Source organism: Zosterops lateralis (assembly GCF_965231275.1).
Source record: "Zosterops lateralis genome assembly, chromosome: 2".
Classification (NCBI taxonomy): domain Eukaryota; kingdom Metazoa; phylum Chordata; class Aves; order Passeriformes; family Zosteropidae; genus Zosterops; species Zosterops lateralis.
The window spans coordinates 59,671,110-60,247,825 of NC_139763.1; the positions used below are offsets into that span (position 1 = coordinate 59,671,110).

A 576,716-nucleotide genomic window follows, 5' to 3' on the forward strand; every position below is an offset into this window, starting at 1 on the left:
GTGACCCTCATATTTCACATTTTTTGATTTTAAAGGGCTATTTTGGAAGAGATTAATCAGAAACATAGAGTGGATGAGAGGGTCAGATTTTGTGTTTTAAAATATAGGACACCAAAGGATCATGTCCTAATATTCTTAAACCAATTAAAAATATGAACCCCCAAGGCAGAAAGAGCGATAAGGAAAGGATGGAAGCTTGTGATTCTTTTTGTTTACATTCCCCCCTCCCCTCTTAACTTTGCTGTCTTGAGTGAATATTTCTTTTCTATTTTCTGTTAGGAAATGGGGGTGTTTCTACCGTGTCAGCCCCAAGAGTTATGACTCTTTTTGAGCTGGTTATTCACTTCACCTGCTGACTTACCAAAAGCTCCCACAGAAAGCAGAAAACAGGGCAGATCTAGGTCTCTAGATGATAACCAGGCTCCTGGACTCAAGATAAACATTCAGGGAAGATTGAGCAAAACTTCTTGAGAAAAGAAGGAAAGAATGAAAGGATGGAAAGAGAGACGAGGTGAGAGGGAGGAAGAGTGGAATGGGAGAAGAGAGACAGAAGGAGACAGAAAGAATACATAACCCAAAGCAAGAAGACAAGACTTCCAGAAAAATTTTGGGGAGGAGGTTTAGTACCAAGGGTTTTATCTGTACATAAAATATTTCACAGCAATTCTGCTGGGGAATAAGATAAAGGTGCCATCTCTCAAATATTACTCTGCTTACAGAGGGAAAAGTGTAACAACTCAGTCATTTATATCGTTCCTACCTGAGACAGTACCAGATGGTGCCGTGTAGTCTCAAGTTAATCATTGTGTGAGAGACCTGGCTGGGAGCCAGACCCACTTCATAGTCACCTGTGAGAACAAGCAGTGCTGAACCTTACAGAAGATTCACAACAGAGCCCCTGGATTTTAAGCAAACATCTGGTATGACTTTTTGTATTTATTTGCTATAAGGGTTCAAACTGAGTCAAAATGTGGTATTACACCATGCCAGTCTTCTCTGGGATATTTATCAATTTCTGTAGAATACAAACTTTCATGAGAAAGAAATCTTGTGTTCTTACTGTCTGGGATGAGATTTCCAGGCAGGTAGCAATGCAGGGCTGAGTCTCCAAGCAAACAGATTGAAACAGTGCTTTTGGGAAGCAACTGTCCCTTCACTGTGCCACACAAATAAAAAGCTTAAAATGTATTGCTGCAATTCTATTTTCCAAGGGCTTGGATAAATGAAGGAACTCCCCACAAATTCATTTTCCAGTACAGAGAAAATTGCTTTTGAGTCTACCACTCTGTGACTGCAGAGTCCTACTGCCCCCATGAAAGAGGGCTTTGATTTAATCTGCTATTAAAGTGCATAGTCAGGTGAGAGGTTATGCGTATGCACTAGGAAGGTGTCAAAGTGCCAGTGAGATGGTTCAGCATTTAACTTTGTGAAAGGGGGAACATTTTCCTTTCACATCAGTAGGCTGTTGACAATGAAGAACAGTGATGTTTTGGCCAGCAGTATTTGCTGTATCACTGATTACAAAAAGGAAAAAAAAAAAAAAAAAAAAGGCAACTAGGCTTTTCTGAGACTTTGAAATTGGGATAAATGAAGAGCTGAGAAACATCAGCAGCTTCTCTCCTACACACGCACGTGCACTCTAATAGGAATTTGTCCAGCCAAACAAAACAGAGTGATTATAATTTAAGGATATTGCTCTTTCCCCAGTACTCACATTTGGCACATAATTATCCAGTGGAATTCCAATACTGGATAAGCCAGTAAGAAAGTACTGTACATTTCTGAAATGCAGCTGTTGCACATAGATGTGAAACAATTTTCTTCACTAAAATATGTTCTTGATACTATATTTTAGAAATATACATAATCTTTTTTATTTCTTTATAGTATTTTGGAATAAAGTCTGGTTTTGCCTTCGTGCAGATCAAGTTCAAATACTATGTTTTCTATATACCTTATGTGAGAATGCCATCGAAATTGAAGGGTACTGAGTATACTGCAGGAATGATCATTGCTGAGCTTTTTTGCTCATGGCTCTTGTAATAAAATACTTACACTATTTCAACAGTACGGCTGTTGGGCAGAGCCACATGTTGAGGGGAGTAGAATGACCATACTTTAAAACAGAGGCTGTCATAGGAATTCTCTAAGGTATCAGATATTCATTGCCACACTCCTTGAGCCATGCAATATTTTCCTCTCTACTCCTTGCTCGCTTTGGGGTGTCTACTGTGTCAGTTTTATACAAAATGTTACTCCTGATGGAGCTCCCAGCCAGGTGGTCATCTGTCTGAACTAGTAGATTACAATCTGGCCTAAAGTTTTTACATAAGTATGTATAAATAGAAATACACACATATGTGTATATATATATATATATATATATATACATACATATATATGCATAAATGTGTGTATTCACTAAAGAAATATATTAAATTACCATTTAAATATTTTTCCTGTTCTTATCATTTGAATGTTAATAAAATGACCTAAAAATATTACGACAATTCTTTATAACAGATACCAGAGAGATTTTATAGTGTATACTTTATTTATCCAATGTCTTGCACAGATTAGAATTTTCTGAAAGGAAGTAATTAAAAAAAATACCCTGAGCACATGGCAGAGATTTTCAATAGTCGCATTCACTACAGAACTGTGCTACTAATGGAGATAATCCAATGACAATGGATGCCCCATTGTGTTAAGTGCTGTACAATCACACCTTCAAAGACAGGCCCTCCTCTGCAATGCTTGAAGGCTAATTAGCTGTAACAATAGAACATTACTTATTTTCACTGACACTGGGACACTCAGTGCCCACTCAGACCCCCACCAAGCTTAGTAAGGCTCTCACTAACAGTGACAGGCATTGAAGCAGATCTCCAATGTAATCTAACAGAACTGTGAACTAGCAAGCACACAAGCAGGCAAAATGTGAAAAAAATAGAACAGAAAAAAAAGAAAAAAGAAAAAAAAAAGGTCTATAGTATCACAGAACATACTTTGTTCATTTATTTTGACAAGGCTAGTTTAAAGAATTTATTAAACTTCATAATAACACTAATTAATTTAGCATTCAAATAATGAAGACTTGTTAATGTGGGGTCTTCATTATACCATTCTGCCACTAAGCCTTTGATTAAAACATTAAAAGAGTTGAAGCTTCCATTTCATTTATTTCTTTATTTTGATAAGTTCATTTTGTTTGCAGATTAGTACATCAAGAATTTCTTATTGTATCTTATTGCCTCTGGCTCTGTAACATAAGATAACTCAGGACTATATCCAATACATCACTTTACATGCAGCAAATGTTCTTGCAACTTCACTAAAATCTAAAAGATAGAATTAGATATTTAAATTTCTTTAAAAATTCATAGCTTCAACTCTGTTCTCAAGTTAATAAGCTATGTTTTATTGTCACTCTCCACCTTGTACCCACACCTAGTGTCCCCATAGCCTGCTCCCCCATATGCAGTTACTTAGAAATGGATAGATGGGAGCTACACTAACGGTTAAATCAATAAACTTGAGCTTGTGATTTTTACATGGAGTATGAGTACAGAGAGCCTCACTCTGCTATGGCCAAATAGACTGAAATAATTTCTTTAGTAAATGCTAAGCTACATAGGAGTTACTTCATGAAAAATGTGACAATATATTGCCTAATTTCTTCTATTAAAATATCAATAATTATCTTCCCTATATATGATATGCTTTTCTAAAAAAGATTTGGAAAAAAAAAACCTTTTCCAAACGGGTAAGAAATAAGCTTCTAAGCTTTTATTTTCAAAGAAATTAATTGTTTCTTTAGCCAGTTTTCTTGGATAATTGTTCTCTATAGAAACTTATTTAAAAGCTAGCACATATTTGATCCTATCTAAATCACTGGGGATCCTCCCTGCGTTTGGATGACAACCCCAACACCTTTGCATTGAACAGTCAGTACTTCCATTGGAGCTAATGTGTTAACTGGGACAATGTCTGCTCACCAGCATATCTGTAATGCTGACTGCAAGCTTCTAACAAGTGAAAGACCTGTAAAAGTAAATGATCCACACACAGTTCTTGAAGGAAACCTGCTCTCATTAAGATTGTCCTCTGCATGGATACATCAATAGTACAGTTACGGATTCTGTTGCAGATCACTTCATCTTCTAGGTTATGTGATAAAGACAGCACTTATCCTGGAGTGCAGGATAAAATGATTCCACAGAGGAAGCCATCATCCATCTGGATTCCTAAGGGGGGAAATAAATAAATAAATAAATAAATAAATAAATAAATAAATAAAGGGATTCTCTGTATTCTTGTCATCCGCTATCTTAATAGGTCTGGTTATGTACATGCAGAGATGATATTAACAAGATATTTCTGCATGTAATCATAAGTGAGACCAGACTATTCTTACTGAACAAAATGCACTGCACATGACTGGTATATTTTCATCATGTGATTGATTAATTTTCAGTGGGAAAAATATTTTGAAAATACAATGAGTTTTTATTACTGAAAAGCACTTAAAGGTTTTATAGGACTTGCCCAAGTATTTTTAATCCTGGGAAAAGATATTAGGAGTTCTCTTATATCTTGTAATTTTACAATTTGTGGACCCTGTTTTTCCATTAATTTTTTTTCTTATTCTCTTTTTTTATTTAACTACTGTATTTTCTATAGCAATATACTGCGGTTCCTGAAGCCACAATTTAGGGGTTAAAGCACTGTTTTTATTTTTTAAAACATTACAAATCATTATATTATATTATATTATATTATATTATATTATATATCTTTTGGTTCTGTTTTAGTTTTTAAAGAATGGTTGGCAATTGCGATATTTATGAAAATTTAAACAGCTACTGTTAAATGTGTCAATATCTTATTATGACCATAAACTGATATAGGCAGGCAAAATTAAGACCATAAAATGTAATTACAGACATATTGCCAAAAAAAAGGCTTTCTCATCTCCATATGGACCTGTAATTCTAAATGCACTACAATGTGCTCTTTCATTAAGCAAAGTCTGATTCTGCAAGTGGTAGAAATATTAACAGGGAAATGCTGGTGTAAGCATTCTCCTTGAGTTTATCAGGAGATTACAGTATTTGCCTTGGATGAGATTCATGTCACTTAACTGCAAGCATTGAAAAGTCAAATTTCCAGTCTGAATTACGTAAGTTGCCCCAAATGGCAGTAAAATGCTGCATCCGTGTGGGGATTCATCCTGCCCTGAGGTAGCTGTGTCAGTAGGCCGTCTGAATTCTCTATTGACATGTTTTCAGTCACGAATGAGTGTTGAAGAAGTTCACAAAACCATGTGTCTGCACTGTCTGCATTTAAAAAAGGCAGTCACTAGATCTTTTGTTGATAATACTATGAAAACAGACACATTATGAGAGGGTTTGAGGTGTCAGCTTTCCTATTTATCCTGGATCTCCAGAGAGAGAAGATGCATCATGCACAGACCCTATTGACATCTACAAATATCTTCATTGATCTTGCTAATTTTACATTGTTAATCATTATATCAGTGAAACTAACCAATGAAATAGAATTACAAATTGGACTGAATTGCCATGAACTTTTCTCTAGTTGTGAAAATGAAAGAAGTCTTTCAGGAAGGAGTATTTCCTGTGATGGTAAGGCATCAAGACCTTTCTTTTGCTTTCTCTTGTATATAGGTATACATAATAAGCAAACAAGATTGTCAAGATCTGAGACTAAGAGGAAAAAATATCCAAACTAATGTGCATTTTGCACTTTACAGCACAATACTCTAAACAGAACTGGACTAGGAACCATTCTCCTTTGAAAATTACAGAGATTTCAAAAATTTCTGCCTGATTTTGAAGAAAGGAGAGAGAGGATGTTCTATGAAAGCAGGTTGCAAAACACAGTTTGCTGTAATTATTGCAGAGCACTTGCTCTAAATGATGATGATTTGTTTTCCTTTTTGTGAATTAGTGTCTTAACTGTCCCAACACCTCTCACTTTCATTATTTGAGTTTACACAGACTCCTGTCCTGAGGCTCCTAACTGATTTCTGGTGACAGATTGCACATAGTATCTCCTCAGCTTCCTGCTCTCGGTGGCTCATGTGCTGTAACAGACTTGCAGCCAGGCAGACAGGGCCACTGCAAAAGCTGTCTCAACCTCCTTGCTACCATCACTGGTTATCACAGCAAATTCAAATGCAAATGTCAACGAGTTTTCATTTATGAAACTTCTAGTCCATTTTCAAGCATGGTATTTAACACTGACAAGTTTTATTATGCACAGTATTGCAAAGAGGTGAAGCCATGTATTTATGTACTAAAATACCTTTCCTCCTATGTCATGTGTAAATGAGAAGGGACAAGCCTGGCAAAACTGGCCCTATAGATTAATGTGGCCAGTGACCCCAGTGGTTGTTGCTCGTGTATTCCCTGCTGAAAGGCAGCATGCCTCCTAAGAAGCAAACCCAGTCTCAATTCCAGCTCTAATTTTTAGCTTGAAAACCAGTTCATTTACAGCTCTCCAAGGACCATGACATAAGCATTAACCCAGAAGCATGGCACATTTAATAGTGAATTTTTACTTCTGGGTCAGAGGACACTGTAAATGGTTAGGCTTGGTCTAATGTGGAATATCTGAGTGCAGCCAATGTCTTTTAACACTCACTAAACTTTTTCTTTGTTGTGGAAATCCACTTGTATCAAGATAATAATTTTAGGAAAGAAGTATTTACTTTCCCCTTCATCAGTATGCAGGTATAACTGCTAATTGCAAACAAGCTATGAGCCTGGCTGGTAGAAAATAATATATAAATTTATTTGATAACTTGAAAAAAAACCCTAAACTTTTAAAATAGAATCAATTCCATTTCTTTATTTTAACATTTAAAATGTACTTTTTTTCCCTTTCTGGAAAGAACTCCATTTGAGGTCACTTGATGGAAGGGTCTGTTGCCTCTTTCAGCTTTTATAAAAATACTTTTCATGAAGGCTGACATTTAAATCTCTAAAACTAAAATCACAAAAGGTTTTTTCATGTAACATTATCTCAGAAGAGGTTCTCCAGTAATACAATGCGACAAGCATTTATAAAGAAGCCATTATGATCATTTATTTTGTGAAGATGAACCCTCTGCTACAATGACAATTTTTATACATTTCTAAAAGGACTAGCCAAAACCAATTTTCCTTTAGGATTCAAAATGATTATGCAACATTTATTACAGAAATACTTTTAAAATCATTTAAGGGAAAGCTTTGTCTTCCTTCCTTATCCCTAGATGCTGCAAGAACTTCACATATGAGAAAACAGTGGGAGGCTCATGTAAATAAAGGAAGACAAAAACTTTTTAATCTGACCAGAGAGAAACTCTCCCAAAGTCATGATAAGAAAAATACTGGAAAATGCAGCTGCTGCAGCCAATATCCTTGGCCCCTACAAATAAACATTAAGGTGAAATCTTTTATTTTTTCCTTTCCTGACAAGAAGTAAAAACAGCCCTGCAAAAAGGATTATGAAGTTGTGAATTCCTTTCCATATATCCCAAGAAATATGAAGCTGTATAGAAAGGAGAGGGACAGGAGAGAGGAAGAACAAACAGAGAAAGACACAAAAGGCCCTGGAAATCTCTGGGATCTCAGACATATGATGAATTCCAATCAAATAATGGTATTTTCAGATATTTCACCTACATCCACTTGTTGGGAGCTGAACCACATAACAGAATGATATGGTCTGTATTTATCATATCACACCAGTTCATGAACCATGTAGGAAACATATTCAGATGTGAGTTTTAGGTTTCCAGCTGGGTGTTCTGCAGCAGGGCCCTCACACACCATGCATTAAAGGGCAGAAAGCAGTTTGGGGAGATCTCTGTCTTTCAGATATGAGAGTCTTTTTTTCCTGAGGATATAAGGAAAACTGGCTGCAAATGCAGGTAGCAAATGGAAGATATGGGTAAGAGGACACAATGACTTTTCATTTCACTTGACATAAACTAACAGCATTTATCTGGCACATATATGCATAAATGTGCTGAAAAATCACTGTGGACCTTACTGATGAAAAAAATATATTTTGTTTTAGAGACTACCTTCATTTTTGGTGGTACACTTCATTTGCCTTGCAGGGTACTGCAGAAAGTGATGTTGATGTAATAATATAGAGCTAAACAGAAAAAATGCAAATTCGTTTTTAGATGCATATATTTACGAAGCAAATACAGGATGTTTAACATCTTCCCCTTTGGCTTTATTTATAAGGCATTCATCCTCTCTCCACAGGTGAATGAAAACCAACAGGCTCACACAACCTGTTTACAAATATGTCCTGTTTTTATCTATGATTACTTCACAGCACTCCAATGCTTCTCTGATGTGCTGGGCTTCAGTCACAGCCCTGATATAAGCAACACATTACTTTCCCAACCAAAGAAAATGTAATTTCAGCAAGCTTGTCAACAGTGGGGCCCAGCAGGTAGGCAAACAACAGAATCCAAAAGAGGGTCAGATTTCCTGGTATTTCTTTGCTAGCAGAGAAGATTAGAAGATAACACCTCTCATTTGAAAGAAATTAAGCAAGCCTTATCTGTGCAATTTATCCTCAAAAGTTTATGGTGAGATGGAGATTATTCATTCAACATAAAAGTAGTGCAAGTAGTAAAACTGTGTAGAAGTGATGTGCTTCATAGCACTGTACACATGATGCAGCTCCTCGACCTGAAAGTCAGCCTTAGGCTTATTGTACAAAAATGATTTTAAATTCTGACAGCCATAATCCTGTAAAAGACTGCTCTTATTTCCTCTCTCACCTGCCTTTTCTCCCTATCTACTTGTTTCATTCACTGGATGGGGTGATGTTGCTTGTTTTTTCTGCTTCTTGATGGGATCAAATTATCAATCTACCTGCCATCCACTTGATAAAAAGACAATGAACACCAGACAGAAGCTGCCACATATCAACTCATTGTTCCCTCTAGAAATAGAATTAATCTAGCTGTTTTTTCCTCAGAAATAATTTGCCTTGTCAACATAAAAAAACAGTAATTAGAGAGCCCCTTACTTAGCAGAAGCACTGATTTCACATTCTAGAAATCTAAAGTTACAAGCTCTATTTAAAAAAAAAAAAAAAAAAAAAACAACAAACCCTTCATGAGATGATTCACTTGCTTCTCAAGTACTAAAAGTTTCTTACTGAAGTTATCCGACGTCTTTTTTTACTGTAACCCTGTGTGTCTGAAATCTTTAAATCATCATTCAGTTAGTGTTGCTTCACGTATCAACAAGTTAGCATCTTAAAGCTGTTACCATAAGAAGTATAAAAGAGTGTAATAGTCTCTGTTGAATCAGATGGACAATTATTGCTTTTTGCATTCTGAGACAATTAATGACATTATAAGCAGGAAAAAACAAGGATCTCTCCTCTTCACTGCTTCTAACTTCATTTAATATAAACTGTTTAAACTGAATTATGTCACTCGGGTTTTGACAAAGCCTAAATATTATTAGAAGGGTTCTGGGAGGTTTTTTTCCTACTATAAAGTCATATAAGAGGTAAGCTTTTAACGAAGAAGCTTTTGGAAAGCACATTACTGGACCAGCCAGATGCAACAGACTTCTGAATTCTTCTTTCCTGGATGCAGATGCCCAACTGGGTGCACTTGGGGAACTTAGGGGTCCCTCCATCCCACACTCATGCAGGTGGCTGCTGCTGTTGCTGTTTGCAGGGTCAGGCAGCAGCAGTGCTGACTATAGCCCACAGACAGCACACTGAGGCAGTATGACCAGGTAAACAGAAAAACAGTGCCCTTAGCAACATCCATGTTGCTTCTCTTCCAAACCCACTAGCCAATCCACTTCCAAAACTCAGATAAGTACCCCGCTCCATAACATCCCAGATCCTGACCTCCTCCAGCAGCAGACCTTCCAGATGACTCCTTGGGCTGGTAATTGTGTACCTCTGTCCCTTGCATCAGGGGCTCACCTCTTACATGAGTTGCCATTTCTTCCTGATAGTCTTGAAAAGTTTAGAGGTAAGTGAAGCAGTTTATTTTCTTGTAAGTACACAAGCCTTCCCTTTACCTTCGAGGGTGGTAAATCTATTTCACAGATGTAAGCCCTTGGGTGGGACAAGAGCCTCTACTCTTAGAATCATCAGAGCCAATCTTCCCTATCTCTGGAGGTTTCCCTTACCCTGATAGTGGAGTTGGACATTGCTTGTGTCTCTATTGTAGATAAGAGCTTCAGTACTTTAAGCTGTGGAGTCTCAGAGCTAATCCTATCTCCCCTTCACCTTTGCAAATGCTGTTTTGCCAGCCCTCTTCTTCTCTTAAGTTCTCCACCTGGCAACACAGCTGCTCCAGGACAGTTAACCTCCCAGGGGTTTCCCAAGGGCCTTGGAGCTTGTCTCCAGAGGCAAAATCCGGGTACTCGACTGCAACATCTGCCAGCTGCCTCTGTTAGCTCCATTCTCACACATCCAGCCACAATCAGACTCTTCAAGCATTAGGATGGTCTCTACCTAATATACCTGCATGGACTCTGAGACATTTTCCTAGCCCCTGGTTCAGATCATAAGTCTTTCCTGGTGCAAGTCTCCTGCCACTTGCCACCTAGTCAAGCTTAAAATGTGCTAGCAAATGACACATGCACACATATGGACAAAAGATTGTATTTATGCGGGAAAAATGAATACACACAGGCATTCCAATGACATCCACACTTTGACTTCCCACACATACATACATATATACATACATCCTTGCCTCTTCAGTTCCTGACTCATGTATCTGTTAGATCTTTCACTTCAGCCCATTATCCCTCTCCTCTCCATTTTCCTGTGCTTTTTTCTTACCAGTCTACTCTGATCCTTCCCTTTCTCCACTGTTGGCCTGTCATTTGAACATCCTATACAATTATTACAAATTATGCCACTTAAGTATCTGGTAATAGTAAAGTTAGTCTTGGTTTTTCCTTCTTACCAGTTACAAGTTCTGATTGACCCTCTCCAGTGCTGTCTCTGAGCACCTAATGAACTGATGGTTGAAGGATTCCAGTCTTCATTGTAGTCTTCATTTATTTCTTTTATACTGCAGAGTCCTTAAGCAGGTGATTCAGTGAGTGAGATGTTCTCTGACTCCACATACCTTTACAGTTTTATGTACCTCTCTGTTCTAGAGGAGGCCTGAGACATCTAGGGCAGGCAAGACAATGGTGCTAATTTGAGGAATACTGCTATCTGTGGGCATGGAAATTCGTCTTAATGTGGTCAAGCTCTAAGCAGTTTGGCTTTGTGCAGCAGAGGTCAGACAGGAAGCCTCCTGCCTGCTCCATGAAGGCTGTGTTCACTGAGCTGCTGCAGATGTTGCAGCTCCTCAGGACCCAAACATGATCTCTCTGCTAATGGGTTGGTCTCCCCTGAAACCCCATGTCTCAGCAGCAACTATGAGCAGGGATATTGTCCCTATGATTTCACTGCTTCCTCTTTTGGAGTCTAGCAAGAAAGAAATGTGGCAGGGGAGAAGAAATCAAGTAGAGACAGAGGAAGGGGAGAAGGTGTGGCGAGAGAAGGACTAGGTGATCAAAGCAGGGTCTAGGAATGGAGGACCATGATCCAGAAACAGAGCCCGCTGAAAGGAGACAGTCAAACACAGAGATAAAACAAACTAGGGCTTGCAAGTAACTTGGAGAACAAAAAGAATATGTCAGTGGTGGGGGAGAGAGATGGGAGGCAAGGCTGTGGCAGAAATCAGGAAAGGACTAGAAGAAAGGGTGAAGCTGAGTTACAAGTTGAGGAAAAAAGAGAGAAAATTTTAGAATCATCACAAGGTAAATTAGGACTTTGAGCAGAGAGGGACTAGATAGGGGACTAAAAGAATAAATTAAGGAAAGACTAAAAGCATTAGGATTTATTCTCCACTTCAGTCATGACTTATATCCCTTATTTTTCAGTCTCAACTGTACTATACAGGAATCAGCTGTATAATTCAGTACATTGGCGAAATCTGTATCTCATTCTATTCTCTTGGTTGGTCTATATGCAATGTGACAACCTTGCAGGTATTTGTCAACGTGAGTCATACACAAAACTTTCATAATAATCTTTCACTTTAACAAAAGAAATATGTCACGAGTCCCAGCTAGAAACTTTTCTTTTGGATATTTTGAATATATTTATTCTTTTCTTGTTTTTAAATAAGCGTCTGGCAGATCTGGGCTTACTTGCAGTAGCTATCTTTTTGTTTGTTTAGTTTGGTTTTCTCTCTTACAATTACTTTCCCTGATGCCTTACTGACCTTTTGAATTCTCTCCATCTCAGCAGCTTTGTTTCAGGAGGACAATCCTCCCAGACAAATCGTCCTCCCCATTTCTCCTCCTAACCAAGTATGGGGTAAATAGATCCATATTATCAGCAGCAATGCACAGCAATTCAGTCACTTTTACCAGGAGCTACCTATTAAGTGTAATTTTTTTCCCCAAGACTTTCCAAGATGCCACAAATAAATAAGTGAACTAAATGTTCAAGTCAAATGCCATCTAACTTTCCAGAATGGACGAGGGAAGGTTTCAAGGACATTACAAGGACTATTACCTAATTATATTTCATATGCCATATTATATAATGGCTGAGTTCTCTAAGTGTATTGGTATTTAGCTAGAAGGGGCTATAAATTTAGGTATAACTATTCTTACACATTTTCCTCTCACAATTTTTTTTTTCTTCCTGATAGCTTAAGCCTGGCTGAGATAAGGGTTGTTTTGAAATGCAACTGTATTTGTAAATGGCATAATTATTGCTATTTTTAGACAACATAATTGATGCAGAATATAAAGTCCTGAAGCACTTACATGACAGAAGATGTATGCATGGAGGTAACATAGTCCTCTGCTTCTCTAGTATTTTAGCTGTATTTTGCTGATTTAGTGGTATGGCCAGGAATACTTTATTGTTTCATTATAGGTGAGATGGTAAATTCTTTAGAATAAATATGTCTTTTGAGGGAACTCCATGAAAGGCACAGTCCTGAAGACACACCCTGAAATATCGTTTCATTTATTAAGGAGAAATAAAAGGCAAGAGCTGTTAAAATAAAATCCCTTTTTTTAAACACTGTTAACTGTATAGAATTCATAGGCTTTAGTAAAAGATTCATATTCGAACCTGGAGTTTTTCCTGTATTACTCAAGGTGGATTCTCTTTTTGTAAAGTGAGAACAGTTCATTCTTATTCTCAAAATATACCCTCCCTTTGCATAATATAAGATTTAGTCCACTGCACTGTCGCAAATAGAGCATAAAGATTTCATCAGTAGTCAATTGAGAGAAATAAGTAACTCTAATAAAATTAGATTATTCCTACTTATTTTAGGAAGGAGTAAAGATTCTTCTCTCTTTCTGCTAACAACAGAGAGCACCTAAATAATTCACTCCGATTAGACAACTGACTTTGAGATGGCTAAAGTTAGATGAGATAAATCCTAACTTTAAACCTCCTGCATCTGTTGTTTCAAATGAATCTCTTGCTAAGTTACAAGCTAAGGACAAAACTAAATGAAAATACTGTTTAAGCTACCATTACATTACATAGTACAAGTTGACTTTTCAGCCATATCCTTTCACAGGAAAACTTTACTTTTCTATTAAATTCTGCTCTTTCATTATCTTCTTTGTATAATGAGGAGAAGGATACAGAGACAATGTGACCTGAAATACTATTACGTTTTCCATTCTGTGGCATTTCCCCTTAATGACATTAAATAACACAAAACAGAATTTTATTTTCTAGATTTTTGCATAACACTATACAGATTTGCACCTTAGAATTTTATAGTAAAAAATGCTGGGTTTATTTTTGGGATTTTGACTTTTTTATTTTCTATAAGATTGCAATGTGCTATTAAAACCCAGTTCCATAATTTAAGTCTAACATATCAAATAGTGTATAAGGTATTTTAAGACACAATTAGAATACTACTACTAAATTTAAAAATCACTGCTTCAGGAATCCATTGTTTTCACAGAAATTTGTCCTTTTGTTGCTGCTAGATATTTATATTTAAATGTGAGGTTATGGCTTAGTTTTTGCACTGTTTCACATTAATATATTTTTGCAAATACATTCCTCTAAGATCTGTAAAAGTGCTGAAAACCACAGTCCTCTTTTAGTTACCAGTTGTTCTCTGTCAAAATGGAAGGAGGTTGATATTTCATCCTGTGCTCAGTTTCACTCTAATATTTAATCAATGACTTAGTTGATGGACGACAGCCCAAAGCTGAGAGGATCTAGAATGATGTTGAAAGTCAGGATTCAGATTTCAGAATTACCTTGACAAATGAGAGAAACAGTGGGAAAAAGCTGAAAAAGGGCAAATAACAAACTCAAGATTTATGTGGGGATATATGTATAACAACATAACATTTTTCTGGAAAAAAGATTTGGGAATTACTTTTGACCACAAGCTTAAGATGGGATAAGTGCCTGATAGGAGATGAGGAGCTGGAAGCTTTGTCAATAAAATAAAGGTAGAAAGAGAACTTCACAGAGGGACATCAAGTTCCAAAAAAAAAGACAAATATAGAAAGGGAAGCAGAAAGAGGTGACCAAGAGGGAATAGAGATACACTGACTGAGACTGCAGGAATGCGCTTAGTAAAGCCAAAACCCACCTTGCACTGAATCTGATGAGTGCTTTGAATGGCAATGAGATATCTACAGGTAGAGCAGCAGCAAAAGATAGACTGGAGAATATGTGAGCTGCTGAAGCAGACAGTGGACCTGATGAAAAATCATGTGTAAACATCCTAGGTAGTCCATACCTTCTTCTCTCTGGTCTTTATTGGTTAAAATTTGCTCTCTTCAATCCCATGTCCCTCTGACTAATGAGAAGGTCTGGAGGAAGAAGGATTTGCCTTGCCTGGAGGAAGATTCCATTAGGGAACACTTAAGAATACTGGACATACACAATTCCATAGGCTCTGATGAAACATACAAACAAATGCTTAAGAGACACAGCTGCTGTTACTGCAGGATCACCTCTAATCACCCTTTAAATATCTATTGCATAAATAGCAGATTGTGGGAATAAAGATATCAGAGACAGACTTAGTGACAGGATGAAAATGAAAAAACAGAAGTATGTGATATTCAACTTAGACTTAAGGAAATACATTTTTACTGTGAGGATGGCTAAGCACTAAAACAGGTTTCCCAGAGAGACTGTGGTCTTCCCATCCTCAAAGATGTTCACAAAGTAACTGGATATGGTTCTGAGAAATCTGCTGTAGCTCACCCCATCAATCTCAACCACCTTGTGATTCTGTGACTGTAAATAATTTCAAGTGCTGCATTACAAATTGGGTGGGTTCTGTTGCATTTCACCACACACTATGAACTGACCTGCTTCCTCTAAGGTAAAAAATTCTGCATTTTTTTCACAGATATGTCAGTTTTTTATTTATTAATATTAATTTTGTATTATTTAGACAGCTGCATAATTTTATTGTTGTTACCTAATTTGGGGGAAAGTTTACACCTGATTTAATCTGTTACTTTTGTTTTAGTCCTGAAACTTTTCTACATTTTGGATTTCTAATTGCTTGAAGAATTTAAGAGACAATGACAAATCAGTGGAAAAGTTGTAACATGGTATTTTTCTTATCAATGTATCAATATCAGAAGCAGTGTAAAGTAGCTGGAGCTATGTTATTGTAAAGGGCAAAAAAGGCAGAACTAGGAACAATAGACTAAGAAAATCCAGCCTAAATATTGCATAAAAGTTCTCAAGTGTTTGGTTTTTTAGATTTTACTGACCCAAAGAAGTGAGTAGTATCTCATTCACTTGTGTAGTTTCAGACAATATTGGGTATTACATTATATCAGAAATATGGTTTGGGGAGAGGTTTGTCTAGATAACATGAGGAAATTCTTTTCTGTCTATTAGACAGCCACTACTGGGAATTTTTGCCACTGAAAAAGTGTACCTATAGTACCACAATGGTAAAATATACTTCAGTTCGTCACACTTTATTTATCAAAAAATAGAGCCAATGTTAGAAAATAATTTAATCCCAGTACTTTGTAAGTTCTCGAGTCCATGGAAACATAAACAACTATTTCACATGACACTTCTGTTGTTTCAGAGGGCATTATGTTATGTCAGGATCAAAAGCACCTGCAACTTTAAAGGGTTTTATTTAATCTGTGAATTATTGCTTTCCTTCCTATGTATTAGAGTGAGCTAGTTATCTGTATTCAAAAAGAGAGCTTTTAAGTAGTTGAAAAGTTTTATAGATTCCAGTGAGATAAATAATATCTGAAAATTTCCTTCTAGATGGTAGTACTGGTTAATGTTAGTGATAAAACCATTTAAATTTGCTTTACATATGTGCTATCTTATAAAAACAAACAAACATAATTTTTGGAATATTTTGATAGTTCCGGAAAAAATATGTTTGGCTTTAGATATTCAGAGGAAAATGACTTCTTAAATTGCCAGTGGTTTGTATCCTATAGGTTCAGCTGTCTACATTTAAATGGCTCAGTGACTCTCCATGCACAGGGATCTCCTACATGCGCTCACTTGGTTCAGATGTTAGCTACACTGTTATATTTCATTTGACTTGGCAGGACTTTGACAACTAACCAGGAAACAGTATTGTTTTCAGTTGTTGCTCAAAAGATATGGTGGCATTATTTCATCTTAACATTTATGAGTGGGCATCTGATACCTAAAGATCTGTAATTAAAATTTGAAGAGTTCTTCCAGTCAATATGGCCTCATTGATCCACTTTTTGTTTGTTTAGAATAAAAAGTGGCCATGAAAATACTGTTATTGTTATCTCTCATAGCTTTTACAGGACAAAATGTTGGTTTTTTGTTGTTTTTTTTTTCCTAAACGAAGGGGAAAAAAAACCTGAACGGTTAATTTTTACCAGATTCTCAATTAGCTGACCACTAATTTTGATAATGTTAGAGAAGTGTAGTCCTAAGATACAGTATACTGCCCCTTTTATAAAAGATTTTTAAACTATCAGCGCAACATCTTCAACACTTAGCTAAGTCTTTGGTGGTTTCTCTTTGAGTCTAAAATATTGAAGTGGTGGATAATTGGAAGTACATCAGGACAAAGGCTTCTCAACAACAAAGGGTTCATATAGCATAGAATACTTTGGCAGTACGTTCTCCTCTCCTCCACCATTTCCTCTCACCTAGAACAACCCTCATGGTTTGTTTCCATACATCACAGATAATGACTGTGGGTAATTAAAGAAAGTCACAAGTAGTGTTGCTATTTTACTTTTTTTTTCAGTCATAACAGAGCACTGCTGATCTCAATCAGGTCAGACACCTTGTCAGAGCCCAGTCTTGACACATCAATGGCAACACACATCAGAACAGTCAAAAGCTTACAACATGTAATAAAAACTGAATTGAAGGCACGCATGCTATCCTCTTGTGGCCTGAGTGGGATTGTAGGCAACTGCTGATTTGTAGGCTCCATTACTTCCCAAATGTTCAGTTCATCTAGCCCTTGGCAGGGTGTCAAGGACAAAGTATAATCAGTCTTCAGATACCGCTTTTGAAATGCTATGCCCTACGCTTCCTTCAGGTGCCTCATTTTTTCCATGTTGTCAAGATCCATTGATGAAAGCTGACTACTTTCAAAGGCCTCTGACAAGTGAAGCATCCTCAATACATGTAGAAAATTATATTGTGCAATCGGTACTCACAGAACATACCCTGAGTGATGGATGAGTTGCTGCTCAGCAACATGATGGTGAACTTCTCTTCTAGACTCAAGACAAAGCCTTAGAACAGCTAAAGAGATCATGGACCAAGGAGGAAAAGGATCACTCTGGGAAGAGATTGGAGGAGTTTTTAAACATTTTTCAGAATTCCCATAAGACTGCTGTCTTATTCTTATTTGCTGTATTCTTATTTGCCGAATTCTTACAGCAAATCTGTGCATTTAAAATAGGGAAGACATACTGCAGAAACATCAAAATGATGTGAAAATCGATTGTACTAATGCAGGGCAGTGCTCACAGAGCAATAGCTATTAAGAAGGCATTTCTGTTTTAATACATTTTTTAATCCTTTTTATATAAATGCTCCATGCAGTATAATAAAACATTGCCAACAAATAGGGATTTCAGATGTTTCTCTTTATTCTATTCTTTCTTCATTTTTTATTCATAGCAATAGCTACCCTATTCTTTGAAGGCAATTTGAGTAAAAAATCCAATGATATTGCTCTTAATGCATAAACTTGAATAGTAATTCAGAGGCAGCTAAACTTTTTTCAAGTAGGAAGATTTAAATTTTGTACCCCATGTTTTGTTTGTTTTCATAATCTGTATTTGGTTTTGAACACTTCTAAGATCCTAAAGGCTTTTAGAGTTTGTTTTGCTATTGTTTGACACATTTTTCAACCTCTTCTTTTCCAACAAAAAAACCCAACCCCCCAAAAATCAACAAAAAACCAACTAACCAAAAAAAACCCTCCAAAAGAAATAAAACCCAAAGAAGCAAACAAAACCAAAAAAAAAACTCCAAAGAAACAAAACAAAACAAAGCAAAAATCCCAAACACCACAAAAAACTCACCAAAAACCTACCAAAAAAAAAAAAAAAAACCAGCCCCCAAAACCCCCCCACACACAAACCTATCTGGTGAATTTCTCTCTTGACATTTCTGTTATGATCAGCATAGTGCTCAGAACTAAAACATAAACAGAGATATATTCAGAAATGAGCAAGGTTATAGGTGCAGCTGGTAGGCTTTAGGGACCCTAAATGATTCTGTGAGTTTAAAATCACTGATCTGAAAACCTTTCCTTTTGAAAAGAGGACGTTATTTTGTCAGGAATTCACATCATGAGGCCAGCAGTAAAACAATTCCAAAGGTAGAGCTGGTCTTCTGCACAAAGGTAAAAACATCCACGTGGAATGGAGTAGAAAAGAACTGAGTGTGCTTTCCTGCTCTTTTTAATATGTCCATTTAAAAATTAATATTATAGGATCACAGAATAATAGGATGGATTGGTTTGGAAAGCACTCTGGAAATCATCTAGTCCAACCCCCTGACATGGTCAGGGACAGCTTCCACTAAACTGTGTTACTCTAAGCCCCAACCTGACCTTGAACACTGCCAGGAGTGGAGTATTCACAAATCTCGTGGACAAATGAGAGTGGAGTAGAGGGGCAGAATCCTATTCCTTGACACACTGGCCATGGTTCTGTTGAAGTATATTGTTGACTTTGGGGGTGCAAGTGCACACTGATGGGTCTTGTTGAGCTTCTCATCCATCCACCAACATCCCCAAGTTCTCCTCAGAGTTGCCCTCTGCCCATTCTTCATTCACTCCACATTGATGCCTGGGTTTGCCCTGATCCTTATGTAGGAACATTCACTTGGCCTTGTTGAACTGAATGAGATTCACATAGGCCCACCTCTCAAGACTGTCCAGGTCCCTCTGGATGACATCCCCTCCCTCCAGTGTGTTTCCTGAGCCACACAGATTAGTGTTGTCAACAAACTTGCTGGGAGTGCACTCAATCCCTCTGTCCATGCCACCAAAAGAGATGTTAAACAGTCCTGATCCCAGTACTGGCCCCTGAGGATTACCAGTCATCACTGGCCTCTGATTCATATACTTCATGTAATTCATATACTCTACATACTTCATATACACACTCTAAAACTACTGTGCACAATTGTCTGAGGAGGGAATGGGTTTTGGAGCTTTTATTATAAAAATAAAGGAAGATTCTTCTTCTTCCTTCCTCACTTTCTCTGTGTATATATATTTTATGCATGTGCAGAGAACACAAAAAGGCTGTGGGAAGCCCTAGAGAAAGCAAAGACATGTATCTTAGTATCCTTTAAACTAGGTGAAGTAGCATTCAAGAAACAAATTGTTTTCTCCCAAGAACATGATCAGTAAATAAACATATGTGAGCTGTTGTTGTTGTTTTAATGTGGTTGTGCAGTATATGTTAGCAAATAGAGGACTAAACCATATGTCAACATTTGCCTTTATGTACTCCTGGAGGCTACCTGCACAGGAAATCAGTCAGGTAACTTCAAAACGGCTATAAATACGTGTGCCTCCCATTACATTTCACACAGTTATATGCACAGTGGTTGCCTGGTGCATTGGGCTTAATTTACATATCTTGCCTTTTGCAAGTTGAACATAATTTGGTACATTGTTTAGAGTTTATTATTCCAGTATCGTTTGATGTTCTAATTTACTTTGTGTGCCAGCATTTAATTTACTACTAATCTTTTAAAGAATTGAGTAAGGATCATAGTAGCCTCATTTTGTAAAGACTTCTTTAGAGAACTTGGGTATAGCTCAGTTTAACAGGAAGTTAGAGTTGCAGTTCATTACAGAACAGTGAGCTCCAGCTCTATTGAATTACTGCCAGGGAATATTTACAGGCTACAGTCATAGACTTTACCCTTCAATCAATGTTGGTCTAAGGGAACACTTCCTGAAGTTTGTTAATGCATTCTGCTAGCCTGACAAGTGGGTGTAAGCTAATTCTGCCAACTTCAGTACCTTTCTGAGTGCTGCTTTGAGGCCAACAAAACATCCAACTATTTTTTCTGAATAAACAACTCATCAAAACATATGAGAACAGAAGGTTTCAAACATAGCAAAGCAATTGGCACAGTCATTTTAGAGTTAATTAGATGCACAATGGTACTTTATTCAAGCCCCCTAGACCAAGGGCCATCTGCATAACAATATTCTATCTCTTATAGCCTCCTTATAACTCTATCGAGATGTGTATTAATGACTCTCCTTTTACTGTGTCTGTGAAATGGAAAGGGAGCATTTCAATAGATATGAATAACATGCTGAAAAATTTTGCAGTCAATAGACCATGCTTTTATATTCTGTTCTGTATATTTCTTGCTGTTCTCCACTTTTTTATTCCAATTTCCTTTTATCATTTGGGATGTTACAATTATTGGTTCTATTGAGGAATAGTACATGAAAAAAAAGGGCCAGTGCTCCAATGAAGTAACACCATTGTAAGCAAGAACAGAAGTGCATATTTCTCTAGTCTTTATTCTGTTACATGTTATGGATTTTTTCTGAGACATAAAGTGTCTCAGCTTTCAGGGACTAAGTGCATCCTATATTTTTCTCCATATCTTGGGAGTAAATATAAAAAATAAATACCATATGTCCGTTTATTTCTTTTACTGGTGCTGGCTGGTGGGTGGAGTTTTAGCTTTCTGGGTGTCAGGAGAGAAAGTTCAAGTGACAGATATCTGCTGCTTATGTCTGCCAGGAGTAAATTGCCATTAACTTGCTCTCCAGCTACTACAGTAATTGGGCCAAAGACATATAGTAAGACCCTGTCCTTTCCTTTAGCTGCCTATGGAGTTGTACAGCTGTGGTGTAACTTCATTATGGGTCATCTGTGTGGGATTCCAACTCACATTGCAGGGCAAGGCAGGCCATGGTGAAGGGACAAAGTGCACCATGACAGAGTCAAGTGGCTCCACGTATTGTTTTAGACATTTGGGTGTAAGATGGCTCAGAAAGCGGGGTGAGGTTTAGTATAAATGTCATACCAGCACTTGCTCAAAGTTGTGCAGTAGATTGGCTATGTCATTATTTGTATCCTTATTGCAGCAAACAATTTGCTGGAGTAGGAAATGTAGTAATTTGCTGGAGTGGGAAATGTAGTAATTTACACTTGGGAAGTTTCTGTCTAGAGTAAGAAGCCCTGACATTATAAGGTAAACTGTTGGATTATTTGCCTCAATTTAATTTTGATTTAGTTCCAGGGACAATAACTGCTATAATTTCAAAAGACAAACTCAATCGTCAAGTAATATATCGTATAGAAGAATTTTGGCTTTTGAAAGGAGTGCATTAAATCTTTCTAGATAACTAAACTAGCTGCACAGATGGTTAAGTATAGAAAAAAAATGGATGTTTTTTGACTAGTATTTATTTAACTAGAGTAATTTAGAGATCCTTGGCACCAAACAAAACCAATCATACAAAGTTGTAATAGCAAAGGTCTAAGATATTAGAAGAAATCATTATTGTTCAGACAGATTAAAAAATCACAGTTTTCTACATTCATATCTGGAATTCATTTCTTAAAAGGAAACAATTTTTCTTTTTAATCAAATATATTAAAAAACTGTTCTTTAGTATAAATTGTCTCCACATAGTTGGCATAACAGCTCTAGTACCATAAGCACTACTGATGAGCAATAGGAGTATTTCTGGTATGCATGAGAACACAGATCTATACATTGCTCCAAGTTGGTACTGGGTAGTCTGAGCTAGCCTGTGACTCCTGCTCTGGAACTGTACTGTCCTCACTGTTCATATTTAGGCAAGTAAATTCTCAAATCTTGTGTATTCTGTGGCAAGCTTAAGCTTTTAGGGTCTGGAATGGGGAATTCTGCTTATATATTATCTGTTTACCCCTCCATTAAGAACACAGGGAACTGGTAGGATGTAATCAGTCTGCTTAAGCGTCACTCCTAAATGTAATTTACATTCAGCATTATAGTTCAATAGCAGTGAAAGATACATAGAAAGCAAGCTTAACTTGTTCTAATCCCTTTTCTAGAGAACATTTTACATTTTCTCTCAAATAAAATATATGAATATTATGTGGGCATGATGCTATATCACAGCCATCACACAATTAGGCAAGAAACACTCTCTTGATCGTATCACAGGAAATGAAAGCATTTGTAGTTCTAATCAAATGCAAATTTTTTAGATCCCATGGTGGACTTTGAAAAAGTGTAGATTACTTTCCGTCCAAATTTAGATGTCGAAGGGGTGTAAATGGAACATAGAGGCTGCTCTACTTCTATTGACAGCACAAAAGGAGAGATCAGCTCTGTCAAGAGTCATATCATTACAGCAACATACAGAGATGTGCAGGGCTACAAGGAAGCAGATTTTATTGTTCTCCGCACTACCTATAAGGTTTTTTAAAGCAAATATTTTCTTACCTTCCCTGCATGTGAGCCCTCTCAGGTATTAATATGTATCAAATTAGCTGATTACCAACTTAAATTCTTAAATTCGTGAATACTTTTCAGATACACTTGTATATATCAATTACTGAGATATAACTTAAGGAAAGAGTATAGAATCAGAAATAAGTTCTGAAGATAAGGTGAACAAAGCTTAAGCTTTTCATCTGAGTGTGAAGTTTATACATACCATCTCTACTTCAGCCTTATATTGGTAAGAAAATTATGTGACATTCACATGGCAAAATGTTACAAATAATGACTATGAGAAAACATCCTCTGGAAGACACACCTAAACAATTATTATTATATTCTGTATAACACAAATGCATTGGATTTAATGGAAGGAAATTCTCATTCTGTATAGTCATAATTCAGAACTGGTAAGGAGAATGAAAAAAAATTATTTCAGCTGGTGCCTGGAGACTGTAAAAAGTAAGCTTATTCATACACAGATGAATGGCATCGGACTCCTCGTTTGCTTGAATCCTTGTGGACCATGAAGACTGTGATCCCTTGTTGCTTTGTTAAGATGGTCTTGAGTAACCGGAGTTCCTGCACCTCCCAAGAGTCATCTGTGTATTAGGAGGTTTGAGAATCAGGAAATCAGTTCTTAATTGTTTCAATGAATTGCGGCAGTTGGAAAAACATATTTTCCCCCCAATTTATATTAAAGATCTCACGGTGCTAGTTCATTAGTACCCAACAGGAATAATAACCAGTCATTTTTCAGCACTACTGGGGATTTCATATCTCATAAAAAATGCATTCTTTAAAAAAACTCAGCAAAACAAAACAACAAAAAACTTAGTCTTTGTTGCTACTTCAATTTTTATATCTCTTTTCAAGTACATTCACCTTCCCTGTCCCATTCTCTATTCAGATTTAACCAGGATGAATATCAATCACAACCTTCATTTCATACTTTCCATTTTCCTGCAGTGTGTATGTCCTGCTTCACTGCTACCCTACTGTAAACCACATGCCTGTATATTTTATTTGTTTATGTCAATGGACTGAAGGAAAAAAAATAAACACAGGAGAGTATAAAGTAACAAATTCATTTCCATGTCTGAGGATTTTCAGAAGCACCTACTTTTCCAAGTCACAGGTAATTCAGAGACCAAGTCTCACTGCCCTTCACTGTGGTTCTAAGTATTTCTCACTACAAAAGGGTCAGATTTACAAAGGTATTTGAGGACTTTAAGTTTCATGTAGCTGCTTTGTTGGATTTTCTGAAAGTGTCTTGCTAGTCCACTCATTGAAATTAATGTCTCTGAAATCAATAAAAGTTAAGTACACTGACATTTCTAAGGAGAGAAAAATGCAGCTGGGTATCTGCATATTCAAGCACCTCACCTTTCTGAGACACATTTGAAGACCTTGCTAAGAAGCCAGGTCATATACATACATGCTTTTGAAAATGTTAACTTAGTTCAGACCTGTTTCAGGCTATCTTTGAGCAGCTGTTGTTTTGACTACATAGTGTCCTTAGCAAAGTGTTATGGCCTTAGAGAGTATTAGCAAAAGCTTTCTTGTTTAATCTGCAGGTAAGAAAATTCCAGGCCACTCTGTGAGTGGGAAGTGTCCAAGGGTTGCTAATATGATTTATTTCTCAGAGAAAGAGTTATTTTTGAAAACTGCTGAGCCTTAAACTTAGATCACCCTACACTTCCTGTCTTCGCCGTGCCCAATATGATCAACTTTACACCCAATGCTATTTTCTCCAGAGGTTTTCTTTCTGTATGCTCCAGTAAGAGTATTCTGTTATTGCCTTTTAGTTCAGGTGCCTTATGTAATCATTAAGCTAAGGAAGGGGAGCTGGACTATGCAACATACAGGATATGGAGGTTAATTTCTTAAGCAATAGTGAAATAGAGCAGCAAAGATACTGCGCTGTGAAAGCATAGACAAAACTATGGGAAAAAATGTTTGAAAATGAGAAATTAAGGCCTTTTCAGAGTCTTAACTTTCCTTCTAAATTGTTCATCTGTTCATTAGACTTGTATATTCACACATTGGTATACAGATGTGCATAGGAATCCTGAATTGCTGGCCATCTCTCAGAACCACTGTTCTCAGCACCAACTGAGCCTCCTCATCCATGATTTCTGTTGGTCAGCAGTCAGACAGTGTGCATTTATAAAACCCTATGACAGACTCATAAACCTTCTGTATGATAAGGTAGTTAATTTTGCGCAGTAAAGGATTGTTCTCTCTCCACATAGGGGAACAATATTTCATTTCACAAGCATGGAGGAGATATTTATGATTCAAATGTACTTCTTTTTGTTTAGGGCTTGAATTGAAAAAAGATGGGCAGAGGAACTTAATATTTTTCTTCTATTCTTCATGTTTAATGGGAGATACTTTCCTTTAAAAGGAGTCAGTGATATACCACAAGGCAAGAGGCTTTGAGGTATACTGTCTATCCTATAGTAAGCCACAGTGACATCTAATCCACTGTCCTTTTCCTTTTTTGTTACCCTAGAATTTCAGGGTCATTTTTTATGGAATAAACAGCAAAACTAGGGCTTTATAGTTACTGGATTCCAGCCTGTTTTTATTTTTAGTTTTCCACTATATATTGATATGATCCATTGAGCTCTTAGATCATCAGAAAATTTCACAATTGCTATTGTTTCCTGTTAAAGATGATGAATTTAACAAAATAAGACTAAGTTCTCTTATTGTCTTACTGTGGGGTAAGTATAATGAGTTTAACAAGAAGTCCTCTATTATTGCCACAGCTCCTACAGTAGCCATTGGAAAAAAAATAATTAAAAAAAAGGATAAAATCAAAATTAGACACTAATCTCTCTTTAAATGTCTGTGACAACCCTATTATGCCACCACCAAAGTCATCTTGCTCCATCCTTCTCTTGCATTTCTTTTGCAGTATGCTACGCTTCTTTTGTCCTTTACTGTCATTTTGCCTGAATCAGAATAGAGCTATGGAAGTTAGACTCAACTCCCACAATTTTTTGTACCCTAAATTTTTGGTTGACTTTATAATGCAAAATATAGGCCTTCATGGTCCTCTCTTTTTTTTTTACTGAGTTGACAAAAAGAAGAGGTTCAGAAATAATTTTTTCCCTCACTGTTTTGATATCTGAATCATATCATACACTCAATATAGCACCTTAGGTTTATGTCCCCTGGGTACTTGTGTCAGCAGAGGACATGAGCAAACTGTGATCCTAGAGGGACTAAGTGGTAAAGCTAGTGAAATTTATAGTCTGGTAACATTGACAGGATAGAGCTGGTGGTATATTCCACCTGTCTGGAGAAGCCAATAATTTCTGAAATTTACATTTAAAGTATAGTTAATGAAGAGCATAAAAAATTAGAAGTTTCTTAAAGAGTAGCACCCTACAAAACAGGTGGTCTTGGAGTGTATGAAGATTTATTGCAAAGCAACACAGAAGCTGTAGTAGAGAATGGAACTGCAATATTCTAGGCAGGAAAATATTCTTTTTATCATTTTAAACTGAAACATAGTCTCTAAATCATCTCTACTTGTTTGATCACAGTAATGAAAACTTCGACTCAAAATTCTGTTCTCCATTGCTTCAAAGTGTGTCTGGTTTTTTAATTACATCAGCTGACTCACTGATATATACCAGACAAACTGAAGTCAAAATCTCCACACGTTCTTCCGATGTTCTTTCCCCATTATGGTAATCTAGTTTTATTGCTGAATCTGCTAGTTGGTTACTGTTATTTTTACTGATGTTGTATGTCCTGTTTACTGCTCATGAAATCAAATGGCTCTGTCACTTCTGACTAAACAGGAATATCACCTACTATCATTTCTTCATGCTGCATTGCTTAGGAAAACGCAATTTTAAAATGGCAGAGTTAATTTAAGGGTTTTTTTCTGGGATATTCCCTGCTTAAAGTTTTCTAACCAGTTTTTCTTGTGAGAAATAAATGACTTTAAAAAATAAGGAAATGTTGTGCCTTTCTCAGGCTATTTTCAATAAATTGTTATTCTTTCTTGACCAGTTTGTGAAAAGTTCCCTAATCAGAATTTGTGCTCCTTTGTATATCATTATTATTCATTTGTGAGAATATATAATCATGTTTAAAGGATACACTATGTGAGGCTTAATTTTCTGAGAATAATTGCAAAGAGTAGAACAAAAAATGTCATCATTAACATTCAGCACCAGAGGTCTGAAAAGATAGGGAAAAAAGAAAACAGAAACATGAAGATAGTAGATGAAAAGAGTTGTGAAGGGTAGCAGAGCATGATTCATTAGCCATCATATATCAAATTCCTTTTTTGCTGCACCCTAAATAAACCATACTGGAAAATGCAGTGTCATGTAACCATCTATGATTATGTCTGAAAATGTTTGATCATTTTTCAGCACAATACAGTAATGACCTTACATATATGTGCACACATATTCTGAAGAACAGAATGAGAACAGAAAAAAATTCTAAAGACAAACCAGAGTACCAGCAACTGAGAATAACTTAGCTTATTTAAGATAGCAAAACTCCATTGTCTATTGCCCCATACCCACTGAGAGAAGGAATTGCAAATATGAATTAAGGATTAGATGTAGTATCAAGATAGTTTGAAACATAGAATGAAAAGAAAAAACAAAATCAGAAAAGGAAGATTCATTTGGGAAAAGGCCAGAAAGCTAGGGTAAGACAAAGTCATGTAACTTCTTGATTTTAATAGCTTTTTCTACAGCAGGGAATAACATAGCCCCAAAGTGTTAGAGAGTAATAGCAAAATAGAACATTTAAATAGCTGGCATTCTATGTCTATAAAAGGAAAACATAGCCTGCAGTGAAATATCCAAGGTGATTAACAGGTGAAAGCTCTCCATTCAATACTTGAATAGTAATAACATGTCCTGTTTGGAGCTGCCACTTTGTCTGTTAGTAACTGAACATCCAGTTTGCGGATGAGCATGGTCCAGTAGCACTGGAGGCCTCCACAGATCTTTGCAGCCAGGCTGAATGCAAAGTTCTCGAAGTGTTGATCAAAAAACTTGATGTTTTCTCACCAATCAGCTTCAGATCTTAGCTTTCAGGGAGCCACAGGGGCTTCCAGGAAAAGGAGCTGAGATCAGGGAGGACAAGGCAGGAGCAGAGACCTGACCATTGGAAGTAGCAAGTCCAGGTCAGGATCAGGACTTGAGATGGTGATGGGAGTCAGAAACAGCCCAGTGATCACACAGCACCAGGCACAGATAGAGGAGGCACAAACCCAAACCGGGTGTAGCTGCAATGCTGCTTCAGTGCAGACCAGGTGGGAGTTGGTGGTATGGGTCACATGGAAAAAGTGCTGTAGAACCTTGTTTTCATCTTCTTCACAACAGTTATTACCAGCAGTGAAGGTTGAAGATCACCTGAGATTCAATCAGCTAAGTTCCTCAACTCAGACATCTCCTAGGAGCAGGATGCACTTCAGGCCCTGGGAGAGCTCATAAGGCCATGCCCAGGAGCACCCACGACTAATTAATGCAGTCCTTCAGGAAATTGCTTATCCTTTCACAGAGGTTCTCAATCAAAGTTATTGTGTGCCATGCGGTTTGTGTATCCCACCCTGTCCACACCAGTCCACAAAGTAGGTCTGAGGGAAGACAGAATAACTAGAAAGATACTGATACTACAGCTGATACTACAGGGAAGCAACTGGAGCTACTGCATGGCCACAGGAAGGTGCAGCACTGCATTAACCTGCACAAGTCAATTTGCAAGTGGAAATCAGCAGTTCTAGATGTTAAATTTCACAGCTGTGTCCATCATGCATGGTCACTTAGGCTGGATGCACAAGGCAGCAAAATTTCAACATCTTACCATGCTAAAATCTAGACATGTCCAGGCTTCTCACGGTGCCATGCTCTACATTAAACATGAACATGAACACTCCGGGCATGAGATGTGGTTTCTTTAGCTTGAATCTTCAACTTATGCCTGCTGCAAGTGGATCTCTTGACAATTTTTCAATTTACTGGGTCCTTGCTGCTCAAATATATTAGGAACAAAACCCTTTACTCACAGTAAATAAATAATCTTACCAGCTAGCATCAACATAGTTTTTCAGAGTGGTTGGTAGGTATTAAAACTTCCTATACAATCTTTCCAAATACATAAATGTCATGCCTTTTGAAATATTCACAAATTAAACAAAAAAAAAAAAAAAAAAAAGGGACAACAAATCACTGAACAGAAAAAATTTAAAACACAACAAAACAAAATGAAACAACAACAAAAAAGACCCTCAAAACTTTGTAAAAGGAAATAAGTTATTGTTTTTATTTTTATAGGAATTTTCTAGATTTTTACAGATTTTGGGATGGTAAAAAACATAACAGCTACCAAAATTTCTTCTGCTCATGAAATAAGAATGTGTCTTATTATTAGCATTCATAGGCCTGGTCTTTTTGGTCAAATGTCCAGGAGAAAAGTGAAAGGACAGTTCATTGTCAGGATAAAAGCCTGTCCCTGAGGTCAGAAAATACTTTCGGTTTATTTGTTTTTTCCTTTTCTTCAGGTCTCATTCTCTACTTGAGCTACATTACAAAAACATGCAATGCTCCAGAGACAGAACTGTGTGAGTAGGTTGAGGCATCCATTCCTTTTGTTTGTTTGCTCGTTTCTTGCCTCCAAGCAGGGACTTGCTGTGGCTGCTGTGATGTGATGTGCACATTTTGAACTAGTACTTGCCTGTTAAAAATACATTCAACAAAGTGAAACCCGCTGAGTGAGACAAGGGTGTTGAGAGAGATAATCACAAAGTCTGAGGTGATTCATTCATTATAGCCCAAACCAAGATCATTTTAGTATTTTCTTTCTCTTGGTCACATCAAAATTCTGTATTTAAACACTTTGAACTTCTGACTCTGGCTGAGGATCAGAAATTCTTACATGCAGTTCTTATTGACCTTAGGGTTCTCATGTTTTCACCCCAGCCAGAACCAGCACAAGGGTCAAGGGGATTGAAGGGAAGAAAAGGTTTCACTATTTCAAATTTTATTAAGAAAGCTAAAACAAAGAACTGGGGTTTTTCTGAGAACTTTCAGAGCTGTATTTCATAACAGTACATAGTAATAAAAAATGGTAAAAGAGGGAAAATATTAACTCTCTAAATTTCATTTTGCATACTATTTGCTTTTGTCATTTTTCTTGACTTAATAAAAAACCGAGATTTATTTTCTCTTATTGCGGGGTGGGGACGGGCATTGTGGTTGTCCCTCCACCCTTTAACTGATGAGCTAATATTCAACCAAATTGAAAAGAGGGATTTAAGTGTCAGGGGTAGATATTAAGTTCCTATAGTTTATCACAGAAAGCCAAAAAGAGGAATCTAAAGCAAAGGTCGTACAAGGGTGTACTGCTTATCAGATATGAAAAACTTCAGTGAAGAGAAAGTCAACAAAAATGACAGTTGCTGGTAAAGTTTCAAGTGGAGGACATGTTATAAATTAACAGAATGGTTTGGATTGTAAGAGACCTGAAAAATCACGTAGTTCCAAACCCCCTGGAAGGGGCAAGGATGCCAAATATTGGATCATGTTTCTCAAAATCCCATCCAGCCTGGCCTTAAACACTTCCAGGCAGGAGGCAAACACAACCTCTTCTTGGCGAAGAAACTGTGCCAATGTTTCACCACTCCCACAGGAAAGAATTTCTTCCTGATGGCTAGTATTAATCTACCCTGATTTATTTTAAAGCTATTCCCCCTTTTTCTATCATTATGTGTCCTTGTCAAAAGTCCCTCCTCAGCTCTCTTGTGGCCCCCTTTTAGGTACTGGAAAGGTGCAATAAAGTCTCCCCTGAGCCTTCTCTTCCCCATATTGAACAATTCCAACTTTCTAAGCCTGTCTTTATAGGCGAGGTATTCCAAAGCCTCCAATCATCTTTGTGGTTTCTTCTTCTCCTGCTCTGGAAGGTACATGTATTTCTTATGTTGGACGCCCCAGAGCTGGATGCAGGGTTCCAGCTGGAGTCTCGCCAGAGCAGAGACTCTCACCCTACTGGCCACACTGCTTTGGATGCAGCCCGGGATGTGTGGCTGGACTTTTGCGCTGAAAGTGCAGGTTGCTGGGTCATCGAGCTTCTTGTCCACCAAAGGTGCAAGGTACCAGCAAGCTCAGAGAGCACAGAGAAACTGAAACCCTGCTTATATGGCTTACTGTGTCGTGCATGGGATTGTCACTGTTTCTTGCATGGGGACCTGGCTTGTCTTAAACACAAGCAATTACACAACAAAATTAACTCTCTTGTAACTTAAAATAAAAAAAATATAAATGTTTAACTCTTGTAACCTGGAAAAAAGTTTGAAAATTGATCTTTCTCTTTAACGTATATGCAAACATGTAGATAGGATATAGAATCATTAAAATTGTATGAAATAATTACATAGATGCACAGTAATAACTAATTAAATATACAGATATCCATTAAGATCACATTATATCAATGCAGTATCATCATATTCTGGGGCCTGCCTGATGATTTAGTATTGACAATATTTTTATCAATACAAACAACATTTCCTTTGCTAAAATGCTGTTCCAAAACTGCATCTGGTTTAGATTGACCTCCCTTTATTGATTTACATCTAACAAGGATTCAGCCCAGTATTTTAAAATGTTTGCTTTTAGTAATATAAATTGATTACTCATAACTATACAACCAATTGACTCATTCTGTATTTTATATTAATCCACAATTTGTAGGCTGCCAATGAAGTTCATAAAGATCCTTCTCATAGTCCATTAATATTGACTCTCAGATTTAATGTGTTCATTACAATAACCATTACTGTATTATTAAAATGCAGAAGGAAATGTAAGCTTGTTTCATGCAAATAAAGACTGATATAATTAATCAAATGATACTTTTATTATTATCATTATCGTCACCATCCAGCATTTAATAGCCTCGTTTTATGTTTCCGGATAACTTTTTATGAGGCACTGTACAAAACCAACAAGTATATAAGCAAGGTATAAGCAACTAACAGGACATGAATTAGACAGGAACACTTATATATTACAGATTGCAAAACACTGACACATTACAGATTAGTTAAGAAGATATTTGTGTCAGTCCAACAAAACCTAATTAATATATTTGCTTTTATTTTTTCCTTTAATTTAAGGCTTATTTTGTGAGTAAGATTGCTTTAATCTTGTTTTCTGATAATAGCTGGAGAAAAAAAAAGGCTATCTAAAGCTTTAATCCACATTCTTGGAATCAATTTCACATTCATCATTTAGTCACACCCTTTTGCAATCTTTCTTTTTAGTACTGCATGCTCATTTCTCCAATAGCATTGTGCAGCAGTTCCTCTTTCTGCCATAACTCAGCATAGATCTTACAGATACACGGGGACAGGGTTTTGTTGAGTAGGTAGAAAATAAACTTTTTCCAGAACACTCTTTGTTATTTCTCCTATGGTATTTGATCATATAGAAAAGTGTACACTTTTTTCAGCTCTTTTAAAGAAAAAATAGGAATGTTGAAGTAGAAATTTTGCACCAGCATGTTCGGATATTCTGTCAGTGGTTTTGGGTTTCGGCACCAAAACACATGGTGATACTTAAGAATCACACAACATCAAAACTATAAAAGGGAGGCATTTTGGACCTCTACCCTCTCAGCTTTATACCTTGGCTATCTCTGCATGGTTTCAGGTGGCATTCTCCCAGCACTTGGGCAACATATTCAGGTTTCTGGAGTCTGATTTCTGCAGCTACAGCATTAAACATACCTGAGAGAACCTCTCTGATTTTGAGTCCAGCCTGTAGCTATACTATATCCTCCAGATCAGAGTGACTGTATTGCAAATAGGTAATGGTCCCATCTCCACACTAAGTCACCAACTACTGCTGGAAATAGTTTGGGAGGATGATATTTGGCACAGAAAATGACTGCATCGGGGACAGTTGTAATGATTTAGCAATACAGATGATGAGTTTTCAATACTCAGGAAAATTCCCACTTAGTGTTTACCACTGCAGATGAACTGCAAGAATCAGGCCCCTAACCACAGCTTGCAAGTCCCTTACCTTTAAGTATTTCTATAGTTGGATCAAGTCCTCAAGTTATTGGAATTACTAAATGATTGCTGTGAGCAACCACTCCAAATTAATAACCTAATAGATAAGTTATTTACACAGTTTTTCAAGGAGGAGCCTGATCCTGCAGGTACAATTTTAATAGGTACTCTGTAGAAAATTACCTTTGCTGCCAGATGAATTAAGTACCACTTGATGGAATTGCATCTCCCTGGCATCCTATGCCAATAGCAGATTTATTTCATACTTTGTGAAGAAAAGGTTTGTCCTCTGAGCCAAAAGAAGGCCTCTCTCGGGTTTGCCAAGAGCTGTGCTAAACCCATCTTCCTTGGGAATCATTAATTGCTTACCTCCAGGAATGGTGCCTTAGAGAGGCACTTGTAAATGCACAAAAAAGAATTATTTACTGTGGGAGTCCAAAAACATAAAGTGTGTGTTCCAGCTTAGTTCTAATTTCTGTAGGGGTACAGTGAGCAGCAAAAATCAGTTTGATACTGAAAGAAAATTAACCATATGACTTGAAAATACAGACAAATTCATTTTTACAAGACTTGGGTCAGGAATTGTCACATTGCCCTCTGTGAGAAATGAATGAGAATGAAATTGGTGATTTCTGCTGATGTCACAGGGCAATGATGATTTGTCAGAAGACCTGTCTTCCAGGGTATCAGAGGTATTGAAAGCTTTCTGTTGGATTTACATGTTCACTCAGTTGCTTAATACTTCATCATGGACAGTTAATGTTTTCAAAAGCACACATACACATCAGCAAGACCCATTTATATTCTCATGGTGCAGTTGGGTGTCACAGTCCCAGCTGTGCTTGGCAGTCTAAAACTATGGGAAAGAAATTATCACTAAAGATATTTGTAATCTACTTTATTTTCTCTACTTCTGGTGAACTCTCTGTAGTAAAACCTGTGCAGTTTCCCACTGACAGCTACATATGTGAACTCCTGTACTCCTGCATGGAGAATGAACTGTAGCTGCTGTTTGTTCATCTACAGTGTACTTTTCTTTCATATTTCTTGCCTTTTTAGGAAAGTTCTCATAGAAACAATCAACATACTTCAAATATTGAATCTGCTTTGTGGCTTCTAAACCTGAGCATCACCTACAGAAATTCCCCAAAATTACATATGAGTGGTGAGAGCCAAACATACAACTTCTCAGGGAAGTGGTTGAGTCATCACCCCTGGAGTTATTGAAAAGATATGTAGATAAGCCACTTAGGAACATAGTTTAGTAGTGAACTTGAAAGTGCCGGGCTAACAGTTAAACTTGATCATATTAAAGTCATTTGCAAACTTAAATGATTCTATGATTCCATGCTTAGTTTCAGTAAGCCAAACTAGTAAATCAGTTTGAAAACTGTTAGCTGATCTGCCTTTATAAATTTTATCTGTGTCTTCATAAAAATGTTGTCAAATTTGTGTATAATAGAAATTAGGACTGGATATTTTAAAAGTTGCTTAGCAATCCTTGATGTATCTGACACAAGACCAGGGAATTTTTCACAGGCCATACAAAATCCTCTGACCCACATCATTATTCTCCCAGGGATAGCTACAAGTTTCTTGAACTGCAAATAAAATCAGCTTGGGGATAAGCATATTGAAATTGAGTAGCAAAAGCAAAATATACTGGTAATCCTGGCATTATTTACTCTCCAGTATTTGAGTAAAGATAGGAACTTTTACTCAGTCTCAATATATTCTAAGCTGCTACTTAGAATTCTCTGCCTCTAAAATAGTGTCAGCTACTATATTACTGATATTCAAGAGGAGAGGAATAGCACTTTTAAAATATTACTGCTGTCAGTCTCCATATTGTATGGAAGGCACAGTAAAATGCACTTAGATAGGTGTTATAAGCATGTCTATTGCTTGGATAAATAGTTTAGATTGTTCCTATATGTGACAAAACTGTGTTAAACTATGCTAATAAGATATTAGACTACTTCATAAACTCATTTAAATGTATTTTCAGAGGACAGTCTGCCTGGCTTGACTAAATTTTTAAGATTGCATTGCTACTTTGGCTGCAAGGTTTCTTCTATCCATTATGGCAAGCAATATTTTAAATGGTATAATAAATATTTCACTAAAATTATTATCCCAAATATATTCTAGTATATACAATAATGTTGGGATAACGTATGTGTTGTTATTATTTCCTATTAATTGGGTTTTTTCCTAATAATAGGTTCTTTTAAATGCAAGAGCCTTTCTTACTTCACTTGTTTGGGAAGAGTGAGGCCAGCAGATCGAGGGAGGTGATCCTTGCCATCTACTCAGTGCTAGTGACACCACATCTGGAGTATTGTGTTCATTTCTGGTCTCCACAGTTCAAGAAAGACAAGGAGCTACTGGAGAGGGTCCAGCAGAGAACCACAAAGATGACGAGGAGTCTGGAGCATCCCTTATAGGAGACACTGCAGGAGCTAGACCTGTTTTTTGTGGAAAAGACTGAGAGGGATCTCATCAATATCTATAAATACCTCAAAGGCTGATGCCAAGAAGGTGGTGCCAGACTCTTCAGTGATGAACAGCAACAGGATGAGGAGTAATAGGCATAAACTAAAACACATGAAGTTCCACCTTCTTAACACTGAGGGTGGCAGAACACTGGAATAGGCTGCCCAGGGAGTTGGTGGAGTCTTCCCCTCTGGAGAGGTTCAAAATCCACCTGCATGTAGTCCTGTGTCACCCACTCTAGGTGACCTTACCTTGACAGAAGGGTTGGACTAGAGGATCTCCAGAGATCCCTTTTAACCATAACTGTTCTGTGATTCTGTGATACCTTAATTCACTATTTAATAAGTGAGATGGGCTGCATTGACTAACTAAGGAATGATAATAAATAATATATTTTGTATTAAGGATTGGAATTCACCAGAAAAGATCATGCTAATTTTAATAATATTTCCCAAAGGATCGATCTCCAGATTTGATAGTTTTTAGAAAACTCAGTCTTTTTTATTTTTCTCTTTAAAATAAATGGTTGCAGTGACATCTGCCATCCTTTTGTGCTTTTCCACATTTTCACAAATTTGAAAGGCCTGAAAAATAGAATGGAATTCTTTATTTACAGATAAGAACATACTCACTGCTTGTGATCAATAGTGTTATATCTAGAGATTCAAGCAGCTCAGTTAGAACCATAACAGGCAGAGTTTATTACCAGTAAATCAATATGATGTCTCTTAGCCATGCATCTCTTTCAAGAATCTGTATAGTATAATGATTATCATTATAAAATAAAGTCCAGTCTCTCTTTTGCTATCTTCTGGTTTTGATCTTGTAAAACTGGGAATTGATTTTCCTAAAAATCAATATTATGTTTCCACCATGTGGCAGATACACCACTTAGCAACAGCTACAGGTGCCAGCCCTTGAGTGGGATTGGGAATGAATACATGCTGAGGGAGAAATTGCTCAAAAATTTCAAGATCAACATCTCCAGGCTAAAGAGCTATTTATTTTCTATGCCATGGGTGCAACACAGCAGCCTTCCCTGAGCAAACATGATGTGCATTTCCAATTGATTTTTCTGTTTTCCTCAGCAGATTTAAACATCAGCAAGAAATATCTCCCATTCGTTTGCTGGATTTCCACAGATGTGAATAAATCCTGCTCATCTCATATGAGAAAAAGTCAAGGAAAGGCAGAAAGCCAGCTGCTGCCCTAAAGATAAGTTGAAGGTTCATCTACTTTGATAATGACAGTCATACAAAATATCAGACATTTATGCTCTCAGCAATCCTTGTCACAACTTTATTCATTTAGACCGACTTGATACAAGAAGAGATGCAAAGAATCACTTAATTTTGTACAGGTATTAAAGGGCTATAAGCCTTCATTATGTAGATGAAGACTGATAACAAATCTGATTGTCTCTAGGCTGTGCTATACCACTGAGATCTCATCAGTATCTAAATCTGTCATAAAACATGATTAACAAAAAGAAAAAAATATTGTCTGTTTGGACAACTTGCTTGCTTCATTAAGATGCTGTTACTGACTTTTAACAGAGATAGGAGACTATCATTTTTATCTTTTTTTTTTTCCTCTAAAAAGCCAACATACTAGGTCTTTCACAACACCACCTTTATGAAGAGTTTTAAACAAACTGTTTATGTCTCTTAGAGAGAGCTTTTCCAACTGTTTGTTTCTTCAGGCAAGTCCCAACAGGAAAATAATTGTCTTCCTCGTGCCTGTTTTCTGAGCACGAGCAGTAAAGTTTATTCTCAGAGTCCAAAGATCAAGAGTATTCCTACATATGCACTACACAGGGATTTTTCAATGCATCTGGAAATAGGTTTTTTTCCTCCTCTTTCCGTCTTTGTTTTTGGGATCTATTTTTGTAATGTTTTTAAAGAAAATCTTCACATTTCTGATAAAATGGCAGTATCTATAAAACAATAAACAATTTTTTTATCGGATTTGAGTATCAAGACATCATCATATAGAGAATAAAATCATAACAGTGCAGTGTCTTTCCAGTTTTTCCACTAAGAGTTTGCCTGTAGTAACAGATTTTCCTGTAGTCCCCAGCTGCCATCCAAATAGCCAACATAGTTTGCTTCCGCTGCATACTTATTTAGCAGATATGAAAACCTGTCCTGTCATACTGAAACATTTGAATTGCTTCAACATCAGTCTTCAGACAGCATTACCTAGTGTATTGCTTTATGACTCTACATATTTGGGTTGCTATGGAAAGAATGAACTATCCCAATAAATCTCTCTTTATGGGCAGTAAATTCAAACATGATCAAGTTTCTGAGGATGCAAAAGCTTTATTGGCAAAGATCTCATTCTCCATGCTTTTGGCCATTATGTCATGCCCCATTACCATCTCCACTGCACAGCTTTATAGTTAGCAGTAAGCTTAATTCAGGATTGCAGTAGTTTGCTAAGATTTTGACATCACACAAGTGTTTAGATGAAGGTCTGTAGTCACTGTACACCCTGCTTTAAAATTCCTGTCTTTTGGAACATTATGTCCTTCTTTTAGTATCCAATGAATTTAAGAATTTCAAAACAGTGTTACAGTGTATGGTTTTCAATATTTTCTTTTACTAAAGCTATTATTTAAAATATTAATTGATATGGTAACAAATCATACCCTAAGGTGTATTGTCATATATTTGTCATGTATTTGTCATATCCATTGCTCAAAAAGAGTGCTTTTGCCCAAATTCTACAGTGTGTGTTTTAAGCTAATGTTCCCAATTTAACATATCGCAGATATGTCTGGGCCTCACAATTTTATTAAACAGCACACAATTATTCCAAGTACAGGCATATTATTTGTTTCTCAAACAGGAAAAAAAAAAAAAAAAAAAAAAAAAAAAAAAAAAAAAAAAAAAGAAGTAATCTAATACCTGAAATCATCTTTATTTATAGGAAAGCAGCATGTGGCAATCATGACACAAGAGATTAACTGTTCTTCAACACCCAAACATTTTTCATCTGAATTTTAAACCAGTCCCTCAGCATGGGGCTAGCTGTATTCTCACTTGAGAGGATCAATGCATAAGATTTCTGGGAAGACATGGAGATGTCTGTTTTAGGAATCAGAGTTCGGGTAGCATAATTCCCTGCCCATAAAGTTACCTCATTCTAAGTCATCATGAAATGTTTGTATTTCACAAAGCTGTCTATATTTGCAAAAGTTAAGGCTAGTTTTTTATTTCTATTATTTTGTCCATTGTAGATCATGCATTTCAAATAAAGATAATGTATTCAAATAGTCATGGAGTTCAAAACCACAACAGATACAGGTAAATCTCCTAAAGAAAACAGAATATGATTTACATTTCTGTTTGTTTGCTTGGGTGTTTTGTTTTGTTGTATTTTTTTTTTTTTTTCATTTCCATTTACTAAATGGAAATTGCTCATATGGTAAATTTCAATCAGTTTTGAGCTCTGATTTTCTCTCAATTAAAAATGAGATCGTTTCTGCATATTTTCTTGTGATTTCTAGTCATTTAACTCAAGTAACTAATGGTTGAATAAGTTTATGTGATTTTCAAATGCAGAGTGCTTCAGATAATTCTTTTCTATTCTTCTAATAGCCTAGCAGCAGTGATAAAGAGCTTTCTAATTTCTAAAATAAACATATATATATATCCTTCCTACTATATGGTGATTATAAGCACAATATTATTTTTTAATTCCAGAGGTTCTGAACCAATATAGCTAAATGTTGATGCCTTCCTATCATGATGATCCGACAAGTTTTGCATACTGTCTAAAGCTTCACATAACATTTGAATTTTGTCATCTTCACAAGTATATGAAACCCACTAAATCTCAGTAGAAAATAACTCAGCACATGATACAAGTATAGTAGCACACTTGATAGACATATGAATTTAGGAGTTAGGAAACAATATTTTGAACAAACATGAGAAGTTGTTGTCTACTGTATGTACAAGTACGTATGTACACATGCCTACTGTGAAAATGCATGAAATTTGTGAGAAATCCAGTCAAAACATTTGTCCAAAGTTTAAAAAACACCAACAATTAAATAGAAAAAAACAGTGCATATTCCTTTATTCAATATTTTTGTTAACTATAGTGGAAAATCACTGTTGTGATATACAGTAAAACTTAATCAGAGTTTTACTTTCACTTCCATTCCACTTTCTAGATCATATTATCACTTCATCAAATAAAACTGGGTGAAACTTTAGAGAATTTGGCACAGAATATTTTCTCTGTAGAATACTACAGGATGGTACTAATAACCTATGAAAATGTGTCATTATAAATTCAATTTGATAGTTCTTTCTATGCAATTTTAAGATCTATTAAGATCTCTCAAATCCATTTAGAATTTTTTAATGACTTCACCTCTCTCATTTCCTATGTAGGTCTTCTGATAAAAGAAAAGAGAATTTTATATCAGTAGCCTTAAATCACAGCAGGGTTCATCACAAAGTAGAAAGGACTAAGAAGTGTTGGTGACTGCTCAACAATTAGAATAACTTGTCTGTCCATGAGATGCACCTACCTACATGAACATGTGACTGCAAGGCTTGAACAAATGTGTGTAAGAATAAATGTACAGGAAAGATTTTGGCCCTTCGGACCTGACTGCTGCAATATCTGTGTGCATTTTAGAGAAGTACCAAGCCAAGAACTTAAAGGCTGTATGAACTTAGGGCCTAAATTAATAAAAACATGAAGGATAAAACCATAGGTATGTTTCAGACCTTTTACAGATTGCAAATATTTTAGTCTGGTACTATTGAAAATCCTTCTTTTCTTGCAGGAGGGACATTCCCAAGAACTTTTGCCCTCTGTGATGTGCTACTTAATCCTTTCCCTGGGAAGAAAATTAATGGGCAAAACTTACTTTCAAAATGAATATGAAATGATGTGCTGCCTCTATTCTTCCATACAGCACTTCACTCATCCTTGACATGGGAACAAAGACTTCCCATCACACATCTGCCCAAGAGAATTTAACCACACATGTCTGATGTTCCAGAAGATTCTCCCAGTCTTCTCAATGTGAATTATTCAGGGATGGGAGGGAGTAAATGATATATTTCTGTCTTCTTTATTATTTTATTTTTTGGCTGATCAATCTAAGAAATTTGTCAATAAATATTTTTTGATTCAAAGAAAAATAAGAAGCAATGGCTATTACTCTGTGAGTTCCGAGAGTAGTGGCAAAATATTTTGGTATTGATTGCCAGATATATTTTGAAAGTGAATCTTTTTGATGCCAGACCAAATGTTTCCTGAAATTAAATTTGGCAGTCTAAATTTAATGTAAAGCATTCACTTCAAAGAAGAATGAAACGGAGTCTCCTCCCTTCTAATGAATCTCATGTTCCTTGACTGAAGACTCACTATTTTTCTCTTAATACATAATAGTACATGACAACATACACAGTTTATTGCAGCTGTGGATCAGTCATGAAACTGAAACTTACTGCACATCTTACTGTCTTTTGCATTCTTTCATTTTCTTTTTTTACGTCTTAATAAAGAAATATTTCTTTTTTTTCCAGTATTTTGCTGATTTTCTTTGTTAGTATTCTATTTTGACACGAAATGTAAAGAGATAAAAAATCATTAACAGAAACACGGGAATCCCTGGAGAGAATTAAATTGAAAACCGCATTTAGGCTTTGAGTTTTTCATATATTTATGAGGTGGGGTTTTTTTGTTAGAAGAGGTCATTTTTTTACTATTTACATTATTTTTTACTATTTGCTATTATTTACATTGAACACATGTCTATTTAAGTCAATGGATATCAGCCAACTATTCATGCAATAACTTGATTGCCTAAACGAAGTTGAATATCCTTTTTGGGGTTTTTTTGTTTGCTTCTTTGTTTGTTGGCTTGGTTGATTTGGTTTGGAGAGTTTCTTGGTCTTTTTCTTTTTTTTTTTTTTTTCCTAGGAAAAGAGTGAACCATCCTAGTGTCTTCTGTCATTTTTAATATCCATCAATTTTTGGATCATTCACAAGTGAGGGAGTTTGTAGAGCCTTCTTTGGGAAAAAAACCCTCAGACCAAGACTCCACTTCATACCTTTCAACTCATTACAGTTCAGATTTCATATTCTGTTTGAAGAGAGCCATAGAGTGCCCAATGCATCGATAGATGACAATATTGTAATGACACCACTTGAAAGAAAAGGAGAGACTCTCAAGGCTCACAAATGTAAATTATTCAAGAATAAGGTGAAACAAGAAAAGATGAGAGGAATTCACTTTCTTTAAAATTTGAAGTGTTTCAGTATACCAGCCCTGGGCAATTCTTTCAAAGCTAGAAAGAGAAAGGAGATTGGTTTTGCAAAAGAAGACCCAAGGACAAACTTTAAGCATGATTCTATCAGAGACGGACTAGGAGGGGCTGTTTGAGTAAATAGCTAAAGATTTTTGACAATAAAGCCCCAAATCATATAATTAAACACATTAGTAAACCAATGTCTATCTCACTTTAACTAGACTTTATTCATCACATGCAATATCTTTTGGAAAGACAGGAGTGATAATCTCCAGTCTAAAGGCAAGTAAGATCTAGATAGGTGTGTTGGCCACTGTGCCAGTGTGGTATCTGAGTTTCAATGGTTCTTCTTCCTCCTCTTTGTTTTCCTCCTAAATATATATATGAATAATTCCATTTTGCTGGATGGCCTTCCCCATTCCTTTTTGCCAACATGATAAGACATCCTTTTCCAAATTACCATGCCAGTCTGCTCATAACCTCAAACTTTGTATTTCATGCCATCCTATTATTGCTGCTGAAGTCCCAGTGTTGCCTAATTCTCTCTATAATTTATCTGCACTGACACTACCTTCCAACTAAGCGCTTTTAACCCATATCAGTACTATACTTGGAGCTTATATTTTCAAAATCACTCTAAAGTCTCAGGCATGTAGTGACGGGACAAGGGGGAATAGCTTCAAACTGAAGGAGAATAGATATTAGCAGAAAGATTTTTACTGTGATGGTGTTGAGACACTGCTACAGCTTGTCCAGAGACATCATGGCTGCCCCATCCTTGGAAATGTTTAAGCCCAGGTTAGATGGGGTTCTGAGCAACCTGATCTGTGAAAAGTGCTCCTGACCATGGCAGGGTTTTGAAACTAGGTGATTTTTAAGGTTCCATCCAATCCAGACCATTCTCTGATTCTATAGTATTCCACAATCTATTTATAACCTGATACTGTTTGCTGAGTTTGTTAACAGGTCTTTATGTGGGGTGCTAAAGAGTTTTTAGATTCTGGCTAGTAGGCCCCATTATTTTATTTATTTATTTTATTTATTTATTAAAATTTCTTGGAAAATTTACCGGATTCAAGCTGTAAGTCTTTATGTCAATCTTTCTCCTAAACTAATTCTCTGGGTGTTTTTTGGGGTGATTTTTTTGTTGTTTTTTGTTTGTTTGTTTGTTTGTTTTTGTTGCTTTTGTTGTTATTGTGGTTGGTTGCTTGGTTGGTTTGGGTTTTTGTTTGTTTGATTTTGGGGTTTTTTTGGGATTTTGTTTGTTATTGTAGTTTTGGTGTGGTTTTTTAATTTCTTTCTATCCATTTTAGTCCTTATATTTTTCATTCCATGTCTGTTTCTTCTCTAGTTTTACCTGCTAGATGTCAAAGATATTAACACTGAGAAATGAAAAAGAGGTTTCTAAGTTCAGCACCTGACGTCCAAATTTATTATTGAATTTGTTATTTATTATTTAAAATGTATTTTAGAATTGAACGAGCAGAGCACATAAGCAGGAATTACCCAGGGGAAGGCATAAGTCATTTTGTGGCAGGTTACATGTACTTAATGCAGCTATTCACTTTTTATTCATTAAAAACTGTGTGGATTCTACATTAAGTGTTGAATACTTTGATGACCTTGACTATTTTGGAAATTGAAGGCATCTTCAAATATATTTACCCATCTGTCATGTGGACCTATACCCATTTAGGAAGAATTAAAATGGAACAAGGAATGTCAACCCTCACTACAAAGCTGTGCCATATTTTATTTTAAAAAGCAGCTTGAGAGATGCTTACTAATTTTATTTATTAATTATGAAACAAAATCTGAGAGAATGGATGTTGAGAGAGGCTAGCCATGCCCTATATAGTAAGAATGCTAGCATAATATAACAACCAGAACATAGAATATTATTTTCAATCACTCTTTATAATGTTTTTTCCCTTCAGTAAAGCTGTAGTAACTTTATCACTATTATTAACTTACTTTTGAAAACGTAGTTTCCAGCTGACTGAAATTGTGTTAACCTGTAAGTCCATCACTGAGATTAAGACTTGAACACATTTGTATGTGGGAATTTGCAATGAAGTTACCCTTTTCAGAAATACGGAAAGGAACAAAGGTACTCTCCTTAGTTTTGAAATTTAATTGTCATATCTGCATTAAAGAGGTGTTGCTCAAAATTACATAATAGCTCAAAGGACATAAAAATCCTCTAGAAGGACTGTACATCTGAAGAAACCTTTATAGGTGACTATTTCAATTCACTGATTTGTAGAGTGGCTTTAAGTATAAGAGTCTTCAAGTTTGCTAAGTTTGTTCCATAGTCAAGCATTGCAGTTTGCTCTCTAAGACCTGATAGGATTTAAGACACTTCAGAATGTTTTGTTTTGTTTTGTTTTGTTTTGTGGACTGGGTTTTTTTGTTTGGTTGGTTTAGTTGGGTTTTTTTAACACATGAATGTATATTTGTCTTAGCCTTAGGTTGATTTATATAAAAAGTCAAGATTTCTGATGATCAGTAGTCCTTTTTCATAAGGGAAAAGAATCCTGAATATCACTTTTCTAGAGTCTACCCAATGTGACAGTAGACAGTCTTCTCAAAGTACAAAGCTATACATTTTTTTAAAGAATTACCATATCTGATCTGCGCATTCTGTGGCCCTGCAACCAATTCAGCATCTTACTTGCACAATCAAACCTCTTTTAACTTAATTAAACTTTAATTTACGTTACTGAGACTATTTGGATGTATGCAGGACATTGTAGAAGAGAATGAAGTGCCTTTCTGAACTGGAGTTCTATGAGGTACAACCACACAGAAAGGTCACCAATTACAACACACTGGATGATGTTACTGATCGTGCTCTTAGCTTTGTTTGTTATCTCCAATTATTACAATAGATGAAGGTCAGAACTTCCAGGTGGTGATACTAGAGTTGTGTTTATCTTGGCATGCAACATCTGTCCCTTAGGAACTTCATTGCTGGACAAGGTGTATTTAGACAGCGATATGCTGAACCTCAGTTCTGCAGTGTTTCAACAGGAATGCAGAAACATGGCTCTTAAAGATTGTCTAAACCCTTCTTTTTCTTCCCCTATTCCTAGAATTGTAAACAATACATTAATGGATATTTTTCATGGTTTTTACTACAAAATTGCAAATAACTCTTCCGTGTCAGGTGATAAATGTATTGTATCCCTTAGTGTTAATTGTGAGGTAACTCACAAGAAATATTTTCATGTGCATGTTACTGAGAATGCTGGTCTTCATGAGCTTGTGAAGAATTCAATCATCAAACACCAAGAGAGCAAAATTACTGGTTCCTTTCTTCTACCAACGTAACTGCGAAGCAAATAAATGCACGGCCCCTCCCTCTGCCCATGTTAAAACAATCTGTCTCCATCTCTCCTGCCTCTGTTGTGTCTGAGTAGTCCAAAAGAGTCTATTTACTTCAATCTTTTCAAATTCACCTTTAAAGGAACCTCCTACAAGTCTCCCTTTACTATCCATTTGTTGGATTTATCACCCTCATACTGTTTTCCCGAGAGTTATCTTTGCATCCCATATAGTATTCCGTGGTGTAACTCATTACAGCATTTTAGAAGCAACATATAATTTATCCATTTTTAAGAGACATATAATATTTAATAGTAAATTCCTTCTCCTAATATTTTCATCAGGATGAAATTTTTATCTAGTACAATCAGCACTTGGGATTTGGAAGTATGGACTTTAGTATGACGAAGTTGGAAAGCAGAAAGAATGAGGAGAAAGCAGTAGCAACTAAGTTCTTTGTAATGCCAAAGAATCCCCCTCACTGTTCAGTGCTCCTAAATTTAAAATTAGAAGTGTTTCACTGCACCTGAATTACTTTGGCTCAGATAATTCCAATAGATCGGCTTTAGTGATAATCTTCTAACTTTAAATTTAGACTCACTGAAATGTCTGGTTCCCTCAGAACATAATTTTCCAGGCTGAAGAAGTTGTCCTGTGGAGCTGCAGCTAGCATTAAGGAGAGAGAGAGATTAGTGATATTATACAGTATATTCAGTTACTCAAACCTTGAGTCATTTTTCATTTTCATTTTAAATGTTTATATACAAAGTTTCATTTTAGAGAATGTGTCATATCACAGTTATTAATGGGAAAAGTGACTGAAAGTTCAAAAAGCTTTACACAAGCAAAGAGATAATGGAGGCAGGCAATACAAAATTGCAAGTGAACAGAGGCTAGAAAAAAAACTCATGATCAAGGCTAAGGAAGAGCCACAGAGCATAGAAACTCATGAATTGAAATAAGTTTTAAAAGATTTTTAAACATCCACCTACTTGAGATGAAGTTAATGAATATGATATGAGAGCTAGGAAGGTGCTTTGCAGCACATAATAAACTTTGGGGTTATAGATAAAAGATGCAAAATTCCGCCAAAAGTTGAATCACTTTTAACTTCTTGAAAATAATCTGATTATATCTAAAAAACTCAAAAGGAACTAATGGACTTAAAGGACTAAGTGTGGATTTACTTCACCTAATTTTTGAAGGTTGGAAAATTCCTAAACTAAGTAAGCTGTCTGAAAGCTGCTTTCCAGTCTACATGAGTCATTTAAATTCCTTCCATTGTGAACACAGACACCATAGAACTGTAGCATTGGACATTTCTGATTTTTTTAATAATGTTATTCATACTCTTTCTCTGTGAATCAACTGTGCCATTCTCAGTGGTAACATTTTATAACATTTATTCAAAATACAAATGTTTACATAAGGTACAGTGTGACAGAAAAGAAATACAAGATTCTTTAAGCCCATACCCCACCTCGGTACCCTTTATTCCCAGGTCAGTCCTGTCATTACTAGAAAAGGGTTGGGTATTTGTGTTACATAAATCTATCTTCTTTTTTGAAAAGATCTCTCTACTGTCTTCTGTCTAGGAAAAAGCAAAATTTAATATGTCAAGGCTCTTCCTGTTGGAACCGCTCTCTTCTTCCACAGACATGGCAAATGAAACATCAGTTCATTAAATTGGTGTTTAGCTATATTTGTCTTATGTATCACTTCCACTCCATTTGTCTGTCACTTTTGCATAAACTGAAATCTTAGTTAATCTAAAACCAGAATACATTTCTACATTTTTCCTCAGGGGTCATGGAATTTCAAAACATATTAGCAGACTTAGTTGACATCTTGAAGTACCCCAGGATATTACAGAGCCCTTGGGTGAAAAAGAAAAGGAGTACTTTATATAAACAAATGTATGGAGATAGAAAAAAAAACAACAACAAACCAACAAAAAAACAACCAAACAAACAAAAACCACAAACAAACAAACAAACAAACAAACAAACAAAAAAATGGAAGTAGAAGCAAGACACGAAGATTACAAGCAATGTGCTCACTTCTGTGGGAGGAACTGTGCTTCAAGCAGCAGCAAAACCAACTCCAAACAACAGTTTTCACTTCTTTTTAGATAATGAATGTAGCCCTCTCTGCTGTGACATTTAAAGAGGGGATGAAATGAGACATCATGTAGAAAAGTGCTATGATGATTTTCCTCAAAAATAAATAAGCAAACCAGCTTTATATAAGCTAGGTTTGAGTTTCCTAGGCTTTTGAATATATGAACATTACTTAGAGCTGGGAGAGAGTACTGAAGAGAGAATTAGAGTGGAAAAGACATTGTAATTATGTTGGTAACCTATTCCAGAAATGGGACATCAACAGATGAATGCATTTGGTTTGGGAAGTAGAGAAAGAGTAAAATTTTCAGAAATTCATGTGGAAATAAGAACCCCTTAAAAAAGTAGGTCAAGATTCCAATGCCTAAATTAGACCCAAATCACTAGACAATTTTTTGTGAAAATTTTGCCTTTGTTGTATTAGAGTTTGTTTATTTGTTTCATTAGCATATAACTGTTTTCATAAAATGAGCCACAACATGCACAGTCTGTGCTGAACTTTCTGTGGAAAACCATGATGTCAATTCAACCCACACACCAGAAATAGTAAAACAGAAGTCAGACAACGGGAAAAAAAAAAGAAAAAAAAAAAAAAAAAAAAAAAGAAAAAAAAAAAAAAAACAAACACTACATGGAAAGATTCAGGCAATTGTATGTAAACAATAACTTGAAAGAATGTGTGAAACGGAAATTCTCAGAACATCTAGTGGAATGCTGAAGCACCTGTGCTAGGAGTATAAATGTTTGGGGCTCCTTCTCTAGTCAATAAAGACAGAAAGAGAGGGGGAAAAATGCCTAGAATATGATTAAGCCCGTCAGAGTTGTGACCTGTCCTCTGGAGGATCTCTATGTGCTGGTGCTCCCTCCATCCTATCCAGAATCAGGCCAAATGGGAGAGTGATTTTTCTTCATCAGTGTCAGGCAACTGTTTTGGGATGAAGTAAATAACCCTCTTGGAATGTTTTGTTCTCTCCATTAGCTAGAAAGGAAGGTGATTTGAACCAGTTTGAGCTTTGGCAATGATCTCTTAAACACCTAGATTTGCAGTCCTAAAGTATATATTTTCATCAACTAAATTTAGATGAAATGAACTTTAGCCTGAAGGTTCTGAACCTTTGTTACTGAAATCAGTAGGAGGTGTTTTACTGAGTCAGCTTGGTGTGTAAACGAGACAGATATGCTTAGTCAGTGATAAAGTAATTGTCTTTCAAAAGGTAGATAAAAACAAAAGAGCAAAACAACAAAAAACGTCTGAACCAGTCCAAAATTCAAGAGTAATAATAATCTGATAAGAAAGATGAGACAGTGTAAACTTCCCATTTGATCACCTGGTCTACTATATCAAAACCAAATGTTTATTAATGAAAGTCAGAAAGGCGTAATCAAGGAAAGTTAAATTATTCCATCATATATATTATAATGGTATCTTAGTTCCACTGTATTTCCCTAGACTCAGTTTTGAAGATTAGTCTGAAAAGGTTTTTCGATATATCTGGGCTTCTATAATCTTCTAACAGTCCAGTTCTTCATCCCAGACAAAATCAGGAGGTGAAAAGATGCATTTCTTCTTCTCTGCTTACAGGTAGAGAAGGTGAAATCTAAGAAATAGGACTTAAGTGGTTTAAGTTTGCTTTGAAGATATAGTCTGCCATATATTTTACTGAAAGCTATTGAAACTACAGCATATTTTATTGAAATGGTAGAGGTGCATACATACTAGATAATAACTAGAGGTCCTTTCCAGCCTAACCATTATATGATTCTGTGACTCCATGAAGATTATTTGACCATCATGACACAATTTATGGTATTATAGTTTTTAAATATATTTGGATAAACTACTGCACTATGTTGCAAATTACTTTTCTATTGCTCATGTGATCTACAGAATAAGTATGAATAAACTGGGTGTTAATAAATCATGTCTGTCCATCATATAGAAGCAAATGATAGATGACAAAATGTTATTATTAAAAAAACATTATTTTATATCTGCAGCTAAAAGGTAACTAAATTACTTTTTATAGTTCATTACTTAAGCCACCAATTAGAGAATCACCTTCAGAAGTATTCTGCAACTGTCTGACGTGTCCAGCTGTATTACCAAAAGTCAATGGCTTTGCCTCAAGAAGACTGCCAAAGAAGCACAAAGTCATTTCACGAGTAAATAGCTGATTAGATGTTGTATTTCTGCCACTAATAATACCTTGTCTCCAAAATTTAGTTTTATGTTTATGTTCTTTTACCTTTGTGTAAAAACCTACAGAACAAGCAACATTGAAACTTCATCAATCACCCTAGACAAGTCTTTGTAAGCAGCCCATGAGAAAATGGAGATATCAACACGATGTCCTAATTTGTTCCAAATTCATAAAAGCAAGGGTGCACTGATGAACAGCAATTTCTAGTTACAGATACTCAGTCAGTCACAACCTTTTGGAAGAATCTGTTTTTCCCAGTTCTATTGCCTACCCTAACCCTGCTTTAGTTCCACTTTCATGTCATTTTTACTTTAGTGTGTGGTAAAACATAACAGTATATCATACCCTAACAAATAAAATACTCCTTCTCTCCAAGCAGCTCTATAAAATTAAGTGACCCTGCTGAGCTGTGTCCACTCCTTTGCATAATATTTAGCTGTAAAGGAAAGCAGAGTTGAAAAGTAAGTCCTGCTTTTAAGATTTATAACAGTAACAAACTCCACTGGAGCAGCAGCTACAGAAGTTATGAAAATATGTCATAGATATCATAAACTGTCAATGACTTCATCCTGCAGCTATTAGCTAGTAATTTGTAATAGTAATAACAGTTTTGTCAGAAGCAATACTTAATTGCATATATAAACTTCAGTTCTCTTAAATTAAAATGTATGTCACTCTAACTAGAAATATATGATGTTCTTGATAAGTATTCTTAAGCTGACTCTGTTCAGTTTCTTTCCTTATGAGCCTTTTTTCAGCACTATGACACTTTATGGTGGTCTGGTATTAGATAAGGACTGATTTTGCTTTTCGTAAGTTAAACCACCTTAAGACAGACTGACATTGTTAGCTAACAGAAAACTGGCATTTCTTCATTAATCAAATAATGATGGATGGAAATATACTGAATGATCATTATTTCATCAAGAGCAAAGGCAAGTCCTAATGGACATGAAATAACCACAGTGGTCAATGACTGATTTTAGTGTCATTACAGTCTTATAATTAAAGCTCTAAATTGAGAAGTAAGACATATATCTAAGCTCTTAATCAACCCTGTGATGGAAGCTGTAATGATTTGAGGTTGTACCTGTGCATTACTTATCCATTTTGCATAATAATGGCAATTCTTTCTTTGTAACATGCTTTGTTTTGAATGTATTGCTTACTTATTTTTCTTATGTCTTTTCTTTCTTTCACTTCACATTCAATATCTGTGTTCTACCTTGGTGATCATCTACCTCCAGAGAAACTACACTGGAGAAAACTGCAGTTTATCCAAATGATCAAATACAATTCATAGATCTACCTTAGGGAAGATCAGCTAATTGAGATATTTATCATTAGGTGAGGCAAAAGTCTTTCTTCTAGTTCTTATGCAACCTCCATGATCTGTGCTCTCTGGGTGGCACCATACAATTGTGTCTTCCTCATTGCATAATATTTCAAAAAGGAAAACACAAAACCTACTCTAAAAATTTTCCACATAAGACACACTGTTAGAATTAGATCTAGAATCATGTCCTTCCGCTTCTGAGGAAAAAGTTCTAATCATAATGGTATTCTGCAAAATGGTGAATTTGAAATATTTTTTTTTTTTTAGGATTGTTCCTGCTCCATTTGGCATCATGGCAGGCTGTAACTCAAGTGAATGTATGCTCCTGACATTGCTCCTTGTTCCTTTTATTGCCTAAGTTTGATGGGAAAAGATAGACATTTGAAGGTATTTATAAATATATATAAGCAAATATATACATTTGCTTTAGGATGATCTCACAGAATGAGATGGCTCATAAATATAGATGCATAGATATGGTATTACACTAATGCCTCAGGCACTGGATCTCATCCTTTGGATGAAATCTCACAATGCACTTGTTGAAATGGCACACTGGTGCTGAACTGGATGCTTTGCAAAGCTTGTATGTAGAGCAACCCCCTTAAAATCCACATTTTTTTCACTCTCTTGTTCCTGTCAATGAACTTAGAAAATAAAGTATTCAAATAGTGCTGTAATAAATAATTAGCTTATACTTGAAAAATCATGACAGGAAGATGAAAAGATAGAATTCACATTCAATTCCACTAACATGTTAAAACAACAAGGTAAGGAACTCATTTGGTGCATTTGAAACAGGTTTGCAGATGATCTTGAACATACAGCAGATTTATCTTGTCCGTCTGTGGTGAAGAAATCATCTTCCAAAGCATCCCTATAAATAAAAGTGTAGACATTCAAAAGAAGGAAAGGGCTTTATTTGTTTGGGATATTGAAAAAACAAGAAAAATTAGTTTAAAAAAGGATTTATTAAGCAACAGAAGTATTATCAGAGAGGGATGGGGAGAAGTAGATTTATGAGGATCCAATCAAAGCACTTTACAATCTGAAGGCTGAAGACAAGAAGTTATAATGATGAGAAATGAAGGGATACAAAAACATTATAAAGGTCATCTGAAACCTAAAACTGGTTTTGGTAGGTTTTTTATTTAAAAGATCGCATACAACCAAAAATATCCTTTAACCTACCTTTTTTACCTTGTAACCATGAGGTGTAATTGAACAAGGTTAAGTGTGACTGTTCCTAGAATATGTAGCATGTAATAATAAGACCTTAGTAGGAAAATAAAAACTGTAGTTTAATAGCATCTAAATAGTTTGGTTAGGAGAACTGATCTGTAATTATAACTGCCAGGTCATGTTTTCTAAATAAAAAAAGAAATAATTATTCAGATTCCATAGTTGTTGGTGAGCACTGATGCCAGCTAATGTGAAGTTAAAGCCTTGTAGATTTATTACAACTGCACAACAGTTATTGCTATAACAAAATTGCTAACATGGAATTAAACGGGTTATTCACATATATTCAAATCAATTTAAGTATTATATAACCTCCCTATCTTACAGACAGGTAGAGGGGCAATGTCTGTGAGGAAAATTGGGTAGGTCAGCTCTGCAGTCCCAGCTGTGCAGTGCACAATCCTAAGATGAATAACCATGAGGATCCCTGGAAGCCACTTTGGTGCTCTCTGCTCCCATCTCTTTGAATTTCCCTCAGGGTTCTCTCTTGAATATTCCTTTAGTCTCTCATATATCCATGCATTTTTTCTGAAGCTATTTCTACCTCTGAAGCCATACCATCTTGAAGATATAGAGATGTCTTCAAGAGCATCTTTCAGAACAATTATTGTGTGTCTTGCCAAAGTTGTCTTCCCAAGTGGGTCCTCAGGAGTACCTCCCCCATGTGTCTGTCCCAAAATCCCGCCTATATTTTTGCCCCAAAGCCTCACTCCTGTTTTCCCAAGAACCTATCTTCTATCTATCTTCCTAAGACTCTCTCTCTTTAAGACTCCTCCAACAGATGCTATCCACATCTCCCCAAACACCTTTCCCCACATCTCCCAAAAAAGAATTTCACTCATGTTTCTTGCCCCAAAGAGCTGCTTCTATTGTATAAATATGTGTGAGCTGGAGCTCCCTAGGCTTCTCTATCTGTCTGCAGAACTAGCCTTCTCTATCACTAACCCTCAGTTTTGCCAGCTATTCCCAGCATAAACACGGGTGAGAAAGCCACCAAACCACAACAAATAGGTAAAGACTGAGCATGAAAGAGGAGGATGGTGCTGCATGGCTGACCATGACTTTGTGCCACTACACAGCCCCAGCAAGGAAAAGGGCGATGCCCAGTGACCCATTCAGCACCCAGAGCTGAATAAAGCTGGACAGATGTCACAAGGTGAGCTGAGGGTGTCTGTACAGTGCAGGAAGTGTACTGGTTGTGTGTGACATGCAGCATAAGCTGTTACTGTGCATCAACAGATGAAGCTTTTGGAAGAACAGACTCTGTACATCTTCACTCTGCTAGTGGACTCTTTATGTACACCAAAACTTGTCTGAACTGCACTCACTGCATAGTACTTCTTAGCTGTGTGTTTTACTAGCACAGAATAGTGTCTATTTTGAAACAAATCCATAAACTCAATTCAGCCTTTTTTTCTGCATGCAGTATCTGTGAGCAGGCTGGCAATATTTAAATGGGATTTGATTTCTGTTGTTAGGATTATTATTTTTAGATAGAATCTTTTACTGCATGGATCAGTATTCACATTTAAAATTCATTCCCTAGCATAGGTCAGATAAAATTGCACATGATTGTTCGTGTTTGAATGAGCACGGAAGCAATTCTGTAAGAAATCCTTCTATGTGCCAATCAGCTTGTGAAAATGCTTGTGACTTTGAAATTTGCTTGTGTGTGTGATCCTGCCTGCTGCATTTGATTGCCTGAAGATATGCAAGTAGGTTAAGAGATGCAAACATGGGTATAGCAGAATAATCTACAAATGTGAATATTCGTGCAATCTGAGAATTCTTTCCCCATAATTACAATGTCTAAAAAACATGTTTATTGTATTTCAAGATACACCTATTTTTTATTTATTTATTTTTTTCATTTATTTATTAGTGGTAGAGAGAAAACTGGATAGACATCCTTTTTTTTTCTTCTCTCCATGAGTCTAGTCACTTATCACATCTTTATCCCCCTCCCCTGAATACAACTCTGACTTCAGTAAGTGATGTTGGTTTCTCAGTAACTTTTGCAAATCTGTTTACTTAATTAAATTTTAAAACATAGGCTATTTGGGTGAAATCCAATCTGAGATTAAGACATCTAGATTTAGAGGGTTTATTCTTCTGCCTAAACACAGATGTCTATACAATTTCAAATAACTTGCCTACCTCTAAGGGTACTTCAGAGGGACATGAATCTCCAATAGCTTCTGTGTCATATCTGTCAGATCTGTGCAGATGTCTTTGATACTCTAGGGCTTCTGAAATTGCAGCAGAAACTGAAATTAGGTTTATGGCAGAGCACTAGATTTGAAATATTTTTAGTAGCTTTCTAAGTGAGATTCAGTTACCTAAACAAAGGCACACAGTGCCATATGAAATAGCATATTCAAAAAATCTGCAAAGAGCTGACAGATATTATACAGGTCCTGCAGAAGCTCGTATTCGGAGTGGCATCTAGAGATGAACTAGAACACATAACAATGCCACTGAATTAGACAAAAGGAAAGAGCAGGTGATATACTCAAATACAGGTGATATATTCAAATGTAGAATCCTGCATAGTATTGCTGTTTGCAAGGGTGTGGGATCTCAAGAAGTAAATTCTGCTCTTATCTGCTTGATCTCACAAGATTCTGTTTTTCCCCTGTGAAAGTTTTACCTTTTGTAAATATGTCATATAAATTCTTTTAAATATTTAGACCTTGCTCTCTCATACCATGAACATTTTTTATAAATAAATATATTTCCAATAAAGGGATTTTCTGTCCTACTGCCTTCTGATAAACTGTGATGGATATCCTCAAGAGAGTACAAACACTCTTCCATGCTCTCTTAGTACTTGTTTCCAAGCTGCAGCTGCACCTAGCATTATGCAAAAGAGCTATTCCAAAGAAATTAATATTTTTTTGTTCATGGGATTACAAAGTGGAAATGGAATTGCCTATTTCTTTATTTGCAAATATATCAAAATTCAAAACTACTTTTGTCTTTAAGAAGGAAAACAAAGACAATTGGAGACTCAAATCCTTTAAATTCATATACTTAATTATTTATCTTGGAACAGCTTTTCCTTGCATATCAGGACATTGGACATTAATCTCAGGAGGAGCTTGAAGGTTTTATTTAAACTGGTTTCACAGGGAGTAAAGTGCATAGTCCTGTGCATTTGATGGGGCCTGCTGTTTCCGTGGCAATGAAACTTGTATGAGGTTAATTCTTCCTCACAGTAAGGTTACTTTGAGCACTCTCACTGGGAGCTCTGTGGCGTGTATTAGCATGTATTCTAGGTTGATTTAGCAATGTTAGGAGTTGTAACACAAATGACAGACACCTTTGTGGAAAAGCAATATAATCTGAGATAATAAAGGTTTCATAATCTATAGTGTTCAGGTCAGTCAATTCTCTAAGTGACCTGGATTCTGTATGTTCAGTTGACATAGTTTAACCCCAGTAGGTAACTAAGCATCACACAAGCTCTCTCTCACTCTCCCCCAGTGGGATGGAGGGGAGACTCAGAAGGGTAATAGTAAGACAAGTCATGGGTTGAGATAAAGACAGTTTAATAAATAAAAAAAAAAAAAAACCTCAAACCAAAGGAAACAAAACCAAAGCAAGCAAAATAAATCAAAACAAAACCAATAAAGGGGAACAGAAAGAAAATTCTATGTAAGAGAACCCAGGTGCTCAGCACCAACAGACCGACACCCAGCCAGTCCCTTGGCAACATCTGCCACAGCCAACCACTCTCCTCCCCGAGTTTTATTGCTGACTGTGATATTACAGTGTCTGGGATACCCCTTTGGTCAGCTGGGGGCAGATGTCCTGGCTGTGTCCCCTACCAGTTTGGGCACTCCCAGCCTACTCCCTTGTGGAGTGCTGTGAGAGAGAGAAGGCTTGACTCCGGGTTACGGTTTCTTCTGAGCTGCTTCCACCGACTAGCCTTGCTCTCCAGAGAACCATATGATGCAATATTTGTGGGTCTGAACCTCAGACAGAAACATGGTTACGGCTGGAAAAAAGAAGGACTCACACATGGGGAGTAAGAAGGTTTATTTCACGCCCTGACCCACAAGCTGAGTGTCTCGCTGGGCTTCTGGCTTCCCCTTAAGAACTCGGAGGGGGGGGCATCCCCCAGGAGGGGAGAACCCAGAACCACTAGCAGGGGAGAGAGGGTGGGACCCAGAACAGGGGGCATTGGCAGGGCTATCTAGGGACAAAAAGGGGAGTGGGAAACTTGTCTATTATAGGGAAAACCCACAGGGAGTTGGGAATGGAGGGTTGTAGGAATAAACCATTACAGAAACTAATAACAAAACATACAGAACTTTAGGAAATCCAAAATGTACATTGCAACACCGTGTCAGCACTGATTGGAAATAATTGAAACATCTCTGTTTTACCAACATTTTTATCACAGATCCAAAACACAGCACTATACAAGTTATATGAAGAAATTAAACTATGCTAGCCAAAATGAGTGCAATAGTCACCCCTTTTTCCACACCATTTACATCAAGTTCACTTCCACACTATAAAACAGATCCCTAAGAGCCACTGCTTCCAACCCCTCCGTTTTATATATACATAAACATTTGTCATTCCCTTAGTTTATGGGCCACTGCTGTGGAATGAACATAAAATACAATAGTCATACAAATGTCCATTGAGTTTGTTTAGTCCGTGACTTTGGTCTCCATCTATTGTGGCAGCCACTCCATGCAGGAGATTTCTGTGTGTTGTGTGGCATTTTTGGGCACCAAAACTAGCTCAGGACAGATCACTGTCCCTCTTGCACTGCTGCTTGTGAGTCTCATCCTCTCTGTCCAGGTGGTTCCTGCTACAGTATTTCCTATAGCATGCAATTTAAACCATGGGTTACAAAAATTTAAAGGTACATCGATTACAATATCTGTTCCAGGACCCTTTGTACAAGGCCGTAGGGTTTAAGATTCCAATTAATTCCTCCCCCATCTTCTACTTCAGCTTGGTTAGCAACAAGAGACTCCTGCTATTGTAGCTGTGACATGGGGCAACCACAGCAGAGGTGATATACACCACCATATATTACTGGCATCATAAATCAGTGGCACTACACAGTTCAAATAATGAGTTATTTTCACACAAAAGAACTATGCACACTAGTTGAAGTCTCTTAACTTGTTCCGTCTTGAATTTGAGCACAGGCATTGCATACTATAAAATTAAGAATGGCAAGAGCAATTTCAGAATCTGCAGTCACAAAGAGATTAAATATATGCTCTCTGTGTAGGAGATATACTCATTTCATTAGTAACAGCAGTACATGCTTTTTCTTTCACAGTTCTGTTACATTAGTTGAATGCACTACATTTTTATTAACATTAAAATGTTGGACAAATTAATAAGGATTTTCTGTCCCAAGGGCTGCAGTAGTTGGAAAAGTTTCTTTCATATGCCAGCTAAGAGGGGTAGTCCAGTATGGAGACTGAAAATAAGGAAGGGATCAGTTTGCAGACCTATATATCTTTGTATAAAACCACTTTACTTTTGATCAAAATCTCTAGTGTAGGATTTTCTATTTGTTTTTGTGCAGAAGGATCATAGGATGCTCAAATGTGATTTCTGGGCAAGGCACACTTCCAGAATTCATTGATAGCTTTGCAGCCCACTCCATTCCTTGTTAGGCTGTTCAGTGAGTAGGCAATGAAAAATCTCCTCTGCAGAGAGATGAATTCCACCAGTAGCCTGGAAAATGTGTTCTCTTCCCTCTGGACTCACAGAAGATTAATGCCCTCCAAGTCTTGCCTAGCCTTAAATAATGTTGAAAGAATAGCAGGTTCCCTGGTCTGATTTTTCCTAATCCAGAAATTAAAATCCATCAGAATATAACTGTCTAAAGAAATTAAATATTAACTAGTAATATTGTTGTCTTTTCTTATATACCCAAAAAGAATATCTGAACATTCCATAATCCAAGTTGTTAAAAGATATCCTGTCACCATGAAAATATATTTTCAGGTGAGAATGAGAGGAGGGATTAATTTTATTTAAGTCCTCTTATGGATAAAATGCAGATCTGTCTTAAAAATATAATTAATTTTCTATTGGATCAGACTAATAGTACCTCTAGTCCAATACTCTGTCTCACACAATAGCAATGAGAAAAATTATTCAAAGAGAGCCTGCCCATGTTCTGTAGCCTATCTCTGTTGTACTTCTCTTATACCTACAAATATTGTAATTGGGATTTGAGAAAGAAAATCCCTTCCCTAGTCCTTTTAGCACTCATTTATGGATCTGCTATCTGGGAATTTGTTCGATTGCTCCTTTTACTGGTTGATTCTGATTACCACCACATTCTCCTGTATGAGAATGTTCCAGGAATTTACTGCAAAAATATTCCTTCTCTTATGTTTTAACTGGTCTCCTATTGCTTCCACTGAAAATCCTACTTTCAGTATTTTGGGATTTGAGGAGTTATAGTACTACATTCACCTGATCACTTCCTTCCTTCTATTTTCTTCTAACTGGAAAGAAATTAATGTTTCTAGTATGTCCTACTTCTTTCATGTCAGCTTTAACCTTCTGTGTCTCTAAGCTAAACAACATGAAATATCACAGTCCATTAAAAAGCAACTGATTTCAACCGTTCTAGATATTCATGTCAAAGGAGTGCAGGGAAAACACTTCATTGAAGAGTAGCCCAAAACTGGACCTAGTACACAAACTGAATTTTTCCTCAGTGAGGCTGAAGGATTCATACCTCTTGAAGATTATTATTTTATTCATAGTTTAGAGTAGAATATATTTTTATATCTTTATGTGAATGAGAGCCCCACTTAATCCTTCTACTTTGGTGATAAAACAACACTAATAATTTTTCTCAAAGCTTGGTTATTGGAATGACTTTCACTACTTTTTCCATGCTTTTTTCTTTTTTTAATAATGCCAAGTTTCTCTAAACAGCATTTTGAGAAAATCCTTTGTGTCCAAGACCTAGAGATATTTTTCCCCGAGATTTGTCCCAAGGACATGCTCCAGCACTTTCAGAAGCATGTGTAGATCTAATGATTAATTTAGACCTCCTTATACTGGGGAGACTTGTTTCCTTAGATATCCAGACTGCTTTGGCTTCTGGTGAAAATTCAGGACAGGAGTCCAAATTGAATGTACTTGTGAAGGTCTGATTTTTGTCCTAGAGCTGTAAGATTTAAGATGTTTCTTCCTTTGACTTCTGTTAAGAATAAATTGTGTACCTTGCCTCCTGATTCATTGTCCTGAAGAAGAGTTTTTCCTCTCATTTCTTTTCCTGTCCTGATACATAAACAAAGAATCTATAATCCAATATTTAAGACCAGATGCTGGAACTGAAAAGAAGGAAAGTTTTCTCCAAGTTGAACCAGACTGTTAGGCTGCACGCCAACAGCTGTCTCACACAGGGGATGAGCACAAGCTTCACACCAAGCAATAGGAATCCATAGGCCTAAGATCCTTTTCACTCCCTTTCCTCCTCCACTCTCAGCAAATCCATGCCTGAACAGAAGTGAGAATCACATTCCCTCCTCTCCAACACCATGCAAAGAAAGGACAGGAGGACACATACAAGGCTTACCTTATTTCCATTACTTGGCTTACACCCAGAGACAGCAGTGTCAGGATTCCTTGGTTGCTTGAACCAGGTTAAAAACATCAACCTGCTGTGCATCTACTCAGTGCATTCTAGCTCTGATGAGCACAGACATGTGGGGTTTTTTCTCTTTAATGAGAATATATCACCAGTACAGACAACATTTGCGCAGCTGGCATGAATATCTCTGCACCTGATGCCAACTTACCTCAATTAGCAGAACAAGCACATCATCATCCTGCTTTAAATGAAGTCTGTCTAGATAAAAATCATTTTAGAACAGTTAAACTTTTAAAAACACAGCCTTAAAAAGCCAAAAGGCTCTCAGGTGTTACTGGTGCACTTTATTCATACACTGACATTCCCCTGAAGGTAAAACTACTTGTTAAGGTGCTTTTCTGAAAATATGATAAGCATGTAATGGAGGTGGACAAAATATATCAATAGAAAGACCAAGTCTTACTACCTTTACTGATACTAAATAAAAGGCAATACACAGAGTAGAGAAATGCAAAAAATAATCATGAAATAAGGGAAGCGTGGGAAGCTAGTTTAACTCAGCCAAGCAGGGAGGCACCAGAAAAGGTATGTTAGGGTCATGGCATGATCAAATGACAAGCTAGGAAAATAATCATTATAAAGGAGTATAAATGGGGCAATATTGCATTTGTCAAGGATAGGGGAAATAATGTTATTCATACTAAAGCAAGAGACAGCCTAGTGAGTTTCAGATTTATAAAAGAAATAGGAAACCCATTGAAGTTTTGCACTTAATCTGTATCTCAACATCTATATTGAAAGCTGCCAATCTGTCACTTCTTAGGTTTTCAGTCAGATTGTGATGCCATGAGGGCCGCTGGGCAAACATGCTAAGACATTTTTTAGTGGCTGTACATACCTCAATGTCCAGAGCACTGGCATAAGGGCATAAGAGGGGCAGAGAAGTAGAAGGACACATCAAGGGAAGTTACTGAGGCTTTTCTTGAAGTGTGCACCATGGTAGGAAACATACAAGTATGGGTCTTCAGTCACTGTCCTGCTTATTTCTCTTGCTTCCTCTGAAATAAACCTGATGCCATGGACTAATAGATTCCATAGGCTGGATCCAGTCTCCAGCCTTTTAAGAGATCAAAACATTTTTATGAATAATATCCCATCAAGTTGGCACATGGTCACACCATTTCTGTTCTGAGATAGAACCTGAAAAGCCAAACTTCAGAGTTCAGATTATTAGTTTGTTCTCTGTGTTCATCAACTTTCTGTATCTGGTACAGAAAGGGTACAATAGGGACAAATCTGTGCAATAGACATAACTACAGAGATTTGCACATAGCCTTTCCTCTAAAAGCATTGATTTAGGTACATATTACTTCAAATATGGTTTGAATCTATTAATGAATACAGTATTTATATTAATTTTGGTCATCTTGACCTTAGCTGTAGATCAATAATTTAATGATAACAAAATCATAATCTTCAACTGATGTAATAGGTTTTATTTTTAGCTTTAAACGCTGCATAAAGTGTTATTTGTATTCCATTTTCCAAAATGCTCTTAAAACGAATTTTAGATAAGCTGTCTAATATTTACCAGTGGCTTTGAATGGCTTAGTTGATGCCATCTAAATACTTCATCTATACATATAGAAGTCCAATAAAGTAGAAATTTTATTTTATCAGATTATTTTTCCATTAGTGTCAACGGTCACAAGTCAAGTTCAAAACTAGCGAAAGATGGCTACAAGATTGAATGCCAGTATGAGGCAGACTTCTCACACCATTTTATGTTCATTACACATCAAATCATGATTTACAGCACTGTAAATTCTACTTATGTTTGTTCTGGCTGCCTTTTAATCTCACTCACTGCTTTTTAATGCTGCCTGAACATTTTACCAGCTCCTCCTTTACACTTTTTATAAGTGTACAGATAATATGTATCTGAAATACTTGTCAGGTCACTGGCATAAACTTCCATCTACAGTTTCTTCTCCTACAGAAGGTTGTATTATGTTATTATGATTCTGTATATTAACTTTGTTTATACATCAGCATCCTAATTATTGTTGCTATTATTACCAGTATTATTACTATTATTATTTTTTCTGTGAAACAAGTAAGGATATATCCGGAGGCTGAAATCAAACCTCTTGCTGATTCTTTCAGATGAAATTTGTGCGCTACTTCCCTTCAGAAATGTGTACTGTCATATGCAATATTCATAATATGGATAGATACTTCATATGAGAATAATTTAATTGTCTGTTCTGCTCAACCATTGTTTAATGAATTCCTAACAATCTGAGGGCAAGCTGTTGGAGAGCTATTATTAAATTTCATATTTGCTTTGCAGTTTTCTTCACCACTGCTTCATCTATTTAAGAATATAATGGCATTAACTTTTTTGTACAAATGAAAGCTTTGAATATTTGTTGTTCACAAAATGCAAAGTTTAAGGTTTCATTGCAGATGCTTGCTAGTCATAGAAAGTTAATTAAATTTAAGATATATTTTCATTTAAATCCAAATTTTCCTGTCAGGAAAAATATTGAAACCAACAGGAAATGTGAAATCAATAGCTTAGCATGCACTAGAAATATTTTAAAAGCTCCAGCAAAATCATTCTAATGGTGTTAATTTCTATAGGTAATAACCAGCTCTTAAGTTAAGTAAAAGGGAGACAGAAGTATGAACAAGTGAGATTTCATTCACCAGAATATTGTTATTATTATTATATACAACTCTAGCCTTCCATCTTTTATTCATCTCTTCTATAAACTAAATTGACTTAACGTTTTTGATCTCTCTTCCAGCAGAAGTTTTCTAAACATAAAAAAAATCTCATTTCCCTTCTTCAGATGGTTTTTCTTCTGCTATGTTATATCACATGAAAATGAACACTGCAGCAATGAATACTGAATTTTTGAAACAAGTGTCATCAGTGTCTCACCCTTTAAACAGTCATGTGTCTTTCAGGTATCTTGGTGGTTATGGAGTATTTCTTAACTTTTTCAGTATTTTCCATCATTTATCAATTAAAACTCCAAGCCATCAGTAATACATCAGTATTTGTATTTACATTTATAAATTAATACTAAGCCTTCAAGCTAGTCCCATGGGCAATCAATACATATCAGGAGATTATCAGTGGACAAGGGAAGCGTTACACATCATCTATCTGGACTTCTGGAAAATCTTTGGCATGTTCCCCACAAAGTCTTTATCTCTAAATTGGAGATGGATTTGCAGAGTGAACTATTTAGGTGCATAAAAAGGTGATAGGACAGTCACACCCAGAGGGTAGTGGTCAACAGCTCAGAGTCCCAACAGAGATCAGTGGTGTGCCTCAGAAATCTGCAGAGGTATTGGTGTTATTTAATACCTTCATAGACAGAGGGAATGAGCACATCCTCAGCAAATTTGCAGATGAGACCAAGGTGAGTGATTCAGTTGCCAAACCTGAAGGACAGGATCTCATCCAGAGGGAACTGGACAGGCTTGAAAAGTGGGCCCATAGGAATCTTGTGAGTTTCAACAAGGCCAAGTGCAAGGTACTGCACTCAAGTCAGGGCAATACTCAGTATCAACACAGGCTGGGGATGGACAGATTGCAACCAGCTCAGTCAAGGACTTGGAGTGGATGAGGGGTTGGACATTACCCAGCAATGTGCACTTGCAGCCCAGAAAGCCAAAAATATTCTGGGCTGCATCAAAAGCAGCATGGCAAGGAGCGGATTCTGCCTCTCTGCTCTGCTCTGGTGAGATTCCCCCTGCACCAGCTCTGGGATGCAGCAAAGGAAGGACATGGACCTGTTGGAGCAAATCCAGAGGAGGGCTACCAAGTTGATTAGAGAGATGAAGCATCTCTCCTATGAGGAAAGGCTCAGAGAATTGTTTTTAAGTCTGGTAAAGAGAAGGCTGTGGGGTCATCTAATTGTGACCTTCCGGTACCTGAAGGGAGCCTACAAGAAAGATGGAGAGAGATTATTTACAAGAGTATGTAGTGAGAGAACAGGGGGGAATGTCTTCAAATCGAAAGAGGGTAGGTTAGATTGGATATTAAGAGAAAGTTTTTTGCTGTGAGGGTGATGAGGCACTGGCACAGGCTCCTCAGAGAAGTTGTGGATGCCCCATCCTTGAGGCATCCACAAGTGTTTCAGTTCAGGCTGGTTGGGGCTCTGAGGAACCTGGTCTAGTGGAAGGTGTTCCTACCCATGGCAGGACAGTTGGAATTAGATGATCTTTAAAGGCCTCCAAGGCCATTCTATAATTCTATTATAATTCCATCAAATCTTGAATCAGCAGATAAGATGGAGTTTTAATTAACTTTCTTTACACCCTAGGCCAGATTTTTTCTCTTTCAATTTTCCATTTAAAATAGGCTATTTCTTGTAGACAATCCAGGCAGGCTGCCACCAAGTTTACTTCTTTACTGAAGTGTGACTTCATAATGGGGAGACACTTTGGATGTATATCAGCTTCCTGTACCTTCATTTCAGAGTCAAATAACACAGTATACACCCCAGATGACATCAGGATTTTCCAGTGATGTTGAAGATGGTGGCACAAAGATTCAGGACATGCTCTGTAACACACACAGAAGTTAGCAAACATAAAGCAGTATTTACTTTTCTTGTCTGTCTTCATTATCTGCAAGGTTCTGGCTGTGTGTACCTAGGAAAGATGGGATGGAAAACCTAAGTTATGCCATAAGAAAAATAAATTACTTTTAATTGAAAGATTAATATTCAATATTTGTGTCTTGTAAAACACATAAACACTTCTGGGAGAAAAACTCAAGCAACTTTCCTTTTACTTCACACCTTCTAAGCAGGTAGCTCAACAGCAAGAACAGAGAAAAGATCTGACTCATTCTTGGAGTCAGAAATTCTGCATTCTCAGACTAGTCTTCAACAGGCAGGATATCCATTCATCTTCAGTGCTCCATGGCTTTATGACAGATAAAATGTGATATTTAGAGGTTTAAGTCTCTGTAAGCTGAGAGTTTTGCTAACTTTTAGGACTCTTTCACCTGGGATATTTTGCTGAGTGTTCTAAGTGTTTTTTATGCAAAAATCAGGTAATTTTTTACCTAGTTGTAAGTAAAAATTATGTCAGCACCTAATAACAAAATACAATTTTTAACTCAAAGCTTGACTGGAGTTTTCTACATGCCATTTTAAGAGAGGTTTTAAGCCCAGAAAGGCTAGACAGGTTTCTGTTTTTTGGTGTGCCCCAATAATATCCAAACATTCAAGTATGTCAGCTGTTAAGATTCTTGAATTTAAAAAATCAAGTCAAAAATTACTCCATTTTAGGTGTTGCAACGTTGAGCCTTACGGCACTAAGTGGGGGCCTAGATAACCAGACTGTCTGCGCACTACACATAATCATATCGCTGTGTGTGTAACAGTATCACTAATACAGAAACCTTTCCCAGAATGCCTGTTTTGTCTTTTCAGAAACTTGTATAATTTTGACAAATTTTTCTGAATATAGATGCTTATATTTAATCTAAGCTGTACTTTAGTATTCAGCACTTTTATGATTCTAAGGGGAAGAAGTATTTCAGTGGCTTTAGGAACCTAAATACTTACGAGGATCTGGCTCATGCATAACTAACAGCTCATGAATCATAAAATCTGTAAGGCTAAAAAAGACTTAAGATCATCAATTCCAACTGCTACCCTAACACAGACAAGTCTACCCCAAATGAGGGAAAAAAATCCTTCCTAATATCCAATCTAAACCTCCACTGGTGCAACTTGAGACCATTTTTACTTGTCCTATCCCTTATTGCTTGGAAGAAGATCAACAACTACTTTGGTATAAACTGCTTTCAGGTTGTTGTAGAGAGTAATAAGGTCCCCCCTGAGCATCTTTTTCATTAGGCTAAACAACCCCAGTTGGTCAACTACTCCTTGTATGACTCATGTTTTAGACCCTTCACCATGAAGGGCAGCTTCATTGCTCTTCTCCGGACACACTGCAACACTTCAATGTCTTTCTTGTAGTGAGGGGCCCCAAATTGAACACAGGGTTTGATGTGCCACCTCATAACTTGTGATAGTTGCATTTACCACTAACAAAACTAGCAGCACTTTGGTATATTCTCAAAAGATGTAAAGTCTTGAGCTGTTGTGCGGTCAAAAACTCCTCTGGCAAGCCTCAGAGGAGCAAACAGACACAGTGAATATTGGTGTGTATGAATTTGAAACATCATTAGTGATGGGATTAGCACATGAATAGGAGGTCCTTTTTCTATGAATCATTTATCATAGAACCAAGAAAGTTATGGGTGCAAGGAATTTCATGCCTATCTTCTCAATTGCATACAATTCGACTAAAAGCAAACTACCTGATCCATAAATGTGACAGTCCAAGTGAGTCTTTTGAGCTCTCCCTGGTAGACAGCCTGGCTGCATGGCAGTGATCTCCCATCAAACTGGGATGTCTCTCAAGATTGCTTCTCAAGGCATAGACCTTTTACCAGTGTTAGATCTTTGAATGAATTCAATTTGAATTCTCTCTCTAATGAATGCCAAATGACTCTACCTTTGGGTAGGGAAACCTCAAGGTCTGAAATACCATACCTGAGAGCAAGAGATCCTTCCTTACTCTAGGTGGAGAGACCAGTTATTTAAAACTGATCCTCAGTAAGTGACTGATGGCGTGCAGAATTAATAGAAACATTACTAATTATGTAGGTATTCATTATTATTATTACAAACTTTGCACATATAATCCCGTAGTTGTTGACCAAGTCTGGGACTAAGTCTGGATATAGCCACTCCTAGACTCCTCTCTGTAAAGGAGTTTAAAAAGCAAGAGAATCCTTTCAGAATCTTGTGACTCAGTGGGATGGCCTTCATTGTCCTTTTGCATCTCTGATCTCTGTAAATGATTCTATGTGAATTCTAACTCAAAATTCCTTTCTATGTTTCTTTCACATAGTAACTGATAGTGAACCTTAAGTCAGCCTTTCAAACATTCCTATTAAAACCACTTTTTCTAATACCTTAGATGGTGATTCTTTGATAAATCAAAACCACTCATTCAAGAAAAAATTATGTACTCAGTATATTAAATCAGGATTCCCAACACCTGTGCCAAATACAGGGTGAGTATCACTTCCTTAGTCCTGCTGGACACATTATTTCTGACACAATCCAGGATGCCATTGGCCTTTTTGGCCACCTGGGCAAGGTCCTGACTCATGGTCAGCTGGCTATCAACTAGCACCCACAGGTGTGCCAGACCACTTTTCCAGACATTCTTCCTCAAGTCTGAAGCACTGCATGGAGTTGTTATAATGCAAGTGCAAGAAATGGCATTCACCTTGTTTAGCCTCATCCAATCCATCTCATCCCACTGATTCAGACTTCCCAGATCGCTCTGTGGAGGTTTCCTACCCTCCAGGAGGCCAACACAACAGCCCAACTTGGTGTCCTCTGCAAGCTGCTTGAGGATGTACTTAATCCCCTCCTCTTGATCATTGATAAAGATATGAAAGAAAACCGGCCTCAGTATTGAACCCTGGGCAACCCCACTAGTGCCTGGCTGCCAACTGGATGTAACTTCATTCACCACCACTCTCTGGGCCTGGCCATTCAGGCAGTTTTTTATGCAATGAACAGTGAAACCAGCCCAGGCCATGAATACTGTGGAAAATGGTGTCAAAGACTTTGCTAAAGTTTAGGGAGACAAAACCTACACCCTTTCCTTCATCCAGCAAGTGGATTACCCTGTCTTAGAAGGAAATCAGGTGATTCAGGCAGGCTTTGTCTTTCATAAACACGTGAAATTGAGCTGAACCTCAACTGAGCAAGAATTCAAGTACTTCCAGATATGTCGAACACTTTTTGTTAGCACTAGTGATGTCCTTCCATGTGCCTCTGGGCTAGAGGAGAACATAGGCAGAGAGAGAGTGGGAAATGCATATTTGAAATATTTTCTATATTTGTTTGTGTGTTTGTCTATGTGGACTGTCTCCAAGCACTGTTTTATGCCTGCTAAAAATAAAGCAAGCTGAGGTCGTAAACACCTGATGAACACATCCACTGTTTGCAAGAAATCACTCATATAACTGCATTGTGAAGCTGTTCGTGCAGTGTATCAAAAATCCCTCAGCACAATAAATACTGTGTTGTATTATACCAGGTCAATAAATATGAAGTAATGAAATATTTTAAAAAACTCACTTTATTAGAATTATGATGTTGGCTGCACATTTCAAAGAAACAAATTATGTATCAGTGCACACTCCATAATGAAAAAAAAAACCCAAAGTTTTATTTTTCGCAAAGAAAACTGTTTCCTCTGAAATAATTGACTGACCATTTTTGTGTCTACCTCTATCTCTCCCAAAATAAAGATGAGAAATAAAATTCTTCCCAAAATCTTCTGTAAAGGCAGTATTTTTCAACAATCTCTGCTTTATGTTTTTCTCTTTTTCAGGGTCAATTATGTGAGTAAGAGGAATACTAGAAGCCACAGAGAAACTTACTGAGTCCCTTTATAAACTCCAGACATAAAAAGAATTTCAATCTTGTCAGAAAGATCTTTTTCAATCAAAAAGTATGAGACTCCCAAAGGAACACAAAAATTTTCAGCAAGGCACAGGGTTTGCAGTCCTACAGTGATGGGCAGCAAGATTGTTCCAATTTAATACACACTATGTATGTATTAAAAAGCAGATCAGATACCACTGCATTTTGTCTAAGTGACATTCAGGAACAGTTCAGCTTTTTTACTTGTGCAAGCGTAGTTCTCATTAAGAGCGGTGTATCAGACTCAGAAAGTAACAGCAATTAGCACAGTGTGCGCTGCTGCCACCCACCACCTGTAGTCCTGCCACCTGTAGTCCAGATGTCTGTGTGTCTGTTCCTCTGTCTGGAGACTTGCTGGCATGCTCGAGTGCTGAGCCCACTGCACCCTTTGGCCAATGATTTAACCAGCACTTCCAGACTCTCAGAAGACAATATTGGCATGTACAATATATGTCCTGCTGGCTGTACCTGCTTATGCACAGAACCTGGGCTTTGTGTCACAGCTCTATTCTAGTCTTGCAGGCCAAGCTTAGCCCTGGTTTAATGACTCGAGCAACTTCAAAGGTGTTGCTTTGATATGAGATACACTTTGCTGAAGGGCTCATGCTCAACCTTTTTCTTTCAAACTCCTCCTCTTAAGCTTTCCATCATTATCTGCTTTTCATCTTCATGCCTTCCACATTCTTAAATTAAACCACTGGCTTTGCCATGTTTCATTTACAACAGCATGAGATTCTCATTATCTTTGTAGTAGGACTTACCCCATCTTGCATTGAACATTCTTTCATCTCTGCTCCTGATATATTGTCTGATGTAAACTCCAGGGTGGGAAGGTCTGGGTTTTAAATCTCTATGAAGTGCTATTTGAAATTAAAGTGATACATACATATTTAATTAGAATATGCATAAAAATAATTACCAATATTCTTAAATGACCTGAATACAAGATGTTCTGCTTTTAGATCTAAACTCCTTTTCTTCTCTAAATATAAGCCCAGACATTTGCATCAATATTTAAAAAGATTTGGAAGAGACTGTCTCTAAAAAGAATCTTTTAGAGAAAAAAAAATAGAGATGTTTATTCGTGGCAAAGTATTTTATTCCATTGTGATTCACACTTTGAAGCTGAACAAATCTTCCCTGTAACACAGTAGGCAAGAAGAGAAAGTTTATTGGGAGCCATACAACAATCTTGTACCTCACTATTCTAGCTGGAATTGTCTGTCTATAAACTTTTATAGTCAGATATAGCAGACTTTGCCTGACTTCAAGATAACCAGAAGCACTGAAGTCCAAGACAAAATGAAATTTCCTTAAAGTAAACCTTTTTGTAAGATGCTAAATCAGACTCAGGACAGGGGTACAGAGCCTGTAGACATGCTGAGTGATATCAGAGAAGAATGATCTCATGACTCTCTGAGAAAAGAGCAATCACAGATTTGCTTTCTATATATAAATATTCAGACACAGTCTAGTCACCAGCACACAAAGGCACTAAGTAAATTAAAGCTTGGATGGCCAAGTCCTGAGATAAGGTGGGAGATTGATGATTTTAGATCCAGATATTAAAAAACCCATAGTATTATTTGTTAGATAGGTCCAGAGAGGTTTTGTGGAGTCTTTTCACTTACTCCCCAAAAACATTTCCCTGGGATAATGCAGAATTAATGGGAAAGGATTCTAGGCATAAGATTTAGTAAAATGTAAGCAAAGAGAAATCAATAAAGATAATGAATATATTAAGGAAAGAAGCCTAAAACTAGTTAAAATTTTCCTCACAAAAATGAAGCCTTCATAAGAAAGAAGACCATAGCCTTTCCCTCAACCCCTAAATGAAAAGGGAGTAAGACCCCTAATGGGAAAACAGATGAACACAGAAAAGTAATTAAATAAGAAAATGTCAGAAAAGAGCCCAAAGATGAGTGTCACAGGTGGATGGATGACTTCTATATCTAATCCTGCTCTGATGCAGTTATGTTCTGCCACTCTGAAACTGAGGGAACAGGGAGGATAAAGGCAGGAGAAAATTTGTGTTGGATGTGATTGAAAATATACATTTTCATAGTGGTGTTTTGAAGTGAATTGGCTGAATGATATTCAGGGCAATGGTTACGCCAGCTTTGCTCAAGGGTTTATCTAGCCCAGGCCCTCATCTTCAGGTGGATCCCAGATGCACATCTAGGTAAGGCTGAGTATATATTTGTATTTCCTTATGATGTTCTTTCTACCTTAGGCTACTGATGTCTTTTCAGTAACCCCCTAAGGATTCCTTTTCCAAGTATTTGTCCAGCTTCCCTTTGAACCCAGGTAAATTTCTTGCATCCACAATATCTTTTATCCTCACTGATAGCAGAAATAGTTCTTGGGATTTTTTTCCTTTGCTGATTATTTTTATTTGAAACTTAATCCTCATAGCCACACTTAATAACTTCTGTCTTTTGTGTTGGAAGAGACAAGGAACAGTTATGGTCTATCAGTCCTCTCTCTGCTGCTTTTATCTCTAGCTCATCTCCTTTTCATGGTGAATAGTCATACTGTACTTATGCCTCCCTCTTGCAAATTTCGTTCCACACCTAGTTGTCCTTTTCTGCCCCTACTGTTTTATTGACCAATCTCTCAGCATCATAAATTCTTCTTCAGTTTTCTTTCATTTTTATTACCATGGATAAAATAATGTTTTCAGCGGATTTTAATCTCTTTTCAGTAGACTCTTATCTCCATTGTTCTCTGGATGTCATAACTACATTGCACACACAATTGAAAAAAAGCCAATCAAAAGTAAGCACTCTTCTTAAATTTACAAGAGAAGTGAAAGAGGTGTTTGAGGTTTTTATGCTAAAAAGCTGAGAAAAATTCTTTCAAGCACATATCATTTTTCCCCCTCTGCATATTTGTCATACTCTCACATAAACTTCCATTACTCACTGCCTAAGACACTGAGCTAAATAAATCATGTACCCTGTCACCCTGGAGGTAGGTCACAGCATTCTGGCTAAGCAGCATATTTCACAAGCTTATTTGTTGTTCCATAGTAGTGTTCCTTGAAGAACTCTTCTTTACAGTACAATAAAGTAAAGAAGCAAACAATATGTGAAGAAGTAAAGAAGTAAAAACCAATTCTTTAGAGTAAGAGTAACATCTGTTCTCCAAAAGCTTTACTAACCTCCCTTTGAGAAGATTTCATCTCCTCATATATTCACATCCTAAAAAAATGCAGAAAGGTTTAGGAAAGGCAGGTCCTGCTGATCAACCTGATCCCCTTCTATGACAAGATAGCCCAGTCAGTGGATGAGGGAAAGTGTCTGGGTGCTGTCTCCCTAGACCTTAGTAAAGTGCCATAATTTCCCACAGTGTTCTCCTGGAGAAGACAGTAGCGCATGGCTTGGACAGGTGCATCCTTTGCTGGGTTACAAACTGTCTGGATGGCCAGGCTCAAAGAATGGTGGTGAATGGTGCCTCATCCAGTAGGTCACGACTGGTGTCCCCAGAGTTCAGTGCTGGAGTCAGTCCTGTTTAACATCTTTATTGGTGATCTGCATGAGGTACATCCTCAGCAACTTTACTGACACCACCAGACTGTGCCAGAGTGTTGGTCTGCTGAAGGGTAGGAAGGATTTGCACAAGGATCTGGTAAAAGTTGGATCAGTAGACCAAGGCAATTTGTATGCGGTTCAGCAAGGCAAGGTGGCAGAATCTGCACTTTGGTCACAAATACGCTACAGGCTTGAGGAAGAGTAGTAGAAAAGACTCGGGAATGTTAGCTGACAGTCAGCTGAACATGAAGGCAGTTGAGTCAGCACCCCTGGAGGTATTTAGAAGATGTGCAGATGTGGTGTTTTGCGACATGGGTTAGCGGCGGACATGGAAGTTCTGAGTTCACTCAGTTGTACTTGATGCTTTTAAAGGTCTTTACAACACCAATGACTTTGTGGTTCCATGATTCTGGTGGAGAGGTGAGAATGTGTTTCATTTGTACTGAGAGATCAGTTTTGGGCAACAGAAAATGCAGTCAAAACATACTTTCAGCGTGCCAGGTAATAGCTGCACTGAGACTTGACTGGGTACTGCACCTTGAGACCTGACAAAGAAAAAAAAGTATAATAATGGGGGTGGCATTCATCTGAGTAAATCATTGAACCTGAAGTTACTTTCCCCATTTACAGAAATAGAAACAAGCCTCCCCAAACCCCCAGAATCAGTCATTTACCAGTTTCAGCAGAAAACTTTTCTTTCCAACCTTTCTTTCACCCACATTGACCTTAGGATTGAACACTAGCAGTTTCACAATACACTCTAAGAGGTCGTGGCTGTTATCAGTACTGTATAGCTTATTTACATACCAAGGGACAACTTCAATGAAAGCTACTTGCTTGCATTCTTTTATTTAATAAAAAATGCCTTTTTCATTCTTTAAATGGAGGAGAGTATCTGGTTGGTGATGTTTTAAAGCATCATACTGTATTGTTTTCATTCTATGTGACACAATTTCAATTGTTTTTCTTTTAATTATGGAAGTGTCATTAAATGTGACTTTTAAATCTTTTTAGATTCTCTGATATGGGCTTTTTACTATCTTAGACAATCTCAATATATCTGAACTGATAGATCAAGGGAATCTATTTAGTTGGTTTAAATATTTAATGCATTTTTTTTTTCCTGAACAACACCGCAAGATCCTATTAAGGGATATCCCATTTAAAGAGAATATGGAGAATGTGTCTACGTTATCCAGAGAACTACAATTAAGAGGACTGATATGGATTTTTGTGTGATAAACTGATGGTATAAGTGGAACCTAAAGTTGTTACATGTATTCAGAATGTATATGGGGTGGGAAAATAATCAATCAATACCTTCTGATTCCAGTACGGTGGATCTTTTCTAAAGACTATCACTGACCAGCTTCTGCCTCTCAGATCCCACTTCACAGCTGTACTATAGCACAGACTATTTAATTTGCTCTTCTAAAGTGTGTAGTAGCTGTGCACAAACATATGTGATCTTCCATATGTTATTACAGTTGACTATAGTTCTCAGCTTGTAGGGCATCTTTTTGTTACACATGGCCTCAAACATTATAACTAATGTGACTCATCCCTTTTTTCTCACTATTTCCCTAAAATCCCTTAATATTACTATATTTACTATAAATAAATAAATAAATATTTATGAATAATATAAATATTTACATATTTACTAAAGAAAGGAGCCAGACCACATCATGACAATATTGATTTCTCTAGATAGTGCTTAGCTTAGGGTAGAGGTATTTAGGTTGATAGTTTTAGGTTCCTGTGGTGCTATACAGAAGGCACACACGTGGCCAAGTCAGAGATCATTAAAACTGCTACTGTGTACCACAGGCATGTGCATACTGCCATTATGACTATTGCAGTAAGTACCAATTGTGTAGTCTACTGATTCAAGGCTGAACATGGGATATGATTTTCCATACTGTTTAATTGCAATCCAACTACCTGTCAAACCTTTGAATATGCTAACACCCTTGCAGGAACATCTGAGCACATTTTAAGGGGTTAACATGATACAGGGAATGTTCCCAATATCAAGTTCAAATAAGGCTGCTCTGTTCAGAGAAAAAAGGGGTTTGGTTGGATAAAATTGGTACATTTGTAATTTGCTCTCAGAGACATCTTGGATATCCAAGGTGGTTCCTTCACCACATGAATGAGGGTGAGCATAAAAGAGAGTGCAAAAGTGCAAAAAACTACTGTGCTGATAAAGCAGGCTTGCTTCCACTCCCAGAAACAACTCAGTGACTCAACCTTGCTTGTTAGAAAGCTCAGCAGAAATCTGACCTGTCATTTTCAGAGGGGCAAATGTACAAACAAAGGAAGTTAAAGTTGGGGTCATATACAAAGCACTAAAGTAAAGACTGACCTGTCATTAAAGAACCCTTGCCTTCCCAATTCTTTCATGAAGCAGACTGATCATTGACATGCTCAATCCACTAAAATTAAGAGACCTGAGTTAAATAAAACACTTCTATCCATCCTGAGTGTTTATGTATGGTTTATACTGTTATCCAGATGCATTTCTCATAGAAAACTATTTCTATATGTATATAATATATCTGAGCCTTCAGCTACTTAATCACATTATGGACATGGAGTGTGCAAAAAACTCAAAATCATTAACTAAGCCTGTATTTAGACAATAATATAAAAAAGCCATCTGATTTTCAGTGATTTTAAGCAGCAGCAGCAGCTTGAAAGGATAATAGAGACATCTTCACGACTTTTGAAACAGGTGGCTTTAAAATTATCTCTTTTTCTTTCTCCCTGATTTCCTTAACTTCAAGCCATGTCTGCCAACATGAGTGCTCAGATTATTGCCTCTAGCATATGCTCCTCATGCTTTCGTCAAAAACACATTGGCAAGTTTATTTCATGGCCAAAGCAAAGTACACAGATTGAGGTGCAAAGCTACTTCCTGAAAAATTCAGTTTCAGAGCATAAATCTAGCTATCTGTTGACACAAAGTCAATTCTTGTCTTAAAATTAAACTGTCTGGCTCAAGCTAAGTTATGAAAAATAATACAAGTACTTCTAAACCCACTATCACCTCTACTTGCTTATGAAATTTCAGCAGGACATGAAAACACACAAGAGACGAAGAACATGCTTTCCTAATAGACTGTTTGAGTGATCTACATAGTCAAAGTCTGTCAGTTTTCATGGGTGCTGCTGCTTTGCCAATATGAATTGCTGGACAGAAAGTCTGTAATATTTTTACAACAGTTATAGATGTAGAAATCAAATTGTTCTGTTCGCCCAAATACAAGCTTTCTTTATGAACAGACAGTTCTGCTTTCCCAATATCTATCTATCTATCTATCTATCTATCTATCTATCTATCTATCTATCTATCTATCTATCTCATGTATCCCTAGTTTTTTTTTTTTCATTTTAGTCTCCCCTTTTATTAGCTAATATTCATACTTTGCTGTCACTCATTTAACTAGGAAACACTTGTGTTTTTGTGGTTCCAGTTGGGAGAAATAAGTATATTCCTTTCCTCCTAACTGTTCCATCCTGAAGAGGGGTTGGGAGAAGGGATGGAAGATGCTTTCCTTTTCTGTTCCATTCAAGTCAAAACTCCTTAAAGATGATGTTGATTTCCCCTAGTTTGACTTCATTCGAGACACCTTTTTCCTTGATCCCTTCCCATCTGCTTTTTGCCCTCTCTGGTTCATCAAACTACCCTATTACTTTTTAAAGCAATTCATAACCTTGGTTTTTCATTCATTTTCAATTATAGGAATCAGTATTCTCCTCTGCATTATACTAAGGTTTTCTGTTCAGGAGTTGCCAACTGACCCTTAGTTTAGACTAAATCCTTTCAATACTGGTTTTGTCTTTTGCTTTTTATACTCCTTGATTGTGGGATTCACTTCTATCAGATATTAGAACTGTAAAGATAGCACAGCTCTTTGGGGGGAAAAAAAGAACTTTTCAATTTAATTTTAAGACTCACATCTCAATTTCAAGTTCAGTACATTCCTAAGTTTTTGTTTAAAGTATTTTTAATATCAGGTGTTTCGAGATACTTTGTATGGACAGCATTGTAAAAATTCAATTTATAGGTGTATTCCAAGGTGAACTCCATCTCTGATAAAGCCCAAAATACAGATTTTTCTTGATCTACTTCTATAATGATAGATTTCCTACCAATTTTTTGAATGGCTCATGTAAGCTTGTGCCTTTCACATAAAGTAAATTCATCACAATCCCTTTTTGATTGTGTTTAAAGGGTGGCAGAGTTAACTCAAGAAGCCAATCAATAGCCTAATGCTTTAACACTAATGGGAGTTTTACACATACAAATATCTGCAAAGACACACAACCCTCCACTAATATGCAGGGTATTATTGTGTCTTAATTTGTAATTGCACCTAATTACAGCCTAGTTTAGTAAGCACATATTTACAAATCAAAGAAGAGTTTCATATAAACCACTAGTCAGATTGACTAAATCCTCATCTGGCACACACAGTTTTCAATATCTATATAACCCTCTATAATACAACTAAGTTATATGTGTATTTTTTTTCCACGTAATTGAACATTTGCTTCACATTTCTAATCAGTGAAATATGATACAGTAGGTGCTGTGTAGATAAGTGCAAAGTGATGCACACAGGAGGAAACAATTCTAACTTTACATACAGAATGATGGGCTCTGAAATAGCTATTGCTACTCAGAAAATACATCTTGGGTAATTATATATGTTTCTGTGAAAATATCAACTTAATGATTAATAGCTGTCAAAAAGCAACTCAAATGGTATGATTTAATGGGAAAATATTCAGGACAAAACAGAGAGCATTGTTATGCCATCATATAAATCCATTGTGTGCTTTTATCTTGAATACTGTGTGCTGTGTGACTCCCCATCTTAAAAAAAGTGTATAAAGAACTAGCAAATGGGAAAAAAGAACAAGGATGATCAAAATGTGGGATTCTTCAGCCTAGAAAATACAACAAAGCAAAATTATGCACATCATGAAGAAGACGAATTCGGAATGATTTTTCATTGTCTCTTCTAATACAAGATCCAAAGAATCTTAAACAAAACTAGCACAGGAGGCTAGAGCAAAGAAGTTTTTCATAGTATGGCTAATTAAACTTTGGAACTGTATTGCACTAGACATTGTGTATGCTAGACATTCACAGGAATTCAATAAGAGAGCAGACAAATCCATGATTGGGAAGAGGAGAGGGAGGGAGGGAGGGAAAAAACCCAACATCAAGAGCTATCAAATATTAAGATACTTTCTCTGGCTCAAAAAATCCTTTAGTAGCAATTGATGGGAGCTGGGGGAATATATTTAAGAAGCTTACCTCTGCTATTCCTATAGTAAGAAACAAGATAATGGACTAAGATCTTTGGATCTGAACCAAATTATGGATTTTATGTTTTGATTTTAATAATTTACTTCCCTTTGCCTCAGAATTACCATTTTTGATACATATTTCTTTTTAGTAGATTTTTTTGGTTTTGGGGCTTTTTTTCCTAACATTTCAATTATGTATTTAGCATTACAATCTACCAAGTAGAATTAGTCCATTGCCCCTTACTGTCTCATTTCCACTAAATCTAATGGAGTTAGCCATCTAATTCACTCTATTTATAAACCCCAATTGTCATCTCTGTGTAACTTTGATAAATAACATTAAAAATGTTCAGCATTGTTATTTTGCAATATTCTCCTTAAAGTTTATTTGGTCTTCCTGAAATTTGCAAACAAGGTGACTAATATAGGCATATGATTCAAGGTGCAAACATATTAACAATTTAAGCACAGAGCTGTGAAAGGTTAACCAGTCTCACAAGAATGCTTAAGTTAGCTAAATAGTTAATAAAAAGAAGCAGTTGCTTCCAGCAACTTGCATTTAATGATCCCAGTACTTAAGAAGGAACTCACATTTCTCATAAATTGAAGGAATATCTATCATATGTCACTGATTTCTAGACTAATTTCAAGTGCTTGCGGAAAGATGTGTAATGGGCTAGCTGTCTAGATTACCTCTGCATTTAATGCATCCTTATGAGAGTAATTAAACTCTTCAACTTTAGACACATGGATTGTGCAGAATCATACAATGGAAATGTCTATTTCTGTCTGCAGATGACAAAGGGATTCTGTGTTGGCTCAAAACCAGATGAGTCCAGGACCCCCTCCCGGTGAAAAACATGATCCCTTGCAATCTACTGAAGGTGCTTCCATTAAAGATAGAAGGGAAGACACTGACTTAGGTTGTTTTTTGGTCTACAAACTGCAGTTTCTTGGGGTAATTGCAAAAGGGTCAAGAGAAATGGACAACTATTTTAAATAGCTTGCCAAATTTCAGTTCATCCAGGAGAGGAGGTCGAAAATTGGGTGCAGTTCCTGAAAACCTGCCAAGCAGGTCATCTCTCACTCTCTTCCTCAGGATTATCAACATCGTGATGCCAGCCCAGAGAGGCAGAGGTATACAGGAAAATCAAGACAAATTCTCAAAAAACTGGAAAAACCTTGCTTTAGATTGATCTGTATTTGCTTATTGTAGGCAAATCTTCCTTAACATTTAATGTATTTAAGTAACCAATGAAATTACCCTTTTTGTAGATAGAAATAGGCTCAGCATAACTGTAACTCTTAAGTGACAGTAGAATATTTCCTGTGAATATATATTCTATTCTCTTTTTTTGTGTTTTTGTTTGTGTTTCTTTGTCCTTTTTTTGTTCTTGTTGATGGCGTTTTGGTGTTGATGAGGTTTTGTTTGTTGGTTTGTTTTATTTCTCCAATTGGGGTTTGGGGTTTTTGTTGGCTTTGATGGTTCATTTTTGTTTGGTGAGCATGTTTTGTGTTTCTTTTTTTTGAGTTTTTTTTTTGGTTTGCAGTTTTTTGGGGTATTTTGGTTTGGATTTTTTTTGGTGGTTATATTTTCTGATTGAAAATATTTCAGTACTGAGCAAAAGCTTATATCTCCAGAGTATCATATTGCTTAATCTGGTTAACTGAAGTCAGGACCTATTCTCGCTGAGTAATATTCAATAGTTTTGTTTCTGTATAATTACCAGAGCAAACTGGATACAGAGTATAGCAAAGAGGCCTCTAGAATGTGATTTTATTGCAAATAAGCTATTTCTATATTATTCTTTTTCAGACATTTCCAAATGATTTTGTCATTGTTCCAAGTAGAATTAATTGCTATGTTTCTATGAAAACTCTGCTAGTTCTCATGGTTCCTGTGACTTGATAATAATTGCTGTGGAAATGTCTTAGGGCAAATTGTTCTTAGTAACCAAGTGGGAATTTAGTATGCAATGGCATGATACATAATAATGACTGAAGAACAGTGCTGTGGTGTGAAAGACATAGCAGAATTCTCAGAAAAAAAAAAGAAAAAAAGACAAATTGAAATTCAGAGTGGGTTTCTGAGCAGCATACCCTAATACAACACTAAATTTTGGCTGTATTATATTCTGGTGTGTTGGAGTCTGAACACTGTAAATTTAACAGCAATTAAAGGCCAATGGCTGTATCTGGTTTAGACGAAAAAATATTTTAACTTTTTTTCTTTTTTCTAATTCTCTTTTACCTGTATAGGTCTTCTTTTTATTCTTCTGCATGGACAGAGCGTGACATTATCCCTGAGCAGGAAGTATCATCAGAAATCTGGTTGCATCATTTTGATGTCAGGAAAATCCAAGCAACCAACACTATTTCCAGAAACAGGAAGGAACCAGATTACATTCCCTTCACTCCAAGGCAAGGAAATGATCTAGTGTATAAGGTTGAATCCGTAAGTCAGGGACTTCAGGGCTATACCCAACAGAAAACAAAAGCCTTTCTGAGTTATGTAATTAGTCACTTACTTTATTCTGTGGTCTGTAAAAAATTAGTTTGTCAATTTATCCTTGACTTCTTTCCGAGTGGTGAAAATACACAACCCTACTGCTACAGAGTGTCACAGACACAAACCCATCATCTCATGCTTGTCTTAATTTAGTTTCACAAAGATATAGAAATACAGAAAGAACAGGAGACAGAGGTGGTAGCTGTCTATCTGGACTTTTACCATGGAAGATCACAGCTCATGGATTGATTTTTAGCCTGAGGATCCACCTTGGCTCATCTACATTTGACCAGGAGTTGTTTCCAACATGCAGTCTTAGTCCGTAATATGCTGAAATAAAACCTTCATCATCCCTGGCCTATAAGCTCTTTAATAACTGTGGTATAAAGGGAGGAAGAGGAATGGAAATGCAGGACATATTTGTAAAAGGTTTGTCCCCAGATTCCTTAGGGTTTTTGTTGTTTTGTTGTGGCTTTAATTTTTTTCCCTCAGTAGTATTATTTTAATAATATTTTGCTTCATTATTTTAATATTCCTTCCTGTATACAAAATTATTGAGGCATGTGGTAGGTTGCAGAATACAAGGAGTTATTCTGATCAGTACTGAATGCTGAAGTTACCTACAGCTTCTGATAAGAATACACAAGCGATGATTTCTTTTTCACTGTGAAAGCAGCTGCATTGAAATTGCTGATCTCCTTGCCTAACCCAGACTTACTTAGAGAAATAAAATTGTAATCTGCCTCTTCTAATGAGAGAGCAGAATGCTGTCCACATCGTATACTAATCCATTTTAAAGCAGGGACACTGTGTATAATTTTTTACATAAATAGAAAAAAGTAATCTTATCTACCACATATCCCCCTTTCAAGTGCAATGCCGGTTTAGTCAGACTAATGCTGTTGACGGAAATTTCTCCACTCAGATGAGAAGGAAAGATGAGAAGAGGCATTGCAATGGTGATAGAAAAGCTTTATATAATGAGACAAATCCCAGAATCTCTAGGGAGCTCATTCAGCATGGAAACCATTTCATGTTTCTTTTATTATGAGAATGATATTTCAGCTATTAAAAGTACAGAAGTCAGATTGTCCATGAAGTTACTTTAATAGGATGATTCTGAGTGGGTTGCCATTTGGTTTTGAAAGCAACAGGATGGAAGCCTATTTTTTCAACCATACCATGCTTCAAACAATTCCAATCTATCACAGGCTTTAGAACCTCTGATTGTATAAACCTGTCAAGGCGTCAAGGCATTACAACATAAACAGCACAATCTACCAGAGCTGCAAAGCTATTATTTGGTAGTCTATTTAGTTTCATAGACTTTTTCCAATTCCCTGACACCTTAAACAAAATATGACAGGCATTTATACTACATAGTATACAAGAAAGATCGCTTTGTGAAAAAAAAAAACCCTTATCTAGGGGCTTCACCAATGAGAAGAGAAAAGACAAAAAAATGGAAACTGGCAGCACTTTGTGATATTTTGTATTATTTTTTGAAGTACACTAGTAAGGTCATAATTCCTGTGATCTTTGCAAAGATATCTTTGCTGTCCAAGCTTTGTTTTACACAAGGAAGGAGGCTGCCTATCAGAGACATACAAAATGACCTATGCTACAATAAAGTTGAGACAAATAGAGTTGTTTGTTCTGAAGAGTCAGTTTTTATTTTTTGTTGAATACTTTTCTTTTATTCTGGGATTTGTTTTTCTCTTTTCTGTCCTGTGTCTTTTTAGTTGTTACAGAAGATCTTGTTTCAGTACATAGTCTGAAGTGTGGTGTCATATACATTGACATGTCATCTTCTGCGAAGAGAGGGTATTAGTTAATCCTTGAGAAGAAAAAAAAAAAAGAAAAAAAAAATTACCCTGAAGCTTAAAGCAAAACTATCTTTGGCTCAAATATCTATTTTCTATACAGTAATTACCCTATGTAAACTGAGCTCTCCTAACAGGAAATACCCTGAGGTGACTTTGAAACACAGCATTGTAGTTGATAAAACTGGACCAAATTTCACAAAAATAGACCATTAACAAGTCTCCCCGAGTATTAACTTGAATAGCACAGGCTGATCACACGGGAGAGCATGCTGATATGAAGAGAGACAAGTATACTTTCAAGGGACTGAGATTTGAAATATTGATTCAGTCACATTAATTGAATTTTTGCCTTGAGAAGTGATTACAAAAATGTTTCTCCAATATTAATTTGTATCTGCTTTGGATAAGATTAACATTAATTTCTTCACCAGTCCCCATTACTCTTTTATTATTCATTAGCATCTCCCTTTGCATGTGTAAGAGACCTTGATGAAACATGTTTATTCATAGACTAACCTTTTTAAATAATTCTAACAGCTCTCTAACAGAAACCTTCCTGGCATGCTGAATATCTCGTCTTTGTTTCATTATTCAATCCTTGTGCTCTATCCTCCACTTGAGATGCTGAACATGAATCATACTGCTCTTCCTACTGCTCTCTTCCTCCCACTGAAATGTCCTCTGCAGCCTGATCCCACAGGATAGCTCTGTTCACAAAATACTGCAGCAAATTGTCTCCTCTCCTCCTAGAATCTAGGACAGAATAATTTCCACAGAGTTTGAGAGCAATTATTGATTTATGCTGTCCTTAGTTCATCACATATTTGTTATCATGTTTCAATTCATTGTTCGTTTACCCCTCATTAGAATATTCAGTGTGAGCTAGTCTTTGGTGAGAGCTCTAGAGGCAACATTTTAGTTTTTGCTTTGTATTTACAAACTTGTGACTATTTTTTTGAAGCAGACAACAGGCAAAGAAAAAGGAGAAACATAAGAAAAGGAGTAAATCAATTAATTTCCTCTTTCTTTGCAAAATTTGTATACTTATTTCCACTACTTGCTAGTTTTAATGAAAATGCATCGTAAAATTCACTACAAAGCCTTATTTTAAAGTATATAACACACACATTCACATTTCTGATAAGCTCTCCTTCCACAGCAATTATACGTAGTTGCCTCCAGCAAAATGCTGTCATCCCTTGCATTATCTTTTTGTATTTATCTTGCTATAATGCCCAAAGGCCCTAATAAAGCAGGTGTTACAAATACGAGGTCTGATTCCTGCTCTAAAGAGGTTACATATTTTAATTTTCCACCCTCAAAATAAATCAGTGGACCCTTTCTTTCTTTTTGCAATTAAGTTTAGGAAGAATTCTGAAAAAAATGCATTGATAGTGAACTCAATTTCTACATATCTGGAAAAATAATCTATTTCATGGAGGAGAAAAAATATACATTTATCTAAATTATAATTTTTTTATAGTCAAGCAGTATAACAAGACATTGAAGTAGCCACAACTACAATATCTTTTACAGAATTCAAAAGAACAAGAGTTGGTTACTAATGCAACCTGTTCAAAAATGTTTGATTTCTTTTTTTTTTTAAATGGAGGAAAGACGCCTTTATAAGCCTAATTTTATTTTTTTTTTTTTTTTTTTTGAGAGGTTAGGATGGGTAGGGTAGGAAAGATATGTTACCTTAGGAGCAAATTCAGTATTTGAGAATTACTAAGTATAATTATTAAAAAGTGCCTAAATGGCAGGTAAACAGGAGGACAGCTGGTATTCCAAAATAGAAATATTTTAAAATATTAACTTTAAAAAAATTATCTGCAAAATGGAAGAAAAATCTTTTTTGGTGGGTGCATTGTGGGAAAACACATGTAGAGCCCAGAGGACTTATTTTGTCTCTCTCACTAGACTCATTATGTCAGAAATTTACATCTCTTTTTCCCATTAATACAAATATAAACACTAACTTTGACTCCTAATCTCCCACAATCTCCAGCACACTTTCATTTTTCCCACTGTCTCTGTACATCATGTGACCCAGAAGACATAGATGAATAAACCTAGGCATTTTAAAAATGAAGCAAATACAAACTTAAGTGAACAGACAGAAAGCAAAAGTACTTCCCTTTGCTAATGTATTGACCTGAATTCTGCTCATCTTAAAATACAGCAAATGACGCAGCTTTTCCTGCAGTTTCAATATCCTCACTTCTGAAGACGGAATTCATAAATTTCATTAGACCATTTATTTCATTTGCTGTTTATTTTCAACTGAGGATGGAAAGGGGCTTCTAACAGTGAAAATAAAATAAAATAAATAAATAAATAAGGCACAACTGAAGATAGTCATGTGTAACTCTTTGATGGAACAAGTACTTCACCTGTGTCCTACCTACCCCAAGGCCTGGGTATTTAATGTATGTCTTTGTTAACAGGGTACCTGACAGCTGTGATGCCTGTGGTGTGACACTTGAAACCTGTGGGGTTAAATCCTTTGTGTTGGGAAAGGTGAGCAAGAAAGGGAACTGTTTGCAGGAACAGTTTTTCTGAACTCTTCACAGCCTGAATGGAAGGCGATGGTCCTTACAGTGTTTGTAGATGGCCCCTGCCTGCTTAATCACCCGCTACAGAATTTACATTTTGCCATCCTGAACTATAGATTTCTTGCAGCCATTACTTAGAGCTACTGACAGCTGATCTAACTTTCTTCAATTATTTTTTCCATTCCCAGAAGGGGCTTTTCCAGGGTAGTACAAGTATACTTTGACTTTTCACAGACTTCCTCAGATTACAACAATTTTTGGAGTTTATGGCTCTTCATTGTGGAACTGGCTTTATGTGTAAAACAAGGAGAGATCACACCATGTAAAGCAGGTGGTTTTGGCCACTGTGCAGATTTCTGGCAGCAGGTTTGTAGGCAATTGTTTTCTTTGCATTTACAAGCCTTTGACTTGTAGGTACACACTACTGAGGGATTCTTTTGTATAAATATATACTAGAGAGTTAACTTTAATTTTAACCTTTCCTTTTATGAATGGAAGTCAGACGTAGCAGTAAATTTTCAAATCTCTGTGTAGGTTTTTCAGCTGCAAGCCTCACATGAAATTCAATCTGCCATATGTTATATTGGCTTGCAGGCTGCAGAGGTTAGTTTCAGTAACTTACTGCAAAAATTGTTTCAAGAGCTCCATCTTTTGAGGAAGGGCTCTGATTTTGGAAATAGGAAAGCTGAAGTCCCCAGATAATCCACATTATAAAGTCCCCAGATTATCCCCACATAATCCACATTCCTGTTTCATTTTATGTTACGTCTACAATGAGCACAACATTTTTAAGCCCTTTACCTCTCATTCCTTATAGCAGCACATGAGAATGAAACAACAGGGCTACAACAGTGGAAGTCACAGTATCAAGAATGTGAAGTGTCCAAGTAAACATACTGAAAATTTAAAAGGCATTGTGTCTAAAACATTGTGAAATAGCATAAAAGAGTCTATAATGACACTATTGTTGTTTTATTAAAGTAATAGTGACATCAGTGTTGCCTTAAACACCTTTCAGCACTGTCTCATCTGCGGGTAGGAACTGGGATGAAGGATTAAGTTATTTGTATAAATGGTACTTTAGGATGAAGATCCAAACCAAACTTTTTTTAAATCAACATATTTTGTGACACTTTTTAAATAAATATGACAATAATGCTGGAAAAGGCATCACTCTCCCCTCTGGTGAACGATGGAGTATTCCGTAATACCACAAAAGATGGTACAATGTATTCATAATACCTGTATGTAGATAACAACTTCTTGCTCACAAAGTTATTTTAATATTTTTAATTTCCATCTAGAAACAAATGTTGAAAAATATTTAAGCTACCTTTATCTTTGTTAGCAATATGAAAGATGGTGTAAAAAAAAAAAAATTCCTACCATGGCCTAATAACAGAAGGCAATTTTGTGCATTTTCCACTGGCTAATCAATGGATGGATGTTCCTGTGGCTGTAGGAAGGAGTCTTCTTACTGACTGTACATAGTGGCACAGGATGGTAAGAAGGTTTTAGTGTAAAACAGAGGAGGAGGTCATCAAGCTGAAGCAATACTTTGCTACCACCTGCATCTCCATAAATCTCAAGGAGAAAAAACAGCACAGGCCTAAGCCTTGAGTGGCCACAGGACTGTCCTGAACAAGAAACTTTTGTAGTGTAAATCATTACAAAACAGAAAATTTAAGAAAAAATTAAAAAGAATTTAAAAATACCAATATCTGAATCAAACAAAGACAGATCTCTCACCTTACATTAGATATGAATGTGCAGGCTCTAGAGATTCAGACTGTCAGAGTGAGGATTACAGGTCATATTTTCTTGTTTCATGAACTGGGCAGTTTCTTCTTGTCATAAAGAGGAATTGAGAGCAATTGTAAGCAAAATAACAGCTATTTGCACCACCCAGATGTCTGGATAATGGTTTGTTAGGCTTCATCTTGGGAGAGGAAGAAAAAGGAGATAGATGCCTTTGCTGGAATTAAAAGAAAACTTAGTTTTGAAATGGACAATTACAAAAGTCAGTGACATTGAAAAATTTCAAAAACTGACCAAATTCATTTTGGAATCTAAGCAAGCAGAAGGTTTCCAAGTTCAAAACCAACAAAACAGTCAAAATGGAAAAGGGGAAAAAATAAGAAGGAAGTTGAAAGGCAACACAGAAGAGGGGACTGCAGAACTGTGAAGACTTGCATTTTTGATGCTGGACTCCATTGCTCAAATGCTTGTGAGATATCAACTCAGAAGATGTACCCCATCATAAATCAGCACCAAAGTCAAACCTATTTTGTTTACAGGCTACAGAGTGGGAGAACAGCAAATATTCTTCAACCCCTCTTTGGTCTTAGAGCAAATTGGACAATATGGTAATTTTCCACTGAGGAAATTTTATACTAAATTAATATTTACACACTAATTCAGAGACAGTGTTAGAGGTATTGAAGGTGTCTTTACAGAATGAGAAAGAGTTTGAGAGTTGTGTGCATCCTTTACAGACTGTTGGGAATTTAAAAAGCAGAAATAAGGAGGATTGCTGCCTTCTTTTTCAAGACCTTTTTATACAACTGATTTCAATGGTCAATTGGCATTGCAGACTCTTAAGATGTTGTCATAGCTAGGGGTTGGAAATGTATATACAGGAAATTAAAAGAAATAAAAAGAAAGCAGATCACTTTTGAAAGAGAAAGGCATAATCAGCTACATTTTGTAGAAGTAATTAGGAGGAAAGGCACTGAAATTTTCTCATATTCATTTGTTGAATGTGAGGAAAAGCAAATGCAATGGTGTCAGCTCAGGCTCGTGATCCTCACATCCACGGCAGGTGGGCTCTTTTCCAGGAATATAATAGTTCTTGTGAAGTCTTTCCAGAAAGGGAGAGAGAGCAGTAGTACACAGTAACAATGTAATTTTGACAAAAAGAAACTCTGACAAGAAGATTTGCTTCCAAAGCCAAGCAAAAGAAATAAAGTTTTCCATATTTACTTTGCCAATGAAAACCAGACCTCCCCCAGGGGCTGAAAAACTGTTTACAAAAATTCATGGATTCCTTCCTTCAAGGCCTGGCAATGACACAAACCATGTGTGGTGTCTCCTTCAATAAAGACTTTCTCCAGGGTCTCTGAAGAGTCATTTCTGTCTTCTCTGGCATTCTTTCTCTCCTCACTTCACTGCTACCTCACTCCCTCTCCTACTTCTCTAAAAGGAACATAACTGTAATAAAATACAAATAAAATAAAATAAATAAATAGATAAATAGATAAATAAATAAATGCAGCAACACAAAACATTGTGTTCAGATTATATTTGAATGTTTCAGTGATCATCATCTTAACCATTTCACATACCTGAGGCAAGCAGGAGTAGGCATTCATTATAATGCGCTACTAGGCAAAAGAGAATTCAAAACTAATAAACTAATAATGTAAGAAGTATATGGGGTTTTTTTCCTTGTATAACTTTCTTTTTTCAGATAGGAATAATTTTTTTGTCCTTACTGGTTAAGGAAGCTAAGGTTATTGAAAAACACTCAATTTAATGCCACTCATGATTATTTTACCTTTTTCTAAATATACTTGAATTTTTAAGATTCTGTATAAGAAAACAAGAATAGTATCAATCTACACACATGCAGAGTGATGTCTATAAAGACAAGATTTTATGTCGTGTAGCTGCTGTGCAGTAAATAAGAGATACAGAGGAACAGGAAAACCTGGATTTGGCCTACAAAAAATAATGCATTATAAACATAAAAGAAGGGAGAATTTATATGGGAATTTTTAACCAGTCAAATATTTTTATGGACATCTTTTCAATTCCTGAAAATAGGAGTTGAAAATGGAAATGCTGACAAACATTTTGGTGCTCATAAGATTGTAATATCCTGTTTAATGCAACCAAAATTGCAAGGTATGCTTTTTTAAGCTTTTCTGCTAAGAAGGCAATTACACAAGAATCTTGTTGAAGTAGTTTATAATATTATTAAACAGGCAACCTTAAATCAACTGATGATTGAATCCTCAAGAGAGAATGTATTTCAGTTAAACTCGTGACTTACCATGCTTCTTTTTATTTAAAAGTCCTTTAAACAGGGCAGGCAATGGTGTTATACCACTCATGCTAGACTCAGGTTGAAAATTAAGGTGTTCCAGAATATAAATACTCTATTTTTGTTCTTTTCCTACTCTCTTAATTTTAATGTTTAGAGAACATGTTGAAAGCTAGTTGTATTGGCATTTTATTGAATCTTAGGGAAGACTAAACTTCACACATCTGGTGAAGGCAATCTTCTAAAGAGTTTGCTTATGTAAATTAAAAATAGGATTTTACCTGCTACATTTCTAAGCAATTTATTTGTGCTCACAACTGTAACTAACAAAGATTACATTTTTGAATCCATATAATTCAATTTGTACTTCACTTTAATTCATGTTCCTATTAGCATTTTTTGTTTCTATCCACATAGTTGTATGTTCAAAAATATAAACTAAAAAGAGCTTGTTTGCAAAAAAAAAAAAAAAAAAAAAAAAAAAGTTAAATAGCAACTCCCATAAATAATAATTCTTAATTCTGTGGTTCTTCTATGGCTAGAAACTTCAGACAAGAAATTTGCTATGAAATTCCATACTTCCAGAGAAGTTCCTATTCCAGGACTATGATTCCAGCTCAATTATATATCATTTATTAATCATCTTCCATGAGTGAAATGGTGAAAACTAAAATATTTAATTTCATGTTTAATCTTTCATTATAAATCAATTCCAGTCACCTTGTCCTAATTGTTGTTATCTCCCTTTGAATGCTCTTCAACTCACGGATGTATTTGTTAATGCAGTATCCAGACCTCTAGGCAATGTTCCACATAAACAGCATCAGGCTATCCTTATGCAGATTCTTCTACCTTTCTGAGCTGTAAAGTGAATATGCATCTTGAAATCAACTTAGCCTGATTTATTTATTTCCTGCTCAATTGTGACATCAATTTATATTCTTCTGTCCTCAGACTGCCAAATCAACACATCTCCATACATTTCACAGCCTATCTTGGTTAAATGTCATCTGAGCATTTCACTATCTCTAGCTGATATCCACCTCTGATTTACTGAAGATATGCAGACCCGAGAGGTCTTCTGGGTAGCCTCTAAGAATCCCCCTTGGTGCCCTATTATTTGCTGCTTATCAAAAATCTCCACTGAAAGTTCTTCAGCCCCTTTTCAATCCGTGTATCAGTATTCATACACAAGCCTCCACAAATTAATCTGAGGGTGAGATTTTGCAAGAGATTTGAAAGCTTTACTAAAATCAAACTACAATGCATCTGCCACTTCCCTTCACTCACAAAAATTCTGTGCAATACAAAGCAAATAAAGTGAGCCTGGTAAGATTTATGCTTTACAAATCAAGCTGCGTATTGCTCATGGTTATCTTTTAGAAAAATTAATTAGACTAACAGGGCAGCTATTGCCAACAGTCAGAATAGTATAAGTCTCCCGAGGACAGCTGTTCCTGTCAATTGCATCCCAAATTGAGAAAGTAGGCACTTTCAGATTTCAGGGACTGGAGGGAGATAACAGAGAATAGTTTGCAGCAGGTTTAAATAATAGGATCACAATAGTTTTATGCAACCCTAAAGTTTTTGAACTTATAAAAATTTGAAATTCCTGACTTCGAAAGAGGTGCAAGGCAAAATTTACTGCAACTCAGTTCATATAAATAGAAAGTAGAAAAGTGATGATTTATCCTAGCTGTAAATTAGTTTGTAAGCATGAATTAGAAAGAAATATCTCAAGCTATCATTGCAGGCACAGGAGTTAGTATATTTGTCTAAGAGTTATCAATGCACATCATCGGATAGGTAAATTAAAAAAAAAAAAAAAAAAAAAAGTTCACATTTGTAAATTTTTTAAAAATGTAAATTTTAAGAGATCAAAGAGGTCAACTTCTTACACAACTCTGTTTATATATATGTCTGGGACAGGTGGGATTTGTATATATGTTAATTGAATTTCAAATTAAATTAAATGGAGAAATGCATCTCAGATTAAAAATAGGCTATATATAGTCATTTATCAAGTAATAATTAATGTCTTTGCTTTCCTTCATGAAGCTTCTCTCAGCTCTTTCCTTCAGCTTCTCATAGTCCCTCACAGTGAGAGCCCTGCCATGAATGTACTGACTACTTGCACCAATGATGGTGCCTCCTTTCCATCAACCACCTAACCAATAAAGACACTGAACAGCATTAGCCCTTGAATTGTCCCTTGAAAAATACAATCTAATAGCCATTCATCTATTCAATCCAAAAAAATCAAAGTTACTGTTTGAAATTTTACTTCCGTAGTCCATCTCCTGAGGGCTAAGATTAATTTCATTAATGTTGCAGAGGATTTCAGAGTGAAAAGAAATCCAGATCCAAACTTCACTGGTTTTATGAACATAATTCTGATGTCTACCATGTCATTGTCAAACATAAATATCTTCTCAGGAGAGAAGCAGAGGTAAAAGACGCATCAAAATAACTATCATTATGATTAGATTCAAAGTTAGAGTGATTTGCACACATATAATTAAGACTGTTTATAAGAATAGTTTCTAGATTTTAAGAAATTAATCAAGTGTATAAAAAAGTGGACTTGTGAATCTTTGTAGAATTCAAAGCTCTGTTATGTATTTTTTATTTTATCCCTTAACAAATTATTTGCCTATATATGACAGGAATATTAAAGCAATTTACTAGAAGAAGAGGGTTTTTTCCTCCTCTTTTTTAAAGTTTTATCCAAACAGTAGCCCTTGGCTAATATAAATTATCGTAGCTCAGTGGTTCCAGTAGGTTTTACAATTTACATTAGAAGCTTATCGAAGGCAAAGTTTTACATAGTTGTGGAAATTTTAAAGTCATAAAAATCATCCATTCTTATACTGGCTGTGTGTATTACAAAATGCAAATAACATAATCCTAAAGTACTACCACAGTAGGAAAATGTGGAATTATTATGGAATCACTGCAGTGCTTAAAGTGGTGAACAGGTTTTGATTCAGCTCAGGGCAAGAATTAATTTTTCAGGCTTTTCAAAATCTGAGCCTCTCTGTATTGAAATGATAGGTAAGGTAATGTTTTGTGATCTTCTTCCTAACACCTCAAAACCAGTCTCAAGGGAATAAACCCTATTTGCTTTTCTTAGTTTCCACCTCAAGTAGGCTTCTTCCTGTATCCTTTCATTTTTATTTTTTTTTTGGTTAAAATGAATCAGATTTTTTTTTTCAGTTTTGAAGATGGAAAACCAAAAGACAGTACAAGAAGACTTATTATTACTTTAGCTGTTGAATTTTCCCTGGCAGGATGCTAGGAAATTGTAGCATAAAATATCAGCTGTATCAAAACAGTCTGTTTTAGAAAATAAGTTTTTAAACAACACACAGTATAAGGGATGGTAATGCATAATCTAGCTCACTTAATAGGTAAAGGGAGCTCAGGATATGATGAACCCAGGAGTGGCTCATCACATTTCCAGTCATAACTTAGGTCATTCATGCATATCTATATAAAGTATTTCCTCACATAAGCTCACTCCTGTTAATGAAAGTTTCAGTTTTCATTCTTCTTACTAAATTATTAGTAAAAAGAGATGAAATTTAGAACCGAAGCAGTATCTGAACACCTACAACTGTCCAGGGCAAACTTTATTTGCCTTTATAGTTTTGAGAAACTATAAAGTGAGATGAGCTGCTAGCATATCCTCCTAATCAGCATAATTTTATATGATCAGAAGTTTATTTGAAAACATGAAAATAGTTGTATGCCTCTAGAAGAACTGTGTGGTTGTTAAAATATAAGTTATATTTTCAGTCTCTGACATACTGGCAGAATCTCTTACTTGTCAAACTCCTGACTTGGGTAGGCTCTTAGATCTCAACTTTGAACCCTGTGAGTTTGCATTAAAAGAGAAAGAACATTTCACTTCCACAAAGAGTACAATTATTTTCTAGTATGCATATCCATTTCATGCCTAATTCTTCTTCCCTAAGTTTGCTTTTGAACATTGACAAATTGCCAAGAATCATAAATACATTGCATATTCATGCTACATAGCCTTGTGATTCTGATTGATAATTTCATGTTACAGAAAATCAGCAGTTTTTCTCTTCTTTTACAGACAGAAAGAACCATTTATCCTCGTTTGTTGAAAACATATTGGAGATCAACAATGTCCATAACCTGCTAAATTAAGCCATGAAGATCCACAATAGAATTTAATCTTCTGTAAAATATTTTAACAGTAATATTCTGCCCAACTGAACAGAAGTCTATCTGTAATTTTCATCTGTTGAGTTACAATTTCAAGTAAGATGGGGCAAGTAAAACATCAAAATACTTGCTTGTAAATGAAAGCCCACCTATGAGGGATCAGACTCAAATTTTTAAATACCAAGAATTGTCAAGAACTTGACCAATGGGCTTTCCTGGATTATCACATGCACAAGAAGTTAGAAGTGGCTTTTAAGAAGGGTCCAGTTTAGGCAAAGGGAAAAGGGGATTTATTTTTAACAGAAATTTTGGCTTCAGAATAGTTGTAATATTTTTAAATCTTTTTGAAGTCGTGGAGGGCAGGATTTCTCTATCCAGTACTTTTCTGCTGTTTTCCTTTTAACATGTAGGAGAAATTTCTTGCAGAAATGGAGGTAGTAAAGCTCCTAAAACAGAGACAGGGAAACATCACCTGTAGTTCTGTCAATACGTGTCTTCTTCAATCAATCACCTTTTCTCTGGCTCCTTCTGTAGTGATTCATTTTCTAAGGAGATCATGGCAAGAGTAATAACAGATACAGGAAATATTTTGAAGTCCTCCATCCGAGGACAAGGAAGAGAAGGAAAGCCTTTAGTGAAACACTAGTTTGCCCATATGAAGACATGTCTGAATACAATAGGCTGAAAGACTAGTAGGTGATTCCATGAATCAACAGTTGAAGTTTCCCAAGGATGCAAGTTTCCCTTTCACCCTGTTGTTTGTAAGTCTATCTGAATATAGAAGACATTTATAAGTGTCTTATAAACTTCAACTTGTCATTCATTTCTAACACCATTACTAGAGAATTCATGTTTCTTCTAAAGCTGAAAGTTCCATCACCACATTAGGTATTCATTTCTAGTGGCCTTTATTTTTGTTTAAATTGCCTTCTTCAGGAGCATTTAATTTACACATACAGCAAGAATTACATTATAATATTACATTAATACATAAAAAAATCCATGTGGTTAGTTCCAGTGCTGCTGGCAGCAGGTTTCTGTGTGCAGCTTTGGTCTGGGCTAGTTAGTGCTCTCTCAGACAGCACCAACACACATTATGGTGGAGGCACAAAGAAAGGGGAATATTCCTAAACCAGAGGCTCAATGGCAGGGACTGTTTTTCAGGAGGTGACACAGCTGAAACATACAAAGCTCAGGAAGCCATAACACCTGACCTTAGAGACAATAAATGTCCCTCAGGGTGTTTTTCTTGTACAATAATATATCCTGTGGGTTTGTTTATTAGTAATGTGTAGGTGTGATGGCAAAAAGCAGCTGTCAGGATGCAGTATATGCCAGAGTCTCCATGAGGCCAAGTGATATGGAGACCCCATGGGTGCTACCCACCAGGGCAGTGCCTGACAGCCAGGTCCTGTCCCACTGCCCTGACCCTGCTGTGGCACTGCTGGGGCCGGGCCTGACAGACCTGGGGGCTGACATGGCGTCCTGCACCTGGACAGGGTCAGGGGAGCCCTCAGGAGGTCAGCAGGTACAATCGGACTATCAATGCCCTCATGGCCCTGCAAGAGCAACAGGAGAGTGCCATTGGAGTTTATTCCCACAAATATTTATTTTCATAAGAAATTCAACATTATGAGGTTTTCTTCCTCATAATGTATGAAATTGAAATGGGTAGAAAAGCCATCGCAAAACTGCTGACATTTCTGCATGGCTGTTCAGCCTTCTATATTAAAAAAAAAAAAAAAAAAAAAAAAAAAAAAAGGCTATTTATTTTGAACATGAAGTTCCATGAGTTCAAGTAAAGATCACCATAAAGGAGGTGACCCACAAGATACTAAAATTGCCTCTTCTCTCTTCTGTTAGCAGCCTCCACCCTGAACAGTTTTCAGAATGACAGTGAGCGATAGCAAAATTAGCAAAGAACTGACCTTTCTTTATATCCTGGTTTTGTCTGGGATAGAGTTAATTTTCTTTCTAGTAGCTGGCACAGCACTGTGTTTTGGACTTAGTACGAGAATAATGTGTTGAGAACACACTGGTGTATCAGTTGTGGCCCAGCAGTACTTTCCCTAAGTCAAGGACTTTTCAGTTTCCCCCATGCTCTGCCAGTGAGGAGGTGCATAAGAAGCAGAGAACACACCTGGGCCAGGTGACCTGAACTGGACAAAGGGATATTTCATACCATAGGCCTCATGGTATAAATATATAAACTGGGATGATTTGGCTAGGATGGGCTAATCACTGCTTGGGCATGGGCTGGGCTTCAGTGAGAGGATGGTGAGCAATTATACAGCACATCACTTGTTTCTCTGTAGTTTTCTTGTTTTCTTTCTCTCTTTTTGTTGTCTCCCTTTCATTACAAGTATGGTTCTACAACATTATTATCATTGCCATCATCATAATCATCATATTTTATTTATTTATTTAAATTATTAAACTGTTACCTCAGTGGGTTTAACTTTTTTTCCTATTCTCCTCCCCATCCCACTGGACAGGGTGGGTAGTTTGAGCAACTGGCTACATGGTAATAAGTTGGCAAACGTAGCTTAACTAAGTCAAGTTATACATATGCCACAATTTTTGATTCAGTCACTGAATGAATAGTCTGTGCCAACGGCAATGCTGAAAACTATTAATCAGGGGCCAACACTAATCCTGCAGGTGTTGGGGGTCTTATAAAGTATCTGCATCTAAAACCAAGGATCAGACATTTAGACAGGAAAGATTTGTGAACCCTTTTCTATTGTGCTTTTTTTGATGGACTAATTTATTTGACTGCTTTTTTCATTTGGCTTTTATCAGCTTTTCTTGTGCCTCATTTGAAATGTAAGCTATATCGATAAACATAGATTTGGCCTCTCAATGCAACTTCTTCCATCCATTTAAAAAAATGTCACTGGTACAGTCAGGAAGATGATGGCACACATGATCAGTGACACTTCTATTCTCACAAACACAAAGGGGAGCAAAGCAGCCATTTAAGCAGAGGTATTAGACAAGGAGGATTAGGGACCCTTTAGGGAACCTTAGAAAACTCTAGCTTGTCCTCTCCTGAGTCAGTAAGAGTATTTCTGAAGCATGGATTGTATTAAATCTCCCACAGCTAAGATTTTGTTGCAAGAAGTTTCTTTAATACTTAAGGGGTTTTTTGACATTACATTCAAACTAAGTGCATGGATATGAATAAACCTTCATTGATTAAAAAAAATAGCATACCCATAAGTACTTTCAGGAATACCAACTTTAAAAATTCATCCTATGAGTATCCATGGCTGTGAACAGGGATTATTCAGATGATTTTAAGAGTCAGCACTAAAAGAACATAATCCTGCAAAGTATTTTCAGGGCTTTTAGATTGTATCTACTTGCATATCAAAGTGAGAGTCAAAATTATATTGTGCCTTGATTGTAACTCAAATACCATGTCAAACATTATCATTAACAGCTGAATCATACGTAGGAAATAATTTCTAAGGGCAAAAATAGTTTACAATAACCTGTAATATCTGGCACTGAAATAGAGTAGGAACACTGAAAGACTCTGCTCAAGGTGGTAACATTTGGGTGGGCATAATAATTTTTAAGCTGTCTGAATTACATCACACTTGTTCATCTGAGCAAGCTGAGCATGGATCACAGAGAGTAGGACAGTCTGAGTGACTGCCTACCTATAGCAATATATTTGAAGAATAAAGGTTTAATATTTCCACTGACCAGAATCTCAATGCTTACATTACAGCTTCATCAAGAATTATCAGCTGGCACTGTATAAATCCTTCAAGGATTTTTTCTGCTATCCCCAAGCAAGCAGTGAGAAGTAATTATGTTACCTGAGAGAGGAGAAAATGAAAGCATGATAAAATTTTGAGGGTTTGGTAAGGTTTTTTTAGCATAAAAATAAGCAGTAAAGAGCACTGCTTTTGTTGTTGAGGGGTGATTTTTTGGGGATTGTTTTTCCCACTTACTGTTCACCTTCCAGCTCTACTATCAGTTTAACCCACCTATCAAATTCCTCTTCTGAAACTCTTCTAATTCCATTTCGCCTTAGCTTCAAAATTAATTTAAGTTGCTGTTAAGAAATACCTTAATTTCAGGTAGCTCGGGGTAGGGATGCAGATGCAGTGGAAGCTGCAAGTTCAGCTCTAGGTGGCCAGAGCCCAGGGCAAGAGATCCTCGGTTACTCAGAGGAACTGCAGACCCTTTGAGTAACAAAGGTCCAGGAACTTGTATCTCAGCCAGGAGAATGGAAAATGAGAGATACAGCAAAGCTGAATATTCTGTAGGAAGATCTGAGACTTTAACACACTTGGAGTGTGAGGATATAAAAGCCCAGAGATTCTTTGATGTCCTCCCTAGGGACACCAGCTCAGGCTGTTTCTGCATTACTGCACCTTGAGTAAATGGCTGTATGGAAAGAGACATCTGCCTTAAGAAAATCAGGGTTGAACCAGTGATGAAACCTGGTCTGACTGTGGAGTGGGTGTGTGGGGAGCCAAGGGGAACATGTTGGGCACGGGAGCTGCCCGTGGCAAAGGGGCTTTCTGGCCTTGGGACTACAGTGGCAGGCTCTGGCCTTGGGATGTGACTGCCAGGCAGTCTCTAATGTGACCAGACTGCAAAGTTTCCTTAGTACTGCCACATTTACTTCAGTTGAGGTGAGCTGCTCCACTGACTTTCCTGCAAGGAATTTGTTCAACATTTTCCAAGGGAGACCTGAACCCATAATAACATTGCTATGTTTTTTGCGTGGAAATTTCAAAACCCACACAGGTCAAAAATCAAAAAATACACCACAGAGAATACTGTGGAGAACATTCCTGTATGGACAGGAAGATGCACTGCTGGACTTAATGAGCCCTTTGGTTCTGTGACAACTTCTACAAAATCAGATAAGACTCTGATATTCAGAGCTGGAAGTGTGATTTTAGTTCTGGAGAAGTTTGGGGTCTTCATTGGATACCTCTGCACAGTGAACTTGGGAGATATGTTTTTATGTATGTAAGCATTTATCAGTTGCTAATCTTCACTTGGTCAGTGTCATTACTTGGAGTCCTTGTGCTCTTAGGGAAAGTTGCTTCTGGAAATGACATTACAATTGCTGTAAAATTGAAGTCATTCCTGGAAAACACCCCCAAGTATCTGTGATATCTCAGTCACTTTATAACATGTTAAATTATTTATAGCTCATAGCATTGCAGGTGGAAAATACTATTTCCATTGCATTGCAATGATTGCTGATCATCAGAGTGATGCATAGAATTTTTGTTCATCTCTGTGGTAGAGATACATTTTCAAATATTCATAACTCTGTGGAAGAAATATTTTTTGCTATGAAATTCTACACAGGTTCTTGTGTAGATACATGAACAAAGCCGCTCATTGAAGATGTTGGCATTAAAAAAAAAAAAAAAAAAAAAAAAAAAAAGTGGGAAAATGTGTTTATTTCTGGCTCCACAGCTCCCAGGGATTTGTACATGAGTCATTTTCTCTTATGAATATACTGAGTGTAGCTAATATTTCAGGTCTAACATTTTGCAGAAGATCATGTAAAAATTACACACATGCATGTATTCATCAGAAGCACCTCTTGAAATATGCCATCCTGGTTTTTATGTTATAGTGATCACTTTGAGATATGCAATCCTCTGTTTTATGCAATCCTTTTTAGGAGCCTTTCCCAATGCCAGAGGTCTTGGAAAGGACAGACAGGTGACTTAAGTTGTGGACTCTTAGAAAGGTGATCAAATGCCTTGCTATTATGAAAGTTTAAAAAAAAAAAAAAGAACCAAACAACACCAAAACGATCCAACTGGTTTGTAGCCCTGGTTCCATGCCTGAAGTGTTTTGGTTTTCCAAAATTCTTTTCCCAAAAAATTTTCTGTAAACAAGAAAAATGTTTTTATAACTGTAACTTTGTTATTCATTCCTTTTCCTAGGAGAGACTTCTCATTGATGTCCCTCCAGTCTGACCAATGTGATTGAAGAAGTTTGCCTTTGTTTCACCAATCAAATTTGTCTGTGTAAAATAGTATAAAAAAACCACATCCCAAAAATAAAAAAGTCATTTTCAACCTTCTAAATCTTGAAGTCTGTATCATTATAGTGTAAAACAGTGTCATCCAACAACACAAAAAAAAATCCAACAACACAATTCTTTTTTCCTTAGGAACTTTCTACTGTTTCAACTGCTGCCGGCAGTAAAGTGACAATTAGGCTGTACACTTCCATAAATGAGCTCTTTCCTCGTCCCTCTGTTTTAAGTCTAAGCATCCAGCCTTCTAAGAGCTCACAGTTGATCTGACACATTTCTTTAGTCTCTTTAATATGGAAGAGGAACATGGCAAAACTGTGATAGAGTCCTGGACTTCTCTAGCCCAAACAATGTCCACAGCGGGGGGACATGTAGAGGCCTTAGAGCATCAAAAGATTTGAGGAGAATCTTCACTGATTCAGACTGAATGCTTGTTAACTTTTCCATGCAGCAGTGACAGCTCAGCTGTCCTGTAAAGCAACTGAATGCCAACAATAGCACAATTCACAAAAGGAATTTCTGAGACACCTGTCAGCAAGTCTAGCAGTATCTAAATTGCAATGACATAAGAATTAGGTATCTCTCTGGACTCACTAGAAAAGAAGAGAATTTCCTAGTCTTTCCTGAAGACCCAAGGAAATGAAGAAAGTAAAAGCAAAGAGAACATGACAGTGAACAGGGTGACAAAAAATACCCGGTTCTCCATAAAGTATTCAGAAAACTGTAAGTCATCCCACTGATGCATTTCTTTTGAAAACCCAGTTTTAAAACCACATATTTAATAGACATGTTTACTAAACTAGAAATATAAATATATATTTTAATATCTCCTAAATAGTGAATGTAATAATCCATCTCATCTAGGCAAGTGCAACTGTATTACCAGTTACCTTTCTGAAAAATACAACAGGTTTCCTAACACCATTAGTGCGGGAATTCTTCCCTGAGGGATAGCGATCCACCGCGGCAGCTTCTGCCCAAAACTGCCGGCACTTGGCAACCCCTCACCACCCGCAGTTAGGGGTTTCTCTTCCTGGCAGCCGCTTCCCAAAGCCAAGCGAGCGGAGAATGGAAAAACGAGAGAGGACTCTCACGGGTTGGCAGACAGAAGATGTTTATTCTCCTGCTCCGGTCCCGGGAGAGACCAAGAGCAAGCTGTGCACCGGCTTATAAGCTCGAAATGGGTGGGGAAACAGGCAACCAATCAGCAGAGCATAGGGAGGAGTCTCAGGGGTTACAACCAGTGGGCAGAAGGTGAGGTAATGCATGCATTAACATTAAACCAACCAGAACTTAGAAACCTTGGAAGCTTCTGGAACCAGGGGTGGGGTGAGGGTGACTGACATGAACAGGGGTTATATAACTCAAGTGATTGGCATTTCAACTTAACTCGTAAACAACTTATTATGGGATGGGGATTGCCATAGCAACGTGCTTTTGGCGGGAAAGGGAGAACAAAGGAATAAAGCATAATTATATAAACTTATTTAACAGTGAGTGTAAAATAGAAAAAACCCAGATAGGGAAGTCCAACATTCACCGCCACATCTCCCCCTTTTTTATTTAATAAAGAAAGGGCGGAGGAGGTAGGTATTCAGAGTCCGGGTAATGTTCTTCCAGCCACCTTACGCGGCTTTCATGTTCTTCAAAGCTCGGAGACCAGGGATCTTCTGGGACAAAATTTTCTGGATCCCAGGCATCAATGGCTTCTGCCGGCGATGTCATCTCCTGCATCTCGATCTCCTCTGGTGATGGAGGAGGAGCCCACACATTATTTACGGACAGGGAGGATGTTGCATTGGTGATCATCCTCGCGGTAAATCTCCGGATCACTCCACAGGAGATCCCTATCATAATTAAAATAAATAGAAAAATTACAACAGACTTTATAAAAGGATTCAACCACCCTGTAAGGTTCCAGTTCCCAAATAAAGAGTCCCAAAAATCTTTGGATTCTTTTTTGATTTCGTGAACCATGTCTCGTATCTTCCGGATGGATTGCCTCACATCCTCGGCCTTAGATGTTAAATTAAAACAGCAGAGGCCCTCGAATTCCTCACAAGTATGGTGGTGAAGAAGGAGGAGGTAGTCGATGGCGGCCCGATTTTGCAAAGTGGCCTGCCTAGTTACTTCCTCGTCTGCTAGGAGGTTTGACAGGGCGGCTGAAGTTAAATTGGCCTGTTTGGCTACCCAGCACTCCAATCTGCCTAATTCCCCCATAGCTTTGGCCACCGAGACCCAGGGCAGAAAAACTGTAATTGCTGTTGCCTTGGCCCTGGACCAGTGGATAATCTCTGATTCGCAGTCCGGGTCGAGACTTGCAAGGTCTCTTTTTTGGACTGTTGCGTGGGAGGAAGAATTTTTCACAATCCAATTGGTAATTTGAGTTTTGTTTGGGGTAAACAAGCCAAGCCTGCCGAGTGTGCACGGGCCTCCTATCAGGCGAGAGGGGATGCCTGTGTACGCACGGTCGCCGCAGATTAAGAATGTGCCGGTGGGGAGGGTCAAGGGAAAATTTCTGGTTGTACTTGCGGTATCCACGTGTGCGATGTCTTGGCACCATTGCCTTGCCATGTATTCGTCTTTGATCTGCAACAAATTGATGTAAGTTTTTTCTCGACCCTTTGGAGGGGTAAACCTAAAATGGACACAATAAGGTGCAGGGGAGGAGCCTAGAAGCTCCAACTCCTGCGGTTCAGCAGGGGCACGGGAAAGGGTTGAGGTTGAGGACGAAGAGACCCAGTCCTTCCAGACAATCAGTGGATTGCGCACAGGGAGAACCACCCGCCTACGACGCCTGTGCATCCACGACGGCTTGTTATTATAGAAGAGTGGGTCTTCCCACCAGGCAAGGCGACTTTGCGACGGTTTTGGCATTTGTGCGTTAAATTCATTCACTAAGGACAGAAGAGAGGGGGGAAACTCTTCTGCCTTAAAAGGGATCCCCACTAGGCAGGACGCAATCGGGTCTTGTGCTGATCCCTGGGACAAACAGATGTGATCTTGTCCCATCGCCATCGCGAGGGTCCTCCACACGTTGGCTTTGGGCTGTGGGACAATCCAACCGGAAGAGACTGAGATCAGGAATCCAAAGGTGATGGCAATGACGATCCAAGGGGACTTCTTTGCAGTGACTTCAAGGGATCTTCCATTGATCAGGTCCCTGCATTGACAAAACAAACAAAACACTAATTAAAGAGCCAGCTTGGGATTGAAAAACAAGACAGGGGTTCTTCCTCAGCCTGAAAGCCAGATGACTTTTTCCTGCGTTTCCATGACACTTCCCCAGCCAACTTGTTTCCTTTCTTCAATACTTTAGGAACGTAGGGACGCACCCACTTGGCGGGCACCCACTTGGGCCCTTCAGGCGCTGCAACACAGGCATAACCGCGCCCCCAAGTGATTAAATCTAGAGGTCCCTGCGTTTCTAAAGTATTGGGATCCCGGACCAGCACAGGTGGTTTCTTTTCGAATTTCAATCTGGGGTCACCCACAAAATGCCTGATTATGGGTGGGTTTAGATTTTCAAATGAACAATTTAAGAAGTTCAGTGTAAATAAGGCCCTGGTGATTCTGATTTGAGGTGTGTCCAATTTTTTGATTTGGTCCTGCTGCGCGAGAACCCTTTTTAAATTTTGGTGGGTCCTCTCCACAATGGCTTGGCCTGTCGGGGAATAGGGAATGCCCGTCCGATGTTCTACTCCCCACTGCTGAAGGAAAGCTGCAAACTCCTTGGAGGTGTAACTTGGGCCGTTGTCTGTTTTTATTAATTTAGGGATGCCCATGAAGGAGAAGGCCTGAAGCAGATGCTTCATGACGTCCACGGCTTTTTCCCCTGTGTGGGCAGAGGCAAAAATCACTCCTGAAAAGGTGTCTACGGAGACGTGCACGTACCTCAGTCTGCCGAACTCCTGGACGTGGGTAACGTCCATCTGCCATATTTCGTTACTGCTCAGCCCTCGGGGATTCACCCCAGCATGCATTGTCGGGACAGCATGCCGCTGGCAGTTAGGACACGTTGCCACAATGGCCTTGGCCTGGTCTCGGCTGAGATGGAACTGCCTGACCAACCCTGGCGCATTCTGATGGAACAGCTGATGGCTTATTTTCGCCTGCTGGTATAAATCAGGCAACGGAGTCATTGCAGCGGGGGCAGCAAGAGCGTCAGCTCTCCTGTTTCCCTCCGCAATGAATCCGGGCAAGTCTGTGTGCGATCTGACGTGCATCACATAAAATGGTTGCTCCCGGTGGGAGATCAACTTGACCAGTCTTGAGAGCAACTGAAACAAAGTAAAGTTGGACACTTCCTGCAAGATGGCATTCTCCGCTCTGGACACTACTCCAGCTACATACGCTGAATCCGTAACAATGTTGAGAGGTTCTGGGAATCTCTCAAAGGCCCTGACGACTGCATCCAACTCAGCTACCTGAGGGGACCCTTCCACCTCAGTCACATCAGACTCCCACCGCTGAGTCTGAGGGTCCTTCCAAGTCATTACAGACTTGTGGGATCCTCCAGATGCGTCTGTGAACACAGTCAAGGCCTCAAGAGGCTTCCTGCTTTGAACACTCTTCAAAGCCAATTGGAATTGAGCTTCCGAATTGAAAATTTTGTGGGCAGGCCGCAATACAGAAATTTGGCCTGGGTAGCCGTCCAGGGCGAATTGCAGTGCTTCATTCTCTTGAAGCAGATGTTCCAACATTACTTTCGTAATTTGGCCCGATTTCAACCGAATGGGTATGTGAATGCAGTCAAAATCGCATCCTGCCAAGTCCCTGATCCGGATCCGAGCTTTCCGGATCAAATCTGCCATCAGTTCTTGTGGCCTGGTCATTCTTTTGGACCTATGGTGGCTCAGAAACACCCACTCTATTATCAAGAGGGGATCTCTTTTGCCTCGGTCCTTCCGTGACAGTGATGTTACCTGTGTGTCCCATTGAAATATGACACCGTGCAGATGAGGCAGATTTCCTAGAATGATGAATTTGAAAGGCAAGTTAGGATCGCAGCGACTCGCCTGTCGCGTAGACATCAGGTGTTGTACCTTTTCCAGTGATTTCTTCGCCTCTGGGGTAAGGGTCCTGGGGGAACTAAGCCCCTCTCCCCCCTTTAACAAATTAAAGAGGGGTGCTAGGTCCTCTGTTGTCAGACCCAGCCAAGGTCTTACCCAATTCAAAGCCCCACACAGTTGATGGGCATCAGCGAGGGTTTCCACATTAGTTTTTATCTCCAATCGTTGCGGAACAATGGTCCGCTTGTTTATCTGCAGTCCCAAGTACCTCCAAGGTGGCATTCGTTGAATTTTCTGTTCTTGCAACTCGAACCCTGCAGCAGTCAGTGCATTGACTGTCAGGTCAAGCGCTTGCGTGAGCAGGTCGTCGTTGGGGGCGCACACGAGTACATCATCCATGTAGTGATGAATGATGGCCTGGTGTGCGGCTGCACGAACAGGGGACAGGAGAGAAGAAACATACCACTGGCAGATGACCGGGGAATTCTTCATCCCTTGGGGCAACACCTTCCAGTGGTATCTTTTTCTCGGGGCCTCTCGGTTAACATTCGGAACCGTGAAAGCAAACCGGGGGGCATCATCGGGGTGTAGAGGAATATTGAAGAAACAATCTTTAATATCAACAATGGCCAATTTCCAACTTTTGGGCAACATGGTGGGGGAAGGCATCCCTGGTTGAAGGGCTCCCATGTCTTCAATGACGTTATTAATTTGTCGGAGGTCCTGGAGGAGCCTCCACCTGGTCTTATCGCTCTTCTGAATGACAAACACCGGGGAGTTCCATGGAGACATGGACTCCACGATGTGTCCTTTCCGGAGCTGCTCCTCCACGAGCTCTTCGAGTGCCTTTAATTTTTCTTTCGAAAGCGGCCACTGCTCCACCCAGACAGGCGAATCTGTTTTCCAATTAAGCTTCTGGGTGGGGCACTCCGCAGCGACCGCCGCCCCAAAATTTTGCGGAGAGTCTGGTATGCCAATCGTGACTCCCCACTGGGCCATGACGTCCCTTCCCCACAGGGGTGTCTTGTAATCTAAAACGAAGGGCTTTACATTTGCCAATTTCCCTCCGGGCCCCATAATTTGCACCATGTTTTTTGACTTCCGAGCCAATTGGGCACCTCCTACACCTTCGATTTGCCCATCCACGGTTTGAAGAGGCCAATGTGACGGCCATAAATGCTCTGGCACTATCGTCACATCTGCCCCCGTATCAAGGAGACCAGTGACATATCTGGTTTCTCCGCCCACCTTCAGCTGGCAGGATTCCTCAGGCCTTTTGTTAGATACCACAACGACCGGATTCGCCTGAGGATGGCAAATTTGGCAATTCCCTTCTGGGCACTCTCTCTCTGGGAGGGAGGGAATAGCTTGAGCTAATATCTGCCCTTTGGGAATGTAAATTGGTGGGCTCGTGCAGCGCAGCCAGAGGACAAACCACTCGGGGTCAGATGGAGTGGTTTGTGGTGCAATTTCCACCTCTGGCGGGGTGTATTTACAATCCCCCACGACTACCCATCGTGTGCCAATTGTGCACCAGGTACCTCCATTTCTTGAAACCGTTGCGGTGTGCCAGCCCGTGTCCTTGATCCAGAGAGCTCCGGTTGTTCGAAGTCGGAACGGTGGACATTCTGACGTTGTCCTCAAGGTGGTCTCTGGAAAAGGAAACATTTGGTGACTATTTTGGCTGTCTTGGGCTTGGGGTTTCTCAACAGGAGAATTTTGTGTCGCGTCCGGGAAGTTCTCGTCCGGAGTCAATCTCTGTCCACTTTCAGACAGGGACCCTGGAAACGGAGAAAATGTCACATCAGGAAATTGCCGAGTTCTCTCAAACTCGTCTGTCACTTGACTTTCAATCCCCCCCCCACTGGCTCGAGCTGCCCCTGTTTTTTCCTCACGCCGGACAGCTCGGCGCTCTCGACCTAGTTTTTTTGGTCTTTCAGTTTTTGCTGTTTAAACTGTTTAAATTCATCCCCCCATGGGCACTTTTGCCACCAGTGCCCTTGACGGCCACACAACGCGCAAGGTCTATCTCCAGTCTTCGATGGTTTCCTGTTGAGATCCCGTTTCTGTCGAGAAGAAGGTGTCTGTGGAGTAAGGTTCGTGGTTTCCGCAGCTGCAGCAATCGACCTCTTGCCTTTCCGATCAGGTTTTTCTGAGGTCAACAAAGGCACCACCTCTGTTACTACTTTTACATAGTCTTGAATAGTTGGCTTCTGTCTGCGCGGCAGGGTGAGGATGGCCTGTTTGCACACGTCATTTGCGTGCCGAAATGCCAAGGAGAGAAGCAGCCGGCCTCTCGCCACCTCATCATCCTCATGCTGCTCGATTGCATTCGTCAGCCTTTCAACAAATTTTAAGTAATTTTCATTCGGCCCCTGAAAGACATCTTGATAATAAGTTAGAGTGATTGCTGGTTTCATGGTTACAAAGGCTTTTTCAGCCATCTTTGCTGCAACTCCCAGTACTTCAGCCGGAATCCCCTCAGCTTGTCTCTGAGGTGACTCCCACTGTCCTTCTCCCATGAGGTGTTTAATAGATATTTCATTGCCCTCATTATCGACGGCTGTGTCAGGAGCTTCTAAAAGACTGGGAAGGGCGTCCAGAAGCAACTCTTTCCAGGTGGCTTCCCACAACTGATATTCAGTTTTGGAATGAAGACACCTAAAAAGGTACTTCAGATCATGCGGGACTACCACAGTTCCCGTCAATTGGCCGTTTAACAAACCGAGGAAATACGGACTAGAGCGCCCGTATTCCTTCAGGGCCTTCATCAGCTCCTTGACAGCAGTCTGTGGGATCTGTTGCCAATGTGGTCTCTCATGGCCACCTCTCCCTCTTTTGTAAACGACTGGATTGGCTGTATGGAGCACTGACCTTCCCCCTCCCAAATCCTCACCCTCACTTTCCAGGTCCCCTTCATGGGAACCGGAAGTGGGCGTGACTGTATTGAGGTACGATGGGCGGGACTTCCCGTGGGAAAGGGGCGTGTCATTTTCCCACGGGGTCACTTCCTGTTGGGCGGGACTTAGGGCGGAGTCAGGGGAGGAGCACTTTGAAGGAGGGTCGAGAGGCGGGGTCCAATTTGAAAGTCTCCTCCCTATGGGAGGAGCTCGCTGAGGAGGAGGGGTTTGAGGAAGAAAGGCGGGAAAAGAGGACAGGGAAGATGACCGAGCCATGTGGCGTCGGCCATTTTGGGACATTGGGGTCCAGGCGCCATTTTGTTTCAGGGGAACTTTCTCCTCTGCCAAGCTAAACCGAACTCGGGGAGAGCGAGGAAAAGCTTTAGGGAAAATTGGGGATGGAAAGTGACTCAAAGCCGCCTGGCCAGGGCTGCTAGGAGTCCCCCGGGCAGACCCTCTGGTCTGTCCGGGGCAGGGAACTCGGGAATTTTTTGGGGAGCAGGGGTTAGCAGCACGAGTAGGAGCTGCCGCTCCACGCAAAATTCCTTTTGGGGACACTGGGGAACGGAGAGCAGGGGAATGGGAAGACAAACATGGGGAAGAACAAACTGAACCACTTCCTCGGGGGGCCCCTTTCTGCACTTCCTTCACTTTTAACGAAGCGGTCAAAATAGTCTGTGACCAAAATAAATAATTTGCTGCGTTTTTGTCTCCTGAAGTGGCCAAATCAGAGAATTTAGAAACGGCAGATCTCCAATATTGAGGCTCTGCTACAGCTTCAGGAGTAGTATCTGGGAAGTGTAGGAAGAGTTTCCTAACAAATTTCTTCAACTCCCCCTTGGAATATTTAACTTTCATAAGAACCAAAACACCAACCAAACTGCTAAAAACTTCTCTCTGGGCTGTAGACAACCGCGCACCCATGCCTACAAGCCTTTTCTGGAATCACCCAAATCAAGCTTAAACACAAACACAATCCAAGCACACTACAAACCCCGGTCAGGCACTTGTGCCTCCGCCCCGGGGGGTGCCTGTCACCTCTTCAAATGCGAACTCAAACAAAGCGCCTTCAGCACCCTCAATGTGCTGCCCTCGGCACCCACAACACAAGCAGTTAAAAGCAAATTCACAACGAAAAACTCGCAGGTCGCCCCCCCCCAGGAAACCCAAATGGGGATAAAACCCACCCCACCGGGCAGCCGCGCGGCTTCTCCTCCCACAGGCCAGTTACGCCTGGGCGTGGAGACCCGAGGAGAGCTCCCAACCGGGGAGTCTCCCTGAATCAGGGAAAGGGGAAATTCCACTTACCCTGCCCTGGGGCTTCTGCGAAGGAACATGAGAGATTCCAGCTCCTCCGTCGCTGAGGAAGTTCTCGAGGGTGCTTCGAGCTGTCTTCCTCGCCCTAGCAGGAGCGCTCCCACTTAAGGGCTGCTACCACTGCTAGGCGCAAAGCAGTCGAGATCCAGGTGCTCCGATGAGCCAGATCCAAGAGCAGTCTTCCTGCTGAAGGCTGCTCCGAGTGCCTTGTCGCTTCGGGATTCACTGCGGCTGTCTCAGGAGCCCCACGTTGGGCGCCAGCCTGCGGGAATTCTTCCCTGAGGGATAGCGATCCACCGCGGCAGCTTCTGCCCAAAACTGCCGGCACTTGGCAACCCCTCACCACCCGCAGTTAGGGGTTTCTCTTCCTGGCAGCCGCTTCCCAAAGCCAAGCGAGCGGAGAATGGAAAAACGAGAGAGGACTCTCACGGGTTGGCAGACAGAAGATGTTTATTCTCCTGCTCCGGTCCCGGGAGAGACCAAGAGCAAGCTGTGCACCGGCTTATAAGCTCGAAATGGGTGGGGAAACAGGCAACCAATCAGCAGAGCATAGGGAGGAGTCTCAGGGGTTACAACCAGTGGGCAGAAGGTGAGGTAATGCATGCATTAACATTAAACCAACCAGAACTTAGAAACCTTGGAAGCTTCTGGAACCAGGGGTGGGGTGAGGGTGACTGACATGAACAGGGGTTATATAACTCAAGTGATTGGCATTTCAACTTAACTCGTAAACAACTTATTATGGGATGGGGATTGCCATAGCAACGTGCTTTTGGCGGGAAAGGGAGAACAAAGGAATAAAGCATAATTATATAAACTTATTTAACAGTGAGTGTAAAATAGAAAAAACCCAGATAGGGAAGTCCAACATTCACCGCCACACATTAGTGATTCCGAAGATGTTTCATGGCAGTAGATTTAGCATTTTCCTCAGAATAATGTATTTTAATATTTCTTTTTTTCTGCAATCACGAATTCCCACTCTTACCCTGAAATTCCATGTTTGAAAGTCTACTTGAAATTCTCATTTCAGTTAACCAAACATTTTGTGGGTTTTTCATTATCAGTGGGTGATGAAACAAAACACTGGCAGCATAAGATTCTTGCCCTATACTTGCAAATGTCAATGTCATATCACCATAGTTATCATCTTATCTTCACTTCACAAACAACAAAGAAGTTCCACTTCAAACACTTTAACATTTCACCAAGTCAGATTAGAAAAATGGATCAATCTAAAGGGGTGGTGTCCCTTCTTTTTGGGCCTACAATATAAACTTGGCCCGCAACTTTTCAGAAATAAGATGTTAATCAAAATATATCACTTAGCTATTCAACATAGAATTCTATGTACACATTGTTTGATCTGGTTTTTTTCATGGTCTGTGTCCATAGTTAATTCTGATAATTGCAATTAAGGAAATTTCAATTAAGGAAAAAATATATGTATTGGTGATAATCCTAAGACCTCTCTCTTCAGGAAACAAGCTCAAACTCATCTGACATGATTGTGTGAGTATCAGCAATCATTCCTTTCTAATGCAGAAAAGTGAAATGCATTTGAGTAGATGTTGGAATAATAATTAAGCATAAGCAATAATAATTCACTGAAACAAATCCCTCTAGGTCGTACCTCCACTCTCAAGCAGTCTTGTGTTTGAATGTTGATCCCTGAGTCCAAACACTTACTTAGGAGTCGGTGACTTCCTCTTCCCCTCTTCGTCACCCTACCCCTGTATCTCACCTGATGTCTCATAAGCTCCACAGCCCACCCAGGGTTCTGCTTCCCCAATCCAACCCTGCCAAGCCACATTTCTCTTAGCATGAAACACCCAAATCCTTTTTGCATGTAAAGCAAGGCATGGGAGAAAAAGGAGCTGATGAAGACTGGTGTCAAATTTATAGATGGGACAGGGGGCAGAGGAGATATATGCAAGTTAAGTGTGGGCACTAAGCAATTGTGATGGTAAAAAGCCATTTGACTATACTGCTGATGTGCCATAATTTCATCTCTTTAGCGCCCTGGCTTTGCATGTATTGTCTTCAGAAAGGAAGCAGACAAACAAGGAATTGTATTGGAAAAAAAGGTGTCTGCCAGGGAAAAGCTGGAGCTTCCCTTGGAATGGAGAATGTAAACCCTTCCCCTCTGAATTATTAAAATTTTGAAATTAAGGGGTTTTCAGGCAAAGATATGGGAATAGGAATAACAGTTCTTTACTAGGACTATTAAAAATGTAGTAGTACAAAAAAAGCAAACTAAGAAAAAAGAAAAACACTGTCAGAGTCAGAACATGACCTGACACCCTGTTGGTCAGGGCATTGGTAGCAGTCCAGTCAAGTCCTCCTAGGGTGACAGATGTGGTTCTGATGGAGCAGAGATGATCCTGTAGAAGGGCATAGTTTTCCTCTGAAGGTCCAGTGGTGGCGAGATGGGTGCAGTCTTCCTCTGGGAATCCAGTGGAAAACAGGCTGCTCTCCTGTTCTGAACTGCAGGTTTTACCCAGGTAGGAATGTTTGGTTCCTCCCATTGGGTGGAGCATCACACAATGGGATGATGTAAATTTATCAGTCATGTGGTGAGCCTTAATGGCCCATTAACTGAAGATATCCCCCGGAGGGAGAATGGGTCATGGAAGAGATAAGAACACTGCCCCACCTGTTTTTGACAGCTGGCCCATTAACCGAAAGACACCTGTCCCCTCCCTCCCAGAGTTATGAGATAAAGAAAAACACCTCTTCAACCAGTTTCAACAGATTGGGAATAGAATACATCTTGCATTGCAACCCAAGATGGGAATAAAAAACTCAGTAAAGTTTTTGTTTGGTTTTTTTTGTACATCTTTCCTAAGAAAAAATGGTTTACCTTGTTTTAATTTGAAACACAACAAATCCAAGAGCTGTCTAAGAAAGATCTCACCATTTTGAGGTGAATTAGCAAATACACGGAGCACCCAATTCAAATTCCAGTCCAGTTCTTTAGATACAGCCAGCAAACACAGTATTGTGCACAGTGGTAACAAAAGTAAAGAAAGAATGAGTGTTTCCTGCTTTCTTCCCTCTCTGCATGTGCTAAATAATCTAACTACAACAATCTAAACTACACAGAAGTATCATATATTAAAGACAATATCTTTAGTTATTCGCCAAGCTTCAGAAGTTCCTATCCCACTTCATAACTCATGGAAAGATGAATTTGTTCCTTTTCGTCATGATACAACCACAGCCAATAGCTCTGTTGCTGTCTCAAACACTTGTAGTTGTCTCAACTTCTCAGAACCAGTTCATCATCACAGTGGTGATCCTCATATTAGCCAGGTGAATGTCCAGAATACATCAATGCTACTGACCAATAAAACCCCAAAAAGTGAAGAAGGCTCAGAGGAGACAGCAAATGTATCTACAAAATTCAGAATATGATGCAGGATGTGACTGACCACAGCTGTTACAAAGAACCTGACTTGTATCTCAACACAGAAGGGAGTGGAGAGTGGCTTTTGTTTTAGCTATCCAACAGCTGAGATGGTCAGATGATGGTGTGTTTCTCCCTGAGTTTGTTAAAAGAGTTTGAATGTCTCTCTGAGTTCCTCAGCATGAGGAAAATGAATAGGTAATTTAGCCCAACATAATGTATAAAAAACAGACAACTATGTAAAGAATTTTTGTAATGAGCAGTGGGCTTGAGCTGGCTTCAACCCAGATAATCCTTCCAGGAAACTGAGGACATCGAAGGTCATGAGAGTGAAAATATTATGGAAACTAATGACAGAAATCACATTGGTAACATGATTGAACTATGTCTTGCAATTACGACATTTTGCTAAGTGTAACTTAGAGTTGTCATTTTTATTATGATTTTAATATATCTTATATTACTCCACTAAATCAGAAATCTCATGTAGTATTAATAACCTACAAGTAAGCAGATTTTATAATAAACTTCATTAAATGCTGTCCATGTGCTGAGTATCTAAAACAATCTTGTCAGACAGTATTGGAGTCTGACAGCCAGTAGTGACTTGACTTCAGGCCCAGTTGGCCATCAGTTTTATTCACTTCTTCCAGAGCTCTACTATTCCAAAATTTAGATATAGTAATTTCAGGTGTGGGTAATTTGACCCAGACAGAACTTTTTTCCATCAAAGAAGTCTTACAACAGAAAGTAAACTGTAAGGATTTTTATTCTTTTAAGGCTTGTTTAGTTCTTACTTAAAGCACTTTGTAAAAGGGTACTTTAAAACATTATGTAAAAGGAAATTATTTATTCAGTGTAGGAATGGTAACTCAAAAACATTTTTTTCCCCAGACATATTTTCTCTGGTTATCACTTTCTATTCACAGCAGTACAATTTTCTGTTCAAATAAATAGAGGTTATGTAAGGAAAAAAAATTTGTAGTGTCCTCTACAGCCGCATCTCCTAATAAAAAACAATGAGCATTGTGCAAACCAGCATGCTACTGAAACAATGTTGGATACTAAATCCATTTGGAATCACACAGATCAAACATGGGTGATTAATTACAGACCTAATAGGAAAAGTAAACAATCCATCCTCATTGCAGAACAGTAAGCATATATCTTCTTAATCACAGTGGGATTATAACATCCTGCTCTCCACAGGTGTGTAACTTGGTGTCACCAGCATCTGCCATGAATCATATAGAGTTATTATTCTCATTTTACAGTAAATAGGGATGAAAACAACTATATGGTATTCAATTCCTGCTTGCACTAAAAGAAAAAAAATAGTTATGTACAATGTGGACTGTAATATTTCTTTTTTGTTGTCTCATTTGGCAATGTTTTTCCAGCTATTATCATCATTATGCAACACATAAATTTACTTATCACTGGCAACTAAGTTTATTAACTAAACAGCAATTATAATGCTATTGAAGGACTACAGCAGAGCACACAGGTATCACACTTTTTTTCTTTACTATGCTGTGGTATTTCTGTTAAGAACAAGATGTAAGCTAAGTACATTTCACCCAAAAACATAAACTTCAAGGTTTTGCTCTGAACTGTTGTTTTTTTGTTGTTCTGTTGGGGTTTTCTAACTCAAAAGCTGGCTTTTTTTCCCAGCAATTTGTTACCATTTTTATTTTACCCTGATAAGTGCCACTGCTAAGTGCCAAATTGGAAGTTATGTTCTGCTGTAAATACTCTATGCGTTACAAACTAGAGGAAAACTTAAGTTACTTGGGATCCAGGCTATCTCTTCCATCATTACCACACTGCCATTTTTCCTGAATTTTGCTAGAGGAAAACACACCATGTTGGGTCTGACAGTGAGGGTACTGCAACTCCATGTCCCCAGGCCACCCCAGGCAAAGCCTGTTCCCAGTAAACAACACAGAGAATGCCCATCTGGGCTTCCTCACCTGCTTTTGTCTCACTCTGGTACTTTGTGGGTATGTGCTTGAGCGTTTATGACAAAATAGATCTGTTGTATCCCTGAATTATATTTAAGGAATTTTAAAACCTGGATGCATCCAATGCAAGGTAATTGGTTTGTGACTCAATTGAAAAGTTATACTCTAGGCAATGTATTTTGTGCTATTCTTGGTAACTCGGTGACTTGGAACCCGATCCAAAATTCAAAAAAACGTGTGAAAAACTCGTCTTAATTTTCTCGTCATATTTGCATTGTATTTGCATATACATGAAGCAGAAGAGGATTTTTCTGACTGAGCCTGATCCATGAAGCTAAAGAGGTTCAATCCTTTAGCAAAACTTGCTTGATTTTGCCGAAGGTTGAGAAAGATGGTAGTTTTCTTTCTTCTTTCTTATTTCTTCCGATACGGAATTATCATGGATTAAGGGTAATCAATTTAACTATATTCAAAACACCTATATAAATATGAAAGAAGAAACTCCTTGGAGATGAGATCTGCACTTAAACTGTTTGTGTCTTCAAAATAAACCTTTGTAGAGCATGAGTTCCTGTCATTTTTCTATCATTTATAACAAAAGTGCATGGTAATTGGCGCAGTGGAAGACAAATTCATGTGCTGATTCAGGTAAAAGAAGTGGAAAACGCCAAATCCACTCACTTTAATAATGGAAAGCCAGCATTCATTTAGGATTAGCTGGTTATGTTCTGCAGGTTCTGCTCATGCTGCAATTATTGTTTCATTTTGTTTTGAGTGAATGAACATGGTATCTAGTTGTATTTTAAAATGAATCCTTTCTGTCAGTTTTGCTTTTCCTGCTTCATAGATTCCAGATGATGGGTTGTAGTGAAGTGTAAAGAAAGTTGTATACTATGTTTGGGAAGCAGTACTTTTTCATACAGTAAGATTCAATATTCAATATGAGATACCTGCAATGATCCAGACTCTACAAAGCTGGTGTAACTAGTACTGCTCTTTCTTTTCTTTTTCTTTTCCCTTTTTTTCCCCTTAATACATAATCCAGACCTGTGCCACTGCTCTGGCCAATTGTATAAAAGCACTTTGTAGAAAAGCCATGTCACTAACTGGCTGAAAATCTGATTAAGTGCAGACAGATCCTAAGGCTAGGAAGACACAAGTGTATTTTGTGGCTATCAGATTACAGTTTATTTGGTTGTAATGCTTTTTGCGTATTCCATGACTTCTTGACCAGCAAATCTTTAACTACCTACACCATATCAGCTCATCATTTTTAAACATATGCACAGATAAAAAGAATATCTTTTTATAGGGTTTGGTTGAATGATGACTGAAGTTCTTATATTTACAGAATGGAGAGTTGTATTCTTTTAACAAGGTTTTGATACTTCAGGATGTTAGTGCTCATCTCTTACCACTTTATTTCACTTCTGGCAATGTAACAAAATCAAAACTTAATTGTAAGTACTTACCTTGCACAAAATAGATCAATCTGTTCCTCTAAATGTGTCACATGAGAACAGCAGTCAAGTCCAATTGATTTCAAAACTATGTGGTACAACTACTACCATAGTATTTTCCCTAAGATAGGTTCAGTCAATACATTTGCTGCTTTTAAAAAGAAATATTCACCGGGCTGATTACAATTTTTTACACCAGCTGCCTCATGCCTATTACAAATTACCTGTATAGGTATGGTTTGGGTCCATTAAAAAGTATAAAATCTAAGAACATACTTTTTTTTAACTTGAGGCTTCTGCTTTTGCCTTGAATCTTCTGAGTCTGAGCTCACACTCAGCCCATCAGTCTTACTACCAGCTCTAACAGCTCCTGAAGTGTGCTACAGACTTGCAGGTGATTATAGAAAAGTTAAAATAAGGGTTTAGACGGATTAAGTGATTCTGTATGTTATCTCAAAGACCTGTAGTTCAAGACAGAACAGTTCAAATAATTCATTGCTTTTTTCTTTGATAAAAATGTAGGTTTTAACCTTTTGGGAAGTCTTTTTCTACAGTGTCAGCAGCAGTTCTAACCTGTCAGTTCAGCAGTACTTCACAACTACTGCAGTTCACTTTCTGTGAGATAGGGAAAAAAGAAGTGAGAATGATACTCAAGCTCTTCCAGGACCATGAAAAATGCAAGATATGAGTGACCATATCTTGCTATGAGATATTGAAACTATAAGGTTAGTTTCAAAAAACAGTTGAATGAGGGCAGCTTCAAAGCTTCAAGGCAGAAGGAGGTAATAAATAGAAAAATGATTACAAAATGAAAAAGTTCCTCTGTGATGTGAGAACTGGTTCAGGGGACATGGGCTTAATGACTTCCTCTGTCATAGACTGCCTCAGAGACTTTAGGAAAATTACCTAATCTCTTCTGAGCCATGATATAGAGATAGTGTATTCCTTTTATTTGGATTTTTTTTCCTTTCCTTTCACTTTAAATTCAAAAAGAATTTTTCTTATGATGCACCTGCAGAAGTCTTTTAGCATTGTCTCCCATAACTTTCTTATTGACAAAGTAAAGTACAGACTAGATAAATGGACAGCAGGAATCAAACATGTATTCTCTTGAGAACAGGCCGGGGTGTTCCCTGTGCTGGATACAGATGGTTCCAGTCCATTTCTGCCAGCTCCCCAAGGCACCCACCACACAGGACATGGCTGAGCCCGTTAGCAAAGGTGGTCATGCCTTCGTAGTAATATATTTAAGAAAGACAAAGGAGCACTGGAGAGAGGTAAAGAGGAGGGAATTACAGGGAAACAATGGGGAAACACCAAGCTCAGGTGAGCAGGACATGCTCCATGGCAGGACAGGCATACCCCAGCAGGGACTGCAGCTTGTGGAACGCATTGCAGAAGAAAATTTTCCCTAATGGGAACATGGTATATGGACGATCCTATACCAAAACAGTTACACCTTCAAAGGATTTGCACCCTGTAGAAGAAGAGTGAGAAAGGAGGAGCAGCAGAGAAAACCCCCTACCACATCATACAATGCCAGTTGTGTCACTGAAAGGACTCGGTCTAAAATCCACCAGTAGCAAGGCGAAAGGAGAAGAGCCTGGACTGAAGCTGAGTTTGGGAAAGGCAAAGGAGAGGTGGTTTTGTAAGCATGTGCTTGTTTCCTTCTTTGCTTTTTTTTCCCAATAACTTAATCAGTACCCAAATATCTATATTATATGAAAATAAACTAAGTCAAGTTCCTCAGAGTCATGTGTCTGCTGCCTATGTCAGTAACTCCTAAGTGATCTCTCTGCCCCATGAGCTTTCTCATTCTTCCTATTTGCCTGTCAGAGCTAATGCAGCACCTGAACACTACCCCTAATCATTGTTTATATGTGTATTTGTTTTATACATTAAACCAAAATCACCCCAACAAGAATTATGAGTCAAAAAATATGGAAAATACTTTTTTGTGGAAGGAACATTTGTTCTTATACTGAAGATGAAGGCAAAAACCTTGCTTGTACAGTTACTGCCTTTCAGGTGTGCAGATATCAAAATTAATATATCCTGACTAGATATCTTCTAGAATATTCATCATACAAAAAAGGTAGTTCAGGCATGTAGATGGTAAAATACTACATTCTACAGACTTACTTTATTAATTTGTCCAGTATTGTCACAGACATTTTCTATAGCCATTCTTCTCAAAGGATCAAACCAGCCCCTTAGACCTGATTAATTCTTCCCTATCCTCTGTAGGTATATTCAGTGTAAAAATAGACTTGATATTAGATTAATGGTGTAGACTTTGCTCAAGTGTTACAGCTAATACCATTTAGGACTACTGACACATTGCAAAGATTTATAATAGCAAAGTCATTTGGAAACTTGGATTCTTGTAGAGACTTAACATTCCGTTTCCTTGATAGTTACCCAAACTCAGTAATCTGTCCCTATTCAAGCAGAAGATTATGCACCTTTCTAGAGTAAATAATATTGCAAAAACCTATAATAAATGTGCAAAATATTAGAATAAATACTCTGTTAATCTACAGTAATGAGGAATCTATCTTGTTTGTTGGGTAAATTGAGGTTTTTTCTAAAGCTTAAATAAATGTTGAAATATTCCCCAACTACATGAGAATACACTTGGAATTATTTCAGGTCTGCTTCTCTAAAGCATTTTCTGCTCTTGTACTTTATTTAAGCAGGTTTCTATTAAAAAAAAAAAAAAAAAAAAAAGGTACCTAATTCTCCACTCATTTTACCTGTCTAACCAGAAGTAATCCATCAAAGACAGTAGTTACTCCTCTTCATATTTATATCTGAATAAATTCAAATTAATTGCCTACAGATTTGAATGAGAATAATTGCACAAATGATCGCAGAATTTATCTAGTTTTACTTTACAAGAGAAAAGTTCTGACTAAGATAAAGTTATCTTTTTTCATAGTAGCCCTTATATTATATTTTGGGTATGTGACTATAATGATGATGACAATACATCAATGTTTTGGTTATTGCCAAACAGAGCAGCATCAAGGCTTTGTATCTTTCTCATGCTGTTGACCCAGCAAGTGAGCTGGGAGTGGAAAAGTGATTGGGAGAGTACACAGACAGCCCAGCTGACCCAAATTGTCCAAAATGAACTTCAGCATATAGTCCTTTGTCTTCCCAAGCAGCTGTCCTGCCTGCTGTGGCTCTGCTTTCCTGGAAATGCCAAAACATCTACCTGCCAATAAAAACAGGGAAGGAATTCTTTATTTTGCTTTCCTTGGGCATGTAGCTTTTCTTCACTTATTAAACTCAATCCATGTCTCAAACCATGTGTTTTCAATTTTTGCTCTTCTGATACTTTTCCTATCCTGCTACAGGAGTGAGTGAGTGAGTGAGTGAGTGAGTGACTGACTGACTGACTGACTGACTGACTGACTGACTGACTGTGTGGGTGCTTAGCTGCTGGTCAGCATCCACACACAACAAGCACCCACATCCTCAGAATCATTCCTTGGAAAACAGAAAATATATCTTACATGGGATGGCCCAGTGAAAAGTAGGACTTTTCCAAGAAATCATCCTAAAGGTTACATGAAGCTTTCATGCTACCACCATATCTAGCTGGGAGGAATTTAGTGGCAGAGAAGAGCATTAGGAGGCTTTTTTCTGAGAAGAAAGTAAATGAGAGTTATGCTAGGGGCAAGTTTCACTAAACCACCATACTAAAAATTGAGTTGGTTTTGGACACATTATAGGCTGAAATAAAACAAAAATTTAGCATTTGTACAGCATATACATCAGTAAAACAAGCTCTTCAAGCTGTCACTAGGCTGGCAAGAAGTGGTAGATAAATCTGGGATGTACTCTTATGTAGGGAGAAAGTCTTCATACAGTTCTTGGTCTATCCGCTACTCCTGGCATTCATGAAACTCAAACAATAAAAATGCATTTAGTAAAAATGCATTTAATAAAAAGCATTATGCTTTTTGCAACAATTTAGTCTTCCATTACCTGTTTCCAATCCCAAGCTAATTTCCTTCTTGTAGCTCTCATACTCCCTATCTCTATCAGAAATATCAGGAGAGGAGAGAAAAAAAAAAATGAAGAAAAGAAAAAAGAACCTGCCTGGGACTATCGTTACCGCTCTACTTCCTATTCAAACTTTAATCAAAATATAAAACACATCTTTCCCCTGAAAACATAAGAAGGACTACCTGCTCTCAAATGTACGACATAAATTGGGCCAATTTTTTTTTTCTTCCTGTTTTTCCTCATTACATCACAGCTATACCTTTATAATAAGAATGACATATGCAGCCCCCAGATTCTCCTTCTTAATTATTTTCTAATTTCTTGACTGCTCTGTATCTTTTTGTCTTCTGACTTCTATGTGTCAGCATTATTTCTGCTTTTATTCTATCCCAGTTTCACCTCACTTTATCTTCTCCATCCTATTTGCTCTTCTATATTTTTAAATGACTCACCAATAGATGTCTATAGATTTATATTCTTTTCTCTTCTTATCATTTTGATGATTTCTATCAGTCAGTCATCCTTTCAAGTATTCCCATGTTTGTTTAAACTCCAGAGCCAATGTTATATGGGTAAATATAAAACTCTGTCTGCCTTTGTGTTATAAAGCTGCCTTTGACTTTTTGAGCTGTTTTATGTTTTTGCATTTAGCTGAGATTTAGGATCTGGGAATATTTCAAAATATTTAAGATCATTGGGAATTTAGGAAAGAGTATAAAACACCTACAAGAAAGATAAAAAGGCCTGGATTCTGGGTTATGCAGAGAAAGTTTAAGAAAAATAGGCATTGGAGATTGGCATACATTTCCAGAGACCTCTGAGTGATTTTAGATATGCATCTCCCACTTCCTACTCCTTTTCTTGTTGGGAGACGCAGTGTCTGCTAAAGCAAATGAAAAAATAGCAGGGCATTTGAAATGTGATTCCTGTGTCACACTGTGGGCATCATGGCTGGTGGCCAGTCAGCTGGATTTAGCTATTTACCCAAGACCAAATCTTCAGTGGGTGCAAATCATTAGGGGTCAATCAAAGACGAGAACTATGATATTTTTTACCATCTGAGTAACACTTCTCCAGGGAATTTAATTTCTCCAGAGGTGAACAATACATTCTACCCACTGTACCAGATGGATTAAAGGCTGCCTTCTCTGCCCAGTCAAAATAAGAATTATTTCAAGCTCTTATAGTCTTGAATAGTCTTAAGTCAGCATATATACATAATACATATATATACAAATAAATCTATTATATAGCATATGAAAAATATGCATTGAAGTTTCTATAACAGATTTCAGTATTCATAATTTATAGTTAAGAGGTGTGTTTCAGCCATACATTAAAGTTGATATCATTTGGCATTTTTTGATCTATTCATGACTTCAGAATCTGGGGACATGCAAACTGGAATAAGGTAATGTGTTTGTTCAAGGCATAAACTGTGAGTTCTGTTAATCATATTTATGTTTTTCATTATGGTACTATGTGTTTAAATGTAAAACCAAAAAATATTCAGTCCTATTTTCATATTTTTTTTTCTAACTGACTTCAGCATCTATTTCACTGACCTTAGACATTAGGATTGAGAATCAACTTCACACTATACACACCTGGGCCAGGATTCATCTACTGATGGCTTGCATGTAAATATAGATTTTAAGTGTGAGTCATAGACTTCAAGTCCATGCTTCCACTAAAAAGTGAACTTTAGTAGTAGAGAGAGCTTTGACCGATTGTGGGTGGGTATTTTCTGGTGGGTTTAGCTGTTTGGTAAACTCCAGCAAGTGAAAGGCTGCCTCCAAAAGTGACATATCATTCGTATCTGGTGGGAGTTGGGGCAAGATTGTGGATAGAGATGTGTATTAGGTTTGTGTTGAAGGAATAATGTCTTATGCGAGAGGCTGGAGATATTTAGGTAAAATCTGTATGTCTTTATGATAGTCACTGGCTAAAAGCTGAAGGTATCATTGCGTTGGAATGTGAAGCTCTACAGGGAAATGAAAAAAAATTAAATACATTATTTGTGCATATTGGCCTTGTCCACATTCAGTGGTTATTGATGGAAAATATAGAGAAAGGCAGAAGACAAGAAGGGTATGCAGAGTTTGTGGCATAAACTATTAAAGCTAAAGCAGCTGCAGGCTTCAGAAACTAAGTTTCATTCTCTTCAACCTTTACCTACTTTCTCCTAGAAGCCCATTTTTTGCTCTATTAACAGATGCAAATTTCAGTGTGTGCTGCAGTTCTATTGCTCTAGGTGCTGCTGGTTTTCTTGCTCCACTGAAAGATTATAAACCCAACTCAAAAGCTAAGATCTTTCAGCAACATTATCTTTGATATTCAGTCTTTTTAAACTGCCACATATTTGTATTAAATTACCAAAAAATAATAAACAATAAAAGAAAAAAACTCAAGTCCTCTTGCAGCAAGAAAGTGAGAATCTCACTTTTTTGAGAAAGTGAAAATTATTAAAAGCTAACATACCTCAACTTGAAAAGAAGGACAATTTCAGATTTGATCTTTGAGTACGGTTTAACTAGTCTGCTTTCAATTTCTATTACTAGGTCCAAATCTGTCCTCATCCACATGGTTCTGCAGGAAGTAGTGTACCACCTGGACTCCAATTGCTTTTCCAAAAAGATATAGGTCTTACACAGCTCCAGTGAACACTTTTGGCCTTAGGGTATCTCAAAGGCATTTGATGCTTCTGTGTAGAAAGCAGAAAACCTTGCCTGCTTGGCTTTTTTTCCTTTCTTCCTTTTCTTCCTGAATATAGCAAGCAAAGATTTGTTTTAAAAGTTCTATGCACAGCACTTGGCAAACCATTTGATCATATCAATTCAGTGTAAACCAAAAATTTAAGTCCTCCACAGGGAGTGAAAACATTTATCTGAATGCTAGTAGATAAATTGTATTCTTGAGGCAGGGGTTAAAAACCTTGAGCTTTGTGTTTCACTTTGTTTTGTTTCTGTCCTGAAATCTATTCTTAAACAAATCAGGCAAACAACACACCTTACCAAGCACCATGGGGAAATGAATATAGGGATTCATAAGTATTCTCCTAGTTTGTATGCATGATTCACTGTCTGGTGGCAAAAATCAATTTGTCTCTTTAAAAAGGCCCCCTTGGGGCTAGAGGAATGCAGAGCTGTAATGGTTTACTGTCTGGAGAGCCTTTGTCTGATGACAAACAGAACTGGAATTGACAACAGAGAGTTATAGTCATGAGTGAAATTATTCATGTGTTATGGCATTTTCCCTCACCTGGCTTTGCAAAACTGCACCTGCAAAACAGTGTATCTATGTCATTCATGTAGTCACCTTGATGGCATGCTTCCCTGGTATTCACAGGCACTGACAGTGCTTGTATTTTTCTATCCATTTATATGTGCTGATATCCCTTTGCAAATCAAGCACTCTGCTGTCTGCACAAAAGTAGAGGCATTGGTAGATATTCAGCCATGCACAACAGAGAACCCCACTGAGAATGTTCCAACCTTTATGTCACACAGTGAAGTATATGAAAGAAAAGACGCATGTCTACACACATTTCATTACCTTACAGGAAGCATCAGAGAGTGGAGACAGCATTAGGCACAAACTCAGAAAATACAGGGTTTTGTTCACAGTTCAAGCCTTGATCTGCTGTATTGCTTTAGACACATACTATTACCTGTCTACAGCTTCTTCCGTTCTACTAGATCTTATTTTCTTTAATTAAAAGGCAAAAAATTGAAATATCATCCCTTTGAACTGTAGCTAATGCAGAGAGCCTTCTGTATCTTACAGTCACAAGTTATTTTTGTATTACAGTTAGGCTTATTCAGTAATGCCATCCTCAATTTAATGTCTATCTGCCAAATGTCAGTGGAACATTGCTAGTTGATACAACACAAAAGTTTGGCCCAGTACCTGAGAATTTTTTAAAGCATCTTGCCTTTTATCTATAAATAAAATTTATTACTTCTTAGAATTTGCACTGAAATTAACTAAGGCTTCAATATATTAAATGCAGCATAGGAAATCATGGACTGTGGCAATGAAACACTGGACTGGTCAGGAAACCTTTTGAATTCTTATTTGTTCTGATTGAAAATCTTGAAGTCACTTGTATGTTTTGTAATAAAGTTGTTGTGGTTTAACAGCTGGCAACTAAGTCCCACATAACTGCTCATCCATGTGATGGGGGAAAGAAGTGGGAGAGTAAAAGTGAGAAAACTCATTGGTTGAGAAATAGTTTAATGGGTAAAGGCAAAGCCAGACCCACAAGCAAAGTAAAACAAGGAATCCATTCACTACTTCCCATGGGTGGACAGGGGTTCAGCCATCTGCAGGAAAGCAGGGCCCAATCACACATAACAGTGACTGGGGAAGCCTTCAGTCCAAACACCCTCTCTTCCTTCTTCTTCCCTCCAGCTTTATAGTCTGAGCATGATGCCATGTAGAATGGAATGCCCCTTTGGTCAGCTGGGATCAGATGTGGCTGTCCCATGGCTGTGTCCCTTCCCAGCTCCTTGTGCACCCTCAGCCCTCTCTGGTGGAGTGGGGTGAGAGGCAGAAGAGGCCCTGACTCTGTGTCTGCCCTGCTCAGCTGTAACAAACACATCCTTGTTTTATAAGCCCTGGTTTTGTCACAAAAACTAAAACAAAAAACCCCACAAAACCAAACCAAAACAAACAAAACAAAACAAAAAATGTACAAAACACAGCCCCCTGCTAGCTACTATGAAGAAAATTCATTCTATGTCAGCCAAAAGCTGCATGAAAGTGTAACTAAATATATATATATATATATATATATAAAAGAGAGAGAGAGATAATTAAGAAAACTTCTTTTTTGCCCCTTGAATGTGAGTCTGGTCAAACCAGAAGTTTACCAATTCAATAAAATGTAAACTCTGACTATCAAACCTTGTTTCAGTTGAAAAATGGAGAGGGATGGTTACAAACGAGTAAAAAGATGTCTGTCCTGTATTAAGGTGCTCAGGGAGATAAAGATACACCCCAAGTTTATATTATATGCAGCAATAGACTGTCAGTGTACAGAAGATAAGTTCTGTTGGCACTGGATGCAGAAAAATAATTCAATACAGAGCAAGTTAGTATTATGCATAAGGATATTCCGGATTGATTGTACAACCAGATGTTGTGTGCATTCAATCAAGAAATGTTTTTTGTCACCTCTGTTCAAACAGACATGCCAGTTTCATTCCCAGTTGAGATGAGAATAGAAAACCATTGCTTACACTATTAACAATAGACAATTTTTCCAATAATGAATAGATTTTTCCAGCCTTCTGATGAGATTGTTGAGTGCCAAATATAGCTGTATTTTTTTTTTTCCCTCTAGAGAGGGAGCAAGAGTTTAATTTTGGTCTCAGGAGATTATTTTAAATGCATCTGAAACAGAAGTAAACTTCTCAGTAGCATATGCCCACAGGTAATATCACAGCCCTCTCTAACAGGATATTCCTGTTATATAACAGCATATTCCCCCTGTAAAGGTTAACAGGAGATAAGCAATAAGTGAAAAAAATAAAAAAGCAGCATAATACAAGTATACATTTGTTCAGTGAATATCACTGAGTCCAGGTCAGCTAGAGGATACCACTGGTGAGATTCCATGATATCAAAATATACGTACACTCACATGTGCTTTCTGTTTTTATACAAAACGATATGCATTGAAAGTTAAAAAAAATGTTTAGAAACATAGAAATATTTTTTCCTAAATTATACAATGTTTTCTTTTCAAAACTTAACCTTTTATTTATGACCTCAGGCCCACTGTGGGGTTTATTTTAGAGTTTTCTCTTTGCTGAAGAAGAAATCACCTTCTTTCTTTCTTTTTATACAGCGTGAGTAAATGAAAAGCATTTTAGCATTACCTACAACCTTAAAAAAGGGGACAGTGTCAGGTATTCCCAGCACCTTTCTCCTAATTCTGTATCTTTGCCTTTGCATGAAACTTAATGAACTGGCATTGCATTATTCCACATGCATTTACTGCAGAGAGGTTTTCCTGCAAAGGTCAGTCAATAAACTTCTTATAAAGGAGTTGGAGAATGGAGGCTTTGTTCCACAGCCCCCTACTGCCTCCAAAAACAGTGAGAGTTTTTCTTTGTTTAAAGACTGTTGTGATCCTAGCCCATTGGCATCTTGCTTAATAGGCACATCCCATGGCCTGCTGGGCCAGCAAAACTTAATAGGAAAGGGAGAGGCTGATGGGAAAAGAGCACAAGAGAGATGAGCTGTAGAAGTGTAATTGGAGCACACACACACACAGCAAAATATCCCTGAAGACTCAGAAGACTTCTCAGTCTTGAAAACATTTACAACCAAGCACAGTGATTTATACCCCAATTCCACCGGATTTACTCATGAGAGCAAGTAATATGCTCAGTAGTAATTAACAAGCTTGAATTTTCTCTGTTATTTTCATTGACTCTCACGCCTGTTCACACTGTCAAAGAGGTGCGAAAGAAGCAGGCCTGAGAACAGGACCTTATTTCATGTTTTTTCCTCAAAGACATTTTTGTGCTATCAAATCCAGCTTTGGACAACAAATGTCACAAACCAAGTAGAATCAACAAATGTGCAAATCCATATGTCCCCATCTCATTTGTCTCATCATGTGTGCCCTGACAGTCCCTCAAACAGCATTCATCTAAATAAGTTGTGAATTTAGAAACTGATATGATAAAGTGGGAAATTTGTCTGTTTATTTTTTTCAGTTTTCTTTTGCTCTGTATTTTTCCCTCTAAACCCATCTACACAAGCTGACAAATGTGAATTGCTGCATAAAGTCAGGTACCCAGGTGTGGTCGGCAAATTGACATTCATTAAGCACTGGTTGGCTCTAGGATATTATAAACATCCTTCTTCTTCCAAGTTTTGAACCAACAGTTTAAGGTTCCCTATTCAAAACAGCACTTGAAGCCTTGTTGAGCTTTAAAGATTGTGCTGAAGTTTCAGTAAATGGGACAAATGTGTACTAAAGTAATGTCTTATTTGATTTCTTAACACCAAGCTCAATTTTACCTACTTAAATGTAAATGTAGGGCTAAAGTTGCCATATACAATGAAATAAGATTAAATTACTTTTTACCTTACAGAGATATGACAGAACACATCAAATATTGTACTGTGCTTACATTCTTAGGAAAAATAAGGAAGGAAGCTCTGGCTGAATTCAGAAAATATTTTATGTGCTTTTGTAACTGTAATTTTCAGTAAGGTCTTTTTATCTGTAAATATTTGAGTTAGGACAATATAATTTGAAAAAAGGTATTTTTGTACATACTTAGTTCCTTTCTTAAAATTTACTTTATTCCCTGTCTTTTGTCAGAAATTTTATCCAACTTTATATCATAGTTTTTTTTTTAAAAAAAAAAATTCATTTGGTATGAGTTATAATGCTTTCTTCTGCAATCACAGATATGGTTGTGTGTTACAGACAGACATGTTCGATACTCAGGGACGTATCACAGAACAGTCATAGTGGGAAGGGACCACTGGAAATCAACCAGTCCACCCCCCCTGCCAAGGGAAGGTCACCTAGAGCAGGTAGGGCAGCTATGTGTCAGGTTTTGAATGTCTCTGGCAAGGGAGACTCCCCTGCAGCCTGTTCCAATGCACTGCCACCAAGTTCATCCTCATGCTGAAACGAAACGTCTTCTGCTTTCATTTATGCCCATGACTACTTGTCCTGTCATTGAGCATCACTGAAAAGAGTCTGGCACCATCCTCATGGCACCCAGTTTGAGATATTTATACATATTGATGAGAGTAGGAGATATTAATTAGATTTAAGTTACTGTCTATTCTTTCTAAGCTAAGACAGTAACACCTTTCTCCTATAATTCTCAGAGATGTTAAATATTGATAAACATCGTTCCTTCAAAATGTTCAATACTTAACTTTTCCAGAAAAAAGAATTCATTAAATCTTCAATTTTGTGTATCTCATTATTCAAAATTAGTATTTTGGTGGAGAAAATGAATTAAAGTTAAGTGAGGTGGTTTTCAGTAACCAGAGGTAAAAATCTCGATTATCATTCAGCTCCATGGCACAATGACCTCTGATTTCATTGCAGGCAGGATCCAAAATCATTTCTGGTATATATACTATTCCAGCCAAATGCTCATGATGTTCTTTAATAAATAACAAATCTTGGATATTTTCCTAAGAAGAAAGAAATCTGACATGGCAGGATATTTGGTTTTGGCTGATACCTCCCTCTTCTTCACAATGGATGATCCTGAAGAGACCAGCTGAAGCACAGGTCTCATTACACCTCAATTTGTCAGAACAGTTCTGAGGGATGGAAAAAATTAGGCTATAAGTGTCCAGTATTTTCTGAAGTTATCTTTTTCCTTTTCTTCCCATTACTGTGCCCTGGACTACTGCCTCCCAGACGTGCCAAAACACTATTTCAACCACAAGTCATAAGTGAGTGGCTGGAAGGCTTGTGCAGAGGTGCAAGGGGGCAACAGAGCAAGGTGGAGCCTTCTGCCAGGCTGCTGAAAGGAGTCCCTGACTCTGAGACACTGCTGACCTTTCCACTGCTCAGCTGCTGCTGTGAAGCCTTTGCCTGAAGAGAGACCCTTATGTGGAGACCATGATCCAGAGATTCCAGTGAGAAATGTTCAGGTAGTATCTTTCATATAAACTCAGGGTGTGTAATGTAAGGACCTTCCAGCTGTGCTGTTAGACTGTGTGCTTGTTCAGTTTCACAAAGGCCCTCATCGTGACAAAGGCTTTAGAAAGTGCCATTTAGGACAAACTGCATCAGGTCACCAAACAGATCCTAGTGAGGAAAACATCTGAAGGAGGATAACACCTGCAGGGAAATACAGCTTGGTGCTCTTTTCATTTTTGCATGAAACCTCCTCCAGAAAGGACTCCTGGCTAACACATCATCTTGATTCTACCACAAGGGTAAAAAGACTCTTCAGCACTGCTGTAACTCATTCCTGAACTTAGATACATTGATTTATCTTTCTGACTTACTGGGAAATTTTGCTACCTTGCCAGAGAAAAACTCCACAATTCTGTCTTTGTGAGCTGTGTAGGTACTTCTAAGGGCAGAATTTAAAGGAAGTGTTTCAAGGTTCCCTTTTCAATGACCTAATATTATTTCACTCGAAATAATCTGAGCATACTTGGTAGCACCAGATTTTGATAAAAAATGCTCTTTGAAAAAAAAATATTTTATGTGTAAGTCACATTGTCACTTTATATTAACTTTCTTATCCATTTCACCTTTATACTGTCCTCTGTATTCATTCATTTTTAACTAAGTTATCTTTTTTCAGTCCTGAAATAGATTTTTAAAAAGACAGGAGTGCCTGTGTCAGTCTTAAAGAAAGCTATGCTCTGGCAATTAAAAGCTGCTTGAACTCTTCATAAGCAGAGGAAATTTTGTTAGAACCATGTTTATACTGTAAACTAATGAAGTTAATGTATAATTCTTTAACACACCTTTCCATCCTTGAATCTTTGAATCCTTTGCAAAGACATTTCAATAGTACAATGTAACTTTGGTCAGTGATTTTGGCCTCCTGAGTGGTTTTCTAGTGCTGATAATTCACCCCCACCACCACCATAAATGCTACTTTATATCAAAATGTACCTGATCAACTGAATACAGTATAAATATCAAATTCTATAAACTAAATTTTGTGAATATCTTGCACTGGGTTTTGATTCTGAAGCACTAAAACTTACATTTCTGTAAATAGGCTGCCTCTGTTCCATATTTCCTTGAACACCGACATGCTCTTAGCTAAAAAGATCTCCAACCTAAAATTAGTAATGGCAGCACTTAGCATCTCTAAATGTCTGTTGTGATTTTTTTTCCCTCTAATTGTTCCATTTTGATCTAATATCACATTATAGAGACAGATCAGTTAAGTGTAGTGCTGCATGATGCTGTTTCTTTGTCTATAGGAAATAGGAAGGCTATTAGCTAATGTCCTTTTTATGTTCAAAATCAGTAGATCTCAGACCCTGCAGCTGTGATTCATGTCCAGGTATAATTGCAGCACACTTCACAAAGATTCCTAAATGCACTTCAGAATACAAACTGTCCTTAAAAGAGATGTTCTTCTTCTGCATGTGACCATGTCAAGGGTCACAGTACATAATGATGCACTTACACTGCCAATGCCTTTTGGGAATGATGCTAATGACTTTGAAGCAACATTCAAACATCTGTTGCCTCAACAGCTCATGTTACCATATTGTTTGTGGTATGTTGATAGCTCATGAGAGATCACAAAAATCTTCCAGTTGAGGTAGAGTTAAAGTCATTTCATTACAAAGATTTTTGTAGTACTGCTCTACATTCCTTGTTTTCATGAGTGCCTGTGGTACACGAAATGTAAATGGAAAGCATATAACTAAAAAGTCTCTTCTGGTTAGTTCTGCACTAATCTCAGCTCAGGTTAAGGAATACCTTTGTATTCTTGAGATAGCTCTACTCCCTAAGCCACCATATAAAACATTTAACAGGCCCCTACTCACCCTCCCAAAAATTTTCTACTGTGGGATTTTAAACAGCAACATAATAAACCTACCTGCAAGGGCACTACATCCACTTTCATTAGCTTGAAAGAAGTTTAACTCTACGGAATGCATCAAAATCCCTGCTGTGAAACATGCCATCTTCTAAGTGCAGTCAAAACAAGTTCTATAATCTCTTATTCATTTTAAAATCAAAATTATTCAAGCCTCTGATTTTTCCTTTATTTTTGAGCTGTAGTCTTGGTGATTTTATAAATCCTGAATAAAATAACAGATCATTATTCACAGTCCTTTTATTCTTCATTAGCATAGACTGACTCACCAGCTTGCTAAATAAACAGAACATATAGGTTAGATATATTTTTTTCACCTGACTTATTTCATGATGCAGAAAGCACTTCAGTTCTATTTCAGTCCTTTCCTGTGTGAGAACAGAACGCACCAATTAATAATATCAAATTACAGCCAGAAACTCATGCCTGAATGAGCTTGTCAGGACAATGAGACTTTTCTGCTTATTATTTTCAGAAAATTCAAGTGAAAGAGAGAAGCTGTGAGTAGTTGTAAAATTCCAGTCCTTTATCAGTACCACAAAAAATAATGTGTAAAATCTTGCATGTTTAATGTTTTAAAATAACATGAAACAAAATTTAAAAATCAAGATTTATGTATGAAGCATTTTTTTTAAAATGCCAATTTTTGTGTGCTTGGCAATGGCAATATCAGCTATTTAGAAATTAATTTAAAATGTTTTTTTCAATTCCTATTTGTACCAACCACCCTAATCCCTTATTCCACTTTTTTTAGTATTATGGAGACAAATTAACTCTGAAAGAGAGATGAAAAGTCTTGGATTTGATGGTAGAGCTTACCAAGAAAAAGAATCAAGAGAAGATTTGCCTCCTTTTTGGATAGTGTAGCTGTACTGGACCCTTCCAGGACATGACAGATGTGAAAGGACACCCTATGACTTACAGCTGCTTATTTATTCTGTATTATTCTCATGCAAAAGAAATAGAATTAGTTGTTTTCAAAGACTGAGAGGATCTCCAGCTCAGAAAATGGGCCATGCATTACTGTGTTGCTGCTGAGTACTACAGCAATTACATGACAGAAAATTCCCTCACTGAGAGGTGTGAGGGTTAAAATAAGTGCAGTAATAAAGAGTGAGTGCAATAATAAGAAAGTAATCTTCTCCATTGTGCAGTGATCTCTCTTTTCCCAACCCTTCTAACACCTCCCAAAGTCAAACAACTTGTGGGTAGCTTGTTTGGCAGCTGGCTGAGCTTCTGCACACTTGCTGGAATAACTCACCCACAGATGTCGATGCCTACCATCCTGGCAGTGGCCAGATTTTGGAGCATTTCCCACAGTTTGCAGCAAGAAGCAGCACTGCAACAAGGACTGACTCTTCTTGACAGGCTTGAAGTTGAATTCAGTCATACTACAGCCATTCTCTTTATACTGGAGGAGTGCTTACAGCATTCTTAGAGCAGGTTAAAATGGAAACAAATTTAGAAGTACTATTATTGCATCAGAGTATTGTGGAGACAATTAAAAAAATTATGTTCCTTATCCAGTAGGAAGAAATGGATTTTTGCTTTATCTTAGTCTACCAAATGGATCATGGTAAAGGAGGTATCACATCCTTCCAGCCAGGACAGTTGATAATTGTCAAATGAGTCAGGTGTAAGCACGGTAAATAAAGTCATCCAGTTACCTGCTGTCATCTAAGCAGCAGTAGCTGAACTGGCTGTGGGTAGTGTATTGTGAGAGGATTCAATAGCTCAGCTAAGAGCTGAAAAATCAATCTTTCATCTTAATCAAATCAATTGATATCTTCAACTAACACATAATTATAGAAAATTTACTTTTCCTTTGGAGTTATTTCATGCACCATTGTGTTCAAGATATCTCTGCAGCAATGGCAAAACCTTCTGGGAAAGTCTCTAGGCTGGACACATCTTTAACTATGGAGGCAGGTGGCAGCTGCACATCTGCCTTAGGCTGATCTGCCACAGGTCAACTCTACATTTCTGTAGTGCTCTTTAATGTCTTTCTTCCATGTTCATACACCAGATATGAAGCAGTGAATCATGGACACGTAAAACCAATGTCACACGTGCAAAAGATGCCTGTTCAGATGAGGCCACAAACCTTCCCCTGTGGTTAACTTAAAACAATTATTGCAATTTCTTCATTAGTTATCATGTTCATAGCTATATCCTTCTTGTAAGATAGAAGTATTTACAGAAGAAAGATAGTGAAATATTTACAGGGTAGCCAAACCCAGCATGACAATTTCCCTGAGAAAAAATACACTCGTGTTTGTGAGAGATTGTTATGGTGGTTGAAAAATATATTTCGGTTTTATTTATTCTGCTGCTCTATCCATTGTGGAGCAGGTTGGCACCTGCCCTTCTGCCCTAACGAAAGGGCTAAGTACAATTGTGCTGCTCCCAGAAACCCCAGCAGGGAACTAACCTGTGCCAGCCCATTTTTTGTTGTAACTTATTTTCTCTCACTGGTCAGCAATTTGGAGGTCACTTGCATGGAAAAAGGAGAGAGCAGCTTATTGGCAGCTACTCTGCTGCCATGGTGATTCCTGGAGTACAGATAATAGAGCATGGAGGATCATAGGGGGATACAAGGAGGTAGGAGTCATCATTTTTATATGGAACACAAAATAATAGACAAAGAAAAGTAACACAGGTCTGTAACAGCAAAAATGAAATAACATTTTATATATCAAAGAAAAAGAGGCCAGCAAAAGAGATAGGAAGGACAGGGATTTATGGCAAATTTCATCAAACTGGCTTAGTATAATTTTAAGAAGCTGACTTGGAACTGGGGAGACTTTTGTTTGCTTGTTTTTCTCATAAATTCACAGACAGAAAAATGCTGGCCAGCTCTAAGAAAGGGGCATCAGTCATGCAGGCATTCAGCCAACATCACCACTGGGCTCTATGAATGTCAGGTGCTGTTCAAAAAACTAATTAGTTTGTTTTCCTTCAATATTTTGTTGAAAGAATGTTTCATTACAATGCAAATGGTGTTAACTCACAACACAAGCTAATCGAATTCTTTCAAAATATCCCATGTAGACCCTTATCATAACCTGCCGAACAATAAATGCTAAACCCACATTAGAAGATAGAATTCATACTGCTAGCAGGAAGCTGACTGTCAGACAATTTACAGCTTTTATTATTTCAGATACTTTGAGTCCCAAAGTAATTCATCTTGTTACCTCTGTTAACAATGGATTGGCACTTGCCACTGTAAGTAGCTGGACTGATTGATGAAAAGTAAACTACTGCCTTTGTGAAAAAAATACGGTTGAAACACACCCTATAACTTTTTTTTCTGCTGCTGCACTCCCTCCCCCCCCTCTCCTTCCTGCTAGCAGCAACTACAGCAGGGCCTCAGAGTGTGAACAGGTTCAGGAAAGCTGCAGCCACATGCTCACTCCTCTGTCATCTTTCCCAGTCCAATTACACATGAATTCAGTCTCTGTGCTGTACTTTCTTGCCCAATGACTTTCTCTGAACAGATTGCCGAGTGCTTTCATTCCTTTCTACTCCTACCTTCATTTTGGCAGGATCAAGACATTTCAAAAGTCATGCTGGATTAGCTCCTGCCTGCTCTTAATCACTGTATTCCTGGCCTTTCACTTGTCCAGTTCATTGATTCAAGCCATAGTGAAGCTCAGGTCCCAGAAGTGTGATGAGAGCTACCATGAGTGTTCTCCACTGAGGGTGCCACTGGCACGAGGTGCTGATATCAGATAAAAGGCAGTTTATAGCACAGCTGAGCCACCCAGCCTACACTCTACACAGGCAAAGAAATGACAAAATATTATGCCTTAGTGTGAGTTGCACAAAAGGTAGTTACTGTGTTCCGGGTGGGAGGAAAAATGCCAGGCTACAGATGCAACTGAAGGAGGTGAGGAAAACATGTACTTAATACAAGATGCAAACACAAACCTGATTGCGCTGCTAGTCAGACCTGGAGGGTGGGCGTTCAGTACCATGCTACCTCAGTGCTTACAGCTGACAGAGTTTACACTGATCTTAGACGACCCAAAAATCAAGCTCTGGAAAACCATTGCTGCTGAACAGAAGAGAGTTTCAATGCCAAATTGGACAAGAAGAAAAGGTAAGAGTCTTTTTCCTGGTGCCAGTCATGTTACTGACTTAGAAGTCTCAATGATTAAAACAGTAGTACTCAGAAGTCCTAGAAGAGTAATAAGAGTCGTGTTAATTCCTCCATTTTCTCCAGATGAAAGTATTTTTCCCATTTTCACATTAAGATCCAAGTTAAACTCTTACTCAATGCAAGGATTCAAACAATTAGCAGGCAGAAAGAAAATAATATAGAGATTAGCAAAATACAGTATTTTTTTCCGTCTAGTAATTCATTGTCAATAAAATGCACAGAAAAGCAGATGTGCTTTTAAATAAAAACAGTTAAGAGACCTTTAAAACAGTAATATTTGCAGCAGAGTTTCTTGTTTTGTTCTTGACACAAATAAGCTCAGCAATAGGTTAATAAACTTAACCTTGCCACTGGAAGGCATGCTCATATGTGTGCAAAATAAAATCTTTTACAGGACTGATGGCATAGCTGAGATGAAAATAGTAATTTATATCCACAGAGATTTTAATGATACAGAGATAATTTTAATATGATATTATGATTGAAGAATCATCATTCAGAAACCTCTGTAAAAATTAAAATTTGCAGAAGAACATTGTTTTGAGTATATCAAAGCATTCAATTTTTTATAATTTCTATAAGTTTCATTGCTATTTAAATATTTTTCTCTTAATGTCTTATGTTTTTTGGAGAACAATATTTTTTATTTCTGATTTAAAACCTTTTTGATGCAATATTTATTTCGTTGAAATGCAACTTTTACTACGATGGATTTTTTACAATATTTGAGCCTTACACTGCAATTGGAGGTTGGTTGAACTGATCACTGATTCATCAGTCCCATAAGCTAATATGTCTTTGGTTTTGCCTGTTTCTAATTCACACTACTGAGCCCCTTCAAGAAATGTCTCCCACTGGTTTATCTAGGTTTGAAGTCTGTGCTCAGATCCTGGATAGACAGTTCTGTAGCTCTCTTTCAGCCCTCAGTATTTGAGTTTCTCTCACAAGTAATCAAGATTTGTGGGGAATTGGTATACGTCCCAGTCTGCTCAAACAGAGAATGAAAAGTTGGGAATTACAACAATGACTCCCAGGAAGAGATTGACTTCACATCTTCACAAAGAAACAATTTTTCAAGAAGTTCTATTAAGAACCTTTCATTTGGATCCTCTGACAGACATTTATGAAAATAACAAAAAGTGGTTAGCTTTTCTTTGCAAAACTCTTGACTTTTGCAAAACTCTTGACTCTGCAAAACAACATATCAAGGACAAAAGTAAGGCCAAATGAAATTGTGAAGGTGGATATTGTGCAAATGGGAAGAGAAAGAGCAGAAAGGGTGTATAGGATGTGAGAAATGAGAGATCTGGGGTGGCTGTTGCCAGACAAAAAATCTGTAAACATGCATTTGCTGCAAAGTATTTCATACACTGCAAGTGTGAAGTAAAAGAGGGTCTATGCACCAATGAACCTGGATGGAAAAACAAACAGAGAAAAGGTCTACGCTTAGCTTGAGTTCATTAGAAATAGTCACTCTATTATCCGTATTTTCATACTCTGAAATTCTAAAACAGAAAACCAAACCATATTAAAAAACAAAGCAAACCACTAGCTTACCAGAATGAAATTCACCTCACAACTAGGAGAAGTATTTGCTTTGAAATATAATTGAAGTACTGACAAAGTAAAATTACAGAACAACAAGGCATGCACGCACTGCATTTTCTCTGTGTGATACTGTTCCAAAAACTCAGTGATGCAAGATGCTCATACTGTGTAAAATATTAAATTATTAATTTGATTTGTATTTAATGGTTCCAAAAAACCCAAGCTGGTAAAACACAAACAACACTTTATGCACCTTTATTTTACTTTTTTTTTTTTTTTTTTTTTTTTTTTTTTTTTTTTTTTTTTTTTTTTTTTTCTTCATAAGGCACTTGTTCCAACACCCTCTGCATGCAGGCTAAATTATTTCCCTCTAGTTCTGTTTCTATCCAACATTAGCAGAAAGGTGTATAGTCTTCCATTCCCATGAGGCACATATATATTCACACCCCCAAGCACGTTGCTTTCAACTGCTTGTTAAGCAGAGCCAAGGAAACTGAGAATTCTTAAACAAAACGCACATTAGCATGCCTCTTGTTTCCTTAGGTTTTCATTGCTCCATTTACTGTTTTGAACGTCATCCCACTCCTATTGAAATGAACAATGAAACTCCCATTGATTTCAATTTGAAAGCCTCTCAACAGCATTAACATCTAACTGTTGCAAAAGGAAAAGCAAATCTGTGTAATTTTATCAACCAAAGTTTTGCTTCTGCTCTACACTTTTATTATGGAAGTTATTGCTTTATCTGGGATATCTTCTACTTGTGGCCATGTTTTCTTGTCTTTTCCACAGTGCTTCAAATTTTATCCATAGTACTGGTAGGAATAAAATCAAATTTAGAGTATGCATCCCACCTTTAAAATCTTGCATGTCTAGTAGTTATCAATTATTATTTAAACTTTTGTAGCAGAAGGAGGAGAAGAGCTATTAATCTGGTCCATCTTCTGTTTGATAATCAGTCTCAAAGAACACCAGCTACTGAAGAGATAATTACCCAAGCACTGTACATTCTTCTGAAGTGACTGATTGTCTGGGAATGCTAATGTCACTTTTTCAGCTTCCATCACCTGCACAACTATCTCCCTCCTCCCACTTCTAAACACCTCTGTGGCTCTGGGGCTGTCAGCAGAGCACATGCTACTCTCCATTCCGTCTCTTCCCATCCTTTCAGAGTCCTCTTACCACTTATTAAATAACTTGCTCCACTAACCTTCACCACCTCCCTTCTTTTCCATCCTTTACACTTGACTGATTTTATGGGTTCCAGTTTATCTGAAGAAGATGTTGATGCCAGTGAAAATATAACCATCCAGAAAGATGTAGCCTGCACAATCACACTAAAACTTTTGCATCAAGCATTCAATCTCCGATGATCTGGCTGAGATCTTTCAGAGTAGTGAACAGTTCCACAAAGCTGGCTTTCAAAATCCAGTTCTGCTCTCCATCCTTCCCATATTTTATATTATCCCACATGTTTAAACTGCATATATTTCTGAAATCCCAGCACACATACATCCACCCCTATAACAATTCCTTTGGGAAAAATTCCTTTGCAAGAAACACCTCTTTGACAAATCATAGAGTATGGCTTGCATATGTTGGCAGACATTTGTTTTACAGGCATAACTAGATCTACTTGAATTATATATTTTATTGTATTTGTTTAAAATAGCCAAGGCTAAAATTTATTTTTGCTTCTCCTTTTTGAGAAAATTGCATTTAGAAGCTCAATAATTTTCAAATCCTCCCACCTCCCCAAGATGTATTTAAGTAAATGTAATCAGTTTTATTCTGAAGAAAAGTATTTCATTGAGGCTAAGGTGTATATTTTATATTTATGCGTGGGTGATATGTACTTTAAGAAGCAGTGATTTTTCTCTTGCCTGGGTCAAGCCTTTTTGGTCTTACTGGCATTGGCTGTTAAAGCCAAGAGAACTGTGCTGGAGAGATGCAGCCTCGTTTTAGGCAATTTTGAATGATTAAAAAAAGAAGAAACTTTTAGTATCGTAGCTGCTTCTTGCTCATATTAAAAATATTAAAAATAATTAAAAGTAAGTAGTGAGGTTTTGAACAAGGATTTGAATTTTTCATTTCAGGACACATCCATCTGCATGTTTAAGTGGAAAACAAGTATGCTTTTATTTTATGGTTTTTAATTTTTTTCCAGAATTCATCATCTCCACAGGAGGTAGGCTTTCCTTCTTTTGAATATAGACAAACTCTGGTCCCCAGTTTCTTGTGGTGACAAGTTAATTGCAGAACAGATTCTTCTTTCTTTTCCTGATATTTTCAAGAACAACTTGCAGAGTGACTTACTGCTCACCTTCACGGATGGTGGCTAAAAATATCCAAAAGGAGCAATCAGGAAGTTATTAAACTTTTCTAGCACTTTCAATCAGATTTTTTTGGAACATAGATTCATATATTCCTTAACTGTTTATATTCATTCCCTTTAGCACATTACTGGTTGTGGAGCAAAGACAAGGTAGAAAGAAATATCTCTTCATCTGCTTAGCCATTCACATAATGTAGTTTTTTCAGTGCATGTTTTTGAAGAATGAACTTTGAAATTTTTAAAATTTTTAAAAATTGAATCCCAAGAGATCTATGTAATAATAAATAACTGTTGAAAGGCAGAGCTTTGTCTCATCCTTTCCAGACCAGAATAACAGTTTGGGTCACTTCTGACTTCATTCCAGCAGGTGAGAACCTCCAGTGCCAATACTGCCAGCAAGTCACAGACATACTATGACACAAGCAGTCATATCAAATGACTGCACATTTATGAAATCTCTTCCTTCTAGTCATCATCCGAGTGTCCTTTGAAAAGGAGATATATATATATATATAGATAGATATAGATATAGATATAGATATAACTGCTTGTCTATAACTGCTAGATTTTTCCAAGGAAAGTTGTCTTTTTACCTTCTCATCACAATGAACTCTGCTGTCTTCTCTAAATCCTGCTCCCCATTGGAATTAAAGCTTCTCTGAAGAAATATAGAAGGAAATTCCCAGCAGCAGGGGTGAAAAAAAAAAAATCTCCGTTCAACTATATATTATTGATTAAGGTGCTGTGAGTAAACAGATATATTTTTCCCTAGCTAAACTCAAAAACTTCCTCATGCAGTATCTGATTTTGAATAGCATTTTCCTGTTTGGGATTGATGATAATGGACTTATTTTATTTTATAGACTTGGGGAAAATAATATAAATGGAAGGTGAATAAAAGGCTCAAAACTTCACTTCATGTAAAAAATAGCACAAACATAAGAGCTATTCAGCATTTCCTGAGTGTTTGTAGATTGCACACAGGCTGACAAACTCATGCATTGGAAATCCTTTTGAGGGGAGGACTACTCACAGATGCCTCAGCTGTACTCTTATTATGTAAATGTATGTTGACATAAAGTTGCCCAAATATCTGAGAACTGCATTACCCTAGTGATTCCCACAGCAGTGCCTTAGATCCTAGCTATCCTCTACTAACAGCATTGTGCTTCCATCATGGAAGGCTTTAGAGCACACTGATGCAAAAGAGCAGAATTTGCCCCTTAAAGTAACAGAGAGATTGACATATGTTTTCTCCATCCATTTGGCTAGCCTACAATAAAATGCCTGGTGCTCCATCAGAGTTTGTAATTGATTGGCCAGTAAACAGCTTGTTGATAATAACATATTCTCACCATCTGATGTTTTGAACAATCCAGAAGCAATCTGCAGCAACGCTATTTACACTATGTTCCCTGCACTGGGCATGGATCCAGCTTTTACCACCACCAAGAACAAAGAAGCAGGAGGTCTGTCATAACCTTCAGAAGTTTTTGTGAGTAATTTTAAGGATTTCAGAGACAATTTGGCTTCTAGCAGAGGATTTGAACACCGAAATATTTTTCGTATTCTTTGTTTTATATATCATATTACAATGAGGAAAGAAAGAAGCACAGAAAAAGTTTTCATAATAGATAAGCATTTAAAGGATATTATCTTTGACTTCCTGCAAAGACAGAGGTTCAAGCAATGCTGAGAACATCCCACCAGCCATGTTAGGTGACCTTGGACTGATCTTCTAGGCTATGTAATACAGAGTATGTCAAGCCATGTGCTCTGTCTATTCAGATTGTCTGCATTATCTCCCTTTGGGATCCTCCTACAGAATTGAGATCAATTAGGCTTGATGTATGTATATGCTTGTTTACACACATATGTGCTAATATGCAGGCAGCTTTCTGCCAGACCTGAGCTTGGAATCTAACAATCTCCTTAGCTGAGTGACCCCTTTTGGGTTTTGCTCTCTGTAATCAAAAATTTTAAAATAGCTACAAAAAGGGACAAACAAGTAATACCACTGACAGAAGTCTTAGTGGAAGCAAGGTCTCTCTCAGGGTTAGGAACATTATTCAGCTCTCTAGAAATGTTTAGTGCAAGTTCTGAGAGTACAAGTGCCTATGTGCTGTATTATGAGACTGAGGAACATACAAGGATGAAGATGTGCCCAGAACAGAACATGAAGCTACCAGGGGAACAGTCAATTGCTTTCAAAGTATTGTCTAAATTCAGGCACTTCCATCTCTATACAACAGCAGAGCAGGGGTTGAGAGGATCTAAGCCCTTCAATTCAGCTTCAAATTGCTCTTTTCAAGCCTTCATTTCCATTTTAACAGTTCTTAACTGTGAGTATACTTTCTTTAATAGAAGTGTATACTCTGCACGAAATCATAAAGCTTAATAATTATGTCAAGTTGTGTTGTTATCAGTAAAATCCCAGTGAATTTAACAGATTTATCTGGCCTTTTTATAACACTGAAAATGAGACTTCCCCCCCCAGTTTCTACAAAAATCCAGAGTTTGGTAAATATGTGTAGATAACACAGCTGTCCTGTTTCTTGGAGTTCCCTGTTAATTCTTTCAAGAAAACCTAAGATCCCGATATCATTGGTTATTAGGTTTAAGTTCTTTGTTGTAGTAATAACAAGGTTCTCTTGGCTAAAGGAAATTTAATGTCTTCCATAAATTTAAAAAATATTTTCATATAAGATTCTTGTACAAAACTGTAGTCATGCTGTATTTTAGTGTGTTAAAAATGTCAACCTTACCCACACTTCTTTTAATTAAAAAATTGCAAGCAAATAAGAAGCATTAATATTCTACTTAGTCCTTCTTCAAAGATATCACTTTAATCATGAAGATTTTTTTCACTTACATAATCTAAGAATTACCTCTGTTTCTTTCAAACTATTTGTTTTATGAATACTTGTCTGAAGTTATCTCACAATTTAATTTCCAATGGAGCTTTTTATTCTTTGACAGCACATTGGCTATATACCAGTTTGGGTTTTTTTATCCTTTTCACAGTTTCTTCAGCTCAGCTGTTCCATATAAGCTGCCAGCATTTTTAAATGGCTGGTTTCATTATTATTTAATGTGTGTTGGTTTCAGCAAATATTGTAACTACAACTGTTGCTTATTATGGGTCTTTTTTTTACCCTATAGTCAGTCAACTGGCAACATTCCAAACTCCTTTTTAATTTCCTATGACTAGAAAACTGTGCTTGCAAGGTCTACTCACTCTTTCAGATGTTTGACATCATTACTATTTAATATGCTCCTTCAAGAAATGTTGTTGGCACAGCATTTCCTGACAGCTTTACAGTACTTCTTTCTCATTAAATACAACTGTAATTGTGCTTTAAAAAAATACTTTGTACACAACTATTTCCCACTCCAGTCCAGCGATAATATAGGAGACTGACTTGCTACAAATTTGTTATCTTCCCTGAGTTTCCTGACAACAACTGCAGCTAAGAGCTAATGTAGTTCTCAGAATTTCCCACAAAATTTTAGTATCTGCTCACCTAGGCAAGAAATATGAATAATGGGGTAGTTCAGCGCCTCTGGTTCATGTTTACTTTATCAGTTTCAAAAATGGAGGGCTGAAGAGGTTTCAAAAGTCACTGGGATCTTGCCTTAGTCATTTAAGCAATTCAAATTTTACTAGCTCTTCCAATTCTATTTAGAATACTTAGATCTGCAAAGCCATTATAGAATTTTTACATGGCCTTTGAATTGTCATGATTTGTGGGGGTTTTTTTCTCATGATGACATACACAATAATTAGATGCCCCTATCAATAATGCACCAAGGAAATGCAAATCCTCGTATTTCCTAAACTTTCCTGTTCACTGCCTAGCCCTCTATTTATCCCCCTAGTCAATTCTGTTCTATATCTTGAAGTTTCCCCACAGGCAATTTACCAAAATTCTATTAGGGCATTCATTTTTGAAAGAAACCCCTTCCTCATCTTCCTCTTCTTTGTCTCCTCTGCCTCATTCTCCTCATTCAGGACTAAACATACACTGCCAAAACAATGAATCTTATTTTTCTAGCATTTTGTTTATAGTGGAAAGAGGGAAAAGGTATTCCTTAGTCTGAAACACTAAAAGCAAGGTGAACAGGAGAGTAGGAATGGTGATTACAGGCATGTCATCAGGAAAAAGGTCCTTGCAGGCTGATAAAATTGGAGAAGGTCCATCATTAGGTGGTAGAGATGCAGAACTACCAAAAGGTATAGGTGCTTCTTTACAAGCATTTTTTCAACCATAAGCAACATGGAATTCTTTTTTCCGTGATACTCTAAAGCTGTCTCTTATGTGTAGCTGAAACTGAGGTTCTAATCCCTAAGCACAGCAAAACCGTCACCATGGGGTAAAGATTTACCTCATGGGAGAAGCAACTTTCTGAGGGAAGGGTGGCAGTTTGGGACTGTGACCTGCCACAGGAACCAGGACGCTTTTAAACCCAATAATGTATTATTTGAAATGCAGGATCTTGCATCATAAATTATAGCGACTTCATTTAGGATGGAACAGCATGTCCTATCAAATACACTTTTTTAATCCTGTCTGTTCAGTTACTCCTCCTGGGGAGAGGATATGTGTATGAGAGAGACAAAACAAACCACATGTAACAGATATTGCCAGTGTTGCTCAGTGAACTCCAAGAAGTTATTCAAATACTTATTTGATGGCCATACATGATTTTATTCAGAAACAGAAAGTAGGTCTTGGTAAACTTCAGTAGCACAGACCTTCATGGTACCTCATTCAAGCATTTGCATTTATTACAAGGAAAAATAAGTATTAATTGGCTGCTGCATTTCAAAATATTTTCTTTTTATCTTTATAATTGCACTATAGTTACACTTTTGAATTCCATTATGCTGCCTTCAAGTCAAAGTAAGAAATGGGTCATTTTGCATCAGGTAACATCATAGTCCAAGTCATCAACCATAACCTGCTGTTACAGTTATATCGATATGCAAATTTACACAACAGTCCATGAATTCAAAATTAAAAAAATTCTTATATCAGGGAAACATATTCAATCTGCATTTCTGTCAGATATTTATCAGACTACGCATCTACTGGAAATGATTATTTGAATTATACATGACTCTTTCAATTATTTAATACATACACATCTCTAATAAAACAATTAAGATCTACCTGTCTGAAAAAATCTTTCTCGAATTTAATATGAAGATATAGAATAAGTAGATATTCACACACTAAGAGCATGTAACTCTTTATTTTTTTTCCAATTTCAGTTCACTAAACACTGTCGTATTTGCATTGAGAACAGAATTTCTTACAAATGTTTCTTTCAGCTATGCTGTTTAGTTTTTAAAATCTGTTTTCATCTACAAAATTACCATCAAATTTGTTTGCATCAAAACAGGAATTACATAAATTAAATTGCCAATGAGATCTACTTTAAAAGAATATTAATGTTGAAAAGTTGAGTGCTCAAATGAAGAGCTAACAAAATTAAGTATGCCTGTGTTACTCACATGCACATATATCTTCCATTCCTTGTGAATCTGTGGTGTTTCTAAATCTTCTAAAAATACCTCTTCAAATTTATGCCCATTCAATGGTCAGGAATAGCAATTATTATAATGAAGTGATTATAGTTATGTATATGTAATATTGCAATTTTAATTCCATCTTAAATATGGAATGCTCCTCTGTTCATTATCCAGTGCTTTATTTGTTTTACAAAACTCATCTAACTAAAAAAATCAAGTTAACCATAAGTTTTAATACAGGAATTTACTGCATCTGTGGGAAGGAGTCAATGGGATAAGGAGAAAACATAGGATCAGGTAATTCAGATAATAAGATTCCTCATCCCTTTTTCAGTGCTAAAAGTTAAGGCTATACATTAGAGTTTGGCTGGACTAAGAAGCAGATATGACTTTTGGTAAATAAGAGTTACGTTCCAAACAAAAGTGATTTTTTTTTTTTTCCCGAAAAAATAATACTGGAATTTAAGTGATCCACTCCAAATACCAGACCTACAGCTTCTGGTAATCTAAAATTAGGAGCACGAAAAATGTCTCTCATATTTCCCTTCAGATTCTTAATGATTTATTTTACTGATGCATTTTCTCTTGTGTTTATCTTGTCACTGTTTTCATTTTCATTCATATTTACACCAAATATGTAAATGCAGTCCCAACACATTAAATAGCACATATATTTAGAATGTTAAACATACAGTGTACATCAAAAAATACTCTAGAGTTGCTCCCAACAGAGTTTTGCTATCTAAAGTTAATGAGTTTTAATGTACGGTTTCCTTGTACCTTTCCTTTCTCTGCACATCAATCTGTTCATGGCATCTGTCAAGTATGCAATAACAGGGAAATATTCTCTGGGGCTGTCAGTGAAATGACACCTTTCTCCCTTACTGGAGTTTGAAAATAATGCCCATATTTCTCTGAAATTCTCCAGGCAATGTATGTCTGACTTAAAAAACCAACACCATCTGCCCAGGCAGAATCTCAGAGCCAATGACACATAAAAGATTTTATCTGATCTCTGATGTCAAAGATATTACATTAGGTTATCAAACTTCCACTTAACTAGATGATTCACCTGCACACCTGACATTTGAATAAAATGGTTAAATAGAAAAGTGACTAGGGTTAATTCACTGTATTATCACAATCAATTATTATAAGCAAGGACTCTAATTTATGAAGAACAATGCAATTACATGTTCAAATAAAGGATGGAACACTTTGGCATTGAATCACTGCATGGAAGATGACCTTATTGAAGCTATATGGATTTTAACATTCTTAAGATGTTTAGAAGCACATTGTATCTGTAGGCAATATACAGACCTGTACTTACCCTGCAATTAATCATTGCACAAGCAAATCCCCACAGGTTTTCATTTTGAAGCTAGAAAATACTTTGTGGTTTCTTGAAACAAAAAGCTCAGAAATACTCATAATTAAGAATTTTTAAGAAATTAAGCCTACAGAACAAGGCTCAAGTGAGTTTGCCTCAGTTTTCATTTATGCAACTCTAAAATGGATGTACTTTCCCCATCTGCCTTATTTGATGGAAAGACATTTATCCATATTTATTTGTTTCTTCAGTAAATTTTTCTTGAGGGCTTCTTGAAGAACCATTCTTAATTTTAATAAGTTAAATTAAAAAACTGAAGTAAAATAGGAACTGCAATTGCACCTGTAGACAATGTGGATTTGCTTCTGTTAGTCACATTTACTCTCCAGGCCCATTATAAATGTACCAAATGTCAAGGCATCACCATTTACAGATGATATCAGAATTTTTACCCAAACAGATCTTCCTTCTTATTATCATTACCACAGCACCTTCAAGTATGATGACTTCAAATGATGCCTCTCTGACCTGGTGATCTCATCTTTTGTAATTCCATTCCTTCAAACTGGCTCACCCTTTTCCTTTAATGTTAATGACTAAGAGATAATGTATATTGAGTGAGAACTACATTCATATTAAAATAAAAACTTTTTTTAACTACCTTTTTTTTCCCCCAAGGATATATTGAAAACCATAATAATAATAAAAAAATATAATTTAAAAAAAGGTTATAGTACCGATCTCTAGTAGGAAAGAAGATAACCATGTGCTTAAGCAACATTGTCTTCAACAGGTTTGAAATGCACTGGCTAAGTGTGTTCCTGAAAAATTATGATTGATTCAGTCAGTGCCAGTATGTCTGAATTTTATTAGTCACAGCAATGGAGGAACACTGGTATCACTTTTCTTGAATGTGGCACAACCTAATTTCAACATTTCATTTGATGAGTAAGAACATGTTCAATAAAGAGTTGATTATTTTTCTGTAATACAAATCCTTTCCTACAAACAAAATAAATAACTTCAATTTTCTGAGCAACTCCAATTCATTGGGAGATTTGGTATGTTTTCATACTCTATGTCTCTTTTACCCCTCTATACGTCATATAAAAGCCTATTCTTAATATAAATATTTAAGCGCAAAATGTGTTTAATGCTATTGAATACCAAATTAACTAGAAGAGAAGGGCTAATTTGATGGACATCTAGAATGGCTATTTTGATCAATCATTTGTAAATAATTTTCAAAATATCATTTCTGAACTCACTGCCAAAAAAAGGTTTCAGCTTAGAGCATTCCAGAACTTCCTTCCAGAGAAAAGTATGACCAGACAAGATTTTTTTTTTTTTTTTTTTTACCAAGTGTACATCAGTCTAGAAACATGAAAAAATAAAAACAGGTTAATATCTATGCAGCAAGGCCTCATTTATTTCATTCCAAAATAGCTGCTTGTGTTTCTGTGGCTCCTTCTAATATTACTTTATTTTACTGCTTAAAAAAAAAAATAAATTTATACATCATAGTAGACAAGAAAAATACTAAATGTGAGTTGTTATGATTCTCCCAGTAGCAGAGGAGGAACCAAATCTTACTGACAGCTTTACAAAAATAGACCTTCATGGCTTATAACTAAACAAAGGAGACCTTGGCCCCAACAGGATTTAAACTGGAAAGAAAACTGGAAAAAAAGGGGATCACCATTTCACCACTTCCCAAATATTTTTCCCAAAAAGTATCACAGTAGCCTCATTGATTTCTGCAACACAGAATAGAAAATATACTGTTCATCTAATGCAGTTTCCTTTTACTCCTCCTTTTGCAATTAACTATCCATTTATTGCCTGTTTGACCAAGGAAAATCTTATGACCTCAGGCTAATAGCCTGAAACTGTGAGACATGAACTCCTCTGTTAACCCACCTTCTAAAACCCCTGGTGCTGAGACCTGGAAGTTGCCTCCCTGATTCAACACACTAAGAAAGAAAGCAAACCATGTCAGCATAAGTCACTTAAAGAGCAACATCTGTGCTTGTCTTTCTTGTCGTCCTCTGGTACTTGAGACACGCTGAATAATTGAGCTTGCTGGACTCCTACCAAGTTATCTGTCTCTGACGACTGGTGTGCTGTAAATTCATATAGAAAACTATTATATTCCACTGAACTGCTGCAGCTCCCTAGATAAAATGGTAAATTTTCTGCAGATCTTCCTGTCAACTTCAACCTGAAGGTAGGATTTAGGAAGGTTACATTTCTCAGCAAACAGGCAGCTGGAAGAGGTTTTTCAGCACCTTTCAGTATTTCCCTTTAGTAAAGCAAGGTGAGTGGTTTTTCAGCCCTTAAAGAAAAATAAAAATTGAACACATTTATTATGGTTACAAGACTTTGCTGTAACACTTCCAGAAATGTTGTCTTGAGGTCACTGCATTGTCACAAGACCTGAAGAGTTGCTTCTCTGCATGGAATATAACAGCAGTACCAGGTTTCAGCAGCCTTCCAGCCAGCAGTGGAAGAATTTGGCAGATATTATCTTTACAGGCTCATTATTTCATGTATTTTCTTTCTCTTATCTATGCTTTCAGCTGAACCCCTTTAAAAAAAAAAAATGGGCAAAGGAGTATCAGTCTCTAAAACTGGTAGCTCTGAAGACAAATACTTTTGGGGCAGAGTCAGACTATCTATTACGTTTTTTCCTAAAAGTTTATTGGGTGAATATGTGTATTCTATTTGGATTCAAATTGTTTTTAAAAATTGATTTCCTTTTTATTCTCATTTTTATTTTGCACAACTGTGAGAAGCTCAATAGATGAAAAATGATGCATAAGGTCTGAAAGGTCCAAAGCCTGTGCTGAGTAAGCGTCATTCCAATCTGCTGCTAGAGCTAAGTGGTCAGGCACATGTTATTACAAAGTTCCTGATTCATCTCCTTTCATTAAAGACTTTCAACAGCAGCAACAAAAAAAAGAATCCTTTTAATACCTTTTTCTATTTTTTTTCTTTTCTTTCTATACTAACACCAACTCTGGTGCTGCCAGTTCAGAAGTTGCTTTTTCTGAGTCTGTTAGTGGTTTGCACTACTCTAAACACAAAGGCGTTGACTGGCACTTCAGAAAATGATGTGAATAACTCACAGCATATTGGTTTTGACAATATAAAAAAAAGGTTTTTTCCCCCCTGCTGTTATTGCTGGAAGGTGCTCTTGTAGAAAATAAAAATAGCTTCCAGAGGTAAAATTTTGAGGGATACAATTACATCATTTGTGTAAAGGGAAAATGATGTGAACTCGGTATTATTATGGCTCAGAACTACCACTGCTTTTTTGAATTGTGTGGCCACCTGTTACAATTTTATTTGAGATGTCAGGGAAATGGTAGGAGCTTGTCCTAAAAATGGGATGAGTAGCATTTAAAATATTTCATCACAGGTATACTTCACATCTGCATGCAATATTTTTAAACATAAATACTGTTGAAAAGCCATCAACTTTCCTTCCTGTCTCATAAAGCACTCTGATAAATATTAGATTTACTTTTCAGTAAAATTATGCATGAATACCTTTGTTATTCAATCAGAGCATATCTATATCTACCCAACCCCTTATTACAGCGTGCAAAACTTATAACTAATATAAACTATTTGTAATTCTAAATCATCCTTAGCATTTCAATATGCTGAATCCTGAAAGGTAAAAGGAACAAAGGTGAAAACAAGGGATGCAGCACATTAATAACACAGATTAGCTGTAGTCTCCACTACTCATTCTACTTTTCTTTATTGCGTCTGTTTTAAAACTTGTTTTCACTTTCTGGAGTCACTTAGAGATTATCATGATAACTTCTAAATTATTTTACTTTAATTAGTCAGACTTTGATCCGAAATAATTTTCAATATGGCCCAGTGCCAGTCAGGGTAGAAAATAATTTCTGTCCAGTATCAGTTTCAGAATGCAAAACAGATCAATCTTTGTACAGAAAACTGATGATAAGTGAGGAAAGGTTTTGTGAGAGGTTGTCTGATTAAAAAGAGTTCCACAAGTGAATTTTTACTCATTGAACACCAAATGAAAACAGTTAATGATTTATTTCCTTTGTGGCATGTGGTGCCATTGTAAGATAGTTGTTGCTATATTAATTCCATCAGCTTCTTAGATTTATGCCTTGATGTATATTCAATCTCTTTCTTTAGTACTTTTTTTCTCTTCCTTTTTTTGAGTGGTTTTTTTTCTTATGCTGTTTTTCCACCAGTGTTGCTTTTACATTGAGACCAAGGGGGGGTTTATTTTTTTCTTTACTTACAATTTTTATCGTGCAAATTTGAAGTTTGACAATAGTGGAGCAAGATAAGAGGCTTTCCCTAGAGTGTCTGAAAATCCTTTGCACAATGCTTTGGAATTTAGACAAAATTGCTAAACCCTTCAGATCGGTATCTATTTAGCCAATGAGAATTTGTATTATGATCTTTGTTATAAGGAGCACCATGGGACAGCAAAAATGTACTTATAGATTATTCTGAAAAGTAAGGAGTAGAATTTTGAGATGCTTTAAATACTTTTCAGGCAGAACATGAAGCACGTAGTCATAGCGGTGAGGTACTAATCACTTGAAAAGACCTACGGAATTAAGTCTTAGAATTTGTGTAGGTATTCTTCAACATGACAAACCCCTCTAAAATCCAGACCATAAATTAATTTCTGTTTTGCATCCAGTAGATGATGCATGTAAGGCCCTAAGTTTCATCTTGAATACAACACTGAAGAAAACTTTATTCTTTAAGTGGATAGTCATATTTTGTGATTTATTTTACCTAACTTAGGACACTTAGGACACTTACAGTCTCTTCAGTCAATAGAGAGAGATGAACCTTCAGAGCTGACACATTATTTTTGATTTAAACAACAACTGACAGAAAAGTTACCCTACATGCAGAGTATTCATCCAATTCATCATGTATGGTATTCATCCAATGAATAATTAACATAGTTTTCCTTAAAAGAAAAAATTTCTAGCCTACCACATGCAGCTGTAGGATATCAATATGTATTTTCCAAAGAATGAAGAAACATCCATTATCAGAAGTCTATTTCCAATATGAGATAAAACCACCCTTTTAAACTACTCTTTGACAAACTGAATAGTTTTAATTTCTAAAGCCCTTTCTTTTTCTTCAAGTCCTCTGTGAAACATGTAAGTAATTTTTTCTGTTTCCTTAAACAATTTCATGTTTTTATAAGAATTTGAATAATACCTCAGGAATGATGGTTAAGATACTCTCTGCCTGATGAACTTCGGCAGCTTATTAATGACTTATTGGATTGCCCTAAGGATAGTGAACTTAAATCAAATTACTCAGGGTTACAGGACTTATTACTCTTACAGAGATTCCAAAAATATAGGGCAGTGATTAGATTTGGCCATGTAGGTATGAATGCCCCCAGGGGAAAAAAAAAAAAAAAAAAAAAAAAAAAAAAAAAAAAAAAAGCCAACCCCAAATCATTGGAAATATTTAATATTTCATCTTTAAAAATTCAAAATGTTAAAGTGTTAAAACCACAACCTAATAGCTGTTTATTCTAAATAAAGTTCTTTTTTTCAGGATCCAAACACAGAAATGGAATTTCAAATCCATCCATAGGATGATCAATGGATATTATTGCTTGATAGTACTAGAAAATGATGGAAGTAACAAGTGAAAAACAAAGTTCTACTAGTATGAAAGAGAAAAAAAAGAGCATAGGACTGAAATTTTGTTCTCTCCGTGAGAGAAATTCAACCAAAAATTATTAAAAAGACATATATATAATATGCTTATATTCATCCATAGAATGAAATCTAATCTATTTATATGCATGTGCACAAGTATATATAAAAAAATACAAAAATTGTAGAAAAGTCATACAAATATCTACACCACAGGATATCGTGAAACATAGATAGAGTGAAAAGCTCTGTTCCAATGCATAGATTTTAAAAATCATTTTATTAATATTAAAGTGTTTACACACATAATTCAAATTAATTTTGAATTTATTTGATGTCATGGATAAGGAATAAAATAAAATATCTAAATGGACTATGATACCTGTACTGCCCCTTCCCATCCCCAATCTCTTTTAAAAAACCCCTTGGTTACAGGAACCCGTAATTTACATAATTTTATAATGAAATAATGCCACAACAGACTAAGAAAAAAAATTTCCCCCTAATATCACCCTGTATATAAGTATCAAAGTTGATGCAATTCTGCTTTAGGTAATCTTAGTTGCTGGGAAGATAAACAACTGCAAACAAAAGAAAGTCTGAACTCATTGTGTTCAGGGCTATATAAATCCAACACATAGATCACATTTCTTTGGAATTTGTAGAGGTGCTAATTCTAAGCAATTCTGCTCTATCTACTGATTCACAATGCAATTGCATGGCAAGCAGAAAATATGACATTCTCATAGTTAATTATATTTGAAGGGAAAAAAAAACCCACACAAATTTTCAGCCCCTACAGTTTGTAAATAAAGATATATGGGAGAATCCAGGAAAAGCATGACAGGGGAAGAGCAGGATCTACACAAAGGCAGAGCTGCAAAAAGAAGAGGACAACACAATAAATGTCATAAGTTTATGACATTTTGAGAGTGAGCAGACATTCTGAAGTCCATAAGAGCAGGAGGAATTTGTAGGGATTACTTAGATCTGAAACAGAGTATAGTTCCTCAAAGGTGAGAAAAGTTTGGGAAAGGAAAAGTGAACATCAAAACAAATAAAGTTCAACCAGAGCAGGAAAAGCAGAGGAAGGTTTAAATGCAGCAGAGGAGAAAGAAGATGAGAGAAATTAAAGTAGTTAATAGCAGCAGAAAAAAAAAGGCAAGGTAAAGAATGAGAGACATGGAAGGAAACGAAAGAAGTAATAGAAGGATGAGATCAGGAGAAAAGGTAGCATGATGAATTAGAAGAAAGGTATGCTTAAGATCCAATTTGGGAGTGCAGAAAGCTTAGAAGCACAAAGAGATGAGAATAATTAGTGGAGATAACAAGAACAGACCAAAAAAGTGAATGATCAAATGAGTTGGATTAATTCAAGAAGTAGAAGCAGTTAGATTGAAAGCAGAAGGCACTTTAGAACTGTTCTTCAAGGGATGAATTGCATTAAAGCAGATCTGGCAACTGTGTTTTCATAGGCATAGCCTGGCCCTAAACATCTCCTTGAATGCAAAAGCAGCACCCAGGGCAGTAACAAGGCTTGAAGTTCCTCACCTCACACCCTTGTTGTGTGTCATTCCCTAAGTCTTGTAACTGATAGACCTGAGACTCTACATCCAAGCCTCCTTGTTCCTCAGTGTTCTCCCTGAATGAGTCAGCCGCCCGCCCCACAGTGTCACACCCTGTCTCTCCCAAGGTCCAAGAGAAAACTGCCTGAAGGGAAGACACCAATGGTGGCAGCAGTCAGCACCACAGTGTTGCTTCTTTCTCTCCTCCCACATGCCCTCCACCATCTGCTGTTCCTAGAGCCACAGTACCTGAGGAGGAAGGTAGAGGAGGAAGAATCACGGAGGGGTGGGACTCAACCTCTACCTTCAAAATGCAAAGTGCCTACAAATCTAAAGGCTGTGGGTATAAACTTCCCATTCATCAACCACATTGTTATACAAGCCACGGTGCTACCCAGTGACATTTTAAATGAATCAGCTACAGGCTATGCACGTAGGATGATGGATTATGGAGCAGGAGCAGGTAAAACAACTTATAAGAAGAGCGCAGAAATAGACCAGGGCTCTGAGGAGCACCCCAAGATGCAGAAAGACAGACCTGCCAGTATTTATGTGCCCTTCACCCAGACTGTGCAGAAACACCTCCTCTCCTTGATACACCAACTGCTGTCACAGGTGTGTCGAGGGTGGCAAGGAGGAAATCAGAATAGCCCAAATCAGGAAAAAAAAAAAAAAAAATACAGAGAAACCCACAAAAAAGCCAAAGCAAGAAATAAATTAACTCTGTCTGATGATGGCTACACAACCTGTTGGAGCACAGGGAAAGCCACTCTGCTCCTGCCCTTAGAGGGACTCTGAACTTCTCTGAGGGAATAAACACCAACCTGAAAGGATTAAATACAGCCCTCACCTCCTATACATCCCTTAGAATGTATTCTGGTTGTATATCCCTGCTGCAAAGCAGACACCAATTTGCTTTGAAATTCGTCTGTGACATGTAGCTTCAAGCACAGGGTCCAGAGCCAGACGTGAGCAGCATCTCCTGTGACAGGAGGGCTGACTGCCTTGCCCAGGACCTTGTTGAAGAAAGGGATAATGGGGTGCCTAGGCAGGAGAGTGTAAGATCTCCTTAAAGTCAGGGATATTCTTTTTGTCATTGATGAGGACATAAGTGAGAGAACATGGCTGCTGCTCACAATGACAATTGTCATGGGAAGTTAGAGGAAAACCAAGGTCTTTTACTAAGTAAAAGAAAAGGTAGCCTTGCCTGTCTTGTCACATTATCCAACTGGCATCAGATCTAACAACTCAGGCTAAAGCATGAGACCTTGGTAATAGAGTTTTGCAACTATTTTGACAAAGGACTCTGCTTGAAGAACTTAAAAACAGGCCCTAGAAATCCTATAATAAAGTGCTTTATATTCCAAAACTTTAGCTCAAGAAAAGAAAATGGTTTGGCTTGAGAAAACACTCATCACAAACTACTATTAACTGGCATTTATTGCACCAGGAGTGGGATGTTACCAATAAAAATGCACCAAGGAACAGTTTTCTTCCAACAGACTCTGTATCTTGGATATAGCTGTAGTAATTAAGGTTAGAAACTGTAAAGAAGAAATAGATCACTAAAGTGAAAGACACCGAAGTAGAATTCTAACATCAATTTGAAGTTAGTTGAAAAAGGCTTAGGGCAAGGTATGGAATTGTTGGTTTGTTTTGTTGGTGTTTTTTTTTGTGTTTTGTTTTTTTTTTTTTTTTTTTTTTTTTAAATTCTCTCTGTGTGATAAATGAGGTGACAAAATACAGCTAATTTATTTGTCAGAAAAGACTTTTGAATAATGGGAAGAATGGGTGTATGTGTTTACTAGATTGCCCATTTTGATTTATCAAAAGAATATGTAAATATATTGTTTCTATGATCATCCTTTTGAAAGCTATGCATTGTCTCACTCTTCCTTCACAATACATTATTAAAAAAGGGATATAAAATTAATTGCTTAACATTTGACTCAAAATTTCATTAAATTGTTGTCAGTATTTCCTTTAGGTAAGTAGCATCTGAGCTAGACTGTCCTTTCGGGCTCTTCAATAGATCAATGCATTTAAATTAACAATGATATTTCTGTGCTTCTGTGCGCCTCCATACTCTCAAAAAAATCAACTGCTGATATATCACAAGATTGCCTGTGTGTCTATAATATTTTATACATATATATTCATGTCCAGATTAGCATTAAGTGGATGCTAAAGGTGTCTGCCTTCTCCAGCTGCTTTAGTCCAGGACTCCTTCCTGCCCAGGCTGACAGCTCCTGTTTGCAGGTTGAACCATTTAGAAGAGCTTATGACATATCCCAGAGACTCATAGACACAGGCACATCTCTTACACACACCCAGCAGTTGTGGGATGGTACAGGTGCTCATCAACACCCCCATGTCTGACTACAGCAGCAAGCACATTTCACTCTCAGTCCTGAGGCTCTCAGCAGTACCTGGCTGTTGCAGTTCTTGCAGCATGCTTATATGTGACACAAAAGATCAGATCACCAAGGGAGAGAGCTGGGAAATCATCCATTAAGAAGGCATAAGAAAAGTGGAGAGCTAGGTTCATCAGGTGCAGGGCTCAGCTAGACGGAAGTTCTGACTGACCCCATTTTACACATTACTGGCCCCTTTCCACTGCTTTCTGTTTATCCATATTGTTCCTTCTGGCTCCTCCCTCCTCTGCACATAGCCTCAGCTCATGGTACAGTCCCACCAAGCCATTCCAGCACCCAAGTCACCCAGGCCACTTGCATCTTTATGAGTTGTGAAGTCACAGTTTTTCTGGAGACCATCAGTTGCCTTGACTGGCCAGATTTGTTTCTCACTATTGTCTTTGTTACTGCTGGTTGGTTAGGTTTTATTTATATGTCTGTTTTCCTTCCTTTCCTTTCCCTGACCTCCACAAAAAAATAACCATCCTTACACATCAGATATCCATACCAATTAGTATGAATAAGGATGTTTGTTCTTATTTGCAACCTACCTTATCATGTGTCAGTCAGGTTTGTATTTATTTTTTTTAACGGTTCCTTTGCCCAGATATTCTTAAAAGAATAGATACATTCCTTCCACATACCATTAGAATTCAAATTGACAAGGTCCAGGTGGATTCAAACTCAAAAATATTATTTTCTATAGCTTGAAAACTCAAAAGGAAGAAGAAAGAAACAGTCAGATAGATGTATACTCTGACTACCTGCACGGCAGAAATCAGTGTATTGAGAAATGTTCAGACACTAAAGGAAGTTGAATAACCTCTTTGCATTTCTTTTGTATTGCTTTCACTCCACCACCTTGGCATATCAGGCTTGTTCTTTTCATAGTGAAATTTTCTGAAGTGCCGGCTAAAATAGCCAATCAACTCCTCCTCTTTAGATTAAAAAAATAATAAAAAGGGTAAATTCATTCCAGTCTGCTTTATGCATAACCCTATTCATAGAGTTCTAGTTAAGGGATTTTTGAAAGTTTACAAATCTCATTATCAGCAATGATTAAACATGGATGGTTAACCCTGGAGATGAATTTGAGAAGAATGCTAATGCAGTGATATTTGCCTCTAGATAATCAAGCCTGGGAAAAACAGTTTAATTTGTATCCATTCTAAGCAGCTTCAAACATAGCTCTTCACTTAGCTTTTTCCTCCAATGTTTCACTTGTAAATTATTTTTATCTTAGCAAGTTACTTCTAATGACTCAGCCATGTTTTCCTTGTGCACCCCAAATTAAATCAGTTCCTTTTCAAGTACTTGGGTACAAAGTGTATTTTCACCACATTAGTTTTGATACTCTAGAACTCATCAGAATATGCTCAAAACCTTTTCTATTTCTGAACAAAGAATTCACCAAAATAATATGCAAAGAGTAACAGATGCAATGTTCATTGGTCACATAGCTTCCTCCTTCACAACCACAAAAGCCTGACTTGTATAAGTTTTTGAAAAATGTTTTGAAGAGATATGGTCTTTCATCATGTTCATTGACTGAGCAAAGTTACTGTTATGACATTGTAAAAGACTAAAGAGACAACACAAGTAATTATGTGCATGCCAGTTTGTGGATGAAATAGTGGAACAGCTGTTTCATGACTCAGGTCATAACTAATAGAAGACATAATTAACACTAGCTAACAGATTTTTAGAAAATGGATGCTGTTAACCTAGCATTTGACTATTAAATTGAAACTCTAGTAAGTAAAGAGAAGAGAATTACTACAATGTGCTCAAGACTCTGTCCTTCCCATTCGCTTCTTCTGTATCAAAAATAGCAAAAGAAATGTTTAGTGAACAAAATTATTTGGTTCATATGTGATTTTAATACAGAGCAGCCTTCATTTCCACAATGAAATTGGTTATACCACTGATCGTTGATGCAGCCTCAGTAAGATGCATGCATATGGACTGGAGTCAAGATCATGATTTTGTTCATGCTTTTCACTTTAAGCCTAGTTTAGTTTCTCTTTTCATGGAGAAAACTTTAAAAAAAATTTAAAACGGGGTAGCATTAAACTGTCTCTAGGCACGACTACATGAAAATGGAACCTATTTGGATATGTTGTGTTTTGATCCCATTAAAATAAGAAAGAAAATAAACTTTTTAAGCACCAATGTGCTTTCCTAATTCAGAAATATCACCAAGGTGACTTCCGAAATATTTTGGATGTACCAATTCTAGGTGTGCATGCAAGTAGGGCTTGTTTCAATTCCCACCATTTTATGTCACTATAAACAATCATAAAGTTACAGAAGCTACTAGGAACCATGAAAGATTTCCGCTGATCATGAGGTCTTCTTAAGAAAAAAGGAAGGAAATTGGGGCAGTTCTATCGCAGCTCATGTGACCACTGCAGATTTCCCCATATCTCATGGTTCTCATTTTAGATTTGTTTTTTGGTTTTTCCCATCAAGCATGAGAATCAGAAAGAATTGGGAAAAATGTCCTCCAAAATTTCCAAAGGATGGTTCAACCAGACTTTGTTGTAACTGTATCCCCAAATAGCTATTGCATCCTCTGAGTTTTATATTGGTCCAAGAAAACCATACCATGTCTAGACAATATATTTGACTCAGAAATATGCTTACTGTTCTGACACAGATTGTCAAGCTGTGTCATGCCATCCACCTTGGCCAGGTGTAAAGTCAAATTTACAAATTACATGTGAAGCAAAATAAATTTTAAATATCTGAGTATGCTTAATTACATGGTTAAAAGATCACTGTGTGCACTCTCTGAATTTCAAAACATCCTCCTTGATTTTCTAGGGCTTCAGAGACATTTTGATCCCCAGTGTAATAATTTGAACACCTTATTAGAAAGATATTTTTCTCTCATAAAACAAAACAAAGCAAAGTAAAACCAAAAACAAAACCAATTTATTTATATTCTAAACAATAAAAATATTTATGTCAAAGCATGTGCAGATAATTGCTACAGCTAAGAGAACACAGGAAACCTGACTAACAGTTGTTTGTTTGTTTGGCATTGAAATTCTACCAATTCTTCTGCGTAGCATAAATGTCCATGGAACTGCTTGTACCTTGGTTTGAATCAATGTCTCTGCTGAAGCTTCAGCCTCCAGAACAAGCTTGGAATACAAAAGTGTTTAGAATAGGAAGCCATTCACCAAAAAAGGAGCAGTTCAAGTGAAAAATTTGCTAACTTCTTTCATGCGTATTTTACATGTGCTAAACACAAATGCCATAGGAAAATCAGAATCTGATTGTATTTCATCAATGAGGAACAAATTTAAAAACTCAGTAATATTGTTCAAGTCATACGTGTACAAAAATCTGTGCAGTTATAATCACAGCTCCAGAAACTGAACAGCTCATTCTCACTATTGTTTTTGTTTCTGGATTTTTTCCTTTGTAAATGTTCTCTAGACAGTACTGTCATATTCATACTGAAGTGTCATCCTTCCTTTCTTGTAGTGACTCAAAAAATTTATACTTAAGGTGACTTCCAATAATTTACTCAAGATGTGAAAGTTAGTTTTAATTCTGAAGGCACATCACCAACAGGAGAAAACATTCTGAACGTGGTGTTGACTGAATAAACAGATGCACAAACAAAACTATTTGAACTCACTTTCTCACAGTTGTCTTGACTCTACAGTGCTATCAGAAACTACTTTCTAAAAAAAATGCCTTTTTTTTCTGTAGTACAACGAACAAAGTAGAGTGCCTAAGTACAAATTGAGCATTTGTTGCAATAAAGATTTATATTTTCTTTTGTCTTCCCACAGGATACTGTGATCTGAAACTGATCCTTGAAAAGTTTGCAACAAGTAGTGCTTGCTTCACCTTCTACATCAACATACTCCAGATGAATGGGCCAGACATCATCACTTAAATCAGGTTACAAATATGTTAAAGACGTCAGAAAGTCTTCCTCGTTCCTGAATTCTCTCTTCCTATATATTCACTGACTTTATATAGATATTGATGTGTACACACAACATCTTTTTTATTCCTTATTCCTTTTCACTGCAAGCATACAAAATAAGGAGTCTGCAAGTACAGCATGAGGGACCAAAAACTCTTAGTGCAGTTTGAAAAACTACCAGTCCTTGTAATAAGCTCCATATCCAACCCAAAATTTTCACTTGTGTGCATTAAAAAGTCAACATTCACCTTCATATCTCAGTAACTCTGGGGAAAAAAAAAGTCAAACTGCTGATAAAAACCTATGGATATGGATACTCACCAGTACACACCAGTTTTCATATACCACTGTCAACAATTCATTTAAAACCATTATGTGATTTAGAATCAGATCTAGGTTTGATTTCCTGTTGGTACCTGTGTATCCATCCAGTGGCTTCAGGCCACTTCATGCAAAACAGATGCTTTGGTGGTTTAGGAGGTTTGTTTGGAGGTTGTGGTTTGTTTGGGTTTTATTGTTCTTGGTGGGGTTTTTTCAACTCAACCTTGAATTTCATATTATCTAAGTAAAGATTTGATTTTCCTCACCATGGCCCTTAAAGGACAATAATTAAAATATTATGGATCTGAACACTCTGGATCAGAACCACAGCACTTTGAGGTTTTTGTTGCTCATTATGCTCATCCATAGGCACGGCAGCATCTGTCCATACAAATTGCTTTAAGGTCATGGTTAAAAAATGCAAATAAGAGCAAGACAGAAAGAAAGGGGAACACGTGTTCGTACCTAATACTGCAACAGTCAATTCTGCTTGCAGCATCAGATCAGATAGCTTAGAAAGCACTAATTTAATGGCCTGCATCCAATGTGCTCTGTTCCTTATGATCCAGGCAAGTTTGTTCTCTGGTATACCCTGGAGTGTTTTCTCACCATGTGAAGAGAGAAATAAATTTTATAGGCAATACATCCTTCCCATAAAATGCCTGAACTACCTCATTTTTATCTGAGCAATGATGCAGGGCAGAAGGAGCTGGCCACTTACACCACATATGGAATCACTTCAGAGGAAATTTTTTTTCAGGTACCATCATTATCCCTAAGTTTCTACATTTAAGAAGCAGCCGGCCATTCTGTGTAAATGTTGATGATAGGTTCAGCTATGGCAGCTATCAGTATGCTCTGATGAAACTGATGTCTTCTGATAGCCTAAAGGAATCTGATGAATATTTAGTCTGGAAGATGAAATCAAAAGCTAAAAATAACAATATTCCAGGATGGGAAATTCCAGAAAATACAGAAGCATTGCCCAAAATACTCTAAATGCAAACATTTTAGAAAAGCATTGAAAAAGCCCTTTAACTTTTTTGTACTTTCAAAGGATGTCGATAGTTGGCACTAGGAAACCAATGCATGAGAAACATATAAACCTCAGAATATCCCTTTTGCAAAGAACTTGCATTCAGAGAGACAGTCAGAAGTGAGAAACTAAAAATGCAATACTGGGGAATAAAAAACTGTACTTCTAACACTTCTCTCGCCTTAGATCTGTCTGGACATGACAGCAAAGCAAATTTTAATGACATGATTGGAAAAAAGAGAAATGAACAAATATGGGAAATGGTTGTGGGACGTGCATCCCAATCTTAAAGATACTAGGAGAAATCAGGAGGGCACTTGATTAAAAATCTGTTTGAGGCTGATTTTGTGTACCAATCAATAGCAGGTGTCAACTACTCTTTACTGAATGTAAAGATCATCTGTGGGGTGGGGAAGGATCGTGGAAGGGTTTTGAAGGTGAAGCCAAAGCAGCTTGTGTTTGAAGTGTCAGAAAAGCAGTAGATAGTGAAGGAAGGTGTGGAGAGAGGTGAAATGGTTGAAATGACAGGCTAGGAAAATGATCTTTGCAGAAGCTGAGCAAGATTATATTTGTCAAAGGGGGAAGGAAAAAAGGTGTTTCAGAAGCTGAGAAGTGAGATATTTCAGTTGTGCAGTTAGATAGCAAAAGCCACTTCTTAGATATGGTCTGTAAAAAGAATCTGTGAAAACCAGAAATTACATGAAAGTGAGGATTTAGAAAGTGGATTCAGTCAGACGAGAAAATTGTAATTCGAGATGTCACCATTACCTAAGGAAAAATTCTTCCAAAACAAAAATGGCTGACTTCTCAATAACTGTTCATCACTATAAAGTCTCTTTGGAATATACTTAGCTTTGCTGGGTATGTATATTCTGATTTCCTGCATTTCCTGCATTTCTATTTACTCTATCGCTGTGTTTCCTTCCTTTGTCATCACTTTTAAAGCGTAGTCAGATTCAAAGTATGAGTGATTTGCAGTGCTGGTGCATGACAAAATGCAGTTTTACGATGAAAATCTTAAGCACTTTCTAGCAAACACATAATTTAGGTCTGAGTGCTGATGCCACAGCTTTGCAGCCCGGAGTTCAGTCACTGGCACCTCAGGTCAATAGCTACAGGAAGTTCTAGACTTGATGTTTAATACTTCAGGAGATATCAGAATCTTTGACAGTAGGTACTGAATTAATTGTGTGGTGGTGTCCAAAAGGGTTATGTAGATAGATTTTTAAGCCCAGAGACATGTGATCTGAAAATCACTGGGAACCTGTGTTGCTGTTTAACATGAGAAGGAAGTTATTTGCATAGCAGATCTACTAATTTCACTCAAACACTCACAATGCTCAGAATATCACAAGAACAAAATCTATCAGTTTATAATACAGTCACTGGAATCTTGGGCACACGTTAGTAAATAAAACACAAAGTAAACCCAAATAACTACATGAATTTTCCATAGAATTTAGAAGAGTTTTAGTGACATCTTCAAGAGCCTGAGGTCGTCCTGATATTGCATTTATGTCTCTCTACCATGAGCTGTGATCCTATACTAGAACAGCATAGAATTCCTTTTTAGATTGGATTTCCATCCAAACTTGCTATACACCTTGCCATGTGATATATTTCTGCAGCAATTTATAACCTCTTTCATTAGCATTTACAATATAGGTGTGGGTTAATTTCTGAATTTTAATGAAACATACTATAGTAATACTTCATGTTCCTCTTCTTCCACAGCCATTTGTGTGCTTGTCATTGACAAAATGTGACAGAGAAACAAAAGAGATTAATAAAAAGAAGTGCTCAGGACTAAATTCTTTTTCAACTGGCAAAAATATCCAGGGAACTGTTGTTTTAAAAAGGGGTTATTTTTCATCAGAATTTCTAATAATATTGTTGAGCAACTTTATGTTGTATTTAATGCTGGGTTAGATAGTTTATCAACAATAGGCCAACCAAAATGTTTAGGGCAAACTCTTTGGTGACTACATACTATATAGAGAGATTGATGCATAGCTATCGTTAACAGCCGTGTTTTATTAATGATTTCCTTCTGGAAAAAGCTCCAATTTTTCATGTTGATTGAATGAACACTACTGAGTATATGAGCTTCAAAGCTCAGCACAAAACTCTGAATTCAGATATGCTTTTGGGCAGAGGCCTTGTTCCACTTTAGCATTTCTAGCAGGAAATTTTAGGTATTGCAGTACTTCCTGGAGCATCCTCATACCTTGTAATATTATATGAACAAATGTGTCTCAAATCTTCTTTTGTCTCTGGAAGGAAGACCTATAGATTAGGCAAATAATCTAGGCTTATGTATTCAGTGAAAAAGTGCCCTGAAAAAAGTTTTATTCAGTTCTGGGACATCTGTATAAAACAGCTAAGTTTCTTACAGAGCAGTCCATCTCTGCACTGATTAGATGACTAACCTAAACCTCAACTCTGAGAAAAGTATTCCCATTTTATTCAACTGAAATCCAAAGTATTGATTCAGATAAATTTCTGAGTTATCTACCTAAGTATCAGTGACAGCTAGAGGAACAAATAAAGTCAAGGCTTTATTTTCTGGACAATAGACCAGTCCATATTAAGGAAATAATTTACCTAAAAGTGATTTTTATTGTGTAATGACAAGAAGGAAGAAATTCTTACTCTGTTTTTAGAAAGAGGCAGGGGAAAAAATTACAGCATTTCTCCAGGCTGAATAGATGAATTTGACCCAAATACTTTGAATCCTAATCCATTGTTTGATCATTGACTAAGTTTCTCATTACAAGCAATTGTGTCTGCATTTGTCTGAGGTATGCTTGGGATCCTCTGTTCCAGCATTCCAGAAAGATTTTTATTGCCTTATGTATTTTTACTTTACTAGCACATAAATACACAACATTACTCTAAGTTGTAGTTGAGAATACAAGATTTTTCTATCATCTTCCATGGCAATTGTGTTCTAGAAAATGCCCCCAGTTGTCAATATTAAAAAAATATGAAACTCAGTCATCCCAGTTCATGCAGTCCAATATAAAGGGACTGGATGTAAAGTTCTCTGTTGTATGGAATAACACTGGGGTAGAGAGAAGGCACTGTGTTCCTATGTGATATGAAATAATTCAAGTGATATGCTTCTAGAATCCGTCCTTTAGTTATTTTCTTGTGTGGTTTAGGCAGAAGGAGCAGATTGGTTTAAGGCTCAGTTGGTTAGGGTTTGGGGTTTTTTTCTGGATTTTTTAAAATCTTTCATGTCAGCATGATTTCTATACTTTAGAAAATGATAGTGGAGCTGGGGTGAGAAATTATATGTGTTTCCTTCTTATATTTAAAACTGCTTTGACTTTACCTTCAGTTCTTTTATTGATCTTTTGACATTCATCTCTCCTGACTTGCCTGATGTCTATTCTAAGCAGTGAAATGATTGATCACAAAGTATTTCAAATATGCAGTGTTTGGAGAATGTAGTATCTAATACTCTCTTAATAAAGCCAATACATACAACACAGGTTTTATCTGACACTAATGCGTTTTTAAATCCTTGGACTCATCAATATGATTGTGGCTAAAACACTACTAAAATGTATTTGGCACTCTCTCCTTATGTAGCTGGCAGGAGCAGGCTGTACACAGACCCCTTGGCCTTCATTTTCCTCTGCCTATTTTTGCAGATGAGTCAACCTTTGATGCTGTCTGAGAGTAGAGCTGGCAATTGCTGGGCCCAGATGCCACACTCAGGGCTCCAAGTCCTGAACAGAAGGATTTGTAGCTGGCTGCTGCCATGTGCTACTTTAGATTCACTGTCTATAACCTGGAGGGTTTATATATAATTTGCCTGCTGCTGCCTTGGTCATTGGTATCCATGAGACGTTCGGTGTTGCCTGGCTAAGATCGAGCCTACAATCCACAGCCTATGCATGTCCAGCTTTGTGCTCTACATTTGCCACTCCTGTCACATAGCAAATGTGTGCACTGGGTGGAAGAATAATTCTCATGCCAAACATGCACACAAGCAGCAGATAGAAAATTTCTTAGGAAACACAGAAAATTCTGTGAAGTCCTTCCATAAAGTCAAACATTTTAAATGTCTGAATGCAAGTCATTTCTTCTAAAACAAACCTTGGTGCCACTACAGTAATTCAGGTTGAGGATCTATATCTCAATGTCCTTGAGATAAATATTTTTTAAAAGAAGGTTGATATTCAACTTTCTGAACTACTACATAAGAAAAATATTAAAAAGAAGGAATTTTCTTTATAATCAAAAAGATTATTGATTTTGAAATAGGCAAGTTGGAAAAATAGCCAAAGGTTTCTCTAATGTAATCTCAAGAACTTCAAAATACTCTTTGAGTTAACTGGGTATCTAATAATTTCTCCACATGTGGATCAGTTACTAGTAGCCACCATATATGCAAAAATTACTGCAGAAATAAACCTTGTTTTTATGGAGATAATATAATTGTGTTGTCAGGGAGATTAGGGACAAAAAAATCATATATTTGATCATTAACATGTTCAGTGAAGTCCTGTATTCACTACAATAAAAGTCCTATTTTTTTGGCAGGGTTTTTTTTGTTTTCCCCCAGTCTCTTAATCACATTCTTTTAGTGGATTTGTTTGTGCAAATAATATTCCCAATTATGTTTGTAGTAACAAGTAGACAATTGAGTAAAAGACAAAGAAGCAGGCCCTAGATTTGTGCAATGAAGCATTCTATAGAGGAAAGAGGCAGCACACAAAAGAAGTATTATTAAGTAACAATCTTCAAGAAGTAAGTTAAATGTTGAATAAAGGCCTATGGGATGTAGCAGTGAAGGTCAAAGGAATACTAAATAAGTTTGCCAATGATATCAAACTGGGAGGAGTTGCAGACACTCTCAGGGGCAAAGAGGCCCTACAGGGAGATGTGCCCAAATTAGAGGGCTGGGGAATCACCAACCAAGTGAAGTTTAACGAGGGCAAGTCCTGGATTCTGCACCTGAGGTGAGGCAACCCTGGATGTACAGTCTTAGATGGACTGAGGAATGAGAAGCTGGGAGCAGTGCCATGGAAAGAGACCTGGGGGTCCTTGTTGATGGCAAGTTGAACAGGAGTCAGCAGTGCCCTGGCAGCCAGGAGGGATAACCTTATCCTGGGGGACATCAGGCACAGCATCACCAGCCAGGCAAGGGAGGGGATTGTCCCACTCTGCTCTGAGCTGGGGAGGCCTCACCTCCAGTCCTGGGGACTTGTTTGGAAGCCACAATACAAACAAGGCATTAAACTCCTAGGGAGTGTCCAAAGGAGGGAAATGACAATGGTGAAGGGCCTTGAGGAGAAGCCCTAGAAGGAGCAGCTGAGGTCACTTGGTCTGTCCAGCCCGCAGGAGACTGAGAGAAGAGCTCTTCCTCATGAGGGGAAAAAAAATGGCAAGCGCTTATCTCTTCACTCTCATGACCAGTGCCAGCACTCTGAATTCAAGAAGTGTTTGGACAATGCTCTTGGGCACATGGTTTGATTCTTGGTGTGTCCTGTGTAGGGCCAGGAATCTGCCTTAATAATCCTGATGGTACCCTCCCAACTCAGTATACTCTATGATTTTTTAATACTATGATCCTTGGTAGAAACTGCAAAATCCTGAGGTGTCTGCCTCCAAAAAGAAATGGTTCAAAAAGCTTGTGTTTTCCCTTGTGTTCATAACATGGCGTCTGATACATTTTCCTTAGTACACTAGGGGCAACTAAACTACTACTCAGTGATATGAACAACATAGGACCAAAATTTCTGCAATGAGACAATATTTTGCACACCAATTCCTAGTATTTTGAATAAAATATTCAATATAAATTTGAAAGCATGTATAATACTTTTACTGGTTAAGACAAAGAATAGGTATGTAACAAGAATTTTGACCAAATTCAATGACTTCCCTAAGGAGTACTCCATAAGAAGGCTTATTTGCATGCATTTGATTAGCTGTCTTGGCTTTATATGATGGTATTAAAGAAATCACATTCTCTTCTTTAGCATGTCACAAAATCCAAATTGATATTATATCATATATTCTGTTATTAGCTATTTATTTGTAGATTGACATCCTAAAAATAGACAGAGTTTAAGCACAGAACTGAATGGTTGCATTAACTTTATATGGTTTTCAATCAGATAATCTGTACCAGGTTTAGAGATAGAGAAAGATATGGAAGGAATATGAGCAGTATGATAGGCAGCCTGGAATTTCAGTACTGCAGCTGGTTTTTTTTTTGTAACCACCACAGCAAAAAGGAGATTTAAAGTAGGTATTAAAGAAGAATAGCAAAGAAGTTTATCTGATTGATTTTGTCTTTTTCTTTCCTCTTTCACTTCAGTCTACATGAGGCACAATATCATTAAGATCTGTGAAAGGGAGTTTTCAGAACATAATACATGCAAATGGCAAAGCTGAAAAATGAATACTTGTGAAAAGTAACAATACAGGGGCTGTTAGTGCTTGTCTTGCCTGTGCACATCCAACAGCTGTACTGCAAAGCAGCACTAATTAATTCAGAATCATTCAATGTATCTTCGACTGCTATAACTCACATGAATGTTAGTCATTCTTTCTGATGACGCTGTTGAAGGCAATGGTGAGGGTTAATTATTGCTGTCCGAAATATATCTGTCCAAAAATAATTTGGTTGTATAATGGTTGGAATGTAAAATTAGTTTTTTTCAGATTAATTATTTGGTGAGTCAACACTGTCTGAAAAATAGAAACTTTCTAAGATAAGCAAGTACAAGAGTATTTTTCAAATATTGTCAATTTATTCTCATGTGCCTATTCTTAAGTGTCTCTTTTTCTAATTTTGAAGCTTTGGCTTATTTTGTAGTTCTTTATTTTTAGGATGTGTTTTCTGTCTGCAAGCTGCAGAGAAAACACTGAAGAATCCATTCATTCTTGTTTCTTATGACTCATGATTGTTGATATGGATTAGAAGGATGCAATCTGAAATCGTGATTTTTTGTTATTGTGCAACAGGAATGGTATACTTTCAAAATGGAAGAATTGCAGAATTTTGCAGAACTCTGCCAGACTCAAATATATGAAGTGAAATATAATATAAAGGGAATGTGACCTCAGTCATTTTCAGAATTACTTCGAATAACTGTAGTCCATGCTTTTCTTCAGAGAATTTTATTTTAACCTTCAAGGTTAAGGATATATATGTGACCTGTGTTCAGATGCATATATGCTGGTATGTTTACGTAATTGTGTGTGTGTGTCTCCATGTGCATACACAGCTATATATATATATATGTGTATAGCTGTGTATATGTGTGTGTGTGTGAATACATACATGCATGCAAACATATGTGTATATATTTGCATATCTTCAGGTTTACTCCTCTGACTTATGAGGGGATAGATATTCTCTGTCAGCCTTGGCCTCCTTATTTCTGGAGTACAATACACATACTAGAAAATAAGTGTTCCTCAATAAAAAGAAACCAGAAAGACAAAAAAAGCTGGTGGAGCCAGTACAGTGTCCCCAAAAACAACCAACTGCATACAAGGAAACTTCAAATTTGTGGCAACCTCCCAGTCTGACTTCTTCAAGCTAGGAAGAGATACAGATGCAAATCCAAGAGTATGTACAACATCAGATCAACTCCTCTCAGACTAAAATGAGTGTTAAGCAATACTTTGAAATGCAAAAAGTAGGCTATCAAATTTTCTTTCTTTTATTATTGAGTTGTCAGTTTGTCATTTCTGGGGAGATTTCTACTGTTTTCTCTTTAAAAGCCTCTTTCCTTTTTAGAGACCAGTCTTTTTAATGCACCTATTATAACAAAAAGTCTAGTTTTCTTTTATAGTAAAACTGCCTTCAAAGTCAGATTAGGTTAAATTAAGTTTGATGAAGAAGGCTATCAATTTAGGTGTAATTGCAGGGTTCTTAAGAATGAATCCAGGCCTAAACCTGTCTCATGAGGAAGTCTTGTGAAAAGTTTTTGAATTTTGTATAATCCTGAAGGGCAGGCCTTTGCACATCTGAGAAGTTTCCCTCGATTACTAGCCCATGACTCATGGGCCATCTCAATACACCACATTCCTTGCAACAATAGACTGCGCTGCCAATGCTCCTGGGAAAAGAATCTTGTTCCGTTTCTTGTATTAAAGATGGCAGAAACTACCAGAAGTCAGTGTTGATTATTTTGTAGGGGCTCTGACTAAGAGTGTGATTGCTCAGTGAAAACAGAGGAATTATCAAGTGGATTAAATTTTGGAATAGATATTAATGTTTACATTTTAATACAGCTAAATATTGCAGACACCATTTCAAACATAATCAGTTGGTTAAATCAAAATCTGTGATAGAGAGATAATTTACTAATTAATTGTTTAAATCATATACTTCTGGATAATAGTGGAGTAGTTTTTTTAATCCTGTGTAAAGAAAGAAGATGCAACTTAAATCTTTCTATAAGGAAACCATAGAAATCATAGCTAGAGTTTCATTGAAAGAAACTTAAAGTTCCCCTAATTAGAGCCCCCTCACCATGAACAGGGATATCACCTACTAGATCATGTTGCTCTGAGTCCTATCCAATCTGGCCTTGAACACGTCCAGTGATGAAGCATTTACAACATTTATAAATTACATTTTTGCTGCATAGAAATTGCGTTTTTATTTTGAGAATTGAGTGCACAGGTATATTTACATTGATCATAACAGAGCTTCCATATTTTTTGTGAAAACATACCAAACCAAAACAAAACCAGAGAAGTTTATGAAATTAAATATTACATTTGTTGTCCGAATTTAAAAAGAGTGTGATGAGTCTCTGCTAAACTTATTTATAAAACCCCATACAGTGAATCAAGGAGGTGTGTATCCTTCTGTATAATGAATTTTTGCCAGTGTCTTGAAATCAAACTCTAATCTTTATTTCTTCTTGGAGTTGTATTTTAATAGGTAGTATCATTGACATTAACAGAAATTGATGTCTAGCTGGTCAAATAGTACTAAACAGACTTAGTGGATGACTAAAATCTTACCTGGATTGTCTTATTTTTCCCAGCTTCAGTGTGGCTATCATTAATAATCTTAGCATGATTGTAATGATAGTTAATATTTTTTAGCTTTTTAAAACTCCATCTCCTAAAATCACATAAAATTCAGCTTTAAAATAATAAGAAAATTTCTAATTTTTGTATTTGAGAAGAAGGCATTAAAAACTCAAATAAATCTTGAAGATATACAGGACAATTGATCTCCAAAATTATTCTTTAAACACTTTGTGATAATAAATATATCTTAAAATCTTTTTGCATCCAATTAATTATTCTAAGAACATTATGTTTGGTGATATTATTAGTTCAATCATAAATTGCCAGTTGCTGATTTTAGCAACTAGCACGTTGAAAATCAGAATATCTACAACATTAAAAATTTCAGGGTCTTAGATAAAGAACGAGAGACTTTTGAGACTATATATGAAAGCCAATATCTTCAAAAAGATATTTTCGAAAAGTTTCAAGCAGCAGTTTGAAGCTTTGTTCAGAAGAGAACAAAAAACACTTTGATCTCCAGATGATGCCTCTATCAGTAGTAGCTACAAAAAAAATGATTATACAAATAGCATATTTCATTATTGTGACATAGCAGTAGAGAATTATTTTACATGTCTGTTACTAAAGACAAATTGTAAAAAGAGAATGTAAAATGTAATTTTTGAAACTTTCAGAAAAAATTTTATGGAATTTTAGAATAGCTATTTATTCTCAGGTAGAATTTTCTCTCTTGGTTTCACAGAATTTCTCTGGGAAGACAGCTTTTTCTTCCACTGCACAACAATCTTGTGCAAAATGTTTGGACTATTTCATCTCACAACCAATTTATAAGCTGTAGGAGACTACCATAGATAACACTTAAAGGTAGCTGAGGGTGTCTCTTAAGATCAGTATTTGAGAGCCAAGACAGACTTAAGCTCAATATTACCTCTTTTCATAAATGGAAAAAATCCAACCTAAATTGTTCTATTGCTTCAAGAATTACGTGCAATTCTTCTATCAGTAAAAAGATTTAGGGATATAGCTCTCTGCATGCTGAGATGAAGATTTGCCACTAAAGTCTAATTTGATTTATCAATCAGCCAATTAGTGTATTATTAAAAATTCACTGCAGGGTCAATCTCTTGTTGATTTACATAATTAAGTTATCTGCTTTCTAAGCTAGGGTGCTTGGTAGTCAGTAAAGTCTGTAAGCCAAATTCCACCCGCCCCTTTCTACACAACTTTACAGCAAGGAGCTGTCTCATAGACTTTGGCAGAAATGCTCACAAAAGTAATATGCCGTGTGAGCATCATTGTCTGTGAAACAAGAACACCACACTAGAATGATTCTAGAAAGACCTTAATTTCCATAAAGGCACTAAATGAAGGGTATGAACACAAAGGAGGAAAGGTCTTGCTTTTCTCCAAGTAGATTCAAATTAATATGTGATGATATGCAATAATGTCAATTTGTAATACTAAATTCTAGCTACTATTCATGACACTTAGTGTGAAACTTAATTCAGAATTGTTGGCTAGAAATGAGACTTTCAGAAGAGCAAAGGTATAAAGGAATAACGGAAAATTACATAAAAGCAATAATTTTTTAATACAATTAAATACAAGTACTAGAATTTAATACAAGTACTTAAAGACATATAGGACTAACAGAGAAAAACTTTTTATTTTTAGACTTCTGGAACCCCTTTCAAGTCTTGAAATATTATTTTTGCTCAGTTTCATGTCAATTGAAACTGTAGTGGAAGCTTCCATAACATGCAACAAAATTTCAAGTGATCAGAAACTTCATCACCATGGGATTTTCTAGATCTTAAAATACCAGATCCAGCAAATTCATCAATATGTACATTCTAGTGCTTTCAGTGGAAACAAAGTGTGATAAACACCAAACACTTCAGAAAACTGCTCCCCACAATTACCATGTCAGGTCTTTGCTGCTGGATCTCACCTGCTAAAGATGAACAAAAATATTGATGTGAAGAAGTAGTGCATATGCTGAAAAAACACCATACAAAGAAGGTGTAAGTTCATCAGAAATTAAGCAATGCAGTGAAGACTTCTAATTTTTTTTAACTAAATGCAGACTTTTGCAAACCTCTATGTTCAGATGGCTCTCAAATCACAAGATGTACTATAAATACTCGTTAATTGGGTTGATAAATTTAAAACAAGCATGTTTCTTTGCTTTTTGTGTTACTTGTAAATGAGATATTTGAGGAAATAAACTTTTCCTAAATAACCTCTTTTAAAAACAGGAAACAATGGTTTCTGTAATGAATCATATCAAAGAGCTGCCTTTGGTTAATGGTCGGACTCAATGGTCTTAGAGGTCTTTTCCAACGCAAGAAATTCTATGTTTCCAGAATTCTATATAAAGAATCCTTTTTTGTGCATTTCACATTTCCAACAGACATGCCATCAGAAAGAAAACAAAAACAAACAAACAAACAACCAAAAAACAAAAACAAAAAAAAAACAAAAAAAAAAAAAAAAAAAAAAAAAAAAAAAAAAAAAAAACCAGCATTTAAAAAGATAAAAAAAATTTGGCTATTTGAATCAGTCATGGATAGTGCTGAAAAAAACCCTAAAACAACAAAAAACAAGAGAATTATTTTTCATTACAAGTAACTTCCTAAATAACATCTGAAATACTGCCCATAAATTTAGTTTCCTGCTTCTTTTTTGTTGCGTTTTCTGTAGGATGCCACTAAATTAATATTTTGCTATAACTCTCCTTTTTGCTGAGGATTCTGTTAGTTCTTTAATAATGTCCTTTATTTTGAACTTAAAAGGCTAAGGTGACTCTCAGTTGAAAAAGCAAGGAAGTTCTGCTTATTTGAAAAGGACAGAGAGGGAAAAAAGTAAAATTGCACTATAAATTTAGGAGGTGGTAGATAATAGTAACAAAATCTGTATGGTTGTTCAGATATTTCTTTCAAATGTATTATTATTTCAATGATAATAATATTTGAACTTTTTGAGTTCAAATCATTAAGACTCAGTAGATGAGACAGGGAAAGAAGGAATTTTTAAGGAGAAGTTGGGGATATCCCTTAAAGGTTTGCCTAGATAACTACATATTTCAACTGGAAAAGAATAAATGATTGAAACTCATAATAAATACATTGAAATGCAAGACTTTGACCTATCATTCATTAGAAAAGATGTTATCATAAGTGGCATCCACAGCTAGCTCATATACCACACAGATGGGCCAATATTTTTACCCTAACAATTCCAAATGGGGTGAATTTTAATATGTAATATATGAAAAAATAATCAGAAAATCATAAGAAACTGATAATCCTTGCTGCTGTTCTGACAAGAATGGAACTATGAGCATTTTACTCAAAAACTTATAAAAAACAAAATTGTCAGCCGCTATAAGCTAAAATTATCCATTTTAAAGTGACATGAAACTGAAAAAAGAAAACTTGAACAGTAAAAAGGAATGAAAGTTGTGAACACTAATCTTTGTGTTATGAATATTAACAACTGATACATAAGTACACATAGAAACTGATGCAAGGCTTTGAAATCAGTACTTCTTTTTCTTTTATATTAGCAGAAAAGATGTTTTCCATCTCAATAGTTTAGATACATCCAAAGCATACTTCTCAAGACTGCACATACAAGCCTATTGATTATTTTCCTTGTGCAGAAATACATTTTATGTTTTATAGCATCACACCTGCAACGTGCAAATACAGGGCACATTCTCATGTAGGACATCAGAGGTTAACCTATTTAAAAGCAAGGAACTGGCCTTGTTCATGTGCTAGAGCTCAAAACTATTTAATTGAGCACTGTCAGTGACAGAATTATGCACCTACTGTTATATCTGTAATTTGCTGCATAAAGCATTATCCAGCTAATCTAGGAGGAGTAATTGTCACAAGAAATTTATGGTCAAAGACCAAACAAAAACATAAAAAGTGAACATGAAAGTCGTCTACCACATGTAAGTTTACTGTGAGCAGCACAGAGATATAATGTTCTCAGCTAAATAAAAATTCCTTCTAAACAAGTATCTTGTCCTCAGTAATGGACAGTCCTGAAAGCTTAGGAAAAGGCATAAAACAGGGCAAACTACAGGGCAAGTATACAGCAACTCTCAGTGATCTATAGCGCCAGTAATTCTGTGAGACAGAGATACCATCATGCTCAAGTAGCACTAAAAAGTGTCATCTGACAGATGAGGCACAAGAGAGATAATAGTGCAAGTGAGTCCTAGATTTGGCTTAGCATCCAGAACTTTTTGGCTGAAGTCTTTTGAAAGTGTCCTCTGATTGTAAATGTTCACCTCAAAGACTGCCAAGAACAGAAGCACTCCATATTAGCCAACAATAAAAAAATCCACTTTTCTCATCTGAGGAAAGGAGAATAAGTCTTAATTTTTGTGGGGTTTTTTACTGGGAAGTAGAAAGACCTGATTAAACTTTGTGAAAATATAACATTTAAATACATCTAAAGAGCTATCAATATAATAAATGGTTACAGTTCATTACCATTTGAGTTAATTAAGTTAATTTATTTCAAGTCCCAGTGCCCTCTCTAACTCATTCTCTGCAAAGTGAGTCCTCTAGCAATAGGACAAGGTGCCGTGGTTTAAGGTCTCTTCTAATCCAAAACACTCTATGGTTCTATGAAATGTAGGCTGCACTGATGGATGTGAAACTATGACACTTTGTGTAGTTACTTACAGTGATCATCACAGGTGTGACCTAGCTCCCCAAAGATTGACTATTCCTGCAATAAATATACTTTGGATCAGGCCCTGCCTGGATGGTTTGAAGTATATCTAGTATCTGTAGCATATGAAGAGAGTGTTTCCATATATGACTGTTTATAATGAGTCCCTACAGTGTGTCCACCAACACATGGATTCAGGTAAAATTTGGACAGTAGTTCAAAATATGTACGTTAAAATAGTGTTCCAGTATTTATTTCACCTACCTATAGGAATTATTTAAAATATGCTAAACTTTTGACTTAAAAAGTTCTTCATAGCAGAAAAACATTCACAGGAGCTATCCAATCTTAAAACTTCAGTATATACCTCCAAGTTAGTCATCAGGTTGCAATTAGTGCAATTAGACTCTATTGTGCCTGGAGCTGGTGCTAATTTATGCTGCTTTAGAGAATATAAAACCATGTCACTAATGTTTAATTAGAAGGGAAGGGTAGATAGGTGGAGATATTAAAGAATTACAGTGCCATTAACAGAACAGATACATAGAAGTAAAAAAGACCATCTGCCATTTCAGTGAGGCAGCATTTCACTGTTCCTTAAGAATCCTACTGACAACTCCAGAGACAGTGGGTCTGAAAAATGCATGCCAAGGGGATCACAGCAGGGTACCAACACTGCTGCCTCCACACCTTTCAGACTTGGGCCATGTATGGATATGGACCTTAGCACTAAGATGCCATTAGGGTGAGGGGCAGGATTCAGAGAGCCACAGAGCCTAGAGCTCCAGTGAAAATGGGGCTGGAAAATACATCTCAAGGGGACCATGGCAGGGTTCCTACATAGCTGTCTTCATACCTAATATAGGTCATCAGTGGTGCTGGGATTAGCTGAAGTTATTTGAAGGGTGGATGAGATCATTTGACTCGTTTACCGCAGACAGAGACTGACGGGAGATGATTTTGTAGTCTGCAGTTTCTTCACAAGTGCTGGGGTAGGAACCAATATCTCCTCATTGGTGACCAGAAAGAAAACATGAGTGAATGGTCTGAAATTGTGTAAGGAGAGATTTAGGGATCTTCATCCTCAATATGGCTGGGCACGGGGAGTTGTTCTCCAAAGGAATGATTGTGCCACCAGACCTGCAAGAATTCCATAAGGATTCAGGAAATGCTTTCAGGCATATGACATCATTCTTGGGGCTATTCTTCACAGGGCCAGGAGTTGGACTTTGATGATCTTGGTGTGTGCCTTCCCACTCAGGCATTCTTTGATTCTATGGTTCTAAATAAAACCCATTGTGTCTTTGATGGATATTAGGTGGGTAAGTTTTACCCTTCCAAGCTATTAGTATCAGAAGATCCAGATTGCAAATCCATAGCATATAGTTTGGTTCAGATTTAGACTACTGTTTTTAAAAACATTTTCCTAGTAGCAAATTATTTATATAGAACATAAGTGACATCTTATTACTCAGTTCAGTCTCAGGGATATTTATCTTACATGTTGCTAATATATATCAACAAGATTTTCTTTCTGTATGAATATCCTGGATTTACTCTATTACTTGGCTGAAACAAAAAGCTCCAAATCTGTTGATTTCTACAAGTTGCAGAAATGTTATTTCTAATCTTACATATTTACAGCTGCAGCTCCTCTTTTATAGCAGCATCAATTCCTCACAGAGCAATCCCCAACAACTAACTAGATTTGCAAGCTAACCAATGTATTTATGTAAGCAGAGAGAGCCAACTGTCTGTAGTCTGACAAATCATAAAAGGAACTGTGGCATGCTCTTATATTACAATAAAAAACTTATCTATCAAATGGGAAACTGTAATGCTTGCTGATATTTTCAGCTAAAAGAAACAGAAGCACACCCCCTTGATCTCTCCAACCATTTTATCTAAGTACCTACAAAGTAAAATTATACACCAATCTAAGAAGTGAAGAACAGTTTGTATATGAAATACTGCAATCAAGTCTTCTACGCATACATACCATCTTTTAGAAAATGCCCTTTTGCAAATCACTGATTTTCAGTCAAACAGAGATGTAATCTAAGCGAGCTGACGTTTGTTACCAGCTGAATGACATTTTCCATCATATATAAGTGACACAAAACGCCATTTGAATAAAAGAAGTTAGGGTGGGGAGGGGAGGGGAGGGGAGGGGAGGGGAGGGGAGGGGAGGGGAGGGCAAAGTGGGAGAATAAGAAAGAAGGAAAAGGAGGAGAAAAGAAGGAGAAGTCATACACAGGCTCTCTATCTCCTGTCCTGTGAGGATGACAGTCCAAGCACTTATTTGGGATTTAAAGCCCTAGATTTCATCTCCTGAGCAGTCATTCAGTCTTTGTTTCTTGCAATTTTTTTAATATCCAAACCGTAAAATTTTATTTTTAGATTAAATTAATGAAGGCATTTCAGTCTTTGAAATTAATTGTCATCAAAAAGAAATGAAAATACAATTTTGTTTTCAGAAGCCAGACTAGATTTCATAGTTTAGGGTTTTTTTATGCTTTCATTTAAATCAATGACAATGCTTTAAAATATTTATGTAGGTTAAATATTCTAAACTGAAATTATGCCATATGGGCATATGAAAAATAATCATTTTCACAACAGATTTTAATAAAGAGCCAAAAAAAATTTCCCCGTGTAAAAAGCATCAAATTGTATACTTTGAACCTTACCTCTTTTTTTGTCAATAAAAATGAATTGTTCACTTAAAAGATATTAATCCTACACTTCACCTTTTTTCCCCCTATGCCTATGTGTGAATTTGAGTAAAAATATATTATTTAAACGTAAACCTTATTCATACTATGACAAAAAATCTGGGGAAAAAATCTAAACTGATTTATAGGGTTTTTTTTAAAAAAAACCCTATAAATTATAAAAATGAAAACCCTTCAAAATTATAAGTGAAGCTGCTAATTTGTTTACATTTTGGCATTTAATTCTGAATGCTGTAAATACATTCTATTACTTCTCATTTTCATATCTAACCCTTTAGCAGCTTTAGAAAGGCAAAATTATGATTTCTGTCCAGCTAATGTAAAGCATGCACAACTGTATTCCTTATTGGAAAGAACTCTAAATTTAACACTAAAACCTGTCAGTGTTCTCCCTTCTGTAACTGGAGGATCTTTGATGACTGGAAAAATTACAAATGTCTCACCTCTCTGTTGCTACATGTGTCATTCTGTTACTCTGAGGCAGTTTTCTTCCTGGAATGACTGCATAGAACAATCACGAATCACATATGTAGTAAGACTCATGTCTCAATCCTGCTGGATGCGCACTTTACTCCTGATACATGATGCAATAAATCCATTTAAAAAAAAAAAAAAATGCCAGATTTTCTATGTTCATTTTAAACAGGTTTTTCATAGTCTTTTGTTTTCTGATTTAGGCCAAAGATTCCATGAGTTTGTTATTTTTCCAAAGACACTGTCAAACAGGGAGGTTTAATTTGCCAGTGTAGAGCAAAACACTCTGGGGTAGCTCAATTGTCTTAACAGAACTTCTTTGTCCAGGGGATTTATTAATTTTTTGTCAATGGCATAACATGCTTTGTGCATGGAGGCCATTTAATGACAGTCCAAAACTACATATGGCATACCTGAAGCTGCTTTCAACTTGAATTAATGACTTACATAGTAGCATTTATTTCATCTAAATTTATCTGCTTAAAAGATGAGCGTAAAGCCCAAGATAATTTTCAACATTTGTTCTAATGTTAATGAAAGAGACAGCTGCCTTCATGGGACAATTATTCCTGCCATCATTTTGGTTGGGTATGCAGCACTCTTGGAAATGGTGGTCTGTCTGTTGCCTGTGGGATTATTCTGGATGGCTAGTTTGCCATTGGCTGGCTAACTTTAACATACACAGTGAATTGTTCTTTCTTTAAAAATTCATTATATATATCTCAAGATAGGATGTCTTATCTCTGGCTTGTTTCTAGCCAGGAAGTGTTGAAATGTTCAGGTGCCCTAGGTAAGTTTTTTGGGGTTTGCTTTTGGTTTTTGATCCTGCCTTTAAATCAGCAGGATAGTACACCTGGTACACACCCAGCTGTATGGACATGTGTGTGCTCTTTATGTATCAGTGACTGCTTTCTTCTTGTGCTTCTGAAGCCAGTTGAAGGACAAAGCAAACACTGAAAGATTAAGTAAGCATGAGACTAGATTTTGGGCTATATCAGGACTGAGTTGGCACCAAAAGACTTTAACAACTAGCTCATATCAAACATTGAGCTTTCATACAGGAAGAATCTCAGGAAATGAAATATACAGCTGTCATGAAGTCTCTTTCATCATCCCAGTCTCTAGAAATGGAGGTCTGAGACTGTCCATAAGCACAGTGTTTATGATTACCATAACTGTCCACTGCACAGCCAAAGTCTGCTCTGAGTTGTCTGCATTTGGGCTGGGAGCTTGGATTGTGCAGCTTGTTATATTTGATGGAAAACAATATTGCATAAATGCCTAAATTCTAAATGAGCATTTTATCTACTCTTGCAAAATAAATTTGATTTGCATTCAATTAATGACACAAGTGTGCTTCACTGAAAAGTATCCTAATCCAGTAAGTGTTGTGCTATCTTCCATAAAATTAAAATAAATACGTTTTCCTTGAGATGCTGAAGTAATAAAAAACAAGCATATTTTCCACTCAAATAATTTAAGTCTTTTAGGTCTTTTCTTGTCTCCCTTGAGTTCTCTACTACTTTATCAAAAGAAGGAATAGAGAGAAAAAATAACTCAGAGGAAAAGAAGAAAAGAATCATTGCTTACCAGCTTAGCAATTATAAAGAAAAAGAAGGGAAAAAAGAGAGTATCAGATAAATTTTCTTATTGCTAACAGTAGCAAAAATCCCCAGAGGAAAGGATTTTAATGCCATCCCTAGAAGAGAAAAAAAGCCTGAGCCAGCAGCTTGGTATTACAATACTTTTTAAGGTTTCTCTGGGGATGCAATGGAAGAGAAAATAGATATATATGTAGTGGTGAAAAAGGCCTAGACTTTAATCTAGTGTGAATTCCAGTTCAAGTTAACTAGTTAAATCTCCTCAGATACTTTCATCCTGAAGAATTCCTGAATACAGGTGTGCAAGAATAAAATATAGGAAAATATAGAACAATACATGTCCCACAAAAATGTTGTCCCATCAGGAGCCTTGGGAAGCCCTTGTGTTTCCAGAAGTAGATCTTCTTCTGTGAGTCCAGGTGCTAAAGGGGGAAAGAAACACCATGAGCCCTCTATTTTTTTGAAGAGTGTAACCTACTTTCTGATATGTCCTGGTAATTGCATGTTCCCTTTGAAAAAACAGTAAAGCAAACTGCCCCTTTATTCATGGTACATAAATTGCAAAATTGTAACATCTATTGCCTTAGTACAAGCAAAAATGCGAGCGAAATTTATGGTAGACAAACTGTATTACCTCACAGCAGAGCATCAAATTACTTAATCCTCGAAGTCTGTTTCTCTTCCTTGGTTATAAAAAGATGACCATAATAATGGAATTTATTCTGGTTCTGGTTCATAATAATTGAAGTGCAGCATTTTCAAATGCAGGGGCCAGAGGTTAGGCATGTCTGGGAATTTGACTCCTCAAGCTTAAATATTCAGCATGCCAGATGTCAAGGACAATAATCCCACAGTAAAGCCATTAACAATTAGAAATTTGCAGCTTGGGAGTACACAGAGATTAAATCAAAAGCTAGTTTCTCAAGTACTTTTGGGACGGGATGAGAAAAAAAAAACAGCAATCTGCAAGAAAGGAAGAAAACCTGTGAAGTTTAGCTATCCAGTTGCATTTTAGAGATGTAGAAAGTATTAAATACACTGAAAGGCTTTATGGGATAGTAGAGGATTATTTAGAGGCTTGCTTCCTGATGATAACATTGGTTATGACACTGAATCATTATAGATATATCAATGCAATAATATCACAAGATTGCCTGATAAACACTGCAGAAATACTGTTTATTTTGCTGTTGGATGCTGTGCAAGCAGCTTTTTGGTTAGCTGGAAATTAAAGCAAACTCCTCAGAATACAGGATCTTGAAGAAATTCAGGTGGAGATAAGCAATGTTAAGATAAAGGAAATGAAAGAACCTGATTTAAGTTCAAAGGACAAACAAGCACATCCATACATAAACAAAACTAGGAATGCAGACACACTCAAGAGACTTAATAGATGAAAGATGGAGGAGGGAAAATAGAAGGCTGCCGTTCAGTGAAGATCCTTAATTGATTAGAATGCCCACAGCAGTAAGAGACAACTGGAGGAATCAATTAAATATTACAGATGAGTTATGGCAAGCATAAAACTCTTAAATAATCAAGTGAAGGTAAAAAAAAAAAATAGACAAGTGAAAAAGATCCAAGATAATGAGATATACTAAAAGTCTCCTTTTTGTGTCATGCACAGTCAAATGTTTTCCTTCTCCACATGTTGCACTTATTTGAAGTATTTAATACTTCACTTCTTTGTGGAAATTAAAAGAGCACATAAAAAAATCTGTGAATATTCAATATGACTGTCACGTTCAATTGTGTCAGGAGGGGTGTACCATGTCTCTAGCTCAGTCTGCTGGTCATGAGAGGAGGAAAAACCTTTCAAGTGAAATATGGTTTAACAAATTTGCATAATAAGATTCTAGATCACCCCCTCACACAGAAGCCATAAATTTCTTCGAGCTGGCTATAAGTTACTCTAACATAGTTATACACCTGCCACTGACATTTTTAGCTAGAAGTAGCTTGTTGCAAGCTTTAACAAACTCTCATGGCTCTCGAAAGGGACTGGCCATTTGTAACTGAGGTCGAGTCTCAGTGGAGGTTGTAAGCAAGTTGTTTAGAGACCCTATAAGCACTAGGTAACTTCATCATGTTGCAAAAGAGTTCTCAGGACTTGTGGAAGCCTATTTTGAAAAATATTGGGTTACATAAACTGCTGTAGATATGTTTCAGTTTGACAGAATCTTACAATGTTTTGGATTGGAAGGAATTTCTGAAGTAAAACATCACAAACACAGGAATATATGTACTGTTATACGGACTCTATTATAGTACAATAATCAAATAGTTTAACCTGTAATACATTCCAAGGTTGTAACTTCACTTATCCCAGAGCATTTCAAATGCCACAATGAAATTACAAGACTCTTCTCTTACAATAATTTACATTCATATATGATTTTGGGTTTTTACCTTAGAGGCTTGAAGAGCACCTTAGAAGCCACCTTCAGCTTTCTGTGGGTATTTGCTTGTCTGAGGAGAATACTTTAAAATGTTTTTAATGCAATCATAACCGTTTAGCTGCAGTCAATCTGTATCTTCTGTTTACAAAGAAGGACAGCACTGAAGACAACATGAAAAATCACACTGATCTTGATTTGTATGAAGGTTCACCTCATTTCCAGCAATTTTAAATGAACACCATTTAAGGGGAAAATATTTTTTAAGTTTCTGAAAGAAAACTTAAAAAGAAAGAAAACTTCTGAAGAAACCCTTAAATTGCACACACATAGTTTCTCAGGATGAAGGTCAGATGAACCACCTGAATACTGACCCTCAATCTTAATGTATAAGCAGTCTTTTTTGCAGCATTTCAGCTGACATTTTATAAAAGCAATTGCCTTGTACTGTAAGGTAAGTATGAAACTTTACCCTTTTACTTTTGTGACTGTGATTATGCTGCTGTCTGTGAGTAGACAGAACAACAATTAAATATTATTTATAATTTTCTGTTCCTTTGTGCACAAACACATGCACCATAGGAACACATGCAGCAGTATATACATGTTGATCATTTGAACAGATGTAAGTGCGGGAAGAAAACCATCACTGTGGGGGTGATCAAACCCTGTAACAAGCTGCCTGGAAAGGCTGGTTGTAGGAACACTTCCCTCAGACAAAAAACCGTCAACCAGTATGGGCCCTGATCAACCAAGCCTAGATGAACCTGCTACCTTCTTTGGAACAAGGGTGAGTGTAGAACAACTCTATTGGTCCTTTCCAAACTAAATGATTCTGTAATTTTATGATTCTGTAAATCATAAATCCTACTTACTATGACAATCTCTTCTGTACTGGGAAAAAAAAAAATAAAATAAAAATTAAAAAAAAAAAAACACCAGTCTTTTTAAAAGTATCATTCCTCTGAAATCCTGCAAGGAGATGTAGTTCAAGGAGAAGGCAGCTTTCCAGGTGATCTCCTTCCAGGTGTGACTCCTCAGGTGTGATTTTTTCAAGTCCTGAAAAAGTACTACAAGGAAAAGTTGTAACCCTTTTATGAATGACAACCGTGCCTTACATACGTATACTGTCCTACACAAGATCTTGTGAACAGTTTTCAATGTCTTTCATAAGTCTATTTCAGAAAGGCACTAGGATCTTCCATATCTGTCACTGGAATTATTTGCCTGTCCATTTATAACTAGTTGTTTTCACCTTCATGAGTCCAATGACTTTATCCCTTGTACAAGAGTCAGTAAAAACCTCAAAAAATAACTAAAACCCTCTATTTTCTATAATTCTAACTCACAGCAGCACTATTCACACAAAAATGTAGGAAAAGATGACTACTTTCATGGATTTATGTTCTCATCTCAGGGTGAATACTGTTTCTTGATAATCAATAAATTCAGTTACCATAGGCTTTTCCAGCAACTGAAGTAACTGTTCATCCAACCGTTGTCTGAGGGTTTCTTTGGAAGAACTCAGATATTAAGGAGAAGGAAACCATAAAGAAAGATGTTAGAACTACTGAAGTATAATGAATAAGTTGTGTTATTCTGACTGCATTTTTCCCAGTCTGCAGAAAAATAGCAATGCCAAGGCTGTACTTTAAAATGGACAAGTGTGAAGTGATTGCCAAAACAACCAGATCTGTATATGATAGCAAAACATTGTTTGAAACTCCAGAGCAAATACTGGGCCATGGTAGTAATCTTCATATTGCTGCTCTAGAGAGTGAAGGAACAAAGAACACATGGCAATGAATTTAAGGTTCTGCAACATAGACTTACAAAGGTAAATAGGAAATATGATTTCTACTGGAAACTAATTTTCATTGTTCTAATCAACCCTACCACATACCTATTAGCACCATCAAACACCTAGGAAGTATAAATATATCTATATGCACACACACACAAATATATTTATATGGTAATTCCTAGTCACACATTTTGTAGAAATTGGTCTGGAATTTAAAAAAAAAAAAAAAAAAAAGAGTCAGTTACTTGGCCTTATACATACTCATATATATGAAGTCAATATGATTATGTACATACATACATGCTTAGAGACATAGGATTTGCTTCCTATATAAGACCAAGAATGGAGTAAAGTGTCTCCTTCCAACAGAGGTGCCTCGATAGCCGAAGGTACTCACAAACTGGATATACCAGTAAACTAGGAACACTGGACTCTGCTGCAAATCCACAGGTTATAAATAGTCTGCAAGGGATTCCTCTTACTTAACTAAGTGCATTGAAATTAAATAGCTTCTCTGTAAAGAACTGTAATTTCAGTCTGTCATCATTACGGACCACAGAGTGGTCAGTCACCACTCATTAATTTTGGGCTGATTCCAGACACCAAAAAGAGCAGAAGCTGTGTTTCCATGATATTGCAGCTATTGCCAAGGGCTATGTATAGGAAGGAGAATAAGTACCTGTTTATACTAATACTATACAGCTTTTACAGTTTATACTATACAGCTTTTCCCTCCTTAAAGTGTACTAAAGTGTGATATTATCCACATTACCTCACTCTTTTTCTTCTGGTATCTTTCTAACTACATATGCAAACATATCAACAAGAAGAATATAAAGAAAGAGAAAAAGATGCATATTTATTTTCCATTTCCTTGTCTTCAAAGCTTTCCTGGGAAAAAAAAAATATTCTGTTACATTTCATTTTATTTTCAATCTTTTTCTCAGCTGGGTAGCTGGGATTCCTGCTTATGTAATGACCAGCAATACAAATTCTACTTCATACAGATACTCTTCTGACAAAATTTCCCTGTTTCCTGACTTACTGGTGAGTTCAACATCCTACTGTTAGGATTGTCTCATTATGTATAGGAAGAAATGATCCCTCATTTGCTGGAGAGATCAACTCATTTAGTGACATTTCAATACGTTCATTTGTGGGGGGAAAGGATAATTTCATTTTAATACAGAAGAATTTACATACTTTCCTATACTTGTGTAAAAAAAATTGTCAAAAACCACTGTAACTAGTAAAAATAGAAGTAGACCTTTAATTTCCCAAAGAAGTGTTCAAACATCATGTAGGGAAAACACACTAAGCCCCACAATTCAGTTTAATCAAAGTTAGTCATTTTTGCAGGCTCATGAACATGGTGAAAATGTGTATCTTTTCCATGCAATATTGTGGGGTGGTGTTTGATTTTCTTTTTTCCCATCAGAAAAGAAATCAAAGAAAACAAGTAATAAAAGAAAACTGACAACATGACAAAACAGAAGTATATTAAAAAGCCCAAATATTTATACAACGGTGACTACAGAACCCTCAAACCCCCAAATATTATTTCAACTAGTACATTCCTTCTGGTGTAAGTGTTATCATTGGTTTGAAGACATTTGAATCAATCCACGTTAGTGCTGTCAGCACTGCCATGCTAGTTTCGAAGTTCTAAATTATGAAGTTTAGGCTTTCTTTTGTACTTTTAAGTTTTTAAATTACCTTTCAGACATAATGAATTTCTGAATTTCTTGGAAAGGAACCTAGGAATCTAGGAAAAGAGGGTGTGTTTAAAAATAGAAAACACTCCTTGGATTTTTCCCCCCTCAAAAACACCCAGCAGCCTGTTTTCCGTGACATTTACCTGCAGACAATCCCAATAATGAGCACATTTGCCCTCAAATCCAGGCAAGGTGTTTTTCACAACAACACTGTGTGTGTATATACTTTTGTACTTTGTTGTTCTTTATAAAATAAAGGGAAGAATTTTTATTTTTTTTTTTTTTTTCATAAGAGATTCTGGAAGATACAGATTTAAGGTAGTGAGACATCTTTAGAGAGCTCAAATAGCAAGCAGCAACACGCTGGTAACTACAAATTTAATCCATTGGAGTCCTTCTTTTAATCTTACCTATTCTGATTATCTTGTGAAGTCACACGTCTTTTACTTCCCATCCCTCTGATGCCTTTAAATTCTTCAAATGACTTTTTTCTCAAGTTGAATTTGAGTGATAGTAATAATAGTAAAGAGAGTATTAATTATCTCAGTTTCATCATAAGTCAATTCAAGTTTTTTGGTAAAAACTGTTGTTATTAAAGGGGGATTTAGATGTCAGAGCTTTAGAAGCAAGCCTAGAGAACTTGATGATGTTTCCATGAGGAAACTGTTCAAGACAAGCTAAAACAGAGCTATTGGTGAGATATTTCAGGCCATGTATGTGGATGAAGTTGTGAGGCTGCCACAGTTGGATTCATTGGAGTTTTTGAAAGTAACCACTGATTCCAGAGTTTGCAACTCTACCCTCCAGATAAGCTAAGCTGGTTACCAGGAGTTCAATGTGTGATAATACTGAGAGGAAAGAAATTCTTCTTCTGGGAGATAATTCCCTGTATATTATATGAATTGGAATGTGTGTGTTAATGTTCATCCCAAGCTAAAAAGAATAACAAAAAATATTTTCCAAGTTTCTGAAGAATATATTCCAGATTAACAAGAAAGTCATATAGCGGACACTACTAACAAACCACATACTTTCCCTATTTATTTATTTATTTTTAAAATTATTGACCGAGAGGACAAATTCTGATTAAAGAAGAAAAAGACCTCAAGGTCTGTAAGAGACAACTGTTGCAAAACTCCGAGTGTCGCTAAAAATGACCTGCTTCTTTCTATTTTCTAAATAACCTAATTACTACTCCCAGATCATAGCAGGAATACAATTCTTTTGCTTGTTTGAATTTACAAGTCCTTCCCACATAAGCTCAAAATTTATGGCAAGAATTAGGTGATATGGAAATTTGTTTTTCTCTCTTGAGAATATATTCCAGAATGCTTTCCTTCAGCTGCTATTCATAACTCTACAGTTTCAACCTACCTGAAAAAATCAGTAAACTTGTCGTTCACAGAAACAATAGACAATCTCCCAGGGAGATACATATACTGCATCAATCTGTTTTCACTGTACTGTTAAAAGGCCATTAAAGGTCATTCCTTCAGGACAGGAGGCCATGATCACACTGACACATTCCATCTCAACCGAAGAAAATGCCCTTTTACTGTGAGAGTGACTGAGCACAGTAAAAAAGGTTGTGGGATCTTCTTGGAGACATTCCAAACCCTACTGGAAATGGCTCTACATAGCCTGCTCTGGGTGACCCTGCTTGAGGAGAAGGATTGGACTGGATGGTCCCTACAGGTGCCTTCTAACCTCAGCTGTTCTGTAATTCTGTGAAGATCTTCAGAGATTCACTAATCACGACACAGTATCTATGGGTAGCTGGAAAAATAACAACTTCTGCAGAAATAACCTAGCAGAATCCTTATCACAGATTTAACTCTTAAAGGCAATGTCCTTGTCTTCTGCTCTTGAGAAGATGTGATGGATATCACGCCCTACAAATTATCTCAATCCCTCTTTGGATGCAACATTATCAGGTTCTTTGGGGTCACTCCAAATATTCAACAAGATTGCATACAATTTCAGTAGCTCCCTCATCTGGACAATGTGGATGAGGATACTCAACTGTCTATTTAAAAGTGCTCGAAGACTCATGGATAAAAAGCACATGAAAACAGGAGATAACTTTATTGCTGGAAATCTAAAACTAAGGGAAGCTTTTCATTCATTATTTGCAAATTCGAGTCTAAAACTGCCTGCATTTATATTGCAGAAATCAAATCACACCTATCAGAAACTTCAAAGTTACATATATTTTATTTTAGCCACTAGCCTGGTAAGCAATATTCTGCAGAGTTAGCTCTGATTCCATTCAAAACTGAAAACCTTGTTAGCTACAATGTTTTGATGTGCTTTTATCCTTCATTAGTATTTTGGAGCTTTTTTCCCTCTTCACTTTACCTCTTTATTGCAAAGCAGCGTCTCACTCTCTTCTAATTTATGTATAGTTGTGCCCAGCCTCAAAATGTCATTAAGTTGATAGGTCACACTTTAAATTAAGTTTGTCATATAAAAGTGTAATTTAGATCCAATAAAACAGTTATTACCACTTTTAATTAGGAAAAGTAGGAGTCGGGTCTGTCTGAGAGACATTCCTAGACATAACCATGCAGAGAGCCAGGCTGCAGGTTTTTTCATTCGAGTGGAAACACTGATTATTGCAGCAGCCCTATTCAAATTCAGCTGAGGGTGCATTCGTCTGTCAGCAGAAAAAAACTCAATTAAGAAGAGAAAGATATTTGGAAATTACAGTTTCAAGTGTTCATTGGATCTCGGGTTTTAGCTGATTGCAATGGTGCTGTCTCAGATTTAATAAATGTGCAGTGTCCTCCTTGCAAGTGGTTACAAATGCATTCTTGCAACATCCAAGATCATGGCATTGGGATGAAGGCTAGTATTGATCCAACTAAAAGAAACTGATTTTTTTTCCTCTGGTTGATTAGTAACATTTTTCACACCCTGAGAAACAACTTATTATCTGTTCATACCTGTCAATTTAAAAAGTACAGGTAAACACAGCAATAATTTACAGTCATTTCTGAAGGGAGATACATCTGGAACAGCAAACTTAAGTTCTGTGTAGTATAAAGCTGTATATGTAGGATATAACACAGGATATAAATGTGCAATTTGTAAAATGTCTGCACTTGACAAGTCTGCTGCTGCTAAATATTACTGCTCCTCTCCATTTTATCAACAGTGAATACGTTGCCTGTATATCAAGGAAGGTAATAAAGTACCTTTGAAAGTATAGTAATCATAAAGTGGCATGGTTTTTATTTGAGAGACTAGTTCTAGTAACAAGTGCATGGATTTTAAGTTAGTGGAGCTGTACTGAGTTTAAGAGTCTCATAGCAGCAACAAAGAAGAATCAGGCCTGTGGTATGGACTCATCTGCTGTTTTAATCGCTCACTAAGATAGTGTTTTTTACATGCAGCATCTTTTACACAAAAATACAGGTGTGCTTGTGGCTGCAGAACAAGGATACTTCCTTTCATCAGAAAACTAAATGTTTAAATATAAAAAACAAGACCAGGAAGAAAAAAAACTGTTCTCTATCTAAAAGCAAATACATATCTAACACAAAAACCTGTGACATTTATCTTAAAATAAAGAAGTTAACTATTCAATGATGTTATCTGGAGTTGTCTTCGCAATTCCAAGGGATGTACCATATCCCATCTTTTTATGACACACTGTACTACATCAATTAATTTTTGGGTTTTGTCTGCAAGTTTTAGAGAGACAGATGGGTAGCTATATACATATATATATACACACATATATATACACACATAAATATACATGTGAGTACACAGTCAGAGGGACTTTCCGAGAGTACACTTTCCAATGTTGTTACATTTTCAAAGGACTGACTGAGTGTTAAATGTCAGTATTTTGAAAAAACAGGTAAATTTTTTATATCTTTAGTCACCAGATATTCTTGTTATCTCATATTTTCCATACAGCTGCTCCTTAAAGTATTTGAGTGGCAAGGTTATGTGCTGTAGTAGTTCCTCTGTAAGGGGAAGTGAGCAGCTCACCTCTATAATTGCTTTTCTAGAGCTCCAGGCATAGATTTGCCATGAACTTTTAATTCCCTCTTATATACCACCTACTACATCTTGTCTCCTGCTCTGTTCTTATGGCATAGGTACAATTCATTTTCCCAGCATTTTGTTGCAACATGTGCCTGGCTCCACAATCTTACATGCTGAATGCAATAAATCAACCACAAGCAGAATTTCCCAAGAGTCTAGGATAGATTGCTTTTTTCAAAGTTAAACTTCATGTTGTCCTCTTGCCTAATATATGCCCTGATTTTGAGAAAGTCCTCTTTCACAGAACCACCTTCAATTCAGCTACTATCCACTATTTGCATCTGCCATCTGCACTTTTGTTGAACAAAAGGCCAAAAATTTGCCTCTTCTAATACACCCTAATATTCTGGTCTTGAGAATAGCCAAGAAATCATCCCCAGGGACAAATGCAAGACTAAAGTAAGCATTTAGTGATATCCTCCCAGTCTTCATCTCTTTGTGTCTTAAAAAGAAATCCTTCTTGGATTTGGAGATAATATGTACTCATTATTTATATCTTTGTGGTTTTTTACTATTTCTTGAATCACTTTTTTAAACTATTTATGTTTTCAACATCTGTAGATTATGTCAGTGGTATGAAACCAAGTAGAGCCAGGAAATATTCCCAAACTGGAACTACATCATCTGCTAAGCTGTTACAACAGTTGCTAGCACAGTTTTGGCTTGTACCAATTAGAGCTCTTTCAAATAATTCCCAGGCACAATTTGGGAGTTAGGCACAAGCTAACCATTCCAAAGCTAGACCATTCCCAATAGGTAGTTTGGATGCAGTTATTCTGTCTTGGAGGCTACAAGAGTTTAGTGCAAACACTAGCTGCTCCTTGCCAGTAGGCCTCTGTGCCAGAAAATTATCATCAAAGTGGATCTATATCTATCATATCTAGTCTGAACTAAATATAGCAAGAAATTATCCACTTTACTCCTGATTTGTATTAAAACCAATGTTTTCAGACCATTTCTAATCTACTACCACATATTTTTTTCATTTCACATTCCCTAATTCTTGTTTATTTACATTGTTCATATAATTGCTAAGCCACATAACCAGAAGCATAAAATAGCTGCAGTATTAATAAATAATCTAAGGGCCAGATCTGAGGCTAATGTAGCAGAAAACTAAAGCCAGATGACATGTCTTTACTTAAATGTGGTGATTTACTAAATTATTATTTTTAGCAAAAATGTATTGAGAAAGTGTTCAGATGGGTAGCATTTATGTATATAATATATCAGGATAAAAAAAAATTAATTTATTAAAAGACAATTTAATTTCCTGAGAAGTGGAGGGCCTGTGTCTTTAAAAGCATGCTAGCATAGTGCTATATCTGGTAACCCAGTTAGGAAATATTTGGATATTTAATTAAAAATGTGCTTTCTGAAATTCAGCTGTCAGATATATTAATTTGGAGGACAGCCAGGCTCTCTGATCCTTTTAACCACATTTGAAAACCCTCATATGGCTGGAAAATATAAGATCTGTCCCACATTTCAGAACAGTGAGGGAACTCTGTTAGTAATTCACAATTGAAGAATTGCAAAGCTTTCTATCACTGGACCGGCACGTGCCAGGGGACAAGGGCAACCTGGTAACTTTGACCTGATAATTCTGAGCACCCCACACTCTCCCACAGCTGGGACTTTGATTCACTCAGAAGCTTTGAGCCAAGACCTCTCTGTTGATAGCTATGTGATGAATCCCCAGCATGGGAATTCTTCTTGAACTGCTGAGGAGTCACCGGGTGCCCACCATGCTCAAAATTCACACTTCACATTATAATAAAAAACCCTAAAAAAGCCTGTCTATGGTCTGGATGAGAATGTTAACAAACCCACACTCTTATCACAGGGCTACATTCATCACAAGGTCTTTCTGCCGTTCTGGTCTGTATGGAAAAAAAGGATGGCATTTTTTATTTGACACAAATTATAGAATGAAATAAGGATGAGTGATTCTATTCTAATAATTTTAATGTATTTCTCATCACTTTTCAGTTCCTCTATGGTGAGGTCAAAGTTTATACCAGACTCTTCTAATGCCAGAAATGGTCAATAGATAATTAGCTAACTGTACATTAAAAATAATCACCTCTCTGTTGAGTCCAATAGCATGTATGTTTCCTGAGTTAATAAAGCAACATCTACAAAGAATCCAGTCTTTATATGGGGGTAAACTGAGAGGGAAAGGATTCACTAATTCTCAGACCATGAGATATCACAGCAGCCATTTCCCACCCTTCTGCACCACTGAGGGGAGGAGGCAGACAATTTGTGAGTGAAGATGAGCCTAGGAAGAAGGGAGGGGTGGGAGTAGGTGTTTTAAGATTTGGGGTTATTTTTCATTACCCTACTCTGATTTGATTGATAACAAAATAAATTAATTTTCTCCAAGCCAAGTCTGTTTTTACCATGACAGTAACTAGTGAGTGATTTTTCCCTGTCCTTATCTTGACCCATAAGGCTTTCATTATATTATCTCTTCCCTGTACAGCTGAGGAGGGGAATGATAGAGTGGATTTGGTGGGCAGCTGATGTCCAGACAAGGTCACCCCACCACACTGACACTGATAAATCAAAACATGAAAGAAAGACTCTGACCCTGTGATTTCAGCAGGAATGAGTGAAAGAAACTGAGTTGTTCCAAATTAAAGGAAAAGAAAAAAAAAGAAGTTCACACATTCAAGCACAAATATCTTCAATAATTAGCAATAACAGCAAGGGGAACACAATTACAGGCAGACTAAATTGCTTTTTATTTAAATGTTCTCTTTTTAAAATGTATCCCAGTGTGAAAGTCCCTCTTTAAATTAGTGAGAGCATGCATAATCTCAATGTCTCCACTGGGGGTTGTAAGAATATATGTCCTCTCACTTGCTCAGTTGCACATTTAGGGGATTAGAAGAAAATTATACAGCCCTGGGTACTTCATAATGACAGATATCAATAGTAATTTAGCTAATTGAGTGTATTCCAGCTTTATTTTAATTTACTGGTGTTTTTCACTTTATTCTTTGTTATTTAGTTCTGCCTGAGTATTCCTCTATAAGCCTTGACCCTACAAACTCTTGCTCATAGAAATAGACTTTTCTTCCCATATCAGGAAGGAGTTTTACAAGTAGATCTGTAACCATTAGAGGACACTTAAAAAACTAGGGCAAAGAAATGCCTATCTCAGTTTCTAAAACTTTTTTATCTACCAAAAAAATAAATCCAAGAAATGCTTCTGTAGAAAATAGAAAGATTTTTAAAACACAAGCCGTTTCAGTTTTGTCCATGTCATTCAAATTTGTGCTCTATTTCCCATAAAATACAAAATTAAACAACATGAGTGAAAATATCATTGAACTTCCAAATTTGTAAGTACTTGATGGAATGTGCTGAAATTTACTGGTTTTGCCAAGCTCTGGTAAAAACAAAGAAATCACCCTGCTTGGAGAAAAATTGTCATGTTTTACTGAATATTCTGAACATGCTACAAATCCACCTGAATATAAGAATAAAATCTGACCAAAACTACTACCAGTTTGTAGGACAAGAAGAGAGTTTAAAAAATGAAGCATGATCTTAGTATTTTCTGGAAGGATTAGCAGGAGTTAATAAGTAATTCTCATAGGGGATGAGAAAGACTTCATCTCTTGCTGCAGCTACCCTTATTGTACTTCACAACTGTTTATTTAACCCAGTATTGAACACAATTATGTGCTACTTTGACTTGGATAGAATTCACTTTCTTAATGGAAGCTTATATCATGCTATTCTTTTTTATTATTATTTGTGCTGGAAACAGTGTTTTAACATAGGGATGTTTCAACTATCATTGAGCCTTGCTTACACAGTATTAAGGCCTTTGTGGCTTGTCAACCTTCCTGATAGTGAAGAGGCTGGGTGTGCACAAGAAGTTGGGAGGGGTCACGGTCGGAACAACTGACCTTGGCGACCAAAAGGATATTCCAGATCATATGACATCATGCTCAGCAAGAAAAGCTGCAGGAGAGAAGGATAAAGGGGGAGAAATCTGGAGTGATATATTTCTCTTCCCAGCTGATTACATGTGAACGGGATGGAGGCCCTATCTGCCCATGTCAAATGCTCTAAAGCAACCCATTGTCCATTTTATTGCAATCTCTGTTACTTCCATTTGCAATGTACACCCAGAGAAAACAGTCCATACAAAAATGAAAGAATTTTCTTTAATAACTGAAAAGGATGTAGGTCAATCTTCTCACAGATAATACTATACCAAAGAACTGAATTGCATTGGGGGCTTTGGATGTACCCTCTGCAATAAATATTTTTAGCTATTTCTTTTACAAAGTGGAAGACATACTTTTTATTGTGATTAAACTGCTTCCCAAAAGTATTCCAAAGCTAGAATTGCAAATGTGCTTTTGTGGTGCTTCAGTTTGCTTGTTTTATTTCCAAGGACCTGCCAGTCATAGCAGTCGCCATTCCCTGAGTCTACATAAAATCATATAATTTTTTGGCCTGGGACCATTGCAGCAGAAGACACTGAACCCATCCTTGATGTGATCCCCAGTGGTCATGTTAGAAAACGGTCTAGGAAATGCAGAACCCTGTGGCAGGCCAAAAATTCCTGCTACTTTAACATCGCAATATTGTCTTATTGAAACTCTTTATTTGAAAGATGGATACACTGCACTTTTAGTTCTACTAAAAGGCTGACTAGGACTGAATTTTAGACATAAAATATAGTTAATATATTATAAAAGTTTATAGTTTAAATTAGACCATGTTCAAACACATCTTTACTAATAGACATTAGCAATTACAATAATTTTATTGATATGTATGGCCTATGGGAAACAATCAGTGGAAACCAAACTTATTCAACATCTTTTTAGTAAAATGATAACTATAAATCCCATGGGACAGAAACATGCAAAATGGAAATTTTCATAATAGAACCATAGAGCTGAAAATGTTAAAAATATAGGTAATTTTGCCCTAAAAAATCCAGGACATAACTTGGACCTTTACCAAAATTTTTTAAAACATCATTTAAGTACTGCATGTTACTGAATTTTGGAGAATCAGTTTTTTGAGTTGGTGTAAAACTGTTAAAATATTAACAACATGAAAAACCTGACACCATGATACATTTTGCAAATCTAACACTGTAGGCATCAAGAGATAAAATATAGAAAGGCAGTAACTTTGATGATAACACTTCTCCTTCTGTGGACTATACTGCAAGGGAAAACAACAGGTGAGTGCATGTGGAGACCCAGAGAGTCTTTTGTTGCAGGGTGGAAAGTTGATATAGCCTTCTAGAGCATAGTCCTATTACACACTTTGGAGCCTGGCTCTCAAATTCATGAGAACTCCGTGCAATGTAGGCATGTAGTTCATCCATTAGTACGTGATTGTTTCCTACAGGATATTCTCGAGTGCTTTATCCAGCACAGTATTAAATTATTCACGTGGTGGGCTTCCAATTCTTCCTCAGGGAGATTACTGTGGACTAGCAGACCTCACAGGAAGTTTTATTACTGTAAAGCCTGCTTTTTTCTTGGTTCATGTTCATTCACTTGTTTCTAGTTATGTTCCCTTGGACCTCTCTAAGCAAATCCTGTGCATCTTAGGTGTTTACACAATTCAATTGCTTGCAGATAGATATTGCATCCTTTAGTAACAAGCAGCTGGCCAGTGGTACCCACCCTCTTATTTTTTACTTTTTCTTCATAATCTGTCTTCCTCAGTGTATTTTTCTGTTGAGTTTATTGACATGATAATTATTTGTTAATTGGTGGATTAAGCTATCTTGAAATCACCTGCTTTAATATGTAAAATATATGTGCTAAGGACCAACTTAAAAATCTACTTCCAGGAGTACATATTTTTATCATCTAGCATCAAGGATGTTTTGAAAAACTGAAACTTGAAAACTGAAGTCCCAGTCGGAAGTACATGATCTAATGACTCTCTCTTATCATCAGTCTTCTGCCATTAATTTTCTGAAACTAACCATATTGACAAGCATGTCCACAAGTTATTTAGCTGTGACCTGCCACTAGTTTTCAGTTGTTCATGCCAAATGGAAGCACAAAATGTGACTAGAAGTCCCCTGAAATATTGCTGAAGGTTGTTCCCTGAAGCAGTTGCTTCTACTTGACTGCCCATACATTTTGTTCTTGTGTACTACAGAATTCCATTAATTCCTTCCTTCTTTTTAATAGCTTTATGAGAAGAAAATTCAAACCAAAATTCAAATTCTTCCTGAGTAGTGCAAAACAACAAAAATCTTACAACTCTGAATACATAACACGCAGGTGTACTGTAACTAATTGAAATATTTAGGAATAATTACATGTGATTTTCATTTCCTTTTAGTGTAAGATTTCATAAGCTACACAATTAAGCCTCTAACAGCACCTTCCAGCTTAGGACTTAGGTGAACATAAGAGGGATAATTTTATCATTTGAATCATTATAGAGATAAAATATTCATTTTATTAGTAAGCAATATAGAATTTTTAAGGAAAGAGTGCAATGAGTTTTCACCTGCCTTCTTAGAGTTCTCAGTCTTTCCACTAAGTTTCAGTTTACAGCATTTAGTTATTATCCTTACTAATGTTTTGTCCCAGCAATTAAAATTGCACTGAAAATGAAGCATGTAGATAGTTAAAATCAACCTAGATTTTCTGTATTTCTAATTTGGATGCAAATTTTAATGAAAAACATATTTCCAGGGACAATGGAAGATCACTCCATTTTCAGACCTTCAAAACAGATATTTAAGTTAGTATAAGCGTGCAGGTTGCCTGCAGAGTGAATGTAGACTTTCAGCTATTAATGACCTCAATTATTCTTTGGTGATATGCAATGAATAAAACTGATCTAACAGGTACTTCTGCTAAATCATTTATTCATAACTAATAATTCTGAGCTTCATATTTAGGATTATTTTATCAGTCTAAAATCAGTGTACATGACCTCCAGGTGGTATAATCTGAAGTCAGTTTGAACAATGCATTTAATCACCTCTATGGCCGGAGCATCAGAGGTCAAGAAACTTTAGGATTCTATGTGGCCTTGGTTGGGCCACTCTTGAAACACACTCTAAGTATTCAAAATTTAGTGGGTCAAGGTCTATGGCAGCATGAACTACCTTTTTAATCCACTTGCTGCATTCCTTTAAAGATGACAAGAGTAGAAAAACTTGACAAGAAGACTTTAGCTCTGAGCCACGGAGAAAGAGGTATGAGATAAGAAACCTCTCATGCTCATCTGTACTGTAGCAGTGGTTTCTGATGGAAGCATTTGCTGTTATCCATAATTTTAAACATTTCTCTTTCTTCCTTGAAACACTTACTTTTCTGTCTTTCGAGAGGTCCACACTGCAGTTACACAAATGGCTAAGCTATCTTTCTTTTGATTTTTCTGACAAATATGCTGGCTATACTACTAACTGCATACAGCCAGAATTAAAATACCAACCACAATTTAACCAGGTACAAGACATCAATTATTTGTGTCTAACTCCAACAAAAAATATTGTTTATGCGGTACTTTGTAAATTATATGGTGACAGATTCATCATGTCTTTGAGCCTCATCTAACTAAATATCATTTAGCATTATTGAAAGAAAGAAAAAAATGCCAAGTCAAAGCATCATTTTACAAAAACTTTAACAGCTTGCATTCCCTCCAACTAACTGAAAGGAGTATCAGCACCACACACTGCTTTATGCACCCACATCCATCAGTGAGCACCTGCTACCTGATGGGGTCTTTTCCCACTTAGGTTTGACTGAGAAAGGAGAAAGCCAGGAGTGTTAAAAGGCTTTATGGGAACTACTGTATTGTTTTATTATTTGTCACTTTTGTTACAACAGTTGAAAATGAAATAAAGTAGTTGTTCTTAAAACCTTCTGTAAAAGATGAGAATGACACTTTATTTAACCAGTCAATCTTTTCCAGTCTCTAGCAGCAGTTGCTTCAGAGGTGAGTGCCAAAAGGTTGCCTATAGATTATAGGACAGACCTCATGGAGTTGTTTCTAACTCACAAAAATATCAGTGACTTATGGGTTTGAAATGTAGGGTATGTAGGCCCCTCATGTGCACAACTCTTTAATAATCCATACTAATATTCCTCTAAATGTTCCTCCTTTCTTTTTCTTTTTCTTTCTTTCTTTCTTTCTTTCTTTCTTTCTTTCTTTCTTTCTTTCTTTCTTTCTTTCTTTCTTTCTTTCTTTCTTTCTTTCTTTCTTTCTTTCTTTCTTTCTTTCTTTCTTTCTTTCTTTCTTTCTTTCTTTCTTTCTTTCTCTTTCTTTCTTTCTTTCTTTCTTTCTTTCTTTCTTTCTTTCTTTCTTTTCTTTCTCTCTTTCTTTCTTTCTCTCTCTCTCTTTCTCTCTCTCTTTCTTTCTTTTTCTCTTTCTCTCTTTCTTTCTTTCTCTTTTTCTCTCTTTCTTTCCTTCCTTCTTTTTTCCACTGTAGCTATTTGATAAATTTTGCTATCATATCAAGAACACAGGACTACAGGACTACAGGACTTCTGTATGTAGTGCCAAAAATGCAGCATATGACAGTAACTAGTGGCATCTACGGACTTTGCTCTCTCAGATGCTTATGACCGCATGTCACTCTCCTTACCTCAGCCTCACTCCAGAAGCCACATAACCTTGATATAATAAGTCCTTTGGAGAGACAAGATTTACTGATTCAGCCAGAAGACCAGCAGAGTTCAAAGGCTTTTTACTTGTAACTCAGAGCATGAACAAAGGTTCTTGCACTTACCTGAACCCAGGAGTGTAAACACACCCTTAAATGACACAATTTGTTCCTACATGTATGATGAATGTTGACCTCTGATGACTTTTGCAGTAAATAGCAGCAAAAAATATATAACTCTCTCTGCTCTTACCTACTAGGGCACCAATATTTTTTCCCATCAGGATGTCAGTTTTTAAAAGCATATCTCAAACCCCACACTAATTTTTTAAAAAAGGAAAAAAGAAGAACTGACGGAAGAAGATAAGAAGACTTTTATCAATACCTATTCAGACCTCCTGCATTTTGGAGTATAGACTGTTCTCAGAAAATAAATAAATAAACAAAAAAAAAATATCCCAACCAATATATCTTCCATATTTGACTCAATATTTAAGACAAATGAGCAAGACAAAATAAAACAAAGCAAAACCAAAAAACTCCACACCTTTCTGAACAGCACCCAGTGAACAAAATATGCCAAGAGGAAGCCCCTGTAATAGCCAGAATACTACCTGCCTAGGTTACAAATTTAAAGTAGAAGTTCAATGCAGCTAATGTAGAATTGAGTTAGCTGTAGAAGATATGAAGAAGGCAAATCAACAAGAGGAAAGACCTGAGAGCTAAAACCACTAAAGATCACCATAAAGTGCTGCAAGTGAGAATTTCAGACACATATTTGAGGGGTTTTATATATATTGGTTTCATGAGATGAAGCAATTTTGCACTAAGAATTAGAAAAAAAATATACCATAAGAAGGTATAAACAGCTGTCATAACTGTTCATTCATGGCTAGCTACCGTCACATTACGATGCATTATCTCCATTAGGGCAGTGAGGGATAATCCACCTGGCAGTCAGCATTTGTGACTGAAGGACAATGCACATCTGTTCCCAAAATCTGTAACTGATGGACAGCATACATCTGTTCCCAACATCTGTAACTACAGAGCATCTGGGGTTTTGAAAGGATCTGAGGATGAGCTCCACTGACTTATTAACTATGCAGCTCTTGTGGCATCTATGTAAAGTTGAAGCAGGCATTTCATCACCACGCTAACCTTAATTTCTATTATATAAAGAGAACAGTCCATGCCAGAGTGGGATTCAGTCCACCTGAGGTCTGGATTGTCTTCTAGAAGTGCCTGCCTCTGTTGCCCACAGACAAAGCAAAAGACAACACTCTTCTGACTTAATTGTCCTGGTTATGTATGTGAAGTACATAGGATGAATGTGGCCTCTGTACTGTGCTCAATCAAGTCCAGCAACAAAAAGTCTTTAAAATGCAGTGAGGTATGAGGCTGCAGAGGGGTGTTGAAGAGGAGATGTGATTTAATGGTACTGTTCTGTTCTGCTCATTTAGGAAGATTTTTTCTGCCAAACATTCACCTAAGTTCATCTGGAATGATGCTTTAGTGCTGTAAATGTTTTTATATAAACCAATAAATGAAAAGTCCCCATGAGTCACAAATTCTGTAGATTCTCATACTCATTAATTAGAAAAGAGGTCAATTTGATGCATGAGAAGGTGAAATCCTATTTGATCTCACCACCCACCATCAGGAAAAATGAGAACTGAAGATTCAAAGTTCAGATTTAAGTATTAAGATTCAAAATGCATCTTAATTGCATTTCATACCTAAATAACATAAAAATTTTGGCTAACAACAGATCTTCCTAAATTATTTATAACTTTGTGTGTTACAATCCAGTTCTTGCACAGGTAAAGACACTGTGGATATGAATAAAGATTAACAGATTAGGCCAAAAGAGCACAAAGACAAAGCTCATGAACCCTCTCCCAGAGAGAATCTGAACTGTTCAGCTGCAAACCATAGTCTATATCCATCTGATGTTTTTGTTTCTATTAACTTGCAGAATAATGGTACTCAGTAGCACCAAACACTGATATTGTGCAAGGACAGGAGAAAAGTCAGTCAAGGAGTCAGGATCTAATTTGTGAAACAATGCAAGTAGTCAGAGATCATACAGAGGGAAGGTGAGGGTCACAGGGCCAGAGACATTAAATCAAAGGCGAGTACTATGTATAGATCCAATTTCAAAGTGACCTTGCACTTAAGCATATATTTTCTTTTGCTCATGATTAATTATAAACATCAAACCTGTGATGAGAGATGTGAATGATTTTGCAACAGTGTGGATTAGTCCAGGAAGGACTTTTTTCATTATTACTATATTATTATATAGTATATTATATACTATAGTATATAATATACCATATAATATATAGTATAATATACTATATATATACTATATATATAGTATAATATACTATATAATATATAGTATAATATACTATATATATATATACTATATATATAGTATAATATACTATATAATATATAGTATATATATACTATATATATATATATAGTATATATATACACTATATTATTACTATAGCTGTACTACAAGCAAAATAGGGTGGGACATAAAAAAATTCAAGATTATAATCAAAATCCAGTCCTCAGGTATGATCTTAAGTGTTTACATAACAATCAGCATTCAAATAAAAAATTCCTGTGCCACAGCTGAGAATCACAGAATATCCTGAGCTAAAAGGGACCCAAAAGGGTTGCTCTGACCCTGCACAGAGCAACCCCCAAAATCACACCACATATGTGATAGTATTGTTCAAGAGCTTCTTGAACTGTCAGGTTTGACACTGTGATCACTTCCCTGGGGATCCTTTTCCAGTGCCCAACCACTCTCTGAGTGAAGAACCTTTTTCTAATATCCAACCTAAACCCCCTGACACAACTTCAGGCCATTCTCTTGGGTTCTGTCCCTGGTCACCAAGAGAAGAGATCAGAGCCTCTTCTTCCTTCCTCACTTCAATCCTTATGAGAAAGCATCCAGCCTTGTAAGGAATCTCTAAGTTTCCTCTATCTTCTCTTTCCTAGGCTGTGTTTGTCAACAGTAGCAGACATGCATTTGTATATGCCATGATTCCAACTTTTGTGTTCCAATCTTATAAATAAAAAACAAACTCAATAAAATGTGAAATTCTGCTTTACTAGAAACAAATTTGACAGAATTTTGTCCAGACTATCACTTATGTCTCTCCACAGTAACAAGTTCTGAATAAGACATTCACAATTCAAAATATCTGTTTCCATATCATTAATAACAGCTATATATCACATATGTCCAATTGTCTTCTAGCAGAAGACAAGATATGAGCAGCAATTCAAAAGAGCATGTGCATCAATAACTAAGCTGATTTATCAAGTATCAGAAAATTAAATAACACAAGTGTTCTAAGTGGAGTTGCACAAACCATCCTGCACAAACAATTTGTGACACTTTCTCTAACAGTACCACTTCAGGAACTTCGTAATTATCTGAATTGCACCAAAAATTAAACATCCAAATACCACTAATATATGATAATTCATGGCAACTGAGGTATTGCATGTATTATACTAATAAATTCTATTCCAGTTTTGCAAAATGACAGAATGGTTGAGGTTGACACAGACCACTGCAGATCATCTAATCCAGCATATTCAAAGACCAGGTTGCCCAGGACCATGACTAAAAACATTTTCAACATCTTTAAAGATGAAAAGTATACAAGCTCTCTAGGCTTGAGCACTGTCACAGAAAAACAACCATTTTCTTGTGTTCAGAAAGAATTTCATGTGTTTTGATTTATGATCATTGCCTCTTGCCCTGTCACTGTGTATCACTGACTAAAGTCCAGCTATGTCTTCTTCTTTTCCTCAAGTTATGTGTTTATGCACATTGATAAGATCCCCTGAGCCTTCTTATTTCCAGGCTGCTCAGTCTTAGCACTCTCAGCCTCTCCTCAGATGACAGAGGCTTCAGTCCCCTACCTCAGTAGCCCTTCCTTAGATTCTCTACAGTATGTCCTTATCTCTCTTGTACAGGGAGACTATCAGTCACTCCACGTGTCTTACCTGCACTGAGTGGAGGGGAAGACTCACCATCTTTGGTCTGCTGGTAGCACTCCTCCTAATTTCTCTGTTTGCCTTGGACATTGTTGGCTCATGGGCAGCCTGCTGCCCCCCAGGAGCCCCAGGCCCTATTCTGCAAAACTGCTCTCCAGTCTGTGGGCCCACAGCATGTGTTGATGCATGGAGTTTTTTCTCCCCCATGCAGGACTGCTGAACTGCATAAGATTTCCATCTGCCCATTCCTTCAGCATGAGTAGGTCCCTCTGGATAACGGTACAAACATATTCTCCATCAACCACTCTTCCCAGATTTGTGTCCTCTGCAAACTTGCTGGCAGCATACTTGATCCCATCATCATCAAGGTCATTAATGAAGGTGTTAAACAGTATTAGAATTGGTATTGAGCCAATAGAATTGATAGTGATACAAAGGTGGTGACTGGCCTCCAGTTGGACTTTGTGCCGGTGATCTTTGAACTGGGTAGTTCAGCCAGTTTTCTCTCCACATCCCTGGCCACCCAACTTCCCAGAAAAGCCTATAATTTTAATAGGTTATGTTAACATTAATATGCATTATATCTTGCTTTAATTTATTAGTGCTAAATAGCAAAACAATTTGCCTGCTGTCAATCACTGAGAGTCTGCTTTGACAGACCATAACTGCCCAGATATGAAAGGTGCAGAGTAAGCCCAGGGGATGAAAGATATTATTAACTGGTTATGTCTTCCACATAGCTGAACTCATGTCATCACCCCAGCCATGGCAACACATAACTCTGGCTCATCTATGGTCAAGGAATCAAAATCAGAGGGTGCACTGTAGAAAGAAGTCTAACAGAAAAAAAAAAAAAAAAAAAAAATTTCTCCCATGGTTACAGAGAAGAGATTGTTGTGCTGAGGTGGGACATCAACAATATTGCTAACCCAGAACAAATATATTTACCATAACTTGTAGAAGTACAGTAGTGGATAAAGCTGGCCAGCTATTTAGTGAGCAAAATTCCAACAGAAGTCTTATGCTCTCAATCTAGAAATTTGATATTTCCAAGTCTGAACAGATCACCTAATCCTCTCTGTAAGTGCTACATGTGGTTAATTAATCTAAACTTAAAGTATACATTTAAGATAGAAGTGAGTCAATTTCTGCATACTTTTTTGTCTCAATGATAATAAAAAGTCCTTAGAGTGACTAAGGATTTTAGGCCTTCCTAAAGTAGACATAATGAAATCCACATTGTGAAAATGCTTTGAATGAGGAAAACAGAGACCTTTGGAAGCAGTGCACCTGTACAAATCCATAGAGAAAGAAGTCTTAAAGAGAATAAATGGGTTATTTATGGACCTTAGTGATCAAGAGTGTGATGATGGAGGTGACAGTGACAGAAGAAAAAGAGGAGGGGTGAAAGCGGTCACAGGGCAGGACAGTAGATCACACATGGACTTGTAAAGTTGAAACTGGCAGCAATCTAACAAGGAGATGTCAGAATTCTGCATCACCTTGCTAAACCAAGCAGAGGGAGGCAAACCGAGAGTGAGAACTTAGGTCAAGATCTAAGAGTCACAGTCATTAAGCATGTGAGTGGGTAAAACCAGTTTAAAAGGTACATATAAAATGTGGTAATGAAATATGTATTAACTTAATTAGCATCATCAGAGACAAATCATTCTCTTTTTATGTATTTAACTAATCCATGTGAATGAAAAATGATTGAAAAAAAATGTAGACTAAGGACAGCAAAAAGACATCCAAGTTCCAGACAGATCTCAAATTAACCAGTCAGCCTTTGATGACAAGGTTTAAGAAACTTAAAAATGTAACAGTATAAAGGTTACAATGGATAATTCAAAGGTAGGAAGTCTTTTTCCCTGGCAAAAATACCCCATATGTATTTGAGAGAGTTAAAGACACTTTCCAGGAATTAATACTTAGAACTGAAAAGATTAATCTATTTTTTCACATTTTCTGTGATTTGTAAGGTATTCTGTTTACTCTGCTAGATTAAGAGCTCCTCTCCTCACCCCCAATATCAACATTCCCATGATAATATCAGCATCCCCATAATGCTGATATTCATGTCTTTTAGACAGTGAGTTCTTTGCAAGTTTGCTCAAACCTACTTTCTCCTAAGGATTATGTCTATCCATGCAGGAATATTCAACTCTGAGTAGTCCCAATCTTGCTTCTCCTGGATATTTGACTGGTTTCTGTGTTATTTTAGTCAGCCTCTGAGTCTTAATACTTTGCCTTCTGTTTCCTTTCCACCCCAAGCAAATAAAGTGTTGCTTTGGCCTTACTGTGTTCTGGGAACATTACCCCAGAGTCTTGAAAAGATTCTTGGTTTGGGATGATATTTTACGTTCTTCAAGTTCTTTGGACTGGGAGTCAAAGGAGCTGCTCTATCCATGAGATAACTTTGAGAAAGGCAAGAAAATAAGTTATAAAAAAGTTATGTGTAAACTGCTCTGCATGGAAGTGAGAAAACTGCAGAGGTAAGTACTGTTATATTTTGCTTCATATTGTCCATTTTAAAAGTCTTCACTGTAAGCTTTTATCAATATAACCATAACCATTTATCAATATAAGTAATTGTTTATATTGATAAAAAGACTACTCCTGTTTAAGGTAGCACAGTATTTGTCACTGTGTTAATAAAGAAACATTAATTAAATCCAATATTCTGTATCCAGCAGTAGCCAACACTGCAGACTCCAGGGTAAATGACAAGTGCACTGATTTGTAACACTCTGCATCTCAAGCAGAGATTTGTATTGCATGTTTCAAGTGTAATTTTATTATAACCAAAAATGTAAAGCAGTAAAGAACTGCATGCATATCCTACTTATTTGCAGAATTCACTACAAACTGTTTATTATTCTTCGACAATTTTTTCATCATGGGAAGGAAGATGCCCCGAAGGGCTGAGGAGAATGAGTATACATATGTAGAACCCAAAAACATTAGATCTCATTAAGGAATGCAAATTGTCAGTGTAACACAGGAATGAAAGAATATGACACTGCTACTCTTATTTACACAGATGATTAGAAAGAGATAAAGTAGCTGACCCAGACAGCTAATAAATACAGCATTATAAACACAGCATTTCCTGCCTTATTTTTTCTGACCTACTTTTCTTCCCCATAATTGTCTTGCAGTTATATCGGAAGTTCACATATTGGTTGTATCCATTATTCTGGCTTCCTAGTTATTTGTCAAATTTAGTAAAAATTTGTTTGATTAGCTTTGATTTAGTTCCTCTTGGGAGCCTCGAAGGACTGAGAAAGATAAGCAAAGCCTTCAAGTAGGTCCTACACATGTACTCTATCTCATTAAGGAATGAAAAGTGCTGGGTTAAGGGAAGAAAGGAGAAGAAGGGTTATTCTTATTTACACTGATCTTTTCAAAAGCCTAGGCACAATTCTCTATGTTGCTAAATTGGTTTTATTCTGGTTTAACTATTTAAAGGTAACTAAATTCAACAAACTTTGGAGTTCATTTAAAACCAAGGGAGTTGGATACTTCTCAGTATATGAGGTTTGCATCCTTAATGAAATCTTTAAAAATCAGTGTACAATATCCTACTTTTTCACATCACTTTGTCATACATAATAAGAATGCCTCACTTATGTGCATTTCAGATCTGGATTTTAAAAATATTGGGCGCTGGCCTTAAAAAAACCCTATATATTTATTTAAGAAACAGAGAGACCATTTCAACCATTAACAAAAAAGATACTATTTGGTCCTCAGTCTGCTTACCTTAGTTAGCTAGGCCTCTTGCAAGAAGTAAAGCAGAAAAAAATAATTCAAAACATTAAGCCTTTATTTTTGTTACCATTGTCGAACTGGAGTGCACAATTTATTACATTTTCTATGTACTCTTTGTGCAAAGTTGACTATTTCCACACTGCATATCAAGCCATCCCTTCCAAACTGGTGAAGCGTCCTTCTACTATTTCATTAACATTTTTGTTGCATTTTTTAAAAGGATCTTTAGTTATATTTGCAATTATGGTAGTTGCCCTTGAGAAAGGCAAATTAGAATGCATTCTTTTCAGCATTATGATTATTTTCTTCAATTTTTTTAAAGCTTTTTTGTACTTTTCCATACTTACATCATTAGCTGGATAAACACATAGAGAGGTACAACAGGAACACATTCTCTTTAACAATTTTTCCTCTTTAGAGTGTATTTTATCTTCATTGAGAATTTAAAATAGAATTCCCAAAATACATTAACTTTGAAAAGTTAATGACTCACCTAGATGCATATTCAGATATAGGATTAGTTTCTAATAGGCCTCTGTCTGACTGAACTTATGTCTTTTCTTAAGCAAGGAGTGTCAAAATTACAGCTCCGGTATGCTGATGATCATGGAATCATAGAATCACAGAATGATTTGGGTTGGAATGGATCCTAAAGATCATCCAGTTCCAATGCCTCTACCATTGGCAGGGACACTTTCCACTAGACAAGGATGCTCAAAGCTCCATTCAACCTGCCCTTGAACACTTCCAGGGATGGGACATCCACAACTTCCTTGGGCAACATGTGACAGTGCCTCACCACCCTCGCAGCAAAGATTTTTTTTCCTAACATCCAATCTGAACCTACCCTCTATCAATTTAAAGCCATTCCCCCTTGTCCTATCACTACATGCCCATCGTAGTGGCTTTTCCTTTCATGCACAGGGGCAGCTGAACAGACAACCATGCTGGGTTTTCTGAACAGCTGCCCCACTTTTGTGAAAATATAAAGGCCAGAGATTTTAAAAAAATATTTTTATTTAAAATGAAAAATTAGGTTCTCATGTAACCTCTTGATAAAAACAGTTTTACCCATTTGGAAAGTAATCATCACTTGTTGTGAAAGTGGATATAAAAATCCAGAAGTTGATAATGCTTGGGTTTTTTATCCTACACCATCCTCCCCCAGTGATGGACTTACTGGTTATAATGCTATCAGTTTATGAATGCATGACAGTCTTGCTGTATTCAGTAGCACACTGAAGGATTACAGAAGCATAAAATGAAATTTTCTTTAAAGGGAACCCAGGAGCTGAAGCCAAGTCTAAATATCTCAACAAAATGATGAAGATTTTTGCAGACAACTGGAGAAAAATCACCACTTAATGCCACCACTTTAAAGACTGGTGAGTGGAGATCAGACTGAGAAAAATGCCAAGGCAAATATCTAATGAAATGGAGAAACCTGTACTCAATGAAACTATTAATGAAAAAATTAATGAATGTAAAATTACACACCTGTCTCAGCATGCAGTCAAAAAGATGTCAGGACCTTGTACTTTAGGAACAGCAAAGAGAATAGCTTGTACAATTTCAAAGAATTCCCTACCAAGGTGTTGGGAAAGCCATAAAGCCTTATCAGAGCTATTGTTTTGAATCTCGGCCCTGTCTCCTTTCCCAAAAGAGGGCTGGGATCAGTGCAGAGCAGCTGCCCAGCAGTTGGGTGCTGTTCACAGCCTGGTGGTCAGGGGCAGGATTTTTCCCGTAGTTACAACTTGACACTTGTCCAGGCATTGTTTTCTGCTGAGACATACTGAGATACCCTAACTTGTGCCTTCTACAGTTACTGTGAAGCAGCTTGTTTTTTAAAAGAAACAAAAGATAAATAGGGGCACACTATTGAAAACTAACCCTGTGTCTGTAGTGTATGATTACTGCAATGTTTGAGACCTGATTTAGTGAAGGCTTTCTGTGCTTGACTAAGAAATGAGAACATTAATTTGGTTTTGTTTTGAAAAAGGCACTGACTTCTTTACTTTTTGATTTTTGTCTATAGAAATTTGCATATCCTTGTCCTTACTACTGCCTAGTATGTACCATAATATCATCCTATCCCATTAGTTTTGTTCCCTTTCCTTTCATACTCTTGCTTAATTATCCCTTTTGTACCTCTAGTCTGTGCCTCTAATACATGGCTGCACCAATTCCACCACCCCCAAGGCTAGTCAGGTTAAAGATTAATGAGTAGACTTTACCCAGAGGCTTTACAAAGGTTACACATAATTACAAATGGGTCTTTTATGGAGTGTTGAATATATGAAAGCTAAAAAAAAAAAAAAAAAAAAAAAAAAAAAAAAAAAAAAAGTAACAAAACTTGTGGGATTTAAGTCAACTATTTAAATCTCAAAAAAACCCCAAACAAGTTAGGAAGTTCTACCATTTGTTCCAAAGATGGCGATAAAAACAAAAACACCATATGGTGGAAATTAGACTACACCTCAATCTTGCAACATCACCGCCTCCAATTATCCTTTCAAGTTAAGTAAAATGTTTTGCACTAAGAAAATACAAAGACAAAAAGGTCTAAAATTTTTGGTAACTCTTCAGTTAACTAAATTCTCATATTTGACCATTTGTTAAAGGAAAAAAAAATCAAAACATTTCTCCTGTAGGAACAACCTTACAAGATTGCTTAGCCTAGCTGCTTGGTGAGGAAGACATATGCTGGCTTATTATCTTACTCCTGCATCTTCTTATCTTATGGAAATACCTTAAAATGCAAACTTAATATCTGAGACAACACTTTTATCAGTGCAAGTTTAAATTTAGGTTCACAGAAACAAGGTATCATACTAATGAAATAGACTGACTTTAAGAAGTTCTAAATTCCACCAAGTCCCCTTTAAGTTAATGGAAACTACTTTGGAATCTATCTTCAGGCACCTCATGTTCACTCCCTATCTTCAGGCACTACGTGTTTGCTCCCTTGTTTTAAATCTTTCAGTATAGCAGATAAATGGAGATTAATAATAAAAAATTTTAAAAAGACAAAACCACAAAACCAACAACAAATTCCCTCTCTACCATTCATATTGTGTTATTTGTGTTTAAATAATGAGCTAAACCTGTCAAGTAATGTACAAGAAATCTAATACTTTAGTATTTGCTTCCAATTATGAATTGTAAGACTACATTTTCAGACGTTCTTTGTCTCTTAGTTTTCAGTTAAGCTTAGAGGTGAAGCTCTATAGACTGAAGCTCTATAGAAACACTGCAAATTTTAGTATCATTATTTTTTTCAAATCCTTACTGGTGAAAGGACAAAACCTGATTACTCAAGAATACTTTTATGCAAAAAGTGACACCATTCCACTATTGACAATGCTTTTCAAATTAGAGAATAACCGAGAACCCACAAAACCACTGAAGTCCAACAATTCTCTCTGAAAATAATCTAAGTAAAAATGCTTTGTATGTTTATTTGGATTTCTTATTTAAGCATTTGCAATACAGGTGATCTGTTTTCTTCTGCAATTTTCTTTCTCTTTTGCCTGGGAGCAGTATCTGTCTAGTACTTATTCTAGCCATATATGAATTTAACTCTTTCAGCAAGAGACTGTTGAAAAGATAAAATCTAAAACTTTGCATTTGACCACTAAGCAACAGGAGTGCTTATTTGAAACACATGATAAATTGATGGATTTCATTGTAATTCTGATTATTAAATATCTTTAGTGTTGCATGGTCAGGGACCAGGTCCCTAAGTGATTAGATCCACATTATGCAAACAGCTAAACAATCTTTGGATTACTTAAAAAAAATACAAATTATAATTATTAACTCATAGCTCATGTGGTTTATGATTAGTTTATTAAACATCAGAATTTGACGTAGAGCTCAGATTTCTTTTTCCTACAAGTGAATTACTGCAACTCAAAGGAAACATTACCACTTACAGTTTAGAATTTTCATTTCCATAATTGTTCTTTCTATTCAGTAATAACATACTTTTATAGCTGATTACAAAATAAATTTAACATCACCTTATTTTTGAGAAGGAAGCAAACATTGAAAACCAAAAGGAAAGTAAAACCACCCAGGCACTTACATAGAAGAGCAGCGTTTTTCACTGCAAAATTCGTCTTAAAAGTGAGACAGTTTTATTTAAGCTTTTTTATTAAAGAGTATTAAAGAGTGTTGAAACTCTGCATGATATGTAAGGTACTTGTACGTATATGACTAGTTTCTATCTCTTTTGTAGACAAAGTTGAGCCACTCTGCAACCAAGGAAGCAATGTTCCAAAGTCAAAAAACAAACAAAACAAAACAAAACAAAAAACAAAAAACAAAAACAAAAACAAAACAAAAAAAAAGTGAAGAAAGGACTCTTAGAGTGCTTAAGCTGGAGGAGGGTTAATTTTTAAATTTTTGATTTTTTGTAGTTATTTACTACAAAATTATTGCTTAGTGTAAAAGAAGCCATGCTTTTGAAAGCAACACACACTGCCCTACCAGTAAGAGGGAGTCAAGTTCCTTTCTGCAGCATAACCAGAATCTCTTGATTTTTCTTTATATTTGACTTCGAAGTAAAATTTTTGACAAAGTATTTCTTTCTTTTCCTAGCCATGAATAAGAATTTCTTCTTCTAGGAAGAACAGTGTCAGCAGGCTGAGGGAGGTGATCCTGCCCCTCTACTCAGCCCTGCTGAGGCCACATCTGGAGTGCTGTGTCCAGTTCTGGACTCCTCAGGACAAGACAAACGGAGCTCCTGGAGCAGGTCCAGTGGAGAGTTACAGAGATTAATAAGGGACTGGAGCATCTCTCCCATGAGGAAAGGCTGAGGGAGCTGGGCCCGTTCAGTCTCAAAAAGAGATGACTGAGAGGGGATCTCATCAATATCTATCAGTATCTGAAGGCAGGGTGTCAAGAGGATGAAGCCACGTTTCTTTTGGTGGTGCCAAGCAATAGGACAAGAGGCAATGGGCAGAAACTTATGCACAGGAATTTCCATCTGAGTATGAGGAAGAACTTCTTCACTGTGCAGGTAACCATACACTGAAAAAAATTCCCAGAGAGGTTGAGGAGTCACCCCCATTGGAGATATTCAGGAACCATTTGGATTCAATCCCATGCCATGTGCTCTGGGATGGTCTTGCTTGCACAGGGAGGTTGGACCAGATGACCCCCTGTGGTCCTTTCCAACCTGATCCATTCTGCAGTGGGTACAGGAGAAGGAAATAACCTCTGTGTCCAGATTCAAAGTATTCTTTTTTGTGGTGCACCAAATTAAGAATTCTCTTGCTGCCTTGGAGATGAGGGAAACATTGAAAGAAAAGAAGAAAAGAAAGTAGAAAAGAAATTTGGTATTGGCTAGTGATAGATTCTGCTGTTCTTCCAAAGGCTATTTTAAAATTACAAAGATGTCTCATAGTTCCCATCAATAAAAGATAAAGCACAATTCTTTCTCCCTGGACCTGTAGAGCTGAACCTTAGTCTCACAAATAGATCCACACTGGCTTCAGTGAAGCAGCCTGTAGGTTTGATACAAACACAGACATATATTCATATACAATTCTGTAATTATCGATGTGCATAACAATTTGCAGGACAGCCACCTCATGTTTATGTCTGACTGGCTTTAATTACATTAAGCACAGCTAAAAATTCTTGTCCTCCTGCCAGGCTGCCACACTTTTAACTCTGTATGAAGCTTCTAGGAAGGAAAATAAACCTGTGTGCAATCTTTCACATTCATGGACTCCTTCCATTGTTTATTTTACTTCCATCTAAGCTTGAAGTAAACAGTTACCTCAGTTATCAATATGAAAACAGAGAATTTTGTATAGATTACAGCTGGCATGAAAGCAAAGGACAGCACAGCATGCTTGCTGGTGTAAAGTAGGAGAGTACAGGCATAAATCATATCTTTATATTGTGAAGAAATCATTCTGCTGGCAATTTCAGTGTGCATGAGAGGCAGGTTTGAACATCCAGCTGCATTTTCTACTCTGGATTTTGGAGACAATGTAGAAACAGGAAATTATTTGACTCCTAAGCAGCATACTGAAAAATATTTTGAGCAAATGTGGAAAGAATGAATATAACATATTCCTTTCTCTAAAGGGAACAGTCAAAATTACTGACAAAGCAGTTTCACTGCATGACTGTGGCTTCTACTGCTGTGTTAAGACTTCTCTTTTTGTCAGTGCCCACACCTGTGTAGCTACAAATCCATGGCAATGTTACACTCTTACATCAGTATGCCTGAATATTAAAGGTGTTATTGTAAGCCAACAGTATGGGCAGCAAAGTACTCATGAGATAGTGACGGTGCCACATTTCCTTTAAACTGTGCTCCATTGATTTGGTGGTTTTGCCTGCTGAGTGTTTGTATCTTGATAGTTTGCATATCTCCAATCAAGTGATGTAGAAAATGGAATTTAGATTATTTGTTTTATGCAATTATAGATCCATTTAACTTTACTAATTTTGCTTCAGTTTTTAGATGGCTATAGCACAAGAACTGTGAATTGTACAAGATGGGTTAACTGCTACTGAAAAAAAAATTAAACAGCCACACTGAAGACATTCTTCATCTGAATTTTTTCAAACTGTTATTTGGTGACATGAATTTCATGACAATTGTCTCACTAGGTGACACATGGAAGTGTCCTTAAACCTTGGGCCTAGGAATATCATTGCACTCATATATATATCCACCAGCAAGTAATTTAAACTGAACAAAATCATAGATTTTGAAGGATAGCAAAAGCAGTATAATAAGTAGCACTGCCTTTAACTCAATGGCATGTGTTATATTCAGGTTCTGTTCTAAGAAACTTGGCAGCTAATGGTATCCTCCATTAATATAAAATAATATCTTCTATAATTTCATTCTATCTTTTATGTTGTTCTTTTTATCCCAAAACCACTTTGTTGTTCTCTGAAAACATGCATACAGAAAAAATGACAGCTATTCTGCGTGGCAGCAATATGAAGAGAATTTGAGTATATTTGATGTTAGGTGGATTTCTGAAACATACAATATAAGGAGGGAGTTTCTGTATTTAATGAACACTGCATTTGCAGCAACAGAAAAAGGGAAAACATGCAGCCATTTACCTTAGTGCTACAGTGCTATGTTTAGCCTGAATGTTTAGGGTTTGAAAATTTGTGCAGCCAAGTTTAAGAAAGTTAATATGCTAGTACCCCTAAAGAATATGCTAAATAAACTGGGTTAAACCAAATACCCAACACTTCATCTCCAACAATGGCCAGCAACAGATGCCAATGCAAAGAAGTAAAATAGGTCAAGCATACAATGATGCTTCCTCAGCTTCCAACAACATGTAGCTCTTGGCTTTCCTAAACCATAAATGTCATTTTGAGGTGGTGTTGGGGGCCAGATTATTAAGAGTTGGAGGGCTGAGAGAAAAGAAAAAGTCTTTAAAATTGAATGTTTGTATCTAAAGCTTCTATAATAAAATTCTAAAATACTACTTACTCTAATTCAGTTTTCTTGTAGATTGTTTGCTATGAAAAACCTACAGGGGCCTGTAGTATTTAGTGCTAATTGAGGGTGGGAAGGTGTTAAAATTATGCAGAAGCACCAAATGTTTTCATTAAGCTATGAAACCTCTATCATATAGCTCACGGTACCTCAAGAAAAATTACTCCCTTGCATGTTGGTTACTATTCACATATACTGATGTACCCATTCTTGTGGGCTATTGAGAATTAGAAAAATTGAAAAAAATACTGAAATGCCACAGATGTCCCAGTTCAGAGCACCAGAGCCACAAAGCATTTCACAGGAGAAAAAATCCCAACCAACCAAAGGAACCCACAACAAAGTCAACAAACAAAACCACTCACCAAGGAGCAAAATGAAAATAAGGCAGAGTGCTGGATACACCATCATGTAACCCTTCTACCCAATTCTTACTTCCCCTCACACTCTATTTCTCCCCTGAAATTTTGTCCTGTGTTACAATTTGATCACTGAAAACTCACCTAAGGGGAAGTGGCATCAACCTAAAATCAGGTTCTTGGAGACATGACCCCTCAAAGGCATACTGGGGGCAATTAATAGATGGGTGGATATACGGTACATGCAGGATGAAAAAGAAATCCTAGCACCTTTAATGCTAATCAGTAGGGCTTAACTGGAAACAGATCTCACTGACAGGAGCTATGTTCTGTTGAGATCACAATTATCAAAAGGCCATCTAAGATTACAGAACTTGACACAGAAGTTCATCACATTCTGAATAATAAATTTGATATCTTACCAAAAAATTCTTTGTGGTATATATTCAATTAATTAAAACTGGCTGATAATCATCACCTAATAGGAATATTTTTAGTCACATCTCACCCTGATCTCTTCTTGCCTCCACATTAGTCAATATTGTTCTCAGTGATCTGGAAGAAAATATATTAATGGTAAGGTCTATAGATTGCACAAAACCAGTCAAGTGGTAAATTAGGATAAGGGCAGGTCAGTTTGACAGAGCAATCAAGCTCACTTAGCAAGATGAGACCATCTGAGCATCATGCTTTCTAAAACAATTGAATTTAAGGACAAGCATCTGTGAAAATGAAATTTATGTCAGAGTTGAAGGAAGGAATGGTTTTCAAAAAAGTGCTGATTTTGAAATGATAAATAGTGTTTCCATTATGACCTCCTGGTTAAAAAAAAAAAGGCAAACATATTCAGAAATGAAAAAATAATATTGAGAGGAAGTACAAACTATTTATTCCAGTGTATATAACCAATAATAATATTAATAAAATAGAAAAAAGATTTACAGAAAAGACGCTTATCTGTACATGAGTGATGTAAGATGATGTTATAGATTAAAAAATGAAGAGAGAAAATACATGTATACAATTAACCGAGAGGAAAGTACCTTCCTTGAAATATAAAATAAGTTTACTGACTAATGCTGATAAGGTAGACCAGGATAGCCATTTAAAAATTTCTTAACTTTTTGTACCTCAGTATTCATCTCTGCAGTTCTAAACAAGGCTAGTAGCAGAGGGAATAGCTTTAAGCACAACCTGGCCATGGAAGGAGAGAAGAGGACTCATTTGTCGCAATATGGATTGCTGTATAATTTTGGACAAATTTGCTGCTGTTGAGGCACTGAGAAAATGAATGTCCAGTTACCTGTGGTTGATGACCCTCAGCCAGCAGCGCAAGTGAAAAGCAAGTGGCACAGGTCAGAGCATGAGGGGAAAGAATCATGTGCAGGACTCAGTCCACACAGGGCTGCTATAGGGTTGGTAAACATTTTGCACAGTATGTACAGCATTGTTGCTTCTGTGCACTTCATCCAAAACACACTGAGCTCAGCCAAGCAAGAGAAAATGTGCACAGGTATTGAAGGGGTCCCCATAAGAGGTGGGTCCCTACAAGGCATGTAGCAATGCCCACCTGTAATAGGTGAGCAGCCTCTGATGATTCAGTCTGCTCAATCAGTCATCAAGTAAAAGTGGCCCCATAACAGAGACAAGCCAGAGGCTTGTATATCTCATGCATCCCTCAACTTTCACACTGTTGTCACATTTCTGGTTATGATTTGTGAGAACATGTAAATACTTTCATATTCCACAGACAGATTAAATAATAATTTTATTGTGAGAATGTTATCTTGTTTCCTTTTATTTTCTAAATCAGAGCATCATGCTCAGGGGCAGGCAATCTAATGATCTCTGGGGATTTATTTTTCTGTTAATAGCTCCAAATCAAGAAGATTTGGGCTATTCACATAGTCGTCTACAAGAGTATTACAACTGGATTATCATTGATGACATTTACTAAATGTACCCAATATGGGTCAAAAGCTCATACTAAGAAAGCAACCTGACTGTACATCGCACTCCAGACAGGAGAACCTTGCATACTTCAGGCTGCACTGTGAGTTTGCATACACTTTCCCTGAAGGCCATGTATCAGCCAATCAATGTTTCCAGCAGCTGCTAACTAACACCATTCCAGACTGGATTGCGTTAGTGCCACAGAACATTTCAGTACAGCCTGTTTGTGTGACAGGAATCTCTTCTCGACAGAAGTGCAGATTCTGTCTGATGGAAGTTTTCTAAGTATTTGAGCATCAGTGTATCCATGGCAAACAAAGCCAGGTGAAGCTCTGTCCTGTTTATAGCTGCAATATATAAAGGTCAAGGAGGACAAGTCTTAGAGAAACCAGTTTGCTCATAACTGGACAAATACTTCTCAAAGCAGCTGTTTCAGACAGACAATAAAACTCTCTGAGCATGACCCCATCTCCAAATGCCATAATACTTTGGAGAATACTGCTCCAGCCCCTGACCTAGTATTTACTGAGGCAGCTACCTTGCTGCCTCCTGCCTCACTACAGTATGTAAAGCTTTTTAAGCCTGCTAATGATTATCAGTGTCATAACACGGAGGGAAAAAAATTTTGTCAGACACTCAGAAAAATATGTCTGTATTTTTAGGGCCAAGAAAGAGCACTTTTATTAACAGCATCCTCCTGGGGGTTTTCAGCCCAGTTGGAGTGCATGCTCAGCACCCAGAAAGGGAGAATCTTCCATGATTGTGGGCCTGCAACTCAACTTCACAGGTCTCCCTGCAGAGCAATCGGATACAAGTTGTCTCTTTGTGCCATGTAAATGCACACTTATCCTTTCACTCCATTTTTCTGGGTTCAGCTTTTATTTCAGAGTCACATAAAGGCCATCACTGGTAAGAGTGTTTATAACAGAGTAATAGAAAATATCCTTGATCCATCACATAATTTCTATACGTGACTACTGAGGCTTTCTAGGCGGTCTCTTTTTAGCAAAAATCTGCCTTGAGCATCTCACTGGTATCTCTGGTAACACAATGTGAAAAACGGTGTCTGCCTCTATAACACAATAAAATTGACCTATAGCTCAGTCTGTTTCTGCTAGCTGAAGGTTATTTTGCTTTGACATATCCTTGCAGTGTCCTCTGCTTTAATTAATAATGTTGCTGCCGTGTATTATGAAAGTCACTCTTTTGCACAGACTGGTATCTTTCCAAATTAGGCATTTTAAAGTTTAAGTCTTAAGAAATACATGGACTATTTTCAATCAAAAGTCCAATCTATTTACATGCACAAGAGCTGAAAGATTTTTCATGCAAGTGGTTGTAGTCTTAGGCTTCTATTATTTCTGCTTGAGCAGAAAGCAATAAATATGTCTTGAGACAAGGGAGAATGTTAATAAAATACTGTCCTTTCCTCTTTGTGCTAGACCCTGTTTTAAAACCAGCTTGTCTTTCATGAACAAATTAATTGGATTAGCTCTGCTTCAGCCACAAAGGACAACACTCTGTGTCACAAGCATATTTGTATAATGAACCATCACTGCACTAGTATAGTAGGGGACTGATCCTGAAATTGTATTCAAACAAGTATTATTACTAGCATTAACACTACAATTCAGTTTGTGGGACACAAATAAGAAGAGACACAAAATTTTAAAAGTCCCTGCACAAGTGAAATAATGATTGAAACAAACAAACAAACAAACAAAAAACCAAAAAAACCTGTACAGTGAATGAGGATATAGAAGGAAGACTTATCCTACATAAGCCAGCTAGTCAGAGGGAAGGCCCTCACTGTCAAAAGATATTAAAATAGTGTCCCTAGAGATATTGTCAATGAAAATTTCATTCTGGTTTGAGAAGATGTCAACAAAAGGAATAAGACTTTATAAAAAAAGTATGACTACTTTCCCAAGGTAGAAATCAGACTTGGAATTCTTGGAAAATTATTTTTTTTTTTATTTTGAAGAGAACAAAATAGCTATCTATTTGTTCTACTCCTCTTCATCACATTAACAAAATTTTAAGCTGAAACTATTACACAGTAAGTTTTTACCCAACATTGCTCATTTTTTGTTTATGTAAATGGCTTTACACATCTCATAATGGTATGCACTCCAACCTCTATCCTTTACAGCTTTCATTAATCCTCATTCATGTTTTATAAAAATAACTTTGGCGGGTTTCTGAGTGTTTGTGAAATATCTCAGCTCAGAAAGGGTGTCTCTCTGCTACTATAACAAATAAATGAATAAGAAATAGTATAGTCATGAAGGAACTTAACCTATGAAATTGAAATGGCTGTAGTTTATACAAAAAATAAATTTCTCCTTTAAAATTAAATTGATCTTTTGTTTCTGTTGCTGGCTATTCTAGGTGTGGCTATTGATACTGAAAGACCTATAAATGACTACTTTCCAGGGTATTATTATTATGCTACGTCCTATATGGACCATTTATCACAGAATCTTATTTGATGTTTTGCTTAAATGTTCAATAATCATAATTCTTAATAAGAAACAATTGAAATTTGTTCTTAATTGAGTTCCCAGTAAATTTTTCTGAAAAGGATTGACTTGACCCTTAGTGGCCAATGAAAAATTGCCTGTGAATTAGACCATAAGGACAAATGTCCTCTCCAAAACATACTGAACATCTAGTCATGGCAGACTTTCTCTTATTTAAGAAGTTGATTTCACGGTGTTATTGCTATTGGTTACTTTTATTTTACCTTCTGCCATTGCACAAAGGGAGCAGCTTAAAGTAATACCATAACTTCTCATTCTGGATGTAGTACAAACATCCACCAAGAAGTAATGAAGATCCCAAGAAACTTCCAGCTACAGATTAAGGAGGAGCATTTATCACTAGTCAGCACATCCTGAAGTTGTAGATTTGCAGCTGCTGCTAGGTGGGAGGGAGGTTGTTACACCTACACCTGGCCTGAATAACTATTCACGCAGGGTACCATGCATGATGGAGGGTACTGTATTGTAGACTTTTGCATCCAAAGAAACAGCTCCACAGATGTCTGGAGCTGGGCCTGGAAGATTGGGCATTCTTTAAAGAATTTTTCTATGTAGTCACAACCTGAGGCTTGCAAAGACTCTTGCTTTCTTCTTCCTTCTTCCTATATTGTTTGTGAACAAAGTATGGGTGATGAATTTCTAGCATCTGTATATATCCACTTGTAGAATCTAGATACACCTTTCAGTTATGAGGGGAATAAATCCTTATTAACTATTAACTACTGTTATAGGTAGCATAGAATTATTCAAGCAATAAAAGAGTTTATTTTTTCCCTTGGTTAGTTGTAAATGAGCCTAGAGGGAGCCCAGGAGTTCTAAGTTAAGCTCATTTCATACTTGTAGCAATAGCTTTAAAACCTAATCCTGGATATGTTTATACATTTTTAATAGGACCCCAATTTTACATACAGTATCCTCCAGTGGCTTCAGCTGCTGTAGAATTCTCCTGAACGGCTTTTTACTGTTAGGCTCAGCAGGTTCAATGCTTGATTATCTTTCCTCCAGTTCAATATCTTCTCTTTTCCCTTTGTTATACACCGACAAGGGGACTATATGCAGGTTCTCTGTGGAGGATGCCTTGTACGTGAACATGCAAGCAATGTGGAATCGATCTGGCAGAATCCAGTATTCAAGGAATTTAATTGAATTATTGAAATTCAAGCTTGAACCCCTGGGACATTGATCCTGTATTGTCAGCCTCAAAACCAAGGTGCACTGGCCGTTTGATAATGTGTTCATATGGTTTGCAGTAGAAGCGGTGGTGAATCAAAGCAGTGACAGTATCGCTAACTGACAGAAAACAGAGGAACTGATGCTGAATACATTTAAAAATAAATCAATATAGACTGGCCTGATTGAACAATTCTGGCAATGTGTTGTTCTGGCATGGCTGCTGACTTACCAGTTTAAGAGTAGGCTCAGGATTCATGGTAGCTGGAAACTGGAGAGGCCTGTTGCTGCAGCAATGCATTTAAACTTCAAGACAGAGAATATTTGCTCATCTGTTTTCCTTCCCAGAAGCTAGAAACTATTGCTGCAGCTGCAAAGTGAAACAAAGCAGGATTAAAAGAGAAATTAAATTATAAAATAATACCTACAAAAAGGTAAAAAATAAAAATCCAAAGAAGTAGCTTTCATTTATACTGATATAACTGCAAGTGCTTTGCTTATTTTCCTCAGATATTAAAAAGATCATTGAGAATTTGTGGGTTGGGTCAACTAAAAGAAAAAAGAGATAACGAGAAAGAAAATTAAAAGCATTAATGCAAAATAATGCTCAGCCTTTACCATCTCTACTGAGACCTAGCTCACATCCTTCCTCAAGTACAACTGCTGGAAAAAGGAGACAAAATAGAGACAGCTGCAGGACTATTCTGCCCCATTGCATGCTGTTTCCTCCATCATTCTCTCTCACCAATTCACCTGCTTCATTCAATTTATCATTGCCTGCTTCCCTTGAAAGGGAAGAACCTGAGAACACTTGCCTGAGCTGGATTGCATGGCTGTTGCCTTAGTTGATGCAAGAGGAGGTCTGATTTCTGCAGCCTTATTCCCTTTGATGGTCCTTTCTTCTATCACCATGATTGTAGTGGTGTGGGTTTGGTTTTATCAGTTTATGTATGTATTTGTTCCTTGTATTAAGTTCATTTTTATAAGTTATAATGGTTTGCCCCATGCACCCATGTTCCACCCTCATTGGTTTCATCCCAACCCCAGTCCTATGTCAGTCAGAAGTTATCCAGCCCCTGGGCCTTGTCTGTCACTTTGGGGTCTCTCCCAAAAGTCTGGAAAGTTCCAGGAAAAGCCCCAAGTGATTGGACAAGACTTCAGCTGTCTCCCCACCTGAGTTATTAATTTGTCACTATGCATGTCATTTATCCAGAGAGCCTTGCCCCTTTGGCCTTTGATTTGTCCCCAGTTAGACCCATCCCTGAGTTCCTCCCCCCAATAAAAGGTGCTGCATTGGGGGGTTCAAAGAGATTCTTTTCCCTCGTTTTTCCCCCGTTGCTTCTGCTGAGGGGTGTCTGCTGGGGCAGATACCCTGATGAATAAAGCCAGCAGTTAACCCAGAACAGCCTCCTCTTTTTTCCCGCCGTCGTTGCGTCACTCCTTCAAGCAAGACAAGAACTCACGAGGTCGGTGAGGTTCACCCTGTTACCGAGCCGCCCCCTTTACTGTTGAGGTGTCAGGGCTAGCCAAGGCAGAGAAAGAGAGAAAGACACCTCAGCACATGATGTCTTGAAGCCTTCCTTCCTTCCTTCCTTCCTTCCTTCCTTCCTTCCTTCCTTCCTTCCTTCCTTCCTTCCTTCCTTCCTTCCTTCCTTCCTTCCTTCCTTCCTTCCTTCCTTCCTTCCTTCCCTCCTTCCCTCCTTCCCTCCTTCCCTCCTTCCCTCCTTCCTTCCCTCCCTCCTTCCCTCCTTCCTTCCTTCCCTCCCTCCCTCCCTCCCTCCCTCAGCATGGCCAGTGTATGTCACTGGCAATATCAACAACTCCAGGCCTTCAGGGCTGATTCCTCCAAGGGATCTAATGCTCCCTATCCCTGAGGAGTCAAGGGGCTCTATGGGGCATTGTGCATGTATTTCTCTGTATCTCTGTAAGCAGACTGCTCATGGGCATTAGTGCCATGCTGTATGTTCAGGACCCCTGACTCCAGTGGGAGCCAAGGTCATCCAGCAGTGCACTGGATCATTGTCTTACAGAATTGCAAAGTGTGTGTATCTACCTAAGGCCAAGGTTTTGAGGAATAGCATCAAGTCAAGGAGACAAAAGTAGGTGCTCGGCACCTTTCACCTTCAGAAACCACCTTTGACTTCTCACTTAATCAGAGGGTGTATGTGGATGTACACAAAGGAAAATTATCCTAAAGCCAGAAGAAATCCTTCTGTCTGAGGTCTTTGTGTTGCAAACCTCAACCCAAAAGCCAAGTAGTTACACACTCTCCATTAGGATGACTCACCATGTAATACAAGAGGTAATATCAGATCAGTCCCTCTCTCTACATCCTGAAAATCCCCATCATGCAGACCCCCCTTTCTACCCATGAATCTAGAAGATATAAAAACTCCACTGTTATTTTACATCATGAATTGCTCTGTATTTGTTGAGATACTGCTTTTCAAGCAAAACTACAAGCAAGAGGGTATTTTTAAAATCCATTTACTTCAAAATGTATTCCCAAACAATTTTCAATTTTCATCCTTTCTAGTTTGGTTTTTTGTCTGCTTCATTCTCCCCCACTCATATTTTACTTCTGTGAATTCAAAATAATATATTAATTTATTAGAAAAATTACACTCTGTAAGGGCTGACATAACAGAAGACAAAAGAAGCAATGTTGAAAATGATTCAAAATAAATAATCAGTGCCGTGTCAGGGGACACTACCTTCAGACCTGGCAAAGCATTTGCTATCCTGAAATGATTAATGTTATGCCAATTTAAAAACAGGCAGCAGTTTTGGCAGCAAGAATGCAGAAAAGCCTTCTAAATGGTAAAACACTTAGTTCTCAGAACTCACAGGGTACGTCCATACTAGTGTATGAAATGAGTCAAACTGTCTGTTCTCTGGCCATGAGACAACACAAAGTCAGCATCCTCTCAGCTAGGAGGGTTTCTTCCTGAGAATGGAATGGCTTCTCTGTCCTTCGCACTCAGGTCCACTCCAGATGATACCCACACCCCTCTTCATAATCAAGGAATGTGTCAGGGAACATGTTAACTATGATATCAGCTCCAGAAAGTAGAAACAGGACTTGTGTCCTTCCTTCAGCTCATGGGAACTTCATAGTCTTTTATTCTGACCCAGGTAAATAAACTGAGTGACTCCCTGGAACACAGGCACTTCTGCAATTCTGAGGAAAAAGAGCTTTGGTTTCAAAGTATTTGCATCAAAACAAATTAAAACAAAATGAAACATGCAAACAAGCAACCAAAAAAATAAATTAAAAAAAAAAAATAAACACTCATCCAGCAAACAAAATCCCAAACAACAAAAATCTCCCAACAACCTTTAAGTAATTCCTGTTTTCACATTGCTCTTTGAAAGGCAGGATTATACTTTTTATGGTAATAAGTTTTATTTAATAAAAGCCACTAATGAACCTCAATATCTTTTATTCCACTAAGGAAAAGAGCTAAAGCACAGTGAAATCAGTGGAAACACTCCTGAGGAACTTAACAGGAAATAGATCCAACCCTCTTGATCTTTTTCTTCCCCTGCAGCATTTTTCTTTTTCCATTGGTTCCTCTTTCTCTTTTTCACTATCATCCAATTACCATTTATTAAATTAATCAAATACTAACATATGATCAGGGCATTCAAGTAAATACAAAAAAATACACTCAGATGCTAACAAGTGGGAATTCAGAAAATTTAAATACTTTGATTTGTAAAAGTTACCTTACTTACACCTCAGCAACTTTTTATTTAGAAGAGATTTTGGTTTTGGAGAGTGCACTAAAACATTTCCTTCATGCTTAGAATTGCTTTGGTCTATGTGGAACCCTTTATTGTAGTTCACATACAAGAAGTCTGGGGGGTCTGTAATACACCAGAATAATCATGTAGATCTTCACTGGGGAAAAAAAAAAAAAAAAAAAAAGGCATGCTGAGAAAAAGCTTTAGACTGGGACAGTGCTATAGCAATACACTATTTGCACAAATACAATTTCTTTTATTACACTCCAGGAGGGCAAAGAGAAAGAGAAGAAGCAAAAAATATCTTTGTTTTAACTTCATTGGTCTCAAGCATTGGTTGCAGCAAAGGAAAATTAATTCCCTTTCCCTCTTTTGTGCAACAGCACAGAGGGAATTTACTAGGAATGTGAATCATTTCTGTACTGCTTTTGCTGAAATAAGAGTGCTACTGCAGGGGAGCCTGGACCAAATAAAGCTATGTGGAATATTCAAAGCAAAATTTAAAACACCCAGGACACACACCATCGCCGCTCCTGGGACTGTAGAAGAATTGCAGCACTCTCTGCTAACCCTGATATATCCACCAGCACTTAATCAGCACTCAGATTGTTTTCAGCACGTCTGCATGCCAAGGAGAGCTTCAGCATATTGTGTCATGAAGGGCTTCTGTCTTCAGTGATCCTAACTGGTTCAGATTGCATGCTCAGAAGAAACCATCTGGATTTCATGTGCTTAGACATTTTATGGTATTGAGAGAAGACATAAAGTATTGACCTGGCAGGCATCTGACAAAGAGACTTCCAGAGTGCTTCCCAACTTCTGGGCTTCTCTGCATATCCTACCCAGATCAGCAGCCCTCCTGATGCCACTGAACACTGAGCAGGACCGGATTTACAGATTTAAAAAGAACAATAGAAAAGTCTTCCTATGTTCCCAGACAAGAAAATATCTTTCCCATCAAAGAAGTAATAGCAGATTATGAAAATAGTTTAGTGTCACAGTTGCTAAGACCAGGGCCAATTGCAGGGGAAGGGGATCCAGGAAGTTGGGTGGTAGCAGGGCAGGCACAGGGCAGTGTCCTGTCCAGCATGGTCACAGAGCAACAGGGCCTCAGTTGGGCCAGCAAAGTGGGAACATGGACAGACCTACACTGTCAGCTGGCCCTCAGACCTGGATAGGGAGTGATGCCCATGGGACCCTGAGAATTAGTTTAGGTAGGTAAAACAGCCTAGAGGGAGATCTACACACAGGTACACAGTCATACAAGACACTGATGTGAACATAGCAAACTATAGTGAAAATTTCCCATTGGATAATTTCTTTAGCATTTTATATGCTTTCTGTTGCTTAGTCTTCTGCAAGTTCCTGTCTTATTGCTCATTGTTTGCTGCTTTGTCCAGGTAAATATTACTTCAATTTCAACAGATCAGGTCTATATGCATAAGGACAGGAAAGGTCTTAGTAAAACCAGTTCTTTTACAGCTTCATTTTTCCCAACTTCAACATGAATTCTCTTGCTCTGGGACACTTTTCCATCTCCAGCTTTCTTTCATCGTAATCAATCTCATTATCAAACCCTTTTCACTGATAACATTAAGCACTTAAACTAATTTGGGTTTTCTGCCTCTACTGCTTCTATTATAAGATTCCTGTAGAACATCTTTTTTTCCAATTTTCATACCACATTTATTATGTCCTATTTAGGTCAAAATTGTCCCTCACCTTTAATGGGCATGTTATATGCTTTTATCATGTCTTTATACAAATAGACCAAATTAACTCTTGGTTTTTATTTTGTTACATTAATAATTTTGATAAGATTTGGCCACAAAACAGGCTTTCTGTTCCTACGGCACTACTATTAGCTCTTTTCCTCTCTTCACCTGCTCCACTAGGAGTTTAACTTGTTGAGGTTTTATGACTGGAATTCTAAACTCCATACCAGATAATGTCTCAACAGTGCAACTTATAATTAATACTTAATGCTTTCGTTTTGCAAAGGCCTCACTGGATACATCTGAGAATTGTATTTCCATTTTTTACTGCTACATGCACCTAGGTGGTGCATAATAATTCTTTGACTGACTAATACCCCTAAGTCTTCCTGTTTCAACCAGTGGGCCTTCTGATTGAAGAAATTCTCATTGCTCCCTATGTTCATTACCTCGCATTTCAAACTAATTAAATCACATACCTTGTCCCAGTTCTAAAGCCTATGCATTTCTTCCCATGTGATATTCTGATCATCTTTCCATATTGCCAATGTCTGCTACGTTTGTATTTCTTGAAAAAAATATTAACTCATTCCTATATCTTGTGTTCAAGATATCGCTGATATTTTCCATAACGTTGGGTCGGATTCTGATTCTAGAGGAATTAGAGCCAATTATTTACTTTTACTTTAGAATAAATTTTTGTAGTTCACACAGTGCTAATCTGCCTTTTATTTCCAATATGAAATTATTTTCCATGCACACTGAGTCCAAGTATATTAAGTGCTAAACAATCAGTTTAGACCAGCTCAGTTATCAAAGTTCAGTTAGATGCAATCCACTTGCTAATTCAAAGGTCATTCTATCTTTTTCATTCATCTCCATATATTTAAATATAATACAAAAGCTGTCCATAATCTTCATATACAACTAATGTAAGTTTAGCAGATTTTATTGAGCCATCTAATACCTTTCTCAAACAGACCAGGTATGGCTTGGCTCTAGCTGTACCTTTACTACAAGCTAGAGTCACTGCTCCCAGCTTCTTCTGAAATTTGTCTGCTATTCTGTCTCCTGCGTAGTCCCTGGACCATGCCTGAGGAGTTCAGTTGTCTCAGCAGGATACACTGAGCACCAAGGCATCCCCTAAAGGCAGCCCCAGCAGTGCCAGGCTTTCTAAAGGGGAGACATGTGAGCAGGTCTTGCTGGTTCAGTCAGGGATTAGGATTTCCAAAGAGGCTCAGCAGCCCTTATTACTCTAGACTGAATCTCCTAGGAAACAGCAAACTGAAGCTGTATTATCTTTTCCCTGAAGCCTGCCGATCTCCAGTCTTACAAATAGACACAAACAGGCAGGCATAAAAATATAGACCCGTGCCTGGACCACCCTGCCTGGAGAGATGCTGGGAGCACTGTGCAGGGTGACCCCAGCCAGACATTCATCCCATAGATGTTGGGTTTGCCTCTGGAGGGGGTGATCGAGCTCTGTGTTGTCAGTACAGAAAGGAAAGATAAATGCAGAGCAGAGAACAACTGATGAAAGGCAAGTCCTGAGAGCAAAGCTCTGTAGGAGGTAACACAGCTTTGTGGAAATGGTGTGCACTGAGTGGAGACTGCAAACTCCAAAGACGACTATCCTATTTGCAGAGAAAGGAAATTCTATTGAAGCTTTTGCTTCAGTGTTTGGATAAAACCCATCTTTTTCAAAGCAGTTATTGAAAATATTGGACTATTCATTATTGAATATGGCTTTTCAGTTCAGGGATGTCATCTTGTCATGGATGATAAAATGAAATAAAACAGAAAAAAATATTTTAATCATATTTTTGTAGATTACATCAAATCCAAACACTAATTTACATATACCATAAAAACTATGTAGAATTGATATGATTTTATGAACAGGAAATGCCAGGTTTTAATCTTTGTTTTAAAAACACTTGCTTTGCTGATAAGCACCAGTGCAGTTGTCAAAGACACCTATCTTTTCTCTCTGCACATGAATATTAATAACAGAGCCAAACAAGAATTTTCCAACTATTTCATTTTCCTTCTGTCTACCCACAGTTTCTGAATTTGTTCAAATTACACCTGGCCTCATCAGGTGGTCCATAATCCAAAGACTCCTGGTGCCACATTTACTTGGCTCCTGAGTGAGGTGTATCCACCACCATGCCAGGTGAACATATATAAGCTGGGGCAATGAGGATGTTAAATAAAATGGAGGGCATGTGCAGAGAACCATAAAAAAGCATTCACTTTACATATTCCCTGCCAGAAAACCCAAAAGGCTAAAGCCTTCTTGCTGAAAACAGCTTGGCATTTACGTAGCTTAACTGTGTCTCTACCCATTCAAGGATATAGCCCAGTCCATAAAATTATCTGTGTGCATAACAGCTGATGGGTTTAGAACAGCAGAGGTAAATGACTTATAAACAGATCTCACAGATGGCAAAACTGTTCCAAGAAGGTTCTTTTTCTCCACTAGTGTGAAGTTGACTCTGAGGTACATAACTGCTGAAGCCTGAGAGAGGGCTAGAGAGCAGGTAGGAAAGAAAATAAAAAAAAGAGAGGTGGTGGGCATTTTTGCCTGGCAGCCTGAGCCCTTCTGGTGGCACACAGCACATCATTCAGCCAGAGTTTATGCAGTAGGTATAAGCTCTCAAACTAAAAATGTACAGAATTTGGAGGTGTTCAAAAGTGGAATAGTGGCTTTTACAGCAAGGTGATCTATATTCTGCATTTAACTTCAGGAGTTGAAGGCAACTTTCAGAGTGAGTTCTGGTGAAGAAAGGTCATTATACGATCCCACAAAGTAAGTATAAAAATTAATAATGTTCAGAAAGTGAGAACAAGAAGGAGGGAGAGACAGAGGAGTACATATACATATGTAGTATATCCTGCTAGAGAATAAAGAATGACTGTTTTTAGTTTTGCAACACAGTACCACGACCATTTTCCTGAAAATATGGTTACCACACAGAAAAATAACATGAAGATGCACTGAGATTTACAAATGCTTTTTTACCTGATTAGATTTACTATGAATTCCCCAAGGCTTCTCTCTGCTTTCAGGTCTCTTTACTTTCAACGATAAACCAATTGCATTGATAATTTAACAATCTACACAATTTCCTTTTCAGAAGAAGTAATGTCATATATAGCAACTTGAGGCTTCATGAGATTTCAAAATTATTAATAAATAAAATCAGGTTTGGAAATCAGAGAAAGCAATGTCCATGAACCCCCCTCATTATCATAAAACTTTATGTTGAAAAATAAAAAATAAATTACAGTGTGCAACACTGGAAATATTTCTACACTTTCAGCTCAAGTCACAAAATATATATTTCCTCATTTATCCTCGCTATCTTAACAAACAAAAGCTCAGTAATATGGGGAGAGCATTCATGCATGAGCTTGCAAACATAGCACAAAATAGGAAGGTTTGCAATGTTACAGGCACCTATTTTGTCAGCTTCTTCAGTTTGCATGTTGTTTAGAGTGTTAGGTGTTAAGATTCTGTGATAATAGGCTCTACATTAGGGAAAAAAAGGCAAAAAAACAACCACTAAGAAACTATCTAGCTAACTTTGTGATAGATAGAGAGATGGATATGGGTTTATTGAGGTTTTCAAATATTTTTTTGAGGCCTTTGCTGACTGTTCAGCTACAAGATCTTATCAGCTTTCCCTGTTTCCAGCATGTGTTACGTTACAGATTTCTTAATTTGATAGCTTGCAGATATTTTAAAGACTGGTCATATCCCTAGGCCTTGGCACAAGAGTCAAGCTAAGAGTACTGAATATGACTTCTAGGATAATTTTGGCTCGAAATTATTCAAGGGGAGAAACTGGATTTTTTAAAGTCTGGAAATGCTTTTTTCTACAAATGGGAAAAATATTAAACCAGAGACCTCGATTGTATGGATTCTTATACATCTCTAAATATACCTAATTTCTTTTTTTTTTCTAGACTAAATCTTAAACACGGGTTATTAGGGAGTAATAACAAACCTATAGCAATTATTCTATGAAAACAAGATCTCTTCCTCTTGAGATTACAAAAATGCAACAGCCTGATATGAATAGGTGCTGCTGCACACCAGCACTTCTGGACTGCATCTTTGTTCAAAAATTATGGCTATTTCTGTCAGCAGGATATCTGCTAACAAGAGTAGCCACCCTACTCTCAAATCTAACAGGCAAGCCTCTTGCATTTTTATTCTATTCTTAGTGTGAGACAGCTAAATGAGGCCACCCCCTGGCCATGGTTCACTTTCTGATAAAAACATCAGTGATTTTTGTGCTTGACTTATATTTTACTGAGATATAACTGAGATAGGACAATCTATGCCTTTGGTCAGTCCACTTAAGGCAGCTATTGGGGTGGCATACATAGTAACCACAGTGTCCTAAGAACATAAAGTCATTTTTGTATGGACCAACATATTTTATTACTAACTAACACACCTTGAAAAAAATCCAAACCCCCAAGCAAGACATAGACTCATGAGCCTGAAACGACCTAAAGAAAGACTATTGTGCCTGGAAATCTGCCTGTTTTGTTCATCTGATAAAAAATATTTTCTCTTCCTAATATCTTTACCTTACCTAGAAAGAGTCCTTTTAATTCAGGAGTCTTCCCAATCTTTCCAATAGCTAAAAGTGGTACCAGGTTTCATTTGTACCAAATTTTTTACCCCATCTTTTGTCTAAAATACACTGCATCTTTGTGCCTGCCTAGGCAAGATGATTTTGTATCTCTTCTGGAAATTGCTCATATCCAAAAACATGGATCTAACATCCTTCTTGTGATATAAGCTTATGCTAAGCAATGTCTCCACACTTCCCAAAATTACATGTGCCTGTATCTTTATGTATTCTTTGATCATGTTGAAAGGATGAATCCATTGTGCTTGTTTATTAGCCCCAACAACTGTGTTCAGTACATGGGTGGAAACATTCCCTTCAGCACGTTAATTACAAATTCACACTAGGGGTTCCTTTGTGTTCTGAGAGAATACAGTTCTTTGATTACACAAGACCTAAGTGGCATTTCAGAATATCAGCATTAATAACTCATTCCTACAGATCTACCAGGTAGAATTAAAATTAGGAAGAAGGGTTATAACTTGTCAAACTATGTTTCTAATTAATGGAGTTGTGTTACAACTACTTGCTCTTTCACAGATTGCACTGTTTTCTTAAATACTGTTGTTCTGATGTCACATGATGAAAATCTGCAGTTTTGAAAATCTACTATTATGAATTTATAGGTGAACATAAGAAAATATATTAAAAATATATAAAATCTGCCAAAGTAGGGGTTATTGCACAAAAAATTTGAATATCTTTCTGCAGAATGTTTAGAGCCATGAATGATTTCAGATCATTTAGGTGGTATAATGTAGCAGAAATTGTACTCTTCTTATATGGAATTAGTAATAATTTCCCTAAAAGCTTTTTTTTTTTTTTTTTTTAAAAAAAAGTGATTCTTATGGAGAAAAAAAATATTCTTATGGAGACAGAATAGTGAGATGAATCTTTCTGTGCTCCAGGAGTAAGGTTGTGCTTTCCTTTTTTTCCCTAAAAAAAACACTCCCTTTCATAGATTTTACCCATTTTATTAGTGAAAGTGGGGAATATAAATCCTCCATGGATGGGATTTATGCCTCGTAAATCAGGCATCTAAACTCTTATTGTCTAAGTACAGTTTAATTCTTGCTTTCCTTGGAGTTAATGGGGTGCAGTAAACACAACCCAGGAAGTACTCAGCCTCAGACAGAAATCTAGCAAAGACCAGATGAATTCCTCTTTACAGATGTTTGTGTCTTTCTATTAACTACAAAAAGACCTTCGGGTGATGAGCTCAGGTTTTAACTTGCCACTTTCAATATGCATGGCAAACATTCCTTCACAAATCCACATAATTACTGTCAAATCACTATTTACAACATGACTCCCTGGTGAAACCTACAGGGCTTACAGACAATGGACAAGCTGTTAGCAAGCTCAGACTTCTTCTGCAATAATTTGTTTATTTTGTGGTTATCTTATCCACCCTTTTGTCCCTGGTGGATGCTTTACACACCTATGTGTATTTTGCAGATCCAAAAGCAAATCCTGGCTCTGTGGAAAATGGCAGGGCCAGGATCTCTTATTCTCCCTTAAATATCATAAGATGTACAGAACAGTTAGGTCTCAGTCCTTAAAATGGTTCACTAGCCTGTACATATTATTGGTCAAACCAAAAATCTACAAAGCACATATAAATATACTGATCAAATAAAATAACTGTGACAGTAAGATCAGCTTGTTCTGCTTCTAGGAAAAGAAAAAAAAAAAAAAAAAAAAAAAAAAAAAAAAAAAAAAAAAAAACCAACACAGAAACCATACAGTGTAAAATGATCCTTTCAATGAAAATTGAGTTTTTATGGTTCCTTATTGGAGACTTCCCTTACAACTAATTATATTAAACTTCTACATTCTCTGCTTTTTCTCATCAGTAATCTCACAATCTCCAAATCTGTGAAAGTAAATGCTTAGTCAGTGTGTAAATTGAGAACAATTATCATTATGGCCACACAGTAATACAAAAATAATTAGACCATTGCCGGCAGCAAAAATATAAATCAAATCAGTTTGTAATAGGAACATTAATAATTTGTTAAAGATACAATCTATTGCACATGAAGATGGGAAAGCAGCTGAGCTGAGCTGCTGAGCTGAAGACAGTTCTTGTTTTGAAATAAAGAGCACAAAGTTCAGTGTATGTGCATCAGTGATAATCTAGGGGTGATTGTGTTCGAGAGAATTTACAACCTATTCCAAATGTGTGAACTCAGTGGAACTGGGAAATCAAATGGCTGAATAGTATTTATTATGCTACCCTTATCTTTGCCAAGGTGGAGAGAAAGACTGGAACAGTTCACTTTGCCTCCAGGCATCCAGTAATGAGCCAACCAGTGGTGCATTAGGAAGTAGTGGGCAAGTGGCATTATCATCAGGTGCATTTTTAGTAGCAGAGTCAAGTAGCACTGGGAGCATTATAAGTAATGCAGTCGAGTGCTAGAGCATTGGTTATTATAGCACAGAATGCACAATGACTGGAAAGCTTTGGGAAATATAACAAGCAGAGTTAGGCCTGAAATATCCACTTTAAATACTGTCAAACTTTGAACAGCAGCAGCTCTAAACTCAGACTTTCTCTTTGGCACCTAGGGATCAGTCTAACAGGCAAAACCTGAGTCTCAAATTTGAACTCTCCCAAATCCTAGAAAATCCTGGATGCATTTCTGATGAGAAGTAACATGGTCCAGATTCTTTCAGACCACAATAGAGAGTGCAGCTGAATGCCACAGCGAATATTTCAAAAAAGGAACTATTTGGCATGGTAATCATTAGTAGTCAGGGAGCCAAGGAAATACCAAATGTGCAATCTAAAAATTATGAAAGAATCACTTAATTACTAAAGTCTTTCCAGATAACAATACCCGAAAAAACTCTTCTCAGTATCAGGGATAAAAGTAAACTCTTAGGAAAGGGGTCTCTAGGATAAGATTTTGAATGGGAAGAGGGTCTACTGCAGCACAATAACTGAATTATCAGGCTGTCAAGACCTGTTCTAAGGGAAATGTATGCCAGGTGGAAGATACAGCACAAGGACTACATCCCAGTCCATGTTTTTCTGCTACTTTCCCCCAAAATCATCCCTTCCCCATATGTTCTCCTCCAGGGATCAACTGACCTAAAATACACAGTGGGTCTGCTCCAGCGTTTCACTAAAAAGATATAAATTTTGTGAATCAGAAAGTGGGTGAAGAGTTGTGTCCAATGCTAATCTATCTTTCTCTTCAGAGTGGTTACGAGAGGTGCTGGGATGAGGGGATAAACATGGTGAGGTGGCATGCATCAAAGCAGGTCTAATAATCACAGAATAGAGCAAAACAGGGAATAAATGAGGTATCATGGACATTGTTACAATATTGATATATATTTAGGGCAGGTGGCTACCTCACAGAGAATCAGAGAATCATTAAAGTTAGAAGAGACCTCTAAGATCATCACCTTTAACCTAACACCATCAATTCCACAATTAAACTATGTCTCTAAGTACCACATCTACACATCACATCGCCCTCCAGGGATGATGACTCATCCAAATTGCCTCAGCTTGAACAGCACATATTTGGACTCAGGATATTTGTGCACTGGGGCTGTGTCATCAACAGAAGTGACAGTTGATTGGTGTGAGAGCTGGACTCTGGTCTTCCAGTGCTATATCACCAGTGAGATCATAGTAATGCTGGAAATTTTTGATATGTTCTGAATGGGAGACACAGCAAAGTCTCCATATGTTTTTCTGTGCTCATTTCTAAATCTGCACAAAGCTGTAAACCCTCAGAATGTTTCTGATTCTTCAGCCCTAACCTGCCCAGGTCAGCTGGCAGTTTAAGCTCAGAAGGCAGGGTAGATGAAATGTCTGCAAAAAGCTGAAGTCCTCCACAGGAAAGTGTGCAAAGACTGTGAGGAGGGCTCCTCACTCTCTGAGGTGATACAGCAGCAACCAGCAGGAAGGCTAACCAGGTGTAAGGTCATAGGAAATACTGCTTAAGGGTACATGGGAACAGTTTTTCTCCATATTCTCTGACAATTGTAGGTCTCTTGGACTGAGTGCAGCTTATACCTGCATTAAACCCTGCAAACAGGAATGAAAACTGTGCACAGTGATAACTTCAGAGCAAGAAATTGAGAGTTCACTACTTATTAAGACTTTCCCCTTTGGTGACAAGAAAAAGCTTTGGTGATGGTATCAATTATTATAGGCTATGAAAATGTGGCTGGCATCTTCAGTTGGCCTCATGGGGAGATCTGTTTTATCTGATGCACAAAAGCATGTGACAGCCACACTATCTATGCTCACAGAGCATGGGAATATTTCTCTGCAGATAGTCAAGAGGTGACTCCCATGTAAGAAAACCAAAGATGATGAGAACTAGACACTGAAATCTTAGCCATTTAAGTGGGAACTAGAAGCTGAGACCTGAAAATGCTAGCAAATTGGTGCAATTATGTTTGATCAAATAAAAAAAGCAGCTCATAACACATTAATAGAATTACTATAATTGTTTCAGGAATACAAGGAGTCCAAAGGACATTTTCTTCTTTTTTCCTAATACAATAATATTTGAAATCTGTCAAAAATAGATCCTCTTTTTTTAAAAAAAGAAAACCTTCATTGTTGCATTTCCCACTTTTCTTAATGTTCCATTACTTTCATCTAAAAAAAAAAAAGTAGAGAAAAACAAACATGTCATTGGGGATTGTCTTGGTATTAATGAAAATTTATGTATTAGTATGTATTACATTACAAGCAAACAGCTCTTTTCCTCTCTGTGCTCTCTTTTAAAGAAAACTCATAAGAAGAGAATTCATAAGAAAGTTGCAGTTTAGTATAATGCCCTTCTTCTGTTTTACTGTTGTAAAACAGAATTGGCTTTTATAAACACATTTGCTCTTGAAAGAGGATTTCTGCAAGGCTGCTTCAGGGAGAGACCAGTGCTTTTGCAGTGCCTGGACTGATACTAAAATCCAGACTGTCTGGATCTGTAAATGGTAACAAATTGAGCTGGTCCAGCAACAAATGTAGAAATAAATGCCAAGATAACTTACATTTTTCTCATGTGCAATTATCATTTATGGGATATGCTTCTTCTTCAGGTGCCGGTCAAATAACGTGCTGCAGCTCTTGTAAAAGAGGTACACAGAAGCAGTGTCTGTGCAGATTCATGTCTGAGCTTGGTGGGTGCATCTCCTCATATATCTTACATTAATTTTTATGAGATATTTTCGTTCATGGAATCTTGGATGCTGTTCCCATTATTCAGCTCTTTTCCACATTTGTGCTGTCTGCCTACCTGTTTCTGCTGACAGCAATTGATTAGGACTAGTCCTTTGCTATGCAAAATGGAGATCTTTCTCCTCTGAACTTTAAAGGGCACCACTCAGAACACTTTCTCCTAACAGTATCTTTAACTCTCTGCAGAGTTTTGCCGCCATTTATGGTGTGTTTTGACTGATGGGTTTGGTGATGGGAATTCCCTTGTAAAAATGGAGGTGATAATTGACTTTCAGCCATGTTTTCTCTGTTGCTTGGGCCCCTATTCTCTAAATAGCTATCTATGTTCATGAAATATGAAGGGATTTAATTTTGACTTTTTTTTTTTTTTCCTTTTTCTGTGCTAGGGTCAACATTGCCAAAAAAAAAAAAAAAAAAAAAAAAGGAAGAAAGGAATGGGTAGACACATAATGATCACAGTCACAAAAGATATGTTTTCTTGAGAATGAAGTCTAAAATATTCCAGCTTAACAACCCAAAATGAGCTATTTCTCTCTGAGTGGTACAGATACATCTGCATATGTCTGGGTTCCTGCTATCCCTCATGAGAATTTTAGTGTGCTGATGTCCTGCTTCTTTTATTGTCCTCCACTAAGCTTTATTCCCTCAGGAGCAGAGGGACTGGAGAAGACACCACTCAAAGCAACAGCCAGAGAAAGGCCTGTGAGTGCACTGGGAAGTTTTGCCCAGGGGAGGGAATTACACTCTGAATATTAGTCATGCAGATTAGCCCTTCTCAGGGGGAGCTCCAGGGAGACTAGCTTGCAGCACTCTAACAAATGTTTTCTGGTAGTTCCATCACTAAAAATAATGTTGTCCTTTCAACTTTGCAATGCACAGTTTGAAATGAAGAAGTTTCCATGTTTTGACCAAGGCTAAATAACATGAGAACTTTATGTACACCTCAATGTGTTAGTGTAAGCAACCTTCTCCTGAATTAGGACATGTGTCCTCAGTGAACATATACAAAATTCATTTGAGATTTTAAACATAGTTTTTAATAGAAGTTTACCCAGTTTTCCTTTCTATTTATCAATATTTTTGATATTTGTATCTTTTAATTTAAAAAGAGTATCATCAGATTTTATTTCATTTCTTGCTATTACCTGTGTAGTAAAGAAAAATGCTAAATAGTTCTGGAGAAGAGGAGGAAAGAACAATATTTTCTGTATTTTTTAACAGTAATGTGCCAATAGTAGAGAATATCTAAGTGTCTTTATTTATGGCTTTGATTTACAAAGATATGTGGTAAAACAATCACAGATTTCCAAAACAGAAATGACACTACAGTCTCAAAGCATAAATCAATTCATAAGCTTCAATTATACCCTTAAATCTCAACATCTTGAGGACTTAAGAGGTGTAATTGCTTAAAGAGAAATTTTACATCAGCAAAGTAGAAATATTTACACTTTTTTTAATAAATTTCTAATCCAAATCCCTTTATAAACTCAGTCACTTCATTAACGTCAGTGAAATCTGAGGATCAGGCTACTTGAGGAAAAGGATGAATAAACAGACTTTGACATTTCTCCTAAAGTACAGGGTGTGTGAGGTTTTTTTCTGGGTCTTCCACTGTAAATGCCCTTTTGTGAAACCCTGAGATGTAAATTCAGGGACTAACATCTTCAGCGCTTTGTTTGATCTCCAGTGCCATGCCATGATTTAAGAAGAGGCAGTTTCTAAAGTGCACTTGCAGCTGACTCAGACAGGCCTTTACAGTATTGATTGCAGGTAATGTTTGCTTTATGTACTGTTCAGTACGGTAATCCTAGATATATTGAAAGTGGGATCAGAGATCAGCATAAAATGATGTGACAATGTTTAGAAAAAGGATATACCCCTACCAGATCTTTGTAATTACAATACAGGGAAGTTTGCTGAGGCCATTGCTGTATTAATTCAATCTCTATAAATGTAAAAGTTAAAAGGATCAACAAGATCAGCATTTTTAATAGGAAAAATTTACATTTGGATCATAAGAAGTTTCTTTAGAAAGGATCCCCAAGATTTCTCATTGATTTGTTTAGACAGATGTCTTGAGTAGTTCAGAACTATTCCACTGTTTCATATATAATGAGGTCCATAGCATCAATTATGTGTGCAATTTCATTAGAAGAAATGTTCTTTTGCAGTTACATGCAGTATGCTACATTTATTCACACTACAAGAGATGCCACTTTTAAATCTATCAACATCTATCACTACCATAACTGAATACTTCACTGTGAGAGCCTTAAACTCCAGCATAAATCTGCACTTTTTCCATCAAGGCCTGGTCTCTTTCCTACTGACAATGGTCCTGATGTATCCATTTGTACTCAAGCTGTAGATAGTATAAATTACTAGCTGTCAATATATGGTGGAATTCTTTTATTTTCCTCCAAGATTATGCTTAGAGCAAGGGCTTGATGTTAAAAATAAAAGATCCCAATAAATCAGAAAAAGTGAATTCTCAGGAAGCAGAGAATCAACAACAAGTTTTATATAAAACTTATGCCTATACTCCCCAACAGAGCCAGAGCAGAAATCTCCCAGTTCCTTCACCCAGTGTGTGCAGATGGCTCCCTACAGAAAAAATTGGTACCTGATCCATGAACAGAGTGGGACAGTTGCAGCTTCCCTTGCTGTGAATCTGCCAGCAGCGAAAGAAATATTAGATGGCAACACTCTGTTAGAGCTATTAAATAAGCTAATATGGCTGGAAAATGCACAGTGGTATGTATAACATTTACAGAGTTGGTTTTAGTGTAAGATTACTCAACTATTCTAGGATTTATAGCTGTTGAACTACAAATATTCCCCACTGTGGACAGAGTTGTGTCAATATACCAATTCATTTGGGAGGTTTTAAAATCATTAGGGAAGGTTTGCAAATGATATACCCTCAAGATTCACTGTGTTTTACCACTGTGATTTACAACTTGAGATGCTTTAGCATGGGATAATCTAAATGCTGTTTAAAGCTCAATCACTTGAAATTAACTAACCTGTTAATTCCTGAGTGATCTATGTCTAACCCCTTTGCACTGCCCAGGATGGTTTATCTCCAGGATCAAGAAATCCTATAGTGATAGGAACAAAATACTAGTGTGGCTGCTAAAGAAAATGAAAAAGAAAGGGTGCCTTAATTACAAAGCTCTAAGTTGTGCTGTGAAACCATGGAGCTATACACAGTAAAATGCAACTACTTTTTAGTGGTATCCTCACAAGTAAAATTTCAACGTTCAAGTGAGAGGATGAAATATATATTTTCTGAGTTCAATTACATTGAAGTGATTGGTTGTGATATAGTCCAACATTTGCTTTTATTTCTGCTTAGTCTCAGTAAGTTTTTAACCCCCAATCTGCCTGTTAAAAAACTTTAATGTGACTGATTTTCCTGTGCAAATTCCAAAAGTTGTTTAAAATTCAGGTTATGACTGCATGCATTTTAATTAAGTAGGTCCTACTGTTTACAATTTCAGCATTTGGGAGGGAATGCAAAACAAGTACAACAGGTTACAAATGGTATTTTATGAAGGGGGTCTTTTCTCTGCTAGCAGCTCTGGCCTATATTCTTGCTCCCACATTGTTGGAAGTTTTGGTGTGGTTTTCAGCTTCTGATGTCACTCATTCTCCACCTGAATATATCTGTGCCATTCCTGCCAGGGAATGCCTGTTGAACACCTCCTGTGTTGTCATAAGTGTCCAAGATAGAGTATAAAAAATTTAATTTATAAATAAATAAATAAATAAATAAAAGCCACCAAAACCCTGAAGAATGTCTGTTAAACCCTGGGCCATATTAAATTAATTATGTTTGCTGTCCCATGGAATTATTTCACCTTTTGCAGCCCGGTAGCACAGCGTCAGCACTGGATTGAACTCACTTCAGGGTACCTCATACCCTGAAAATGGGAGGTTTGTGTAGGGCACAGTCCTTGAGCTCCAGTCATCCTCATATTTGATACCTGCAGGAATGTTGGAATTGTGTCTGCAGATGCACTGTAGATGCACACAAGCTCTGAGCTCATCTTTTCCCCCAAGTCTCTGAGGAAGAAGAAAAAGTTTGATTTTGGGTTCCTGTTGCACTTACCTGTACCTGAAAGATCTAACCCACCTGCAATGCAGCCTTCAGGATCAGAAAATACAGGATGAAATGCTGTACTGATGGAACTAAGAAGCAGTGGGAGTGTTATACCCTGTTTCTTCTTTTGGGAGAGACAGCTATACACACACGGGTTGTTCAATCTGGCAGTAAGCCCCAGGCCCTCAGGGAAGGCAACCAGTTTATCGGTGCCTCAATCACCACTCCAATTTGCCATGCAGAAACTCTCTCAGAGCTGCTGCCTGGCAGTTCCTTCATGGTGGTTCTGTGCAAGATCCAGCCAGGGACACCATAACTGCTACAGGAGACAAGAGCTTTACCTTGATCATTCCTTTTTTCCAAACCATCCACTGAATTGTGATAAGGGAGCACAGAGATGCAGTGGTGTCTATAAAAATCCCTGTGCTTGAAGAGAAAGGTGATTCCTTGCATCCCTTGCAACACATGCTTCACAGGGGACCCTACAACCCCACTCACAGGCAGCAGTCCCCTAACACATCAGGGAATCTGGTCTTTCCCACCAATTCACTTCTCAAGTTCCTTTCTATGCTTTGAAAGGACATTTTTTGTTTAAATGTGTAATCAAACAAGTGTATTTGCCATCCCCTCCTCTCTGTAAATGCTTGTTGCTTTGGAAAATGTATTTTATCGCAAGCTACAGGGAATAATATGGTGGGATCCCCCATACTAATCTATTGGCAATGTATCACTGAAGTGTACTTAAAATTAGGCTCCACTATGAAAAGCCATGCACTTCCCAGTGCCTTGAACATAAACAAAGCAAGTCTCTGCCCCAATGTGGTCGCAGAAAGGGCACTCCAGAATCAATCCCTGCATGACTGGTGCTACTTTGCTGCAATCTGCACTATGCCAAAGAAGGTGTGTGCCGTGCACGACAGATTCGGGGAGGGTCTCACCCAGAAACTTATCAACCCCTCCATCTCTAAGGAAGCTGCACCAAGGGAGGTGCAGACAGAGAGCCGGGCAGTGAGTGAACACCGCATGCCCAGGAACACACACAGCCCCCAGATGTGACACACTGGGACAGGGGTGAGGGATCACACAGACACCTTCTCCCTGCATCCCTTCTCCCAGCACCACCACTTACAGGAGCCTTTTATTTCTCTGCATCGAGCAATTTCCGCCCAGGTTTGTGAGTGGGAGTCATGAACGCAGCCCAGCTCCGTACCTGAAGGGCTTTTCTTGCCTCCATCACCGCTTTTCACGCTGGCATTTCCCTGCTTGTTTTTACACGACTGTCCGCCCTGGCTGCGGCGGTCCCGAGCCAAGCCCCGCTCTCTGCCCATGCCCATCTCAATCCCACCGCCCGTCCCCATCTCCAACCCCATCCCTATCCCCATCCCCATCCCCGGCGCGGCTCAGGGCAAACTGCGGGCGGGCTCTGCCACCTTGTGGCTGTTAGCGGGGGAAAAAAAAAAAATCCCAAAAAACCCGCTGCTCGCGTTACAAATTAAAATCTCCTCTCTCGTAAATATCAACTTGTTAAACTCTGACTTCAGTTTTAAAAGGCAGAAAATTAAAATGTATACCTCTGTCTCAAAAAAATTCGGTAATTAGACATAATCCACAGGTGTTATTTTAATGATGCCAGCTCTTCAGACACACGGGCTGAGCAAATGCAGTGTGTTGTTAACTAATTATGTTGTCTTAATTTGCCAATTTAAAAAACCTAAATGTCCTGAACAAATAAAATCATTATCTCGGATTTCTTCACCGTATTTGCTGCCTCACACCATCTGATGCCTGGCACTCCGGGTTTGGCTGCACGGAGCAGCATTTGGAGGGTTCCAGGAGGCTCCAGCAGCCCTCCGGCACCAGACAGCAAACCGGGGATGCTCACACCATCCTCACTAACAATATCTGATAGTGGCTTTAAAAGCCAGCTTGTCTCCCTCTATTACTTTTCCAACCCATATCTTAATTGACCAGGGAGAAAGCATCGCTCAGGCAGAGTCTGCTTTAGAATGGAGCTGAGCTGATTCCCCCACCCTCCCTGCTTCAGATGGGTGGCATCTCCTCTTTCAAGGAGACACTTTGCAGCTCTCAGTGCTACTGTGGCCACTGACAAACTTCCATCTAACTTTCTCCTCTCAAAAATGTAAAGTAGAGAAAACAAAATCTATGCATCATTTAAAGATGCCCCAGGATAGCTTTGAATTATGCAATCCACAGTTATGTGAGCTGCTGTTTAAGGGATTCTTTGGCTCTTTTGTGACACTGATCAATCCCCTCTTGGTTTTATTTAAAAGACCCAGTCACTGAAGCATTCAAACCACATTATTCACATCTTTCATTCACATGCCTGGAAAATAATGCAAATAAACACATAAGGAAGAATGAAATATATGCTAACTAGCTACACTTTTCACAGGTTGGTCCCTCTGTAGAAATCATCCTGAGAGGAAATAATGGGAGGATTAAAACCAGCTTTTCAGTCTATTTTAATCCAGGTTCAGGTCATTGCCCTTGTCATTCAGAGGGTTTGTTCCTAAGGTGCAATCAAATTGCACAGGTTGAGGCTGTTGTGCAGAAAGGTCTGTTGCTCTGTGAAAGGCATTCCCTTGGCCTGTGTCTGAGCACTCCACAGGCTGTTCTAAATTGCCCTGGCCTTTAACATCCTAAGGTGCCCAGAGAAGAGATCAAGCACCTGTTTAACAGGGCATATCAGCTACCACACCATTTCCTCTCTCATATCTCTGCTTACCAGTGGCCAGCAGCAGGACCCAGGAGTGGTGTGGAATGCCAGGGCCAACCCTGTGTGATAAAGATGTGCCTGGCCCTCCGGGCACTAATTATCTGGGCACAATTTAGAGTGATCACCAGAGAATCTGCTCCCAACAAGGCTGTGTGTCAAGGACTGACAGTTCAAGCAATTTTCACAGCAATTTCCAACCCTGCAGCTGGTGTACTTATACAGGAGGATTTCAGAGCCATATTAAATTACCTGCCTTGGAAATCCTGGTGCTGAATACAGACTTGGGTTATTGATTTTGGAGGACTCCAAACACAAATTCTACAGCCCACCTTCAGTTAGCCTCCTCTCCTGGGACCACACATGGAAAATGATACTGTCAACCCACTGCCCACCCTTTCCAGAAGCAGCTTAAGCCCTTTGTCTCTTTCCTCTCCCAGCAGCAATCTCACTTTTCCATAGCTCATTCTGCAAGGTTATTTACCACTCTTGGAAGGACAGCTGGGAAAAATTCCTAAGAGGGGGACTATGTACTAAAATCCAGATTCAGCTCCCCATCCAGCAAATTTTAACCATCCTGAAAAGACAAATGCCCTCTCACAAACATAACCAAGGCAAATATATGGCAATGTACCCTGGAGGATGCTATCCTGGACTGGTATTCTGTGGACCTGGACTGCAGCCTTGTTCTGCCTCTGGCTTACTTTGTATGCATTTTCTCCACCTTGCAGTCAATTTTACAGTAGCTTCTAGCTCAGGCACTTAGGCATTTGAACTGCCAAATGAGGTTTTGAAAGGTGTGCTCACATTTGCATATATTTTCCAAGAACATGTCTTTATTTATGCCTCTCTCTAGTAGTAAATTTTAATCCTGCTAACAGCAGGAATAAATGTAGTAGGCAGAATAAAGTAGACTCTAGGAGTCTAACTTTTTTTCTTATTCTCTTCAGACAATATATAGCCTTTCAAGCTTGCCTTTAAAGGACAAAAAACCTCTACACTGAAAAAGGCTTGCCTTTTCTTTTTTTTTCTTTTTTTTTCTTTGCTAAGCCATAGACAAACTTATGTGTCCCTCTGCAGAAAAGGAAAAGGAGATTGAAACAGCCTTAAGACAACTGAAGTATCTTTTATTTCCTATACTATTTAACGATGGTTGCTATTACTTTCAGAATCCAGTATTTTGCAGGTAATAAAAAGAGTGAAAAATCAATCAAAACAACAGAGCCCATTCCTAGAGGACAAAAAATCTTCAATATATAACTGACTGCCAGAAAGCAAGTGTTAAAATATCCTGCATCAGGTAGAAGCGCTGCAATAAGGAATGGAGACAAAACGCAGAACTAGAAAAGAGACAGCTCACATTTTAATTGAAGAATTGAACAGCGGCTGACAAGGCTCTGTGCTCTGTTTCCGTGGACGCTTTCAAAAGGCCGAGCTGCAATGCATAACACCCAATTCAGGCTGCAATGCTCCTGAGAGGGTTCAGGGACACAAACTGCTTTTATTATTGTCAGTTAGGCATCAGCAATCCACTGAAAGTGAAAATCAGGCTTTCCCCGCCAGGCACGCTTGGGAAGCTGACACAGAAATCTTACTAGAAAAGGTACAGAAAGGAAAAATAAGCAGGAGGTTTTACAGAGTCTTAGTGAGAAATTATTGTCGTTGCTTCTCAAAGAGAACGAGGCTGTCTTTAAAGCCTCGATTCTAATGCCATTAAAGTCAGTGGAAGTTTTAGAGATACTTGAATAGCAGAGAGATTTTTTTTCCCTTCTTCAGTTTTCCTTGCAGATCCAATTAATACAAAAAAGAAATTGACTGATTCACCTATTGTTCAGGTCTCGCTTGCCTTGTCGTATGTAAAGCTTGCTCCTAAGGTCTGCAGAGCCATATAGCATTACCACACTTGTGAGCACTCCATAAATAAGAAGTATGAACTGTAATGAGAATACTAATGAAATGTGTAGCTTTGTAATTGAAAAATCTCCTTTCTTGAGTTGAATTTTTAAAGGAAAATTAAGGGGATGATTTGTAGCACCCGATGTCACAAAGCCTCCCGAGCTAATATATTGGTTGCCAAGTCACAATATTATGGAAACATTGATATTTTCTATGTGACATAGTCTTGTTATTTGAGAGGTATTCCACTGCCAATTAAAGATTCAACAGCTGCCACTAGCTAGGCAAAATTTCATTTAAAAAAGAAAAAAGAGAGAAAAGATGTGAGAAGGAGAAATGTAGCACACAGGCAGAGGTACTTTCAACATGCTTCAGAGGAGCATAGAGGGGATCCAGCAGGGCACATGCTGCTGACAGAGGAGGCTAACAGAGGGGGGGAATGCAGAGGGCTAAAAGAGCTGCTGATCCCAAATGCTACCTTCAAACTGAAAATAGGAATTGCCATGTGGCATATCTAGTAAGTGAGGCTCAGAGGATTAAAACATCACATCTGAGGCTCTACAAAGAATTGCTCTGGATGGAATTAATGCCAGTGCTTCTCAGTCCTCTTGGTGCTCTGCTGTATGTCTTTTACATGTAGCAAAGAAAAGGGTAAAATGGAATCATAGAAGCAAGTGACTTCAGCAGATGTCTGACCTACTGCAGAGATTGCTGTGGAGATCTGCCATAGGAAACTATATCAGGGCACACAGATGAGGCTAATTGCTCCATGATGGACAGAAGCCAGGAAACACACACACACACACACACACACACACACACACACACACACATACACACACACAAAAAAATAAAATAAAATAAAATTAATGCTTTCTCATATTCTAAATTTTCCCAAGGGCCAGAGTTTTCCTGGGAAAAAGGAAAGGGAGCCTGTAGAAAATCCTTTTGCTGTGCATTTGTTTGAACTCTGATTTCAAGCAGCTTTTTCAATCTCTTTGAATTCAGGCTGCATTAACAAGCACTTTGACTAACATTTAGGCAGGTAGCCAGTAGGTATCCTGACATATTTAATGTCCCTTGTTCCTTATGTATTTTTCACATTTTAAATATAAGCCTATCAAACCAGGCATGTAAGTATTTTGTGTAATAAGACCTGTAAGGTTTTATTATCTCTGCCTTCCATTGCAGAGCCTCTTCATTTCGTGATGATGCTGTGGTTTTGGATTATATCATAGTGGAAAAATCTTTGGAGCAGAGACACCATTGCTATGTGTTGCTAGGCTCCTCAGTACAGTGGATCTCTAGTTCCAGCTTATCTCTATTTTTGAATTTTTGAGACAGCTTTCGGCATACACATGTTGACAGGTGCTGCTCTTGTCTTCCACCCTGTTGAGCCATAGCCATAAAATAGATATTCAGCTCTAAAGCAGCTGGATGCTGATGGGAACCCATGTTTTCACAAAGTGTTTTTGGAGCACAGATTTAAATTATGAGTTTAATAACATACAATGGCATAGAACTTCTGTTAGTTAAACAACACAGCAGAGGAATTAAATGTATCCTTCTCAATCAGCCCTACAGCAGCAGAAAGCATTTTATATTCAAGTTTTAAACAACCTACAGAAATTATCAGGAGATTCTATTAGACTTGGTCAGGAAGGGCTTCAGCACTTGATAAAAAGTTAGCAAAGCCAAATTAAACTGATTTAATATTATTACAGTTCTTCCTCTAAAACATATGTTGTTTAACAACTTTTGGTGCCAAATTTTACGAAAACAAGCCACTTTTATTTTCATGAAAACACAAAATATTTAATTGCCACATTTTTCTGTGAAAATTTTCACTTTGATAGAAAAGCAGCCTTTGGTTCTATGAAAGTTGTGAATGCTTCAAAACAGATGTTTGTGGATAAATTAATCTCTCTAACTGAATAACTCTTTTCTAAAGCAATTGATATATTAATTAAAATAAATAAAATCCTACTATAAACTGTTCTTACATGGAAAATCCTTCCTCTAGCACAATCTTGGTTTTGTTTTAAAAATGTACCAGTAAAGAGGATGGGTGAGATAAAACAGCTTTCACTGTCATCGTTTACCATTATCTCCCTTTAAGATTGAATGAGAATGTTCCTTTCATGCCAATGCAAAAGTTTCCTGTCACCAGTCTCTTGATAATCTCCATACTGTCAGTGACTTCAACACTAATTTTGTGGTTGCTTCATTTCTGGGAATACCTCCATTCAAGAAAGCTTCCAGGACTGTGACTGAAAGAAACAAAGAAATTAAAATAAAATTACCAGTAAATAATTAAAACTAAACCTGGAGTTAATACAACTAGAATACCAACTTCTAAATACATCTATAAGCCATAGCTATGAAAAAGACATTTCTCATAATGCAAAGGAAAGAAACTATTTAAATATCCAAGGTCTCTACTAGAACTGTGTATATATGGGATTACAGCTGTGTAAAATTATTCACAGGTGTAAATTTTATTCAGGTTGAAGCTTCATATTATTCTTGATCATGTCTCATTCTCTCTTTCATTTAGAAATCTCTTTTTGAGACTCATTTCAATGATCAATCTTTTTATTATAAAAATTAAACTATTTGCTGTAACATTAATTAATTTTTCCCTGCTGTAATTATTAGAACTGAGCAAATAATTCACAATGAATAATTCATCTGCTGAATGCAAGCTCATTTTCTGCTTGCTGAATACCTGGTAGCAAATCTTCTTTCCAGTTTATTTGTTAATCAAAATCATCTGATCATTTTTGTAAGTTTTTTTTTTCATGGATTGAACCTGAACATTTCCCTGTGAGCCTTTGATATACATTGATCTGTATTGGTAGATCGTAATTGGTTTGGTGAAGCATGTGACTTTATCTAATTTTCTCATTTTGGTGAATATTGCACTCTGGGCATGAATACATCTGTATGTGAATGTAAGTACTGTTTTCCTGACAGTAGAACTCAATTATTCAAATTTCTTTGGGGGAAAGACCCCCTAAAGGAAATGTGAATATGTGAATCTATCAAACACTGAAACAGTATTTCCAACTATTTACTTACAGCTTGCACTTTGTTTTAAGCAACTATTATGTTATTGAAAGAGAAAATCAGTGGTATCAAACTTAGCAGCCATATTTTCTGACCTCCAGTTATAATGTAAAGTGTTTCCACCTCATGGTGGATATATGGGGACACTTTATGTGTCTGAGAAGTCCTTGCTTGTCATAATGAAAGAAATTGTGCAGATGATGAATAGTACATCCCTAAAGATTTATTGCCTAAATTGGAGAAACTGGAAAACACTTTGCCAGAAGTGAGAACATAGGAAAAATGTTAAGAGGTGACTTTTACTTAAAGCAATCTAATCCTGACTGAAAGCCAGTAGGTACTTTCAAATATCCTTATTTTTCAGTTATGGTTTTAAGGTGACAGTCCTTACCTGAATGATGAACCTGATGAATCTTATCCATAGAGTAGTGGAGGCCCATCTCCTCTGTACCTGTAGGGCATAAAAATTACCACCCTTCCAACAAACCATCCTCAGCCATACCCTGCTGCTCAGGATAGCTGCGTGGCAGATTTGTAAGGAGACAAATTTCTTCTCCTCTCATCTCTGCCTCTTTACTCTCTGCATCTTTGCTTTGATGTGTTTTGTTGCTGTTTCTTTTCTTGAAAGACACATTAAAGAAATAGTGTCTCTGCTTGCAGAATTCAGAGACACCCTGTGAAATAGTCCAAAGGCCATTTTCTTCACTGTTGTATATTGGGAAAAGAGCAGATCATTATGACATTAATTCAAGAAAATGCTCTACCAAGCAGAGTTATAAGCTCTTCACAGGAAAAGGAGAGGATTTGGGGCTAATGGGCAATGTGTAGCAGAGTTCTGCCTACTTGATTCCACAAGAAAAACTGTTGTTATGCTTGTTAACTGGATTAATGAGTTTTTCTTGATTGGCATAGAGTTCTGGTAAGGCAAGAATGAAAAAATAAGTTGAAATTAACATTACCATTGCTTTAATGCAATTGAAACAATTGCCTTCTCATTCTCCCAATAACCTCCGAATATTAGCTTTAATAAAATAAGATTCCAAAATTTTAAATAGTGTTGTATTACATTCTCAGTTTAATAAAATAACTTGGAATGTAACAGTACAGAAACAAGGAAGAGAATATAACACCAGCAGGGTTTCTTGTTCATTAAAGAATTGACTTTTTAAACACTCAAGCAGATAAATTTGCAGCTCCTCAGCAATAAAGCAAAATGGTACATTTTGTGCTTCAAGTTTATTATTATTATTTCTCAATAATCTTAAGTCACATAATAGGACATTTTACACAGCTGAATGTTTATTTCCCTTTGTGTTTTCTTCTCTTTATCTTCAGTTTTTTTGTTTTTCCACTACCTTAGAGTTTCCCAGAATCAATGTTCTATAAAGCAAACCCTTCCATTGCCTTGCTAACCTTCTGTGCTCTGAACAGGTAACAATAAAAGAGAGAAAACTGATGAAGATAGGACACTTGTAGTTCAAAGAAATTTTAAGAATGATGTCTCAGTTGTCAGGCAGAAATCTTAGGTGGGGCATCCTGGTATAAAATAAGTTTAATAAAAATGGTTGGAGTACACCTGCAGTACTGACGCCTACATTTGAGCCGAGAACAAATGTTTCCTTGAGTATCACTTCCAGTGCACAATCCATGCCAACATATGTTAGATAACAAACCACCAAAAGTCTTCCAGAAGCATTCAATTTTGTGCATTTTATTTTAAGTTAGTCTCTATGACTAGGTCAAGTGTAGGATTTTACCTAGAAGATTTCTAAAATAGGGTGTCATAAAACAAGGTCCAGGCAGATAAGTGTAGTGCTTTCTAGGTCCCTAGTCCCATTCTCAAGCATAAATTGACCATGAAATTTCAAAGGGCTATTTTTTCTCAGGTTAAATTCTTAGGAACCACTGCTGTATCTCCCTTTTTCTGAAGCATGGGAGGTAATGCCAAGATGTAGCTGTCCTGATGTTCCTCAAGAGCAAAACACTAAAAAAGAACTGTGGAATCTTATACATATAATCTGGGTCTTTAGCTAATATAGGTTTATTGGGAGGCATTTTTAGATGACAGGTATAAAGAAGTGTGAGCACCTGTTCTCTGGACCAGGCTTCAATAGCATAATTTCATTATTTGGTATGACTGATAGTGGGTGGACTCAGTGACCCATACAGCCTTTCTCAGTCTTCAGGGTATTGAACATGTGTTCTCCTAAAAATATTTTGCATCAAGCTATTTATTGCAAAATAAATTTTCGGGAGCTTGCTGTCTGTCAACTTTAAAGACCTTTCCTTATTTTAAACAAATTCACTGGTATACATACCCATAATTTGCTTGGTGTGCCTTTAAAAGGAAGTCTGGGATATCACTTACAGGAGCACCCAGAATGGAAAATGACTGTCAAGCTGTCACAATTTTGGAGGCTTTTCCTTTGACATGAACTTAGAACTTCTTTCTGTTTTTTTCTTTGTTTTTTAGCACTTTACATCTTCAAAGTTCTTATAAGCATTTTGTGATCACATTTATTATTTCTATTTATAAAATATGACTGTCTCGAGGAATAACAAGACTGAAATTGGATTTTTTTTTAATTCACATACAGAAAACAACATCATCAAGTTGATGATTTCCTTATATAGACTCTCCTTCACTCCACTAGTATCGAAAAAGTCCTATCAAGTTAAATCTACGAGCTCTGAATTAACACTAGACATTGCTTTGATGTCTCTTTACATCAAAAGATGAATTTGGGAACATCTGAAAACATCTGTGGTTTCAGCTCAGCTCAGACAAGCGCTCTTGATCAGACAAAGCAACATAATATTTTATAAACTTCCCCAAAACACTAGGGCAGCCCCATGAGAACCACACAGTGCAGACTGGTACTGCCCCTCATGGAAGCATTTGCGGCTGGAGGGCAGGAATTTGTTTATTATTTCTCCTCTTCCCTGTATGTATCAGAGCTTGATAAGTCTCCCTTATTACCAAAAAAGTACTCATACCATCAGGCATTCCAATATTTCTAGGAGTGAGGTCTCTTTCCAAAGCCCTGTAGGCAGCAGAAGTGGTTAAACCATTGCTGAAGCAAGGACTTCCACTGACTTTCGTACCTCCAAGCTAAAATGTCATAACCCGCAAACTAAAGAACCAGGCTTTCACATTTATTTCCCTGTCTGTCAAAATGAATACTCAATTATTTACAAAAAGTGGAGCAGCTTCAGCAAGCAAGACTGAAATGCACCAATGGGCATGCTTGAGAGATAGAAAATCTATATTTAAAATCAGAGAGAGAAGGGAGTTGAACCTGCAGCTTGTGCTTCCCAAAAGCTGCTGCAAACATCAGGATTGAAGAGACAAGAAAAAGGTGGTAAACAGAAGAATATAGCATGAAACATTCACTTTTTTGAATTAATTTCCCTTCTCAATTCAATACTTCCTCCCAAATTTCCTCTGCATTAGTATAGTGGCAAAAAATGTATCCAACATTTTCTGGAGTCAACCAAGATACTCCCTTCAATCCAAGTGATTTTTAGTTTTGATTCTCAGGAACTGGGAGAGAAGAAACCAAACAAATTTTCTTTCCGGGTTGACCCAAAATGATATTTTTTTGGTTGTTAGAACACTGAACCAAACAAAAAAATCAGGGATACATCTCTGTTTTGAAGGTCAAAAACACTCAGCAAGGCCACTAGAAAAAAAAAGCAAACAAGGAAGCAAAGGATATTTTTCCCTGCATTGTGTGATTCAATTCCAGAAAAAAAACTGTGAGAATTATAAACTTGAGCAAATAACTTATTCTCAAACTGTCAAGCTAAAGAAATGTAAAGCTGACCTGTAGGATACTACTAGTATAAATAGTTAAAAGTGTCACAGAGAAACACTAGCACCATGAAATTCTGCCACAACTAAGCTTAAAGGCAGTGCACAGTTTAGAGTACTCAATATTAATAAGAAAAAACTCATATTTCTAACCAGTTTCATTATTAGAATGAAACTAAGAGCACTTTGGATCTCCTCAGAGCACCTAAGATTCTACTTGGAAGAAGAAGGAACAAGAGAAGAATAGTATGTGCATGAAAAATAGATGGCAGCTTCATAGCCAGAGATAAGTGGGTGAAATAAAGTCCCAGCCCCTAGTCTTTGCTGACAGAATATTTTCAGCCCAGTAAGCTGATTCCAGAAATAAGAGGCTGAAATCCAGCAAAGCACTGGGCTTGTTAACTGTAGTAATTTTGCTGTCAAAAATATCCGGTTTGGGAGGATAAATATCCTCTTATACTCCAAACTTGCAAGTTGTTTTCCCTGGCCCACTGATATTGCTTCCGACAGAAACTGAATTTCCCTCATATATTTCTCATTCAAGTCTTAATTTTTGCTGTACACAGCCAGGAGATGCAGCTGTCTCAGTAGGAAATTATTGTGAAGTCAATGGAGCAACAGTACTTACACCATATGGATATCCAACATGCAGACCGGAGTATCACACAGGAAGACAAGCTATTCTACCCTGTCCCTAGAAAAATTTACAGGCATAATACAGCTCTGAAGGATCCCAAAGGAAAATATTTAACATATGTCTCAAAAGGCTCATATAATTTCAAATTACTAAAGTTGCTGCTAAAGGTCCATACAGATAAGGAGACCTGGCTAGCTGTTCCAACCACTGGTTTCATTAAAACCGTCCAGAAAATGGCAATGGTACCATGTTATCACATTTGGGAGGCAAGGAGCAGATTAAGAAAATGGGCTGCAGCAGGAATGCAAGTAACCCCATGGTGGCCCTATTCTACATCCCTTATCCCTTTGTATTGGGAAAGCCCCATTCAGAGAAATGAAATTCATATGTCCCTGGAGGGAGCAATGGCTCTGCTCTTCCATGAGCCTGTGCCAGTCAAAGGCAATCTGTCTTTCAGCAAGAGGCAGTGTTTTTACAGAGCTCAGCAGCAGCCCAGCGATTATTGAACTCGACGTGTTTCACATGCTTAGCCATCGGGTTATTCCTGAGGCTCTCTGGAAATAAAAGTCTGGCCTCCCCAGGTCACTCTGGCTGTCAGATCAATCACACCAGTGTGCCTGCACCAGCAAAGGCAATGTAGGGAGTGTCTCCTAGGGCTAGAAGGACAACATGCAGAGCACAAGAAAGGCACAGGGCCAAGTGTTATATGCCATGCATGTATCCAGTTTGGAAAACCTCTAATACATCTAAACTTGAACAAACTTGAGTTATAAAGAGGAAACCACGCTGAAAAGCAACTACACATCTGCAGTGCATATTTCCTTCAAATGGATCCAGAGAGCATCAGGAGGCCCAGTCAGTGATGAGCAACTGTAATTCAGCTGGAAGAAGAGACTTCCCTCTGGCCTGCACAAGCTTGTAAAATGCAGACCCCAGAATTATGAGAGATAGGCTTGAAGTGAACCTGAGAGATCTTCTCTCCACTCTTTGATCCAATTTTCATAGTTTATCTGTTTTTCCCAACATTATTATTCATTATTCATATTCGTATTATTCATATTTTGTTGGGGATTTTTAAATGCCTAAACTGGGGACTGCAAATCAGCTCTAGACACTCAATTCCATTGTTTCTCCTCCCTTAGTGTAAAGACAGAGTCCTTCCTTTTGAGGAAATCCCTGTGTCCCCAGCAAAGTGCAATCTTGGACATGGATACTGGATTATTCCTTTCCTTCTTATTGCAGCTTTGCTTAATTTCAATTAAGACATCTTTCTTATGTAGAACACCACTTAATCTCACTGAGCCTTTTTTCACAACATCCCCAGGAAATGAGTGCTCTGCAGATCACACAGGAATGCAGAAATACCAAAACCATGTTCTACTGGAGTTCCTTCTTCAAAATTCTCCTTGTCCTGGGAGAAGACAGAGGATAGTGATTAAGGTACACACAAGCCAAACCTGCTGCTAATAGCAAGGTGGAATTTTGTCCTTGTGTTCCCCATCTGATTGAGAGATGTTAGGGACAGTGGCTGCACTTACTCTATGCTCCTGCCACACTCAGCTCACAGTTATCTGCCTGCAGTGGGAGAAGCACAAACAACACTGATTAGTTTGAGGGGATGGTAGGGTGAGAGGCAAGGCCAAAAAAAAAAAAAAATCATAGTTGAGCAGTGATGAAAACTCCCTGTTAGGAACTGGTGATATCCTATGGTGTTATCACAAGGACATTTGTGACAGAGTATGGATCACTACTCTAATTATTTTCAATACTATACCCCTTTTACACTGTCAAGGCAATGAAAAAGATAAAAAAAAGTTATACAACAAAGCCATACATTTCCTAAAAACATAAAATTGAAGTATTCAGAATATACCTAGGTGAATGAGAAACTTGTGGCTTTTATTTTGTTAGAATGACTTGAAGAACGGCTTATAATGACACAAAGTAATCACTTTATTTTTCCTCTTTATAATCTCTTCTCCCTTTTGTGATATATTACAGAGACAGAATGGGTAATTTTTATTTATTTATCTATTTATTTATTTATTTTTAATGAACTGACTGGTCTTACAGATAATTTCTTGGCAGGTATTTTTTTTTCCTCCTCCTACTAACTGACTTAATTAAAATAAAAACCAAAATCAGTCCATGTTTCAAAAGATAAAACTTTTCCCTGGTGGGATTGAGAACAATTCCCAGCATCCTTCAACAGAACAGTTAATTTTCTATTGCTATAGTTTTGAAAAGCTTGCAGGTCTGCAAATAAGAAAATATAAACTGCGTGTCAATATAGTGTTCTGTCCTGGCTTTTTTCTCCTTGATTAGTTTCACTTTAGCCATAAAACAGGAAAGTAAACAAATGAAATCATGAATCTAAAGATCAGTGTGTTATAAAGGAAACACAGTAATTCAATTCAGTAGACATTACCTGTTCAGCAAATGTTTCATGGATAGACTCATTACCAGAGCTGCTCAGGGACATTCCAAGGAGCCATTTTCCATCAGAATATGCAGTACCTTCAAAACCCTTGTAAAATCAGGCCGGTTTTCCCAAAATTTCATTTTGGAAATAAAAAAGGAAGGAAATTCTCCAGAGAGTTGAATTCCCTTTGACAGTGTATACAGATCAAAGTATTTTGTTTTTTAAAAAAAAATCTATCATAATTTGAATATTTTATTTGTGTATTACTATATTTTGTAGTGCAAAAATTGTCAACCTCAGAATTAAATGCCTCAATATTCTTGAAATAAACTGTTTCTAGCCACCTAATAAAACTTAAATTTCTTTCAGAGAATTTTAAAATACTTTGTTTCAATTCTCATACAGAATGCATCCCAGCTGTAAAATTTCAGACTATATCATGCAGTGGCACTTCTCTTCAAATTCCATTTGCAGTGCTCAGGAACATGGTTTAGTAGTGGACATGGCAGTGTTAGGTTAACAGCCGGATTCAGTGATCATAAGACTCTTTTCCAGCCTAAAATATTCTATGATTCTAACTTTTCTACTCACTATGGGATATAAATCAAAACCCTCCTTGCACCACTTAACATCTATTTTTGTTCAGGAGAACAGTTTCCTCTGGACGACAGTGTGAGAGCTGTCACATCCACTTCAAGATAGTGCAGGTCCAGTGAGCACTTTTAGGAACTGATTTTTGAGGCACTAAAAAAGGCCAGAAAGTCCCAGATTCTGCCAAAGTTCTATTATGATTTCCTGTCTTCCTTTACATAAAATCAGGATAATACTTCATAAAGAATGCAAACAGGCTTCATACAAAATACTTCATAAAGAATGCAAAAGGAAAGAATTAAAAATAATACAATCCAGCATTTCTTTAAATGGTGTTTTACATAGTTTATCTTGTTCCCATTGGTGTCAATTTCCTGGGAGCCAACACTAAAAATCAAGTTTAGAAATATGATTCTCATTTGAGATTGAAGATGATCCAGTACCCAGAATCAGACCATACCAGTCAAAGGACAAGCATTCTAATTTAATATGTATTATTTTTGTGCTAATAATGTTTGCCATAAGGATACATTAAAGAAGCACGTGGCATTTCCTAGTCCTGTCATTGTTACTGTCACTCCATTTTGAGGATAAAATAGTCTTTTGTAGGTTTGCTCAAGAGACTCCAAGTTTCTTTAAGCCTCAGTCTTCATTACTTCTGTCTTCCCTATGGATTTTTCAAAATGAGGTTCCCACATTTCCCATCTGACACTTTGGGGAAAATCCACATTGAAAACTTTAAATAAGGTTTGATTCTTTTTAGAGAGAGCCATGGTGCACCAAGCATTATTTGGCTTCACATGAAGACAAGAATACGGAAATAAACATAAATACCCTGGTTTCTGGAAAGGGCTGTTAGTAACTTCTGTAGACTGAGTTGTGGTGGTGAACTTTGGACTCATGGACTTTAAGTTGAATTTATTGAAAAGATTTATGCTTTTGTTCCCCTTTTTCCCGCCAAAAGCCCGTTGCTATGGCGATTCCCATCCCATAATAGTTGTTTACCCCTTAAGTTGAGATGTCCATCATTTGAGTTATATAACCCATGCTCATGTCATTCATTTCTACCCCACCCCTGGTTCCAGAAGCTTCCAAGGTTCCTGAGTTGTGGTTGGTTTAAAGTTAATGCATGCATCACCCCATCTTCTGCCCATTGGTTGTAATCCCTGAGACCACTCCCCAAGCTCTCCGATTGGTTGTCTATATGCCCTCCCATTTTGGGTTTTTAAGCCGGTGCACAATCTGCTCTGGGTCTCTCCCGGGACCGGAGCAGAGGAATAAACTTCTTCTGTCTGCCAACCTGTGAGAGTCCTCTCTCGTTCTTCTCTTCCTCCGTGTGGCTCTGGGAGCGGTTGCCAGGAAGAGTAACCCCTAACTGCGGGAGGTGAGGGGCTGCCAAGAACCAGCAGTTTTGGGAGTGCTGCTGCAGTGGGTCGCTGCCCCCCAAAGGACAGCGAGGAGAAACCCCGCACTGAGTGTAGCAAAAGTGTCTAACGTTGAGATAAGAAAACAAAAAATATTTCAAGGAAAAAGAGAATTTACTTGAGATTACTTTAAAGATTACACAGATGAAGCAATCGAAGTCCTGGATTGAGGAAAAATTTTGCTAATGCAAATGAAAGAAAAAGGCATGACCAGGAAAAAATTATTCTTGTAACAAAATAATGCGAGGACTTCTTTTTTTGTTAATTTAAAAACACACAAGATGCCTCTACCATGAGTTTTTTACAAAACTGCTCAGAATTTACAGTCTGTACATAGCAGATTCCCCAAGTCATTTCACATGCTCTAAACATTAATTAAAATCTGCCATTTAAAACTGAGATGCAAAGAAACTATGTATTGCAACATTTATTCTATTTTAAGATAATGTTAGGGGTTCCTCCTCTACAAAAAAAAAAAAAAAAATCTGCTTTAAAAGTATTTATTACTGAGCTATTCTTTTGTATTTTAAAACATGACAATGTAATTCTTCATCTACATTCATACTCAACAGGTGTGGATATGTCCTTTGTAGATGTATAGGGCTGATCATATTCTCCAGCACATAAGGCAGTTGAACACATACCACACAGAGTTTGCCAAATTCTGTAAAACTGATCACTTCAAATCACAGATGGTTTAGGAAACATGTGTGTATGTTTGTACTTCCAGACATAGCAGTAAATATCTTATTCCTCATTCCATACATCAGAATCCTGAAAAATCCTGAGTAAATCTCAGATTTACATAAATATGTTTTCAAGTTCAAAAGTGCAACTTCCTGAATCTTTCACCTTATAACTTCTCTGGAGTACTGATTCATTTACATACATTCCCCAGCCTAGTCAGCTTCCCAGTGTATTGAATCTGACCTTGACTGTGTGATCAGATCTGTGTCCAAGTGTGAAGCACTGAAAAAAGATTTGGATGCAACCGCTGGAAAAAAGAACAAACCCAAATAGACAAAACACATCTCTCATGTTTTATTTTAGTGTAAATCATTGATACTATTCAGGTGGCATTTTTTTCTTTTGAGTAAGTCATAAAGTGATGAGCTGCATTCATATCTGTTATAGGACATCCTTTTCAAGGTAGCTGGAAATCTCTGTGCATTGAGTCTGAAGCAGGCTAGTAAAACTCCTGTGATATTTTTGCCCTTATCCTTTGAAACCTGCATTTACCCCTTTGGTCCTTGTTCTTGTGTATAGTTTCAAAGTATATTTCTATTCACATTCCTTCCAACAGCAATGTCGAAACAGATTTTTCCAACTCTTTTCCCTAGCATGAGCATTGCTTTATTACTTCTCATTCCCTAATGCTAGCAACCTTGCTGTGGAAGATTTGTGATATCTTTCAGACAGGACAGGCAATATGTGTCAGGAATCTCGCCAGCTCTAGGTGACTCATCACATATGGTGGCACCAAATGAAACAGTTTTTTTATAAAACTAATCAGAATTTGTAATCCAAACACAGCAGATTCCCCAAGTCACATTTTGCATGCTCTAAACACTAATTACAATCTGCCATTCAAAGCTGAGATGCAAAGAAACTCTATATTACAACATTCATTTTTCTGAAGAAGAGATTCTCAAAGGCAAAAGGGCTGTGATATGCTTGTGTCACTAACATGCAGGAGCTATTAGGTGCTGTCTGGCTGAAAATTGCCTCTGAAAGTAAGGAGCTTTACTGTGTTTCATATTGCATCACAAATTTTTCATCATGTCATTGCTAAGCCATTACTCTGTTCAAGTTCATTCAAAAGGCCCATGAACTCTGGCAAACCTTTTGATAAATATGTAAGTTTTAAGGCAAATTTTATGTTATACCATCAACATTACCCACAGTTTTAGTACACCTCAGTATGTTGAGTCTGTATGTGGCAGCACAGGCAATCCAGGCAACCAAACAAATCACTGCAGCCATTCATTCAGGTCTGTGAGCCATTGTTATTAATGCAATAATTTTGTACTCGTTATTGGAATAATTTGGTACTATTATCACCAAAATGTAAGTTTCTTCTGTTTTTCACTTTCATGCATTCATCAGTTCTAGTCACACAAAGATAATTTTTATTTTAATTTCCATTCCTCTTCTTTTCAGCCTTTCTCTCCCTTAAAAAAGTTAGAGATCTTTCAGAAAAAAAGTGACATAGACTGGCTCACTTCTATCTCTGGTCCTGACACATATATTAAAAACTCTAATCAATTATTGGTATTGCATCTGGGTTTTGACACACAATACTGCACACAACCCATATCTCTCTTGTCAAAATTGAAGTCATTCTTCTAACTTAATCTGCCCTTCATGCCTATATATAGTACAAGTATAATTAATTCTGTTAATTCTATGATTACTTTTGAATTATATCTCTATATATGATATATATATGGATATCATTTATATAGGAATATAATTAATATTTGTTAAGATAAATATACTGGAAGAGAAAAACAAGAGGGAAACCCAGTTATCAGAGTTTAGCATTGTCCCATGTCGTTTTCTATGGTAAATTTTATGCCAGCTGTGTGAACAGAGGTGATCATGAGAGAAAGGGTCAGCCCACAGAGCTCCCAGATTCCTGTTTAAGCTACCAGTGAGTTTTTAATATGCATCATGCCCACAACACTGAATATTCTGAGTAAAAGGAGCAAAATGCTGCTCCCCTGCATGGAAAGAACAACCAGGTGTAAGAAGTAAAATCAATTTACCCTCAAAGTAGATTTCATAGACACTTCTATTATAAAAAACAGTACTGAAATTCTGTAAAAATGAACACCTACGATTGAGAAGTTCATATGTTTCATAAGAAGTATTCTCAATCTCACTAAAACATCCATAAAATTCCTTAGACTGTTATTTACCAGCAGAGTTGGTAGTGATTAGACAGGGACAATAACATTAATTCTAAGAAGATTAATTTTTCTACTTACAGTATTTTATTTTTAGGAATACTTTCTGTACACCTTACACTTACCATGCTTACCAGGTTACCTGTATCTTTTAAATTTTGTTCTTAACCTCTCAAGAACACCTCTATTGAGGACAAAGCATCTCACCCAGGAGATGACATGACCACTGTACGCTGTACAGAAGACAGCTGGGGAACACGATTAAGCACTGCAACCATAAATCACTGACAGTGCTTCTCCGCTAACCTTCTCATCTGCCCAGCTCTTCAAAGCTTCTTCCCAAGAAAGGGAAAGACTCGCATAGCCTCCACACCAGGGTCAGATCCTGGGAGACAGCACTGATGATACTGTACCAGACCTGGTTTCCTCCATCTCTTCCCCTGGAAGTGACACAGTCCCCACAACAATATGAGGTCCTTTATGAACAGTCATCAGCAAAAATGTGGAGGTTCCCAGTTTTCTCTCAGTGATCTGTTACAGGCGACTGAGGTACTGAGCTTTGAAATGTGGTCTGTAAATTAAGTGTAACTAAACACAAAACAATTCTAACTAAAATAGCTCAGCAGGTTTTGCACTCTCAGATACAATGTGCAGTACAGTGTAACCCTAGGTAGGCAGCAAGTACCTATTTCATGCTATAATAAAGCAGAACTCTGCTGCATGACAACACAGTCTTCACATCATCTGAGTGCTGAAAAATACTGAAAAAAACCCAAATTAATTCACACAACATGGCTACTTTTTCCTAAGGACATCACAGGGGCTGCAGATGAGGCCAAAACTGAGTGTCACACCATGTAGAGAGTCTACTTGGAAGAGATTGAACTTCATCAGTGAGGGGATGAGCCAAGCCATGCTGACCCTCTTCCACTTAGCAGCAAGAAGGCAGCTGGGGGATTTTACTGCCTGCTACCACAGCTGATCACACCAGATGATCTGATTCATAAATTCATCATTTTCTGGTTTTAAACCTCTGCACAAGGACAGAAGAGAGTTTTGATGTCACTAGTAGACTTGGCAACCACTTGGAAGGATGTTCTGAAAAATCATTACTCTGATCAAAAAACAGTCATCTAGCTTAGAGCTCAGTTATTCCTAGCCAATTTACATACACTTGTACTTAGGCCAAAATTATTCCTTAGATTAAGCAGCTCTTCTTTTTTTCCCTGCTGCTTATTCCTGTTTGATTCATTTGTCTGAGCTGAAGAAGTTTTAAACGTTTTCTTACAGGTGATGAGTGCTTTGTCTCTTTGGTCTTCTTAGCAGCTCTTCTACAACCCCATTCTAATTTCTATTTATCACCACTTTAAAAAATGGTTATTTAATGCAAAGCATGTTCTAAAGTCTTCCATCTGTTGCAATTACACTAATGGCACAACAGAAGCTTGATTTCCAGCTCTTACAGTGAGCATCTTTCCTTTATTGGTCCGTACAGTAAGAAGTCAGACCTGACAGATTTCTCTAAAATCTGGATTTCAAGGCTTGCAGCTTTTTATCTTAAAAACATTTTTTTTTAGACACAGGAAGCTGTATTGGGCACCGTTCCTTTCATTTTTCTTTTGGGGGTTCAATTTAGCAGCCTCAACATAGGTGGCATAGAGTCTGGGTCTATGCAGCTGTCATCACAGTCTCCTGAAATTCCTATGTTTGATATGCCATTTCTTTGCTGTTGGGTTGGGTTTGTATGGCAAAGTTTTTGTAATAGGGGGTACAGAGGTGCCTTCTGTGAAAAGCTGTCAGAAGCTCCCCCAGTGCTGGACACTCCACTAGCCCAGTCCAAGCCCATCAGTGATGGTGGCAGGGCCTTTGGGGCATCAGAGTTACAAAGGAGAAGAAAAATCTGAACAGCAGCAATTGCAGAGGAGCAGCAATATATGAAAGGAACAACCCCTCAGACACCCAGGTCAGTGCAAAAGGAGAGGGAAGAAATGCTCCAGTGCCAGAGCAGAGCTTCCCCTGCAGCCCCTGGTGAAGACAATGGAGAAGCAGCTGTGCTACTACAGCCTATATCAGCCCTTGGGGTGCAGGGATCCAGACAAGAGCAGGTGGATGCCCAAAGGAGGTCGTGACCTTGTGGAAAGCCTGTGCTGAAGCAGGCTTCTGACAGACCCATGTCTCCATGGCAAGAGGATCCCAGGCTGGAGCAAGTTTGCTGGCAGGACACAGGAACTCATGGGGACCAGTCTCTTCCTGAGGGGCTGCACCCATGGAAGGGACCCACAATAGAGTAATCAATTTATAACTGCAACCTATGGGGAGGACTTGCATTGAAGATGTTCATGGAGGACTGTGTCCCATGGGAGGGACCCTACAACGGAGCAGAGGAAGGGTGTAAGGAGTCCTCTTCCTGAGGAGGAAGGAGCAGCAGAGACAGATGATGGAGTGACTGAAGCACCCTTTCCCCATCCCCCTCTTCTCCTTTCAGGAGAAGGAAATCCCCCTCTTCTCCTTTCAGGAAGGAAATAGAGAAATCTTGAGTGAATTTAGGCCTAGTGTTTTAAAACTGGCTTTTATTTTCTCGTAATCTTACTCTGATTTGATTTGTAATAAATTAATCTCTCAAATCAAGTCTCTTTTACTCATGACAGTGATTGATGAGTGATCTCTCCCTGCTCTTACTTCAACCCACAAGCCTTATGTTATATTTTCTCCCCCCTGTCCAGCCAAGGAGGAAAATGATGGAGAATTTTAGTGGGTACCTGGCATCCATCCAGGGTCAACCCATAGGTACGTACCTTACAGCATATCATATGGTTTATGTCTAGGCAGCTGAACCACATCCTAGATACCTCTACTGGAGGTATTCTTATCTGAACCTTTCCCCTTCTAAATGTAAACATTTCTCTTTGGTGAGATGAATTCCATAATACAATACTCAAACAGATGTGTCCAAAGTGTTCATTTTGACTTCTGTAGTTTTAACTTTTATGGAGATACTTCTTTAAAATATTTTTCAAAGTTTATTTTGAAATAAATTTAATGGTAAATCAGATTTTTTTAACTTATTCATGTATTTCATGGTACTAACAGTGACATGAAATATAGAATATTTATTTTCAGCAATATAAGTAATGACATGACATTGCTGTTAACATTCCTTGCCACAAATAATATGATAATTTAAATGTCCTAATTTTTGAAGTGTTATTATGAGCCTTTATTACCCAAGATTGATAGAAGCATCTTATCTTTTTAGATTAGTCTATTTATACTTTAAAATGTCCTACTTTTGATCTAGGAAGTTAGATGACTGTTTATTAATCGAAAGAACAGCTTTTTGCAGTATCTTAGAAAAGTGTTTCTCAGCCAACACCAACATTTTGGTAAGACCAGTGCTGGTGAGTTTATTGGCCCAGATCCATCCTGCTTTGCTTTAGGCACCAAACCTAAACTCCTAAATTGCAATCTGGATTAATTTATAACTTCTTTCACAGGTCTTTCAAATGGCAAGCACCATACACAGAAAAGATGCAGGTGTAAAATAGGACTCTTTATATTCTCCTTGAACACTACAGAAAAAGGAATGCAATGTCTGAACACCTGCAGAGAAAGATCCCTCTAATTACAGCACCTTTTCTTCCTACAAATCTGGAATTTTCTGCATTTCATCTTACGATAGTTGTCAAACATGTTTACTATGAATATAAGGAACCCATAGAAAATAGTAGCTAGCTTAATCTGCTGGTATCTCTTTGTTTCACCTTAACACATTAACAGATCAGAGCAAGACTCCCTCCTTCCAGCTAATTTTCTCTGACTCTTCCCTTACTGGAAGCACAGGACTCTGTTTCAAAGGCTACTTCCAGGGTGGTTACACACCTTTCTGCAACAGAATGATGGCTTAAGGAGAGCCTGTTTTCCAACTCTTACTTCCATGATGAATGGTCTAACTCCTCAGCAGTCAGGCAAAATTGGATGATAAACTTATCGAACACTACAGATTTGTCTAGCAAGTTACTTCTGTAATATGGGTCGTGCTTAGGTGTCTCAACAGGGCTTGAAGAAGAGCTTGAGTGGGAAATTAGTGCTCAACTTCCAAGTATGAACATGCATAGGTCCTTAGATGCCCAAGGTTCAAGCTAAGTACAGAGCTAACTAATAAATTTAGATAGTGTTAAGCTTAGACAGTCCTGAAAATTTGGACAATTAAATTGATGCCTGGGACTCAAAAAAGTTTCAAGAAACTAAATTAGCATAAGCAGGGATTTCAGCTGATGTTTCTTGTTATTTTGTGTTACCTGAATGTCACTAGAAAAAAAGGTGCCTCCAGACAATTATTCAGCCAACTCTGTGAATTGTGACTGTGACTCTAGAGATGCCCCCCACCATCAGTTACAGAGTCAATTGAGGTTTTAAGTTAATTATTAAGTTGAGCTTTAGGTCAGATGACATGCACATAAACCTGATTGCTTCCTTTATTTTCATACTCCAGTTCTTGGAAGAGGATGCTCAAAATAAGAAATTATGCTCAATACATATCATGAAGATCAAGTACCACCAAATATATAAAGTAGTAACTACACTTCACGTTTATATTTAAATACTTTGGTCATTACATGATGTCTTAGCTGGACATCTAAGGGCCAATTTCTCTCACCTCACCTTGACACCTACTATAATTACAATATTTACATATTATCTAGATTCCCTTTAGAATCAAAAGGGTGAGGTAGGTGTTTCATGATACATCTGGCATAATCAAGTTGTCTAGCTTGAGTTGACAAGTGTCAAACATTAGAAGTCCCTTTTTCCTTTGCCAGTTTCAAAGCAATTCTAAATGGCTTGCTCTGACTTAGATGTCTACAATTCAAATATAGGAGAAATTAACCTCTCCCCAATTCTACTTGGTACACAATAGCATAACATGCAATTCTGGTTTTGTGTTATGAAATAATAAAAAGACACAAAAATAAAAGCACATTTTTAATGCTAATTTTAATTTTAAACTGAAATTTTGGAAAATATTATAATTTTCTTTACAAATGGCTTTGGGGAAAATTATCTTTTAAAAAAACAGGCTCAGAGAAAAATTGAAAATCTGGACATCCCCTGTGAAGTAAAAATGCTCAGTTTGAACAACCCTTTTCACTTAACACAAAAGTATATGCCTAGATTATACTAGGGAGTGATAGAAATACTTGTTCCAGTTCCTTAAAACCAATCAGTTGATGATGTCTAGGTACAAAAAAGAGTCTTTATGTGTGGTTTGGAATAAAAGAGACCATGTAATTTCGTATTTTACACTTAAAGACACTCAGCTGAGAATGCCATGCACACATTACCATCCATAATTTAATTTTGCATGTAATTTCATGCACACTGTGAATCTATCACAAGCCTACTGTGTGTACAGAAATCTCATATTTTGTAAGCAAATATCACTTAGGCTGCACACCTCAAGTTATTGTTAAGATAACTGATCAAAAGAATGCAGCCCAAAGACACATGTACTAATTTGATAAATTACTTCCACAGATGTATTTATCCCTTGACTAATGAAGACTTTAAACCCCTAAATAAGTGAACAAAGAAGTAATGTTCCCAGAAGCATTTGCCTAAAGTAATTTGAGGTTATTTAGCAACCAGCACAATGAACCAAGTCACTGTAAATTCAAGATTGCATGCTGCATTCTGTTCAGACTTTACAGACTGGCAGGGAACTGAAAGAGCAGTTCATCCCCTGCTTCAGTGATTTCTTACGAGGTAGTTTGCCATGGAGCTTGCTGGATTTTTAAAAAGGTTTTAAACCAGAAAAAAAGTTAACCTAGCAGGTGACATATACTGAGGAAAGCACTGAAAAACATTGTGCTGTATCTTCCCTGTCCTTCCATTTATTTTCACTTACAACTCTAACACAAGGCTCAGATTTTTTAGTAGATTGGCTTTGTAATATATCACCTTGCCTTGAAACTCCAGTGCAAGGTTACTCTGCTTCCAGCTCCCACTCTCTGCTTAGATGGAGTTTAGAAGTGTTTAGAAGAGAACTAACTACTGGCTAATCTGTGCAGACCCATTTGAGTGGCCCAGCCACTCCCAGTCAGGCCCAGACTCTACCACAGACATCACACCTGCCTATATGTCCAATATCATATGTACCCTTGGGTTCCACATGGAAATCCACTGAGTTGCTGCTGGATGAATGTTCACTGCACTGTCTCAGCAATGAACCCAGCTTAAACTTCTCCTAATGCACACACACGGCTGCCTTGCAGCCACCATGTTTGTCAGGGTGAGTGGAAATTCACAGAGGACAAAACTAGTCATCAGAAGTCCTTGATATTGGAGCAGGAGGCAGAAAAGAGTTTGTAATTTCTGGTAGTTAAGAGGTGAAGTGGCTTCACCTCAGTAATGGCCCCAGTTTGCAGACAAACTATCAGCTTCACTGCATTTGGGAAAAGATTGAAATAATCAGAGAACTGCAACTAAATAAATACTATGGGTTTCTTTCATTTCTTAATTAGACATGCTTAAGGAAACTATTTAGGTGGACTAATTATAAATTAAGTACTGCTTCACCAAGATGTTCTTGAAGTAAGGGAGGAAGTTGTGACGCAGTCTGAAGTTATTATCAAGTATAATTGCAAAATTAAGAAGACTACAGAGAATCTATCAGTTGTGAAGGCTGGAAGCTACAGTGTTGTGTCACTTGAGCAAAATAGCCTCTTCTAACATATTCACATAGAGAACTATTAAAAGGACTGACCTTTAGCTGAGAGGAAACAAAAAGGACCTGCAGATTATACGACTGAAAAGCATGCATGAAGAAATCAGTAAAAAAAATAGTAAGAAAAGAACATCCTTGGAAACTGATTCAGTGAATAGCAACTAAATAATAGAATTTATTTAAGCAAAACATAAAACAAATACTTTATTTTTAAATAAAAATAGGCTTGTGACATGATAATTTGAAAATTGTTATCAGTGTGTGAATTTCCTGTGAAGCCAATTTAAACTGTCCTCACAGGTATAAAAAGACTATGTGTTCAAAGTAGGCAAATACACACTTTCTGCAGCAATCAAAAACCATTTCCAGGTTCACAGTTTTACAGACCTATTTTAAAATGCTCACAGTCTAGTGTAAAAAAAGTGTGAAAATAGGTAATTGTCTTTTCTCTTCTTCCCCATATAAATATATATGAAATCTATTCTGTAGGGTGAAAAATTCAAATAAAATTAGCTAAATATAATTGTAAATGAAAGTAAAGCTGCAAGAAAGTTAATAATACATTCTAAATACACAAAATACTTAATAACATGAGAAGTAAGTTTCACTTGGCAGATGCTGCCAATTCATACACAACATTACTGCCTCCAGTGAAACAAACTTGCCAAGCAGACCTGATCTCTTGTTTAGATATCTATAGTATTTTCAGGGAAGAAAATATTTCTTCATCCTTTGAGATGGAAACATCACCCTTAACTTTAGAAAACTAGGATGTACAAGTTTGTGGATTGCACCTCAGGCTTTGACTGGCATTGCAGCTCAGAGTTTGGTTCTGAACCCTAAAGTAGGCAAATTAACTGGACATCTAACATGCAATATTTTAATAAACTAGGAAACAAAGAAAAAAAAAGTGTTGATAAAAATAGGATTTCATGGTTGGAAGATAGTTGGCCCAGAGAAACTGGGGGTGTTCCCATCCCTGGAAGTGTCCCAGGTGAGGTTAGAGGAGGTCCCAAGCAACCTGATCTAGTGGATGGCATCTCCTGTGGCAGGGGGTTTGGAGTCAGATGATCTTTAAGGTGATGATCTTTCAACACAAGCCTTTGCATGATTCTCTGATTCTATGAAGGAACAAGTAGAGATAATTAAAAACTCTGTCCATGGGCTAAGCCTCCTTCAGCACCTTGTTCTGGTGGGAGGGTGGCTTCAGTCCTTGATCCTCCTGTCTATGAAATATTTTCCCTATGATGAAAATGTTGTGCCAGAGATACCTGGCATAAAGCTACTGAAGAAGGCCATGTGTGGCCATAGTACAGGTCAGATTTACAACTGGCTCACTGCTTTGTGAGTGCCTTGAGAGCCAGGACTCTTGAAGTACCCCATTCCTTCATCAGCACTGGAGAGAGGCAGGAAGCTTTGAAGGCACTGTAAGTCATGACATCCAGCTTGGAGTCTTCCTCTAGAGGTTTTTAAAGGCCCTTTCTTCATCAGAAGTACTTCTCTAGATGTCTAAAAATTTTTACTAAAGCTCAAAGTCAATGTTAAATGAGCTGGTTTTGCCTCTGGCCTTGTCCCAACACCCCTCATTAGCAACAGACACAAAAGTATGGATAACATCTACTGTATGCATGTGTTGGAGATACTGACTGCTAAAATCAAGAGAAGACCTTGAGAGTTGAAGGAAAGCTATAGAAAAAAATATACATAAATAATGTATCAGAGAAAGTAGGGATTTAATAAGTAGAAAAAGTCCTAGATAATAAATTTGACTTTTAAACAGGAACAAAAAATGTCACTCTTACTTGAGCTGGATTTTAATGCAATCTTCAAGGTGTAAGAAGTGTGGAAAATCAATAGCAAATCCCAGTGTCCTTATGCTGAGATATTCAAAATGTTAGCTCTAATGGGAGTCATATAAAAGCAGCCATAAACTAGTGCTGATCAGTTCACACATGTGCTGTAAAGAGATACAGTTCAGAATTTAAATACCTCATATATCTTTTGTAAAAACCTTCCCCCCCTACAATAATAAGTTTTAAAAGCATTGTAGTCTTTCTCAAAACTGAGGCCACAGATGTGAAGATAGATAATTTTTGAGAAATTATTTTCTCTTCTTGGGTAATTATCATTAATGAAAGAAAAAAAAATTCTTAAATCCTAATAAATCAGAGACAGAATTGACTGACCATGCATCCAAATTGCTGCATTATTCACACTGGAATTACTCCAAAGATTAGCTACAAATTGAATTTATGGTTTCATTTTTCATAACTACTGTGTTGTGACAGATGAGAAGAATCTCTGAGAAAAATGACAGTGATGGACCCAATTTCTTAGTGCTCTATCTCCAAGACAGAACTAAACTATCTCTATTTACTGTTAGGTTTTGTACAATCTATTTTGGCAAGCATAAAGAGCTTTTATGAAATACAATATATCCTATTTTATACATCAGTCAGTAAAAAAATCAGAGAAAATCTCAACATTTCATTTGAAAAAGGAAGTCAATCAAATTAAAGTGAAGTTTCATAGACACTGTACAGGAAAAAAAAATACCACTTTATATCTACTTAAAAGCTTGTACTCTATCATCACTCTGCATTTTACTCTCTTCCAAAGGGTCCTCAATGTCTGCATAATATGTAGAATATGGAAGGAAATTAACATACCAGTGTATCGTGAAGTGGCCACATCACACTGGGGTTTGCAATCTTTTGGGGTGGAGGTTGTTTCATGCTTTTCTTGTATTGTACCTAACAGAAATGGAGCTGGACTGTCCAGGGTATTGTGGCACAATACAATACACAAGCTATAAATAATAATTACAACAATAATCTCCAAGTTCAACAAAGCTTCTGGGCTAGTACATAAAAACTGAAATACTAGACTGCCAGATATTAGAGACAAATGTTTTGCTCTGAAATGGCTCTTATGTATAACTTGTATCAAACAGGAAAAATAAAAACATGGGTTTTTTTCAGGTTTTCAAACTGGGTTTGTATAGTCCAGGCCTCTTGGGCTAGAAATAATTGAAAGCAAGTTTGAGATTACACTTAGGTCACAAACACAGTTGATGCCTGAAGCTTTTCAGGGACAAAAAATATGGCAACATTTATAATGTAAGTTAGATAAAGTCAACACAAGTGCCACAGAAAACTGCAGTTTAGGTATTTCTAGTGCACTAACTGAGAACCTGAATTTTTCTTTCATATTAGAAAAATATGGTTTAATAACTGCACTAACAATGAAAGGCCAGAATCTTTCACACTTATTCGTATTAACACTCAACATCCTTTCCAAACAATAGCACTGTCTCTGGTACAATCGCCTAAGCTTGAAAAACAGGAGAATCTATCCCACAGTACCCACTGTTTATGGTGAAGGGTATGTTTTTGGAGTGTTTTTTTTTTCTTTTGCGGTACAGAGATTCATCTAATGATTCCATGATGAGTATAGGAATTCCAGCAGATTCGCTAGCTCTCAGAATTTCTACCTCTTCTTCCATAGTTCAACAAATAATAACATAATAACAGTAATATTAATGATCATTTGACAGAGGTTTTCATTATTCAGTTCTCCAACTGCATTGGTATTTGTCCATTTTAAGAATAGAAAAAGCCTGGGGTAGGAAATATTTTGCTCAGAGTAATTCTGCCAGATAGAACCCACATCGCCTAAGTCTCAGTCCACCAGGGTCCTCTAAAAGTAGATATGAATATTTTATCCAGAAATTTATCCTAATCCATGGGGGTGATGAACCCCATCATGTGTTTCAAAATGTTGGTTTCCTGACTATTGAAATAAATGCATCTGTTGAAGTTTGCCATTACCTTCTTTGTACTATGCAGTCATATTTCTTCATAAGATAGGACAGAAACCTGGCAGGGGAAAACAGAAGATAGAAGAAGTGCCTGCTCAAGCCTTGCGCAGATATGACACCAGTCCATGGTGTGCACCCTGGTGCAGGAGCAGCGTAATTCTCCCTCCCTCTGAATACCCCAAAAGTTCCTTGCCAACTCCGGATACATAAAAAAAAAAAAAAAAAAAAAAAAAAAAAAAAAAAAAAAAAAAAAAAAAACAACCCAACAAATTCCATTTGCCATCCTGATATGATGATAAAAACAATGGCATAAATATGCAGCAGGATAGATCAAGGAAGAAAAATTACCTGCCTTTGATGATAATTATATATAACTGTCAAAAAACTGTGCAGTTTTCAAAGCACTGCACAAAAAGTTAAACTAATGAATCAACACAACACCATCCTAGTTATTACAAAGCAAATTAGGTGATGTTAACCTTGTTTTACATAAGAAAAATAGAAAAGGAAGGACCTTATGTTTTAGACTTGGCATAATTAGAGCACCAGCACATTTATGATTGCACACACATACTTTCTCTGTGGAAAAAAAGAGTCTTAAATTGTTTATTCAAGGTCACAAAGAAAGTTTAAGGCAAAACAAAGAACAGACCAGTGCTCCACCTAATTTTTAGGCCTGTATTTTAAATGAAAGGCTCTCTCTCAATATGCACACAAGAAATTGCTAGTCTTATTCTTTCAAGTTTTTCACTTTGGCAGATACACAATCTATATGCAAATAGTTATGCACTTATTTTTCTGTAACTGCATAAGCAATGATTTGAACTGGCTGCATTAGGGAGAGCATGAATTTGGCAGCAGAAATTATAGATGTGAACATTTTCATGTCCACTCTGTCACAGCCTTAAGATCCTGATCTGGCACAATGAAACCAATGGATGCTGAATCCCAGTCAAACAGAATATGAGATGGATTGTCTCCTACTTTTCAATTTGCTTTCCTAACAAGGCATTTTTCATGGAAGAAACATGAGCAATTTGAAGCAGGGATAACATTAGGTACTTCTAACAAGTATCTTATTTGACCTGACTGCTCTTTGGTTTGAACTTTGAAAATGTGGTTGTGTTTAAACTGAATTCTTTTGTGGGAGTACAGTTTGCAAAGAAACACATAAGAAAACTTACAGCATTTTCAAACTTTCTCAGTTAACTTCTACTGTATCTAATAAATTGGTAACTTCATTAACCATTTCATTCAGACATTTACTTTGCATTCATTTAATTTTCTATAGTATTTTTTGAAATACTGAATATTAAACTGTTAATAAAGCAAGTCATAAGTTACATCATTATGATTGTACACAGTATATTGCCTGTTGTGATGTTTGTCTGTGCTAATGCTATTACTTTGAAATATTATTTGAAGCTACATTTCTTCATATACAAAAAAAAAAAATTGTATGTGAAGAAATACAACAGTTTAGAAGAATACCTGCTTTTGTCACAGTTTTATGAGAAATGTACAAATTTAAGCCTTTTTATTTAGTTCAGAGGTGAAAATTATATGAAAGGATCAGTAAGACTAAAAAAATGGAATACCTTTCTCCTGTTCTCTAGCCAGCTCCTTTTCAAAGAGATCCTCAGAGTGCTCTTTCTCACTTTACAAGTTCTCACAATGAGTAAGAGCGTCTGTGGTACATGATGCTGAGGATGATAATGCATTTGCAGATCTGCATCACCCCATCCCTGAACATTATGCTAGAACACAATATGCCTCGTTAGGAGAGAAAAGGAAAAGATAAAAATAGAATTATCTAAGTGGAAAAGTAAGCTTTGAATGGTAGTCCCATTACAAGTAGGAGAGGGCAAATAGACACGAGTAACTTTACCACTGCATTTACAGCGTCTAGACAGTGAAGCATTTCAAATGTCTAATGCAGAATTATGCTCAGTTAGAGGCAGACTGCTCTCAGGGCTCTCTGTTTCTTGAGCTGTGTTCCTAATGGTTTTTGCAGTTTGTAGCATTAGACTTTTCTGTTTCGTTCTGTTTGCAAGTTAGTGTGGTTTTGCTGGATTTGTTCCTGTTTACAACAATAAACAGCAAAATATCATGATGGTGGTTCCCAATGTGACAGCACTTGGAGCTATCAGTTAAAAATGGAACAAAATCTTAGATTAAAGCCTGTACCATTCAGTTTTTGAAATTCAGAGGATCTGCACAATTCAGATAAATCACACAGATGTCTCAAGTCTCTGTCTGTGTGAGTCAAAAATGAATGTGAATTGTAAAATTTTTTCAAAAAATTATTCAACCAAGAGGTTTCGTAAACTAGCAGATTTCACCCCACAAAAATATGGTCATGGAAACTGGCCTAATTCTGAAGGTCACATGCCTTCCTTAGAGCAGAATAGTTTGATGTAAACACTGATACTGAGTCTGGATAATGCAGATTAATTACTGTAGTTCTGGAATTCCCTCAATTAAATCTCCATTGCCAGTAAAAGTAGCAGTTGCCACAATAACAGGATTATTTCCATTGGTTTCAATCTCTAATTTTGAGGTGATTTGTTCTTTCAGACCATTTCCCATTTCCTCTTCCTTTCGCTTCAGAGTTATACATGACAAAAAAAAATCCATCTCCACTCAGAAAATTCTCAAAATTGTTTACTACATCTCTGGATAAGTCCCTATGTGGAACATAAACAACATATGAAGCCTTGAGTGAGCCATCTTTTTTGGAGCAAATTCACAGTGAGAACAATGTTCTGGGACAATTCTCACAAGAATAAAAGCTACTGACTTTTTATGTGGTTCTCATTTTCGCATATCCTGTCTTGCTTCAATATATCACAGCATGAAACTCCACTGTGTAAAATACTTTTCTAGTCAGTGTACACACAGTCGTTCATTAATTAGGAGCTCAGGATCTTCTTTGCCCCAACAGAATACAATTTTAGAATTTTGTACTATGGAAATGTGCTAATGAGAACTATAAAACAGCAAATTTTGTAATACTCACTGTGCTTTCAATTTTCTTGCATTTATTGTGAACTAAAAATACATTTTAGTCTGTAAGAATCTGGTTTTACTTTTATTAGGCCAAGGAGTGATTGGAGATTGACTTCAGGGACATCAGACATATTGTCAAATGTGAAAAAAGCAAAGATGAACAAACTTAACTTTATTAATGGGAATTCACCAGTAGAGAATTAAATACCGTGCATTTTATGCATAAATATGCATTTTAAATGCATTATAGCATGTAATTAATAGACTACTTATGTATGGATCAATTTTTCTTTTTGCAAGGATAACCAAACTCTTAATCTCACCATTTCAAGTAGCTTTGGTTTTTTTTCTCTAAAAGAAACTGGAAAAAAAGAAGTCTTTTTCTATTAGGATCCAACGTGCTCTGTTACAGTTGTCCTATAATTGAAACTAATGCTGACTGAGGGCAGCACTCTTAGGTTTTGCTGCACAGTGTTATTCATGGATCAATTAAAGTTAGCAGCAGAATATTTGTCAAAAATGTATGCAGACCAGTAGAGATTATGTGTGGGGCAGAGGGAAAAAAAAAAAAAAAAAAAGCAGTTTTCCATTTTTTAGGGAATTAATAATCAATTTTTATATCTTCAGTTAAATTAGGAAACTAATTTTTCCCAATATGTGTAGAAGTCATTTTGACATATAGAAGCATGGCAAAGTAAGACATATTGTAATAATTAGCTGAATTATTCCTGGCATGCCATGAACAATTACAGGATTAATAACTACCCAACCAAATAGTGTTATGTTGGAATAAATTGACCGACAAGGGTTTTCAGTTAGGAAATGAAGCTCAGATGGATCATCAATAAAAACTACTGCAGAGAACAGACTTTTGAGAACTTCAGTGTTTTGCATTTACAAAATATGGATGTGATAACTGTGCTTAATGACTGGAAGAAGCAATTTAAAAATTCATTTAGATTATTTTGCTCCCTTTAATTGCCTGGTGAAAGCCACCGCCTTTGACAGACACACTAATGTGCCATGTAACCTATATTTAATTTTGTGTCCTGATCAAAATAAAAAGCCTGATACAGCCCTTAATTAACTCCCTGCCTTCTGTACAGTTTTTACATTTGCAATTCTGCTCAGTTTACTGCATGTGACAATCGGTTACTTATGGCATGCAACACCCTGACATAGAATACGACACTGTTTATTAGGAAGAGTGCAATGTGCAAACTCAGACTGTAATTCAGCAAGGTATTTAAGTAAATTTCTAACTTATTGCTTGCAAGAAATTCCATTTGTTACAACATAACTACTCCTACTTCCAATGAAACCCACAGTTTACTACCTAACTGAATCAGGATGCTAATTCACAATATTGGAGCTTTTCCACCCTTTTTGCAAGAGTTAAGATTTATATCAACAGCACAGGAGGTTAAAACACATATTAAAGCATGGATATGGGCACAGTATAAAAACTAGAGCAATACAGCTCTACAGGAATGCTCGTATGGACTTAGAGCTATGTTTTAATTGTTTCGCTGAAGCAGTAGGAGTCTTATGCCACGTGAGCATTAGTCCAACCCTATAATTTAATAGGCCCTCCCAAAAGAGGACCACAATTAATTTTTCTGACCATAGCTTTTTCTTTTTTTAGCCTATGAAAGAACACTCTAGTTTTTATGCTATTTTTGAACTGCACTCCTTCAGAAATTTACAAAAGAAAACTTCCATTAATTCTCAATAGCAGGTAATATTGACCCATTATGTCAGTGAGGAGTCTCTGAAAATGCTGCATTTTTGTGGGTTCAGAAAGTTGTCACACAGCAGGCTTTTGCAATCCTTAAATCTGGGTACTACACATCCTGTTAAACACAAAACACTTGGTGACGAGAATGCAACAGAGTCACAAGACATGACACTAGGAGGCTGGGCAGACCCCAAGGACTTGCTAGTCCAGACTTTTGTAGAGGTAGTACCAGGTAGATAGCAGTGTGGACCACAGATAAAGGAGGCAGTTGGACTGTGGGGCTGACTTGGGAAAGTTTCCCTGGTGGCTGATCCATCAACGATGCTAAAAGGACTATAGAAAGCGGTAGTGGAGTTCCACTTCATCACAGGAGCTCCCAGTGAGCAGGGTGGCAAACTCAATCCACAGGCAAAAGCAGTAGTGTCAATAACTACTTGCAAGGACAGCTAACTTACATCTTTACCTCTTTTCTGTATTTTAGATATTTTGGAAAGGAAAGATGTGCAGTCATAGAGTCATTTTTCCTTGAATGTGTCCTTTTTCCCTGTTCTCAGGGTTCTGCCCCAGCTCCCTACCTAAGGTTCAGGCAAAAATTAAGCATCTTCATTAGCCAGATCAGACCGAACATTAACTGCTTAGTCACATATTTTCTTATGCCTGTAAGAGCAAATTGTCAGGCTATGCCATCCAAATAAATGTAGATACTTTTCAACTTATTCAAACAAGACTTCCATAGGCAGCTGCATTTCTTGTTTTTTCTAATCCCACCTGCTATCCCAGCACTATCTAAATTTGAAGTCTTTATGAGTTTGATTCTTCATGTTTTCTATGTTCTTTGGAACCATGTGTTGCCAAGATCAATACACCTTCTAATCTACAATGTGACTTCCCTGCAGTTTAAAGCTTCCTCTCCCCTGTGAGTCTCCTATGCACTCTTGCACATAATGGGCAACAGATAAGAAACTAGCAACTGAGAAACAAAAGAAAAACTAAAAACAAAACAAACAAACAAAAAAAAAGCCACCACGAACTCCCCACCAAACTAAAAAAACCAACTTAGTTTCTGATTTTGAGTGGGGAAGAGGCTGGAAGATCACATGCTTTTTTGAAAAAGATTTTTATGGGACCCCCATATTGCATCTGCATGCTGCTATCATGCAAATAATAATGAAATACTACACCATTCAGCTGAGAATCCATTTACTCCAACAAAGGTCAAGTTCACAATACCCTGCAGACCAGATATATATAAAACAGCTATCAGATTTATTTCCCTTCTAGATCAGTCCATTGAATTTACATACTTAAACAAACTAGCATCTAAAATTTGTCTCCTCGTCATTGCTTCTTTTATAGTCCTCAAAGGAAATTATTTTAGTTTCACATTTTATCCTGCATATCCAAGCATATCCTCACCTTGTTGCTGTAGATTTAGAGACCATTATCATGCATGGTTATATACCTGCTAAATTGACTTTAGTCTTTCAATGTGATCTAAATTGTGTTTAATCTGCTCCCTTAATACTAATGGTGTCTGAGAGGTGAGCACTTCACAAGCTGAGGAACTTTAATTTGATGCCTTTTGTAGAGCCCGATTCTTCAAACACATCTTTATATGGATAAAGGCACTGTACTTTCTGCATCAATATTGTCAACGTATGTGTAACCTTTAGAGCAATCTCCCTGCAGAATTATTATATTTCCCATAGGAAAGACAAATCACACATTCAATTATGCATTTACCCACTTAGAATTGTCTTAAGCTGTGGCCGTATGACACAGCAGTTTTGCCACATCCAGCATACTCACTGGTGGGGTTTTCTGGGGAGGAAGTGTTTTCACAACTTTTTTTCCTTTGGGGTATTCCTACTCTGACAGATTTGAGAATACTGTTCCCAGGTTTTCCAGTTGTAATTTATTTTCTTGTTAATATAAAGGGGGTAATATTCTTTCCTCATTATTATTTCCATCCTCTTTTGCATTTATAGTGTTTGATGAAACACCAAAATGTCCATGTGTAACACTTAAAAACCTCATACTTAACACAAGCTACAGACATCCAAGCAAAACAAAAAAACTGGAGAACACAGGGACAAAAGCTAGCTGTGAATCAAGTTATCTTTTGCTCTGCAACTCAACAAGACTACACTAAATTGTTTTCAATCCTCTACTTATGTGTATTTTACTGTTTGTACAACAGCTGTACAAAGAGCTCTTAACCAACAAGTATCTACTGCATACATATGTACCAGGAGGGACTCTTGTTTGAGTCTTTTGCACTTGAAGAGAAAAAGAAAGAAAAAAATAAAAACTAACATAGAAAATTAAACCTGTTTTTTTTAAAAAAAGTGCTTTCTTCAGCTTTTTCTACTCTAAAACTTACATATATATATATATATATGTGTGTATATAAAGTGCTTATTGGTGAGATTCGTGGTGTCAAAGAACAGTTTTCCTAGAAAGAAGGGACTGATCACCAGTAGGGTGGTGGTGAGGGGTAGGTGACTTTGGAGGTATTGGGAGGTTGCAACTGAAATATATATCACTGATACTGTGACATCCCAGGGAAGATGAAATCTAGATCCTAAGACTGAAACAGCATTGCTTTAAGCCAGTTAGCCACAGTGCCTGGTCACCCTGAGACATGAAGAGAGAACATATTTGGTCCAGACACAGATAATCTCTGGAAGCAACTGATTCTTTGTACTCTTAGCAGAGTTCTTGCCATAAAATAACAACCCTTAAATAGTTACTTAAAATTTGGAAAAGTTCACTCCCATTATTTTGCTCTAAAATATGCCTGGCTTTGACTAAACAATAGGAAGCTTCCATTGGCCTTTTTTCTTTTTTTCTTGGCACTCTGAGCCTGGAAACTTAAATTTTCAATACTTTCTGCTGTTGCCATATCTGATGAGTATCACCTGCCTTAGCATTCACCACACTGTCAGCAATTGTTAACTCCCCTCGGCAGATTTTTGTTTGTTAACTTAGCTTGTCATTGCCAGCCTTGAGGTTATGCACACACAGATGGCTTATAGGCCTCAGTTTTCCTTTGTGTTTATTGTAATTGGAGCTAAAGAAGAAACTTGTAACAAGCAATTTATTTTACGAATTTCAATTTTTTTTCCTATTTCTTCTCACTGCCTATCCACTGATCTTGAATCTTGCCATCATTTCAGTTTAACTGAAGAAATTCAGGGAAAAAAATGTCCAACAATTGGATTGTAAACAAGTCACTGGCACCCTTTGCTTTGCCAGATTCAAGTTGTTAGAGAAAGAGTCTGTTCAAATATTCTACTGTTACTTGTTTCTTAGGTTAACTTTAGGACTGAGTGCCTGGAATTGTGTGTAAATGCTGGCATTAATAGATGCAAAAATTTGCTTTTTCATAATTTTTCTACATGTACTTAAGCTCCTTTGCCCTTTATTAGTTCCCTTCAAAAATATTTCTATTTCCAAAGTTCTAGTCATCAGTAGGGTTATGCTAGGGGCTCTACAGTGTACCTTGATGAGTAAAAGAAATAAGAAAAAGAGGATCACATCATGACTTTGTAAAAAAATTAATATATGCACAGCATATATTCACTTAATTTATTATTCTGAATGGGCTCCATGGCTTTCAAAAGAGCATAAAGCAAATGCATTTCCTTTGTGAAACTATCACTTTTGCCTATGTCTGTCTTGGTTTTGTACCATAACTCCTTTTCTGCTACCAAGAATATCTAAAATATGACCTGAGTTTTAGGGTGGGTGTGACAAGTGGAAATTCATGCAAAACAGGTCACTCGCACTGTTGGCTGAGTCTATTCTTCCTTTTTTTATTATTAGTGTATTATTTTAGAAGACAGATCCCTTTTGCACAAAGAAATTAAAGATACAAGCCAGTGAGTGGAAAAAAAAAAAATACCCACAGTAAAAAACATCAAAACCAACAAAAAAGAAACAAATATACACTACCACAGAAAATTCACACATTATTTGCTCCAGAAACACCAAAATGGTTGCCAGAGGACTTCCAGAGAGGAAGAAACATAACTTTATTGAGTAAGAATCCATTTCAGAAAAGAGAAAAAGTAACCACCTTCTTTGGCCTTGAAGATTCCAGCAAAGCACCCTGTGGGAGGGGAGGGAGTCACTGCAAGAAGCTGTCACCCTCTTCACAGAAGGCTTACTTTCAGTAGTAAAAAACCATCTCTTATCCACGTGCAGCTGCCAGTAATGGCTCTTGTAATGTGTTAGAACAGCAGCTCTCCCTCAGAGCTACAAAGTGCTATTAGTGTTTTCTTTCCCTCTCCTAACATGTCAATGCACACCTAGCATAATTAGTAGACTTGACCCAATAAAGCTCAGTAAACATTTTGTCATTTGCCATATATCTATCTATATCTACATCTATATGTATGTGTGTGTGTATATGTATATACACTTGTGTGTGCAAGTATGCTGGGGCTTATTTTAAAAAAGCTTTTCTCTTTTTTCTCCATCTCTATTCAGAATATACTATAGACTCCCCACATGGGTGCACATACCCCTCAGAGTACTAAAGAAATACACAAAGGGTTTTGAAATAAAAGTAAGCTTTTCCTCCTTTCTCCTGAAGCCACTGCCCCTACAGTTTGGAAGCCTTTCCTTCCTAGAAATCTCTCTTTCTTTCACTTTTCTATTGAAACGGTTTTTTTACTGAAGCTCTCTAGTTTTTTGTGTGTGTTTTCATGCTAGAGGCTGCTGATGGCAAGTAGCCAGGATCTCTAGGCTATCACAGGTCATCCTGAGATCAGTGGACATGCTAATGACCCTTTGTTTAAGACAGATGTCAAAAGAAATTAAATTTGTTTAGTGGCTTAAATAGTAGGAAATACCAGAAAATATAGTCAGACCTCTAGAACTCCAGGGAAGGGAGCAAATAACAGGCTGAATGGGTATTTTACTCTTTCTGTGTTCTCCGCCAGTGCTCCAGTCCTTTCCATTTCATTAAATCACCTGCTAACTGACACTCACTCCTACAAAATTCTGTAGGACTAATATGACATTTTGTGTCTCTTCTCAAAATGACAGAGACAGAAAGAGGCATGTGCATTTCACCATGGGCAGAGTGCACAGGCTCTACTTTCTTTATAGTCTTGCTATGTATACCAGTTTCTGACCTCAATGTACCAGGATCTGGCCCCAGTTTTAACATAAACAGGATTTACCACTGAAAACAGGATTGTATTTTCCTCAAAGCTTATGACATCATTTTGTATACATCTCATAAGCCCAGAGATGTACAGAAATTATTTTTATACCTGACTACAAATTCTAAGTGTTTCTAACTAGTATTTTTTCACAGTAATGAAAGTACATATATTCTCAGGAAAAAAAAAAAAAAAGGAAAAACATGTGAAAGGAAAGGTTATGTTAAACATTTTTAGGCAATAGAATATCTATTTTAGGCAATAGTGGATATTTAGAACCACATTTCTCACATGTTCAAGAAGGCACTTCTTCACTGAAGCCCTGCTCTGATGGCCAAAACTAGCCATTAGCTCTGCATAAAGTAAATTGGGTTCTAAATAATGATTATATTAATTATCTTATACTCACTCAGATGACATCAGCCTTCAAAACAAACTTCTGCTTGCAGCTCCAACAAAAGTCTGAACATAGCAGCAGATGTCGATGCATATTAATACATGAACAGGTGATGCAGTCGCTAATTCTGGAAGCCATTTCCAGACACGTGAAGGACCAGGAGGTGCTCAGGAGCAGTCATCATGGATTTGTGAATGTGTCCAACCCAGTAGCCTTCTACAGTGATGTTACTAGCTTGGCTGGTTAGAGAAAAGCAATGGAAGTTATTTATCTTGACTTCAGTAAGGCTTTTGATGCCATCTCGTGTAACACACTCGTAGGAAAGCGGATGCAATACAAGGTAGGTGAGTAGACAGGGATGTGAATCACAACTTGACTTAACAGCCCGGTTAAGCAGGTTGTGAATAGTGGCACAAAGTCTGGTCAGGGGTCAGTCATTAATGGTGTACCCCATGGGTCAGGTGTGGGTCAAACAGTGTTTAACTTCTTCATTAATTTCATCAAAGAGGGGATCAAGTGTACACTCAGCCAGACTGCAGACAATGTGGCACTGGGAGGACTGGATGATACATCAGGCTTGGCTGGGCTGCCATTGAAAAGATCATCCTAGGCTGGAGAAATGGGCAAACAGGAACCTCATAGAGTTCAACAAAGAAAAATGCCAAATCCTAGATGAATAAACCCAGGCACCAGTACATGATGGTGAACAACAGGCTGGAAAGAAGCACTTCAGAAAAGGAATGGGCATCCTGGTGGTCAAGTTTAATTCATCATCAGTACCTGTTTGCAGCAAAGGCAGGCAATAGCATACTAAGCTGCATGAGGAAGAGCACTGCCAAATGGTCAAGGAAGGTGATCCTTTCCCTCCATTCAGTTCCACTGAGGCCACACTTGAAATTCTGGACTTATTTCTGGGCTCCTCAGTATAAGAGAAACATGCACACACCTGAAAGAGTCCAGCAAAGCACCAGAAGGTAAGGGACTGCATGGAGCACCTCTGATAAAAGGAGAGGCTGAGAGAACTGGGAGGACAAAACCAGGCTCTTCTCAGTAGTGTCCAATTACAGGTCAAGAGACAATGGGAAAAAAAAGAAGATAGGAGGTTCCATCTGAACATCAGGAAAAAAAATATCTGCTGTGAGCAAGACCAGGTACTGTAAGAGACTTCCCACTGAGGTTGTGACATCTCCATTTATGGAGACAGTGAAAACTTGACCCATCCTGGGCTATCTGTTGTAGCTCACACCACATGAGCAGGAGGACTGGACTGTGTGACCTCCAGAGGTACCTGTCAACCTCACTTGTGTGATTTTATGATTCAGTAACGCTGGTTATCAAAGAAAGGAGATATTGCAGAAAAGTTGAAGCTCTTTGTGCACCTTTTCCTAATGTTTCACGTAGCCTTCTGAAAGTTGTGAGTTTTTGAGTACATGGTTTTAAGCTACTGATAAAAGAGTCCCCAGGACTACACTTTTACTTCAGATTCCTTCTTGACCTCGTCAGTCCCTAAGCTGATGAGTGGTGGAAGGAATCCCTATGAATGGCAGACAAGCCTTGCAGTGAAATTTCCCCTCCTCCCTGCCAGTCCCTGAATTCAGACACTGAAAACAATCATATCAGCAAAAAAACCTCACTCTGGCCAGTGCTACCTTGGCTGCAGCAGAATCTCCATAATGGGTGCTAATATCAGCTCTGATTTCTCACCTCTCCCCTTGACAACCAAGAGAGAAAACAGTCAACAGTTTTCCTTGGAGATGTGTATCTCCAAACTGTGGGAACCCAGAGGAAGAAAGTAAAAGCATCTCCTCCCACATATGGGATGGTCTGAGCTGTAGTCTGAGCCACAGTCTGCCCTGTGATTTTGGAAGGTTTATTTTCAGCAAACCCTTGCCAGACTATTTTACTTAGCATCCTTGCCCAAGTTCTTATTTATCTTGCACATTTTAATTAAATCATTTCACTTTCATATCAGCACTAATTCTGGAAGAGGACTCAACTAGTATTTGTTTATAAAAAGCTTGTTATAAGCAAAGCACTCATTAGGCTTTGCCTGATAATCTCCACTGTTCATTATCGCAGGGCAATTGCTATTGCTGTATCATTAAGCTTTAAATACTTTGCTCTCTTTATCTTCGTTAGTGATACATGCTTTAAATTATCACAAACGTGACACATTTTATCCCCCTTAGCTGACACAAATGCCATTTCAGAGACTTCTGCTATAATAGTAAATATCCTCCAAAAAAGCCTCTCTGAAGATCATTTCTTTCTTTCAAAAGCCTTTTCTCCACATACTCATTAGCTGAGTGAACTCAAACATAAACCCCATCTGTTCTCCAATGAGAAGCCACAAATCTCTGCTGTCAATGAGAATCATATACTTTCTTAACAAACCACTTACATTTATTGATTTAAGGAATTCTCTTTATTTTGAAAACAGTCTCACTAGTATACATTACTAATCATTTTGGAAAAGAAATGGAACAAACTGATTCTTTCCACCTCCACACAGTATATCCCTATTTAGAAAACAACAGGCCTCATAATACCTTTTCCAAGTGGGAAGTCCTCAACAAAATGAAAAATAAATGTGCTTAAAAGACACTATTGAACTGTGATTTTTTCTTGGAAAGCTTCTATGTTTCTTTTATTGTACTGGAACAGGAGTGACTTTATCTCAATGACACAGATAGGTGTAAAAATCATTTAGGAGGCTGCTCTGGCATCTAAGTTCAAACAAGCAATGAGTGATTCAGAATGGCTGCTATCCATGGCTGCCAGACCCTGGACCCTGAAACAGCCAGTGCACAAAGAGTTAGGATATCTGAACATTATGCTTCCACCTGAATACAGTCTCTATTTCTCTCTTTTTTGTATAATACACCTCCTGCAAAGCACAGTCTCCATATCAGCACTGTGTGTATGTAGCTTAGCAGAGAGCATTAGGGAAATTTCTATAAAAACCATGAGTGAAAAGTAAGGCGAAGTAGAATAACTCAAAGTTTAGCTTCCTCAACTGATCATACATTTTACATTCAACAAAATCTTTAGGTAAAAATAGGAATGCTCACTGGCATAGATGCCTAGAAATGCTTCATCATGCCTTACCTGTCCTCACCTTATTTAACCTTGTCATATCTCATTATGCCCCTTTTCAACCTCAACAGGCTGTCCACTGCAACCTTGTCTGCTGCATTGCTTTTCTTTGGGCACCTTTTACCATGATTAGAAACTTGAAGGCAAAAACACACACAGTTCAATGAGCTAACAATAACTATTGGTTAATAGAATCCAGCCAGGAGAGACCAGTGATATATTTGCCACCCCTGCCACAAGTTACTAGGTGAGTCTCTTCAAACCAGTTGGTAGTCTGGGGAAGAATAAGACCCTATAGCCCTGCAGAACAGGCAGATCCTCCATCTTGCTGATGTAATCTTCCACCTCACTACATCTTGTCTCAGAGTTTTAAACCTTTTCAGGTCAGTATTCTTCTGAGTCCTTGACTTAAAACTACTAGCACAACAGTTTCACTTCTCTCTGTTTTTATTTTTCATATTTTGAGTGGCTTTAGTGTATGTATTTTTTTCACAGCACAACAACATTTTTTCTCTGTAAATCTGAGCCAAGGTCACACAGCTGTGCTTCACAAACCCAAGCCCTGGAGCACAAACAGCTGAACCTGTGGGCTACTCCACAGGGTTACAAGCTTATACTTTTGCTTGCTTGTTTACTGAACCAAATGCATAGCTGGAGCAAGCTGAAGATTATTTGTTCCACACAGAAATCAACACAGCCTCCACACTAACCAAGATATGATTATTCAGGGAAGAAAACAAGCAAATCAAAAACCAAAACAAGGAAAGAAGGGCACCGCTCAGCAAATTTAGCTAATAGGCATCAAGGAGTTATAGTGGAAGGCTCATAAAAAATAAAGACAGATACACAATCAATGGTTTGACTTAGTAATTGCTTTATGCATGTGAACAATGTTTTCAAAAGTCAAAAACAATGTCTGCAACAGAGATGTTAGCGAGACGCGATGCTAAATTCCTCATATTCATTAGTGAATGTCATAGTGCTGGGTAATGAATTATTCTTGACACTGCTAAAGTCTTCTGTTGTCTGAAACCTTTTATCTTTGGCAGTCTAAAGTAAATGGCAGAATGGAAACGTGTGCTTCTCAAATGTATCCTGGCATCATCTTGCAGGACAGAAATTGGCATTTTGTTGACAATTTTCATAGAGCATTTCATACTGCACTGTCAATGCCCCATCTAGTGAAATGTCCTGCATCCAAAAGTGACCTAAGCTGAAAGTTAGTTAATAAACAAACATAATGCATCTTGCTGATTTTGTTCCCAGATGACAGAGTACTACACTAAAGAGATAACCCTTGATTTTGTGGTAAAGGATAAGGTAAACAGGTGCAGCAGCCAGGCAGTCACTGTATCAAAGGTTCTCAAATTGCCATCTGTGTACAAATGGCCATGTGGCTTTAGACCTTCTGTCTTATTTTTTGAACTGCTTAATCTCTTTAAGAGAGAACTAAAAATAAATTTTCTAGCATTCAACAAAAAAGCATGTTTTCCTAAAATTGCATTTACGCTCGCAAAACAATTACTTGCAAGCTGAAATACAAAGTGGGAAAGGAGTGGGCTCTGGATCCATGAGTGAAACACGTCTCACAAGACAATCTTAGCATGATTTCATTTACCTCTGATTGCTGCAATGAGCTCATTTCTTCCTAGCTTCCTGTAAATAAAGCTGCAAATAATTCTAGGCTTTAATATGTTGTCTCATGTGGGTACCTATACTCTGCCACAGTGCATGCTACTCCAGTCAGTTTTACAATCCATCTGCATAGACTTCTAATGGCAAGATCACAAAAGCTGGATGCAACATTCATGATGATGAGGTGCCAGATGCACATTCTCTTGCTGTTTGCTGCTGCTTTGTGTGAAGAGCTCATTTATATGAAATCCTAGTCTACCTCCCTTACTCCCAGTGAGTAGAGGAGTAGTTATTCCATTTATTCCATGGGACTAGTGCATACAAATACTTGTGTTCAAATATGTACAACTCAGTGTGACTTAGTGGCAGAAACTGGCATGAGGAAGAAGTCAGCTGTGACTACTACAGGCTAGAAAACATAATGCAAATAATATATTCAGAAGGGAAAAAGAAGACTTAATGGCTGAGTCCTAAGGGAAGCATTTCATCTTCCTATATCCATTCACAAGTAAGTAATTAATTTCATGAGTCAAATGTGGTATGGGAATTCTCCTGGAGTAGTTCTCACTTAAGCAGTTTCAGCTAAAATAGGTGAACATTTGTTTTACTGCTTGATTTTCAGTTACCACTTTTTTTTTCTTTAAGTTACCAAAAACATGTTCATGCCATAGCTAACCATTTGTTTTAAGAAATTCGGTTTGAGTATGCATAACATTCAGTGAAAAAGTGCTTTAAGTACATTCTATTTCTGACTCTTCATTCCTTAGCAAGATAACTGTAAAAATACCTCACCTTTCAGAAAATCAGCTCAAAGATAATCCTCCTTCATAAAGAAAATGCTTAATTCTTCTGCAGATACCTCTCTTAGATTTTTTTATTTTGATATTTATCAAATTCTTATGCTGTCTCTTTCTCTGTTCCTTTGCAGGTAAAGCTGTTAAGGTCATAAACACATCTAAATGCATACGTACCTATCTAAGCACACATTTGGGTACTGTTAGTATTTTGACCTCATTCGCATTTCATAAAGTTTTTTATGGGAATTGCTAGGATACCTTTTTTTCTTGCAAGTTTTCAATCAGGATTGAAATCCTTATTTTGTATTTCCCAGCTCAGTTTGAAAAGAGATTTAATCCTGCCTAAATGTGCTTGTAAGCACACCATTGTCCCATACCCCAATCAATGATGTCAGTGGAAAAACTTATTTCTATTGACTTGGTGGGCTTCGCATAAGGTGTCTACAATAAAACCCCAACAAATCAGCAACTGTGATTTAAGAATATATCTGATACAACCAGCAGGGTAATCTTTGTAGTTCAACACCTTATGCTGTGTATGATATATTCAGCTTTATGTGCCAGAAGTTAATAATTTAGTTATACACCTAAAAGCCTCACAGTTGTTTCCATTAAGCTCAATAGAAGATGTAGGTACTGATGCCCTTCACAGAGGAGACATTTTTATAGAAATGCTTAGTTTGCACATAAAATAAAGGGGTACTTTGACCCATACCTTGTTTCAACCAATGCAGAATAAGATGAAGTTGAAATTTGATGTTGTAAGCAGTGATATAAGTCTTGATAATGTATTAAATTGTGGTGTCTTGGAGCCCAGTGTGGAATTATGATGGCTGTCAATTAGCTGCCTTTTGAATCTTCCTTCATCATGTCCAAATACAAAAGGTCCTACACTGCTGTCTTCTTCACATTAAAGGCATCAAGCTCATGCTGCATGAACACCTTCATGACAATCTATCAAAGGGGAAAAAAACTTAGAAACTTAGCATTTAAAAATAATGTTTTCTTTTTCTCTGTAAAATATTTTTAACTAACTTTGTAATAAAATAGAACATATATATATAGCTTTAACATTAGAGCTATATGAAACTGAAACCAGAATACATATAAACACATGCCAAGCCACTAGAAGAAAGCCCTCTGTGCCATCAGAAATAAGAGTAAACAGTGACAGGTGACAATAACGTACAACTGTTTCTGTAGCGCTTTTCGATTTTCAGCGTTTTCATAGTCATTACTGAGCTATCCTTCTTGGCACTGTAAGGTGTTAATGGCTGCTAGCAAGCCTGTCTTTGAACCACAGACAATCACAGATATCATTAAAGCCATTGAGAGTGCTAGGCATTTAAGCTAGATGTAAGAAACCACTCATGTACTAAAAGTGCTGAACCAGTAGATGTGACTGTCCAGAGCCAGACAGAAACCTGTGATTGAGCTAACTCAGGGAAAATTAGAAAGCCTCCTTCTTCCCATAATTTTAAATCCAAAGTCTGACCAGCTGCTTCCCTCAAGCTTTGAGCAGCACAGCCGTAAAAGGAATGTCAGGAAACACTGAGATAAACATCTCAAAGCACAGCCACTAATAGAGGCAGAAGATGAACTTCTGGGAGAACAGGCCTCTCCAGGAAACAAGGTGGGGGGGGAATCTCACATCACCTTGAAAAAAGTTGGAGGTTGAACTTGAAAAAAGGCATTAAATCTTTCAATAAACCCCTTTTCTAGCACATCAGAACAGGGAGGTTGCTGGAGAGCCTGTGCCTACATCTATTTCAATCAATGAGACTGAGAGCAGGGAACAAGGTCAAACACTGGACTACTGTAGTCTCTACTCTTTAATTCCTTCTTCATTCTTTGACTCTGTTTATACTTGCCCCAAACTCCTATCTCTAGGACTAGTGTTCCCTAGGGCCCCAAGCAAGCTGAATGTCAGGCAGTTGTGCAACTTGGCCTTGGAACATGGAACTCACCTGCTAAGTTTCCTTTCCTTAACAAAAGGCAGAGTCCAGAGTGTCAACAGAATCAAGGAGTGCACAATGAAGAAAACTCCAGAGCAAAAAACAATTAAGGAATTTTCTGTATCTGCATTGCAGTGTAAAGGAATCAGAGGAAGTTTGCATTTCATACCACTTTTTATTCAGCTCTGTCTTAGATTAAGAAATTTGCTGATTTTATTAACAAAAGAGGTTATGAATCAAGTGGATCAATTGAATAGTTACATATCATCAGTTCTAAAAGAATTCGAGTTGAAATAACTGAGCAACTTACCACTGCATGTCAATTCTCATTTAAAGCTGTCTTGTTATCAGAAGTCTTGGGAAGTAGCTAATATGGCATCAGTCTTAAGAAGTTACAGGGAAAACTTGAAAACTACAGACCAATAAAAGATCTAGCCTATTCACTGAGTACAGAGCAATTAGGCTGGTTCATAGGTACATATGACACGCTGAGAAACAGAAGAGTCTCTTCTATAAAGAGACTTTTATGTCACTTGTCATGGTGATAAAATCCACAGGAATCCACTGAGCATGTCCTAAAGCAAGTAGAAAACAATCTAGTGCAATTCCCAAAAGATATGTGTCACAGTCCTTTGCCAAAGGTTGTTTAGGAGCCCAGACTTGCACAGCATAGCAGGGAAGGTCCTCACCTATATAAACAACTGGTAGAAAGGAAGAAAACAATGTGGGAGTAAATAGTCAGCTTTTCCAGTGAGAAGGAGCCATGAGTTGTTTCCCACAGGAATTTGCAGTTGCCTGGACTGTTTAAAATATTCATAAACAATGTGCAAAAAAGGATGAAAGAACTAAGATCACTCACAGTATTAGGTATTCTAGATTTACTGTGGAGAATAACAGAAGTGCTGCATGGATATTATAATACTCCAAAATAAAACAGAGTGAGGTACTTTTTCCAGCCCTAACCCAAATAAGTACAGGCTGGTAGCACCCACATTATATACTATTTTCAGCTGGCTTTATATTATCTTCTTATAGCTACCTTAAAAAGTATGAATTGAGTTTGTTTCTTTTTTACATTTATGCTCAAAGAGAATAAAAAAGCGTGAGGGCAGAACTTATTTATCAGAGTGATGTTTTTGTAACAAAAAAAGCACATACTGATTGTATATTTGCATTTGGCTCGAAGGTAGGTATGGATGTTTCAGAGTAAAAAGTCTGTATTACGAAGTCTCTATTATATACTGATGGGAAACTATGTGGGATGGAGTGAGCTGAAACTAGAGCTTTCTCACCTGGCACTTACCATCTCCAAACCTTGAATTTGCCTTAGTTTGGACTAGTACTAGTTGTACCAGTTGTAAAGAACCATTTTCTGACATGCTAAAAGTTAAACAGTGGCCTAATTTAGGGCTCTCATGGCCTCAGACTCTGGCTCATGCTTTGTCATTTGTCAGAACGGTGCAGTGCTCCCTGACACTTTTCAATAAAGCTTGGTTACTGTTTGGGAGGGAAGACAATTGAACCAGGATGCTTTCTAGCATAAACCAGAAAACATATGCTATGAAGACAGCAAGGAGGAGGACAGGAAGAAAATGGACAGCCTTTTTGCCTTTTTTTTTTTTTTTTTTTTTTAAACTAGAAAACGAGCTTAGTCCCATTTTTGTAAATAATGCTAACCACCCTCAGGGCCAAGTGATCATATTGGATCTATTAAGATTTCTGCTATAGATGCTAATGCAGGGCCACAGTGTTTGAAAGCTTTTTGTTGCCCCTATTCATTTACTAAGATAAATCCAGAAGGACTACATGACGAAGCAAGGATATAGTAAAATTCAGTATATGTGAATTTAAAGGGAGGATCATGGGAGGAGGAAAAGATCCTAATTTTATGTATGAAAGAATGAGCTCAGAGACAGATAAAAATTACAGAGGTAGGAGATCCTGGTCTTACAGACCCAGGACAAACGTAGTGTTCAATAGTGATAAGGGGTAAGGAAAAAGAAACAAAGTGATAATTAGAAATTATTAGGCCAATAGCAGTCTGAAAAACACATTCAAAAGGTATGAAACAACTTTTGTACAGCACTGGAAAAGAGAGTATGATATAACTCTGTAAAACCACAAGGAGTACAGGAGGATTGATTAATTGAATAGTCACATATCATCAGTTCTAAAGGTATTCAAATTGAAATAGCTGAACCCACTAGCATAGGTACAGCCAGCTCTTCTAATACCAAATCTATGGGTCATCAAATGAAACTAGCATGAAATTGGTACCTGCAAAACAAATGAAACAGAATGATACCACTCAGTCTGTTTTAAAACTCAGTGGGTTTTAATTGCCAAAACTTGGCCCATATCCCTCACTGTAAGAAGGTTCAGGAAGCAGCTGGGCAACCTCACTGAAATCTCTAAAGTAAATCTTGTCTTTGAGCCACAAATTACTGGTCGGTAGGAGAGTATACAGGGAAGTATCAAATACATTTGTTGTGATCTTAATCTCTTTTGCAGGCCTCTGGTTTTGGCTACCATTAGGCACTGTGACAGATGGACCTATGGTGAGGCTTGGAACAACCATTGCTACATTCTTGTGCTCTAACTGGGTTTTACTACTATGTTCAGAGGTGCAGGACTTTCCCCAGACTCTTTTCAAATAAATAGGATTGCTTTTTGTATAAACACACAAGACTGATGCTTGCAATTGATTTCAGAGCATCCTGACAAATGCTGAAATATTGATTAACTCCTTGAAGTCAAACAATTGTACACACTTTATTTTGCACATATGCACAGATATACACAGGCCCTTGCTCAAACGAGCACACTAAATCTGTGTATCTTTGCTACAATGCAGGGAAGCTAAAAAAAAATAATAATAAAAAAAAAATAATAAAAAAAAAAAGCCAACAAAACCAAAGGCTGGCATATTTCAACAATAGGTTTAAGAACATTTTATGAGTTTCAGTACACCATGAATGTGTTTGCAAATATCTTGCAGGAATGTTTAGCCGAAGGGACTGGGTTTTTATCAGACAGGGCGTGAAGCCAGAATGTCTGCCAGTGTGGCAATCTGATGGTTGGACAATTTTTGTCAACCGAATGTGCGTGAAGTGAATTTGAAATGTACAAATTCAGACCCTGGCAAGAGTTTGAAGTCACGTAACTGTCACCACTTCCAGTAAAACCTGAGCTGCTCACATTCGGCTGCCAGACACTTTGAATCAGCTGCTGCCAGACAACCAGCTATCTGAGACACCTTTCCATGCAAGCACTGGATCAGAGATTTCTAAAACAACACGATTATTCCTGAGTCTCAGCAACTTCAAGGTAAGAAACACGGAACAAAACATACATTGCATTAGAAATAAAACAGCTCCAGATAACAAGTATGGTAAAAGAAGTTTACACCTTGCATATATTCCGCTGATTCAATGCCTCTGCTGCATGGTGTAATGGTGCCTATCTGGGGGCAGAGAGATCACTTACTTGTTTATGCAGGATTCCTTTCAGCTCAAACCTTGTTTTCTAAGGAGGTTTTTAGTACTTTTCATGAATTGTAGATATGAGAAAAACTCGGTGAAGAGAAAAATAAAAAAGGAGTTCAGAAAATAAGAGCCAGTAGCTGCTAAGTATCACAGTTTAGTGTATCAACAAAAGACCTTCATGCTTAAGTAGGTGGAAAAAGGAATTTCAGGAATACCGAATCCTTCACATTTTAGCACAATAACGTGATGACAAAAAGACCTGTAACAAATAACTTTGTGCTCTTCTAATGTGGAGTCACCGGGATTAATAGCCTTTAAAACCTTCCATTTCTCTTACATTTGATAGGGGTGCCCTAAGGGGTTGGTTTTAGGTTAAACCATAGAGTGACACTAACTCATTTGAGGTCTCTTAATGCCTGTCTAGGAACTGCTGGGTCTGGAGCACCTACTGCTAATGCTTAATGTGCTTTGCATTAGCACCTCATGTCAGGAGAACCTGACACTGGCAGATAAATGCATGTTTTACAGCACAGTGTTCCCTTCTGCTTCTTAACTAATCAGCAGTAGCAGGAAAGGCAATAGAGGGGATTTGACAAGGTTTAATCACAATTCAATTTGAAAACAAATAAGTGTAACTTGAAAGCTCACTGGCACAGTTTTTACAATAACTTCTAAGCCTCCTAGCCTATGGAAAACAAAACAAGGCAATTCAAAACAAGTAAACTAATGATGATAGAGCAGCTGGCATGTGAAGATTAAAGAACACTTCACAACTTCACAAACATAACTGTCAATATTTTGTTGAAGTGGGAATTATCCATGATTCATACATAAGGAAACTGAGGTACAATGGAGTTGGAATAATTTTTTGAGAGGAAATCCCCAGTGCTAAACTGCATACAACCACACACAAACATGGTAGGCAAATTGCTTACTAAAGGTAAAATTGTCACTTGTCTATTTTCCATGTTCTCAACTGAGCAGAAAATAGGCTTCACTACAGCTTTCTTTCCTCTACTGGCTATGTAAATTGCTGAAAGCAGTCTAGAGAAATGGATATCCGAAAAATGCATAAAGGGAAAGGATACAAAATTATGCAAGTGTCACCTTCAGGGCACTCCAGCATCACTGTCAAACTGGACAGCTCGGGCACTGGCTGGCAGTACCAAGCTATGATTTATTCCAAAAGCCATGGGTTGGATGGAGTTTTAGGCCCATTTTGGGAAAGTTCAGTGTTAAAAATCTAACACTAGAATGAGGAGTTTCTTGGTACAGAGTTTGAATTTTCTGGGTGTCACTTCTCCATTTCACTCTATACAATGACCTCCCACGCTTTTTCTTAGTTCAGCAGAAGAAACAAGTACCCTCAACAGCAAGTGTAGCTATAATGACAAGTGATTTTACTTCCAGGGGCACCCTGGAAGCTTTATCTACCATCAAAGACATAGGTATGTCATGCTTAAGCTATGACAAATAATGTTACTGAGACGCTATTGCATAAAAGTCAGGAAATTATGGCCTCATGAAGATTTAATGGGATTCCTGTCTATGTTGTAATTAGGATGCAGCATTTTAAATGTTTTAAACAACTCCTTTGCTGTTCTTTTGTAGCAATGTACTTACATGGGCAACTTCAGAGTATTTTCTAACTTTCAAGAATTTAACATTTCTTTAAAATCCTACACAAAATCAGCATTAAAATATCAACCTGTCTTGGTTTGGATAGACAGGTATCTGCCAAGGAAGATTGAAGTCTCCCTTGGAATGCAAGCCCCCTCTCCCTCTTTTCAAATTATTATAAATTTGCAATTAAAAGGCTATCAGGCAAAGATTTTGGGAATAGGTATAGCAGTTCTTCACTAGGGATATTAAAAATACAAATGTTGTACAAAAGAATAAACACACAAACAAACAAACAAGGAATGCCAGAAAACCCTGACAGAGTCAGAAATACAACCTGACACCCTGTTGGTCAGAGTGTTGGAAACAGTCCAAAGTCAGCCCTCCCGGAGTGGCAGATGTGGTCTGTTGGAAGTAGAGATGATTCTGTGGAGCCAAGGGTCCAGAGATGGGTCCAGTCTTCCTTTAGTAGTCCCATGGGAACACTGGAGTGTCTGGTGACACTTCTGGCTCCTTTTTATCTGGGTGAAAATGGTTTGGCTCCTCCTCCCTGGGTGGAGCATCTCACAATAGGATGATGAAATGTGTCGTGCACTTGGTGAGCTTTAATGGTCCATTAACAGAAGATATTCCCATGGGGGTCATGGAAGAGTGAACAGAGATAAGAAACAATGCCCCACCCGGTTTTTAACAGCTGGTTTGTTATCAGAGAAGGCAGTTACCCCCTCCCTTCTGGAGTTACAACAGATAAAGAAAAATCTTCCCAACCGAGCCTTGGCCACCTCTTTGTTTTGGTCAAGTACTCTTAAGTATCTAACACTTAGTCTCCTCAGTAACTTATGGGGAAAAATTCTTTAAAGTAAAAAATGAACAACCCTAAACCCCAACACAACCAATCAATGAACACACTTTTTCTGGTGTTTTTTCAAAGACAAAGGCAAGAAATAAACTTGGTAATGCATTACTTCAACAATCCACAGAGATTAGATATAGATAGATATAGATATAGATATAGATAGATATAGATGATAGATTAGATATAGATGATAGATTAGATACAGATAGATAGATATAGATATAGATATAGATATAGATATAGATATATAGATATAGATAGATACACAGCATATTTTGACCCCTGGGACTACAGCACAGCAGCATAGATTGTTTTCATGGTAACCTACTAGATGGCACCTAAAGAGCTGTAGTAACCAAAGGGGTGATGTAGAGATGTATACATGCACTGAATGAAGAAAGTGGTCATGAGGGAGAAGTCAATCCAGGTTTTTAATTCTCCTTTGTATTCCACAGATTTAGAGAGCTTGGGTATTATGGAAGCAGCGTGCCTTACCTTTCCTCAGTAACAGAAGTATTCTTCTCAGTTCACGTACGTGGACCAAAAGCTACCTGAAAAGAGCAAAAACTGAAAGGAATTTCATGTAACAGTTAAAACGCATTTCTGCTGCCCTAAAGTATTCCTCCTGCAAAGTCAGTTTGCAATCAAGAGAAACTTCTCAAGGACATTTGCAATAGAATGCTATGGACAGACTATCTGCTGTTAAAACTACTAGTTTTTTGCATAGGATAAGGCTTTCTTATAGAGTCTCTGTATTCTTTCTTAGAGTCCCAAATCTTCTTCATTAGGGAAAAAAACCAAAAAAAAAACCAAAAAAAGAACCAAAAAAAGAAGAACAAAAAAAAATTAAAAAAAAAATTACTTTTTTGAGTGGGGGAAATTTAATGCAGTAGTGGTATGTATTGATACTAATGATGTTTCATGTGTCTCCTCACCAGTCCTGAATGACTTCAGAGAGTTCAGAAAGCTGATGAAGTATGAAAATACACAAATGAGTTTTTTGAAGACTGCTCCTGTCCCAGAAGTGAACACATGAATCAGGAGTTTTTACAAATAAACTGCCAATTAGAGAGGTGTAACAGGGAGAGGGGATTTTAGTTTGGTGGACTGAAGAGCCGTTTTCTCACTGAGTTATGTGGCTTGCACTGCCTCCAGCTCATTAAAGGGGAAATCAATTTTACAGGGGACAAGCTGACTAGACTAGCAATAATGGCATTAAACTTACAACAAAAAGGGAGATTAAAAAGGGGCAGCAAATAAACACTTATTTAGCACAGTCAAGTTGTCAAGAACAAAATTAATCAAGACACTGAATGACAGAAAGAAAATAAATTCTTTAATTGCCTATTCATGAATGGCAGGAGCTTGTGTGGTAAACAGAAAGAGTAGGAACTACTTGTACTATGAGAATGAATTTGACCTGCTCAATATTACTGGAACTTGAAGGAAGATTTCTGTGATAGGAATGTTAAACTCACTATAAGCCATTTAAGAAAAACACAGTGGCAAGAGAAGAGGAGGCGCTATGTGGCAATAACTGATTTCAACACATTGACAACTATGTAGTAAATGCCTTTTTGTTTACAGATCAATCTCCCTTGTCACAGAGACTGTGACAAGGACAATTAGATGCAGGCAGCTACTTACCATGAAACTACCCTATGGAGCAGGATGATTACTCCCTTAAACCCCTACTTAAAAGGTTTAGGAAGAGGAAGAAGAGAAAAAACTTTTTGTACTGTATGAGCTTTAAAAAAAAGGTTTTCACAGATGAGTATCTGGTTGAAAGATGTAGCTCTACAGGCTTGACATTTCCAGTAATAATATACCTTTGAAATTCTGAAAAATGATTGATAAAAATTTCCTAAATCAAAAAGTTTTGTGCCTCTCCTTAGAGAATTCTGTACAAGATATCCTGACAGCTAAATCAAAATTGATTCCAGGACTAAAACTTAGCTATTCCTTAAATGAAAGCAAGAACTTGATTACATTTGTTGCATGCAAATAGAATGCAACACAACATCATCTACTTTAAAATGGCCACATTTAAACAGGACAAGTTTGTGCCTAATAAATAAGAGGAAGAATTTAAAAGGGAAAAAATATGTAAGCAATATTAAAGATATTTAAAAGCACTTTAAGAGATGATTTAAGAGTTGCTATCAAGGCACAGTCTCTTCTATACCAGTCTAGCTAAAAAGATGAAGACAATGTAAAATTTTAGATATAAACAGGTGGAGCAGGGAGCCAATAGAGAAAATGGATTCAATCCTTTGAATTTAGGATTTGAATGGCTACCGAAGGCAGAAGAACATAAGAGGAATTCTATGGCTGAGTTTAGTATGATAAAAGGAACATTTAATATATCTGGTGTAAAAGCAACCTTACAGAAGTTTGTCCATTGTTAAATGGAAAGGATGCACTTGTCAAAAATAGCATAGAAGAGACTGAAATGCAGAATAAATGTTTTAGCTCTGGGACTGTGAAAAAGCCAGATGTAGTTATATCATTTGAAAACAGAGATGAAATGTTACACTTAAAACAACAAAGGCAGCATGTTCCAAGTACCAGCTATCTAGGCTGTGTTTTTTATTTAAAAATGAATGTAGGTATGTTAGGGGAAAAACAAGAGCCTAATAAGCTTTGTTTGGCCATTTATTATTATTTGTAATAAATCTTAGATTGCTGAGATAGATCCTGACCATTGGTTGGAAGTCAAAGTTATGTCTATATTTGGCTTTCAAATGGTGGACATCATCTACTTGGATTTCTCCAAGGCTTTTCATAGTTTCCCACAGTGTTCTCCTCAAAGAAATTTATTACACATGACAGTCTAGACAAGAGGCCTGTGGTGGGTGGGGACCTGACTGACCAGCAGCACACAGAGAGTGGTGGTAAAGACTTCCTTTCCAAACTGGCAAGCTTCCTGTCACAAGTGGCGTCTCCCAGGGATCAATACTGGGCATAATGCTGCTTAATAATTAATCTGGATGATGGGATCAGGTGCACCTTGATGAAGTTTGCCAAGGATACCAAACTGAGAGGGGAAACGAGCACTTTGTAAGGGAGAGCTATCCTTCAGGAAGGTCTGGGTAGGCTGGGAGAGTGGGCCAAATAGAACCTTATGAAGTTCAGCAAAGATAACTGAAGGTCTTGCACCTGGGAAAACATATTCCAGGAGTCTGGTACAGACTGGAATCTACCCACCAAGGAACAGCTCTGTGGAAAGGTGTCTGGGAGTCCTGGTGGACAAGCAGATGAATTTAGGTGAATGATGTGCTACTGTGGCAACGCAAGCCAACAGATTTCTGGATTGTATCAACAAGGGTCTCACCAGTAGTGATAAGAAAGTAATTTTTCCATTCTGCTCAGCACTTATCAGGCCACACCTGGAACACTGTGTTCAGTTTTGGTCTCTGATATACAAAAATAAGGCGTGCAGAGTCTGGAAAAGATCCAGAGAGGGCCTTCAAAGATGATGAAAGGACTGGGAAGCCTGGCATGTGAGGTTAAGATGAGAGAATTAGGTTTGTTCAGTCTCAGGAAAAGGATAAGGGGAAATCATCTTCCAGTATTTAAAGCATGGCTACAGCAAAGATGGAGACTCCCCTTTTACAAGGAGTAACTTGGAAAAGTGGGTTGATGGATACAAGTTCCTACTGAGTGGATTCCAACTGGAAACAACAGGAGCATTTTTCACAATGAGAACAGTGACCCATTGGAATAGTCTTCCCCAGAAGTGGTGGATTCCCCTAAAGCAGACACTTATAATTCAGCTGGACAGGGTGATTTGCCATGCTTTTGCCAAGAGTGGTTGGACCACATGATCCTTGAGGTCCCTTCCAACCTGGTATTATTCTATGAATTCTATGATAAATGGGGTAGTCTAGGTAAATATATGCCTGTCTGTCTGACATCAATCTTGGGAAAAATAATGGAACATCTGATGGAGAAATTGATTAATAAAGAATAGAGGGTAGCATACATAATGTCATGCAACATGGTTTATGGACAAAAGAATTTGTCAAATTACTGAGATACACATTTTTTATGGGTACAGAGGTATGAGGTAAAAGCTGCTAGATTTCAGAAGAGAGTAACACAAAATCAGGATGCCAAACAATAAATTAGTTTAAAAATAGCTAAAAGACAAGGCTTATAGGCAATTTTAAACTGGAATCATTAGGAGCATGTGCATTTTACTTGATGCTTCTCCAAGTTTACGTTCCAGACTCCATGTTGCTAATACATTTTCACAATAACTGAGAAAAAAATTAAAACAAAACTGATCAAATGTGCATATGGAAAATATTGAGAAAATAGTAAACAATAAAGGGAAAGATCACTCAAGCAAATCCATTCTAAGCCTCTTGGCGAACTTGAGAAGGATATTTTTATCAGGCAATGGACAAGACAGGCTCCACTGAACTTATATGACTATTCCTGAAAGCAGTTTCTGTGCATGAGACTGGCTTTGCAGTCAGATGATTTTGGAATATCTATAGAGCAACGACTAAAAGTGTTTGATTGGTTCGTTTCTGTATGGAAAGAAAGCTATTGAAGGTACATTGTACTTCACATATAAGAAAAGCTGAAATTACAATTTAAAAACCAGATACATATAAATTCTCAATTTTCCTCTTCACAAGTAGTCCAGACCTTCTAGTATAGTTCTTTAGGAGGGAGAAGATGGGAAGAGAGAAAAATGCCACAGCTACAATTAAATGATCAATTTTATGCAGATCTTTGTCCATCAGCATCCAAACTAGGCAGAAGTTAGAACATACACTGGATTTCCCTTGAATGTTGTTGGGTGTTTTTTGCATACAAATGTTCTCCTTATGGAAATTCAACTAAACTCAGGAAAGAGAAGGATGCAGAGGAGACAGATAGAAAGGGGAGACTGAGTGCTGCACCAACACAGCCTTTCCAGCACAGCCAGTGAGAGCAAACACCTTCATCTGTATTGAAGAGAATTTGACCCAAATTTATTTCAAGTTTCCCTACCTGGATTACTTATTTATTCACTGCATAACTTATTACAAAGACATATATCTCAAATTTCCATACCTCTGGTATGGAATAGAGACACCTCTGTGTCCCTACTCCTTTGTTGCTATTTAGGTTTGCAATTTGATTGGCTCAAGAAAGAGAGTTGCATAAGGAAGAACTGACCCAGAGAAAAGAAATGCACAATATTACACTGAATGGCTGATTAACAAAAGGTAAGTTTATCATCTGGGGGTTTGAAGTTCTCTGGCATGTATAAATTTGGAGATTCATCATGTCAGAATTCTCCTATCATCAAGATAACTTGATTCTTCACTGCAGGATTATTTACATTTCTTTAATTTGCCCAAGAGACAGTTTCCATTACAGAATAATGTCACCATATGCAAGAAATGCAGCTGGTTTGTGGATCCACCTCAGTGTTAAACATTATGAATCCTTTTATTATTCCCAATAACCATCCATTAGCGATGCACTAGATCATGCTGAATTACAGAGAACTCAGACAGCTTTTTCTAGAGCATTTCTCTGCCTAAAAAAAAAAAAAAAAAAAAAAAAAAAAAAGAAAAAAAAACCACTCCATGTATTGCCTCCTTTTATATTTCTCATCTGCCTCTCCTCCCCCTCTCTGTGGTTGCAAGCTCTTTATGTCTTCTGATCTCAGACACAGATAGGCACCACTTTGCAAACACATAGGCCTGAGAAGGACATGCTGGGTCTGTGTGCCCAGTTTCCTGCTATTGAAAACAAGTCACTAAATCATGTGCTTGTAGTATTTTGACAATTAAAACTAAAATACTTCTGTTTTCTTTGTTTTGACCCTATAATTATTATTGAAAACCTGTTCTCAAATGCCATGTGTTAATTTTCTCTCTATTTGTCAGGCTAAATGTATTCATGGTTAGTTTATATCCATCTCTTTTCCTGCTGATGCCATCTCCTGAGTTAAATAACACAAGTTTTAACTTATAATAGTTTTATGGTCAGTAACATGTCCTTCCTTCCCTTTTAGTTCAGTAGGGACAGCAGTCTAAACCAATCTAGCTCTATTTATAATGTCACATAAAACAAAGCTTCTGCTTATTTCGATGTATTTTAGGACTTCTGTGTCCCCATACCACATTAAATGCACCTTTCTTTGAGGCAGGTGGCTAGAACTGAACATTGCTTTTCAAAGAAGGTCCCTTAAGTGCACAGCATCATGGCCTTAGATCTCTCTGATCTCTGTTTCCCTTTCATATCCCAGAACTGATTTAACTTTTTAAACAAAAACATCAAACCTGTAGCTCAAACTTACACTGTTTTTCTAGTAAACAAATTTTTTTCTCATCTCCTTCTTCTTCTGATTTATGACAGCCCCCCTCCTGCTATCAATCCCTAAAATCAGTTTGTACTTTGTTCTATTAAAATTAATCTCATTTCTATTTTTCCTTTTCTCAAGATATTGCAACCTTTTGTTACATAAAATCCTGGTTCTCTGCTTTACTGAAAATGCCTCTGAACTTTGAGTTATCATTAAATCTTGTTAGCAAACAGTAACTTCATGTGGCACCCACTCTTCCACAGCAATTATTATCTTTACAGCTGGTGTTGCAGTGTGCTGAATTATAGCAGTCATACCTTTCTGTAAGAAAAAGCACACCAATCAGAAAATATCCAGGCTCTTAATGACTCACATCTGGGTGAAATTCCAAGTTTCAGTGCATGATCACAAGTTAACCTTGCACTAACATATTACTGAAAATGTAAAACACACAATATTGTTGTTTCACTGCAGTTTCAGCACAAAAAGTAGGCTTACAATGCTACAAAACTCAAACATTTGATTGTTTCCACCCTACCAATGCACTGAAGCAAAAAATAACCTTTTCAATATATTTTATCTCTAAAGAGTGCTGACTGTTCCAGGGAATTAACCCACCTAATGCATTCAGAATTTTTTTCTTGCAAATTTTGTTTCAGAAAGTTTGTTTTTCATTTTGGAAAATGCAAGTAAGGGAAAGATGGAGAAGATGGGGATAATATTTCCACCTGGTTATCACATCTAAGTTGCCTCTTTCTTTTCTCATGAGTTCAAGTATCTCCCTCTTGAGGGTTAATACTCATTATCACATTTGTTGTGAATTTCCAAATGCATGTGACATTTGGTTAGAGTTTGTTCTTTCTGCTGATAAAGAAAGCGCATACCCTTGAAGTTAAGGATGAATAAGATTTTAAGTCCTTGTGCTAAAGAACAAAACCTAAACAAAGGGATAGTTGTGGTGCAGCTTGACAGTGTGATACCGGGATCTAATTCTTATTCATCATAAGACAAAACATCTTTCAGTTATTCTTGTCTTTGACTTTACCTCTTGGACTTCCTTATAAAAGATAAAATACATCTTCCTCTTTATACTCAACTATACAATAGGTGTCCTAGTTTAAAAGAGCACAGACAATGAACCAAGAGAACTGGGAGGCTGACAGCAGGGAAGTCCATCCCCCTGAAGGCAAAACACATTTCTTTTTTTATTAAAGTGTGTCACGGACATGCTAAAAGGTATTTACAGCCCTCGGTCACAGTGTTTTAAAAACACCTGCTGTGTCAAAACGTTTCTGAAGAGAGATAGACTACACTAAGACGTGGAAAATCGATCTTCTGTTCCTCTTTCCTTTGTCTATTCCTGTCAATCATACATTTCAGAAACCAATTATGCTTATGATAGCAGAATATATTTAACATTGCAGTATTTGTGGGCATATGTTGTAACTGACAGCCAGTGGTGTGGGACTCTATGTGCACATATTTAAATAGCTGAGTCAAATAGTACAATTTTTGGCTGGCTTTGCCACACTCCAAGATCATCTTATGTCGCGGTGTCTGTGTCTCTCTGCCTTGGCCAGCCCTGACACATCGACAGTAAAGGGCACGGTTGGTAGCAGGATGAACCTCACCCATCCCTTGGGTTCTGGTTTGCCCGAAGGAGTCAAGCGACGACAGCAGGAAAGAAGGAGGGACTCTGCTCAGGGTTAACTGCTGGCTTTATTCATCCCCCAGTGGGGATATTCTCAGTCCAGGGCATCTGCCTCAGCAGACACCCCTCACCAGAAGTGACCCCTTGGCAGAAGCAGTGGGAAAAAGCAAAGAACTCCCAAAAGCAACATCTTTTATTGGGAGGAGGAACTCAGGGATGGGTTTAACTGGGGACAAATCAGGGACCATGGGGTATGGCTCTGCAGGTAAATGACACACATTGTAACAAATCAATAACTCAGGCAGGAAGACAGCCAAAGTCTTGTCCAATCACTTGGGGCCCTCACAGAACTTTCCAGACTTTTGGGAGAGACCCCAAAGTTACAGACAAGACCCACGGCCTGTATAACTTATGATTGACATATAATTGGGGTTGGGAGGAGGGTTGAACATGGGTGACATGGGGCAAACCATTACAACTTACAAAAAACAATATAAAACAAGGAACAAATACATACATAAAACTGATAAAACCAAAAACACACCACTATAATCTTAGCTTAACCAAGTTAATTTTTTTCTTTTTTTTTTCTTTTTTTTTTTTTTTTTTTGAGAAAGTGCATATATTCTGAAAAAGACCTATTCAAATGGTTTATCTCAGCCAACTCTGAGGATACTGTGTCACGATGACTAAATAAGTATTAGGCTCAAACTATCATACCTGTAATATACCACGGGAAATATCCAAGCTAACTGCATGGCTTGTGAATCATTATTCTCAAGGTATTTCTAGGAATCCCATGAGATTTAAGTATTTGCTTTCCCCTAAAAGTACTGAGGGATGGTTTTTTAAAGTTTATCGATATTTTAACATTACTATTTTTTGTTTCTTTTCTTTTTTTTTAACCTATCATGTGTTCTAAACTTTTGTATACTTTTTAACTCTTGGACTATCCACACCATGGAACAGCTGGACACATCTAGGGACAGATTACATATCAGGTCAAAGGAGTACAAATACTTTTAACAGTTAAAAATTCAGGGGGGTTTGTCCATTCAGGTGTCAGGGCTCTCTTGGCTGACTGATGAACTATGAAGAGGACACTGCATGGCTGATATACAGCTGCCAAGTAATCCATACCTGTTCTGTAGTTACACCAACAGCTACAATTTTTTTTCCACAGAGGGAGGCACAGCATCAGCTGTGTGAAGTGGGGTGCGCTGGCCATATTTTGTATAATGCTTTTTTGAATATTATTTTACTGCCAACTGAGAGGATCACCATGGGAAACAAAGAACAAACCCTTCTGGAATACAGATACTAGTTTTGAAATAGTGCATCTAAAAGCTGATTATTCCTTTCTTGCATGAAAACCTCTCCAAAAGCACCCTCTGCCATACAGCATGAACATCAATGTTTTATTTTTCCAATTTCCAAAGACCACAAGTGTTTTTTACTAACACAAATGCGAATAGAATATTTTGGTGTGCCTTGACATGCTGTACTAACCCACAAATAAATAAGCAGTCACAACAAATTTTCTCCTTCATCATATCAACATTTGATGTGGCACAAATATAGCAATATGCCTGAGGAAACTTCATGCTTAAAGAGAATATATGTTTCAAATAAAAAGCGTAATCTCATTTATATTTTAGTGGGAAACAATATATGCACAGGTAAAATAATGAAAAAGCAGAGATGAACAAATTCAAAGGTTGAACAGAAGTAGAAATAGAACTATATGTTGTTTCACTACCAAAACTTTAATCTATTACATACTTAGCAGTTTTGCTATTTCACTATTTCTTGAATAAACTTGCCATTAGATAGGTTGGACATTATACAGCTGCCTAAATGTAGGTGCACATCCTGGATTATCCAACTTCACTTCCATCTGCCCCTCTTGAAGCAGATGAATCTCCTGTAAGTTCTGTGCCACATCCTCATGCTCCCGGCTGATGTGTCAGATACACTTGCATATACACAGTGACCTTAAGTATCCACATTAGCCAACAAAATCCCATTCTGCACATCTGTCCCACAGCTGGACATTTAAATTCAGCAACCCACAAACTCAACGTGAATTGTACCTGCTTTGAGCCATTGGGGATGTCTCAGGATACCAGAGACACAGTGCTGCCTGACACTATATGGAGCTTGAGGGAGATCTGTGCCCTCCTGGAGCAACCCCAAAGTTCTCTCTGGAACATTTCAGGGTCCTAAATAGTACTCAACACCTATTTCTTGACAACCAAATCAGACCCATTAATTTCTCCAGCCTTTTCCAATGTATCCAAGTGTTTCTATCAGGACTGTATTTTGCATTTATTTATAAACAACAACAAATATGTAAAGCTTGTAATAATACAGAAATAAGATCATATTAGTTCAGCAACAGCTTGGCCCTTTCTAACTTATTTGCAGAGGATTAGCTGATTTTGTCTTTTTTTTGGTGTGCACAGGCCATACAAACAAAGCATTTGAAGTTCAAAAGCAGAAATTTGGCCACAGCTACAAACAACAAATTGACTAGCCTTAGCAATGAAATGTTAATTGCTGTCTGAGCGATTCAGTTCACAATACAAGAGTGTACAATGCTTAATCCCTGCCAATTTAGAAAAATTTTTAGCAGATATGATTATCAAAAGAATGAGTATATGGGGTGTTTTCATATTTAAATGTAATCAAAGAGTCACCAACAGCCTTGCCTGCAGGGAGGGATCTGTGGACACAGAGCTGCCATACCTAGTCTGCTATGGGTTTCCTTTTCTCTGAGGCAGAGACCTAGCAGCTGTATTTGGTAAAAACATAATCCTCTTTCTTCAGCTTCAGTTCTCCATATCATTTATTAATTTCTCAAGCATCCAGCCTAGAAATATTTGCCATTTACACACTACTGTGAGCAATGGCCTGGTAAAAGTGGTTGTCCTGCTACTTATACTTGATCCTCCATACTGATTCAATATAAAAACCAAAACACTGAGAATAAAATGTCAAACTGAAAGACTAGCCTGTGAGCTGAAGTTACTTAGAGAAAAAATGAGTGGCTAGACCAGAGTTTCTCTGCCTTTGTAGGAAGAATAAGGAGACAGAATGTAAGGCAAGGGAAGCACACACAGCCTCCACCTTTTACAAACTCTCCCTTAAGCCAGATTCAAGTTCCACAGAAAACACTTGACACAGAGGGCAGCAAGTAGCAACTATTTCAAATAAGTTAGAAAATGGAAATGAGAAGTAAAAATACTGTAATTTTCCTGCTGTTGTTCATCTGAGACCTTATACCAACTACCCACCTCAAACACCCAATCCAAGTTTTAAAGAAGGTCTCTATGCCCAGATGAATTCCCACAGGAATCTTGGACATAGTTTTTGTGTATGTACACATCTGTACACTTGTTTCCAGTCAGTAGGCTCAGATTTTGCATGAGACCAAATTCATCATACATCCAACATAAAGTCTCCCTGGCAGCCCACAGTAAGGGCAGACACATCTCAGAGTTGGCACCTGGAGACAGTGGTGTTTGGAATCCGGCACTGCACACCCAGATCAGCAACCCTGGAAATGGAGCCTCATCATAGCTGGGGCTGGACCCCTGGGGGAAGGTAATATGCTACAGAACTGAGAGATCGTGTGGGTTTAATGTGTGCTCCTACACAGGTGACTGAGATTTGTCACTCCCCACTGACTCCAAGTTGTTTCTGAAGAATAATCATTTTATTGCATTGTGAATGGCTTTTCATTTTGCTAGGATAAGGGCAAGATTTGGGATTGGACATATGAAAAATGGTTTGAATCTGATGGAAAACAGAGGTTTTAAAATAATTGGCAATTAAATTATTCCTGATGTTGACACACTGCCATCAGCTTTCCAGATTATGAGTCCTTTTTCCTACTCAACCAATACTAGCCACTCTGGCAACTCCTGTTTTGGAACATTTAATACAAAAGGGTATGCTCTTCTGCTCTTTACACATGGAAAAAAAGTTAGTAAAGAAACAAATCCTTTATGCCCCAGATGACCATGATTAATAGATGTGCATAAATATATTTCCCCTTCTGACATCTATACTTCTCACCACACTAATTTTCAAGTGCCTGCAACATGCTGCTGAAGAGCAGGAAAGCTGGTGAAATATTATTCCATATCTGTTTACTACCAGTAAAAACATAAGGTATCTCAAACTTACATTTTGTGGCCTATATTTTGTGAATAAATCAGAAAACAGTGAAACCCAAAGATGCCTACATTTCCTGGATAACAGCTCATTAAGATTCTTTTCCACCTCAGTGGCAGAGCTGTGACACTTGCACCAGAGCTCTATCAGATCCTCCAGGCTGATATCATTTCAATCAGAACGTGAATTTCATGACTGCAGAAGGTCGTCAAGTCAAATACTGTGTCTGATTTTTAAAAGGGTTGGATAATTTTATGACCATTAATAACACTTGCAGTTCTGCATGTTAAGACAAGATAATCAAATGTCACGCTTTGGAGTGTAGGCTGATTGCCATATAGGTCAGGAAGAATATTTTCACCAATGTACACCATTGCATAAAATAAACTTGCAAATAAAGTTCAACAAGTGAAAACCTTAATATCAAAAGCTTTAGCATCTCTATTAAGTCTTGTTTATATTGGGGTACTACATAAAACAAAGGAGGTGTGAAGGACCAAGCAGCTTCAAAAAAGCATTCAAGCAAATGCAGTATCTCTAAAAAGAATCAGATGTGAATCTACTGTGAGTCTTTCCAGGTGTCACGCCAAGTTCCAAAGATTAAATTTCTAACCCACTTTGGAAATATTTCTTAGCATAGAATCACAGAAAATAAAGTGAATGGGATTTTGGGAGGTCATTAAGTTCATCTCTGTTATCCAATGTTGGATCAATTAAGTTTGTACCAAAGAGATACTTATCTAATCTCTCTTTAGACTTCCGGTGATGGACATTCTACAGACATTTTTTTTACCCAGAATTAGAATTTCTATGTTATTCTCAACTCATAATTTCAGTCAGGTAAAATAAATTATATTATAAATATAACATATATGTAATTCTATGTAAGCACAGAATGCTGTTAAAATGATATTTTGTCAATTTTTTAATTAGCTGCTAAGTTTTCATTCTTTCTAAAAATGACCAAGAACCTTATCACACCTGAGGGTAGCACACACTATTTATACTTAGTACTTTATGGCTAAAGGAGTGCATTCTCAGCTCTATTTGCTAAAATACATCTACAGATATTATCATAATAATATAATTTATTTTATTTATATGGTCTCTATCATCAGTCCATTTCTCAACTTTTTTGAAGTCATCTCCCCAAATCTATGGACTTTATCTTTGAAATCTACAAATCTGCCCCCAAAAGGCATGTTTTTATCATGCATCACACAGGAGTCATAAAAATACCTTTTTTTTTTTTAATTAATAAAAATAAATTATAAAATATTCAGCATTAGACTAGCCAGTACAAAAATTAGATTTCCACATCAAGGAACTCTGAGAGCTTTTGCAGAGAAGCACGAGGGACATATGTTTTGTACATGATGCTAAAACTTTCACAGTTTAATCTGCCAACAAGCTTAAAAAACCTTCAGAAAAAAGGTAGAAAGGGTGAAATTTAGTTCTTGACCTAATAGTTATGTCTACCTTTTTTAAGAGTCCTGCATCTGACAGTGACTTAGACTCTGACAGGTTGTCTATCCAAAAATATGACTCATTGATATATGCTATTTTTCACCTTTTAGATTTAGTCCACAGATTCATGAAGGTCACTTTAACAATGGCAATGAAAATTAATATCATTATCATTGTAATATCAAAATTAGTTTTGGGAAATTAGTTTCTTTATTTCCAACTGGTTTTCTCTTAAATTTTTCAGAAAGGAAATCTAATTTTCGAGAAATTAAAATTTGTTGGTGCATTACTTTGGTCTACGTACCTTGTAAAGATTTTAAACAAGACGTCACATATATGTTGTCTTTTTATAAATAGAAATGTTTTTCTTTTAATAAATTAATTTTATTTATATATTATTGTAGAGGCAGATTCATTGAATGAAAAAATGGGTAAAATTCTTGGCCAGATTTTTTAAAATTACTATTTGTTATATATATATTATAATTTATTTATTTGATTCCTTTGGAACATTAAAAATGAGAAAATAACTTTCAGAAAGTATTTTTTTAAGAATTTAAAACTTACAACAATATATTTATGAAACTATAAAATACAGACTGTTGTTTAAAGACAAGTAACAGACAGACAAACCACTCAAGCATCAATAATTCTAATGTGCAGTGACTGTATCCTCCAATCTTTTGCTTTATCTGGTTCTGCTCTTTATCATTAATCTATTATCCCCAGTTTATGAAAGAGTCATGGAGCAGGGGCTGTTATTCTGCTCTAAACCTGCCTGACAAAAACTGAAAATCTTTAGTCAATATTGGAGGGCCTGTCAAAACAGCACAACATGGGGAGCACAGAACCATGTGGTCTTACAACTAGAAGCAGCAGTCACTGCAAAATTAGGGCAGAGGTTTGAGCTTGGGTCTAGGAAAGTGTCAGCAAGCTCACACGAGTTTTGATTCCAGGGCACTCAGATTCTGCCCTCTTCATGCAGCAGAAAGATATCTCTGCTGCCTCCTCTTTTTAGCAAGATAATACGCAGATTTTGAGTGCACAGAACCAGGTTCTTCATTGTTCTTTGAGAACAAGAGACAGGCAAACAGTTTATATTCAGTCATTTTAAAGATTAAAGAATGTTCTTTTATGTTTTCTTCTGAATTGATGTTAATTTAAATAAAAGCATTGAAACCTGCCTGGAAAGTATCTTAATTCTTAGCATTTGGTTGCCTTTATTTTTATCCCTTTGTAGGTCTAGACAAGTTGATTTGTGAATTATTTAATTTGAAAGTATCTCTGAAGTTCAGCATATATATAATGGGACATATAGACTGTGAAATGTTCCTGGCCATTAAGCTGAGGACATTAAAAAATACTTCTTGTGTGTGAGTGTTGTCAGCTAGCTGGGTTAACAGAAGATCAGACAGACAAATTAGAGCAACTGGTTGATTTTCTTGCCTAGATTGATGGGAATGACAGAATAATAGAGGACAGGCAGTTAGTATCAGATGCAAAGGCAGTCACGATGTCAGGGAAGGTGCACAAGCTGTGAATTCATAGCAAAAAGTTTACTTCTAAGGCACAGCATAGAAAAAGTGGAGGTCAGAAGAAAAGGCACTAAGTAAATGTTGGGAAAAGAAGAAAAGGTAAAGTACTTAGAACTGAGTGAGTGGAGTAATAGCTTTGGAGAACTGAGTCATTCAATACCAGAAAGCCTGAGAAAACCTGGGGAGAGGAGGTGGATTGTGACTTAATATGCCAGGAAGCTGTTGAACACAGAGATGTATTCGTAACAGAAGGATCAATGAAGTACTTTATAGATAGCCACTTCTGCCAGATAAGCTGAGATAAAGGAGAAGTATCTGTCTACAAAAGTTGAAAATATTACTAAAAGTTTTATAACAGGTTAGAAAATTAGGAATTATCTGATATAATTGGGAATTATCTGATATTCTGTATATTCTGCTAGTGATATAAAGTATAAGGGTACACAACCAAGAGAGATTAGAAATGCTACCTAGAAACAGAAATATTGCTGTAGCCTTCACTTGACAGAACATGGCCAAAGAACACCTTAATATTTGCAACTGTGGTTAGGGTACTGAAAAATCTTGGTGGCTGCTCTCCAGATGTCACTTGTCATTTATTATAGTTGTCAGGTTGCAGAGAGGGATTTAAATAAGCACGCAGATGAAAGGACTAGGACCAGACCTCAAAGATAATAGTTTGGGAGCATGTCGTCAAGCTGATTCTGTGAGCCTGCAGAGTCCATGGCTGGGATTCATCCCAGGCAGTCAAGTGATGTTGATGTCAGGTGGTTCCAGAGGATAAATCTTCCACATCCTGCTGACAGGAAGAAGGAAGTGGAAGTGGGTCTCTCCCTGCATTGACAAGAAAGGAAGCTTAGGTGCCTGTCTAAATTTTAGATTCCCAAGTTAAATCAGATGAGTTCCTTGCAGGCCTTTGGCACAAGTGTGCAGCCTGGTAAAGACACTCAAATCAAGCCAGAATAATGCAGTTTCTATAGTGTCTGAAAGGCTGTGTTGTGTTTTATATCCTGTCAGAACTCACAGCATGCATTAAGCCAATTGTTTGCTGGTAGGAATGGTAAGTACAAAGCAGGTGGTTAAAAACATATGAAAAAAGTAAAAGTCCACTGGAGGTTGGAGGATGTATATTACATTCAGGATAATACAAGTACCTGATAAAAAGTTAGAATATTCTTGCAGTGAAAATACCATGCAGTGCATAGGAAAATTAAGTTACATAGTGATTATAGGTAGCATGAAGAGAAAACCTGCAATTTTATCTGACAGTTGAGGCAGTTAAGTGTAATTTATAGCCAAATAGGGAGTCAAATGATTTTCAGCAAAGAACCTTTAGTGAGGTTAGAAAAGTAGATCATGGCAACCTTTTAGAGATAAGAGACACCTCCTGAACAAGGCAGAAACATTGATCATGAGGCATTTTAATTACACTGATATTGATTAGGATAACAGGAATGCAATTATAAAGAAGAACACATCCTTAATTGTTATATATTCTTAGTGCAGATGTTTTGTTTCAAGTAATTCCTAGAGCAGGTTTTATAGTCCAAGGCTATTTCATGTCTAATACTAAGAAATGTGCTAAATATAAGAAATCACATTTAAGACACAGAGCATCCTGGATCTACTTATAAGCTTATCACTGAGTTTGAAATACTCATGGGAGGATGCTGTGTACTAGAAGTGTTTTGACTTTGAGAAAGGGGACAGTGAAAGAAAGCTGGATGCTCTGAGGAATGTTGATTGGAATTCTATAATGTATGAGAAATCTCCCGAAGAAGGGGAGGAAATATAATATTTAAGAAACAACTGATGAGAAGGTAATTGAAATTCATCTCAAGCAAATAGCTGTTCTGCTGAATAGAGAGTAGAATGTCAAGCAAATTAAATGAAAATATAACAGAATAATAAGTCTAACTCAAAACTGAAAATTGGAGTATGTTTCTTCTCAAACCTTCCGGTTCAATTATACACCTAAAAATGTCTCCCTTTTTCTACCATCAAGAGAGAAAGCCTAAGATAAACAGAACTAGGATATAAGAACATATTGCCAACGATTAAAAGCAGATTAAATCAATCACACCTCTTGCACATCATTTAATTGAGAAAATGTCATCAGTGAATTGTCTAATATTCCAATCTTGTTTATGCTACTGTTAAAATTCTTGGTCTTCAATAAAAGCAAATTAAGCTAACAATTCAGCCATGAAATCGCACAAGCTTTACAATTTATATTGGTTCTTTCCTCTTCTCAGACCATGCAGCAGTTCACAGTAGGTGACCTCCCTACTGTCTAGGTCAGAGACAAAAGTACTTGGCTGAATAGAACAACAATGCTGGGTATGAGCATATCCTGGAGAACAGCATCCAACAGATATTCTGTATGGACACCTTCTCTTCAGGTTTAAAAACCTAAGAAATGTTCATCTGCATCCTGTATTCTAATACTTTGAGGACCTGACCAAATTCTGGTTTAAGATCAACCTCAGTGTCTTTGTCTTAATTCATCAAATATGTCCTAGGTCAGAAAATGTATATTCAACCATGACATCCAGAAATGATCCATTGTGTTTCTGTTTGAACAAAATCACTGACATCCTGCAGACCAGATTTACTTGGAAGTCATAAGAGATTAAGTCCTTTCAACTTAAAAGACTGGGGTTTTTTTGTCAGAGAGCAGAGCTCTCCAGCATGCTAATGCTTTCTTGGTTTTGCAGAAGCAGGAACTGCTGGAAGGAGTTTCAAAGGATTAATGCTGTTCCCAGGACAGAGCCCAAGTACATGTATTATACACAAATGCTTACTTTGAATAAAATGATTGCTGTGTTTTTACCCACCAGTATTAGCAGGACTCCTCATCTTAAAGACATCATAGATCCCATAAAATCTGGGCTCTCTCCAGAGTCATGTAAGCTCCAGCTCTGGCTGTAATTGCACTTTATGCTACAGAGGCCCTACATCTGAAAAAGCCTACAGCTGTTTAATTCAGTTGATATGGATAATTCTAGGAAAAAAATTTCTAAGGAACAGAATAGTTGAGGACAGTTCTTTTTTCTCACATCAACTGTAACCACTGAGATTTCAATTATATGATCCCTTGCTTCATAATTAAAACATAATCTCAGTCAGTTGGTATACATACATCTTGGTCAGCCTCACAGCTGGCTGTGGATCTCTGTGGAAATGAAATCTCTGCCAGCAAAGGGGAATCTGTAAAATTTTCGATCTGTAAAACTGTCAGATCAGAGACAGTTCTTTAAGAGACGTAACATGATCTGAACACACCTTTACCCTCTCACTGTCTTCACTGTGAAGCAGAAGAGCACTGGTCAGCTATCTGGCATTATTTGGTCCTGATGGTTTCTCCTTTTTCAAATCAGACGCAAAATGTTAAGTTCATTGTTTTGGTAGCCTTCTTTACAGATGATCCTGTTCAGAATAATTACCTTCCCACAACTTGTAAACATGGGAGCTTTTTTTTACTAGTACATGGTATAACTAATATTTCTCTGCTTTCTCCACAGTTTCTAGCATTTGCTATCATATTTACCTTTTCACAACATCTCATTCATAGCTCTGCGGTACCCTTATAGTATTAAATCAACTAAGATATCATTTCCAGATGGTAAATTTACAACTGATAGCATTTACATGCATGACCTTGCATGAGATGCAACTAGATTTCATCTCACTTTGTCATTTTATCCTCTAAGACAACTGGATATTCCTGTGTTAATAAACCAGACTTTTGAATTACGATGCCTCCCAGCTTGCATCTTCACATTCATCCCCACAATATTCAAGTGAAAAATTAACATTTATATCAGTTCTTAAATCCCTTTGAGAATCTCTATTGACAATTTCCTTTCAAACCAGGACTCTCACTTCCTAACATAATCCCTTGTTGTTTAACTTTTGGCCAATTTGTTAATTTTCACATAATTACAGCTGTCTTCTCCATATGAATTAATATTTTCCCATGTGGCATATCTGTTTCTTTTAGAAGATCAAAGAGATTCTTTTTTTTTTTTTTTTTTTTTTTTTTACCCCTTCTGGGAACATATACTATCTTATCAAAAAGGGTTTTAAGTTTGCTTGGAATTCTCATTTTCTCAATTTTCATTTCCTTCACAGTTTGTTTTGGCATATTGTGGAGAAGAATACCACTCCTCTCTGAATAGACTCATTACCTGAAGCCTTATTATCTAATTTTATGTGCTAGTTTTCACAGTTAATCTGTTACTAAGACCATCCAATTGATTGTAGTAATTTATTTGAATTAAATGTTACTATTCCTGTTTCCATACCTCATTTTCACAGGCCATCCTGGCTTGACCCTAGAGATTTATCATGGGCTAGTAGTCAGGCAAAGTAGGTCACAGGTGGTTTTACTGTTAGCTAGAGGGTATCCACCCAGTATAAATATTGCCTTTTTTGCCCTATACCCTCTTTATTTTAAACAGCTAATAAAAGTTTCTTTTCATTTCCTCCATGAGCACAAAATAAACTCAAGGGTGCACCTCACATTCAGAATATGTAAGTTATAGCCTTTTTACTGATTATATTCTTTTTTCATTCTTTCTTAACTCTTAGCTAATCACAAGTTCCTGTCTGTATTGCTATTTTACATGGTAATGTCTGGAAATAATGTCAAAAATCTGTACTTAAAGAATAAATGAAGAGCCATTACAATTTGAAATAATATTTGGACCACTGGTATTTATAAAAAAGCTCTTTCAAAGGTGAGGTGTGCTTTAGTTTCACTGACTTCACCAAACATTTTCCTCGATTTCTCAAGGTTGATTCTTTGCAGCAGAAATGGCAAAATTTTTTTCCTGTCCATTTGATATGAACTGAGACTTTTCTAGATCCAAATTTGTTTTCTATACCTAAAGGTGTTATGACTGAAACTCAATTTTAGATTTTCATATGAATTTTGAATCTGAACATAGCCATCCATATTTTACTTCTAACAACAACTTCTCCAAAGAATTTGTTTTGAAATTATTCCAGGTCACATTTTGATACCTTAGCCAGTTATGGTTTCTCAAACCTTTCCCATTTCTCATCTTTGCACACATCAGTACTCAATATTATTACATGATTTATTTATTATTATTACATGATTTATTATTACACATCAGTACTCAATATTATTACATGATTTCCGTCCTTATTTCTGGTCTCTTCTTTTAGAACACATACTTTAATTTTATTTGGATAATCATCACACTGTATTTCTAACAACAGTTACTGCTTATTATCTACCCAGCATGCCGGTAATGTCTGCCTTGTTTTTTTGCCTTAGCTCTTTGCATTATACGTCACGCATTTGCATTGATTGTTTCTTGTTTCTACCTGCACTGTAACTGCTTTGGAATTATTTTTTTTTTTTTTGTGAGTAAATACCTCAAATTTGCTAATGGAGAGGTAACATTTGAGAAAATCTTGGAGCGCTCCAGGCACCACAAATGTTCCCAAGTTCTAATTGGAAAAAGATTAATGTGGAGCTATGCCATCCTCCTGCAATACCACATCATTTTGGAACACTTTGCTCCTGCGAGTAATTTTCTCCAGAAAAAAAAAAAAAAAAGAATCACATTAAACAGTAGGTGTCCAAACTAATGGCAATATTTCAGTTCAGATTTTGTGTTAGGTTTTGCATCAGGTTCCATCACACAGCACACATAGTAAGATTTATCATATTCCATCAACCAGTTTTGCTAAATGTCAGGCTTTTAATAAAGGGAAAGGGCAAAAAGTTTTAAAGGGTTTGCATTGCCTTGTTAATCAGCACTTGAAAAAGTTTTGAAGAACTCAGTGACTCATTAATTTAAGAGTGAATTTCTGGAAGCTATAACATATCTGAAATCCAAATTTTCTTTTAACAATCAGGGGACTTCAGCTGCTAGATTTCAAATGTTAAAATGTATACTTATATGTGCTGCAAATCTGGTTTGCCTAGAAAATATATGCAGGCAGCAAAGTAATTTGTCAATACTGACTAGAAGAAGCTATCACAAGAACAGACTCTGAGCATAAAACCATCTCCCCACCTGTTCTACAGGACAGACAAAATTCAGTAGCAGCCATTACCAGCTATTAAAAAGTACATCCTCACTCTTAAAGAGATGAAGCAGGACTGACAGTTCAGCATCACCAGGCAAGTACCATTGTTGCTTGCCAACCATTACATGACAGACATAAAAAGTCTAAGAAAATTAGCAGATGAAAACTTTTACTGTCATGCTATGAAATTAAAAATAACCTCACCACTTCTTTTTGCTGTAATTCATAATTCCTTGTGAGTTCCCTCACAGCATCTAGCATACAGAATTGAACTCCCCAATGCCTGTACACAGTGGGTAGCATTATTTCATCTGAGTAGCTCAATTATCCTCTGTGAGGATACTTCAGTAACAGCTGTTCGATGGAAGTATGGGTGGCAGAATCAGACCCTGAGCTTAGGTGGAGTTCAGCATCCTTTCATTGTTTACTTTGATTAACTACATCACTACATATTTTCAAGAGGAAATGAAATTTTCACTAGCAGTAACTCAGCAACTTACAGTAAAGGGGTAAAAGCTTTGAGCAGACAATTCTGGGTGTTGGAGATAGTGCAAGTGATAAAGTGATGTATAAAATGACATGATAACAAACACTGACCATATCTCTGATTTTTCTTTAGTAGCAGACAATATCATCATTCACACAGCTGTGAGCCATTCAAGAAGGTATTATCCTGTGAGTTCTGACATCAAAAAACTTATCGCTTCCAGCCCTACAGTAAAGCAGTTTAGTAGGTAATAAAAATGAGCAGGAAATTTCCAGAGTGGTCTGAGTTGACAGCAGAGACCAAATTTCCACAAAGTGGTACAGTTATATATAATTTATATCTCTCTGCACCATCTAATCCTCCTGAGAAGATTAATTCTGGCAGAAGGCATGCCATGGAAAGACTAAATACCTTGCCTCAGGGTCTGCAGTTTTTATTTCTTCCAGAGGCTCCTCAGGAATCCTATTTACAAAGGCCGAAAAAAAAAAACCCATATTGTTTTTCTTTAAGTCATTTTGCATATCTTCGAGAAGTCCCTCTCTATTCCTAATTAAGATGAAGCCCCTGGTTTTGTCCTGTCCTTATTTTTCAATGAGCTTTAAACTAGACTTCCCTATTGTCATTGCAGGACAGCCTAATAGCTAATAAATAGAAAAAACTCAGCAGTAGTCTTTAGTACAGTGAAAAGCATAGCACATCTACCATGACCAAGGTTCAATTCTACCTGTTCACACCACTGTTATCTTAGCACTGCAAGAAGTCAATTAGTTAAAAGGTACCTGTGGCAGAAAAATCAATACTCAATACTCAAATAAACAGTATTCTTGAGTTCTGTGTAAATAGCAACATTGTGCAAACTGCTGTGCCAGAGGTATCCTTTGTAAACTCAGTCCTCAGATCCCCATTATTTAAAATGCTTTTTTTTTTCATTTCACATTGACAGAGGAAATAAATCATGGAAGATATGGTCAGTGTTGGAAACAGAGCCAAAAAACTCCACCAAAACTCAAAGGCAAGATTCAGTTCTGGACTGTAGACTGTAGACTTACACAGAGGTATGGACCATCTGCTAGGTTTCTGAGCTCCTGTTTTAATCTGAAGAGTTCCAGTCCTCTATTTAGCATAAACTTCGAGTGGTGTTTGAAGCATGTGTGAGAGTCATGTCTGGCCTCCAGCTCCTCTCCTTTCCTGTAAAATGCTGTATATGTGGATATTCTGGCTACTTTATGGCATCTGAAAGTGCAAAAGATGCCTGCATTCAGGAAGCTGAACAGAAATCCTGGTTGATGTGGTTAGTGGTGTCTGCTGAGCCAAATCTCCAGGTTCCTGAAGATTTGACCTTATTGATTAAATCTCCCTTATCTATAATGAAGCTTTAGTTTCCCATGGTAAGTGACATTTGCATAAGTATACATGTGCATTTGAAATGTTTGTGTGCACCTGGACTAGCAGATGGAGGATGCAGCATGAGATGTTGATATTTAGGCACTTGTATCAAGCCTCCTAATTATGTTGATGTGTGCATGTGGATGTCTTAATGTAAGAGCTAAATCCTATCTCGGTTTACTGTAGTTTCCTGACACTTCAGCCACACACCTAAGCCAATAAATTGGTAATTTCATTAAACCCGTCTTTTCAAGGGCCCACCCCCTTTCCAAGCATCTTTGAGGGGATAGGTTTTCTTAAAAATCTGGTTTTCCATTCTAAATACCTTATATGTTAAGTTCATCATCCATCACTGTAAAATGGATGTGTTTTTATATGCCTTTGTGCCACCACAGTCTTGTTTATCCTTCAAATCTTGAGCTCTTTCAAGAGATCAATATATTCCTTGCCTCTCAATTTCAACTGGACAAATAATGGAAAAATGTTTCAAGTAACATATTGCTTGGAAACAAATTGTTGAAAAAACTCTGTTTGCAGATATTCAATGACTGATTCACTCTGACAGCCCTTTTTTTTTTTCCTTTTTCTTTTTTTTTTTTTTTTTTTTTTGTCAATTTAAATTTTTTGTTCTCTCACACACGAGTAGACACACAAGAGTACAGCACAAAAATATTCAGGTCTAAAACACAGGCCCAAGAATCTTGGAATCACAGCTTTCAATATGGCCTTCATAAAGCTATAGTGTTCTCAGCTACCACGTCTTTCTTTTAATGAGATGTGTTTGGTCTGGCTTACAAGTACTGAAATACTGTCTCTGTCATGGATACACAGGTAGCCCTCTTCACTTATCTATCATTCATCACTCCATGATTATTTAATGTCATGATTCCCTATGAGGAAAGTATACACAGCATATTCAGAGCTCAGTACAGGGTGGGTGATATTATCGTGAAACAGGTTGTATTTCCTGACTTTCACAGAAAGAAGGAAACAATCTTTGTAGCAAAATATCTTTTCACACAAATAAGCAGGGAGGCTAAACTGCAGAAAATTTACTGTGCTAGTTTATTTTTGATACATATGGATGTTTTTTTCTTTCCTGAATATTGACTTTTCGTGTACTTTGAAACTGTTTACAACTGTGAGTGCTAGAAGATATTTTTGGCTTTTCTTTACTCTGAAAAGAAAAATTCACTCTTATCCAGCACCTGCCCAACAATTCTGGGCACAGCAGTGTCCCATCCTTTGGATGACTCTAGGAAATACTACAGTTATAGTAACCACCTAGGGTGCTTCCCTGCTTTAATCTTTTCCTGCCTTTTCTGAGAAATATGTCTGGTAGAAACTCAGTTTCTTGTTTCCTGACTGTATTTTTTTTTTAATAATTATGTAAGCATCAGTCCTACTGGGAGCTGTGAGGTGGTAGGCTTCCCACAGAGGGGTGGTAGGTGGGATTGCAAAGTATTTTAAATGTAACACTACACCTCCTTTTCTGTAAATGACACTGCCAGTCTGTTTCACTGTAAGTAATTTAGGACTGGAGTCACACTCACCTACAGTAAGATCTTTTTCCTCACTGAGTCCAACATTTTGAATGTTCCATCAAGTTCATCTTTTTCAAAAGCAATGCACTTGGGAGACAGGTTTTCCGCTTCAGCTGTTGCCCGACACAAAAACTGGTAAGGACCAATCTGTTGGATTCTTGTGTGCAGGAAATTTCACCAGCCATGGGAAGAGTTGCACACATAAGGGTGACTCATGGTATCAAGAGGTTACCAGGAATGACCCAAAGTACGCCATTTCTTGGGAGTTGGTATCTACCAGCTGACGCAGTGGGACAGAAGAAACTGGCAAACATTGCAGTGCTTAATTAGCTTGCCTAGGATCACTGAGCATGGGGAGGACTGCATTTTAAATGTCACCCTCACAATATATAACATATTTACCCTTATAATGGAGGAGCTGATTTTTTAATTCTTTTTGTAAAATAGCTTTAGGTAATACTTCTGGTCTACATAAATAGGCAGGAAGGTTGTAATTTTGTTAAAAACATTATACAATAACATATCCTTGAGAAATTTGATAAGGCCTGCCTATGCCACCATAAGCATACTAAGTAAAGCCTTTGTACTAAGTTCATTTGAAAAAGCTTGCTAAGAGCTAAGGCACAAAACAGTGGAATTGAATTACAGTGGCCTAATAAATTATCAGCCATTAGCTGAATTTCCTTAATTGCCTGTGGGCATGCTTTTAGTCCACCCCAATTGTGAGGTAATAAACGTTAGAGAAAGGGATTTTAGAACATTCAAAGCCCATAGAACAGTAAGGAGTCTAAATACTTTGTTGGACTGGTGCCCATGTCCTTATATGATATTACATAGATCAACAACTGATTATTCAATTCGTGTTTATAGTATTATTTGTCATGTTTTACTTGAACCATAGGCAAAGAGCAAAAGGTAGAAGAGCTGAGGGACATGAGAAGGAATAAAGAGATACTGATGAGCCACAAATTTGGAAGGCCTGAAAATCCTTCTCAAAAGAGACTTGAAGTTGCCACAATATATTAAAGAAAGGGAAGAAAAGGGGGGAAAACCAAAACAACCAACCAAAACAACAACAAAACAAGCAAAACAAAAGGCTTGCCATAATAGAAGGCAGAGGATTTTCAAAATAGCACTATCTAAAAATACAGATTAAATGCCTTTACTGAAGAAGTACTATGGTGTTTAAATCCCACTTTGTGTTTACATTGATGGTATTTTTCATTAGCTAGCAGTGGGAATATGGTTCAGTTTATTTAAATCAGTTTATCTATTTTTTGAATCTATGTGGATATTTTTATTGGTCCAGTACATCTCTAAATTGCAAAGTTAACATAAAGAAAAAATTCTATTGTGAACATTTAATTAACAATTAAATCTCCAGAGTATTTCTGATGAGATAAAATTCTGATTTATTTAATTCATGTGAATCTATAAAGAGAACTTGCATATCATTTGGATTTCCATTCACAACTTCTTAACACTGAGCATTCCTATCACTCCTGTCCTGCCATGGCATGTGAAAACACATTTAGCAGTACCTAGTAACAATACATCTTTGGTCTTCACAGTCTTATAATGAGGTGTGACTTTGCAGTAATTTCTTATATGTGGAAATGGATTTTGATGTAATTACTGTGTAGGAATCAGAATGGTGTGATTAATTACTGTTGTTTCTGAAGCTGGACAAATATTTTAAAATTAAAAATTAACCTCTCGTGCCCTTACTTATCTGGATTTTTTTCAGACTCCTGACATCTGCTTTCTGTAAGAAACTTTACTGGAAAATTATAAGTTCACATGCTTGGATAGTCATGAAAATGTGAATGATAAACATGGACATGCAAATATTCACATAAGACTATGGCATTTATATGTGAAGGGGAATACCTTTTGACACAGATAAAAGAGCTATTTAATGAGTCATAAAAAAATTCAATCATACTATTTGCAGCTAGAGTAAACCAACACATATTACTGAATTCCAATCATGGCATCACTGCATATGCTTTATCAAATACACCTTTTTAAGAAATAAATACTCTCTGGCATAGCAGGATTAGATAGTGAGTCACTCAGCCAGAGCTTTACTAAATGAAAATTTGGCTAGATATTTACCAACATTCCATTTATGCCTCTTCATTCAATTGTCTTTTCAGTCCCTCTTTCGCATCCATTTCATTGTTCATTGCATGAAGCCCTTGTTGAACTTTCTAAATAGCCATCACTTAAAACATCCAAGTTTTAAGCATGCACTTATACACACACACACACACACACACATTTGTATACAGGTTCATAGTACCTGTAGACAGGTACCACTACTAGAGTAGCATACAAAAAGCAGAAATTGATATTCAGTAGACACAGAAGTAAAACACAAATTATTAGAAATGTGCTGTTAAGATTTGTTAGAGGGAAGAACAGCATTTAAATGTTTCAGCCTAGAAATTTAATACAGATTTGAATTTACTACAGGAAAAGGAGACCTTTCCATTAGTAAAGTTAATTTTTTGTGTGACCTCCCAACCTCTCTACAGAACTACAATCCCCTTTCACCTGTTACCCCAGTGTGACAGACTAATTGAGTACTATCAAAATACCTCTGCTCTCTTTCCCTTTTTTCTGTTGCTCAGCCCATTTCTCTTGCAAAATAAAAGGATTTTAAAATTGAAATTCATTATTTAAATTTCACGTCTTGAAATTTAAGATTTCAAATTGAAGCAATATACAGTCTTAAAATTTAGTACTCAAAATATATGTAATTTAATTGAAAAATAATAATGTCCCACAAAGTGTGAAAGAATTGTATTTCATGCATACAAGTATCTGTAATCAGTATTTCTGAGAACCATATAATGACTCGGGTTGGAAGGAACCTTAAAGACCACCTAGTTCCACATCCCAGCCATGGCAGGGAAACCTTCCACTAGACCACCTGTCTCAAAATCCCATCCAGCCTGGCCTTGAACACTTCCAGGGATGGGGGAATTATAGCTTCTCTGGGCAACCTGATCCAGTGCATCGCCGCCCTTACAGTGAAGGATTTCTTCCTAATATCTAATCTAAACCTACCTTATCTCAGTTTAAGACCATTCCCCCTTGACCCATCGCTACTAAATGCCCTTGTCAAAAGTCCTCCTCCAGGTCTCTTGTAGCCCTTTTTAGGCTACAAGATCAAATAATCAAATGCAAAAAGCCATATAGAAGCTGTTCAGCACTAAGATTCTCCTCGCTCGTATTCCCTTTGAACTAAATTTTCATTGCAAGGTGAGTTTTGTACTGCTGGGTTTTTGTATGGACATGGACAGGCAAAAGAATGGATAACAAAGGTACACAAGGAAGGAAGTAATAGCAGAAAGGAGGGAGGGAAGGGAGAACTGAGGAAGATGGGAGGGAGATAAAATCTAACAATCTAAAAAAAACCTAAAATAAATATGATATAGTCTGGAATCAACAATTAATATTTATACAGAACAATGAAACCAAATGCTTGCAAATTACCTAAAAGTAGGTATGGGATGCAAAATAGTCAATCATAAAATATCCAGCAGGTCTCCAATTCAATGCAAATGTGAAAAGACAACTGATGCAAACATGTATTAGATAAAACAGGTTCACTGTTCATGAGAAAGTAGGTCTGTGTTTAAGTGGGCTCAACCCCATCCACACTTGTTCACACTTTTTCAAAGCAGGTAAATTTATCAGGTGCAGAGAACTACCAGGATACTGAGCAGAATCTGGACACTATCTCAAGAGGGCAGAATAAAAGAGCTTTGCTTATTCAGTAAGAATAACTGAAAACAAGACTGAGAAGGGATATGGCCACAAACATGTCATGAAGGGACAGATGTCAGTGGGTGAAAGACCTGAAAATGTTCAAAAATTGTGTCAGCACAAAAGTAAAAAAGTGTAAGGTGAATATGAGATATATTCTATGCAAGTTACAAGTCTGTGTTGTGTATTTTGCATTAGCAAGATAACAGATTCATGACCCCAAGGGATGAATTGCATGCTCCTAACCAAGTTTTACTTTTAGGAATTTGCCCACAGCTACTGAAAGTTTTACTCCTGGGACAGGCAGTCACCACACTGCAGTTAAACTAAGCTGTCATGGTAAGTTACAGAGAAAAAGGTAGCATGTCAATTAAGCATAATGATATGGCAATTAGCTTTTCATTTCAACTTTCTAAATATGTGCCATGGAATAACTAAAAGGATGCAAGAAATTTAATCTCTTCATCCTGTACTAAAAAATAGGGGATGTGAAGAAATGAAAAATATTCGACTACTCAGAAAATCTGTCTTCTTTGTTCAGCGTCTACTTCTATTGATCACTATCAGTGCTGACAAATAACTTGAAGCTGTGATCCTGAATTGATATTTAATTAAAATGAAGATCTATTCTAATTGTATGGTAAACACATCAGAGTTCTGTATGTAAATAATGTCAACAGATGTGGGATAAGAGAGGAATTTTAAATAAGTGTTAGAAAGTTTGCAAAGGGGCTAGGGAGCAAATCATGCAGAGAAAAGCAATAATTAAATTCTGTCTCTAATTTATTTTTACACTGGATCCCACTCTTATTACACTGAGGTTTAAAGACTGATTTCTTATTCTCCCTGCTAGAATGAATAAATTACATGTACAATATGGGGTTTGGGGAGGGGGAGTTAAATCACAAAAGTAATGTTTCCTTCATCAAAGTGTGAAACCTATTTGTAGAATGAGTAAACTATGTGTCTTCATGACATTGAAACTTACAAAATGAAATTACTGAACTGCCTCATAGAGAATGGTGGTATTCAGAGAACATTTTGTGTCTCAAGCCTAGTCAGCAACTTTCTGTCACTGTGCCCTTTCTCCAAACCCGTTAATGGAGAGCACTGAACTGGTCTGTTGACTACTCAGAAGTCTCAGTCAGCTCTCCTATATCAGACCCTCTCCAAGCAGATAGGAGCAGCCTCACATTTACAAGACCTGGTTTTTGTGGCCTCAGACACTCTGACATCTTCTGGAGGCACAGCATAGAGGAACTGAAGAAATTCAGGAGGTTCCTGGAGTGCCCTGACGATAATTTCCTCTGTTGAGAGAGAGCCAATGAAGAGAGGTGCTGTGCTGGACTTCATGCTCACAGGGAGTGGCTTGTTGGGGACGTGAAGGTCAAAAGCAGCCATGGCTGCAGCAAGCATAAGAAGGTGGTGGAATTCAGGGCAGAGGGGAGAGTGAAAACAAGCACAGATTACTGGAGACAGGGAATGAGGAAGTGAGCATTAGGCTGTTCCCAGTGGTACCCTGTAATAGGACCAGAGGCAAAGAAATGTTCAGGAAGAACATCAGGAAGCACTTTTTCCTGTGAGGGTGACTGAGCACTGACAGACATTGCCCAGGAAGGTTATGGAGTTTCCATACTTAGAGATACTCAAAAGCCACCACGTTGTCCTGGGTAACTGCATTTAGGTGGTCCTGCCTGAGCAGGGGTGCTGGACCAGCTGATGCACTGACCTATTCTTTTCCCTTCCAATACAAGAAATACCTGCGGCAGGTTTTGGTTGTACCTGTTTGGACAAATTGTTTCTGAATAGTTCTCATACATGAGTGAAAAAAAAGTGCTCAGAAGTAGAGTGCATGCATACACCTATCACAGCTTTTATGTGTTTCATCATTATTTAGAGAAGAGATTGAAGAGAAAAAAAGTTTGAAGAAAATTATCTCTGTAATTATATGGTCTATGAGGCAGTTTTCCCTCTCAGCTGGAATTCTAGGATTCAAATTATATTCAGTAGGAAGCCTTCACTGTTTTTACTGGCACTGAAAAAGTGCTTGGGAAAAATATGTGTTTATTAAATCACACTTTTTGAATTTTATTCATTTTAGTAAGTGGTTTTAAGTAACTTTTAAACTTTCATTTTAAGGCCTTTTATTTACATACCTCTTTCTGATGTAATTTTTACTTTGAAATGACAGACCTTCACAACACAGTCAGCCTTGAGCAGAATTTTTTATTCTTCTTTGTTATCATAACTGTGCTAAACTATACTATCATTACATTAACTGCTCTGCCAGGTTTATCTTCACAAGGACAAAAAGCCATCCAAAGGTATGGTTGGAAGGACAAAGGTAATCATGTCTGTTTAGAATGCAATGCCAGCCTGTTACTAACCTGTGAACTATTTCTTCTACTGTGAGATATTAAAATAGATCTGACTTCAGCCCAGTACCCTCAGTTAATGTCTGCGGGAGTTACTTTTCCACTTTGTGTCTCAAATCAGAGAAATGAGATTGCCTTGGCCAAACAATAAGGTGTGAAAGCTCCACTAACTTCAGTCATAGCTTAAATAGGAAGAAGGTATCAGTCTAAATTCCAGAATGAAAAGGTTTTAGCACCAAATGCATTGGTAAGGTAGCACAGACATGTTTAAATTATTACAGGGAGTTAAACCACAGGAAGTAAATGTACCTTTTAGTGAAAGAGCTTATTTTTCTGTGGCTACATCAGTTAGAAACCTGCAAAGAATAAGAAAAGAGCCAGGCACTGTGTCTTAGGTGAAACACATTCAGCTGGATAGCTGGCACATATCTCAGCCTTAGGGAGAGGTTCCTTCATACAAAGATGAGGTTTAGGGGTGCATATTCAGGGGTGTGTGTGTGCATGCATGTGCCCTCGCCCACATCCCTGTAGGGGCAGACTGTCTCTCATCAGCAATCTGACTGATAATTTAGTAATCATTAATATAGCAACACCAGGTTTTTTGTTTTACCTCTACTGTGAAAGCTTGGCTGGATTCCTGCTTCCATATGCACTCATTTATCTTCCTTCCTAATGATAAATATATAGCATATTCAATTTGGCTCATATGCTTTCTTTATTTTCCTTTTTTTACTCAAAATATCTTCTGTCTCGCCTATTGAAGAGTGTGTGTTTCACTCAATTATAGGGAAGTCCATGGTAATTCACTGTTGCCTGAGGCTCTCTGAGTTATACCTCTCTCACTCTTATGACAAAAACATAATATGGGCTCTTCAGGGGTAGTATATTCAGTGGCAAGATGTACCTGGAAAACTATACAGTGCTAAAAAATAGAAGGATCCATAGGCTGGCTTTCCTTCCTGAAATTTTCCACATTCCCATGATACTCCACACTGAAAATCTTGTTTCTCTGGGTGAAATTCTGTTTGTTTGTGAACACAACCCAGTACATGTAGAGTTTGACTTCTATGTTTGAAAGAATAGAAACACATTAGTTAATACCATGTTATTTTCAAGTCAGTAGAAATAAGGCAAAAGTTTATCTGGGAATTTGTGCTAATTCCTTCACTCCTTAAGTATCTACATGGAAATCTAGTGGTATAATTGTTTTTCATCAGAAAATACCTGTTGAAAAACAGGCAAAATGCTTTGTGAAAACACAAAAATTTTCATTACCTTTCCTTATAAATCAACATATGGAAAGCCTTCAAATAAGACCAAAATAGAAATTCTTTACCATTTCAAATATAATACCTAGTTCTGTTTCAAAATTAGCTGTCATGCAATGTTAATTATAGATGCTAGGCACTACTTCAATACTAAACTTGACTGCAAAGAAAAATACATTTGAAGAACTATATATGAATTTAAAGAGTTAAAATTCCAGTATATCCTAAAAGTGTTCATTTCACTTTCTTGTAGTTCTGGTGGGTGTTTAGATGGTCAGACACACTTAGCTTCCTACCACTTAATGCTCTTTATAAGTAAAATTAATAATCTGTTTCTTCTATAATTCTGGTAATATTATAAATTGTTTTCAATCTCCAATATTATAAATTATTTTAAAGTATTTTTTAGTATCATAAGGTGTCAGGCATTACTCAGAAAGAATGAAGACAGTGCCTGCTTCAATGAATTCTCAATTTATGTAAAATATTGTAACAGCAATATTAACAATTATTCTCCCTATGTACAGTCTCATTAATGATCTGTTCTCTATTTTATCAAGACTGGTATGTTCTGTTAATACATGCTCTGTAGAAATTAACTGTAAAGTGTTTAATTCTGTTCCTTCTGTTTTTCTTTCTTAGTATGTTGTTATATCTCTTAACAATTTAATGTAATGCAGTGTTTCTGCTACAACTGAAGAACAATCATGGCAGTGCTGCTGATTGTTCTTCAGTTGTAGCAGAAACTCTGTAGAGACAGAATAAAATGTGCTGGATAATCCAGAAAGAGGGAAACAAATGAGTCTGGTAGAATTAGGTTGGTAAGTAGTCATTAATTCCAGTAGAAATATATTTTGATTTCCAAACTAAACAGATATAGTAAAGAAATCCAAAACGTTTTGAGGAAGGCAAGGGTAAACCCATAGATATAGACCTAGACACGATGAGCTCTTACTTATATTTGAAGAGCCATTTTGAGCTTTTATCCACATTGGCGGGGGTTCCATAAAAATAAGAGGGTAGAAAACTTAGGTCCTTTCTTTCATAAAAATCCCTGGGGATAACAGAAAAAATCAGTACATAGCCCACCCATTACCTGATAGCCAAAATACATACATGTAGATCAAAAAGACTTTAAAAAATTGAGCTGGAAATAGTTTTATAAATTACATTGGTCTTTAATTAGTACTTCTTTTACTACAGTTTTCAGCATACCTTCAGCTAGTAGCTAATATACAAATAGGAAAAATAAAGGGATTCAGGGGATTTATTTGTGAGGTATCCATGGAGAGTATTTTTTTGTTTTGCAATGTACATCTCATTCTAACTGTTACATTCAAATATAAGGAAGAAAAACATTCATGGTGATGCATGCATCAGCTCAGAGGTTCTGCTTCAATTACCACATATTCACAAGTCTTTACAAATCACTGAATACTCAAAAATGACAGAATAGTGAATACACAAAGAAAGAAGGGAAGAAGACACAACCAAAACTCATAACCTTTTTAAAGATTATTATCAAATAGAAAGAAAGTCAAAGCTTCCCAAGAAAGATAATAACCACAAGTTATTTGTCCATCTCCAGGAATCCCAATAGTAATAAGTTTGGTTTTCAGTTTCAGAGGATCATTTCCCAGCATTTTAAGAGTAGGTACAAAAAAATACTCTTCCCATCAATTTCTATTATCTGAATATGAGCAGCACAAATTCTTATACAGTAGCTAAATATTTCCCAATAGTGTAAACAAATTAATAGCTCTGAAAGATGTGTCTCTTGTTTAAATTATTATTGTGGATACAAAAAGCCAGAGACTAAAGAGATTTTCTTTCAAATGAAAGAACACAAGGAAAAAAAATTAATAAAAAGTTCAGTCTATCTGTGGAATATCTAGTCCCAGATGTTCTCCACCAGATGCTGCTTCTTTTCCCTGTTTTCTCCTTCCCCTTTATACTTGTTACTAACCCAATATAAATTCCTCCTCTATCTTTACGGTCTCTATCTTTATTTCCCCCCCTGGAACCCCTAGAACGATGGACATTTCCTGCCCTCCCTGCTGCCAGTGCCCCGCGGAAGGCTGCAATCCTGACACAGGCTCTAACACTGGCAGGCAGTGAGTGAACAAAGGATGTCTTGGGGAGCTCAAACTCACCATGGAGTGGCAGGAGAACAGCTCAACAGCAGGAAAAGTACATTTCTTCATATTTATTTAAGCTCTGCAATAGCAATGAGGAATATGTCTGAGATCAGGAAGCAGTTGCCCCTTCTGCTGCCCTATAAATTATATTCTTGCCAGGCCATTGTGCAAAGTCTTTCAGTTTCCTGAGAGATTTCCTGATGGGTCACAGTACTGGAAGTGACACCTACAGCTATTGGAAATAATAGCCCATAGCTGCAGCAAAAGAGAATTATCGGCAGCACTTTTTATTCAGGATAACAGCCTCATAATCTGTATCATCACTTCAGAGTGAATTCATACAACAAAACCAAACAAGAAGACAGACAGGTTGTTTGCGTTGTGAGTAAAATGAAAATACCATTTTTTTCCCCCACATTCTATCATCATTATTTTCCATTTTTTCTCTCCTTTTGAGAAAGCAAAATGGTACAGATAAACCTAAATGGATCTGAATAAGAATCATGGTGTTGTATTACTTTAGGCACATCTTGGAGAAAACTCTTTTCTGTCACCAGAGAGTAGTTGAGGGATACATTGCTGAAGACCAAAGTTTTTTTTCAAAATAAGTGACATCAATATGCTTTTTACAGAATCCTAACTTTGATTTCAGTGTTGATCTAAAAATAGGAAAATAATTCTTCATGATGCTTTTTCAATATTGCTGTAGATCTCTTTTTGTATCTCTTCTACAGGACATGCCAGCTAATGCGGTCACATTTTATCTCTTGTGCAATGCTCTGCCTGATGCATCCCACTTAAGCTGTGTTCCCACGGACACAGAAGGAACAGTCTGGTTTAAATGGAGACAAGAGAAGCCTGAATATTGCCCCTTTAAGGAAATTCCAACAGTATAGATCACATCTCTGCTGTTGCATTGTGTGATGCCCAGAAAGACACAGAATATATAGCATGAGCAGGATTTGACTTCAAATGAAGGTGTCTTTAGCTGTGTGTCATTTGTCACCCATTTGTATAAGTTCCCATTAGGTGGAGCAGAGGTCACAGGCTCCAGTCAGTATCACAGTTCATACAGATACCCAATTCCTTTTAAAATTACTTAGGGTACCTGTGATAGCTTCAAAGACTTGGTAAGTATGTCAGAACACACACAGGAGAAAAATACTTTGCAAGACCATCAGCTGGAGGATGAGACACCCAAAGAAGGCTTCTTAAACTTCTCTAACTGACCATATTCAAACAGCTAAATTACAACTCATGTTGACAGTGAGATGAACCTTTTTCTAGGCTCCATTAACTGTATGGATTAAATTTCTATCAACGATTGTTCAAATCTCCAAGGAAATCCCTCTCTCTTTTCTCTAGACTTGTGAAGAGTCCTGTGGAGACAGCTGAACCAGCTCTATATAGTGAAAATTCTGGGGGTCCGAGCCCTGACGATCCGACCCCTTTGAGTTTCCTCAGAACTTTTCCCCAATGGAGACTTGATAGAGAGAGGCAGCCTTGATCCAATTGTCCAAAAAGGAATTTTAATAATGCCAAAATAACAAACAATAAGGCATACACTGTATTTAAAGCAAACTGGAAGAAGGCAGTAGAGGGGGCAAAAAGCACAAAGCCAGGGTCAGACAGGGGTATTTATACATGCCAGTGTGGGGTGGAGTTGAAGCAGGGTCTGAGGGAAGGGTCCAACAGGGGAGACCCTTAGGAATATTTAAATTTCTGCGCATATAATCAACCTATGGTTACACAAAGAACTAGGAACTTTGTAGCAACAATTTGCATATCTTTACTGAGGGAGCATGCGAGTAAACTTTATGCTTACTATGCTTAGAAAGGGGTTTCCCAGGGCATTATGGACTAATGGGTTTTCCTCTTCTCTGGGGAAACCACTCTCTACAATATAGGAAAAGGTTTCGATAGGGAAACGGTCAAGCTCAGGTTCAGGGTTTATTTCAGCCTAGGGGACTGCTCTGAAGCACAGCCATCCTGCTTGCCCCTGCAGCAGCTCTGTCCATGGATCTCTGCAGAGATATGGGCATAGGAAGCATTTTTCTAATGTACCTACCTGGTGCTGCCAATTTCTACTCTCCCATTCCCTGTCACATGTCATTATGTTTTGACAATATTGTTGCCATCTGAATTTTAAAAGTTTCTTTTATTTCATAGGTAATTTGCAACATTTAACTTAACTTGGAGACAATAACAACTAGAGAGTAAAGAAAAGAAAATCTGCATACCCTGTTTATTCCTTATTAAATAGCAGATTATTATTATTATTATTATTATTATTAAACTAAAGTGATCCAAATATTCCAACTGCATTTGGGGTCATAAACTCTTCATCAAGTTTTAGTCAAATACTAGTAGAAATGTCCCAGACTAGAAATCAGATAAAAGAAGATTCATAAAATAATTTCTCAGAGACCCTTTGTAAAATAGAGATTTTCTAATGGAGGAAGAAACTTATTCAAAATAGATGTAAAAATTAATGATAACTACCTGATGCTGTTTAAACAGACAATAATCATCAATAAAAAAGAAGGTTTAACAACTGTGTTTCATCACAAAAAGATATATTAACCACTTTCCACAGTCTGAAGCCATCATCAATCAATAATAGATAATATTTACTTTCTCCTGCTGGGGAGCCTTTTTTATATTTTTAATGGAATACATTGAGTGTAGGTTACCATAGTTACAGCAGAATTTCAGAATGGGTTTTGTTTTATCATAATTGCTGCATATTAGTACATAAACAGCTGAACCCTGTCTTCCACTGGTAGCACTAATTTGTGCCTAGAGACAATTCTCTCCCCTCAGAAAAATCGAACAACAACTTAAAATATGCTGTAAGTTTGTGGTCTTTCCCAGAGGGAGTAGAAAGTTTCTGCAAGTCAAGCTGTTTGTTGTTTAGAGCCTGGGACTGCTGGGATAAACAGCATAGAAAGGTGAAGCTGCAAAAATCCATCACCAGCAGTAAAGGGAAATTAAAAGTGTTCCCTACCCCACCCCAGACGTGTTGAATTATAACCACAATACTTCCCATCACTATTGTTTCTGAGCAGACCTGAACACTAATGAATTTGGCTGGGATTTTTACAGAACCATAAGAGAGTTCAGAAACTAACAAGGAATGCAACATAAGCTCTATAAAGATCTAGTTTTTATCATCACAGTGTTTTCTAACATAGAAAACTATTGTTCCCAGGTTGCAGAGGCCAGGAAGGAAGAGCTTCTTCATCATGCATTCCTTATTAATCCACATAAAGACTAATACCCATCAGACACCCCCTTCACTCTTTAGAGAGTGGAGTTGTGAAAGTAATTTTTCCCAGTGTGAGTAATTGGATTTTTAATCTCTCCCAGAAATATTGAAAAGCAGGAGATGACAGCATAATGGTAAATTTCTGTATGAGGTAAAAGGTAAAAACCTGAGATCTCAGGTACCAGCTGAAGTGCTGCCTTCAAGAAGTTACATGTGTACAACTTCCATTGCACTCCCATATTGCTCCATGATGAGAAGTCAAACAAAACTTCATATATTATGCCAAGGTACTTGAAAAGGCAATATGTATGAAATGGTGGCTGTTATGTTTCCCTAAGCAAAAAAGAAGTCTTCCAAAATGGTCAATGACTGACAGCCCAACAAGATTTTGTTCTGTTGCTTTTAAAATGTCGTGGTCCTGCAAGTAAAATGCAAACGGAAAGATAATATGTCATATACAATACAGAAGGACAAGAAACGAATGTCAAGTCAAAAAATTGCCTTCTCCAGCGTGACAGCAATTGTATGGATCAGTGGATTGCAGGAGATAGTAGTCTTAAACATGCTACACTTTAACAACTACAGTTTTGTAACAGAAGATGACTCAAGTGGCACATTGCATAATAAAGCATTATCTTACTAAATGCCTGTTTCCCTCAGAATCAAAAAAGAAAATCTTTTCATTAACATTATAAATTACTAATTCCTTTATAAAATCAATTTAAATATGTCTAGTAGTATTTAATCATTTTTTCATATCTTTTTTTTAAAGCTTAAGTTTTGAGGATTATTGTTATCAAGACAAGGAATTAAGGCTTCACATTCTTGGGTTTAGTCCTGTTGCAGTCTAGAAGGGCCATATCTTCGTAATCTTCGCCCTTGTGATCTTATGGACGAGAATGTTCAATAAAATATCTACTTTCCTTTTGAACATGAATTTAGATGTTTACACATCAATATTCTTACCTGAAATCCTTCCTCCTCTTTAAGAGAAAAAGGTGTTTTTCTCAAACCTAGTAGGTACAAAGTGTCCCACAAACAAAATAACTTTCCTCACACAATTAGAAAAGCTGAGTACTTTGACTCAAATCCAGAGCTGTCCACAGATCATACAGGAAGAGAAAATAGGTGACATCTACTGGATAAACTGCTATTTCTCTCTCATCTAGCTCCAGTTTGGGGCCCATTTACTTTGTGTTTAGAGTTACAGCTGGCAGAATAAGTGGGTTTTGTCATGGTCTGGAGAAGAAGCAAGTGCTTGTGCCCACCAAGGGTGCCTGTTTATTGCTTTTAATGCATTTTTTGATGTTTAGTTCATTTTTCTCCCATTATCCATTCTCATGTCTTTCATCTAGCAATATACAATACTGACTGCAAAAGTGCATTGTGAGACCAGTAAGATTTATTATAATAGTGTACGAGCACACAGAAAGTCAAGTCTTTATCCTCAAATATTTTATCACAAATAAGACAAGTTCAAGACAAAGGATGGGGGGAAAAAAGCAACAGAGGGTTTTGTCCAATATTACATAAGAACAGAGGCAATCCCCTTCACCCTATATACTATTTATAGACAAGTTTATGGTGAGTTTTTACTAGTGCCTTTGATTAATGTACTTGTACCAGTTTTCTCTTTTTTATTCCATAAAAAAAAAAAAACACTAGAGTATTTAAATGCCTGAGTTGTGTGAAACAGAGACTGAAATTTTCAATATCACTCAGCAATTAACACCCCGCTCTCTAGACTCTTGGCCTTTTGTTTTGAGACACAAATGAGACATGAAGCACTATGAAATTGGTCTAGAATATAAGGCTTAATTTTGGCCACTAATGTGCAGGGAATTGATGTGCCTCCCACAAACATCATACAGAATCACGGCTCTCACTCAGAGCATGGAACTTCTAATTTTTTTCTGGACTGAGATCCTATTTCATAGTATTTAATTTAATATTCTTCCTACATTTGTTCTCTCCTATAAATTCTTTTCTTTCTTCCATATAGCACCCATATATATTAATGTAGACTAAATCAGTAATTAATCCACTGCTAATTTCTTTTCTTCCTCAACTCTACACAACAAAAATACAGAGACGAAGAAATAGCCACTATTAAACAAGGAATCACAAGTGTGTAGAGAAGGCACTATCAGAAAGGATAGGGGAAGGGAAGGGAAGGGAAGAGGGAGGTTGTCCTTTAAAAGGTATTGAACCATTGACCTTAAGAGTTTTTTATTCTGGTCCGGAGAGAAGTTGCTAAAGTACCTCACCACAGGAAAGAAATGAGAAATTTTGAGGGCTATTGAGCAGTGAATTCTCATGGTGGCTCAGCAAAATGTTACTTAGAACAGGTGTTTCTGTAATTGTGATACATTGAAGAAGTTTGCAGTGTTCAATATCCCCTCAAGACTTACTAATACCTCTCTAATGTCTCTAGAAATAGTATGCTGGACTGCCAAAGAGTACGAAATAAAATGTCTCTCAAGCCTGGTTGAAAATATTTACAATTCAATATATGTTTGTTATAGAGCTGGCTTTTTACAGAAATGAGGAGGAGTTTTGGAACAGGCCCTAATAGAACCCACCTGAGTGCGAGTAACTTTTATTATTTAAAAAGGTTTGCAGCTACTATCCTGGAACATTGACCTTTCTCATTTCAAACAGGAAGGGAGAGCTTTTATTTCTCAAGCAGAAACTTGGCTGTTTAAGATATCAACCTGAAGGGCAGGAAATCCCCCATAGGACAGGTGCAATTTTAAGGCTCCAGGCCCATACACCATGAGAACAGTTGGGAAGCAATCTTTCCCACAGTTTTGAATCCAGACACTATTATTATAGCATAAACATAATATGGCCAATTTGCAATTTCAATTAACAATTAAACTATAACTATTTAATAAAAATGGAAAACAGATGGTAAAAATAAAATAGAATGCCCATGGCTATCAAATTTGCTCAGATTAAATGGAGGAGCAGGAAAGAAAAATACATTCAATAAAAAATTAAAAGATTTACCACCTCTGAGGACATTTGGGAGGACTAGAAAAGAGGAATGACCAGAATACATTTTCCCAACGTAACTTAAGCGTACTTTTATGCTTAGATTCAGTACTTCTGTACTGTAACTTTGACAACTACTGTAAATAGAAATAAATATACAGAATATAAGTAAAGTTTGGTGCAACAATGTGGCAAATGACACTGTTAGGTATCATTAAGAGCTTAGCTCTGTAGAAGGTACATGAATCATTCGATGGGGTACGGTATTTTCTTATGTTAAGAAGAAAAATAGACAAAATTAGGAGAAAAAGGAGATGGTTGGGGGTTTTGCAGTGTCAAATATGTAGGCTTCTTTTTATGTACTTCAAGTAGAGCAGGTACTTGAAGCCCTGCAAACATGCAGAGGGAGTGAACTGTAAATAGGCATGTAACACAACAAGGTCACAGTTTCTGACCTCTGTGATTATCCAGGGATATTTTACTAGCTGCAAGCCATTTTATTTCATAGGAAAGATTCAGAATGGAATTGAATTCAGTATGTCCTTTCACATTAGAACTGAACAAACTATTCTTGGGAAATATTTTAGCTAATAAATTAGACCCTTTTTTTGCTGGCAGATTATTAGTAAAAGTATTATAATCCCTATAAATGTGTTCATCTTCTTTAAACAATTGAAGTGCTTTGTACAACCATTTTTCAATCAGCTTGCCTTTTGTAAACTTTTCATTTAATTATGTCCTTGACTATTCAACATGCATTATTTCTTATTCAAAGGGTGGGATTGGCAACCTCACTTTCATGGCAGCTGCTCTCACTATTTGACTGAATTTCTAAATGTTCATAAATGGAGTAGATGAATAGCTGAGGTAAATAAGAGATATCTGCATTCATAAGCAGATGGGTTTGAGTTTGCAGGCTTATTGGTTAATGAATGGAGAAGATCTATTCCCAAATTATCCTGCTAACAGGAACACTGACCAAATGTTCAGCGCAGGTTTGACATGTGTCATTTTAGCAGGTTTTACATGAGTCCCTTTAGTCCAGTGAGGTACCTGAATCCCACATTGTCACAGATCTACAGTTCTTCTTCCTATGTGTAAGACAAGCCAGGATATTTTGCTGCTAATCATGTCTCCCCTCAAGGACTACTGCCTTTGGCCATAAATACAGCAGAATTGAAAAGCAATTCAGGACTTGCCAAAATGCCTGACAGTTTCTTCCACATTTTCCAAGCTCAATTTCAGGCAAACAGTACCATGATGATATAGTAAGTACTCAATACCAACATTTCAAACCTCAGCAGAGAAACAGAACTGACGGTGAGGTCCTTAATCAGGATGCATGAACAAGCAACAATTTGGTTTACTCTTGCAAAGCTGTGCTGGGACAAATAAATCTTCCCTTAAAGCTACAGGAGCTGAGCTAAAAAATCACAAACACCCTCCCTGCCCCCCCTGCCCCCCCACCCCCCCCCCCAAAAAAAAAAAAAAACACCACACTAAAAAAGGCAAAACAAATAAACAACCTGCCCCCCCCAAAACCCAAGCCCAACCCTTTTTGAGCCCATTAGTTCAGATAAAGCAAACTTGAAGACTTCTGCAAAACTCAAAATCTCACATTCTCACATTTTCCAAGCAATATATTGCACCTTCTGAGCCTTTTTTATATTGTAGTGGTTATGACTTTAGTTGCTCTTTCAGATAATCCTTACACATCACACCTAAACTGGTGACAAAAGTGACAGAGGCAATTCTAGCCAGTCCCGTCACAAGGGATTACATGACCAGCCATGATTTTACTCTTTTGCTCCACAGATTAGTACCACAGAGCCCAGAGAGGAGCTCTGCTATTATACACTTCTGAAAACCATTCGTCCTGAAAAGGAGAGGTACTCTGTCCCGAACAATGCTCTCATCTGAATGGGTCCCTTGTTAGCAGAGGAGATGCAGCCAGAGGTAGATAGGGAAAAATATGCCTGTGTCTTATTCCTGGACAGATCCCTTGTGTGAGCTGGGTAGTTGCATCCTGTAAAAGGCAGTGTGCAGGCCATGAGATATCGTGCCAGCTGACACATGACTGGTGCTCAGAACATGAGTCTCAAGAATTCTGCATATATGCTATGACACTCCCTGTTGGAACTGATACCAGTTTAGGGATTCCAGTTTTCCAAGTTTTCTCCCACGCTATCCATCAGTTCCAACCTCAGCTACAGCCGGTGGGAAATTTTATGCATAGGCAAAGGCAGGTGCTGCCAGAGTGCATAATGCTGCAAAATTCTATCCCCATGTTTCTGTATAGAATTGTCCACTGCTGTGTTCCTAGGTGAGACTTTTAAAAACAAAAGGTACCAACTCTTGGTGTCTGGGCCAGCAGAGTTTTTCTTCTTGTTCTGCACTCTGTGCGGGATACTTGGCTAGATGGGAGTAAGGCAAATACATTTCAATGATGGCAATTTAAGCTGGGAAAAGCCAAATTATAAAGTAATGTTATAAGACCATAATTACCCTAGAACTGTGCCTCATGTTTAACAATAGCTGTCTGCAGTGCCATTAAAATAATGACTTTCAGATTTGCCAAGACTTTTATTATAAGAAATCCTGGCCACAAAATCTTCTAGACCATTTCTTCAATTGGTTTAAATTGGTGTACATCCACAGAAGTCACTGCAGGAAGATATGACCTTTATACTTAAAAGACCCAAAACATTCAGCAATTAGGCAAGCATATAGTGCTCTGGTAACACTGGATATTATGACACATGGCTCAAATTTGCTCGGAGAAGCTGAAGTTATTTAAGCTGATATACTTAAAGGTACAGAAAATTTTGAATGTATATCATTTATGGGGTAATTTTCAAACTTATTTAGAGCTGTCATGGAAGAATAAGTCAACAATATGCTGTCAAATGTCTGAATATACATAATTTTAAAAATGCTGACTCAGTGAACAAATCTAGTCTTCTTTTCTACAGCCACCTTTAGCAGCCTCTCATATAGTGACAGCCTGATGACCATACTATGCTGTTGCATTTTCCTTCTGTTGAAAATATGCCTAAACAAGTTTAAAAATATTAATTTGATAATAACTTGCTATACATTTTTGCTACAGTATCACCACTATGTATGTGTTTGTTTTTTCAGGTCGCTACCACAGTAAATGCTACCAATTCAACACTCACTCTCTTAGAGGAGAGACTGTCCTGACTTTGATATATTCACATATCTAATATCGGAGGCAGAGCAGTGATATGGCATTGAATGCTGACTTTTCACTGAATTTTACTATAGCTTAGATAACACCTGATTTTTCTTCATGCTTTTCTCCTGGGGCCATAAGAGAACCACCCAATTCAGCCTGCTGACTATTGTGCTGTCTTTGAATTGCTGCCTTATCTCTAACTGACTTTTTTAATTAATTGCATTATGGACACAGTCTGACTGCACACACTAATAGGCATCAGTGTCCACAAGAGCAACTGTGAGAAGGAAAAGGAAAGAAAAGGAAAGAAAAGGAAAGAAAAGGGAAAAGATAATGAGAAAGAGAAATAGAGAGGCTGAGAAACAGCTTAAGAATGCCATATGGAAAGGTTCACATGGACATGGACAGTTGTAAAGTATTTGCACAAAAAACCCGCCTGTCTAAGGTATGCTGGTACCAAGCTAAACTCTCCATTAGTTCACAAAACTTTTGTTTCAATTAATATAGCTTATTAACTAATATTGCTTATTAATTAATATTGCTTATTCTCAGTGTGGGACATTCACAATGCAGACTTTCCTTGTGTCAAATTTGTGTGTGGAGTTTCCTCCTCTGCTCAGTCCCATTACCATGAAACCAGCTGGTGCCACTTGTGGTGAAACCATGGAATTGCCTAGCTCCTCTTTGTTTATTATTAGTCCTTAAACCTCCTCACCTCTTTGCTTGAAACTAGATAATGGATTTAATTGATGATGAAAAGAGTCTGACAAACTAGTGCAAACAAAAAGCTCTCATTTTCTTCAAATGTTAAGCTGAAAATCATTCTCTTGTTTCTATCATTCTCTTTTTCCCTCTACTTAGTCAACCAAGGCATTGATCTCAAGTGATATTGGGTGGTTAGTCCACTGTTGGGGTTTTTGGGGTTTGCTGAAAGAATTTATGTTGGACTTCCACAAACTTAGACATTAGATTCTGTATTTTCATTTTAAATATTCCTACTTAGATGAAACACTTTCTGCACCTAATTTTAGTATAAAAACAGTCATGCAGAGTGATAGCCAAAGTCTATCTAACTGATCATCAGTTTAAGCTGTAAAACTTTGCATTTATTTCATTTATTCAGTCTTCCATTTGTAAAGAGAGGCCATTTGTTATACAAGCATACATTTTTGTAAGGTTTAAACATCACACCAGCAATGTAGTTCACAGTTGGTTTGTATGTACCATCTGGGCTTTGTATATAAAATGAGGCACCTAGCCTCAATTTTGGAATCATTTGCGGGAGGATCTATTCTATGCTGTGCTGGTTTAGTCTGCTTCATGTTTGGAAGGTAATAATTCAGTAGTATTTCTAGGACTTGGCATTTGGCGTACCATCTGGGGTGGTAAATACTCTGCATATGGGAGATGGTATAGTCCCAAGTATTTTATCTCTCTAACACCCTTCTCACTAAAGGAACTTCGGCTTAAAGAAGGAAAATTCACTGAAAGTGTAGTATGCTGCCATGAAGAGGAAAGCCAAAGACATATATAGAGTGTTTTTCTACTGATGCAATATTGCTCCTTTATGATACACTTCTAATATGACAAATAAATGTGGATTGTAATCACCTAATAGTATTTTTCTCAACTTTCTCCCTTTGTTCTTGTTTATACTTTACTGCATCACACAAAACTCCTCTCCATTCTTGAGATTTGTACTTCTTTGATTTTTGGAGACTAGCAGGTACCCTTCTACTTGTTAATTAAGCACACACAGGAGCTATATTTTCAGGTAGACTAAGCTTTTTGATATTGATTACTAAATTCATGGCAGAAAGGTATTTCAATACTTGTACAGATCCAATGTTTTTTAATCTAGCCCAGTGCAGTTTATCCATTTTAATCTTTCTTCACTGTATCTGACCATTTGGATATCACTTCAGTTTCTTATAGTTGCTTTCATTAATCATTCCAAAAATCCAATTTTATGCTTTGAGTGCCAGTGCTGTACAGACTAGGACTGCTTCTGAGCTCAAAATTAAACTACTATTCTCATATATGATTATATGACTTTATTCCATGAGACAATAATACGTATGCACCTATAACTTCACTTGCCCTTTTTCTTGCCCTTTCAAGTTGTGCCCATTATCTGCAACAATTATATTTTATTCTATCATCTTTTCCAGATTGTTAAATCCTCATTCAATATTTGCTTCAAATTATACCATCAATGGTGCCTTGCACTTTTATAATTTATTTATTATTTTATCACATCAGTCTCCAACCCACTATATTTTTCTTTCCCCATTAGGGCATTTAAACCTCTTCCCAATTTATGCCATGACTAAATGTCATCAATGAGTTGATGCATTCTTCTTTCCAAATCAGGGATTTGGAAAGAAGATGTTAAACAAGCCTTGATTTACTACCAGCGTTGCAACAAATGACTATGTATCTCCCTTCAACTTGATCCATCAATATTCTTTGTTTATGGCCTTTGAGCTAATCTTCAATCCATGTGACAGTCCACATATTTGTCAATTTGAATTAATTGCGTGAGCTTTCATGGATGCTATACCAAATGCTTCACTCCAGTCAAACTATATTAGGTCTGCCATTTTCCTCTCATTTGCTTCTTTGGTAATGCTATCAGAAGAAGTAATCAAATTTGTCTGATAAGATTTATTTTCATAAATCATGCTGCTTAGTTCTCATGGTTATCTTATCCTCCATCAGCTGTTCTGTGTCTTTAAGGGATGGTTCTTCTACACATTGACTCTGATTTTACTGTTTGTCCCCCAAAAGCAGAGTCATTGATCAGCATGCCATTCTTGATGCCCAGCACTGGGCTAGAGATCTAACTCAGCACTCATCAGCAACTGCCTTTTATATTTATTTCAGTGAATTTTAGGTTACATCATTACACCAAAGGTTGGGTTATTTCTCCAAGGTATTATGTGGGGTTTATTGTGGGTTAAAGAAAACCAGCAAAACTAGTAGAATCAAGTGGCAAATAACAATGTGTCCCTTTTGTGAATAACAGAAAACACATCAGCCATTTTCAGCTAACAGACTCCTAGCATTTGAAAGGTTCATTGCCCAGGAAATAAAATCACAATCATTTCAAATACCGAGGGCTGTTCACAGCCACTGCCTTTGTAGTTGCCTCCCTTTTACCTGACATAGCAGAGATTAAACAAGAGACCTCCAACATGGAAATAGATTAAACAAGATACTTTATAAAGCTAAACTCCATAGTTAGAACTGTTAACATAATTACAACTTATGCATTTTGATTTTCAGTACACAGCACACATACAGGGAGACATCTTTGCTGTTAGTTTGGCAATGCTACAACTATCCTCTTTCTTAGACAAGAGAGAAACAGAAAATCACGATTAATGTTCCAGTAAAATTTTATGTTCTCTGTACAAAATTCATGTGGTCACTGATCTGGTTGAATGAGGCATGGGCATTTTGGGTCATTTCTGCTGAATTTCATTTTCTGTTTGTCTCAGAATAGCAGACACCAGACAGGGGCCTTCAGTTACCCACCAGCTCCATAGGTTCTTAAAACATATCTGTCCCCAGTGCCCCCCTTCTGCCTCCACCATGTATCTTCTAGCTCTGTCCTTCACAAATATATATTTATTTCTACAAGGAATTTCCAGTTCTCATTACTTTTCAGTTTTCCTGTAGGTGAAACAGATGAGAGGCAAATATTCTGGGAATCATTTTGTCTAGCTTTAGATACCTGAAGGACAGGTGATGAAGCCCAAATTTCCACTCTAAGCTATCCTTTTTGCCAGAAGTCCTTCTAGTTTCTAGCAGACAGTGTGATCTGTCCCAGAGGCCTATTTTGTAATAAAATAATCTCTGCCTAGAATTCAACATATCCAAAAGGTGATATCTATCTACTTCACTACAGTGATACAAAGGAACTTAGAACAATGAACACAATGTACTACATTTTAGATGCCAGAGTTATGGTGCATCAATGTCTCATAAAGGCATATAAAAATAATGTCATAAGATAAACTGATAAAGGTCTTCCTGTCTCAGAAGAGTAGCTCTGAATAAATGATCTCAGCTGAGTGGAAGTCTCAAAAGGCAACATTTGCCAGCTGCACAAACTCTGTGGATATGTCATTAAGGCATAATGCTATCAAATTATCTATCTTGTGGTATAAATAGTCATACCTTTATCTGTTCCACTAGGTCTCTACTGACTAATACTTGCTGAGAAGTAATGTGCATGTTTCAAATGTGGTAACGCTCTTTATTAATAACATTACTTCTTGTTTAGGACCACAGATGTTTCTCTCTTTTTTTGTTGACACAAAATCAATTTCATTATTTACTCTAAAATTGCATTAAATGACAACTTACTTAAAGACTTTCTAAAATAATTTATAAGTAATATTTCTTTCTTTTTTGGGCTTTCGTCCTCTGTAAAACCTAAATGTACATGCTGAAACTGTTTGTTTGTCCACAATTTGGGTTTGCGGAACTACAAAATTTCTCACCTTCCTTTCTCAGTCACCTTCCCTGGTTTCTTTTTCTATCCAGAAGGGACTTATTGTACCTGTCTAGCTTTAGCTCTGAAAATGTATGGGCCAATCTAAAATATATTGCCCTTTCCCCTGAAACAACAATTGACACAATGTAGTCCAGTTCTACTTACATAGAAGTGAGAGCTTTGTAGTGATCCATGACCTTGTAAGGCTCATTATTAGATAGATACCAATTTGTCATGCTGTGCCTAGCTATCAGCTTTTCTAGTCACTCACTTCATGCTTCTAGTGGCAAATTATATTTGACTTTCAATTTAAAATCCAGGGTACTTTAATGTAAAACCTCAGTATAATAATGGTGATGAAGCAGCAGGGCATGCAATTTGACAGAATGGGTTTTTTCTAGTTTATTGTGCCAGATTCCCCTCCCCCAACCTCAAAGATAAGAAAAGAAGGAAAGAAAGAAGAAAGGGAAGAAAGTAAGAGAAAAAGCAAGCCAGTAACACTGTCTTGGAACCCTGGTGGAAGCTGGGAAGACTTTAGATACAGCAGCAGGTTGTCATTAAAAAATGGAGACTCTACTGTTGTTCCCTGAGCACAACTTAAAATACATTAGCTGCATCATGACAAGCTATAATTCATGAATCCATGAATGAAGATTTAATTCCTGTTTAATGAAAAAAAAAAAGGTTCCAACCTCTTTGGCTGAGTTACTGAACTTAATGTATGTTACACAGTTCCTGTCAGACATAAGTAATGCTGATCTCTTTTGTCTTGATGCCAAGCACCTACTATTAAGGGTGTCATAGGCATGAAAACCCTGATACAAGGGATGCATTATTTCAGTACTTTTTAATGAGGATTTGCTTTTTGACAATGCCTTGTACAGGATACTGAGGAGGGGAAATTTCCCACTTCAAGCAAAATTACTGTGGTTTGGGATTTATATTTTTATTATAGGAATATATCATGACATGATTTCTGACTGGACAGTATGTCACATTAGGGAACATGTTTAATTATTTTTTTTCTCCTTCCTTTTTCTACATGTAGGAAAGATCATCCATGTATTTAAAATCTGACCTTCATTTTGAAAGTAATTTAGTTCATCAAATTTGGTCACCCAGACATTAAGTAACCCTGTAAAGCTAATCCTCTAAACCTTTTGAAGAGTCAACCGAAAAACAGTAAGAATAATTCAGCCTATGCATTTTAGAGTGGTATTCATCCCAACCAACCTCAGACTTTTAATATTTATTTATGTATTGAAGTTCTTGCAGTACCTTAAAGCATCCTCCTTGGTAAACAGCTAGAAATATGCATTTTTAGAAGATGAATCATCTGATTTACCTTACAGACATAATTTAGGATAAAATTAATTGCCCTTTAGGTATATTTCTTGCTCGCTAGCAAGAAAAATATTGATTGCTTTGATCAGACTTGCACATCCAGCTTCAAGTCATACAGGTTAGCACAGGTGTTTCCTTACATGTCAGCTCTCAAAATCCTGATAAACTGAATGATCTTTCGGACAAGACATGTCTCTCCTGTAAATATCAAAGATTTGCTCTGGGTGATTAAGTTTCAGATAAATACGATAATAGACAGCAAGATTTAATTCTAAAATCTCACCCATGAAATTTCTGGGCATAAAATAGCATACAGTAAAGATTTTGCCAGGCCTCGGTCTTTAACTGCTAGACTCAACCATATTCACACCGAAGCAGGAAAACTTTGGTTTGTCTATGAATTTTTGCTTCTGAGCTACTATGTGGTACACCAGACTGAGGTAGGTCATTAAGGTTGGAAAGAACCTTAAAGAGCATCAAGTCAACCATAAACCTGCTACTGCCAAGTCCAATACTAATCCATGTCCTGAAGTACCACATCTACATGACTTTTAAGCACCTCCAGCAATGCTAATTCCACCACTTTCCTGGGCAGCCTGTTCCAATGCTTTACAACCCTTTTTGTGTACAAACTTTTCCTAATATCCAATCTAAATCTACCCTGATGTAATTTGCTGGTAAATTGAAGCCCCAGCTTACAGAATATTTCTTCTACCTTTTCACCCATGTTGGGTGGGCTATAGCAGACTCTCACCAAGATATCTGCCTTGTTGACATTATCCCTAATTGTGACACATAAACACTCGACCCTCTCATCACCATCATCAAGCCCTAGAGAGTCAAAACTCTCCCCCACATACGGGGCTCTCCCTCCTTGCCTACCCCATCTGAAGAATTAACAGCTATCCATTGCAGCCCTGCAGTTGTCCGAGTCATATCTCCATGATTCTGTGATCATGACTATATCATCGTTTTCCTGCTGCACAGTGGCTTCCATTTCCTCCTGTTTACTGTGTGCTTTGGTGTGGATGTACTTCAGCAAAGCTATTGATCCTGCCACAATTTTGGGGGGAAAAACCTTAATTCCTACATGACCATTCTCAGGTGCTTCCATGGTTTCTAACAATGGTAGTAAAAGCATTTCTTTCCTAGAAAATAGTAACACTGACACTCCAAAAGAACAGACAAAATAGCCTTATATTTTTTTTAGCCAGGCAGCTGCAGCTGAAAGGAAAGGAGAAAGTAAAAGCAAAATTCAGAAGGAGCACACTAAATGTACAATTTAATCATCTAAACAGGGCTATTTTCTGTTGCTTTAAGTTCCAAAAAGTATCATTTCCACCCTTTAGCTTCCATCAAAGAGATTTGGATCTGCCTTCTGTGACAAATTTACAGCCTATGTGGATATTCTGGGTAATAAAAACTGTCAGTGGTATTAAGAGCCTACATATGAGCAACAGAATCCCATCCTGTATGTCTACATCTCAGCTAGTTGTCCTATGTTTCCTTTACAGTTATAAGGCACTCATAGAGAATAATTGATTTGAGCAATTTCAAGTGTCTAGTGTAGAATGACTTGCTTCCTACAGTACATAACTAGTTTCCTTCACTGACTCTAAATGAAGTCCAGGGTTTCTATTTTAAGCATCTCCACTGTAGATATAGCCATTTAATCAGACAACTCTCATCCTCAATACAACATATCAAGCTCTTCTGACTTTTCAGAAAGTAGAAATACAGGATGGTAAACATCACAGCCTCAGTCTTTTTCCATAACATAATCCACAAAACACCCCAAACCACCACAGATAAGGACTTTGAGTAAAAGGGATCAAAAGCCTTGAACCCCGTGATTGCTACAGGAAGAAAAAGTAAAAATTATATGTGCCACTAATGTCATAGGCCCTTCCTGTAACAGAGAGTGTAATAGATGACAATATCCAGATGACAGGTGTGGACCACAGTCCACCCTACAGAGGAGAGTGAAAGCCTCCTAAGCTCTGACTGGAACTAGGATAAATTTTCTTCTTGACCTAAAATTTGAAAAAATATTTGACATGAAGCTGGTAATCGAAACTTTTAAACTGAAAGATGTCTTTCTTGTGGTAGGGATGGCCACTGTCTGTCTGTAGAAATGTCCGGTTTCTGGTCCTCGTGAGAAAGAAAGAGAGAGAAGAGCTATTCATGTCAACCCTTGCAGGCAGACAGCTGAAGCCTGGATATGCTTGCATTATTCCACTACTATACAAATCAGGTACAATGTATTTCTGGTATTGAAACTAATTTTTCCTCTCCATGGGCATAGAACTTTGCTTGTATAAGGATACAATCTTTTCTTTATTTTCAGTCTGTGCCTTATCTCTCTGAAAAATAGTTGGATGGCTATAAATGTTGTCTAAATTGAAAGATGCTTGCATAATAGTAGTAAAAAACCAACCAATCAAAACAAACAACCACCCCACCTTAAATTAAATATATAAGAAAGATTTTAATTTAAAAAAATAAGTAAATAATGAATTAGAAATTATTTGGGTTTCCAGATCAAAGAAAGTGCAGATTGCAGTTATAACTGGGGTAAAGCAAAAAACCTTCATGATAAACACCCACAGAAAACTGCTACTAGCTCATCAGGTATAATCCACATGCCATGACCAATGCCTAGAAATCTGATAGAGTCAGCTTTGACAGTCAGCATAAGACAAGCACATGGAGTCACAACTTACTTTGACACATCTACCCCAGTGTCTAGAAATAATCTGAAAGAGAATTTTTTATATGTGCCATTCTTACAATTTTCTATAACATTTAGAGGCAAGGACATCCCAGTCTAAGTAATGGTAAGTGGGTCCAAATGAATGTAAATCTATGCTGGTGTAACTAGGAATGCCAGGAATGCCAATGGATTATGACGATAGGAGCAATATAGGAGATAGCGCTCTTCATCAACAACAAAAAAGATAACTAGAAAAGGCTGGAGTTTCTCGGGTTTTTGGTGTTTTGGTTTTTTGCAGGTAACAAATCACAAACTTGTGTGACATAGCTTTATGTAAAGGTTCTTTGAACTAACTGGTTGTGATCCCAAATTAGGCTATGATATTTACACATGCAAGTTGAATAGAAATGCTAGTGCGGAAACAAGTCGAGTAACAGACGGCATGACTTGAAAACAGAAGTGAGATTTCTAGAAGAAAACTTACTGTTTTAAATAAAATAAACTACTTGGTGATCTCCAACTAGTAATCCACCTTACAGGTGGTTTAGGTAGGGTTGCCGCACAAAATTTTTCTCTGACATTCATTAGGTATATAGAGCTATTGGATCAAATGCATCCTATGACATAGGGGTTGTTTTTATAAAATTGTTTGTCCATTCCAGTACCACACAGGCACACTTTTTTCTTGTTCTTTCCCATATGCTATGGGGTAAGACTGCTAAAGATTACAGACCTAAATATGAATTGATTTTTCCTTCATGTTTATTTTGGATTAGCATGCAAACCATTTTCTGTGTTACATCCACTCTCCTAGTAGCTCAAATTTTTTCACAGTGCCGCCTGGTGAGTTGCCTGGTTACATTTTGTTCCTGTTGTCTTTTTTTCCAAGCATTAGCTGAGCAATTAATGAACAAATCAAATAAATTGGAGCTGCTGTATTTTCCTCTAGATGCAAATGTGAAGGATAATTTTTAAAGTACTTTTATATATCTCCCACATCCTCTGGGGAGGAAGTACAGGCTTCAAGTTCTAAATTACTCATTCCTGCTGGCATCAGATGTATGCTCCAAGGAGTTCATTTTCTGCTCAACAGACAAGGATTTAACTACGTAAATTTATTTCTAAATAGAAAATAATATAATATAACACTTTCCAGATAATCTCTCGCAGGTACTTTAGCACCCATAAGGGGAAGAGCTAAAAAGGCTCAAAGAATTGATACTTTCTTTTTCATGCAGATTATCTATGGAGCTGAGATTTTCCCCAATGGCTTAAGATTTTTACTAGTGAAAGATGCTTAATCCTAAATTAGATCAAACAAGTTTTGGCATGAATCAAGACATTCATATAAAGTTCTTCTCCAAATTATTTCAAGTCTTCCTATCTCCATGAAGCAGTATTGCTTCAGATTCTAGCTAGGCTCATAACAGCAGGCTTCATCATAATATCCAGGGATCCTAGTTGTGGAACTGAATAGGAAAATTTCATCATTTAAAAATATATTGCTACCCTATTTGGAGATAACAATTTAGAAACATAAACCAACTATGCTATAAAAATCAAGTCCTTAAAAGTAACTCAGATGTATTTTCATAAACAGTCTCCAGCCCTACATCCCCCAAGCCATGATCTTAATACCAGATTTCCTTTTTTTCCAAAAACTGAACTTCTAAGAGCAGCCCCAAGAGGAGAGCCCCAGGTTGTCTGGGAATTTCTGCTTATCTCATCTGCTGTAATTACCAAATTATGTGACTGTATCATGAAACACATCAGAATATAAACAAACAAACAAAAAAATAATCTGTCAACTCCAGTGGGTTCATAAAGACATAATGGAAGAGAAAAGGAAAAAGAGAAAAAAAGATCAAATCCACCCTGTACTCCCATGCTCCAGAGACTGCTGTTGAAGAAATTAATAGATGCAGCCAATGACACAAACCCTGCTGCTCTACATAAAGCAGATGTTTAACTATTTTCTTGGTGTTAGAACGTGTGCACCCATTTGACTGCAATGATGATTGAATTCATCCTGAGTTATTCTGTCACAGGAGGACAATTGCATCTTATGATTAGTTTCTAGCTCCATTTAGTGCAGTGAGAAGCTTGTAAACTAACGTGATGGGCCCCAGTCTTGTAATAACCCAGCCATGAGGATAACTGGCTGCAGGTAACCAAGAGTGTCAGCTTAAGTGTAAATTTACTCCACATTTACATGATTTCCCTCAGCATGATTTCCTGCAAGCAGGGAAATGTTGACATTTAGTTAGGATTCTGCAAACTATAAAATACTATGTTCTTTGGTGTTGTTACAGTAACACTCAATTTTTGCCAACTTCATCATCATTTTAAATATTTTCAATAAATATTTAGTTCTTCCTCTTACTTTGTAATTTCTTCCACAAGGAACTACATAACGACTTCCTGAACTGGGCTAACTGAGAAAAAAAATGGATCTTGATTGCACTAATCTTTCACTTGCATTTTGCTAGGGATAAAACAAATTCAACATTTCAAAAGATTTTATATGCTCTGGGTCAACAACTAACAATCTTCCATCTACAATTCTCAGGGAAAAAAAGAAAGAACAGGGTTAGACATAAGCATGAGAGTGAGGAGACTTTTGGTCTTGGAAAAACCCCCAAAACTGAAAATTTTGCAGGTGGTATATCTACAGTGCTGATCAGAGAGGGACTTTAAACATCTCACTGACCTTTAGATAAAAAAGGGGCAGCTGAGTCCAGGTGACTACGGCTGGAGTGAATCACACCCTGAAAGCTAGACAAGATGATTCCCACTTCAAATATTAAATTTAACTGCAGTTAATTTTTCCTTATTTTCTGTATTTAAACCAAGCTAGCTGATACAAGACTAGTTAGTATAAAATAACTTCCCAGCATTTAAGACTTTTTTACTGCATTGTATTCATATTACAGGCTAGACAATCTTCTTTAGTCTGACTTTCTCAGAATAGTGCATTTCCAGCACTCCCTCAGTTTCTCCAACTGGCAGTATTTTCAGTCCTTGTGCCAGATTGCAGCATCCATTCCAAGACAGGCTCCAACAGTTCAAGAGTTCAATAAATACCATCTTTACTAATTTCATACAGTCTATTGAGTGGCTACATGAAACCAACAGATTTCATCATTAATATTACCATCATAGTGTGATCAGACTCAAAGGGCTAAGCAGATATTTACTTGTAGTATAAACATCTACCCAAAGACCAATCTATTATCCAGAGTACTTTAATGACCACAACATGACGTTTAAATCCACCCTCAGATCCTCAGTGGATATCTTGCTGCTGCCATTGCTTTTCTGCATGTCAGGCATTGCTACCATAATGTTATTTCAAATCATTGGAATAAACAAGTGACCACAATAACCAGTGTTTAGGTCATGTCTCAAAGCCATCTGACTACACAGAAAATATATTCAAAATAAAAGGAAACTATTAAATGGACTGTGTATTCTGGCAAAAAGGAGGGAGAAAAGCTAAAAGCTGCAGCCAAACCTGTCATTCCTGAAAATTTTATTTTCTTATTCCCAAAGAAGATATGCAGGTTGGTTTAGTTGCAGCTAGCTTTTATCAAAAACTTTGCCTCATGGCTCTTTATATGGATTCACACACCGTTAAACGATTCAGTGCAAAGCAAATGGAAAGATTAATTTTGTGATGTGGCACCAAAAGAAACAATTTAGAGCAAGGATTAGGGATTGCACCATCTCAGTGAAACTTCTGGAACAAATCCATTATAACTACAGAACATTTCACAATAACTGTATCAGTGATTACAAGAAAGATGGACTTTTTTAGCAGAATTGAGAAAATTCATACAAACAGTCTTTCTTCCTTCTATTTTTCCAAAAGAAATGAGAAGGAGAGAGGTTTTATAGAACTGAAAAAAATATTGTTGAAAATAAAATAACTGGAAATTCTGAGTCAGATACTACTAATGAAACATCATACTGGTAAATTGGTATTTATACATTAATATAGAGCACAGCTAACAACCCAGTGGTCATAATATAGCAACTGGGGCAGGATATTTTGGCAGCATGCATACCATTCTATGTACCTCTAAATCTGGTTTATTTTCTTTATTATTAAAAACAATTCAATCAGTAAGATATCCATGTCTCCTTTTTCTTCATGCTCATGCATACATTGCAAAGGTTATTTTTATTAAAGCAGAATAGAGCTAAAAAAATCAGCTGAAAGCAGAAATGATAATTTCTACCTCTTTTGGATATGCATTCACAGAGGAATTTGTTCAACTGATGGCTACTTATGTCCTGTGCCCCCCAGCTGTTAAAAAAAATCATATTATCAGTTGCACAGCTCCATTGCAGCCTCCTTTCCTTCCTCATTTCTGCCTTCCTTAGCTGCCTACTGGTCAGCTAAGATTTGCTCATTCAGATTTAGTGGTGTGGTATGAGCAGGAAATCTCCACACAACCAACCATGATGCAACCAGGTTATGAACCTGGACATCCAGCTCTGAAGACAGTGTTTTGAATTAAAGAAAAACTCTTATAGCTGGTCCCTTTTTCTTTCTAACGTGCATATCGTGTAAGACAGTCCTGACCTTAACAGTAAAAACTCCATGCAAATAATTTCACCATCCCATTAGCTCCAGGATGAATTGGTCTCAGTTTTTCGTATTCAGTATTCACCTGATAGTGTCTAGTCACCACTATTTTGTTGTGTCATGGCAGAATGTCACCCAAAATAACAGTTTATCCATAAAGTCATGTTTATTTTGTCTAACATCAGCACAAGCACCCACAACAGGAGCATAATTTTCCTTAGTTCCACGTACTCAAAAGACATAAGCAATTCTAAATTATCATTACAGTACATTACAGGTCCATGAGATTAAGGTCACTGTCAACTTTTTTAAGAGAAAATGTGAAAGCCCCCCAAATATTAAACTATATTAGCAACTGCAGCAGGGAAATGTCTGAGAGTGATTATTTCGTATTATTTCACATTCAATTTTATTCTATTTCTAAAATAAAAAAAGGATAATAATTTAAAAATAAAAAGAACATCAAAGGTTTGCAAATTAAAGCTATGAATTAAAAGTCCCCCTGGTTTTTCACAGCATGCCTTCATATTTTTCGATGACTTAATTTCCATGCCTTCATGCTGATTGCTCCTAAAACACCTGGTAAACAGGATGTAGCATATTCCATTGTCTTTTGCAAGAATTTAAAGTCTGAACAATTTAATCTCAGAGCAGAAGAATCACCCCAGTACTGCTCATTGCTGTTGAAGATTAATTTTTACCAGCCACTTAGAGGGCTAAGGAGTGCATTACAACGAACACTATTATTCAAGTTCAGCAGAACAAAATCCATCATTTCTGAGCAGAGGAAAATTATTTTTATTAGAGCCATTCACACAGCTCTATAATTCAGTGGCACACACCATCTCTACTTATTCATTTTCCATTGTAAATTCTATCTTGTCCAAAAAGCAAAAAGTTCATTAGTTTGCTCAAAATGGTTTTTAATAAGTGTGCTAATTGAGAGTGTATAAATGCATTTCAGTAGCTTCCTACGTCTGCTTCTTGAGAAGTGACACAAATCTGTCTTCTTTGTATGTTTAATGCCAGTAAGATTCTGTTTACAGGAGAGCAACTGTGGTAACCATTGTGCTCAGAGAGGTTAAAATAGTAAAAGCACATCATGTAAATATTTTGTAAAGGGTATTGAAAAATTAGACTGAAGGATGTTAGCAGTGCCTCTGTCTTTAATGAGTGAGTGGGGGGAAGAAGCATTCAATCCTATTAGGAAACCTTCTCAAGTTGTGCCACAGACCCTAAAGATACTTAATGCAATACATGGTAACTCACTTGCTATTTCTTACCCTGATTCAGCAGGCTCCTCAAGTACCAGCCTCATTCTAAATGTCTGGATAGTGCCACAGGAGACATATTAAATTATATTTCTTAAGTCTGGATAGTGCCAAAGAAGACATATTAAATTATCTTTCTAAAGTGGGAGCCTTCATTCGTATATAGAATAGCCAAACAAATTTGACTAAGTTTGAATTTTTAAAAAGCTATTTGCTTCTAAAACCTCCATATTGTTATTCTAATGGTTAAATCTATCTTCATGGACTTACACTGCAGTTTGTCCATTTTTAAAAATAAAGAGCTTTGCTTTTCAGTCAGGCAGTACATACACTCTCCTTATTAGCAAGTCTTTTTTAAAAAGCGGGTTTTGAAATACCAACTTCTCCCTGGAAGTCTGCTTTGAAAATAGTCAAAGATGCATGATGAAATGTATGTTTCTTTTCACAGACCCTGCTTGGAAAAACAATGTTTTTTAGAGATGAGTTAGGAATTGAAGAAACCTGAGTCCTTAAGTAAATTACTTCAAATTTTTATGAAAATGAAGCAGAAGAAAGGGATAAAGAATTCCTTCATATGATGGAAATCATTTTAGTAAGCACAAAAACAGTGCCTGTGACCCCTTGATTCAAGAATAAATTTCTCCCCCAGTAGAAATAGCTGATACCAAATTAATTCTGACCTTAGATGCATCAGACTGATCCCTTAGAAACTTTTGAGTTTTAAACAGAGTTCTTCAAACACCAAAAAAAAAAAAAAAAAAAAAAAAAAAAAAAAAAAGTGAAAAGTTTATATCCCTGATATAAACATAGCAGCAGAAAGCAAGGTACTAATTTCTTTCCATTCAGGATGGCTGCTATGTCCAGAAAATAACGGGAAGCTGTTTCACACTGGCCTTTACCAGAACATTCTCAGGGAATAGTTACTGTACAGCATCCAGCTTCAGTCACAGCAGCTGATAGGGAAAGCCCCTGAGGACAAGCCTTGGAACAAGGAAAATGCTTCAAAGTGGTCCAGAACTGTAGACTTTGAAGTTGTACCCATTTATCTTTCAAATCACTTTAGTTAATCTCCATTCTCTCACGTTGTTTTTAATTCAATCTCCACTTATATGTCAGGCTCTAAATGTAAAGGATATATTATACCAGGCCAGTGCAAGCTCTCAAGGAAAGCAGGAAACAAGGAGGCACAACACCCTTCTAGAACAGATTCATCTAAATAACTGCGTGTGAAAAATAAAGAAGTAAAGAAAAAGAAGTATTAACAAGCACTTTCCCACCCACTGATTCCATATCAACACTAGTGATTAACAGGCAATTTTCAGTTTCAATCAAACACTCAGTACTAGATTCTCATTTCTATCTCATGAACAAAACAGGTCTCTTAAGTTTTACAAATTTGTTCTTGAAATGTCGTGAAGACCTTCTGACTCTGCTTAGATTAGAGGTAGTTTGAGTAGGCCAGATTCTGTTAATTTCACTCTATTGCTGAGAAATGCTCAGCAATAAATCCTGCCAAAACTCACATTCAAATACAAGAAAAATAAAGCTAAAAATGTGTAGCCTATGCTCTTACAGTTAGCATTAGAAATGTGAAAATTCTAGTATTTAAGTTTTATCTCAAATTTAATGGTTTTAGTTCATTACAGTATTTTTTTGTTGTTGGGGTTGGGTTGGTTTTTTTTGTTTGGTTGGGTTTTTGTTTCAGTGTTTTTCTTTAGAGCAGAGTCTCAAGGTGGGGCACACATTCATTATTCTCTAAGGTGATACAGAAAATATATTCCTAAATATTTTTATTCGCTCCTGCACTCTACTACATCACACTTTCTATATTTAGAAGTGATTAGATTTATTTACTTTGCAGAGCAACTCAAACGAGTACAGAGATGAACCTACTCTTGCAAAGATCTGTTTACATACCCTGATTTCCATTTAAGTAGTGGCCAATTAAACCTTTGTAAGTAGAAGGAAGCACCCATAGCCTTTGAAATTTGAAGGTAAATATGCAACATGCATGAGTATTTCAGGTTATTGCTCTCCAGTTAGAGCTCAGAGCACACCGTCATTATCCTTTTGACAATGAAACCTGCCAGTCACATTTGCAAGTACACACATGAATTAAACATATCACCTAAGCATAATGTTTTTGCATCTTAGAATTGGGTCTTAGAGCTGTTTGGTCTAGTGCACTATAATCATGAAAAGAAGAGCTTACACACTGCTTCAGAACCCACCGGTACTGCAAACATCACACAGAAAAATCACCCAAACTGGTGGGGATTCTCCAGTGGCATACAACTGGGAGGGAAGTTCTTGTTGAATGGCTCCAGTATCTCCTCATTCACTGGCAATGTCCAGCTGCCCTTGCTGCCCTTGGCATCTGCTGCAAGTTAGTTAAGGCTATTTGCCTGCAGGCCACTCTCATCTACCCAAGGGTATTAGTCAGGCACTCAAGCAACCACAGATCAAGGAGGAGACTAGCTTGATTCCTCCTTTTCAGTCCAAATCCTCAGATGCACTTTGTGCTTTCTGACAATGGCAGAAGTACTGAGCCAGAACTGAAACTCCAGGGCAATGTAAGGACTGTTGTCAGCCTGTGGCTATGGGTCAGTGGGAAACAAAGGCAGGGGATGAGAAAAGGAAAGGGAACAGAAAAAAAGCTGAAAGGACTATGCATAATGCAATGTTTTGGGGCAAAAACATGCTATTGCTTCTCCAAAGCTACAGCTTAGCTTCTGGAGACAGGGGACACTCACTGTCCTCAGAGCCCCACTGTCAGACTGCTCACTGGAGTTCAAGAGCATCCGTGCTGGTTTCAGTGACAGCACATTGCCTCCTGCTGGGCTGCACACCTCAGCACTTCCTCTGAGCCAAAGCAGTGATGTTATGCACTATCTAGCCCAGAGATGTTTTTAATTTGGTTTGATTTCTCCCAGACAGGATCAGAAAGATGGCGTTCAAGCCCCCCCACCTCGTGTTGACACCACTGTATCTCACCTCCCTCCTACTGCTGTGTCACAGAGGTTGAAGATCTCTTTAGCAATGGGACAAAGGGACAGTAAAACAGGAAGCCCATATGCTTTTCTTTCAAAGCTATCACTTGCAGAAAAATGTGTTTCAGACTTTGCCCGCTGTGTTCCAAAGACAGGAAACTTAGTTCACATTTGCAAGTTGTTCAGCATGGCTTTATAAAAAGTTCTCCAGCAGAATGAACTCACTCAAAATCAGCTCCTCTTTTGAAAATATAATGCTTTTTTATCTGGGATGAAACAAGTGTAGGCTACTTTCAGTAAAAAAGCTGATATAATGCACACATAGAGCGTGCACTGCCTTTCTCTGTAAAGTTGTATTTCTGAACAATTACAAAGGAGACATGTAAAACCAAACGTGGAAATCTGTCCGACTGCTGAATGGATTGAATTTTTGCCTCACCCTTTGGCGAGGGTCATCTCTTCCTGCTATTATTAGGATGCCCACTGGGTGCAGGGTACCTCTATAGAAAATGGTATCTGTTGAAATTAATCAGCAATGCTTTAGGTGCACTCTGCTTCCTGGCCAAAAAATCTAGGAATCAACATTGCTGCCTATTTCCAAATGTGTCCCATGTCCTTATTAAATGTGGGTGTGGCAGCAGAAAGAATATCTCTCTTAAACAGCATATTGCAGCATTAAAAAGAGCAGAGATGTGCTGAGATTGTCAGTCATGCAATTCACTTTGAAAAAACCAAGTCTTCATAAGGGGAAGCAAGGGCAAGATCTGGGAATATAGCAGGGAAAGATCTCTAGTAGCAGTGTCTAAATAAGAAATTTGTGGTTTCAAATAGTTTTGTAAAACTCATTAGAAAAATAATTCCTGATGAACAGGATAAATAAAATCCTGTAGAAAGTATCCTTTAGCAGCACTAGGGCAGGCAAGGAGTAAAATCCTGCATTTAGGTAACAAGAGGATAAAGCATTCTTCACTACCTGAGATTATTAATCATTTTGATTAAAATTTTGCCCCACAAAACAGGAAGGATGTTACCAGCATTGTTTCCTTAGATCCAAAGGCTATTTTTTGCATGTTTATAGCACTCTCATTAACAAAAGCTGTGTGAAAGCTGATGACTGGAGCAGAGGCTGCTATGGTATCTTATGGTAGTAGTTATCTTTCCTGGAGGGGAAGGAATGTTTTTGCAACAAGATGTTCTGAATGCTGGTAGTAGTAAGGGTGGTCTGCCAGCTCCTTTCATAGTTCAGCTGAGCTCCAGAAAGCCTGTTGCCTGGTCTGGTAGCTCACTGTCTCCTCCTTGAAGCTCAGAACCAGTCCTGCTTGACATGTGTGTAAGACTAACCCCAGGAGGCCCCAGTGTGGTGTTGCCCCAGTGGGGCCGTGCACACTCAATGCACATGTGAACACAACCACCATCCAGTAGCATTCAGACAACACAGTAAGGCTCAGTCTCCTCCAGAGCTGTCACAGCTTCTCAGTCTCAGTTCAGTTCCTTTCTGCCCTGCTAAAACCAATGCATTTGTCTGCTGCCACTCTCCTCTTACAGGCTGTGTCCATACAGTCTGAGCACATTTGAGCAGCCAGGACTGGGCAGCAGCTGAGCCCTGGCTGCAGGTGAAGGGTCCCAGGAGGGTCATCACTAGAGGAAGGTCGGTCCTTCCTCTCACCACCCAGAGGAAAGCAAGTCATGCAGCCTGGATGGAGATGCCCATATTCCTCAAAAGCTTTCCAGGTGACAAGGAGACAAAGACCTTGGTGGTATGAAATACACAGTGAGAAAAAAGATGCATTGAAACCACAAAGAATGTAAGCCAAATCTAAAATTATATATAACTGGAAATTACAAGCATGATGTAGCCACCAGTTCTTCAGCATGCCAGGGAAACCCATAGGGACACACCTACCCAAAAGTAGAAAAATAGTTAGAAGTTGAGTGTAGAGGAATCTAAACTGCTTTACCTTATATGCATATTCTAGGCCTCCTTTTTTTTTTCTTCTAGCTTTCAGTTTTTCCCAGCCTTGTTCCCTCCAAGGCTTTCATGCAGGCCTTCCTGTATGTCTTTGCTGAAGGCATGTCTCCAATGAGATTCAAAAATGTAGCCTGAATCTGTCTTTAATTTATGGTGTTGGACCTTATTTCCCCAAAGGTACTAGTTTAAACATACTGTCAACTTCATCTTTACATTTCACCTCTTGTGCAATGTATTCCACCTTTAGCACAGCTGTGATAGCTGTGTATTTGGGATATGGAAATATCTCAGAGGAAACCAAATGTTTACAGAAGTTCACTTGGCTACTGCATAAAATAACTCTCATTTCTCTCTGCCAAATAATCTGTGAGGTGAGAATGGAGTTGTTTATTGTATAAATGGAAATCTAAGGCATACAAGAGGAAACAATGGTGGAAGAAAATTCCAACCCGAGCACTGCTTGAAGTCACACAATGTTATATAAGCAAGTTAATAAAATTTGTGGTCTAAAGGAAAGAAAGCACTTTTTAGTGACTTGTAAACATAGAAAATAAAACAGACAATGCCTTTTCCAGAACACTTTTTCTGTGTATCTCTGCCGTGTGCAAGAGCTCTGCCAAAGATTTTATTTGAGACATTGGCAGATTAGTAAAACTGTAGTGTATATTGGTGCTGCAGATCCCTGGCACCATCAGAAATTGCTTCCAGTTCACATGCACAGTATGTCCTGCTGTGCTGCATGCACATGGAGAATACTGGGCATATTCTGGGGTCTTCACTTCCTTCAGTCTTCACTCTTGGACACACACAGATAAGTAGTTGTGTCGTGAAAATATGACATACTCAATACCTATTTGAATTTCACTAAGGGATCTTGGGGATTTGTAATTAATTCTAATTCAAATAATTCTATTTTTAAAGCAATTCTAGGCAATATTTCAGTCATTTTCTACAGACAGATTCTGTGTAGATGGCAGATCATTCATGTGCTCAAATCCAGATCTCAGCAGGTCAAAAGTGGAGGGAAATCAAAAAATGTAACGTTAGTTATTATGCTCAGTACAGTTTTATCCTGTTTTCAGATGAAAAATAATTTACACACATAGCAAGAGCTTACAATGCTGTTAGTGTAATGATGTCTCACAATTTCTTTTTTATTATCTATGTAAGGGTTCATGTTATTCACTGGTCCCTTGCCTACCAGTAGGTTTACTGAGTTTCAGAAGTGTTCCTTGGAGGCTACCAGATGGTGATGGCACTGAGTGGAACAGAACAGCTAATATGGTATCATCATTGATGAGAGACCAGTAAAAGCATGGACATATCACTGTTGAACTGTCAAAGGAAAAAACAGCAGAAGACTTAAACCTGAGGTAAATGCTGCATCTTAAACAGAAGTAGATTGTTTTGCTTCCTGCTTCTAAGTTAAGAGAAGGAGCTGGTTTTATGGTATTAGCTTTAGGAATACTTAAGAAAATAATTTTGAAATTTAGTAGAAAAATCCTAGGTGAGCTTCATTTTCAGGCATGTAGGCCTTTGATTATACAATTGAATGGAACTTCTGTATTGGATTTACAATGGAGGTCACATTTCAGTTTCAATTCTGGAATAACTATGGTTGTCCATATTTTATTTCCCCTACCAATCCATAAAACATGTCAATGACCTGCTTATAAGATGGTGCAAATTACAGAAATACATCACACAGTATGTGAGGGAAAATTTCATTGGATCACTTTGTGAACTTCACGAAGGATATGTGTATGCTTGTAATAGTGGCCAGTTTATGCTAGGGTACATGGTGAACTTCAAACTGAAGTTTCATTGCAAAATAAAGTTTCAGAAGATAAGTTGTATAAGTTCTTTGCATGCACATGAGCAACTAAACAGTCTATTCATACTAGGGCTCATCACATTTGTAATCCATCCTGTAGGGGGTCAGTGCTAAAATTAAATTATACCTGCTTACCATTCTCAATCAAATCAGGCTGTGAACTGAAAAATAAAACAATTAAAATTAGAGAAAGGACAGCCTCCCACTGTTTATGATCTCATTCTATTTGTGAAGTGTAGGTGGAAATTCACCCATGGTGAGCATTTGGTTTATGTCAATTTTTTCTTGTTATTACAGCTGGGGCTTATTTTGTGAACTGTTTGCAGCTATTTCTGCTAAAAATAGGTGGATACCAATTTAAACTTCCTGGTGATATTTCAAGTCAAAGTATCATTAGTAGATAGTTATTATGCTGCACTTTATTGTAAGAGATCCTGCCATGAAGCCAATCTATACAAATATAAATAAAGACAGTTAGAATTACCTTCCAAATGGCTCTATTGGAGGTTATTCATGTTTAGTTTAGCAAAACAAGCTAAGTTATTTGCAAGAAAATTTATTAGTTGTAGGAACACTGAGTTAATGAGATTTTCTACAACTCCTGATCAAGTTAGACTGTGACACTTAGAGAGAGACTGGGGATCAATTTTGCCTTTTTGCCTCAGTCCTAAGTAAGGAAAATATGTAGTTCTACCTTGGTTTCCACGGAATACAATTTCTTTTTATCATTACTCCCTCCTCTGCTATGCAGTCTTGCAACAGACTTCTCAAAACACATTCCCTCCCAAACTAACAAACAAACTAACAAAAAAAGTGACAATTAGATACAAAATTCCTTATCTTCTAATGACAGCAATAGCTGACATGTGAGGTCACATAATGATGATTTGGTCATCCTTCTCCATGTACTCTCCTAGTTACCCATCACAGGGTTTATATCTTGGCCTGTGAAAATTGTCAGACCCAGCTGCCATTAACATTTTCAGTAGGAATCCCAGAGTCTCAGGGAAACTTGCTTATACCATTTCCACAATCTCCATCTCAAACTTATGAGCAGATAATGTGGCTGCAGCTGTTACACAGTTGATATTTCATTCCCACATCAGGAAAGATTTCATCACTGAAAAGGTTGTCAAGCTCTGGAACAAGCTGCCCAGGGAAGCGATTGAGTCACAACCCTTGGAGGTATTTAAAAGATAATATTATTATGGCACTTAGGGGCATGGCTTAGTGGTAGATTTGGCAGTTGCTGGATTCGACTGGATGATATTAGAGGTCTTTAGCAACCTAAACAGTTCTGTGATCTATGATCCTACCTGCTGTTATGTTATGTGACTTTTGACACCAGTACAGAATACCAAGATCTTGTTTTGTATCTGTCTGCTGTCAAAGTCAGCAACATGGTTAGGAATGCCCAGCAGTGAAATTTTACGGGGTTACTAAAGTGTGACCATTGAATGTTGTGTGATGAAGGGTTAGCTAGGCTAGCCTCAGAGTTCAAGATATATCATTAAGGAAATTACATCCAGCCACATTTTCTGGTCCCAAACACAAGATACAACAGTGTCTGAAAGGAATAACACCCTCTTTGGGTCTTGTCTAGGAAATGCTAACAGCCCTAAGCCAAAACCTGTTAAGCAGTGTAGAGAATCATTTGCTGGTGCTTGCGCCTTGTGCACTGGTTCAGTCTAGTCTGCTGACAGAGCCACAGCCAGAAAGTTTCTATATGTATGACACAAGGCATAAGAACATTAGTCCAAGGTTCACTGACTCCATGGAGAAAAAAGTGCATTAGCAGAGTTGGAAACCCTTACCATAATAATAGAGTTGCATTTCTTCTTGGTTATAGTTTTTTAGGCAATATCCTGTTGAAGTAGTTGTAGTGCCTCATAATGATGTTCTTCTAATTCACTTGAGTAACTAGACAGCCACCCATCTGAAATACAGGGGTTTGGTCTAAACTAATTGTCAAGTATGCTTTGTCTCTCTGTCAATTCTTCCTGCCTAATTCAACTACTACTTTTTAGTTTGGAAAGTCTCTCTGGATGTCCACGTCCATCTCTGACCACTATCTAGACACTGGCTTTCAGACAATTAAAAGTAGCTGAAATGGGAACAGACATAGGGAAAGAAATGGTTCTGAAAAATGAGAGGGAGAGAATGGAATAATGAGAGGGAGAGAATGGAATCAGTCTGGTTGCACAACTCCAAAATCTAGGCTGCCAGGCTGGTATCCAAGAAAGTCCTTTAAGGCTACAAATGTTCCCGTCTAAAGATCTAAAGGTTTAGAATGCAGATCTAGCATGATTAACTAAGACATTTAAGCAGAATGGTTAAGATATCTTGTTCTGGAAGTATAACACATAAAGCCAAATTAGATGCCTGGGGATTGAATACATAAAATGCAGGAAATATACTTATCCAGTTGGGAATTACTGGATTAATTCAGCAAGAAAACTTACTGAAGTAAAGAGAGAAAACTGCAGTTTACATTAGATTTGCTCCTTTATTTTAGTTTGTTCCTTTAGTCCTAACTATCTGGTTTTTGAAATAACACCTCTGTAAAATGATATTTCAAATGTATCTTATTCTCTCAGTGCTTGCTTACTTTCTTTCATTGGGTGCTCACTCACACCACCCACCCTTAAACTGGGAGACGTGGGTGCTAGGATCTCAGCTATGCATGAAAAGCTAATACTCCTGTAGACAAAGAGTTTACTCATTCTCCACCATTCACCTAAAAGTTGGGCTGGGATTCAGGAAGGATTAGGAGAACAGACGTCTGAAGCAGACAGAGAAGCAGAGAACCAATTATGTAAGTCAATAGGAGGCAAACAAAGAAAATTGCTGGGGAAAATGTTGTGATTGCATGTTTCGCAGAAAAAAAAGAGAGAATTATATAATTCCTAAGGAATATAGCAAGAAAGATATAACAACAGCCCAAACTGTTTAAGGTGTGTGAATGTAGGAGTGTTTTCAATGTCTGTTTGGAAAGAGAAGGTTCTTAGTGGTACAGTGGTGAAATAGTGGTATCAATGTACAGAGAGAAATGCTTTCTCATGTGCAAAGCAAAAGCAAGAGAAAAGAAGGGTCTAAAATGACCTCTACAGTTACAGAATCCATCAATGAATTTTCTTAATCGCACTAACAGGGACTTAGCAGCTGACCGGTTTTAAAAACAAAAAGAGTAAGGATCTTGCTTTTATTCCTAATACCCTTCAAGGAAGCAGGAACATACAGAAAATCTTAAGGAAGACAATGCAGGCAAGTTTGATGAAAGGAGAGATGGCAATGAAGACGCTAAGACTGATATAAAAATAGCAAATGAAATTTTGTCTTCAACTGTTTTCTTAAAGAGACATTAGACCTTAACAAAATCCTCCATCTAACAAAGAAAAGAAGGGTGTGTTCTTTTCACTAAGATAGTGGAAAAGCAGCAACAGAAAGTAAGTGGAAAACTACGAGTGAATATCAAAATATGCTACTAAAGGATAGAATACCACAAAGGAAAATGTGAACTGAAATGTAATGAAGCTTTAGAAAGGGTGTGAGGAATGGGGACAAAAAAGGGAGGTCAAAGCAGTCATACTTAATCTTCTTTTTGAAAGAGTAATTAAGGTACTGCATGGAGAAGGTGAAAGGCTGGAAAACAGGAGTGTTTTAAGAAGGTGTCAAAGGCTGTAATTAAGCTAAGGACAAAGGTAGACATATAACTTGATTTCAAGATATTCTGGTTACACGGAGTGGCAAGGAGACTGAAATTTTTTATTACCTTACTACCAACACAATTTGCTTTTTAAATTTTAGTAGTAGTAGCTCCATTAAATTTATTTGGCTCTTTCTAGTGCAGAGAACATCATATTTACGTAAATATGTTCAGATGGTTTAGCCAAATCTGTCAGGCAGATGATATGCTAATACTTCAGTCTTCTAAAACTTTGTATGGCTGTGATGCTATAGTTTACATGCCTACTGTTATAATTTAATACTGATAGAATGGAGTATAAGAACTACCAAACTGGATTTTTTAGTCATTTTATTTCACTAAATAACCATGTACAATTGAAAATTATTATGCAAGGTGAGAAATAGAAGGGATTCATGACATTTGTACCAAAAAGAGACTTCAAAAGACAGATTATGTGTGAGTCAATACAGGTACATGGCCAGAACAACCCTGAACAAACCTGTGGCTGAAATGCAAATAATTGTATTTCATTACCTTACTAACTGGAGGATCCCCAAAGAAACAATTGGGCAGCAGAGACACATGAAGGGGAGCACAAGTTAAATCAGGCTTCTGGTGGGCTCTGGGGCTGCTGTGTGCACCTATTTCCCAAGGGCCTGCACACACGCAGTTTACCACCATGCTCCCATCTCCTCAGTGCTTTTTGTGATCTTTTGTCACTCTTCCAATAGGAAGCTCAAACATGTCCATGAGAGCACCTCCAAGTCTCTGTAAATACCTGTGTTATCTCTAGAGAGGGATTCTACTTCACAAAACAGACAGAGGCATGTAGGCATAATACATGGGGTTTCCCACACTCTTGCTCTCTGGGCTTCAGCATGCCCAGCTGCAAGGCCACTTGAGCTAATCTACCATCCTCCTCATCATTCTTCCCCTTTTTACCATTTCCTCCCAACAGTATGTTTTTTAAGAGGATGGAAAGGCCTGAAGAATACTGACAATGTATTACATTTAGCAGACAATTGACATAAGCCAAAAGAGTCTCATAATCAAGGATGACCCCAGACATGCTGTTATGAGCAAATCACCCTCTTGGAAGGGGTTGCAAGAGAAACTTAGTTGTTTAGCTCCATCCTTATTCTCATAAACTTCAGTCACTGGAAAGAGATTCCAACTGACAGATGCGAAGATGTGACAGCTTTGCCTTGAGTATTCTTTACACATTACCTGCCTGAATCCTTGGAAATCTGGTATGAAGAGGACAAATTTTGCAAGGGATTAAAGAAAAAAAAAAAAAAAAAAAAAAGAAAAAAAAAAAAAAAAAAACTATCCAACTTTAAAAAACACCCTGCTAATTTCAGAGTGATGTTACACCTTAAAAACCTCCAAATACTTCTTGTCTTAGAGTTTCAACAGATGTATGATCATACCTCCAAGAATACTGCTTGCTATCTCTCAGTTTTGTCAAATTGAAATCACCCAGATTAATGCCTTTTTCCCTTTTTCTTTTCTTTCCGCAAGCACCTGTCATTAATGACTTTTTCACTCTTGACAAAGTTGATAAGTAAGTTACATTTAAGGAACTGCAAATCTGCATGTGGTTGTTTGGCAACATAATCGAGTTGCATTTATATTTTAGAGAGCAAAATAATGGGCAATGAATTCCACTGCCACTGGCAGTCAAAACTTCTCTAATATACCTCTATTTCTGCATTAGTTTAGGGTGAAACACGACCAAATCTCTTCCAAACAAAAGGTGTTTCTGTCAGTGGACTGTTTTCCTGAGATAAGAATAAAGGAAAAATAAGTCTTTATGCTTTTAGCACAGATTGTTTACCTTGTGATAGATGTAGGCAAGTCTATCTTTGGGGAAAGTTGCATTTCAGTTGACATGATTGAAAATATATTAAAACTCTTTTTTTCTTTTTTCTTCTTTTTTTTCTTTTTTTCTTAAGCAAAGTATGACCAGAATTAACTCTTTCAGTTAGGACCTGTTTTAATGAATTGGCCTGGCTTTTTCTGTGGCTTGGTTGGGTTCTTACAAAATATATATATATCTGTGCCTGTAAAATTCAGTCTCTTTGCTACCAGCTTAGTATCAGATTTTAGCAATTACACAGTCATTTCTCTTCACTGACAGTTAAAGTCACAGGGCATAGCTGCTATTTACTTTATTGAGACTGGGATTTGAACTGCTTTGTCTGGACTGATCCAGCCTGAAGTCTTCTGTGTTGTCACTGTTATTCACCTTTCACAACCAAATACCCCAATTCCTTCCAAAGGATACCAGCACACTCCTAGGGAGCTTCTGTTATTCCTAAGCACAAGCAGTATGTTTAGAACCATTTCTGTAGAAAATAAGGATAATCCATGCTTGGAAGGTCATGAAAGTCTTAGGCTTCCAAATTCAGAGATCTCAGACTTAAAGTTTAGTGCTAAATCCTGCAAACATACTTAGAATTTTACATGTGTCAGTTCTGTTGGCTTCAGTGGCTTTACTGTTCTCGAGTTAAGCATATCATTGTGGCTTTACACAGTCAGGGTTTAAAGGGATGAAGTGAAATTGAAATATTTGGGAAGATGAAAGGAAGCATAGGTTCTTAGCAAAATGCCTAAGTGCATAGGTGTCCATTTGGATTTTTTGGAGTGAGCATGCACAAGTGTACAAGTGCTGGATGAAATGTGTCACTCTATGATCCCAATACCCAGCCTGCCTCCTCTAACAGCTAACAAGAGCAGTTTCAGGAAACATCCAACTCATCCTCTGTGCCTCTTGGCCAGTAATGTTCACAAGGTGTGGACACTTCAGAGAATGTAGCTTTCAAATTCTATCAAGTCACTCTTGATTTTTCTTATGGATGTAGAATGAAGCAGATGACATGTTCTGTTCCCAACACATAGGCTAATCCTACTGTTTAAATTCAAATATTTGCTCAAATATAGCACTAGAATTCATCTGATAAACTCTAGGAGAATTTTAAAATAATAGGACAATGTATTTTCCTAGCTCTTTGCAGAGGTTTAACTATTGCTGATGATCATTCCTAAAAAACAACAGTATGATGTACACGCTATTAATGGAAATACTGGGGTCAAGCAGTAAGAGTGTGGTGAAGTTGCAAGGAAAGAATAACTTAGTGCTTTAAAAAGTACATGAATATGTCCATCATATAAAAATGTTATATTTCTCTTTGGTTTCACAGAAGACTCAAATATCAGACTGCAATAACTTTAAGAAAATTCATGTCTTTTATAGGGCATTTGGCAAAGTGTGGATTAATGAAGCTAAGAATCCATCCAGTGATTTAAAATTACAGCTAGAACAGAGATAAAGAGAAGAAAGACAAAAGGTTTACATCAAAACCTTTATTATCACACTGAAAGCAAGTCTGGAAGTTTTACTAATACAAGGACTTGTTTTCTCTCTGTAGGCAAATTCACTATAATGACTTGGAGAGCATTTTGCAAAGTCAACACACAAAGTCAACTCAGTTTTCTATTTCCAGGTTTTATCTGAAGTACATATTCAATAAGGCAAAACTTCCACTGAATTTTGCAGACAGTTTTTCTTGACTAAGGCACTAGAAATTATGCTATGCTAATTACTTGGAGCCTAAATTATCATCCCACTAAGCACTAGAGCTACTATATCACTAGACTTGTTTTGTGGCTCTCTGACACCACTGCATGTCAGATGGATTCATTTTCATGTGGCTTTGATATTATGTCGTATTTAATACAATTTAATCCATTGTAGTTCACTTTAAATATGTTTAACATCATTAAAAATGAAAAGGGAGACAGTTTGCCACAGAGGTTTCTCATGTTTGTGGCCTGCCAGGACACTTCTTCCAGTATCTTGCAGTTGCCCATATTGTGGTGTATGTGCCCTACACTATATATATATTTCTTCAGCACAACATGGGCCAGAGAAAATCCTGTCTCTAATAAAATATCTGGTCCCCATGTAAAATGATGGAAGAGTAAGCTTCTGTGTATAGAGAAAATATTGGCTTCCCAATCAACCATCTGGTGTATAGTGGGAATGGTCTGAGTATCTTTCTCAGTTGGAACATTTGGAAAATGAATATACTGTTGCTACAGCTCAGGCTGTTGGCCATGATGTTTGTGATAATGTTGTTGATTTACCAGATGTCCTGCAAATTCCTGGTGTGGTACTGTTTCCTGCTCCTACTGAAGTCTTCATTACATGATGGGTTTATGATTGCAGTCATTTCTCACAGAGTAGGAGGGAGCTGGGAACTGTGTCCAAGCACAGCATGGAATCCATCATCCACTCAACATTCCGTTTGCAAATCAAAATCTATACCAACATGTTGCTTCTAGATCTCTAAAAATTACATGGGAATACATGTAAAGACATGAGTAATACCACTGGCATATTTTGCCATTTTTCTAAATCACTCAATGCCTAATACAGGTGCTTACACATCTGTCTTCATGTATGCACACCCATTCCTTTTCCCCACTTTCCAATTAGCAGGAAGGGATACAAATGGGAGTACTGAATACTGTGTTCACTCATTATGCTCAAGAAGTGTATCTGATGTTTGAATAAGGATGCTTCACCACTCTGCTTCTGCTCTGTTACAGTAGATTAATGCATATAATATATGATGTACAGCTGAGAACCTAGGCTTTGACTTCAGAAATTAACTCCTCTCTTTTACTTTCAGAATGAGTAAGCACATGTGCTGCTTTCTCTATTCTGTTTCATGTTGCCAACTCATAGATAAGATATTTATTTCCATTACCATGTGTTAATGGGGGTCTGAGTAACCTGTAGTAGTCTAATGGAAGGTGTTGGAACTAGATGATCTGTGGTTTAAGGTCCTTTCCAAACCAAACCATTCTACCATTCTATAATTCTGTATAGGTACCTGTAGAGGAAAATCATAATGGAGGCCAAGGAAGATACACACAGGGAAAAAAGCCTATTTCACAAGATTAACAAATGTATCAGTCTATTTTTATACTAATATCCTCACCATTCTTGTTTTCCTGGTGTGAGCATGCTTAGTCAGCACACTTTGGACATAATGACACCTTATAGGCCTGAAGTAAAGGTGGTTGTCACTGACTGAGAAAAAGTCAGAAAATGCACAAGAACATAAGTTCTTCAAATGGTATGTTGTCTTTGTAACAAGAAATAAACAAGGCATTTAAACAAGTATGAAAAATATAAACACTGTTTTCAAATTCAAATAGACAACACTTTCTTCATCCTTTGCTTTATTCTGTAGGAATGTAAATTACTCATTTCGAACCTAGGAATCCATATTGCCTAAGTATCAAGATCCCAAACTACCTAAAGGATATTTAAAAGATAGATGTACCTTTCTCACAAGCATCTCAAAGTATACAACACTCAGCTTGGCTGAGTGTCAGAATAAGCAGTAATTTTTGGTGGCAGCATGTCAGCAGCCAAGGAGCTGCTGCCGTGAAATACAGTTCAGGCAGCATAGTCCTGTGCACACCACAGAATTCTGTTCCATCACAAGTGCAGGTAAGTCTTGTTTTAGTGGATATTTATGGAACTTAATAGACAAGATACCGAAATATCTGTGATTAGGTAGATCCAAAGTCCACAAAATCTGATACGGGAGTCTTGATATTCCAGACTTAGTATGGCACAGCACTAATAACAAATTTCCTTCACAGATCAATTTCTTTTTATAACTAGGGAAGGGAATTCTATGGCAAAAAATAATCTCAATAAGAAGCAAGATTTTTCATGCCTCATGCTTCATGCAAGAGGGCATCATTTTCTGTGTGAGAAAATAGGTCCTAGACTATGTGTTGACTATGGGCTATTAATCTCAAACCAGGAAATGGCACAGTATATATTATTTGTGTCATTTCCACATTCAGAAGCAGGCAGTCTTTCTGAGATATATACAATTTTTTTATAAAGGAGCATATGTTTTCTCATGAAAGTTTCACCAGTGCTTTATTCAGATAGATTGGAAAACCTCCTTTCTTCCATACAATGTTTATCTCCAGGCTATCCAGATCCAGCTACAGTGAGAAACTATAAACCAAGATTTGTCAGCGAGAGGAAATTTTACAAAGCCTCTCTTGTAAAGGAAAATGAAGACAGAAAATATTCAATTTGTACTGAAGAGCTGGTGATTCCACATGGCTGATCCCACTGACTTTGCCCTGTGTGAGATCTCTCATTCCTCATCTCATTGCCAAGAGCTGTCTTTTAGCACACATAATTTCCCCCAATATTCTGGCTTCTTCCCAGGTGAGTTTCACACAAAAATACTAGAGGCATGGTGCAGCTGGTCCCTGATTAGGTAACTAGCAATATTCAGGTAGGAAACCTGAAAACAATTATGTGTCTTATTAAGACTCATTGTATGTAGCATTCTTGAAGGTTGTTGCTTCAGCTCAGAGAATCGGTGGTAGCACAAAGAAATGGTCACTTGAATCACCTGTCCCAGGTGATTTGGACAAGTATTCGCACCACCACAAAACTCTCAGAAGTAATATTTACAAGACTGTTATGATCAGCAATTTCCAAGCTGTTTCCAATTGTGACTATGCTTCCAGTTGAGATACACTTGCAGAAACCATTTAATTTCTTTCAGATGAATGCTCCTTCTCACAAAATAATTATCTACAGAATTGCTGCCTCTGCTGCATCCCACTCCACAACATTGTCAGTAGGCAAGACTAAGGCAAAAAAACAAAAACAAAACCAAATACAACGACAAAGAAAGCTCAGAGTTGTTATGTGCTACCTCTTATAAGTCTGTCTGTGTTTAAAATATTGTTGACTCAAATAGCTCAAACACCTACATCTCTGCTGGCAGATATCATCTCAGAAATAAAGTCTGCAAAAGGCACAGCTTAGGTATCCTAGCCTGACAGGTTTTAGCTCTCTCTGCTGGTGAAGGAGGATTTAACTAACATGCCAGAATGTAAAGGCGTGTAGGTGGTGTGCTGGCAATTCCTTTATACCAACTTTCATGAGGGCAGTATCCTCTGGAAAGAGATAGGGCAGACAACTGAAGACTGTAATATCTTAGGTTATCCCAGCAAGACTTGACAGAGATTTTGTGCCACAGTTCATACACCACAGCAGTTTCTATTCAAAAACAATACCATTTAAATGTTAAATATTCATATTCTCCAGAGTGAGTCTGTTAACCCTTAACCTGTCTCCTAGGGAAAATGAAAAAGACAAAGAGGAAGTGAAAATTTCAGTAGGCACTGAAATTTGATTTGATCCAGTTTTATAAACTGAAGTTGTTTCCTTAATCAGCTCCTGTTTGCCAAAAATTTTTGTCTCACCTTACTTCATACCTAGTTTTGGGTCAGGTCCTTTTCGTTCTGAATTAGCACTGCCATTCCCAATGTTTTCTTCAAAAATAGTGAATTTAATTCTTATTTCCCAAAGGAATGTCTTTTTTCCCTGGAAGCTGTGTGTACAGTAAATGGACTTTAATACCTTTATGAATTCTGTCCTCTGTAGTTCTTGAGTTAGTAAAGCGTTTAAAAGCTTAAGACTAATCATTCTGGATAATTGTAGGTTGTACATTAGCTGTTGAGACTCTGAACTTTCAGATGTATGGTAAATCGTTCTCTGGATATTGCAGTTGGTTATCTTTCTCTTCATCATTAAGTGATGGGACTGATGGAGATCAGCTGCTTCCCTTTGTAAGTGGTTAACATTCTCTCACCTGCTCTGCATGACTACTGAACTGAGGTATGTTGTGACAGTCTGCCCACTCTTCCCCGTTCAGATTAATGAATACAGCTTCAACTGTTAATTCAAAGGCAGTCAAGCTTATATCCAACAATTAGAGTACAACTTCCCTATTTGGTTAGTGGATATGTAATTTGGCACGGCCTTTTGTTCCAATTTGGGGTTAAAGTGTTTCTGTACTAAAACTGACTTTGCAAAAACAACTTCAGGCTTCAGGGGGCTCTGTGCTTATTCTTTCTCAGAGACACCCAAAGGACATTTCCTGTTTTCTCATACAAAGATGGTTGTTTTCCAACTGCCAGTATGTAGATTCAACCTGCTACAAAGGAAAAATTGTCTTTTCACAATATGCATCGTTTCCAGTTATAAAAATACTCCAGCCCAATTTTTGCCCTTAGTTACATCTGAGCAACCCAAATGAAAGCAAGGCAAAAAAGATATTGTCCTGTGAGGGTTGCACAGGTAGATCCCAAGAGACAGCCCTGCAGCGGGCAGGGCCTTGACCAATCAGCACTGCCTGGAATGAAGCTCTCACAAACCTCTTCTTCCCCATCCTGAGCACATGTAGGAAACTGCTCATTTCACCATATGCTGTGATACAAATATGCTTCCCAACATTTGCCTAAAATGTAAATTCGTTCATTCATGACAGCATTTGAGTCAGATACAGGTTCCACAAATGTCAGAGGTAAACTCTTCCAGTTAATATGACATGTTTTTTTCTTGCTCTTCCCACTTCTTTATCACACATTCATGCTGAAATGTGGAATCTGACTTTGAAATATGAAGTTTTTTAAGGTTCTCAGGGAATTTACGCATCAACTGTAAAGTGTCTATTTATACATCTGAATGGGATTATTTCTGCAAAGCAAAACTCCGAAGATTTGAATTCAGTGCCGAGTTCTAACTTCCATGGGCTTAGTATTTTGCTATGAAACGGTAACAATAACACTTAAGTTTCAAAAAAACCCTTTAATAATTAAAACTTGTCTCTTCCAACAGATAGATAAGCTGTCACTGCAGATCCTTAATTCCGATGATGTCTCCAGCGGCAATATAAATATTAAATTTAACAAGTGAATACTTTGTAATAGACCTATCTCCAAAGCTCCATTGAACTATTCCAAAATATACAATGGGAAATATAATCTTCATAAATGTGATTAAATCCTGGCAAATTTGAGACTCCTTTTAAATTCCAGAGACCCCATCTAAAAAGTAAGTGATACTTAAGCAAGAAAGAAAAGATAATTCCAGGATAAATATCTGAAAAGCCAGGAACTTTGCTATGTGAATGTCACCTTCTGCCATCTCTTACTTGGTGGACCTTAGATTAGGAGGAGGGCTTGGGTCGGATACCTATGAGAACACTTCTATGATAGAAAAATTAATTACAATTTTTTTTCTTCAATCTTTTCTACACTGTTAAATAGCACTCAGAGTGATTTCATTCAGGTTATGTTTCAGATGCTAGAAAACTTTGTGTTACAAAATGCATGTCCCAAACGAGCGGAGTTGACCTCAGGGTTTGGCATGTGAGTCAAAATTGCTATTCAGAAGGGCCACCAGATTCAGGTGGCCCTTCTGAACAACAAAACAGGTTCTTAAAGTTTGATGAAGTTTGCACTTTTTGAATTAGGAAGTCCAAAACAAATCCAGTGTTTCAAGGATGGCTTTTCTTTGGTCATTAACGCTCCCTCAATCTCCCTCTTGGCAGACATTAAAGCTTGAATCAGTACAATGAAATATCTAAGAAATGGAAAAGGAAGGGACCATTTGAGGAACCAGTCCTATGAACTCTTCAGGTTTTTGCCAAGAAGTGGTTACCCAAGCAAAATACAAAGGCACAAGCATTAAAATGCAATCAGCGACAAGCACTTATTAGAAGACCAAGCAATCCCAGACAAAGATTTAAGCAGCCCCAGACTGAGTGTGCTAAAAGTTCAAGTCCTTGTAGCATTGATGTTTCCTAATTAACCAGATGCCATCATCATAAACAGCCAAAACAAAAACATTTGATGCCAAAATCTCAGCACTATCACCTGGATTTATTTCAGAAACCTCCTATTTTCTCTCTCCCCTATCTAGCACACAGAACTAGACTTGCAACAGAGTACGTATGTGTCTGAGTGAGAGGAGCCACTACAACATTAGCATTAAAAGGTGGAGAAGGACAGAGGGCAGCAGCTGCCAACTCCAGAGGGAAGGCTGCACTCACAGCACAACACCCTGACCTGAGACCTCATCAACCCACCCCTGCTTGCTCTCGCTTTCTCTGACACTCACAGGCTTAATGCCATGTCTCTGTAGCTTTCCCACAGAGAAGAAGGAAAAAAAAAAAAAAAGAAAAAAAAAAGACTGTATTAGAAGTTAATAGTCCACTTTCACAGCTACACCACAACTGAATGTAATCTTTCTCCTCTTGTGTGACAGCCATTTTGTGTGTTAGATTGGAATGGACTGTTCCTGCCACTGCCGGACACCACACTGACTTCAATGGCTTTGTACGCGCAGCCCAGGACATCAGCAGTGCACTGCACGCCTGTGCGTGGGGCTGCACTTGGGGCGTGTGTTGCTGGTAGCGGGGCGCTGTCAGGGTTTAATCAGGTCAGGTCACTCTTCATTTCATCCCTGAACTGCTGCAATAGATCTGAGTTAGGCAGGAGGCTATTCACGACAGGAATATCTCCCGAATAGTTTTCATTACACACCCCCAGAGGAGCCTCTGAAAGGACCTGTCGTTTTCACCTGAAATGGCCATAACGCTGCCAGTCTATTTGCTCTGACTTTGTCTTTAATAAGGTCTTAAAAACTCCTGTCTTTCAGGCTCTGCAGAAAAAGCAAACTTAGCAGAGAACACAGCTGTTTTTCAGGGGAAAATCCCCTTGAAACCTATGATTTGGTTAATTGTAGGAGCTGGGAGGAGTGGGGGATGGAAGAGATATACACATTTTTAATATGATAACATGTTTCCAATAAAGCTTTACAAGATCTTACACAGCATGGTTTGCAACGGAGTGCTGAGTGCTGCTGCCTGAAAAGAAACATGCTTTTTGATCATTATTTATTCTTCCCTTTCTTTCTCTTTTCCCTTTCACAGAATAACAAGATTTGTGCAGAGAGGAAGAAAAGACGGAGTCTGCAAAATATATTCCCCCAAACACACCAGCTAGTTAAAGCATATGAATGTGTAGACAATAAAGTTCACACCAGACAGTTAATGAAGCTGGGGGAAAAAAATGTGAATTGGAACGTAATGAAAAATTCATACTTTCAGTGCATGAAAAGTAAGTGAATGCCCTTTAATTGTTCAGTTTACTTGCAGAGAGGACAGCTTGAATAAATTGAAAAATTATTCCAGGTTGTTAAAAGAAATAATGCACCTTGTGTAAATTCTTCAACTCTGCTAGACATGTGAATATGTCAGGATGTGAGTCACTGTAGTCTATCTGGTAGCCCACAGACCCAGGGACCAAATGAGGAACAGCTGTGTAAGCATCAAACTCATCCTTCACCCACTCATGGGCTGCAACAGAAAGTGAGGTGGCTTCTGTAGAGCTGGGGAACAAGGTACTGGGTTTTGCAGCCAGAGGGAGGAAAGGAAAGTTGTCGCTGCCATTGGAAGGACAAGAGAGGAAAGGTTGTAACTGAGGAGAGGTCTGTTGGTCCATTTTCCAGTAGCATGGCACCTCGCTTCCTGTTCTCCCTGTCTTTTGCCAAAAGCATAAATCTCTCTCAGAATGCTTTTCTAAACAGGCTGAAGAAAGAGGTATGGAATTATGGAGGAGCCAATGCCCGCTGTAAGCCTGCAGTCTGAGAAAGGCTGCGGCTGTACTGCTTAGCAGGACCCTGGTTAACACAGAGGGAGAGGTGGGAGGAAAGGGAGAGGAGGAAGGTGGGAAGGTTTGATAAGATACTGGAAATAGGAAACTGGGTGTAGCTGCTCAAGGGGTCTGTCCTTACTTTCTTTGTGTACAGATGCCTCCCAAATGGATCCTTGCACTACTGAGCAGATTTCAACATCTATGCTCCTGTCCCTGTCCTACATCAGTATTCTTAAAGACTGTTTGCTTGTTAAATGTTTATTTCTGTCGATCTACACACACTTCAGAAAGCATTTTTATCATCTTTCATCAATAAAGCACTTGACAAATGCTTGAGTAAAACCCAAAATAGCATCACTTACGTTGAAAAGAGAAAATTTACAAGTGTAAATTAATTACATTTAAAAACAAAAAAGAACAAAGGAGAAAAAAAGAAAGAAAAGGGATGCAGGAGAAATTACCCTTAAAAGCTCACAAATTAAACCCACATCAGGGTCAGGACCTGCAGCTCCTTTCTCTACTGCTCTATTCAGCACCCCAACCATACCTTCACAACACAAGACACTCCCATGATAGTCAATGTTCATATTGCATCAGTTGAGTTTCTCACTGTGAGAACTGTCAATTTATGATATTTTAAAGAAATGTGACAGGGGCTATATGAGTTCAAGTATAATCCCCTTGAACAAGAAACCTCCCCTGATGTTAAGGTTAAAGATTTTGTCTGTTATCCTCAAAACCAACCAATCATGGAACAGCTGAAATGAATTTACCTTGGTTTTGTACTCCTAGTACAATAATTAGTTGCAAGAAGGCATTATGGGCTTTTCGCTGTGAATAGTGCAGCAAAACAAATCTTAAGCAGCTTGCAGTGACATAAACAGGCAAGAAAGTTGTCCATTCTGGCATTCTTGGGCATTTTTAAAGTGACAGTCTAAAATGCCAAGTGAATTGTCTCAATTTCACAGCCATTAGCAGAAGAAAAGACCAAGTAGGTCGAGACTGTCACGCTAGAACCACTTAAATAAATAATAGTAATAGTCTGACACCTGACCAAAGGAGGATTTCTCCTTTTAGCACATCTGCTAGTTCTTTGTTGAGTCTGGTCTGAATGTGTTATAATTAAAACACCGTGCAGCCTGGAGTCACAGAAGTTACAGCAAGGAAAATTTGCCCATTATTTCCCAAGCAGATAATCATCAGTAATCATTAGTCAACCTATTCAGCCAGCAGGCAATATAGATGGATTAGTTGTAGATCATGTACATGCATTTGATCTTTTTATTTCTATAGAAGCAAAAAAGAAAGCAAATTCTATGAACTGCTAGAATTGAATTTCAGTTGTGTACATGACAACAAACAGAGCTTGGTGAAAGCTGATATGAGGGGACTTACTTCTAGAAAAATCTCAACTTTTTGTTGATAATAACATAACAGTGCCTCCTTAATTTCACTCAAGCCTCTACAGGAGCTAAAACTACACAGGCTCATCAAGAGAATATGCAAGATACATTGAGCTAGCAATAAAAAGAAAAATGTGACTCTACACATAGGCTTTTTCACACACTATTATATCTTTCAACTGTCATCATTAACTGCAATTTTAGAAATGTCTTGTTGTTCTGCTGCCTTTGAAAAATAGATACACTGATTACAATAGATTTTATTCTGATATACTGAAAAAAACATTCCCTGACAGGTATATGCTACTTTTAGTATGTTTCTTCAACACATGTTCATCATTATAATGATTGAATTTGAAAATTTACACATTCCTAGAGGGAAAAAAAGCTAAAATCTGTAAATTGTTTTCCTGTGGCAATTAGAATGAAAGTCAGAGCTGGAAGACTAGTGGCAACAGAGCTTTACATATTTGTATAAAAGATGAACTCTTCTGTCTCTTCACTGTTTATCAGAAAAGGAAAGAGAGAGATATACAGCACTGCAGCCTAAGAAAGCTGATAATGAGTTTTGCTTCATGATATCTGGTGGTTCTAGTAAAAAAAACAACAGCAACAACAAAACCAAGGTAGGACATCATGGCAACAGCAATCTGTACAGTAGAAATAGGATGATACTGTTGGTACTAAAGGATAGCTATCCTTTGCAAACTGACTGATATAACTGTGTCAAATGAAAGCCAACTTTGTACTGATTTCCTTGTCATATAAAAGGCAATTACTCAGTGACTGTCACTTAATGTGCATCTGTTTTGAGTGAATAGTCGCATTCATCCACTTTATAATAAGGTTCCCGTTGTGAATAATATAATAAGCATGAGCAAGATAAAACCCATCACAAGTGAACATGTCAGTCAGAGATAAATATGCTGATTTGTTGATTCCTCCTCACCTCCACCCAAAACAAGATAAAGCAAATATAGAAAAATGAAAATGTTCCTGCATAAAGCAACAAATTTTGAGGTCACAATAAAATGTACAGGAAGAGTTTCTAGCTGAAAAAAAAAAAAAAAAAGCTTCTTCTGTTTTATATATACAATGTGGCATCAGTGTTAATTGGCTGAACTTTGGAGTGGGATGTCATAAGAAGTCATGACAACTGCAAAGTGCTTGTCAAAGCCTAAATGGCATGAACCCACTCATTGGCAGGGAATGCCACCTGAAATATGCATTGGAGCAATTTCATTTTCTTTTAGTTGAAATCTAACTTTTTTTACACAGTCTGTAACTAACATTTGTGGCACTGGGTTGATGTATGCTGCATGCAAATGTTCCAGAAGAAGAGAGATCAGTGACCTGTAAATTGAATAGGAACCACAAACACTATCACACTTTCTGGTGCCAAATGATGACACTCGACTGCATAGATGGGATTCAGTTGCATAAACACAGTCAGCCAACGCCTTCTGAAACATCCTAACATCTTCTAGCATGCATTCAGGGCTGGCATGCAAGAGTGGAGATCAATGCTCTCCTGAGTTTTAACTGCTGCTCTGGAAGGTCATGTGTTCCTCATGGGGTTTGCACCATATCTGCTAGCCCAGGCTCAGATAAAGAATTTCAAATGGCAGTAGATGTCTGTGTTTAGGCAGCTGAGTCCATCCTTGCTGATTAAAATTGTCCCTTAACTTTAAACTCTGAGAAAGCTACTGAGTCTCACTCAAGCCAATGAATTTCATTCAAATTTCTCTCATCTGAGCTCTCTGGATACCACATGTAAGACATATTATGGTGGTATTATGGGACTAATGCTACTGACCCAGCTAAAGATCTAAAGTAGTTTTGCTATTTAGGACCTTTCTTTGTAAAATAACTCTGGCAAGAGGTACAGCTCACTAAGAGGGATTATATAAAGTCACCTATCCCTTACTCAGTGCTATCCATAATTGATAGGCATGAATGTGTTTATTCACATGAACTTAACAAATCCATTTTCTTCCTGTTCTAATAGTTGTCAGAATACAAGCCTAAATGCACAAGTATTATGCTCCCCTGTGGTACTTTCCTACTTCATTCTAGGGATTACATGGCGAAGTCACCATGAGAATTCATCCATTGTATTTAAGAAGATTGAATAGCAGCAAGCACCTTACCCTCCATCACTGGATGGTAGAAAAAGCCAGGTGCTTTTTCAAGGGCTGACATGGTTTCTTTTGCTCCCCACAGCAATTTGGGGGATTATACTTTCTCCCATCCTTTGCAGAAGTAATTACCTTCAAGCACTGCTGCATGTATATTGTACTTCCCACCTGCTGCCCCACTGTTTCACCTGTGAAAGCCTTAATTTGGTTCTTTAAGCATTTATATATTGCTTTACATCTTCAAAGCAGTGTACATGTGTTAATTAAATTACATGCCTAGAAGATAACAAAGTACAAGATACAAAGGCATTTTAAGCACACAGACAGACTATCAAGTTCTAGCACAACAGGAATAAATTAATAATGACCTTTTATAATGACTGAATTGCATAGCTTTGTTTTCCTTGCAAACAATAAGTCAAATAAAGCTATTAGGAATGGAAACATAATAGCTTTGCTGTCAAGTCTGATGGACCTGCAGACCTTGAAACCAAGCTATATGCCACTGGGGAAAAAAATAAATGGGGGGTGGGGAGGATCCTAAGATCCCAAATGAAAAATTGTTTCATTCATATGCTTGGTTCCACAGGAAAGACTCCTTTTATGAAAAGACCTATTTGTCACAGATGGCTATATTTACCCCACATGAAGATACAGATGGAAAGAATAGTATTTTCACATATGCAGATGTCTTTCTATAGAATCTTGGGATCATTTTTGACCAGGTAGTAGCTCCACAAAGAAATTTAGAAAATATATAATCATATCATGGCCACTGGCATGTCTCCTGTCCAAATACAAGTCCTCCAACCTTCACCTAGTTGCTACAGAGATGTACACACAATCTTCAGGCTTTTGAACCATGAATGATTTCACACACCAAGTTTCTTTGACACACACAGTTTTGCTTTTAAACAAGCCCGGCATAACTTGGCCTCAACCATGCTGAAGAGTTTTCTGCCTACCTCCCTTCCCAGCTTTATAAGGATCCACCAATTCTACCAGGAGCGCTCTTTCAAACATTGGAGATTTTAATTCAGCTTCTTCCCCCATCTAAGGAACCTTATTCCAAAAATTGATTAGGATGGTCATACTGTCCTTTTGGAACATAGAAATGAAATGGGATGTCTTTCTTTTCCTGCACTGCAGTTTTAAAGGCCTGAATTTTGGTCCTTCAAAGATAGGCTGTCAAACTCACAAGCAGGATAAAGACCTGGCCATTCTCCACAGTAAGAAAGAGGTCTGAGAGGGTCAGAGAAGCTTGGTAAATGCAAGCAAGGCTTAAAACTATTTGGTTTCTGAGTGAAGCTAATGAAGCTGTAATATCTATCTGAGTTTTCCAGTAACAAGTCATGCTGTCTTTAGTGCAACCCATGCTTATTTGATCATTCTTCTTGGTTGTCTAAGGGACCTAATGTTGTTGCAAATTCTGCTGGGTGGATGAATAATACAGGTTAGTTAAGTCAGCATTCAACACTCAGCCATTTTAGTAGCAAGGCAACAGCTCCATTAGAGATTTTTTACAAAATAATTTCAAGTTACATTTCCTTTCTTTCTGATCTCTGCAAACAGGACCTTTGGTAGCTAAGACATCTGGTTTTGCTGAGGCTGACCTATATAACTCATACATTGCCACATACAAACACCCAAACTAGGTCATTAAAATCTTTCCAACCCACCACACTATTTGCTACATAGAACTCCTTCATTCATATCAGAAAATTAGTTTTGACTCACAGGAGAACAGTCTGTTTTTGGTCTTTTAAAATTGATTTCATTCTCCTCACAAAAATGGAAAATGAGGAGCTGAGAGATTATTTGCAGTGATGTCCATATGCGTTTCAGTTTGCAAAACTAATGTGCGTATCTCTGTGTGTCACGTATGTGTGCACTTTTGTGTGCATGAGAGAAAGAAAAAGGGAAAAAAGGAAGGAAAGAAGCATTTCCAATTCTTCCAATTCTTCTCTTACTCATTTAGAAATATGTATTTGTTGTGTGAATTCAAACATACGTTAAGCAAAAATAGACCCTTACAGGTTACTGGTGATTTCTTAGCATCTTTTACAAATTTTGAGTAGGAAGTCTAGTCTCTTTAAGATGAACTAACTCCAACTTTTCTCTTACCTTGAAAAGAAGTAGGGGCAGGAGATAAAAAGTAAAAAAAATAAAAAGGACAATGTTATGGGCTGAGCTATGTCATTCTTTCCTTGTACTGATCAATATGTGAAGCCTATTGTAGTACTCTTACAACTTTGCCTTTGAAACACAGATCAAGCTGGGTCAATGAGAAAATCTTTTTGTATTAAAACTTCTTTCTTCTGCAGTCTATGGACAACTTGGGAACCTAGTCTTGTGCTGGATAACTACAACAGCACCTGCTTTCAAATGAGACTTGCTCATAATCAGTTCTTTGTGGCCTTTTTTTTTTTTTTTTTTTTTTTTTTTTTTTTTTTTTTTTGCATGTGTGTGCTACTCGACTTCCATCAACGACTTAACAAGCACAGAATATTTTAAAGCCTTTGATCCTAAGAGCTCTTACTCGTGAAACTTGTCCTCAGTCACTCCACAAATCTCAGTGAAGCACTGGGTAAGAACAATTAAATAGCATTTTGTGTATAAATGTCTGAAATACAAGAGAATGTAGTATACCACAATCAGAATCCCTTTCTTTCAAAGACAACTGCATTTTGGGAAAAGAATAAAACAGTTCAGAAACACAAAAATGTAAGTCAGTAATATTTAGTGGGCAAACACTTCAGTTTCTGAACCAGGGGTTTTGAGGAAAACCTTTTGTATAATCCCAGAAGATACGGAGCTAATGTGTATGTCCCAAACATGTATAGCTGGATGTCTGTGGAGCCAGCCAAGGGGTGTTGGTAATAACAGACAGGAAATTTGGGCAATAACCAAGGATTACTTGTAATAACAGGCAATGAGAAGGAATAATCTATGACTGGAGAGGGGAGCCATGAAGAAATAGGACAGCACGTTTCCAGAACAAACATCTTTGTTCTAGTTCCTGGAGGTAAACACAGCACAGCACAAATGCAGGAATGAGACCAGGAAGTGGGCATGGACTGTAGGGAGGGATCAAGACCACCCAACAACCCCAAAGCCCTGCAACCCATTTCCAGAAAGACCTGAAAGAATAGATCCTGCATGAGAACTAGTTTGCATAGAAGGTGAGAAACCTGTGTTCAGGGCCAAGAACCCTATTTATAAAAAGGTACCCTCACCCAGCCCAGGTGGTACCCCAGGATCCTGGACATCCCATCAACTGGATGGATGCTGGAATCAGGACTGGTGATCTATTTTTCTCCTTCCTTCCTTCCTTCCTTCCTTCCTTCCTTCCTTCCTTCCTTCCTTCCTTCCTTCCTTCCTTCCTTCCTTCCTTCCTTCCTTCCTTCCTTCCTTCTTTCTTTCTTTCTTTCTTTCTTTCTTTCTTTCTTTCTTTCTTTCTTTCTTTCTTTCTTTCTCTCTCTCTCTTTCTTTCTTTCTTTCTTTCTTTCTTTCTTTCTTTCTTTCTTTCTTTCTTTCTTTCTTTCTTTTTCTCTCTTTCTCTCTTTCTTTGTCCTTCTCCTTTTATTTTCTGTTTTCTTTTTTTCTTTTCTTCTTTTCTTTTCTTTTCTTTTCTTTTCTTTTCTTTTCTTTTCTTTTCTTCTCTTCTCTTCTCTTCTCTTCTCTTCTCTTCTCTTCTCTTCTCTTCTCTTCTCTTTCCTATTCTCTTTCCTATTCTCTTCCTTCCTTTCCTTCTTAGATCAGGGACTAAGATCAATTTCCACACCAAGTGCATAATTTATTAATAAAACTGTGATTTTTTGCTGAGCCTCTGACTTTTGTTTCTCCTTTCAACCATGAGCATTTGTTAATGTTGAGTGCTTCTTTCCCTTTAAGGGTGGCACATCACACCTTTGCCTTGAGGAGGGATGTATTCTATAGCAATGTCTCTGGAAAAAGTCACAAATTTTGGTATTGCCCTTAATCTAACTGGTCTCCACTTGCACTCTAGATCCAGTATAATCAGGAAGGCAGTGCAGGGTTCACAGCTCAGTTGTGATGTGCCTACAAGGAACTCAAAGATCAGCTTAACATCAGTGACAGCTCTCTTCTTCCAGCAGCGACACTGGCTGTAGCACCCCAGAGAGGGGTGAAGGATTTTGCTGTCTGACTCTATTGGTAGAAGTGAGCGAGGTACAAGCTCATTCAGGGAGACAGATTTACAGCTTAGCCAAATCACAATATCGGGAATAATAATACCCAAATTGTTACAAAAGATCCATTGGGGAAAAAAAATAATTATATTCATGATATCTTCTATTTTTATATTAAGCTACTTCAGTCCTTTGCCTCCCCCAAAAATCTACACAACTATACAAGTAGCTGACTTTTGGGAATGGATCTGTTTGTGAGGTTCAAAGATACATCATTCAATAGCACCCTAAAACAGACCAATATTGATAAATCATGTCTGGATAGGCATCCCTGGAAATGCTGCTGTCAGGGATGTTATGCTGACATTGATTATGAATTTTCATCTCATATCTACTACAAATATCCACCAGAGGGTAATAAACAGTTCTACTGCAGTAAATACCAAAGCCCCTTGAAAACACAATTAAGTAAGTGTAATAAAATTAATTATAAAAATATAATTTCAAAATTAAATTGGTTCTCTGTTTATTAGTGTAGCTTAAAATGTGGGAACATTTATTTTTTTAATGTATTCTACAATACCAACACTCTCTTGAAGAAATTCAAAGAACAATTTTTTTTTTCTCAGTTATAAAAGGCAATACTCCAAAGGCAGGAGTTTAAAACTCTTTTTCAGAAGTAAGCCTTATCTAAGCCCTATAAAGAGTAGATGACCTAATGAAAGATCCAAGCTTTGTTGGTTGATCTGAATTATTTGGGGGATAGGTAGATGGAGTTCTGGCTCCCACTCCAAGAGATGTCTACACCTCCAATCAAATACCTGCTTAATATAAAATGTTCAAATTCAAACTTTTGCTATGTGAAAAAGTGCTCTGAGAACTGCAATAGTCAGACACCTTTTTTGAACTCTCAAGTAGCACCTTGAGTAAGTGGGGAAAAAATATAAGCAAACCATAATTAAGAAGGATTGAGCTGGCAAAGTCCTAAATTTATGTGAGAATTTAATTTTTCTGCTAGGTAAAAATTTGTGACTGTTAATGTGGGACCAACATAAGGTTCACAAGTTTTCTCAAATACGTCTTAAATTAATCAATTTCAACCCACAACTGCTGTCAATATCTGTGGGCTTTCATGCTGTTAGAAAGTAATTAAAAGCTTTAAACCAACATTTCTGTTCTGCAAGCAAATCATTACTTCAGGTAACATGATGTTTTAATGTACTCATATTAAAGAAGATCAAAACCAAAAAAATATAAATTCTGTTTTAAATAGAAACTCTGTATGTGTACCCTCAACTAAAGTCTTCCAGTTTAGCATGTGACATCTGCAAACACAGACTCATAACAATGGCCATAAAACACACTGGCCTTTCTAAAACCTCTAATAGCACCCATAGAGTCACTACTGTACCTAGAATTCACACACATCCTGAAATTTAAGTCATACTCCTGCTCTGTGAAAATTTATCTTGAAATTGAAAGTGCACTATTTCTTGACTGAAGTGACATAAAAAAGCTTAAGACTGTTATAGATAAAATGGGCTGCCATTCCTCTTGAAATGCCTGTTGTAACCAAGAAGGTAATAAGGAAAGAGCCAAGGTAATACAGGAATTACCAGAGCTCCAGGGCTATAGGGGGTGCAGCAAGTGACCAGGAAATATCTGAAGTGACAATAGGTGTCTGTGTTTAGGTATTCCAATTGAGCCTAGCTATCACAGAAAATACATGGTGCTTAAAATAATCTATTTTTTTTCCTTCCTCTTTCAAAGATGCAGCACTCTGGCTTTGAAGTAAATTAATTTGGATTGAATTCTGTGTTGGAACCAAGAATAAGCATGGCTCCCATCATATTCTCCGTTCTCTGTGTGACTTGGTGCTGCTGCCTCTATCTTGCTTCTCCTCTGGACTAGATGCCAGGTTATTAATTTAGTAGCCTTCTATTCTACACAATAGAATGCAACAAAATCAGTAAGGCTCAACAGAACCCAAAATTTAATGCAGTAATGGTAATTGTAAGGTGTTCTTTCTAATATGTCTCTTTCTCACTTTGTTCTTCTCATAATTGTGCTCGTTAATGTCATGGTATAACAATGTCAATTCTGCTAAAATTTCAGGCAAAAGAGACTTCATTCACACCTGTTTGTAAACAAGATTCAGAAATCCCCCAAGATTTTAGAGAGTTTGGCAATATCTATATATATAGATGTGTGTATACATATATATACTGCTAGACAGCAGAATAACTATTGTGTAGTTTCCCTGTTGTGTGTTTTATCCACTAGCATTACAAAAATTGATGAGCTGAAGAAACAAAGGCAGATTAACCAGGAATACTGGCGAAAGCATTGTCTACCAGGATTCAAAGCTCAATGAGGAAAAATGCTGTAACTACAAGTAACACAGTCCTTGGGGATTCCAGCAATGTTGAAAATGAAGTGATTGCCATTTAACTCCTTTCAATCAACTTTGATGTAGTAACATAGCATGAGAGGCTCAGAAAAACAGAAGTTAAGAAAAGCAGAGAATCATGTGAGTAATAGCCCCTTTGTTATAAGAGTGGTTTTTATGACTGGAAGATGATGACAGCCTCAAATGAAGTCCTCTGCGTAGCAGCAGAGAAAGCTCACTGTGGCCAGCAGTGAAACAAACACTCTCCCTGTGACACCAGTGCTTTAGATTAGGTTGCAAGCTTATCTGTAAGCAGGCTGGATGCACAGGTTTTCCAGGGGGAAGCTCTACGGGAAGTGAAAGTAGGTAAATTCTACTTCCACTTAGGTAAGGATATTAGTTTATTTGAGATTTAAATGAAATTGAGTTTAAAAATAAATCGAATTTGCTTAATTAAAATGTAATTTATTTGTAATAATATGATCTTACTTATAATAAAAATTGTCGCTATCATAATGACTATTACCCACCTTTAAAATAATATTTATTCACCATTGATCAAACTGCACCAAATGGTATATGGAACACAAATGCTTAAAAGGGCAGAAAATCCTAGGAAATCCTCAGATTGTCTCAATCTAACAATCACCTTTATCTGCAAGCCCAGTAAAGCACTGTGTCATTAGATCAGTGCATGCTAAGGCAGCAGAAGAGCCCTAGTTTGGCCAGCCTTAAGACACTTGCTTTACAGGCTTACCAAGGAAAAGCTGGCATATCACAGACTAAGTTTCCCTCTTGTCCATAGGAGTTTTGCAACTCTTTAGTATAAATACCAGCCTGCATTTTGAAATCTTTGTTGTAGGAACATTTGGCGAGTTTTTGATTTTCATTAAGAGACTGGAGGGGCTGGACCAATGTCCTTAATTTTATGTGGATTGGTGAATTGCACAGCACCCTTCCAAATCCAGGTCAAAGTATGCATATTTCACATGTAGCATTGCCTTGGCAGATGCCTTGCAAATGCCAGCAGACACAAAAACTGCACAAACTGGAGGACCCCTCCACAAAATCACAGCTGGGACATTTGCTCAGCTTCAGATGTTTAGATGCAGTGCTTTAGGGACATGGTTTAAGGGTGGGCTTGGCAGAGTTAGGTTTATGCTTTGACTCAATGAGCTCCAGGGTCTCTCCCAACCTAAATTACTCTACATTCCTATGATTCTATGTAATGGGCTTAACTAACCCCACTTAACTAACCTTCATATCACTGCTTTGCAGGACACTTGGAGTTCTGGTCCCTCAGATATACTGCTTTCAGGCTGTGGAGACTGCAAATGTCACTAAGTTGCCAAATAGCTGAATGCAACCCAAAACCTGCACAGGGCAGCCAGCTGGTATGACTGCAGACGTGTGCTCTATGTGTAACTGGATCTATATGCGTGGAGGTAGCAAATGGAAAGAAAGATTTGATCATCACAGCACTGAGAAAAAACAGAATGTGATATTATTATTTTCCTGCTATTATTTATTATTAATGACCTGATTCCTCTGAGAGGGGTCGACATCAATGTCAGTTGCCAGATCTTGACACTTCTAAGGAAGAGGCCCATTATTAATTAATTATTATTATTATTGTATTGCTGCACCAGCTGTGTGATAGGTGATTTACAGACATATTCAGGCAGGGTCCCTACATGAAATGTTTAAAATCTAAAACATGAAAATTACAAACAGCATTACAGACAAACAAGCGTGGGAGAGAGACAAAATGACAGAAGTGATTATGTTTGTTGCAGGGTCACTGAGTAAAACCCTGGGCTCAGGGGAGTCCACGGGAACTTTGCTGTTAAGCCCACAGGCTGATGAGTTTGCTGCTTAGTTTTGCTTCTCTTGTTGCTGATTGGAGCGGGGGGGAAAGTTGGGGGTTTCAAGTCTATCTTCAGATGCCACTGCATCAGCTCAGTTATCGGTCAGTGAAATTAGATTAAATATATTAAGGCATCTGGGTCGCAAGCATAAAGTTCTGAAGAAATAAACCATTGGAACAACATGAAGATGAGCTTGAGGAAGTAGCTGGCAGTTAATGAGGGGAAAACACAAATTATTCTGTCCAGTGTTTGTGCCATTTTTCCTCTCTGCCCAGCCCATAGTACTTTAAAGAAGCACTTTATTCACAATTATATCCACTCTCTAAAATAGATGGAACTCTTTTTCTCTCACTTACACGTATTTTAATTTAGTGCAAACTCAGTGACTTTAGAGAACTTAGTTATTTCACAACATGAGAAAAATGCTGTCTCTGGTTTAATCCAACCTAACTGAGGTTCCTAACAGAAGGGCAGCTTTGCCCAAAGCTCTCTCTGCAGTAAATATAGAGAGACAATGACCTCCAGAGCATAATTCTGCCCACTTAGGAGCTGCATTGCCCTTTGGGGATTTCTGTCTTTCTCCATTCACTGTGGAGTTTAGAGTGACCAGATCCTTAACTCCTGCATCTCAGTGAGATGCCTAAATTGTGTGGAATGAACCACGCCTCTATGCCTATGCATAATTTAAATCTACACCTCCTTGTAGTTCTGCTGCAGACCAAGTAATTGCTGAGATATGTGACAGCAAGAGATAGTCAATAGATAGGAAGACCATTAAGGACTGCTTGGATTACTTGTACTTTGGTGGGCTCTTCAAGAGTGCTTTCTGCCCATTAACACTTCACTTCTCCTGTTCTTGAATGTCTGAACCTGACTGGACTTTTTTCTTCATGAGAGGCATATAGGCAAGGCTTTTACCCTGCACCATGTCTATTTATTTACAGCCTATTTTGAAAAAAGATTAGTTCAGTCAATCAAGGATTTTAATACATTTATATGGCACAATGGTGTATAAGTTTATTGACTGTGATTTCATGATGTGGAATAGGGAGAAAGCTGTCTTGGAAAAATGTATTGTTATTTTATATGAAATTCATGATGCTATTAAGTTTTTGGTCTCCTATATTGTGGAGTGTAGCATTTCAGAGATAAACTATCTTGATGTTTTCATTTCAAAGACAGGTAATAAGTGGAATACAACAATTTCCTGGAAACCCCAGACAGGCATAATCTGCTTTATGCAACCAGTCACCATCCTGAGGCTCTTAAAAAAGTTTTACTTTATAGCCATTTTGAGAACCTGTAGGATTTGCAATCATGGCTCTGGCTGGAGGGTAAAGATGGATTATCTGGTTAATAAATACAGGGAGTGGGACTAAAACCAGGAATATATCATGAAAGCAAACGGCACTTGCATTAAAGGAGACAGTACAAAAATGCTGTAAATTGAAGCAGATAAAAATAAGAAATTTTGCTTTTCGATGATACTTTATGGATCATTCATAATGACACCACTCAGTCTTCCTTCTCTGCAAGCAAGATTCCTTTCTCTCACAGTCTCACAGAGGTGGGGAGCATTTTTTGGCTTCTGTGCTGAGTGCTTTTGCACTGTTGTGCCTGCCTCTTATTGACAGGTACATAGATCCAGTTTCTTTTGCCCATGCTCCAAACTGGCAGGAGGCCACAGGAGATACGAGCATGTTTGGACAGCACTGTGTCCAAAGGACTGTGCTCCATCAATACATCCCCAGGCACAGTGTCATTTTAGCATTGTTATGTATTTCTGAGACAGTGTTACATTAAACCAGTTCAAATGATGAAAAGAGAAAATCACATCTACCTGTGACTAACTTCTACAGACACAGAGATTTCACCAATTTTTTGTCTCAAGGAATATATTTTTCATAGAAGCAGATCTCTTGTGTGCCTGTAGAGTGTCAAGCACTGGACACACTCTATAAAGCAATCTTCTGGAAAGTAATCCCTTGCTAATAACAATAAAGACTAAATTAGTCAGTAAAGAATGGTTTAAGCAAAGGGAATGTGATATCAAAGTCTAAATACATGGCCGTTCAATTCCCAACATGGATATGACTTTAGGATACACTTCTTCATCTTTCTGTATTTAAAATGTACATATAATGTCAATTCCTGAAACACAGGTTCAAATTAGTCTCAAACCATCTACAGTAATGCCAGAAAAATCACTATCAAAACCCTTCTGATTTACCCTGGAATAACAGGAAGCAGAAGTAGACTGAGATACTATGATTGATTATTGCTGTTTCATTTTTCAGTTACAATAACAGAATTCTGAATTCATTTAGTGTAAATGAACTCAGAATTAGGATTTTTGACATGGATTTTTTGCATGGTGAAGGAAGGAGGATAACTCCAGGGATGAATTTAACTCTGAAATGAACTGAATGAACCTGAAGAGACATTTACCTACCTTCACTGACTATGCAGTTTTTTGGGAGTAACTTCATTTCTGTATTGCAGACCTTTAGGTTCTTCCTCAAAAGTTCTTCCTCTTACTATAACCTACAATCACAGCAGAAATCAGCAGTGAATCTCCCCAGAAATAGGTCTAAAGAATATTTTTGAATGAGAGGTTTAGATAGGCAGTTCAGAGACAACCTTCCATGTGCAGAAAAATGCCATTTCAAGGAATACTAACAGGATGTGCAAATGCAAATTGTAGGGGATAGCTAAAGATGGATTTCAGACATAATAGGAAAGAAATTATGTGGTTAAAAACAAAAATATAAAGAGAAAACAAAAAGGCTGCCTTTCAAACATGCACATTGGATTCCGCTTGTTATAAATGCAATGGCAAATATCGGATTAACAAAGAAACAATTTATTAATAACACAATACCAATCACCAATAAAAGAGAAAACCACAAAATAGGAAATTAGCGGCGCCGGGCTGGGTGGATAGGGGTCTGCACACCAGGGTACAGGTCGCCCAAATCCACGCCGAACGATTCTCAGTCCACTGTTTTATAGGATTTTTCTGCCCTGAGGCAGTCCAGGTGTCCAGGATGGGCCAAATAGTCCAAATTTCTTTTCGATGGCCTTCCCGGATTTGTCGGACTCTGCAGACCGTATTCCGGGAAGATCCTTTCACATGCGGATGGAGCTCGCCCGGCCCATGTTTATTTCAATGTGTATTCCTCGGCAGAGAATTCTCCTTTTTGTTTGGAGAGGAATTTCACTGTCTGGGTTGCGAAGCCGATTCTTATCGGGTAGGCTAGTGTCTTTGTTTCTTGTAACGGTCCTTGTCCTGTTCTCTTCATCCTCAGGATTGAGGACGGTGGAAGCCTGGCGGGGGAATAATTTCTACGGACCATACTTTTTCATATTTTATATTAACACCAATCTAACATTTCTTGCTATATTCTTTTATCATGAATTTTTACCCAAATGTCACATTTATCACACCGCTAAACATCTTTCCCTCTCTCCTGTTTTTATGGGGACTGTCATCATTCACCACAGTCCAGTTCTGCTGTAATCCTGGAACAACTGCTTATTTCTTCCTGAACTGGACATCTTTATCTAGTTTCCAGATGAGATGAAGCTGAGCAGTGCAGCTGACATGACAGAAGAAAGTGATATCACCCAGAGGAACCTTCTCACTTGAGAAGTGAGCCCACAAGGATCTCGTGAAGTTCAGAAAGTCCAAATGTGAGGTGCTGCATCCAGTCGGGAACAAATGAGAGTTCCAGGAGTTCAGGGAGTCCCAGCTGAGAGAAGGGCTCAGGGGTCTCAGGGATGAAAAGCTCAACTTGAGCCAACAGTGAGCACTTACAGCCCAGAAAGCCTGGGCTGTATCAAAAACCGTGAAGCAAACAGGTCGAGGGAGGTGATCCTCCTCCTCCTCCACTCTGCCAACAGATCTCACCTGGAATGCTCTCCTGGTTTAGGAATGGCACTCCCCAATTTAGTGTCCCCTTGCCTGGCACCAAGATTCTCCCACACCAGACACCATTCATTCTCTCCCCCCAAATTTCACTCCCTTTTCCTGCTTAAGGGATAGATAGATTTGAGAATTGGAGGCACAAAAAGGTGAAAATTACATGTTGAAATGAGATAAATTTACTGTGAACACCAATGAGATAAGAAAAGGAATGTAACAGCAACAATATTAATAACAAAGGTATACAAAAAGAGATGATGATTTACAGGCAAAAATGCTCACTGCAGAGCCTGACTGGACCAAAGCCTTTTTTCCCAACCAGGAAGAGGAATGCCTTTCTTCCCCGATACAAGAGGAAGAGTCCCTTCCCCCCACTCCCTGGTAATGACCTAAGATGGTATCAAATAACACTGGGGGGTTGGCCACCCTCACTGGGCACTGCAGCCCAGAACTCCTGAACTCAAGCCATCCTGCAGGCTCAGCTTCCTGCAAAGCTGGGGCTACAGGCATGTGCCACTCCACCCTGTTACTCTAAAACACAAATAACTCTGTCCTGGCCACAGCTAGGACAAGTGCTGAGTCCAGGTCTGGAGTGCTCCAACACAAGAAAGATGTGGACCCACTAAAGGGATCCAGGGGAAGACCACAAGGATGATCAGAGGGATGGTGAACCTCTCCTACAAAGAGAAAGGCATGGGTTTTTCAGCATGTAGAAGTGAAGGCTCGCAAAACACTGGAACAGGTTGCCCAGAGAAGCTGTGGGTGTCCCATACCTGGAAGTGTTGAAGGACAGCTTGTATGAAACTTTGAGCAGTCTGGTCTATAGAAGGTGTTCCCGCCCACAGCAGCAGGCTTGGAGCCAGGCAATGTTTAAAATCCCTTCTAACCCAAACCATTTTATATTTCTGTCTCACCAAGTGATCTAGTAGACAGAGGTGGCTTTTGATTTTCAAAAAATTCATGCAAACTTCAGTGGTAAAACTTCCCACATGCATTTTCCACTCAGATAAAATACAAGGTAGATTTTTTTATTCCCTTTAGAAACTGCTCTGACAACCTTTTTGAAGTAAGATGCACTTACGATTCTCAGTATGGCAAACGTGTTCCATACCATCTGTTCCATATTTATAATTCTTTAGTTTATATTAAAGAAAACAGTAAACTACAGGGATATTATGCATGCAATTGAGGATTTTATAAGGTTCAATAAATTCCCTCTTAACAATCAGAGTTAAGCCTACATAAATTCTAATCTTTCTCCTGCTCTACATTTTACCTTCACAGTTCCTCAATCAGTTTTGTTGCTCTGTTCTCTACTTTAAGATGAGACATCAATTTTACAACAGGATAGCAGGCTAAACTCTCTTTTTGAAGAGACTCTGTATGGAAGAATTGTAACACCTAACTAAAACTAAACTCATGGAAATCACTGCTTTTTTGATTTGGGTGGCAAGTTTAGGAGTTACAAGGAATAGTCCAAAGAAAGAGACTTTAAATGCTTTGTTTTTTCTGGACAAATTGTTGTTTTGCTGATACCATGCATTTCATTCCCAGAGCTTGAAAGAAACAAATATGATAATAACCTAGATTTAGAAAATTATCAGAAAAGATCACCATCTCTCTTTTACCCAAAAAGGCTAAAAAATTTCTGTGAGCATAGGTCAAGAGTGTGGGTGATTCAGATTTAGTTCCCTTCCAGGTGGACTGGAAACACCATAATCCACCATCCATGAGACTGGACAAATGCCAGGCTGCCTTGGTATCCGTGCAGATCCAAGTAAGTAGAGAGTAGGAACTGTTACCCCACACCCATCAGGTGAGTGCTTTCCTATCCTGACTAGAAATATATTTGACTATACCGAATAATTTGGGATATATTTTATAGAGTTATGTCTTCAGTACCCAGCAATAAAGACAGCCCTTTGATCCAGAATCTCTTCCTGAATGGAGAAGATCCAGGTCAGGCTTTTCCACAGGGAAGTCTTTGACTGCTAGAATTAACCATTCTTTGAAAAAAGGTTTCAGCTTTCTCTCTTATTGGAGCTTTTCTGCTTCATATACCACATATAGACACTTACTAAGAGAAATAGCAGAGCAATGAGTCTGGATCTCTGGCCAGAGCACAGCTCACAGCACAGGAAAGAGAGTCCAATCTTTACTCCACTTGTATCTAAATATTTTTACAGGATGAAACAGTATCAGGAAATCCCTAGTAGAGTGGCATTCATGAACTTCTGATAAGGATTTAAACACCCCAGATAGAACAAGGAAGAGATAGCACTTTCTTCTGCATTTTAACCAATGGCTCTGCTTCCTGCAGTCCTGGTAAATGAGAATTTGTAATTAATTTTTAATTTTGAAACATGAAGTCAAAACAGTTTCACAAATCATCTGTGCCATTAGGACAATGATGCTCTGTTGCATTGGGGTTTTTTTGAAATGTGGGAGTTTGTTTCATCAGGTCATAAACCATTCTCCTCACATTTTTGTGTATATTGTAAATCTAAAATAAATTTCTGTTCTTGATCTCCTTTTGAAGAATCCATCTGACTTCACTCATTGTTCCTCAGATTTATGACAGATTATAACTCACTGCTCTTCCTATCATCTAGAAAGACAAGTGAAAAGGGTTAGTTTCAAATTAACATATGAAGTCTTTCAGTTTTTCTATTTCTGGTAACAAATTCCTTGTCCTCTGGAAATTATACTGAGATTCCCCATGAAAAAGCATATGCAAGGAAAGCCTCATTGACATTAACAATTATGTCCTGTGGCACAGTCTTAAACATCCACTGTTTTTGGTGCAATCTTAAAGCCTAAGTCAGCATTATGTTCATTGCAGCAAATGGAGAAGCTTGGGGTTTACATCATCACATTGAGAGCAGGATTGGTTCTTAGACATTTTTATGTTCTCATTTCCCCTGGTAGCTGTGCTGTCATATTGTCTGATTCATTTGAGCACACAAATAAAAAGCCAAAAGGAGTAATGTCTATACGGCACAAGAAAACTTCTGTAGAAGGGATGTAGGCAAAGAACAGGGAAGAGGTGCACATGTTTTCTTACAGGTTACCAAAGCACCTAGGAGCTTTTATATATGTCTCCAGAAAATAAATAAAGATTTTACAGAGAGATTGCTAGTTTATAAAAAGAGCTAGATATTGCTTACAACTGGTGAATGCTCTCAAAAATTTTAGACAGTGATAAAAATACTGTTTCTTGGTAAACCAAAGGTACTGCAATTATTACAGATCAAAGATAGCTCACAACTTGACAGGTATTTTAAAGACACAGAGGTTTTGGATTGAATACAAAGTTCTGCAAGTGGCTGAAAGCACAACACAGACTTTTGTTTTCTTGGAATTTTTAGAAACAAAATCTATGACAATATTAAGGTATCTTATCCTAAGAGTATTTTACTAAATAAAAGAACATATTTCTTCATTTTTCTTTAAAAAGAGGAGATCTGAATATTTGGATTTGTTGGAGACATTAATTAATTATGTAGGTTAACTGTCTCTGTAAGCACAAAGGAGATGATTCTGGAAAGGCAAATTAGTGGTTTTGTGGGAGCTTTAGAGGAAACAAGGGGATGAGGGAAAGTAAGTGGTAGTTCTGCTAGTATCTACTCAGTAAGTTTTCCCAAAACAAGCCCAGTGAGCTAAGAGATTCATTTGTGTTTCACTGCCCTCTTGGACCTCATTTGGAACACTCATGTGCTGGATGTCACATTATGCCACAGTGACCAACACTACTGGACCAGGTCCAGCTGACTGCAGGAGGAAAGTAATGGAATTTCCCCTTTCATGTGTGGAAACCTTCTCATGAGTTAGAACACAGACAGGGGCCAAATAATTTGTGGGTTTTGTTCATATGGATACCTGCAGTTTCTAAATCTGTTCAAATACCAAGTCTTTTTTGTGCAGTAGGCATGAGCATGCACCTCATCTCCTTGATAAAAACAAGGACGGGTTTCTGTCCTTTGCTTGCCTTGGGTAAACGGCACCCTCAAAAATTCTCCATAAGTGTAGTGAGAGCTCCCTCTCCTGTTACAAATGGCTTTATCAGCTGATTTAAAGTCTCAGTTCTGATTTACAGGGCTGAATCACAGCTGAGACAGGGCTGAATCACAGCTAAGCTGTCAGAGAAGGCAGGCAGACAAGGAGATGGTGCTAGGATCAGCTACAGAAATTGTCTCCCAGAAAAGTGTCAAGCAAAGGAATGTCCCTTTATCTTTTCAGAAAATGTTCTGGATGCAAGAATCAACTCATATTGTTAGATACTTGGTCCATTTTAAGGTGTAGCTGGTGGCAGGGCCATATTTAAAGAGCTTGAGTAGGGATTTAAGCTGTTTACTGCCTGACTTTTATTCAATAATCTGTTATTGCTTATTTAATTTAATTACTTGATACGAAATAGCAAGCAAAAATAGGTCCCTTTCCAACACATACGGATGGAGCCATGAGTCCACTACTGAGATATCACTCCAAAAAGTCTCCATTAGCTTGACAGGGAGAACTTGAAGCTAAAGGCACCTGCAGTAATATGGCTTTGCAAAAGAAAGATCTTCCATACAGGCTGTTTTAAATGGCCTCTGAAAACTGAAAATGAATTAGGCACCAAATGCAAGTAAATATTATCAGTCATCCCTCTCTCTTCACTCATCATTGATTTCAAGTTTCAGCACTACACCCAAAAGGAGAATTCAGTATCTTAAATGGGCTTTCAGATATGTCTGAGGGCTGGAGATGAGACACAAAGAAGTTCTGTACTTGTTTCAGGTGAGGGAAGAAGGTGAGCTTGAACTGCTTTAGCTGTGGAAGTGAGTTGAATCTGTTTCCCATAGCTATGTGAATACTCAGATGTGAGGCCAATTGTGCACATTTTCAAGGAAAGCAGCAGCCAGTGCTGCACATTTGTCACAGATTTCTCTGAGGTATGCCATAAGCAGTTTCTAAGAATGCCTGATCAGGCTGAGCCTCTTGGTGTGTGGGACTGTCTGTGTGGACTTCAGTGAGCATGAAACCCTTTTCATCTGTCCCCCCCTGGCTGAGCACTTCTGGGTAGGCACAGAAGCAGAACAGGAGGTTCTCAGGGATTTTAAAGGTTAAAAACTCAGGACTCTCTAGAGGCAGTTTGTGAGGCTTTTCAAGGTTTGGATGAGACCTGAGCAGGGATTTTCAGGTTGCACATTTTGATGTCTGAATTCTTCATAGTTCTCCTTGGAGGTACTAGCATCTTTTTGATTTGCAGGATGTAAGAGCAGGGAGCTTCACTGCCCATGGTGGGCCTTCACACCTAAACACCTTTCTAAATACTTTAGAAAATGTGATTTATAGGTCATGACAGGACTCTTCTACACATTTCTTCTCTCCTACACGAAGCTTGGAATTAAGTAGCAGATAATGAGTATTATAAAACCTGTTTCTGCTGTTTTTGAAGGATTTTTTTTAGATGCAGTCCCTCAGTAGAGAACATTACAGTGATCTAATCCACATATTGGTGGAAACAAAACAAACAAGCATATTTGGAAGAGGTAGGCTACCTTTGCGTTATGTTTACTTTGTAGGGGAAAAAATAATAAAAATAGTTTTTTGCCTCTTAATCTTTTTTGTGGGTAATTGTCAGGTTAAACTGAGTCTGTTCTGTATTTTCCAGATAGTTGAAATAATAGCACAGTTCCTTACCCACAGCAGTTAATTATCAAACACAACCAGTTGCAAAGCTATTAAATAATTATAACACATTTTACTACTGCTGAAAAATGTATATGAATTTTAGATGGTGATATTATCATATCCCTTGTTAATATTCCTCAGCAGCTTAATAGAATGACTTATGACAATTAAGTGCAGTAAACACCTTTTATTACAGTTTTAACATAATTTTGCTCTATATTTTCTACACACTAAATCACAGCTTCAAAGGAATCAGAGTGGAGCATTAAAATATCAATTATCTCGGGATCCTGAAGGGGTAAGGGTGGGAAGTGTACTTAGTGCAAGTAAAACTCAACTGACTGATCTTTGGGGAGGGTCCCTCCTTAGCTCAGGATGGATTTGAAACAACCCTTAAAGTTCTCAGGATAAATTCTTGGTGCAAACAAATTGGGTGAGCTGTGGAAAATACTAGCATGGATCAAATTCATTGCTTTAAAGTCAGTCTTACAGAATGGAATCTGATCTCCCCATTTTATACCACAGCAACAATTCTCCCAGTGTCATGGGATCCCCAGAGCTATGCAGGTAGATTTTAACATTTTGGCCGTTTTCCCTTATTTGTTCTGTACTTTCTGAACTGCAGAACATCAGCATCAAATTCTAGATTTCTGTAACTTTTTTATTCTCCAGGCAAGCCATGCAACTTCTCAGCAACTTGTTGACATCAGCAGCTCTTGTTCTGAGGGCTTGCAGCAGTTATCATATTTTGGTGCTCGTTAGCAGAGCTATTAGCATAAGTCCATGAGCTTTAATTTACTGTTTCAGAAATAGATGAATGCTCTGTTCCAAAAACAAACAAACAAAAAAAGCTTTGAACAGCTTTTGCACATTCAATGAAAATAAATAGTTAAGCTGCATGTATAACCTTTTGAAAATCTAGAAGGTTCAAATTTGTCCAGAAGTGTCCAAATAGTACCAACAACAACAGCTGATTGTGAGCACCAACAGTAAGTCAGAAAAGGAGAGTGCAATTTGTAGGGATGAGTCACCAGGCATGTATTTTCTGCCTATTCCTGTAACTAAGGAAAATAAAGAATTTACAGAGGAACTCCAGGAGCATGGACCCCAGAGGGAATCCAGGTAAAAGAAGAACCAAGTGACTTCTGGGGAAGCCTGGGGATACCACAATCCAGGGCCAGGACTATGTACCATACAGGTGCACTGTTGCACTGACCCACCTGTCATTTGTCCCAGCCCACTTCATTGCTGCCATGAAGCAGGGAAGCCATGCAACTCATATATCTGTGCTTTAATAGTCTCCATGCTGTCATTTGGTCTATAAATGTGTCAGAGGTCATTGGAAAAATGTGTGTAGCAGTGCAGAAGGTCTACAAACTACTGGTTAAAACCACACTTGTATAAAATCCCACTGCAGAAACATCCAAGAGTTCCAAGAACTCAAAAGAAAGGATAGATATAATGAGATATTTATATAACATTAACAAGTAGTATTCGGTCATATTCTGCAAACTGAGAAGTATCAGTACATGAAAAAGAAGAATTCTACTGCCCTGTCAAATCATGAACAATGTATTATTCAGGAGCCTGAGATCCTTGACCACAGTGGCTACCATTAGTTAAGGAGTTTAACAGTGAAGGGGAAAAGAGGAAAGGAGCACCAATTAAAATAATAAGCTTCTCTGGAAATGTAATAAGATTCTATAGGAGCTATCCCGGAAACATCTATCATTTAACAATGATATCAATAATTAAATGAATCCTTATTTTGAAATGGCCATTTCAGAAACATACTCATCTGTTAAATGCCATTGTATGATTTAAAAACAATGGTAATTTTTTTTTTTAAGAAACAGCTGGGTAGCTCTTTACCCATCTTATATAGAGAAATCAGAAAGGATTTGTTGCAGAAGCAACAGTGAACTACAGCTTTATGCTACTAAACAACAAAAGTCCACTAGCACATAGAAAAATACTTAATTAGATGGTTCTGCATTTGATCATCCCAGATATATGCCACCACCACAGAAACAGATGTCTGCATGACAAAGTGTTGAAATACATCAGTGTAGACCACAGCTACAATTCCTGTAGAGGACGAATTTCTCTCAGAAGTTCAAGCCATCCTCCAGCTTGTAACATGCATTGTTCCCAATTTCCAAGAAAATATTTGGGCTTGATAGAAAGAGGTGGATTTCAGCAGGATTCAGTAGGATTCAGCTAAAATTGTTACAAACTAGATCTGGGATGCAGATTGAGCACAGGCTCTGTGGTCACTCCCAAGCTGTTAGTGTCCCTCCAATTGATTTTGTAGCTCTCCCACCAAGCCTTTCCAAGGAGCATTAGTGCTAAGCAGTGGGACTGGGTAGCAGTCAGTGTCAGCTGGCCTGGGGGGCCTGGCTTCCTTCCACCAGTACTGTTGTCATAGGCCAACAGTCCTTATTTGCTGGTGAATTTTCTACATATCCCACTTTGACTCAGCCACCAAAGAAGTTGTTGAGTAACCATTGCCATCAGTGGTCTTGGAGGTCTATTTCAACCTAAGTGATTCTATGATTCTGTGCTTACCTTCCTCATTTTCAATACCTACAAGAAACAGTATATATTGAACTCACTTCACTACCTGCAAAGCTGTACTGACCTCTCTAGATGTTCTGATTAGACACCCAAATCACATTTTCCATGCTTGACATGTTCACACAGTTGCTCTAAGCCTATGGGTACCTCCCCACAGACACTTCTACAAACATCCTAGCACAGACACTTAAAATGCCAGCATGCTGACTGCCAGCTTCCAAAAGATGATTCCTTACAGATTTGCCTGAGGAAAGAGCAGGAAACAAAGCTGTTCAGACAACCAGCAAGGCTCAGCAGAAGGGCATCTCCTGCTGTACCTCTGGGTGGCCCATCAGCTACACTCACAGTCTATCCCCACTGCAGGCTAGAGGATTGCAAAGATACATCCCAAAACTGACAGTCGGTCCCCACAGTGGGAAAGTTGGACCAATCCGTCAAATGACTGATATGGATCTATTAAACTGTCTCTTGTAACTCCCAGAGTTTGTAACACAGGCTAACAAGATAACAACTTGAATAATGCATCTCGGAATAGGAGAACTATAAAGTGCACATGCCTCGCTGTCTTACAGTCATATGTCATTCTTCTGTCCTACTGCCTTTGACAAATTGACTGGTATGATAGTTATATGAGTCCTTTGTTTCCTCATCTGCCTCTTCTCAAACCCAAGACAAAATTAACATGACTTTCAATCAGTTTTGCAAGTTATTAAATCTGCCCCTACTGCAGATGCATGCCAAAAAGTGGTTTGGTGAACCTAGCTCTTCTACTGAGAGACTTGGTACACCTGTAGTATATTCCAGGATCCTTTTCAAGGATAATCTTGACATCTGATCTTTGATGTAATTAGCACAATTGCAAATTTTCACAAGGGATTCTCTGTTCTTGTCAAAATCTTTACCATAACAACCTTTAAATTACAATACAGCAGTAAGTGTACTACGGCATTCAGCAGAGGAAGAGATACAGTAGGAACAACTCTAAATGAAATTAATTAGAATGGTTAATGTTCGTGAAGCACTTTGAAGATGGAAAGAGCTATAGTAGTGTTAAATTATAATCATTAGCATGCCAGATCCTGAAGGTCTTACTCATTTATCACCCATTTGTTACACAGACTAAACTTACATTCACTGCAGCTGAAGATTTATCTGAATGAGAGACAAATACAGATTTCAAATTTCATAAAGTGATAATAGTAAATATGGATTAATAAACCAATCAATCTGTAAAAAATCTGTTTTCACAGCCCCTGATACCTGAGTCTGCTTAGGAAAGACTCACTTGGAAATGTTCTCAGGCCAAAAAGATCCATTGTTCATTTAGTTTGAAGAAAAAATTATATAAGCAAAACAATAAAAGAGTGTTCTATATTGGATTAAATAGCAGTTCTGTACTGGGGAAAGGGAAAGGGAAAGGGAAAGGGAAAGGGAAAAAGAGGGCTCCTGAGGACTGGAAAAAAATCAAATGACACACTGAGATGTGCAAAAGAAGGATTCAGGGAGCTTAAGACCAGTGCCTGGCCTCAATTCTTGTTAAGGTGATGAAGCAAATAATCCCAGAAACCATTTCCAAAAAATATCAAGGTGATTTGAAGTAATCAACATGGATATATGAAGGGTAATTCATGTCTGACCAACCTGAGAGCCTTGTGCAAATAAATGATTAATCTGGTGCATGAGTGGAGAGCATAAGTAGACTTTAGCAAGGCATTTAACAGTCTTTCATAATATCATCATTGACAAACTGATAATGCACGGGCAAGATAAATGGACAGTGAGGCAGACTAAAAACTGGTTGATCCTTCCTCTCTGCTCAGCGTTGATGAGACACATCTGGATTGCTGGATGCAGTCCTGGGTTCCCCACTACAAAAGAGACATGGACATACTGGAGAGAGCCCAGAAAAGAGTTGCAAATATTACTAAGGACCTGGGCCATCAACGAGGGACTCAGAGAGATCAGACAGTTCGACCTGGAGAAAAGAAGGCTCTGGAGGAGTCTTATCAATATCTGTAAGTACCTGGAGGACAGGTGTAAAGAAGACAGAGCCAGGCTATTCTAGGTGGTGCCCTGTAACAGGACCAGTGGCAAACTGAAATACAGGAAAGTCCATCAGAATACAAGAAGACAATTTTGTGAGGGTGGTCAAATACTGGCACATAGTTTTCTGAGAGGTTTTGAAATCTCCATTCTCAGAAAAGGAAGAGGAACAAGTGGGAAGAAAATGCCCTTTGCAGATATAGCATAAGAATTCACACATTTGAATTTAGAAAAATTAAGTGCTTTGTGAAAGATTACCGAACTGGCAGCCATGGAAGGTGTGAATGTATCTGCACCTCAGTCCCCATGCAGTCATTTACTAACCCTCTCTTAATTCCTGTGTGTTTCCTTATTTTCATTGGTGCTTTAGACTATTCTAGACAAAGGATTGTGACAGAATCCAAGATCAGCTGTAATGTACATCACATATTGTCTCCCAGCACCCTCATTAAATGTGAAGAAAGCTTTTTTTTTTTTTATGGTGAGATGAGTTAATCTGTGCTGGTTTAGTATTTCCTTCACTGCAAAAGTAGATCCCATTACCTCGTGGTTACTTGAAAATGGTTTACTTTAGAAAAAAAACTTGCCACGTTTAGTAATGCAATTAATTCCTAGTGGAGCTAACAAAATGTCTTTGTAAAGATAATCAGAGAGATTTTAATTCACATCTTCTGAACCTCATTTTTTTCCTTATGGTATGGTTTCTGGAAATAGTACATATCTCACCCAAAATTTATTTGGTGATCAGCCACCCACAAGAAACACACATTAAGTTCTGAGTTGCACTAATGTCCAACTCTTCCAGCTCTTGCTGGAGAACTCAGCAGCTCCTCCAGCAAGGGTTTGTCAAGCAGTAAACAGAAGCAGCAGCTGGTCAGGATGCTACGAGAAGAAAACATAAATTTGAAACGAAGTCTTTTTTTGTTCTTGTTAAAAGCCATGCTACCAGAGAAGAAGACAAGGATGGGAGTGCCTGTGAGGAGAAGCTACATGCAGATATCCAGCAGAGAATTTAAATTATTGGTTAGTGGTATCAATGTATTTTGGCTGCATGCAAGTCCTTGCATATTATTGTAGTGCCAGGAAAGTACACAGCACCTCTGAGTCATATAAAATTTCTGGTTCCTGCACATAATCTGCATTTAGGCAGAAAGTAATAACTTGTAGAGTGGAGAAGAGCAGATAATAGTTCCCCCAATAGTTGTCACATGATGACTTGAACTGATTTTAACTCCATTGTCACTCTGTATAAATATATATATATATATATATAAAGAGAGAGTAAAACTGTCTTGTAAGCACATTGCAACCCCAAATTCCTGTAGACTTGTATAGCTTCAGCACAGCATGCTCCTTAAGAGTCCTGGTAGGACGAAGAGGTGCTTTAATCACACAGGTATCCACATTAAATGTGGGCATTTACGTTCGCTGTCCCATTTAGATGCTTACATGGGAATGGTGAAGTCCTTACATAACTGAAGGAGAGATATCACCTCCTAACACAGACTCTTGTCTCCTGACTCCTCATTGTGCAGCAAGTCCGAGATCCTACAGCTGGATTTATCTCACCTAATTTTGGCAACCCAAATGTTTTTTCTTTTGGGTAAGCTAGTCTCCTAGCTCCTTCTACATTCAATGCAGAGATGGGTATTTCCAGTTAAATGTTAGTGATCTTAGACATCTTGGGGTGGGATAGCTTGCTTTCTCTCAAGGGATCCCTGACAATACATTATAGCAGTGGCCCATGTGAACAGCTCAGAACAGATGCCTGTAATCTATATATTATATGACATAAAGTGATACAGAAGAACTTAAAAACATGTCAATCATTAAGCAGCGTGAAAATTGATTTGTAATCCCCAAGATGCAGCACACTTCTAACTACCTTCAGCAACAGGGAAGAATCACCAATCATGGAATTAGATGTCTATCTTATTCTAATACACTATTAAAGCTCTTGGAGGTTTAAACCTTCTGAAAATTATGGTACTGTTGAATTCAGTGCTATAATACAGATGAGGGTTCAAAGATATTTCAAAGATGATTAGCAACTTCTTTTATCTGTTTCCAACACTCAGTACTTTCTAAAATTAAGAAGGAAGTTTCATTTAAGAGAGGAAGATAGCATGTTAGAGGGTCTGACCAATGCTAATTTACTGAGGGCAAAACTTGGCAAATTGTAACATTTGTGAAATATTATGAAAATAGTTTGTTGGGAAATGTTAAACTTTTCCAGTAAGCTAAACTAGCAAAAAGGGAGCAAAAATACACACATTGATATATCTTCCTTTAATAATTTAATACAAAAAGAGAATACAATGAAATGAACTGTCAAGTATAAAAATCCTTTTAGTATTCTCTTTTCATGTTCAAAATCTTTGTTGTGTTTGAGCATCCATAATTGCTTTGCGTCAAGTTCCCTAAGACATTTCCATCTGTCTTTCAGCAAACTTGAAAACGTTTTTTCTACTTTTGGCTTTAGTAAAAATCAGATGTTTGTTTCAGCCAGCAAGGTTACTTCTGGTGATTGTTTATCCTCTGCCATTCTGTTGTGATCACTGGGGCCATCTTTCACTTTGCCCTGATACATGTATATTACTGTTTGCGCCATCACTCACAGCTCATAACTTGAGATAATCCAGAAGGGCATTGCATGGATCATTCCTTCTGTTTAGCCATTGAAATAACTTTACTTGGAATCAAGAGCTGAATGAAACAGCTGAGCCCAGCAAACAGAGTGGCTAACACGGGAGTTTCTGAAGGGTTAGCTTCTACCCTGTGCTCAGAGGTAGAGCAGTTGCAGAAGGTTTGGGAGAGCATTTGCATGCATGTGAGTGTGTGTGTGTGTATTATCTATTCAAGTTTTGTCCTTTGGGAAAGCTGTGGGGACAGTCTCACAATCTCCTATCAGGCTGTACTTATCGGCTTGTCAGAGTTTCTGTGAGACCCATCTGGCCATGACTAGCAGGTCTTTGATCAGAATCAGTGCTTGAAATCATCAAATAGTTAATCCCTCCCAGATTACTGAGGGAATGAGACTCTGCAGAGAGAATTTATATATAAATCATTTGCCTGGCATCCTTTGGAACCAAGCAGATGAAGGAAGAATGAAAAGAAAGACAGTGACTTCACATACAGGAGGGATATTTGGAAAAAACACATCTGGAAATCATCACTGTTGAAGATTCAAGGCAACAGGGACCCATCACTAAGGAACAAGCTATACAACAAATCAGGGTTTGTAGAACAAGGGACAAGTGTACCATTTTATATACCTGCTCAAGTTCCACAAAATACTCATGTCTGAGACACTAACACAGCCCTGTGCAAGTGATCTTGAAGGTTTATGGATTAATTTTCTAGCCAATATAGGGCAAGCTGGGGCACAAGCCACTGGCAGCTCCTACCATCATATCCCATTTCAGAACAGCATCAACAGCTCCTTAAAACCTGCCTGTCCTATATTAAGGAACAAATGCTGAGAAGCTGACATCGTAATGTGAGTGATACATAGCAGAGATCTGTCAGCACAAAAACTACCTTGGAATTTCTAAAAAAAATACTGACAATTTCATAACTCAAAAAATAGTGTCATGGAACGATAAATTTGATTTCATCTTGGCAGATAAAAGAGCACTGATCTAAGAACTAAAAACAAAGATTTTTTAGGAGCAAGTCTTCGTAACTTAATTACATTCATTATGTGCAGACTGGAAAAAAAGTTCAAATCAGTAATAAATATGGTTGGTGATTTAAAAGAGACAGGTTCATAAAGCTGAAAACAACTATAGGCTGATAGACCTGGAAGAAGGTATGAATAATTTGGGAGAACTGATTAAATATTTTATTTGATGGTCAAAACACTACCATCCCACAGCTGAAAAATTAGGTGACGCTAGTTATAAAACAACTTGACTTTAGCAGAGAGAATAAAAGCAACTCCAAAAGCTAAAATATATTTTTGATCTCTGTGTGTGTGCATCAGTGGAGAGAGTGGAGAGAGGGGTAATGAAAAAAAGGGCAACACGACAGAAATATATATAAATTTCGAAGCTAGAAAGTTTGGGAAACTAATTAAGGAAACAAAAAATAATAAAATCAAAAGCAAGGGGTGATACAGTTGTAGGTAATAAAATATCCAAACGTAAGGAATTCTGCCAGAATTTTTTTCCTAAATTCATAAAGTAGGGCTGTCAGTAATAATGCAGGAAGCTGTTCAAAAATATTCGGGGTTTTATTTGGAAAAAAGACATACATATTCGGATCACATGAAAATGATGAGTACATTATTAAGAAATTTTTCAGGGGCTTTCTTTATGTTCAAAGGACTATGACAAAGAACAATACAATCTTTGTTATTTTTAGTCAGAAATAAAGAGGGGTTTGAATGAGATTTAATCCAAGTTACCTGGATCTATATTTAGATCTATATTTAGAAATGTTATAAACAAGTCATTTGTTAGCCAGAGGGGTCCAGAAGAAACATTAAGCTGGGAGTCTACATTTTTATAGAAAGTCACTTTAAACTCCTAAAGTAGCTTCAAACTCCTAAAGCACTGAACAGATTTATTTCTTCATCTTGAAATGCTGATGCTTTCTTCAGTAGAATGCCTGCTATTTGTTAGGCACTTCACAAAGTCTCATATAAATTCTTTCTGAGCATCTGATGAAATGTTGTGTTTCTGGGAAGACAGGATGTCAGTGCCTGCTGCTTTTGAAGGCAGATTTTTTGTGGAAGGTTGTATATAAATACATATTAAGGAAGAATGTTTTAACATAACATTTGAGACATAAATATTCATTTCCTGCTGCAAACTATAGATGAACAAGGTATAATAATTCCCTCTGATTCTTGAACACTTATTTTTGGAATGTTTGCTACTTCTCCCATCTGTTGCTTCTCGATCCCATGTTTCCTGTTCAACGTAAAATACCTCACTGTAGACTTCCTGGATTTCAGGAAGAAAAACATGCATTGGTGAAGCTGACCAGAAGAGTGGCTACTGCTCTCCTGTTTCCTAGATAGAAAAGATGCTGAGACTATGATATTCCAATGGTGGTCCTCCCTACCAGGCTGAAATCCTTCCTGAAATCCTATAGTTAAATAAAGGCCAACAAGCAAAGCCCATCACTGGACAAGGACCAATTCCCTTAAGAGTTTATTTGTGCAGGGTGGGCAGTGTACCGGGACTCTCACCTGAATTGTTGCACACGAATGACACTACGGTAGTGATGCTGCCAGGCAAGCCCAACCTGAGGCCATACAATCTGACAAAAGGCTGAGCTCTATGCACAGGCACAAGCTGCTGCATCAATTTGAGGTAAATACCAAGATCCCTCTTCGCTGTAGCTGGAAGGAAAATGGTATTTTCTGTGGGAGTATTTTATGTCTCACATCAAATCCACAGGGGTATTTTTGTTTTTCATCTAATTAAAAAATTCAAAATTGAAACCTTTTCCTCCTATTTTTAGTATTTGAAACACAGACAAAAATCTGTTTTCTCACACATAAGCAGAGGAAGCAAATATTTGCCTCCAAACTTTCCATCTAAAAGAAAAACTGCAGAAGCATTTACATGTTAATAAAAGCAACTCCTTCTACTGGTTATTATCCTCCTTTCTCACTCATGCATATTACAGTGATCCAAGCAGAGAATGAGCAGGCTTTCAGACCTTCCTTAGCATGCAAATGAAGCTTTGGCTTATGCATCACCCCTTGCATCTCAAAACAACTTGTGTGTCGCTGCATAATATCGTTCAGAAATTTGGGGGATCTTCCTCTATTCCTTCAGTCCAGCCAGGCAGCATTTTCCATGTCTGATGTGTAGGACTAAACCTATTCCAAACAGCAATAAAACTGAGATAGAAGAGCAGGTGAAGATAAGGAAGGAAATTAAAATAGATGGAGTTTTTATGGAAAGGTTTCAAAAAGGAGAAATTGCAGCACTTCCCTCCAGCTGTACACTCAAAATCAGATATGAAGGACTATCTGATTACTTCCTAAAGTGTTGCCTGGGAGGATTAAGCACAGGCCATGGAGCAGATCTTCTGCATAGGCAAATCACTCTATGCTTTTACACCAGCTGAAAGACTGGTCCCATCTGCCAAATACACATAGATGCAGAGCGAGTGACAGCAGTCCTCCAGAGCAGGTACATCCCCTTTCTACCAGTGGAGGTTTTTTATGCACCCAGTGAATTTCAGTACTCGGTTTAGCTCTTTTCCAACTTCATTTCATAGAGAACAGAAGATGGTTTTTGGCAGTGACACTTAGCTGAACTCTGCTTTGTGTGCAGTTAGATTTACTTCTAACACTTCTGGATGTCATTACCCGCATTGTTGCTTTTGTCCCAAACTCACTTTTTGTTGGTCGGTTTTGTATTGAAATCACAGTTAAGCCATTCAGCATGGTATTTTCTCTACAGAGTGAAAAGTGTGTGAAAGCAGTTGAAGGTCACATCTATTATAACAAAACAAAAGAGAGAAATAATAGGGCATCCATTCTGAAGTCCTCAGACATCCAACATATTATTGCCCTGGTGATTTCAGTGTGGATAAGAAGAGTTGCAAAGGGAAGGAGGCATCTTAATCCAGCTGCTCCTTTCAGCATACACAATGAGAAGAATGCAGGGGTCTCGTTCCCCAGCCTCTTCCTGCTACTCTGTGTCATGTGCCTGGAGTGGTCTCTAGAGAATATGCCTCTGTGCTAGGGTACCACAGAGAAAAATGTTCAGTTTATGGGTATCTGCAGTAGCACCCCTGAACTCCTCAGCTCATTTGCTTCCCAGGCCAGGCTCTGGGCACTGCAGTCTCCAAGGTCCCATTTCAATTATGCAAATATTCCTACATGGGGCTCATGACCAGAGACATATTAACTGGCTGAACAATGAGATTTCTCCAGTAAGTATGCAGCTTTTTCCTCCACCCCAGAAAATAAGGTGCCTGGGAATATGGCATAAAACAGAAGAAAAAAGAGAGTAGGGATATATTTTATTAGAGTTCCTTCCCCTCTCCAGGTCCTCAACATCTGAGTCAAGAAGAACAACCTGCATTATTTGAAGTGTAATTAATTTATTTCTGTGGGGCTCTTGCCAACCTGACAATGTACCCAAACCCTTTTCTTTTAGCAGCTACTAGGTCTTCTTAATTGCATTTACCCTTCAGCATAGGACAAGGACTAATGATTTTAAACTAAGAAAGTATAGAATTTGGCCAGGTATAAGGAAGAAAGTTTTTTACAATGCAGGTGGTGAAACACTGGAATAGGTTGCCTGCAGGGGTTTGGTGCTGCTTTCAGGGAACTCACATCCTGTTTTCTGGTTAGCTCCAGCACCGAGCTCACATTAAAGGGTACAGTTTGGTACCTTTCCAATCCTGTGGGTCTTTGCCTTGGGCAGAAGTGTGGCAACTGGGCTTTATTTCACCCAGAGAAGGAACCCACCAGAAGCAGGTTTCCCCCTTTGCATCTCACCTTAAGTACCAGGGTGGGGGCAGGGGAAGGAAACAGCCTGGAACCAATCCCGGGGACAGGGGGAGGGTGACCCAGAACATAAAGGACAGACAGTAGAACAATTCCATACATAAAAAGGGGAGTGGAGAACCAAGACCCTGCCAAATCACTCAACAGCCTCACTAGAACTTTCCAGGCATCCGGGCGGGGCTGCAGAGTGATGGACAGGACCCAGAATTCGGGAGAAACAAAAAAGGGGTTTAACATGGGGTACATAGACAAACCATTGTAAAATAAAGAACAAAGGCATGCAGAAAACTGGTAAAACCCAAAATGCACCACTACAGTTGCCCAGAGAGGTGGTGGATGTCCCATCCCTGGAAATGTTTAAAGTCAGGTTGGACAGGGCTCTGAGAGACCTGTCTAGTTGAGGAATGTCCCTACTCATTGGAACAGGGCTGGAATTGATGACCTCTAAAGAAGCTCTTTCCAACCTAAACCATTCTATTATTTGGAAAGAGATATTTAACACCTTTGAAGCTGGGAGCAACACAGCTTTTTAAACATTGTCTTTACATCTTTTTGTAATTATGGTGGTTTCTGTTCCACAACAAGTCACTGCTTCTGGCACAGTCAAGCAGAGAAGAGCCTGCTGAGCTCTTGTTGTTTGGGCAGGTAGGTAGCAGCTGTGCAGACTCCCTAGGCATCCCTAAAGACACTGGGGTCTCACAGCTCTAACAGATAAGTTCTCACACAGTTCAGAGACCCTGCTGCAGCATATCTCTACAGTTCCAAACAAAGGGGAAGAGAAGGTTGAGTTCACCTTTGCTCCAGCTGACACAGGGAGGAAGCACAGCATTTGTCAGTCACTACAGCTATTTTAGGAGCAATGAGTTCCCAAAACATCCCTTGCTTTCTGAGTCCTTATCTGTTTCCATCTCTCCTGGACATCAGTTTTGTCCTCTGCCTGAAAGTCTGAACACTTGGCAACAAAGCCCTCACTCAACATCCAAACAGTTGAGCACAGCCATTAGTACCAGACCCCTTTTCTCCCCAGGCCAGATGTTCCCTGAGATGAAGAATATAATTCCCTTAGAGTATAAAGCATAATGCAGAGCTGTGAGCTGGCTTGGAGACCAAAAGAATTAAAGCCACTTCCCCATCCATACAGCATCATATATATTACATTAGCACAGTACCATACCCAGGCTAATAAAACCAGTTCTGCTTTGGAGGTAATAAACCTGCTGGTTGGACTGCAGCCAGTCTCATATTGTAGCTAACTTAAAAGAGGTACCAAAGCTAACTAGTGACAGACCAGATTAAGTATTTGGGTGCTTAGCCTCTATTGAACTCTGTGCTGCAGGAGTTCCATTGCTCTGAACACCTGAGCTAGAGTTTAAAGCTTGCTCGGATATGTATTACCAGCTACTTGGGGGGAATATTAAGTGTGACCTGGTGCAAAGCAGGAGAGAAGATGCTCCTCCTTCTGCCTCCCAGAAGCGGAGTTATATATGAGACCATTCATCTAAGTATATATGGTCTTCTTGTCAGGGCTGTCTGGCAGAGTGACTTTGTGCTTCCACAGAGAACCCCAAATCATCAGTCCTGGGTCCACACAACAACGGTATTTCAAACAGGGATTGTCAATATTAATATCTCATTTCATTGTTTCTAATCAGCTAAAATTATTCAGTCAGGGCAAACTCCACTCTCTATTATCCTGGTGCAATTCATTGATTTCCACAATGGCCAAGTGTAATTGTGTGCAGAATTTGGCTATTAATGTAATTTTAATAAAAGTTTCTTCATGTATATTTCATAAATCTATTATTTTGCAGTCAGAACTTTCTAATCAGCAAGAAGGTATCTCTAGATACTGTTGCTCATTTGGTAAGGTAGGCAATAAGTAATAAATACCACTGCATTAGAAATGTAAGTGAAAGAGAAAATTGGAAGCTGCTTTCGGATGAAAGTAGATTAAATATAGTACATTTGCTTAAGTATCTTTATAATGTAGCTTGGCTTTTCATCTTGATCTTTGGTTAAAATTACTTTCTCTGAATTTAACTTTTCGTACATGCTAGAACACCTCTGCACTATTGGAATAAACAAGACTGTTAAATTAAATGCATATTGTGCCAAAACCTTCCCTCAGCAATATATGTGCATAGGAATTTATAACAGGATTTAAAATCAGAGCTGAAGGTCACCTCTTTTGTATCACAGGCCATTACATTTCCCCCCCGTAAGGAAATACAGTAACTTTTACTCAAATTAAAACATTTCAGCTCCCTTGAGACCTTACTGTTAAGTGCTTCAGACAGACATCAGCTGAAACAGAGCCACCACAAATGCCCACGGCCTTTGCAATGCCAGATAACAAAGAGGCACAGTACTCTTAATAGCAGGAAAAAAAAAAAAAAAAAAAAAAAAAAAAAACACCAGAGACCTAGATGCTCTGAGTCAGGAGGAAGCCACCTTTGCCTCTGAAAGCGTGAACCTGGTACAGCGAGCAAGGACCAAACCTATGTGACCCTCTGTACCACATAGGAGCAGTGCCTAGTTCCGCCCTGGGGGAGAGTTTTCCTGATCTTGAAGAAAAAACCTGCGTGCTTATCAACTCTGTCCTAATGGGAACACCCAGCTGCTTCTCCTACAGCCTCAGCAGTAAAGGACTAACTGAGGAATTTGTATGTGGTTGTGGTATTTGTCTTACCTTGATGTTCTCTCCAAGTGCTAGCAACCTGTGGAACTAGTCCAGTAGTCCTGATTCCCCGTGTTTAGAAATTTCCAGAATCTTATTTAAAACTCATTGCTACATAGTTACATTTTGTTATTGATGGATGGCTCTTCTACCTTTGGCATTCAGATACAGCGATTTATTTATTGTGGGTCAACAAGTTGGACCCCTTCTCAGTGTCTCCCACCTAGCTATTAGAACTCCTCTATGTAAAGAACTAACTAAATCCAGTGAAAAGTAAAGTCTAGTGACTGACCCTCACCCACTTCTTCAGCAGATGTAAGAGGGTAAATTCTGGTTTTATCCGTATTAGATTTTCCATTAATCTCCTGGAGATAAGGGCATCTTTTCATAGTACCCCTGACAATGCCATGTACAGGGGAATGATCACTCCCCTAGTTCTCCTCAGCTATCCCTTTTGCATATGGAAACTCATCTTTTTTTACCCCACACCAACCCCTTGCATCCAATGCTGATGCAAGGCTCATGTACCCCCAGTGTGATTTATTTTTCAGGAGTCAGTGTTTCATCTGATAGACTTTGCTTGCTTTCTGAAAGTCAGGTATCTAAATCCAAATGTGAAAGAAGCAAGGAAAATGGCTTTAAGGACTGAAATCCTCAAAGGCTTTAAAACTGAATCTTTGACTGAAAGATTGCAATTACTTTCCTGCAGTTACTGAGAACTGCAGGGATGACCTTGCTTAGTGTAATTTGGGATTTGAGAGAGGTTCCTTAGGTCAGGAGAGTTTGCATTCTCTTCAATTGCTTATTGTTGCCTAAGGGTTACAAATAAGGGCTCGGGGAAAAAAATACTGCTTGAATACTCACAGTTGCAATGCTGAGACATTTAGGGTATTTGCAACCTAGGTACTTTACATCATCCACTTGATAGACAGTCAGGACTCTTCTCAGGTATCATCTGGAAAAGCCTGTGTTTTTGTGTCCTAGGAAAATAGACAGTTTACCTTATCAAATTGTCATACAAATAGATCAATTAGGAAAACAGAACTTGCATGATTAGAAAGTGAAGTATATGTAAGCACAAGAAAAACCTTGAAAAAGGGGCATTTGTACTGGATCTAGCGGCATGACTTATCACAATTAGTTCAGCACAGTAGCATGTATCATACAAAATGCCATACTGATAGGCAAAAATACTCAAATGTGTCATGTACCACACAAAAAGGGTGGAACCAAACTGTGAAGTGCTGTGAGATAAAGTGTTCAAGGTGCAGTACAAGATGAGCCAGAATAGAAAGAGATGACAGCAACCAGACAGCAGACCAAAATAAAATAAAATAAAAATATGACACGCTGCCTTTGATCCTGTTTACAAGAGGAAAGCAGCAGCACAGTAAAGCTTTCATACTATCACAGATCTGCAAGTGTAGCAGAGATTGCTTCTGAGAGAAGGCTTTAACCTGGAAGTTACCATGCAGCTCTACCATTAGCTTCAGCAGGAGCTCAGTGTGCAGGATGCCAGGAAGATTAGAGTCGAGATAACTCCCTAAGTGGCTTGAGGACAAGAAAGACTTATGCAAAGAAAAATGCCATTGATCAATATCACCCTGTACTGTCCTTCTTTACACTGTATTAGCTCATAAGCTTTGGAGTTAAAATGCATTTTTAATGAAGCTTCAGTATTATATAAGGCTTTACCACCCTTCAAAAGTAGCCACATCCTTGCAAAAGGGTTTTAGGATTGCTAGGGAAGCATCAGTCCAGGTGTCTGCAAGAGGCAGAGGAAGGGAAGCAGTAATCTTGTATGCGGAAAGCCAGTTTTAGAGGGATCAGCACTGCTACTTGCTTGTTGAAAGAGAAATTTTTTCAAAAACTAAGTGGTATTAAATAACGCATTATCTCTCAAAGTTTTTTACTACTCAGAGGCTTTGCAGCACAATACAGGGGCAGGGAAGGAGAAAAAAGGACAAACATGAAAATACACGTTTTCTGACATTTTGCAGCTTCTTCTGTAGCTGAGCTAGTGACCTGCATTTTTGCTAGTGCTGCTATAAAAGAATAATTCTGTCCAACAAATTCAAAACCAAAAAAACAAGCACTGTACTGAAACCTGGGAGCCTTATATGTAAGAGTCATATGTAAAGGTAAACTTCATACTCTGCTTAGCACTAGGTAAAGAAAATCTCAATGTAATATGTCAGCCACCAGACATTCATAGCTCAAGACAATGGCTGACTAACATGAAAGACTCCAGAAAAAAGTAAAAAAGACCAGAGGTCTGAAAATCACAATCCAGCTGGAAAGATGGGAAGAATTGTTCCCATTTACTCATGGGACTCAAAGGCCACCATTTTCAAACATGCAAAAATTTGCTGCCAAAAAGAAAGGGATTAATTGATCTTTCTGTTTAATAGGTAAGACAAGAATTTAAAAGTTTAGACTATTTCAAAGAAGTTTTAGACAAGACATTAGGAAAATTTTCCTAATGTTAAGGATTTGACAGTATGTCTGAGACAGTCTTACAGCTTTTTAAAAGGGATGCATGAAAGACAGAAATATTTACTCATAGCTAGTCTGTTTTCAGACTAAGGATGGCCAAAATGGCCTATCTAAATCATTAGAATCTAGATCTATGAGCCAAGCTGCTGCTTCTGAAATGAATTACAATTTATTCATTTTAAAATCGTACGGCAAAGTTAAGGAGAAAATCTTGACTTTAATTAAAATTGCGGGAGTAGCATGAACAGGAAACATATTTGGAGATTTGGTCTATGTTAAAACAATTTGTCTGGTGCAGCCTTTGAGGGGCATATTAATGTCTATCAGCAGTAAATATTTTGGCCACTGTCTCTTCTGAATGTGGAAGATGCAGAAAATCTCTTTCTCCTTGAGGCATTTATGGGGCACAATTTCATTCCTGTTTACTGGACAGATGGCCATGTGTTGACTCTCTAGATGAAGTAGTTCATTCTGCTGTATTAGTTGATTAGCTTTGAAAAACAGTTCTTTGAAGAGGGAGGAGAAATTGTTCTAAAGCTTTTTTTCTTTTTAGAGGGACTTACTGTTCCAAATTGCTTGCAGCTTTTCTCTCCATATAATGATTATGGAGTTAAACATTAGTGATTCTGTATAAGTAGAATAATGACAATAACTAGAGCAAGGAATGAAAATGTTAAACTAACAAATAAAGTGGTCGATTACTGAAACAGATGAGAAGACAGAGGGCAATTTCTAATACCAAGACATAGCTGGCACAATGATTAGACCACAGGCAAAGCTTACTGAGTTTGGATTCAGAATGCTAAAGCATCAACAGTGGAAAATAGAGAACTCACAACACAGAAAAAGCACAAAAAAATAACTGGAGGATATATATGAAAGCAGAAGGGAAAATGGTGCAAGTGAAAAATATTATGAGACAGAAAGTCCAAAAAGGACAAGTTTGCCTGAGGATGAGGAATTGAAATGAGAAGCATCTCTCCTGCAGTACTGTGTGGTTCTTTCTAAGGCAGGATCCCCCTCAGCCCTCCCAACCAGCCCCTACTGACCCTGGTTCCCGAAGCACAAGCACGGCAGCAGTGCTGTGATTCCTCAAATTGCCCAGCAGAATAAAACTCTCTACAGCTGCATTTCCTTTCAGATAGGATGACAATTTGCGTGCAGCATGCATGTTGCTGATAGGGCTTTGAGACCTCCCTCTGGCCTCACTTTTAAGGAATCTGGGTATCCTACTCCTCTCTGAGGCACAGTCTCATACAGTCAGAGGAAAATAAGCTGCTGTTGATAATGACATGGCAAGGCTTATGCTGTGCAGAGTTGATTGATCTGAATTCAGGTGGTGATGGAGGGGAACTTCATGGACTAAATCATTCCATGACTACAAGTGATCACAGGGTTGTGCTAGCAGCAATAAAGTGAAGTCCTTTGGTTTTATTTAGGTTTGAAAAAGCAAGGCAGAGAATGACTGAAGGGCTTGAGTAGGAAGGCAAACCTTGTTAGTTTCTATTTATTTTTACCATCTACTATCTAATGCTTCATAGCTCTTGTGACATTTCAGATACACGCGACAATTGCACTAAAATCTAAGTCCATAGAAGTAGGCCAATTTACAGCAACTGAAGAGCTCATTCTTCTAGGGACTACTACTGAGACAAATCATTTTGATTTTTAGGCTTTCCTCCAGCAATCAATATTTTTATTGCTTTACTCGAGACAGAAAACAATCATATAATAACAAAAGTTGCTGGGTTTTGCTTCAGATTGTTTGGTTTACTTTTTACTGGCTTGTTTTGAGCACAGTGGGATAGGCTCTTTTTAGAGAAAATATGAAAAGGGGTGAAAAAAAATTCGTACGCTACAAAATTTTGTACTCCACAATTTGAAGGGAAAAGGGTTCAGTGCACTGCAGATAGGCTGAGGCTCATACTGACTGTTTATTCAGCTTTCAGAGGCTGCATTCTCATCCATGCTGCTGTTTACATATAAGGACTTGCATTCCTGTACTGTTTTCCTGCTGCTGCTCTGTTTCATTTTGTTTTCTGTTCCTGCTCCTCATTCATCCCATATCAGAATTTGTGTTCCAAATGGACTGCACTGAAATATCTATAGCTGTTACAGACTATGCTGCTTTCCATCACAAAATCCCTATAAGCCATACAGCATGAATAAAAAGCACAGTGGCAAGTTCACCGGAGTCAGATACCTCAACTGCCTTGTCCATAAATGTATGGCTTTGCACTTCATATGTAGAAAGTGGGTGACAGATAGCAGTCAGAAGATACTGTGGAATCATGATGTTCTGCCCTGGTGACCACAAAACAATCTTAAAAATTTTTGTTGTGTTTTTTGTCACCAGTTGCCATGGTTTAACCTCAGCCAGCAATCAAACCCCTCACAGCCACTCGCTCAATCCCCTACCAGCAGGATCAGGGAGAGAATGGGAAGTGTATAAGCCAGAAAACACATGGGTTGAGATAAAATTATTTAATGGGAAAGCAAGAGCTGCACACAAAAGTAGAACAAAGCAAGGAATTAATTCACTGCTCCCCCTGGACAGGCAGGTGTTCAGCCATCTCGAGGAGAGCAGAGCCCCACCACTTATGATGGTGACTTGGGAAGAAAAATACCATCACTCCAAATGCCCTCCCCTTCTTCCTTCTTCTTTATATACTGAACATGATGCCACATGGTCTAGAATATCCCTTTGGTTAGTTTGGGTCACCTGTCCTGGCTGTGTCTCCTCCCAGCCTCCTACACAGCCCCAACTTCCTTGACAGTCCAGCAGTTCAAAAAGGAGAAAAGGCCTTGGCTCTGTGTAATCCCTGCTCAATAATAACAAAAACATCTCTGTATTATCAACCCTGTGTTCAACCCAAATCCAAAACACAGCCCTGTACCAGGCACTGTGAATGAAGAAAGTTAACTCTACCCTAGCTGGAACCAGCACACCAATCTAAAATTATTCTCTGTCAGACCTATTCTTTGAGGAGATTTTCAACATATCCTTAAGGTGCACAATACTTCTTTTTCTGAATAGTATTCATTTTTATAGCATCACAGGCATCAATACCTGTTTCTCAGCATTTGAGGGAAAATTTAGTTCATTTATCAAATCCTCTATTGAATTCTTTGAAAGGCGACAGATCTTTGAGTTCAGAAGTATAGAAAAATCTTCCCAAGTATCACTCCATTTGTTTTGCAATTTGTGGCAAGAAAAGACTAACACAAAAGAACAGATTAGTTGCTGGCTGGCAGCTTCTCTGACATTTATAATAGCTAGCTAAACTAGCTTTACCTACCTAGCCTGATGTCTAGCTAAACTGGTTTAAATTTTGTGCAGTTAAATAATTGTAAACATAATGAGTTGGATCTGTTGCTGGTGTTCTTCCTTATAACTTCATTTTACTACTTCAATTTTTTTAAATGTGAAATCTGCAGACGTTTCTGTAAATTTTGCAACAGTGGAGTCCTAGAGTAAAGTGCCCAGGCAGAAGCAGCTATACAAAATGACCAGAAAAAGAGTAAAGTAGCACAAGAGAAATCACAGTCAAAGAGAGCCCAAAATGTCTCTGTGCTGCCAATAAAATGCAGGTTTGCCAATCTCAGTTCTGGTTCAAATGCATTCTCTTACCCTGAGCATCTCTCTCCTCCATTTCTCTAACTATAAAATTATAAAGTGCCAGGATCAGCTGTTGTGTAAAGAAGGCCACTGGCTTACTAAGTGTTTACACACTTCTTGGTTGAGGGAAAAAAAAAAAAAAAAACCCAGGAATTAACCTATGTATTTGAAAGACTGAAAAAAGTAAGCATTACAAATATTCTCTTGGTTTGTATTTATTTCTAATGAAATATTCCATCTGGTAAGATATTTCTCTGACAGCTTTAGCCATTTACCAGTTTGATGCCCCTTTGCAAGGACTGTCCTATTGACACAGAATCATTTCTCCCTTCATAATAATATTTTCATGCCTCATGGCATTCCCACCTGTGGCTTTTTAGTAATTAATGATGTTACAATGCAAATTCTAATCAAGCTGCATATGTATTTTGTTCATTTGTTTCCTTATGGGAAACATTTTAATTTCCCCTGGCCTTTATGCAGCAGCTGCATGTCCTTCTGATTATTTCTTCTGTTGAAAAGCGGTCAAAGTGTTGTTCAGGACAAAATTCAGACCAGCTGTAAACATGTGAAACTCTTTTGGCCCAGAGTGTCCTAATCCACGTGCTATCTACTTTCATTAAAAGCTAGACAAATCATAGAATCCTTGAGATGTAAAGTAGCAGCAGAAAGACAGAGAAAAGAGAATTTTGGGGCTGCTGAAGCAGGCTGCTGTAGTGGGGGTTTTGAAGATTGCAGCAGCTTTAAGACATAGAAAATAAACTTTCCTGCTAAACAATGCTGTCTGTTAAGGACATACCTATAAATATCATTCCCTTCTTGTTTATGTCTATGAACTAGATGAAAGAATTTAAAATAGAATTTTCTCATTAACATGCAATTTAATATATTTTGAAAGGAATTTTAATATATAGAGAGCAACTTGTCTATTATTTTAAACCTCTGTTTTGCTGCAGGCAGACATAAAGACAGTCGTGCAGCTGAAGCATAAACCTGGGAGTGGGGTGGTATACTAAAATCTGTCACGGCCTTTACATTTATTTTACCTCAGTCTAATGAATCTTTTGAGAACTCATTTTAATCTTCTGTAAAATTAAAACAACAGCTCAAACACGCATTGCAGGGCTCTGGAAGGTATAGTTCTTCAAAGGTCTTTGATGATCTTTGCTACAAAACATTATAACAATCTAACTATTGCTTTTACACATATCTTCTCTTCAAGGAGATCTGAAGTTATACCTTCATTACACCTTAATAGCCTGTATTTTTTTTTTTTCTGTTGTAGCTGGAAGCAGTGTTTTAAATTAAGTTCAAAACACTGGGAAAAAAGGCATTCTCCTTGTTCTTCCTGAGTTGTCCACAGTGCCTTTATCTGTTTTCTCAACTTCACACAATTTCCACACGTGAGGTTTCAGCTGAAGGAAAAATAACACCTGAAGAGTTCTTGCAAACTAGTGACCTATCATAGGCTGCTACATGTTCTGCAGACATTTTACATCTGAAAGACGGCTATGAAATGAAATCACTATAGCTGGGAAACCTCAGCTATTAAATTTAACTGAATAGGGGGACAGACTTGGAAAATTCTTTCAAGTGGGTATTTTTAATGAATAAACAAATATTTTGTAACAATGAAAATATATTATTTGATCCTATAGTTTTCTCCTAGAAAAAAAAATTCTGCCATCAGATCCTGATTGTCTATTCAGTTTTAACTTTCATGCTCTCTTCTCCACTCAGCTATGGTGGCTACACTGTGATCACCCCTAGGCCCTGATATAGAAATACTGTGTCAGGATTCAGACCTGTTCAATTTTCACAGACAACTAAGGGAGAAGACTTAACTGGAATGTCCTTGTCCCATACTTCTGAAGGCAGTACAGGAACTTGAACAGATTCAAAATTGAACAGGCACATCCAAATATATTGTGCTTCATAGACTGCTAAATGCTTTTTTGCTTTTGCAGCCTAGATTTACTAGACACGCTCTGGAGACATTGTTTTCCCCTTACCCTTTGTTTTAGGGACTTGTTGCAGTCCTGCTTCCTGGATATTAAGGATCTGTAATTCTTTTCTTCTGGTGAGTAAAGGGTTTTTTCTGCTTTCATATCTACTCTGAGCACCAAGATGCTCCATTCTCCTCCCATGTCTGCATTCACTTCCTCCATCTTCTCCAATTCCAGTGTCTCTATATCTCTCTTCATTACTCTGCTTCTGGTATGTCAGAGACCACTGTGCCTTTTGCAATCCATACAGGGTCATTTGCATTTCATTTCCACCTAGGTCTTAACCTCTTGTTACCCCTTTCCTCTCTATGAAGTCAGATGAGTTTTGAAACATGGTTGGGACTCACCTTGCTTTAATGTAAGAAGGTGCTTTTCCACAGACTTGCTTTGCAATCTGGAGAGAACACCAAGTTTGATAATTGTGGGTGGATTTACGCAGCAGATGCCAGGTGGAGGGTGCACCCCCATCACATTTTCCAGTTGTCTGCTGTTAAAATCAATTGAGTTCTGCTCCATACAGCTTGCTCCTGAGTTTCTGCAATCACTGGGACACAACTCTCAAGGGATATCATGGCATCTCCAAACAGAAACACAATGTTAATCTGAAGGCCAGTCCTCACAATCTCAGCCATTTCTGTGAGCGCAGCCGCAGTCATGTTGCACACGAGCAGGCACTGATTGGGAATGCCAAGCACCTTGGTAAGTAAAGCTTGTGAAGAGCTCTGTGTGTAGCTAAGCTCTCCATAGCAGTGTTAATGAACACTGACCTTGGTTTGAAAATATACAGTGTGTGTTCCTTCACTGTTTCTCTGCAGTCTCTGCTGATTTGTACTGTGTTCAGCATTCTTGGAAACTTCTGCCCTGCTGTGAGACCTAGAGGATTTAAACTTTAGTTTAGTAGCTTTAAACTCCAAAAAGTACACACAAACAGGCACACGTGCACTTACAGACACAAAGGCCCACATAACAATAGACCTTTTTATTCATTTTCCAGCAGAGGTCTGTCATCACAAATGATCACTAGCACTTTAGAGCACCACTTGCTTTGTGTATGGATACACAGCAAAAGTCTTTGGGACAGCAAGATCAATTAAATTAAAATAATACAATTACTTTTTTTTTTTTCAAATTTTAACCTATTTTTTAAAACTGAAATAAGATTTTAGGAAAAGCACTTTTTTTCTGCACTTTATAATAACATTGTTTTATCTCACTAGGATTCAGTGAAGAAAATTCATTATTCTTGTGAGAGCCTCTACTACCAGAGATAAGGGGTTGTGGAAAAGCTTCTCAAAAACTAGTTGTGTTTGGGCTTACTGTTGGTCACGAGTAAAGTTAAATACATTCATAAGTGCTTGCTGTCTTTGGGCCAAGATCAAGATGTGTGCAATTAGGCAAAAAATAAAGTTAGGAATTGTTAAAATGAAAAGGTGATGCTCCAATTCAAGAAATCAATAATTTCAATGTTAATAAACAGTGCCTACATTTTCAGAATCTGTCTCTCTGTGAGCATCAGAATGGCATTTTCTGGCACAAAGGGGAGAAAACTCATTCAGAAAACTCAGCCAATAGCATTTTCATGGTTCTGGGTAGACTTATTAACTTATTGTAAGGAATTTTGTTAACACTAGAGTGAGGAATTCTGCTCAGTGCTCTACTGCTTAATTTTGATACATACCGGCAAAGATACATCCTGCCCCAGGCTGCTTCAGAGATACAGAGCCCTTCAATTGATGTTGCAGTTAAAGGCTCTGTCTGACCCTCTGGGAAGTACAAGGATACTTCTTCTTTTTTTTTTCACATAAGTAGGGATGGTATCAAGGTTCTACAGCAATCTTCATCACACGGCTTTTCACAGGAAGAACAAAAGGTAGAACAAAAAGTACAGGTTGTCAAAGATGCTGTCACTTGGAACATAGTTCTCCTGAGCTGTATCTTAAAGGGGAGATAAAAGAAAAGAAACTAAAATATTTTATGTGTGTTTGAGATGAGCTCAACGTGATTCCTGTTGTTTCTCTGCTAAAATACATCACTGACTAAAGCAACATAAAGCTCAAAATGCCGTCTTTGAAAATAGTTAGAGAAACACTACTTAAAGGCTTGGTTGTTTTGTTGTTTTTTAACTTTGCTTTAGCCTGCCAAACTCAAAAACTGTCTCTCTGTCATTTGCAGATTCTGCCTCTGCCCCCTTGCCATTTACAAGAGTTTAGACAACTATTGCGAGTCCTTTTCCCTTTTAGTTCTGCCATAAATATCAAGGTGTGGAGCAATGAACATTCACAAATGCTGCTGCACCACAATGCCATAATGCACAAGGACTGCCTGGCTTACAGAAAAATAGAGCCAGACATCTTAAAAGCTCATCATTATTATCTGTCTGTGCATCTGATGGGCAGGTCAAGCCACAGTCACTGTTGCTCACTCCTGATTTCAGCCAGGGCGTATGGGTGGTGTGTTATATGGATGCTATATGTATGTCTCCTTCCTTGCTGGGATCTGTGGGCTGAAGTTTGACATTATAATAGTCACAGTGCCTGAGAGGAGCATGGTGACCACTGCAGGAGGCACTGCTGGTTACAAGCTGCTGCATCTCTGTCTTATGTCTGCGGTCAATTTTTTGTTCTACTCTACACCAAGCTACTGCTGCACAGTTAAGGATTGTATTTTTAAAACAGTAAGGGGCAAATTCACTCCCAACATCGATTTCCTTTTTAATCACAAAGAGCAAGAGAGCAGGAATCCTCCAGGAGTTTGTACTCACACTCCACAGGCACAAAACCATGCAGATAACAAGCAACCTGTTCACCTCCCTAAGCTGGAAATGTCTGGTCCGAGCTAGTTGTCTGGCATCCACCTGTAGTCAGCAAAGAATGAAAAACACTGAAGAAGCTGATTTATCCAGTGCTAAAGCAGATGTCTCAGAAAAGCAGCATGAATTGCCCTCTGGAGCTTATCATCTCTTGTTAATTATAAGTGTAGCCTGGAAAACTGGTTTAGAGTAGATACTGGACTTTCAGGCAGCTTAAGTTAGATGAGCTGACTTCCAGTACTGGTTGAAAGGAGGCTACATCAGAATCCTCTCCGCTCCTCCTGTAGCAGGCTTTCTGCCTTCCACAAACTTCAGGCAAAGCCCTGGCTTAATTTAAGTCCTTGGCAACTCTCTAACCAGACTAGGATTTTCCCCATCGTACCTGCTTCTGATTCCTGCCCTATTACAGCCTCACAAAACTACCAAGTGGGAATCGCTGCAGTAAAACCCTTGTCCAAATATTTCATAGTTTAAGAAAAGAAGTCATTCATTTTTGAACAGTTCGAAAATTCTGTTTCAAAGCTTTTAGCAACCTTGCCTTTATTTTGTAAAATATTATCTCGCTATAAAATAATGCCTTGATTGTCAAAGTGGTTCCATTTTCACTAGACAACATAAAAAATGGAGTGAGCATTCACCAAAAACCCAAAGACTATTTGGAATGTTGAAGCATCCTGTGACAGAAATGGGGCAGCTTTGGTTTGATTCCCAAATACCAAGTTTTAATCCAGTTAATCTATGGTTTACTGGAAAAAGGTGTTGGGTAAAAACACGGAAATAGAGAAGCAATGAGAAATGTCAGGAAACAACCTCAGACAAGATACCTCTCAACAGACACATGGGAGATTTACAAATGCAGGAAGGGGAGATGACTAAAGATATCCCCATAAAATACGACTCCTCCTGCAGAAAGGGGTAGGCTTTTCCCAGGCAGGTAAGGGAGACAGACAGAGGTTACAGGTCTAACCACAAACATTAGAGCTGACAATGAACAGGAAGCCCTTTTAGTAGCTCTGTCAGCATTTGGCAGCAACCCAAGGTAAGACAGACATGCAAATTGGCCTGTGCTGTTTTAAACCCTCATTCCTTTATCTTACCCCCTGTCCTGACTTGCCCACTCACTCACTCCCTGGAGGGATGGAGTTAGCCCATCAGTCCTTTCCCAGCCATGGCGCTTCTACTCATCCACACACCTTTGCAACTCAGTGGGAGCTGCACCAGAGCTGCAGGTGGGCTGCATGTCTCCAGAGGGGCCTCCAGCGAGCACTCATCACCAGCACACTGCGGCACACTCCTCCCAACACCCAGGTTTTGGCCACCTCGAGGCATGAGCAGTTTGCACTGACTCTCAATGTGATGTGCAGAGCACAGCTCAGAGACACAGGGATGAGAGAGTCAGCTATCTAGCAAGAAATTAATTGGAAATATATGTGGGTATATATAATTACATAAAATATACATATTCCTGTCTATCTGTCAGTATCAGAAAAAAATAAATTTACCCAAAATTTTATGAAGGGTAAATATCAACATTTCCTTCACTCTCAACACATACTTTGTCCACCAATTTCAACCGGCCTCTACCTTCCACCCCATTTGGTATAATCAAATGCACTTCAGACAGTGAGTCAATGCTTAGAACAGCCTTGCCAAGGGCAAAATAGTATCAGCCCTATCTTGTTGTGGCAGTGATGAAGTCACAGCAGGGTTGTCAGCAGTTATCGAGATGAGCTGCAGGATATCTCTGGTTTGAACCTTTGTCCATCAGTTGCCCAAGCCAGTGTGGCCAAAGTGCTCCTTATCCAGTAGAAAAGCTTCGACCCAGAATATGTGACCAGGACTTTGCTGAGCTTTGAGCACACACCAGTTGGAGGCATGCTTTACTGCACTCTGCACAGCTAACCTGTGCATTCAAAAGTCACAAATTATCTCTACTACAGTCTCCAAGGAATAGTACTGTCTAAAATAAAAATTTAAAAAAAAAAAAAAAAAAAAAAAAAAAAAAAAAAAAAAAGTTAATTTTTTAGCAGTCTCATGAATGCTTGTTTCTTTTAATTAACTCTGTGTTTCTGAGACCATAGGGTGAACTCGGGTCAAGTCGTCAAGGGTTTCTGAGGTACCACAAGAACTATAGACTTGTTCATTTTTAAAAATTAAATATGAGATATGCCCCCAGAATCTGGGACTTCAAGAAAAAAAAACAAAAAACAACAAATATCATGAGACTCCATTAAAAAGCAGAAACTGACAACACTGTGACCCAGAAGTGACATGGAAAAGCCAGCACTATTTCTAGGTACAGTAAGACTCACATTGTTAACTTTTGAAGTGCCTTCTAGAACAATATCAGACCAAATTAATTGCCGACATAAGTAATTTCATGAAAATTCACCCGGATAAGGAATTTCACCAGGCTTGTCTAGGAAAATCTTTGCTACTGTGTTTTTTCTCTGTACATTTGAGTGGAGCACAGACAATTTTCAGATCAGCATGATATCTTTTCTGAAAAAAAAAGAAAGAGATGACAGATTTTGGAAACAAAATTATTACTTGCAACTGTGACAGATTCCATGGTGACACTTACAAGAATTTTTCCTATTAAGCTTTAGCAAGTGCTAGTGCCACAATAAATAACCTTTCATACATGGAGGCTTCAGAAGGAACAAATAAGGAATAGTACAAGTAGTTCTAGAAGTTTGAAAAAGTATTTCATTACTTCAAACTTAAGCCAATAATGCAATAGAAAAAGAAGTGGATGAACTATATGAAATTACTTACCGGGGTGTCCTCATTCCTAATCTATAATTTATATGCACATTTATTTTACATTTTTTGTAAAAATAATTAGATGTACTTTGACTCCAAATGAAAAATATCAGATTATATACAAGGCTGCACAGAAGCATCTGAGCTTAGATAACACTCCCAATGAGAAGCCTGTGAATCTTTTTCATACTCAGTAGTCAATAGGGGATTTTCCTCCCAATTTCCCATTCTACTGAGGCTTCAATCCCTCTTCCCCTGAGAAATTTAGCTTCATGTGGATGGAAACAAAGAGTTTTGAAGGTAGAAAAAATATAAAGTCAACTTAAGTGCTTTCTGCACAGATGAAATGTGTGTGCAGCTGAGTTTACAGAAGGATTTCATAATATCAAGACCCACAGAGATCAAAAGTAATAATAAGGAGTCTCTCAGAATCTGTGGTGGCATGAAAGGATTGCTCATTCGGGAGAAAATTTACATTTTGTTTGTTGATGTCTTGTAGATTGAGCTATGCCAGAGGGATATAAATCAATGAAGACGTTGCTTTAGTATTTGAGTCCATTATTAATATAGTCCAATATGCTTCTATCAGAATAAGTTGAAAAAAAACAAAGGAGAGAGAAACATATTTAATTTTTTAAATTCTTTGAGACAAGTTCCATTCCCTACTGTACACATACATATATAATCTGAATATTCTCCATTTTCAGCTGGTACTACTCAGTCACTGGCATGTAAATAAACAAGATAAATTTTTACCAGTGAACACAAAGAAATCCTGTTAGAATAGCAACTGTATAACCAGAATCTGTAACTATAACTAGAATTTCCCTACATAAGATCACAGATTCCTTGGGTATGTCCCTGGCAGTCCTTTAACCTCCTTTCTAAGCAGTCATATCAATCTAAGCACTGCATTCAGGACTGAGACAGAAAAACAAGGAGAAACCTTGTGCTCTTATAGTCCAGGAAAACATTCACTATCTCAACAAGCTGTAGTTCTGCAGTGAAGATACAAATTGGGATTCAAAAAGAAAAGGAAAGCAGAGTCAAAACATGCAAAAGGAAAACTATAAAATATTTCTTAGCTAACACTCTAGGTTGCTATTTTTTAGGGTATACTGATATACGTGTAGAAACAAACATTTAAATCCTTTTGAAGCTAACTTTAGGATTCATGAAACAACTACTAAAGTCAGCAGCTAAGATATCCTCAGCCTATAGTAATGTTTACAGATAGAACAGAAATAGAAAGAAAAAAGAAAGACAGATCAACTTGAAAATAGTGACTACTAAATGCTTGTATCCAACAAAGTAAAAAATAAGTTCACGTAATAAAGAAGTGTAAAGGGTCTTGGTTTAGAAACGAGCACTTGGAGGATTTAAGTAAACAAGAGTTCAGTCCTAAAGGCAGAACTTTAATGGAAATCAAGGGGAACCTGACATGTGTAAGGCTTAAAAATACAAGAAGCTACTAGGAAAAGTTGGAAGAAAGTATTAAAATCCATCATGTTTTCCAACTCCATTGTGATTAATATTCTCCAGACTAACACGTAAAAGAAAGAAGGAATATGGAGAATAAAATGTCAAACAATTATAGGAGGTTTTGAAAAGTCTATGAAATCTATAAAGGATGGGAAAGAAAACTGACAAAAATATAGTCATTTAGTCTAATAGTTTTGTAGAAAAAAAAAATGCAGACGTAAAAGAGAAGGATTGATTTAAAAAAAAAATTAAAATACTTCTACAAATACAGTAGGTGAAAGAAAGAGGCCCAGAAATTTTGAAGACTGTACATTAAATGCATAGAAATGTACAAGAAGATATTACTTTAGAAATTAAAATAAAAAGCTATTTTGATTATTAAAATGGATTCAAAGCTTTCTGAAACATATGCTGAGCACCACTGCATTATATGAAAAAGAGGTGAGAGTGCAGCAGGACTAAGACAATAAAAGGAAGGATTCAGACAAGATAGTAAGGAAAAATAGAATGATTTTCTACTCCTATGTAAAAGCAGTGTAATATGCATGTGGAACACAAAACACTTATTACCTGCATCCTCTCTTTTTATTGAAAAAACCTGGCTCTGTTAAATGTCAACAGAGCTTCAGCAGTTTAAAACAACAGTTTTTCTCACTGTGTAGCAGTATGTTTGAAGGGTTCTCTTATATTGAAGGAAAACATATTTTTCCCTCCTAGTCCACCAAAGAAAGATTTTTAGCATAACCCATCTTTATAAAAATACTTGCATGGAATGTGGAGTAACTTAGTCACCACTGATGAAGAGAGATTCTCCATTCAGGGGAGTATCTGTGCATGCTCATGTGAAAGTGTTTCTATTGCACTCTTTTATTTTTGAGACATCTCTTTTTTGGATTTTTAGAGTGAGACATAATTGTTTCATAGGTAGTCCACATCCTCAAGCCCTGTGCAGTAGGTTAGCTAACCCCAGAAGACCGTGTGAAGCACAAATTTTGCCACATACATAAAAGCAAGAATCAGTTACAAAAAGATAGGGGACCATGGCTCTGATCAATATTTCTTCCCTGTATCTTGCTTGGCAGAGAAAAACTCTTATTTACCTGCTGGGTAAATAAGAGAAAAAATGTCCCATGAAAGTGGCATAAAACTTCCACAAAAATAACTCACTATGCTCACTGCGTAAAAGTATTCCAAAATCGAATCTAATAACACTGCATAGAAAAATCTATTCTACCAGTCTGGAATTCAAAGAATCATAAAGCTGGGGAACTGTGCAAGCAACATTAAACAAGACAAACAAAATGTAATCCAGAGCACTTGTAACAAAAGCATAGAATAAGGAATGGGAGAATAAAAGTGTGAAGGCAGCCTAATGCTTCCACAATTAATAGACTCTACTTAAAAAAAAAAAATCAATTCAGTGCAAAGTTAGAAAGATGTCAGAAAGGAGCAATTATTCATGGCTAATTACTTTTTAGGGGATGATGACAATGGGTTAGTTTTCTCTGGTATTGATGAAGAAAAACCTCTGGGGAAATCATTTGCAAAGGTTACCAAGGATATGAATTATTCTCTGGTATGTATGAAGTACAAGAATATGAAAGAATGAGTAAAATACTAGTGTAGTGAAGGTCATCAAGACAACTCAGCTAATAGCATAAATTACCACTTTAGAGATTCAAACATGCCATCAATATGTCTAATAATGAATGATCTCCTAGAAGGGATGATTTGCTATGAACTGTTCGGATACTTACTAGAAAGAAGACTTTACAAAAATTTGCTTCAAGAGAATATAGCAGAAGACAAAATTACAGAATTCAGCCTGTAGTTGTTCCTGTCAGGGAATTATAGAAAAAAAATAAGCAAAACCCCTTAACACAGGACTGTATTGCACAGAGTTCCATTCTCTTCCTGCAACGTGGGGTGATGTAGCACATCCCCTTGTCTTAGACCCACTTCCCCATTCCTCTACAGAACAGCTACCAGAGTCTTCTCCATTTTATCTTCTCTCTCTTACTTGTAGCTTCATTATCAGCTTTCTCTTCAGTATATCCATTCACAGCCATCTTGCCTATACAAGTCTCTCAGATAGATAGCAACAACTTTATCTCCTGGAAAATTAGCTTGTCTCACAGTCCCCCTATCCCAGTGGGGTCTCCATCCTAATTTGCTCACAACCCTTATTAGTTGTTCACATCTCTGCTCCAAGTGCCCTATAACATTTGAAAATCTGATGATTGAGTCCATAGCACTCATTATAAATCCTCCTTCCCATCTCTCTCTACTGCCTTTAAGCTGCCACATCGCCACCTCTGCCATTTAGCCTGTCCATTATACAGCTTTGCACCCATTTCTGTGGAGCTCTCCCTTCATGTTTCCATTTGTTCCCATCCTGACCTTAGTAAGTAGGATAGCCACACGCAATGCTGGCACATTTATATGCAACCTCTGTAATAGCTGAGGGGCTCCAAGGTAGCTGCATTAGCTACGGGTTCCTCTATAACTGCTTGCCTGATTGTGCAATTAGGCAGCAGTACCTGGACTCCAGAAAATGAACATACATGAAACCTGCATATGCTATGAGATGTTAACAAATTGCCAGCTCTTCAATTAGAAGACAACAGGAAGATGGGTTTTTTTAACACCAGGCTTATTAGCAATTGTGTAGATTTCTGCTGTAAGACAGTGCCTAAAAATGCCTTGCCTGTACTTATAAAAAGAATAGGCATGTGATACTCCTCTAAATGATGGGATTAATATCCAAATTATAAAGTATAAAAATAAACAAAAGGTCTTGACTGCCATTTTCATGTGTTTTGATCTTCAGTGCTATTTAGCTTGCAGTAAGCAACTCCTCCAGACATGACTTGAATATGTCACTTACTCTTTCCAAAACTTCTTTGTTACAAGGGAGGTCTCATCCCTCCCATGTTAGCAGAAAAGGAAGAACAGCTGGTGAGCAAAACAGGCCATCAATAAAGCCAGGGAAAGGCTGAACTACCTTTGAGATCTATCACTATGGGGAAGTCTGAGGGCAAAGAGGCTGCAACTGCCTGCCAGGCAGTGCAGGAAAAGGAAAGTGTTTCCCAAACAGCTCACTTGCCTTGACAGCTAATAAAATCTGTAGAGTTAAACTGCCATAAAAGTAGCATGGGGAAACCAGACCTTTATAGTAGAAATAGATTTGTGTTCAACCCTATACATTTCTTGCCACCTAAAATCATAGCCTCCTTAGGACTAGTGTGGGTGCAAAGGGCAGGAAAGCTTTAATGTAAATATTTCTGGTAAAAGCAATCAGATTCAAACACAGATGAGTGAAAAGGTTGATATTCAAGCATAATTTCAAAGGTGACACCTTCTTTTCTGCTAGCAGGGATACAACACTGCATTTTCCTGTCTCATGAATCTGGTCTATTCACTGGGCAAACAACTCTGCATGCCCAGAATGATGCAAAGAGGACCAAGGCTTGGAGAGCAGTCATTATTTGAATACTTTTGAAGACATCTAGCACATGCAATTGTAAAAACATAGAGAACTAGTAGGAAGATCAATAATAAATCAGGCAGTAAGTACAGATTTGATCCTTTTTTTATGCAATTACAATTTTAAATAATCTCATTTGTATTTTTTTTTCATTTCCTCTGAGCCACTGAACCATTAATCTCTAAGAATATTGATTATTCTCTTTTGATTGGCAGTCATTTAAAAAAGAAAGAAAAGAAGAAAAGGAAGAGAGAAAAAGAGAAAGAAAAGGAGGGAGATAGACAAAAAGAAGGAAAAAAAGAAAATCTTCCTCATGTGGAGGGGCAAGTGTTTGCAGAGATATTTGGACTTCATTAGGTTCATTAGGTGAAAGTGTCATACTCTTAAGAAGAAAACTAATAGATTTTAGCATATCCAGACCATGTATTAAAATGATATCAAAAGTTATAAATTCCAAAGCATAATATTTGACAGTAAGCTGTCATGAAAGCAATAGATTCATTATAAAAATGCTAGAAGTGCATACATCTCATTGACTGTTTATCATTAACTTCATGGGATGCTGATAGGAAATGTCTAGCTATAATTTATATTTCTGATGACTCTCAAATCTATTACTCACCTCTCTCGAGTTTTATAGCTCCTCTGGACAGAATAGAAATTGAACAGGCAGAGTAGGTTTGGGAGGGGAATTTTCTGCTCTTGCTCTTCTCTATTATCTCATCCCTCCAGCCTGAGCTGTCCCTGACGTGTGATCAAACCCACACTGCCCAAGTGTTTCTCAGAAAATAAAGTTTAAAAATAAAAAAGGGACAGAAAGATATTTAACTACTATCTCCATTTTAAGTCTTGCAGCAACTGGACTCTAAAAAACACATTATGGGTGAAATCTTAAATGTGCAGTCAGGTGTGGCATGAAGAAAAACTCTGTTAAGGATAATGTGAATTTAAGACTATAAAGACTTGAAAAAGAATCTCCAGGAAAACAAAGAAAATAATTTTTTGAAATAGTCAATAAATTAAATATTCATTTTTGCCACAATATATGGGTCCAAGAATTCCGATTTTCTAAAGAAAATGTGCGTAGAAACACTGTAAGAGAATTTAAGCTAAAACTTGCAACTGAATTCATTCCAATTATCAACTAGAGTTTAAAATTCATATAATCGTGTACTGAGCACTATCTCTGTTTTTTAAAGTCCTGTAGCTGTTAGATCAATTACCTACCCATTAATTGCAAAAGACTTCATTGTACTTACAAAAGGAAGGGTTTATTCTGTTCTCTTTTGAACTAGTACACATGTTTGTACTGATGAGCTTCAGAACTCTATGCAATTTCTCATGGCAGACTTTATTTCTTTTTTATTGACTATGCCTATTACATTTCTTCCTTTTACAGCACTTCCACAAACTTTAGAAAAAGGACAGGCAGTAATAGCAGAGCTTAGAGGCATATTTTTCACATGAATACCAACTTCTCATGTAGCAAAACTTTGCTAGAGAAATCTGCATTCTCTGTTTTTCCCAGAGGGAGAAAGGGAAACAGTTCTTCTTGCTTCAGACCCCCACATAATGTAACCTGACAAATAATCCCTGAAACAAAACACAGAATGCTCATTCTGTGATCAACATTCAATAATGCATTTTTGTTCAAGCAGAGGTTCTTAACAGCTCATGTAAAAGCAATGCATGATGAAAGTAGGTATCTACTGTAAAGTGTGCCCCATTTCTGTGAAGGGCTGTGCAAGTGCAGTTCTGCCTCTGTATAAGATTTGAGCTGCATCTTAAATATTTCCATTAAGAGAACTGATTTATATAAATATCACACGGCAGATCTAATCCAGATTTTACCTTGGAGATAATCAAACAAGTCTAGAATGGAAGCTCAAGCTCCTACACTCATTTCTAGAAAATCTATCTATAAAAAAATATTGTCTCTTCTCTCTGCAATAAAATGATGTTATCAAATCTAACAAAAGATCTGATGTAGTCAAGGGAAGGTTTTTTTACAAAATCACTAAGATCAGTCTCTCTCTTATACCTAATACTGTTGTCAAAACTTTTTTTTTTTGTAAGATATACTGAAAAACTTCTACCTGAAACTAGAATTATAAGTTAAATTTTCACTGATACAGGTATCTTTACTGTGATCTGATGGATGGGAAGGAGGGGTCAGGTGTTTAAGCAAGACATGTTATACAACTGAAATGCCCAAATAATGAAGATGTAAAGGTTAAATTACTGTATAACTGTCTACATCAAAGCTATTTTCTTTACAACATAAGAAAGGTTTAAGCGAATGTCAAATGTGAAAATAGCTAGGCAGTAAAATTATTATTTAAAATTGTGTGATAGCAGCCTAAATCACATACCATAGTTAAAAATAAATTAATCCTCAGCAGGTTGTGTCCAGGTTACCAGCACTAATATTAAAGCTTTGAAAGGTATGTTGCATCTGGAGCTGAGGCATATAAAAGTGATATGAGTATTTTTCTCTCTCCTGAAACTTATGGGCATTCGAAAACAGCCCTATTACTTGTAGTTCCAAAACATATTGATTATATAATTCCAGCTGTTGTTTCCATCTCAGCTTGCTTGAAGGTCAAAAAAGCCCACGGGACTTAAGCTAAAGACCCACACACAAAATATTATCATACAGTCATATCGTAAAATCATAGAATGAATTAGGTTGAAAGGGACCTTAAAAATTGCCCAGTTCCAACCCTCTTCCATGGGCAGGTCCACCTTCCACTAGACCAGGTTGCCCACGACCCCATCCAACCTGGCCTTGAGCACTTCCAGGGATAGGGCATCCACAGCTTCTATGGGCAACCTGTTCAAAATGTCTCAAAGTGAAGAATTTCTTCATAATATTTCATCTAAACCTACCTTGTCCTATCACTACATGTTCATATAAAAAGTCTATTTCCAGCTCCTTTACAGCCCCCTTTAGATACTGGAAACCATTCTAAGGTTTCCCTGGAGCCTGCTCTTCTCCAAGTTGAGCAACCACAACTCTCTCAGCCTATCTTCACAGGAGAGGTGTTCTAGTCCCTGTATCATCTTTGTGGCCTCCTCTGGACTCACTCCAGTAGGTCTGTGTCCTTCTTATGCTGGGGGCTCCAGAGATGGAAGCAGCACTGCAGGTGGAGTCTCACAAGCAGGTACAATCCCCTCCTTTGACCTGCTGGCCATGTTTGTTTTGATGCAGCCCAGGGTGTGTCTGACTTTCTAGGTGCACATGGCTGGGTCATGCTGAGCTTCCCATCCACCATTTCCCCAAAGTCCCTTTCCTTGGGGTTCACCCAGCCTGTACTTGTGCTTGGGACTGCCCTGACTCAGGAGCAGGATCTTCCACTTGGCCTTATAGAATTTAATAAAGTTCACACTGAAGCCTGTCAAGGTCCCTCTGGATGGAATCCTTTCCCTCCAGTGTGTTTACTGCACCACACAACTCAGTGTCAATGGTAAACTTGCTGAGGACACAATCTCACTGTCTATGTCACCAACAAAGATGTTAAACATAAGTAAGAATATAAAAGAAGTAAAATGCAAGACTGTCCAAGAAAGTGCAGCAGAAATGTATGCAGCATAAAACACCAGTGCCTAATATGCACAAATGTTTTATGCAGAAATTTAAAAGAAGACACTTGCCATGAAAAGAAAGAGTGCTTCCAATTAGAAAAAGACTTTAAACAATTTGAAGTGAGGAAGGATGAAAATAGAAAAGGTTCAGGAGAAACCCATCTGGGATGGGATGAAGAAATCCATCCAGGTGCATAAGGGACTTGTCATACCTGATAGGAAAAACTAGTTGTCTCATGCCATTAGTCTGGACCAAAACATGTGGAATAAAGAAGATGCAGAGGAAGATTAAAATATTGCAATGCCCAGCATGGTGAAGAGTTTTGCTGTTGGCTGGAGCAGCACCCACAGAGCTTCAGGTACAGAAGGAGATAGCAGTGATTCAACTTGACAGACCTGATGCTCCATTAACTTCTCCAGCTGTGGGTAGGATTGGGCAGTTTTTTAAGTGAGGCACCTTTACCTTGGTGATTATTGTATCAGCCTGTCAAAACTATACTCTAGCCTCTAAGGGGTATCCCAGTCAGGTGAAACACTACCAGAAGCATTAAGGCCCCCTCACTTGGTCCAAGAAAACTGGTGGGTCAGATTTACTTTTGCTTCTCTCTGCCTTACATATTATATATGTCTTGCCTATTTATTTCATACCACTTCAGAGGATTAGGGTTTGGTCTTCTTCTTTCTCATAAATATTTTGAAATTATTTTTGAAAATATTTTGAAAAGTCTGATTTTCATTTTGATACAAAAAGAACACAAGTTTTTTTCTGAAAATGCTGACATTTTTCACAAAACAGTATGCATGGAATTTTTGTCAGCCTGAAGCCTCTGTGCTGAAAAGTTTTGTTTACCAGTATTGCTGGGGAAAAAAAGAAGATGGCTTCAGGTGCAAGACAGAATTGGGTGTCATTCCTGGAGGCCTGGCTTGAGTTTCATCTTGGGTAATTGGGCATTTTCTGAGGAGGTTTTTTCTTCTTTTCATCAAAACAGATCCTATTATAATGATACGCAGGAAAAAAAAAATGAAAAGAAAAGAAAAGACAATCTGTCTGGGTCACTGCATTTTGCAGGACTAACCATTACAAATCATCACCATCCCTATATCCAGGCTGCATATGAATACCTGCCACAGAGCCCAGTGCAATGCCACTGTAAATTCACCTCCTCCTCAAAACATAGTTTTCCTCTCTAACCTGCAGGGAAATAGCAGAATTGCCAGACAATCAAAATACATGTTTTTGAAAAGGTCAAAGGATTCCAGCAAAATATTATATTTCATGTAGTGTACAAACAATGAAAATGGTGATATTTCATTACTGAGGGAAAAAAATGTAACAAAAATAGAATCTGACAACTTTTTTTTTGTATTTGGGACAAAGACTGTGGCAAAAATAGAAATGGGCAGACAGCTACCATCATCTGAGTATTTTTTTTTGTTTCGTTTTATAGTAATTTTGTCTTATGTAAAAGCATTTCAACCACCTGAATCTTAAGTTATCCATCAGAACTTACCCTGCTTCATGGCAGTGCTACCTCATAAAGCCAGTATACTAGGAAAAAAATGCAACTTGCTGTCTCTGACCCAGTTCAAGCACAAATGAACCCAATTAACTTTTTTTTTCTTTTTTTTCTTTTTTTTAAATTATCTCCTTCATATTGCTGGGGCACCAAGGCTACCAAGCCTCTTTATTCCCATACACATAGTTCTCACCATTGCAGTAATGCACTCTACAAGGCATCAAGCCTGTTAATCAGAAAAGCTTTCAGAGCCTCCTTAGTTCTAACAATTTTATTGCAGATTAGTAAGCAGCTGAAACTGCGTAAGTTTGGGAGCTGCAGTAACTCAAATAGCCAGTCTGGAATAGGAGAAAATTGAATGCACTGTTCTCAGCAGCTCTGTCTTGATTGGGAGAATGGAATTATTCTTCAAGTATTACCATGTGTCAGAAGAAAGCATTACTTAGGACTGACTATCGACTGTCTAATTGCAGCACTGAACCGAATAATTTGAAATGATAGCTATCTAAAGCCAAATTGTAAAGTGAATAGTGAACAAAGCAATAAATAATAGAATTACACGTACTATATGTGATTGCTCATTGAATCAGATTGCCGGTCATAATAAAAGTCAAAAGTAACAATCAGCCTCATTACTACAGAAAAGAGGAAATACCACTAACAGTTTCTAACTCTTATCATCAACATATATTGTGAAAACAACCTGGCAAATTCCTTTTGATTATACTGGACCTAATCTTAACCTTACTCCTTTCTTATTCTTAGGGGTGGAGTGTCTCATTCTTAAGGATGGTTTCATCACTGTACAAACTGTGCATGTAATTCCTTGGTCTCTCACAATACTGGCTGTTTTCACTCAGAAAACAAGCTGCAAAGCACACCCAAAAGGAAAGAGCAAAGGCACTGGGAAAGAGGAGCATCACTTGGGTCAGGGAGACCCATTGCATGTCTCCAGTGAGATTCTCCCCAGGGTCTTGGATGAGCTAAAGATATTTGGCTGATATTTGCAATATATATATCTGTCTCTCTCTATACATATGTATGTATGTGTGCGTGTGTATGTATACATGTAAAGAATCCAAATACCGTCTCAGTTTGAGGGTCATCCTTCATTTGCATTAGGTTTGAAAATGCCCAATTCAACTGCAACACAAAATAAATAAACTAGAGACACAGTTCTCACTTTGCAGCATGTGCAAATGGAATGCAAGTTTATTTAAATCTTTCCAGTATAGCAGCAGGGTTACTTGTAAGAGGATAATTTTGCATTTTGCTGTCTGAGAGCTTTTTCTGTATAATTGTTAGTATGTGTGGCAACCGACATTCCAGGCACTGCAAGTCTATTCCTTTCCACTGTTACAAGCAATGTCAGAGGAGTTTCATATGTACCTTTTTCTGTTCTCACTGCATTATTTATCAAATGAATATGAAATCAAAATGTTGATGCACAGAACAATATGTTAAACACTCCAATGTGAAATGTCAGCTTCATCTTGTCGACCTTCCACCATGGGTCAAAGGTAAGTTTCCTCTTGTTTTAACCAGTATTTACCACTCTTCCTTCCCCTCTTATATTCCTTTTTTTTAAGCTCTTCTGTTTCTTTTTCCCCCTACACTTCATGTTTGAAAAAAATCCATATAAGCCCTTGGTGGTACATTTTATTTTATAGCTGATGACAAGCCTACCCAAGAGATTTCAGCACATACACCCTTGCTCCCAACAAACCTTGAGGCAGGTTGAATCTATAATTTACTTCTAACCTTGCCTGAAGACTGAGTTTTTAATGAAGTGCTTTCTCTAACTCCCTAATATTTATCTATTTCTTGACATCACATTTCTACTACTGACTTGGTTTCACATTCAAGTTACTTTCTGAGCACATCAGCACCAAATACTTGTCAGGACCAGGATATGCAGATCACGAGAACTTAATGGACATCTTAACTAAATAAATCACATTCTCACTACACTCAGCATATCCTACAACCAGGTCCTTATATCATATAGGTTTAAAAATCCCAATCTTGAAGCACAAGTCCAGCAACACGGATTTCTCTAGTGGTTGTTGCGCAATTCCTCTTTCTCATCAGATCCTGCTTTACTGATTCCTAGTACCATCAGTATGGAAATTCATGAGGACTGGGGCCTTACATCAACAGATCTTGGGAGGGAAATAGAAAAAAGAATCTCTGACCAAAGACCATATTGCAGATGGCAGCTGTCTTCAAAGCCCCACAAGAGGGTAAGGAAAGCATGTGAGAGAATTGATCATCATTGTAGAAAGTGATTTCAGATTATTTGCCTTAACAATATGAGGTAGATCAACTTGACTGGACACCAGGTGTCCACCAAGCCACTCTGTCACTCCTCTTTCCCAGCTGGACAGGGGCGAGAAAATAAGCTGGAAAACAACTTGTAGGTCAAGATAAGGCAGTTTATTAAGCAAAAGCAAAAGTTTGTGTGTGTACAATCAAAAAGAAAACCCAACAATTTAATTCTCTACTTCCCATCAGCAAGTGATACTCAGCTACTCCCCAGTAAGCTGTGGGCTTCAGCACCTGTGGTGGTTGTTTGGGAAGGCAGACATAGTAAATAACAAATGCCCCCACTCCTACTCCTTTTCTTAGCTTTTGTATCTGAGCTGATGTCATGTGGTATGGAATATACCTGTGGTTACTTTGGGTCAGTTGGCCTTGGTGTGTCCTGTCCCAGGATCCTGCCTACCCCAGGTTACTGATTGGGGGAAATGTTGGGGAGACAGCGCTGAGGCTGTACCAGCCCTGCTCAGCAGGAGCCAAAGGTGTGTTATCAACACCTTGCCAACTACCAATGCAAGGCACAGCACTGTGAGGGCTGCTAGGGGAAAATGAACTCCTTCTCAGTCAGACACAATACAAAATGCCATGTGGTTTGGGGGCCTTCAAAGCAAATTAAGGGTAGAGAGGTTAAACAATGCCAACTACATGTTTCTCTGCAAAGTACTCAGTCCCCATTTCAGCTGTTAGTTTTAGTCCAAAGTTACTTTCTGCACATAAGAAGTCATACAAGCACTTGTGTATAGACTTTCTCATATTACAGGGTTTGTTATTGGTTAGGGTTTTTTTCTGTTCTACTCCAATATGGAATGAGTGAATCATTTTAGGTTTAGCTTGCACAGATAAATTGGGGTTGTCTGGTTTTGGCTGTTTTTAAGCAAATGGAAATAAGCTTCCATTTTCTCCATATGTTTGGACACCTAAGACTACCTGATATCATGCCACTGGCATTCAGACAATACCAAAAAATTCAGACAATATTGCTGTTATCTTCACTATGTGAACCTATTTCTCTTTAAATCCTGGGCTTCAGTGATGTCTAATTATTACTGGCATTAATTTTGCCTATGAAATCCCAAGATGCATGTCATCGAAAATTGCCAGTGCCACAAAAAGGAACTGACAAAAAGGAAATTAGGATAAACCAATTAGAACTGAATGCTACATTGCAAACTATTTGGGAGAAGGAACAAAGAAAGCTTTGATCATTTATTGCTTTGATAAGGACCTAAGGAGGATACGGGCTCAGCTTGGACACATTAGCACTATGCCTGTGACTTCTGTGGAGTTATGTTCTCTGACAGCAGCTAAGGAGCAGTTACTACATACTTCCCAACCAAAATTTTAGGTAGATTTGCATTTTTTTATGCTTTTAAATGTTCTGCTTCCTGTGTATGCCAAAGGCAGTCCTTTCATCATCCAGCTACAGATAAAAGCAAACAAATGCGGGAAAATACAACTACATACAAATGGCCTTAGAAAACGTGGATAGAAAAAAATCCAAGGGGAATTCATTGCACTAGCCAGGTTTCAAAATAATTCATTAAACAGCTACCACTTCTCCTGTCACTGCCTATCAGTCTGGAAATGGATAATGTTCTAAATGTGTCTGCTTTCATCACATATTCTCCCACTATCACAGTTGGTAACATTAGCTATATTCAGGAAGCACTTTACAGTCTCCATTGCTATCTTATCAATACCACCACAAAACGAAGGAAATACATGGGAGAAAAAATAATAGCAGTCTATGGTTATAGTTGAAAGCACAATGCTCCTGTCTAGCAGACAAAAAAAAAAAAAAAAAAAAAAAAGAAGCTTGCCCTATAATCCTACATGTCTGTGGAAAACAGAACTTTAATAATCACATTGAGATTTGCCATTTAAGTTTACAGCAGCAAGTCTGTCATATTTGTTGTTAACATTCTGAATAATCCTTAAAAACAGTAATCTGCTTATCATTTATCTTTTAATATAGCATTATTATTTCAGGAAAGCATGCAACGAGGTTGAAATGGCCTTATTCCAGCAACAGCAACAACAAAATCAATCCCTTTCTACACATTTGATATAGGCAGGCAGTGTACTATTTGAAAAAGTTCAGTGAACCATGAAGACTGGCATATGCACCATAAAATTCAAGCTTTATTTGATGAAGTTATTGAGCACTGCATTTACCTCAACTAAGGTTTAAAGCAATCATCCATATTTTTACTGTCATCTCAAGTAGGAAGATTTGAATACGAAGAAAATCAGATTGCTACTTCTGGGAGTTTCAAAGGGATCAGAGGAGGGGCACAGAAAAGATCCTTGGTGTTTAATGAAAAATATCTGTTCAGTTCAATTATGATACTAGAGGCTCAGCAGCATGCAAAAAAAAAGGGGGGGATGAAAAAAGATAAAAAAGACATAGTGCAATAATAACATGAAAGAATTTTGTTCTCTAGCTTTCTGATTAAAAGTGTATTTTCATGTCAGCTTTAGGAGAAATTATGTTCAAAGCCTGTTTTGCAACAGAGTCTGTTTTAATTTGTCAAAGGTTTACATTGTATAACTCGATCACATTAATTGCAGCTATGGTCTTCCCTATTGTTTCACTGCACCTTTAAAGACAAACAAGAGGAGTCCAGCTCCTGTGGTACCACCAGGTGTGACAAGCTGTTTTCTTTAGGCAAATGCCTGGTCATCACAACTTCAGGCTAACTAGTCTAAATGGGAGCTTGCTAGAGTCTGATATTTCATTATTGTTAATGTCAGTCAAAACATTGGAGGCATCATATTGGGATCAAATTCAAAAGCTCAGGAGATGTGTCTTCCTCATGTCACCAACTTGACATTGACACCAATGTAACTAGAGAGAGCAGGTGAGTGTTTTAGAGATTATTTTCCCCTGCATCAAACAGAGTGACATATAAAAGACTCATCTCTCAGATGGTTACAAATAAGCTTATATTAATTGAGTCTTGCCTAGGTTTAGATTAAACACAGAACAAGAGGGCACAACAAGGTCAATGTGCCTTCCAACACACTGCTCAATAGCAAATTAAGTTTATTAGAAGATACATGCCTAACACTCTCTGACAGTACTGAACAAATATCATCACTTCTGTGGCAAATTTTTCTTCAACAACCTGGTCTTTTTATCAGTAGCACAAAAGCCTAACTTTAATTGGCTGCTCTGCCAGAGAAGATTCTGAGTCACCTCTTCCTTCTATCTTCTAGCAAGAGTGTACAAAACACCAGGCGACACAGCAGGCTGAAAAGAGCTGAGACCACTTGCCTTTAACTTTGCCCATGACAATCTGCCATAAAGCTGAGAAGGGCTATAGAGATCTAAATGAAGTAAAACATAGGAGACTCAAACTCTCTAGTATGGAGGCTAGAGACATGCAGTAAATAGAAACTCTCTGTGTCCACTTCCTCTAGTCATACTAAATAAAATGTTGAAATTTTCAGCAGAGCCAGAACTCAGGACTCCCTCTCTACATTCAAAACATTGAAGTAGGCATTTGAGTGACAGCAAGATCTCAGTACTGCCCAGTTAATATCTGGGCCTCTTGGAACTACTACAGAACCACAGCAAAAACAAACATTGCACAGCAGTGTGTTTTACTTTTAAGGGTGACAGAAGCTTTGAAGAAATTTTTATGAACAGAGAAGGAACAGGTGAGGATTTTGGTAATATAGTAAGGTTGAAGGTTGAAGAGTTCACTAGAAACCATTTTAGTTTTGAAACAATTTTCACAGACAATATGTTTCTGTGGTAGAGACCCCAGCAGGCACATAGAAACATCACTTTTTCTCAAAGGCTTTGTTGACTTTGCTGAGAAAAAGAGGATTGAGCCTAAGTGCTCACCTCACTGTCCACATGACTAAAACTGTCAGTCCTTAATATTACACCATGACAACTAACTCCAACAGTTTTCTAGTAAGAAGGTTGCTCTAAATAGTGTTGACAGGAACTAGTCTGTGTCACTTGACTTCTGGGCCAGAAGTCAGTCCTTCCTTGGCCCTCATCTGTGGCTGTTACTGCACACAGAAACACCCATCAGTAATTATGAGAGCAGGGTCCTGTGGAGCAATGGGAACTTTCCAGGTGAGTGAGGGAGTGTGAATGAGCAGACTCCAGAAAACTAACAAGGATGAATTAGGTGGCAGAAGAAGGTTCAATACAAAAATCAGTAAGTAAATAAATGGAGCTGCCTGAAAACAAAGATGTATATCTGATAGCCTACACTGTAAAGCATCAAACCTGTATCACAACCTCCCCCAGAACCAATACACTGAATAAAGTGTTCCTTCTAGTTGAAATCACCAATTTATCAGCTAACAGAAGCAAGCAAAGGCAGACACAGCCCATGGCCATATGTACTTTGGGACTCTGAGCTAATTTTCTACACTGAAACATTGCAGAATATGGCAATGTCCTTAAAAACAAACAAAAAAAAAGAGTTTATTTTCTGACTGCAGCCCATTGTAGAAACAGTTATTTGACGTTGCTGTCCCACCATGAATTTAAAGGATATGGATAATTTACAACCTTGATTAACAATCTCAGAGCTGCAATAGCTCATCCTCTTCACATCCCATCCTTTTTATTGAATGTGCTTAAGTATTCATGAACACATGATGGTAATCTTGTTAACACTATGAAAAGCAATGACATCCTCATTATAAACTGCTTGCAAATGCTTATGATCCTTTCACCAGAATGAGCTTTGTACAATTAGAAGCCTGAAAAAGTCACAGGTGCACAACACAGGGTGATAAAATTGTAATTGTAAGATACAATGGCATTGTAATGTCCAGGACAGTAGATTCTGCAGATACAGACAGAGGGCACAAAAATCAGTGCTCCTTGTAATACTAATTTCTCCTTTGTGCTCAATTGTGTCCTGCTTGTATATTCAGGCTGAAAAAAATCCCATAGATTTCAGGGGACAGAAGGTAATTCCATCCAAATCCAATAAAAGGGAGCTATTTAAGACTCCCTGTCTTTCTCATCATGGCAAAAATAAGTTTGTTTTCTGGGATCAAAAATGACCTTAGGATGTTTACCAATGCCTCTCTTGTTTCTCTAGCGATGTAATGTACCATTTGTGATCTTTTTATCTTTTTTAATGGTTAACCACTTGCTGTGGAAATGGATGTGGTAGAATTTTAGTCATGGAAAGGGTTTTTCAGCAACATTCAACAGGAAGTTCAAGTTGGAGTTGACATACTCTCGGACCTCCTATGTATCTCTTGTATAGTAGGTTTTGGAATTTCAAAATATATTCCTTTCCTTTTCTTTCCTTTCGTTCTTACCTTTGTGCATCAGATCTCAGAATTGCTGGATATTGACAAGTAGAAAAGGTCAAAGACACATATTAAAATCTTCTACACGCCCTATGCCTACAAGTCAAGACAACTAGAGGCTGGCCTTAGAAACAAAAGGTGTGCTATCACATGCCCCTCTACAGGTGTAGAGAAAGATAGACACAGCAGGCATGTAGCACATTTTAAGAAACACTGAACCCACGTATTAGCTGTTTTGACATTCTGTGATGCAAGTAAGGCTTTGAGATCTGAATCCCATTTATCATTCTGGCCTTCCAAGAACTGACAGGAAAAGAAAGAATTTCAGCTACAGTTCAGCATTTCCACTTAGCCAGTTAAGCAAGCCAGCGTTAAGTGGGATAATGGCAATGAAGGAAGAAAAGGTACAGCAGATGTGTCACACTCAGTCTGGAAGAGTCATATTTGACTTTAATACCTTCACTGTCCTGGAGAGTTAGCAAAAGATTTCATTTACCTCACTGGAGACTTTCTGTTTAACAATCTCTGCAGGCAAATCAAATGAGACAGAGTGATATTTAAAAAATCACAGAATCACAGAATATGCTGAGTTGGAAGGGACCCACAAAGCATCATCAAGTCCAACCCCTGGCCCTGCAATAGCACCATCCCCAAGTGTCACACCCTGTGCCTGAGAGCATTGTCCAAATACTTCTTGAGCTCTGTCAAGGTTTGATGCTTTGATAATTCCTTGGGGAGCCTGTTCCAGTGCCCAACCACCCTCTGAGTGAAGAACCTTTTCCTGATACCCAACCTGAACCTCCCCTGACACAGCTTCAGGCCATTCCCTGGGGTCCTGTCACTGTCACCACAGAGAAGAGATCAGTGCCTGCCCCTTCCCTTCCCCTTATGAGGAAGTTGTAGGTGCAATGAGCTCTCCCCTCAGTCTCCTCCAGGCTGAACAGACCAAGTGCCCTCAGCTGCTCCTCACAGGGCTTCCTCTCAAGGCCCTTCACCATTGCATTGCCCTCCTTTGGACACTCCCTAACAGTTTAATGTCTTTCTTACATTGTGTCACCCAAAACTGCACACAGCCCTTGAGGTGAGGCCGCCCCAGTGCAGAGCAGAGCAGAACAATCCCCTCCCTTGACTGCTGACTCATATTCAAAGTGGTTTTTAGAAAACTGGACCTTCTTCTCTGCTGTCAGAGAAACCTACATAAGCATAAACTCTTCTGGAAATAGGTGGAGATGTAGCAAACACTTCTGCAAAAGTGTTGCATATTGCACTTTTTTGGCACATAGCCTGCTTGGATGTGCATGAGCACATAAAGCAGAGCAGAATTCAGCCCTGCACTTCCAGTAACGAGAATATACTTTGCGTTCAGGAAAGCTTTTAAGCGCATTTTTAAGGTTAAGTGTGGGATTCATCACTCTTCTTCATCCTGGAAGTCATTTCTAGCAACATTTGGGTGCATTCCTGCCAATATAATCCGCCAGAGCTGGGCACATTTTTCTTCCTGTGAATGAACTATTCATATCCCCAAAAAGCAATTTCATCCATTCCAAAACAATTTTATGAATTCAACATTAATTTGACAAATAGTTTCAGCTGGGAAGGGTTTCTAAAACTTAGACTGGCATAAAAAAATACCTGAAACAATCACTTTCCTCCAGTTGTCACCAACCCCGACACAGGAGCTTTTCTTAAAATGAACTCAGACCCCTATTTTCTGCCTCTAAAGAAAGGTTCCTGCACAGCAAGGGTACATTATCTAAAATTATCAGCTCCATATCTCTTCTTCATACTGTTCAGCTTTGTATAAACTGCTTATGGAATTCCCTGGAACAGGGGCTGGAAGCCAGGTGTCAGATCTGTTTGCTGACTCAAAGATCCTGCCAACTGGTCTACTGCAAACCAACATCCAAAGAAGGAAATTAAAAAAGAAGAATGAATGCTTCAATGAACCACCACCCCTGTTCCTAAAATTGGTCTTCCTGGATAGGTAGATGTTTCACACCTTCTGTCAGGATCTCCAAATAGAGTAATTGAATTCTGTTATCTCCTTTGTTTATCACGTCTGACTTATTATTATTCAACTATTTACTTATTTATATTAATTTTATCCAAGCTGGTAAGCTTAGATCCTAAAACAAACTCTGATGTCACTGACCCTCAAGAGGAGGAGCCATTTAATCAAAGAGAACTAAACACAGATAATTGTGTGAAGTTGTCATTAGCCATTAAATGGCTGCCTGAGGTACCCTGCTGAGGTATTTGTCTTAACAGTCACTAATCCAGTGACACACCTGAGGTCTTTACTGAAGGATCATCTGGATTTATTATCCTCAGTGGTTAAATACTGCGACAGAGTGATTCCATTAAGAAACCATTTCAAATGTGGAGCTGGAATGCAATGTGTAATTCTTACAGCTAGGCACAAGGAAGAGCATTTGTACTTAACATGTCTACTGAAAAAGAAAATATTAATGTATTTGAGTAACTATTTTAAAAGGAAGACTTTCTAGGGGATTTTTCTTTTCATTGGTTTTGAGGTTTGGGGTTGTTTCGGGGCTTTTATTCCAAATTTATAACTTAACCTGAAAGAACTGAGACTTCCACAGAAAAGTGGGTTGAAAACATAAATATGTATCTCTGACATGTAGGAGAGGGAGGGAAATATTTATTCTTAGCTAATTCAGGGTCACTTTATGCCAAGCACTCACAGCAGCTGCTGTGGAGAAAAAACCCTGTTAACAGGACCTGCTGTGTCCAGAGCAGAACCTCTTCTGATCATTTCTTTGTGTTGGCCCTAAAATCTTTTGAAGCAGCTACACGTCATCCTAGACTCGAAGTCGTACTGCATGGAGTGATTCATTCCCTGAAGTCTGTTAAAAGAAAGTGTTATAAATATGTGCATCCACTGACTTTTGTCTTTTCCTTTTTAAATCAAGCACCTTATTCTATGCAAATTTGGAGTCAAAGATGCATTTCAGATGTAATAAAGCCAGCCGGCCCAGGATCAAGAAGTTTCTCAGGTGAAGAAACCAAATCTGCTTATACAAAGGAAAAAGTCTTATCCTGCAGTGTCAGAGTAATATGTTCTTCAAGTCCTGACCATTATGTATTCCATTTATACCACTTCTTTAATCAAAGCTGAGCCTGGTGAATTGCAAATAAGAACGAAAACATTAAATGTGAAAGGCCAACTTGCTCATCTATATTTTTTGTCAAAGTGACAGTTTTAAAATTACATAGGTAAAATACTTCACTAAATAGGGTTATAAATGTGTAATTCATCATGGCAGAACATTTTTATGCGGTTTAAAACTACTCTTTTATTTTAAGAGGTGAGGACGCAAAATGGTAGGCTTCTTCTTCATCTTTTCATTTTGCAGTTTATTTTTGACATAGCAAAGATTCAGCACAGTTGGAAAAGCTCTTGGAATGGTATTTGTACCCTTCTCTTTCTAAGCTGTTGCTTGCCAGTGAGCATATTTCAAAGGTGAGCCTGGTTAGTGTGTGTGTGTGCATACAGAGCACAAGCCTGTTACTAGATAAGACCCTCACTGCTTCACAAAGCCTTAGTGCTGGTAAAATGGGGACACTATTCTGCACATCAGCCCCTCTGCCTGCTCCCACCACACACACACCACACTCCCCACACTACCCACACCCCCCTTGCCTCCTTCTCCCATCCTCTAGTAAGGTACTGTGTTGCTGAAAAAGGAGAATCAGATTTGTTATCTCACTATTAATGGGAATTCCTGAGTAATCATTCTGCAGCACAGTGTGGGGTATATGGGTCCCCAGTGGCAACGGATTTGTTACGCTTTTAAACACGTATCACTGGGAAAACTTAGAGGAAAAGGTAAAAATTAAACCTGAAGAAGTAAGATAAATGCTTTACTACAAACTCTCATTGTTTTGCCATAATTTACCTGGAATCCTTGTTCTTCATTGCAAGTGTGAATTCACATGCTGAGATTGCAACAAAGGATTAAGATAAAACTCCTGGTTATGAGTTGGGGAAGAAAAACATCATTGCAAGGTCATATAGAGAAGAACACCACTGCATCCAGGTAGTCTGCTGCATATGATGTTTTTGAGAGGCTGGCAAGTACAGAGCTTGAGGCAGGATGAGGAACTGTCACAGAAAGAAAGAAGAAAGGAAAATGTGATCTGACTCTTGTTACATCCTGAGGAGATTGTCTCCAAATTCCACACCGGTACTAGGTCAGCCACAAAGACAGTGACCCAGAATAATATACCTCAGGTCTACCATTAACCCCGGTGCCTCGTGGGTCGTGGTTCAGAGCATTTCACCCCTGTGATTGTTAACATCTGTCAAGGAACTAATTTCTTCCTCCCATTAAGTTCTCTAGGTGTGAGATTGAGGCCACCATGGAGACTTGAGCAATAAAGTTAACCAACACCTGCACTTTGATTTCAAGATCTTTCAGTTGCATAGTCAGTCCCTATATGGCCCCAGTCGCATAGGGCATTCAACAAAAAACCTCCCTGGTACATGAAGACTGTGAATCTCTGAGTGCTTTGACATGCATTTAGGGGAAGATGATCTCAGTGCTGCTGCTCTGAATCCTCTGCAGGAAGACATGATGCCCAGATCCTTGAGGAACCTGCTGCCATTCCCAAGAAACTCAATAGTTTGCTGCTGACAGTGCTCCTTGCCTTAGTTTCCCTTTAGTTAGGATTTAGTAACAGGATTGTTTCCCATTTCCCTGTGGCTGGACAGGCAATCTCAGGTGGACAAATTTTCACTGTGGGTAGCAAGAGCTTTCAAAGTAAATGGGTTGACATCACATGTTTTATCATGAAAGGAAAACAAAAATATTTTTTGTGTGTTTTCTGATGCTTTTTTACTTACCTCTGGTAAAAAAAGCAAAACAAGCTGTGATGAGGGAGTTGCATAAACCCATAATTTGGCAGCCAATTAGTCTTTGATTTAGACAGTTCCTTTTTGAATATACTTTTTTTTTTTTAAATGTGATTCCTTGCAGCTGAGAAATTTACATTTTAAAAAGTGCTTAATGCCAAGGCAGTAGTGGAATCCCACATTTGTCAAAGAAGTAAACTGAGACAAAATCCAGCCCTTGTTAACATCCCAGGCTGGGACTGCTCTAACAGCAAATGAAAGAGAGGAGGGGGAGAATTTTTCCTCTGTCAGTGCAGGGCTTTTCTCTGCCAGTACAGGGCTTGTGGGGACAAGCAGGGGAGCCAGATTCCTTGTTGCCTCTTCATCCCCACTAGGACAGGACATAAACAGCCGTCCACAGCAGACAGAAATACCTCCCATATAGCTTAGAGCTATTGTGCAAATTTGTCACCAAAGGTGGAGATTGGGCAGTTTAAAGCAGAACAGAAAAGAGGACATTGTGACTGTAACACCCTCCTGCCGACTGTCCAGAGAGGCTGCAGACGCAGGTGTGACACTTGAGAAAAAGCAAGGTAGCCTCTAAATTTAAACTATATCAGTGCAGGCATCTCGTTTGCAGTCTGGTTACAGTCAGCTCTCAAGGCTGTGCATAGATCTAGTGGCAAGAACAAGCTGCAGCTTCTGTCATAAATGCAGATGCTAGGGTTTGCTTCATTTTAAGCTCAGTCATGTCAGAACCACACTGCTTTGTACTGAATACAAAAGGAAAGAAAAAATACTTCCATTCACCCTAATGAGACCCACTGCTGGAAGAAACACTAGCCTTGCTGAAACAGGAGAAACACCATGAGCATTGAACCCTGCTAGAAATAACAATTTCCGAGTATGCAAAGCTAGCCAAACAAAGCTATGGCAATTTCCATAAGGGTATATATTTTGGTGAAGAATGTAGTTAGGAGTCAGCTGAGTATAGTGGATGCAGATCAAGGGCTGATATCCCTTGAATATCTCTTAAGATACATTTCTATCTTTTTTTTCAGTTTCCTAACTGGAGGCCTGACACTAGAATACCCACAAAGCCTAGTCTTGATCAAGGCCAAAGTCTTGGTTCCTCACAACTGGAGCACACAGCACAGAGAGAACACCTGACCTTGTTTCTCATGTTTGAAAATGTTACAGAGAAAAACCAGAAGTCTGCCTAACAGACATAGAGATAATTCTCTTAATAATTAGTCTGTTAGCTGTTGCTCTTGCACTGCTCCTCTGGGAGACCAAGGGGGAGATCTGTGGTCCTTACACATCCTGGATGGGGTTAGTAGGAATCCAGTTCCTGTTGGTGTGTGAGAAGTGGATTTCTTTCAGGCTGGGCAAGAGAGACCATCAGAGGGACCATGCAGGATACACCAGCATCTGTGAGAACATCTTCAAGAAGATGGAGACAGACTGTTTACAAAAGTACATGGTAGGAGAGAAAGAAATTCTGAGCAGGTATCAGGAAAGCATTTCTCATTCTCAGGCAAATCAACCAATAGAAGAAGTTGCCCAGAGAAGGTTTTCCAGACCCAACTAGATAAAGCCCTGTGCAACCTCATCTGACCCCACATCTGGCCTTGAGTTAGTGCTATGTTTGACTAGAGACCTTCTGAGGTCCATCCCAATCTGAAGGATTTTATGACCTACCCAAGAAATTCCAGAAGGAATTGCAATGATGGTGTTGATTTAGGAAGCAGAGGGCAGCACCTCAGAAGTGCCTATAGGCGTGGGGTAGAGCCATCAGCTAGGGAATCCTTTTTGTTTTCAAATTCCTTTGCAGAGACAGTATGGGATTCACCTCCACTAGCAGTGAGACCCTCGAAATTAAATTTCCTGTCTCAGCCAGCTCTGATCTTCCTTCATAAAAATCAAGGGAAATAAAGGGAAATTTACCTTGTCATAACAGAGGGTCCAAAATAAGGAACTGGACGGGCACCATCACTTTGGAGGTTACAATGTCTCTTGTCTAGAGAGATGATGCTCAAGTGAATAGCTCGAGCATGTATCTTTTGCACAATAAAATCTATAGTACGCCCATTCTTAAAACTGAGGGAGATGCTGCCAAATCTCACAATTGCATTTGATCAGGGTACTGAGTTGGCTTTGACAGGAACTGCAGGAGCTCAGAGACACTCTGAGACAGGGACAGCATTTGCTAGAAGTCTGAAAAGCAGAACATGTGAGGGCATAACTCCTGCTATGATCCCCTCTAGCAGCTCTGTGCAGAGTGACACTCTGGTTAAGCCCCCAGAATTAGGCATGGGAATGTCTACACAACAAGTGCAGGGAGAGCAGGAAAATGCAATTTCAGTGAATTGGCTGGGATGGGATTTGCCAGATTAGCTCAGCAGGTATAACTAATTGTGTTTATCCTGCCCAAGCAGCAGGCATCAGTGTAATGTGCCTGGAGTTGTTATGCAATGTATGTTTCTCATCCAGGTTTCCCTAATCCGTTCTACACACACATCCCTTAGGGAATCTGTCTGCTCTAGGTGTAATACTCTGGTTTAATCTCTGCTATCCTTCTGCCAGACCATGCAACTCAAGCCCCACTGGAGTCTCCTGTGTCTTCATGAGCTTCCAGGTGTGTAGGTGAGAAAGAATTACGTCTGCTCTGTTCTGGTTAGGAATTTAGATCAATTTCTTCTGAGTTCTTGTGCTGACTATTAAGGACTGATCCAAAAGAGCTGTTAGGTGTCTGCAAGAATCAGCATGTGGACTGTAGGATGCAAAGACAAAACCTTTCCTTATTTTCCCCTGGATTCTCCTAGTTACAAAAGTACCCAGATGCTTTTTTACATCAAACTTTCCTCAGTGCCTAAAGATCTTCTGAGTGTGCACAGATAAACCTTCAGTTCTGACAGCATTGATGAGCTCCATCTCACGCCCAAGCCCAATTAACATTCAGAAACCCACTCTAATTCTCTCCCAGTTTCATGTTTTTCACCTAACACACCTACACAATTAGGGTCCTTATCAAACACTGTGGTTTCCACAGCTTGCTTTGAAAAGGCACCCAGAAGAGGAGGTTTCTGTTCCTGTCTTTGCACAGTAGTTACAGCACGTCTAGATCACAGAAGGGACCTGTATTCAATCCTCACCTTTATCTAAAAGAGTTCAAGCCTACAACAGCATCCCAAAGAAGGGTCTGAGAAACACAGGCTCTTACACCCAGGTAGTTGGCTGCTTATAATCCTCAGCCTCTTACTGAAGGTTTTCCAGACATAAGAAATGGTTAACTTCATAGGTGCCGGAGGCAGAAGGGAGGAGTGTCATGCACCCACTTAGCAGAGCACCAGAGCCCACATCCCTCAGGAAATGAACTTGTGTTCCTGCTCTGACACCAGTGATGTTTTTTAATGTGCACCATCCACAGAACAAGTGGAAAGAGAGCTTCCACCCCGCAGTCAGGTGTTCACAGTACCTCCAAGGAGCAGTGAGACATGGATTGCAGCCTCCCCAAGGAAATCTGGGAGCTGAGCGTGGGCTGTTGCTTCTTGGGTGACTGCACTGGGCTGTTACATAAGGTGACACAGTTTCAGCAACATATCTGTATCTGAAAAAAAAACAAAACAACCCTTAAAAAAAGTGTGAGACCTCTATACCACTTTGGAAGATAAAGGTAAAAATACTCTGAGAACAAAATAACAAGTTGTGAGTCCAAGTGGATGATGGCATCTGCTGCCATGGTAGCATCTCAGAAAGGACAAGACCAGTTCCTGTCCTTACATCAGCTCTGGTTTGCAGTGCACTGCTTGCAGAGGTAATAGCTCAGGTCTTGGGAGCAACATCATCAACCATGCCTTTGAAAGTTAATTTACATAGACAAAGCAGCACATGTACTGTGGCCATTCTGCTATTGCTCCAGAGCTAACCCAGCTGTCTCTAGCTGGAATTTTACCCACACCAGGTAGAAGGACTGCTTCCTGGGAAATAAATTTTGGGGGCGATTGTTAGGATCCTCAAGACAGCAAGGCTGAAAAATTTTGCTCCATGAAAAACACTTTTCATTGATTTTAGGGAAGCAAAGCCTCCTTTCCTGTTTTCTTGTTCTAGACAGAGCACAAGCATCCAGAAATGAAATCAATGTTATGAGGTGATAATTTTCTTTGTACCCCTTTTTACACACCTCTGTAAATATATTTTAAAGGGTTCACAGAGACAAAATGAAAGACAGGTTTATGATCTTAGGCTGAAAGTATCACAGAATCAAAAAGTATCCTTGTCATATATTTTTCAACCAAGACACATTTCTCTATTTTTGCCTTTTAAGTATTCTTATATATTAGAGTTCTTTTTTTTTTATTGCCACTACCTGGAAATAGTTTTCAGAAGTGTGCTCTTACTCATTTATGTTTTGATTCTCTTTTTATTAATGGTTTTAATAGACTCTTACTTTTCTGTAAATTTCTGCTTGTAATTTAAAAAGATGAAACAAATGCTTTAAACAAAAGTCCCTTTTTCAGCCAGCAATTTTTATTTTTGTATAATATTTTACATATAGAAGGCTTAAGAAAAAATAAATTAAAACGCTTTTGCAAGAAGCAACACAGGCCATTAAAGTCTTTGTGGATTTTTTTCCATAAATAGCTCAAATCTGCCATCTACTGATATAAAGTAGCATGTAATGGAACCAGCCACTTTGATTTTTCTCTGGAAAAATCTTGCTTACCTTCCAGACGCGCAAAAACAGTGCCATCTAGTGGCTAGTCCCAAGACTACTCAGGCAAAAAAAAAAAAAAAAAAAAAAAAAATATATATATATATATATATATATATATCTCAAAATATCTATTGCTGCTGGCTGCACAACAAGCTACTTAGCCATTTTGGAGTGGATTCAATAGGCTTAGTGTCCTGCGACTCTATACAAATCTTTGCAGCCATCCTCTGAGGTGACGTATAAACCTCTACATTTATTTGTAGTTTACTTAACAGCAACAAAACAAACAACTGCGCAAATTGCTTTTCAGGTTAAATGCTCTCTTTATTCTTGCTTATTTTGTACTTTTGGTTTGTTGTTACTTTTGTATGCCCCTTATTGGATCATCTAAACTTTCAGGGATTTTGGAAGGATAAAAAATATTGGGGTTTATGCTTGCTTTAAAAGGAGAGATCTAGCTCATTTTACAAAAGCTAATATAATTTGTGAAGTCAAGTGATCTGTACTTTGTAGTATGCCACCACAATAAACAAAAGACATTAAAAATATTTACTGTTTTGCTGAGTTTCATATTTCCTCCACCATTTGCTGAGTAGTGCTTCAAAATCACAAATGCATCCTGTAGAGCTTGGTAAACATGAAGAGAGAAATTTTTATTTGTACACTTACCACGTAGCAGGCTTTCAGATACATTGTTAAAAGCAGGGGGAAAGGGCATTGCCATAGACAAGGACTGCCCCTGAGACTCAGTGCCTAAGTACCTGAAGAATCAAGTAGTCAATCGCTGGGATTTTCAGATACTTACCTTCAAAATTGCTTTCAACATTTAGGCCATCTTGCTTAAGGGCGAACAAATTCAGATTCAAGTCTGAGGATACAGATCTTTTAAATGTACTTTGGTAATGATTCCTCCTGGAATCCAATGTGCAGGCAGCCTTCTATGCATGTGTTGACTTAGAGGCAGATGATTTCACATTGCTCCCAAGTGTGCCTCTGATGAGAAAAAGAGGCTCACTGCTCACAAGAGTGGTGTGAGCTCCATTCTATATTCGAGAATAGAAACGACCCTCCTTCTCTGGGTTAACTTTCCCTTACTTCAGGCTAGCAAAGATTACCAGATGCTCACATCTCATTCAACTGCCTGAGGGTTCTTCTAATGATGAAGAAAACAAATGGGTGATTTTGACACGTTTTTCTTCTAAAATTTCAATACCTTCTCCTTCCTGTCAAAGTGAATTGGGCCACAAATGCCCTTTCTACCTCCCCTCAACTACAAAAAAAGTGTAGAAGTAGTACTCAGAGGTAAACAGCTCCAGACAATCACAACTGATCAGGTGAAATTGTTTCTGGATAGAACTGGGCATAAACCTAAGTATAGTCAGGAAATAATGATATTAGTTTTGCTCTTAACAAGTTCTCATCATTAGCCTGAGCTAGTTCCACTATCTTCCAAAATATTTCAGTTTTGTACATGAGGGACACTGCAATTAGATGCTAGACAGAAAAACAAGAGTCTTTATTTTGATAATCTCTTTATCTGGATACAGAAAGTTTAAAACATGATAGGTCCCTTAGTGGGAATCACCCAACACATTGAATGTCCCTCAGAGCTCATTGGGAAAGTCAAAGAGGCAAATAAAAAAACCGAAAACGCATTTTATCTTAATATTAAAATTAATCCTCATGCAATAAAAAGCAAAAATGTATTTTTAATTCCAGCATCAAAAATACTTTGCAAGCTCTCAGAAACTGATAAAACTGTGTCATTTAAACAAGTGTGATGCCTCAGTAACACAGATGGGGGTATGTGGAGCAAGAGATCATGTGGCCATGGGCTCTCACTCCCACTGAAAGCCCATCAGCATTTGCAGAATCCAAGAAAAGCATTCTGCACAATCCAAGAAAAGCATTCTGCAATGAGCACACCAGGTAGGCTCACAGCAGACTAATACAGCTGCAGTATGGGGGTGAGGGCTCCTTTCATCCATCTCACAACTCTCATCCTAAGAAATACTTTCATTCTCTGCACTAGGAATTTGTCATGCATTTGTTGGCCCTGGTGACAACAGTGTCAACACCATTCAAAATGTGGTCTCACAAAGGCACAGACTGTTCAGAATGAACAGGTGGGACATGCTGGTCAAGAAATAGTAGAGGTGAACTGCATCAGCAGTCAGTAGTTCAAGGAGGAGGGGTGTTTCTATATGTAATGGTAAGATCAAAAGTGGAAAGGAAAGAAACCATTCATGGTTTGCATACTCAAAGGGCTAAGCCAGGGCTAAACACCTGATATTGGACACAGCCACAAATCACACAATGTTCCATCAGAAGGTTGTTGTACAGAACACACACCACTAAGTTGGACACTGGAGTGAGTTATGGCTGTGTCCAATATCAAGTGCTTAGCCATGGCATGTAAGGAAAATCTGATCAGAGTTCCAGCCCTTCCAAAATATTTGCCTGCTGCCATGAACAATGCAACAAGACACCTATCTGATAGACCCTTTCAGGTTGCCAAAACAATGAGGACCCTCAGGGACTGGAAATTTGTTTTAACCCAATGTGCCAACAGCAGCCCAACTTTAGAGGGAAAACAGCCTCGGCTTGGGGGATCTTAAACCCTACATCCTTAGCAGGCATTCCAAGCACTGTGGACTGCCCAGTAGTGAGCATAAGGCACTGGCCTCCATCACTGTTGAAGTTGCATCACTGGTAAGAACGCAAGTCTTTGGACCAGAAGGAGAACAGGCAGTGAAGACTCATAGTCTCATCTAGAGAAGGCATAATCTGAGTAAAAGAGTGTTTTTCATCCCTTACTTCCTTTTTTACTAGCCACCACCATCATCCTATCTGGTACTCAGTCTCAGAGGCAGTTTTGCTGCATTTTCAAGTAACAGCTGCAACAATTTCACTTCCCATAAGCTTTAGGAAGGCCTCTTTGCAGTTCATTTTCAAGATTCCCTCAGTCTTATCATATTGTCCCTTTGTACTTCTCACTTGTCTTTAACCACTTCCTTTTTTTATACAGAATAGTATTTGGGAAAGGGCTGTCTTTCTGTTCTGTGCTTATATTGCAGGCAGCATGTGCAAATTCATGTCCCTGAGCACAGCTCCCAGGAGTATTTGATGAATCTAGAGATATAAAATTGTCATTCTGGACATTATGGAAACATCTAGTTCATCCATATCTGTTGGAGACTCTGAGATGAAAAGAAAGTTGGCACAGAACCAAAGATGTAGATAGTCTTCTTTCAAAACCTGATGTTATTACCTCTCTTGTCTTCAAAGTACTTTTGCATGAGAGAGAGGGAGGATCATCAACAGACTCCACACAATTTTGCTTGAGGACAGCTTACAAAATAAAAAGGTGAAGCATTACAAAGCTGAGCAAGTCAGAGTAAAGACAAATCATTCCTGTGGTGAGTAGCTCCTTGCAGAATCAAAATTCATTTGGAAGCATCTTAAGACTGAGTTTTCAGGGCCCTGTGTTGACAAATGAGGCTACCACCAGCAGACCCAGGGAAGGAGTTTTATAAATGTTCACTGTTCCTCCTGTTTATTGAAGCTTTGCTCATGCATCTAAATGACAGAACTAGAACTTGCTTGCCATTTTAGGACATTGCTGCCTGTATTTCAAAAAATACTTCTACAGTGACCTTGATCAATCAGTTTGCCCCAACTCAGTGGTTTTATCTAATGATAAGTATCACAGAGAAAATATAATGGTACTGAATCAGTGACAAAACTACCACTGTCTTACAGTGTCTTTGGATTTTTTCCATACATGGGCTAAAATCACAAGAAAAAGCAGTATTGGCAAACAAAAGGGACTATGATTAATCTTTTGTTTTCCAGTGTCAACACTATTGCTACTTTGCCTGTGTTAATAGTAATTAAAACCCCTGCCTTTTTCAGCTTTCTTACTTGAAAAACATGGTAGTGCATAAGGAAATACTTGGATGAAGCACGTACAAAATGTGTTAAAAGTATAGTAAATGCAATTGGGTGTTTTGAAAGAAATTTGGCATGTCAAATGTTTTAACTGATTATTTTTTCTCTCGGTGTAATGAGTTAGGTGCTGTACCATTCATCACTTTCCATGATTCACTGAGCTTATATAATATCCATTTGCCTAACACTGCTTATTTGAATACCAGTTCCGCCCCTGCAACAAACCCTGCAACCTTCAAAAATATCTGTTCCCACATTCATTTTTCACCAAATTCACCTGATGTAAGTAGGACTGTAGTAAGACTATGCCAGCCCAATAAAAATATTTATGAGAACTAATGATCACAAAATAATAGTTAAAGGCAGGTTGAATATTAATTTTGCCGACATTTACAGTAGGCAAAGATATACAATTGAGCCTACTTCAAAACTTTTCATTCCAGACACATTTTGCACCAAAAGAGAAGCATGAAATTTATTTCTTCTGCTTTCCCTGAGAAAAAAAAAAAAAAAAAAAAACCCTAGCCTCTGAGAGACTTTTTTAAGCCTTTCTTGAGTAAAATCGTGTCTTTCACATTTCCAGTTAAATCATAGCATAGTCAAAGTGTGATTCCTTTAAATCTGGATTATAATATACAGTTCATTTTTTAAAAAATGCAATCCCTGTTATATTTTTAAATCTCAGTGCAAAATTAGTAGTGAAGATACTGAAGAATCTCTATTATATCAGAAGTTGAGATGATGGACTTGAACATGCCAGGGAGGAAGATAATAAATGTGGGGAATCAAGGTTCACTTCCTTAATTAGTTTTCAGGCACTCTTTTTTGTGCCATTCCTGAAAATTGTTGTTTTATCAAGGAAACAAGGAAAAAGAATAAGCATCCAAATTAATATGAGGGTCAAATTGTATTCCCACTTATTGGATTAGAAAAAGCATGCCAGAAGAACATGTGTTTATTCATATGTAGGACCATGTTCAGAAGTGTTTGGAAGCAGCCACAAGATCAGGGCTAAATCTCAAGTGCAATATTAGCAGAATCTGCCTCCTTGCAGGTCCTGCCAAGGTTATGGCATGTAGTATGTGCTGAGACATTCAGAGCTGTCAAGACTTGAGCACTTCCACAAATGCTCACCAGCAAAAATTTACACAATACCAGATTTAGGCAGAGGAAGAAAAGATCTAAACTGCAGATTTGAGTACATGCATCCCCTCTGTGAATCTGTCCCTCTGCTTTCACATTGCAAGTACAGTAACCTTCTTCCCTCTCTGCCTATTAAGATCCCTAATTATATTAAAGCATATCATCACTTATTCATGAAAGCATCTCTTTAGCACATCCAATGTGACTGATCCCCAAGGTTAGAGTTACAATGACAGAGAGGAACATGTGTGTTTTCACAGAAGCACTCTTCAAATGAGTTTTCTTTTCTAACTTTTTCAGTGAGCAAGGTCAGTTCTATTGGTTTTGTTCAGCTGGAACATTTTAACAGTAGAAAATTAGATTGTGTAATGTATATACTCTGCCACCTGATCTCCAACCTGCGTATGTTACCTAGCTCCAGTGATTTTCTTTAATGAGATGGAAATGTATATAACAGTTTTAAATATGCAGGCTAACATTTTCCTCCATCTACAATTATGCAAATCGTCATATAGTTGTCTCTGCATGACAGAAGTAATAACATCTTATAGAGACCCTGTTAAAATTCACTGAAATCATCTACACAGATGGATATGATTTTAGAGCAAATACAACACAGACTCATTAATTAGTTACAAACCACCACCACCATCTCCTAGCAGGCTAGGTGACACGGACTAAGGCGTATACTGTGTAAAGATATAATTTTGTGTTTGCTGTAGATGACTGAAACATTCCTTAACAGTTAATAAGATCAAAAGTAACAAGAAAATTCACAAGCTGTTATTATTTTTCGAGACTTAGAGGAAATACCATATATCTTTCACACACACTCTTGCTCTTAGGACAAGCTGTATGATAACCATCCTTTAGCATTTTATGGGATGTTTTCTTCTCAATTCCACTTCATTTAACTTTAATGGTGACATTTTAGAAGGAATTTAATTGATATAAACATTTTTATAAACACTGGCATTCAAAAAAACATAACATTCAGAATTTTTAAATAGGGCTCATGAGCTCCATTTAGACCACAAATGAGGTGTGAACTGGTATCTCACACCTCCTCTTCTAGCTCTTGCTTCATTTTTTTCTATCAGACAACTCATAGTCCTTCACAGTCTTTAGAAAAGTCCTAAAGCAAAGTCCCCTGATGCCAATGTGAAGGAAAAAGATACCTGCAATGGCTCTTTCCTGGCAATGGAAGAAACAGCACCTTACATGAAGCAGGGAGTGTTGATGAAGGCAGAAAAACTAGCCACAGGAGAATCCCTTTTCACCATGCCCTCAGTAATTATATTTTCCACTTCACCCTTTTTGGCCATGTAAGTCACCTTTTCCCATTAAGGGAGGATACACTGACAAGGGTTTCTGAGGGGAAGAGTGGCTGGTCTATGATTCAGACTTTTCTGTGGCTCAATGTCTTATCTTTGTGGTCTGTCATCTGGGGAGGCCATAAAGAGGAGCTGTAGCTTCTTCTTCACTGGGGCCTTCATATGAACAGATAAATTCACAGATTCTCTCACCCAACTCTTGGCCCCTTGACCCCCTGCTGCCTTGCCCTTCCCAAAGTTCACACGCCTTATTCATTAGCATACAAACCTACACGTTTTAGAGACCTGACCCTTCCCTTTTTCCTTTTTTTCCCTGATCTGCTTCTGGCCAGGACAGGTTTAATTTTTGCAGTAGCTTGGAGGGGGCATGGCTAAAACAGGGAGCTATTCTATAGCACTTTATTCATTGCTGAGGCGGGGAGAAGGGACTCTCATTTTTGAAGAAAGAAGTGGCTGAAGGACTAGTTGGGGTGGCTGTGGTCTCCTCAGGTTGGGCCTGGTGAGCGTTCAGCATATGAATCACTCTCTCTTTCATACACTTTTGTTGTTAATATTGTTGCTGCTACAGTTCATTTTTCTCATTGGTGTTTCCAGTAAGTTATTCTTATCTCAACCAGTGACCTTTGCTTTTTGTGCCTCCAGTCGGAAGGGGAGGGGGAGCGGCACGTGGCTTTGCTGGAGTGCTAAACTGAAGACTACCATTCCTAAGCTACAACATTCTCATTTCAGGTTCTCTTTTTCCTGAACACATCTCCTCTAACTTACCTCTAGCCAGTCTAGTGAACTCTAAGGGCCCTTAATTTCACAGCCACCTTCAACAGAAGTGCTGTTTGAGTGAACATGACATGCCTATCCATGCGACAAATATTCTCACAAGCATAAATACACATCAAGCATGTAAATGCCCTTAAAATGCATGCAAATAATTTCTGCATTGACTAAATTTTATCTGCACAGTTTTCAGGGCCATTCAGCAAGCTCCAGGCTGCGAGGAACTCTGCACGCTTGGAAGGAGGGATGTGCTCCTTGTACACCCAACAACTCAACAGGAAACATGAGCAGAAGAAAGAGGTAGGACACTAATGTCTGGGGACAGGCTGTTTCTGAGGATGAGATGCAGGAAAACACAGGAAAAAGAGAGAGTCTGCACATGGAGCACTTACCTTTTTCTTCAAACCACATAACAGAGCCCATGTACTCGATGGATACTAGTCTTGAACCTGAGTCATCTTAATCCCCTAAATTAAGATGGCAACTGAATCTGGTCTAACAAAAAAAAAAAAAAAAAAAGCTTACTATTTTTACAATTTTAGGAGCCCTCTCCCTGGCAAAACAAGAAATGCCTGTTGCAGACCTATATAAAAAATTTAGAAAAGAAGTGCAGATACTTATCGCCGATTTACCTAATAGTATCATAGTCCAGTCAGTGCAGTCACACAGTTGGGATGTGAAAAACACATATGGTTAAAATAAAGAAGATCACTGCAGAAAGAAAAGAGAGTTCTGGTTGGTTTTTAAGGCAAAAAATTTTGTGTGACAGGAAAATCACTTTTCACAAAGATGTATTAAAGTTGCCTTTTGTGGAGGAAAGAAAAATCCCAGAGGTCAAGTAGAAGAGAATATGCCTCTAGCTTCAAGAAAAAGAACACGAACTTAATGGAGATCTATTGGAAGACACTGGAGTCTGCTTCAGAGAGACAAAGGCTACAAAGAAAGAGCAGTCTTTATAATGAGAAACCTCTGCTCATTCTCTGAGTGTCAGGGACTTTGCCATTGACGTGCTATTCCTCTTCCTTCTGCTCATTCCAACTGGGTCCATTGTGCTACTGTTTGCAGCTTTAATAGCTATCTGCTCTGGACATCATTAAAAGTGCTGCAGCTTGAGGCAGTAATAAGTCTCGTATCTGTTTATTAATGGCAGTAATCCATAAACAAATAAGTTGCATTTTGCCTAGAGACTTGCTGTGTCTTAAAAACACATCTGAGAATCATTTCTGCTTTAAGTTTCTGATTGTGATGAGTCCTATTAAGTCACAGGAAAATATAACTTGCACATTCCAGTGGTTATTCAGCGGTTAATGGGTCCCCTACTGTTCATGAAAAGTCTCTCTGTAAGTGCTCTCTTTGCTGTAAAACTTACATAGCTCCAAAGCTACTGATGCAGCCAGCTGGAGTAACAGGCTCCTCAAAAGTGACAGATTTAAAGGAAGAAATAGTAGCGGCTTGCTAGAGGCAAGTTATTTTAATATAATGCAGCAATGACAGCTCTCTGCGTTTAATCATCAAGCTCCTGATTTTCTCCTCAGCCCCTGAATTTCACACAAGTTAGGGATTTGGGTCGATGCTATTTAACACTGATCCTTCTGGCTGTTGTGTGTACCTGCCAGGTTCACATTGGAGCTGTGTTTATAACTTTTCCAGCTATTTTAAACAAAACCCTAAATAATTGCATGCATGAGAGACAGGCCTCAGAAGAGTAGCTGATACAGGTTTTCCAGGACATTTGTCTGCTCTGGCATTTTCAGCATGGTTGAGACACACTGATTGCACATTTCATCCTTGCCTGTCCCATAAAGAATTTTAACTCTTAAATATTTTGGTGGTGCCTCTCAAATATAAGCACAGTTATTATTTAACTAACAGCCACTAGGGTCAAAGAAACATAAGAGTCCAGGGCTTTGGTTCTTGAGTTTCACAGATTTACACAACTAACCACTGGACTTCATTACAATTTGTTTTGCCAAACAGAGTACACAAATACCCTGGCTTGCACACCAGTGTATGTATGTTTGAGAATCTCTGCATCTAGGGCTCACAGGTAAGGACATGAAAAAAAAATTAAAATTCCCCTACATTTGAGTGGCTAATCAGAAAGAAAACAAAGTGTGTTCAAAAGATAAATTACTGTAGCTTCCTCCTCCTGCAGCTCTTAGAAACAAATTTTGATAACTTACAGTATCTTTGAAATGTAGCACTTCCAGACAAATCCTGAAGAACTCCTTTCTCAGCAAGCCAACCTGCAGACTTCTGTGTGTATCTTCTACCTGACTCTCTGGTTTCAAGGGAGAAACTTGTCAGCCTTTGTTTCCATATCCATTCAGAATTCTTTTTAACTAATTATTTTCCTCAGAAGCATCATCACATCCACATTGATTCTTCCTCTCACCTCCTTCATAAAACCAGAATTAGACTCATCATTCCATCTTCCCTCTACATCCAATGTGAAATGAGAAAAACAAATGACTGAGAAGTCCTACACTTTACAAAGGCAGAGTCCATTTTGCTTTTCCTTTGATTTCAGCAATACAGACCTGTTCATCCAGGGTTGAATATGGAGCTTCAGGTTGGAGCACAACCCTGGCAACACAATGAATTCACTAGCAGGGAGACAGGAGAGACTAGAGGCATTGAACAAATTTTATGTCTGGGCATATGATTCCAAGTAGACAGAGTGTGAGGCACAGGATATAAGGAGAGAATCCCTAAACCAGGACAATCCACATTACTGGGAGAGGTGAATGTGAGCATGTGAGAGTAAGCAAACTCAAGCAGGAAGTTGGAGATTGACTTTTGTCCAGAATTTTAGAAGACTGGATGATATTCTGAGAATTAAAGTAAATCACAAGTCAATACAATAATATAATAGAATACAACAAAATAAAATAAGAATATAATGGAAGGGGTTTATCTTAAATTTTTTTGTGGCTTTTGAAGTCTGACTTGCAAATTACTCTTTATAACTTTTTGAGGCTGGTAATAAGAGCAAATTCTCAGTTTAAATCAAGCAATATATTTTTGGCAATTGTTGCTAAGTGGGAGGGAAAAATTACACTAACAGTAAACACAGGGTAAAAAAAAGAAAAAAAGAAAAGAAGAAAAGAAATCCACATGCTGAGAGGGAAGCTATGCAAAACATTGCTTGGCTGTCACTGAGCTCAGCTTGCAAAATAGCAATGGGAAAGGTCTAAACTCTCTCTGCTTCTGGCCCTCTGTGTTCCATCACATAACAGAGAAAGCTGTCCGCATCTCAGCAGGGGACTCAGCAAATTTGACACAAGATCATGTAAGCTTGTAAGTTTCTATCTTCACTTCCATCTCAGATGAAATATTGCTTTGCACTGGTGCCCTTAAAAATGGAGAAAGCTCACAGGTTACCATTTCCAGTCACCATGGTCTTTTTTTAGCACATTTCAGGCTTGTATATCTAGTGCAAAATCCATTTTAAGGAATAAGATAGGAGGGAGACTGTAGACTGCAGACTGCAATTGTAAGACATTGATTTGTCTCTCATCTCCTCTTGCTGTTCTAAAACCTGATGACAAGGAAAATAATGTTCTTTCATTCAGTCCTGCATTCCAACACCCTAAGATGCCTGGCTACTCTTTGCCTTGATTCTGTGTCAGAATAATGGCAATTAAATTTGAACATCCTGGGGTAATATCTAGTCATCATGTGAACCTAATTCTCAAATTAATACCCAGCAGAACAGCAGCCTCCAAAAAGTTTATATACTGTAAACAAGAAATAGATGTTAATGCATCAGACGCTAAATAATCAAACACCATCGACCTTAATGTCAATAATTCTTTTTTATTTTTTACTTCATCTGATTCTTTTTCAGCTGGACAGGCTGACACAGAAAGCCTCCATTTCTTTATACAACTGGAGGTTAATATCACACATGGGACTTACTTCACCTGACTTTGTCTACCTAGAAGTTAGGCAGCCAGTCTCAGCTGCCTACGTTTCATCAGTTAAGAATCTAGAAGAGTCATCTAATCTATCTTCAATATTTATGTACTGTTTTATTGAAGAATCTCTACTCCTTTGAGAGGGAACATGAGTGACTAGCTAAAATTAAGGTAATCATAAGGGGGCTAATGTTACCTGAGATGAATCTCTCTATACTTAAGACAATTTGCCCAGTACCTATCAACTTCTCTCATATCCAGTTTCTCCCCTCAAACATGGTGCAGCACCAGACATTTCAGTCTCACCAACAACAGGATGCTGAACTAGAGATGTCCAGAGATGCCTGCAAAGCTGAATTATGTTGTGATCCTGTGCTTTCCTGACACTGGCAGATTCTGATCTCTTAGCCTAAGACCAAAGTCAACATAGAATTTTAGAAAATTATGTGTCCTTGACACCTCTCCCTTTTTAGTTCTATGCTTAGCAGTTGAATGAATGCTTTAAAATTAATCTATTTGTCAGTAGAGAGAGGGATATTTAGAATTACTAAACCTTGCAAAAATCAAACTATGTCTTTAAAAATCTCTTTCACTACCAGAACCAACTGTTCATGTTCACTGTGCTGCAGCTCAATATGCAACCAGAAGCCTCCCTCACCAAATGAACAGTTGTGAGAGGTAATAACACATTTGAAGCCTCCACATGTTTCCAAGACAGAGTTACTTAGCATAGATGCCTTTCTAATTTTGATGCATTAGGAAAAGCCTTTGTTCAGTAGAGTTCAGACTCTTGCCTTCACCTGTGGAGAAAGGTGGCCAGGTACCAATTTCCATCCGCTGCTTCTTCAATGGTACAGAAAGACTGGCTGACTCTCAGCATTTTTTTTTTTTTTAACCTTGCCTTCTCTTCTTTATTTAGTTATATGCTTTCTTTAATTGTTCCTTTCATTTGAAAATAAAGATAAAAAGGAAGCTAACAAAGGTTTTTTTACATGGCTAACTTTGTAAGAAAGTGCTGGAGCACATTCGTTGATTGCTTTAAATAAATTCATACAGCCTGGCTGTGCTTTCAACTCAGCTAGGCACGGATTAATGTTTTTTTATTCACATGCTGTAGTGTCTCCCTGGACTTCTGAAACATTATTTAAATGTATATTGCTAAGAAGATAAGGTTTGTAAGTTTCCAGCTAAAGCTGTGTAATACACATTAATTATGCAATTACTGTCTTGGGCCTGAATTTGTATAAGCAATCAATTTACTTAGTTCTTTCTGCACCATTATTGACCAATATGCAGATATACATTACACATGCATGCAAAATAGTATTATAGATAAATTAAAGGCAGATCTTGCAGAACTTCCTATTATGCTTGAGCAAAAACGTTGAACATTTAAACTTACTTCATTCAACCTGGAAATTTTTGTTTAAAATTTTGTCTACTGTCTAAGCATCAAATATTCCAGAAAATCTGACCAAAAAAAGAATCAGTTTGGAGTAAAAATAGTGAAAAATGGGGTGGTTGTGGTTTTATTGTAGTCCCAGGACAGATTCTAACAAGAGTCACTAGGATGCTAATTTAATTCAAGTTTATATTCAAGATACTGAAATTTCTGTAACTTTCTTTCTCAAGCCATAGCCCTTTAAATGTGGACAATTCCAATGCTATGACAGAAGTACATAAAGACCTCAGGAACAACCAGTGCTCCTCAGTGCGTTACAAAACCCAAGTCTCTGCCTTGTCAACAGGCACAGTGGAATTTCTCACTCCTGCTTTGTTCTGCCTGAACATGCTGGGACTTGTCCTCCCTCAAGTAATCCTACACTAAGTCATGCCCCATATAGGCCTCTTATTCCAAAATAAATTCTGGTCAACTCGCTCCCAAGACTACTAACTCTGAGACTAGACCTTATCTGTCTAATCCTCCTTTATTGAACAATGAAAGCTCACTCTTTAATGATTACTAAATTTTAGAAGGGCTATTTGAATTTGAAGAATCTTACTGGATAGTGGGACATGTGGTTTCAATTTCTTCCTAACAGAGGACCCGCTGAACTCACAGGCAGCCAATGCTCATCCTATGCTTTCAGTGAAATCTGTCTGTTTGGCAACTCAGGAACACCACAGGATTAAATTCTGGCCAGAAGCAAAAGGGAAGATGAGAAAAACTCCTCAGCCCTACCAAAACTGCAATAGTGACACGAGCAGTCCCAGCTTATGCAGCTGAAGTGGCAGCTGGAGTCAAACAGGGCCCCTGACCTACCTGAAGCAGCATTACAGCCCAATCTTCAGGCAAGTAGATCAACCCATGCATCCTCCACCTGGGCATCTACCAGCACAGTAGGTGTGTAAGCTTCTGTTCAATATCTGCCTAAAAGACCCATTTCCATAAAGCCAAATGGCAGTGATCAATATAGTCCAGAGAACCTGTTAGTCATTTATCAATGATGCTGCTTGGAACAGGAAGGGCCTGCCTACCTACAGCACTACAGTCTACTTCCTTCAGCCCTATGGTCTGCTTTCTCCCCACTTCAGTATCTTCTCCTTTTCAGAGACATGGGCACATCAACAGGAACCAGAAAACTTCTGAAAAACTTGTTATAGAAAATGTGGGAGCACAGCTCGTTTTAAAGGATGGAGAAAGGACATGGTTTTACAGGTGTAAAAGGGCATTTTTGCAAAGCTATGGGTACTGGGATTGAATTTCATGTAAATAAAACATGACCTACAGATGAGATGGTTTAGGACTGAAGCCCTAGAAGGTTTTGCATCTACAGAAGTCTGGCAGAGGGATGAATTCAAGGCTTGACACCAACCCAAGTGCTTCCAGAGGGCCAAGGTCATGGAATCATAGAATTATAGAATATCTCATGTTGGAAGGGACCCATAAGGACAGAGTCCAACTCCCTGATCCTCACATGACAGTCTAAAGACAACCACATGACTAAGAGCATCCTCTAGATGCTCCATTAACTCTGACAGGCTTGATGCCAGGACTCCTAGCTCTGGCTTTAAATTTTAACTGAGCAGAAGTGCCTGGGGGCAGGGATTGGAGCATGGGAGCATTGACTAAATCTTTTTAAGAAACTTTTTGGAGTTCAGTAATGAGTTAAGCTGCCAACACAGATGTAGCCCCGAGAAAAGGGCAGAGAAACAGAGAAAAAGAGAAGGAATATATTTGCAAATAAAATTCATGTTTTAGCCATTCCATTGTGGCCAATTTTTTTTTCTCTTTTTTGATTAAAGTAGAAAGAGAGAGAACAAGGAAGGATATCTGAGAACTAACAACTTCCAGTGTGAATGGAAATGCTAGTATAGTTTGCTTCATATTAGGATAATGTTCAGGATGTGAATATCCAAGGATCATTAAAAAAATGCTCTGCTAGAGAAGATCTTTGCCTCCTATCCAGCACGTGGCATAATATGGCCCTTGCTCACAGAGCCACATTCCCTAAAACTAGATTACTTGTAAAATCTCTTGCTTTCTCAGGTAAGGAAAATTTTAAAGCTTTTCAAGTGGCAGAATTAGCAAGGCTACTTGGTAGTGTTTCTCCTCCTAGGAGACTTCTCTGCTGTTGCTTCAGCCTGGCAGCCCAGATGAAAGAACAGCCTCGGAGAGAACAGATGAGGGACTCTACAGGCAAGGGAAAAAGGATCATTTTCCACAGTTCACAAGAATTGGATCCCTCCACTGCACAGGGAGCTAAAATTAGCCTACTCTACAGGTCTTCAACTTTTCAAGCATTTCTAACAACTCACAGACTCAAACCATGCTTTACAGAGCTGTAAGAACCACCCTTACTGAAATTCTACTTGCATTGCTAAAGAAAGGAGTGTTAGGAAGGGTGTTAGGATGTTAGCTTCTCCTCTGCTTTTTTATTTTGCCCACTAGTTCCTTGCAGAAGTTATCTCACAGCAAGGTAAATCTTTTATTTTTCTTCCTCCATCTCTGCTTTTTATTATTCTGGTTCTCTGTCTCTCTCTCCAAGTGAGATATCAAAAAATAAAGATTTGTTGGTGTAAGTTGTGATCAAACGATCATGTTTTAGATCTCAGCAAAGATGATCTGAAAGCCCCATACAAAAAGACATTTGACCAATTTTAAAAGAACTTTAATCAGAAGTTTTATTAATCAAGAATTAATGAACATTATCATAAATATTTTTGACAAAATGGCACCCATTTGTTCTAGCAGCGGAAGCAAAATCAGATTAAAATCTTAATTAAAATATGAAGAAGAGGCTTGTCATGATCTTGAACACTCTGAAAGATTTCTTTTTTTGAAAATCAGGCTCTCTCTTTTTGTCACATTACACTATGTTGTTAATGAGTCCTTTTGTTTCTCTGTGCACAGCAATACATTTAATCTTAGCTGTATATTTTAAATGATTGATGTTCCCCTAATTACATTTTATGATATATTGTGCTGTGTCACCTCTAATGAGTAGCAAACATGACATTACCTCACTAGTACTGAACCACAGAAATCAATAACTGACATTTATTCAATGAACTGCAAATTGTGATTCACTAGCTTCTCTTTGTGTTGAGTAAATTCGAAGTGTAATTAATTTTCATGCATATTACAAACAGCAAATTCCTGTACGGGCTAACTTTAAAAGTGATTTGCTCCTTCCTTGGCTAATTACAGAACAGCAAAAACTCTCAAGCCATTATTCAGAGGGCTGAGAAAAATCAATGGCTTGACAGAAGTCATCTCATTAGACGGGTAGAGCACAGTCATGCTTTATACTTTTGAGAATACTTCAGAGCCATTTTCTAAGACATGTCTTACTGAATGAAGGTGGTATCATTCACAGTCTTGCCTGCTTATATTTTTTGCGCACAAGAATTTGAAAGAAGCCCCGTGTTAATTTTCCTAAGAGGAAACAAATATACAACTGTAAGAAATATATAAGTGCTTTTTCAAAAGAAAAACATTGTCAGGTGTCTTCCAGAACTTGTAAGAAGAGTGTTGACTCACTGCAATTCACAGGTGATGGTTTTGCTTGTAAGCAACATCAAAGTTTAAAAATCTAGTTCTTGTTGCACCTTTCAAAACTTCTGCCTGTGGCTTTAGTTAACTTGTGATTTCTTTACTGAAAATGTCCACTCAAATCAGAGGAGAGCACCAGGAGACTTTAAAGTTTGCATGCCAGTTCAGGAGCAGAGGTGTAGAAATCGATCAAGCGTTAAAGCTGAAGGCTCTGGAATTCATAGCAAAAGACTGTGGGCCACTTTAGGATCAGTGCTGTCCTTTGCACTAAAGCAGAGCCCTTTTTATATGGGCATATACTGGTAGGACAAGGGGGACTAAGCTTGATTTGGACTGAAACAGGGTAGGTTTAGATTGGATATTAAGAAGTAATTCTTCACTGAAAAGGTGGTGAGGCACTGGAACAGGTTGCCCAGAGAGGCTTTGGATGGCTCGTCCCTGGAATTACTCAAGGCCAGGCTGGATAAAGCTTGGAGCAACCTTGTCTAGTGGAAGGTGTCCTTGTTCCATGGCAGATCATGTTGAACTAGATGGCATTTAAAGTCCATTCCAACCTAAACCATTCTATGAATCTATGATCTATGATCTGTCAATTTATTTTTCAATTAATCACATGAAGAAACCTCACTTAAAGAATGAATTAGCCACTGCTCATTTCTCAGAGTTACATCAAGTTCAGTGATGTAGAGGAGTGATTTAGCTTCAGCTTTAATTCTATATCTGCTAATAAGCCAGAATTTTCTTCCTCAGCCCATAAAGCACAGGATTATTCTTACCTTCAAGACAGATACTCTCGGTCCTCTTGGAGGAAAGCAATCAAGACAGATTGGTGAAGCAGAGTTATCACCATGATTTCAAACTAACTGATTGAAGTTTCTTTTGAACCTTGCCTCTATTTTTAATCTTCTTTTGTATGTGTCTCAAATACAAAGATGGCCCAGGGGTGGCTCCAGACTAATTGCCAGAACTCAGTTTTAGATCTGAGGAACGTTAGAACAATCATCTTAGACATATTTCTAGACTATCATTGGACTTTTCACCAATATTTAAGGCAGACGGACAAAAGAGCAAAACTACCAAACCTGCAATCCTGACTTTTTTAGAGAAAAATCCACTTTGATGCTAGTTTTGACACACTAATTAAGCCACAGTAAAACCCCTGCTTAGCTTCTAAAACCTGGTTGACCTGTGATAGAAGAAAATTACAGAAACATATTTCCAAAGATCCTTCAGCTTCTGTAAAATATAAAAATAATATGAATGTATGGAGTTAATTTAACCTACCCTGGGCAAATGCTATCTCTATCAGTCTTGAATGGTTAATCCATAGACAATCCTGCTAATGAGTCTGCTATTCTGCTGAGGTTAATGAGCCCTTGAGCATCTGGTGAAAGCACAGACACTTAGCAATTAATGTCTTTTATTCAAACCAGCTCACAGGCTAGACAGCAGCTGATTCTCCATTTTCACTGTATTGTTGCCATAGTACCTTGCATTCCAGCTCTGAGCATGCATGTGCTGGTTGTGTTGGTTAAGAACAGATTCTTTCACCTGTATGCTGAGCTCAGTGATAAGGCCTTATGGACTGGATTTGAACCACAATGTCTTCTTTCAGGTCTTTATGGCTTAGTAATGTATGCATGCATGTCCACAGATCTCCTCCTCAAGCAAGATCAATTCAGTTCAACCATCAAAGGTGAAACAGGATAGTCAATGTAGCAATAAAATAGGCTTTAGAAAACTATTTTCTATTCCCCATTAGCAATATCAACATAGCCAAAGACACGCATACTAGAGCAGTACTCCTTCCTGGCATTCACCGCTTGCAGGATATGTTTGCTCCTAGAACACAAAGTACATATGGGAAGTGCAGGATTTTTAAATTGCCTTTGTGCCACTGGAGGAAGCTGTACCTGAAAAACAATTAATATATAATGAAAGAGTGGAGAGAGAAGAAAAAGAAAAGAAATACTTTTGCACCCCTTTAATGGATGATGAAAATGAAGTTCAGAAGGAAGTAAGCACATCATCCATTTTCAGCTACTTTAGCATCTAACTTGCATGCTCTGAATTGCCCCCTGGAGGATCCTACTTCTTGTCATTGGCTGTATGTGGAAATTGCCTGCCTTACTTATTACCTCTGGACTCTTAAATTGTAGCTAAGATAAATCACCACAGCAACCTAAAATAAATTTTATATATATACACTTCAAACAAGCCAAGGGTTTTGTTCCAGAGTGACAGCTGCTTCCCCTGGGATGACTCTAGAGACTCTTAATCCTAGTTACTCATCCCACCCTTCTTTCAAGATATAAATGTCTCAGCTGGGACATTGCAACTGCAAATGAGGCAGCAACCGTGCTGTCATACTTCACAGGCTTGTTCAGGTAAACAGGCTTCCCTTAATAAACTAGGCTGGCACCTGTGACAATCAAGTCTTATTTAATAATGATATTGTGGTAGAACACATAAATCAACCAAACCACATTATTCTTGCCCTGGTTTCTGTTGTACCAGGCATTCATACACCTATCTAGGTGGGTTCATATACTCACATTTGCAAAAAGACTGAAAACACTAAAAACAAACAAAGAAAAAAATTATCCTATTTAACAGCAATCTCATTTTCAATGTAACTTTCACAGATATGTTTAGTGGGTCACATGGGTCAAACTTCTCACCCTAGACTAAGATTCAGATATGTATCACATTTCTAAGTACATCTGAAGTTAAAAGCCATCATTGAATTCCATGGTTTTAATTCAAGAATCATCTCAGTTTTCATAAAAAGCATATATTAAGTTCCTAAGTATACAAGGTAACTAAAAGCTAAAAAAGAGCATCATTTAGAAGAATATGCAGCTAATACGCAGTTATGTCTTGGAGTGCTTTAAGCTTTAAGAGTGTCCTAACTCATCCAATAAAATGGTCCCAAATCATCGATCATTTATATTATACTTCGGATATTTTTTACATTTTTGGATGTTGTGAAGTGCTTGAGTTATGTATTTCTTCTGTGAAAAGCAACTCCTTATAAAATGATCCAGGACGCTATCAGGATAACATGTGCATTTCCAAATAGGAATCTTTATTCCTTCATTATTTAGCTTAAGCATAGAGATTCCAAAGCCTGTCCTCAAATGGTCTTCATCTGGGTCAGTTGGCCTAATAACAGCAGTTTGTTATTCACTACCCAATTTTAATTAATCATCTTTAACTTAAATCACTATTAAACTGCTCTAAGATTTTTATTTTTCATTGAAAATTGAGTTGGCCTTATCTGAAATGAACAGAAACAGGTACTAAATTAGTTCTTCAGCATTTTCTGAGAGCAAACATATTGAGAAGGGACTGATACTATACGGTATGGAATATACCTTTGGGAATTCCTTCTGGAGAGCTCAAATCAACTGTCTTGGCTATGTCTGCTCCCAAACTCTTGCACACCACTTTCTTAATCACTTTGGGGATAGAGTGAAAAATAGAAAGTTTTGAGGATGTGTAAGCATTGTTCATTAACAGACAAAGTATTGTTGTATTATCAACAATAATAAATTATGAATTTATCCACAAATCCAAAACTTGGAACCATAAGGCTCCTATGAAGAATGTTAACTGCATCTCAGCCAGACCCCTTACAATCATGAAAATAAATGCTGAAAGGTTTTTGTACATCTACAGAGACATGTATTTAATTATGTTTGTTTCCAATAGTTCTAAATAACCTACATTCTTCACCCCTCAAGCACAGTTATTTTCATGATTTTTTTAGTGACCTAATGCTTTTCCTCATACAGTAGCACAGAGCCCATCCAGCCATGTGGGCATAAAAATATACCTGCACTGTTACAGATGCAGACCTAAGGCCAATTTGATGCTATTTTTAAAGAGCAAAAAAATATAAATAGGTCACCTGATATATCACACATTAAAGTACTTTAAGACATGTTTGACTGTAGAGGAACATTTAGATGTTTTTTATTTATTTACATAACCATTTCAGAATAAAGACATGGCTCGGTTTCATTTACTGTTTCATTGCTAGCAGCAGTAATTGAATGCTTTCACATGATTTTCACTTAGATTCATTGACAAAATATAGAAGATGATTTTAAGAAGATTATTTATCTAGACACTGATTGATTTTGCCATAATTTAAAGTAATGTTTCATCTTGCTAGGATTTTATTTACACATCTCAGTTGGCAATGCTTTCTCATAAACACAGACAAAAGTATCCAGAACAGTTTTATGATAGTCTATGGTATCTTTCCATTGCTCTTTCAGAATGATGTTCCTATTTCAGAGGCACTTAGGGGTAAAGCATTCTGTGAAGGCTGATTTAATCCTCTATGCTGTCTTGACAGGCCAGTTCCTGGGCTGCTCTGACTATCATTTAGAGATCTTTCAGATACACTCTGCAGTCTTTAGGGTTTAAGGAATACTCACTTTATAGTAATTTGTTTTCAGCTTTGGCTTCTGGGGATGAAACTTAGAGTTTCCACACTGCAGTATGTGCTAATAAATTGGCATTGTAGAATATATGATCATTTTCATAATGGAGAGGAACTGCTGTCTTTGTTTTCAGCTGTTAAGAGTAAGAACTGTGATAGCTCTTTGTGTCCTCATAAATGTTTTCATTTGCAGAGGATACAGTACCTGGAAAGGAAGAAATATTTGGAAGTCCTTCAAATTAATACAAGGTATTTTTCCAGAATTAAACAATCTAATATGTTTTACTAAATCACAATTTATTATCATAGCAATGGCTGATTTTTAGCAATCTTGTCCTTGGGACAACAATATCACACTTACAATAGGTAAGACAAATCTTAAGTGTTTCCACTCTATCAAAACAAAGCCATTTATTATATTTACAGATAACTACTTAAATATATTATTTCTTTGTGCTGATTTTGTAGGAGATAAGATACACCCCAAAATTACACTAGGACACTAGATGTTAGGCTAGGATCCTAGAAGCACCTGTGTGCAGTGAGCTATAATAAACATATATCTATGTAATACATGTGTTTCAACACTCAGCAGTTTGATTGTTCATGTATCTCATTCCATTTGTATTGTGCACATACATACAACATGCACTTTGCAACACACATGGACAGACATGGACCAAATGTTTCAGGAGTACCTGGTGATTTTAATATCTGCATTTTATGCTACTCAGGTTCAAGAAGTATTAATGAAGCTCAGTACATGCTCCTCACTCTCAAGCCTCTCCATGGTGTATCAAAATGAGCACCCAAAAAAGAAGCACTCAGAAACCAGTCATATTGGGGTTTGACAGTGTCGTGGGACTGAGCCTCATCCATACTTACATCCTGTGTGTGTAACCACACTGGTGAGTCAGGGACACTATTGGCTAGGGGGTCAGACGTTTCTGCTTTTCAACCTGTCCCTGCCTTTCTACATCCAGGGCCTTTGCAAAGGAGAATTATAAGGTTTGTTTCAGTTGATTGCCTCCATTTAAGTCTTGCACTCCAAAACTGAGATGTTAATTTTTTTTACTTTCTAATGTGATTTTCCATCATCTCTGAAGGTGGCTTCTTTAGCCTTCCTCTACTGATAACAGAATGAGTGCCATTAAATTCACTGTCTCTTCTCCTGCTGTCCTTCACACCCAATTGATCTGGACCTGAACAGGCACTACAAACAAAGGGAAACTATTAACATTTTCTTTTTCCACACACTACAGGAAAATTAAGTACAGTAGTTCCAACTGTTAATCTGTCAAAATAGACAAATTTACCTGAAATTTGAAGTAGAATTTTCCTCTTCTAAAGGAAAAAAATCTTTGCTTATTTCTTTGCATAGATTTAAATATCAATGTGGCGTAAACACGTTTCAGATTAAAAACCACTGAAGTGCAAGAACTAAAGTCCAATAGTAATGTAAGTACTACACGAACTTCTGCATAATAATTAGCTGTAGCAGACCCTGCATATTTACACAATGAAAAAATCAGATTTTCTCTATTTAGAATAAAGAAGTTGAAGGACATAGGAATCAGTCATTTGGACATTAGGTAGCCCAGTCTCTGGAGATCATCCCAGAGTCAAAAACATTCAAGTCAAGCATCAGGGAGAGGAACAATCTTCCATGGAAAAACCACAAAAAACTGAAGGGAAGCTTTAGCCTACCCTGATGCAGAGAGGACTTCTCTGCTTGTGCACAAATGGCCAATGGGACTGAAGACATTGGTTACACCTAGAAAGTGGCAGAAACTTAGTTTCATGAAGTGATGCCAAAAGCGTATAGGCAGCTCCTCTGTATTTGTCTGGCTGTTTCTGAGCTTGTGTAATTGTATGCGGTAGTGCACTTACTGGGAAGCAGTTACTCTGCTCCACTTATTGGCCTCTGGCCCTAGCAACAGTGGCAAAATTATCTCTAACTAAGGTCTTTTTATAGGAATCATGAATATTTCTTTATCCTATAATCTCTGTACAGAAAAATCTCCCATCTGTGAATGATTTGATTTTCCAATATGTCTTTTTTACTTGATAAAGGCAGGAGGTTTCTTTTAGCCCACCAGGGCTGACAACTACTGAAGCATTTCAAGATATGCTTTTGACAACAATGTTTTAGCAATTAAGGGCCAACAGTGCATGGCTTATCTCTTAGTCTTACTTTTTCATAATCAAGCCTGAGGTGGCAATGTTTTCTGTTAGCTTTTTGGGGACTTGATTCTCTCTGGGATCACACTTGCTCTGGGCTTCATGCCCCTGCAGGCTGACTGACATGGGTTCATGGTCGTCCTGTTATTTTCTTGTGTGTGCTGTAACCAACCATTTCCCAACAAAGCAGCGAGTGCTAATGAAGGACATCTGCAGTTTATAAAAAGACATTTTCTGAGGCAAGATCAATGCTACACCAGTGAAGTGACAGGCAGGTTAGAGCAGACAGTGTGGATGTGTCCCCTGGGGCATCAAGCATTGACCTGACGTGGATCACACAATCTACAGTTTAATCATAGACTCAATAGACTCATAGAACAGTATGGGTCAGAAGAGACCTTTAAATGTCATCTAGTGGCATTGCCTGCAATGATAAGGGACATCTTCGACTAAATCAGGTTGCTCAGAGCCCCATCCAACCTGATCTTGAATGTTTTCAGGAATGGGGCATCCACCACCTCTTTGGGTTACCTGTGCCGATGTTTTGCCACCCTAAATCTAAAAAATTTCCTCCTTTTATTTAGTCTGGATCAACACTCTTTTAGTTTAAAACCCTTTCTCTTTATCCTATCATTTATCCCTTGTGAAAAGTCCCTCTCTGACTCTCTTGTAGCCCTCTTCAGATACCGGGAAGCTGCTGTAAGTTCTCTGCAGATCCTTCTCTTCTGCAGGTTGAATGAACAACCTCAGCGCTCCCGGTCAGCCGTCACAGCGGAGGTGCTCCCACCTGCTCGTCATCCTCATGGCCCTCCTATGGATCCACCCCAACAGGTCCACGAGCATGCGGCCGGCCTGCTTTGGTCCTGGGCTGGATATGCCCATCAGAGCCCTGAAGAAGACAGACCCGATAAGTCCCCAGGCCGAGTGGGGTGGGGAACTCCCACGACACACACCCCGCTGTTGGGAAAGACAGGACAGGAAGGACTTATGAATATGAGTGCATGGTAAGAAATACTGTAGATGTAAAACCTGAGTGAAATAAGAATGAAAGCCAGTTTCGAGATGTGAGTATGGCAAGCAGGAAGACAGTGATTAGCTGAAGATGGATAAAAAGACAGAAAAACAAAAAATACAAGAATGTTGCCTTTCCACCTTGGCAAAGACATCTGGGACCAAGTGTATAAGAAAAAAGTCTATAGAGTTTAGAATATAAAATGACATGGTAATGTGGTAGTTCTTATAGGCTGCATGCAAAGTTTGTAGGTTTTGTATCTCACGCCAGTTGGTCACTGTAAATTAGAATATTCAACACAAAAAAAGATATAATGTATTGTAACAAGGTGATCTCTTCTCTTCTCTTCTCTTCTCCTCTCTTCTCTTCTCTTCTCTTCTCTTCTCTTCCTCTTCTCTTCCTCTTCTCTTCCTCTTCTCTTCTCTTCTCTTCTCTTCTCTTCTCTTCTCTTCTCTTCTCTTCTCTTCTCTTCTCTTCTCTTCTCTTCTCTTCTCTTCTCTTTTCTCCTGGCTCTCCTACCTTTTGCCCTTACCTTTCTCTTCTCCTGGCTCTCCTACCCTCTTCTCTGGCCCTCTCACCCCTCTTCCCTTACCTCTCTTCTCTTGGCCCTTCTCCTCTCCTCTCTCTCACCTCCCTTGCTCCTGCTTTCTCCCCACGTTTTTCCCTGCTCCTACCCCGTTTTTACCCCTTAGCTCTCTTCTATCTCTCTCTCCCCATTCTCTCTTTAGGGCTTTGCTCCAGCTGAGGCTGGTGGCTGGAAGCAGAGCCCGCTTTACCCACGACCCTTGTAATAATAAAGCCACGTGTTTCTAGAACATCTCAGGTGTGCAGAGTTCCTTGTCCCTGCCTTCCACAGAAAAAATTCTACACCCCGCCTCCCTCCATTCCCAGGCTGTTGCCCCGCTTGCCACACGCACGCACAGGAAAAGGACTCTTCTTTTTTCAGGCCGAATCAGCTGGTGGAGGTAGGCAGAATTCCCCACTCGAACTCCAGAGGGAGCCCGGGGCTGCGCTTTGCAGAGCGGCAGAGCGGGCGGGGGCTCGGTGCCCAAAGCGCATCCCGGTCCGGCCCCGGCCAGCTCTGCTCTCCTCCCGGGAAAAGGGATGGGAAACACCCGCGGGCACACCCTGCACGGGCAGGGAGAGCTGCGAACACACAGGGCTGTACACCGCGGGTTTAGTCGCCCTCTCGAGTCCCCTCCCGGGCTCGTTCAGCACATTTCGCCAGCTCTAATCATTGAAGCGTCATTAGCGCCTTTTGAGAACTAATGAAACCGGAGTGGGGGGGCTGCTTCAGGCTCCCCGAGCCTAACGCAGTGAGCGGTGAGATGGCTGGGCTTAATGGGAGCATAAACTTCTGCACTGCCGTGGAAACTTCTGCTCCTTTGTTTTCCCCGAGGTAAACAATTTCTGCCTGATTTTATCCCTGGTGCGGATTCCTGTAAAACCTGAATACAATTTGCAATGCTCGTCTGCCTGCACATTTTGTAGCTTTTATGGCAGTGTGTTATCATGCACAATAGCTTCAAGCTTTAAGCACCAGGAATGGAAACCATAAGAAGAAAGAGAGATGTGTGAGAATTACATCTGAAGGACAGAATTTGTAGAGTTTTGTTTTAATTTTATAATCATTCCTTGAAACAGAACCAGGGTTAACAGTCTAAACCAAAAGCATACAAATGAGGTATGTCTCAATGTCATATTATCTCATATTCTTATTAAAATCTTTGATATTACATTCTTTTGTGATTAGGACCAGAGGGTTCAGCCTGCTAAAAAAGAAAGATATCAGTAAAAGTACTCATCTCCTTAACAGAGTGTATTCCAAAAAGATAATTCAGGTTCACACAGAGCTAGATATGCCTTATATTCAGTACCATGGCAGGTTAAAATATAGTTGAGATTACTAAAGCACAGCAGAGCAGGAACAAATCATTATCAATTCAAAGCCATCTTTTCTTTAACTTAGTGGAAATTAAGGAAGAATCAGAATTAATTGGCATCTGGACCAGATGCAGAAGACGGTTTCTTGAATTACATCACCTCCATCTTATCTCTAATCTTTTAAGCCTTTTTTACCCAAAGGGCCTTCTCAGACATGCTAAACTGGCAGCATTATAAGGCTGCAGCAGGACAGTATTGCTATTCTAATGATTTATAACCAAATACTTTACTTATTAGCAAAGGCCAACACTGGATCCATCAGTCCAGGCACAAGTAAATTAGCCATTAACTTTCTGACACCTAGCATAAAACAACCAGTTAAGCCTAACCATCCAAGCAATTAATTTAGGTTCTCTTTGTGGACACCATGGGGATTTTAAAGTGGGCTGAAACTACTTGTGTATCTCTGTTGACTAATTTATATTAAATGCCCATTATTTAGACTATTGAAGCTAGGAAAAAATTATCTCTCTTAGCTCTAGTAGCTCTAGTAGGAGTCACTTCCACACAGGTACATAAGTGTCTGCTCCTAGTGGTTTCAGTGGAAGATACTTCAAAGGTCTATGCCTAGGCAGCTCCTATATAACACTTTCATATTTAGATTATAATTGATATCACAGAGGAAAACATCAACTTTGTTACTAACTTTTATATTGGGAAACTAAGGTACAAATTAAAATTAATTCTGTAAAATCCTGTGAAGATGGGATTGAAGATTTCCTGTGAAGGGAAATTATTTGATCACCCTTCTTTCCAAAACTCAAGAGCATCCAGGGGAACTGGCATACAAGAGATCCAGAACGGGAGTGGGAGCTGCACCTTGGGAAGTGAATCACTGCCAGGGTGCAGCCAGGACTGCTTCACAGCAGGAGGGAAGCTGAAAAGTGGAGGATAATAGCAGGACAGGCAGGGGCAGTGTCCTCACTGGGAGGAGGACAGTTCCTTTCCTTGGTACCCAAGTGGAGCAGCTCTGGAGAAACCAGGGTCATCTCAGAGCCCAGAGACTACCAGACAGGTGTGCAGAGATGAAGCAAATTTGAGGATATTCAAGGCAGTAAGCTGGGGCCAGTGAAGAAGTTCTGATGGTGCACTGACAAATATTCCTTTGCACCATACATGGGTAAACAGGAGTTGTCCCCGTCACTTCATAGTACAGATGCTAAAAGTTAGCAAGCTTAAAAAACTGATAGGCAAAATTCATGGGGTAAAAAAAAAAAAAAACAAAGGTATCAAGAGCTGTTAAATATAGCACTCCCATCTTCCATCTTCAGTGGAGGAAGTCTTGGCACTTTGACTTATTGGAGCCTTATTGGAGTCTTATTGGAGTGGTGATATTCAGGAATATCAGTTAGACATTTATCCTGATCCTAATCTTCCCTAGGCTCCTGCCATCAGGCTCCTGCCACTGCATAACCAGCCTCCACTGAGTAACATCACCAGTTTGGCCAGACAGGCAGAGCTGGAGCACAGTACACCGGGTGCATGCCCCCTGGGCACAGCTCAGAGGTGGCTACCAACACCTCTACCCTCACCTGGCCTGCAACTCATCATCCATTGTAACTCAGCTCCTTCACTGTTGAAAGGAGTGATGTTTCAGTAATACCTACTCTACAACCAGGCTTCATATTCTGTGTTTGGAAGATTTAGTCTGTTCTAGCTACTGGAGTTTTCTTCTTGTGTCTGCCTGTGGTGATGAAATTTGCACAGCCAAACTGAAATGTTGCTATATCTACATTAAGAAAATGTACGTCTCTTTTTTAAAACCAATTAAACCAATTCTTTTTATAGTTATGATCTCACAATACTACCTGTCTATGAAAATGCGTATAAACTTATCGTGATTTTAGTCTTTATGCATTTATTTGGTCTATACTCTTTTTGTTTGTTTGTTTTTTGAGAGGGGATGCAACAGTGTACCTTCCCAGTTCTTTCCAAATCTATTTGCCAGATACAGCTACATGTGAAAGTCAAGAAGAAGTTCAAAAACACTGCATTTTTACAATAAATAGAGACTGAAAAGACAGTTTGGAAACTGGGGGAAGGCTGCAGTGCCAATTGCTTCACTGCTTTTCTGGTGGTTCCATGTTCTTCTGGATTTTCGCCATCCAGAAAGAGTAATCAGGTTGGATTTTTTCATAGCTTGGCTGATCAAAGGAGATTGTGTATTTGTAAAGAGAGATTCTAGAAGTTGTAAATGGATATTCTGCTCCACTTTCCACCCAACTAATTTTCAAAAGGGTCCAAGCTGTCTTCATCGAGAGGCATCGTTTACAGAAATACCACAGATTTAATTGTTTTATGTACAGTTTCTTTTTGAAATCAGAGGAAGAGATCTTAAAAGACACTCTAAATACTCTCATCTATTTTGCTGCCAAGGCAAGTTTACTTCTACCACATATTTGCTAGTGCAGTACTCAAATAACAGTGCTTGGAGCTGCTTCTGTCACAACCATGAAGCATCACTCACTCTTTCAGCAGTGACACCTTCTGCTCCCTATAGCCTAGAACAAGATTCTTCCAGGGTTCCCAGGAGATAGTTCAACCAAGTAAATTCAAAATAACAAGTATTTCTCTGCAATCCACACAGCTGCTTCTTGTCTTTTTTTGTTCTTTTTTCTTCTTCTTCTTCTTTTTTTTTGTATAGCTCCAGTCAGGACCAAAACTGGGGATTATCACAAATTGTGCAGGACCAGACTTCAGGAGGTCCTCAAAAGACTACATCTGACAGTGCTACAGGCCACAGGAGAAAGTGCAATGCTAATAAAATCCTTCACCTGGAAAGAGATCAAATACAACACGGATCACCGAACTACTTCAGTGCTATCCCAAAATTACTTCTGCATGTAGCAATGGCAGCATGAATTTTTAGGGAAAGACATGGAGGAGGTGCATGTTTCATCAATGAATTTATTAAGTTAGTCATTTTCATACTCACTGGAAATGGGTATTGGTTGCCTGTGTGTCTTCTAATGCTTGTTGGTTTATTTAAAAATGTTTGTGAGTCCTGAACTTCACATTATTCTTGTTTCTCATTATCAGTTAATTGCCATCATTAATCATTGTTTTCTTGATTAAAAAGTAACAGTCAGTTCAATACCATGTGATATGGATGACTAATCACAACTCAGGAGTAATAAAGAGTTGAAATAAGTGTTCACGAACAAGTTGTCATCTGTAATTTGTCCTCATAAACTAGTTGGCAAATACTTATGTGCAATGAATACTTCTATACAAATTAAGATGAGCTGAATATGATTTATAAACAAGGAAAAACAGTTGAATTCATCTCATATTTCATTTGCAATAAATAATTTGGACAAATACAGTTATCAGAGGGGGGAGCAGAAGGCCTTTATGGAAAGTATCTACAATGCAAATGAGTTGAAAATCACTTTTGTTATTGCCTTATGCTATCAAAAATTTAAAGTGCCAGGTGCTGATGGAATTTAGCAACACTGTTCTATAACCCTAACAGCACTCCCTCTTGAGAAAGTTTTGATAGATTCTTTTTCTCTCTTTATTTCATTGCTCCTTTTCCCACTTGATCTTTCTCTTATAGTTGTAGGGTGGTAGATGGACTCCTTCATACAGACTGTGCTGCCTATTGCTTTGGTATACTTAGTTCCACCAGTATTAAATACTTTTTGAGCAGAATTCAGTTATCTATATTAAGGCATCCTCTGTGGCAATATGAGAATCTTAGGTGGGTATAGCAAGTGAGACAGGCTGTGGAGAGCCTATTGCCTGTCGGAGCTGCAGGCCAGCCACAATACCTTGGGCTTCTGAAGTGGTAATAGAAAGCTACAGAGGGAGCAGTTGATTGATAGAAGAAACCTTCATTGCTTGTAATGAATCTCAGGAACCCTCACCTGCATGTGGAAGGCATACTTACAAACCTAACCTTAAGTGGCCTAATCTGCATCCGTACCCAGCCTCCAGAATAAGGTGACATGAAACTTGCTCAGAGACTCCCACCTCCATGCCAGTCTTGCACTTTTACATGCCACCTAAAGAAGCATTCTATAGCTGTATTTTCAAGTATTTTCAAAATTATATCAATTTTTGCATTTATTCACACCTAAGTTAGGCATTTAATTCATTGATTACATGGATTTATTACTTTTCCCCAAATGGACCACCCTTTTTTTCCATTTTATCTTTTTCTTGACTATATGCCAGCATTCTGAAAGCCCTTTTTTCCCTCTATCCATATGCAGACTGAGCCCATTTCCCTTGCCATCCTGGCATAACAAGGTACTGTGGAAACAAGCTGTCTGTGTAGTCTCTTAGAAAACTAATTAAACCATGAGATAAGAGCACGGGTAATGATGTGCCACATGATACACAGTGCACATCTCTGAATTAGAAAAGGACTCCCCAAAAGCTTCCACAATCTAATTGGGCAAAAAGAAGTACTTTTGCTTGTATGGGATCCTTACAATAGCCAAGTCAAGGATTCACCTGAGTATTTTGATTTTAAAAAAGAGAGTGATCTAATCCAACTAACTTGGATGCCTTACTTGTACCCACATTTAAATTGCCGGGTAAAGCAGTCTTTCTGTAAGAAGCCTTTTGCATTCACTGGAGAGAGGTAAATGCCAGTTAAGACCTTTTGAGGAAGAAAACTGCTTTCCCAGGAGCAGGCAACTTGGTTTGCTGGAACTGTTCTGCCCCTGAAACCTTCAGGGTCATCTACCTCTGCCTATGAGTATCCAGCACTCTTCAGAAACCCACTGAAGCATGAACGGGATAATCACCCAAAGAGTCCATGCCAATCAGAGCCTGAAACAAGTAAGCTGTGTCCCACCTTTCAGATGTGTTCAACAATGCTTATTCTTCTATAGAGGGGGCCGTTACCATCTAGGTAGCTAGTGATAAATTTCTCTTAAGACATTGGTGTCATTTTTTTCATCATGGAAGCAGCAGAAAGATTCTGACAGCAGCAGTTACCAGGTTTGTGATATTTTTTTTCCTTTTGAGCACAAGCCCGTTTGCTTTAATACATTTACCATTGCAAAAGTGAAAAAGTGATGTGATATCTTGACATTCAGGCATTTTAAAAAATCAGACATCCCCTGACATGTTCTCTTCTGTAAAGTTGAAATTATTATCACAAAAAATTTGATTTTCCAGTATGAGCTTTAAGAGAAGAAAAGTATGTGAGTGAGTGTGGGCACAAGTGAGAATCTGTGAGCGTGTATGTGTAATTTTTCTAGTTAGAGATATCCTGTCCAAAGCTACCTCCAGCACAGTGATTAGTAATACTATCCAAAGTATAAATCAAGAGATACAAATAGAAAGAAAACATCTTGGCCTCTTTGAATAGCTGCTACAGCAGATCTTTTTGTCGGCCTACAAATTACCCCAGTGTTTCTAAGGGAATGAAATACATCATCTTTTACTATTAGCTATTATTGCTACATGCCTGAAGGGATAGAGTAGTGTGTTCCTATTTCAATTACTCAAGCTACTTTACTGGATATGGATTGAGCCGATTTGACCCTATAAGAACAAATGCTGTTGTTACATATAATGATTAAAATCCTGCTTGTACTCAGCTAAAATATAAATCAGCAGTTTGGAAGAACAGGCTTCAAGCTAAATAAAATTGCTTTGGGAGACTAAATAATTCAGGGAATTACCAATGGGTTATTCAGGCTTTCACCTCTATAACAGGTCACTAATTGGATTTTGACCAGTTTCATAGTGATGATGTGAATTTGGAACCAAAATTATTATGTGTGCTGTGCAGCCTTCGGTGCCTAGTAGTCCCCATCAAATTCCTAGAAAGTAACTGTATTAGGATGGGCATGACAGAAAATTACTCACCCAGCCATGTTAGGTAGCACAGTTGGAGATGTGTCATATTTTGGAGTTGCTTACTTCTCTTTAAAATAGAGGAAGTATCTAGATTATTAGCCCAGAGATAGACTTTTTGTTTCTGGATATCTGAAATTAGAGAAAGGTACAGAGTAGCTAGTATATGAGGGAAATTTTGTCATATACAGAAGTTGGATAAATGCTTTTTTTCCTGAGTTTCTAGACCTCAAAATTCAGAGATTCTTTTCATAATATAAAAAACAAGAAAAAAAGAGTGTATATATAAAACAAGAGAAATACTGATATCCTCCTTGTCTCACCATGAAATACTGGATACTAGTAGGATGCTAATAATTTCAGACATAGCCTTTGGTTTTCTTTTTACTTTCAGGCTAAATTTCAAAAATCCACAGTGATTCAGGATGGAGATGAGGGCAGAATATGCCCCTTCAATATATGGAACACATTTACAGCAGGAGGCGGGTTGGTCCATAATACTAAGAATTTATTACTTCTTTATCTGTTCTATCAGCTGATATGTCCTACTTTCCTCCTTCAATTTAGTACAGACTCATGAGTCAGGAAGGGCCCTGCAGGACTATTTTATCCCAGGGGAATGCCAGGATTTCATATCATATCTCTTCAAGCTCCTTTTGATTATAATTGCTTTGTGAATTCATGCAAAACTTCAGCTCTAGTCTGTATTGTTCGTCATACGAAGCTTCACTGGAACTAGCCAACTGGTTTGCTGTGGGGCTTGGTGGGTTTTGTTCAGCTAATGGTAGCTCTCTTGAAAGCTTACATCTTCGATAGGCACAGTTTGGTACTGGGGCAAAGGGGCTCACTGGACAGCCTGAGCTCCCAGAGTGTGCAGGGAGTAAATATCCATTGAATGGTACTTGGTTGGGAAACACTTGGTCAGTAACTCATTTCTTCTCCAGAGTCTGTCTGCGACTCGACTTCTTCCTGACAGATGGTGTGTGAGAATTATTTCTGAGCTTCTAGACAGGGACAAAGCATTTGAACTGTTCTGAGGCCACATCTTTTCTCCAAAACACTTCTAAACAAGGATTTCAGAAGTCTCTGTTGTAAAGGTTGAAGTGGGAATCTCTTAGAATTCAGTTTGCTCCACATTCACAGAGGAGTTTTTCAGTCATCTTCCCAACCAAAGCAGTTTAAAGGAACAAAACAAAAAAAAATACATTGCACAGTACAAACAAGTACACATGAACATTCTCAAAACTCAGTACCTGCATTGTAGGTAGACATTCACTGCTGATTGAAGAGGTCCAGCTATAGGCAGCATCCTATTCTAAATAAAAACAGCATGACAATGCAGCCCTGTACAAACATGCCAAACATTCCTCAGGACTTCTGACAGCAGGCAGCCAATTACTTTGAAAAGAATGGGTTCTGTCTTATGACTGCAGCAGCAACACAAATGTATCTCCCTTGATCCCAACATCAAGGTAGAGCTTTGCATTTCCAATATTTGAATTCAATACAAAGCAAAGGTTTCAATGTTGTTTGGTTTGTGTTTTTTTATGGTGAGTGGCAGCTTGTTGGATTTTTCTGCAATCAGATGTAACAGCGGCAGGGTTAAAAGAGGTATATAAATAATAGATGGCATCTCTCACCTAAAGAGGGATCTGCCAATTCTTGCCCTCCTTTTAATTTTGGGAAGGGAATATAATTTAAAAGATGACATATTTTTTCCCATCAAGTCAGAGAAGAAGGAAGCCTCCAGAAAAACAATGGCTGATGCCATAGCATGACTATCTGACAGGCTTGAAAAGTTACTGTAAAGTTGCCAACACAACAAGCCTTTTATCTTTGATGTTAGTATTTGAAGCTTGTGAATTTCATCCAAGGAATAGGAGGAGATATATGATGTCCTCCCACCACATCTTTTCTTACTGTTTTAATTATAATTATTTTTTAAAAATATATAAATATTCACAAAATAGACCTTTTTTTTAAAATTCCTCTAAATGAGTTACAGGAATATCACTATACTGCTGAAATTGGCTTTATTCCTAACATAAAAATACCTGACTCTTTTCAGATTTCTTTGTCTTTATGCCTATTTTCTGAGTAAATGGGTAGGCCTATATGCAAATAAATTTCTTTGGAAATTTACTCACAGGTCCATTCAGTTAATGGGAAAGCTTGTCCCATGTACTATTATAGCCAAAGGTCTTCTTTCTATGTGAGTGCCCATCACAGGGCTTTCCTGAGCAGGCTGTGGCCGTCAGCACTCAAAGAGACACACCCAAGACCCCATTACAGCCTGGATTTATGTGTTACAGTAAGTGGAATGTGGTTAATTAAAAGTTTTCCCCTGCTCCTGTGTGAGCATGAGCCCATGTGGGCAGCCTGCATCTGCTTGCTAAGACCAGAGCACTCTGACAGCTGCCAGTGTGCAATTCAGACACAGAAACCTGATCCTGGCTTAAGCTTTGGATTTCCCTTGAGGAGAAGGCCTCCACAACAGCTCTCTTCTGCACATCTTATCCTGGAAATGGCAAAGCTGAGTTCAGTGTCTTCCTCAGACAAACAAGGTTTGAATTTATACCTCCCAGAAGTACTGGAGGGTATATGAATCTGCAGGCTCACCTGGGTAGAAAGATGCCTCCACATCTGTTCAAGCTGAATTTTTGTGCAGCCAGGCATGCAGAATTCATGGCACTCAAAGGAAGAATAGCAGAAGATCCCAATTCTGTACCTGGGAATAAAAACAACTGTGTCTCCAGATGTGTTTACAGGATGCTTGTGTGCACATTCTACCCTTCATCAGCACTGAAGGGAAAATGTCATCCAGAAAAGAGAAAGGGGCTTCTTCCCCTGGTGAGGCATCTAATGTCTAAGCTGGATATATGCTCTGTCTCACCTCTTCTGACTCTAAATTTTTCACTCCTGCTTTAGAGAGGAAGGATGTAGGGGATCTTCTTAAGATTATATCTGATTTATAGCAAGGATATCCTTCTCAGCTGTACAATCCCTCATCTTAATCTGAACAATGTGAACATTAATTTAAATCCTTGGTCTTCTACTTCCTGACCAAATGCCCCACATTTGGTGGAGTTAATCATCATTTGTACGATAAATTCCACCAGTTCCAGCTGAGGTCAATGTCATCCAAACAACTTAATCTTGGACACAACAAACTTAGTAATTAGATTTTATGAGAGAGGATATATTATACTTCCACAAGTGGTCTAAGCCAATATAAAGTCTTAGTCTCCCAAAAGACTGATTTCAGCCTGTGCTCCACATGTCTGCTTCTTAGTATGCAGATGGCTGCATGGTAGTCATCTTGCTGACCTAGCTGACGGTGTGCAGCCGCAGAAGTGCCTGTGCTCACACTGACCTTTCGTGGATCCATGTGCCCGTGACAGGAGGGAGAACAAGTAGGAACAGGCTTCCTTTTGTGGCACACAGACTGGCTTAAACTGCCAGTCCCATAATTTAATACAAACCAGCAATTATAACCACTGGACCTCCATCACAAGAAGCAGGCATCAAGGGAATTTGCTCCAAAATGTCAGTGACATTCTGGGACATAAGCAGGAACTTTTCAATCAAGTCCAAGCAGCTTAGAAGGAGTTTTCTGTGATCACTGTCCTCTATTTGGCCTTCCTACATGATATTTTAAGTGCCTGGAGCTGTTATCCTGAATTTGAATCCTCTGTGGAATTAGGAGAGTTAAAATGGGATTATTGGCACACTTCATGCATGGCGGCAGTATGCTGAGCTGTTGAGGCAACAGGAAAAATATGTGAAATATTCCCTTTCCAGCTTTAAAAGTAACAGTTCTCAGGATAATCTGTGATTTCTTTTACAAGAACATAAGGAGTGCATCACTAAGTTAGACCAAAGGCATGTTTAACCCAGTTCTTGGTTTTGACAGCAGCCAATAGCAAAGGAATCAAGAAGACATTAGGAGAGAAAGAAAGGAAAAACACATGAATAGCAAACCTTCCCTGTTCAACAGCTTAGGGTCTTCTTCAGCCACAAGTTATATCAGGTTCTCATATTTGACTTTGTATTACAATTCAAGTAAGCTGCCAGAAATATTTCCCCTCCAAATCTGCCCTCTACCCATTAGTTTAACTCTGGGATTTTCCAGTATCTCTGTTGATGAGTTTCATAGTTCAATCATGTGAAAATACAGGATCTCACTTTTTCCTTCTACAAAATAGCTGCTGGGCCAGACTTTCAACTACCATTGATGGTGCCTGGAAATATTTTCTACCTTTCTTTCTCTCTCTCTCTGGTTTATTTGTTTGTTTGTTTGTTTGTGGTTTTTTTTTTTTTTTTTTTTTTTTTTTTTGTTTTTTTTTTTTTGTTTTTGTCCAGGGGTGATGATGAACATTATGCATGAGCAAGAACTGAGAACTGTAAATGTAACTGAATCCTCACAATCAAGAGCCCTACCCATTCGGCTGCAAATTCAGGCACTCTTTCTGCTCTCATTTCTAGTCCTGTAGCTGTTAGACACAAATGTTATAAATGCCAACAGATTTACCTCTTCGCTTCTCTCTAATGCCCCATCTGTTTACTTTCATTTTGCCTTGGATCCTCCTTTGGAGTGAAATAACTTGCTGCTAAATTTGTTTCTTCCTACTCTTAGCTCTCCTGGTTAAGACCTCAGCAGTGGCACAGGTGAAACTGCATCAAGCTCAGTCCTCCTCTGGTGTTTTAGACAGCACTAGCTATCTCCAGTTCTTTATTTCAGATGCTTGAAATACTAGGGCTAGAGTCCAGAAGAGCACAGAGGGGTTTGGCACTGAACAATATGAGTGCAGGACATTGACTTTGGCTCTGACTGCAAGCACTCCTGTATGAAAATGCTGCTCATGGTATCAGATCAGGAGCAGAAAGAGCCCTCCGGGCGTGCCTGCTACTGCTTTTTTCTATGAGGCAACCTAGATGTGAGCCTCTGAAATAGAAGACTAAATCCAAGTCTGTTGATTCCCAGATTAGTGCTACAGTCTCGAGGTTATTTCTACCTCTCTGAGCTCTGTATTTTGTGCAAAGTCCATCCTGCCAGCTAGGTGGCTCAGATCATGTCTGACAGACTGACACAAGGATGCAACTCCCTTTACAAGTCACAGACAGACTGAGACACACAGCCTCTGGGCATCTGTGCAAGCAGAATTTAAACCATGGAGGAAAACAGGTGATTGCAACTCTCAGAGAGCTAAACAAACTCAGAGACTGAATCCCTCTGTTTAGAGCTCAGTGCTTAAAGTACAAGTGGCAAGTGGTGTCAAACAACCTTTTTTTTTTTTTCTAAAAACTCTCATGGATTTAGGATTGTACTTCTATAAAGGGGAGGGAGGTAGTCTGTTTATATATGTGTACCCATTTATTTTGCACATAAATCTATTAAATATACATTTTATATTTGTGGACATATGGTACATATACATACATGTACAAGTATTTATGTAAGCATATACACATGTGGGTTTATGTGCATATATACATTAATATATATGTACATTAATAGAATAGACTTTCTCATTTGGCTATTTAAGGCAAGATTTCTGAACGAAAATTAGTGCCAAAACCCCATTAGGTTTCTGACTTACTCCCTCTGACTTCTCTTAAAATTCAAGGCTCAGCCAACAAATATGGTCATAAGACCCTCTATATTCTGTTCACAGAAACTCCAGCCTCATCTTCATGAAGTCTTCTTCTGAGCCTTTACATTTTTCTTTTATTTGTTTTTCCCACTTTTTCTTCAATTTCTCTACAGATATTTTAGTGAGTTTTTATTAGACCTCATTTGTTATCCAGGCTATTCTTCATGTCTTTTCCAGAATATTTGCATTTGTGGTTCTGATTTCCACGATAATTTGGGTATAAACTGTAGAAATGAGAAGAGATACTACATCATCTCTGGATGCTTCATTCCAGTTTTCTGAGCTATAGACTTCATCTCCTTATGCCCTGGAGTCAGTGGAAAGAATTAAACACCTTCCCAAGGGAACAGGGGCCATTTTCCAGAAGTGCCTACCTGTTTTCTACATGCACAGTACCTGCAGAGCTGTGCCGTTTCACTTAGACACCTACAGTGGGATGCATCAAGCAGAGCTTGACAATTTTTAGCTGTCTTGATGACAGTAACTTTTATTCTGAACTGAAATCTTAGATTGAAAACAGGTTTATTAAAACAGTGAGAGCTTGTGTGTAAACCAGCCCTTAGGCACCTTCACAGAGCCATATAAATCAGAGCCATACGAGACACGTTATGTTCCTGAATGCATCTGCCTGTCAGAGGGAGCCCACCCATACAGGATATCTTGTAGCATTTTATTCAGCCTAGTTTTAAAAGCCCAAATCATTCCGCCATTTATTCCAACTTGCACAATACACTCAGAGCAAATGCCCTGACTACTTAAGGTCATTTAAAAACCCTACAACACTGTACATAAAAATTGCTACCAGCAGTGTCTTGCTCAATTTACAAATAAGATAATTGCAGCACTATAAAAATTCTTTTTACAGTTTCAGTTTGTTGCAGTGCTATTATTTATTATTACTTCTATGATTTTATAATGACACTTTTGTTTTAGTTGTGGCTGTTTGTGACAGAAATCTAAATATATTGGATAGGGAAGTAGGTAATATCATTCCTTTGTAAAGGACCTTGTAAAAACTGCTGCCACAGCAGTGCAGAGCTACAACTGAATACCAAGGCAGCAGCACAGTTGGGATCATATTTGCTCCACCTGAACTTCAAGACAGCCTAGACCAGCTTGTAGTGGACATTTTGAAGTAGCAGACATTTTCTACTACTGCCATGAATAAACTTAAATATTCTCACAGCAAAACTAGTAACACAGAACAAATGAGAGAGGGCAGATGTGATGTTTTCTTTAAATACTTTTGGGGGAGCACATCAGAACAGACCTCCCCATCTCTGAAGAATCAGTATGATCCACCATCACAGACCTAACAGCCGTTTGGCTCCCAAGAGATCTGTCATCTCACAGGTGGATTTAGATTCCTTTGCTTCATGGTATGCCTCACCTTTCACTGACACTGAGACACAGATAGAGGGAAAAAAAATACAGAAATTAAGACAGGCAAAGATGCTGTAAGATACCTCACCAGGTGCAAGTTCTGCGGGACGGAAAGAATCTCTGCCCAGGAAGCAACGTACACCATAAGTCTCCTGGGTGGACCCCAAGCACTTCTCAACATCCCATTTTCTGGAACAGAATGTAAACATAAAGATTTTACTGGTGGACACATTTGTAGCTGTGTATCAAAACACATCTACAGGGCCAAACTGCACCATAACATATTACTTGTCTCACAAGACTGCCACAAGTTTTAACTCATTTTCACTTGTAAAGGAAAATTTTGGAAAAGCAGCAGTGGAAAAAAAAAAAATCAAGCCATTGATACCACTAGAAAAGAAAAGAAAAAGAGTGCTCTGAAAAAACATGGATGTGAAAAGAGCTGTTTCCAGCAATCATGCAGTGCTTCTGCCATTTATCCCCTTCTCTGTCTTCCTCTCTTTCAAGAAGCAGGTGCCCAAATAGATTTGCTCATGTATTCAGATTCCATGTTTCTTTTCAAAATGCTCATCATCAGGCACAAAAAAACCAGAAAAGGAGATAAAAACCCACACCTAGACTTCAGCAAGGCACTGATGAAAGGCTTTTCCTTGATAGTCAGAGAGGGGATACTGAAGGGGGTAATTAAAAAAAAAAAAAAAGGTAGGGTGTACTTCACAGTCAGGCTCCAAATAAAAATGGAGTCTGCAAAACCCAAAAGGGAAGACAGGTTGTCATTTTAGTGCATCCTGCAGCACTGAACAAGCACAGAAGCCATTTTCCTTACAAATGCTCAGAGAGGAAATTATTCTTGCAAATAAACAGTCTCCAAGCCGTGGCTTAAGACAGCGTGTAAGAGTGCATATGTTTGAGTGCAGTCACTCCAGATTTTGCTTTACTTGCATTGTAGCATATTGTGACCTACATTAAATGGTTTCTGTGCACTGACCACAGAACAAGCAGAGCCCAGCATGCAGATAGCTTCATTTCATTAAGAAAGCAGCACAGAATGCTACAGCTTTGCTGTTTGACATTTTAGAACAGCAATGTACATCTGCCACAGTACAGACACCATTGGGGAATATCAGCTGGGTACTGCAGCACTGTGAGAGGGGTTAGAGGGTCTGTGCTCCTGCCTAAAGTCCCCATCTCAGCTGACTTCCATCCCAAAGACAACAGTGCACCTCACAGTGCCATGTGGCAGATCAGGTGCTAGTGCCCTGCTGATGTGTCTGCAGTGCTTCCATTTTCCATGGAAGATTGCCAGTGGAGGTCAAACACCAAAGGCCCCTCCATACACGGACCCTCCATGTATTTATTGTCACATATTCACAGTGCCATACAAGAGGCAATAAACCTCTGCACCTAAGCTGGCTTCCATGGTTCCAGCTTGATAATGTGTGGGCAAAAAACCATCTAACCCCTTAAACAGATACCAGGGAGTACATGGCAATAGTAAAAACCTCCAGGTGCTAGTCAGCAGAGCTTGTCCATGGGATTAGTGCGAAGAATTCTAAATCCTAGTTTTACAGAAAAGAAACTGAGATGACTAAAGCTAATTGATTTTCCTGCACTGTAACACAGATATACTAAAAATGAAATACAGTCTTTGCTATGTTATTTTATAATGGAAAGAAATAAAAAATAAGTGGATGTGGACATGAATATATACAGAATAAAGTGCATATATATCATGCAGACATACACGAACAAATGAGTAGAAAATAAGCCTGTATAAGAAGAAATGACTGTGTAAATTTAGAAAATGCCAGCTCTAAAATTCCTTCTATAACCTTCTAGCACTTTAAAGATGCAGTCTTCCATTGCCACAGAAAATACTAGATTTTTCTTAGATTTCAATAATGACTGTAACTAGGAGTAAATATGGCTATAAACACCATATATATGCAAAGGGTCAGATGTGGAATTGCATAAGTAAGTTTAATAATAACTCTATTTGTTTCTAAGTACTGACTTTGCAATCTTATTGCTCATTAAATGTGTATGTTGAATGCAGACAGGATCACTTTCTGTATTTACACAAATGTACTCACCACTTTTCTGGAATGAGTACCTTTTGGGACAGACTGGAAATACAAGGTTACCGGCAGGTATTTGAAATACAGCTGTTCAGCTGTGTTATTTATGTATGTATAGATCCAAAGCCTCCTAAATGTTGTCTGTGGGATGGTTTGGGTCACTTTCTTTGTCCAGATGGTCCATCTGACATGTCCCTCGTCACATTGGGTACCGTATGCTGGGGTATGCTCTGAGGATTTGGATCAGATGTTATCAAGCCCTCATGTTCAGTTTGCTTCTGCAAAGTAAAAACAAACACCAGCATGTCCATTTGGACTCAGCTGTGGTATTTCTATTTACCACATCAACTCCAGGCAGCCATCATAATTAGCAACCTCATGAAGCTTGTGCAGCATTTGGCTTCCTCCTGCCTGTTTGACTCTGAGCAAATGGAAGGACATTTGGTGTGAGTGGAGCAGACGGGGAGCAGCTGGGGAGGTGTCTGCATTCCCACCTTCGTACAAAGGTTCAAAGCTGCCTTTCTCCACCTCACCAGCTCAGCTCCTGTGATGATCCTGGACCAGACAAAGGGGATCTCTGTGAATGTAACAGTCATAACCTGCTCCTCTTTGCAGTATCCAGATTCCTACACTACCACACTCTGGACACTTTCTGCAATGCCAGATATTTGATTTTACAATTTTGTCATTTCTGACCCTCAAAAAAGACTGGTTTGAGCTCACTTTAACCTTGGGAAAATTCCCTTTACTCTGCTGGTGCTTTTTGTCAGCCACTGTAGATAGGCAGCAGAGATTTTGATCTGCACAGTGTTGTCTTTCAGGCCAGGAAGGTGCAAAATGTACCAGCATGCCCTAAACAATCATAAACTCTGGAAGCAAACTGTTCTGTTCCAATGGTCCGGTCTTTCTGCTGCTCATTATACCGATTAACTGTGCTCCTTTTTCACCAACAAGAGCATAAAAATTTGTAGCAAAGACTAATTTTGCGCTTAAAGCAGCATTGCAAATGGAAGAGTAATTGCACATTAGATTTTGCTGCAAGGGGCAGTTGTGAAATCTAGGATTCATAATGGCTGAGCAATGGAGGGTTTGTAACAGTTAAGACAACTCTCTGTCACCAAAGGTTTAAGTACACCTGATCTTGCCTTACTGCAGATAGTGGCAATAAGCAATTTTTGAGGACCTTTGCAGTCAAACATTTCTAGCATTTTGTCATCTTCCTGTCTGTAAGCTTTGTTTAGCTGATCCTGATGAATTTAGCAGAAAGTTTCATCTGTGACACCACCCGCCCCTTCCACAGTACACTTGAAAACAGAATGCCACACAATTCAAACTCATCACTGAAATAATGCATTTATCTCCTACGCAGCATCAGTGTGAGGAGGAGAAATTCCTAATGAATTTCTCCAAATCCTCAGAGGATGTCAGAAACAACACTAGCCCATTTTTCTTCCAAGCCCACATAAAACTGAGAGGCTATAGTTCTGCAGGAAAGTGAGATGGATATATCTGCTTAACAAGGACAAGCAGACAGTAGAAGGTAGAAAGTAGGGAACAAAATAAGCTTTCAGCAGTGCAAATTGTGAGAAGTCTGTGCTGTCAGGAACTTGAAGAACAACATACGGGGACAGCTTCTCCATGATGCTCAGAGAATGGAGTGTTAATCAGAAGAGTAGTTGCAGCTTGTCAGCTAGTCACTGAGCATTGCATGTATGAGAGTTTGGGACAGTTTTCCTGATTATAAAATCCACTGTTAACTTTCACCACATAATTTTACAGCAGCATCCCAAATACCACACAGAGCAAGTCCAGCACAGGCATACCAAAATATTTTGTCACATATAAAGCCTATATCTCCCTCATAAATTCCATTCCACCACCACCCACAATCTGTAAGTCCTGATTCTGCAATCAACAGACTGTGGATATGCTTGGTCTTGTTTGGCACAACATATTCAAGGATGAGCATTCTTGTAGGATGCTGACCTTGAACTGCAGAAAAAAAAAATCATATTTTAGTATTCAGATCCTTGCTGGATAAGGTGAGAAGAACACTGAGACTATGTGCCTCCTGTCTCTAGCAGTACATGAGAATATGGATAATCCTGCAACGTTTTCAAACTGTACAATGCAGTTGAAATTTAATAGCTCTATATTCCTGTTTACATAAATCACAGGAGTAAATAAACCAGATTTTTCTCCCTTTCTATCTCAAAAGCCAAAAAATTATCTTAGCACTTATAACTACACCTTCTTTGCAAATCCCATATGCCTTCTCTCCTCCCACAGTGTTTCCTCAGGAATGTCTCTTTCCCCATATTTCTTCAACAGTGCCTCAAGGTACAGTAATTATTTTTCCTCAAAGTAGATGAAGATATAATGATGGCTTTACTATACATAGAAGTGATACTGCAATTTCGCTGCCATTTCCAGGATGTTAATAATAAAAATTAAATAATAAAAATTCTACTGCTACTATTATGCCACTGCCTCTTGCCTGTTCTTCAGCACATTGTGATGACAGGCTGATTTAGATATGATTCCCAGCAAGAAAGAGCAAAGAGAAGTTATAAAATGTAGGTAAATTTCAAAAATTTTTATGATGACAGTGAATCCTTGCAGACCTAGAAAGGTTTCTAGCAGCTGGGATTACCAGGCAGAGGTGAGTTGGCTGCAGTAATCAACTCACCATGCATTTGTGGGTCACTGCATATCAAGCTCATAACAGTGAAGGCCAAGCCAGGAAGTCAAGTCAGCAAACCAAGGTCAGCATCAGCAAAATTAGAGACTGCAGTTTAGCTAAAGCAAGGATATAAGACAATTTAAATCACAGGATCGTTGAATAATTCTGTTTGGTAGCAACCTCAGGAGGCTGTCAATCTGAACTCTCGCTCCAAGCACAGCCAGCTATGGTGTCAGAGAAAGTTGCTTAGGACTTTATCCAGTCAGATCTTGAAAAATTACAGGGATGAAAAGTGTACAGCCTCCCAGGAAACCTCTTCCACTGCTGGACTGTCTTTGTGAATTCTCCTTACATAGATTCAGAATGCATGTAAGGAGAATCCAACTCGCTTGGCCTCTCCTCACAACATGCTTCAACACATGACTATCCTAGAGGCCCTGCTGAATTTGCTCCAGTTTGTCAATTACTTCCTGTACTGGGACCGCCAAAGAAGTTCCTGTACCTAGATGTGATCTAATGAGTGCTGAGTAGGGGAGAAGGTCACTTCCCTCAGTTTCCTGTCTCCACTCTTGTTCATAGAGTTGAGGAGGCTTTTGCCCTCTGTGCTGCAGGGCTCGTGTGCAGCCTGCTGTCTGTCAGGTCCTCATTTCATAAGGCTCCTGTCAGCCCATTCCACCAGCCTGCCTCTGTGTACCTCTCTGGCAGCTCTGTTCTTGAGTATATTGACAGGTGCCTCCCAGTCAAGACTGATGAGTCCATCACCTCCTCTAGGTCACTGATAAATATGCTAGATGGGTCAGGAAAGAGCAGAACTGAAAAACCTCCCTGAAGATGTGGTGGTACAAAGGAAGACTACATAGTTCAAGGAACTCTGAGCATCCCCTGTAGCTGATCCACAGCTTGGAGAATCGAGGAACTGTCTAACAATCAAATGACAAGCAAAAAGGAAAAAAAAGGAAAAGAGGAAAAAGAGGAGAGGGAAAAACAGCCAAATATTTGAATGAAGAGATCAAAAACAAAGAAGAAGAATGTGTGTTCCAAGAGATAGTCAGACAAAACAAACAGAAACCTGCCACCATGCCAAGGGGGTTTTGTACCACACCTGATTCAGTTAGCATTAACTCAGTGCATATTTTCTCTGTCACCACAGCTTAAGTATAGATGTGATCACCAAGCAGACTTTTACCACATTTTCCTGAAAACACTGATGACTTTCATTTGAAGGTCACCTTTTGAATATTTACAAAGTACCATAACAGTAAATGACTTATAAAAATAATGGCCTTGTATATACAACTTCCTATATTCCCACTCATGATAGAACATTTAATCTTGAAGACCAGGAGAAAATCCTCCACTGGTCTCAGGTCCATATAAGACATTTTTATTTCATTGACTTTATAAATGTCTGAGTTTGGGTGAGCTCACGAGTTTGAGGCTCCTTTTATAGTCAGTAGACAGAAATGAGCACATCCAGAGAGTGATTTATTAGAACAGTCTTAAATGTAAATCTTCTCTGGAGATTTCAATTTCTCTCTTCAATTTCAATGAAGGGAAGGTCATGTGTCTAGCTCAGATTTCGTTGCCTAACTTGAAGCAGAAAGCAGGAATCCTTCCTCCTGTAATTACACAGACCATTGGGAATCCTACCTGAGCCTTATTGCATAAGACTATAACAGGAATTAAATCCTCCTGTCTGCTTTTTTTCATTACCTTTGGTTGACAAACACCAATAATATGTTCTAACACATTAAGTCTTAGAGATAGTCAGGGAAAAGTTGAGGAAAGATGTTGTTGTGCAAGCAGCACATTTCAAAAATTAAAACCAGAGATTTCACTATGGCAAAAAAAAAATATCCCTGGCTCTTCGTATCATAGCAACAACTTGCATCCCATGGTTGTAGAGCAGCAAAAGGACAGCAAAAGCATTAAAGTCACTCATAAACAACTTCAACATGATTTTCATTCATTTTTGATTCTGTGTCAGAAACACCCATGCAGAGACTATATCGTGTAGATACTCCAGAGAAACAACGAATGCACTACCATCTTGGAAAAAGTAGGAATCCCGTGTGTCTTTGAGATGCATGTGCCCAGAAAACCAGAAACTTGATTTGGAATTCACTTGATCACATCTACAGATCTACCACAGATGTCTCAACATATGAGCTAGGCATCTTTTGTACTCAGTGAAGGAAAAGAGATATTTTCTGGGGAACTTGTGAGCTCACAGAAAAGCAGACATCTAATGCCCAAGTCTGTTGCACATATGTAGGTATATAGTGCCATTTCAGGTGTCCTACAGGGACTGCAATATCCAGTGAGGCTGTCACATATGGCAAATGACCTATGTTCTCTAGTAGCTAGTAGCCAAGTGGGAGTATCTTAAACTGCAGTAGGTGTCACAATAATGTAGGCACATTGAACTGGATTTTTACATAGCAGGAATGGAATTCAGGTCCAGAAAGTAGAAGCATATCAGATATTTGAAATCAGCTGGTCATATGAAGGCATTCCTTTTAGACTGAGACTATTAGCTCTCAAGACCCTACTGCATTGATTAGACCTTCATCCATTGTGATAGAAGCTTAGACACTTCACTTGCATGCAAACACAAATTTCAGTACCTCAATGTCCATCCATTCTTAGAGTGACATTGAGCTAAGTGTCATAAAAGATGCCATAAGACATCCAGCTCCTCCAGTAGAACTTGCAACTTTTATTAGTAATGTCTCTTTCCTAAGTCAGACCAATATGGGTGTCTAAGATTCCATCAGGCACCCCAGATTGAATTAAACACTGTATTTTAATGACTGAATTGAACTTCTTATGAGTTAATGGGATGGTTTCCAAGTCCAGGGACTTGGATTCCAGTCACAGCAGGAGAATACCAACACATCCCTCAGCAGGTGATATACCTGTACTAGAAAAAAAAGTCCTGCACTTCCTCTCATGCATGCACAGAGCTGAGACAATAGTGATGAGCTGCAACAGCAGCAATGGTTGGACAGCAGCAAGAGCACCTTAGATACTCCTCACCTTTCCGTATGCAAGGTAACCTGGAAGAGGAAGGATTTATCCCATCCTGTTTCAGAAAACATCAGTATCAATTTGATACAGGTATGAACAAGGGCATCAGAGAGAAATGGATGCTATTAGGGAAGAGTTCACCTGACATTTTCTTTGGCATAGCATCATTCTTGCTTTGCAAGTGCCAGCTTCCCTTCTCTGACTGCCAAGGCAGACTACATGACCATTTCAAATGTAATTGTCTCTACTCTGAATATCAAGATCTGGTCACATCCCCCACTGCAGGACAGAAGAATCTCATCAACAAGGTTGCCTCATGCTTTGCCCATGTCCTGGGGAAATGGATAAACTGGCTCAAAAAAACTGTTTGAAAAGTCTCCAGTAGGTGATCTTGTCTACACTTCTGCCACTGCTGGACTGCCTCATGAAGCAGATTTGCCTCTGCCTCTCACTCAAGTACTTTTACTGCATTTTTTTCAACCAATGCTATATGATTCTGAGGAAGGACTTTGAAAAACAGAAATACATACATATAATCTGTGTGTGTATATGTATAAGCTCTTTCCCCACCACTCCACGATTCTGCCCAATCCTTTTCAATGGTCCAAAGTTGCAGGAGTTTCATCATTTCCATAGGAAAGCTATTCTAGCATTTATTACTTTAAAAGTTCACTCGATAGTTACTCTGGGCTTAGCCTATATTTTATTTCTGTGAGAACTGAAAATGTGTCAAAAGCCAACAGTAAAATAGAAAGAGAATAAAAAGGAAAAAATGTATAGAGGCATACAAAAAAGAGCTTGTGGCATATGCATGAGCATAAAACTTCAAGAAAAAGTTAAATTAATGAAGGTAGTTCACAGTTTAAAATTAATTATTTTTGCATTTCTTTTTCTCAAAGGTTCCTCTTCAGTATTCCAAATATAAATGGTGGTGGGATTATTTAGAAACCAAGTACATTATAACTAAGGCCTATAGCAACCTCACTCAGCAGTGAAATTTGTTGTCTCCCTCTGATCCTCAGATTATGGAGATGAGGGGATGAATGTACATCAGTAAGATTCCCTACCGAGATAGTTTTTCACTCTTTTCAGTAAGAAAAAGATCAAAGGGAAAATAGCTAATTAACATACCAAAGGAGACAAAACCCCTAGAGCTTTATCGTTGTTGCAATCCAATAATAAACAGCCAAGTACAAAAAAGATTATTTGATAGTGACACACAGAATTGAAAGCCTTTGAAATGTCAGCTTCTCAAAAAAAAAATATTTTCAGAAGGAAAAAAATATCCATAATTATACAGAATAATGCTTAAGCATTGGGGAGTAACTCTTCACTCCTATGAGAACTTGCTTGTAAAACTACTGTGCTTAAGAACATCTTGGGTTGTCTTTATCTAAAATAAAATAAATTTTTAAAAAATACCACACAAAAGGCTTCAAATCCCTTCCTATGCAAACATTCGATTCTTTTATAAATTAAAAATTAAGTACAGTTGTTCTTGTTCTATTAAAAAATATCAATCTCCATTCCCAGACAATCTTCCTACTTTTACAGACTTGAGGGCAGTGGAACACCAAGGTTTCAAATGGTGGCTGTCTGGGCTGGTGAACTCCTATTCCATGTTCTAAGTTCTAGCTACTTTTAGAAAGCCAGAGTCAAAAAAGACAAATTCAAATAGCAGTAAATCATGTGAAACTCTTCCCTGGGGAAAGCAACTGTTCAGACTACATGGATGCATCAATATCAATAAAAGAAAAAGGACCGGAGCATGGGCCCGAGTATATTAATTTGCAAGTGGTTTCTTTGGCACACTTCTGGCTCAGAGCAGCTTTCTTTTCACAGCACTATTAAAAAATTAGCACCACTCTGAGACCATTCACAGCAGATACCGAGTTTGGGTATCATGTTAGCTCCATGGATGGGAGCAGTTTCAGAATCACAGAATCATTTTGGTTGTAAAATACCTCCAACATCATCAAGTCCAGCCTTTGACAGATCACCATCTTATCAATTAGACCAGAGCACTGTTGGGATGTGCCTACAAGTGTTGAGGGATCTGGCCGATGCCGGTACTTTCAATTACCTTTAAGTGATCATGGCAACAGGTTTAGGAACCTAAGGAAGGAAAGAAAGTAAACATGATTTACTTCAAAAAGGGCAAGAGGGGTGATCCAGGGAGCTATAGGCCAGTCACATTGATCCCTGGGAAGGTGATGGGGCCACTAATCCTGGAAACTACATCCAGGCACAGTAAGGACAAGAAAACCATCAGGAATAGTCAGCATGGATCCATCAAAATAAAGAAATGCTTGACCAACCTGATAGGCTTCTATGATTAAATAACCGGCCTGGCAAGATGCGGGAAGAGAGTGGATATTGTCTGCCTGGATCTCAGTAAGATTTTTAACAGTGTCTCCTGTAAGATTCTCCTAGAGAAGCTGATGAAGTATAGGCTGATACACCAGAGGGTCGAGGTGACATAGTGAGGAACTTAAACAAGCTGGAGAAATGGGTTAACAGGAACCTCATGAAGTTCAACAAGAAATGCAAAATCTTACATCTGGGGAGGAACAACCCCAGGCAGGAGTACATCCTGGAGGTCCACTCAGCTGGAAAGCAAATTCAAATGTGGACACTGGATTGAGTATGGGCCAGCAGTGTGCCCTGTCTGCAAAGAAGGCTGATGGTATCCTAGGCTGCATTACACAAAGTATTGTCATCAGGTGGAGAGAGCTGATCCTTATCCCCTATCCAACACTGATGTGTCCACACTTGGAGTACTCTATCCAGCTCTGGGCTCCTCAGTATAAGAGAGACATGGGCATACTCGTGGAGAGTCAAAGGGCCATGGGGATGATTAAGGAAAATGAGCACCTCATGTACAAGGAGAGTGTGAGAGAGCTGAGACTCTTTAGCCTGGAGAAGAAAAGGCTCAGGGGGGTATATCAAGGAATTTGAATAACTGAAGGGAGGGTGCAAAGAAGATGCAGTCAGTGCATCTCAGTGATGCCAAGTGACAGAAGAAGAGGCAATGTGCACAAACTGAAACACAGGAAGGCCCTTCTAAACATAAGGTAACATTTTTTTCACTGTAAGAGTGAACTGGAGCAGATTGCCCATAGAGGTTGCGGAGTCTCCCTCCATGGAGGTATTCAAAGCCATCTGGACATTGTCCTGAGAAGCTGCCTCTAAGTGATCCTGCTTGAGCAGGGGATGAGACTCAATGACCTCTAAAGGTCCCTTCCAACTTCCAAGTCGCTCTGTCGTTCTGCAATATCTTCTCCCAGCAAAGATCTACCATTTTTGTACGAGAAAAATTATTTTCCTTTGCTTTTACTTATGGTACTCTCTGAATAAAGGTAAGTTTCAGTTTCTACTGGAACTAGTCATTACAATTAAAAAAAAATCTTAATATCACACTACAATTCTTTAATTTATTCAGCATATTTGTGACTCTCGCTACTGAAGTGCTAATCTATAGTCCTCATTGACAGCAAAACAACAGGCTCATTTCTTGAACCTTTTCTATGCAAGGCAGAGGTGCAAAGGAGATGCAAGGCAACACCCAAAACCCACTGCCTGACTCAGCCATTGAAAGCAGAATCCATATGAGTTGATATAAAACACAGTAAATACTGTGTTTTACCTTTTAGATCCTAAAACAGGCACATCCATGACACTGTCACTAGAGGATCAAGAAGCAACAGTGAGTGGAGGACCCCAGCTTTTCAATAGAGCCTGGCTCAGTCTGGGCTACTTCAAAACCCAATCTGCTGGAGAGGAGCTAGCCCTCATGTGAACACAACCCACATGGACTGACCTCATGATGTCTTTCTACAGCAAAGCAGCAATTTGGTCACAGTCATAAATTACCTCCTTGGGTGAAAAAGCTGCATCTGTATTCCCAGTTAAATCACAACAGTCACTAACTTGACGCAGAGAATATTCTAAATTAAACCAGTTGGATCCAAAACAGAACAAAAAAGCCACTTTCAGAGGATCAGTCTTCCACTTCAGTTGTGCCAAGCTTAACATGTCAGCTATTATATATAGAGAGAAAAAGCTTTTCATTGAAAAGACACAATTATCATAAATAAATTCCTGAAAGATGCCCAGGATATGACATTTGAGAGGCTAAATGTGACTACAATGCGTTTTACTAATGCATATTGGTTTCTAAGTGCAGTGCAGGCTGGCCAAAAGAACCACCTCTAGCTGCAGTTGGCAGGATTGCCACTGTCAATGTCCTAATACATAGGTCAAAAGCGTCCAAAGTCCACACCTCTGAGTCTGGCCTGATAGTCTGGCAGCAAAGACCTGCCTTTTACCATAGTAGTGGTACACTCAAGCACACAGCATCATTTGGCCTGAAATCCCAAAATAACTGAAAACTCATTCTGCTCTTCAATGAAGAAATCATCCTCATGTAGCCAGCGAAAGTGCTAAACCCAAACTGATCTGGAACTGTAAAAACTGGGTTTCAAAAACTCCCTTCTAGTTATGACTGAGTCGTGCCCCCTATTTAAAAAGTCAATCTAGAAAGAAAGGAGGAGAAACTTAGCAGTCAGCTAACAAACAAAATTCTTCTGTGGGTGCTTTGTATGGATGCTTTGGGCAGGCTTGAGCACACCTCTGTTCTTGCAGAGTTAGTCATTTCAGTGTGAGTGAAATGATAAAAGTACCCAGTTTAAACTTCCATTGTTTTTCCACTTCAAAAAGACTCCAAAGGCTTTCAGAACTTCTGCAGGACTGCAAAAATTCTTAATGATATTTGCTTGTGAGTCCCAATTCACCCAAATGTGACATTTAGAAGTGCTTTTGCTAAAGCAGAAACAAATGTGTATTACAGACTAGGAGAGATATTATGCCATAATGACTCTTTGGCAAGCTACTGAAACATAAAAGGCTTCTGACAAATCAATATAAGAAGTGTTTTATACAACATAATAATTGCTTTAGCTATCTACAAGACATTTTTTTTATGTTCATTATCTTTTCACTATAAAAGCATTAGAGAATTTAGAAGCATCATGTGTGTATTCTCATGTCTGACTATTCTCATGTGTATTACTAAAAATAATCCTTTCATCAGTCATTAATCATTAGTCCTAGGCACATACTGCCCTCTTCCAAAACAAAAATCACACACATCCTTGTACACAGCAAAATTAATTCACTTCAGTCTCTATTGTGTTTATTTTCTCCCACTGTTTTAGGGAAATGTTCCTAGAGGAAGGGGGAGAACTGAGAAGGGCAACTATCTGTGAATATCAGAAAACAGAGAGCTTAACTTACAACAGACGGTAACTAAATATTTTTACTATAAACTGAGTTCATTATGTTGTGACACGTTGTAACATGCCACATTACTTATAAGATCAGTCAAAACCATCCACATTCTGAATAACAAACACACAGAAAGAGTCACTCATGTAATGGAGAATTATTTCCATAAATTAATTGGGAACAGATTTCCTCATGTCTATTCCCACAAAGAAGCAGCTTGTTCCACAGATAGGTTTTTCTTGCTTCAATATGAGTAACCAGGAAAGTATTTGACCCTTGAAAAATGACTTTGAAAAACGAATGTTTTTCAAATATCCCAATCTGCTCATGGGCAAATTCATCAGCAGAACAGCAGGCAAAATATTTTACCTTCATTATTTTTTATTATTTAGCCATCTATTCTAATGTCTCTTCAAAACCTCACCCTTTATAATGTCCCTACCCCCTCCTTCTTTAACTCCAACTGCAGCAGTAAAGGCTTTTGTAAAAACCTCCTGTTGATAGCATTCATTACATGTTAGTCTGCAAAGTGATGAGGTAGAGAATGCTTGGAATTAAAATAGGAAAATGATTACTACAGAGGAAATGCAGTGGCAATAATTATCAAGTACACTAAGTTTTCACTGTTTGATTACAAATCTCAACCAGCTACCATAATTTCATATTCAGAGGTGATTGGGGTGGAGAAAAAAAGGAGTATGTTTTTTAGGGCTTTGTGAGGCTCCCTCACTTCCTTTTTATGTCAAGCTTATCTACACAAAAAGATACTCTAAATGAATATTGCTCAGATTGTAAAGTCATGCATTCCAGTGCTACTAAATGCCAAAATTAAGATTTCCTGAAAGCATTAATTCAGTCCCTTATACATATGCATTGTGCCACACTCTTTAATTACTTGATGACATACTATTTTTTTCCACATAGTCCTTGCCTCATTCTGTACTCGTGCTTGATGGTGCTCACTTAATGAGTAAGCTATTCAACCTTTCCTTTTATCCTCCATATCCAGTGTGGCCCCAGTGCTTTACTTACGGCACACTATTGAAACCCTGCTATGAAGACGGAATTAATTTTCTCATGGGCTTTTCTGTGGCTGTCATCACTATCATATCATAAATATTCATTAGGCCAGAGAGAGAGACAGAGAGAGATATGCTGTAGTTTGGTGTTTGGAAGACTCACCTGGGAGAGACCTCCAACACAGTATCTGCTCCTATGAATACTTAAATAGCGTGCATCAAACAGAATACTCCAAAATGAGACACTAACCTGGTACTTGCAGACTCCTGGTTATAGTAGTCATCAGAAGGGTGGGAAACTTGGGTTGGAGACCTTCCCAATCTGGCAAAAACTGTCCCTAGGCCTTCAGAGGGTTCAGTATCACATATCAGACTGCTGCTTGCTTTTCCAACAGAAGACTACGGTCGATAACACACTTAACTACAGGATGTGGCTTACCACTATATGAAGAAATGGAAAGCTGGCCTTCTTCTTCTTCTAGAAGGCAACTCTCCACAGCCTGCTCAGGAAATTCTTCACCAGACTTTCTGTCAGACTCTTCTTGAACATCCAATTCTTTCCATGTCCCCTACCAGGGCCCAGCATATAAGACTATATAAGCCTTTAATGGTAAGTCTAAAGCACTACTGAAGGACCTAAGCCTAGCCTGGCCCATAAGAACCTTAAAATAGGGCAATCCTTCTTCAGGCCCACGTTTCCTAGCACTCAGTGCACGTGGTGTTACACCACTGCATAAGGCACAAAGGCATCTGCCCCAAGCAGCTCAGCACTCACCTCTTTCTCTGTGAGGTGTTCAAAAAACAAGCACTCCACGTGTTAAATAGCCTCAGAGTGTGGACAGAACCTTGAGGCTGAAATGCACAACTTTTTTTAGGCAAAGAACCAAAATAGGCTCGGGGATCTCTGTGCTTCTTTCCTCCCATGCTTAATCACAACCCTGCCCAATCAAATCGGTAGCAATTTCAAAAGGAGGAGAGAATAACACCACTCCAAAACATTTCCAGTCTCTTGACTAAGGTGACTTCCTGCTAAGCAAAGCACTGGGTCACATAAGCAGCTTTTTAGCTGGGAGACTGGCTGTAGATGAATGCAGCTGTCTTTGCCTTTTAAAATTGTTCTCAGCTATGGTAGTGGTAAACAGCAGTTTTGCAAAGTGACAGTCAACCTCCACCCACTTTAATTTAACTTCTTTCTAATTCAAATAAAACTTATTTACGTAATGCCTCCTTCACAGTTTCTTACTCATTTGAGGGTTTAGTTTCTTAATTACAGAGGATTGAATTATTTCGAGTAATTTTTTTTTTTTTTTTTTTTTTTTTTGCTAACAAATGTATCTTATAAGGAGGTTTCAGCTAGCTGTCTATTTTTTTTTTTTTTTTTTTTTTTTTTTTTGGACCTTCCATGTCTGCCTGTGCTCCATATAAAACATTTTTGTAGATTTCAGTCTTTTTTCCACCATTCCCTGAAAATCATCCATTTTGGAATTTCAACTTCTTTTTTAATCATCAGAGCACACATTTAATTTATCATAGAAACAAAGCTTTCCCACATCTAACATCCAAATTTAAATATAAATGAACACTGATGGAGACAAAAATAATCTAAAATTTCATCTTCCTGCTGGGGAACTATTGGAAAGATTACAAGAATATGAAAATCTTTTCTCCAAAATTAGTCATAAACACAAAAGCAATCCCTGACTCATTTCACCTATGTCTCCCAGCTGGTCATCAGGTGATAGTAATGCCTAATCACCATTAACAAGGATCAGATTTTAACTGGTGTCCTTAACTCAGAATGTTTTATCTGAAAATTACCAATTCTTTGAACTGTCCACATGGTTTATTAGACTCTTTTATTCACTCACATCTAATTACTTGTCTCCTCCAAATATTTGGTTATATTCATTAGAACGCTGTGTGCTCAGGAAACACCAGTAAATTCATAAAACCTTTATTGAAACTGTTTTAACAGCTTATTGCCACCTCACTGTATTTATCATCCACTGGTCCAGATTCCCTCAGCAGGCCATGGGCCAGTGTCATTGAAGGGTGAAGTCTTAGACTTTACAGACCTAAAAGTCCAATTACTGTAACTCTGTCACCAAAGGGCATCTGAGAATTGGTACTGTTTAGCAGCTAGACAGTAGCCTAATGAGCAGCATGTCTGAGTTTCATCTCAGGGCTCCACAAAATGTATGTGCCACTGTATAAATAGTGCATAGGGACCAGAAAACAACCAAAGAGCCCCAAGAAATAGAATTTGAACTGAACACATGGTGCTGGTAATGATTGGCATTCGAGTACAGGCTGAGCACAGGGTTAAAGGAACAACCAGATTACACTTTAATGGCAGGGAGAAGGATTATTAGGAGAACACATGACACAACGTATAATGAAGTAATTATTCGTATGGGAAGGTGAGTCATACCTCATTCTGGATGTGTGCTGTGTGCTTCTTCACAAAGAGCAGACAGAGCTATGCTTCCTAGGTGCCCTGTGGCTTATAAAAAGGAACCTGTCTTACCGTTCCAGTGCTAAGCCAAGCTGTGCAGAGACCTCATGGTGTATGCAGGAAATACCAAGCTTGGAGCAAGTTTTTCTAAAAAGCCTCAGTTGTTATGGGGTCCCTGAATGCCTGAATGTCTAAAGTATAGGAGAGCCAGCAGGAAAAAAAAAACCAAAAAGAACCAAAAACAAACCCACAGATGACAGTAGAAGCAGGCCAGCAAATAGTAGCTCTAATTGATCTTTCTTTCTCCTCATCTGTGGCCATGCCAAGAACCTTGAGTTTGTTCTAAGTCACTTACATTAATCCTCCCTTGCTACATTTCCTACTTACTGGAAAAACAGAAAATAGCCTGGAGTTAGATAACAACTGCATCCAGCACCTGAGGACCATCACTCTCACCATGGCCTCACTTTATCACTAGAAGCAACAGCAGAGCCATGCCTAGAACGAGAGGCAGCCAGGTCTGCACTCATCAACACTGAATAACAGGCAAGACAAAGACCTTCTCTCCCTACATGGGCAGCCACAACAGAAGCAACTATGAATGAGGATTTGTCTCTCCTTCTTCTCAAAGGCTGGTAACCTGCTCACAGCCCCCTCATCTCTCTAGTGAGACCCACACTTAATGGGATGGAGAGCAAGGAGACAGATGACTCCTGTGGCATGTTCCAGCTGTCTTCTCCATGGTGCTCTGGTGTTATCCTTAGTAGCTGAGTGGGCATTACTTCCAAACAGCTTGGGGACAACATCCTCTGGGAATTTCATACAGGCAAAGAATTCATCATAGAATTACTAATTAATGTCAAGGCTACATCCCCTGCCATCCTTAAAATGTCCAAGCTGCAGAACACAGACTTGTCAGAATGATGGGTATGCATCCCAGGGACTGGAATGTTTTCACTTTTCAGCATTCAGAAAGGAATGAAACCTTTATGGATGGTTGAGGAGTGGAAGAGAGAAGGTGAGATATGAACTTAGTAACTCAGCTAGTAGATAGCTCGCCTGTGTTCAGTCTGAGCCCTGGGCTCTCAGGGCTATGTCCTTCTTTATTTACACTTAGGAGGTGTTTAAATGGTGTTTATTCCCTAACTGTGAATTCACAAACATTATTGAAAGCAATTCATCACAATTGGCAGCTCAGGTTACACTCTTAAGAACGATGGAAGGTGTGATTAGGATTCTGTTGTGCTAAGAAGAACCCAGAAAAAAACCTTTTCTCCAAAGTGAGTGCTCTAACCACTACATTATTATGCAGAAAACTGGCAGAGATATTGTCTCTTTTGACTGTGGAATTGTGGGGTTTTTTCTCCCAACACAAGAATAACGTTTTTACAGCTGCAGGGATTCCAGCTCAGTGCACTGCAAAGGGAGCACAGGGTAATCCCCTGAAATCTGCAGAATTGCTGCAGGAGCATGGGGAAGGGCAGGGGTTCATTCATCTCTCTTTGCTCAGTGTTCCCCCACTCAGTCAGTCCATGGGTGGGTTTGGATTCCAGCCCAAGGCATTTTGCCTCCCTCACACACAGAGGAGGAAGCATGTGTGCCTGCTTTAGGATTGTGTAGTACATAATGAGAGCCAAACATTTCATGTCTAATAACATCTGGCTTCTCCTGTCTAAACCATAGCCTTTCACTTTCTGATACTAACATACCATCCAGTCTTTTTGAATATTGTATCATTTCAGAATCATGATTAGTCATGTTACTATTTTTATTTCTTTTCTGCTATACACTTAGATCTTTCACAAGCACCCCTTAGTTTGTCATTTATCTATGTACTATGTACTTGCTAATTTATATCTGTATCTATGAACTTCTCTTTTTTTTTTTTTTTTCATTTTGAAAATATCTAAAATATATTGATGCTTTATTTTTCTATCTGGCAGAATGTCTTGATTTCTAGGGGAGGAGTGTAACACCTACAGAAACACTCAAAAAACTGCAAATATCAATTCAAAGATATATATTTTGTTTAAATATTTTCTCTCACTATTTCATTCATTATTGTTTTCATCTTTGGTAAACTGGCATTCTTAGAGACCTAGCTCAATTTAATGATGGTCACGTTTTGTTCAGAACAAGTTCTACCATGCTACAGAGTTGCTACAAGTTTCAGGTCCCTGAGTGCACAAGTGGCCCTGAGCTGTGCTGAGCAGACTGGCTTCATCTCAGACCTGCCTTGTCACTGAGGACCTGTCTGGAGGCCACCGGGCTCTTGGACAGCCCTCAGTGCCTGTCACCACTCTGCTGGCCCCACTGAGGCACCACAACTTGAAGGGGAGGACACTGTCCCTGCCTGTCCCTGGACATCCCCTCCACTCTCTTACACTGTTGAGCAGCCCTGTCTGTGCACTGACACCAGGACTTTTATCAACCCTTTGTGCTCTGACATGCTATTTTACGTAATAATTAGATCCTCTGAACTAATTTCTCTTAGTAATCTTGGCATGGGTCCAAGTGACAAGAGTGCACCAAAAACATGAAGAATGTTTCACAAAAGAAGTACAGAAACACCACTGACCTCAAGTCTGGGATGCCCATGACTTTCTCTACTGAGACTGCTCATCTATGTCTCTGCACTGCCCAGAGTTGGGGCAGCCCACACAAAACAGTGTGAGTAATTGATTTCTCAGTTCTGCCAACAAAGGAAAAAACAAACAAACAAACAAACAAAAAAGCATCATTTCAGACCCTTTGGAATTTCTTTCATCTCTTCATCTCCAGAAGAATTTTAAAAAAAATATAATTGTTTTTTCAGTGCATATCATTACATTTCACTGTTAAAATTAACAGAGAATGAGAGTATGGTGGACATCAAAAATGAGCAAACACCTATTCCCCCCTAAAGAGAGACAGACAAATTCACAAAACTTACTGGTGATATGATTTCCCCTCTTACCTGTTAGCAGAACAGGGGCCAGGATTTCGCAGTCCTGGATTTAAAAGTCTGCCCTTCTTTATGGTCTATGAAGCTACATCTCAGAGACCCATAACCTGGGCAAGCCTGGGGTTGAGAGCACCCCAACAGCATTTCTCCATATGTTGTTAGCAGGACATCATCTTAATGTGCGCTTCATAAATTGGAACAGCTCTGGAAAGAGCACTCAACAGCATATCCCTCCCCAAAACCCTGCTACTCAGGGTTTTTAATCTAATTGTTGTTATCTAATAACAGGACACCCTCAAGGCAGCCTTCTAACCAATATGTCACAGACAAAATATCCAAGGTTGGATGTCTTCACTGAACAACCCAATCACTGTGTGTTAATTTCTTCTGCATGCACTTCCCTCAAAGCTGCTCCTGTGTCCTAAAAATTGCAGCACTCGAATGCTCGGGTGATGATATCAAATGAGACATTATCCACAGCAGATGAGAACTACCTAGCCCTGGGTAGTTTAACAGGAGGGGCCTTCCTAGGACAGATCAGGAGAAATGAAACTTGTTTCAGTACAGCTGAAGTTGTCAGTCCCAAACCACCCAGAACCTGAGCAAATGCTGCATCACCCTATACAGCTGAGTAAAAGTTGTTTCCCAAATTAAACTTCTCACATTAATCTGTCGCCCACATTATTCCGCCAGATTTACACTGTTAACCCAAGTTTATGACTAGTTTAGGAAAACTAAGATCATGTTTTCCAAAGACTAACTAGTCACAAAAATAAATACCTAAATAAATTTTTGTGGCTAACTAGTCACAAAAATAAATACCTAAATAAAAAAATCACCTAGGTTTTTTACTTGTTCTACTTAAATAAGCCTTAAATTTTCTACTTAAATGGAAAATCATACCAGTCCATGTAAAACGCATTACAGAGGTACTTTGAAACCAGTCCACCACCCAAAATCACTTGCACAAGCTCAAAATCAGTGCCAAATATTAATAATCTAAATTAACAGAATTTTGCAGCCAATTTATATTGGCAACATGTATTTTAAGAGATAAAGGCTTCAGACTTATTTATGTCTGCAAAACTGTCTGGATGAGAAAGTACTCACTGCCCTCTTTTTCTTCTCATCTCTCTCAGTCACCACCCTAATCATAAGCCATCTCTTCAGATTTCCCTCATAAACTGATCTCTACATCTATCTGTCATCCAGCCTTGAGTGAAGTGGCTCTTTCACTCATCTGACAGGAGTAGAGTTGGTTTGCCAAATTTCCATCACTATCTCACTGTGTGGCACAACTCTGGGATATTAATAAATAGTTTATTACCTAGGGCCACCCAACATGGATTACTTTGGAAGCATCTCTTATCTTAGTGGAACAATTATAGCATTTAATAGGTTAAGGGATATAGTGTATGTAGGATTTTAGGAAATCCTTTCGCAAGGTTTTCGTTCCTTAGTTGAGATGCAGGGCACAACTATATAAGGATTAGCTCTTCCTTCTCCCAACACATGCTTCTTTGATGATACCACATCCTTCTATCTTCCTCTGTGGAGCAGAAATGGAGAATAGTCACGCTAGGGGAATTATTAGCCTCAGCCTCCTTTTACCTTTAAGGCAATTACATTCCAAGACAAGAGTATCTAATGTGCAGCACTTTCAGCATGTGTAACTTAGGTAGTTTTATGAAGTCATGAAAACCTCCAGATATATTCCTCTTTTAAAGACTGCCATGTGCTATAAACCTTAAGCCAGGTTTAATGCAAGTGTTGATTTTTTTTAAGGTTTTGAAGATGGAACGTGTTTTCAAATAAAATATATGGGCATTTTTTTTACTTGGAAAGAACTCTGTGAACCTTTACTTTGCCCCTGGTGGAGAACTAAAGGCAGAATTTCCTAATAACCCAGGATAATTAATTCATTTGTTTGTGTGTTTTAATTTGACACTCCGCACCATGGTATTTGAATGGAATATTGCTGCAATGGAGGAGCATACAAAATAATTTATGGAGATTGACAACTTTCAGCCCAGTACATTAAAGAACAAATACTTATATACACACATACTTTGCACAGTACCCTGGTCTGGGCAGATAATGTATGTGTGATTTCTGCCAGAGATGTCCCAGGGAAAGCCACTCCAAATGCATCAGTCTTTGTCAAGTTGGAGGGAGGAAACCAGTTCACATATTTCTGAGCAGACATCCCTGGCATCACTGCCTAACATGATAGAAGACTGGGCATAATAACAAGCACAGAAGGTGCCAATGTTCCTCTGGTTAATCAGGCAGAGCTACTTGAAAACTTCCCATCAAATGATTTTCTGAAGGAAAAGGGTGTGTCAGATAGTTATAAACAGAAGAACACCTATCTCTATGTATTTTCCTCCCTGACCAGTCCTGACCTTTGTTCAACTTCATCTGCTCAGAACTGCTCTTCTCTCTCATAGGTAGAGCTTCTCAGAATCACACCTCCACTCCCACAGTCGAACTTCTTTCTTTGCACCTTTGCTATGAAGTATTTCTCCCCACTCCCTCTACCCATTCATAGGCTTTCTTTTTGTCTGTCAGTCCTTCTGACTTCAACTTTGTTGAGAAATTCTCCCCTAAATTTCACCAGGATAAAACAACTTCCTACCAAGTAATCCATCACTTGGTTAACCCTCCTTGAAGTGCAGAACTGAAAAACTGCTTTGACCAATGACACTCTGCATTTACTGGCAGCTATTCAAGGTTGCTAGAGTTCTGTTGTTATTCATATACTTGATGCAAGAATTTTTCCTATTACAAGCCATGGATTTCATTCTAGTAGATGAAGAAAAGCATATCAGAGAACAAAACCATATCCCCAGTATGTATGTTTTAGTCAAACACTTGTGTGCATGGCAAGTGCCCATTACCAGTCTGACCTAGCCTTTGTACTCAGGCAGGAGGATATCTTCACTGGACAAAAAGTGTCTCTATGAGAAAATGTCTGTCTTACGAACAAGCAAACCCACAATTTCCAGCATGAAAACAAAACCAAAACCCTTAATTTTCCTCCTCACCAATAAACATGTCCTCAGTTACAACTTTCCATTCCATCAAGATTTTTCACAACAAAAAGATTTGTCTATCAAAGCTGTTGTATCCAAGGGGCTTGCAAGGTCATAGCTGACTGACTTTCACCTGGCAGCAAACTGGAAGAGATAGTAGAATGCAGGGAGAGGAATTTTGCAATGGTATTTGGTGACCAGCCCATTTCTATTTCTAGCAGATATTTATAAATCCTTTTAAAGCAGAACATGTGGCATAAATCTTACTTGGAACAACAAAGACATGAGTAAGTGTGACAAGCTCCTTGTCAAAGAAAAAACATGTTTCAGTCCTCTGTCCAAATGGATTTCAAAAGACACAATGAGATACAAGTTTTGTCTGGAAATGGACACAGAGTGACAGGTCAAGTATGGCTTTTAACTGATGACCACATAGTAAATAGGAAGAAAATTACTCCAACAGACAATTTAGACACCAACATTATCCAGCTTTTCTAATACTTCCATAACCATTTCTATCTTGTCTAATCTGCTCATCCTAGTCAGCTGGGGTCAGGAAACATGAAATTCTTCAAAAAAAATAAAAAACCAAAGCAGCACTTCCATTAGGAGTGCTGACATCCTTGATGGCTCGCAGCCTAACCCAGTGGACCAGCTGTCTCTAAAGGGAATGAAACACATCTTACCTTCCAGCATCTAAGAAGCAGAACATTCCCTTTGAAGAGGAGCAGATAAAACACCTGTACACACATAGACACACTTGTACCTACATAGTCTGAATTAGCAGAGGGCTGTGGTGCTCCAGCCACCCTGGCTGTGCCTGGGTTGTGGGCAGGGTGCACATCTTACCCAACCTGTGTGGAAGCTGTCGTGGCTGTACCCAGCAGTGCAGCACTGGCCTTTTTCTCCATGAGACATTGAGGGTACCTCTCCAGCTGCCACTCCACACCACTTAAATCTATAAATCCAGCAGCATATCTCCTATACCGCTGCAGATGTCAGAGTTGCATTCACATATCTAATACAGAAAAAAAGAAGAAACCTGTTTCAGGCACCTGTATCGTTCCCTTGTAATACTCAGTCTGAGACTAACACATCTAGATTTACGAGCAGTATTCAGCTGACTAAACCAAACCATGCAGTGCCATATCAGGCAGTCTTCAGTATCTAGAACAGTCAGGTGGAGCATCCTGAGGCACCTCTAGTGGCAGGTATAGCAGGTTGTCTTCCCCTTCTCCTCTCTACCACAGATAGTTGGTGCACAAAGAGATAACCTGGGCAGAAAGGCTCAGCAAGGGGTCATCTCTGGCACCAAAAGAGCTCAGATCTCAGCTAAGAGTCAGCATCTTAGTCTGGAGAGCTGATGTGAGAAGAGATGAAGGAAATATTCTTGACCAAGAGTCATTGATTTACAAATTATGAAAGACACACGAATTATCACAGAGGGAGAAGCCTTCTGCACACACACCCTGAAAGTGTGGGAGACCTCTCCCTGGAGCCTGGATATAGGTTCTGTGGTTACTTTCCTGGGGCTTGAGAGAAAGGATCTTGATGTGTGCTGCACCAACAATTGGATTATAGCTGTAACAGTAACAGGTACCTTTAACCTCGAGCTGTATCTATCTACTAGTAGTGTCTCTTTTGTCCTTATTCCTGTGTAGTATTAGTTTGTTTCAAGTCTTATGTCTGTTAGTTTTCTGTCCATTAAATAAATATTTCATTCTATAATAGACCAAATCAGCCATTATCAAAGAACTTGTGAATGAGAGTGGGTTTTGGGGTGCTGACCACCTCAATAAAACTACTGCCAGAGGCCTGGGCAAAAGGCAAGAAGTTATCTAAACATCTACATCCATTCATAAGAGCAGGAGACTATTGTTTAGCTCAAATGTTTACCTGTGACCTGTACAATTCCCATTATAGTCACTGCAGATCCTGATTCAAGTCAGTTGCAAACACATACACTTGGAACTACGTTTAAGATGTCCTATAATGTGGAAGAAACTCATGAGAGGAGCATGGATATGACAGCAGGCCTACAACAAGCAATAATTTTCCATAGCAGCAAGCAAAACCAGGGAAGGTATCTCAGGGAATCTAAAACATCACAGAGTCCATGCGTAGACATCTGAATTCAGTTGCCAGTCATTACATTCAACTGGGCCTAGAAAGTGACTCGGGTAATGATGAAAAGCTGCAATAGGGCTTTAGTAAGATTATAAGTACAAGTATATAATACCTTCATTTAGACACCTACATTTAAGCATCTCTATCTGGAGCTGAATCCCATCTTACTGATCTGACAGATGCAGTTAGCAGACAGATGATCAAGTTTGTCCACCATTTAACACCGAGTCTGCCATCCTTGGTTCAGAATGGCAGGAGAAATTCTGGGTTGCTGCACCACTCAGCACACTTGGACAGCTGTGTAGTCCTTGTAAAAGGGAAAAACTAGAATGAAATTCATCCAAGACCACATCTGTCAAAGTGGTGTGGATACAGACACAGAAGTATCACTCACCATACAGAGCTGGTCATTAAAATGATCTTAGCAATTGTGCTGTTTTTACCACATATTTATGACCACATCACTTACCTTTAGCTGACCACACAAAGTAACTAATAAAGCAAATCATTCCATGATTCCTGGGGGTAAAAGTAACTGGTTCACTATAATTTCTGATCTCTGCTGTTTAGGAAAGATTCAGTTTATGACCAAACTACCAGGAGAGCATTGTTTCCTTTCCTCTTCTCACTTTACTATCAAACTGCATAAATTGGAAGTCACTAAATGGGTAATGAATGGCCCAATGCTATCATAGTTCCCACCATGACCTGCAGGTGTGCATTTAATCTTGAAGAGATGGAACAGACTAATCAAAGAAGATATTAGGTCTGCTTACTTTTCATAGATCCCATTGAGATTCAGGTCAAATAAAAATATGTCAAATATTTAGGCTGAGCTCTGCCAGAGGGGAAATCAGAGAATTCCACCTGATACTTTTTGTCAAGAAAGGAGAAGTTCTTCTATTGTGGCAGTGAATATCAATAGAGGTAAGAGAGGACTACTACAGCTGCACCAGAGTTCCTACATGACTAACAAACTGCCTGTGGTCAGGTATATATAGGGAAACATCGCCGTTCATAACATCAAACCAACAGTAACACTCCATTTATTTGTAAGTTTTGTGTTGTTCTTGCTTGTGACCTAAATTTACAAGAAATCTGAGGTTAATTTTCATCTTGCTGGAGTTCACTGCTTTTGGGAACATTAAATGTTTCATTGCTATGTGGAATTCTGGCTCCTGCAGACTCTACTGTCATTCTGTCACCTCTATGCGTTCCCTTTACATGATGTTAGATCTATAATCTGTTACGTTCTGCCAAATAAACTGGCATTTGCTAGTCTACTTTAAAAACCTTACTTCCAACAGTAGCTGACAAGGACTGGGCAACTAGTCAAAGCCATCCCCCTTTGGGGACCAGGAAAGCTATGCCTAGGAGATGTGAAAGGAAAAGCCAAATTTTGTTAAACTCTGATATTAAGAGAGCCAGGAAATGAAGGAAAGAAAAAAGAAAGAGTTGGAACTAGTGTAGTAGTTGTGTCGTAGCTGTTGTCATTATTATTTATAACTAATGCTTATTCCCAAAATCATAAGCATGAAGAATAAACATGCATCTATCCAGATTAGACCAATTTTTTTTAAGTAGCTAAGCTGTGCATATTACTATAAAGGAACTAAAAAATATTAAAATTAACCTCCAATAAATATTCTGAAAAACCTGAAGCAGTGCTGTGTTAGTAAACCTTTTTTTACTCTTTGTTCATTATTAAATGAATATATTTATTATTTACAAGAAGACATTATCTGCCTTGGCACTTTAGGACCTTCAGAGTTAACTTACTGTCTTTCAGAACTAACTTTGATAGAAGACACTGAGGTTTTTACCTGCAAAGCCCTGGGGGTTTGCCAGCACTGAGAACAGCCATCACAAATGTACAGATAAACACAGGTGGGCACTGAATGTTAAAATCCAAGGCAGGCAAGGACTGCTTTGTGTCAAATGGCAGCTCAGCAGCAATCAGCTGGCACACACCTGAGCGCTGCCTTGTTGCCATCTGAAGCAAAGAGAGAGCATTGCCTTACATAGCGAGAGACTCAAACATAAAATCATACTCGAGCAAAAGACCTGCCAGAAGGACTTGTGACCGCGCTACTCCCCCTCCTGTGAGCTGCCAGCCCCAGGGGCTCGGTGGCGGTGGCAGCAGGGCCGGAGCATCCCCGCTGTCGCTGCTTTGCGGCGCTGTGCGAGCGGCCAGCAGAGGGTAGCAGCTGTCGGTCACCGCCAACCTGAGCCGCATTCCTGCCACAGCCGGGATGCAAAACCTCTCTGCAAAACCTTTCGGTATCAACCGCCAGAGCTGCTCGGTCTCACGGCAAATAGCCTTTGCCGTAGCTGATTTCAATTGATAGGGCAAAAGGCTTTCAGAAATAATGCTGACCTCTCTGTGGGCTTCTTAAGCGATGCTGCTCGCTTGAGTCAATATTGGGGGAAAAGGAACGCTGGAGCAGAACTGCATTGTCAGAGTGCATGGAAATGTTCTGAACAGATGGAAAGACAAGAAGAAAAAGACTGTCTTGTCTATCTCTGGCTTTGAAAGAAGGGAAGTTAATAGAATAAGAACAAAAGGGTTATTACATATGTGCAGAACTTTCAAAAATCTGTATCCCCACGTTTTCAAAAACCTGTCAACTGTCTTAAACATTAATTATCTTTATGAGGAAAATATAAAAAATGCAATCATCTTGCTATGAGGAATACATGAAAGGAGCGAATATCTCACTGTTGGAGAAAATAATGCCAAGATTTCTTTTACAGGCATACTCTGTGGTCCATGATGACTGTTACTGATCGAAAATTATTAGCTTGAAACTACAGGATGTGTCTTATAAAAAAATTTGTAAATTTAATAACATACTTTCTGCATAAATTAAAATATTTTAATAGAATGTACTTGCTAAATAGTTGAATAAATGCTAATTGAGGGAAACATCTGCTCTGAACGAGAGCATTTTCCACAGGCAAAGTGCTTGTCTGCAGTAGCAGTTTGCATGAGGAATATCAGGATGCAAAGCCTCAAACTGTATTTTTACTCTGACAGGGAGTTTAAGGATATGGCACATGGAGTTTAACACACATTGTGTCCCTGATTTCCATACCATACTTGCTTAGTTTTCACAGGAAAAACTGAAGGAGGTGGGAGGAGGTGGGAAGGAGATGTTGCAAATGATAAGAGATGACACTCAGAAGCTTAAACTGGGATACTTAAGTCAAACTGTTTTCTGGCTCTCCATTTTCTTCATTATCTCCACTAATAAAGGATATTAGGCACATCTGTACATCCTCAGAAACACCTATGTCATGCTCACCTGCTGACTGTGAAGAAGGTACAACTTACTTAGAGGTCCTGCAAACAGCTTTCCATCAAAAGAGAGGGTACACGATGCAAATGCAACCCAAAGAGCCTCCGTCAGCCTTCCCAGTTTTTCAGAGCTGCCAAGTTATATGGGTTTGGAATCTTTTTTCTTTTTTTTCCCTCCTTTAAGAAAAGCAGCATCTCTGTCCCTGAATAGACCCAGAGAGCAGAGCTGCTGAGTAAGAAGACTGAGAGCTGGTGTAGATAATAGCAAAGCTCTGCCTGCCATTTTCACATCCCTGCTAAGCTGTCTTTAATAAGCATCACAATTAGCTTCTGATAGCTGCTCGGAGGCCGGCACCGAGCAGCCTGCCTGGCTGAGTGTGGCTCTTATTAGTGAGTTGCCTCTTCACAAATCTGCCTTCACAAGTGACACCCTTCTCAGCAGCCTCCGCGGAAGCGAAGGGCTCAACCCATTCACAGACTGAGCAGCCTGCAAAGCCCCCAGCCTAAAGGACACAATAACAAGAAAACAATGTAAAGGAGACTGAAGGAGCAAGGACAGGAGTGCATAGGAGATGATGCCAAACGGAACATGATTGTCATAAGGATGGTTTTTTTGACCTCTAAGCTATCAACCTGATCATTTTCTCTTGGGCGAAATATGCTTACAGCTAGTTCCAGCAACAAGCAGTTCTCGTGCCAACATCTGTAGCTTTTAGATATGAAAAAAATAGCCTCCTTTTAAAACTTTGATTTATTCTCCACAATAAAATAAAATTATGGTGTAGCTGAAAATAACAGCAGCCCACAGTTCTCAAGTACCTGGTAAAAACAATTTGGATGGCTGACCTCTCGCCTGTGTTTCCTGATTATGTTGTCACTAAAATGTAGTTATAATGATATTTTCTTTATTGAATTATGTGTTTCTGGCAGGTGCACTTGCTTTTGTAAAGGACAAAGAGTATAATGCATGATCTCAATGCATTTAAACATCTAAGTCCTCTTTAAAATACACATTGTGTAGAACAAAAACAATGCCAAAATGAAAAATGTACATGCATTGAATGAACTAAGTTTAAAGCAGGGGCTGGGGTTTTTGTTTTCTCTTATCATTATTATGTTATGCTGTATGTAATGATATTCCAGACATCATCAAGGACTTCTCACAAAATTCTGCATTCATGGAATAATTTTTTTCTAACCTCCAGCTGAGAAAATGTCTTTTAGTTTCCTTTAAATCTGATCATTATTTTCCTTCCCATTCTGCATACATACTCCCTGACACAAAAAAAGTGAATGTACAGGTAATTGCAGTGTTTTATTTGAAGACTTACAGTACATAATTCGAGGTTTCATTCTCCCAAAAAGGCAAAACTGACCAATTTCCAATCTTTGTCTGAAAAATGAAACTTGTTCTCCAGAGTGGTCTCTATCATAGACGCATCAAAGTCAATATAAAGCAGAATTATTCCTACCAATGTCATGTATTCTGCAACACTTCTCTGTTGGATTTATATATACAGGTATGTACATACATATAGCTGGATTTATACCTTCTAGAAACGCTTTCAGAAAATTAAGGAAGATTACATCAGCTAAAATCTTGACCAATAGTTTTGTGTAAATTCAATATTCTGAAATTGCAGCGATGCAGGCACTTCTAATAGGAATAATTATGTTGGCAAGCCCTCCCTGAATGGTAATGTAATAATAGTCTCATTCTGAAATCTAAGAACTGTCCTCAGGGGAAGATCAAGGATTCACAGCAGCACAGATGAAATCAAATTTTACTGTCCCAGGAATGAGGACAAATTCTTGCAGTCTCAGTCCTCGGTAAGGAAATGCAGTGTCGCAGCGGCCCCGAGCCCCACCCTGCCGCAGCCAGTTGCTGAGGATGCAAAGGAGCCAGCACGGTGGAGGGTCAATAGAAGGGGTGGCTGTGCAGGCACGGGGATCATGGCTAGCCACTGGTGGGGGCATGGAGGTCCACCAGTCATGGCATTCCGAATTGCTCAGGAAGGACCATACCAACAGGAGAAATCTGCCCTGCCTCAGGTGAGCCTGTATAAGCTCACCTTGTAAATTCAGCAGTGCAGCACCCACTGTGACACCAAAAACATCCTTCTCATTCTTTCCCTGTTTCTCCTGGCATAATTTTTTGGCTGCCATGCCAATCCTGGGCATGTCTGATCATGCTGGAAAGTACCCCAGAGTGGTTGTGTAGAACAGCTCTCTGGTAAACTAAAGCATCTTGATCAAGTAAGCTCCACTTCAGATGAGAGCAAAATGTCAAAGTATGAGGCTTTAACAGCCAAGCAAGACAATCAGACAATGCCATCTGACAGAAGTGACCAAAACCAAAGCACACACCAACCCTGGAGGAATTTATTTCTGCACTGAATCATCTCACTTGCTTATCTCCAACAATGACATAAACCAGAGCCATGAAAACAAGCTTTCTTAGGCCCTCTGAAATGTTTGAGTCTCAGGGTTTTGGCTCAGTCTGACCCTTGGTGAAATCTTGACATCTGCAAATACTGGCCTTTCACATGCAAATAGAGGGATGTAAATAGGGAGCGCAAGCATTTTGGAAGTGCTTTGACACACTGGGCCCTTAGACCAACTTTTTCTGTGGTCACTTTTTTCTCAGTAGTTAAGAAATGTTAAGACATATGCCATGCAACATTGTCAGGGATTCTTCCCCTCACTACCTATGTGCCTAATGATGTAGATGGAAACATATTCAAAAGGGTCATTCACGAATCTCCCTGCAGGCTTAAATATTTTCAACTCAGTGTCAAAGGGTACTAAAATGGGAGTGATACTCTGTCCAGTCCTTTTCACAATACAAATCATCCAAGCCATACAAGCAGAGAGTGTGTGAAAAAACACACACAAGCCTTATGTTATTGTAAGGTTTCAGCGTTAGCACCTTTGTGCTGGGAAAGGGCTCTGCTCAAGTTCTGTGGTTATGAGAGTTGCCTCTGCGTACAGCACATTTCCAGACACTGTGCCCCTGTAAAGACAACTCCATGCCTTCACCAGATAATTCAGATTTTCCTGCTCAGAATCCTCTGCTGCAGCACTCACACCCCACTCTCTCTTCAGGTGACAGTCTGAGTGCTAAAACAACCCCCAGTCCTTTGTATGCTGAAATTGTCAAAGAGCAGGTTCCAGACACTCTTAGAGTCTTGCTAAAATCTCATAAGCAAATATGATTCGTTGAAATAACCTTGGTCCTCTCTTTGAGATACTGGCTTAAGTTACTTTCCATCTCATTTCAGCTGATTCCCTTGGTCAACACATGGACATTGTGATTCAATAACTCCGACCATCTACTTAATTTAATATTATTGAAATATTGGGATTAGCCCAGAAAACATGATATAGTCTGATTTTTACTTAGATTCTAATTTCCTCTTTCATGGAACTCACAGCACTTATAATTTCACCACTTGAAGAGCCTTTAGCGAGTCAGCTTATTTTTGTGCTTTTGATATCAGATTTATAGTCAGGTCACTAAGAACTTTAATGACTACAAGGTCTTCTCCAGGGAAAGTCTCTCACTAAGAAAGATTTCTTGGAAGAGTTTTAACCTTTCTTAACCACAAAAGCCTTGTAAAATTCCATCTTAAGGCAATATGTGACTGACAGTTTTTTCCATTTTATTGCAATAATCTTGCAATCCTGCTTTACAATACATCTTAATCTTCCACTTTCTTCTGCACTATTGGATTGAGATCACCAACATCAATAAAGAAGCAGAAACAGCATCTACTTATATTTATCAGGAGGAAAGAATTTTTGTTGACAGTGATGAAGAAAGATTAAATTCTTGTTCACTTTCAGCCTGTTCCTGGGGATTTTCTGATGTATTTTAATCTGATGGATTTTCACAGGACCTATAAACAAACTAAACTAAAAAATCAAAACAAAAAAACCCTACCAAGACCCTACTGAACAAAGTTTTTTCTTCAATTCACTGTATAAATCTTTCTCATACACTTTTCCTTACTTTCTCATTTCCAGGTTAGAAATCAGTGCCTGCCTTCCAGATACAAATGTTTATAAATACCACTGTAAAATATAGGGGTGGCCCAGACTCTTACTACATGTATGTAGTGATAAGTGACAGAGGCGTTTTTGCTGTTATAACAGATCTATGTAAAGGGAATAAATTTGGGGTTGATTTAGGTGGGGAAGGAAGGAAGGAAGGAAGGAAGGAAGGAAGGAAGGAAGGAAGGAAGGAAGGAAGGAAGGAAGGAAGGAAGGAAGGAAGGAAGGAAGGAAGGAAGGAAGGAAGGAAGGAAGGAAGGAAGGAAGGAATTTGAAAATATGACTGTGTGTCCCCAAAGGATTTAAATTTGCCTTATTTTTCCCATCCAAATAGGTCATAACTCTGAAGGACTAGACAGCATTAGCTTCAGATCTCTATGAGCAAACTATTTATTGGATGCAGCAAGCATGAGTACATTTAGGGGATGCATACTCCAGTTTCAGTTCGGCATACCCTGACCCTTTCTTCTTCCTGCCAACTCTGCTGTGATCTTTTAGAGCTGGTCAAAACATAGAAATTTTTATAGTACTCAAGTTCAAGAACAGCATGAAAATTTCTTAAAAGTGTTTTGTTTGCCTGCTTTACTTTTCTTCTTTCCTTCTCCACTCAGCCACATTTTCATTTTCTGTGGAAAGCTTCTATACTTCAAGTTGGTTTTCTTCTTGGTGGACTGAGGTAATCAGGCTTCTTTTCAAAATCTGGACATATTTCCAGGAAAACATTATTTATCTCTGGTGTACGTGATCCCACAAGGATGGACAAGCCTGATAATGTTCCTTTGTTACAGAGCTCTTATCACTGAGATAGAGGGGCAAAGTATAGGGGAAATGTAATTTTACTCTTTAAGTCTTGCAGACGGGGAATTTAGGCCAATATTAAATACCATTTTAGAATATCATATTCTATTGTAATAGCCTGAAGAAATGTGCAACACTTGGCTTCACAGCCAAGCCTTAAGACAGCAGTATTGCTGTTGGTTTCACTGGTGCAACAAGCAGTAGATCCAGCTATAAATAAGGAGTCAAAGTCAGGGAAAACACAGCCTGGAGATTCAGTGGAAAAAAAAATGTGAACCTGGCTCACTGCAACTTGCTACCTCATGTAGCCATTGTCATTTCTACTGGATATTTTTACATAGGAAAGTGTGACAATGGAATGTTCTGACCAAGAAATATTTTGTACCCACACTATGTAAATGTCAGACAGAAGAGACAGTGGCTCCTGCACGGTCAAAATCTGTGTTCAGGGCCAGAGGATCTCTCCAAGGCCTTTAGCAAGCCTGTTGGACCACTAGAAGTGGATCTACGGGGGTTGGTACAGAGGGGTTTGGGTATCCCAATAAGTGTATTTCTCTGTAATTCACATACAAATAGTTCTAGTCTGGTTCTGTGGACTAAGTGCCTGTCTGCAGCTCATGCATAATAGGTGATCTCCCCAGTCATCACTTCCAATTTGGTTCCAAGCTAAAAGAATAGTGAATTGATCATGAATGCTGAGATCACTTCATGATAGAAATCAAAGCACAGAGCGTGACAGAGAGTTTGCTTTTAAGGTTACGAAGAACGGTTGGAAGTTCCTAAGCAGTAGAAACACATTCGACTTACTAAGTCAAATAATGCATTTACAGTAGGTAGTGCCTATCACACCAATGACTCCTTCAGTGGTATTAATTGCAATTTGTTATGCATGCATTCATTAGGCCCGTTCCTCCAGATCTGGCTGTGCTCTGCTTGATTCAGCACCGGGGTGCAGCATAATTTTCCTTGCACTTTCCGGTGCCTGTACTCATCATTTCAGCCCCTGGCATAATTAGATTCCCTGTTGGGAATTACTGATTCAGTCAGAGATTGCTCAAAGCAACAATGATCCACCAGTGCTCTTTCCTTTAGGAAAATTTATATTGGGGTAAGCTTGGTTCTGCACCAGCCTGGGATTACTCCCAGCTTGGATAACCTCACAGCAGCTTGAGAAGGACAGAATCAGTTTGATTGCATATTTCCAGGTTATCATACATAATATGTCACTTGCTGTTATTCTGATTTGTTAATCACTGTATATCAGCAGCAGACATTAGGCTTGTGTCATCATTCCAGATTAAATCTAGCAACACACAAAGTTCTAGTTTTTACTTTTTTTCCTACAGCTTGATAAATGTCACGATCCTGTGTGAAACTCTCCTCTTTACACTTAATAATTTTTTTAGCTATGTCTCTATTCTATGCATGGGATAATTTCTGTAAGAATGTAAAGATGCAGCTCTAACAGAAAAATTGCCTAGGAAGCTCAGAGTATTTGAAATCAGAAGATGAGAAAAGAAACCATTCTGCAGACTTAATTAAGGCTTTTGCTAGCAGCAAAAACTATAATGCAACATGACAGTTATTTGAATGATTTTTCTTAAGATGACTATTGCTTTTCATTATCTAATTTGACATTAAGGTTGGTGCTGTGTGTCTAGCCTGCAAAACAAAAATAAAAGTTAATAAAACACATGCTAGAAATAGAATACAAGTTCAGAGGGAATGCTCTGGGGGTTAGGCCTTTCTCGTGCTTTGGGGAGAAATATACTACCATACCCTTGTCCTAATTTTTTGAGTGTGGTTTAGAAAAGGCCTTATGGCTAATATGTCACATCTAATATAATTTGCTATTTCTGCCTTGCATATTATTGAACCTTACTTTTTCATATTATAACTGCTCTGCTAGAAGGGCTATAGATAAAGTTGTGTCAGCATTTCATTATTAACACTGGCTTTTCAATGCTTTTCAAGTCAGACATTAACATAATTCTCATCCCTGGCTTTAGACTGGTAGATATTTAAAACTTAGGTGAGAAACACTTGGAATAATTTTTAAAGAAACATTCTGGCCTACTTTTTATCCGAAGATCCATTTTTTCCTCTCAACAGGGAAACAAAGCAGGATTTCTACTGAGTGCTGGAGCTTAAAGCACAGCAAAGGCAATTTTTCCGGGTGGTTTAGCCTTCCAGGATCTCTTCTTCCCAGTTCTCCAAAGTATGCCAAAAATCAGGTGAATAATAGAGTCTGACCTTCACAGGTCATTTACACAAAATGAGGATCTAGTGGATCACTCAGACTCAAGAGTGTGCATTCATAGGACGGGGAGCTGTCTCTGCAGAACTGTAGATCCACATGGTTGCCACACAGTGCAGTTTCAAGCTTGAAATCAAAGATTAAACACAATGTTGTCTTAATGATAGTATTTTTAAATAAAACTGCATTACTCGTGAAGGTTTCACTGCATAGAAATAAATGACCAAATCTTCTGGGACTTTTACTTAAAACACAGCAAGAAATAAATAAATAAACACAGTAATTCTCCCTTGAATTATTGAACAGTTGAATTGGTTAATACCCTCAATGCCAGCTGCACAAAGAAAATAAATGAAGAAGCATTTCTAATGAAGAAAAAAGGTTCTTGTCTCAACTGTGTGCCCTTCTCTCAAGCAACATAGATGCTGAACTGAGTATTGATTGATAGGTAATTAACAAAACATATCTAATTTAGCTGATGATTAAAGATCTAAGTATCTCTTTCAAGTGGATTAAAAGAAATTCAAATATAAGTATTTCATTTGTGAAACTGTATTGCTTAAGTAATTCTGTATTAATTACTTGCAAATGAGATATTTTTGTTTCATATGCTTTAAACCTCAACAAATACCCTTAATGAATTAACTGATAATGAGTGTCTTTTTAAAGCACATCAGATACTAATTTGAAGTAGCTTAATAGGTTCTTACTGCTGATATTGTCACTGCCTATTGCAAACATCAGCAAAATATTTTTTTCCTTTTTTTTACTGTTTCCTTTTACTATTTTCTACTAATGCAATAATGTTAACCCTATAGTAAAGAATATTTCATTAGTTTATGTCTTCAGTACGAAATTTAACAGGATAATAGCAGGAAGCCTTTGTGCACAAAATGCCAATGAAAAGAACTTGTGCCCCTTATTGATGGACAAATTAAAGAAAAAAAATACCATGTTTCTATAATTGAGTTGGGGAAAAAAAGGTATGAAATTATAGAGCAGCTGAAGTGGGAAGGCACCTCTTAAATAATCTCATGTGACACCCTGATGAAGCCAGGGTTAACCTAGCTCAGGGCTCAAGATTTTCTCCAGGCTTGAGATCTGACCTCCTTGGAAAACAGAGAATCCTCAAGTTCCCATGGATCACTGCAAGAATTTAGTCTTCTCTGCCTTTCTCCCTGGATTCTCTGTCTTCCTTTGATGGCTTGCGCTAGCCATCCTGTACCTTCTGAGGCAGACCCAGAGCATTCAGTGCCCAGACTCTTCACATGTTCCATTCACCAGTACTTCCATCTCACTTTTCTGTCATCACAGCATTCCCCCTCCAAATTTCACCGTTTGTTTCTTGGTTTCTGCATCACTTATGAGTAGATACTATTGCAATTTCCTTAAATGGAAGTAACGGTCTTCCGACATCTTTCGCATCCTCTAGGTCAAGGTCAGGATACTTCTAATGCTGTATTCAGATTCTTCATTGGGGTTCTCTTCTAGTGTTTAAATACCACATATTCCTATTAACCTTTCCAATTCTCAGAGTTACATTCTAATTTGCAATTAGGTGTTGACTTTAAATGTCTACAATGTTATTTTTAAAAAAAAAAAAAAAAAAAAAAAAAAAAAAAGCCTTCTGGCCAAAAAAACCAAACTCTGAACAAACTCTGAATACTGTTAACAAAGAAATGCAACTATTTTGATGAAACAGAGTGATGCTGGCACATGGAGTTTAAAACCCCAGTGTGTCATGGTCCAGTTCATGGCCATACTCTGCTTCCCATTAAATAAAGATCTACTTTGAGACAGTTATTTAGCCAACACTGATAGTTAGTAGAAAGGTATAATTTTTCCAGAGAGAGATCCAGCCATTTCACGATGCTTGTCCCAAGGTACTATTATTGCACATGCTTTTCTCTCCTTGTCCCCACTCATGGGCATCTCCATCCTTTTTAAGATCCTACTGTCTGTCTCTGTACTTTAATATTCATTGACTTCCAAAGATCTTGAGAGGATATCTCTAACAAGAAATATCTTGTATTATCAAGTCCCTTGGACCATGCTGTAGGCTATTATTCCTAGACACAGCAAATGCAATCTGTGAAACTGATTTGGCAGAGCAAATATGTGTGAATGATGACTGAAAAATTGTTATGCCCAGTCAGTGAAACATGGGGAAGACAGAATCAAGGCCAAGACAAGAGAGAAAGGAAAGGTGAAAATTCTGAAGTAAAAAGAGAAGTATAGTTGACACAGAAAAGCAGAATGGTCTGAGCAAAGAGAGACATGACAGCAAACAAGTCTGAAGTGTGCAGAGCAGCTTTAGATAGAAAGAATGAAACAAAACTCATCCATCAACAGATGACATGACAACTACACATGGAGAGAAGGATGCACAGCCAGAACAATGAAAAAATTAGGCTGAATATGTCTAGCAATTATCGCTAATTATCAGTATATCGCTCCTAAGAGCAGCACAGTGATTGCACACAAAGATGTGATAAATTGTTTAGCACAAAGGGAAAGAGATGAAGCAAAACTTTTCATAACTGATCCGGTAAATATAAATTCAGTATATCTCAGTCTGTGTCCACTGACAGACTCAGCCAGAAGGTGCATTCAGAGCAGACAATCTCTGAGTGCCATCAGACAGGCAAGATATCCTGGTTGGAGGTAAAATGGGACCACTTTCCCAAGATCACTGCCTAGTACAATGTGCATCCACTCACTCTCCACAAGAAAGTGAATGTAAATCTGCTGCCAATAGACCGCTTCTCATCTTTCATGTATTCCTCACAGGAAGTATACAAATCTCTGGGATTCTGTGACACAAAGCTACTGATTAAACACCTTTATTGTGTAGCTCACAGGTACGTACCCCTTGGAGAGCAGTGCTTAATTGCATGGTGCAAGAGAAAAAGGACAGAACAGGCTCCCACAGGCTCCCAGATAAGTTGGGAGAGTCTGTCTCTGCCCCCCATTCACTCCAGTGAGAGTGACAACTCCACTGCCATGGGGTCCTTCTCTGAAGGACGGGACTGTATTCTACATCCTTTTATAGGGAAAGCTGGGCTGCACTGACAGAATAAAGTAGAGGGGAAAGAGAGTATTCAGTTTGCCCCTCATTTGATACAGTTTAACACATGTGCTGTCTCTCTCTCTTGTTTACTATCTCTATCTTCTGGAGGAGAAGATTCATTTCCAGAAAATTACCTAGCTAAAAATGTGATATTATTGAAGGGGAGATACTAACTGCACTTTTGATAAGAACATATATAAAAACCCCTTTTATATTGATCTTCATATGATTTCATTGATGCCTTGAGTGTTTTATTTGAAATGTTAGACCTTCCTTAGACAGAACTATAAGGTTTGGCTTTTAGCAAGACAATCGAGGTTTTATTCTTTTAATCACCATCTGTTGTTCAATAAATGTCAAATTGTTCCTAATGCTATCTTCTAGCATATATAGGTTTAATTTGATTTTGTGTTCTGTGTTCATTACTGGCAACTGAGAGCTTGTCATGCGAGATTTTCATTCCTTATACTGTCTTGATTCCAGTAGGAAATAAATATACACATGCATTCATACACAGACAGACAAGCATGCAAAAGATGGATATGCTTTTCAAAGCAGAAAGCATACAAAATTTTTCTTGCAGTGGTCACTGCTACTGAGGACCCCCCCAAGAATATAAAAAGAGCAAGATAACAACAAATACCTGCAACACTTTTGTTGCAGAAAAAAAAAAAATTCTTCGAGAAACAGAATTGTTGGACTGCATGTTTCAATCAGAAAGATAAAAAGACATTTTAGACATATATTCTGTATGTTACAGTGAGGGTCAGGGTGCAACCAGAGGACTGTGTCCAAGCCACTTAAAGAAAATAAATCCAACATTGACTCAGAAGGTGGTTTGGAAGTCACAGAGAAAAGTCAATACACCCTGAAACACCATGTAATTCCAGACTAGTTGGACTGTGATATTCAATATGAGAAGGTTTTCTTCTGATCACAGCAGAGAAAGCAGGAATGAACTGCCTTTGATGAGTTTCTGCAAATGTCAACAGATAAAGCAGAAATTCTATGCTGCTCTCTGATGTGGGATATCAGGTCATCTGACAGTGACTGGTTAAATAATAGGAACACACTGTTTTCCTAAAGAGTTTTACAAATATTTCAGGACTCCCTTTCCTATGCAGTCATCAAGGAGAGGTGAAATACTTTTCAACTGTCAATGTGCTGTTAACAATTTGAGCTCTACATGACACATCTGACTGCTTAGGTCAATGCTGAAATACCCTAAAAAGCCTTGGGAAACTGTATGTAAAGCCATTTGGGACAGATTCAAGGTTAGAAATACAGAACACCAAGGTGGGTCACTGTAAAAAGCATCGGAGCTAGTCAGGCTGCTACTGTTTAGATCCTTGAGAGGTATAAACTGATTTAAAAAGCAAACCAAGATGTCTTGTGAATGTATATAAGACAGTAAGTGGCAATTAGAAAAATTCAGGAATTAAGCTGGAGCTCAGTATTAAATCTAATTCTGGAACTGATGTAAGTCAAAAAAGGAAATACTTATTGCTGATCTACCAGACAGGAAATGAATGTACAAACACGAGAACAGGACTTCTGGCATTACAAGAGGCTGTTCAAACTAGAACCAGCAGTATACCACAAACAATCAAGTTTGTGTCATCCTTCACAGATATTTGTGCAGCCTTAAAGACACTTTTATCGCCAGTCATTCTTTTAGGTGTTTGACTGTCCTTCCAGTTAGAAAATCTTCCTAAATCTTGATCATACTGTTTGCTTGCTGTAACTGAAGGCTGTGACTCCTTGTGCTATGTCCTGCTGATGTGTAAAACAGCTCATTCCTTTCTCATTTGGCACAGCCCTCTGCCTATTTATTTCTCCTCTCAGCACCATCTATCACCAGAAAGAAAAGCACTGATAGAGTAGGGGGTTTTTCACACATTTTCACAGTTATGTCATTCTGAAGTTGTTCAGGTGGGCCACGATAAGCAACATTTTGCATGGGGAAGGGGAAAGAAGCACCAAACACAGAGCTAAGAAAATAATAGCAAAGCAGTATCTCAAAGATAGCCAAACACTCCAGCTATTTTTTTTTCCTGGCCACACATACTACTGGTCATCAGATCAAAAGGAAAGGGATTTGATATGCCACAAACCACAGCCAGGTGACAATAGCCTTTGCAGGCGGCAATAGTAGCAATAAGGTGACAAGTATATTGTACACACAATAAAAAGCACCATAGGAACAGATAGCACCACCAGATAAGACTTCATTCTTTTCCCTGTCTTTGTAGCTGAAGTGCAGCCACAAACTGCTGCAGGAGCCTGCTTCAAGGACCTGGGCTGGTATATTCAGGATGTAGCAAAATCCGTGTTGCCTCACCTCTCTGCAGCCACTAACTGTTGGTGATTCCAGTTCAGGTCAGTTGGTGGGCAGAATCCAAGTTGTACAACATTCCAGAAATGCTGCTATTCAATGCACACAGCTGCTGACTGGAACCATGGCTAAGGTTTTACTGAAATTGTGACCCAAAATTCCAATCCAGCACCTATTTTACACTAAATTTTCAGAAATCTGCCTGCGGTGTCTCACAATTAACACAATGATGGTTTGTGAAATGAGAGGTGGCATGGGTGGGAAATAATTAGTGGCAGGAAGGAGGGGAGAGGACAACTATTATTTTACAGGAAGAAGCAGAAATAATTTAACATGACCTGTATACTGGGATTGGGAGAAAGGATCCAGGTGAGAAAAGTATGGTGCCCTGTGGCAGAGGAAACGAAGAGGGCTTTAGGGGTGGCACTAAAAGCTCCATTTTGTCTGCATTAAGCTTACAATGATAGCTTCAAAAACATAATTGCTTCTAAAATAGTCAAATTGTGCATTATGAATACATTATCTCATGCATTTTGATCGCTTTTTCTGTTAAACAAAATTGACAAAACAATTCAGATTTCTGCAAATGTACCCACCCAAAGCTTTGCAAGTGGTCTAAAAGCAGACCTTTACAGCACAGAGAGAAACCCCTCAGCCAGCTCAGCTCTGTTGGTAGGTCAGCTAGATAGATCTTCCATTAGACAGTCATTCTCTCTCACACACATACAAGCGCACAAGTCAGGACATACTATCCAGCTTCTATATTATGGCAGCCTCCTAAACGTTTCTCAGCTTACAAGAGCAATTGCCATGGAAATGTTGTGACAATCCCCTCAAGGCAAATGAGTGGTCTACACAACAGCATTTCTGAGCTCAAGAGGTCTCTTTTCAAGGCTATATTGAATTGAGTAAGTCACACCATTACTGAGGCAGTCTCAAGACTGGCAGTGCAAAACTATACAGTGATTTGCCAGCCTTAATCGCTTTTCAGCTCTATGCAGCAGCTCTCTGGAAGTCCTGAGACATGCTTTTCCAACACTTCCACACTATAACTGAAGCATCCATTGTTAAGGAGCTGTTTTCAATTTTTCTTAGCAGTCCCTTTTGTGGCAGGGTCAGCTTTTTAAGGACGGCTAGCACTCCTTTAGTGTCAAAAGGACCCCAGTTTCCAAGAGAAAGATCCCACAAATTAAAAAGAATTAAACAGATTATTTAAATAACCTAATACTGTATTATCGCAGCTCAGATTACTTCTGTCCTCATTCTTCAGTACATCTAACCTCCTCTGCCTTTTCATATAGCTTTCAGGTATGAGCCTTTTAGGGGTTTAAGATTCACTTTATTCTTTCCATTCTTTACCTCTTCACATCTTTTCTGCACGCAAGGTTTCTCTCTCCTGTCATTTGTGTGATACATAGGTGTTAAAAATTACTGCTTATCGTGACCTGCTGTGCACCATCATCCTCCCACTACCCTAGAGCTGTTATAACCTATCCCACACCAGAATATTTTCTTATGTCTTTTATACAGGAGAGACTCCAGTTTTCAATCACTTCTTGCAGCCAATATTTCTTCAAGATCAAAGGCCAGGAGGACTTGAACTGAGGAAGGGGAGCTTGCCAGATATACAGAACCAACTGCAAGCTCTAAGGTCCTGTTTGCTTGTGCTCCTCTCTGGGGTCTGGTTCAGTGCCATCTCTCTCTGTAAGGGGAGTAACTGCTCACTAGAAGAGCAAGAATGACAGCCTGGGAATTTAGGAGACTTGCTCAGGGACAGAAATGATGTAGCATAAGTAAGAACAGGACAAGGACTTCAGTTCATGGTATATGTCAATGCTGAGTTTGAGGAAACATACCGATAGGAGTAAAATACATTCATTCTTCTCTGATGTGTTTGCTGATATGCCCAACAACACAAAGCACTGCAGTGACAATGCTGATGTGGAGATAACCTTTCTTTTAAGAGCCAAGCTGAAAAATAATTCATTTCCCATAAGCTGTCAAATGGCCATTTCCACAGCCACAGCCCATGGTATGTAGATGGAGATTTTTGAATTCAAACTGCACTTGCAGACACCATGTTCAGCCCTGTTAGGAATACATACTCACTTAAGGAGAGGAATAATGATGATGACAACAAATGTGAGTATGCCCATAAGGAATTGGTTCTCCTAATTCAACCCCTGAACCTGCCTCCTGCATTGTCACCAGACCAGTCTCTCCTCACCAAATGGCAATGGTTTCCAACATCATGGCCCAAGCAGAAGCTGGCTCCCTCTTCCTACTCAACAGAGTTATGGTCACCTCTCCAGTGTCTACAAAGCTTGTGTTTTCCCACCTCGAGGTGGGCAGGTCTGAGCTCCATGATCCATGTGCCCTCCACCCACAGGCATGGAGATGGTCTCAGCTCACCAGGTCCACCAGCACCCAACTCCAATCATCCCCTATTTCTTCAGTAATATGCCTGGTCCCACTGTAGCCAGACTCATGAGGAGGGTGCAGGTCCATCATAAAGTCAGAAGCCTGCTCTGCTGTCCCTTCCCAGAGAAATGTGTAGCTCTGCTTCTTAAATATAAACAAACAGCAGGCATAGAAAGGAAAGTAGAAACTTTTGTGACCAAGCTTGGACCTGTTTCAGATTTGCCTTGCCTGCCTAAATGCAATACTGTTTTTCTTGAAAGACTCATTGCTAATATTATAATCCACACTGGCAAATAAATGTACACATCGCATTGATTACTAGAATGACTGAAATGAAATTACTTCCTCACGTCTTTCTGTCTTTCTTATCTCCGCACATGTAATTTTCCACTCTATTGTACTTGCTCTGAACTCTGCTTTGAAGAGTTTTTCCATTTACTGAAATACAAACCAGTCACAACAATTTATTTGCACTTCTATTGTGCCTGCCTCCCCTCAGAGAATATCAACACAAATTACAAACATCAGTGATTTTAGCCTCCATTCACTCCAGCAATATAATCCCCAGCCCACAGATAAGGAAACTAAAGCGTGACTTGTCCAAAGTCATATAGGAAACTCACTCCAGAAATCCGTGGTGTCTTAAGGATGCTGGAGGCCATGGGTACTGTGAGCATGTGCATCAGAGACACTCTCTGTACGTGCAGTGAGGCAAGCTCTCTGAGCAGGAGGTGTGAATTCACTCCATCTGAGTCTCCAGTCATGCAGCACCACTGCCTAGAGAGTCTGACCTATTTGGCTGTCAGGCTGCTTTTGAAGGAGAGACACAAAACCCGAGCTTTATGGTGCCATGATTTAAGAAATCACTGCCAAGAATAAAAACCTGCCCAGGTCCCTGACAGCTGAAGTTTTAGGCCACACTTAAGAAAGTGATGTACACAGCAGCAGAAACTTCATTTCGTTTTCTTTTCCTCTTAGAGGTGTCTATAGTCCTTCTATCCCTAACCCTCACCAGTGGCCTGGAAACAATGTCATTAGACAATTAGAACAGGATCCATTCAATCATCTTGGCTCTTATGTTGAGCTTTAAATGCTAGGCACATGATGAGGCAGATCTCCTAAATTGTATTTCAGTCCCTATATAGCAAATATGGAGTAGTGAAGACTTTGATACAGAGGTTATGTACCCAAATCAAGTGACCAAATATAGATGGACTGCATAACTTCTTAGAATTTTTTCAAAAACATTTTTCATTCCCAAATATTTACATAGAAGTCAGCCTTACAAATACTTAGATAATTACTATGGAAGAATAATTTAAACAGCAACTTGAAATATAAGCTAAAGTCAAATACATAAAGTAGGACAACTAGACCTTATCTTCATCTTGTACATCAAGTTTAGTTTGTTTTGGTTTTCAATTCAAGCAAAAACAGTCAAAAATTATCTTCTTAGAAGTCAAAATTATTTCCTTAGAAGTCAAAATTATTTTCCATTCATAATCTATTCAGTAAAAATCATCATACAGCCAATCTTTTTAACACAAATACCATGGGAGCTGAATTTTTAGTCGTTCTTTTACAACGTAGAGAGTCACAGGGAATGAGTTGTCATCTTCCTCTTACAACTGAATTCACACTGTGCTAGTTTCATAAGTTGCCTGCTCACACATCAGACATGGATCTATCCTGAAAATATAGGTGAATAATAGATTTGATAAAATATGTTGTTTTCACATGATAGAAACTGTGTAAATTTGATTTGCATTTATTTGACATTTCACTTGAAAAAAACAGGAATGAAACTTTCAAAATGGCACATTTCATTTCAACACTTTCAAAAGGAATCTTTTGCATTTTTTATTTCGAAATGGCTTTTTCATATCAAAATTGACCTCATTTAAAAATAAGAAGATTCAGCTATATAGGAAATGAGTGGTTCTAGTTAGCTACATATTTTAGTTACACCACTATGAATCAATTCATATTTTTGGGGGGTCCTGCATCTCCCCCCAAAAAAGGAGACATGGTCTAGTTTGATGTGAGTTGAGCTAGCTTTTTTTTATCCCCACACAGTTTTTGGTCTCAGCCTTGGGTAACATTAATCTCATTCAACTTAATTCCCCACAAATGCAACAGTGGAATTCAGATGTGTAGGTGTCCAGGGTGCCCGTCTCTGCATCTGAAGTGGGTTTCATCCAAAAGAGAATAGAACCAATAGAAACTACAAAGCTACTAGGCACAACCTAGAATAAACACCAACACCTGATTATTAAGAAAATCTCCAATTTCAGTGACCATGACAACTGAGGGACCTTTGTTTACACATTCAGTTGCCACACACTTTAAGCATCCAGGGCTGTTTGAGGTCCCCTAGAAGAGGAATTTGTGACAGGGGCTGTGGGAAATGCATCTCCCTAGAACAGACAGAGGCAAGGAAATATACCCTAGGTATATTTTAGGGTCACACTTCAAGCGACCCTAAAAATACCAGGGTGGGACACAGAAGTAAACCCGACATGGTTAAACTAACCCACCTAACATGCAAAAACACTCCAGAGTGTTATCTGGCCTACCTATTTTGGCTATTTCATGTTTTCCTTAAGGAGAAGCTGAATCAGTTGGACAGTGTCTAACTCCTTCTATGTATAGTGCCTATTCAACTAGCTTAGAGCAATATGTGTTTTAGATTGATAAAGGTGCATAAAATAATAATTTCATTCCATTCGATTAATGTGGCTTTGCAGTACAACAACAAGTGAACTTTGAATATTCACAGCAAACTCATCACACTGAGAGGACTATGAATGTTACACAACCAGTCACAACAAGTACTTCATGAGCTATTCATTAATATTTTGCAAAGTGGAAAAGTGGGTTCGGTTTTATAATTAAAGCATCCATGCTAAATCATTTGCTGTGTTATAAGAAACCTACTCATTATAGAGTCATAACAGCACTTAGTTTCACTTGTGAAAGCCTAGGCACTGTTCTAAATGGCACTTGGGGGGATTCATATTGCCAGCTTTAGGCATCCCAGAGAAGTACCTAAATTAGGAGGCCAGTTTCCCTGGGCTCCTTGCATAATCCACAGGGAAAAAACAAATGGAACCAATCTCCCTGTAGGACACCTCAGTCTCAAACAGCAATCCATTCTCTAAAGCCTTCCTAGCCCTATAGATGATTAAAATCATTAATAAATTAGTTTGCGGTTGCTCTCCTGTGAGTATGTAGGACCTTGCAACATACCCTGGGGTATCATGGCTATCAGATAGGAAGCACAGACCCCTTTGGAATTCCTGTGGGGACCAGGCACAGCACCTCAGACAGCTCTAGACCTAAACTACATTAAGGTCTGACTTCCCACTTCATCTCAAAATTCCCAGGAGTTTGTCCTTAATTATCCATGCACACTAAAAAGGAACTCTGTTTTGAGGCTAAGTATTTATTGACTGCCTAAAGCTCTATTGCAGTCCAGGATTAAGCAGACAGGTGACATTCAGGAGACTAAGTCTCTTGGAAAAGCTCAGTGTATACTGGTCTGGCAGAAATTCCATGGGAAGCCAAATGTCCCTCTTGCTGAAAAGGCTCTTTGGTGGCAGACGAGAAAGGTAATGTAACGATTTAACGGTAATATTTGAAATTCACTTCACTGTGTTTAGGCTTGTCCCCTCCACAATTGCCTCCCCCTTGTCTGGACTGAACAATCCCCATGATGTAACTATGGAGGTCCTTGAGATGTGCACCATATTTGGGACAAAACAATGCTATTATCATACAAATTATGCTGAAGAGCCTGCCTCTTGTGCAGGCTACACTAAAAAATGAATGAAAAAAAGATTAGATTCTGTGAGATCCTTCCTTGCAGGAACAATGTATTGTAAGGCAGATTTGCTTCATTTCCTTCAAAATCCCTCAGATAATGCAGGACAACGCTTTTCAATGGTTCCCACTATAAGCACTGCGTGTCTGAGTAAATGGGAACATGGTACACTTCAGAAATCATTGTAAAGAATTACTGTTTATCTGGATAAGGAAGGGTAGTCTTAAGACCTGATTATGCCTGCTGATCCGAATGCATTGAAAACTCTGTTCTCATTTTCACATTCCTCAAGTAGCAAAACTTGACATCTGTGCAAAAACTGTCCCACCAAACAAAAAATATAGGTGCTGGTGCAACTAAAAGAGCCAGAGTTTGTTGCTAATGAAACTTTCACCACATTTTTATCTGTCCTTTAGAGGAGTTTGTGGTTATTGTTTTTTTAAAGTTCCCACAGGAAATCTCTGCGGTTTTATCTGCACTTTGAGGGTTATGTAAAAGGTTGGGGCATGTTTGAATGCTGAAGAAATTATTCAGAATGCAGATTTGTAAACGAGGGCAGTTATTTACTCAGAACAATTGAACCTGGGCATAAAAGCCAGGAAACACATATACAGTGAGAGGGCTAGATGCCAGCTTTATGTGCTCACTGCCTATCTGTCGTTCTGAGCAGCGCTGAGTATCTCTCAGTCAGTGACACTAATGAGAGATAAAGATTTTCAGCATCTCACAGGCTCTGACTGCTGCAGGGTTGTTTGCATGGACCATTCCAGAGCGGGCATGCCTGCTATAGTTCATGGAAATATGGCAGTGGGGATATATCAGCTCGCACCTGGACTTCTGCTCTAGCTTTAAACACATGGCACTTGTTCTGACTGCTGTTATTTGTTCATCTCTTTAACACTAGAACTGCCACAGCCAGTTATCCTCTGTAACTTGATAGTATCCTGGCAACAATTTTAATTAAAGGATGACATCACCAAATATTCCTAAACAGTCTTTCCATCCTGTAAAACACGGCTGATAGATCTCTGAAAGATTTGTATTTGTTTCACTGAGAGAAATGCTGAAGTCAATCATTTGGTCATTTGTGTAGTGAAATCAGTTGCCGACTGTAGTAGGGAGCAGGCTGCAAACGGTGCTGATTTCACTACACACAAAAAGCAGGTATTGAAATGATGCAGCATTCAGGCTCTGCCTCCTAAAGATTGCCCACCACACAAAGCAGAGTAATATAATTGTTAAGAGCGGAGGGGTACATTTTCAGAGTGCTTTGCTCAGCAGTTTATTCTCCTGACTCTGATTAAAATTAATGGGAGTCATGCAGCTGAAACCCCACGGATAGTCATGGTTTGATGACACAATACAGCTGCAAACGAAGGCAGGATTGTGAAGAGTCAGGTACAAAATGGCAATTTTTGCTCCATTTAACCATAATCTCTTTTCCAGCTCTCAGCACATTAACCACTTTTCTGCTGATCATGTCTGAAATGTCTAAAACTAAGCAGTGCTCTTTAGAGTGCCCTATTTCAGCAGTAAAACTTAGACCTTCAATCCAGTAAAACTGAGACCTTCAATACAAGTGAGTCAATACAGCCACTAGTACCTGTGGTAACACCTATCCTGTAATTTATTCCCCAAATAGAAGGAATTTTACAATGTGGATTGACGCAGGATGCTTTTCACCCTGTTGCAGTCTGTTAGTAATTCCTTACTAAGATACATGAAGGATTAACTCCTGGGATGCTCCACAGGTGCTACTGCTAAATCCTTGTTTAGTGCATTGCTCAATTAACAAACAGTATTTTTCACTGTATGAAATAAACTTGTGTGATATATGGGCACAAAATAATTCTTGGGCAAAACTACATTGGGAATGTTGTGAACGAGCTATAAACACACAATATTTAAAGGTAAAATGTATAAAATCTTACTTAATAAAGTACTTAACTGGCAGGAAGTTTTGGTTAAGCATTACTTCTCTTGAAAACTGAAAGTCCAGAAACCTTGTGGTCTGTCCTTGTTATGTGTTCACCCCCAAAAGCTTTTCAAAGCCAAATCATTCAAACTTGATTTTTCCATTTTGATAACAAACCTGTATCTACCACTTTCACTTTTATCCTGCAAATATCATAATATCATCTTTAGACTATCTTGGACACAGTACTTAGGACACTCAGCCCAAACCCCACCACAGGCTGGCAGTGGAAAAACTTCTTGCTCATGTTTTATAGACATGTTTCATGTGGAGCTCTGTTTCCCAATCTGGGGAAAAAAAAAAAAAAAAAAAAAAAGTCTATCTATATGACCCATATGATATCCTCTGATCCTCTGAGTCACAGAAATCCCAAATGCTGGAAGACGAAGCTATGCACTAACCACTACCTATGCACTAACAGAAGAGTCCTACTCATAAATATCCAAGGATGAGGAATCATGCTGCACTGCTGATCATCCACACAGTGTTTCCTCACTCACTATCTCTGCTCTCCAAGCAGATTTCTCCAAGAATTAGCTATGAAAGAGCTGGGGTCTCTCACCAGTATGTAAGTCTGTGTCACTTGGACTCAGCCCTATTCTTCTTGTAATATACATAGTGCCAATTTTTTTTCCTGAGGGTTGCAAAAATGAATTTTTGTGATCTGCTTATGAATCCACCTTCATTCCCAAGAGGAATAAGTGCACTTTGAAAGCCACCTATTTATGGATCTAACTATATTCAAATGCTTTTAGGAAGGTTGCTTTGCAACAGAATGACGTTCCCTGCTCATATTTCTCCATATAGAAACATGAAAAATTAACACTGGATAAAAACAAAAATCAACAGATCATTCTTTTGTCTTAAGGCTCTTATGCCATGACCATCACCCCAGATTCCAGACATCACTCCAGGGATTAGAATAAGAAAAATAATTGACAACTTCCTTGAGCCTTTTTCTGTGCTACAGATGCACATCTGAATCTCTCTGGGCCACTTCTCTTACAGCTGATACAAAGGGAAAAGCAGGAATTATTCTGAGCTACGGAAAAGAGAAAAATACTTCCCATCTCCAGCAGAGAACAGACACACAGTTAAGGCCCTTAGGCCCTCAATAAGAAGACATCAAAGAATCACTTCCAAAATATTATCTGGTTGCCAAAGATTTGCACTAAGAAATCCCTGCAGGAGCTGGTGGTGCCAGAAAAAGTACAATTCCCCATCCTGGATCCTGTCCTGTGTGGCAGGGCATGGTGTGAAGCTGCACATACTGCATCCCCAAGTTTTTAAGGGGATATTGGTCAAAAGCAAAAAAAGTCTCAGTAGTCTGTAGAAAAAAGCCCAGGTGCACATACTTATTTTGTCCTACAGAAACCTGACTCTCCCCCATTCTGGAAAGCTGCAGATTCTTTAAAGGAAGAGAAGCTATAAAAGGCATGTTTTGCAGATAAAGAGATCTTTCACAACTTCCAGCTGACTTTTCCTCCTTCCCCACTTTTAAAGGCATGGAATTTTGCATGAATATGAGGATTATTATTATATCTTCCCTTCCTCACGTTGTGGTTTCCAAGTTAAATTACTGCTAGTGAAAGAGTGGGTGGCCCACAGAGAAAAACCACTTTATAAAGAGCTAACCATTAATATTCCCATTTTAAAAGCCAAACCAATTTTTTCCTTATTCCAGTCTTTAAAATAGACCAAAATGGAGATGCAGAAAATCTTAAATCAAGGTGCATTTTATCACTCCAAACTTTCCTGAGTTCCAAAGACTCGGTATCTTTAACATCACTGTTTCTTGGGGGTATTTTTCATCACAACAAAACAATTCAGCAGAGAATGTTTCCATTCAAAATGTTTCAAATTGCATTCCTGTCAAATGTATAAAATGTCCTGCATTATGCATAAGAAGGATTTGTACCTTAGCTTTGCTAACATAAAACAGTATTTCTAGCATAGGCAACCAATAGAACAGGTTAATGCTCTGGGGTCTGTTCATAATACAGATGGTAATGATTTGAGCAGCTTGTGTATGTGCTTCCCACATAAACATCAAGAATCTGAACTCTTTTTTTCAATCTTTCCAACAATGATCTTCCATCACAGGGGCAATGGCAGCAATCTTCCATCACATCAGTCTTTCCAGAGTATTCTTTGGCCCTCCCTAATTACAGGTCAGGAGCTAATTAATTGAGTCACACAGATGCATATAAAATGAGCCAAGAGCCCAGTAGGTTAACCAAACTACAACTCACTAGGTAAAGGCACAAAATGTATTCTCTCCCTCAGCTGCAGAGTGTCCAGCACTGAGGAAGTCGCCTGTCAATGTACCCATGTCACACTGCACTGGGGGGCTCGTTAGGAATTTCTAAACAAGCTGGGTCATTTCTGTAGCAGAGTGCTTGTACTCTGGAAGCCAGTTAGCCACATTAGCATAGCCTGCTAGCCAAGTGCTCATGTTAGCATCTGCTAAAACAGCTATCCTGTTTTTCAGCTTCAAGAATCTGTCTATACTGCCAAATGAAAGCAAAGAGGATTCTGTCCTTGGTCCAAGAGGCACTGGCAACTTTGCATCATCACAGCTGAGTGACTCAAGTGCCACTGTAAGGACTGGCACTGCAGGGCACAGACATGTCTGCAGCTCCCCACATAACACTGTGAGAGACCTGAGCTTCTCCAAGGAGGATGCAGAACAACCAACAAACACAGTGAGCCAGCCAGAAGGAAATGCCAAAGAATGAAATCTCCCAGTAAATTGGCACTGCAACACCAGGAGTCAGAGCCAAACCCCATACAAATCCACATATCCTTCAACTCTCATTGAAGCCAAACCCCATACAAATCCACATATCCTTCAACTCTCATTACAGCACAGCAGGGAAAAATACAGGGGTTGGAGTTTGGGTGAAAATCCCCCATTTCCCCTCTGAAAACTGTATTAGCATGCAAGAAGGAATGCAGTATCCCTGGGCCCTAAGGGATAGTGACTGCCCAATTCGTCTACACTTCTCTAAGGAAGAAGCACTAGGCTGGTTCCTCTACAGGACAGCTTCTGTAGTGTGCATGTATCTCATGCACACTATTCATGAGCATCCAGTGCAGGAGACAGGCTGTGGGAATCTCCATGTTCATGATATTGCTTGGGTATTAGCCCTATCATGTTTTTTTCTCTTTATGGCTCCTTAGTCCTTTCCTTTCAAGCTAGATTGGACCAAAACTCATCAGCAATAGAAAAGATGGTGCCAGTTCAAAGTGTTATAAACTATGAGATTAACAGGAAATTGATCCATTCTCCTGAAAGATGATTAAAGGAGTTGTAGGTCAACTGCAGATGAGAATCAGCACACATTTTATAAGGTTTAGAAAATTTGACCAAAGTGGAAGAGGCAGGAATCTGGACTTTCTTTATCTAGAAAAGAGAAGACACTGTAGCTGTATGAAAAGCATTATCCAATACAAATGATTCTTACACAGAAGAGAGTTAAGAGACCTGTGCTTTGAACCTCTTGCAGACAGACCAACAAAACATTCCCAAACTTCAGGCTACGTAAGTCCAGTGGCAGGGTTATCACTGCATCCTTGTCCTGTCGCTATACACTCCTGTGAAGTCTCTGTTATTGGCCACTGCTATGTAGAGATGGTGGGGCAGCTGAGCCTTTGGTCTCAGCAATATAGTCATGATTATCTCCTTAAATCCACTTAATTTTCAGCAGAGAAGGTTTATGAAAAATTTCCTACTTGCGAGAGTAGTTAAGTGCCAAAAGAGGCCACTAGGGAGACTGTGAAATCTCCATCATTAGAGATTTTTAAGAACAGATTACATGAACAGCTGTCAAAGGCAGCTCAGACTTGCATGCTTCTACCTTCGAGCAGAGCAGTGGACAAGGAGACCCCCTGGGACATGGCTCTAAGGACTCTGCCCTCTTTTGCACAGCTCTAGCCAAAAGCAGTACACTTCTTCCAGAAGCAGATGTCTTCTTCCAGTGGCACTTCCCACCATCGGCAGATCCACTAGCTGTATAACACTGTTGTGCAACACCTTCTCTCTCCAGCATAACACATGGACCCAAGGCAGAGAGATGTATGTGGGATATGGCTGTGTCCAGTTACTCCATAGGAATCACACTTAGCAGGCAGAAGTTAAGGAAGTTTAGGATCTGCTGAGTTGGGGACTGGGCCAATTTCCAACCTCATTGTTGAGGAAAAGCAATGGTTTAAAGCCAGATTTTCCGTCACATGTGTTCCAAGGACAAGCACAGCCAACCTGGCCAAACACACTGGAGAATGTAGGCCAGTGGCAGGAGCCATTCCCTGAACACCTGAAAGGATTGCCCATGCATCTTCCCTCACTCCATTTGCTTCCCTGTACATGGCTGACAGCTTGCAAACTGGCAGCAGCCCAGAAAGCAGAGGGGAAGACACAGACATTCACCCTCACACATGTTCACTTTTACAAACCGTCATGTTGCAAGTCCTTAATTCTCATCTCTCCAAACCCAGTTCACCAACAAAGCAAGCATTTTGTCCTATTAGGAGAACTCCTAGTCCTGCAAAATGACAGGTTGTTTGGCAGTATGAAACAGGTTGTGGCTGCAGACTCTGCACATGGCTCACATTTGTGCCATTGGTCTGTGGCTTTCAGGGAGCAACTGTTGTGCAGTGACAAAAACGCAATGAAAGAAGAGAAAGAAACCAAATATTTACAGGGGAAAAAGTGATTCTACCCCACATGGTACAAATTTAGGGATGCATTGTAGCTACATCGTGTGGGTATAGCTACTGAAACAGTTTCCAACAGAATGTTTACACTGTTGTCTGGAAGCATATTGTTTGCCTACTTTTCAAAGCCAATTTATATGCAGCACACATCGCAGCATGCACGAAAATTCAGACAAAAACACAGATGTATGCAACAATCCCTGGCCAGCTCTTGTTGTTCCTTATTGTTTGTTTCTCAGAAGTACCCAGGAAAGAGGAGGAAGGTAGCAACTATTATGCTGGGTGCTGTACTACCCCAAACTCAAAGACAGGTATTTCTCTTGAGGAACATGTAGTCTCTATTTAAGACAAGATATAACAAGCAAATGTAACAGAGAGTGACATACGGGGATGAATAATAAGAGAGTTTATGCGTGCCAGCTTTATGCACTCATGTGCCAGCTAATTGAATACACGATGCATATAAATACCAGGCTCCTACTGAAAGCAACAAGTTAACTGTAGCCAGTTAGCAATTTATCAGGAGCTTCACAGAGAAATTAATGAAGAATTTGAAGGAGTCCAAGCAAGGGCATCCCAGAGAAAAGTGTCAGGTGGGAGAAACAGAACGGCATGGAACAAGGGAGCAGGAGCATGAAGAAGTTGGCATTGTTGCATTGTTTAGGCAGCAAAGCAAGGAGGCTCAGGTAACTTGGTTGCTGAGTGGAAAGGATGTGAAAGTGCTGGATCAAAGAATAATAGAGAGTTTATATCTAAGTTATTAAAGAAATAGTGAGACCAAGGAGGACTGCAAAAGGCAAGAGAGGATGTCCCTGCACTTTGAATAGACCAGGTTAGAACCAGGTCAATGACGGTAGGAATGTCCAAGTGAAAAGGGTCAGACTGAAACTTATGTTACTGCAAGAAAAAGCCTTCTCAAGAAACAGTGTACATCTACCAAACCAGTAAGAGTCCATGCTGGGAAATATGGGGTAGGGTCTTCCTCACATCCAAGGAAGAAAGGAAGGAGGGGCTGCTTCCCAAACAAAGCAGAGGTAGCACCAGCAACAGGAGAGAGGACAACAGGGACAGTGAGTGAGGACTGCCCAGGCTGTGTGCCATGGCCAGCTCAAGAACACACTTTAATTTTAACAGCCAGCTCTACTGAACCACCTTCAGCCAAGGCCTGAAAGGACAAATCTAAGAGAAGTGAAAAGATGTATTACTCCCACTTCTTGAAGTGCTCTGTTGCAGAAGATCCCCCTCTCCCTACATGCCATCAATGCATGGATCAGAGCTGAGTCTCCTACCTTAAGTGCTTTGAGATAGGTGGTGTGAAAACCACTCATCAGCAAAATTGCCTCTAAGTCCCTGTACTGCAGTTCCCTGTGTCACCATGCAGACAGATGTCCTCTCCACCTACCTCTGTGGCAGGAACTATTTATACTCAATATTGTTTATAGACTCCAAAACCTCAATGGGGAAATGCCAAGTCAATAGGCTGAGTGCTGAAATAAAGTCATTGTGTGCTTTTATTTTTTCTGCTTTTAAAAGGACAGTGGCCTTTTTACAACCCTGCAAAGCCTCTTATTAACAGAAGCACTGCCAGTGCCCCAGGGGCACTGATGTACCTCACTTCCCACCATGCTGACCTGCTGTGGCTCTCCCCATCCTGCCCAGGACCCCATGTCAGCCTCCAGGACCATCAGCCTTTGTTGGGAAAGATGAAACAGGAAAAGCTTACAAATATGATTGCCTGGCAAGAAATACTAGACATATAAAACCTGTGAGTGAAATAGAAATGAAAGCCAGCTTTGAGATGTAATTATGGCAGGCAGGAAGATGGTGATCAGCTGGAGATAGGTTGAGGGATAGAAAACAAAAGGACTCAAGGGAGTAGCCCTGCCAAGTTATCAGAAAAATGATAGATAAGAAAATAGCCTTTAGAGTTTAGAATACAGAGTGATATGGTAATATAGTAGTTCTCATAGGCTGTATGCAAAGTTGGTAGGTTTTTATATCTCACACCAGTTGGTCACTGTAAATTAGAATATTCAACACAAAAGGAGATACAATGTATTGCAACAAGGTCCTCGTTCTCTTACCTTACCTCTCTTACCTGGCCCATCTCTCTTACCTCTTTCACCTCTTAGCCTCCTGCTCTCTCTCTCCCTCTTTTTGGGGCCTCCCTTCAGCCGAGGCTGGTGGCTGAAGGCAAGGCCCTTTTTACCCACTGTCCTTGCAATAAAACCACGTGTTCTCTCAAGAGTGTCTCGGGTCTGCAGAGTTCCCTCTCCCTGCCATCCACATATGTTCCTACAAGCCCCCAGTCAGTGGTGCCACATCCAGCTCCCCACAGCCCTGCCCTGCTCAGCCTTGGACTGTACCCAGAGGGGTGCCCAGTGCCTGGTGCTGCCCTGGTGCCCCCAGCTGCCCTGATCCTGGCAGGGGCAGTGGGATGGTCTCTGGCTGCCTGGCCTGCCCTGGCAGACCCGTGACGAGGCCCCACTGTATCCTGGCACCTGCCACCTGAGAAATATTAGCACAGGAAAAAAATCAAAAGACAAGCTCAGCCTTGCCAGCACCAAAACATCCCAACCCAGCACCTCTACACAAGATACTTTGAAGTTTTGAAAGCACAGGGATGTTTCTGCTTTCCATCTGGTACTGAACTACCTAGGGCCAACCCGGTTGTGCTTTATCTACTCTGCAGTTACATTGAGTGGCATCCTGAAGAGATGGCTGCTGTCACAATCTTCTCCCTTCAGTGGTCACACAACTGGAGCCTGGTGCCATGCCACACTGCAACTGAACATGGTGGGCAGTCAGAGCATCCCCACTTCCAGCTCACCATGGAAGCCTCCAGTCCAGGCCAAATGTGTTTCCAAAGGAGAGAAAGCTGTCCCCAGGAATCATAGAACAATAGAATTATAGAATGGTTTGGGTTGGAAGGGACCTTAAAGATCTTCTAGTTCCAAACCCCCTGCCATGGGCAAGGACACCTTCCACTAGACCAGGTAGCTCTAAGCCTCATCCAATCTGCCCTTTAACATTTCCAGGGATGGGGCATTCACAGCTTTTCTGGGCAACCTGTTCCAGCATCTCACCACCCTCACATAAAGAATTTCTTCTTAATACCTAACCTAAATCTATGCTTCTTCAGCTGAAAGCCATTGAAACATTAAAGACATTGAAGAAGGACTTGAGAACTACAATCAATTCACCAGAATCTATTACTTGCATGCTGACATCGACTCCCTCCCTAAAAGGTGGTGAGCTGAGGAGCCTCAAGGCCCATGCTGATGGCGTTTCTTGATAATAAGTGGAGAGGTATTCACCTTCCTTGACACTCACACAGGGAAAAAATATTTTTGCAGTATTTTCTGCTTCCTTTCTCAGCCAAATCCTTACTTGGTCTGTTGCAGATTATTCACACAGCAGCCCTGCCTGTACTGCCTGATCTGATTACTGCACCAACGCCTCCATGGCTTTCAAATTCATTTCACAGGTTTCCAAGAAACAGATGCTGATACCTGATAAGTGGCAGCACCTGGATTCAAAACTTGTTATCAGTTCATCTGCCTCCAAAATCTTAAGTAACATCTCAGCTTGGTGAAGAAGTGTTAGCCCTAACCAACTAACATATTTCCATGCAGGGAAATAAAGCTCCCCTTCCGTACTTGTTGACGTACAGATTCGCACCTTTGTGTTCTTTCTACTTAAGCACACGGAGTCCAAGTGAGTGCAGTCATCCTGTTTCAAATATTTGGTGCCCAGGGTTCCCATTGCATCCCAGAAGTTACCTATCTGTCACAAATAGCTTTAAATGGCTCTATAGAACAGCTGAGATTCTTTGAAACCATTTTTTATTAAAACAAAAGCAATCATTTGCATACATGTTGATTTTGATTATCAGAGGATATAAACATGGTTGTATAAGTAACAGAAGAAAATGAACCACATAAACTGCTTTCTTTGTCATTTCAGAGCGCTGAATTTCAGTGTTTTAGCTTGCTTTCTGACATGATGAAAATAAGACATTGTTACAGTGCACATATTCAGAAACTATCACACAATACCCATTTAAAAAAATGAAAAACATATCATATATTCAACTAGTTTGGCCAGACTCATGTTTTCCACAAGACATCTTACCTTGCTCTAAGACAGAATTACCCAGGGAACAAACTGGAAGCTAGATTAACAAGGCTCTCTGGAATCTAATTACAGAATGGCAAAAAATGTTGAAAAGAGGCACATCAAATAACATGTCTGTTATTCTATGGCAATGTATTATAGACACCAAGAGCCACTTGTGGCAAATAAAGTCAGTGGGAGGATTTGCATAAACTTAGAAGGTCATAAAGAAAAGGAAAACGATGTTCTTTGCACTCCACTGGCTGGAAGATGGAGTATATAGTTAGATTGTGGTAAGACCATTCATAGGGTCAGGTTTAGACACACAGAATTAATAAGGGAAGCAAAGTGAGACAGAAGGGAAAATTGATGAAAACCATACTGCCAGTTTTGCCCCCACAAGTACTCTAATAAGGCAGCCTGGGAGGGTGTTCAACAGCTTGGAGACAGCTATAGGTGGGGCGAAGGACCACTGTCCCACTGCATCACTGCTGTCGAGGGCAGTGAGCCCTGTCCCTTCCACAATGCCTTCTCTTCCCTCTCTGTGGTAGGGCTTACACAGCAAATTGCATTTTTACCCTCCCTCCTGAAGTCTTGAGCCAGATACTCTGCTTCCAACTAACAAATGAATTGCTGTCTTCCAACGAAGTCTACTTCCTAATCTATTTTAATCCTTGAATTAATTTCTCTGAGGCCTCATTTCACTCTGATGAAGATCAGTAGAAATTCATTTTGTTTCTGAGTGCCTTGCCTGTGTTACTCTGACAAATGCAAATCAGAGGGTAATTAGCTACTCAGTCACCAGATAGTCTGTGCCCAGCTATTTCCACAAACAAAAAGCACTAAATCTATGCACTGAATCTACCCCCAGAAACAGGACAATTGTAAAGCACCAATAAACACCAAGCAAAACCTAAAAAAACCCATAGTGCCAACTGCTGCCAGCAATATTAGTGGTCAGAGGCGGTAATTGCTCTAAAGAGTGTAAGTACCTGTATGACACCCCTACATACAGTACATCAGACCAGATGAACTCTGAACTGGCAGTAGCATTGTCTAAAGGTCCATTGGATCCCTCATATTGGCTGCTGCCAGTTTCATCATATGTATGTGTCACTGAGGTACTAAGGCTGAAAAGTGATATCGTATCTTACTAGGTAACTATCACTGTAAACATACAGTTTCTGATCTGTAGGGCTATAATCAATACTCTGGATTGTAGATAACTTTTTATCCATAATGATACTAATTCTACCTTCTTTGCCAGTACTTGTGTCATACATGTAGAAGATCTCCTCTTTCTTAGTGTTCAATGGTCTTGTGGCATAAAGAACACCACATAACATGAAAGCATTGGAAACAGATGGCTTGTACTGTCTTGTCTGCCAAGTATTTAGCACATCAAGTGTGGTCTCATTGAGCTTGCTAATCACAATGTTGCCCACGTTATTTTCAGTTGAATATATTACCCATAACCCACTTTCATCCACAGCAAAATCTATGTCTTGCCATGCTACGCCTGCATAAGAGAAGCGGTTACCAATAGCAGCACCTGGAAGCTCCTTCCTCAAAACCTCCCTGTTTGTTTTTATATCGTGCTTCACCATGTATCTCGAACCATAAGCATGATAGTACAAGTAACTTTTATAAAGAGCTGCACCACTTCCTTCCCCATATGTTATTCTCCTTTCATACGCGTATTTAAACAGGAGCAAATCATCAAAGGAATTATATATTCTGAAGTATTCTAAGTATCTCCCATCGGTGTTCAATGGAGCAACCCAATAGACGTCGTTCTCTGGGTTAGAGGGATCATAATCTCTACCCCAGGAACCGTATTTGAAGGAAAATCCTCTCCAGTTCAGCTTGGCAACATAAGGCTGGCTAACATTCATCAGTCCACGGTGAACGCAGGTACCTGTAAGTAAAGAGAAAAAAACCAATACAGACAGGTTTTCCAAATGTTGTTACTAGGAGAGAGGTTTTGCACACAGCAGCCTCTAGACCATGCTTAGTAGGGAATAGTTTTGTGACCAAGCACAGACATAAGTGCACAGCTTCATGTGTAAAAGGCTCATTCTGGGCCAAGGTCAGCAACTGGATGGCACCCAGTGTTCCAAGTTGACTCAAAAACTCAGAAAAAAAACAGATACATGTTATTGCATTATTTGAAAGGGAAGGTGGGGGATTAATTCACAGAAAGTAAGTGCTCACTGTGCTGTTCCATACAAGGGACAGATTTCTGTTTCCACCCATTTGAAGCAGGCCAGCCTGATGCATTAGGAAATCCCTTGGAAAATACAATTTCAGAAGCATTTTAGGTTATTTTCTACCTCAGTGGAACTGAAAGCATGGGAGAGGGGGGGAAAAAGAATGAGGAGCATCTGATTTCTGTGTATTTCACAGAAATACACAGAGGGAAGAAAGGAGCAGCAGTAATTCCAGAGTCACATTTCAGATTAGCATTCTGCTGTCAGAATCACAGCTTTACAACTGTGTGTCACAGCGACATGGTGCCTTCCACCTTAGGCCCTCAAAGAAATCTGTAGACAGTAACCATCACAGCCCAGGAAATGTAGACTGATATTACTCTGACTTTTCATGTGGGGCGATTAAAGAAAATATGACTTCAGTCTGAACCAGAACAGCTCTGGTTTACACATATCAACTGCAAAACCATTTTCAGGATCATGGAAAAAAAATTAAATGCAAGAAACAGTTTCCTTTTACTCATGCTGAATTAGTGATATTCCTGTTTCCTGATAAATTCTCTATATTGTAAGTCACTGGTAGGAAAAAACTCCACTCAGAAAAGTCCCTGGGCTTCTGATGAGAGTGAAGCTGCCACTGGCAAAAACCAGCATGCACTTTTCCAAGTGTTAACATTAGCTTTTTGTATTACTGGCACAAAAGTGTCCCAGATTTTTTTCCATAAGGTTATCTTCACCTGAGGTAACAGAGATATCAAGTGGCTGGCACCAGTTCACAAGCTTAGTGGTACTGCAATGTTTCCCACTTCACCAGGGTGTTCTAGCCACTAGATAGTCTTTCTTATTAAAGATGGAGTATAATATGAATAGACCCAAGTCTCACATATCGATCAGTGAATAAATTAACGGCCACAAATTTTGGTGTTAATAATACCTCCCTCAAAACAGGAACTCTGTGCACTCACAGCTATGGCGCTGATGAAAGTCAATACCATCTTTTGAGGTTCTAATACTTTGAATGGGTACCATGTCACAATTTCTTGCAGCTTCTATGACAAGAATGGCTCATAAGCTCAGTCATATGAAGGGATGTCTGGCATGTAAATAATCTCTGTCTAAGCACAAAGAAGAAAGAGGAATAACAGAGAAAGATTTTATCTTTTGCCCTCAAAGCTGACCATCCCTAAGCATGGCCAGACAATACTTATGGAGATGAACTGGAAACTCCTGAAACCACGCACAGAAAAGGTCTAGGGGGCATTTTGTTCTCAAATGCTTTTCAGTCTATCTCATAGAAAGAAGGAAAATTAGAGGCAGACCAATGTGAACTATTCTACTTGGAAAAAGACTGAGAAACAAGATAATTGGTGAAAAAAATGCACAGTTGCAAAAGCAGAGAAATCTTTTTCTGATCTGCTTTGCCCAGCAGAAAAGTGTTCTACCTGTGGGACTAGAAAACCTGTGTCCTGAATGTTAGTAGCGTCCAAGCACTCATGTTTGTGCTGATCTGTAAAGTCAATTTGGGCAGTGAAACTCTGCGTATGTCTCCGCCTTTCTCAAAATGTACTATTCTCCTGCTTCTACTACGTAACACCTTCACTCCCCACAGTTTTGTGCTGTCTTATGCTAGTGACTGTGACCTGATGGATATGTGATTCACCTGCAGCCTCCTCTCAACATCTGTGAGGAAGGTGGGGAGTTCTGTATTAAATATAAATCACTGTAATGAAATAAATCCCTATGTCCCCAGGCCATGTTGGCAACTTCCTTGGGGTCAGTGTTGCCCATGGGAGCAGCTCCTCATCACTGAATCTCCATCTGATGGCAAATGTAAACACTCCCATCTCCTCCCCCTCCCTCCACTTGTGTGTCCTGGGTTTCTTGAGGCTGAAGCATGGCATGACCCTGGTTGAAGGCTGCTTTCCTTCGTGCCACCAAGAATCCATTCGAATCAGCATTCCTGGCTCGGAGCAGATGAGCATTTAAGCATGCACTTAAGTGCTTTACAAAGGACGAGGCCCTGGAGCAGAAACCTCATTTCCAAATATAGCACACAAGGCAGGCACTGCTGTATGGCTGGCCAGGCTGTATCTCTGGAAATGGCACGTAGCATGTCTAGTAACATGGCCTCAGCAACTGGCACAGCTACCAGCATTTGGAGGTGCTTACACCTCAGCTCATGCAAAGGAAGAAAGCTAAGGCAGTCAGTGCAAAATGGCTTGCAGCCTGCCAACTTCATAAATCAATTTGAACTGTTTTTTTCTCATATCTCTATTATGTATTGCTACCTCCAGCATGAGGACTTCTTTAAAGCTGGTGACATATTGAATATATTACTGTGCTTAAATCACAATAAACTTATCTCAGAATTAAATGGTTATTAAATGCTCTAAAACTCTTCATTTGTTTAAAAAAACGTGGCACTGAAGCTTGCAGGTAGTGAAGCACTGCTAAGCTCATCTATATGCGACCTCAAATAATTTTTCATGTCATTAAGCAGAACACAATTCCAGATTTATTTTAATAATTTATACATTGTTTCATAAATAAAAAACAAACGTGTGTTCAGCAGAGAGACCTTTTTTACAAAAGAAATAATAAATTATTATTTCTTCCCTTAAAGAGATCTCTCTGCTGAACACTTGTTTGGTTTTTATTTATGAAACAATGAATTATTAAAATAAAGTTAGAAGTGTGTTCTGTTTTAATGACATCAAAAATTGTCTGAGGTTTCTATAGAGTATGTGCTTGATTTTTATTTCCTTGAAAATTCTCCCATAATTATTTTTTTTTTTTTTACAAAAAATCTCTGTGGTAGTCAGGGGTGATCTGTCTTTCACACAGGTTCAGAAGAATTCATTGTTGTTTATTTAATCTAAACTTGCCTCCCTGTCTAGATCTTGGGGGAAAAAAATGCACAAAGGAAACAAAATGTCATGTAATTTTGTAAATATTAGAAGGTACTTGAAATAAATCCATATGAATTATTCAAACTTTCAAGTTTTTAACTCCTTTCTCCATTGTTTTGGGCCACAGATAAATGATATCCTGGTATTTTTGCCTTCCTTTGTCTTATGCTTATGTAGCAAACAGAGCAGGGAAGGACTAGCACAGGTACATACACACATACTCGTCCCCACATAAAGAACCAGTATCTCAGCTCAATTATATAATAATCCTTCTGATTCATCAGAAAAAAAGAGCTGACACCTAATTGTCAGGACTGAAGGGAGCCTGTCTTGCTTGGCTTACAGACTGCAGAACTGAGCATGAGACACATGCTGCTGGGTCTCGCTTTACCCCCTTCACTCTGAAGCACTGGCACAGCTTCTTACTCCAACAATACAAGAAAACATTCCAGCAGCCTCCTCCCACCAAGCAGCTGCAGCTGATTGCAGAAGAGAAGGGACCACCCTTGGCCTATGCAGCCAAAGGTCACAAGACAAGGTGGGACCCACTTTGAAGGAACTCTCATGAGGGGCACAGACACCAGAAGCAGGCTGTGCACCAGATGTGCACCCTCCCTTCCCATCAGATGAACCACTGCATCCAGATGTGGGAACTGTTACCAGCCTTACCATGGCCTGAGATACCAAAGACAGAGCCCTAAGGGAAAGGCTCATCCTGGCTCCTACTGTCTCACTGACACAGGAAGACTCACAAAGACATTCCAGTCTTCCCCCAGTATCATGGCGGACAGGCACAGACTTACAGCTGCCTAAAAGAAGACCTGTGTTGGCAACATCTCACAGGGAATGAGGTGGAGGGTGGGCTGGCATGCCTTAAGGCAACTAAGCAGCTAAGGTCTTTCAACTCAGCTCTCTCCAATGCCAGTGAATAAATGCATGTGTCTCTAGGGGCAGTTCAGGAAGTCCTGAGGAGGACAACTAGCCAGTTCTTTTCAGGTGCCTCTAGGCATGTCTCTGTCTTTGTGTATGGATGTATTCAGTTCAAAACACAATCAAAAATATTCAAAAAACACAGATGGCTTGGGTCCATAGGAGGTAAAACATAAGAGTGAAATCACTATAAGACTCCAATAGGATTGCCTGAATTTCAACATTAGGCTACTCTAGGTATTCCTCCTGCTGAGACCTACTCACCAGTAGCTTGAAATGCTTAATTTCTGAGTGTATAAAATCCAGAGGGGAAAAAAAAAAAAACAATGCTGCTCATTTTTTCCTTTCTTTCCATTTTGCCTTTGAATTTCATCTGACTCACTTCTTCCTGCTTCCTCGCCAAGATTATTTCAGAGTCCTCAAAGGACCATCCTGGGGTCTTTTCTCTCTATACCTACCCAATGCAGCCACATGAGATCACCCCAAAGAAAAATGAATGGATAAATATTTCTTCCCACTGGAGTGGTGAGGAGAGAAATGCCATGAACCATTGCAGACAGGAAAGCCAGTGACAATGATGGGGATGACTACCTACATACCAGACACTCAGACACATACCTCTCCAGTTGGAGGGTAAGGCAAATGGAAACCAGTGATTTCTTTCTGCTGTGTTATTTGAGAACAGGCCTGCTCACTTGCAGAAATACAGCAGCAAAAGCCTTGGGGGACAGAGTCAGAGGGGCTGCATACTACAGCAGTGCAAAGCAAGAAGCTTTAATTAAACTTGCTTTTAGATTCATGATCTTAGACAGCTTGGGGATTAGCCAAGCTCTCTCTAGTTCATACTGCCTACCCAAAATATGCAGGAGAGGGGATGAAGGGGAAAAGAAAAAGCAATGTGAAAACAGGACAAAGAGTCCATTTAATACAAACATTATAAATATAATAAGAACTAAAATCGGGGCGAGGCCAAGAGGTTTGGCAGGAATTCAAGGCATTCAAGCTTGCAGAGAAAACATACAGAAATGGTATTCAAACACTCAAGTGGGTGCTACAAAGCTCCAGAGGCCTAGCTGTGAGCGTCCATGCAGCACCTCCAAAATTACCAGCTAGAAGATGCAGCTCTCTCACATACTTACTCCATCTTCCTGAGCAAAAATATCTTACTGCTTCTGAGTGTTTTCAGATGCAGTCTGCAGGACATGCAGTTGCTCTACAAAGTCCTCTGCACAGATGGTAGTTGCTCCCCGTCACATAAAGTCATAATATGCTAGTCCTGTGTGGATTAGCAGGAATCTGAGCCTACATAACATCTGGGTTATCTGTAGAGCTAGCATCTCTCAACACGAAGAAAACTTGCTAGCCTACAACAGTTTCTCTGCCAGTCCTTTGTGCCATCCTAAGAGACCACACTCACCCTAAAGGAGGCCATGTAATAATACATTCACATACATCCTCCAACCCCTCCCAGGTTCCTACCTCTGGACAGAAAAACTTACAGACAACACCAGAGGTTGTCCTTAGCTGATGTCAGTGCTGGTAACTCTCTGGAAGTTGTTATACCAAGTAGGGTTTTGACTCCTTCATTCTTTTCTGCTACAATGCAGTGTTGCCACATACAAAGGTGCTTTAAGCTGTCTGACCAGTCAGGAATAAGGCAATGCTAAAGCAATACTATTTTGAGACCATATAAAATCTATCCATCTTCCTACCATGCCCTGAGAAACAATGCTGAATAAGCCTATTGCAGTCACAGTTCCATGCAGTTCTATTTACCCATCCCAGAGCTACCATCCTGTTCTAGACCATGACTTGCCTATCCCTGCATGGAGCTGCACTCCAACTGTAGTTTCTCCTTTCCTACACTGTGAAAGCTGCTATGTCCCACGGACACACCATTCACCCAGATGACAAAAGCAACCTTCTCCTCCATCACTCATGGAAGGACACAGTATTCTTGTTCCAGAGCTCAGTACTTTCTCACCAAAACAAAAGCTTGCTGTAGGCTTGAAGAGAACGAGATTGTTTCTTTCCACACACCATCACCCTCAATAAATCAGTGAGATGCCCTTCAAGTACTTCTAAAACATTGCAGAGTTTTTTTCATTGAAACGTTTTAAGCCCTCCCTTAAGGAGCAGAGAAAGGCCTTGAGATTTTTTACTGCAGGTTTTTGTTTCAGATTTCTCTCCTGTCTGATTTCCAGACAAGGTGTTACTCATGCATTCTGTCAGAGAAACATAGCAACTACTTGCACCACCATGAAGCCCTAAGGAGGGACTGCTCACCCTAAGGGAAGCTTGTATTTCTGCCTCTCACCTTTCCAATGAGATTTTGAATTAGCTGATCTCAAGGTGACAAGAGGTAAATGCTGGTAGGTGCAAATTTGTGCTCATTGAAAGCAGGACACAGCTCCTCCTTTATTATGGGCTCCTCCAGCTGATTGTTAACCAGTTTATGTGAAAAAACAAGAATCTTCCCTTGGGTATTGTATACAACACAGCACTTCTGCTCTTACAGTACTCTGTATATATATATACACCCCTGTGTATAAAACACTCAGGGGACCAACATGGTTTTAGAAATCCTCCTGTCTGTTAGCAATTGGGATTCTTGACCTGGCATATCTAATCCAGTGTTTCCTAAATGTTTTGCTCCAGTATATCATATCTGACTCCCAAAATTTCTCAGACCATGATTCACTCACAATGTGATTTTTCAAACTGAACACTTTTGTCAAGACAAAAAGTGTAACTCTTAACACCATTACGTGAACTGCACTCTGGGAACCACTGACCCAGGCCCCAGAATATAACCTTTCCTAGTTAAGAAAACTATAAAATCTTAGTTCCATTGAAATCAGTAATAAAGCTCTCCCTTATCTTCCTGAGACCAGAATTTTCTCCCAGGTCCCTTGACCACCTTTTTTAGAAACATCTTTTGACTGTGAAGCAAAAGTAATCTTCATGTGAAGCTCCCTTCTGGAGCTTGCATATCAACAGCTTTAGGACATCAACAGCGGCATTAGAGCAATATTGCCATGAACACAAGTCACTTTCACAGGAACTACAAAAAATCAAAGCTAGTTAGTAAAAAAAATCATTTCCCACGGGTAGTTTTTCTGAGAAAAAAAAAAGAGAAGAGAGATAGAGATTCACTTTTCACCCTATACATAAGAGGAAGACTGCAACTTCTTCTAGCTGAAAACAGCTACTGTGTTTATAAGAATTGATTCCTGACTTCATTTTCTTTTTGAACAATTGATGAAACATTAGGAGCTGTCTGCTCAATTTTTCAAGAGCTAAGGAGCATCATTACAATTGTATTTAATATTAACAAAGGGAAGTCCTGCATTTGCAGTTTTAACCGTGTATTATATTATCTCTTATGTGTTATCCAACAGAAATGCTCACCTGGTGGGAAATAAGGGAGTAGTGTAGTTTTGTTTGCATTCTCTTCACACTCTTTTAAGCGTTGCTGCAGAGACGCAATTTGTCGACGAATTGCAAGGACATTGTTTTTGTCCAGTGACTCCAGCTCATTTACCAGTATAGTCAGATTGGTGATCTAGAGGGGAAAAAAAGACAAGTTTAATGTCAGTGTTATTTTACAGATATTGGCAGGCAGGGCTGATCACAGAAGACAGTACAGAAAAAAGTTCTGAGAAATGGGCTTTATCCTCATAGCCTCAGCTTGATGTTTCCAACAGAGATGTAACCACAAGGATATGCTTTAAAACTGAGTTGTATAACAGTATGCAAAAATAGTGTTATTTTACTCATAGTGCAAAAATATCCAGTAAGTCTTAGGCAAGTACTAGCTGTTAAACATAAAAAGTACTTATTCCAGCCTTAAAAAAGTATCTTCAAGTTTCATTTGCAAAGATAGTGTTTTTAATCACCTGCTTGATGATCTAGAGGACAATGAAGCAAATGAGATTTTACTTTCCATCTTAAGTAATTATTCTCTCTAGGTGAGTGATTAACTATGATTTTGAAAATATGATTTATAGTCTGCTAGGAAGGTGATAGTCTTTCCCACTTCTTGATTTCATATTGATTGGGCCACTGCCTTAGCAACCAGCAGCTAATTTTTTAATTATCTAAATTAAAGCACACAGGCTTTCAAGCATGGGGGTCTGTAAATTAATATTTATTATAATAATTTAATCAACTTGAGTGTTTACCACTATGCAAAACTTTTAACTTACAGGCAGATATTTGGCAAAACCAGAGTGGACTCCATTTGCTTTTGGGTTTCTTTACTTTTATGTGCTCTATATCAAGGAATAATGTTAATACATTTAAGGTCAAGCTTTCTTTTAATTTATGCTGATGAAATGCTAAAATAATTCCACTAGCTGCAGTAGAGACAGACTGCATTTCCTCAACCTAAAGAGAGAATAGACTATCTGTGTATTTGAACCCTCTGTGGCTAATTAAGACCTTGGCAATACCTCCAAATATATTTGCTCAACGATGGCATTGCTTCCAACAAGGCTGGGTTTCAGCTGAGTGACCAGTCTCTCTAGGTCATGGATTTCCACTTTCAGTAACTGGAAGTCCAGTTCTGTGTAAGATACACCACCCGACTCCAATAGCTGCACTTTGATGGTTAGATTGAGGATTTGCTGATGATACAGTTCAATTCTTTGGGAGTACTCCTTAACCTAAAAGCAAGAAAAAAGACATACATATTCAAGTCCAGGTTAGAAAATAAGACAAGCCCGTTTGACACCCTTATTATATTTCTGAGTACCCTATGAATAGCTTCCACATACTTGCCATATATATTCTTCACATAAACTGCATAAATGTAATTTTCATCACATACATTAAAAAATATGAAATTTAACCCTCATTTATTGTTGGCAGCTTCACAAAATCCCCTCAGGAATGCCTGGGGATAACTGAAGGCAGAATTTTACTCACAGTCTTCCTTTTTTTTAATTCATTGCCAATATTTTCTCTGTGAGCTAATTTTATCCTCAGTATGCCAACTTACATTGGTGAAAATTTTATTAGGAAATCTGCAGTGTATCATCTCTCAAAAGCAATGAGAGAAGGCTGCAAAATGCAATAAAGAATTCCCAAGTTTTTCAACTTCATTTTCTATTAACTCTGAATCCAAATAGGACTTCACCCTGCGTACATTTGAATTGTGTCAAATGTTGGCAGAACTCATTTGATGCTTGTCTTTGGGCAGGGAGGAAATATTTAAACACAGTGTTAAAAATCAAATCTGGTTTAAATGAAAGTGTTAAATATATGGCAGGCGTTAGCTGGAGTAATTTATAGAGCAGTCTTTTCAGTCTTTGAATCATTAAATAGTTGTCCAGATAAATATATTTTCACACATATATCTGCTGAGGTAAAGGTCACAGCACAAGCATTGTGAAGCAGAATGTTAAGAATATTATATGGATTTGGGACTTCCCTTAGAAATGTTAGTTCCTTGAAATTTAATGCTTTGGTAAAGGGGCATAATTTCTCTCCCATATGTTTCATATATCATTATATCACAAAAGATAAGTAGGAATAAATATAAATAGTTTGTTGCACTAGTAACTTCATATTTATACCCTCAGATGGTATTTGTGCCTTTATCTACAGCACTGTAATTTCCATTGCTATTATTTCTTCAGCTGAAAGACTTAGCCTACATCTTCTCAAGCATTCTTGGATTATATTAACATTATATAAAAGTCAGTACTTTTTCCCTACTGTCTCTGAAATCCTGCCACAGTGTGAAGACTACGGACTCCTTGTTTTTCTGCTCTGACAGCAGCCCTTGAGACAGGAACACAGAAAAAAACCCCACATTTATCAAATAATTCCTTTCAATATTGATTGAATCCCTTGTGAACCAAAGAGCAGGTATGGGAGCTCATGGCATGAAAATTTATGAAGAGGATCCTTGAAGATCATAAGTTATTTAGCAATGTGGATTAAGGAGGAGAAGCATAAGGGTAGATCCTCTGTTCAGAAGTATAATTATCAATAATGGCACAACTATACTATAAATCTTAAGCCACTACAAAAACCTTGCATGGACATACATAGTATATACCAAAATCAGGATGCTGAGTTCCATATATTTAAATCCGAGTTTGAAACAGATCTTCTGTTCTAAATGTGTGCAGACAGACTTCGAGCTGCTCAAAACTGTCAAGTTTCCACAAGCTGTAGCAGAAGCACCCTGGCTCACAGCACTGGATGCTCTAGATCTCCCAGATGAAGCCAGGATAACTTCAAGTTATTGAATTAAGAATCAAAAGTTATACAATTCAACTTATACAATTAAGAATCTAAAAATAACAGCCTAAAACCTTAGACCTATTTCCTTGTAACTGGCTAGCAACAGTGATAGCTGGGATTACTTGCCCTGACTGCCACCATCATCTGGTAGGAAATAGAAGGAAAAATCAATCCTTTTGGAAAAGTCAGAGGTAACTGGACTTTACACTTTCACTGATCACCAAAATCAGTTTGGCATTGAAAGAGAACCTAAAAAAAAAAAAAAAATCATCTGCAAAAATTATTCAAAGGCAAATGGCAAATGTTTAAACTGTGTGTCTAGAGTTTGTTCAACAAAAACAAAAAAAGAAAGAATATTATTACAGCCTGAGAAATATGAACCATGTCCATTTTTGAGCAAAATTGCTCCACTGTGTGAAGCTATGTCTATCACAGAGGTATCTGGAAATCTGTCTAGGTATTAATAACCTTTCTCACAGTAATACTGGCAATAATAATGCAATGCAGACCAAATCTGCAAACCACTGAAATAAACAGGCTGCTGGAATTAGTGATGGCTACTCATTAATGAGAAACTTGTGAATTTGAAGATTTCCCCAGGGTTTTCAGAGCCTGGACAAAATGCTGAGGGCTGGAACAAGGCATTCATAGTTATTTCAACCCTGACTGCAGAATGCAGACCTGAAGTTCTCCTCCCATATTAGAGGATTTTCACTCAGTCAGCCATCTAGGTCATTTAAGGACATGTCAACATCATCCAGCAGAGTATACTGAGTCTGAACTAGCACCATCACTCTGCAGTGCTCTGCACAGCCACACCAGCGTCACAGAGAGCTTAAGCTAATAGCTCCCCTGGCGAATTATTGGACAAATAAAATTTTCTCAGCAGTGCTGCACTAACAGGTCTATACTGCTTTTGCAGATAAATCCAGCATATCTGTTAAGCATTGCAATGTTCAGTGAGGAGATTCCCACGTGCTCAGATCTGGTTTAAGGGTTTCTGTGGGTTAGAAATATCAGTTGAAAAAAGAACACAACATTGCTCTGTTGATTGGCAGATAGATTTAAGCAGCTCGTAATCCCTGCTCTTCCACTGCATCTACCTGCTACAGACTGGCTGTAGTCTCTTGACAGGCTGGCACAGAAATTCTGTGCATATCCTATTTTTAGGGATATAGACCAATAACTAGTACTGATTGCTGCTGCATAGAGAGCATAGGGCCTGGATTAGCCCTTTATGGGAACAAAATGGAACCATGTGAGGCATATGTAAGAGAAAAAATCCTCAGTTTTTCCTCATTCCAAGCATTGTCACCTTCATTTAATGAAAAGGGCAGGAAAAATCTGTGATGCTCATTTAGTGTGTCGTTTACCTGCAACTGGTATTTATCAAAACAGGTTTTGTAGCATGCAAGCAGACACTTCTCCAGCACACATTTGGAGAGTACAGAAGGGGGAACAAAGGTGCAAGATGAAGATGTAGAAGAAAACATGTGGGAGGAATGAGAGAAGATAAGAAAGAAATTATAAACCCAGCAACGTTCTAATATCACTCAGCCCAGGACCTGGCTTTGAGCAGGCTTGGCCTCTACAGATCCATAAGAAACAAGGCTGGCAGTCTACCTTCTGAGATAGAGAAGAATTCCATTGCAGGTTATCCTGTTTTGAAAAGCAGGGGGCTTTTTTGCTCCTGTTTCTGTTAAGTGAGGATGTTGTGGCCATTGCCGTGTTCTGAAAGGCACTTTCTCTCCTTGTGATTATGTGCTGATCCACCCCTGTAACAGAAGTGTCCTCTCCCCTTTCCTATTGAGAGAAGCAGCCAATTCCTACTTTGCTTTAAAAGGTTAATTTTCTTCTGTAATCATAATTATGCTGGCAAAGGTTGATGTGACAGAGGAAAAATTAGTCTGGTATTTTCAGCCTACGGTTTGTACTCACTTGGCACATGAGAGCATCTCTTTATCTGCAAGCTTCCTTGCCTGCTGATTCTATAAAAGGACCCCCTTGCTTTTTGAATTAGCCAACAATCAGGCAAAAGGTTAATGATTCAATCAGGTTGTTTATCTGGGACTTTTAGCACATGGAAAGCATCCTTAAGAGGGTCCAATCCTGCAGCTCTTATCCAGGAAAAGTTCCCATGAGCTTGAAAGAGTATTTTAACAGAGCAACAAAAGCGTGGATTCTCAGAGTCAAAAAAAGAACTATACTGTAGGAATTCCCACTTCTGTGGCGAGACTGGCTTACATCTGCATGCAATTGAAATTGCTCAGGATCATTTCTAATAATGATCAATATTGAATACTTGGGTTTCCTCCATTTCATTTTTTCCTGGTCTCTATGAGTATTATCATGACTGAAGTAATGTACAGCATTGCATAAGAAGCATTTTTTGTACATTTGGAAAGGTAAAGAATTTTTGAGCGTGGAGATTCATGCATGACAGGATCTCAGAATACTTAAGTTCAGATATGAATAGGGCAATGCTCAAAAACTCTCTTCTTGCTACAAAAAAACATAGAACTAAAAAATCTTACGCACATCAATTTACACCAAAATTCAATCTGTTATTATTTCAAAAATATTATTTCAAAATTATTTCAATTCCTGACCTAAAGTGTCACTTTGCCCATATCACACCAGAGTATATGTCACACTTCAACTAGATGCATTGTAACACTGCTTGGCTGATAGGTCTCGACAGTGAAGCCTGAGTTAGGACAAGAATTTTCACTGTGTGCAGCAAGAATTGCAAGTGGAGGTCAGTGTCTACATTGCTGGGCACAGAAGGGTGACAACAGTCACAGCAGCTGACACCAGCTGGCAACCCAGACATTAAAAGCTTAGGGTGGGGACTCAGTTTGCCCTGAATTTAGAGGCGAGTTTCAGGTACAAATCTGGACACCTAATTTTAGGTATCTATAGTTATAACCTGTGTGTCTGAACTCATTGGAGATATGAGGCTGTCCACACAGAGAGGTCAAGCAGCACTTGAGATGTTCCCATATATGGCTGGAGACAGCCTAAAGAGAACATGCACCATTCTGAGGAAAATACCAGTAAGAGATAGACTACACCAGTACAAGAGACTGGGAAAGGTGGTACACAACTACCTTGAAGAATCCTGCCAATTTTTTGGCTGGGAATCATACACCTCATCCTGTCCCAGCACAGTTACCTTCAAAGGCTGGCACTGGCCACAGTGGGAACAGTATGGGGGACTGAAATCTCAGGGATTTTCATGGCTCATTAACCCTGTGCTGCACTTCCATGCTTCAAGGGATCAGGTAACTCCTGTGCTTAGAGGCAGCAGGATTTATGCCAGTTTGTCCTTCATATGCCTGCTGACAGCTGAATGTGTTTCACTGTTAGCTCCAGCTCTTTCAAAACAAACTATTTGAACAGAAAGATCTTACCACAGGATCGTACAGCCTGTTGTTGTGGGTTTTAAGCACAACTTCTTATCTGTTCTTGATTATACCAGAGGAGGGTTATGAATATTTATGATTAGAATTTATAATTTAATGCTTTGCCTTTTCTGCTGATTAATTCAAGGACACTTCATTTCTTAAGATGCTTGGTTTCCAAAGAAAACACTTTCTGCTGGACACCCAGTCTGAATCCTGAATATCTATCCACCATAAAAAGTCAAAGGCAGATTCCTGTCTTCACAGGCAGCTTCACCCAGTGCACTTCAGCATTTGTAGGTTTGCCCGGGTTCCTCAAAAAATGGATCTCAATTCATGCAACAAGCAGCCAAAGCAGTGTGTGTTTGTCTTCAACAGAAATGCATAATTCAGCAGTCTCACTGCCACAGCTTCAGATGTTGACAAGAAAGATTTTTTTTTTAAAATTTATTTATTTTTCCCTGTGAGAGCAGAAGCACTGAAGGGGCAATTATTCACCTACTTCTTCACTCTGGGCTGTGGCGACCTTTCTCCTCTTTCCCTTCACTGCCTTCTCACAATCTGGCTGGCTTGATACAAATAATAACACATGAAAGAGCAGGAGGCTTGGCTTCCTATAGCATCGTATAGCAATCACAACCTAATAAAACTGAGCCAAATGAGGAAAAACATAACCATTCTTCCAAAACATACCATATGCCTCTAGCTGAAAAGGCCTAAAAAAGAGACCTGATAACATTCAAATGTACGACGTTACAATGTCCAAGATTAGAGATTTAATCACCTTTCTCCTTGTTCTTACAGAGCATCCTTTCCCACTGTTTGAAAGACACACCACAGAAAAGTGCTCACTGCTGTACTTTATCGTAGGCAACCATTCTTCAGAAAAGATGCAAATGTTATTTTAAAGACAAAGGAACACCTTACTTTAGAAAGCTCTGCCTCAAACTTCTCTGAGAGCGTTGTGGCAATAATTTCCAATTGCTCAGCCTTCTGCACGGGAAAGGTGGTGTCTGGCAGGTACACAGAGCACTGACAAGTTCCTCCATCATTCACAGAGCCAGACACGTTGGCAAAGAGCTGCAAAAACAAATTGGTAAGAAAAAACGTGTTAACATTCTTCTCTAGAATCAGTACCTAGTAATAATATTACCTCTGGCAATAATATTAGTTGTGCCAATAATGAGATCAACAATTTTTTACTAGCTATCTTTCACCTTTTTCTTCCCAGGAACTCAAAAAATCTAGCAATTTTTATCTCTCATCCTTACAAATCTCTCTAAAAATAGTTAAATATTGCTTTAAAGATTTTACCATTGGAAAAAGGGAGACATACAATAGTCCTTACTTTCCCAATCTTGTGGACAATGTTCTAAAATAATTAAATAACTTTTCCAGCAGATAGAAAAGCAGTCAACAGCAGGAAAATAATAATGTAGTAAGTTAGGTCTTATAGCTACCATTCTGTTCATCTAAATTGTACAAATCATTTAGTCATTTACATCCATGGAGAGGAAATCACTGAAATAGAACTAGTAACAGGGAATGTTTTGAAAAGAAAAATCTTTCATTTGAAGATTTGCAGCCAGCCACAGCAAACAGACATGCATTTAATTATACACCACTGAAAGGTGATGAATTAAATATGCAGGCTTGGCCTAGGGTAGAGATTCTTATTTTGCTACAAAATATTGCTCACAACACCCACACATCACAGCCCGCCCATCCATCCTTGTGGATAGTTGGCAAAGCTCTTGCCCATGAATTGCCTTGTCCCAGTTGTCTGCATGCTCACAGCATCATCACCAAGCAATGTGCATGAGGGACAGAAAGGTCAGGGCTGGCACCTCCTGATCTTGCCATAATTTACAGCCAAGGCTCACTGTAGTCTATAAACACTGAGCTGAATACTGAGTGTGTTTGGAACAGCTCTTTTTTGTTTGTACACAAAATTTTTCCAATTCATAAACCTATCACGAATTTATTAATAAAGATATTTGATGTTACTTTAAAATATTCTGGCACACACTTCAATGCAGCTGCATATTTTTAAGCTACAGACTTGCTCTCTAAAAACACTTCTTTCTATAATCTCCTGTCCTGCCTTGCAGAAATCCCAGTGTCATTCCTGTGTTTGCTCTTTTTCTTTCCCTCTTAAAAATAAAAGAGCAAACAACAAAACTACGTCCTGAGAGCTGACATTTCATCACTTCTTCCTTTGCTTTTTACAGTGGTTTCAACTAATGTCCTCACTGAAAAACCAGCCGAGAAGACACAGTGATGACCAGCAGCAAAGTTGTCTTGATCTGTGATCCCAAAAAGAGAAGAGCAGCAAGCAGGAATGATCCCAGTTCACACTTCTGGCAACCAAATAGCATGCATCTCATTTTGAAAGAAAGTGTGGAAAGTCGGTTTATCTGTGTTATTCAAGCACCATGGGCCTTAAAACTTCATTCAGACTGCTGAAGACATTTAACATGAAAGGAAGCAGAGAAGTATCTCATGGCATTCCAGAATGTCCCAGCACATAACTTCCATTGATTTCTCTGCCAGGCAGGTTACCAAAGCACTTCTGAAAATCCCACTGAGAACATATTATGTCTAAGTTTCCAAGTATTTTTGAAGATATGTCTATCAGTATGTAAATTACTATGAAAAATTAGTTCCTAAGTCACTTAGGTATTTCTACACCCCTGAGTCCTCAGTGCATTGGCATGGTTGGGATGGCAGGCAACTTGCTCAGCATAAAAATAGGAACAGATGGGACAGATCAAAAGAAGAAATAAATGTGGCTTAGTGAATATATGGGATCTTCTTTGAGATTGTTATACATTAGCATGCTAATTTTTGTGTGGAAGGTAGTGTGTTCTGTTCCTTCTGTGTGTAACACAATTATGAGTACATGTATACAAGAGAGAGTATGCTAGACAATGCATAGCAATTGTGTGTGCTATACCTTTGTATGCGTTATACACCCTGCTGTAAACTACACTTTCAACTGTATTATACCAATCAGCTTTCTAGACTTACCCTTCCTATTTCATGTGCTAAAAAAACCATTCATAAATGTATTCAGATATCTCCCAAAAAAACTCAAACTTGTGCTTTTAGCCTCCCTGTGAAAAAGCAATCATTATATTTTAACATTTGAGTTAGGAGGGAGCTTTGAGTTGAAGGCAGAGCTTCACTGCAGGAAGTTCAGCTTATACTGAAGCCAACAGTTTCCCCAAAAGAGTGGAAACAGCCTGGGCAGACAGAACTGCAGAACTGCTTCCATTCTTCCATTGACGTTACAAACATTGGGATCATGATGTTGACAAGACCAAGAAGCATTGTTTAGTTAAAAGCCCCGTGGGTCAGTAAGTCCCTCAATCAAAATGTAATACCAGCCAAATGACAACCATGTAACAAAAATGTCTTCCATCATCCCATAGAAAAATACATGAGATAGACTGTTACTTTTGATGAAGTTGTGGGGTTTTTAAAGTTTAATAATTTATACAGAACGCTTAAAAGAGAGCAAACTGTCCTAGCCTACAGCAAGGACTTGACAGCAACATTTCACTCTGCAAAATTAAGCTGTTACATATACATATCTGAAGCTATGAGAAATGTTCCTCTTCCACATCCCTTCAAATTAACAAAGGGAGTAGGAGCAAGCAGTTACTCAGTTTTCTGAAAATCAGGGAATTTGTCACTGTAGCCTAGTGACATTCACAGCTCTAAATCAGCTATTTGCTTATCCTAAGACAAAGAATGGGATTCACAGAAAGCACATAGCAGGGCCAGAGCAGAGACAGAAGCCACCTCAGCTGGGCAAGGAGATGGACAAAGTTTGGGTCCTGCTAATCAGACTCTGAAAGAGAACCCTGACTACATCTGACTTTCTAAATGCTCTGCTGGAGCCAGAGACCCAGCTCTGTCTCAGAAGAGGTCCCTCCACACACCCCATATGCCATACTGGGCTTGCCTGGAGATACAAAAGATCTGCTGTGAAGCTGCCTTGTGCTTTGGATGAACTCTGTTTTTGACAACGATTTGCAGGACCATACAGAGCACGTGTGACTCATGGAATCTGCTCCAAAGTGAACATGTTATTGAACAGTCACTGATAGTAAGAGGGAAAGAAACCAAATTCTCAAATCTGCAGATCATGGACTTAAGCACTAGTGGTGCTTAAGAATAAGATTCATGTCCCTCTATCATCAAATAGCTGATAATATTTTAACTAGGTAGAACAGGAGAATCAAGATTTTCTCACTCCCAGCAACCACAAGTGGGCACTCCTCAGGAGACTGTAATCACCAAACTGTTTGCCACATTGACATTAAATCCCCAGGGCCCCATCTGTTTCATGTCTGCGGTCCAGTTCAGTAGTTACAAGGTTAATGCCAAAGTTTTGGATTTGACTGAAGGCATTGAATGACATGGTAGCAATAGTAATTATTTTGGAGATTCACTACTTCCTAAAGTACTGGACATAAAACTGCTTTTTCCAAGCAGAATATCTACTGGCTTATCTGTGTCAGAGTTAAGTCATTAAGTGACTGTATAGGATTTAAATAAAAGGACAAAAATTCCTAAATTTTGTCTTTTCTGGACTATGTTAAAGAACAATAATGGTTATACCTCTGGGGAAGTGTGTGATTTGCCATTCGTATTCCTAGGATGAGTCAGATATGGAAGCATTGTACTGAGATGAGCGGTCTGCAAAGCAAAGGAAAGATTTTCTTAGTGTGATTTCCTACATATGGCACCATCCCTTCCCCACCACTTAGCCCCCATCCTGCAGCTCCAAAGCACTTTGATTTTATTATTGGAGCTATCTTGACAAACTGTAAAATTTCTGATCTGCTGCTGAGGCAACAGTTTCCCTGGGCACAATGTCACTTCACAGACACCTCTTCTTGAAGAAAGGCTCTGTGTGACCAGAGCAGGGCAGGGGACACTCGGCCTGTCCAGGAGGTGTGAGCTAAGGATGTGACAGGCAGCCATGGCAGATTGCATGGCAGTCTGAAAGGACAATGCTGTGCCCCTCTGCCTTAAATCCAGAGAATACCATCCTCCCAGCAGGAATGTCCCCTCCTCACCACCCAGCTCATGGTCTAGCCTTTAAGCAGAGGACTCGCTGCCCCTTTCACACCAAGCTGTCAGGCTGTAAGTTGTGATGGCTGGGAAACATGTCCCAGTCTGTTACTAGTAGCATGGAGGTGACAACATCCCACCGTGGAGAGGGAGCACTGGGAGAAGACATCACACTGCCAAGGATACAGCCAGATCCACCTCGGGAGCCTTTTATGCAATAAGAATATACATATTCCCTTTAACTTCCATCTGTGGCTAACACCTTCCTTCCTGCACCAGCAAGGACAGCAGCTGTCACCTGGGCACCATACTGAGGGTTACCATGGCCCCACACAGTGTGAAGAGCAGGGTGCGTTCCTATTATGCATCACACTGTCCCCTGTAATGGGATCTCACCAAAACGTGTGCCAAACTGGGAACTGGAGCAAGGCACCCTCAATGCCAAATGGTGTAACAGACGGAGCATCAAATGGGCTTCCCTTGCAACAGGACACTCACTGCTGAATCTCTGCATTTCTTAAATCCCAGCTGGAACTCTGTTCCTGAGCCAGGGAATGGTGGGGAAATCCAAATGGCCGGCAAAGGGCCGTTCTATTAAGTGGCACAGTGTAAACAAGCTTTGTGGGACAATTTGTCAAATAAACCCTCTTGAACAGGCACTTGTGTGCTCATACAATTACACTGAACATGATGGGCAGCTGGTAGCAATTAACAGTGTTAGGACAGAGAGCATCACAAATTGTGGAAATCACACAAACTGAAGACTAGCTTAAAGCTAAGCAGACTAAGGAGGACTTTGTCTCCTATTAAGCTTTCTACCCTCAGCTCATCAACATATATTTACACCTCCATCTTGAATTTTGCAACTTTTCATTTCTTGAGCAGATAAAAGCACCTTCCCAGGAGGTGCTAACTTCACTGCCTGCATCCACAACACTCCCAAACTTAAAAAAAAAAAAAATGTAACTAGGGGCTCCTAGGAATTCTCTGGTTGGTGAATAAACCAGATATATTAGAAAGAATTAGCAGGAGCCAGAATGGTTTTTTTCTCAAATATTAACTAATAAATACCAAAAAGGCAGTCATTTTTGGTCAAACAAAACCAAAATGCTTTGTTTCATTTGAAAAAGTTCTTAAGATATTCACAAACTCTTTTTCTGAAAACTGAAGTCCTATTTAAAATTAAAAAAAAAAAAAAAAAAAAGAAAAAGAAAAAAAAAAACAGTAAAAATCAAAATTATCTTTCAAAAGTATTTCTCAAAGCTTTCTCCTTCCCGCCTGAATTAGATGTAGCTTTTGGTTGGGAGTTATTGTGCAGTTTTTTCTGATTGATTTGGTCTTCTTTGAATTTCTCTCTTGCCCAACCAGATACAGTTTTTTAGGGAAGAGGAAGAGCACCCAACAATAACCAACCATTATGGCTTTCATGTGCCTGGTCACAGAGTATGACAGCAATCATGCAACTGGGAAAGCTCCCACCTCCCAATTCCTTCCACATCAAAGATGTGGATGCCTTCCTGCTATGAGCCCTTGCTAATTAATTAGAAGCTACACAGAGCACTTAATATCCACTCAGATCCTCACTGGGAGTTGCACTCATCTAACCAAAGGCAGAATTTGACTCTGACTTTAAACCTGTGCCTCACTTTTACATTTTTTACCCAGTCCCTATACATTAGTTGGGAGGAGGATGGAGGAATACTTTCAACTTTCTTCATGCAGAGACCTCAACATTTGTCTAATAATTTTCCAGTAACCTTAAAAGAATTTTCAGCAATCTAAACCGAATGAGAAGACAAGAAGGCAGCAAAGCTCGGGTTATGAAACCTGGCCCCATCTTACCACTTCTGATGCTGCTGTCGTCCCAGTCAGAGCACTCACGCCCTGCATGAGGAAAAGAGCAGCTACCAGTGTGTGCTTCATCCTCTCAGCCTGCAGTTGTGACAGCAAAGGGAGAAAGGATGTCTTTTATAGTACAGTCTGGGGATTTCCCCTATCAAACATTAAGGAACTTGTATGATATTTTTACAGGTTTTGGGTAAGTGATGTCATAAATTCATATAATAACCAAATTACTAACGTACAAAGAACACATGAATTACCATCATAAATTAACTATGTCCAGTTTTCTAACAGGAAGCTTTTCCATGGGTTACAGTATCTGATCTTAATCTTGGTTCTACAGAACATCAGGTGCTTAATTGCTACAAGAGGTAAGCAGACATTCCCCTCACAGTTACTCAATCATAAAATTTTTTGTAGATTCTTTGAAAAGTTATGCAGACAATACACATCTTTGTGTGTATTTATTACTTCTTACGCATACAGAGAAGAGCAGGTCAGGCTAGACTGCTCATACATCAGAACCACGTCTCCCTTTTCCCAAAGGCCAACAGACCTTTGCCAATAAGTAAAATACATAAAGGTCTCTACAGCTTTTCAGTTCCCTTGATTCTCACATAGCACAGATGGGGCACAGACTACCTCCCATTTCATTCTCAGCAGGTTTATGTGTCATATATTAACACTACGTGCCCATTAATGCTTACTCGTGCATTAACACTGTGTACCCATCTTTGCTTACTCACCTGCTCCCTTTTCATGGAGCTGCATTCCTGAACACAACAATTCACTGTCCTGTCTCTAGAGCACTGATCCAGAGAGATAAAAAAGGTCACACGCAATCAGCGTGGCCCCCACACTCCCCAGCTGAGCCACACCACCCTATGAGGGGCAGTGATCTGCCTGTAGTTCCCACAGCACCCCACCCACCGTGGGAATTATCCACTTCCAACAAGCTACTACCTTGACAGAGTCAGCTGCAAGCCTCCTGTGCAGAAGAAATTTAAATTTCTCTCCTGAGTTCTTTGGATCACTAGGAAAATGAGCTTGTTGTTTGGAAGGAAGGTTCTAGTCAGGACTAAGAAAATGGCTATATCTATGCACTTTTAAAAGTCAAGAAGTCTCTTGACCAAAACATGATCGTGACCAAAACATCATTTTCCTTTTCCTTCTTCATTCTGTCAGGCTTAGTTCTTCTACTGAGTCAGCAACAAAAGGCTGTAGCTGTGCCTAAATGAAGACAGGGGTTAGGAGATCCCTATTCCTTTCCAAAGTTGGTTGGCAGAGGTCAGGGCAGGAGCAGGAGTACTTCTGAGTAGCAGTGCTGCCTCATATGAAACTCATCTCCCTGGTGAGGAGCTCTTAAGGCTTCCTCATATTACCGTAGCACTGTCAGCTCCAGGTGGCAATGGGAAAGCTGCAGCTTAGGGTAAATACATACTAGAAAACTCTTGAGAGAAGCCATGTCCATTGGAGTAACATGTTTTTTAGCCACAGCTTTGCATAAGCATAAGCTTTCTGACATATTCACAAGGCTGGCAGCAGCATCTTGCAGGGTAAGGATATAATAACTTCTTGCAAAGACATTTTTTCACAGTAGAAGCTGCATCTCTACTGGAGGATTTCATGGATAATAATTCAATGTAAGATAGACAAGACCTGCAAGGCATATGATAATATGTAAGCAAAAAGAACCAGAGCCATGCTGGAAAAGCAAGAAAATGAATCCAGGCTTCTTCCTCTCAGGTTACAGTTGTGTGCTTTCCTGTCAAGGGAGTGGAGAGACTGATGCTGTAAGTACAGTCAGGACTAAAGCCCTGAGCTCCAAGAGAAGTAAATTGGCCCCTGTCAGTGCAGCTGAAGGCTGTGAAATATCCTTTGCACTGTAAGAAAAACTCTTTGGCCACACCAGAGCAGAGTTCAGGTGCAAACCAGCACAGAAATGTTGCAGACGACTATGCTGCCCAAAAGGGTAGATCTCTCAGTTGCATAATCCTGATATTGCAGAATTCCCACTTCCTTCCCAGAGTTTTTTTGGGGTTTGGGGTTTTTTTGAGTGAACCAACTGATCTCCATACAAAACTGAGGGAAACTCTGGAAACAGATCACTTCCTAAAATGCCATGGATGAGGGCTTGTTCCTTATCGGCCCTGCCTGGTCCTAACCAACTCCAACTCCTGACACAAGCCCTTCTATCACATAGTTTGTTAAGAAAATGCCACCCTGGTAGGCTTCAATCCATGCCTCAGGTTCTTTCTGATGCTCCAAACAAAAACAAAGACCCACATCAAAAAGACCTACACAAACCCACACAGAAAAGTAATGATCATATCCTAGCACCGAAGGGCCCAGAAGAGATCTGAGAGGACAAATGTTTCATCATGTGGATACAAAGGAAACCACTGGGATATTGTAAGGGAACAAGCTCTGAGCAGCACACAAAGAGGCCACTTTTCCTGAGGCCCAGGCATTATTCTGAAGGGTGAATGCATTTAGCACAATAGATGAAGCAGCAAGGGAAACAACACAGGGACACAGGTAAATCAAGCTGACAGTACATATGCATCTGTATATTAGAAGACTCCAGATTAGTAGCATGCTCCATGCCCCATGCATGCAATAACTTCCTATCAGCATGCAAACTGCCTGAAGGCAGCTGCCCATGGCACCTACAACCCCACTGGCCTTGCTGAGGCACCATGAGTCCTGCTGGCTACAGAGAGGGCAGCTTTGCAGCACACATGGCCACACTCGCACGCTCCGCTGTGTAGCAAGCAACTGAAATTCTGTAGGCAGCTTTGTGCTGTCAGCATAAACATAGCATAGAGTTTGGTGCCTGATTTCTAATCAGAAGAAAAAAAGCCTGTTTTCTGAGCATAACAGTGAGTTTCTGTTCCTTCTAGAGGCTGGGACTGCAATTCATCCACAAAGCATAAAAGTTCCTCAACGGTTTTTCTTTTATGTTCAAAAGGCAGTTCCAAGATAGGAAGCAAATATTAGCTAAGTAAAGATAGTTAATCAGTTGCTTTGGCATTTTCCACAGTATTCATGTTTGCACATGACCTCATGGAGACAATGGTGACCTACATTTTTTATTCCTAATCAAAGCATTATTAATGCTAAATAAAAATACTTTGTCTGGATCCATGTAGAACTCTTAATCTGAAAAAAAAAAAAACCTTAGAGTGATTTTCTACACTTTAGAGGAGAGAAACTTTATTTATATGTCATATAGGAAAGTTGCACTTACTTAGGAATTTCCACTTGGGAAAACAGGGAAATACAAGGATTTTCTCTTGTTAGAGCTGCACCTTCACAGGTACTTCCTTGTTTGCAACAGTCCCAATTATCAAAAGTCCTTTCTTTTGCAACAGACCTTGTCTCTGATTTCAGTGGGAGATATACAAAAAATGCCTTCTGAAAAAGCACATTTATGTCTCTCAGACACCTGTTCAGCAGAGCCCTTCTCAAACCAGCCTAACTTATCACTGCTTTTATTACAGCAGAGATTATCATGATTATTATTCAACAGAGAGATAGGTGATTCATATCATCTGCTCTCTAAAGCTCAATCCAAAGTCATGGGAGTCAAATATCACTTGATCATGCTTGGTGGTATGAACATAACCTTTTATATCTCCATTTCCCTTCAACATTTGGAAAAGATAGTATTTCTCTGCCTCAGAGCCATGTTTTGCAATTATATGCACTAACAAGACTAGGAGGCACTCAACTATTAGAGAACAAGGAGCACATTAAACATGCAGAAATACAGGCAAAAATATATATATAACTTGTTTAAGTTTATTAGGCCAATAACAGGATGAATTGAATGTAGGTTATGTATCTTGGTGGTTCTATCTATCAAGTAAGTATCCACATATATATTTATCCTTGCTGATGCCACAACTTCAAATTCTCTCTGAATTGTTCAGTACATTCCCAGGACAGGTGTACAACCTGCACTTTCTTAAAACAAGAAAATAAAAATCAGTGGATCCAAAGTGGGATGCAGTACCTCACCGTGCTAACTTGCCAGAATGGTTCAGACAGAAAGTACTGCACTGCACATTACATTTTGCAAGTCTAATGTAAAAGCATTTGTACTGTTTGCCTGCAGACGCGATAAGACTCCGAGCCTCGTGGAATCAGCATTTCAGTGCATGTCGTCCAGTACCCTCTATACTGTGGATTTAGCAAAGCTTGCCTAAAGCTTGTTAAATCCCTCCTCCCACCAAACTACGTATTCCTGAAGTAAAGCCAAAAATATGGAGAAAATATTAATTCAAATTCATCCGATGATACAAGAACATAGCAACTAATATTCCTTTTTATTTTCTGAAGGCATTTCTCTCTGAAAATAATGAGTCTGGCCTTCTTTGATTATAGGATCATCTTGTAGTGAAATAAGGAGGTTAGGGAGGTCAGCTTTCTTCAGTAAGGTGTTGTGGAACAATTGTCATCATGAAATCCATCTATTTCATGATACTAATGTTCGACATAGGCCTGTTTTACTCTGCTAATCCCTTTACAAATTGCTTGCACTTTTTCCCTCTCCAAGTGATTCACATTTTTATGCAATATATTTTGGTGTCATCTATCATAAAGCTCATCTATTTGGAAGACATTATGCAAATACTTTCATTTAATCCCTTTATCAGTAGAATGTCAGGTTAGTGTTTTAAAAAACATCCCTCTGGGCCATGTTCAAAATAAGAAAGTATATGGGAAATATTAACACCTAGTTTAAAAATTATTTTAGTAAGGGTGAGCCTCAATTTTCTGAGACTGTAGGAAAGGGGCATCTTCTTGTAGCAGAATGAGAAACTGAGTAGACTTTGCAGAAAGGGTGAAATTTTTTTTACACCTTCAAAAATGCCATGGACACCAACTGGGCTGGTTCATCCACCAAAAAAGAAAGAAAAAGGAACTATCCATAATGTCAAAAAAGAAAGACCTTCACTAAGAAAGACATAAGATCAGGACAACAGCAGCTGAGGTGCCATGAGCTAGACTGATGGGAGTTTGATTACCACAGATTCCATGGCTTGGCTAAAGAGCTTGTTACCTTGAAATAAAGCAATCCAGAGACTCTAGGATAAATGAATTGAGTCTAACCATAATCTGCTTGAGTTCAAAGCCAAAAGGTATCAAGAAAGTATAGTCCTGGTCTGGAAGAACAGGAAGACGACAGCCAGAAGGGAGAGTGGATGAGAAAATGGTAAGAGCATACATGAAAACTGGCATAATTTATTAGAGAACATCAAAATGAATGAGAAGCAAAATCTAAAAGAGGAGTATAAGGGTATATGTATGAAACACTGACAGCAACATCAAAGTACACCGGAGTGGTGAGTGAGAATTAATTCCCATTCAAGGACACCTAAAAAGAAACAACTACTTCCTTAAAAGAAACTAGAGCAAACCCAGAGAACAGTGTATATTCATGCAGCATGGCAAAGGAAGGCAGAAGAAAACATCCAGGAGAAGGAGCGTTAGAGGACATTTTGGTTATGAAAGAAGTATACTGCTGCCTTGGGATTATGACAGATTTTCATGGACAGCTAGCCACATGTATAAAGGCAGGAGAAACCTGCATGCAAATTTTTTTAAAGAAGAAGGAATAATTGCTTAACAACAACCTGGGGCAATGACAAGGCAGGGGACATGTTATTGCTGACAACAGAATACTGCTCCTTCAAAAGGCATCTTGGAAACAAACCCAGCATGACATTGAAAGAAATTATTTACTTTGGTATTATGTTGTGGATAAATAATTTTCAAAAATAAAAGTTGACACACAATTAGGAAAGACCTCAAACTAATAATGGTTGTCTTCTCATTTGAGCAGCTATTTGTGTAGCACTTCAGTTCATATTCTGCAGTTCATACTCTGAGAGTCTTGCATTTATTTCTGTCCATCCCCTTAAAAGTTACCCCCTTAAAAGTGAATTCTTACTCCCTCAGAAAAACTTGTCCTCCATACATATGTCCCAGTCACAAGGAACAGAGGAACATGGCCTGGATGTAATCTGAGTCATTAATATGAATCCAAACACTTACCAGCACCTATATAATAAAGACTAATACAGAAAGGTCCTTGAAACATCTGTTCCACATACCACCAAATCACAAGTCCCAACAAAAATAAGATCTTTATTAAAAAGGCAAAAGCCATTTCTCTAATGCCTACACATGCCTGTGGCTGCTGAATATAAATGTAGCCACTTGGCCAGAGGGAAAGGTTCCCATGTGCTTTTTATGGCTTAGCACATTGCAGACAAACTGCTGCCTCTGTCAAGTTGCAGAGCAGCACCAGTGTTATGCACCAGCAGCCATGGCTGCTCTGTGAGCAAGGAATGTGGCTCCAGCCCAGCCTGGAGGCAGCAAGCGTTAGCAACCCCTTGATTAAAAGTTCATACACTCAATGTGCATAGCTAAGGGACAAAAAAGAAAAATAATCTTCTTCCCCACCACAATCACATGTCTGAAAGCCGTGGCACTCTCCTTCTTATTCTTCCTACCCATTTTGAATTTCAGATCAGTGTTGTCTTTACCAGTCTAAAGAGGTAATGAGAGAAATGTGTTTTTGTGATAGTTCTATGAATACTTTCCTTCTCACTGATACACGGAGTACCTCTTCCCTCTCTATAGGCCAAACAATGTAAAGTGTTCAGTCACACCAAAAACATTAATGAACACTTTCTCTTCAACTAACAAAATCTTCTGGGCTTGGCATGGTTGGAGAAAATGGTCCTCCTTTGAATTTTCATCTTCAGCCAGATATCACAATAAAAAGGACATGGAAAATATCTGAGCTGGAATAAGAGACGAGAAAACCTATAGACTATCAGCTGGATATAGCTGAAGCTTTATTTAGCCTTTGGCATTGTGAATATTTCCACATTAATATTAGATATCCCTAAAGAGGCCTGTAGCATGTATTTCAAAGGCATCATTGATCCCAGGCAAGGAGAATATTCTCATCCCTTTCCTGTGGCATGCTGAGGAAAGTTACACCGACCCTACACCTACTCATTCAGCTTCCTTGGAGCATTGCATCAACACAGCATTATTACATCCAGGATCAAGGTGTGACCATTGTATCTTCAAACTGCCCAACACTTTGTGGCACAGGCCTGATCTGTTCATGTCAGACAGGCTGTACAGGGGCTTGGCTGTACAAATAGACCACACCAGAAGCTATTCTCTTGACTAGTCCCTTCATTTCAGCCACATTCGTCACTCAGAGGAAAGAAAGCTCACACCCAAATAACACTTGACACTGGAAAATAAAGTCATCATTTGGTTTTATAAGCTATTCAAATGTTTTATTTTGCAGTACCTGTAGACATGGACATGTGTGCTTTGGGCTTTGCAATGGACACAATGATCCATTCTGATCAGATATATAATTTGCATAATGGTAACTGCAAGCAATGCCAAAGCAGCTCTGTTCTCCCAAAAATAAACAGACAGACAACACAAGAATGTGCTTCTTGGGCAGCACAAAGGGGAGTCATGCTCAGAGATATTCTCTGCAGCTGTTTGACCTGAACTGTATAGTGGCATGCCAGATTTCTGAAAACCTGAGGATGGGATAGGCACTGCGTCACCTGCAGGTGCTATTATGCAACTCAGGCTGCTTCTCAGAACAAATTAACATACCAGCTCTCAACTTTTCAGATAACTGAAGGAAATGGAGTTGCCCAAGCAACCTTGGGGACCCTGGAGCAAGGCAAGTTTTCCTCCAATAATGCTCACACTATAACCTATACTCTGATTGCTTTCTCCGCTGTTGACTACTGCAGGCTTTCTATGGGCTCCAGAGTTTATTAGTCCAATCCATCCTCAGCTGCAGTGGGCTTAATCCAGTCACAGAGAGAGCACAGGTAATGACCCCTCTATTAAGACATTTACTAGGGTAAATGTCTCATTTTCAGTCCTTTGTAATACAGCCAAATTTCAAGCATCTGAGCTCAGTGCCTGCCTTAATGATTTTTTAAGGCTCCAGGGGACTAGAACAATTTTTTGTTGCTGTTGCTTTGAGAACAAGGTTAAAGGAGAACAGGCAGTTCTTCTGAATGCTATTTTTTTGGCAGAATTCTGAACAGCCTCACTGGCATCCAGAGGAATCTGATATTCAAATGAACCTAGAGCAGGGGCTGAAAAACCTTGTTTGTTGACCCCAAGAAAAACCTGTTTCCTTTATATAAAAATATCAAAGACACCATAAAAGATGACTTCAACAAGGAAGAGAGAAAGAATATGATTCTATAATGCCCAGACCCCAGGTGAGATATTGAGCCACACCACCTCTCAGGCATCTTGACAAAGTGCTGCACCTTGTTAATCTCACTCCAGCAGTGCTTATGTTACATCCATCTGCTGCCCTGCAACAGCTTAGCAACCCCAAAACAAGAGTCAAAAAACCAGAACTGCATCCTCAATCACATTCTAGTTCATAGTCCAGTGTAACTCATGAGTGAATCCAGGTTTGTGCTAAGACAGTACACTTCTCACTGGAACTTCAATGAGCTGATGCTCCAGTCTGCTATCTGCCACTCTGGCAGGAACTTCCGACAGACTGACCGTGATAAATAGCAGAGAAGGTGGGGAAGTGATAACATCTTGAATGGCTATAGGTTGAATTTCACATGAACGTGAGTTGGAGTATTCTCAAGAGCTTGCAAATGTAATTCAAAACACATGGTATGCTCTCCCGGGCTTGTTTACACCACAAAATGTGTTTAAACTGAGATAGTGTCAGCTTTAAAGAAAAATAAGTTTTTCCTTCCTTTTTGGATAAACTCTCCTATTTCAAAATAGGCTTAGTCTGAAATAGTTTTAATCCATGCCAACCGGAGTTAAGCTAACTCAAAAAGAAGACAATCAGTGGAATTAATGCATCTGCCAAGAGAATGCATTGCTGTTAATTGGTCCTTATATAGACAAGTCTGAAGAAATTTCTCAAAACACATATCAAAAACTGGTAAGAGTGTAGCACCAGATGAAATTATAGCAAAAGGAAAGAGAAACAGGGAGAAAATCCAAATTGCTAAAAAATAAATAAAAAGTAATTATAATGTTCAGTTATTTAGCCATTAATTTCTGGAAATTTACTTCTTCACACACCTTTCTGAATAGTTAAGAGCAAATCTGCAAAAAAAAGTTGGGATTTTTTTTCACAGATCTGGCTTCTGGAACTTGCTTTTTCTTTACAAGTCTGGATTTCAGCTTCTCCCTGTAGGTAAATGAGTGTCACACCATAAACTTGACAAGGACCCATCTGCATGTCTATGTATTAAAAACTCAGTCTTCTTCCCATAAGATTCCCAATGGCTGTTTTAGCAGTACAGCAACTAATTTCCAGTAGCCTGTGGAAGTTTGCCATTGGGTTTGAAATTTCCTGCCAGGCTGGTTTCTGCCAGTTTGCAACAGTATTTATGCAGCTTTATCATTATGATCTCACCAGGAGTCTGAAGCAATAGTAAAATGTATTTACACAGAAACAGACTTTACCTTGTTTCCTCAAAAATACACAATCTTATATCAAAATAGTTCAATTTGTCCATGAGAAAATTATTAAATCCTCTATCATGAATGATTCTGTGCATTCCTTTAAAATAATCATAAATTAATCCTCTATATTCTTCATTAGCAGTTTTTAAAGAACAGCATTAGCATCATAGTCAACTAGGATCTCAGTTCTGATCTCTTCAGTTGTTTAATTAAAAAGTAGATCTTCACCCTTCTTATATATTAAATTATAGACTCAAAATGAAAGTAGAAAGCTTTCCCCTCCTTTAAAATGCAATTAAAGTTTCTCAACTCATTAGTTTTTGTTTTAATTGAAGTAACATTGCTCCCTGGGTTGCTTAAAAACAGAATTGAAACATCCATCCATCTTCTTACACCACTGGTTCAGTTTCTGTCCAAATGGACTCTGTTCTCATTATCAGAGGCAGGTCAAGAGAGCTTCCTCAGTGCAAGCCTGAGGAGAAAGGAGAAGAAACTCTGCCACCTTAACACCACAATAACCTGAAATCTCTGAGAGCCATGAAAATTCTACAAGTTTCTGGACCACTTGTGTTGGCAGTACCAACACGACAACACAGCAGAAAATGT

The 576,716-nt window shown here is 38.2% G+C and overlaps 1 protein-coding gene across 1 annotated transcript; it reads right to left on the reverse strand.

Annotated features, from left to right (window-relative positions):
* Positions 1-543,694: 543,694 nt before the first annotated feature.
* Positions 543,695-567,390, reverse strand: OLFM4 (olfactomedin 4). The gene is made up of 7 exons (XM_083881572.1): positions 567,335-567,390; positions 566,589-566,678; positions 564,291-564,368; positions 560,589-560,741; positions 554,457-554,669; positions 553,414-553,567; positions 543,695-545,871 (listed from the first exon to the last, which is right to left on the reverse strand). The coding sequence occupies exons 1-7, from the start codon at positions 567,347-567,349 to the stop codon at positions 545,078-545,080; spliced, it is 1,497 nt and encodes a 498-aa protein (XP_083737698.1). The 5' UTR covers positions 567,350-567,390; the 3' UTR covers positions 543,695-545,077.
* Positions 567,391-576,716: the final 9,326 nt, after the last annotated feature.

Coding starts and splice junctions, on each gene's coding strand:
- OLFM4 (XM_083881572.1), bottom strand. Junction 564,369..566,588: donor CGACAGCAGCATCAGAAGTG/GTAAGATGGGGC, acceptor TTTGCTTTGCAG/ACCGCTCATCTCAGTACAAT. Junction 545,872..553,413: donor ACTCCCTTATTTCCCACCAG/GTGAGCATTTCT, acceptor CTTTACTTACAG/GTACCTGCGTTCACCGTGGA.